This window comes from Nomascus leucogenys, chromosome 13 (genome assembly GCF_006542625.1).
Source record: "Nomascus leucogenys isolate Asia chromosome 13, Asia_NLE_v1, whole genome shotgun sequence".
NCBI lineage: Eukaryota > Metazoa > Chordata > Mammalia > Primates > Hylobatidae > Nomascus > Nomascus leucogenys.
In genome coordinates, this window is record NC_044393.1 from 46,386,282 (window position 1) to 46,962,997 (window position 576,716).

The 576,716-nt window shown below is 42.4% G+C and overlaps 9 protein-coding genes, 2 long non-coding RNA genes, 3 other non-coding genes and 4 pseudogenes across 34 annotated transcripts; 9 read left to right on the forward strand and 9 right to left on the reverse strand.

The window, feature by feature from the left end:
* Positions 1–10,892: 10,892 nt before the first annotated feature.
* Positions 10,893–185,969, reverse strand: DTD1 (D-aminoacyl-tRNA deacylase 1). Of its 2 annotated transcripts, XM_030825651.1 has the most exons (6): positions 185,753–185,969; positions 180,064–180,154; positions 177,598–177,833; positions 151,191–151,297; positions 32,742–32,913; positions 10,893–11,446 (listed from the first exon to the last, which is right to left on the reverse strand). In XM_030825651.1, exons 1-5 carry the CDS (start codon positions 185,793–185,795, stop codon positions 32,761–32,763), a joined length of 630 nt encoding a protein of 209 aa, XP_030681511.1. In that variant the 5' UTR covers positions 185,796–185,969; the 3' UTR covers positions 10,893–11,446; positions 32,742–32,760. The 2 variants fall into 2 exon arrangements, with proteins under 2 accessions (XP_030681511.1, XP_030681510.1); XM_030825650.1 differs by lacking the exons at positions 10,893–11,446; positions 32,742–32,913 and adding an exon at positions 147,234–149,040.
* Positions 79,199–104,689, forward strand: LOC105740791. Its single transcript, XR_001116890.2, has 4 exons — positions 79,199–79,495; positions 86,077–86,125; positions 100,214–100,377; positions 103,469–104,689. It is a non-coding gene; the product is annotated as an uncharacterized LOC105740791 (long non-coding RNA).
* Positions 135,813–136,888, forward strand: LOC100587290 (annotated as a pseudogene).
* LOC115838145 lies at positions 168,129–168,249 on the forward strand. Its single transcript, XR_004033188.1, has one exon. It is a non-coding gene; the product is annotated as a U6atac minor spliceosomal RNA (small nuclear RNA).
* LOC115838099 lies at positions 170,859–170,915 on the forward strand (annotated as a pseudogene).
* A 17,565-nt stretch (positions 185,970–203,534) lies between the features above and the next one.
* Positions 203,535–205,796, reverse strand: SMIM26 (small integral membrane protein 26). Of its 2 annotated transcripts, none has more exons than XM_030825731.1 (2): positions 205,626–205,796; positions 203,535–203,861 (listed from the first exon to the last, which is right to left on the reverse strand). In XM_030825731.1, exons 1-2 carry the CDS (start codon positions 205,741–205,743, stop codon positions 203,692–203,694), a joined length of 288 nt encoding a protein of 95 aa, XP_030681591.1. In that variant the 5' UTR covers positions 205,744–205,796; the 3' UTR covers positions 203,535–203,691. The 2 variants fall into 2 exon arrangements, with proteins under 2 accessions (XP_030681591.1, XP_030681592.1); XM_030825732.1 differs by having other exon boundaries at positions 203,537–203,858.
* A 6,271-nt stretch (positions 205,797–212,067) lies between these two features.
* SEC23B (SEC23 homolog B, coat complex II component) lies at positions 212,068–264,220 on the reverse strand. Of its 2 annotated transcripts, none has more exons than XM_030825518.1 (20): positions 263,730–264,220; positions 260,323–260,557; positions 258,958–259,015; positions 255,486–255,572; positions 246,561–246,797; positions 246,194–246,279; positions 245,272–245,416; positions 244,675–244,833; positions 243,595–243,710; positions 240,397–240,520; positions 238,446–238,526; positions 235,419–235,508; positions 231,260–231,366; positions 230,494–230,647; positions 227,692–227,769; positions 224,970–225,131; positions 222,617–222,703; positions 219,096–219,251; positions 218,340–218,405; positions 212,068–212,542 (listed from the first exon to the last, which is right to left on the reverse strand). In XM_030825518.1, the coding sequence occupies exons 2-20, from the start codon at positions 260,541–260,543 to the stop codon at positions 212,453–212,455; spliced, it is 2,304 nt and encodes a 767-aa protein (XP_030681378.1). In that variant the 5' UTR covers positions 260,544–260,557; positions 263,730–264,220; the 3' UTR covers positions 212,068–212,452. The 2 variants fall into 2 exon arrangements, with proteins under 2 accessions (XP_030681378.1, XP_030681377.1); XM_030825517.1 differs by having other exon boundaries at positions 212,069–212,542; positions 263,712–264,202.
* A 5,970-nt stretch (positions 264,221–270,190) lies between these two features.
* Positions 270,191–277,690, forward strand: RBBP9 (RB binding protein 9, serine hydrolase). The gene is made up of 5 exons (XM_030825957.1): positions 270,191–271,066; positions 272,258–272,300; positions 273,697–273,802; positions 276,230–276,315; positions 276,721–277,690. The coding sequence occupies exons 1-5, from the start codon at positions 270,776–270,778 to the stop codon at positions 276,945–276,947; spliced, it is 753 nt and encodes a 250-aa protein (XP_030681817.1). The 5' UTR covers positions 270,191–270,775; the 3' UTR covers positions 276,948–277,690.
* Positions 277,691–282,200: 4,510 nt separating this feature from the next.
* POLR3F (RNA polymerase III subunit F) lies at positions 282,201–300,103 on the reverse strand. Of its 2 annotated transcripts, XM_012512248.2 has the most exons (10): positions 299,826–300,042; positions 298,326–298,443; positions 294,113–294,180; positions 293,759–293,779; positions 293,563–293,630; positions 291,723–291,835; positions 286,688–286,831; positions 286,364–286,471; positions 285,051–285,242; positions 282,201–283,359 (listed from the first exon to the last, which is right to left on the reverse strand). In XM_012512248.2, the coding sequence occupies exons 1-10, from the start codon at positions 299,885–299,887 to the stop codon at positions 283,282–283,284; spliced, it is 972 nt and encodes a 323-aa protein (XP_012367702.1). In that variant the 5' UTR covers positions 299,888–300,042; the 3' UTR covers positions 282,201–283,281. The 2 variants fall into 2 exon arrangements, with proteins under 2 accessions (XP_012367702.1, XP_003268274.1); XM_003268226.4 differs by lacking the exon at positions 293,759–293,779 and having other exon boundaries at positions 299,826–300,103.
* On the reverse strand, positions 297,388–297,899 carry LOC100586282 (40S ribosomal protein S27-like). The gene has a single exon (XM_012512250.2). It carries the CDS (start codon positions 297,640–297,642, stop codon positions 297,388–297,390), a length of 255 nt encoding a protein of 84 aa, XP_012367704.1. The 5' UTR covers positions 297,643–297,899.
* A 270-nt stretch (positions 300,104–300,373) lies between the features above and the next one.
* On the forward strand, positions 300,374–383,307 carry DZANK1 (double zinc ribbon and ankyrin repeat domains 1). Of its 5 annotated transcripts, none has more exons than XM_030826043.1 (21): positions 300,374–300,398; positions 302,287–302,464; positions 307,394–307,547; positions 312,350–312,464; positions 313,889–313,985; positions 314,961–315,085; positions 318,608–318,693; positions 324,173–324,290; positions 333,786–333,899; positions 340,064–340,156; positions 351,853–351,975; positions 352,788–352,952; positions 354,522–354,729; positions 368,794–368,897; positions 370,878–370,952; positions 373,387–373,483; positions 373,914–374,014; positions 377,263–377,343; positions 377,891–378,018; positions 382,358–382,432; positions 382,884–383,307. In XM_030826043.1, exons 2-21 carry the CDS (start codon positions 302,356–302,358, stop codon positions 383,047–383,049), a joined length of 2,334 nt encoding a protein of 777 aa, XP_030681903.1. In that variant the 5' UTR covers positions 300,374–300,398; positions 302,287–302,355; the 3' UTR covers positions 383,050–383,307. The 5 variants fall into 5 exon arrangements, with proteins under 5 accessions (XP_030681903.1, XP_030681905.1, XP_030681904.1 ...); XM_030826045.1 differs by having other exon boundaries at positions 300,385–300,398; positions 302,300–302,464; XM_030826044.1 differs by lacking the exon at positions 300,374–300,398 and adding an exon at positions 301,066–301,584 and having other exon boundaries at positions 302,300–302,464.
* Positions 345,308–348,021, forward strand: LOC100584949 (annotated as a pseudogene).
* Positions 383,308–386,062: 2,755 nt separating the features above from the next.
* LOC105740759 lies at positions 386,063–388,480 on the reverse strand. Its single transcript, XM_012512169.2, has 2 exons — positions 388,460–388,480; positions 386,063–386,769 (listed from the first exon to the last, which is right to left on the reverse strand). The coding sequence occupies exon 2, from the start codon at positions 386,675–386,677 to the stop codon at positions 386,096–386,098; it is 582 nt and encodes a 193-aa protein (XP_012367623.2). The 5' UTR covers positions 386,678–386,769; positions 388,460–388,480; the 3' UTR covers positions 386,063–386,095.
* Positions 388,481–412,584: 24,104 nt separating this feature from the next.
* Positions 412,585–444,344, forward strand: LOC105740765. Its single transcript, XR_001116845.2, has 5 exons — positions 412,585–412,720; positions 426,781–426,837; positions 437,895–438,174; positions 441,625–443,232; positions 443,922–444,344. It is a non-coding gene; the product is annotated as an uncharacterized LOC105740765 (long non-coding RNA).
* On the reverse strand, positions 425,323–425,422 carry LOC115838153. Its single transcript, XR_004033194.1, has one exon. It is a non-coding gene; the product is annotated as a small nucleolar RNA U13 (small nucleolar RNA).
* An 8,949-nt stretch (positions 444,345–453,293) lies between the features above and the next one.
* ZNF133 (zinc finger protein 133) lies at positions 453,294–482,182 on the reverse strand. Of its 13 annotated transcripts, none has more exons than XM_003268217.3 (7): positions 481,803–481,930; positions 472,210–472,287; positions 471,805–471,980; positions 465,136–465,306; positions 464,497–464,623; positions 463,911–464,006; positions 453,294–455,218 (listed from the first exon to the last, which is right to left on the reverse strand). In XM_003268217.3, the coding sequence occupies exons 5-7, from the start codon at positions 464,615–464,617 to the stop codon at positions 453,474–453,476; spliced, it is 1,962 nt and encodes a 653-aa protein (XP_003268265.1). In that variant the 5' UTR covers positions 464,618–464,623; positions 465,136–465,306; positions 471,805–471,980; positions 472,210–472,287; positions 481,803–481,930; the 3' UTR covers positions 453,294–453,473. The 13 variants fall into 13 exon arrangements, with proteins under 13 accessions (XP_003268265.1, XP_030681849.1, XP_030681852.1 ...); XM_030825989.1 differs by having other exon boundaries at positions 453,294–455,221; positions 481,803–481,880; XM_030825992.1 differs by lacking the exon at positions 465,136–465,306 and having other exon boundaries at positions 481,803–481,880.
* A 22,522-nt stretch (positions 482,183–504,704) lies between these two features.
* On the forward strand, positions 504,705–504,895 carry LOC115838176. The gene has a single exon (XR_004033212.1). It is a non-coding gene; the product is annotated as a U2 spliceosomal RNA (small nuclear RNA).
* A 49,143-nt stretch (positions 504,896–554,038) lies between these two features.
* Positions 554,039–554,446, reverse strand: LOC100603783 (annotated as a pseudogene).
* Positions 554,447–576,716: the final 22,270 nt, after the last annotated feature.

Genomic DNA, 576,716 nt, shown 5'->3' on the forward strand with positions numbered 1-576,716 from the left:
CAGTGGTCACTGCAGGCCTTGGGCAAGACCCAGTGCTGTGCTGGCTTTGGGTCTGACCCAGTGTAGTCCCTGTTGTGGTGGTACGGCGGTGCTTGTGTCATCCCACCCCCAGCTCCAGGCAACTCAGCACAGGGAGAGAGACTCCATTTGTTTAGGGGAAAGTAAAAAAAAAGAACAAAAGTCTCTGCCTGACAATCCAAAGAATTCTCCTGGATCTTACCCAAGACCACCAAGGCAGTACTTCTATGAGTCTGCAAGAGCCACAGCACTACTGAGTTTGGGGTGCCCCTAAAGCAGATATGGTTGCAGTGACCGAAGACTTAGATCACAACACCCAAGCCCCTTTGAATACTTGGAAAGCTTTCTCAAGAAGAAAGGGTAAAAGCAAGCCCAGACCACAAAAACTATGATCAATACCTAACTCTTTAATGCCTAGACACCAACAAACATCCACAAGCATCAAGACCATCCAGGAAAACATGACCTCACCAAATGAAATAAATAAGATATGAACAATTAATCTTGGAGATACAGAGATATGTGACCTTTCAGAGAATTCAAACATCTGTTCTGAGGAAGCTCAATGAAATCCAAGATAACACAGAAGAGGAATTCAGAATCCCATCAGATAAATTATACAAAGAGATTGAAATAATTAAAAAGAATTAAGCAGAAATTCTGGGGCTGAAAAATGCAATTGACATACTGAAGAATGCATCAAAGCCACTTTCTCTCTCTCTCTCCCTCCCTTCCTCTCTCTTTCTCTTTTGAGACAGTCTTGCTCTGTCACCCAGGCTCTCTCTCTCTCTTTTGAGACAGGGTCTCACTCTGTCACCCATGATTGTAGTGGTGCAATCATGGCTCACTGCAGCGTTGACCTCCTGGGCTCAAGTGATCCTCCCCACTCAGCCTCCTGAGTAGCTGGGACTATAGGTGTGCACCACAGTGGGCTAATTTTTTTTTTGCTGTTTGTTTGTTTTGTAGAGACAGGGTTTTGCCTTGTTGCCCAGGCTGGTTTCAAACTCCTGGGCTCAAGCAATACACTTGCCCCAGCCTCCCAAAGTGCTAGGATTACAGGCAGGAGCTGCCACGCCCAGCCCAGAGTCTATAAACAGCAGAATTGATCAAGCAGAAGAAAGAATTAGTGAGCTTGATGACAGTCTATTTGAAAATACACAGAGGAGACAAACAGAAAGAATTTTTTTTTAAATGAAGCCTGCCTACAAGATCTAGAAAATAGTCTCAAAAGGGCAAATCTAAGAGTTATTGACCTTAGATAGGAAGTAGAGAGAGAGATTGGGGTAGAATGTTTATTCAAATGAATAATAACAGAGAACTTCCCAAACCTAGAGAAAGATGCTAGTATTCAAGTACAAGAAGGTTATAGAACACTAAGCCGATTTAACCCAAAAAAGACTACCCCAAGACATTTAATAATCAGACTTCCAAAGGTCAAGGGTAAAGAAAGAATCCTAAAAACAGCAAGAGAAAAGAAACGAATAATACACAGCAAAGCTCCAATACGTCTGGCAACAGACTTCTCATTGAAAACCTTAGAGGCCAGGAGAGTGGCATGACATATTTAAAGGGCTGAAAAAAAACTTTCATTCTAGAATAGTATACTCAGTTAAGATATCCTTCAAACAGAGAGAAAAAATAAAGGCTCCCCAGACCAAAAAAAGAAAAGAAAAGAAAAAGCTGAGAGATTTCATCAAGACCAGACATGTCCTACAAGAAATGCTAAAGGGAGTTTTTGAATCTGAAAGAAAAAAACATTAATGGCCAATAAGAACTCATCTAAAGGTAAAAGAAAACAAAACAAACCAACAAAAAAACTCCCTGGTAATTATAATATTGTAATTGTGGTATATAAACTCATATCTTGAGTAGAAAGACTAAAACTGGTCCTATCAAAAATAACAACTTTTCAAGACATAAACAGTATAATAAGATATAAATAGAAACAACAAAAAGTTAAAAAGTGAGGGGATGAAGTTAAAGTGTAGAGATTTTATTAGTTTTCTCTTTGCTTGTTTGCTCTATGCAATCAGTGTTAAGTTGTCATCAGTTTAAAATAATGGGTTATAAGATATTATTCGTAAGCCTCATGGTAACCTCAAATAAAAAAAATACAACAGGTACACAAAAAAATAAAAATCAGGAAATTAAAACATCACCTGAGAAAATCACGTTGACTAAAAGGACAACTGGAAAGAAGGAAAGAAGAAAGAAGACCACAAAACAATCATAAAACAAATAGCAAAATGGAAGAAGTAAGTCATTACTTATCAATAATAACATTGAATGTAAATGAACTAAATTATCCAATAAAAAGGCATAGAGCAGCTGAATGGATTAAAAAACAAGATCCAACAATCTGTTGCCTGCAAGAAACACACTTCAGTTATAGACACACATAGACTAAAAGTAAAGGGATGGAAAAATGTATTCCATGCTGATGGAAACTTAAAAAGAGCAGGAGTAGCTTTTCTCATGTGAGACAAAATAGATTTCAAGACCAAAACTGTAAAAAAAAGACAAAGAACATTATTATATATTTATAAAGAGGTCAATTCAGCAAAAAGACATAACAATTCTAAATATATATGCACCCAACACTGAAGCACCCAGATATATAAAGCAAATATTATTAGAGCTAAAGAGAAAGACAGATCCCAATGCATTAATAGCTGAAGACTTCAACACCCCACTCTCAGCATTGGACAGATCACCCAGACAGAAAATCTGCAAAGATAAATTAGACTTAATCTGCACTATAGACCAAATGGACCTAATAGATATTTACAGAACATTTCATCCAATGGCTGCAGAATACACATTTTTCTCCTCAGCACATGGATCATTCTCAAGGATACACCATATATTAGACCACAAAACAAGTAATAAAACATTCAAAAACATTGAAATTATATCAAATATCTTCTCTGGCCACAACAGAATAAAACTACAAATCAATAACATCAATAATTTTGGAAATCATATAAACACATGGAAATTAAACAATGTGCTCCTCAATGACCAGTGGGTCCACAAAGAAATTAAGCACAAAATTTAAGAATTTCTTGAAACAAATGAGGATGGAAATGCAACAGGCCAAAAACTATGGTATACAGTGAAAGCAGTACTAAGAGGAAAGTTTATCACAATAAGCACCTACATCAAAAAAGTAGAAAAACTTCAAATAAACAACCTAATGATGAATCTTAAATAAATAGAAAAGCAAGAGTAAACAAAATCCAAAATTAGAAGAAAAGAAATAATAAAGATCAGAGCAGAAATAAATGAAATTTAAATTTAAAAATACAAAAGATCAACAAAAGGAAAAGTTGATTTTTTGAAAAGATAAACAAAATCAACAGACCCTTAACCCAACTAAGAAAAAAGATAGAAGACTCAAATAAATAAAATCCGAGATGAGAAAGGAGACATTGCAACTGATACCACAGAAATTCAAAGGATTATTAGAGGCTACTATGAACAACTATATATCAATAAATTGGAAAACCTGTAAGAAATGGATGAATTCCTAGACACGTACAACCTATCAAGATTGAACCATAAAGAAATCCAAAACCTGAGCAGATAAATAACAAGTAATGAAATAAAAGCCATAATAAAAAGTATCTCAGCAAAGAAAAGCCTGGGACCCAATGACTTCACTACTGAATTTTACCAAACATTTAAAAAACTAATATCAACCCTACTCAAACTATTCCAAAAAATAGAGGAGGGAATACTTTCAAAATTATTCTGTGAGGCCAGTATTACCCTGATACCAAAACCAGACAAAGACCTATCAAAAAAATTAAACAACAGGCCAATATTCGTGATGAACACTAACGCAAAAAATCCTCAACCAAATACTAGCAAACCAAATTCAACAACACATTAAACAGATCATTCATCATGAGCAAGTGGGATTTATCCCAGGGATACAAGGATGGTTCAATATACACAAATCAATCAATGTAATACATCAAAGAAACAGAATGAAGGACAAAAAATTCATATGATCATTTCAGCATCATTTCAACTGATGCTAAAAAAAAGCATTTGATAAAATTCAATGTGACTAAAAAAAACTGGGTATAGAAGGAACATATCTCAACATCATTGATTATCCAAGATATGCAAATCAAAGCTAAAATGAAATATCATCTCACCTAAGTTAATATGGTGTTTATCCAAAAGAAAGGCAGTAACAAATGCTGGCAAGGATGTGGAGAAAAGAGGACCCTCACACATTGTTGGTGGGAATGTAAATAGTATAATCAGTATAGAGAACAGTTTGGAGGTTCCTCAAAAAACTAAAAATAGAACTACCACATGACCTAGCAATCCCACTGCTGGGTACATACCCAAAAGAAAGGAAATTAGTCTATCTAAGAGATATTTGCACTCCTGTGTTTATTGCAGCACTAGTCACAATACCCAAGATTTAGAAGCAACCTGTGTCTACCAACAGGTGAATGGACAAAGAATATGTGGTACTTATACACAATAGAGTGCTATTCAGCCATACAAAAGAATGAGATCACGTCATTTGCAAAAACATGGATGGAGCTGGACATCATTATGTTAAGTGAAATAAGCCAGGCAGAGAAAGATAAACATTGCACATTCTCACTTATTTGTGGGAGCTAAAAAAATTAAAACAATTGAACTTATAGAGATAGAGAGTACAATGATGGTTACCAGAGGCTAGGAAAGGTAATGGTGGGGAGAGTAGTGGGGAGGGCAGTGGGGATGGCTAATGTGTAAAAAAGTTAGAGAGAATGAATAAGATTTAGTATTTGATAGCACAACAGCATGACTACAGTCAATAATAATTTAGTATGCATTTTAAAATAACTAAGAGTATAATTGGGTTGTTTGTAACACAAAGAAAGGACAAATGCTGGAGGTGGTGAATACTCCATTTACCCTGATGTGGTTACTATGCATCGCATACCTGTATCAAAATATCTCATGTACCCCATAAACATATATACCTACTATGTACCCACAAAAAATAAAGATAAATGAGTAAATACCTAGATTTCTTGGCTGCACCCTCAGTTTCTGATTCAGCAGGCTGGAGTGGTAAGAAGGGGAGGGATTCAAACGAGAGCAATGTTCAGTGCACAATCGCAAGTAAAATAATCATTGTGTGAAGGTGCTGGTGACCAGTTAGACATGGCGCCACAGCTCAGCACCTCCTTCCTGCACTGAGTTGTCCTGGGGGCAGCATGGTGGGAGAAGGGCTATAAGGACAGACTCTAGGACCCAATGGCCTAGCTTTGAATCCTAACACCACCACCTCCTAATGGAGTGATTTTGGTTAAGTTCCTTTTGGGAGACAATTCTCTGTGGGTCTCTATTGTTTCTTCATAGCTGGTGAGCCATGGTATTGGCCACCTCTGCTCTAGGACTCTTTCCAAGGATGTTTCTATAGTCAGCAGCCCTGGAAGAGAGAGAGTGGCTCTCTCAGGGCAAAGACGATTTGGATTCCAAAGAAGATTTGGATTCTCTACACTTGGGATTCTTCTGTAGCACAACCCACTGTGTGTGAAGGTGTCACCGTTTGAAATTAAGGTTAGGGAGCTGGCATAAACGCTGACACTAGATCCTGCTGTTGCTGTAATAAAGCTCAGCCCTGACCCTGGCCCAGCATCTCCTGTCTCCTGCCAGCACCCAGGATACTGCAGCAGACTAACTGTCTACTGGTTAGTAGAGTAAGATTCACCCTTCACAGTTCCTGACAGCCACTTCATTTCTCTATCTCAACTTCCTCAACTGTAAAATGGGAATAATGAAAGAGAGGTGCGGATTACAAGAGCTGACACAGGTACGGGTCTTAGACTAGCTTCTGGCCATGGCTACGGGTTCAAATTCAGTTAGTTATTTCATCTACTCTTGTAAGCAAATGTTTCAAACTCAAAAAGGGCAAAATAAACATCATAAAAGGGCACTCAAAGCCCAGTAGATGAGGGGATAGCCTTATGAGGGACTCTGAATGAACTGAGGTTTCAAAAGCTCTGAGAGAACTTGAAGATGTGCACATGGGCATGGGGCAGTTACCACTGACAACTTTTAAAAATATTCTGAAGAGGCCGAGCTCAGTGGCTTACACCTGTAATCTCAGCACTTTGGGAGGCCAAGGCGAGAGGATCATCTGAGGGCGGGAGTTCAAGACCAGCCTGACCAACATGGAGAAACCCCACCTCTCCTAAAAATACAAAAAATTAGCCAGGCATGGTGGTACATGCCTGTAATTCCAGCTACTGGGGAGACTGAGGTAGGAGAACCACTTGAAGCTAGGAGGCGGAGGTTGTGATGAGCGCGCCACTGCACTCCAGCCTGGGCAACAAGAGAGAAACTCCTTCTCCAAAAAAAAAAAAAAATTCTGAAGAGAGGGGACAGAAAACTGAACACGTGAAAAAAATCCCAGTTTCAACAAGATGGATCCCAGCGACTGCAGACAGCCCAGTTAGATGTGGGCTCCTAAAATCATTCTAGAATAGATGATTAAACAGATGGCTCATGAGCCTGTGGAAAAGAACACAGTGATCATTGGAAGTGAGAATGAATTCACAAATAACGCATTGTGTGGAACTAATATTTTTTGATGGGATCATTGGATTAATCAAAATACTGTGAAAATAGTATGGCTTGATTTCAGCAAGAATGGGCAACATGGGAAGGAGGAATGAGGGTTGGATGGGAATTGAAGTAATGCACCTATTGATCTGAAAGAGGATTCCAAATGGAGCACCAGCTCTATCCTGTGAACTGTGTTTAGCCAAGACTTAAAGACAGAGGAAACAGGTTAGAGGTTGACTCAGAGCTGAGAGGAATCACCAACGTGACACTGGAAATATTTCAATAGACCAGACCACGGGCCCAGCCCAACAGGCATAAGATCAAGTTCTTCTTTTGGTTCTTCACTGGTGGAGGACAGTGGTTACATGGAGAAAACCTGGGGGTTCAGTGACCTGCAGACACAGGTTCAGTGGGAGCCAGAGATGTGATGCAGCCACAGGAACGGGGACTGTTCACACTGTGCTGAATTTGAGCCTCTTCTTCCTTTAACCCTTACGACCACGCTCCACATGGCAAGCACTTCCTCCTTCGGACAGATGAGGGAACAGAAGCGTAGAAGGCTGAATAATTGAATAAACTGTCCTGAGGCCATGCAGCAGGTCAATAGCAAGGCCAGGATTCGACCCCAAGTCTGTGCAACCCCATGGCCTGTCGAGACCACAACACCACTGCCCACATCGTGGGCCTTCATCACACCACATTGGCAGAGCTGCATCCCGTTCTCCAGGGTGGCTTGACAGTCACATCACATAAGAAACTGCTGAAGAACTAGAACAAATCAGCCTGGAGAAGACAAGAAGTGGGGCATGACAGAGCCTAAACGCATTATCATGACTTACAAGACCTCTGCGGTCCATTCCCTGCTCACCTATGAAGTCTTGTTTATGTCCCTGTTCCTCTACGTGCTCCCTCTCCCCTCAAGTCCAGTTCTACCGACCTGCGAGCAGATGTCGAAACTCCCCTCCTCTCACACCTTGTGGCAGCTCCGCCGGTTGTTTCGCACTCCTCTGTGCCCTCCTGTCACCTGGCCAACTCTTCCTACTGAACTCTGCTCCCTTGGGAGGCCACCTTTTCAGACCCCGGCCTGGGTCCAAGCCCGTTTCTCTGCTGCAGGGGACTGTCAGCTGCGGCGTCTTCAACAGACCACCCCTAATGTGTTTCCTGCTCAGTGATGGAGCCTCTAACTCATCCACCCTCAGGGAACATTCAAAAACAAGTTATTTTTAAGGCCCCTACAAATATTAAGCATATTATCAAAACTAACATAGTAATTTAGATTTAACAAAACTAAAATACCATCATTAATAGATACTTTCCTAATGGGAATTTAAGGTTTTGTTTCCTAGAACCTCCAAAAATTTAATACGTTGGTGTCTGTAACCTAGGAGAGAATGAAAACATCGTCTGCAGAAGTCAGACTCCCCTCAAAACAGGGAAACAGGGCTTTCCCTCTTCTTCTTTTTTTTTTTTTTTTTTTTTTTGACAGAGTCTTGCCCTGTCGCCCAGGCTGGAGTGCAGTGGCATGATCTCGGCTCACTGCAAGCTCCGCCTCCTGGGTTCACCCCATTCTCCTGCCTCAGCCTCCCGAGTAGCTGGGACTACAGGCACCCGCCACCACGCCCGGCTAATTTTTTGTATTTTTAGTAGAGATGGTGTTTCACCGTGTTAGCCAGGATGGTCTTGATCTCCTGACCTCGTGATCCGCCCACCTCGGCCTCCCAAAGTGCTGGGATTACAGGTGTGAGCCACCACGCCCGGCCTCCCTCTTCTTTTCTGATGCAGCCAGTGGTTGGCTCTACATTTGATATTAGTCCATGTCTTCTGAGATGAGGGTCTTTAACTCTATTTTTAAAGGACCTGAATCAATAATGAACAACAAATTAAGAATTCTTAAAGTGCCTGGCTGAAAAACGGCAGAAAATCTGACAAACTAGAGACAGAAAAGACTGCCTCTCTGGCTTTGGAGTTACTCAGATGATACCATATCAAAGGAAACAGGGTGTTTGCAGAACTATTTGTTCCTTACGATCAAATCAATGAAATGCCAAATTGTCCATATATATGCCAGCTGGCACCCATCTGAGCCACGACACTGCTTGGTAGAGAAAATGCCCTCCCTGGGACCACTAACCATGAGGTGCTGCTATGGACATCCAGCCCCTAAAGATGCCTTTATTTGGTCTATGTTTTGTGTAGCCACAAGAGCTTGGTCTCCTATAAAGTAAACCACGAAAGGCAAGATTAAATGGGTCCTGCTATGCAGTGTTATCGCACAGCACTCTGTTTAAAGTCCTGGGTCTGTGATCTGCCAAGGCTTCTCAGAAAAGCCATACATGGTACGATTCTCCTTTCCCATCCTCATTCAAATGATGTTTTAACGGACAATAAACGGTATGCTTTATAAATAAGCAGAAAGAAGGAGGCAGGGATGTTGGGAGAGATGTAAAGACTGAGAGATTTATTCTCTGCAAGAATGCCACCCAAAATCTAATTTTAGCCATTAGTTTCAAAGCAACTAGGAAAGGACCTTCAGGAGAGTAGATGGGGGTGGAAATTAACCACCTTTTTGAGGCAGCTGCAGATATTATGGGGTTTCTTCTTGAGCTTTCATTTTTCTATATAACCTGGCCCTGTGGTTAGATCTGACCCTCTTAGGCCAGACTTTGGTGTATTCACTGCTATTTCTCTGATCCCAGGAATTGAAAGTGATTTTTCAGGATGATGGAAAAGTTCTCTTCAATCCAAAATGTTTACAAAAGTAGTAAACGCTTTCTTTTACCATGTTCCTGCATACTGTGAGGAAGATGTTTTAATTAATCAAAGATTCCCCCTCACACACATAGGCTCAGAATTTCTGCTCAAACGCCAAAAGCTCCCAACATCACCTTCCACTTTTGAATCATGTTGTTAGAATGCCAGAATCTACATTGATGTAACTTACACCCATTGCTCCTATTTTTGTTCCTGACCCAGCTTCTCTTCCACATCTTTCAAACATTTAGAGTTCCCCTCCCAGATGAAACAGCCCCACCTCCTTCAGCTCTTCCTTTATGGTTTCAGATCCTTCAGCAACTTGACGACATGGTACTCAGTCTCTGGTATGTCTCTGTCCCTTTAGAATGGGAGCCAGGAACTGGGCTGTGACCAACGAAGGCCTTTAGCATTTTACTACCGTCCAAATGTCATGATCCTTAGATCGTATCTCTATGCAATCCTCGTTACCCCTTACTACAAGGACAGGCTGCAACTGTTCAATAAGCATTAATTGGTGGCAATAAAATGCTGTGGTGGAGAAACATGACAGTTATCCAGCAAGCCAAACCCTACAACTGAGTTTATCGACACGTAGGTTCAAGTAACTTTAAAGTGAATTTGAATTCACTCTGTAAAACCCTGCTTAGACAACTCAAACAGCAGAGCTTCTGGGACCTCACTGCCCATACAGCTTAGGGAGCTGGCCAGGGTCTGCATCTGGGATGTAATGACTTCAAATCTAGAGGTTTAAACCATTGTGAATTATACTGGACCATCTGAATTGGTTTAGAACAAAGCAGTCTGGCAGACCCTTTTCCAACTTTATATTCCAAGAGATGTGTTTTGAGCTTTTTTGTTTTCCACATTTTCTGATTTATTATCATTTGAAGTAGATGACTGGGTCAGACTAGATGGATTCAGAAGTTATTATAAAGGTCACGGAAAACAGAGTTTCAGGATTATAAAAATCACAAATAAGAATGTCTCTTCTATATACAAAAATATTTTCCAGAGAGCATACATGTGAGCATTATTAGATATATAAATAAAGCTATTAAATCATATGTCGGAAAATGACTACTCTGAGTGTGCCACCAGTAGACTGAAATTGAACTGAGAAATTACTTTGGCAGAATGTGAGTGCTGGGTGTGGTGACTTGGATACATGGACAACTATGTAGCTACTGGATAAAGAGTATCTGTACCACCCACCATGCTGAGGCCTTCCTCCACCTCCCAAAGGTGGATACACCAGATGTGGCTCCACACTTGGTCTCAGAACAGTGTGGCCATTCTGAAACTGGACTCTTTTCCGACCGACACTCCCTTTCCCTGACATCTTACTTCCAAGTACCATGTCATCAATTGTAAACTGGATAGACAGGCTCCCACCTGGACTCAGGAGCCTGTGTGGGCCAGTTAGAGAAGGCCCTCTTGCGAGAGGCTTATTTGAAAAGAAGTGTAGATATGCATAGAGAGAGGTCAGACACATTGCATTTCTATGGACATCATCGTTATGCAGAAACAGAGCAGAATTTGATAATAAAGTGGTTTGTTGAGATTTAGGATTTTATTATTATTTATTTTTAGAAAAAAGAGAAAATTTACAAGATGCAAAGGTCTCACACAATACATTCTCATTGATGATTGCTCTCTTGACACTTCAACATGGGCCCTGGCAATAAAAAGAACACGGACAGTGTGAGTGTAGTGGAGAACCCCCGCCATGGACACGCAGAATACACCACAGTGGACTTGATGACAAATGATGCTGGGCGAGCGTGTTCCAAAAGCAAGCCAAGATGTGGTAGAAACCAACAAAGCCTTTCTGTGGGGGAGGCACGAGCGCACACCTTCTACCACGTGCGCACCCACCCCCTGGCCCACCGGCAGTGCCCACTGCATCACTCCACCACAGCAACAACAGAAAACGATAAAACGGTCCTTTGGTGTTTTTTGCAGAGCTATTCAGGTTCCCAACTTCTTATTTCTGTCTTCCTCTTCATGTTTCAGTTCCAAATTCTTAAAGTAGTGTAGGTGCTTAGCATCTTGAATTTTTCAGGATCCAGTTCTGCCCAATGATAACACACTAAAAAGACCAAAGAAGACATGTTATTAAGAAGGATTCCAATATTTGCCTTCAGATTCTATTAGCATAGGCATAGAAGAGTAACTAAGCAGCTGAAGATATGTTTTCAAGCTCATACAGTGACACCAGCATCAGTGTATCACTTCACTGAAAAACCTGCCATGTTGCCATGTATAAACCCAAATACCTTCTCCTCAAAGAGTCTCTAGTTCATTACAACTCCATTCTTAGAGCAAAAGACACCAAGCCAAATATCCGAACACACTTCTAAATGGCGTTTGCATCAAAGAGAAGTCACCAGGCAAAATAGAAAATACTTTGAAGTAAATGAAAACACAACATATCATAATTTGTTATATTCACCTAAGGCAGGGCTTAGAGGGAAATTCACAGCATTAAATGCTTATATTAGAAAAGAAAAAGGTTATCAAATCAGTAATCTGGGTTTCTACCTTAAGAAATTGAAGAATAAAAGCAAAGTAAATCCAAAACAAGCAGAGAGGGAAGAGAATAATAAGGAGCAGAAACTGATGAAATTTCAAACAGAAAAAGGCAAGGGAAAAAAAATAAAAATAAAAAGATCAATAAAATAGATAAGTCTCTGGTCAGACTTACCCAGAAAAGAGAGAAGACACAAATTATCAATATCAGGAATCAAAGAGGCAACATCAGTACAGACATTACAGACATTAAAAAGATAAAAGGAATATATCACAAGCAACTTTCGACTCACAAATTAGACAACATAGATGAAATGAACAAATTCCTAGAAAAGAGATATAAAAGCATGATTTCCAAATCCTTTTAACAATGAGGGAGGTAGAGGGATGTGGGAGCTTAAGGAAATGCAGGGACAAGGAATAAACTAAATGCTTAGTCTTGCAACATTTTAAATACTACTCAAAGGATGCCTGGCTGTTTGGTACAGAAGTCCAAGTGTCTCAGGGTTCACTTTTGTAATTCCGAGGCTATAACAAAAACCAGCTAGTCCACGCCTATGTCCTGAATGGTATTGCCTATGTTTTCTTGTAGGATTTTAATGGTTTTAGGTCTAACATTTAAGTCTTTAATCCATCTTGAATTAATTTTTGTATAAGGTGTAAGGAAGGGATCCAGTTTCAGCTTTCTACATATGGCTAGCCAGTTTTCCCAGCACCATTTATTAAATAGGGAATCCTTTCCCCATTGCTTGTTTTTGTCAGGTTTGTCAAAGATCAGATAGTTGTAGATATGCAGCATCATTTCTGAGGGCTCTGTTCTGTTCCATTGATCTATGTCTCTGTTGTGGTACCAGTACCATGCTGTTTTGGTTACTGTAGCCTTGTAGTATAGTTTGAAGTCAGGTAGCGTGATGCCTCCAGCTTTGTTCTTTTGGCTTAGGATTGACTTGGCGATGCGGGCTCTTTTTCGGTTCCATATGAACTTTAAAGTAGTCTTTTCCAATTCTGTGAAGAAAGTCATTGGTAGCTTGATGGGGATGGCATTGAATCTATAAATTACCTTGGGCAGTATGGCCATTTTCACGATATTGATTCTTCTAACCCATAAGCATGGAATGTTCTTCCATTTGTTTGTATCCTCTTTTATTTCATTGAGCAGTGGTTTGTAGTTCTCCTTGAAGAGGTCCTTCACATCCTCTAAAACACCAAAAGCAATGGCAACAAAAGCCAAAATTGACAAATGGGATCTAATTAAACTAAAGAGCTTCTGCACAGCAAAAGAAACTACCATCAGAGTGAACAGGCAACCTACAGAATGGGAGAAAATTTCTGCAACCTACTCATCTGACAAAGGGCTAATATCCAGAATCTACAATGAACTCAAACAAATTTACAAGAAAAAAACAAACAACCCCATCAAAAAGTGGGCAAAGGACATGAACAGACACTTCTCAAAAGAAGACATTTATGCAGCCAAAAGACACCAAAAGACACATGAAAAAATGCTCATCATCACTGGCCATTAGAGAAATGCAAATCAAAACCACAGTGAGATACCATCTCACACCAGTTAGAATGGCCATCATTAAAAAGTCAGGAAACAACAGGTGCTGGAGAGCATGTGGAGAAATAGGAACACTTTTACATTGTTGGTGGGACTGTAAACTAGTTCAACCATTGTGGAAGTCAGTGTGGCGATTCCTCAGGGATCTAGAACTAGAAATACCATTTGACCTGGCCATCCCATTCCTGGGTATATACCCAAAGGACTATAAATCATGCTGCTATAAAGACACATGCACACGTATGTTTATTACGGCACTATTCACAATAGCAAAGACTTGGAACCAACCCAAATGTCCAACAACAATAGCCTGGATTAAGAAAATGTGGCACATATACACCATGGAATACTATGCAGCCATAAAAAATGATGAGTTCATGTCCTTTGTAGGGACATGGATGAAACTGGAAAACATCATTCTCAGTAAACTATCGCAAGGACAAAAAACCAAACACCACATGTTCTCACTCATAGGTGGGAATTGAACAATGAGAACACATGGACACAGGAAGGGGAACATCACACTCCAGGGATTGTTGTGGGGTGGGGGGAGGGGGAAGGGACAGCATTAGGAGATATACCTAATGCTAAATGACGAGTTAATGGGTGCAACGAAACAACATGGCACATGGATACATATGTAACAAACCTGCACATTGTGCACATGTACCCTAAAACCTACAGTATAATAATAAAAAAAAATAAAAAAATAAAATAAATGCTGGTATATCCAGTGCATTGTTGGCATCGCGGGACCAGAAGGCGGTGACCCCCCTGGACCCAGCTCTTTCACAAAAAAAAAAAAAAAAAAACATTAAAATTTGAGACAGTTAAATTACATTTTCTAATTGAATCTTCACATCATGATTTATGCTATATTAAAAATCCAGTTTACTGAAAAAAAAAAAAAGAACCAGCTAGTATTGCCGAGATCTATGACGCACGCATTTGTCATCCAAAAGTTAAACTAAATCTAAAGCCTAACAGAGGAGTTTCTATTCCCTCAGATCTAGACTCTAATTGGATAGACTTTAGTAAAAGCAAAAGATTTCAGTAAGAGTCAATATGCCATGGCAGTGCCACCTCCATGGATGTGCTTCCTGATACACTCAGCGCAGGCCACCTTCTTAAGAAAGGGTTGTATCACAAGCAGATGCTTCTATAGACTAACTGCCCTCATTCCCCTGCCCAGCTGGATAGTGAAGTCCCTGTGCACACACGAGAAAGGCAAGCTGGAACCACAGCTAGCCCATGCTCTGCGGCTCTGCCACCATATCCCCAAAGCCTACCCTCATACACCCAAACCCACCTGTAAGAGTCCTGCACACCTTCTTCCTAAGAGCTTTCTAAAAGACAACCAGTGGGTGGAGAATAGACAACATCATTCCTGGGGACCATATTACTTTCAGTTTTTAGCTATTAGAAACAACCCATTTGTTCTTATATTGTGTGGATGATGTTAACCCAAATTATGGACCTGGGGACTATTCATACTTGTTTCCCTACCTTCAATACCAATAACTGAAATTCTGGAATTGTTCCCCACACTGACCTTTGAGAAACTCCATCTTCTTGGCACAGATTAAAATCTTTGTTTTGAACTTAAGATGAGCTTTGGAATCCTGGTTGAATGTATTTTTCTTTTACATTTACTTCAATTAAATATTCTACAATATTCTACATTTTTAATGCATTGGGATCATAAATTTAGTCTTCAAATATTTGATGTGCAGATGGAAATTATAAAGCTCACAGTAAAAGAATGACCTAGAGAAATGTTAAAGATATTCTGTTAAATGATAAAAAAACAGGTGACACTATATATATACAGTATGTCTCCAACTTTGTAAAGTTAGAGAAACAGATGTAGAATTACCTGTTTAGAAAAACTATTCCAAAGCATTATGTTAATAATAATTATCGGAGGTGGAGCCAAGATGGCTGAATAGGAACAGCTCCAGTCTACAGCTCCCAGCATGAGCGATGCAGAAGACGAATGATTTCTGCATTTCCAACTCAGGTACAGGGTTCATCTCACTGGGGATTGTTGGACAGTGGATGCAGGACAGTAGATGCAGCACACCGAGTGTGAGCCAAAGCAGGGCGAGGCATCGCCTCACCCGGGAAGCGCAAGGGGTCAGGGAATTCCCTTTCCTAGCCAAGGAAAGGGGTGACAGACAGCACCTGGAAAATCGGGTCACTCCCAACCTAATAATGTGCTTTTCCAACGGTCTTAGCAAATGGCACACCAGGAGATTACATCCCACGCCTGGCTCGGAGGGTCCTACGCCCACAGAGCCTTGCTCATTGCTAGCACAGCAGTCCGAGATCAAATTGCAAGGTGGCAGCGAGGCTGGGGGAGGGGTGCCCACCATTGCCGAGGCTTGAGTAGGTAAACAAAGTGGCTGGGAAGATCGAACTGGGTGGAGCCTACCGCAGCTCAAGGAGGCCTGCCTGCCTCTGTAGACTCCACTTCTGGGGGCAGGGCATAACCAAACAAAAGGCAGCAGAAACCTCTGCAGACTTAAATGTCCCTGTCTGACAGCTTTGAAGAGAGTAGTGGTTCTCCCAACATGCAGCTTGAGATCTGAGAACGGACAGACTGCCTCCTCAAGTGGGTCCCTGACCCCCAAGTAGCCTAACTGGGAGGCACCCCCCAGTAGGGGCAGACTGACACCTCACACAGCCAGGTACTCCACTGAGACAAAACTTCCAGAGGAATGATCAGGCAGCAACATTTACTGTTCACCAATATCCACTGTTCTGCACCCTCCGCTGCTGATACTCAGGCAGACAGGGTCTGGAGTGGACCTCCAGCAAACTCCAACAGACCTGCAGCTGAGGGTCCTGACTTTTATAAGGAAAACTAACAAACAGGACATCCACACCAAAACCCAATCTGTACATCACCATCATAAAAGACCAAAGGTAGATAAAACCATAAAGATGGGGAAAACACAGAGCAGAAAAACTTAAAATTCTAAAAATCAGAGCGCCTCTTCTCCTCCAAAGGAATGCAGCTCCTCACCAGCAATGGAACAAAGCTGGACAGAGGATGACTTTGACGAGTTGAGAGAAGAAGGCTTAAGATGATCAAACTACTCCGAGCTAAAGGAGAAAGTTCGAACCCATGGCAAAGAAGATAAAAATCTTGAAAAAAGATTAGACGAATGGCTAACTAGAATAACCAATGCGGAGAAGTCCTTAAAGGACCTGATGGAGCTGAAAACCACGGCACGAGAACTATGTGACAAATGCATAAGCCTGAGTAGCCAATTCGATCAACTGGAAGAAAGGGTATCAGTGATGGAAGATCAAATGAATGAAATCAAGCAAGAAGAAAAGTTTAGAGAAAAAAGAATAAAAAGAAATGAACAAAGCCTCCAAGAAATATGGGACTATGTGAAAAGACCAAATCCACGTCTGATTGGCGTACCTGAAAGTGACAGGGAGAATGGAACTAAGTTGGAAAACACTCTGCAGGATATTATCCAGGAGAACTTCCCCAATCTAGCAAGGCAGGCCAACATTACGATACTCCTCGAGAAGAGCAACTCCAAGACACATAATTCTCAGATTCACCAAAGTTGAAATGAAGGAAAAAATGTTAAGGGCAGCCAGAGAGAAAGGTCGGGTTACCCACAAAGGGAAGCCCATCAGACTAACAGTGGATCTCTCGGCAGAAACTCTACAAGTCAGAAGAGAGTGGGGGCCAATATTCAACATTCTTAAAGAAAAGAATTTTCAACTCAGAATTTCATATCCAGCCAAACTAAGCTTCATAAGTGAAGGAGAAATAAGATACTTTACAGACAAGCAAATGCTGAGAGATTTGGTCACCACCAGGCCTGCCCTAAAAGAGCTCCTGAAGGAAGCACTAAACACGGAAAGGAAAAGCTGGTACCAGCCACTGCAAAATCATGCCAAATTGTAAAGACCATCGAGGCTAGGAAGAAACTGCATCAACTAACGAGCAAAATAACCAGCTAACATCTTAATGACAGGATCAAATTCACACATAACAATATTAACCTTAAATGTAAATGGGCTAAATGCTCCAATTAAAAGACACAGACTGGCAAATTGGAAAAAGAGTCAAGACCCATCAGTGTGCTGTATTCAGGAGGCCCATCTCACGTGCAGAGACACACACAGGGTCAAAATAAAAGGATAGAGGAGGATCTATCAAGCAAATGGAAAACAAAAAAAGGCAGGGGTTGCAATCCTAGTCTCTGATAAAACAGACTTTGAACCAACAAAGATCAAAAGAGACAAAGAAGGCCATTACATAATGGTAAAGAGATCATTTCAACAAGAAGAGCTAATTATCCTAAATATATATGCACCCAATACAGGAACACCCAGATTCATAGAGCAAGTCCTTAGAGACCTACAAAGAGACTTAGACTCCCACACAATAATAATGGGAGACTTTAACACCCCACCGTCAACATTAGACAGATAAACGAGACAGAAAGTCAACAAGGATATCCAGGAATTGAACTCAGCTCTGCACCAAGCAGACCTAATAGACATCTACAGAACTCTCCACCCCAAATCAACAGAATATACATTCTTTTCAGCACCACACCACACCTATTCCAAAACTGACCACATAGTTGGAAGTAAAGCACTCCTCAGGAAATGTAAAAGAACAGAAATTATAACAAACTGTCTCTCAGACCACAGTGTAATCAAACTAGAATTGAGGATTAAGAAACTCACTCAAAACCGCTCTACTACATGGAAACTGAACAACCTGCTCCTGAATGACTACTGGGTACATAACGAAATGAAGACAGAAATAAAGATGTTCTTTGAAACCAACCAGAACAAAGACACAACATACCAGAATCTCTGGGACACATTCAAAGCAGTGTGTAGAGGGAAATTTATAGCACTAAATGCCCACAAGAGAAAGCAGGAAAGATCTAAAATTGACACCCTAACATCACAATTAAAAGAACTAGAGAAGCAAGAGCAAACACATTCAAAAGCTAGCAGAAGGCAAGAAATAACTAAGATCAGAGCAGAACTGAAGGAAATAGAGACACAAAAAACCCTTCAAAAAATCAATGAATCCAGGAGCTGGTTTTTTTAAAAGATCAACAAAATTGACAGACTGCTAGCAAGACTAATAAAGAAGAAAAGAGAGAAGAATCAAATAGACACAATAAAAAATGATAAAGGGGATATCACCACCGATCACTCAGAAATAAAAACTACCATCAGAGAATACTATACACACCTCTATGCAAATGAACTAGAAAATCTAGAAAAAATTGGATAAATTCCTCGACACATACACCCTCCCAAGGCTAAACCAGGAGGAAGTTCAATCTCTGAATAGACCAATAACGGGTTCTGAAATTGAGGCAATAATTAATAGCTTACCAACCAAAAAAAGTCCAGGACCAGATGGATTCACAGCCGAATTCTACCAGAGGTACAAGGAGGAGCTGGTACCATTCCTTCTGAAACTATTCCAATCAATAGAAAAAGAGGGAATCCTCCCTAACTCATTTTATGAGGCCAGCATCATCCTGATACCAAAGCCTGGCAGAGACACAACCAAAAAAGAGAATTTTAGACCAATATCCCTGATGAAAATCGATGCAAAAATCCTCAATAAAATATTGGCAAATCAAATCCAGCAGCACATCAAAAAACTTATCCACCATGATCAAGTGGGCTTCATCCCTGGGACGCAAGGCTGGTTCAACAAACGCAAATCAATAAACGTAATCCAGCATATAAACAGAAAAAAAGACAAAAACCACATGATTATCTCAGTAGATGCGGAAAAGGCCTTTGACAAATTCAACAGCGCTTCATGCTAAAAACTCTCAGTAAATTAGGTATTGATGGGATGTATCTCAAAATAATAAGAGCTATCTATGACAAACCCACAGCCAATACCATATTGAATGGGCGAAAACTGGAAGCATTCCCTTTGAAAACTGGCACAAGACAGGGATGCCCTCTCTCACCACTCCTATTCAACATAGTGTTGGAAGTTCTGGCCAGGGCAATCAGGCAGGAGAAGGAAATAAAGGGTATTCAATTAGGAAAACAGGAAGTCAAATTGTCTCTGTTTGCAGATGACATGAATTGTATACCTAGAAAACCCCATCGTCTCAGCCAAAATCTCCTTAAGCTGATAAGCAACTTCAGCAAAGTCTCAGGATATAAAATCAATGTACAAAAATCACAAGCATTCTTATACACCAATAACAGACAAACACAGAGCCAAATCACGAGTGAACTCCCATTCACAATTGCTTCAAAGAGAATAAAATATCTAGGAATTCAACTTACAAGGGATGTGAAGGACCTCTTCAAGGAGAACTACAAACCACTGCTCAATGAAATAAAAGAGGATACAAACAAATGGAAGAACATTCCATGCTCACGGGTAGGAAGAATCAATATCATGAAAATGGCCATACTGCCCAAGGTAATTTATAGATGCAATGCCACCCCCATCAAGCTACCAATGACTTTCTTCATAGAATTGGAAAAAACTACTTTAAAGTTCATATGGAACCAAAAAAAGAGCCCGCATTGCCAAGTCAATCCTAAGCCAAAAGAACAAAGCTGGAGGCATCATGCTACCTGACTTCAACCTATACTATAAGGCTACAGTAACCAAAACAGCATGGTACTGATACCAAAACAGAGATATAGACCAATGGAACAGGACAGAGCCCTCAGAAATAATACCACACATCTACAACTATCTGATCTTTGACAAACCCAACAAAGACAAGAAATGGGGAAAGGATTCCCTATTTAATAAATGGTGCTGGGAAAACTGGCTAGCCATATGTAGAAAGCTGAAACTGGATCCCTTCCTTACACCTTATACAAAAATTAATTCAAGATGAATTAAAGACTTAAATGTCAGACCTAAAACCATAAAAACCCTAGAAGAAAACCTAGGCAATACCATTCAGGACATAGGCATGGGCAAGGACTTCATGTCTAAAATACCAAAAGCAATGACAACAAAAGCCAAAATTGACAAATGGGATCTAATTAAACTAAAGAGCTTCTGCACAGCAAAAGAAACTACCATCAGAATGAACAGGCAACCTACAGAGTGGGAGAAAATTTTTGCAATCTACTCATCTGACAAAGGGCTAATATCCAGAATCTACAATGAACTTAAACAAATTTACAAGAAAAAAACAAACAACCCCATCAAAAAGTGGGCTAAGGATATAAACAGACACTTCTCAAAAGAAGACATTTATGCAGCCAAAAGACACCAAAAGACACATGAAAAAATGCTCATCATCACTGGCCATCAGAAAAATGCAAATCAAAACCACAATGAGAATGAGATACCATCTCACACCAGTTAGAATGGAGATCATTAAAAAGTCAGGAAACAACAGGTGCTGGAGAGGATGTGGAGAAATAAGAACACTTTTACACTGTTGGTGGGACTGTAAACTAGTTCAACCATTGTGGAAGTCAGTGTGGCGATTCCTCAGGGATCTAGAACTAGAAATACCATTTGACCTGGCCATCCCATTACTGGGTATATACCCAAAGGATTATAAAACATGCTGCTATAAAGACACATGCACACGTATGTTTGTTGTGGCACTATTCACAATAGCAAAGACTTGGAACCAACCCAAATGTCCAACAATGATAGACTGGATTAAGAAAATGTGGCACATATACACCATGGAATACTATGCAGCCATGAAAAATGATGAGTTCATGTCCTCAACTCAGGGACATGGATGAAGCTGGAAACCATCATTCTCAGCAAACTATCGCAAGGACAAAAAACCAAACACCACATGTTCTCACTCATAGGTGGGAATTGAACAATGAGAACACACGGACACAGGAAGAGGAACATCACACACCAGGGCCTGTTGTGGGGTGGGGGGAGGGGGAAGGGATAGCATTAGGAGATATACCTAATGTTAAATGACGAGTTAATGGGTGCAGCACACCAACATGGCACATGTATACATATGTAACAAACCTGCATGTTGTGCACATGTACCCTAAAACTTAAAGTATAATAAAAAAAATCATCATCATCATCATAGAATGGTAAGGTGGCAGATGACTTTTATTTTCTTCTTCGGGTATTTTGGCATTTTTGATATTTTCTATGAGTGAGCATTAACTTTGTAACAAAAAAATGGCTTTCAAAAGAAATTTTATATGAGAAAGATGATTTAGGAATTTCTATTCCCTACTAAGAGAAACACAGAACTGGAAGGGATCCTGAGAAGTTTTGGCCAATGGGTTCTTAAAGTTTTTAGGTAAACTTCCTAGGCATAAGAACTTTATAAAGCATCTAACCTGAAGGACAAACCATTAGGTATGCCTTTAGAATTAACTGTGCTACTACTGGGAACACTAATGGGCTGGCCTAATCATAAGATCAATGTCAGTATCATGAGTGATTTGTAAACTACATGCAAGAGATTTTTGGCCAACAGTGGACACTGTTCCAGCTGAAAGCCACCACCCACTACAATACATGGATTGGTCAATAGACATTGCTCTCTATTTCTAGTCTCACTTGCTAAAAAATGTCTCTTCCTATTTTCTTGAACTATAGAATAACCCAGGAGCCAGGTTACTGGCCACCAACCAGGAGTAGCTGGAGACCATGCAGCTCACATAGCTGGAGGCTTGAATGAGGAAGGTGGGAGTGAGCTATCTGTGAGGTCCATCTGCCAAATTAGAAGTGCTGAGCAGAAGTCCTGTTCAAGCTAAACACATGGTTCTCCAGAAAAGGGTGGACCATTGAGGCTTGAAATTCAGAAACCCTGGATAAGGGGTAATGTGCCTCCCTCTAAGAGCTACTGAAGGGATGATGTCTATTTCCAAATGCATGTGCATCACATGAGCTACTGAGGACAGACACGGCCCAGAGGCTGGGGACACCTGACAGGCAGTAGTAAGAGGTGCCTGTAACTTAGCACCACAATTTCATAGTCTTATGAAAGAAGCTAGGGGAACCGCCAGTTTCCTCCACCTGCTGTAGTAGTTCTCTCTTACTGCTGTCAACCACCAGGGACAGTGAGGAACATCTCCAGTGAGGCCAGCCCAGGTCCAGAAGAAAGGAAACCCTTCACAGCCCACGTAAGCACTGAATCCCTCAAAGACACTGACTTCCAACTGACTTGCTTCTGGCTTCAGGCCATTTAAGCAACCACAGGATGCAAGTGCTAGACTTAGAACACACACATGCCACAGATCTGTTCTCCAAATCACTGTTAAAAGGGCCAAGATTTTTTTTTTTTTACCTACTTATTTCAGGTCTTAGCTGGTAATCGCATCAGAATTCATTTACCTAGAAAGGGAAGGCTGTTCTATGCAAAAACGTGAGAGATGCTGGGAAGTTATCAATGCAGGCTTCACTCTGACCTTCTAGCACTGTTAGATTCCAGCAAGCTCCCTCCACTGAAGTGTCAAAAGATCCCCAGAATCAGAATCTCTTCCTTTGCTTGAGAGCTGATGGTCCTGACTTCACAGATAGAACATGAAAAGAATGATTTCCTAATTACGAATGGAAAGCTTAATGCAATGCAATAAAACAAGCATCGGGAAAAAACTGATGTTACCTGAAAGTGGTAGGAACAAACTTTGACAGCAATTGGCTTTTATTTTTTGGCTTTAACTTATTCTCCCATCTATTATTTCTCATGTATATTGTACTTTATATATATATATATATAAATGTCTTTTTTTTTTTTTTTTTGAGACAGAGTCTTGCTTCATTGCCCAGGCTGGAGTGCAGTGGCGCGATCTCAGTTAACTGCAACCTCTGCCTCCTTGGTTCGAGCAATTCTCTTGTCTCAGCCTCCTGAGTAGCTAAGATTACAGGCGTACACTACCACACTTGGCTAATTTTTGTATTTTTTGTAGAGATGGAGTTTCACCATGTTGGGCAGGCTGATCTTGAACTCCTGACCTCAGGTGATCCACCCCCTCGGCCTTCCAAAGTGCTGGGATTACAGGCATGAGCCACCACACCCGGCCAATGTCAGTCTTATAGTACTTAAAGTGATTCAGATGACAGTATCAAAATCATAACTTGATCCCTATAGGTTGGTGCTGTTTAGTTGAATTTTCTGCAATGACAGAATAGCAGCCACTAGCTGTATGTAGCCAGTGAGCACTTGAAATATGGCTACTGTGACTCAGAAAGTGAATTTTAAATTTTATTTAATTTTAATTTACATCTAAATAGCCACATGCAGTTAGTAGCTACTGTATTAGATGGCATACTCTAAATTATTTGTAAGCCTGGCTCTGCACCTTAGCAATAGACAGAATCACTAATCATGGCCAGTTATTTTCTAATAAATAAGGTAATGGCCAATTTATTTTCTAATAAATAAGGTAATGGAGGTAGAAGCCTGGGCACAGAGAAAATCCAGCCCCACTACTGGTAAAGTAACATAACATGCTACTCTGCATCAGTGAGGAAGCAAACCAACCTCGTGGATAACAAAAAACCAGAATGACACTTAAGGTTTGGGAACAGTAACCTCCAGGTAAGAAGAAGAAGAATGGGGCAGACAAAAATATTTGAATAGGTATTACTTAAAATGTCCCAAATGTATTGAAAGGCATACAGTTACAGATTCAAGGTCAGTGGACCCAAAAAGATCCCCAGAATCAGACTGGGGCTATGACACAGATGTTGGAATTATCAGACAGGGAACTTTTTAAAACTATGATTAATATGTTAAGGGCTCTAATGAAAAAGTAAACAATATGCAAGAACAGATGGGTAATGTAAGCAGAGAGACGGAAACTCCAAGAAAGAAACAAAAGGAAATAATAGAAATCAGAAACACTGTAACAGAAATGAAGAATGCCTTTGATGGGCTCATGAATAAACTGGACACAGCCAAGGAAGAATCAGTGAGCTCAAAGATAGGTCATTACAAACTTTCCCAACCAAAAACAAAGAGAAAAAGAATGGGAAAAAAAGAACAGACTATCCAAGACTGTAGAGCAATTGCAAAAGATGTACCATATATATAATTGGAATACCAAAAGGAGAAGAGAGAACAGAGAGGAAATTGTGAAAGAAGCTAGGGGTATTGAAGTATTAATGGCCAAGAACTTTCCAAACTTAATGACAGACATCAAATCACAGATCCAAGAAGCTCAGAAAATACCAAGCAAGAACCATACCTAGGCACGTCATATCCAAACTGCAGAAAACCAAAGACAAAATTTTGAAGAAGCTGGGAGCTGGGGGTGGGGTGAGAAGAACCCACCTTACCTATAGAGCAATAAGAACGAGAATTACAGGGGACTGCTCATAAGAAACTGCAAACAAGGAGAGAGAGGAATAAAAATTTAAGTATTGAAAATATTTAAATATTTCTTTCTCTCTCGTGCCTTGGAAACTCAAAGCTGCTCCTCTAGGGCTGTGAGGCTCCTAGGGCTCTTTCTGTTTTTAAAGAAAGGCAAATTAAAAAAACAAAAACAAACAAAAAAACTACAAGTCTAGAAGTCTATACCAGCAAAATCATCCTTCAAAAACAAAGTAAAGGCCGGCCATGGTGGCTCACTCCTGTAATCCCAGCACTTTGGGAGGCTGAGGTGTGTGGATCACTTGCAGCCAGCAGTTCGAAAGCAACCTGGCCAACATAGCAAAACCCTATCTCTACAAAAAATACAAAAAATTAGCCAGGCATGTTGGTGCATGCCTTTAATCTCAGCTACTCGGGAGGCTGAGGCACAAGAATCGCTTGAACCTGGGAGGTGGAGGATGCAGTGAGCAGGGATTGCACCACTGCACTCCAGCCTGGGTGACAGAGTGAATGAGACTCCACCTCAAAAAAAAAAAAAAAGACTATTTAAGGTAATGATAGTGACAGTGTATTAGGCGAGGATCGCATATGTAAAGTGAAATGAATGATAGCAATGTCACTGGGAATACGCTGTTGTTATAAGGTGCCTGTTACAGGTGAAGTGGTAGAGTGTCATTCAAGGTGGACTTAGACTAGTTAAAAATGTATATTGTAAACTCCAGGGCAACCATTAAAAAAATTGTTTTAAGTTAGAAAAAGATAAAAACACTATCCAGAGACACAGCTAGTTTTATACCATGAAATACCAGCACATGGACGTGAGAATGTGGTACAAATGTTGATACAGGGAAGCAAAGTGAAGCTCGGAGAATGAAAGGAGTCCTACCTTATATGGCGAAAAGAACAGTGAAAAGGGATTGAATACCTTTTCAACAGAAAACACACACCCACACCCACACCCACACCCACACTCGGCTGCTCTAGCTCATTAGGAAGAAGTGTGCTTAGCCAGGACACATCTTACTACTCAGACAAAGGTCATATTGAAAAAGCAAACAGATGGCAGCTTCCAAAACACTTTCTTGTTTGGTTTCAGGTGTGTTGCCATTTGAGGACAGAAATGTGGGGTGCTGGTCAGGAGCATGCTCCTCTCACACCCTAATTACAGCAGCTAAGTCAATACTCAAATGAGGCAATACTTGACCCTGCAATCAAATCAGAAACCACATTCTTTTAGTGAGAGGTGGCCCTAGTGCCTTTAGCAGTGGCCAGAAAGGAGAAATAATAGAACTGCATCCTCATAGAAAACCTCAAATCCTCCCAGCAAGGTGAGAGAGCCTGAAGGATTGAGACAGAGGACAAAAACACAGTTAATTTTAGCAGTTTCATGTCCACTTGGTAAAATAAGAGCCACATTTGCAATGTGATAGAGAAATGTCAAGGCCCTGGAAATGTCCTCTGAACCATGAAGGGTTTTGAATCATTTTCAAAGAAAAATATGCCCAAGATCATGCAGTTTCTCATTCAATTTTCTTTTGCCTTTTCTTTCTCTCTCGTGCCTTGGAAACTCAAAGCTGCTCCCCTTAGGGCCTGCCAGATTCCCTAGGGCTCTTTCTGTTTTTAAAGAAAAGCAAATGAAAAGTGCTACTCCCTTCATAGTGAGGGGGCTGCTGTTGTTCTGGGGAACAAAACAAATGTCAGGGTCACCTTCTGTCTGTCACCATTTAATCCAGCTCTCATAGATATCTGAATATTTGGTGGTGATTTTGTGGCCTACTGGGATGACAAATTTCATCAGAAGGGGCAACAAAATCCACAGGCAACAAAAAACCCCAAATATATCATTGGAATACCAGCTGTCACTTGGTTCTGGTCCCGTTTAGGATCTTCAAATCCAGGAACATGGCTAAATTCTCGGAAGAAAGAGCATCCAGCCCTGCTCTGGTCCTCAGCTAGTTGTGGGCGGCTCTGAGGGACTCCTCCCTGCCTGGACATCTGTCCATGCCTGACACCGTCACTGCTGACCCTTAGGTAAAGAAGAACAACTGGATGCCTGTGGTAAACCATCAATAAACGGTTTTCCTTGTGCGCTTTGTCCAAAACCCAGATAGTACCATATACATTGGTATAAACAAAATGTGGCCTCTGTCTTTTCATGGGCTGATCTAAACTTGTTCATGAGCCTCCATGCGCTGAGTAGCAATAGGGGGGTTCCTGAGCATACAGAGGCTCCATTTCACCTTAATGTCAAGAGTACTCTGGGTCCTCAGCATCCTCTGTAGCAGGGTGGCTGATGCAGCTCAGCACCTGGGCCCTGGCACTGCATCACTGAGGGACGGTGGGCTACTTGAAGTTTGGTGTCTCTTGCTCAGGGACCCAGGGCCCTCTCTGGCTGACCTGGCCTTGTCTCAGTTCTCACCAGCATATCTCACTCAGTCTCAGGTCTCATTAATGACAGACCCCTGCAAGTCTCATCCAGGAGGCCAGTGGAGGTCACAGCTGAGACCTGGAGGGACTGTCAGTGCTATGAAGAGCTGAGGCCATGACCCCCAAGCTCCTAATGAAGCTGCCCCCTCATGGCCTCTGCAGCAGGCTCACCTCACCACTTCTATCCAGGACCCAGAGTCAGCCCACAGAGCCAACACAGCTTTCCTCCACACCCTCCACCAGGCAGAGAACACCCTCTGGAGCCTTCCCCACCCCACGGCGACGCTGGGCAGCACTCTAACAGGCCCTGAGGCCTGACCATGTCTTGCCACCTCACTGGGCTGCAGCTGCCTCTTGGAGCCCTAGAGCCACCTGCACTGCTCTCCCTCCAGAATCCCTGTGACGGCTTCCAGGTTTCCTGCAACCCAACCCCCATTCCCCCACTCCAAGGATCCCAGCCTGGAGCACAGCCAGAACATGCCAGGGGCCTTCAGCTTCCCCTCCATCTGTCCCTCTGCTCCTTCCGGCTGAGTCTCCTAACCTGAAGGCTGAGGCCAGCCAGGAACTTCCCTCCATTGCCCTCTTCCTCCCCTTTTGCCCACCTCTTCCCAAGGGCCCCATGATGGCATAGCTGCAGTGAACTTGACTTATAGGGAAGGGGAAGGAAAAACACAACTGCCTCCTCCTTTCCAAACACTGCCCGTGGGGTCTGCTCCCCCTGCTGCCTCCCCTCTGTGGCTGGCCCTATTTGGGTGATTCACAACAGCACCACTGACCCCAAGTTCTATGCTACCTAATCTGCACTACTGTGAGAAGGAGATAAATATGTTTTTAAAATGTCGTTAACGTGAGAGAAGTAAGAAGTAGATACCTACGAGTCCATGAGAATTCCCCTCGTAAACGTGAAATGTTCACACCCTTCTCCTGCTCTTCTTTTTATGTACTCAGTTTTCCTTCTATGAGCATGTTCTCCTGTACATTCTGTGACACACACAGTAACTGTCCCCTCATCTGCTCATGAGACCCTCGGGTGTTTTTCTTGCCCACAGAATTAGCAGAATTACTCCCAGGCTACCCAGGGGCCACAGAACACTAACATCCATGGTGTATTCTCTACAGGAATTACTGAGGCCAAATCTAAAGCAAATGGAAGTCTTTAAGTTGTTATGTTTTGCATGAATTTTTAAAGTAACAAAACTCAATACCCCATCATAGATTAAACCAAAGATTTTCAAAGCACTGATCAGATATAAAGCAAAAATCAAGACATTAAATTTATAAAATGTATTAGGTTAATAAAACAACCCAGGAAGGAATCAGCTAGGTGGTATTTGAATTTTTTAAGCTGTTTTGAACATACAAACCTCCAAGGCACATGTGAATTTGATTTGTGTGTGTGTGTGTGTGTGTGTGTGTGTATGCGTGCCAGTGTGTTTAGCTTGATAATCTGGGTCTGGTTGCTGGGAGACAGGGGCTTGTATGTTTCTCCCTCTCCCATTCATTAAGTTCATGATGGGAGTCTCAACATTCAAGTTGTTTTTTTGTTTTGTTTTGCTCGTTTGTTTGTTTGTTTTTGAGATGGAGTCTCGCTCTGTCGCCAGGCTGGAGTGCAGTAGCGCGATCTCCGCTCACTGCAACCTCCACCTCCCGGGTTCAAGAGATTCTCCTGCCTCAGCCTTCTGAGTAGCTAGGACTACAGGTGCGCATCACCATGCCCAGCTAATTTTTTTTTTTTTTGGATTTTTTGTAGAGACGGAGTTTCACCATATTGCCCAGATGGTCTCGATCTCTTGACCTCGTGATCCGCCTGCCTCGGCCTCCCAAAGTGCTGGGATTACAGGCGTGAGCCACCATGCTCAGCCCCAGTTGTTTTGAACCTGTTGTTAAGGTCCCAATTCACTGCAGGAAAGGCTATTAAGTACAGTCTTCAACAGAACTGGAAGGAGAGACATGGGCCATGCCTGAGCATTAAGGCTGGGAACCCCAAGAGTGGAAACTGTTGTCCTCTTAACTGTTCCCTCATCATTGTGTTTTCCTGCTAGTGTTGTGCAGGGAGACAACAGCACTGTGGTGACCAGCCCTGGCTTATGTATCTCACGTATGCATGGGACACTGAAGGGTGCCTTGGAGGGAAGGGACGTCACATAAAACTTCCACTCTTGAACCCCAAGAGTGGAAACTGGAGTGTCCAATCTGAGTTGCTTTTGGACCAAGTAACTACTAAAACTTGGCCTAACCAATGACAGTCCCTGCACCTTTCATTCAAGGGACAGGAGCAGCGCTGGGATGCTCTGTCATGCTTCCCTGTGATCCAGGGAAGCCTGAGAAAACACAGAAACATGGCAGGGAGGGAACGTGCCTGCCCCCGCCCTGCCCAGGCTGCTGGGGCCAGTTCTAGGCACCATGACTTCTACCTGCCTGCTTCCACAAAGCACTGCTGAGGGAGATGAGTTTTCCTCCAATAGAAGAAAAACCATAGAACTTATTCAGTGTCACCCAAAAGTTAGCAGGATGGAGATAAGACCTCGATGAGTTTCTGAATTACTGCTTGACCCATTTAACTAGCACAACTGAAAAAGAATCTTAAAGGGCCACTCTGTGCCCTGTCTTCACTTAGCACATTTCACCTCTTTGGATTAAGGATTTCTGGACAGATTATAAATCAGAAGCACCAGCAATACTTGTGATGCCAAAACTGACAACTAACAAAAGTGAATTATCATGAAGTTTTGGAGGGGGGGAGTGGAAGTTTTATGTGACGTCCCTTCCCTCCAAGGCACCCTTCAGTGTCCCATGCATACGTGAGATGCATAAGCCAGGGCTGGTCACCACAGTGCTGTTGTCTCCCTGCACAACACTAGCAGGAAAACACAATGATGAGGGAACAGTTAAGAGGACAACAGGACTCACTGTCCAGTCCCCTCCCCTAAAACCGTCTAAGAACCAACAATCCACCCTTCCTGAGCTCTGCATTCTGTTCCTCTCATCTGTGTATCCATTTGGGAGCTGGTGCCACTGTGCCCAATAATTACTAATGTATCTTTTTTAAATTTTATTTTTAAGAGTCAGGGTCTCACTCTGTCGCCCAGGCTGGAGTGCAGTGCTGCAATCATGGCTCACTGCAGCCTCCAACTCCCAAACTCAAGCAATCCTCCCACCTCAGCTTTCTGAGTAGCTAGGATGATAGGCAAGCGCCACCACGCTCAGCTAATTTTTTTTTTTAAGAGATGGGGGTCTCACCATGTTGCCCACGCTGGTCTCAAACTCTTGGGTTCAAGTGATCCTCTTGCTTCAACCTCCCAAAGTGCTAGGATTACAGGTGTGAGCCACCACACCTGGCTTAATATATCTCACTTCCTGGTATTGTGGATCCTAAAAGCCATTTCATAGGTACACTTCTGACCCTTGCTCTCTTTCAGAAGAGAAAGAGAAGGCTGAAAACCACCTTCTGGATGTTCTTCTATCCTAATTTGGTGTCTCCTGGGTGAACGGTGTCTCCTGGGTGAATTCTGTCTCCTAACTTGGTTTTAACCACAGTCTGTGAGCTGAAGGCTCCAAACTGTATGTCCGAGACCTGGCTCCCCAGCTCTAAAGCCACACTCAACAGACCACTGGCATCACCACTGGCTGCCAACGGGCACCTCACACACAACACACCCAAAACAAGTACTGTCAGCAACCCCCATCTTCCTCCCTCATCCTTCTGGATGTCTCCTCTTCCAATCTAATCAGTCACCAAGTTGAAATGATTCTATTTCCTTTACATCTTTCAATCCCACTCTTTCCCCTCTGTTCCTATTATAATTTCTTCTCTGGATTTCTGCAATCACCTCCTAATGGGCCTATCTGCTTCCAGCCTCACTCCCAAAGCTGCTCGAGTGCTCTTTTTAAACTTTGTATCTGATTATGTCACTTGTACACTTAAAACCTTTCAGAGGACCCTCCCGCCCCAGGATAAAATCCAAATTCCTCAGGGTTGCATACCAGACCCTTTACAATCCAGACCTCCTATTTCTCTAACTTCAGAGATGCTCCCTGCCCTCCCACTCCACTTGGAACTCAACACTCCCACCCTTCTGCAATTCCTCCATTCCCAAACTCTCCTGTCCTTGCCCCCCAACCTCCAGACAGCATTTGCACTGCTCTTCTCTTGGTTCAGGCAGCTCTCCCCTGCCCTTGCCCCTCATCTCCTTCCCCACTGCCACCTGTCCTTCCAGATCTGGTCCCAGGCCTCTGAGGGGCCTCCCCTGACCTCCCATCTCCACCCCACACCTGTTCACACTCCTGCCACACGCACCGTGCTGTAGTGTAACTGTTCCTATGCTTCTCCCTGAGCCTGTGACCTCCCTGTGACAGGTCCTGGGTCCCTCAAATCTGCACCCAGTATTTGGCCCAGTGCTTGGCAAAATAAACGGGTTCCCTGGGGGGAGGAACTAGGCACAGTGCCATCAGATGGCCACATCACATTTTCAAGGCCTCTGATGTTCAGGCAAGGAGGTGGACTCTGTGCTACAGTGAGCCACAATAAGAATAAAATGCCATTTTAGGAAAAGTAAACTGGCAGTGCCACACGGGGCACTGTGAAGGATTTCGGAACACGGGGCAGGTGGCAATGAGAGGAGGCCGCTGAGATGGCAGTGCCCTTTGCTAGAGTGGCTAAGAGCAGGAAGGGAGATGTGGGAGCACAGGTGGACTCTGCATCTGCATCTGGATTCTGCATCCGTGAGTGAGTGCTCTGCACAGGCAATCACAACAGCAGCTGTGGACTGGCACAGGCAGCCAGAGAAGGTGGCACAGGCAATCACAGCAGCAGCTGTGGACGGGCACAGGCAGCCAGAGAAGGTGGCACAAGCAGGTTCCACCCCCAAGTGGGCACCCCAGGCCTGTGGTATGTTGCTCTCCTGCATCTCAATTAATAAAATACAATCTTATTTGCTAACTGATATAGTTTGGCTATGTCCCCACCCAAATCTCATCTTGAATTGTAGTTCCCATAATTCTCACGTGGGAACATACACATGGAAATTATGAGAATTACAATTCAAGATGAGGGACCTGGTGGGAGGTAACTGAATCACGGGGGCTGCTTCCCCCATACTGTTCTCTTGGTAGTGAACAAGTCTCACAAAAGCTGATGGTTTTATAAGGGGAAACCCCTTTCACTTGAATTTTTTTTTTTTTTTTTTTTTTGAGATGGAGTCTTGCTCTGTCACCAGGCTGGAGAACTTGACCCTTATACTCTCTTGCCTGCCACCACGTAAGAAGTGCCTTTCGCCTTCAACCATGATTGTGGGGCCTCCCCAGCCACGTGGAACTGCAAGTCCATTAAACCTCTTTATAAATTACTCAGTCTCAGGTATGTCTTTATCAGCAGCGTGAAAACGGACTAACACACTAACTTTTGTCTCCATCCTAGAAGACAGCAGATTTAAGGAAGCTATGGATGAACACTGTGAAACGAATGAATTCGGCCTCAGCAGCTATTCTCTCCTATTCATTGCTGCTTCCCCAAAATGTGGGAAGATGAAGCCAAGCAGGGAAACTCCTACCTGAATTCTGCCTCCTCAGCTACGGCTCCCGTTCAGAGGACACGTCGCCCTCAGCCCCACTGCTGGCACTGCGGTCTTCTTTTCGGGGAGTGTTTCTTTCCTTGCTTGATTCAGAAGGTCCCTTAGCTCTGGTCTTTTCTTTCCTCTGCTGCTGTTTTTCGAGCTTTGACAACTGATTAAATAAAAATAAAAAAGAATATTTTACAAACACAAACACATGCCTGTGTATCCCACACACCAGTGACTTCCCAGGTGGGAACAATTGAAGTTTTTTTCTGATAACCTGGCAGAGCACAGTGGTTCAGATATACCAAATTATACACAGAATGTTTCTCCAACAGGCACCTGAATCACTGAAACAAATCATTAGTCATAGGAGTAATCACTCTCAGACTTTTCCCCAACCATAATTCAACTTGGCACACAGTATGAGGGAGCGGTCATGCCACAGCCTTCTTCAACAGCCTTAGAAGAGCTCCATATATGAAGGCCTTTCATCTCTTACTTTTTTCTTTGATAGTTTTTTTTCTCATCAAGTTATCTTCTACTTGTTGTTTTCTTTTCTTTTCTTTTCTTTTTTTTTTTTTTTTTGAGACAGGCTCTCACTCTGTTGCCCAGGCTGAAGTATAGTGGTGCAATCATGGGTCACTGCAGCCTCAACCTCCTGGGTTCAAGTGATCCTCCCACCTCAACCTCCCAAGTATCTGCGACCACAGGTGCATGCCAATTTTTCTGTAGAAACAGAGTTTCACCATGTTGCCCAAGCTGTTCTTGAACTCCTGGACTCAAGCAACCCACCCACCTCGGCCTCCCAAAGTGTTATGATTACAGGTGTGAGCCACCATGCCACACCTTGTGTTTTCTAAAGAATGTTCAAAACAGGTTACTCTTTGCTGAAGATTACAGAGAAGGCTGTGAAACAAAGTGCATTAAGCACACTGAACACCGTCTCAGTTACCAGTTGATTTGAGACTGAAGGCTGACTTGCCTGCAGGCTGCGTGGTGGCAACACTCAGGACGCTGGCCACTAGAGCCTTCTCAGGCTCCCACCAGGCCAGCAGGGGACATGCCCCTGATGTCTCACTCAAATGGAACCTGGGCCCACTTCTTCCCTGAATAGTTCTTCAAAGAAAGCATCAGCTAGATGGCTGAAAGAAGCTTCCATCATCTAACACTGAGCAGCAGCCCAGCCACTACAGGAAGGCCTGCTGAGAAACCCAGCAGAGAAGACTGGCCAAGTTTTGAATCACGGAATGTTCTTAGACCAAAAAACACAAGAGACAGCAATACCCAGTTTTATCTCCCTCCCAGACTAAGTCTGTGAACTTTTTCTAGTTTACATAAAAAGAAGGAAACTTATTGAAGGGCTGGCTTCTCCCTGCTGGTCCCTGCCCCACATCCAAGACACAAAGACAAGTCACTTCCCCCAATCTGCCAGATCATTTCTTCCACTATGAACAGACTTTGAGTTAACCCTTCGAGAGATGAACAACCAACCAGTAGCTCTCAATTGGGTCCAGGAAATCAAATTTATTAATAATTGACTTATAGTAGTGGTCCCCAACATTTTTGGCACCAGGGACCGGTTTTATAGAAGATAATTTTTCTGTGAGATGGGGGGACAGAAGAGGGGATGGTTTCAGGATGAAACTGTTCCATCTCAGAGCATCAGACATTAGTGAGATTCTCATAAGAAGCGTGCAACCTAGATCCCTCGCATGCACAGTTCACAATGGGGTTCCCGCTCCTGTGAGAATCTAAGGCCACTGCTGATCCGACAGAAGGTGGAGCTCAGGTGGTAATGCTCGCTCACAGGCTGCTCACCTCCTGCTGTGCAGACTGGTTCCTAACAGGCCACAGGGATTAGTACCAGTCCCTGGCCTGGGGGTTCAGGACCCCTGGTTTATTCTTTCCTGCTCCCCATTTACCTGAAAAGCTGTAGAATACAGCTAAGTTTGGTTAATATACTAATTAGATTTTGTGAATGAAGACATCACTTCACCTTTGACTCAGCAACTCTCTTCCGAAAACTCCCCTGGACAAATTTCCACTTGTGTGCACAGTGGGGGCTTCTAAGAACATCCACTGTAGTGTCATTTGTATTTGCAAAAACCTAGAAACAACCCAAATGTCCATCAACATTAGGAGGACAGATATATGTAATGTGATCTGGTCCCCTAGAGAAATACTGTACAGCAGATCTACATATATCAAAATAGCCAAGTCTTGGTCAGAGGTGGTGGCTCATGCCTGTAATAGCAGCACTTTAGGAGGCCAAGGTGGGTGACTGCTTGAGCTCAGAAGTTTGAGACCAGCCTGGGCAACATAGAGAGACCCTGTCTGTACAAAAAAAAAAAAAAGTTAGCCAGGTGTGGTGGCACATGCCTGTAGTCCAAGCTACTGGGGAGGCTGAGACGGGAGGATCGCTTGAGCCCAAGAAGCAGAGGTTACAGTAAGACGAGATCATGTCACTGCACTCCAGCCTGGGTGACAGAGGAAGACTCTGTCTCAAAAAAAAATAGAAAAATCTTGAAAATCATGTTATACAAAACAAATTTAACTTCAGAAGGATATATACAGTAGGATTCCACTAACACAAAATAATACTCTATATCGCTAGTGAGCTCATGCAAATACAGTATGGCCTGGAAGAATACACGCCAACTTCAATACACTAGTTAACATGGAGGGGAAAGAGGGTAATGGGATCTTAGTGGAATGAATATATACAGGCTTCAACTGTAACTGTCAGTTTTATAAGAACAAAACCAGATCTAGAGCAGAGTTACTAATCAGTGCAGTCTACAAAATGCACGTGACACCTGGGCCAGCAACAGTAAGATGCTCGTGTCAGAATGTAAATCAACACACAGCTTCCTTCATCAGCCAAGTATTGTGAGAGATTTCTTCTCAACTGTGAGCTCCGTGGTGTGGCTGACTTCATTCTGGCCCAAAATGAAGGTTGCAGTGAGCGGAGATCACGCCACTGCACTCCAGCCTGGGTGACAGTGAGTGTGCATACACACATACACACATATATAAATACTCATGCACAGGTCCAAGTTAGATGCTGAGAAAGTACAATTTTAGTTTTAAAAAGTAAGATGCCCTCTCAGTTTTGTTCTTTGTTTCGCCACGGCCTGGTAACAGTTCATGTAGCAGCACTTTAAGTAGGAATGAATGATCTGGAGCAAAGATGACAAAAAGCTAGCATTTTTAAAATCTGGGAAATGGCCACACAGAGCTGCTTGTTATGTAGTTCTTTGTAGTATTATTTTTCTATGGAAAAATATTTTTCTCTTGACTATTCTGCCACAGGTTAGGAGGAATTTCCTTCATCTAAAATAACAGGCTTCTTTCCTTTCGTCTCTCTTCTGGTGTTAAAATGCTCTTTCTTTGATGAAATGATAAGGACAGTATACAGGACTCCTTCTGTCTCATTCCCTTTCTTGCAAACTGATTTTGGGTTTTTGCAATGTGGATATACCCATTACTACTAAGCTATACACTTAAAATGGTTAAGACAGTAAGTTTTATGTGTATTTTACAATAATTCAAAAAATTAAGCAATTTTGGAAATCATAAGTTAGCAATCCATGCTAGACTCCCCAATTTTTGTTTTCTATATTCCTGATTCATAAAATCCAAATATCTTGGAATTGGTGTTCTGCAGTAAATTGTGGTAAGCTGCCTTCTGCTGCCAGCAATTTACATTTTATATTTGCATCCATGTGTTCATACTTGTATGTCTTACTTGTGTGTAGTGCATACACATATATACACACATATAAACACTCATGAACATGTCCAAATTAGATGCTGAGAAAGTACAATTTTTAAAAAGCAAGATGCCCTCTCAGTTTTGTTTCTCATCTTCAGAGATTAAAAAAAAAAAAAAAACATAAAATGTGAATATCAACAGTCACAAAACTAAATAAACCTCCCCCCCGCTAAGACGTAATCTCATGCAAAGGCCTCTTTGTGACCCGGCCTGTTCTTCACTTTGTACTCTTTTATGCTATTGAGAACCAGATCCAGAGAGGATGATGGGGAGTAACCCCAATTAGCATAGCCTTCTGGAGGCTTCTCAGCTCCTCGTAGTGTCATTCGACTCTGTGCTGAGGCAGAGGCACAGACACCACAGATGCAGAAACGTCCATCTGACCTTCCCCTCCAACCCCATCCCCTCCCACTGACAGCCAGCTTTTAAATCACATGTGATAACTATTTAAATGACAGGCACAGCCCACATTTCTGCCAGTGATGTAATGCTGACTCTCTTACAGTATTTATCTTAAAACAACCCAACCACATATGGCTCCATGCCGCAAACTCAAGTTCTCTGTGAGAACATTGTGAACTAACCTAATAAATTTAAGCCTTTTCTGGGAAAACTTGGAATCCAATGCAGCCAAAATGTGGAATTTACATCTCAAGGCAGGAAAGCGGCTGGATTTTTTTTTTTTTTTAAGGAAACAAATGAGAAAAAAGAAGAAGAAAAGAAATCAGTACTGCATATGAGCTCAAGCAAAATGTCAACAGCTTTCAAATTAAGAGGAGATGCATGTCAAGGAGAATATAAACCACTACAGGTCTGTGAACATACAATCTACAAACACTGAAATAGAGTACTTCTGGGTTTTTGTCTATTCGCTTGTTTTTAATCAACCAGCAAGAGAACCCACATTGTAAGGGAGACACTGTCCAAACCATGCTGGCTTTAGCGCCTTAGAGAGAAACCCCAGCCTTCCAAAAGCTGCCCTGGACACACAGACGCCACCAGGGACCAGGTGATGGTCCTGTGGTCAGCCTGCACCTCTCACAGTGAAGCTTGGGAATACGTGTGCCAAAAGAGGGAGGACTGGAATACGCAGATCCAGACTCACCCAATTCATGATTAAATCCACTGAAAACATAAGGGATTTTCTTTTTAATTAAGATGCCCAAGCTCTAATTGCACAATCTAAGAATGAACTAGTTGAACATTGATCTTATAATGCCTGATTTCAGGGCCTGCATACTTAAATGCCTTGAGAGACCAGCCAGGAGGCAAAATGAGTTAAGTGGCCAAGAGTAAGACAATATGGAGCCTGAGGCCACACTGCAGACGACAAGCGCCACCTAAGAACATTTGCACTTTCTTTTCAGACATGTATCTGGACCATAATGTTGATGGGGTGCATATGTGTCACCTGTTAGGGATCCCCACTTAGCATTTCCACCTATGTGACCTTGTTTGCTCTTAATAACCTGATAGCAGTTGAATGATCATCAATGTCCCACAGAGAAGCCACTGCCAGCTGCCTACACCGCAGCTACTCATCTTCCCAGCCCCTTCCTCCCTCCCTGCTGGCAGGAGCCTCCTACTTCAGAGGTGGCAATGTCTGGTTCTCCTGTCACATGGCATGTGACACAAACCACAGCCAACAGGGCCTGAGGGGACTGCAGAGGGTCTTCGGAAAAAGGCTTCCCTCCCTAATAAACACAGGTGCGAGGAAACACTGCCTTCCTTCCTATCCTTGGCCATAGTCAGGCGAGGAAACGGAGCTTCGGAATGGTGCAGCTCTCAAAATGAGGAGGGGACATCCAGAAGTGCACAGAAGTCTCTGGAGAGCCCCGGCAGGGTTGAGCCAGCTGAACCAGCTTTCCCCTTAGGGAAGGCAACCAGGCTCCTTACTGTTTAAGCCACCCTCACGTTATAAGCCATCCTCATGTAGGTTTGTGGCACTTGCAGTTGAAAGCAAAATCTTTCACCACGTGCCCATGGACATAAACAAGACATCGACGCTAAGCAAGGTCATGTGACTTGCTTAAGGTTTTGCAGCCTGCTAGTGGCTGAGGGGGACCACACCCAGGCCTCCAGACGCCAAATCCCACATTCTTCCCAGGGAGCCACATGACCTCTCTTGCTTAATCTATTAACTTCACTTAGCAGGTAACTGTTGGGCACTGACTATACCTATTCTAGGTGCCAAGGACACAGCAGAAAACCAAGCAGAGCCCTGCCTTCCTGAGGCTGACTGTCCACTGGAAAAATAATTGGCAATCCCCACTCACACGAAGCCAGGCCTGCTCTAAGCCCTTGATGTGTATTAGGGGTAAAGCAGAGGAACCTGGGGGTGCTTCCAGCCCCCACCATTCTGCTGTTGCCCTCTGTAGCCGCACACTTGTCTTTATGGGTAGAAAGCATACAGGGACCTCAAGGCCATCTCCATTTGCCAAATTAAAGAGAAACTGGTCCTAACCTTGGTCCAGCTCCTTGGTGGTTTAGCAACAAGCTACTGCAGGACTCAATTCGTCCATCCTTTTCTGTCCCAAAGGCTGAAGAAGTCAGAGGATCAAATACAATTACTGGCAACAGTTTAACTCAATCAGTAATAAGGCTGGCTAAGAGCAGAGTGGGGAAGCCTCAGAAGTGACACGAGCCTAGTGTTGGCTCTCTGATGTCCCTGGCACTTGGCCTCAGGAAAGGGCCCTGTGTGCCTGTCAGTGGCAGTGGGAGAAGCAGATCAGAGTGAGGGAGCAGTCTGACCCGGGCCCACCTGCTGACCCAAGGCAACCCGAGGCAGGGGAAGCCCTGCAAATGGGACATGGACACTCAGGACCAAGCCCTCACGTGACGGCCTAAGAATGCAGTCAGCATCTGCACATCCTAGTGGGGCCACTGGGTGGCCAAAGTATGGGGGGGGTCTCCAGGGCAGGCAAGCCCCAAGTTTGGGGAAGGCCAACGAAAGCCGTGCTGGGAGTGGGAGTCAGGTCCTGGTTGGGGGTGAGAAGGCAGGGGCACTCCAGGGACTGGCATCACCCGAGTGTCTACTCCTCACTCCCAGGCACACTGTGGCAGATGGCACATGGCAGGGCAGTGTGTCTGGGCAGAAAACAACACAGAGAGATGACTGAAGACAAGGATGTTAGGGCCACACAGGCAAAGGCAGAAGAACAGAGGCCCAGATGAGAGTGGGGTGACAGGAGGGAAGGGCCGAGTGAGGGGCACCCTAGGCAGAACTGAAGCATTCTTGTCAGAGTGGCAGGGGAGTCAAGGCAACACCAGTGAAAATCATCATCAAAGACTTCAGACAGGACCGGCACGGCAAGGCAGCATGGCAGGCTGGGACACAGGCATTAGGCAGGAGCCCGAGCCCCCCATTAGCTGAGACGGACACAGTGATGTGGCTCGTGTGCTGTGGCACATGCAGGCCACAGATGAATGACTGAAGAAATGAGTGGACAGGACAGGTTTTGTTTGCAAGATCAGGCCAGGCAATAGCCTCAGAAGGCACAGAGGCTCAAGCTTTTATGCCAGCTGAGTAGGAAAACTGAACAGCTCTTCACCAGCACTCAGCAGGCATGGGTGTTGGCAATGGCAGGTGAGGGGCCTGCCTTCGGGGTTGGGGTATCTGTCTCTTAAGCAGGCAGCAGGCCACTGGGAAGAGAAAAACCGAGGCTGTTGGGCAGCCAGTCAAGGTCTGTTTTTCTGTACATGATATGCCTAAGGCAAGGAGAGGGGGTGGCTGCAAGGTGCACACGCCCTGAGACGTGCAAAGCACCAGATCAACAGGGAATTGTGATCTGCCTCTGTTCCTTCACACACATAGCATCACTCTTGAAGCACCTTTAAAGACAGATCCCTTCACACTGTGGGATGATCCAGGGTGACGATGACACAGAACATGAAATGAATAAGGAAGTTCAGGCTCCCATGGGCACTAATGAGGCAGAGGGTGCATCTTTGTGAATAAATTGGAGAGCTGAGCACTTCGTGTCCAGTTGGACTCTAGGCCACCTGAAGATTCCACTCACTCCAGGGGAAAATCAGACAAGGTGTGCTGCCTACAACCAGCAGCACCTAGGCTTGAAGGATTAAAACCTAGCCCACAGGAACATGATGTCTGCTGTTGCCATCACCCCCATATCTCTCTCAGGAACACCCAAGTTTACCAGGCCATTAAGCACTAGATTTAGCTATGAAGGGGTTCTAGAAAACCAATTTATGGGCAAGTCCTTTCAGAACACAGGTGCCCGGAAATCCCTGATAGGAAGGATTACTCTAGAGTATGGATGTCCAACCTTTTGACTTCCCTGGGCCACACTGGAAGAAGAATTGTCTTGGGCCACACATAAGATACATTTACACTAATGATAGTTGATGAACTACTAAAAAAAAAAAGAGTCTGTACATAATTTTCATGATATCTGCCACCACAGAGAAGCAAAAAAGTCCTTACATCCAAAGGGTTGGACAATGGTGCTCTAGAGTGAGATGGTGATGGTGTCTTAAACTTACTTCCAACATGATTTTGGGGAATGATGGTGAAAAATTACAGCTTCTCATAGACGTCCTAGTTACTTTTGTGGTAAGTCCCATAAAACTCAACTCAAGACTTATTCTTTGTCTCGAGTCTACAATTTACAAAAAGAGCACTTCCATCCTCAAAGGGCCCATGCACATAACTTGAAATCTTAAGCTCTTTAAAAAGTCCATCTTCGCACTCAGGAAATAAATGACCCCTTAGATTGTGACAATCAATTTGTCCCCTTTGGCATTCCGAAAAATCAGGAACAGATATTATAACTTGCAGATTGCTTCTGAACACAATAGAGGTGAGGTTAGTTAAATGAGAGCCCGCCTCATGCCACCTCCAGGCAGCTGTCAGGCTGGGAGGAGTGCCAGGTCTTGGGACTCCTGGCCAAGCCTTTAGTCGACCTGGTTCCTTGTGGCGCAAACACCTGCACAGGGGCTTCTGGTAATTGCCACAGGTCCAGGACAGCACACCCTGTTTCCATTCTTGCTGGACAATGCCAGGTATGGCCCTATCTTTGAGTTACTTCAATGCTGGTTATTATCTGCCAGACTACTCTGTCCTGCATATGAGCAAAATCTAATTAGAAAGCGAAGAAAATAACAAAAGAAGAACTCAAATCCCACAAAGTCAGTTACTATGATCTTTATAGATCATAATGTAGATGGAAAAGTTCTGTTCAAACCAAACCCTTGCAAAGATTCCAAAAAAGTCTTATGGTGCAAGTCATAAAGATCAAATATCTCCTCTGCAATTACTTTTAAAAATACCTCAAGGTAGATTACTCAGCATTCTCGGGCCCGGCTGATGTCAGGGGGAATGGCTGGAACCAGAGGATGCTGCGCAGAGGACGTGCCCAGCTAGACCCCACGGAAGTCAAGACATGAATTAAAGGCAAAAGGGTAAATGCCCCCATCCATTAGCCCATTAACTCATTTTAATAGCTTTAGAAATTTATCTCCACAATGCTCACTGTCCTTTCTGAGTGTCCATCGACTACCACCGGTAACAAATGCTCTGATTTTTGTCAAGTCACTTAAACCATGCTGTGTGATCATTCTGTCACCCTGGAGATAAACACAACCAGCTGTCATTTGGTATTTGCTTAGTTGAATAATGAAGAATTTCAAGACAATGTAAGAGTAAAGGATGCTGTGGAACACAGAAAAATGGTTTAGGCTGTTTCTCTGAATTTCGCCATGCCTCAGTGTGCTCTGCTAGGCCACAGAAACTTCTGGAAGGCAACTTTCCACCACTACTGTCCAGATGCCATGAAGCCCAAAAAGGGCACAGCAGCCTGAGACGCCCACTGCCCTTTGTAGCAAAATGAGACATCTTCGGGAATGGATTATCATGAGAATGACGGAGACTTGCACTCAGACTCAGGGAGAGGACATCGCCACTGGCCGGCCCGATGACCATGTGTCAACTTCATATAGAGATTCATCTTTCCCTTCAGAAGTGGGACATCTCTTGAACCGAAATCCCACGAGTCTGTGACCTTTGGCTTCTCCCTGCTTCTTCCTGCTACTTACAGGCCTGGTGGCAGAGGGTGCGACGGGGAAAGAAGGAGGAGGCAACCCGCAGTGAGCAAATGACATTTATTGGTAAAAATTTGAGGATAGGAGTCTGAATCTAATGTGGCATTTTATAAGATCTATAGAGACCTACATCCGTACATTATCTCTAGCTGATAAAGACGTGTTTAAAACGCAATTGGAATTTATATGTGAATAATTTGTTTTCTCAAACTGCAGCTTGATATAATTTCATATTATGTGATAATTCTGAAAGCTTTTTAAAAAAAATGTCCTTGTGTAATGGAAAACCCAACAGACTATTAAGAGAGGATGTTTCCGTAACACACCGTGTAGAGGGCCATTATGTCAGTGGTGGCATTGCGTTATTTTTAAATCAACTGGTTGCTTAATAAAAACATTATGAAGCAAAGTGCACACATGGTACCTAATTTTCATACATTATTAACTCTGCTTGAGGTTTTTGTAGAATTTTTTTTAATCAAGCAAAGAGGCATCTGTCCCCATCTGAAATCATGCAAGCTAATTTTATTTTCTAACTCCTCATTGTTTAAAAGAACCCTTTTAAGTATGCAAAAATAAGAAGAGGGACAGTTCAGTTGCCTTTCTATTATTCTTATTACTCTGACTTAGCTAAGTCTCTTTGGTCTACTCCTTCCCTGCAAGGGGACATGGTGGAACAGCTCCAGCCTTCAAGCCCTAGTGGTTGCTTGTTTCAGACCACAGTGGGATGGGAGAGGTTAGAGGTCAGCCCAAGAGTGTTTCCGTATCAGTGTAGCTGCCCTCAAATCCTCTTTGTTAGCTCCCCACCACAGACACTGCCAGAGCCCACTGTGTCCCCCAGCCCAGAGGTCACCTGCAGCCTCCATGGACAACTGACCTGCAAGCCCACGGCCTCCTACCTGAGCACCTGCCCCTTTCTGCTTAAGGACACCCTGTGGCCACAGGCGGGCACAAGGCCTGAGTATAGGGCAGGCCAGAAGTGTCCAGAAGTTAAGGATTCTAGAAGTGGTCCTCAGTCACTGAGAAATGAGACATGGGGTGCTAAGAACCCCACCCTCCTTCTGCCCACTGAGCCAACTGAGCTTTGTCCCACACAGTCCCCCTGAGGACACCTGGGATGGTTAACGTGCCCTTTTAGGCTTTCCTCCCCTGGCCTCCCTTCCTAGTCCTGACTTCCTTCATGGGAGGACCTCCTAAACAAACCACCTGCACACCTAAATCCTTTCACTTGGGGACCTAAACCACAAGCATTTTAAATGCTTTGAAAAAAACCACATGTTAACATGAGAATTCGTTATGTGTAACTTGTTATCTGGCCCTCTCTTAACCAGACGCCTACATTAGTTTACGTGTCTGCACATTGGAAGGCCATGGCGGATGTTCGGGATTATTCCCCACCCTGCAAGGCACTGAAAGAGGCTGGAATGAGAAGGAATGATCAAGTAAGTTTGAGTATAATCTTGTCACATTTTTATTACATATGCTAATTCTTTGAAAACCAGTACTCCATACGTGTGACAAACGATACACTCCAGTAGCCAGGGTTTTGTATTATGTTGCTGTCCATTCCCTATCCCTACTGGGCAACAAGGTGTCGACTGCACTTCTAACACTCCCAGTGCTGAAGTCGTCTTTGCTTCACCACACCTATGTCCTGGGTTTTTCCTTCAATGGGGCTAATGGTAAAATGTCAAAGAGAGGACAGAAGTAACCATTTCCCTTTCCACTGAAGGAGATGCACTGGCCATGCCCCCCATGTACTCCTGGCCTGTGTACCTTTACCATTTTGTAGGTCGTAAGCTATTAGAAGGCAAAAGTAATCAGCACCTATTGATTCTACATCCACTTTAGACTTTAGTCAACATCTATTACCCTGTTGGCACATGTCTGGTTAATAATCATGAACTGTAACAGAGTTTAAGGAGGTACTTAAGCAATTTCAGTGTTGGTATTCCAATGCATAATCGGTAACAGAAAACTGTTCATGTGCATTTTAAACTAACAGTGTTCTTTAAATGATTCAAAATGTTTCTTCAATTTACTAGCGTCTTCAGAAAAAGAGAACCATTTTTCCTCTCCCACTTGGTCTATACCTTGTATAAATGCCAAGCAAGCAGATTTGGAACAGTGAAGAATTATTGTACAAAATAACAACAAAACAAGAGAGGAAGACACAGAACCTAGAAGAGCAGTAGACATGACCTGGGAGAAAGGTGGAGACCAAATTTGGGCAAGACATGTGCTCAGCAGCCAGGACAGCAAGTGGCCCACACAGGAGCTAGTAAGGCTTCCAGAGAGTGGGCTCCACAGAGGGGCACTGGAGCGAAGGCCTGGGAAACAGAGGCCTGGGAGCAGGAGGAGTAAATAGAAGTACTTTCTCCAAGGCTTCAAGGAGAAAAGAAAGAGAAGAACACGCTCCCAGAAAAGCAAAAGGCTGAACAACAGCAACAAAGACCATAGGATACAACACAGCTTTGTGGTGCCTAACAGTTACAGAGTCCAGACAATAAATATTGCTTATTGAGTCAATTAAAAATAATGACATAACAATGATGGAGAGAGGGAAAGTAGTAGGGAATGAAGAGTGTTGAGTCTTCATCTATATAGTAGCATGAAAAAATAATGTCAAATTTTAATAAATCAAAAAATAGCAAAAGTTCATTATTTAGGAATAGAGAAAAAATACATAAAGAAATTGCTTAAAATATGTTCAAGCTGGTTGCTTGTGGATAAGAGGACAAGGATTGAGGGCGGAGAACAGGCAGAGAGTGTTATTTTTCATTATACGCCTTCAGGTATTATGTGATGTTGAATTATGTTCATAATACTTTAATAAACAACTTAAATTGATTGGAGAAAGAAAGCACACACAGTGGATGTGGTTAACAACAGATCAAGTTCTACAGAAAACCAAACTAATGATTCAGAAAAATCAGTTCATGTCATTTTTCTGATACCCAGAGGAAAAGATGATAAGTAGAAAGCAGAAACTTGGAAATTCAACACAGGAAATCCAGTCATCTGTAGGATAGGACCTGTAAAAGGAGGGAGTGGAGCAGATGCAGAAAAGACAATATGAAAAGACATTACAGAAGGGCTACAATCCTTCGTCCCATCGGCTAACGAAAGGCTCAGTATATAAGGGAAGGACCGACCCTCAGGGAAATTTAAGAAAGGGGATCCATACCAAGGGCACTCACCTTCCCTTCCACACCACCAAATGCAAGTGGACAGCCAGGACGCTAAGATACTGACGAACTATGTGTTGGGTGAATAAAAGACTGCATGACAACAGAGGAATGGACGAAGAGAAGTAAGGAACTCAGTCAACCAAACACCAGGACAGGACAATGTCCACAGAGTCTGAGAGTAAAAGATGGTGTCCCAAATATTCTATGTCAACCAAGACATTCCAAAACACGCAGATATTCAGAAAATATAACATCATTCCCATCCTTAAAAAATAAATGAATAAATGACTCATAAAAGAGTTCCAGCCGGGCGCAGTGGCTCACGCCTGTAATCCCAGCACTTTGGGAGGCCGAGGCGGGCGGATCACGAGGTCGGGAGATCGAGACCACGGTGAAACCCCGTCTCTACTAAAAATACAAAAAATTAGCCGGGCGTGTTGGCAGGTGCCTGTAGTCCCAGCTACTCGGGAGGCTGAGGCAGGAGAATGGGGTGAACCCGGGAGGCGGAGCTTGCAGTGAGCGGAGATGGCGCCACTGCACTCCAGCCTGGGAGACAGAGCGAGACTCCATCTCAAAAAAAATAAATAAATAAAATAAAATAAAGGAAATTAAGTTAAGTAATGTAGCCAGTAAAATGAGTTATACAAATGCCAAAACTAATTCTTGAATGAGAAAATATAAAATGCAAACAAGAAGATAATCAAGCTTATCTGGATCTAAAATCCAGATTCACAATCAATTTAAAAATTGTAAATAAATGCAAATGCCTAATGAGCTTGTGGAAAAGAAGAGCTCAACTTCATTAGCAATTAAGTTGATACAAATACAAACAATTAGATATAATTTATGATTCATGAAATTGATAAGGACTAAACAATTACAATACTCAGCCTTTACAAGGGTTTGAGGAAAGGAATATTTTATGTTGGTGATAAGGAGTATAAATTTGGGCCTTGGGAATGCAATTTGGCAATGCATATTTTAAAGCACTAAGTATATGCTTGTTATGACCCAGCACTCACACCTATTGGGATTTATCTTGTGGAAAATAACTGGCTATTAAGCACAAAGATACATGCAAAAGGATGTTCACTGCACTGGTTTTTACAATAGTAAAAACTGTGGAACAACTTAAACGCCCATAAGAAGAGAGTTCTTTAAAGTATGACATATTCTGTACAGATTGATTTACCATTTGAGGTGTTGATAGGGAAAATAAATGGCTGCAGTAAACAAAAACCACAATTCCCATCTCTTCATCATTAAAAAGCGTATATTTTGGGGAAGAGTGCAAGAGTCAGCTCTGAGGGACTGTTTGGCAGTGGAGCAGGTAGAAACGGGAGAGCACACACAGGCCCCACCTAGAAGAAAAGACACAAGCAAAAGGACAGCACTGGAGGAGGGGCTCAAATACAAAGGTCAGGCCACCTGCCCAGGGACACACATGTGCGCTAGAAGCCACTCAGAGAAAGAAGGAAGAAGGGAGGTGATGAACATAAGGGGCAGGACAGCGGTCATCCCCGGGCAGGGGCGGGCTATGCAGGGAGGAGGCAGGAAGGCCCTGGGTATGGAAGTCGCTCTGCTTCTTAGGCTGGGAGGCAGCGCCTAGGCTGTTTGTGTTGTCGTTATGCTTTTGACACGTGTGTATTACAGATACTCCTTTTCAGCTATCAAATATTACATAATAAATTTTTTAAAGCACAGAAGTGATGACACTTCATTTTTAGTCATGGCTTTGCCCCAAGGGCTCTAATATATGACTTGCTTCCCCACAGAATAGCTGAAGAGGAAAAAAACCACTATTGATCACAAATGTACAATTCTCCAGTATGCAGCTTGTCAGAGAAAATGAAGTGCTCTTCAAAAGTATTATTATGACACTTCTGCAAATTTAATTGAAATCTCAGCTCTGAATACCCCGGGGCCATGGTTGAGCCTGTTCGGTTTCAGGATCTACCAGTAGCTCACAAAGAATCAGAAACCGAACGTGTGTTATCATTGCCATTTACTTCTGAAAAGAAATGTTAGCAAACCACAACAAAACTCTCGTGAACTCTATTTCTGTAGAAGAAAATGTATCTATAAAAGCCTTAGCCATGAGGCGGAAGGATCACTTGAGCCCAGGAGTTCAAGACCAGCCTGGGCAACATGGCAAAACCCCATCTCTACAAAAAATACAAAAACTCACCAGATGTGGTGGCACATGCCTGTAGTCCCAGCCCCTAGAGGGGCTGAGGCAGAAGGATGGTTTGAGTCCAGGAGGTCAAGGCTGCAGTGAGCCGTGACTGCACCACTGCACTCTAGCCTGGGCAACAGAGTGAGACCCTGTCTTAATCAATCAAGCAAGCAAGCAAGCATCGGCCATAGGTTTGGTACAAACGAAAGCTGCTGTGCCCAGCTCCCAGGTATCTTTGTCATTAGCCTCAATTCAGTTTCAGGATGCTGTCAGGAATTGTCACTCCTGGGAGGAAGTTTGCTAACAATGAAATTGGAGAATGGATGCAATGCTCAGAGCCATCTTACTATTTTTATTCTCCTGCCTCAAAATACACCTATCACCAGACAGACCCGGGGGACCCAGGCAGGGGCTTTTCCTGCCACATAAGCACTGCTTTGTGCTCTGAGAAAGCCCTGCTGCCAGCCTCAACAGCTGCTCTTGTGAGTTTCCTATGCAAATGAGGCCTCAAAAAGATCTGACAACCTTAGGGCCACATCCCTTTGGTTATTCCACTTCCCCTACTTGCAGATTCCCACATCCAGACACCGAAATAGGACTGAGGAGCAACGACCTGTTTGGAAGTGAGGCTGGTCCGGGGAGCAGCAACGGCAGATCTCCAAGGAGCTGTCAGAATGCAGACTCCCAGGCCCCACCCAGACTTGCAGAACCACAATCTGCATTCTGACAGATCCCCATGGGACTCCTGTGCACCTTGAACTTTAGGAAGCGCTGGGCTAGAGGGCTTATCTTAAACTGAGGTTTCATAGGGAGCACGGTTTTCAATCAGCGTTCAAGTGGCTTTGAAGATGGGCTGACTCCCATCCCCCAGCCAGGTCTTGCTGCGCCACTGACCAGAAGCCAAACTCAGGGTGACGGCCCCGCCCTCTTCCCTACACTCCAGGGTACCTTTTAGCTGCCCATTCCCCAGGCAGGGCCCTCTTGCCGGCTGAGGGATCCCCAGTATTCAGCAAGTAGACAAGGCCAGCCAAGGAGGCAGGAAGGCCAGGAGGGGCTGACAGGCTCCAAGTCCATGAAGGGGCTGAAAACCCCTCCAGGGTCCTACCCATGCCCCTCCCATCCCCTATCCCACACACTCACAATATTCCTGTCACTGCTACCTTTCCTTCAGCCCCCTCTCACCTAAGCTCCCTGGAACCCCCTTTCCACAGTGAACAAACCATCTTCTCCATCAGCCTCCCCTTTGCTTCACCCTAGGCCACCTCTCCCACAAATGCCCATCAACCGCTAGGTAGGTGAGTGAAGTGTGCTATAACCACATGATGGAAGATTACATGGCAATAAGAAGGACTGAAGTGCTGACACATGCCACGGCATGGACAAACACCGAAGATGCTCCGCTCTGTGAAAGAAGCCATGCACAAAGGTCACATACTGTGTGCCCTCCTTTACATGGAATGCCCAAAATAGGGAAATCTACAGCTCAGGGCTGGGGAGGATGGTGGGAAGGGGAGGGTGACAGCTAAAAACAGGGGTCTTCTCGTGGTGATGGTTGCTCTGCGAATGAACTACAGGTCATGAACTGTGCACTTCACATGTGCGGACTGTGTGGCATGTGAATATCTCACCAAAACTCATTACAGAATAACGTCTCTCCCCACCCAGATCCCTTCCAGGGCCGCCCTCCCCTTCAGGGCCGAAGAGCATCATCAAGGTGTTATAGGAAGTCCTCCCAGACCCAGCCTCAAACAGCCTCACCAGTCTCCTCACCACCCACTTCCTCTCGCCTTGCATTTTACCCTCCAGGAATTCCAAACCCTCCCCAGCCCAGCAAGTCATCCTGTTTCCTGCCCAGGCCTACATTAATGCCTGGGGCTTCTGAGTCACCTCACACTGGTCTTCTCTCAGGGCTGGGCTGAGGCTGCCCTCCAGGTTCCCACTTCACGACACCTCACCCCCGGGAGCCGTGGGGGAATCCACATTCTGTCATGCAGCTCCAAAGCTCAGGCAGGCCCCTCTGCTGCCACCCATGGGCCCTGCCCAGGCCTCCAGGCACGTGGCCAAGTCCCAGGTACTACAGCTGCTACCTCACCACAGCACCTGCTAAGGACTCCTCTGTCACTCTGCTCATTCCCCATGGCCACGGGTCCCAGTACCCAAGAGTCCACCCATCCTCACAGACTCTTGGCCAGCCAAGGCCAACAGGTGCCTGGAATGCAAAGATGGTAACTCTTCAACTGTCTCCAGCATTCCACTTCCCTTCTCTGGGAAAGATAAAGTCAGCTCCAAGCAGAGTCCTTTCTGGCCCCTACGAGTAATCAGCATCTTAAGAAGACACTGTGTCCCCATCTCCTGTGTCTGGACTGTGAGCAAAAGTACAATGCATGGTATTAATTACCATAACAGGGAAGAGCAGTGTGGTAGGTATCTGTCCCCAAAGAAAGGGGGCAAGGGGAGGAAGAGGTACTGGGAATGGTATCAAAACCCCCAGGACTAAGTCTGGATCTTCTTTGCTGGCCAAAGTATCAACGCTCCTCACTAAGTGACAACAAGGAGTAGAATTCCTAGTCATCCCAATGGGGCTTCTCTCAGAAACACCTCTAGGATTTTGAGTCTCTTCACATCCATGCACAAGGCACCTAAATTTTGGTGAAGGCAGCTGACATTTACCCTGATGAGTAACAGGCTGAATTATGTTAGTAACCTGGTAAGAAAAAAAACCCTTGATTGACAAAAACACCCCCTTCATCTTTGCTGAATTTGTGTTAGATTACTTGTACAATGCAATTTTCATGATGAGAATTAAGGTAAACATGGGGCTCAGAGGCTGACAGATAAATTGCGTGATCTTCAATTATTAAATCAAGATCAGGAACATTCCTGGACAAACAAGTGAAGAATGCACTTGATGAAGCCTGAAAAGAAAATGCCCCCATTGTCACTAGGAAGGTCAGACCATCAAGATAAATGTTTGCATTTTAGGTTCAATCAATGATTCACAGAATATCTATGCCAGAGGCCACCCCACTCCACCCACACCTGTAAATTCAGACACATCCCTAAACATGTAAGGATCTAGACAAGTGAACTTGAGGATAATCCAATGCTTTGGCACCAACTGGCTTCCCTCCCCTATAACAAAACAATCCAGGTGGCAGAGCAACACACGAAGATGCCAGTTGTCTAGAACCGACCACAGTCCCCAGCTGCCTGGAAGGAGCAGAGTAAGGAGGCTCCCAATTCTGCTGGGTTTCTGCCTCCATCTGGGAAGATCTGTCTGAATCCTAGGGATAAAATGCCACACCAGAAACAAACCAAGACCTGGGAATGAAAGAAAACACTGATGACATCGGGAGGTTTTTTGTTGGACATCTGCTGAGCAGTTAAAACCAGGAGACTGAGGATACACTGGTGTGGGGTGATGGTGATACTGACCAGCATTACCCAGAGAAATGAGAGATGTGAGCCATCTGTAAGCAGAGGGTGACTTGGGATTAGGCTCAAATGCTGAGCCCAGCCCAGGAACACCTCGGAGAGTTCAAAGTGAGATTATTACAGCATCTTATGCGAAAAACAAGTGGAGCACATTACAGAAAGAGTGTCATTAAAAAGTGGCTCCTGCCAGGTCAGCTTAGAGACCTGGACACAACAGAACTCAACCTGACAGAAACAAATTATTTAAACCAGTGACATCAGGAAAGAGGCTAAAGCATATTGCTTCAAACTATTTGCTTATGAACTACAAATAAAAATATAAATCCATTTATCACCCATTCTGAGGTAGGAGGTGGGACTTGACTCCAGAGGTGGGGCTCAGACACTAGACCAAATTGGGGACTAGCTAAAACAGTGTTCAGGTGGAAGCAGCTTTCCATCAGACATACCCATCAGTGTGCCACTCCAGTTACTATTGCCATGGCAACATCACGGAGTTACTGCCCCTTTCCATGCTAATGAGCTGGTGACTCAAAAGTTACTATCCCTTCCCTAGAAATTTCTGCATAAACCACCCCGTAATCTTTACATGCAATAAAAAGTGAATATAAATCTGACTGCAAAACTGCCCTGAGCTGCTACTCTGCCTGCAGGGTAGCCCTGCTCTGCAGGAACAGCCACAGGCCTGTACCACCACCTCTTCAATAACAGCTGTGTTCTTCTACTTCCAGCTCACCAGGGTTCCTTCCTGGGTAAAGCCAAGAACCCTCACTCATGGGCTGAGCCCCATGTAGGGGCTTCCCTGCCCTGCATCAATTCCGCCACTTAAAGAACAAAAGAGGGTGCATATATATTTAGGATAGTTAGCTCTTCTTGTTGAATCGATCCCTTTACCATTATGTAATGGCCTTCTTTGTCTCTTTTGATCTTTGTTGGTTTAAAGTCTGTTTTGTCAGAGACTACGATTGCAACCTCTGCCTTTTTTTGTTTTCCGTTTGCTTGGTAGATCTTCCTCCATCCTTTTATTTTGACCCTATGTGTGTCTCTGCACGTGAGATGGGTTTCCTGAATACAGCACACTGATGGGTCTTGACTCTTTATCCAATTTGCCAGTCTGTGTCTTTTAATTGGAGCATTTAGTCCATTTACATTTAAAGTTAATATTGTAATATGTGAATTTGATCCTGTCATTATGATGTTAGTGGGTTATTTTGCTCATTAGTTGATGCAGTTTCTTCCTAGCCTCGATGGTCTTTACAATTTGGCATGATTTTGCAGTGGCTGGTACCGGTTGTTCCTTTCCATGTTTAGTGCTTTCTTCAGGAGCTCTTTTAGGGCAGGCCTGGTGGTGACCAAATCTCTCAGCATTTGCTTGTCTGTAAAGTATTTTATTTCTCCTTCACTTATGAAGCTTAGTTTGGCTGGATATGAAATTCTGGGTTGAAAATTCTTTTCTTTAAGAATGTTGAATATTGGCCACCACTCTCTTCTGACTTGTAGAGTTTCTGCCAAGAGATCCACTGTTAGTCTCATGGGCTTCCCTTTGTGGGTAACCCGACCTTTCTCTCTGGCTGCTCTTAACGTTTTTTCCTTCATTTCAACTTTGGTGAATGTGAGAATTATGTGTCTTGGAGTTGCTCTTCTCAAGGAGTATCTTTGTGGCGTTCTCTGTATTTCCTGAATCTGAATGCTGGCCTGCCTTGCTAGATTGGGGAAGTTCTCCTGGATAATATCCTGCAGAGTGTTTTCCAACTTGGTACCATTCTACAGGAGCACCCAGATTCATAAAGCAAGTCCTGAGTGACCTACAAAGAGACTTAGACTCCCACACAATAATAATGGGAGACTTTAACACCGCACTGTCAATATTACACAGATCAACGAGACAGAAAGTTAACAAGGATACCCAGGAATTGAACTCAGCTCTGCACCAAGCAGACCTAATAGACATCTACAGAACTCTCCACCCCAAATCAACAGAATATACATTCTTTTCAGCACCACACCACACCTATTCCAAAACTGACCACATAGCTGGAAGTAAAGTTCTCCTCAGCAAATGTAAAAGAACAGAAATTATAACAAACTGTCTCTCAGACCACAGTGCAATCAAACTAGAACTTAGGATTAAGAAACTCACTCAAAATCACTCAACTACATGGAAATTGAACAACCTGCTCCTGATTGACTACTGGGTACATAACGAAATGAAGACAGAAATAAAGATGTTCTTTGAAACCAACCAAAACAAAGACACAACATACCAGAATCTCTGGGACACATTCAAAGCAGTGTGTAGAGGGAAATTTATAGCACTAAATGCCCACAAGAGAAAGCAGGAAAGATCCAAAATTGACACCCTAATATCACAATTAAAAGAAATAGAAAAGCAAGAGCAAACACATTCAAAAGCTAGCAGAAGGCAAGAAATAACTAAGATCAGAGCAGAACTGAAAGAAATAGAGACACAAAAAACCCTTCAAAAAATTAAGGAATCCAGGAGCTGGTTTTTTGAAAAGATCAACAAAATTGATAGACTGCTAGCAAGACTAATAAAGAAGAAAAGAGAGAAGAATCAAATAGACACAATAAAAAATGAAAAAGGGGATATCACCACCGATCCCACAGAAATACAAACTACCACCAGAGAATACTACAAACACCTCTACACAAATAAACTAGAAAATCTAGAAGAAATGGATAAATTCCTCGACACATACACCCTCCCAAGACTAAACCAGGAAGAAGTTGAATCTCTGAATAGACCAGCAACAGGCTCTGAAATCGTGGCAATAATCAATAGCTTACCAACCAAAAAGAGTCCAGGACCAGATGGATTCGCAGCCGAATTCTACCAGAGGTACAAGGAGGAACTGGTACCATTCCTTCTGATACTATTCCAATCAATAGAAAAAGAGGGAATCCTCCCTAACTCATTTTATGAGGCCAGCATCATCCTGATACCAAAGCCGGGCAGAGACACAACCAAAAAAGAGAATTTTAGACCAATATCCTTGATGAACATTGATGCAAAAATCCTCAATAAAATACTGGCAAACCGAATTCAGCAGCATATCAAAAAGCTTATCCACCATGATCAAGTGGGCTTTATCCCTGGGATGCAAGGCTGGTTCAACATACAAAAATCAATAAATGTAATCCAGCATATAAACAGAACCAAAGACAAAAACCACATGATTATCTCAATAGATGCAGAAAAGGCCTTTGACAAAATTCAACAACCCTTCATGCTAAAAACTCTCAATAAATAGATGGGATGGGACGTATCTCAAAATAATAAGAGCTATCTATGACAAACCCACAGCCAATATCATACTGAATGGGCAAAAACTGGAAGCATTCCCTTTGAAAACTGGCACAAGACAGGGATGCCCTCTCTCACCACTCCTATTCAACATAGTGTTGGAAGTTCTGGCCAGGGCAATTAGGCAGGAGAAGGAAATAAAGGGTATTCAATTAGGAAAAGAGGAAGTCAAATTGTCCCTGTTTGCAGATGACATGATTGTATATCTAGAAAACCCCATTGTCTCAGCCCAAAATCTCCTTAAGCTGAAAAGCAACTTCAGCAAAGTCTCAGGATACAAAATCAATGTACAAAAATCACAAGCATTCTTATACACCAGTAACACAGAGAGCCAAATCACGAGTGAACTCCCATTCACAATTGCTTCAAAGAGAATAAAATACCTAGGAATCCAACTTACAGGGGATGTGAAGGACCTCTTCAAGGAGAACTACAAATCACTGCTCAGTGAAATAAAAGAGGATATAAACAAATGGAAGAACATTCCATGCTCATGGGTTGGAAGAGTCAATATCGTGAAAATGGCCATACTGCCCAAGGTAATTGATAGATTCAATGCCATCCCCATCAAGCTACCAATGACTTTCTTCACAGAATTGGAAAAAACTACTTTAAAGTTCATATGGAACCAAAAAAGAGCCCGCATCGCCAAGTCAATCCTAAGCCAAAAGAACAAAGCTGGAGGCATCACGCTACCTGACTTCAAACTATACTACAAGGCTACAGTAACCAAAACAGCATGGTACTGATACCAAAACAGAGATATAGATCAATGGAACAGAACAGAGCCCTCAGAAATAACACCGCATATCTACAACTATCTGATCTTCGACAAACCTGACAAAAACAAGCAATGGGGAAAGGATTCCCTATTTAATAAATGGTGCTGGGAAAACTGGCTAGCCATATGTAGAAAGCTGAAACTGGATCCCTTCCTTACATCTTATACAAAAATTAATTCAAGATGGATTAAAGACTTACATGTTAGACCTAAAACCATAAAAACCCTAGAAGAAAACCTAGGCAATACCATTCAGGACATAGGCATGGGCAAGGACTTCATGTCTAAAACACCAAAAGCAATGGCAACAAAAGCCAAAATTGACAAATGGGATCTAATTAAACTAAAGAGCTTCTGCACAGCAAAAGAAACTACCATCAGAATGAACAGGCAACCTACAGAGTGGGAGAAAATTTTCGCAACCTACTCATCTGACAAAGGGCTAATATCCAGAATCTACAATGAACTTAAACAAATTTACAAGAAAAAAACAAACAATCCCATCAAAAAGTGGGCAAAGGATATGAACAGACACTTCTCAAAAGAAGACATTTATGCAGCCAAAAAACACATGAAAAAATGCTCATCATCACTGGCCATCAGAGAAATGCAAATCAAAACCACAATGAGATACCATTGCACACCAGTTAGAATGGTGATCATTCAAAAGTCAGGAAACAACAGGTGCTGGAGAGCATGTGGAGAAATAGGAACACTTTTACATTGTTGGTGGGACTGTAAACTAGTTCAACCATTGTGGAAGTCAGTGTGGCGATTCCTCAGGGATCTAGAACTAGAAATACCATTTGACCCGGCCATCCCATTCTGCATATATACCCAAAGGACTATAAATCATGCTGCTATAAAGACACATGCACACGTATGTTTATTACGGCACTATTCACAATAGCAAAGACTTGGAACCAACCCAAATGTCCAACAATGATAGACTGGATTAAGAAAATGTGGCACATATACACTGTGGAATACTATGCAGCCATAAAAAATGATGAGCTCATGTCCTTTGTAGGGACATGGATGAAACTGGAAATCATCATTCTCAGTAAACTATCGCAAGGACAAAAAACCAAACACCACATGTTCTCACTCATAGGTGGGAACTGAACAATGAGAACACATGGACACAGGAAGGGGAACATCACACTCCGGGGACTGTTGTGGGGTAGGGGGAGGGGGGAGGGATAGCATGAGGAGATATATCTAATGCTAAATGATGAGTTAATGGGTGCAGCACACCAACATGGCACATGGATACATATGTAACAAACCTGCATATTGTGCACATGTACCCTAAAACTTAAAGAATAATAATAAAAAAAAAAAAAGAACTAAAGAGGGGGTGTGCCAGTCACATTTCTATTAGTTAAGGACTGCCTTGTTCCGGGAAGGTTGCTGACAGCTTGTGGATTTCCTCCCTTGGAAATCTTACACAGAAATGAAATAGATCCCCATTTATTTGGAAGTGAAACAACATTTTCAAATATTTTAAATCTTTCCAGGGGAGGGAAGGCTCCTGTTTTTAGGTCAATTTGAAGAAAAATGAAAGTGTATACAATATTTAGTGCCCACTACAGATTCTAAATCACATTCTAGGTTACAAACATGATACATAAACTATGGCTGAGTTGTAAGGTGATATTCACACATTACAGTTCATCTTTATAATAATTACTACTTACAAATGAAATTTTGAACTTTTTGTTATTAAAAAGTTAAACTCTGGAAATCTAATCTCACTTAGTATGAGCCAATTTTTGAAAAAACGGTGAGTATTATGATAGAAGAACTGAGGTCTTGGGCAATAGAATTCTCCATGGCCATTCTGCTCAGAAGGCTGAGGGCAATAAATATCATCACCCCTCTCCCCAAGTCACACACAAAATACAAAAATTTAATGAATACAAATTTCACAAAGGTGTCACTGCCCACACACCATGGTGGGAGGTACCCATGTGCCTACCTGCCCACTCTGCCCCACCTTCTTCTTTGCTCATGGAACTCCTCTTTAGTGGATCGTTCTCCACCAAGCCAGGTCCCTCCTAGGGGCTCCAGTCTAAACCATCACAGAGCTCATGGGGCTTTCCTCTTGCTGCTGTTGGCTGAGACAAAGTATGTGATGGAATTCTGGCCAATGAACGTGAGAGGAAGTTTGCCAAGGGCTTCCAGGAAAGTCTTAAAAGGGGGCAGGAGATAGGGACATTCCCTTTTCTGCCTTTGAACATTGCTGTGTGTCTCCACGCAATGCCTGGAAATGTGGTGGTGACTCTAGGACCATGAGGGAAGCCAATACACTTAGAAAACTAAATGGAAAACAGGAGGAGTCTGAACCCTTGAGGATACTACTGAGCCACTCAACTGACAGAGCCTGACCTCTAGCACTTGGTTATGTGATCTAATACATGTCCTTATCATTTAGGCCAGTTTATCTTTTGATACCTGTAGCAAAAATAAGAATCTGAACTCATAGAATCATTGTGTAGGAAGCAATAGGTTAAAATCCTTTTCCTCTACAATGGAGCTGCAGCACGCATGAATTTGAGGTATGTAAATTCACCTGTAACAATCTCTTGTGTTATTAAATAATTCTCAAACAGACTATTATACCCTGCACTGACAGAATTATACATATAAACCAAGTGTACCGTAGTGTGGATATCACAGCTGGCTGCAGAAAATAACCTGCTTGGAATATGATCATTTGTTCCTGTGATCAGGCTAGCCATGGGCTCTATTCCACAAAATAAAATTTTAGAAACACAGAATTCCTTGGAACATTCCTGCTTTTGTAAATGCCTTGGACAGGCACTGTAGGTAAGACTGGCTAAGGTTCCTGAAATATACTTATTACTATCATTAGCCTCTATCTCACTGGTATGGAGCCAAGTAGCAGGGACAATAGCAGCCAAGATGAGCACAATGGCACCAAAGCATCTAATGCAGGGGCTCTAGACTAGAGGCTTAGCACTCCTCCCGTCTCCTGCCTTCCCCGGCCCCTCTAGACATTGGCAGTCTCTGGAGATATTTTTGGTTGCCACAGCTGTGGGGGGACACTACTGGTACCCAGTGGGCAGAGGCCAGAGATGCTGCTGAACATCCAACAATGCACAGGACAGCCACTTACAATAAAGAATGATCTGCCCCAGAATGGCAAGAGTGGTGAGGCTGAGAAACTCTGGTCTAAAGTGATATGACTCTTTCCACAAGCCAGACACACATAAAACTTCATATCATTAACTGAATAATGAAATCTTCTGTATTTATTTAGATGTTGTTTCTATGTGTTTTGACTTTTTTTTGTCTTTTTTCCCTCTCTTATGGTGCTGACTTTTCTGTGTATTTTAGGTCCAGAAAAATAAGACAGTGTTTTCAGATTTTGAGAGAAACTGATAGATAAATTTGGGGCATGCTCCAAATCTGCTGTATCTGAATGATGATTTGCAAAGCACCAGTCTGCCATTTACCTGACACTTCTACACTGAAGACAGCCCATTCCTTAAAACCATGTTTTGCAGTCCCAGCAGGTCCACCTACCTGCTATGATGTCTCTGATTTTACTCAGCAGGGAAACTGAGTGTGCCCATGATGAAAAAGCACAGTCCCCAATAATACAGCTGGATAGTTCACACTCCAGTCATAAAATTGATGCAAATGGTGAATAAGTCAATAAAAAACACAATCCACCTAAGCCAAATGAACCCAACATAAGACTGTAAATCTCCATCAACCAGGCATCAACTCAAGAAAAGCTATCAAACATGATGCAGTATCTTAATAAATGTGAACATAAAATCTTTTCCCTCCCGCCTCCACAACCATCTTAGTCTCCTTTACTTAAAGTGCAGACATCCAATTCCATATGCATTGCTCCACTTGGCCCTTTCTGTGCCATCCCTGCCTTTTCAACACTGGCTCCTAGCCAAGTGGCCCAGGCATGTTAGGATTGTGCACAATGCAGAGTGCCTGGTACCGCCAGATGGGCAGGGCCCAACTCCCAGGAACCTCATGCCCACAGACTATGGTGCCATTTACATCCACTGGAGCTGTGAGAACATGCAGCCATGCCAAAGGAAAGGGCATAGGGAGAGGAGAGTGGGGGTGAGGTCTGAACTTGGACAGCATGTGCACTCAAGGAGCCACGAAATCAGATGGGCCTGAGGAGTCCAGCCCACCCTCGATGGTGGCTAGCACAGACCGATTGGCATCCAGAGCCTGGCTAACCTATGTGGGTCAGAGGAAAACACTGCCAAGGTCCTCATGGAGCCCCAGGGTTACCCTGACTTAATTCTGGGGAGCGGCCTGAAGAGACTGATGTCTCTCATCTCCCACACTGCACAGACCCAGGTGTGACCCAGCCACCTGTCCTCTTCCAGGACAGAGCGCAGGGCTGGAGCTGAAGGAGGAATGCCACTGACTACCCAGCCCCCACAGCTTCCCATCTGTGTCTCCACAACCACTCCAAAACACCTTCACAGTCTGTAGAACATATCTAAAATAAAACTTAAAATAGGAAACAAGTCGGCTTTGAAAGTGGGAGGAAAAAAAACTTCCCACAAGAAAACGACCAGGCCCAGACGGTTTTACAGACACAGTCTACCAACATCAAAGAACAGATCGTTCTAATCAGATATGTTCTTCTAAAGCAACAGAAAAAACAAAGAGATCCTCCCAACTCATTAATTTTATGAGGATAATATTAATTCAATTACAAAACTAGATCGTAATAGAACAAAAAAGGAAAATGATAAACTAAGCTCACTTCTACATAGATACAAAACTCCTAAACAAAGTATTAACAAACTAAAATCTGGCAAAATGATGATATACTATGACCAAATCTGACTTTTGCCAAGAAATGCAAAGATAGTTTAACATTGGAAAATTAATCACTACATTAACAAGTGAAGAGGGAGGAGGACCATGTGGCCATGTGAGCAAATGAGCATCACTCAGTAGCCACACATGCTAAATGCCCTCAAGAAACTAGGACAGAAAAAAACATGCTCAAACCTGGTAAAAAAGGATTTATTGAAGCAAAATAAACTTATAGCAGTCACCATCTGGATGGTGAAACAACAGAAGCATTGTCTCTAAAATTAGGACAGTCTGTTCGCACCACTTCTGTTGGCATTATACTAAAGTACTCGACAGTGCAGTAAGACAAGAAAAGGAAATAAAAGGCATAGCAGTTGTCATGCCGGAAGCAAAACTGTCATTAATCTCAGATGGCATGACTATCTACATGGAAAGTCCAAAGGAATCTGCAGGTCACAGATTATAAAACATTAGTGTGTTTAACAAGGTTGCTGGATATAATATCTAAATTAATGTGTCTTAAGGAAATCATAATTGAATCATACTTTACATGTTAACAAAAAAAATTTTTTTTTGAGACAGGGTTTCACTCTGTCGCCCAGGCTGGAGTGCAGTGGCTTGATCTTGGCTCACTGCAGCTTCGACCACCCAGGCTCAGGCGATCCTCCCACCTCAGCCTCTTGAGTAGCTGGGACTACAGGCACACACTGCCATGCCCAGTTAATTTTTGTATTTTTTTTTTGTAGAGAGGGATTTTGCCATGTGGCCCAGGCTTGTCTCAAACTCCTGGACTCTAGCAATCCACATGCCTTAGCCTCCCAAAGTGCTAGTATTACAGGTTTGAGCCAAGGTGCTTGGCCAAAAAACTTTTAAAGTTACCTGTTGGGAGTAGAAATAAGAATCTGCTGATAAAAACACTACAAATGCAACAGAGATGCATTTGAAGGAAAAAGATTAAAACAGAATAAATTAGACAAATATTTCCTGAAAATCTTATGAAGGTAATTCAGGGACAAAAGCTAAGTTTATCTTCTCTAAGGAGGGAGGCCTACTTTCGGAAAGATTTTCTGCAGGTAGGTGCAAATGAGGTTACCTAGTTAGTATTAAGTATATTTTATATCTGATCTGCATTTATGTTGCTATGAAATGTTCTAACAGTCAATAGTAGAAAACCAATCAGTCATTTTCCTCCCTACTAAGCGATACACTTTTTCAAAGTTACACTAGAGTCTCGAAAATAAAAATTACAGGTATGGCCTGAGTGTGGCATATACTCCACTAGATCTAGTGCTTTACAAACCAGCCATGGTCTTCATGCAAATCCCAGAAGAAACTCTGATGTTATTTACATGTAAGAAACACATCCAAACAGTTCTCCTTTTATACCAGTGAGGCTGATATCCAAGCTCTGAAGAAAATCATTATCTATTTGTTCTGTAAGGAATCTTAAAAACTGCACCCCCTACTGCCTCAGGCTTTTAACTGAGTAAATGGGGCTGTATTTTGATAAATGGTGATAACAATATCAGACTCAAGAACCAGATTTCTAGAATGTCAACAGATTTCAATTGCCTTTTTAAAATGCCCCAACTCTGACAAAATAAAATATTAAGACAAAATGATTAAAAATGCCTTGCCACAGAATTACATAAAAGTAAGTGTCTTAAGTCACAGCCACCACCAGAGGCTGGACTGCTATCACCAAGGAAGGCAGGAGGGGCATGCCCAGTGGGGAAGCAGCAGCTGTCCCTCTTCTGCCATGTGTAGCAGCAGTACCACTCGGAGGCTTGACTCACTCCTCGCAGTCTCCAGGAACTCTTCATCTGGAGAAAGAGCTGAATCCACAAACTATGCACTGGTAACCACAAACAACACCTATTTCCACAACTTGGGTCCTCAAAATTACTAGGTTTGTCATAATGTGACATTCTACTATTCCCACTTCATGTAAAGGCTCCAGCCATTCCAGCCACTCTAAATGATGGGAGATTTTAGTGGTGAATTCCTCAGATGCCATATTTTAAGGACTCACCTACAAAAACTGGCCTAGGCCAGGCCTTTAGATCTGCACTAATAAGAAGAACTCTGCCTAATATATTTTTAGAAAATAGGTTAGGGTAGGGGGAGATGTGGAGAAATACATGAATAATCAAGATACACACACACACACACACACACATATATATATACACACAGAGAAATATACACAAAAAATAGACAATCCCCAACTTTAAGATGGTGTGAAAGTAATAAGCATTCAGTGCACTCCTTGACTTAGGATGAGGTTATATCCTGATAAACCCATTGTAACTTGAAAACATACGAAGTCAAAAATGCACTTTCGACTTCCAATATTTCAATTAATTATGGCTTTATCGAAACAAAACCTCATTCTAAATCTAGGAGCATCTGTACAAAATGGGGAGACCATACTCCCCCAAGGAAGGACAAAGGTTTGTAGCTCTCTGCTCAGGGCAGAAGGTGTGGCAAGTCAGGCTTTTGGTCCAGCCTCCAGCCAAGGCAGAGGACAGAGCTACCACTCCCCTGACATGCCTAACTCTGGATTCTTATGTGGGCCAAAGGGAACATAAAATAAGTTCTCCTTAACTTAGAGAGGGCTAATTAATAGCTGGTATCTTTCTCTTGAACTACAAGCCAATCTCTTTTTGAGAATGTTATGAACCTAGAGGGGTGTGTGTGTGCATGTATATGTATAACATTATATTAGATAGAACCATAGAAAACTGAAGTATTTGTAATAAAAATGGTCAAAAAGCAGCAAATTCATATGGTTCAACCTTATATAATCTATATAGCATTGCATAGTACACATTATCAAAATTATATATTGGCAATAATATAGATGTGTTACATAGATGATGGTTGCCCTAAAGGCAGCTCTTTGCTCCACAGTTCTAATTTTTCCAAATGTAAATATGTCTCCCCCTCATTATCCCATATATCCTCCCTCTGGAATCCCAGGCTCTACCATCCCACACAGCCCCACCAAGTGCACGACTTGTGGGGATGGCTGCCTCTAGTTGCCACACTGGCCCTTGAAGGTCGCTGCCACCTGGAGGTAACAGCACCCTATGGTCACACAGTCCTAGTGCTTTTCTTTCAGAAATATGAAAGAATTCTCCAATTAACTAATTAATAAACATAGATCTCCAGCTTTTTATCCAAAATAAATATCTTTAATAAAGTAATATTACTGGAACCTTCAAAGCTCATTGTTCTTCTTGAATATTTTTAAAGAAATAAACCCAAGATTGAGCAGGATAAACTGGTAAAGATTGGTTAAGGAAAACCTAACTCTAATCTTAAACTGAAGCTAAAAACATTTGGTTTTCTTTGGCTGTTTCCCAAGAGGCTCCCAAACCAGTTTCCTTTTGAACCCAGACAGAGCCCATCTTTTGGGTACATTTTCCTAAGTCTTTTTACCTTCTAAATCTTTAATTCTGGACTGTTAAATACCATATTTTTTTTTTCAGTTTAGAGGAGAATTCTAACTAATTTCTCCACATCCACCGGCACCCTCTGTAGACTGAGTTTTTAATCAACATGCAATGGCTGGTTAATTAGAAGTTCTAGCTGATCACATTTAGCTTAAGCTCTAAGTTTTCTGAGGGGATAGTCCAAAAGATTAAAATAACAAGAACTCTTGCAATCAAAGACCCGGAAGAAAATAAACTGGTTCCATTACAGTTGAACTACAGTTGACCTTTGAATAACACAGGTTTGAATTGTGAGAATCCACTGTGCACAATTTTTTCAATAAATATGCTGGAAAATGTTTTGAAGATATGAGACAATTTGAAAAATTGTAAACTGTGTAGCCTAGAAACATGCAAAAATTGAGAAAAAGTTAGGTATGTCATGAATTTATTATGTATAAACTATACATAGATACTAGTCTATTTTTGTCACTTACTGCCATAACATATACATAAATCTATTATAAAAAGTTAAAATTTACCAAAAACTTATGCACAGACTGTACATGGCACCATTTGCAGTCAAGAAAAATGTAAACACATGTAAAGATGCAGTATTAAATCATAGTAGCTGCATCAAACCAACTGTGGTACATACTGTACCACTGTAATCATTTCGTAGCCACTTCCTGTTACTACTATGGTGAACTCAACTGTTGCAAGAATCCACTTAAAACACCATGTGATGCTAATTATCTCCCGTGAGCAGTCATCTCTCCAGTAAATTGCAGATTGCAATAAAAAGTGATCTCTCCTGGTTCTTGTGTATTTTTCACTGTGTTTAATGCAATAACTTGAACCTTGAATAACACGTGAGACCCAAACAAAGTGCCACTAATGACACTGGAGGTGCTCCCAAGAAGCAGAGTAAAGTTACAACATTCCAAGGAAAAGCTGAATTGCTTGAGTGCTTGATGTGTACCTCAGATTGAGGTCTGCGGCTGCGGTCCCCCACCATTTCATGATAAATGAATCCAGCATAAGAACCATTGTAAAAAAAAGAAAACAAAATTCATGAAGCCATTGTTGCAGCTATGCAAGTAAACGTAAAAACCTTACCCTTTTTGCAAAATACAAAATATGTGTTAATCGACTATATATGTTACCAGTAAGGCTTCTCTGATCAACAGTAGGCTAGCAGTAGGTAAGTTTTTGAGAAATCAAAAGTTTTACTTGGATTTTCCACTTAGTGGGGACTTGGCACCCCTGATCTCCACATTGTTCGAGTCAAGTGTACTCTTTTACCTAAATTGAAATTTACAACACCACAGGCTGGCCTATCTTACTATTTTTAAAAGACTGTGACATCTCCCTTCTAAAAACCTTTCAGGATAAACAATAAAGAAAACATAAAGCCCTAAACGCCTCCGTCAGTTTAGATTTACTCCTTCTATGAGTTAGAAAGCAGACCCTGGACAAGTCCATGGGCCTCCCGTGAGACCTGGCAGCCACCTGCGCGGTGCTATGTGTCTCCTGGTGAGAGTCGGATCCCAGTGAGGAGGGGCCAGTGTGACATGATGCTGCTTCCCCAACCAGTCAGACCCCACGTGCCACAAACCTGAATCCAGACACACTGTGGAGCTTGAGTTCCTTCCTCAGTCTTAAAACATTATTTCCCCTTTCTGGGAAGTGGGGAAATGTTACAGCCTTTTCAAGGAGAGAATCCAAATGCTTCTGGGATATCAAAGGGCTCAGATCATGAACCCATATTTGGAGGAAGTGTGTGAAACAAACCACATGGGTTACATTTGCTGCAAAACACACGTGACTCTAAAATAGATGAAGAAGGTACCATTGAAATATGCTGGGTGCTGGTGAATCCAAATGCCTGAAAAGTAGTTTGAAGCTTCTAGCAAACCAAGAGCACAGCAGGATTGGTCTTTCCTTAGCACAAACTCAACAGTACAGTAAGGGGGGTCCTACCTCAAATCACTCAATTTGTGTTTCAAACATGACATAAACTAAGCCCAGACAAGAGTCAGTGCCAACAACAGACTCCAGATACAACCAGAATATCTGCATGCTGGAGACTCAGCACCCGACTCCTCCTGAGATAAATCAGCGCAGGACGTGAACCTGTTGTTTGCCAAGAACGTGAAGCCTATGAATGACAACCTGACACATGAGCCTTTAGAGTTCATGGGAAATGTTTCCATGTGAGTCCAAATAATTTGTCACTAGGGATGCAAGTAAAACCAGCATCGCCAACTTTTGGCTAGTCATCATTTATAGATTACATCTACAGAAAATCCCAGAGTTTCATTTTAAACAATGGTTTCCATCTCTTACCCCACCAGAATAGAAATACTAATTATCTGCTTTACTTTGTGACTTTAGCCTCCTCTTCTGATGTTTCTCAGTCGATGGCCATCCCACCTCAAATGCACCCGATCTCGTCTGATGCTTCTCTGACCATGAATGCTGTAGCCCAGTACACGGCCAGACACCACTTAGCAACCACTGCAGGACAGGGAGCTTACACAGGGAGCCTTCAAAGGGCCACATCCAAAGATGAAGCAGATATGCAGAAGAGCTCCCCAACTGCTAGGATGGGTGGGGAGGCTGACTCAGCCTGGAGCACACCATCAACAACAGGTGTCCCAGTCAAGGGAGTGATCTGGGGGAGCAGGCACCCTTCCATAATGTCCCTGGAATACAAGTTTAGGGACAGGGCTTGCTGTGTTCTGACCCTGGGGGAATGGGGTGGGGGAAGGGACAGTGTATGACAGGAGTTGGTCACTACCCAGGACTCAGGGATGACACCCACTCAGGGGTGGACGAATGGCAGATGCAGCAAAGGCGGAGTCCCAGCTGGCCCAGCCTGGTGTCCAAAGTCAGGGCTGGTCCTCAGGCTGTCACTGAGATGCAAGCGGGAACAAGGCCTGCACAGCCTAGGATCTAGGAAAGGCCTGGGCCCTGGAACCAGAGACTTCTTAAAAGCCTCTGGTTTTAAGAAGATATGAATAGACAATGGTGATATGGACAATAGACATTCGTTCATATCACCAATGTCATATCACCAAACACAGGGGTTTGGCTAAAGGGGCAGGAGTGTCGGCACCCAGTCTCTCCTTGGGGTACTGAAGGTATCACCTATTGAAAGAAATCTTCTAGTTGAAATAGGAAATTAGTTTTGCCTTGAGGAGAAATTTTTTAAAGCTTCTCCAGGACTTGGACGATTCATCAAAACTAATCTTCTTACTTGCTCCTCATCTGAGAAAGACACCAAGAGAAGGGGCCTCAGTGCTCCTAAAGGACAGCCTCACTGTGTCCCACCTAGAGGATGGCCTTGACCCTTGTTCCAAGCAGCACTGCAGGAGACGGTGTCTGTCAATTCCACCACCCCAGATCTGTGCTTCATCAGAAGCCTACATGCACAGGGGCCACAGAAATGAAAAAAGGAAAAAACTACTTATCCTAACTAGTCTCCTCTACCTGTGAAGAGTAGAGTCAATGAAAAGTCCTAAAATTAGCTCCAAGGAGAAGGAAACTTGAGGTAAAAGAGAATTATGCCCATAGCAAGAAATCATCAGCACAGAATGTGGGGATTTATGTTAATAAAAACAGCTTGAACCCAAGCATGAGAATAAGAAGCCTGATGAAACAGTACCCCAGATCAGAGGAAATAAACAAACACACAAGTGGTTGGGAATGGGAAAACCAAAAAGGTTATTTGGTCCAAAAATATATATCTAGTACAGCCTTCTTGTTTCACAGGTTAGAAAACCAGGTCCTAAGAGGTTAAATGACTTGGCAAAATAATTTACTCTGTGTTTACCTAATAGACCCCCCCTTTCTCATCCTGCCTTTCCTTTGACCCTAACAACGATGAGGAAGGGTGGGTAGGCCTCACAGTCACCCCCATCTGACAGATGGTGAGCTAAAGCGTGCAGACCTTTGGGGCTTCCAGGTCACGTCTCCAGGAGACGGTGGAGTGCAGGCTGGAGGTCAGGGCTCCTCAGGTCAGACCAGGCTCTGGATGAGAACCCAGACCGTGCTAGGCTCTGGGCAGCTCACCTGCGTGAAGGCAACAGAACATCCAAGAAGGAACGCTCTATCCACAACCACACTATGTCGCAACAGGAGAGCAAAGTGAGGGTATAACCTGCCCTTGAGGAGAGAACATCACAAGCTGCCGAAGACACTGAATGGTCTTCAGTGCAGCCTTCAAGAATGGGGATAACTGTATGAGCAGAGAGAAACCTTAGTCTAGAGAAAGTGCATGAATGAAGAACCAAGGTAAGTAAAAGAATGTCCAGGGAAGACCAATGCAGAAAAAAACAGCCTAAGGCTTGACAAAGGAGGAACGGAGGATATGGTCAGAAGATGAAGATGGGGATGGGAACCCAGGCTAAAGATCCTCCAAATCCTTTTCTGTGCACCAGGGACCTGCTCCAGTCTCTGGACCAAAAACACTGAGCAGTTCAACCAACACAGACACCCACAGCTACTACCATCCTGTCAGGTCCCTTCCAGGGGGAAGTATTTCTAAAGGAAGCAGGAAGCAGGGCTTGCTCATCCAATCAAACTGGAGAATCAAGCACTCAAGCATGCATAGAAACCCTGGGAAGATTTTAACAAGAGGACATTTCTGAAGGAGCAAAAAGGTTTGGGGAAGAAAACAGCAACCTAAAAATAAGACTTTTAAAGTCATTAGGTGCACACCTATAAAGTCAGAGACTACATGAAACAGCTCCTGAAATGCCAAGAGGACACGCACTAGAAAGAAAGAACAGTTGGCAGAGGAGCACAAAAAAGGCATCTTTCAAAGAGTGACCTCTGCAAAAGATGTCCAGAGGGCCAGCCTCGGCAGGAGGCCATGGGAGAGGCAGCAGAGGCTGTGGCGAGCGCCGGGAACGGCTCTCCAGCAGCCCCTTCTGGCCAAGGCCAAAGGAAGAAGGAAGGCTGGGAAAGTGGAAACCCAGGACAGGGGAGGGAAAGAGAATAGGTTAAAATGGTAATCCCATTACAGAGAGATCTGGTGACAGTCAAACCATGAGAGCCTTGCCAGATGCCTCTGACGAAACTGGTACCTTATGTGGCAAGGTGAGGAGGGGAGTCTGTACACGAAAGGATTTGGGGGTGCTGAAGGAAGAAAACAATCCAGTGTCCACACAGCTACTGGTAAAATGGGTTCTGTGTGAGCCATGTAAGGTCATGATTGCTCTATGCTTAGAGCAAGCCACAGTAGAGAAGTATCCGGTAAGCTTGTGGATCCCGAATATGTGCATTTGGGGGTTTTATTTCCACTGGAGACACAGTGGGCCCACTGCCACTTTATTGAAAAGCCTGTGGGAGGGAATTACCTTAATTTATGGCATGTGTCTCCATTGTTAAGGTTTCGTTTTCATATAGGATCTCGGGTCAAGCTCCATGCTGACTTATGATCCAATGATTCCATGGTAAATGAATAGCCACCTAAAACACAAGTGAGAGAGACCACTGCGGGAGCAAGGACAGTCTTGCTGACATCTGATCACGGGATCAGAATCACTACTTCATCCTTGCTTCCCCCTCACCCCCCCCCACCCCCACAACACGCACAGACAAAGTACTTATGAAAATGATATCATATGTGTCCTGTGGTCACAAAGGCAAGAATTTCAAAACACAGTTGCTAATGTTTATGAGCTTATTCCTGTGCTAATCCCTGTGGAGAGCACAAAAAATTACAAACAAGAACCCCTGGCTCAAGAAGTTTGGAAAGTGAAGACTTAATCACTATAAAACAAAGATGAAACACTGGTAACAGTATGCCACTGAACACTAGAGTCTCTAAGTACTCTAAAGAAAAACCCATGCAGAATGGAGTTGATGAAGAAATATTTGTGGAAGAAGTTAGATTTTTTTTTTTTTTTTTGAGACGGAGTCTCCCTCCGTCACCCAGGCTGGAGTGCAGTGGTGCCATCTTGGCTCACTGCAACCACTTCTACCTCCCAGGTTCAAGCAATTCTCCTGCTTCAGCCTCCCGAGTAGCTGGGATTACAGGCAGGTGCCCTCCAACTCCCGGCAACCCCCGCCCCGGCCTCCTGGCTGATTTTTATATTTTTAGTGGAGACAGGGTTTCACTATGCTGGCCAGCCTGGTCTCAAACTCCTGGCCCCAAGTGATCCTCCCGCTCCAACCTCCCAGAGTGTTGGGATTATAGCCACTGTGCCTGGCCTGAGCTGATTCTTAAAGAAGGTTTCTACCTAAATAAGCACAATGAAGCAGGAAGGACTTCAAGGCAACCCAGATACCGCCCCTGACCTAGAAAGAGGATTCAGAGCAAGAAGAGCTCATTAGAAAAAAAGTTACACCAGATCATGAATTTTTAAAAACACTGTCCTGACACTTCTGCGTCTGTCCAAGATGGGCCAACTGGAACCAAATTTATCCTCACATCATCACACTGAAGTTTAAAAAAAAAAAAAAAAAAGACAAGCCTAAGAAACAACAGCTGTTAAGACACAGGACCTCAGGCAACAAAGGCCAGGAAACAAGCCAGGTAAGCCCCATGGGAGCTCCATCTGACCGCCTAGGGAGAGTTCACAGGTCACAGTATAGAGGGAAACCAAGGCAGAGGCTGGAGGACTTCCTGAGTAAAGGAGATGGGGTTGAGAGTCCCGGAGGCCACTCAGCTAAAGCACTCAGGACACAGTACTGAAGAGGAGACAGCTGCACAGAGGGAGAACAGTGGAGTTGTGCAGAAGGCCCCTGGAGCATCCAGCTGAGTACTAAGCAGGTAAATAAACTACACAAGGTCAGGAAAAGATTAGTGCTTACAACACCTGCACTCACACAGGGCTGAGAATAGCGCCTGCTCCCACCACTCCACGGAGCTCAGGAAGGACTCGCTGCAGCCATGGGAAGAATTAGTCCTACTGAGCACTGCTCCAGACTCACCTAAGAAATCATAAGATCCAGACCCAAAGTAACCAAAGTGATTTCAAGTAACTTCACGAAAAACTCAAGTAGTGTCACAGGAATACAAGAGTATCCAGTACCCATCAAGGCAAAAACTGTCTGCCCAACCTCCTTAACCTTCAAATGGCCAAAGGAGAGAACACAGGGAAAACGGGCCCATGATTCAACTCACTCACAGAGCCCCTTCCTGGCTCTACACAGGAGGCATGTGGCTCTGGTGGCACTATCATCTAGAACCAGAGGCATGTCACCGTCCAATCACATTGGTAACACTGGCCACTGTCAGCCACCTGCATTTAAGGGCTGTTGACTGAGAAGTAGTACAGTGAATCTTTCCTAAGAGTATTCTAAGCTACAGGCAAGTCTTAATTATACAGTCATTTCTAAAGTTGATGTAATTTAAAATAATTAAGGTGTTCACTTTTACATTTTGTAAAGCGTATTATCTTATTAAACACCATTCTGTTTCATGTGGTAGAATTTTATTAGAAACGCCAGACTTACGAATAATAAACTGACTGATTAAAGATTTGAATGAGAGTAATCTCTGAGATAATTTTAAACAAGGGACATATTTTACATATGAATTCTTAACAAAAACCACGGTCACCATTTACCTTCAAACACTGTCAATTAAAAAAAATGATCAGAATATGTTTGAAAGATTCTGAAAATATAATGTCATTTTTTATTTTCTCAAAAACTCCATTTTTTATGAAATGACCTTGGTATAGATTTATTTCATAAAACTGAATTTACATAGTTTTAATAGAAAATTTTATCAGGATAAGACATGATACCTAACCTGTCAGTTCTATCAAAATTTCTGGTTTTAGGATGAATAACCTAAATTGATCTTCATAACTAGGGTGACCAAACGTTCTGGTTTGCCCAGGACAATCAAAGTTTACACCTCTTGTCCCCTTCATTCTCAACACTCCCAAATGTAGACAATATATCATAAAACTGCCCTATTCATAATGGAAGTGAGTACATGATGCTCTCAGAAGTCAGCAGATCCTCAAATACAAGCAGAATAAGTTATTTACCCTAATACATTCTAGAATCAAAAATGAAATTAGGAGTGAGGCCCAAAGTTTCCAGATTGCCTGTTTTCTAATGGTTTTCCAGGCATTAAAAAAAAAAAAGAACGCCACTCACAAATGAAAGTGGCCCACCCCTCCCTGACCTCTAACTTCTGGGCATGAAGGTAAGTTGGAACGTCCTTGTCAGCTGCTTCCATTCCCTGTTTTCATCTGTCAGGTTCCCCAGGAGAAGTTTTATACCAAGTACACCTGGGTATTATAAATTGCATCATGAGAACATTTAATTTACACAAATTCAACTACCTGGCACTCTGATAAAAAAGGATGACTCCAATCAGCCTAGGTATTCTGCCCCCCCCAATTGCCCTTAGTGACTGCCCACAGGTGATGACCATGGAGGACTGCCCAACCATCTGGTGAGACCTGTGGACAGAACTTGCCAGTCTCAGACATAGCCATGACCTGCACCTTTAGGAGCCAGGTAGATGGTTGGTAAAGATTCTTTCAACACCTTCCAGAAAGAAATGGAAGGAGGTATGGAGTGTAATACAGAAATAATGACCATGAGGGAGGGAAATGGCAACCGTGTTTACCCAAACATGATGATGGTGATGAAGAGGAAGAGAAGCTGCAGCTCATTATATGATTATATCACCCTAGGTACATACCACATTGATTTACATAAACATGCACCTTTCCGTGCAGGGCTGCCAATACAAAACCCTGGGCTTTGCAAGGAATTTGCAAAGCGGGGGGGATCATATTTATTGTGATCATATTTATTGATCATATTTATTGTGTACAAGTCTTTTCAAAGGGTCTTATTCTATAACAGAGGCTGGGAAATAACATGCCCTGTACATCAATATGCTTGCAAAACATGTGAAGACTGAGAGTCTGAACTAGTCTAACAGCAAGCACTGTTGTCCTAGAGGCAGGCAGAGATAGCCCCAGAAGTTATACAAAGAAGGGACGCAGCAGTGGCAATCGATTAAGTGGGGAGGAAGTCCAGTCTTGAAGCTGTATTTGCATTGCAAACCCATCACTTTTACTTAATACAAAATACCTGTATTTTGAGCAGCCTTCAGAACTGATGGAGATGACAGGAGGTATGGGGCACTCCTGCTGCCACCACGGGGGCAGGTGGGAGGGCAGTATCTCCTTAACAGCACTAGAAAAGATTGCCCTCTAAGCCAGTGCTGCTCAAAGAAAGGGCAACAGACCACTGCCTGCCCTGAACTGTTTGTGCAGATCTGTGAGGAGGTAAGTATAAAAATGGGAGTGTTTAGAAATGTTTACAGCAGTTCATAGCCGGGCACGGTGGGGAGGCCAAGGTGGGCAGATCACTTGAGGTCAGGAGTTTGAGACCAGCCTGGCCAACACGGTGAAACCCCATTCCTACTAAATATACAAAAATTAGCCAGGTGTGGTGGTGCAGCTGTAATCCCAGCTACTTGGGAGGCTGAGGCACAAGAATCGCTTGAACCAGGGAGGTGGAGGTTGCAGTGAGCTGAGATCATACCACTGCACTCCAGCCTGGGTGACAAGAGTGAGACTTTGTGGCAAAAAAAAAAAAATATATATATATATATATATATACACACTCACACACACATGTTAATCATTAGCTATTTTACCTTCTTTATATACTACATCTTTGATCCAGTGTGTACTGTATACCCACAGCACATCTCAACTGGGACCAAGCACATTTCAAGAGGCAGAGAAATGGCCCTGTCTCCCCAAGCTCCTGACCATCCCTAGTGCATGGGCCCAAAGCCCCACCCACTCATGGAGAGTTGGTAACACTGGCTGGTTCTGGAAAGGTGCCCCTCACACCACACCCTCACCAGACACACTCACAAGGAAACCTCGGTCCTGGGAGGCCTGTAGGCCAGTCGGAGAGGTGCCAAGGGACAAGTCCCCTCTACTCTTCTCTTCAGCTGATCTAAGAAGGAAAGGAAGCAGCATAAAGACATGTGTGTGAGAGAGTGTGTGAGTGTGTGTGTGTGCATGTGTGTGTGTTATCATGTACTATAAGAGTTTCTGCAGCAAAGCGCACTAGTCCAGAGAGAAAAGAACCAGCCCTAAGACTCACCCTCAATAGTAGACAATGAGCCTGTAACACACGATGCCCGAGGAGGCTTTCTTGTGAACAGACAGCCACCAGTTCACCTTGAAAAGAGCCACTCACCCTTCCAGTTGATCAGTGCTCGCTCCCCTTAGAGTCTGGTGCTGCTGTACTGCACAGCACTCTATGGCCAGAGAAGCTGGCACGTTTCCAAGACACCCACCACCACAGTTTGGTATATTGGGTAAGACCAGGTGCATATATGAGTGAGCACGCAGGGTGAGTCCCAGACACAGAGCACTCAAGGTACAATCTTGTCTACTGCAGTCCGTCCAGGGTTGCTTTACTTAAACAACTGTGTGTGGCTTTAAACAGCTAAGGAGGTTGTTTAAATGGAAAAAACCTTGAAATGAGACCAAACAGGTCTCTGCTTTTCCCCGAATTGATGATCATGTGCTTTATTTATCCAATGAAACTCTCTTTCTGAATATAACTGGAATCCTGACCATGTCTAAGGTAGCTAAGTAAACGAGAGTCGTCTGAACTCTGCATCTCACGCGTAAAGATGTTAACTGCTTAAGGTGATGAACATCCAGGTGAAAAGTGGCAAGTTACAGGGGAACAGTGAGAGACATTTGGGGCCACCCAAGAGCAGTGGCATCCTCCCCACACCACTGCTCAGGCCGAGGCTCACACTGCTATTCAGCCCCCTCAGCACACGGGGTCTCCAGGGGGCACACCTGATGAATAATGCCAACACTCAGAAAGGCTTCACCTGCTGAATTCTGAAACATTCAGTTAAAATATGGAAATGCACCACTAATGGGATTAAAAAGAACTCAATTACAACGGCAGCACTTCCTTTCAGAGTCTTAAATACCAGGACAGGGCTAATTACTGAGCACCGAGTTACACTGCTTCCTTAGATATAATTCACACAAAATGTTTTTCTGCCTAGAAATAAACTCCACTTGATCTGCCTCAGAGAACACAAGTAAAAGGTCATTTTCTGTGCTATTTTTTCAAGAGATTAGCTATTAATCCAGCTCCTCAGAGGCAACTTTCTACATCACTGTCAAAGCAACGACTCTTGTTTTTTAGGGGTAGTGGGTTCTCCACCCTTAAAGAAGGCCCAATTTGCCTTTTTCTCTTCCAAATTCAACTTGAAACCCTGAACTGCCCACACTCAGGAGCAACCCCACCCACCTGACAGGTTACCTGTTTACTGGAGATCAAAAGATGATTCTATTCCAAAAGACATTACCACAAGAAGAAAGTCTAAAGCAACAGCAGAGATGATATTTTATTTATTTATGCCTTCTAATTTCAATGATGCTCTTCATAAAAAGGTCTTTCCAGGTGCCAATGAAGAGCAATCCCGCCAAACAAACCTCAGTGAGGGGAGGCAACTCTGGTACCATGAACAGAGGGTGTGGTGCAATTCCTACCTCTACAAACCACACAACTGCCTTGGTGTAGCCCCTGACATAGAGAAAGGGTTCCAAGCTATCTGGTCAGTAATGACCCCAGGATTCCCCACTCTGAACCAACAACTGCTGAATCTTTAGCAACAAACCACACAACCGCTGATAACTGTTTACTTATCATTTATCCTCTTTATCCAAATCTGAGGGAAAAGAAAACTGAGGAAAGCCACACGCACTAAGCCAATCCCCTTTTCCAGTGGAGTTCTAGCTAAAGGCTTGATCAGTCATGGCTCCAATAACACAGAAAGCCAAAGAGAAAATGGACCACATAAGAAGGGTTCAAATGGCTTTGCATTCAGCAGGATACAGGCTCAAAAAACAGCAAATGAGCTTAGAATACATTGGGCTACAAGAGCAAAGTCTTCCATTTTTAGAACATATTCAAGATTCCAACAATGTTTCTGACCTCTGGCATTTTCTCTCTCCCATCTCCACATTCCGTTCAGTCATTCTCACACAAAGCAGATCTCCTAATGCAGCCTGACCACCAAGACAGTGGAATCACTTCCGTCCAGCTCATCCTTCCCACTGAGGCCTCTGCCTATGAGCTCACCATCATGTGATGAAAGGGCTCAGATTCTTCACCATCCTTTTGGGAAGGCACACTAGTGAAGGCACTCGCCCACCACTACCAGCTACCATGGTACCATGGTACCCTGGCTTCCTGGGGACCTTTTTGAACAACATCTAAAGCTGCTCTCGCTGTCCACTGGCTTGAGTTCCAACCCTCTTCTCATATTAACTATTAATTAACTGTGAGAAAGGGTACAGGCAGGGGCAGGAGTTGCTGTGGGGGTGCAAGTGCTTTTTGTGTTGGAGGGCACATTATGAATGCACGTCCACGGGTGAGGATAGTGATGAACTCAGATCAATCAATCTGTTAAATTTCAAAATTACCAATTGTTAATTTGTTTCAAACTCTCCTTATCCCCTGATATCCTGAAAAGCAAAATTTTATGTTTTTAAACATAACAGCACTCCTAGTCTTCAAGTTCCTTAAAACAGCACCAATACTGTCTAGACCAGCTCTGTCCAGCCGAATTATCTGTGATGGAAATGTCCTATCTTTGCAGTATCCAGTACAGAAGTCACAAATGGCTGTCAAGCATGAGAAATGTGGCTAGTGCAAATCAATTAAATTAGTAATTTTATTTCAGTTTAGCGCTTGTGGCTAGTGGCCATGCTACTGGACAGCAAAGGTCAGATAATCTGCCTTAACAACTGCTCTGAGATGGAAGCTTATTTAGTGTGACCCAAGTCTCCTCTTGGCAGAGCGTGCAGGCAAAATAGGAACCGGCATGCTTCTGGACATACTTCCGGACCTCCTTCCCCTGCCCCACCCTCTCCTTGATCATCTTCCTCTGCAGTGGTGTTTCTCAACCTCAGCACTACTGACATTCGGAGCTGGATAATTCTTTGGGGTGAGGTCTGTCCTGTGCATTTTAGGATGTTAAGTAGCAACCCTGGCCTCTACCCACTAGAAGCTGGTAGGTAGCATGTCCTCCTCTCCTATATGTGACAACCAAAAATGTCTCCAGAGTTGTCAAATGCCCCCAAAGGTGCAAAACAGGTGAGAACTACCGCTCTAGAGATAACTTTTAAAAACAACAGTAACAACAGTGATAACAGCAAAATTCCTGCTCTTAGAATTTCTGCCTCTGCTTATTTTACAGGATGAGGTTACCCTCTCATATTTGCCCTTGGTTAGGCATCTTTTCCCCACCCCTTGCACACACCCTTTTGAACCTGAGTCCATTGGAGTTCCTGTGCCATTTTTCTAAGGTTCCTGCCCATGTAAGCACATACACTGACTGCCCAGTTACCCTCCTGCTCAGGAGACTCACTGGAGACCAAATGACCTGCCTGTAAAGCTACAAACTACTGGCCGGGAGCGGTGGCTCACACCTGTAATCCCAGCACTTTGGGAGGCTGAGGCGGGAGGATCACAAGGTCAGGAGATCGAGACCATCCTGGCTAACATGGTGAAACCCCGTCTCTACTAAAACTACAAAAAATTAGCCGGGCATGGTGGCAGGCACCTGTAGTCCCAGCTACTCGGGAGGCTGAGACGGGAGAATGGCATGAACCCGGGAGGCGGAGCTTGCAGTGAGCAGAGATGGCGCCACTGCACTCCAGCCTGGGCGACAGAGCGAGACTCTGTCTCAAAAAAAAAAAAAGAAAAGAAAAAACATCAGCAGAGGCTACTGAAGATGGTCAAATGATGAGCCACTAAAAAGAACCTGTGTTTTAAGAAGTCCATTTAAGAAATGTTCTCTCGAGAAACAAACAAATAGTAACTTTCCAGCAGAGAAACCTGACTGACACCATCTTGACCAAGTGAGTGATCAAGGTCAGCATCAGTAGTCATGAGACACATCAATACCATGTGCCCTGACATGGCGCACCAAGGACATCAAATTCCCAAACTGAGGGGCATTCTAAAAAATAACTGTCCTGTGTCTTCAGAAGTATCAAGATCGTAAGATTGGAGGAGGCTGAGACACACCTAAATGAACGTGGGATTCTAGATTGGATTCTGGACCCAGTGGGACAATGGCAATATTCAAATAAGGCCTGCAGATTTGTTATTAGTTAATGCTATGTTACCAGTAACTTGCTGGTTTTGATCACTACTACAGATATGTGAGATCATTAACATTTCGGGAAGCTGGGTAAAAGGAATATGAGAACTCTTCTGGTCTATTTTCGCAACTTCATTAAGTCTGGAATTATTTCAAAGTAAGTTTAAGATACATATGTGTACACACATGTACACACACACAAACACACACAGGATCACTCTTGACTGTGTGGCCAGCAAGCCCAATGACACTTTCCAAATGCTCACCTCCTCAGCCTGTTATAGTGAGACAGCATGGAGCTGCCCTTCTAGAAAGTCTCTCCCACGAGGCTTCCACACTTAGGTAATTCCCTGGCTCCTCTTCCACTTTATAGCCATCCCCACACAAGCTGGGCTCCATCCTCCCTGAGGACCACCTCTAACAGATGACTTGCCTCAACATGGGAGATCTGACAGAAACTTGAAGGCCAGACCTCCCCATGACTGTCCTGCTGGCATCACGCGAAAACCCCAAAGCTGCCCCTCCCCATGTCCCTGTTAGCCTGTTCAAGGCTTGCTGTCACTTCAGGGTCCTTCTCCACATCTCCCACTTCTCTGGCCTTCTCTGTTCCTACTGCTGACTCATTTCCAGGCCTCTATTTGCTCCACCCAAGCCTCCTGCACAGAGACTCAAAGTGACAGATGGGGAAAAGAACACCGCTGCCTCAGGTGGGAAGACCTGGGTTGGAGGCCTCATTCTGCCATGGCCTACCTGTGGTTTTGCAGAAAGCTCTTAGAGACTAAGGCTTTTTCACATGTAAAACAGGCTATTAAATAAGAGCCCCTAAGGCAGGCTCTCTTGACCTAATAGCCTTCCTCTCCTGCTGCAACTCCACTCCAGAGTGTGAAAATGCCACAGATCCACTTTCCCAAACTCCCCGGTGACCTGGTGGACAGTAAGCCAGCTCTGCCCAGAGGACATAAGAAAGTATGCTGGGCACTGCTGGGAAAGACTCCTCTACCTGGCAAAGGAAAGAAAATGAAGGGAAACACCAACCCTTCGGCCTGCCTTGGACGCAGACATGGAGGGTGTAAGGGCACTGCTGTGGCAGTCATTTTGTAACCAAGAGGAGGTGAGGTAAAGGACAGAGAGGACAACGGAACCCCAGCACCTGGGAGCTGCCAAAGTAACCAGCCCTGGAGTCCCTGGGCTCAGGCCTCGGAACTTATGAAAGAAAATCAAATGTACCTATTGTTTAAGGAACTTTTAACTGAGAATTCTATTTGACTGTGACTTTCAGCCATGGCAGGGTTCAGTCACCAACTATTCATAAGAGGGTAAGGAGACAGATGCAGGCAGGGAGCGGGAGGAGGGAATGGGAATGAGCTGAGCAGCAGCATCACAGCTGGAGGGCTGGACATGGATGACCAGCTCCTCACTTCCAGGTGTTTCCACATCAAGCATCCTGCAGAGAGCTAACAAGTTCATTCTACAAAGTACAGTTCTCACCACTTTATCCTTCCCCTGCTCGGAAACCGTCAATGGTTCCCCACTGTCCACAGGGGATGCTTAACGTATGTGGGTTATGCAGCTAGAAAGACAAGGTAAGGACTTTGGATGTAAATGTAGAGGTTAAAAAAATAAATCACTGAATATGTATAGATGAAATAACACTGAGATTTCCTTCAGAGTAATAGAGGATGTTAAAGGGTTGACAAAATCAGAGCTGCCCTCCTGGGTGTCCACTGATGCTGGACACATGGGGGTTCGACAGACTCTTCTGCCCAGTATACATGTGTTTAATATTTTCTGTGATAAAAATTTAAGATCATTTCAAGTTAATAATATGGAACTGAACTATGTAATTATTGTTAAAAACATATACATCAGCAGATCCTAGAAAAGCTTATCAGAATAGTAAAAATGTGTGATTTGCTGAAGTTTTACTGATTTGCTCATACAAAGGAGTTCATACCCATTTCGTGGAATTTCTCTTCAGTCAAAGAAAAATATTATCAGAATAAAGATGATCACTTGCATACTACTTATAATTGTGAAAAATTAATCTAGATGTCCAAGAGTAAAGTTATGGTAGACTGATTTAATAAATAGCATGCAAACATAAAAATTATATGAGTTGAGAGATCGAGACCATCCTGGCTAACGCCGTAAAACCCCGTCTCTACTAAAAATACAAAAAATTAGCCGGGCACGGTGGCAGGCGCCTGTAGTCCCAGCTACTCGGGAGGCTGAGGCAGGAGAATGATGTGAACCCGGGAGGCAGAGCTTGCAGTGAGCCGAGATAGTGCCACTACACTCCGGCCTGGGTGAAAGAGCGAGACTCCGTCCCAAAAAAAAAAAAAATTATATGAGTTGAATATCCACACTCCAAAAATCTGAAATCCAAAATCTTCCAAAATCCAAAATTTTTTGAGAACAGACATGATCCTTAAAGGTTGTACTCCAAAAGTGAATTTCAAAGGAGAATTTTGGACTTTGAATGTTTCTATTAGGGATGCTCAACCAATAAGTACAAAAATATTCCAAAATCTGAAAAAATCCAAAACACTTCTGATCCAAAGCATTTTTTAAGGGATACTCTACCTCTGTATAAAATTTAGTCACCCTCACTGAAAATGGTAAAGCTTTAAGTGAAAAAGTTCATGATGATTACATCAATAGGAAGGATATGTGAATATCTGCAAAACACTAGGAAGAAATAAGGAATCAAAATAGCTGTATTAAGCACATTGGTTTTCTTATTGTATTCAATGTTTTTGTAATGTTGCTTTAAATAATTTTTTTTTTTTTTAGACAGAGTCTCATTCTGTCACCCAGACTGGAGTGCAGTGGCGCAATCTCTACTCACTGCAAGCTGCGCCTCCCAGGTTCACGCCATTCTCCTGCCTCAGCCTCCTGAGTAGCTGGGACTACAGGTGCCCACCACCACGCCTGGATGATTTTTTTGTATTTTTAGTAGAGGCGGGGTTTCACCGTGTTAGCAGGATGGTCGTGATCTCCTGACCTTGTGATCCGCCCGCCTCTGCCTCCCAAAGTGCTGGGATTACAGGCATAAGCCACCGCGCCTGGCTGCTTTAAATAATTTTTAAGAGATTTACCCAATCTTAAGTATAAGATTTTTCTCCAGTTTCTCAGATTTTAAATGGAAGCAGTAAAAACTACAGTTCAGGCCAGGCACAGTGGCTCACGCCTGTAATCCCAGCACTTTGGGAGGCTGAGGCGGGCGTATCACCTGAGGTCGGGAGTTCGAGACCAGCCTGACCAACATGGAGAAACCCCATCTCTACTAAAAATACAAGATTAGCTGGGTGTGGCAGTGCATGCCTGTAATCCCAGCTACTCGGGAGGCTGAGGAAGGAGAATTGCTTGAACCCGGGAGGCGGAGGTTGCAATGAGCCGAGATGGCGCCATTGCATTCCAGCCTGGGCAACAAGAGAAAAACTTTGTCTCAAAAACAAAAACAAACAAACAAAAAAAAAACTACAGTTCACCTGTGAGCATAGTGACCTTTTCTAGACTCCGCTGACTCAGTGTGTCAGTCACGCCCATGAATTTCCTCCCTAACCTGAGCATCCATCATGACCGCAAGACCCCCAGTCTAGGAGGGCACCTGACCTGAAGGGCTGGGGTAACCAAACCACCTGAGACTGGGAAAGACGCAGAAACCACAGATGTATCTTTCCTGGTCTTGGCAAGGCCCTGCACGTCCCCATTTTCACCTACAATGAGACTCCAAGACAGGCGGCCTGACTTGCTCAAAGACATGAGTGTCTGAGAGGTGGGGGAATACACACAGGCAGGAAGGTGACATATGAGGCCCACACTCCCCTCGCTCCTGGAAAATTCTAGGGAAGATTCTGGAGCAGAGATGTGCTCTTTACAGAAGACAACGCAGCCTGGGTACAGATATGACAACAGCATCCATTAAAATATGGTCAAATAGGAGTCTGCAAAACATCTTGACTTTAAGGGAAAACAATTTATCAAGACTATTACAATTGTCACCAAAGCCTTAAATCCTCCCATCTTCCTGACTGAATAAAACTTGGGCCAGGCACAGTGGCTCACGCCTATAATCCCAGCGCTTTGAGAGGCTGAGGCAGGTGAATTTCTTGAGCCCAGGAATCTATGGCCAGCTTGGGCAAGATAGTGAGAACCCCATCTCTACAAAAATAAAATTAAAAATAAATTAGCCATGTGTAGTGAAACGCGCCTGTAGTCCCAACAACTTAGGAGGCTGAGGCAGGAAGATCACTTGAGCCTCGGGGGTTGAGGCTGAAGTGAGCTATGATTGCACCATTGCACTCCAGCCTGGACAACAGAACAAGACCCTGTCAGAGGAAAAGGAAAGGGAGGAAGAAAGAGAAAAAGGGAGGGAGGGCAGACGGAGAGAGAGAGACAGAGAAGGAAAGAAGGAGAGGAAAGGAAAGGAATGAGAGGGAAGGGAAGGGAAGGGAAGGGAAGGGAAGGGAAGGGAAGGGAGTGGGGGGTGGGAGGGGAAGGGGAAGGGGAAGGGGAAGGAAGGGGAAGGGAAGGGAAGGGAAGGAAGGAAGGGAAGGGAAGGGAAAGAAGGGAAAGGGAAAGAAGGGGAAGGGGAAGAAGGGGAAGGGGAAGAAGGGGAAGGGAAGGGGAAGGAAAGGAAGGGAAGGGAAGAAGAAGTAAAGGAAGGAGGGAGGGAAAGAGAAGGAAGGAAGGGAGGGAGGGAGGGAAGGAGGGAGGGGGAGGGGAGGGGAGGGGAGGGGGAGGGGAAAGGGGAGGGGACTGGCATAGGCAGAGCATTTCCCTTATGGAAGGGATGAGATTCCCAGAGACCTGCATTGCTTTCTCCTGGTTTTATTTACCAACCAATAAATGAAATTCTTACAACCAGAGGCAGATGTGCGCCTGAATGAGAGACCTTCAGTATCAGTCTCGTTTTCTCCCAGGCAAGGACTGGTTGGGTTCTGTGGCCAGCTACCCAGCCCACTCCAGCTCTATGTGTGAATCGTTGCTGACGTTTGTACAAGGGAAAAGGGATTTTTTAATTTCTCCTAAGGGCTTGATGCTAACATGGAAGCAGGATCTGATTTTAACTCTTAACTGCAAGATACTGCAGGACACATTTGCAGAACACGTGCTGAGTATCTGTGTCCTGATATTTTTCATGCTGGTCATGACCTTAAGGGAATCTATTGGCACACATACTATACACCGGGCGTTTTTAACTTGATCATGGTGGCTCTGAGGTGCAACTTTTTCTTCACATACTGTACATACCTGAGACCACTCTTGGGGGTACTACAGTCTTTAACCATGCTGTGTAAGACTGCTGTGGCATAAGTTCTCTTGTCCAAATAAAATTATTAATAAGATCTATATAGAGTGATAAACACACTTTTGATTGTTTTCTAGATGTCTACAAACAAATGCAATTTGTGACCTGTATATAAAAAAAGTAGGAGTCTGCAAAGTGTTCCATTTATGAGAATCTCACCGGGGCGTGTCCCCCTCAGGGAAATGCAATCATTTTGGAAGGCCCGGCCACTGCTCCCGAACCCAGTTGTTCCCTTTCCCAGTAAAGGCCTCCCCTTCCCGCGGCCTCCAGCTGAGGTTGCTTGTTAGCTTCTAAACCAGTTTTATAGTATGAAAGGTTACCGTAATAATAGCCTCAATGTATTTAATGGTGAGTGCTAAGCAGAAGGTTTCACACATTTTCTTTGGAGCCCTCATCAATGCTCTGGAGAGCACGTTCTAAACGCCCCACTAACCAGTGTAAGAAGATGCAGCTCAGAGAGGCAAAGGGACCAACTGCAAGGCACGGGTGGGCTCAATTTACCTGCACTAATCTGTCTCCCCATTTGTAAAATATGATGCTTAATTATCTCTCTTCCCTGCTGAGAAGAGGGAATAGGATCTTACTCCTGTATCCCCAGGGAGCCATGAGCACTGCAGTACTGACATTTATGATGTAAGAATTTCGTTCGCTTCTCACACCTTGTTCCTCACCCAGACGGTGTCTCTGTGAGTGCCAGGCCTGGCCTTTGTTGCTCCTCACAGCATCCCAGTGGTCAGAACAGGGTCTGAGAAGACACTCAGCAACATCTGCAGACTAAACAAACTCATTCCAGAAAGGTCGACCATGGTGCTGTCAGGTAGTACCTTCAATGCGATGGAGACTTCCTGCATCCGTGCTGTGCAATAGAGTAGTCACTAGACACACAAGGCTACTGAGCACTTGAAACGTGGCTAGTGCAGCTAAGGAAAATTTTTTATTAATTTAATTTTCATGGCTACACGTGGCTGGTGCTAGCATGTTGGTCAGCACAGATCTAACTCCTAATTTCTAATGTCCTGCTCGTTTACTGATGGGCTTGTGGTCCCTGCATGTGCCCACTCTCTGTGAACACCTCACTGAGACTGGATACACAACGGGGATAAGGGTGCTGCTTTCAAGGTGCTTGGTTAAGGAGCAAAGGGAGAAAACAAATAAATGTCTAATAAATAAGTGTGATCCATGCGGAAGACAATGTTTTTTTTTTTTTTTTTGAGCTGGAGTCTTGCTCTGTCACCCAGGCTGCAGTGCAATGGTGCGATCTTGGCTCGCTGCAACCTCCGCCTCCTGGGTTCAAGCGATTCTCATGTCTCAACCTCCCAAGTAGCTGGGATTACAGGCATGTGCCACCAAAGCCAGCTAATTTTTGTAGTTTTAATAGAGATGGGGTTTTGCCATGTTAGTCAGGTTGGCCTCGAATTCCTGACCTCAGGTGATCTACCCGCCTCAGCCTCCCAAAGTGCTGGGATTACAGGCATGAGCCACCGCACCTGGCCCTCAATTTTTCTATTACAAGAAAAGCTAGCAGAAAACAACAATGTTATTCACTGACTAACTTCTCTTCATTTACATAAAAGAGTCATATAAACAAATGTCCCCTCCCTTCCCATCCACCACCAACCACCACAATAAAGAGAAATACAAGGTCAAAAAGAAAAGCAAAGGATAATTTTGTTGGCCGGGTGCAGTGGCTTACGCCTGTAATCCCAGCACTTTGGGAAGCCATGGCGGGTGGATCACTGGAGGTCAGGAGTTGGAGACCAGCCTTGCCCACATGGTGAAACCCTATCTCTACTAAAAAGACAAAAAAATTAGCCAAGCATGGTGACACGCGCCTGTAATCCCAGCTACTCAGGAGGCTGAGGCAGGAGAATCGCTTGAACCCAGGAGGTGGAGTGAGTGAGCTGAGATTGTGCCACTGCACTGCAGCCTGGGAGACAGAGCAAGACTCTGTCTCAAAAAAAAAAAAAAAAAAAACCATGTCCTGTTTCTAGAAAATGTCCAAATGATGTACAAGTAGCATGTAGCAGAATAAAAGATAACTGATGTATTTTAATAAGAGTGCTGATTAATTCACATGCAGCTCTATCCTGTTTAGCAGAAAGATTTTTCACGGATGATTTCATAAAAAGTAAACATAATTTATAGGCGTATGGTGCCAAGTGCTAGGAACCAAGGTTCAGAGCCTCAGCTCTCCTTCCAGGCAGTCAGTGGGGCTCCTCCTGACTCCAGCCCAGATGGCTCTGCCTTTAGTGCATCCCTTTGAGCTACTGACCTCAGCAACAACTGAATCAGTGCCATAGCTAGCAGGCATTTGTCTTCTTCCCTCAATTAGTGGATCCATTCATAGTGGCTTGTACTAGCCTGATGAAACCAGTTAACCTTGTCATAAAGGCAGAGTAAAATGACCTCTTCTCCCCCTAGCCTGCCCCAAACCTGCAGATAAAAGGCATTCCCCCTGGCAAATAGCCAAAGGAAGCAGAGATACAGACAGCATGTGGCAAATATGAATGGAGATGCTATGTGCCAGAGACTTTTCTCTAAGAAGTTAGAAACCATTTCAGTACCTCCATCACTTACAAACAAGCCATCAAATCAGCAAACATCAAACTCCTTGTCTTGTAGGTATCATGTTAATATTTAATTACACATGGAAGAGGGAGACCACTAAGTCCCTGCATTGGCCAATGTGTACACTAAAGTGAAGAATAAACTATGGAGGAGAACACAGTTTGGGGTGTGGCTGTCACATAATTGGTAATCAGTAGACAATAAAAGTATGTTCTTAGATACATGCTTTACTGCGCCCTAAGTTGTAAGTAAGGTGCTAATTTTTTTTTTCTTTTTACATAGGCACAACCTCTTTGGTCTCCGCCTCTTTTCATGGCACAGACACCAAAAGGTAAGTAAGTGGCAGCCTGAAAACTGGCTTTATGTTGAGCAGGTGTGAGATTCTCCAAGCAGTAGGGGCCAAGGCTGGGGAGTGGGAGTAATGCATGCACCCCAGATGCAGGCAACAAGGTGGGACATTGTCTAGCCCTGCACTGTCCAATATGGTAGCCACTAACCATGTGTGGCTATTTAAATTTTTCTTTTTTTAATTTTATTTTTGATTCAGAGGGTACATGTATAGGTTTGTTACCTGGGTATACTGTGTGATGCTGAGGTTTATGGTACAGATGATCTCATCACCCAGGTCGTGAGCATAGTACCCAATAGGTAGTTTTTCAGCCCACATCCCCTTCCCTCCTTTCCCACTCTAGTAGTCTCCAGTGTCTGCTGTTCCGATCTTTACTTCCATGTGTACTCAGTGTTTAGCTCCCACGTCTAAGTGAGAAGCAGTATTTGGTTTTCCACTCCTGCATTAATTCACTTAGGATAATGGCCTCCAGCTGCATCCATGTTGCTGCAAAGGACATGATTTTGTTCTTTTTATGGCTACAGAGTATTCCATGGGGTATATGTACCATATTTTCTTTATCTGACCACTGCTGATGGGCACTTAGATTATTTCACGTCTTTGCTAGGATGAATAGCACTGTGATGAACATATAAGTACATGTGTCTTTTTGGTAGAACAATCTATTTTCACTTGGGTATGTACATACTCAGTAATGGGATTGCTGGGTTGAATGATATTAATAGTTCTAAGTTCTTTGAGAAATCTCCAACCTGCTTTCCACAGTGGCTGTACTAATTTACATTCCCACAAACAAGGTATAAGCATTTCCTTTTCTCTACACTTTGCCAGCTTCTGTTCATTTTTAATTTTAAAAATTGCCATTTAGACTGGTGTGAGATGGTATCTCACTGTGGTTCTGATTTGCATTTATCTGATGATTAGTGATAACAAGCATTTTTCCACGTTTGTTGGCCATGTATATGACTTCTTTTGAGCAGTGTCTGTTCATGTCCTTTGCCCATGTTAAAATTCTGCCCAAAGCAATTTATAGATTCAATACCATTTCTATCAAAATACCAATGTCATTTTTCATAGAAACAGAAAAAACTATCCTAAAATTCACAGGAAACCAAAAAAGAGCCCAAGTAGCCAAAGCAATCCTAAGCAAAAAGAACAAAGCCACAGGCATCACATTACCTGACATTAAACTATAGTATAAGGCTACAGTAACCAAAACAGCATGATACTGGTACAAAAGCAGACACACAGACTAATGTAACAGAATATAGAACCACAAATAAGGCTGCACACCTACAACCATATGATCTTCGACAAAGGTGACAAAAATAAGCAATGAGGAAAGCACTCCGTATTCAATAAAGGATGCTGGGATAATTGACTCGCTATATGTAGAAGAATGAAACTGGACCCCTACCTTTCACCATATGCAAAAATTAACTCAAGATGGATTAAGATTTAAACGTTTAGACCTCGAACTATAAAAATACTGAAAGAAAACCTAGGAAATACCCTCTTGGCATAAGCTTTGCTAGAGAATTTGGCTAGGTCCTCAAATGCAATTGCAGAAAAAACAAAAATTAACAAGTGGAACCTAATTAAACTAAAGAGCTTCTGCACAGTGAAAGAAATTATCCATAGAGTAAACAGATAACCTACAGAATGGGAGAAAATATTTGCAAACTATGCATCTGACGAAGGTCTAAAATCCAAAATCTACAAGAAATTTTTAAAATATCAACAAGACAAAAACAAATAATTCATTTTTTACATGGGTAAAATTATTTTTTAATTTTTTTTTTTTTTTTAGAGGCAGGGTCTTGCTCTGTCACCCAGGCTAAAGGGCAATGGTGTGATCACAGCTCATTGCAGTCTTGAACTCTTGGGCTCAAGTGATCTCCCACCTCAGCCTCCTAAGTAGCTGGGAATACAGACACACACCACCACGCCTGGCTTATTTTTGTTTTTCATAGAGACAAGGTCTCACTAAGTTGCCCAGGCTGGTCTTGAACTCTTGGCCTCAAGTAATCCTCCTGCCTCAGCCTCCCAAACTGTGCTGGGATTAAGGCATGAGCCACCATACCCAGCCGCTATTTTTTTTATTTTTTATTTTTTGAGAGACAATGTCTTGCTCCGTCAGCCAGGTTGGAGTACAGTGGCACAATCTGAGCTCACTGTAGCCTTGAACTCCCAGGCTTAAGTGATCCTCCTGTCCCAGCCTCCCAAGTAGCTAGGACTGACTACAGGCATGGGCCACCATACCCAGCTTAAATTCAAACTTATGAAAAAATTTTTAATTAAGATTTAAGTTCCACAGTCTAACTGCATTTAGAGTGCTCATTAGTCACAAGTGGCTAGTGTCCAATGTATTGGACAGTGAGATGTAAAATATTTGCAACACTGCAAAAAATTCTATTGGACAGTGCTGGTCTAGATAGTTTTTTTTTTTTTTGAGACAGAGTCTTGCTCTGCCAGGCTGGAGTGCAGTGGCGCATCTCGGCTCCCTGCAAGCTCCGCCTCCCGGGTTCACGCCATTCTCCTGCCTCAGCCTCCCGAGTAGCTGGGACTACAGGCGCCCACCAACACGCCCGGCTAATTTTTTTGTATTTTTAGTAGAGATGGGGTTTCACCGTGTTAGCCAGGATGGTCTCGATCTCCTGACCTCGTGATCCGCCCGCCTCGGCCTCCCAAAGTGCTGGGATTACAGGCTTGAGCCACCGCGCCCGGCCGGTCTAGATAGTTTTAAAACAAATCATAAAAAAAGTCATTATGGTTTTTATTGTTCACATGCACTGCAATTTTAAACAATGTTAGTGATAAAATACCAACATCCTTCCTGCCCCCATTGACCCTCTCCATATGCCACTGTCCAAATAAACCTGCCTAGTGAGACAGAGGACAACTTTAATCCAAGAGCAAACTAAAGCCTCAGTTGCATCCCTGCTCAAATGAATGCTAAAAATGAAAACAACAAGAAACTGGTGTATATTTCATTCCCTTTTTCTGTCCCTAACAGAGGTACCCTAAAGAAAGTCTATAGGTGATTCTATGAAAATCTAGAGAGAAAACTAGTAAAGAATTTTAAATCACCAAACTCCATATATCCCCTTAAAATTTCACATAACACACATATAAAGGGGGCGGGCAGTGGAGGGCAGAGCACACCATTCTTCACCTCTCAACTGTACCTGTTCACATGGGAGGGAAAAGGCAACTCTGGCCTCAGACTCCCATTCTGGTAAAGTCCACTTCCCAAATACAAGCCTAAAATAGAACCAGCTTCTTTATTCCGGAAACGAATGGAAAAACGGGGCTGTGGAGAGCTGTTCAGCTCTCTATTACAGTCCACGCATTAAACATTAACACAGCTATAGTCTTTCCTAGCACAAGTATTAGAAATGCACACAATGTTTCTAATTTCAATTCCCATCATATTCTGCAATGCTTTCAGAGGGTTCTGAATTTTTTATTTCTCATTGGGTCATGCCTTCCTGGCTGCTGCTAGCTCCACCTGCTAACACATACCTCCCCACCCTCCACAGCCCACCCCAGGGAATGAGGATCAGGGCAAGGACTTCCTGCTTCCTACTCAATATTCTGCGGGCATTTTCTCCCAGGTACACGTGTTACCCAATTAAACACCACATTCCTGGAAGGAAATCTTGACTCTGATCATTTCTGTGAATGCTTCATAGCTAAAAAACCAAACACTAGAAGATAAAATGAGAGCAGACAACAAAAATAACACTTGGCAATCTAGTATAGCAAGATGGGTCGTTCCTGGCAAGGGACCTTCCAGATATCCAAAAGGTAATAGTTTATGCCCCCAAAGTGTTACGCGGTAGTCCCCTGACATTATGTAGGAAAACCGCAGGGTCACCCTGTCTCGGGACTGTTCCATGTGCTGCTCCTTCTCCCTGGAGTGCTCTTCCCATCCCACTTGACCTCATTACACCCTCTTCCTTAGCTCAGCTTCTCTTCTTCAGAGAAGAGTTCCTGTACCCTGCATGAGTCTAGGTTCACACTCCTCTGACACTTTGTACTTACATTTCATGGCACTTATCACAGGTTATAATTAATATTTATTTGTAGAATTATTTCAAAAATGTCTGCCTGATCCCAAGTCTGAAGACTCAGTGAGGAGAGGGTCTGTGTCAGTTTTGTTCATCATGGTATCCCAAATGCCTAGTGCATGGCGTAGTAGGTAAATGATAATATTTCATAGGTGAAAAAATTGATTAGTGAATGAATAAACATCTTTTGAGAACCAAGGAACTATGTTCTTATACTGATATAACTTTAGCTTCAAATATAGATGGACCATGCATGGGTTTTATTAATTAAAAGAAATAAAGAGATATTCCATTTTACTCTTTGAAACTAGCCCCTGGCATCAGACTGTTCTTTTGATGAATGGTGAAGGGAGAATCAACTAACAACCACCTCTGAAGTGGGATGTGATGATACCTTGCTTAAAGATTAAGAAGGCACAAGTCCAAACAGCCTTCTGCAAACACATTTTCTCCAATTCTACAAAACTGTCTTCTTTGTTACTGATACTGTCCAAAGACTGTGCACCCCATCCTTCCAAATCCTATTTTGGCTAGGCACAGTGGCTCGTGCCTGTAATCCCAACACTTTTGGGAGGCTAAGGTGAGAGGATCATTTGAGCTCAGGAGTTCAAGACCAGCCTTGGCAACATAGTGAGACCCCATCTCTCCAAAAAATAAAAATTAGTTGGGCATGCCTATAGTCCCAGATACTCCAGAGGCCGAGGTAGGAGGATTACTTGAGCGCAGGAGATTAAGGCTGCAGTGAGCCATGCTTATGCCATTGTACTCCAGCCTGGGTGACAGAAACCTTATCTCAATAAAAAAAAAAAAAAAAAAAGAAAACCCCATATTTATGTTTTACAAACATAATACACTATAAATACTTCCTTTTACTTCCTACAGTTCACTAAATCTAACCTGGGCTATCACTGTGGAAGAGATTTCTCCTTTATCAGAAGGCACTTCAGCAAACTACACTCCTGTGCAAGTTCTAATCCCTCTTAACTTGCTATTTGTAAAGCTGCTCAGATTTGAGGCCCTGTGTCCCTGGTCCTGATACCCCCTCACCTCCCTCCACCAACACTGCCACCCTCATGCCCTGTGTGCCATCACAGCTCCTCAAACTCACCTAGCACTGGCCCTCTCTGGGACCCAACCTGGAAGTTCCCTCTACCTAGAATGTCCTTCCTTAGACCTCTGCATGATCGCCCCCTCCCATAGGTCTTGACTCAAATGGTTCCCTAAAAATGCAGCCCACTAGGAAGCCCCATCCTTCTCCTCTGCCTGACTTTTCTCCATCACCTTCATCACCACCTGGCACACCTGTCTGCTTTTGCACCGTTTCCCATAGCTCCGCACAACCCCCAATAGACCAGAATCTAAGCTCTGTATGTATCTTTTTATGTTCACCACTATATCCCAAGTGTCTAGACACTGCCTGGCACAAAGTCGGTGCTAAATAAATATTTGTGGAAGGCCTGAGTGAGTCTGCATTGTGGTGGTGCAACTTCTCATAAAATCTCTTCCCCAAGACTTTCTGCTCTAATCTGGCCTTTGAATAGGGCCATAGCCATGGTCTGCTACAAGGAAGAACATGGTGGACAACAGAGAACACACACATCAATAAGAAAAAGAACACCTCCATTAAAAAGATAAAAACCAGGAAAGGACAGAAACAGGCAATTCACAAATGCACACACACACACACATACACACACACACACACAGCTAATAAATGTATATTTAAAAGGTTCAACCTCACATATAAGAAATGACATGGAGCGCCTCTGCCCGGCCGCCCTGTCTGGGATGTGGGGAGCGCCTCTGCCCAGCCGCCCTGTCTGGGATGTGGGGAGCGCCTCTGCCTGACCGCCCTGTCTGGGAGGTCTACCACGGAGGCCAGAAGCAATGTGCGGGCTGGACGTGCTGGCTCACGCCTGTAGTCCCAGCACTCTGGGAGGCCAAGGCGGGTTGATCACTTGAGGCTAGGAGTTCGAGACCAGCCTGGCCAACATGGCGAAACATATGAAAAATACAACAGACAAACCAACCAACCAACCCAGCCACAACAAAACAGGTCTACCCTGGAGTCATACTCTAATTTTTTCTATTTTCCTCCCTCTCTGATCCTTTATCCCACTTTCTTTTTCTTCCTCTTCCTTCTCCTTCTTCTTTGTCAAATAGAGGACTGAGTTATTATCATTGATCCATACAAAGTCCCTCTCTCATTTATTTTCTTTAATTCCCACTCCCCATTTCTATTCCCCGTCTTCCCATGTGCAACCTTCCTAATATGTTTGATATGCATCTTTTTGTTTGTATGTATTTTTAGAAAATGTTTATTGTTTTGTGTGCAAAAAAAATTAATTAAAAAATGCAAAAAAAGAAATGACATGTAAATTCCAGCTGGATCACTTGTCACCTACTAAATTGACATGGATTTTTAAAGCATATACAATATTGGGAAGAATCCAAGAAAACAAATACTCTTATACATTGCTGCTGGGAAGGTAAATTATAAACTTTTTGGAAGGCTAACTGGCCATATATAACTATGTATAAAACAGAATATAACTGGAATTCCACTTCTAGGAATTTATCCTGCAGAAATTACCAAAGGTATATATGCAAAAATAGATGTGCAAGGGCACACACTGCCTAAATACCCAACAATAGGAGATTGGTTTTTAAAAGCTGATACATTCACATTATGGAAAACTCTGCAGCCATTTATAATCATGCTAGAGAAGAATATTTCAAATGGGGAAAATGTTTATAAAATCTCTTTAAATAAAAAGAGGACACAAACTATGGTGGATATTCTGTATCTCAACATAGGAGAAATACATATGTCATTGATTTCTGTAAATGTGTGTCTCAGTCTGGATCCTCCAGGAAACAGAACCTGAGGATGACACTTTCTTTAGCAGGTGCAGACCCAGGGCAACAAAAGTGAGGCCACTGGGAAGGGAAGTAAGAAGGACTGGGACATGATGCAAAGGCCCTACAGGCTCCCACTTTACGATGGGCCTACAAATGACACTGAAGTTGGCGTAGCACACAGGACTTTCTCTGGGCAAGCAAAAAGAAAAACCATGACTTGGTGTACACTGAAGGGGAGAAGGAAGAGGGGAACTTACCTGCCTGGCTTTCTCCCTTCTCCTATTCCCATTGTTCAGTGTGACTACAACACACTCTGGGCTGCATCAAAGAAGGTGCATTTGGGATGTCACATCAAAGCACAAGTTCCTACTTAGGTATTTAGCTTTGAGAAAAGAGAGCCAAAACAAACCACAGAGTATGAAATGTGCTGATTTGGTTTTTAGCCCTAGGAATCTGTAACTAAGCCAGAGTTGAGTATGCAGCAACAACAAAACCCGAATGCACATATAAGAGAGAGACTCGGTCACCCGCATGTCTGCCATGGAGCCAATGAAGCTGGAGCGAGGCGCAGGACTCAGTCACTCCTGCCTCCCCAAGGATGTCTGCCATACCCTCTCCCTTCCCAGCGCCTCTGCCCCCCTGCACATTCGCACAGCCACCCATGGCCACAGGTCCACAGCAGAAAGCACTCTCACATACACCCATCATGTGCACCCAACTGGCAGCTATGTATAAGGAGGAAAACAGGTCTGGCTTTATACATGCCTGGGGTGGATTCTCTCTCCTTCCAGCACCTATATCCCTTGCCACATATTTCCTTCAACATACTCTAAAGGGTTGGCTGTGTCTTGTGAGCTGATCTCTGGAGCCTTCTAGCCTTCCTCTTTCCTTCCAGAAGCCTCTTATCAAAACTGTTTGTGGCTGGGTGCAATGGCTCACATTTGTAAACTCAATAATTGGGAGGATGGCTTGAGGCTAGCAGTTTGAGACTGGCCTGGGCAATACAGTGAGACCCCATCTCTTCAAAAGAAATTTTTTAAATATGCCAGGGCATGGTGGTATGCACCTATAGGCCCAGCTGCTCAAGAGGCTGAGGTGGGAGGACTGCTTCAGCCCAGTTTGAGTTTACAGTGAACTATGATCATTGCACTCCAGCTTGGGTAACAGTGAAACCTTATCTCTAATAAAAAAAAAAAAAAAAAAAGCAAAAAAACAAAACTGTGCCTTAGTGGGTCTGAGCCCTCAGGCACAGTCACTTACAACAGGATTTGAGAAACTTCCGACTTTAGCTCCAACATGTAGAGATTTTGGGAGTTGTCACTGTCATTCTTGTAACAAGAAAAGGCTGGACAAACTGAAAATTAAAGACTTTTCTTGAACCCATCGATAAACTAAGATCATAGGACAAATCACCACCTTGAAATCTGGAGAGACAAGCAAATCCAGAGTGACAGTTGAGATCTGCTTAGCTTTGGCAGAAGCTTCTGGAGCCATAAACTGAAAGGAACATCTAATGGTAATTTGGCGCTGGGTGTGGGGGCTCACACCTGTAATCCCAGCACTTTGGGAGGCCTACGCTGGTGGATAACTTGAGGTCAGGAGTTCGAGACCAGCCTAGCCAACATGATGAAACCCCATCTCTTCTAAAAATATAAAAATTAGCTGGGCATGATGGCATACACCTATAATCCCAGCTACTCAAGAGGCTGAGGCACAAGAATCGCTTGAACCCGGGAGGCAGAGGTTGCAGTGAACTGAGATCACCCCACTGCAATCCAGTGTGGGTGACAGGGTGAGACTCCATCTCAAGAAAAAAAAAAAAAAAAAGTCATTTGGCGAACTGCTGGAGGTGAGCATGGACTAGTGTGAAAGTGAGAAACTCCCGGGAGCCCATCACACAGGGGTTGCGGGGGGAGGCAGGAGTGGGGAGATCCGCATACTTTGGTGGATCTTTCCAGACAGGAACTGGACCAGATTCTCACAGTGAATTGCTGAGAAGACCCTCATGTGGCTCCAGTAGGAGGGAAGAGCAACCCTTGAGAAATACACATAGCCACATCTCCATAACAAAGGCCCACTTTCCAGGGAAAAGGCCTACTCTCCAGGCTTTGCAGAGCCTCATCTGAGCTTTGAAAAGGGAATTCCTCCTACTCTTATCCCCTCCAGGATACCTATCTAAGTAGATGGGGAAAAAAAACCATAGTTACAAGAGGTCAGGGCTTTGAGGAAATAGGCTGGGAAGGCTGCAGGCAGAAAGGGAGCAGGAACCTGCTGCCATTGCCTGTCCTTGGAATCAAGCAAGAAGCACGGCGCTCAGTCAGCTTGCTCGAATTCTGGAGCATGCGTATCCCACCTCTGGGAATACTGCTAGTTCCTAACCATAAAACTACCCCCAAAGAAGGTCACAGTTGAATGGGAGCATAACTGCATCAGGCTGTCTTTGAATTGCAAAAAGCAGTGGCTCAGTCAAAGCCTGTTGCGCCCTATGATCCACACTCAGATATGACTTTGGAAGTGTCTTCAACCTGCACTTACACAGACTGAAGCTTAGGGCACAGCTCATGACTACCAGCCAGCAGCAAGCACTGGAATCTTAGACCTGAATATTTCCAAACATAGTGGTATGGTTTATGCCACTTGAGAAATGATTATTGGCTTGCTGTTGGGTACCAATGCAAATTGCCCCAATGACTGAAAAACATAAAATAATCTCGAAATCTGAAATACCCATAATGTCTTAGACAATATTGACAAAGAAACACTCTAATAAGAAAGGCAGTTCCCAGAAGAGTGACATAATAAAATGGAAATGGTCACACAGAAATATGCTAACAGAGGAACTCAAGGAGTTACTCACTGTATCCATGAACAGGTAGTCTATTTTCACCTAGGGCCAACTTTGGAACCACTGAAAAGCTGCCAGACCCTACTGTCACATGGGCAGTGCCCTATGAACAACTCACAACTGACCAACAAAAAGCTGCCTGGTTTACAAATGGCACTCCAAGATAGATGGGCAGCATTCTGTTTGGAAGTCCATTACACCACAACCGACTAATGGGAAACCTCTGATTAAAGAAGGTTAAGAATAAATCAGCTCAGTGTCCTAATCTGTAAACTGTTTTCCTCATAATGAAAAAAAAAAATAGGCAACAATATGAGTCCTGAAGTTTGAGCATATACAGATTCATGGGCAGTAGCCATGGCTTGCCACATGGTCAGACAGAATACAGGGCTATTGAGGGTATACCCACATGGGGCATGAACCTATGAAAACCACTATGGTAATTTAAGGAGCTAAACAGACATGTTGATCCCATAAGAACCTTCTTCCAGGACAGAAGGTAACTGAAACCAACAAGTGGATACCGAGTGTGCTCACTTGGGCCAGCCATCTGTGTCCAAAAAATAAATAGACAGGGGAGCTATGGCAAGGTAGAGAGGAGTTGACTGTCAACATTTTCCTCTTGCATGCTCTAAGGCACAAAATGTCAAGGATTGTCCTGTCTACCAGCAAGAAAGAGACTACAGACAGCTAAGGGAGGAAGGTTCCACACACAGCTGCCAAGGACAACAGACAACGTGGGACCACTGCTTCTACGCTCAGGAGGCCAAACATGGGTCCTAACAGGAACATACATTTACTCTGGACTGGGTTTTGCACACTGGGTGGGATATAGTAATGCTCAAGACACTATTAGCGGATTAAAACAATAGATACTGTGCCCATCTGGGACAGCATGTTACATTTCTTCAAAGCAAGGAACGCACTTTACAGCACAATGTCCAACAATGGGTGAAGAAATCTCTCATCACATGGTCACGCATCACGTATATATCACCCTCAGGGTAGTGGCCTGATGGAGAATTGAAAGAGGCAATTGAAATGTCTGTTGCCTAAAGTGGGAGGAGATGAGCATATGAGGGGCTGGTTATACACCTTCACAAATACGGGTTCCCCCTCTCAGTAGATCAATTATACTTCTTTTTAAAATCCACAGTGATTGCCCAGAGCTTACAATACACACTTGTAACTCATTTAAGCCCGCCTTCAAATAACACTGTACTGTTAACGCCTGTGGACAGGTACCATAGAACAGCACTCCCAGTTCCTCCCTCCCATGGCTGGTGGCACCGCTGCCACTCATCTCCCTTATCCATATGCCACAATCGCCAGGACATCATCACTATGATTGGTTTAAATAGTTAACTTTTGAGTCAAGTAAGAATAAGAAAAATAAAAGAATTTATTTTACTTTCATTTATCTTTCCCTGACGCTCTTCTGTTCTTTGTGTAGATCCAAATTTCTAAACTATTAATATATTATTTTCCTTCTACCAGAAAAACTTCTTTTAACATTTCTTGCAGGACAGGTCTACCAGCTATGAATCCCCTCAGTTTTGGTTTGTCTGAGGAAGTATGTTTTTGTTTCATTTTTAAAGGATAACTTCCCTGGATTTAGAGTTCTAAATTGGCAGCCTTTTTCCCTCAACACTGGAAACATTTTCTTCTACTCTCTTCCTGCTTACATGCTTTCTGACAAAAAGCCCATTCTAATTCCTGTCCTTGTTCTTCTCTAGACAATGATGTTTCATTTTCATATTGAAAAACTTCCCAGTAAAACACTTTCCTCCAAAAAAACACTTGGTGGATCCCACAGAATTTCCGATGAGATAAACCTGAATGATAGGTGCAATCCAGACAAATTAATAATGGCTCAAGCGGATGACATCTTGTCATAAAAAGTATCTGTGGGGCTTCATCTGATTTTCACATTATAATGCTTAAAATAATTGCACACCTTGTCTGCAAACCAGATTGTAAATGAATCCGGTTGCTTATAAAGTGTCCCAAATGGACAGACAGCTCAGCGTGCCCAGCTGGCATCTGAACCCTGAGATGACAGCTTCCCATCCCCAGTCAGGAGTCTCCTGCATGAGGATGTGTGGCTCAGTACTCAGGACCACCTAACCCTGGCTAACTCAGATAAAAAGCTCCAAACCACTCACCCGGCGTAGAAACACACAACAACAACAAATCACTGGGATAAAGAGCAGAGAACACTTATTTCTTGCAAGTGGTTATTTGTTGACTTATAGAAAAGGACTGGCGAAAAACTATTCTGAACCAAATTACCTACTGATACACAGTCAAAACAAAAGTCTCTCTATGGTGGTTCCTGGGGATGCAGTAACAGCTGGAAGACTTTTATGGTTCATAAAATTGTCCTTGTGATACAGATAAACTCACTCATTCAGGGAACCATTCTAAGATGACACCACCAAAGTTTAACCTGTCACCCACTCCGAGCTGGCTTTATTTTGTACTTTTAACCTCCTGAAGTGAGGCCTGTTCAAGGTCACCTTGTCTCAGACCGTCACAGTAAGAAAATAGCTGTGTGGTTGCTTTGCTGTCTCCCTGCAGTAGAGACACGGAGGCCTTGGCCTGCACACCACAGGAATGAGCACACCACATTGGAATCAGAAGCCACACTCCAGAGGCAGCGATACCAGAGGCTTCAGTTACCCAGACAGTGGCATGGAGCTACGCTATGACAAAATGAAACTCAGAGTAGGTGTTCAGTCCAGGCATGGTGGCTCACACCTGTAATCCCAACACATTGGGAGGCCCAGATGCAAGGATCACTTGAGATCAAGGAGTTCAAGACCAGTCCAGGCAACATAGTGAGACAAAAAAAAAAAACATAGACAACAACAACAAAAAGTTGTAAAGAGTGTCTCTACAAAATTAAAAAAAAAAAAAAGTTAGCCAGGCATGGTGGCACACACCTTTAGTCCCAGCTACTCAGGAGGCTGAGTGGGGAGGATTACTTGAGCCTCAGAGGTCGAGGATGCAGTGACCCATGATTGTGCCTCTGCACTACTGGGTGACAGAGTGAGACTTTGAATAAAATTAGTGATTTGATAATCTGCATAATGGGTGTTAGAAATGAGTTCTCACCAGTGAAATTAATGGTATATGTGAAAAGTAGATTGGCTACGATATTTGAAGCACACTCCCCTCCCCAGCATAAACAAGGTATATAAATCTACCTAGGTCTATAGTCTCTACAACACCTAGGGAAGGTGTCCAAAGTTTAATTCCTGAGCAATGATACATATACTGATCCTGGATCAGAGACTTCTGAGGGCCTAATGGAGACGCAATTTTATGAACCATAGAAGTCTTCCAGCTGTTACTGCATCCCCAGGAACCACCATAGAGAGACTTTTGTTCTGACTGTGTATCAATAAGTAACAGGTAACAGCTCCTGCTCCTATATCTAGAAGATGTGGCATCTGCCTTGAGCAAGGAGGCTTCAGCAAGCTAACAGAACAGGTTGCAGGAAATATTTAGGGCTTGCTTATTAATGCATGTCTCTTTAATAAATCTTGTAGAACAGAATTTGGTTACTTATTTCCATCACATCTGGCAGTGAGGGGAATAACCAGCCCTCACCCACCTCAAACATCTAGCGTGATAATTACCTACCAAAAAGAATCTAGGAGTTGAATATGGCCAGTTTGATCAGGTCAGTTCTCAACAGCAGTTTATTCTTCCCCCTGACAATCGGCAGATCAGTGTTACATATAAATCATACCAGAAAGGGTAATTATTTGAAATCTCACTTTTAATATCTGTTCTCCAAAAAATGTATCTCAAGTTCCCAGACTCCTTAGAAAATTAAAGCCACTAGTGGCAAATTAAAATCACTACTACAGTTTGGATGCACGTCATGTAAACCTCAGACTATAATAAGGTGGGAGAGAACAAGGTTCATGCGCTTTATGAGGGAACCTCGTTCCACACCATGAATAAATAAATAGGCACCTGATCCTTTTGATAATGGTGACTGCCAACAGCACTAACCACCAGTATCATTCCCATAGCAACGGTTGTCAGGCCAACAGGCCTTTTCAGATGCAATCAAAGAAAATGTAAATCAAGAAACGCTTTCACAACTCAAAAGGATGGTCTTGAGAAAACCAGAAATAAGTTGCTGGCTCACTCATGGACCTGGTTAAGGATGTGGCTCACTCTGGGTTTAACTCTGAATACTATAGAAATGTGTCAAAAAACAGCTGCTGACATAAGCCCAGGGTCTCACTAGCTTTTCCTTCCACTCCTAATAAGCCATCTCATGGACGACCAGACAACATGGAGAAAAGAGCTCTCCTAGAAAGCCAAGGCCCAGAAGAGTGAGGAGAAGGCCTGGTCCGGCAGGGTCTACTGATTCTAAGCCTATAACATACTGAGAAGAAAATCAACTCCCTATCAAGGAATGTGATAGATGTGGGGTGAGCAGGGGAGGGGAGAAAAAAAAGTAGTGCTGGCAATGCAGGAGGAAGGGAAGGGAAGGGAAAGGGCAGTGAGGAGGGGCGGAAGACGAATGGGGAGGTAGAGAGAGAAAACAAATGCGGGACCAAAAAGGTAAAATGTTGCCTTCCCAGAGGGTAAACAGCTCACCTGAACTTCATTTCAACATCAAACGTTTCGTTAATGTCCATTTTATATCCTAAAAGTGTATTTCTGATATGTTTTCAGATCTTTTATTTTAGAATAGATCACAGCTACAATATGGTCTCACCTGCAATCGAGTTTCAAAATATTATATTACAAGTTTCCAGAAAATGGCAAGTGTCAGAACTCAAGAGATACTACATGTCCAGTGAGATGTGGGGTTAAAGTAGACAGTGGGTTAACCTAGAAAGATGCAAGCTCATATGAAGAACAATTTCTGGACAGTAAAGTTGAATTACCAGTAGAGGTGTTAACAGTCCGCCCCTCACCCAGAGGCCTCATAAAATCAGCTCTATTTCCTCTCACCTAAGGGGCTGAGCTGGTGCACCTGCAGACAGAGGGCTGCGAGGTGGTCCCATGGCCCCAAGTGCTCTCAAGGTGCTGATCAACCTGAGGTTATCTACATCAGGTCGCTTCAGTACACAAGCAGTTTCACTAATTTCTCTTATTTGCTGACCTACCTGACCCTGGTGGCATTTAGTGAACCTCTTGGTTTCAAATTCTCTTCTAAGTCTTTCTTTTATGTTCCAACTAAATTGGGCAATATTCTATTGTCTCAAAAATCTCAGGGAAACCTGCATTTCTAATTTATCCCACAAGAGACCAAAGAATCAAGGTGTGCAGTGTTGTAGAAGTGAGCTCTTCTCTTTCCTCTCACCAAGCATGTTTAAGATCACACTTGTGTATCCACTAAGGAGATTTGAGATTTAATTTTTAAAAAGAAGCAACTCCACTTCTCAAATTACTGTTTAAGATTGTGTAGATAGTCCCGAACTTTGTCTTTGCAGATGTATTTGGATAGAAGTTTGTAAAGAGAGAAAAATAAGAGGGAATTCAGGACCTAGTTCTTATCTGACCCGGCCTCTCTGTCCTGTGTCCTCTGCATCAGTAAACTGAAGCAGTTCTTTGAGGTGTGGGGGGAATTTAATAAAACTGTATCGGTGGAAGGTTCCAGACACTCTGGAAAGTAAACATCTTCATTAATCAGTGTTTGCTGAACACCCATGGCTTATGAAAAGCATTCCCTGGAAACAGATTTCCACCATGTCCAACATCAGAGCAAAGCGTTCTGCTCAGCACAGGATGGGCATTAGAGGCATGTTAGCCAGTTTTGATCACCCCTCCCCAGTTCTCCGTGTCCAGTATTCTAAAGTAAGAGAAAACAGCTCTGGGAGGAAGAAAAAAATTCAGCAACATAAACTAGGAGCATCTCATCAATGGAATGTTCCCTACATAACTCAGAGCTGCACAAGAGAACACGGATTCTTCAGCAAGAAGTTGAACAGTCACAGCTCCAGTCCATTAAAAAAAACAGTGACATGTTATCTACTCAATGGAAAAACTTGTGCATGTTTTCTTTCAGTCTGTAGGAACGACACAGTGAGAACTCAAACCATTTCAAATGCACTTGGGCTGTTAAGGGTTGTAAAGCTCTTGAATTCAAACAGAGAAAACAAAAGCGTCAAATAAGAAAATATTTACTTGCTCATAAAGTTCACGAGAAGGTATTCAGCTGTATGTTATTTATAAATGATTAATTACTTTGTCACCTGAATAAAATAATATATAGGAAATACCTGTTTCTTTTCTTTTTAGGGGGTGGGAGGCAGTAAGAATAAAAACAAGAGAAACGCATGGCAAGTAGGAGCTAGGAGCTGGGTAAATGTGAGTTCCTTTCTCCTTCCCTTTTCTGCCCTTTTGAGAGGCTTGATATGGCATTACTCAAGGGCGAACGAGAATTACTCCAGTGCACGCACAAGTGTGAAACACCAGACTGGGATCCAAAAGTCTGCCTGTCACTGAGCCGTAAGTTAACCAGCGGCAGAGCTGAGAACAGATAGGACCAAAATGTGATCCTACAAGCAGCAGCCGTCGGTGAAGACAGGCAGGACATCTCTGGTCTTCAAGGCTCTGAAGATAAATCAATTGTGTGTGCACTCTACTCTTGTCTGTTTTGCTGCTCAGCAGAGAACGTTGAGATTTCGGGTGGGTAGAGAGAAATGAAGGTTCAAACATACAACAGTCAATTTTCCAATTTATTGGCTACACCACGGGGTGGAGAAAACAGCTTCTCACGGGGGAGGCTGCTTGGGTTTCTGCTTGAGTTGCCTGGCAGTTGCAATTCAATCTGCACATGCTACTCCCCACCCACCCCCGACCTAATTTCTTTAGACAATTACGAATAGCTGACTTTAAAAAAAAAAAAAAGGCATACTCCACATAAACAAAGTTGCTCTATCACCTCATTTGTTTTATTCTACCAAACTGGCAAACATTCACAATGATGTGCTGACTCCAAGGTGGGGAAGGGGCACCTGCAAACTCTGCCAGTTAAGGGTACAACATACAAACATCACAGAGGAGCTCTTGATGAGCAGTTTCGAAACCCTGGACATGTCTGCATTCTCTGCCCCAGCATTACAGGTCTGGGAACTTACACCAAGCATCAACCTGGGCTAGATGGCAAGATCAGAACACAGTACAGTTCACCAAATCACTGATCCTAAGAGGAAAAACTAGAGCATAACTCCAAAATCCAAAAACAGGGATTTCGCTAAATAAACTATGGTATGTCTTATGGCAGAATAGTAGGCTGCCATCAAAATTGAGGTCAGAAAAGATTATTTCAAGGTATGCAAAAACATACCAATATTCACAATATTAGGAGTAAAAAACTTAGGTTATAAATCAGTATGTTGTGATCCCATTTTGTAAATATACACATAGGTATATTTACATATATATGTGTAAATATACACATATGTAGCCATAGGAAAAAAGGACTACATAGAAAAAAGACTAAAACCATTTTGGTAATGTGAAGGGTAGAATTAAAGGTGATCTTATTTTCTCCTTTTTAAAAACAAGATTAAGTATCATCATTGATTTAAAGAGCACAAAGTTTGAAGAAAATGCTTCCCCCAGACATTCGGCAAGGATACAGCTTTCCTCTATTATGCCCAGGCAGCCACCTCTGAAAGCTCTCTAGAATATAACTCAAGAGCGGCACCCACAATCCCTGAGCATCTTGTTCCTCTCCGGCCATACAAAGGGATGACAACAACATGGATCCAGCAACCGGAAGGTATGTTTGCCACTGTGTGTCAGCCAGACTTTAAGATGGTCCCCAGTGATTCTTGCCTCCTGGTATTCATGACCCATGTAGTCAGGTAGGTCTGACCTACATAACCAACAGGATGCTGCAGAAATGACAGTATGGGACTTCCAAGGCTAGGGCTCTGGGGGAAACCAGTCCCCATGTTGTGGGGACATTCAAGCAGCCCTGTGGAAAAGCCCGTGTGGCAAAACACTGAGGCCTCCTGCCCACAGCCAGCATTAGCTTCCCAGCCTCTGTAGTGGGCCACTTTGGAAGTAGGTGCTCCTGCCTGTCCAAATTACAGTGGACTGTAGCCCCAACCAACAGCTTGGCTGGAATCTCATGAGACACCCCTGGCCAGAAACACCTGGGCTCAATGGTCCAAATTCCTGAACCACGGAAACTGTGTAAAAAGTGTTTATTGTTTTATTGTTGCGTTGAACTGCTGAGTTTGGGAGTAACCTGCTATGCTGCACTAAACAACTAACAGAGATGACCTGACTTAAAGACCAATGTGACACATACAGAATTCACTTCCCAGGACCTGGGACTGGGATCTCCACCAGCACAACTGCAGGCAAAGGCTGAAAGGTCTCTGCACAGGCACCCACACTATTCTGCCCAGGGGGGTCCCAGGGGCAGAGGCAGGGGCAGATTTCCATCACCATGGTCTAGAGCTCCTCTGTAACAGACGGGAGGCCAGCTGACTTCCAAAACTGCTTGGTGAGCACTAACTGGGGCAGCAGAGGAGGGGCATCAGCTCCCCCAGAGGAGATAGCATCTGGCCTTGTCCACAGAGGCACTAGGAATCAATCTGGAGTCACGAGGTCACATGTGGCCCCAAATTGGGGGTAAACCCACAGAAGAGACAACCCTCTGCAAAGTAAGTCTTGAAACTATGCATGCTGCCCTGCAATCCCTTTGATGTACCTTTAAGTTCATTTGGACCTTTTGATATTTGTTCTTGAAGTCGTCTCCAAGTAAAATTATTTTTTTTTTTTTTTTTTTTTGAGACAGAGTCTCGCTCTGTCGCCCAGGCTGGAGTGCAGTGGCGCAATCTCGGCTCACGCATGCTCCGCCTCCCGGGTTCACGCCATTCTCCTGCCTCAGCCTTTCCGAGTAGCTGGGACTACAGGCGCCCGCCACCACGCCCGGCTAATTTTTTGTATTTTTAGTAGAGACGGGGTTTCACCATGGTCTCGATCTCCTGACCTCGTGATCCGCCCGCCTCGGCCTCCCAAAGTGCTGGGATTACAAGCGTGAGCCACCGCGCCCAGCGTAAAAATATTTAACTCTCAATATTGTGACCATATTTTAAGTGACTTAGGTTAACTGCCTCCCTATGGAACTGCTACAAGCAGTTTCTAATTTAAACAGCATTTTTTCCATTCCCCTCTCTACCTCTTCTCCTTTTTAAAAAATCATAAACGTTTGGTAATAATCTCAGGGTTGTCAGTTACTTTAAACACTGCAAGCAAACACTGGAAATCAAGACAGCCAGAATTCCAAGTCAATAAAATTATTATTGCTCAGAATGTTTCACTTGCAACAGTTTCTCTGTATATTAATATCAAATCAAGTTAATAAATTGGAAAAAAAATCACCAAAGTAGGATATATAAACCCACATGGAAATACAGAAATTTAGCAAGTAATTACAGGAAAAAAGGTAATCCTGAGAAATTTGGTTTGGTCATTTAAGAAAAGGTGATTCTGAAATGGTTTGTAACAAAATAGAAAAATACAATAAAGTTTTTAAATCGTTAGTTCTAAATTTAAAAAAAACCTAACATGGGTTTTATTTCATTTTTTTAGAGAAACATTTTTCTCTAAAATGGATACAATCATTTTTATGTAGTGGGCCACCATACAGTTTATAGAGAAAACTAATCAGATCAACGTTGTCAGGGTGGTTTTGTGGGACTCTCGGCTGAAACACACTCTAGGCCCACACAGCCACACAACTACCCCTCTGAGGACTGGTAGAAAGACCTCTGTGTTTGTTCCCGGGAGCCCAAACTAGAAATACCATTTTCCCTCTCCTGTAAGGGTATTTTTTTTAATGTCATTTTAGACATAAACAGGCTTTAAAGAGTCGAAGCACTTTTGAAGATAATGAGTTACAGTATTTCAAAGAAACTGTACTTTTATTTTTCTAATCAACTGGAACAGACACCATTCTAAAAAGGTCAAGAATCATAAACTTGACAAGAAAAGTTTTCATCACTCTAGGCCTTTCCCTTTACATTATATAGGAGGAGGAATCTGGGAAGAATTAAGTCCCTCCGATTCCCTCTCCCAATAACTTGTAAAAAGGAGTAACAGTCACAAAAGAAAATATGATTCATAGATACATTCTACCATGTGTTTTGACTTGTAGAATTTTTCATACCAGAAAAGGTTAAACATTTTATTAACTGTAAGGTGTTTAGGTCGGTACAAAATACGAGGAAAAAACATTAATTAATCTCAAATGGTTTAAAACATCAAATGAAAACAAAAAGTTACACTAACATCCAAGAAAACCTCAAGATTTCAACTTGGGACTTGAACATACTGGACAGATTAAACGGCTAGGCTATCAGTTAACAGTTACAGATAATAATAAGACTGTGGAAACCAGATGGCACTCCATCAGTAAGCTACTCCATAAGTACAAATGATATCTGGTCACTTAACTCTTTCTGCAATTCATTAATTCGATAAACAGTTACTGAGCACTTGTTATGTACCCAAACACCACCGTGCTCAGTACTGCCATGCATAGAATGAAGCAGAACCCAGCTGGACGACAGGACCCGCTCACTTTTTGGCTCAGAAGCCAGAGACTTCTATACCTAGGAAGCCGAATTATGAACTGAACAGCACCTGTCTGGCTTATCATAACAAACAACCATAATGGTACAGCCCCAAATCAGCTAATGTATTAATTAACTAAAGGAAGTTTGCTAGACCCTACTGAATTCAGCAGGACCACTTACAATGAGGATGTTGACTTGTTAGGTATCTGCTTTAGGTTTAACCAATGGAGTTCCCCTATTTATCCAAACTCTGAAAAGGGGAGAGAAGATAACTTGAATAGTATAAAAGAAAGTAAGACCCATAAAATAATCCTTTCATTCTTAGAGACTTTTTCTGAAGCTAAAATTCTTCAAAATACTGAGTTAGGATATCATTTTGCAAACTGCTATAAAATACCAATTTGGGAAATATATTTTGACCCAAACAGGGAAACAAATCTTTTCTTCTTGAAAATTAGTATTGATAAGCTTTTTGGTGAATACCTAAGTTCAAAAAAAGAAACTGAAAACAGCTATTCAAACTCACTAGATTTATTTAGCTATGGCGTGTGAAACAAGCATCATGACCAAGTCTGAAGTCAGCTAACTGCTTTACAAAGGTACTGAGGTTGCAAAGGACTTAACTGGTTCATAAGCTATCTCTAAACAGGTTGATTCTTTCTTTATTTTCTTTATCTTGTAACAATGATGACTTAGCTTTTACATTCTTTTTTTTGTGACAGGGTCTCACTTTGTCACTTGGGCTAGAGTGCAGTAGTGCAATCACTGCTCACTGTAGCCTTGACCTCCTGGACTCAAGTGATCTGCCCACCTCAGCCTCCTGAGTAGCTGAGACCACAGGCATGTACCACCATACCTGGCTAATTTTTTAACTTTCTGTAGAGATGGGGTCTCACTATGTTGCCCAGGCTGGTCTTGAACTCCTGAGCTCAAGTGATCCTCCTACCTCGGCCTCCCAAAGTTCTGGGATTACAGGTATGAGCTACTGTGACCAGCCAGCTTTTGCATTCTTAAAAGCTGTATTTCAAGGTGGTTTGACATCTGAGTTGCTCTTGAATGTTCTGGTGACTGTAAATGGAGAAGTTTCTGCACACTGGCCCCAGCTTTCCAAGTTTATGTTTCCTGCCCTCAAACTTCTTGCCCCAGCAACCTCACTTCTCTCTCCAGGCCCAGGTCTGGTGAGGACTAAGGGGGCTGCTCTGCTCCCACAGCCCACAGTTTTGTTTTTGTAAATGTAGATATACATGTCCTGCAAGTCATCAGAAATTAAGCAAATACAGTCATGCCAAAATATTCCTTTTAAAACATCTGCTCTAACAACAACCAATTAAAGTGATGACAGAGCCTCTGAAAAGTAAAACAGATGACCATGCTAGTGCTGTTTTTAATGCTTTATGCAATAAATAGCACAGGAGTAACTTATCCAGCTTACTCTGGCTTCAGCCTCTCGGTTATGAAGTCAATGCTTTAAAAGTGGAATAACTCAGAGTGCAATTGGCCAAAAAACATCAAGCTGTTCTGTGCTGATGGAGATGGGATAAAGGCCTTGAGAAATAATGAAAAGGAGGCCCTGCACTGGGGAGTTATATTCGTTCATCATAGGGATCAATTAAAACCTCCGCATGACCCCAGACTCTTTACAACTACAATGTTTTAAACATTTTTTCATTGAAATGTTCTCAATTAAATAAGCCATTAAAGTAAGAGAACAAAATTTAAACTGTAATGAGACCAAGGTCTCAAGATAAAATAAATACTAGAGAATGAGAAAGCGGCCCCTTAGATGAGAATGTCATGTTAAGTGGTGGCCTTTCTCCATCCACCTGCCTTTATTCTACTAAGCAACAGAGCCACAGACTGCAAATTCCAGGGCATGTGCACAGTGGGGACTGTTTGGAAGAGCACTGACTAAGGATTGACAAGGCATCTCTCAGTTCCATTTCCACGAGGTTGTCATCCACAGCCACACCCAAGAATGGCCAGCACACCCAAGAATCTGCCGAGTGGGTCCATGGGACAAACATTAAAGGATATGACACAAAATAATTCGCTATGAATGCCACCAGCACTCCAGATTCAGGTTTTTCTGTTAATAGATGATACTGATGATGATGACAATGTTTTCACTGTCTGGATGTACAGAAACCTCAGAAGGTTTCACTCCACAGCTTCTCTGTTCATTGGCTTGATTTGCTCTTAGCCTCTCATGAACCAATGAAGAACGACAGGATTAGATGTGAGCAGGAGAAACAGCAACACCATATTCTCATTCCAGTGACACAAAGTTTCTTTATTCTGAGTAAATGACTTTATTTAGAACTCTAACCAAAAGCAAATATTTGTTGACTGCCTACTCTGTGCACTGCAATGGGAGCTATGACAGAGTTTTAAGTTCTGGTTCTTGCCTTAAGAAGCTGATAATTTAATTGCAGAACAAGAGATGAGCTCTTGAGAAGTCAAATGGAAATGACTTACATTTGTTTGTTTTTGAGACACAGCCTTGCTCTGTCACCCAGGTTGGAGTGCAGTGGCGTGATCTTGGCTCACTGCAACCTCCGCCTCCTGGGTTCAGGCAATTCTCCTGCCTCAACCTCCTGAGTAGCTGGGATTACAGGCGTGCACTACCATACCCAGTTAATTTTTGTATTTTTGGTAGAGATGGAGTTTTGCCACGTGGGCCAGGCTGGTCTCGAACTCTTGACCTCAAGTGATCAGCCCATCTCAGCCGCCCAAAGTGTGGGATTATATGCATTAGCCACCACGCCCAGCCAAAATGACTTACATTTGAAGACAATGAGAGCGCTAACAAGCAGCTGTACACATCAGCAGTACACACACACAGGCATCCCATGCCTGCCATTCAAATTCAAAATCCATGCTAGAGAGAAGAGGGCAGGAAGAAGGAAACTAATTTGCAGCCATGCAGGTGACAGAGTTAGAGCATAGACTTGTGGACAAGAAAATGCAGGTGTGCACTTGCAGACAATCCCTACAGGGAAGCAGTCGGAGACAGGAATGGAGATACAGACCTGGCTCGCCTGAAGTTTGATCTTTACCCCCAATGGAACTGGAGCCAGCAAAGACTTGTGGAGAGAACTGCTGTGATCAAAGCGTTCAAGAAATGTTAAGCAGGCCACGGTATGCAAGACACAGTACAGAAACCCTTGGCACGCAGACCCCCCAGGAGCAATTAGAATAACCCCAGTTTGGAGTGATAAGGCCTCAAGTTCAGCAGTCACACACACACACAATGGAAAATCTGGGTCATCTGCACCTAACATTTAGAGGCTGGGGAGAGGGGTGAGTGAGGCACTAAGGGCAGGCCCAGCAGAGCAAGTGCTCAGTCGACAGTGGTCACTCACGTTGTTTTCATTCTCACCAAGATGTGGATGAACAAGCCCTGGTTACAGATGAGGAACAGAAAGCCAAGGAAAAGGGGGTAGATCCCAAAAGCCTGATCCAATGACAGAATCCTGCATATGACAGGAGAAAGAGGAGCTCAGCCAAGGACTGTGAAGACGGGCCAACTTTCAGGTGGAAATACCTGGCCTCCAGTTTCATGCAGGTCCACAGCCTGGAGGGAGTCGCTGACCTGAGGGAAGGGACAGGACTCTCAAGGAGAGGGCATCAGGCAGCATCAAGGGCAGACCCTTGACCAGTGGGAGGGGACCCTGCTGGCAAACCCTGACTCCGGAGCTATGGCTTCCACACTGTGTGGCCAAAGGCCCCTCAGGAGTGGCCTCAGAGACGCCCCTTCCCACACACTCCTACTCACCTCACTACCCCCTGGTCCCCATGCCAAACAGCAGCTTATGATGTTTCCTATTACAGTCCAGATATAATTACAAGTCCACAAGGGGTCCCTGCTAAGGAAGCTTGAACACAAGCGCTCTATAAAGTGCCCTCCCTGCCTTTTGAGGATGGAGCCAAGCCACCAAGGTGAGCTGCACCTCTCAGATATGCCTGTTCTGGACGAGACTTGCACCTCAAAGATGCTCGTTAGCCAGAATAAGAAGAAACACATTTCTGAAAACAAGGTGGTCACGGCTGCAAAAATGTCCAATTCTATAGCATTAAAGCTGAAAAGAAAACCTTTAAATGACCTCACATTCAGCTCTAAAAAGTTGAGAGGCAGAAAAGTCTGGAAAAGAGCAAGTGAAGCTGTTTAGTTTCCTCAAGAAAGAACAGTGAGCAGTTCAGAGGGGACTGTGAGCTGCGTGAAAATGAGAACCTGGTAGCTCATTTCACTCAACAATGCCACTGTGGCTCCAGACACAGAAGAAAAGACCTCACAGTAATGACTGGGGAGCTCAGTCTCTATCCCCTGACACTGGCAGTGGTGGCCCCAGGAGCTCTCACACTCAGGATGGGGCCTTGCCACAGTGTAGGTCGAGCTAACCTCACCGACAACAGAGGTCTTCAAATGGTGCCACCGTCCCACTGCTTGGCTCCCGGCTCCCTCACCCCTAAACAATGGCAGGATTCAGCTGCCATTCTTCAGCATTACACTTGCATGCCAAAATCCTCACAGAAACATAACTGCCTGCTCCTTTTTAGAGCTGTTAGGAACTGACCTGTTTATCATGTGTGTAACACACTGACATCCCATAAACAGAAACTCAAGAAAATTCAAAATTCAAAACAGCTTGTCCAACTATATCCTACAATCAGGTAGCACTCAGCACTCATGCTATAGTACTAGCCCAAAATGTGTTTCTAAGTTTCAAAACATAAAAATAGATAATAAAAACTGGTACTACAGACATCTGGTATCTTAAAAATATATAAACACATGGACAAACATATGTTGTTCTGTTCAACAGTACTGCAAGAACCAAATACTGACACTGGTAACACCTTCAGGAAGCTATGTTAAAAGCAATGCATCTTGTTTTCCTATGGAAAAAGAACTGGCAGCTTCCGTCTAAATTTACCAGCCATACACATGTGCAGACAGTTTAACGACTGCCCTGGGCACCTTAGCACCTATAAGCATTTCTCATTTGGGATACACAAGTCATTCCCACCTGAGGTAGGTAGATACTCCCTATGCATCTGACGAGGGCCTTCTGCAGGTCAAGTAATGTGCCAGGTGCCAGAGACAGAAGAGAAAGTGACCTGGCCCCAGAGGCAGAGGCATGGGGAGAAGTGAGAGGGCGCTCAGGTTGGGGGCTTTCTGTGGAAACCTGGCAAATAGATTTAGGTAAGAAGCGGCAAGTGACTGGACTCATTAACAGAGAAGCTGGTGGTCAGTTCATAAGGCAGACGGATCCATGTCACAATCGCTGAGAGTCACCTGAACATGTGGCAGAGCGAGGAAGAAATGCCTTCATTGGATCAACAAATGTTCAAAAAAACACCTGCTGTATGCCAGGGGGGACCTTGCCTTCAAGGGACACACGCCCTCTCACATGCCATCCTTCTTGCAAGTGAACTGATAAGAGGGGAACTGTCAGCAGAGCAGCCCCATTTGGTTCCCGAGTCCCAAAACCTACTCTCTGCCTGGCCCATCAGCGATCTTTCAGCTCTGGAAAGGCTCGTCAGGGCCGCTTAGAAAACAGTGGTCTCCTCTCCAGGATGAGCTGAGCCATCTTTGAACTCTGCAGTCCCTGGCTGCTTCCTGGAACACCTGCTGCTGATGAAAAGCAGGCCCCGATTTGACGGGTACCAGCTGCTGAGAACAAAACACTCAAGGTAATCGTGGTGCAGAATGGCTGCTTTAATGAAAAGCAATGCCATCTGATGGGCTAGGTGCACTTCATGAAGTGAGAGGTCGGGTTTCCTTTTAAAAGCAAACTACACAGATCCCTTTGGCATCCCCACCACCTAGCCCTCCTTGGTTTCCACATCCACTTAGAATTCTCTCACACCTGCTGGAAGTCAGGGGTCGTAAGCAAATCACAAGTGCCTGGTACTGCCAGGCTGGATGGAACCGTTTGGCTGGCTGCTGCTTTAGTCACCTGGGGCTGCTTCCAGCGCCTTCTTCCCTGCCCCTCCCACAATCTGCACTTAGAAATTCGGCACAAATCCCTTGTTTTCTTCAACTCTGGGTTTCATTTATAGGGGTTGGAAACTAATGTGCTTTTTGGCTCATATAATGAGAAAAATGTTTTGATTAAAACACACACATAAACTGATTCCTTTTTTGAAGCAAACAAAACTATTTTCCATGTTGCTTTAAAAAAAAATTAAGTAGACAAAGTGCAATCACTAAAGTATATCAAACTCTGCTGAAGGATGACAGAAAGTAGGAGGAAAGCTATACCAAGAAGATGGTGAAATCAAACTCAAAGTCAAACGTCAAGGGAAAGAGACAAATCTTTCTTACAGAAGAATTCCAAATAGGGTTGCCACATTTAACAAAATACAGGACGTCTAATTAACTGTGAAGTTCGGATACTGCAAGGGACACACACTAAAAAAAAAAATTTATTATTTATCTGCAATTAAATCTATCTGGGTGTCCTGCCACTATAAATAATGCATGTAGATAACTTCAGGAGGTGGGGCTTAATCCACTCAACCCCTTTAAGAAAGGACTGCTTAGTGACTCACTCTCAAAGAACAGAGGAGGAAAAGAGAAAAACAGTAACTTTACAATGGAGAGGCCTGGCCAACATTCACATTAACCAGGTGATCAAGGTTAACATCATCAGGAATGTCACATGGATGTCACATACCCCTTGACATGATATGAGAAGGGTACTTCAGCTTTTTGGTACTCCTCCCAAAAACCCAGAACCATAGTCTATCACTAGAAAAACCTTGGACCCAGATATTCTATAGGATACATGGCCAGTCCTCCTTAAGACTGTCAAGGTGGTGAAAAACAAGGAAAGGCTGAGAAACTGTCACAGACAACAAAATGCAATGTGGCAGATCCTGAAACAGGATCCTAGACTAGATTCTGGAACAGAAAGAGGATATAAATGGAAAAATTGGTGCAATCCAAAAATATGTGTTTAATAGTAATGTACCCAATGTCAGTTTCTTAATTTTGACAATATGTTGTGGGGGTAACAATGGGGGCAGCTGGATGAGGTATATGCGTACTCTCTATACTCTCAGCAACATTTCTATTTTTGCAACTTTTCTGTAAATCTAAAATATTTCAAAATAAAAACTTAAAAAAGATATATTTGTGTGTAACATGCAAGAGAAAAAATAAACCCTACAGACCACATACATTCTTTTGTACAGCATTATTGACAAGGCTATAAAAACTGACTTCTATTTTGTTTACATTTCAGATGACTAAGTAACCCTTGCAAACAAGGCTGCAAAGGATAGGTACTTCATCAAATACTAAAGACTGCTACTTTTCAGGAATGGTGGTCCTAAATGCCAAAGACGTTTCAGAGCCGCTTGTCAATTGTAACTCAGGACACCATTCAAACTAAGAATACGTAACTAAGTTGAGTAACCCACACCCTTCCTGGAACTCACAAACTAGAGAAACAGCCAGGGCAGAACCACCAGGCTCCTGAGCCTGATGGAAAGGCAGGGTCTGACTCCACAGCTGGCACTCCTCAAGGGGATACCCGAAGAGAGCTTCCCCAGAGCTGGGGCTGATCCCAGGAGTCAGGCCAGCCACCATTGGAGCACTAGGCAGGTGCCCTGCTGGCATCTGTCTGAGGGCTGCTGTTGGAGATGCCTGGGCCTCTAATGAAGTGCCAGCCCGTCACAGAAGCAGACACTGGGCACAACTGCGAAGACCCCGTGGACCCCAGCCCCAACTGAACCCACCTTCCTCTCAGCAGCAGTCTCCAAACTCAGTGATGGCCCACACTACTGATAAAAAGATTGGGGGCATGTTCCTCCCATAATGCCCGTTCACTACTTATAAGTTAGCTATGTCTTCTGTGGTATTCACACACTAAAAACATTATAAAATGGCCCAAGATACATATAAATAGGAGTGGTAATATTTAGTTTCCATCCTCCAAATGGCTTTTTTTTTTATTGTTTTGCTGACAGCCCACACTAGAGACCACTGGCTTATTAAGTCCCTGAACCCCACCCACCCTGTGTACTCAGGTCTCCCTTAAGGAAGAGGTGGGGGGAGATGGGATTTGAGGCAACTAGTGACCCTAACCTAGCTCTAGATGCTTGAGAAGGGTGAGGCCTGCAGGGCCCCTAAACAGACCAGCAGGAGCCCCTGGGCCACACACCCTTGCCTCACACACAACACACCCCACACTTCTACCAGAGCTGTAGATTGAAAAAGCAAACTGTCCATGTCATCTCTCTGCTTAAAATTTTTCCAAGGCTTCCAAAACTCTGAAGTCAAAATACAAAGTGCTTAAAATGGTGTCCACAGCTTCAACTGAGTTCCTGAGCCAAATCGGTTCCCCAAATCAGCCCCCCTCACCCCTGGCCACCGCCACACAGATCTGCTCATGGATTCAGGACAGCATCACTGCAGAATCTTGAATCCTGCTGTAGAATTTCCCATCACCGAGGACATTACAAGAAACAGCATGGAGCTGAGCCCCAGATGCCAATACCATCAGAAAGCAGGAACACAAGGGGCATGAAGGCAGTCGGTCCCCTCCTCATTAGAACATCCTAGAAGACTCTATGAGTTGGAAGAACACTTTCTCATGCTCAGAGGTGAATACACCAGGCATTCGTTGTATTATTCCTTCTTATAGGTCTTAAATAAGAATGCGCAGTAAAAATTTTGGAAAAAAAGAGTGAAAAGGACACACACAACATGAACTCTGTTCACAGAAACAATTCTGTTCTGAAAGACTGTTGAAAAAATAAATACAGTCATCCATCACTTAACTGTGGGACACATTCTAAGAAACACATGGTTAGGTGATTTCATCGTCTTGTGAACATCACCAAGTGACTTACACAAACCTAGATGACAGAGCCCACTACACACCTAAGCTATGTGGTGTAGCCTATTGCTCCTAGGCTACAAACCTGTACAGTACGTGATATGGTTTGGCTTTGTGTCCCCACCCAAATCTCATCTTGAATTGTAATCTCCATAATCCCTACATGTCATAGGAGGGACCCAGTGGGAGGTAACTGAATCATGGGGGCACTTTCCCCCATGCTGCTCTCATGATAGTGAGTTCTCATGATATCTGATGGCTTTACAAATGTCTAGCAGTTCCCCCGCTGGCACTTATTCTCTCTCCTGCTGCCCTGTGAAGAGGTGCCTTTTCTACAGTTATAAGTTTCATGAGGCCTCCGTAGCCATGCATAACTGTGAGTCAATTAAATCTCTTTCGTTTATAAATTAACCAGTCTCGGGTATTTCTTCATAGTGGCATGAGAACGAACTAATATAGCATGTTACTCTACTGAATACTGTAGGCAACTGTAACACGATGGTAAGTATTTGTGTATCTAAACATAGAAAAGAAACAATACTATAATCTTATGGGACCAGCATCATGTGGATATGTAGATGGACCACTGCATAGATATATGGAGTCCCTTGTTAACCAAACATCATTATGTGGCATGTGACTGTAATTTGATTTATTAAATTAAGTGAGCCATTCATTTTGGTAAGAACATAGATCAAAGTACTTAATAACCTATTGTATGGAAACTTTGTATTTTTTGTTTTTTTATAGATACAGAGTTTCGCCATGTTGCCCAGGCTGGCCTAGAACTCCTGGACTCATTGATCCTTCCATCTCTGCCCAGGCTGGCCTAGAACTCCTGGACTCATTGATCCTTCCATCTCAGCCTCCCAAAGTGCTGGGATTACAGATGTGAGCCACCACACCCAGCTATATGGACACTTTCTATGAAATTTTTCTACCAAACTAGATCATGAAAACAAGGTCGCCAGCCCTATTAGGGCATCCCATGAAACTAGGATGCCAGCCCTATTAAGACCTTTTCCAAGGAAAAGCCATTGTTAACAGAGAGGTTAACACTGTCCTTCTGACCTGGGTAGGATACCAAAGGGGCAGGGAACTGAGAGGACAAGACCACTGGGCATAACCAGAGACACATGGTTCCCGCCCCAGTCACAACCCCAGCCTCCCCAGGCCCTGGACCCTCATTCCCCATTCCCACTACACAACAAAAGCAATAAAAACGACTTTGCCATAAGAGCCATAAAGTTAATTTATCAGTAATTTCACCTCCTGAGCCACAACTGAGTTATCTGAAGCAGCTGTGTGTCCATTCAACAATGTGACAAGAAGGCCAGAACTGACCAGATGGCTGTTTTATATCTATTTAAAAGGAAAGTGGAACCAAAACAAAAAGGAGGGGTGAATATTTGACTTCTCTCCTATTATCCATTTGGAAATGTCAGTACACATAGGATATAGGTCAACCGCATTCTTTGTAACTGGCGCACAGTATTCTACACTATGGACAAGATACCCTTTGTGTAACCTTTCCTCTACTGATTAGCATTTTGGTTGTTTGGATAACACTGTATTGAGCATCCTTCTACCAATACCCTTCTGCACATATGTATGTGCTTCTGGAGCGGCTTGCAGAAGTGGAATTGCTCAGTCAGGTTAGGTCTGGTTCTGATTTGACTCAGCATTTGCTGACTGCTTTCCAAAAACACTCTCCCCCACCCCCCAGCTGGGCATGGTGGCTCACACCTGTAATTCCAGAACTTTGGGAGGCTGTGGCAGGCAGATCACTTGAGGTCAGGAGTTCAAGACCAGCCTGGCTGTGGCAGGCAGATCGCTTGAGGTCAGGAGTTCGAGACCAGCCTGGCCAACAAAAATTGCTAGTATTATTGATTTTTAATTTTTACCAATCTAACAAGGCAAAACATGGGAGCTTATAACTTGCATTTCCTGGATCATCAGGAAAACTGAACATCTTTTCACAACATTTTTTTAAAGAAATGGGGTCTCGCTCTGTCACCCAGGCTGGACCGCAGTGGTGCAATCATAGCTCACTGCAGCCTTGAACTCCTGGCCTCAAGCGATCCTCCCACCTCAGCCTTCTAAGTAGCTAGGACTACAGACTTGCACCACCATGCCTGGCTAATTTTTAAATGTTTTGTAGAGACGGGGTCTCACTATGTTGCCCAGGCTGGTCTCAAACTCTTGACCTCAAGCAATCCTCCTGCCTCAGTCTCCCAAAGTGCTGGGATTACAGGCATAAGCCACTGTGCCTGGTCTCTTTTCAAATCTTAATGTCCATTTATATTTCTTCTGGACATTACCTGTTGTCAGCCTTTTCTCAGTTTCCTACGGCTCTTCAGCCTTTTTTTTTTTCTTATTGATTTGTAGGTGCTCTTATAGATTCCAAATATTATTACTTTGTTTAAAAAAAGTTTCATAAATGGAGAGACATACCATGTTTAAAGACTAGAAGACTCCGCCAGGTGCAGTGGCTTACGCCTGTAATCCCAGTACTTTGGGAGGCCAAGGCGGGCGGATCACGAAGTCAGGAGATCAAGACCATCCTGGCTAACACGGTGAAACCCCGTCTCTACTAAAAATACAAAAAATTAGCCAGGCGTGGTGGTGGGCACCTGTAGTCCCAGCTACTCAGGAGCCTGAGGCAGGAGAATGGCATGAACCTGGGAAGCAGAGCTTGCAGTGAGCCAAGATCGCGTCACTGCACTCCAGCCTGGGTGACAGAGCAAGACTCTGTCTCAAAAAAAAAAAAAAAAAAAGACTAGAAGACTCAACACAGTAAAAAAGTTAAATCTCTGCAAATTGAGTACAGGTTTAATGTAATTCCTATCAAATTCCCAGCATCATTTTTTGTAGACACAGACAGCTTTTTCTAAAATTTATACAGAAAGGCACAGGTCCTAGAACTGCTTAAAAACACGTCTAACAAAGGAGAATACAGTGAGAGGAAATACTGTACCCAACATTAAGGCTTACTATAAAGCTACAGTGATCAAGATAGAGTGATAATGGCAGAGGGATAGGCACAAAGATGAACGGAACAAAACAGAGCGCAGAAACAAACCACACAAGTCTAACCAGTTTTTGACAAAGGTATAAAAATGGAGGCAAGACAGTGCTGGATCAACAAGGCATCTATAGAAGCAAAGAAAATGAACCTCAACCTATAGGTGGGTAGACAGAATCATTGTCAATATCCTGGTTGGGATATTATCTGTGGTTCTGCATGATGCTTCCACGTTAGGAGAAACTGGGTGAGGGTACACAGCATCTCACTGTATTATTTCTTACAATTGCATGTGACCCTATAGTAACCTCAATACAAAATTCAATTTAAAATATTACAAATATTTTTTCCTAGCCTAACTTTTTTCTTCTGCATTTGTTTATGGTATATGGGGTTAATTTTTATCTAGTCAAAATATATCCCCTGGATTTATTTAATATTTTATATTTCACAATTTTCTCGAAGTTGCTAAAATGAGCAGATAGGATGTCTATTTTAAACTCTCTTTATACTAAATAATTTTTTTGTAATAAAAAGCCTTTTTTTTTCTTTCTTCCTTTTTCTTTCAGTTTCTGCTTTGCTAAATAAAAGCTTCTTTTTTGGGCCACCCACGGTGGCTCATGCCTGTAATCCCAGCACTTTGGGAGGCCAAGGCAGGCAGATTACTTGAGCTCAGGAGTTTGAGACCAGCCTTGGCAACATGGCAAAACCCTATCTCTACAAAAAAATACAAAAATTTGCCAAGCGTACTTGTACGCACCTATAGTCCCAGCTACTCAGGAGGTTAGGATGGGAGGATTGCTTGAGTCTGGGAGGTTGAGGCTGCAGTGAGCCATGATCACACCACTACACTCCAGCCTGGGCAACAGAGCAAAACCCTATCTCAAAAAATAAAAATAAAAAATACTTTTTTTTGAGACGGAGTCTCGCTCTGGCTCCCAGGCTGGAGTGCAATGGCACAATCTCAGCTCACTGCAACCTCCACCCTCCTGAGTAGCTGTGACTACAGGCTCCCACCACCACGCATAGCTAATTTTCGTATTTTTAGTAGAGATGGGGTCTCACCGTGTTGGCCAGGCTGGTCTCAAACTCCTCTTCTGACCTCAAGTGATCCACCACTTCGGCCTCCCAAAGTGCTGGGATTACAGATGTGAGCCACCATGCCCGGCTGGTAAAAAAAATATTTTCTTTCTTTCTTTCTTTCTTTTTTAAAGTTATGGGATACATGTGCTGAACGTGCAAGTTTGTTACATAGGTATACATGTGCCATGGTGGTTTGCTGTACCTATCAACCTGTCATCTAGGTTTTAAGCCCCGTATGCATTAGGTATTTGTCCTAATGCTCTCCCTCCCTTTTCCCCCCACTCCCTGACAGGCCCCGGTGTGTGAAGTTCCCCTCTCTGTGTCCACGTGTTCTCACTGTTCAACTCCCACTTATGAGTGAGAACATGCGGTGTCTGGTTTTCTGTTCCTATGTTAGTTTGCTGAGGATGATGGTTTCCAGCTTCATCCATGTCCCTCCAAAGAATATAAACTCATTCTTAAAAAAATATATTTTTTGATTAACCATAATAAACTCTATAAAAGACAACATTTAAAAAATTAAACAAACCTCAGCATGACATTAAAAGATATGGTTAAGTAATCTCAATTTCAAGTTTAAGTTGATATGACAAAAGAGAAATTAAACATCATGAATATAATGGAAAGAGCACATGTACTTGTAGCTGTTCATAAGGGGAGGGAGGAAAGAGTCTGCAAATCGAGGAGAATGGGAGAGACCCCTTCCACAGGTCAGCCTGGGCACTCGTAGTGGGGAGCAACAGGGCCAAAGGTGCAAACCATTGCTGGGCGCTGCTTTTGACCAAGTTTGTTAGCACCTGACTCGGGCTTGCATCCATCAGACTACGTCCCAGAAAGAAAAGATGTCTGTTTCACTTTTCTAAAACTTTCTTGAGGAGTATACAAAAAGTATTAGTTTTGAAATTATAAATTCTTCTTAAGAAAGCAGCCAAGCACATTTGAGATCTCTGTGTTTACGCTTTTTCTTTTTTTAAGAATTCATTTAGATATCATAGAACTACAAATAATAAAGTTCATTTTCAATTCCTAAAATGTGCCAGATGCCATTCTTTCTACGGAGTGCACAAATGTGCCACCTTTCTACAGAGAGGTAAATGACCTGTCCAAAGCTGTCAGATGCCACACCCAAGCCTGGGGCATCAGGGGGCTGCTCCTCTAAGTGCAAGGCTCACTCTGCACCACAATCACATCAACTGCTAATCAATGTCCCACCCCTACATAAGTGGGTAAGGCTGCTTGTGCCAAAACTTTCTTCTTTGATGCTAACATGGAGAGTGTTAATAAAGACTGACTCTGTGAAACAGATAAACATTTATATGTCAGTCATGTTTAACCAGTAGAATAGGAAAAAGTAAAGTCAGAGATCTTCCTCTTCCTACAACTTACTAACCAAGTTACCTGTGTGTTTACATGGGGTTGCACGCGAATGACAAACCATTAACAGACATTGAGAAATGAAACTGGCTAGCACAATGACTTCATCTCAGAAAAGAACGTCAAAGTTCATCCACATTTTCATCTATTAGTATCTATGGCAAAGACATAAAGCATAACAAACATTTAATTATTAGAAATTAAGTATAAATATCATGAGGCTGAGGCAGGAGAATGGCATGAACCCGGGAGGCGGAGCTTGCAGTGAGCCGAGATCGCGCCACTGCACTCCAGCATAGGCGACAGAGCAAGACTCTGTCTCAAAACAAAAAAAAAAAGAAATTAAGTATAAATAGAAGAGAGACTAGCTATAGCTTGATATTTAGACCTATAGCTAAATCTTTTAAAAACAACAACAACAACACACAGGGGTGGGGGAAACACACACACATCTCAGACTATTATGCCCTCTGCCTAGAATGTTCTTCCCCCAGATATCTACATGGAAAGGGGCTTAATAAATACTTTTTATAGGCAGAAATAATGCTTAACAAGCAAACCCATTTAGTGTCACAGAGCCTTGCCACTTCTCTCTTCCGCTGTGGCAGCCAGCCTCCAAGACGTGCCCCAAGTATCCTCGCCTCCTGGTATTCAGGCCCTGTGTACTCCCCTCTAATACTGAATAAGGCTGACCTCTGTAACCAATAGAATATTGTGGAAATGTGTATGTGATTTGCAAGGCGAGGCCCTGAAGGACGTTGTAGCCTCCACCTTGAACTGCTCACTCTGGGGGAAGCCAGCACCGTGTCATAAGCCACGTCAAGCAGGTCTATGGGGAGGCCCACGTGGGGAAGAACTGAACCTCCTGCCAACTGCCCAGCAAAGCCTCTCCTGAATTCTGGGCTCACAGAAACTACATGAGATACTATATGTTATTGTTTTAAGCCACTAAGCTTGAGGTAATCTGTTACACAGTGATAGATGACTAATAGACATATCTGTATTTCTTTCTAAGATTCCAAGCACTCAATAGACAATAAGTGCTTGCTGACTTGAATTAAGGCAGTGGTGAGAATGATTTTCTGTTGAGCGATCTGGACTCCCTCATTCTGCTCCTTTTGTTGGCCAAGCCCACATTTGGGCAACCCAATTAGCTAGGTTAGAGGTGCTATCTCTGGCCAAGAGAAATGGAAAGATTGCAGAAAAGTGATGGTCTGAGTTTTAGACCATTTTTATCTCCAAAGTCTCCAGAATTGCTAGAGGTTCTTTGTCTATTTTCTAATAAATAAGAAGGGCTATTATCCTTTCCCCTTGTTTTTTTTCAGCATGTTGCCAACAGAGTAGTAATGCATAAATAGTAATGCATAAACCACAAAAGGCCCAGTGCTAGGTTACCTGTTAATCGGCAAAGTAGGCACTCTCAGCACATCCTGCTCATTTGCTGAGTAAGGGGTCCTCGTGACCAAAGAAAGACCACACATAGGTGATGGGATGTGCAAACTGGAACCTGAGAACGGCTTTTCCTTTACTTATAATAGTATTGCCTTTGACAAAATTCAAAGAAGATTCATGGATTAGTGCTGTATCAATGTTAATTTCCTGGTTTAGAACATTATATTATAGTTATGAAAAAACAACCATTAAGGAAAGTTGAATAAAGGTATAAAGGTGATCTGCATCCTATTTTTGCAACTTTTTTTGTATGACAAATTATTTCAAAATTAAAAAGTTTAAAAACTAGAATTTATTTAAAGTAACAACAAAAAAGAATATTGCCATTAAAATTTAAATGACACTAAGCCCATTTACCGAAAGGCTCTGATGCCAGTTTTCCGGGGTGCGCTTGGAGAGGCTGTTCTGCCACGGCCACGACTAAGGAAGGTACTGAGACACGTGTGGAATCTAAGCTTGATTTCAAACCTCCTATTCCCTGGTAAACAAAAGACTTCAACTGTATGGGGTGTGATGTTAGCTATGTGAGGGCTGCAGGGACAAGAGCTGTCAAATCTACAACGGCAACTTCTCTGACGACCAGAGGAGCGAGGCAGACATAGTGCTCCGCCAGCATCCATGTGCTCCTTCGTGTTACCCGCGAGCCTCCCAAGAACTGAATGGGAACATGAGCAGAGGTGATGTGTAAGAGTCGGTGAGGTGCCTCCAGATCCCTGTTCCCCTGTCACCAGGTGGTGACACAAGCTAATGGAGAATGGATTCCTCAGTCAACGGAGTAGACCCCTGCCAAACTGTGTATAGTACTTTAGCAAAATTAACTTTTATTGTGTTAAGCCATAGAGATTTTGAGTCTGTGTGCTGTGACAACTAACATTTCTTAAGATAATCCCTATAAAGACAGTTCCATTTAGAGAATAATTAACCTAGAACTAAGAAAAAAGCCAAAGTGCTAAAAATTATCAAGTCACAATAAAATATTTGTACAGAAGAAAGAAAATATCCAAGCCTCCTTTATTTCCAGATGTTTCCTCCATTTTCCTACAAAGAAAACAGAAGTAAACAAATATTTACATAGAAAAATACTGCCACACTGCCTGTGTTAGGGAAAAAGAAGAAAACAAATGAGGCTGGGTGCAGTGGCTCACACCTGTAATCCCAGCACTTTGGAAGGCTGAGACACGTGATCATCTGAGGTCGGGAGTTCAAGACCAGCCTGGCCAACATGGTGAAACCCCGTCTCTACTAAAAACATAAAAAATTAGCTGGGTGTGGTGGCGCATGCCTGTAAACCCAGCTACTTGGGAGGCTGAGGCAGGAGAATCGCTTGAACCTGGGAGGTGGAGATTGTAGTGAGCCGAGATCATGCCATTGCACTCCAGCCTGGGCAACAAGAGTGAAACTCCCTCTCAAAAAAAAAGAAAAAGAAAGCAAGCGAAATGCCCATCAATTAAGAAAAGAATATGGCCATTCAATGAAATACCCTCTGGGGACCCCCAGGTATTGCCCCTGATGTGATGTGTGCTGCACCCACAACGCTCCCCTCCAGCATGGCTCTCAATTGTCCATGCTTACAGCCCTGCCATGCCACAGGGACACCCATGCACTTTCTGTGATGGCTGATAATTGCTGATACAAGATGATAGGTACATGGTGGTCCATTATACTATCCCCTCTACTTATGTGAGTTTGGAGTTTTCTATAATACAAAGTTTTAAAAATAAGTATTTCAGAAAAAAATTGCCATAATTAAAACAGACTTACCCTTGCAACAAACAGAAATTATCACTCTCACTAAAAGCAGCAAGAAAACTAACTCATACAGATAAAGCAACTGGCCTAGTACATCACTGGTTAGAATGGGTTGCTAACAGATTAACTCATTAGTCTACTATAATCATTCACATAAATTCAGTGGTAATCGAAGCTATCTGTATCTGGATTAATTGAAGAGAGTTCATAACCTTCTCTGAAAAACAAAGATACTAAATTGGAAGCATTCCCACCAGACCTCATTTCCTAGGCTGTATTACACATCCTAAAATTATGGGTTCTTGTTTTGTTGTTACTGAAATTAAATTTAAGTGTTATAACATAGCTAAACATTATAATAACCAAAAACACTCTTTGAAATAACTTTATTCCAAACTACAGATTAAAATGAAATACATAAGCATGATCCATAAGCATTTATTAATTTTCTGAATCATGATTACTTTCTAAAATAATGTAATCTCACTTTAAAAGCACTGTTAATATTGATTAATGCTTTTAAAGAAAAAGGGTTTTTTTAGCAATGTAAGAGACTTTTATTTGCATATGTATAAAACCAAAGCCTCCCTTACCAACTTAACCTTTTATTCAACAGATTTTTTTTTTAATGAGCTTTCTCAGGTTGAATAGATTATTTTTCCCAGCCCATCAAATACAGAGAATGTTTCTGACAGAGAAAAATACAGGTTCTGGAGACGAGCCAGTGTGACTCCCAGAGCTCTGGCCTGGAGAAACACAACAGAATGGGTAAGCACTGAACAATGGCTTTACACACAGGTACTGAGAGACTCTCCTTAAAACCAGCCAAGCTTTGGGGGCAGAGTCCACAGACAGACCTGTAAACCCCTGCAACTACACTGAATTGAGCTGGCCTTTGAAGAACAAATGGCGAGGACTTGAATACTTTCCAGAGCAGCTCACTCATGGAGGACCCAGTGCCACTGCATTAGTCCATTTTCATACTGCTATGAAGAAATACTCAAGACCAGGTAATTTATTTTTAAAAAAGAGGTTTAATGGACTCACAGTTTCACATGGCTGGGGAGGCCTCACAATCATGGCAGAAGTGGACGGAGGAGCAAAGGCACATCTTACATGGTGGCAGGCAAGACAACATGTGCAGGGGAGCTGCCCTTTATAAAACCATCAGATCTCCTGAGACTTGTTCACTATCATGAGAACAGCACAGGAAAACCCTCCCACTGGGTCTCTCCCACAACATGGGAAGATTATGGGAGCTATTATAAAATTCAAGATGAGATTTGGGTGGGGACACAGCCAAATCATGTCAGCCACCCACTGGTCTGAGAAATTCTGGAGCTTTATTTGTTTAAACAGACCATATTATGAATTGGAAAGAAATCATATTTAAGGAAGTTCAGTCAGAAAAAATCTAAAGCAGTGCAGCCTGAAAGACTGTTTTCTATTGGGGCCCAGGTCTCTCACTTAGCCATGTCACATGACCTTGAACAAGTCATTTGAGGCCATCCCCATGCCCCTCCCCTCATGATGGCTGTGAGGGTCATATGCATGGATTTGAAACTTTAAAACTGTTTGTTCTCAAATGTGTTTTTATTAACAATGATGCTCTGTTATTATAATCCTCTACATATAACAATTTCATTTTTCAAAAGCAAGGTTTACTTTTGGAATTATACATTTCCAAAACAACAGCTTTCTAACATTTCACTTTTAAAAAGTAAATAAACTTTTGGAAAGAATGCCAGAGCTACTATCCAAAGAGAGATGTCTGATTAGAAGCTTATGAATTAACCACTGTCTAATTGTTAAACAAGTATGCTATTTGTCAGTTTAGCTCATACACCTTTCACAGTAATTATAAGCCACTAATAAGTAAAAATTATTTGAATTTCATAAGCTTACTTTAATTTTTAGAGTATTCTTATTTCACACTCAAAAATCAACATATTACTTTCATATATTAGCATACTTTAGACTAATATTTGAGTTCAAAGACAGCTAATTTATGAATCTGTTTGTTATTTTGTTTTGAGACAGAGTCTCACTCTGTCACCCAGGCTGGAGTTTGGTGGTACGATCTTGGCTCACTGCAGCCTCGACCTCCCAGGCTCAGACGATCCTCCCACTGCAGCCTCCCAAGCAGCTGAGATTTTAGGCATACGCCATAATACCCAGCTAATTTTTTGTAGAGATGGGGTTTCACCATGTTGCCCAGGCTCTTTTCAAACTGCTGGGCTCAAGCAATATGCCCACCTCAGCTTCCCAAAGTGCTGGAATTACAGGCGTGAGCCACTGTGCCTGGCCTGTTCTTTAATTAATTAATTAATTAAGTCAATGCCATGTGGCCACAACCCACTTGCTAAAAGCCCCAAGCTGCAGCTGGGTTTACCCTTTTTGCTTCAGGAAGTCTCAGACACACTGGCAAAAATTCTGTTTCTTGAGCAAGTCAGCCAACAACTGCTCCTGAACAACTCTCTCCTCTATTCCCCAGTGCCATTTAGTCCCTAAACAGACATGAAAGCATCCATCATTCTGTTCTAAATTCAGCAAAAATCCACAATTTATCATACTATTTTTAGTCCCACCCCATATCTGCATAGAGTTTTGCAGTCTACAAAGCATTTTTCCTATTGTGTCTCCCTTTCTACTGCTTCATACTGATGGAAATTCGGATGCTACTTCTGATACCAAAACACGTCTACAAGCTGGAGTTGAGAGTGCTTCATCAAAAATCAGACCAAAGTGCTCCAGCGGGATGGAAATGTCAAAGCTAGTAGAGTCCGCTTATGTGTGCCAGCCCCTAAGACTACACAGGACGAGGCAGCCCAGGTAGAGACACACTGCTCAAAAGTGGAGCTAGGAGTGTTACCCGTGTATCCCTGAAAGGGTCCTTTGGTCCCCTGAGGCCCTCCAGGCTGCACCTGCCTTGGTCTAAAAGCTAGATGGACCCCTCCAGACTCAGCCTGCCAGCTCCTGAATAGGAGCCAAGTACGTACCAGAAAGTAAAAATGTTGTCCAAGATTGTGACTGACTTTTAATCCTAGGAGTTACTCTACCTTACTATAGATTGTAAACCGAATAAAACCAAAATGGCATTTTTCTTTTATTGCTTTAGAAAATATTTTTATAGCTATTATTTTCCAGCTAATATTTCTTGGGAATCCCCCGAATGCCTAGAAGTGCACTTAATTTCAAGGACGGGGTATATAAGTTTATGCAAAGACTTAAATGCAGACACTTCTCAGTGCCTGCATGCTGCCCCCTGGGCCCGCCCTATGTCAGCCCCAACCACTGCAGACAGTTCCACGTCAGCTTCAGTACAGCTGACAGTCAGTACTCCTCACCATGCACTGCAGGTCTTTTTGCCATGAGGCCTTCTCAGAAGCCATGGAAGCCTGCTGGCCTGCTTGAACTTCCAATGGGGACAGGAACTAGTGGCTAAAGGCCCTACCTCTCATCCTCTGGACACATACCCTGGAAAGCATTCTGTCCACTTTAAATAAGTGGGCTGGTTTGAAAGACCCCAGATCTACCTCCATCCCTGCCCAGCTACAAGAATCTGGCAAGCCCTATGCCCTAATCTTTTGGGGCAGTGTTCTTAGCCTAGATCTTGGACTGTGCCCCAGAAGGATGCCAGAACCTACTAAAACCACAGTTCTCAATCTTAGCTACAGTTTAGAATCACCTGCAGAGCTTTGAAAAGTCTTGATGCTCAGACCACTCTCCAGAAAAATTTCACTGAACCGTTTTGGGGAGGGGCCCAAGCTGCACAGGGCTCAGCCTATGCTGGGACCTGAAAGTTCTAATGCTGGCCAGGAGCAAGATGCAGTGAGACATCTCAAAGGGGGCAGTCATGAGAGGGTTAACACAAACCCTCTCTTTATCAGAATATACTGGAGACAAAGGAGCCACAGAAAGACAGCTAGGCAGATTATGTACCAACAATTTTTAAAACTACCAGCTGTTGGCTGGGAGCGGTGGCTCACGCCTATAATCCCAGCACTTTGGGAGGCGGAGGCGGGCAGATTGCCTGAGGTCGGGAGTTCGAGACCAGCCTGGCCAATATAGTGAAACCCCTCTCTGCTAAAAATACAAAAATTAGCTCAGTGTGGTGGCACATGCCTATAATCCCAGCTACTCTGGAGGCTGAGGCAGGAGAATCACTTGAACCCGGGAGGCGGAGGTTGCAGTGAGCCAAGATCACACCACTGCACTCCAGCCAGCGTAACAGAGTGAGACTCCATCTAAAAACAAACAAACCAAACAAACAAACAAAAACTAACCAGCTGTTGTAACAGCTGTTTTGAAAATCCACCTCTTGCCACTGCTCTGAAATGGTATCCTTTATTATATTCTCGACTTCCCATAAATAATCAGGTTCTCTTTCCGGTCTCTCATCTAGTCTGCTAATAGGTTTCTCTCCTGCTCTGCCAGCACCACCTGTTGCATTACTAGAGTGTTGTAACATATTTTTATATTTAGGAAGGCCAGTACCCTCTGTGAGATTTTTTTAAATTACATTTATCTCTTTAATTCCACTGGAATTTATTCTAAGGTATGGTATAAAGGATCTAAAATCATTAATTTTCCATAATTGCAACCAGTTGCCCAATTACTACCTACTGAGAAATCCTCCGTCTGCCTTTAGTTTGTAATGCCTGCTTTATCACGTTACAACCATACACAGCAAATAGCACATAGTCAATTCTGAGCTGCTTCTTGCTTTCCCATAATTGGTCTAAGATCCTTGCCCTTGGGGAACTTATATTTTGGCAGAGGAAAGAGACAAGAAATGTAAAAAGTAAATAACCAATAGATACAGTGACAATATTTTAAAAGATACGTCTGACAAAGGAAGTCAGAAGTGGAGCAGTGTGGGGCACTGGGGGTTCAGTGCAGGGCAGCTGCAGCATGAAGTAGGGTGATCAGCGTGCAGGCCAGGAGTACAGAGCGGGAGGGCAGATTTCATCATGGAGAATGATGGCCAGGATGTGGGCAGGGAGGACGGGGCCGTGATAGGCTGCAACATGACAGGGAGACAGGGCTGATTTCACAGGCGTGTGACCTGAGCAGGCACACAGGGCCTTGTACTCAACTGGTTCTGCACTTAGTTAAATGCTCTGCTATAGCCATGTGGAAACTGTCAACAATTTTACTTGTTTTGTTTTCGTGTTTGTTTTTGTTTTGACACAGGGTCTTGCTCTGTCACCCAGACTGGAGTTCAGTGGTGCAATCTCGGCTCACTGCAGCCTTGACCTCCTGGGCCCAAGCAATCCTCCCAACTCAGCCTCCTGAGTAGCAGGGACTACAGACATGCACCACCACAGTGGGCTAGGTTTTTTGTGTGTTGTTTTGTTTAAATTTTGTAAAGATAACATCTCCCTATGTTGCCCAGCCTAGTCTCAAACTCCTGGGCTCAAGCAATCCACCTGCCTCCGCCTCCCAAAGTGCTGGAATTACAGGCGTGAGCCACTGCATCCAGCCCAATTTTACCTTCGAATGTGTGTTTTGTAGGTGAAGTCCAACAGGACTGTGGCGCATGAGCATGAGTGGAGGTGATACACACGATATGGGGGTCTGACGCCTTTCCCTGCTGCCCACTGAGCACAGCACTTGGGATTCCACGAGCACAGCACTGGGTGGGCCCACAATGTATGGGAGTTCAGCGACACTCAACTCACATGTACAGTAAGCGTGTTACTTCTACAACTGAATAAGGGGGTGCTGACAGCCCCAAGAGCTCACACTTTCCATCTGAACCAGAACTTGCCTTGAACACAGAAAAAGCAATGGTGTTCTAAGAAACATGAATGGCTTTGGAAGACCAAGGCGGGCGGATCATGAGGTCAGGAGATTGAGACCATCCTGGCTAACACGGTGAAACCCCGTCTCTACTAAAAATACAAAAATTAGCCAGGCTTGGTGGCGGGCACCTGTAGTCCCAGCTACTCGGGAGGCTGAGGCAGGAGAATGGCATGAACCCGGGAGGCGGAGGTTGCAGTGTGCGGAGATCACGCCACTGCACTCCAACCTGGGTGACAGAGCAAGACTCTGTCTCAAAAAAAAAAGAAAGATGAATGGCTGAGAAAGCCCATCAGAGTCTTTCTCGCCCGAGTCTTGTCTTGTGTTAGCCACCACTTCCCCTGGACATGCTGACTCAGAAAGCAAACAAGGTGACCCACAGCTCCCTGACCTGACAGTACCTCCTGACTCATCAGTGAACTGAACAAGACAGTAGTGGCAGGACATGTGTGAGACAAAAAGAAGGAATATGTTAGTTCCCACTGTTCTGGTAAGAATGAAATTCATATAATGTAGGAGCTATAAAATACAAATTGTGTAATTCTGGTCATTCCACATACAAGTTAAATTTGCTTTTTTTTTTTTTTTTTTTTTTTTTTTTTGAGATGGAGTCTTTCTCTGTTGCCTAGGCTGGAGTGCAGTGGCACGATCTCAGCTCACTTCAAGCTCTGCCTCCTGGGTTCATGCCATTCTCCTGCCTCAGCCTACCCAGTAGCTGGGACTACAAGCACCTGCTACCACACCTGGCTAATTTTTTGTATTTTTAGTAGAGACGAGGTTTCACCGTGTTAGCTAGGATGGTCTCGATCTCCTGACCTCGTGATCCGCCCGCCTCAGCCTTAAATTTGCATTTAAAACTGGCACTGCACAATATAAATGGTAAAATTCAAGCTAATAATTTAAATTTTTTATTTGTCCTTGGTTATAATGACTTAAAACAGAAAATAGAAGCACCATGACAAGTGGAGGAGGAAAAGAGAGAGATGAAAGAAGAGAAAATGCTTTGCCTTTTAGTGCCTTTAAAAGTACTTTTCTACTGCTATTTGAACAAGGAATCTGGCATTTTTCATCTTACACTGAGCCCTGAAAATGCTCTAATTCAGCCTATGGATGACCAAGGAAAAATGTCCCCAAGCAAGGCACTGGGCACTCTCTTGTCCTCCTGGTCCCTCACTGCACACCCCAGATCATTGCTCCTAAACTCAGCTGCAGATGCAACCATCTCTGGTCCCATCCCCAGAGAATCTGGTGTCATTGGCTTGGGGTACAGCCTATGCATTGGGAATTTTCACAGCAACTCAGGTGATTCTAATGCACATTCAAGGTTGAAAACCAGTGGCTTAGGTCTAAGCTACCAAGTACTAAGCACACCTGCCCATCAACAGCCACAGACCCTGCAGTTGGCCTCCCAGCAAGGCCTGCCATGGTATCAGAGAAGACTGCACCAGCTTCCTATACCCATGACCCCGTCCTTTATCTATAATATGAGCCAACAACAAAGGGCCACTGGCTATTTGAGGGAGATTATCAGCACCAAAGAGAAGGGATCAGGTGAACAAAGAGAACAACTGGTCCTGCAGGGCCAACAGTGATTCAGGGAACAGAAGAGATCTTTCAAAGCCCTGCTCCTGACGTGGGCCCCATCTAGGTTGATGACACCACTCTCCCCTGGCCCCTGCCCATCTGTTCCTGCTCTGTTCCTCTCTACCCTGGCCCAGTGCAGCAGTTCTCACCTTTCAGGTCTTTCTGCCTCCTTTACCTCGCCCAGTCTAATCTATCTGCCATCCTGCTACAAGAGGGTCACAGCTGAGGACTACTTCTGACCTTCCCCTCACTGCAAAACCCTCCTCAGTGGCTGCCCACTGCCCACCGCCAAAGGACAAAGGTACAAGCTCCTCACCAGGACACAGCATTGCCACCATCTGGCTGCCTCTCCATCCTCATCATCCTCCCCACCCTCTGCCTTCTTGCCCCATCAGACTCACCTGCTTTCATTCCCTAAGAGGTTCAAGTCTCCATGTTCATGTCCTGATCTTCTGGGCATGCACCACCCTTGCCCCAGGCTTTCAGATCCAGCTGCCTCTTCCTCAACCTTCGAGATGCAACTAAGACATCTGTTCTGTGCTCAGGGACACCTATTCTGACGACCAAGCCCCTATCAAGCCTCCCTGTATTCCACTCACTCCTTCAGCACCGGGCAAATAACATCCTCTCAGAACTGCCCCAATGTGACTTCCATCTCACTAAGGGACGAGCTCTTGAAGAAAACAACCATGGCTTATCGCTCTTTCTAGCACCCACCACACAGAAATCTGGCACATGAAAAGTAGTTAATAAATATTTATAAAAAGGAACCAAATGGAGGCAACCACCCCAATTTCTACATGTAAAGTTAAGGGTCAAGTATAGAAATGAGCCTCTCACTCAAAGCCAATGAAAACACCAATACATTTTGGAAAATAGATATTCGCGATGAAAATTAAGTTATTTGCATTTGTTATTTCTGAAATACTTGGCCTTTGAGACTTTCAGCTTGATTGATTAGAAGAGCAGGGAAAGTTGGAATTCCTTTCCCCCATTGTCAGAGCTTTACTTTGTTCTGCTGAGCTCAAGTTAAAGCCAAATGTAAGTGGTTCGTCTCAGAGGGTCAGGGCTGATGAGCCTGAAATGCAATGGGGTCCATATGGCTCATTAACATGCATGCCCGCCTCTCTCGACATCTGATTTCCATCAGCACACAAAGACTGATGCCTGCAAAGTTCCTAAGGGTCCCCAGTGGAGATTTCAGAACCATGTTGGGTTGTAGGTTTTTTCTGGAGAATAAAGTCTAAGGAAAAACACTGTCAACAGAGACAGCCAATGAGGGCACATGAGGAAAGCAGACCTATGAATGGCCAACTGTCAACACCACAGAGTCACCGGTTTCTAGCACCAGAAAGGCCCCATAGGATCACCTGGCCCAACCCTCTAACCTGACACATGAAGACACCAAATCCAAGAGGCTCTGTGATGTGACCAAAGTCACTTAGTAGGAGTCCTGCCAGAATTCCCAGGCACCCAACTCCCAGACCTGCTTTAGGCTACTCCTCTTTTCCTTCCTTTAATTCCTCAAGGGTTTTCATGAGGAAAAATTAAGGACAAAACTACACTCCGCATCATTTGTATTGCCCCAGCCTTTAACAGAGAGACAGATGAGGTGAATGGTAGATTCAGGACTAGAGGAAGCCCAGGGACCCCCTTGAGATGCGGCCCACAAGCTCCATGGGAAGGTGTGTGCACAGCAGCAGGCATCTGCACAAGGAGAGCCCCTTTCCTTACAAACCCATGATGACATTCTTCCATGATGGGCATTTCAGCCACCTACAGAACAAATGCCAGACCAAAGCCAGCTACCAACTCATCACGGGCGTTGACAGCCACAAAGACAGGGTACATAATGAAGGTGTGCCATGCCTGCCAGCGCCTTGTACCTGTCCAGTGAGTCCTCGCTTCTGCTTTGGTCTCTCCCAGGGCCTTGGACACAAATGTGAGGTAGACGCCTAACAACAGGCCTCCACTATCTGCAGCAGCAATCCAAGGCCTTGGATGACCTCATTTCAAATGCCAAGCATTCTACGTCTCTAGGAAGGATGAAGGAAAAAATACCCTCGGAATTACTATTTATACACTATGCCCAGAATCTTAAACTGATGACTGAAACATGTCCACTCTGCCATATGCTAAAATACTGACATTTCATTTTTAGCGCCTTTAAATATATAGTCCTTAAAACACTATGAAAAAGGAACCCATCAAAGCCCCAAACTGACTCCCAGTTGTGATTCCTGTTGTTGCTGTTATTTTTCAGGCTGGAGGCCACAGACCTTTTATCCTTACCCATAATCCGGGTACCAAAACACAAAAATGAATGCCACATTTCTGCAAAACACCATTTCAGCCAGGAATAGGATTCCAATGTAGTGTAAATGTTAAGAAACCTCTGTGGTTTCTTTGTATAGTATTCCACTATTAATAGGGAAACCTGGGAATTCTCCTAGAGATGCAATTAAGCATTAAAAACAGAAACACATAACAACAGGCACACAGAGACTTCATTTTAGGTATTGAGGCCACATCTCCAAAGCTTGCAGGAGCTGGTATCTAAGTCTATCTCATTTTTCCAGAACTGGTAGGAAGACACAACTGGCCACAGGCCTCTGTTTCTGGTCCGGGCACTGCAATCTAGAGTTACACACAGATTTCTCCCTGCAGGTATGTAAATTAGGAGACCAGTTCCTCCTTGTTTCCATTTCTGCAGGTGAAAATTTAGATGCTTCAATAAAACTCCTGATGCTGCACTCCTCTCCAAGTCCCGAATTTATCTCTATCTCTCATCTATCTACCTATCTTTATAGAACTCCATGTACCACAGTTGATTGATTGAATGATTCATTGATCAGTTGATTTACAGACAAGTTCTCACTTTGTTGCCCAAGCTGGAGTCCAGACGCACGATCATGGCTCAATGTGGCCTCAACCCCCTGGGTTCACGCGATTCTTCGCCTCAGCCTTCCGACTGGCTGGGGCTACACGCATGCACCCCCACATTCTGCTAATTTTTTTTATTATTATTTGTAGAGATGGAGTCTTGCTATGTTGCACAGGCAGGTCTCAAACTCCTGGGCTCATGCGATACTCCTGCCTTGGGCTCCCAAACTCTTGGGATTATAGACGTGAGCCACTGCACCCGGCCCCATATGCCACGGTTGAATGAAATAAGCTGAGCTCTGACCTGATTCCTTTCCTCCTCCTTCCCTTGATTTGCCTAATGTCACACCTCAATATGGAACTGATTTATCTCAAATCTATCCTGGGTACTGAAATAGACTTGGAATGAATTCCTGAATGGACGTCTCATCTCACCTGATGCCAAGTAAAGGAACCAAGATGAGAAATGAATCTGCACAGGTTCCAAGCAACTCTTTCAGGTCTATTATTCTTAACCTTTGATGATTCCTCCTCCTGTTTCATTTTATTAAATTCTATTAAGAAAGACATGAAAGAAGCATAAAAGAAAAGTTGGCTGAGCCTACCTGGTATTTTATTCACAGGTCACATCTGGGAGGTATACATGTTCTGTTTTTTAAACCTGACGGTTTTCCCAAAATATCTTCTTGGAGAAAGCTACATAGTTCTGAGGCAATTTTATCGTTAACAATAATTCTCACTCAGTGAGACACTAACTTAGAACAAGTCCCTGTAAAACTCCCAGTTTAGCCATTTATTGAATAAAATAATTCTACCAACTTAAAGATTCTAGAGCCCACATTAACATGTGCTGAAGTGAGGTGTTGTTATACCATTCTCTGTACTTCTAGTATGTTTGAAATACTTCAAATTTTAAAAACAATAACAAACATTATAAAGGAGCAATTTTCTATTGCCTAGAAAATCTAGATCCACAAAAGGAGATGTAAAAAAAAAGCGATTTTGCATCATCATTAGTAAGAGCAAAAAATTGCGACCAACTCCATAAATCCATCAAAAGGAAAATAGCTACACAAAATGCAGTATATTCATAGGACAGAATCCCATCTTGCAGTTAAAATGAATGGTCTAGCTGCATATGTAACCACACAAATGCCCTTGTGCAGTGGGAAAGAAAGCATGTTTCAGAAAAACATAGGCAATACAGGACCATTTCGGTCAAGCACCTGTGCACATACAAGTGCATGTACACACACACACACACACACATACACACACACATACACCCTGAATCTAACCTTAAGGAAACATCAGACAAACCCAAATTAAGGGACATGCTTCAAAATAACGGGCCTGTATTCTTCCAGAGAGTCAAGGTCATGAAAGTCAAGGAAAGACTGAGGAAATGATCCAGAATGAAAGATGCTAAAGACACATGACAACCAAATATGAGGCATGATTCTGAACTGGATCCTTCCACTATGAAGACCTTCTTGGGACTCTCTTCCAGCATGGCTGAAGACAACTCTTCACACAAGATGGTAGCAACAAGTCATAGGTGCAGTTGCACCAAATTCACAGAAGATTAATTGAAAATTCTCATCAATAGCTTCAATCAAAAACTTTACTCAGATTATGCTATCAAACAAAAACTTGCTTTAGAAATCAATACAGAAGATCCGCCCAGAATCCAGATTTGGTTTCAGAATCAAAGAGCTAGGCACAGATTCCAGAAAAGACCAGACCTGAGACTTTAGAGTCAAGCCAGAGTCATAAGCAAGATCAACCTGGTAGAGGAGCCAGACGGTGTCATACTACCTACAGCACCTCTCAACTACGCACTCTCAACAAGGCATTTATGAAAAACCCATACCCTGGGATTGATTCCAGAGAACAAATTGCTAAATAAATTGGTGCTCCAGGCTGGGCATGGTGGCTCACACCTGTAATCCCAACACTTTGGGAGGCTGAGGCAGGTGGATCACCTGAGGTCAGGAGTTTTAAACCAGCCTGACCAACATGGAGAAACCCCATCTCTACTAAAAATACAAAATTAGCCGGGCATGGTGGCACATGCCTGCAATCCCAGATACTGGGGAGGCTGAGGCGGGAGAATCACTTGAACCCAGGAGGCAGAGGTTGCAGTGAGCAGAGATCATGCCATTGCACTCCAGTCTGGGCAACAAGAGCGAAACTCTGTCTCAAAAAAAAAAAAAAAGAAAGAAAGAAAAGAAAAGAAAAAAAAGAAAGAAATTGGTGCTCCAGAGTCAAGAGTCCAAATCTGGTTGCAAAATCAAAGATCTAGATTTCATCTTCAGAGAAAAAGGGAACCTGTTGCATCCTTAGAACAAGAAGACCAGGGGCAAGATCTCTGAGGGACTTCAAGGTACAGAAGACACATACAATAGCACCAAACTCACTAGCAACTCTCACTTCCCTAGAGCCAGAACATGGTGAAAACACTCAAGTTCAGTGTATTTAGTATTATCAACTCGGGTCCCAAATCTCTCTCATGGTCTTCCTGGGAGTCTATCCTTCTGCTGAAACTGCAAGCTAAGCCTTCTGAAGAGGGTAAAGAACTTGGCCAGGTGCGGTGGCTCATACTTGTAATCTCAGCACTCTGGGAGGCAGAGGTAGGAATATTGCTTGAGCCCAGGAGATTGAAACCAGCCTGAGCAACATAGCAAGACCCTGTCTCTATGATAAAAAATAAAATAAAATAAATATAAAGAACTGTAGGAGGCAGAGATAGGTACAAGAGGCACCACACTACCCTACTGACACAGCCTGGATCCAGAGTTCAGCAGACCTTGAGACAATGAAAATAAACTTAATAATAATAGTAATAAAAGACCTCCTTGGGATAACTGGTAAATTATGAATGGAGTCTGAAGATGGCTGCTAGTAAAATGTCAATGCTAATTTTCTAATTTCGACAGCTGTTTTGGGGCTTCTATAAGAGAATGTCCCTGTTTGCAGGAAATATATTAATGAATTCAGGTGTGAGAAGGCATCAGGCCAACAACTTACTCTCAAGTGATTTCAGAAAATAAAGTCCCTGATACTGTTCTCCCAACCTGTCTGCAAGTTAAAACATCATACACCTTATACCATGTACTAAAACTAACTCAAAATGGATCAAATATCTAAATGTAAAAGCTAAAACTATAAAACTCTCAGAAGAAGACATAAAAAGCTTCATGATTTAGATTTGGCAATGATTTCTTGGATATAATATCAAAAGCACAGGCAACAAAAGCAAAAATAGACAAATTGGATTTCATCAGAATTAAAAACTTCTGTACATCAGAAAACACCACGAACAGAGTGAAAAGGTAATCCACAGGATGAGAGAAAATATTTGCAGATCATCCGTTAAGAAATTAATACACAGAATACATAAAGAACTTCTATAATTCAACAATAGAAAAACACAAACCAATTCAAAACTGGGCAAAGAACTGAAATAGATCTCCAAAGAAGATATACAAATGGCCAAGAAGCACATGAAAAGATGCTCAACATCACTAATCATTAGAGAAATGTAAATCAAAACCACAATGAGATACACTTCACACTTACTAAGATGACTAGTATCAGAAAACACACACACACACAAACACACACACAAAACAGCAAATGTTGGTGAGGATGTGGGGAAATCAGAACCCTTGTGCATTGCCAGTGGGAATGTAAAATGGTACAGACACTGTGGAAAACAGTATAGGGGTTCCTCAAAAAATTAAACAAAGAACTACCATACGATCCACAACCTGTACCTAGGTATTTACCCAAAGGAATTAAAAGCAGGGTCTTGAAGAGATATTGGTACACCAATGTTAACAGCAGCACTATTCACAACAATGAAAAAGTGGAAACAACCCAAGTGTGCATGGATAAACAAATGGATAGACAAAATGTGGTACACAAGAGAATATTCTGTGGCCATAAAAAGAAAACTCTGACACATGCTATGAACATAAGGCTCAACATGGATGAATCTTGAAGAAATTATGCTAAGCGACATAAGCCAGTCACAAAGGGACAAATACCATATGATTATTCATATGATACTCAGAGTGGTCAAATTCAAAAGGCAGAAAGTATTATAGAAGGGCTGTTGCCAGCGGCTTAAGGGAGAAGAGAATCGGGAATTACTACTTAAGGGTATAAAGTTTCAGTTTTGTAAGATAAAAAGAATTCTGTAGATAGGCTGGGAGCAGTGGCTCACACCTGTAATCCCAGCACTTTGGGAGGCCGAAGCGGGTAGATCACTTGAGGTCAGGAGTTTGAGACCAGCCTGGCCAACATGGTGAAACCTCATCTCTACTAAAAATACAAAAATTAGTCAGGCATGGTGACGCATGCCTGTAATCTCAGCTACTCGGGAGGCTGAGGCAGGAGAATTGCTTGAATCCGGGAGGTGGAGGTTGCAGTGAGCTGAGATCACTCCACTGTACTCCGGCCTGGGCGACAGAGCGAGACTCCATCTTAAAAAAAAAAAAAAAATTCTGCAGATAGATGGTGATAATAATAGTTGCATGACAATGTGAATATACTAATGCCACGAAACTGTATACCTAAAAAATTTAGGTTATGTATAATTTAACACAATTTAAAAAAATCTTCTGACATATACACACCCAGAGATACCATGTGTAAATGTGGGTAAACATATTTTTGTTAAGTCTGGAAGTAAATACATAGAACTTATTAACGGTGCTACCTCTGAGAATGAGAGTTATTGTCAAAAATATTTTTAGTGTATCTTAAACTTCTAAATTCTTAAAAGAATACTGATTTTATGTATTAGGTATAACAAAAATTGATATAAAAATGCTATTTTATGGACTCATGAGAAAAAAGATAGGAAAATAACTGTTTCTATAAAAATACTTTTCTACCCAGGAATACTATAAAAGCTTACTATTAAAAAATAACATTTCTAAATTGTTACTTTCCAGTTAATACACTGTTTTCTTGCTTGGAATTTTTTTTCAGGTAGTAATTATGATAATAAGAGACTCTTCCCAAGAGAAAATGAAGGGGTCAAAGGGACAACATGAAACTTAAAAAAAAAAAAAAAAAATCCTCAGAGCATAAGGCCAGATCTGGTCTGGATTTCAAAATGAAATTTTATAGAACTTATACTTATCCCCTGAAGGTTTCATGACCCAGCAATGACACGAATGGTTAATAATAGTCTTTGCCCTCCCTCTGCAGTCAAACAGCCATGCAATTCCTGAACAGAGCCACTGCCCGGGGGATCTTATGTGAGTATCATGTTCCTGACTTAGCAAAGGAGAAGTGGAAAATAGAAACAAGGCCACAAACTTAGATCTTTCCATTACACAGAAATTGAGGCTTCCGGGCTTCACTTTCATGATTAAAAATAGAAAAAGAAATTGACTTCACATTTTATGGAAAATAGTCAAAGGAATATATTTTATGTTAAGAATATTCATAGACGTGCCATTCTTTTGTGTTTCGTATTGACAGAAATAATTGCGATGGTGGAGCTAGTGAGGCATAAAGTGGCTGCTGCGAGACTCTTGACCAGATAGCAGCAAGAGGCATGCTGGAGCCCACAGTAGGGCAACCTTCTCCAGTCCTGACTTCCACTCCGCCTCTGGAGCAGCTGCCTCTCTTCTGACAATGATTTTCCATAATTTCCAAGCTCAATGAACACCAGGAAACACACTTTTCCAAAAATAAATCTTCCTTTTTCTGACAAGCTCCTATGACAGACATTTAGAAATTTCCCTGAAAATATTAGCTACGATAGTATACACAAATCAAATTCAATATATATGTTTCTTGGGCTTTTTACAGTATCTTTTTAGAATTAATGTTTTTGTATTTGGGGGAAAACTGGGCAATAGTGAAACATTTGGCTTCATGTTGACCAAGAAAAAGGAGCCTGCTTCCCTGAACTTGCTTGCTTTTTTTTTTTTTTTTTTCTTAAAAAAAAAAACCATCAAACAAGTTCTGGCTTTTGTGTCCAGACTGTGCCAAAGGATCACTAAAAACCAGGGTGAGCGTCGCACTCCTTGATGTCCAATGTCTGATGTCATCACAGAAACTCATGCCATGGATTCCCTCCACCATGCTGGCCTTAGAGGCAAGAATGGGGTCATTCCTGCAGTGAACTGTGGGAGGTTGAACTTTACAATATTACTCTCTAATGCTCAAGCCACAGTATGAAAGAACCAAACATGAGTCACTGACAGAAAAGCTCTACTGTGGAAGGCAGAACATGAGAGTGGTTGAGGGCCTCCAAAGTGTATTCAGAATCTTTCCACAGCTCCTAAATGTCCTCTCTGCCACCCTGTCACAAGCCACACATCCCCCGATCCTGAGCCTACACTAAACCCAGTCTCATCCATCTCTGCAAACACAAATCAGAGCTCTCAACATTCTAATAGGTCTTTGGCTTACTAACAATAAAAGCCAAATTCCTTACCTTGACCCATGAGGCCTTGTTCCATCAAGCCCAGGTCACAGCTCTGGCCTCAGGTTCTGCCCCTCTCCGTCACCCTCCAAGCTCCAGTCACACTGGCCTTTCTTCCACCAGTCACCCTAGAGCTCTGCATCTGCTGACCCCTCTGTCTGGCACTCTTCCTTCAGTCTTCACTGGCTCCCTCTTATCTCAGCATCCTTCCCTAGTGCTTGTACCTAAGGGGACCTCTAGCCAACAGCATTCTCTACACCTAACCCTGTTTGATTTCTTTATATCATCAGAATTTTAAATTATACGTGTTTTTGTTTGTTTCTCCATTAGAATGGAAGCTTCATGAGGGTACAATGTTGGTTCAGTGCTGGACCTACATGCAGGGCCAGCACAGAGCAAGCACCCAATAACAATCTGCTGGATGAATGTATGGGATGAGTAGGTAGTGAGCAGGTGAGTGGATGGATAGATGGATGGCTGGATGGATGGATGGATGGATGGGCAGATGGATGGACATATGGGTGGATGGATAAGTGGATAAATGAACAAGCAAGCAAACTAACAGACAAATGAGCATGAGCTTTTTATTCAAGGGCATTACCATTGTGAAATCCTTGCCATACCACGTGATGGGGAGCCAAAGGCAGGAAGAAAGGCCTCGCCTAGATGGGCACTGAGGTAATAAGCATCATGTGTGAAGAGCTACCTATCTGAAATGAACCTTGAAAGATGGGGAAGATGTCAGCAGGTAGAGACAGGGAAGGAGTTCCTTTCAGGTGGATGAGCAGAGACACAAAGGAGAAAAAATTGTGATACTTATTCATGAAACAATAAATAATCTGCAGGAAACTAGTCTACAATTCATTGTGAAAAGCTTTTACCATGAACTGAATAGGTAATAATACATCATAAAATATGAGCCCTTAACAATTTCCCACGTGTGTTTAAATGTAAATGATCAGCCAACTGCCCATGGAAGCCTCCACATTCATGCATTTCATTAAATTACAATTTCCATGCAGAGGCTAAGATGTCGATCACTCTGGGTTTTTATTCTAGTCCCATTAACACTTTGGCAGATGAGTAAGGCATTCCATGTCTGGTACTCAGAAAGCCAAGAAAACTATAAATTACTTTCAACTACAAGTCTTAAAGTGACTACACTGCTACAATCTTGCCCACTCATTGAGCAATCCACATGGTGGGCTCATCTCTCCTAGGAAAAAAGTTATTACCCCAGCACATGCCTCAATGTCACCCAGTAGAGCGGCTGATCATCAGTCACTAACATATTGAGCTGTTGTTGCTGCATCGGCTTTTCCCTGACACATCTGTAATTGTGTTGAGAAGGCACCATATTCTGGAAACGTTTTCATCACTGCCTGTGTGGCAGGGGGAAGGGGTGTTGGGAGACTGAGGGCTCGTTGATGAATAAGAACAGCCTCACATGTGACCTCAATAATCAAGCAAAGCCATCTTGTTTCCTGGCAGCTGCAGTAACATAGGTTGTAAAGTATTTTTAGACATTTGGGGGTGGGGAAGGGAGGGCAGGGTGGTCCAGAAGAAACCAACGCTTGGAGCAGATGATCACTGCAAGGCCTGATTCTCTCTCTATTCCAGTAGTTCTCAAATGTCAGTGTGCTTAGGAGCACACAAAGACCTGGTTAGAAACATAAATGGGCTACTCTTCCGCCTTCCTTATCCAGACACTCAGGAACTCTGGCTCAGAAAACCTGGGTGGGCCCAGGATTCTGCATTTTAGTAAGCACCATGGGTGGCTTGATGCCAGTGGTCCTCAGGCTGCCGTTTGAGGAACACTACCACCAACTCCTGGATAACTTTGGTAGAGAAAGAATGTGTAATCTCTGCACACAACAGCCCCCAGTCCACCAGCCTCTTCACTTCTTGGGACTTCCAGAGAATGTGACAAAAGTCCTGGTCCCCTTTTTCCCAGCAAAAGGCACTTGCACACATCCACACATACAAAACTTGTGGGATAAACTCAGGCCAGTCTGTGAGCCCCTAAGAGTCTACTTGATCCAATTCACACCCCACTGGCCCATCCTAATCTTCTCTTAAAGACTAAGATTTAAAAAGATAACTACCTCATCAGTCACTACAGACTACACCTATACTGCAGCAAGTTGGCAAACACCTCTGTGTAGATAAGGGTTTTACCTACACCTTTAAAAAAAGTATAGCAAGACCTGTATTTTTTAGATTTCTATCACTTCCAGATCTTTCATTCTCTCTCCATTACTAATGCAAATGTTTCGGCAAGGTTTTCTACAAAACACCACTGACTGGCAGAACATTTTTCTACAATTACCCAGGACTATGAAGCTCCTGGTAAATCACTTAACAAGCTAAGAATTCCCAATTAAAATACTGAGTCTGTTTAACTAAATTATTGCTATGCACAATGTATAAATCCATGGAAGGAAAAATTCTACCTCTCTCCCTTGAGAATAAAAAGGATGCTGTTAATCTTTGGCAGGTCAAGTCAGTAAGGTAAGGAGTTTGTTTTTTTAACACACACACAAATGGGATTATAAGATTAAAATAACTAGGAATCTGCCCAAAACACATATACAGGAACAAACAAATAAAGCCCTTAAACCTTAAATGCACTACCCAATTAGTGTCCTGAGAGATTGGTTTAAAGCAAAACAGATGTTTTGCACTGGCTGGAGATTAGAAATGTCTTATGTGTCAATGGTAGAAGAGAAACAGATCCTAGTTTTTAATTTACCAGACATATTCCAATAGAAGAGAAAAAAACTCTTTTCAATTTTTGCAATTTCCTTAACCTGTGCTATGGATTTAACACAGTAAGGTGAAAGTCAATTGATTAATTAATTCATCAATGGGTCCCCAACAAAGAGACAGTCATGCCAGCCTTGTAAAGGCTTCTTTTTAAGCCCACTGTGAGCTGACTTAGGACAACCATCTATTTGGAAACAAATTAAAGTGATAAAAGTGATCCCTTGCAGCTCTCCACCAGGAAGAAAAACATCTACTAAGCTCACACCCTTTCATACCAAATATTCATGCAATAGGCAGGCATTACCCCAGGCACTGACAAGGACTCAGGATAAATTCTGACTGTGCAGAGCAGTGGGCTGGGCTGAGTGAGGTCAGGAGCCCCACCATCTCTACACCCAACTCACTCCCCAGAGGGTTGAGCTGATCTCATAATTCATGGAAAGCAGGTGTTCAGACAGAAAGGATAAGAAATCCAGGTGTGATTCCATGTGCGGTGAAGGTCTGGCCAGGTGGCACCCTAGCCCTGGTAGGAGGCCTTCCATGTGGGAGCCTAGGTCCCAGAAGTCAGCGTCACTGACAAAGGCTGCACAACAGCAACAACTCTGTAATGAGGATGCTTTGCTGAGTTCCCACTTCTGTTTTGGTGATACTTCAGCATAAACAAAGCTGGAGTCTCAGTCAGCATTTGTTCAATAAATTAATATGACAAAGTGAACCAATATTACTGGAGTAATTGACAGGATCTGGCTACCATCTTGGCAATCAGACTTTAAAATATACTCCTGCAGCAAGTCAACAACTCGAGCTTGGTTCAGGCCATGTGAACACTGAAGCTGAAACCAACCGCAATTAGAGAGCTAGAATCTAGAATTCAAGCCTAAAAACAGAGTGAAAAGGAGTACATTTAAATAACTGTTCTTCCATGAAGAGATGCAAAGTTATTAGCAACAACATAATTCTTCCTTATATTCAGAGTACTTCTCATTTGATTTGTCCCCCAAACTGAAATATGCAGCAAATGAGAGCTCCCCTCTGTGCACCTGTGATGGGGCCACCTGGTAGAAGCAAGCCACCTGTGTGCTCATGTGTCCTTCATTTCACCTCCGGATTCCACAGCAGGTAATGAAAAGGCTGCCCCTGTCACTGGAAGTATAAATAAATAAAACCAAATGGAATTCTTTCCCTCACATCCCCTTACCCTACATATTTCTTTCAGATCCTACAGAATCCATGAATGTCTCAATCTTGACATTCCAAGGTCCAGGCACAGGGATTAATGCTTGCTGATAAGACAAGTATACAGAGAAAATTATGGACAAAGCAACAGTGATACTCAGAGGAGCATAAAATTAATAGCTCCATAAAATTAAAGGCACCGTGTTTCGCTAGCCAACTCATCCCAGTGATTTGTCAATAAACACGTCCGTTAACTCAAACATGTATATTTGAAAGTTCATTTTTTTAGCTCCTTCCAGCATTTCAATTTAATGAGGTCTTCAATGGCACTAAATAAATGAGAATGTGAATAATTAATGGCAACACTATGAACTAAGTGGGTCCTAGGCCCCAGGGAAGAGTCCTTCAATTACCAAATGGCCCTTCTCACCAGGAAAAACCTCCATCTGCCCCCCCATCCATCTGAGGCTCAGGAAAACAAGCCCTACTCAGGGGAAGAGCACTTAAGATGAAAACAAGACAAGAATAAGCTTCCATCATAGAAATGGCAGGCTAGGGTGTTAAAATCTCCCAATATCTAGCCACCAATGGAAGAGCTCATGCACCAGCAATCATGCACTAGGCAATAATAAGCAGGATGTTCCTACCAGAATCGTGTTCTCCTGCAAAAAACGCACCAAGAAAAACAGCAGTCAGTTGGTTCTGCTGCTGCTTCCATGTCCTGTTCCCTTTGGAAATATGTCATTTGGAGCAAGAATGTAATGCTCTCCTTCCAACTTCTCACTGCCAGGACATAGCATGAAACCCACGCAGCAGCCTATAACGGAAAGCATGCAGATGCTGCAGCAGCCAGTTCTGCAAACAAGCAGAGGTCCAGTTAGAAAGGCAAACTGCTGGTTACCTTTACCAGCTCAGTCTTCACCAGCAGTAGCTGCATCACATAAGTAGAGCTCTGAGATTCTTGAAAATAACAATCTACCCCTATTTGAAGTAGAACTTTGAAAACAACAATTGGGAATCCCTTCTACTTTCCATATCGTTAAAGGTCAGCTAAAACCTCCAGTCCCCTGGGAGGCCCACTCGGCTGAGAGGCAACAGCAGTGACAATGGCCTTCTCTGAACTCGGGACATTCATAGATACCACAGCCCGCCAGCTGTGAGCATCAGTGTTAAACAAACACCACCCCTCCCACCCACACACACCTCCCTTGACAGGGCAGTGAACAACACTCAGGGAGCTTGAGTTTTCTGAGTGGTGTGGACCATGACAGCAGATGGTGTGAAGTCTGTGAAATACACCATCAGAGCAACAGGGCAGAGTAGAGTAGCCAATGGGGCGTCCTGGGAACTGCGGGGGTCAGAGAATTTTGGAGAAGGAGGGGGAGACCCTGGAATTGAGACAAGAGCTCCGAGGTAGGAAAGAGCTTGACCTTCTTCTCAGCAAGGGAGAAGAGGCAACAGCAGATGCAGTAGGTGAAGCATAGGGTTGGAAGGAAAGACAGCCGCAGAGCAGGCAAGAGAGAGCCACGGACGCCTGGTCACTCAGGCTCTGGGAAATGACAGCAAGGAATGCAAGGCTTCAGCAAAATGCACTTGGAAGGCACTGAAGAGTTCTGAAGAGGAACACAAACTGAATGGTCTTGTAACCTTTCCTAAGTTGTCTTATGCTGTCCACCTCTTTCACTGTTATTAACCTTTCAGGTTTATGTTGCCCAAAATCTATCCCCGGCTGCACAGGCTGGGCAGCAGCAGTTCCTTCTCTTCCTCACAGTGCCTACCACACCATCAAATACCAAAACGACACTTGGTGCTTACATACATACACAAATGCATGCACACACACCCACATGCACATGCACATGGGCACACACATCCATATATACACACACACATACACATATGCACACATACCCATGCACACATATACATCCATATACACACACACACATTGTCCATTTGTTCAGATAGTTTAAAGATCTTATGTATATTTTAAAAGAACCTGCTAAAAGAATCATTTTTCTATAATGTTGAAATTTGCCAAAAGAACAATTTTTCTTTAATGTAATTGTAGCAGTTTTCATTACTGACTGGAATATAATGGAAAAATAAAACACTGAGAATTAAAAGCTTAATTGATAGAAACACATGTTTATCTATCAGTAAAAAGAATTTGGCTGTGCTCTTCCTATCAACACAAAAGCAAGCAAATTAGCTGTTTGCTCCATGAGGAAGCTCCTTCTAATTGAGAAGAAAAGGCAGAGAGAGGCCCCAGGCACAGGCCAGCCCCAACCTAAGGCAGGCCGCTTCCACGCCTACCCGCCGCCACCTACTGGAGAGCTGGGGGCAGAGCGCAGTGCAATGTCCAGGGTCTGAGGCTTCTGGGGGTCAGGGAACTGGTCCATGTAAATGAAGTTGATGCAAGACAATTTGTGTATTTGAAGAGAAAACTCCTAAAGGATTCAGAAATAACTAAAAGTCTTTTTTAATCCTTATAAATTAACATGGCTCGTTAGGAGTTTAAAAAATGCCTACTTGAAGATTTTTTGATTTGAGGAGAGGAATTTATTGTATAAGGTGTACAACATGATGCTCTGATCTACACACATAGTGAAGTGATTATTACTACAGTCAAGTAAATTACATGTCCAGCATCTCACACAGTTACCGTCCTTTATTCTGTGTGTGCTGAGAGTTCCTAAATCTACTCCCAGTGCACAATATGACACTGCATGCCTTGTGGTGTACATTAGATCTTCAGACTTACTCACCCGAAATAACTGCATCTTTGTACCCTTTGACCTAAACAAGAAGAGGGTACTGGTTGAAAGAAAGCTGAAGATTCTAAAGGCAAAATGTATTATTCTACCATTTCCAGAAAAATATTTAGAATGAAAAAAAAGACTAAAATTTTTCTCCAAATAGAGTTAAAGCAGAATAATAAATAAAAACTATGGAATAATGATCAAATAAAACCGGAGGGAGTAGCCAGAGGCAAGATGAAAACTCAAAGAGAATGGCGCCCTGGGAAACAAGGCTCCATCCATTTCCAGGGGCAAAAGTGGGCAGCAGTGGCAAGAAAGGGGTTCTGAAAAATGGGCATGAAATAAAGCAATGTGAGGTCACTGGGGCCCTTGGTAAGAACCTTTACAGACCCAAGGACACTGAGGCAGAGCAGAAGGGAGGAAATGGAAGCATTTCTCCATTGGAGACATTTGGGCATATTTAAAACCCAATGGGATAAGATGGATGACTGTGAGAGGCAGACAGACCCAACAAGAGGACAGACGGCTTCCAGGAAGCTGCTGAGGAGGGGAAGGGGAGGGCTCCAAAGCCCAACCAAGTCGGTCTAGCCCCACAGCCGAGCAGTCACACAGGGCCCCATCTTCAGAGGAGCCCCACCTTTCGTTTCATGCTCTGTTGTCACCATCTTGAAATTTGTAATATGTTTTTTAACAAGGGGCCCCATATTTTCATTTTACACTGGGCCTCTCAAATTATGTAGGTGGTCCTGGCCCCAGGGAGAGGTTGGCCTCAGCCCAGGAAAGGGTAGCTCTGCTACCACGGTGGCAGAAGGGGGACAGAGAAGCAGAATCAATGCCATCTGCTGGCTTCTTTCCCTGCAAAGCTGAAAGAGAGCTGTCTGCTGTGAATGAGCCAGAGGACAGACAAGGGGAGAGAGGTTAGAACTTCATCTAACATGGAGGTATCTGGTAGACTTCACCTGAACCAAGTGATAAGGCTGGTATCACCAGTAACAAGACAAATCAATACCACATACCTCCTGGTGGGATGCACTATGAAGGGCACAAGATCACTTCTGTGCTATTTCCTATTCCTGTCAACATGCATTACCTTAATATAATCATAGAAAACCCAAAGTGAGAAACATTCTACAAAATAGTAGACTAGTACTCTTGAAAAGTATCAATGTCACAGAAGACAAGGAAAGGCTGAGGAACTGTCACAGATTGGAGAAGACTAAGTAGAAATGACAATTAAATGCCGTGTGGAATCCTGCATTATCCCGGAGCAGAAAAAAGACATTTAAAAAACCTAGTGAACTTTGGCTGGGCGCAGTGGTTCACACCTGTAATCCCAGCACTTTGGGAGGCCGAGGCGGGTGGATCATGAGGGCAGGAGATAGAGACCATCCTGGCTAACATGGTGAAACCCTGTCTCTACTAAAAAAATACAAAAAAATTAGCCAGGCATGGTGACACGTGCCTATAGTCCCAGCTACTTGGGAAGCTGAGGCAGAAGAATGGCGTGAACCTGGGAGGTGGAGCTTGCAGTGAACGGAGTTCGCGCCACTGCACTCCAGCCTGGGAGACAGAGCGAGACTCCGTCTGAAAAACAAACAAACAAACAAAAAACCCTAGTGAACTTCAAATAAGGTTTGTAATATGGTTAATATAATAGTACTATATCAACACTAATTTCAAAGTCTTGGTCATTGTACTATGGTTATGTAGACACTGAAATTAGAGGCAGTTGGGTAAAAAAGTATACGGAAACTCTGTTTTTTCAACTTTTCTGTAAGTCTCAAATTATTTCACAATAAAAAGCTTACATTTTCGTGTGGACTTTTCATTTGTGATTTTTTTAAATGTCATTAGTAATTCCAAGACCCTCAGTTACAACCACTGAAGTCTAGCCTACTACATCAGACATGTTCCTCAATACAAAGAGAGTCAGAAACTGCTATGGTTTGGACTTGTGTCCCCACCCAAATCTCATGTTGAATTGGAATCCCCAGCATTGGAGGAGGGGCCTGGTGGGAGGTGACTGGATCATGGGGGTAGACTTCCCCCTTGCTGTTCTCGTGACAGTGAGTTCTCACGAGATCTGGTTGTTTAAAAGTGTGTAGCACCTCCCCCTGCTTTCTCTTACTTCTGCTCTGGCCATGTGAAGATGTGCCTGCTTCCCCTTCACCTTCCACCGTGATTGTAAGTTTCCTGAGGCCTCTGCAGCCATCCGTCCTGCACAGCCTGCAGAACTGTGAGCCAATTAAACCTCTTTTTTTTATAAATTACCCAGTCTTAGGTATTTCTTTATAGCAGTATGAGAATAAACTAATACAGAAACAAAAAAGAAAGATTATGTTCCACTTTAAAAATCTGGCTTTGGCCAGGCATGGTGCCTCTTGCCTGTAATCTCAGCACTTTGGGAGGCTGAGGCCCTAGGTGGATCAGTTGAGCCCAGGAGTTCAAGACCACCCTGGGCAACACGGTAAAACTCCCTCTCTACAAAACTTCAAAAATTAGCCCAGCATGGTAGCGTATGCCTGTAGTCCCAACTACTCAGGAGGCTGAAGTAGGAGGATCACTTGAGCCTGGGAGGTAGAGGCTGGAGTAAGCCATGATCGCACCACTGCACTCCAGCCTGGGTGACAGAGCAAGACCCTGCCTCAAAAAAAAAAAAAAAAAAAGGCCAGGCACGGTGGCTCATGCCTGTAATCCCAGCACTTTGGGAGGCCGTGGCGAGCAGATCACCTGAGGTCAGGAATTTGAGACCAGCTTGACCAACATGGAGAAACCCCGTCTCTACTAAAAATACAAAATTAGCAGGGCATGGTGGTGGACACCTGTAATCCCAGATATTCAGGAGGCTAAGGCAGGAGAATCGCTTGAACCCAGGAGGTGGAGGTTGCGGTGAGCCAAGATGGCGTCATTGTGCTCCAGCCTGGGCAACAAGAGCAAGACTCCATCTCAAAAAAAAAAAAAAAAAAAAAAAAAAAAAAAAAAAGTCTGGCTTTGAACAGGTTGCCCAGCTTCACGTTTCTATCGTGCTGTCCCCTTACCACCGCATCACTGGCCATCACAGCATCCTAGCAAGGGAGGGAGACCAGGAAGGAAGAATAGAAATGTTTGCTCAGTCCTTCCTCCTCTGCCTGCCAGGCCCTACGTGTCTCTATCCAGTGAGTGCGTTAATTAAGCCTTTACAAGTACGCTAAGCATCTATGAGACCATGCTGGTTCCAAGGACTATTACACATTTCCTTTCTCTATTTTAATTAACTTTTATTTCATGAAAGCTTACAAATTGGCAGCAAATCCAGGTCAGACATTGCTTTAGAGGAGATTTACAGCAAACCTTGGGGGGCACATCTACCCACACCTGGGACGAAACCCAATTCAGGTAACCATTCAGAATGGGTGAACCAGCCAATCCAGGGCCATTGCTCTGCTGCCACCCAGGGGCAGGTGGGCGCCATGGCACCTGGCCAGGGGAAGGGAAGCCCAGGGGAAGAACCTGGCTCTGCACAGGACATGTCCTCTGGAATTCAAAGGCAGGGGGAGGCAAGGGAGAAGTGCTGTACCCACCGGCCACAGTACTCAGGAGTGCACTGTAAGCATGCACTCTTGGGAAGGCAAGCATTAAAATAAATACAAGGTTGCAACAATGATGTATTTCCTCAGACCGAGGACTGTTCCAGGGACTAAAGAGATGTTACAGGCACCCAAGGGACGGAGCCAGGCACCAGACTCCAGGCTTACCTGCTTTGGGTCAGAGGTAGCAGTGCCGGGAGCTGGCGATTCCAGCTCTATGGTCACAGGCCCATCATTCTGAATGTGCACCTGCATGTAGGCCCCAAACTTGCCATCTGAAAAAGCAATCCAAACAGTTACCAAAGATGGAGACCCCAGATTACTCCATCCAAAAGCACACTGTATTAGTTCATTTTCACACTGCTAATAAAGACATATTCGATACTGGGAAACTTACAAAAGAAAGAGGTTTAATGGACTCACCGTTCCTCATGGCTGGGAAAGCCTCACAATCATGGTGGAAGGCAAGGAGTAGCAAATCAGATCTTACACAGATGGCAGCAGGCAAAAAGAGAGAGAGCTTGTGCAGGGAAACTCCCGTTTTTAAAACCATCAGATCTCGTGAGACTTATTCACTATCACGAGAACAGCACAGGAAACACCCGCCCCCATGATTCAATTACCTCCTACCAGGTTCCTCCCACAAAACATGCGAATTGTGAGAGTTACGATTCAAGATGAGATTTGGGTGGGGGCACAGCCAAACCATATCACACACCTAGATCAGCGTGATCCAAAACCTGGGTCACACTGGGAGAAGGAGGTTGACCGGGAGGAGGATCAGCCAGTCAACACAGGAAAAGCTGGCCAGCCCTGTAAGAGGGATGGAAATGCAGGATTAAGCAGCACAGATACTGCTGCATGCCCAACAGATTTGGCAAGAAATAAAAGGTCTGGTAACACCAAGGGTGGGAAAGAATGTGGGTTACCGGGACTGTACATGGTGGGAAGGCAAACACAGAGCATCTGGAAGGCCATGTTTGCACTGTATGCAGTGAAGCCCTCCATCTCCCTCCATGGAAGGCACTGCTTTTGGGCTACTGGGGCACAGGCAGGCCTCACACCCTGAGGTCCTTCCACAACCTGGGTGACCTCCATGAGTCTCTGTTCCTGCCACCACAACCTCACAAATTCCATCTCTGAGTCTTTCATACCAGTGGTCCTTAACTTCAGAAGGACTCAGCAAAATGGGCAAGCCAACAGACAGCTTTCTTTGGCCCACAGACAGTAGCATTGGAAATTGTATTAGAAGCCATCAAGCTGTTGGCCAAGGTTTATAAGCAAGATTAATCTAGATCCTACTGGATAGTCAAAGGTGCTCAAATAATGATGACTTTCCATGACCTCCTATCAGATTAAAGCAGCCATTCAAATCAACAGAGCTTTTGTCCCATCCATGTCAGACTAAATAAAAAGATATCAGCTGGGAAGGAAATCATGTGTTTAATTGCATGCTAAAATTATGGCTACAATTAGTAGAAAATTTCAGTCACTGCACTCCTCAGGGAGGCTGAAGGCAGGCTCAAGAGGACAGGAATTATTTCCGACCTTGAATTTCTGTTGCCAGGATATACAGCATATGCTTCACCTTGTTTATCATTCCAAGTAGCGAGAAATTTATTTTCTTTTCCTGTTTTTCTTCAGTTAAGAACAGAACTATTATGTGAATTTCCATCTGTACAGATGATAAATCCAAAGACATGTTTTAAGAGATCTTAAAATGGTAACATTTTTTTCCAGTCCAGATCAAAGGGTAAAGCCCCCAAGAAGAATTATACTAGCCAGGGAAAATAAACACATTTAAAAAAAACACACACACACACACAAAAGCATATCTATAAAATGACATCTGGGCTCCTGTGGTGATATAATCAAGTTGTTCTTAAATATTAAGTCCCAGAATTCTTTCTACCCAGTGCTGCAGGTTAAGCACGTGTTAAACACGCTTATGCTGCATGTTTAAAGCAGGAAAGCTCTCAGCTGGAGCCTAACCACCCATGAACTCATCTCCAGCAGAACTTTCCAAGGCCCTAACAGCTGTAAACCAGAGTGCCTCCCTGCAGATTCCCTGTGTAGCTACAAAAACTGGTGTCCATGCCCCTTTGGACAATGCTTCACTGACTTTAGCCACCAGACAAGAAGGCTCACAGCACCTCTGCGGGCCCCAGTTTGTTCTGGTGCGACAGGACAGTTGTCCTGGGATGGTTACAAAGGTGCACATAGGTTAGTATACAGCCCAGCACAGTGAGTGTACAGGAAATCATAGTCACTATTATTACTATTGTCATGCCTACCACTGTCCATGGTAGTATACGGGCAAATTGCAGGGATGAGACAGAAAAATATTATGCCAAAGAAGTATACTCTGAAAGAAAAATGGGGAGAACAAAAGGCGTGTACCATTGCTTCTTGGCCTGGCTGGGAGCAAGCCCACATTCTCTGCTCTCCAGAGCTGGCCCTGTGTGGCCATGACTGGGCTGGACCTCAGCCAACCTTTGGGGACCAGTATGGGACATGGGCACTAGACACTGAGCCTCAGGTCAGCCCATCTAAGCACATCCCCTAAAGGCAGTTATCTGCCACCAAGGAGGCATTCTCACCCTGCAGGCTTCCTCTTCATTCTACTTTCAATCTGTTCAGAACCTGAGCAGGCAGGAGGCTGTTACTGATAGAAACCCCAACAGTGGGTTACAGGCTGGGACCTCAAGAAATTAAGCAAATCAGTGGCATTGAGGGGTTCAAAATAAGCCTGGGGCCAGGCTGGAGCCACTGCCTGCTAGAGGAGTTTGATCTGGATGTGCAGGATTGTGCCCAGAGCCTTTGGGAGTATGACTCTGGAAGCCACTAGCATCCATGGTGGTTCTGACCTCAAGTACAGAGCTGCTTCTACAGAGACAAGAGTGTTCCTTGGCATCCCCAGTGCCCCAGAGGCTGGGCCAGTGCCAGTGAACCACCATTGGGACAACACAGCAGCAGGCACCTGGCTCAAAGGTGCCTGGAAAGCTGAGGCAAGGGCTCTGGTGCCTTAGGCAGAGACCAGTAGCTCTAGGAATGACATGTCCTAAGTGACTTGGTGGTGAAAATACCTGTTTTATCAGCAAATGGGTACATTACAAGCCCTTCAGGCCCTGGCAGCTGATTTTCTCACAGTTTGAGGGCTAGGCCTAGGTCTGACTGCATGCCACACTCAGGGCCATGGAGGGAACTGGAAAGGCAGACCTGGGGCTCTTGTGGCTTCTTCTCAGGCTTTGGGCTCCCCTTATCAGGGTTCTCCGCTTGGCTCTGCAACTGCGCAGAGGTGGTGTCTACATCTGAGGGTGGTGTCTACAACAGATTCATTTCTTGGAAACAAGTGTCTCAAGCCTGGAACTTTGTAGCAAGAAGCATTGGAGGACCCAAAATACCTAATTATGGAAAAGTGAGGGCACCTTTCACTAACAGGGCCACCCTCAATTCCAAACTAAAGAGTGTCAAAGCCATGAGAAGAAACAAATATTACGATGGTAAATGTCTAGGACCGAAGTTAACCTTTAGCTGGGAAGTTAAATTCCCAACTATGCCTACATCCTGAGGTCATAAATTCAAGGCAATTAAGGTAGCCTGCTTGCGTAACAGGAGATCCAAGGCAAGTTGCTCCCGGATTATCAAACTTTGCTCAGACATCTCTGGGCCCTGCTGGGGTCCTTGACATCACTCTGCCTGGGATAACTCTGTAGGGTTGAAGGCTGTATGGTTGTCTAACTGAGGCTCAAGGAAGCCTGTGTGGGGATGATGCAGTGTTTGAGGCCCCCAAAGGACCTACAAGGACACCTGTATGACACATCTCAGACACGGCTTGGACAAGGCTGCTGCATGAACCCAGACTCAATCGAGCATGGACACCCTTCCACAAAGAATAGCAGGGGAGGTGGCTTCTGAGCTCATGAGGTCATGGGATATGATTTCATATCTTACTTCCTTCGGTCTTCAAAGCTTTTGGATTTGATTATGTTATAGAATTAATCTTGGCCTGTAATTTCTCCCTGGGACTGTGATAATGGGATAGGGTCTGCATTCAAATCCAGTGCATTTCCATGTTGCTGGCATTTTATTATGAGTTTCTTATGTATTTTACTATTGCAGTATATTGTCACTTAACCTCACTGCAGGAGCTCTGGTGCGCTGGGCTGGGCATTGTGGCTGGACACGGCTTGGGAAACAGCCTAGGGAATAAGTCTCCACCTTGGGAGCAGAGTGGCCTTGGAAGGGCTTCACGGCAGGGTTCTGACCCAGTTCAGAGCCTCCAAGGACAAAAGACAGCAGGAGCAGCCTAACAGAGGCTCCAAGGTAAACTGGTCTGAGTTGGTGAGGCTTCCTTCCCTGACAGGGCACCCCCATGGCCAGAGTAAGCCTCTGCTCAGAACCACCCTCCATCAGTTCCTGTCACTCCCATGACAAGAGCCATAGTCCCTGGAGTAGCATGCCCTCTATTGTGCATGTTCTTTTTCTGTCTCTACACACACACACACACACACACACACACGTGCACACATGCACATATAGTTCTTCTTGTAAGTATTGTTGAGAAGTAAGAAAGTGATCCCTGTAAGTTTTCCTAACTTAAAAGTACGTTATTATAGTACCATAGAATACATGGCGGAAGTGGCTCACTCAGGTTGCTGTGTTGGGTATGTCCTGAAAGGAGACCCAGCTGGAGGCAGGAGGCCCATAAAGAGGCTGTCACAAAAATTCAGATGAAAGACGCAGACGGCCTGCACCAGGGTGGTTGCAGAAGCGGCGTTCTGCTCTCAGCTTCCGTGTGCATGTCCCAGGTGAAGCAAACAGGATTTGCTGATAGACCAGATGTGGGGAGGAGGAGCCATGCCAAACTCTGAGGTTTCACCCCATAAGTGCATTTATTAGAAAATAAGACTAAAACCAAATTATTAGAAAATAAGACTAAAACCAAATGAAATAAGAAACCAGGAAAAGAAACCAAATAAATCACACACTCATTAAAGTGAAGACGATGAAGTGAAAAGAGTGAAGATTAAAGCAAAACAATGAAATACAAAAAAAAAAAAACTAAAAACGCTGATTAAGAAAAAAAGGGGGAAAATACAACCAAACCACATGAGAAAATGAATGTGACATTAGATACAGAGATCTTTCAAAATAATTTTAAAAATCTATAAAATTGCCAGGCGCAGTGGCTCACGCCTGTAATCCCTGCACTTTGAGAGGCTGAGGCAGGGAGATCACGAGGTCGGGAGATCGAGACCATCCTGGCTAACACAGTGAAACCCCATCTCTACTAAAAATACAAAAACTTAGCTGGGCGTAGTGGCATACGCCTGTACTCCCAGCTACTCAGGAGACTGAGACAGAAGAATCGCTTGAACCCGGGAGGCGGAGGTTGCAATGAGCCGAGATTGCGCCACTGCACTCCAGCCTGGCGACAGAGCAAGACTCCATCTCAAAAAAAAAAAAAAAAAAACTATAAAATTGTCTTCTAATAAGTTGGAAAATCCAACTGTGAAGGAGAGGACAGGTAAAATTCACTGCCCAGAGGAACTTGAGGGATATTGGGAAACTTCCTTGGCAACAGCCAAGGAAGCCGGCCCAAAGAGATCACTAACAACTTCTATTAAACAGTAACACCTATCTGATTTAAATTGGTCCAGACCACGGGAAAAGATGTAAAGCTTTCCAGTCTATTGTGCAAGGCCAGTATCACCCTTACACTAAAATTAGACAGTAATTTTTTTTAAAGCATAGACAAATTTCTCCCTTGAATACAGATGCAAAAATTCTACACTAACAACACTTGGGAAATGTCCTGCAGGCATATATTAGAAGAACACTATGCAGTGGCCAGGGAAGGTTTAATCAGCATGGCTCACGATTAGCAAATGCATTTACCAGGTTCACACTTAGTGAAAAAGACTGGAAAAAATCAAATTCCCTTCCTGTTTAAAAATGAAACTCTTAATTTGGCTAGAAATCCACTTCTTTAAGAAGACTATGTAGGGACCTCTTTTTCCTGCAGTCACGTAACTTAGGCACCCTGAATAATCTTCCTCACCTCCTAAGAAGTAAATCAATATATTTACGAAGATGTCATAAGTAGGAGTTGAACAATGAGAACACATGGACACAGGGAGGGGAACATCAAACACCAGGGCCTTTCAGAGGGTCGGGGGCAAGGGGAGGGAGAGCATTAGGACAAATACCTAATGCACGCAGGGCTTAAAGTCTAGATGACAGGTTGATAGGTGCAGCAAACACCATGGCACATGTATACCTATGTAACAAATCTGCACGTTCTGCACATGTATCCCAGAACTTAAACTAAAATAATTTTTTTTTTTTTGAGACGGGGTCTCACTCTGTCACCCAGGCTGGAGTGCAGTAGCACAATCTCCGTTCACTGCAACCCCCACCTCCCAGGTTCATGCCATTCTCCTGCCTCAGCCTCCCGAGTAGCTGGGACTACAGGCGCCTGCCACCATGCCCGGCTAATTTTTTGTATTTTTAGTAGAGACAGGGTTTCACTGTGTTAGCCAGGATAGTCTCGATCTCCTGACCTTGTGATCCGCCTGCCTTGGCCTCCCAAAGTGCTGGGATTACAGGCGTGAGCCACCACGCCTGGCCCAAAAAATTTTTTTAAAAAAGTAAATATATTAGCCAAGATGTTCTGGATCTAGTAATTGAATGCTAACCAAGATAATGAGATTCACCCAGCCATTTTAGCACACACAGATCATTTAAGAATATAACCATTATTAAAAATACGTAAGATTTTTGTTAAAGTCCTAATTTATTTTTACATTTCTAATGCACATATATATATGGAATAAACTTATTTCAAAAAAAAAGGATGGATTGATTAAGCAAGTACTTCAGTAATAACTGTTACAGGCAAAGACCATGGATGGAAGCTAAAATTAGTGAGTGTGAGTAGGTTAACAGGATATTTGCATAGTCTCAAATTATCTCCACACGAAACACTGACCAATTACAAAGTGGAAAACAGTAACTTGACAGAAAAATCTGGCAAATAATGAGACATGTCGACATCATATGCCCCAACACGATGCACTGAGAAGGGTACAAGATCACTTTTGTAGTATTCCTGCGAAAAATGCCTAACTTTAATCATGAGAAGACATCAGGCAGACACATAATGAGGGACATTCTACAAACTGACAAAATAAGTGACTCTCCAAAAATGGCAACGTCATGAAAAACAAGGAAAGACAAGGCAAACACCACATACTGGGAGAGACTAAGGAGCTGCAACAACTAAACGCGGTTTGGGTTTGGAATTCTGGATTGAATCCCGGACCAGAAAAAAGGATATTAGTGGGACAACTGGCAAAATTCAAATAAGGTCTGTAGTTTAGTCAATAGTATGTTATCAGTGTTAATTTCCTCATTTTGATAACTGTACTATGTAAAATGTTATCAGTAGAAGTTGGATGAAGCTTATTATTTGTCAAACTTTTCTGTAAGCCTAAATTATTTCAAAATAAAAAGTTAACGGCCAGGCATGGTGGCATGCACCTGTAGTTCCAGGTATTTGGGAGGCTGAGAGGCAGGAGGATCACTTGAACTCAGGAGTTCCAGACCAGCCTGGGCAACACAGCAATACTCTACCTCTTAAAAAAAATTTCTTTAACTATGATGGCACATGCCCATAGTCCCAGGTACTTGGAGACTAAGGCAGGAGGATTGCTTGAGCCCAGGAGCTCAAGGCTGCAGTGAGCTATGATCATGCCATTGTATTCCAGCCTGGGTGACAGAATGATACCCTATCTCAAAAAAAAAAAAGAAAAAAAAAAAAAGAAAGTCAGCCTATGAAAGCTGTAGGAAAATTTTTAAAAATAAAAATGAATAAAATGAAATACAAAAGAGTTGAAAAAATATATTCCATCCAGCATTAATTTAGTTGGTACAGTTGAGAGGTTTTTTGCCTAAGCCACTAGAAGGCTGGCGTTGCCACCAACTGAGCTAGGTAAGCCCACAGTGGCATGGGTTGGGGTTAGGAAGTGAAATTAAGAGGTCAGGGTTAGACCCACTGAGTTTGGGGGTCTCTTAGATACCCAAGTGGGGATATATAAACAGGCAGCCAAACTTAATGTGTCCAATATGGGGACCCAGAGGATTGATGAATTCATAACTTTAACACACTCCAGGTAAAAATAACATGATTACTTTCTGGAAGTACATAAGCTGATTTAAAAATTCATATGAAAAAATAAACATTTAAGAAGAGCTAGGAAAAACTCTAAAGAACAATGTGGGAGAAATTCACCTTACCTGGTAGAAAAGCATAGTAAAAATCCTCAATAACTAAAACAGTATGTCTTCAGTATATATACAGATAAGACAGACAAAAAGAATAGGCAGAAACAAAATTTTTTCAGTGAATGGAAGTTTTTAAAAATTAAAATTAAAAACTAAAAATAATAAATAAAATTTAAAAGTTCATAAATACATACAAGAATTTACTAGAAGATAAAGCCAGAAACTCAATTCGTAAAGCTAAAGGTGGCTTTTTAAATAAATAGTTTTGGGAAGCCATTTAGTAAATACCTGAAGAAAAAGATAAGTGTTCAATCCAAGCTTTACATTTATATGGGATAAACTACAAACAGATAAAAGATTTCAAAGTAAAAAATGAAAGCATAAAAGCAGGAGAGGAGGCCAGGTGCGGTGGCTCACCCCTGTAATCCCAGCACTTTGGGAAGCCGAGGTGGGCAGATAGCCTGAGCTCAGGAGTTGGAGACCAGCCTGGGCAACACAGTGAAACCCTGTCTCCAGTAAAATACAAAGAATTAGCCAGGCGTGGCAGTGTGCACCTGTAGTCCTAGCTACTCGGGAGGCTGAGGCAGGAGAATCGTGTGAACCCAGGAGGCGGAGGTTGCAGTGAGCCGAGACTGTGCCACCGCATTCCAGCCTGGGCAACAGAGTGAGACTCTGTCTCCAAAAAAAATTAAAAAAAAAAAAAAGTAGGAGAGGGAAAAATAGCCAAATTTCTTTGTAATTTTGGAGTAGAAGGTGTCATATGAATCGTAGAAAACTTGTTTCAAAAGCCAGCAGACATTTCAAAAAATTGACAATCTACTCCTTAAGGATCAAAATTGTCTACCCAGCAAACAGTCCCTTAAGCAAGATCAAGGGGCAAATGACAAAACAGAAAGATAGCAGCAACTCATAGCATGTATAAAGCACTCACAGAAATAAAGAACCTGACAAATAACTTGACAGAAAAAATGAACAGGCCAGGGGAGGCAGCTCATGCCTGTAATCCCAGCACTTCAGGAGGCTAAGGTGGGAAGACGGCTTGAGCCTAGGAACTTGAGACCAGCCTGGGCAACATAGTGAGACCCTGTCTCTACAAAATATAAAAATAGCCAGGCGCGGTGACTCACGCCTGTGATCCCAGCACTTTGGAAGGCCGAAGCAGGAGGAGTACCTGAGATCAAGAGTTCGAGACAAGCCTGGCCAACATAGTGAAACCCCATCTCTAATAAAAATACAAAAATTAGCCGGGTGTGGTGGCAGGTGCCTGTAATCCCAGCTACTTGGGAGGCTGAGGCAGGAGAATTGCTTGAACCAGGGAAGTGGAGGTTGCAGTGAGCCAAGATGACGCCATTACATTCCAGCCTGGGCAACAAGAGCAAAACTCCATTTCAAAAAAAAAAATTATATATATGTGTGTGTGTGTATATATATAATTACGTATTATGTATATATATAATTATGTATTATGTATATATACATATACATATATACATATATACACATATACACATATACACATATATACACATATATACACATATACACATATACACATATACATATATACACACATATGTATGTATATATAATTTCTGTATATAAATTTTGTATATAATTTTTGTATATAAATTTTGTATATAAATTTTGTATATACACATATACACATATACACATATATACACATATACACATATACATATATACACACATATGTATGTATATATAATTTTTGTATTATTATATATGTATTATATGTATTATATATGTATTTATATATATAAAATTTTTATACCTATATTAGCTGGGCATGGTGGTACATGCCTGTGGCCCCAGCTACTTAGGAGGCTGAGGTGGGAGGACTGCTTTAGCCTGGGAGGTCAAGGCTGCAGTGACCCATGATCATGATGCCACTACACTCCAGCCTGGGCGACAAAGAGCCAGACCCTGTCTCAAAAAAACCAAAAAAACAAAAAGAAAAAAAGGACAAAGCACATAAACAGTTAAGAGAAAAGGAAATAAGTCAGTCAAACATCTGAAAAAATGTCCAAGCACAGTCTGTACATTAAAACTACAATGGGATATCTATCAGATGGGTGAAATTCTAGAAGTTCAAAATACACTCTGCCAACAGAGCTAGGAGAAATATGGTAGTCTCACACTGCAGAAAGGTGTGGTGCCTACAAACGGCCATGTGGTACCATCTATCCCATTTCTGGGAATTTCTCCAACAGGTATCTCCCGACTGCATATGAACTGGCATATGTACAAATGTATTCATTATGTCACTGCTGTTTTTCAGAGACAAAAATTAGAAATAACCCAGGAGTCCAACAATACAAGATCCATTAAATAAGCCAGGCTATGGTCCTGCCACAGAACAGTACACAGCAGTTTAAAAAGAGAGATTTAATTTGTTCAGAATAGAAGAGAAAAAAAAAGAAAGAAGTCTCTATGAACTGGTATGAAAAGAATCCCTAGGACACACCGTGAATTTTTTTTTAAAGCCAAGATATAAAACAGTACATCACATCATACCTTTTGTATATAAAGGGAAATATTTTTAAAAATTCATATTTGCTCACATTTGCAAATGGATAGATGGATAGAAAAAATTAATAAAAGTAATTACCTCTAGAGAGCAAGAAAAACAGGCTGGACAGAGACACAAATGAGAGCAAACCTTTCCAATTTAGACCTTTTCATATCATTTTGATGTTTGAACTACCTCATCACACTACCTATTCAAGCATTAATTAGAAGAATAAAGTTAGAGGACTCACACCTCCCAATTTCAAAACTTACTACAAAGTTACAATAATCAAAACAGTATGGTACTGTGTAAGTACAGAAACATAGAACAATGAAATAGAACTGTGAGCCCAGAAGTAAACCCTCATATATATGGTCACAAATATATATGTGTGTGTGTATGTATATACATTATATTATATATACACATTATTAAAAATTATATATCTAATATTATATATTAGATATAATTTTTTTCTGAATTCATAGTCCCTGAATCAATAAGGTTTTGAACTCCCTATTCCTCCTGCTGAATGATTCAGACTTTTCCTTTCATCCCAAGTCACCTTACTTACTTGGATTGTAACAACACTGAACAGAAGTTTCTTTCCACCTATGCCTGTATCTTCTTTTAAAAAGTATCTTTATTTCTTCCAATTGAATTGTCATAATAGACTCTTGGGCAAGGAGAAAGAGCTGATCCTGCAATTCATGGCCAGAAGTATGGAGGAAATTCAGGAAATGAGATAAAAGTGAGGAAGGAGAATAAGGGCAGGAAGGGGAAAGAGCCCCCTCCTGAGAGAGAATGGAAAGAATAGAAAGGATGGCAAAGTCACCAAAATGGACCAGTCCTCATCTCCTGAGACCCAGAGGCATTCATTGCACAAAATAACAAAGCACCCACTGTGCATAAGGCACACTGCCATTACTGCAGGAGTGCAAAACCCCACCATACCACTGACACTGCTTTTTTAAAAAAATTTTTTTAGAGACAGGATCTTACTCCATCACCCGGGCTAGAGTGCAGTGGCGTGATCATAGCTTGCTGCTGCCTTGAACTCCTAGGCCCAAGCAATTCTCCTGCCTCAGCCTCTCAAGTAGCTGGGACTACAGGCGTGCACCATCACACTCAGCTAATTTTTTCTTTTTTTTTTTTTTAGAGATGGGCTCTTGCTATGTTGCCCAGGCTGGTCTAGAACTCCTGGGCTGAAGTGATTCTCCTGCTTCGACCTCCCAAAGTGCTGGGATTATAGGTGTAAGCTACTGTGGTGACTGACATTGCTTTTAGGGTGGCCATGGTTATTTTAGGTAGGGGAAGAGAGAACTGGCAAGATCAGGCTGCTGTTCACAATAGACAATCAACTAAGCAAATCAATGAAATCACTAAAAGATAGGGTTTAATAACGAAAGTGGATATAGTTTGCCATTTGGGAAGAGGGATGCTACATTGTAGCTATGGAGATGATTTACATGTAAGACCAAAAAAGAGACATGCAGGAATAAATAATGAAGTCAGTAAGCAAATTAATGAAGAGAATGAAAGAAAAGGAAAGAATGAGAGAAAATGTAAACGTATTTGGCCAAAATCAGTTGAACATCTGTGTCAAACTTTTACACAACAGCAACAGCCTGTACCACAGTTTGCCAACCCTACCATTCATTAACAATGAAGACACGATCCCATGTTGTAATTTCCTAAATTTACAAGAAAAATAATGCCTTTGGCATCACAGTCTTTGCCAAAGTATATAAAACAGGCTTCCATTGAAAGTTCACTCATGCTGTTAAAATGCTTTAAATAGTAAACAGAGTAGAAAATTAAACAAATCCACAGAAATCAAGTACTAAGCACGAAACAAAAACTAGACGTGGTCTTCCAGCTCCTGGCACTTTCTCTTTGCATTATGAAGTGGGAGAGGCACGGGCATCATGGACGTCCCATGGAGCACACAGAGCAGAAGTGGTCATAAACTGCTGCTCTCCTGATGTTTCTGTCCACATTTCACTAGCTCTTAGACGCCCACAACAAATCAGACCCAGCAGAGAATATACAAGTAATCCTTTTGAATACTGTAGCAGCTTCTGATTTGCTGAACAAAGCTGACTGGTGAATGTTTTCCTGAGCCCATTACAAACGCCTCAGAGCTGGAACTAGAGGCTTGAGAGCAAAGGTTACCCTTCTCCACTATTCCATTTTGGTATAATTTTTTTTTTCTAACTATAAAAGCAATGCATGTTTAACACTCAACTTGGACAGCGTTCAATGCCTCCTGCCAAATGGGGCCTTCAGCATTCATGTGAAGGCTGGAGATCCCTGAAGGGCTGCCGAGGATACAAGTGACCCAGTTTCCTGTGCCTACTCAGTCTGGGGACCCAATAATGCATCCTCAACCTTTAGCTCATTCTCAGTAGAGGGGAAAATATGACAGGACTATTCACTAGAGTTTTTCCTCTAAAGCAATGATTTGAGAAACAGCCATGAAATGAGGAAAGTTCCACCCTTTGAAAGCAGCAGGGTTACGAACTGTGGAAGACTAGAGATGGCTGCAAACTCTTTGACACTCCTGCCATTGCGGGGTGGGACTGTATCCTCTCCCCTTGAATCTAGGTAGGCTGTGAGACTGCTTTGACCAACATTATATCACAGAAGTGAGGCTGTGCCACTTTCCAGGCCTAGTCTGAAGGGATCAGCACATCTATTCCCATCTTGGAATGCCTGCTCTTGCAATGCTCACTATGGAGGAAGCCAGCACCATGTTATGAAGCCAACTGCCCTGAGACCACCAGGTTAGGAGGAGCCCAGCAACGTGGGGAAGCCAAGGATGAGAAGTGGGGAGGAGTAGGGGGAGGAGAGCAGAAAGGGGAAGAGGGTACACTGTGGCCATTTTAGAAGGAAGAAAGGAAGGAAGGAAGGGATTGAAGGAGAGTGGAAGAAAGAGTGAGCAGGAGGAAGGAAGGGAGGAAGGGAAAGAGGGAGGGAGAGAGAGAGGGAGAAGGGAAAATGTGTGCAAGCCTAGGGAGCTTGCTGGAACACAGGAAGTGCCTCTAAATGGGCCCACACAAAAAACACTTCCTGATACTACAGCCTGCAGCTTCTCTCATCCTTCTCATCTCAGTTTAAATACCTCTCCCGGCTGTCTTTGCCGCTAACAAACATAGAAGTCAGCCAGTGCACCAGATGACCAAGTTGCCAGATTGCCAACAGTGTTTTTCAGCAATGTGGTCTCTCTTCCATTCTCCATCCAAGTCTGTCCCTGAACCTCTTCAACCTGCTCAGGTCAGTCACACAGCTGCCTAGAGCTGGGTGGGTACTCCAGCGGCTTTACTGCGGACCTGGCCGTGAACTCTGTCATTTCTCCAGCCGAAGCAGACAGCTAATCCTCCTGCCCTGATGTTCATCCTATCCCTACCTTGTATCCTATGCAAAGAGAGTGCATTTTTACACAATGCATTCAGGATACCACCTGGCCCAGGTTTTCCCGAGAACTGCACTGCCACAGGGCTGCTTCTTAGGGTGGCCAGCCATCCTAGTTTGCCCAGGACTTATAGGGGTTTCTAGGGATGTGGGATGCTCAGTGCTTAAGCAGGAGCATGCTGGGAAAACCTGATCTCTGCTCTGAGGCTGGTCTGTCCAGTGCCCCAGGTCATTATAACAGAAGAAGAGGCTCAGAGAGTTTTTAAAAGAAAAATAGGCTGGGTGCAGTGGCTCACACCTGTAATCCCAGCACTTTGGGAGGCCAAGGCGGGCAGATCACTTGAGCCCAGGAGTTTGAGACCAGCCTAGGCAACACGGCGAAACTGTCTCCAATCTTTTACACTTTATGTAAAATATAAAAGAAAAACAGTGGGGGTGTTTCCAATTTAAATAGCATGCACCCTAGTGGCCAGTCAATATTTAACGAGGGGCAGCAGTACATACCCACATACGAATATAAAGATCAACAACATTCTGCACGGGTATTGGTTTGATGAGTCAAGAAGATTCAACAAATGACCTAAACACAGCTCAGACGAAACCATGCCCAAGCACGTGTGCAGCCACCACCTTAGCGACTAACCCTGTTATTCATCCCTAACACTTCCCCAAAGCATGCATCACACCAGTCACCTCAGAAGGTTCTGATGACACTTGTTTCTGAAAGGAGAATCGCTCATATACAACTGGTAAATGAAAGTGCATATACCACAGAGGCTGTATCTGGGCAGAGGTGGGTTTTCTCAGACAAGGAGAGCCAGAATAGTGGGAATAAAATGACAGCCTTCAGCAGAAAAGCCCTCAGCGCTGGCAGCAGAAGCCCCTAAAAGTATCTTATGAAAATAAAAAACAAGTGCCTACTGCCTTCCAACCCAGCCACAGGACTTTGGTGTTCTGCTATTAACTCTATTTTTCCCATAAGCCCTGAGAGTTTTAGCGGCAGTTTCGCAGAGCAGGAGGTTTCTGAGGAACGTTTACCACGCTGCAGCAGAAACAGCCACACTAGTTTAGTATCTCTCTTCTCTAGACCATGAGCTCCTTTAGGGCAGGAACTGCATCACTCTTACACAGCACTGTACACCCAGAGACTAGCACAAGGGCTGACAGATAAAGTGTCTTATTGATGGATAAGTCACAAAACTGACTTGAATGGAACCAATAACATCTCCCCCAGCAGAGACAGGACTAAAATCCTGGATGAACATCCTGCTCAGAGAGGAAGGACACTCTGGCCTCAGAGCACACTGCTCCCCTTCCTAGGCCCAAATGAGGCCCAAAAACCCCTCCGCTGATTTCCTTGATCATGACAGAGAAGACAGGCAAGTCCCAGTAGACTCAATAAATACAGAAAGATAACAGAAAAGGGCCAGGCGCAGTGGCTCACGCCTGTAATCCCAGCACTTTGGGAGGCGGAGGTGTGCTGATCACTTGAGGTCAGGAGTTCCAGACCAACCTGGCCAACGCGGTGAAACCCTGTCTCTACTAAAAATGCAAAAATTAGCCAGGTGTGGTGGCGGGCGCCTATAGTTCCAGCTACTTAGGAGGCTGAGGAAGGAGAATCGCTTGAACCTGGGAGGAGGAGGTTGCAGTGAGCCCAGATTGTGCCAATGCACTCCAGCCTGGGCGACAGAGTAAGACTCTGTCTCAAAATAAAAATAAAAAAAGAAAGATAACAGAAAAGGCCAATAAGCCAAGAAGATGTGAATTTTACAGTGAAGCAAAGATGGCAGTGAAGCTCAGGTTCTAGAGACAGCTGCTGGTTCAATTCCAGCCTCTGCCACTTATGTGCTGAGTGACCTTCCATACCCTGAGTGAGGTGCAGCAGGGTAACCGGGTGCAGTGGCTCACCCCTGTAATCCCAGCACTTTGGGAGGCTGAGGCAGATGGATCACAAGGTCAGGAGGTCGAGACCAGCCTAGCCAAGATGGTGAAACCTCGTCTCTACTAAAAACACAAAAATTAATTAGCCAGGCACAGTGACGGGCGCCTGTAATCCCAGCTACTAGGGAGGCTGAGGCAGGAGAATCGCTTGAACCCGGGAGGCGGAGGTTGCAGTGAGCGGACATCGCACCACTGCACTCTAGCCTGGGTGACAGAGCAAGACTTCGTCTCAAAAATAATAATAATAATAATAATAATAAACATGTGTGAGGACCAAACCATAACCAGCTTCCCCTCCAGGGTTCCACTATATACAGAACAAGTGAAAGAGCTTGGGGTTATATTACCAAGCGGGCCATAAAACAACAGGAACCAAGAGAGCCGGCCTGCTGTCGGCACATGCACCCCAGCAGGGATCATGTGGGAAGAGCTGCGGCAGATGAGGAAATGTCCCTAACCGCATGGGTGCCAGCAGGGATGTGAGGAACACAGAGAAGGAACAAAGGGGACAATGATCTTCTTTCTGTCACTAATAACAAATAAGAGAAACAAATCAAATATAAATGTAAAATAAAATTTCACTTAGGAAAGGAGAAGGGAGTGAAAAAATGTTAAATCTAATGAAAGTTTACGTTTTAAAGTTGCTGAAGTGGTCTTAAAAATCCTAAAATAAAGAAAATGTATTTAGCATTTCATCTGCATTCCAACATCCCTTGGGCTCACAGAGCCTTTTCATACTGGAGCTGGAAGCCAAATTCTCAAAATTAACCAAAAGACAGCAAATGTGTAACGCATGCTCTATGAATTTTGTTTCATTGGAGGCTGTAAAAGAGATAAGGCCAAAAGAAAACGTGACATACTGTTGATATAATTGTAGGACTTCTGGAAGTTCAAAACATTTGGAAATAAATTTTGATTAAAACTGTCTGTATATGCTGTATGAAAGAAGAAAAGGTTAGCTCTTGACAAGGATGGAAGGGGCCCTTGGGCCTGACAACACACATAAGGTTAAGGCATTGCCACCTACTTCGTAGCATCTAACCATGATTTTTGACTCTTATTAGGGGAGTAAGAAAGTAAATCTATAACCAACACTAAAATTACTTTGCACTTGTAATCAAAATAGTTCTATGATTTGTCTCTGACTATTCACAGAATTGTACATTCTGGTGTTGTTTGTTTTGTTTTGAGACAGGGTCTCGCTCTGTCACCCAGGCTGGAGTGCAGCAGCACCATCTCAGCTCACTGCAGCCTCAATCTCCTGTGTGCAAGCGATCCTCCCACCTCAGCCTCCTGAATAGCTGGGACTAGAGGCACACAACCCCGTGTGTGGCTAATTTTTTTGCATTTTTTGTAGAGACAAGATTTTGTCATATTGCCCAGGCTGGTCTTGAACTCCTGGGCTCAAGCAATCCACCCATCTTGGCCTCCCAAAGTGCTGGGATTACAGGCATGAGCCACCATACCCAGCCATAAATTCTGGTTTTTTAAGCCCAAGTCATTTTACATTTGCTTTTCCAAAATGCATTAAATTGTAATTTTAAAATCCTTTAAAAAAAAACTGTGTATAATTTATGTCAATTTTTCATCAAAATGATCAGATGTATTATACACCATGAGCTTAAATTCTGATCCATTATAAAATTATTTATGATTGCCCCAGGCACTTCATATAATTACCTAGATAAAATATACATTATTTCAAGAAGTATGCCAGGTGTGGTGGCACACCGTCTGTAGTCCCAGCTTGGGAGGCTGAGGAGAAAGGATCACTTGAGCCCAGGAGTTCAAGCCCAGCGTAGGTAACATAGCAAGACCCTCTCTGTCAAAAAGAAACAAATAAATAAAAGGTGTTTTTAGGAATACAAACACCCAATAATAACAAACACTCCTCTTTAAAAAAGTAGATGAAAGCAGTTTTCCTTTCATTCAAGCATTCCTTAACAACTATAAATATTCACCTATTTAAAATGCCTTCACTTATGCTTTTCTGATATTCTTTGCTTTCATCTATGTTTCAAGGGACTTTAGAGCATTCTAAAACTCATCTGAGATTACTCAGAAATGGAATGATTCCACAAACACCTGCAAGGAGAGAAGAACAATGCTGGCAGCATCAAATCATTGTCTCAGAAAAGAAAAATAATTACTCAGAGGACTTGACTTAATTACTCATCCTGTGAAGAAACATGTTTGCAGCAAACCACTTTGGAGGATCCCAGTGGACACAGGGTAGGAAAAACCACTGGAGACATCCATGACCAGACTTGTAAATGGAGTTCTAAATTTGGATATTTCTTGAGAGGCAAATCTATTCTGCTCTATCAGAACCCAAGTAAGAGTGGGATTTGAATTAAGGTGGGAATGTTCTGTTCATCTAGAATCCATGTATTCTTATAGCAAATGGACATTTTTTACAAGTAGGAAGAGAATTAAGAGTAAATGCCAAGGAGGAGTAGGAATATCACCCTTCTAAACATGAGCACATCAAATGAGCTGACAATCCTCAATGTGGGCTCTGCTACAGAGCTTCAAAAAAATTTCAAAAATTTTATTAATTAAGGTTGAAAATAGGCCTAATAAAAAAAAATCTGGGTTTGTTTAATCCAGAGAGAGAAAGTTAAAGCATAGGAAACACTAAAGAGTTAACAATTAGGATGGGCTTGGTGGCTCACGCCTGTAATCCCAGCACTTTGGGCGGCCATGTCAGGTGGACTGCTTGAGCCCAGGAGTTCAAGACCAGACTTGGCAACATAGTGAAACACCATTTCTACTAAAAAAAAAAAAATACAAAAAAAATTAGCTGAGTGTGTTGGCACGTGCCTGTGGTCCCAGCAACTTGAGAGGCTGAGGTAGGAGGATCACCTGAGCCCAGGAGGTGGAGGTTGCAGTGAGCAGAGATCTCGTACCACTGCACTCCAGCCTGGGTGACAGAGTGAGACCCTGTCTAAAAAAAAAAAAAGATGAATAACTTTCTGCAAAAGGGTGTAACTAGAGCAACAGATACTGCAGTTCGACATTGAAAAAGACATTCTACTTAGGAAGGGCTCAAAATGAAATGCATTAACAAAGGAGGCTATGTTTTCTAATTTAAAAAAAAATTTTCTTTTCTTATGTATTTCTCCATGAAGACCTATGAATATGTTTTCCAGTAACCTTGAAGCAAAGGGTAAAATATGATGATATTTAGTGCAATTTATCCCCAGAAACATGAAAAGAAACTAGAAATGAATGACTCCCTTAAAAAGCCTTTACAGAATCATAGTTCTCCTGAAAACCAGGACCATTATTCTGAGACATTTTCTAGCTAAGTCTTGATTAGTCGAACTAGGTTGGCACACGCAAGAATAAACAGGTAGGCAGAGACCTAAATCTACATTATCCAATATTAGAGCCATGACCTATACATGGCTATTGGGCACCTGAAATGTGGCTGGTCCGAATTGTTAAGTATAAACTACACACAAGGTTTTGAAGACTTACTACAAAATTCTTAGCACAAAAGTGGGGAAAAGAGAAACTTACAGCACTAAATGTGTATATTAGAAAAGAAGAAAGAACTAAAATCAATAATCTAAGTTTCCTCCTTAGGAAACTAGAAAAACAAGGGCAATTAAATGCAGAGTAAGCATAAGAAAAGCAATAATAAAAATTAGAGCAGAGTGCTTGCTTCAGCAGCACATATACTAAAATTGGAACAATACAGAGAAGATTAGCATATAAATTTTTTTTAAAAAAACCGAGCACAAATCAATTGACAATAGGAAACCAGTAGAGAAAACCAAACCAAAAGCTGGCTCTTTGAAAAAATAAAACCAATAAGCTTCTAGAAAGAATAACTAAGAAAAAAAAAAGAGGGCACAAATCACCAATATTGAAAATGAAACAGAGGACATCACTATAGAGCCCACGGACATTAAAAAGAGGGTAAGGAGATACCACAAACAACTCCATATCCACAAATCTGATAACCTAGACAAAAAAAAAAGACCAATTCCCTTAGTTTCTCAGGGTTCCCAAAGAAAAAAAAAGTAATTAAGAAAAGACCAATTTCTTGAAAGGTACAATCTGCCAAAACTCTCACAAGAAGAAATAGACAGGCTGGGTGCAGTGGCTAACGCCTGTAATCCCAACACTTTGAGAGGCCGAAGCGGGTGCATCACCTGAGGTCAGGAGTTTGAGACCAGCCCAGCCAACATGGTGAAAACCCTTCTCTACTAAAAATACAAAAATTAGCTGTAATCCCAGTTACTCAAAAAGTTGAGGCAGGAGAATCGCTTGAACCTGGGAGGCAGAGGATGCAGTGAGCTGAGATCGTGCCACTGCGCTCCAGCCTGACCAAGCAAGACTCCATCTCAAAAAAAAAAGAAAGAAGGAGAAAAAGACAACTTGGATAGACCTACATCCATTGAGGAAATTGAATCAATATTTAATAACCTTTCAAAAAGAAAGCACCAGGCCCAGATGGGTTCACTGGTGAATTCTATCAAACATTTAAGGAATAAATTATACCTATTCTCTACAATCTATCTCTTTCAGAAGATAGAAGCAATGGGGGTACTTCCCAAGTCATTCTATGGGGCCAGAATCTACCCTAATACCGAAACCAGATAAAGAAATTAGAAGAGCCGGGCGCAGTGGCTCATGCCTGTAATCCCAACACTTTGGGGCCTAGGCATGTAGATCACTTGAAGTCAGGAATTCAAAACCAGCCTGGCCAACATGGTGAAACCCCATCTCTACTAAAAATACAAATATTAGCCAGGTGTGGTGGCACACTCCTGGATCCCAGCTACTCAAGAGGCTGAGGCATGAGAATCGTTTGAACCCAGAAGGCAGAGGTTGCAGAGCCAAGATTGCACCACTGCACTCCAGACTGGGCAACAGTCCAATACCTCTCATTAATACATACACAAAAATCCTCAACAAAATAGCAAATAGAATCCAACAATGTATAAAAAGAATTATACACCACGATCAAGTGGGATTTATCCCAGGTATGCAAAGCTGGTTCAACTCAAAAATCAATCAATCAAGCTAAAGAAGAAAAATCACATTATCACATCCGTAAACACAGAAAAAGCATTTGATGAAATTTAATATCCAGTCATGATAGAAACTCTCAGTAAACTAGAAACGGCTTTTTTTTTTTTTTTTTGAGACAGAGTCTTGCTCTGTCATCCAGGCTGGAGTACAGTGGTGTAATCTCGGCTCACTGCAAACTCCGCCTCCCAGGTTCAAGCGATACTCCTGCCTCAGCCTCCCAAGTAACTGGGATTACAGGGGCATGATCACGCCTGGCTAATTTTTGAATTTTTAGTAGAAATGGGGTTTCCCATGTTGCCCAGGCTGGTCTCAAACTCCTGACTTCAGATGATCTGACCTCCTCGGCTTCCCAAAGTGCTGGGATTACAGGCATGAGCCACCACACCTGGCCGGGGGGATCTTCTTCAACTTGATAAACAGTATCTTCAAAAAACCTACAGCTAACATCATACTTAACAGTGGGAAAGTAGAAGCTTTCCCACTAAAAGCAGAAATAAGCCAAGGATATCCCCACTCACCACTCTTTCCAACACTGGACTGGAAGTCCTAGCTAATGAAATAAGGCAAGAAAAGGAATTAAAAAGAAAAACAAAACTGTCTTTGTTCACAGATGACATGATCATCCAAGAAGAAAATCCTAAAGACAACAAAAAAAACTGAAACCAGGCAGTGATTACAGCAAGGCTGCAGGATACACAAGTCAATCACTTTCCTATATACCAGCAATGAACAAGTGGAATTTGAAATTAAAAACACAATACCATTTACATTACACCCCCCAGAATGAAACACTTAGGTATAGATCTAAAAAAAATGTAGAAGATCTATATGAGAAAAATTAAAGAAGTGATTAAAGAAGTCAGAGCACTAAATAAATGGAAAGATATTCCATGTTCAGAGACAGGGAGATTCAATACAGTCAAGGTGTCAGTTCTTCCCAACTTCATCTATAGACTCAATACAATCCCAATCTAAATCCAGCAAGTTATTTTGCAGATATCAACAAACTGATTCTAAAGTTTATATGGGGAAGCAAAAGACCCAGAATGGTCAAAAAAATATTAAAAGAGAAGAACAAAGTTAGAGGGCTGACACTATACGACTTCAATACTTATAATAAAGCTACAATAAATAAGACAGTGTGGTATTGATGAAAGAAGAGAGAAACAGACCAACGGAACAGAACAGAGAGCCCAGAATTTGACCCTGATAAATACAGTGAATTGATCTTTGACAAAGGAGCAAGGGCAATACAATGGAGCAAGGGGTCTTTTCAACAAATGATGTTAGAATAACTGGATATCCACATACAAAAAAGTGCCTCTAGACAAAGACCACAGACCCTTCACAAAAATTATCTGAAACGAATCATAGGCCTAAATGTAAAATGCAAAACTATAAAGCTCCTAGAAGATAACAGGAAAAAATCCAGATTATGTTGGGTAGGATGATGACTTTTTAGATATAATACCAAAGGCACAATCTATGAAAATAAGAATTGATAAGCTGAGCTTTGTTAAAATTAAAATTTTCCTCTCCATGAAAGGCACTGTCAAGAGAATGAAAAGACAAGCCAGATTGAGAAAAAATATTTACAAAAGAAATATCCTATAAAGGATAAATACTTGCAAATTGAATATTCACAGAAGACATATCTGATAAAAGATAAATATTTGCGAGTTGAATATTTGCCAAAGACATATCTGATAAAGGACTACTATCCAAAATATAAAAAGAACTCTTAAAACACAGTAAGAAAACAATCTAATTTTTTAAAATGGGCCAAAGACCTTAACAGATACCTCACCAAAGATGATACACAGATAGTAAATAAGCATATGAAAAAATGTTCCATATCATATATCATCAGGGAAATGCAAATTAAAATGAGGTACCACTACATACCTATTAGAATGGCCAAAATCCAAAACAATTACAACACCAAATATTAGCAAGAATGGGGAGCAACAGGAACTCTCATTCATTGCTGGTGGGAACGCAGAATGATCCAGCCACTTTACAAGACAGTTTGGCAGCTTCTTAACAAACTAAACATACTCTTATTAAGTCCAGCAATTGCATTTCTTGGTATTTGCACAAAAGAGCTGAAAACTTATATACATACAAAACCTGCTATAAACACAGATGTTTGGCCAGGCATGGTGGCTCACACCTGTAATCCCAGCACTTTGGAAGGCCGAGGTGGGCAGATTACCTAGGTCAAGAGTTTGAGACCAGCCTAGCCAACATGCCAAAACCCCATCTCTACTACAAACACAAAAATTAGCCAGGTGTGGTGGCACGCGCCTGTAATCCCAGCTACTCAAGAGGCTGAGGCAGGAGAATCGCTTGAACCCATGAGGCAGAGGTTGCAGTGAGCCGAGATCGCACCACTGCACTACAGCCTGGGCAACAGAGCAAAACTCCATCTCAAAAAATAAAATAAATAAAATAAAAAATAAGAAAACATAGATGTTTATAGCAGCTTTATTCATAACTGCCTAAACTTGAAAACAATCAAGATATCCTTCAGTAAGTGAATAAATAAACTGTGGTATCTCCAGACTATAGAACATTATTCAGTGCTAATACAAAATGAGCTATTAAGCCCTGAAAAGAGAAACTTTAAATGCATACTACTAAGTCAAAGAAGCCAATCAGAAAGGCTACACACTGTATTATTCCAACTATATGACATTCTAAATAAGGCAAAACTATGGAGGCAGTAAAAAGATCAGTGGTTGACAGGAGTTAGGGAAGAGGGAGAGACAAATAGCCGGAGCACAGAGGATTTTTAGGGCACTAAACATTACCATTACTGGCCGGGCGCGGTGGCTCACGCCTGTAATCCCAACGCTTTGGGAGGCCGAGGTCGGTGGATCATGAGGTCAGGAGATCGAGACCATCCTGGCTAACATGGTAAAACCCCGTCTCTACTAAAAAAAAATACAAAAAACAATTAGCCGGGTGTGGTGGCTGGCGCCTGTAGTCCCAGCTACTAGGGAGGCTGAGGCAGAATGGCGTGAACCCGGGAGGCAGAGCTTGCAGTGAGCCAAGATTGTGCCACTGTGCTCCGGCCTGGGTGACAGAGCAAGACTCTGTCTCAAAAAAAAAAAAAAAAAAAATTACCATTACTGACTATATACCCAAAGGACTATAAATCATTCTATTATAAAGACACATGCACATGTATGTTTATTGCAGCACTTTTTACAATAGCAAAGACTTGGAACCAACCCAAATGTCCATCAGTGATAGACTGGATAAAGAAAAGGTGGCACATACACACCATGGAATACTATGCAGCCATAAAAAAGGATGAGTTCAAGTCCTTTGTAGGGACATGGATGAAGCTGGAAACCATCATTCTCAGCAAACTATCACAAGAACAGAAAACCAAACACCGCATGTTCTCACTCATAAGTGGGTGTTGAATAAGGAGAACACATGGACACACCGGGGCCTGTTGAGGGGTTGGGGGGCTAGGGGAGGGAGAGCATTTGGAGAAATACCTAATGTAGGTGACGGGTAGATGGGTGCAGCAAACCACCATGGCACATGTATACCTATGCAACAAAACTGCACGTTCTGCACACGTACCCCAGAACTTAAAGTATAATAATAATTTTTTTAAAAAAAGACAAAATGTTAGGAGAAAAGAAGTGTCAAGCTAGGATTCCATGCCCAGCTAAGCAATCATAAAGAATTAAGGCAAAATAAAAACATTTTAAAACCTACAATGACTATGTTCCACTAACAGACTCTTGGTAAACAACTGATATATCATAGAATGTACTTCAGAAAGAAGAGCCCAAAGAAGGAAGCAAGACAGGTTGGTGGCCACAGAAATTGATAAAATATATTATCAAATACAGCCAGTTACAGATTATAAATAAATTATGATTAAAAGTGATTATGATTATGATGAAAAGTGGCAACATGGATGAACCTTGAAAACATTATGCTAAGTGAAAGAAGCCAGGAACAAAACCACACATTATATAATTCCATTTATATAAAATGTTCAGAATAGACAAATTTAAAGAGACGGAAAGTAGATTAATGGCTGCCTAGGACTGGGGCAACAAAGAAGACAGTGGGAGTAGGCTAGTACTGTTGATGAGTACAGGATTTCTTTTAAGGGGGACAAAAGTGTTGTAAAATTAGATTGTGGCAATGGCTGCACAACTCTTAATAAACTAAAAAAATTGACTTGTACACTTTAAATGGGTGAATTGTATAGTATGTGTATTATATCTCGATAAAGCCATTTTAAAAAGTGGAACTAGAAAGGAAAAGGGGATGTTCAAATATACTAATATCCTTTTAAATTTTGATAGAAATTTTTGTAACTATTCATGAATGTTAAAAACTTAGAAATAACCATCACGAGAACAAAAACACCATCTATAGCTCCCTCTCTCTCTATACACACACACACACACACACACACACACACACACACAACTTTCTCTCATCTACTAAAAGACAGAGTCTATGAGACTAGGTTAAAAAAATCTTATTGAGAAGCCAGAACAGAAAAAGAAACAAAATCATAAAAATCAAATAAAAAATACTCTTTATGATACTGTAATGGTAGACACGTCATTATAAATTTGCCCAAACCCACAGAATATTAGAGTGAACCCTAGTGTAAACAGGAGACTGTGGGTGATAACGATGTGCCATGAACAACTGTTATAATCCAACAATGAACTTAGGTTCATCAGTTGTAACAAATGCACCACTCTAGTGGGGGATGTTGATAATGAGGGAGGCTATGCATGCGGGGGTAGGGATATAGGGAATATCTCTGTACCTTCCTCTCAATTTTACTGTGAACCTGAACTGCTCTAATCAAATAAAGCCTTTATTTAGAAAAAAAAAAAAGAGAACGTAAACTACCTCATCATTGTTTATAACGATTACATATTTTGAATATATTCAGTTAAATATATTTTTTAATTAATTTCACCTATTTCTTTTCACTTTTTAAAATATGGCTACAAGAACTTAAAATGACATATTTGGCTCACATTTGAGGCTTGCACTATACTTCTATTGGACAGGGCTAAGCTAAACAATCAAATAAATTATTAGCCACACCTCTGGGTTCCCAAACACTTTCAAAATGTGAACAGAAGAAAGGAGGAGGGCAAATGTCAGCAGGAACATTCTGAGGACATGTGTTAAGTACAACAGCAGCAATAGCAGCAGCTATTATGTGATTCTAAGTAAGTAACAAGCATAAACAATGACTTTCCAGAAAAGGAGATGCTGCAGTTGCAGCTTCTTTTTTCCCTCCGTCCAGGAGTGTCCCATAGACCCCTTCCTGGATGTGGCTCTCCTGCTTACCTTTGATAAGCTCCGGCCTGTATGTTTTACGCAGCTGCTCCAGGAAGCTGTTGTAGAAGCCCTCTGCCTGCTCCGTGGGCATTGCTAGGTGGAAATCAGGCTTGTTTCCCTTCAGGACACACTGGAGAGTAAACTGGCTGACACACAGAATCTCGTACTGTTTGTCCATCACACTCTTCGACCAGTGCTTCCCGCTCTCATCCTCAAATACACGCAGGTTTAGAATCTTTCGGACCCTAAGGGGAAAAAGAGCAGTGAGAGCTACCTGAGAGATCACAAGCCCCACAACACACTCCATACCCCAAAAATGTCACCAGCTTCCGGCCAAATAAGGACATAATGACGACTCCATCCCTGACAGGAAGCATGACCTCAGGCAAGTCACTTATCCACCCTGTGCTTCAGTGTCCTCAGCTGCAATACAGAATAATAACAGTTCTACCTCACATGGTTGTTTTGAGATTGCTTCTTTTTTGCCAGTCCCTCCAGATCACAGCAGCTACTGGTGAGAACTGGGGCTAAGACGACAACCACCTATTCTCTGCTCCTTTAGGTCAGGGATATGTCAAAACATGGGTCCAACTGTAATTTTTCATGAACGAATACATCACATTAGGATAAATGACATCCATTTTTACGCCCCTTCTTGGAGCTACTCAAAACGAACAATTCGGCTGAGCATGGTGGCTCATGCCTGAAATCCCAGTACTTTGGGAGGCCACAGCGGGTGGATCACCTGAGGTCAGGAGTTCGAGACCAGCCTAGCCAACATAGAGAAACCCCATCTCTACTAAAACTACAAAAGTTAGCCAGGGGTGGTGGCAGGCGCCTTTAATCCCAGCTACTCAGGACGCTTAGGCACAAAAATCACTTGAACCAGGGAGGCAGAGATTGCAGTAAGCCAAGATTGCACCACTGCACTCCAGCCTGGGTGACAGAGGGAGACTCTTGTCTCAAAAAAAAAAAAAAAAAAAAAAAAAAAAAAAAAAAAAAAAAAAAAAAAAAAAGGACAATTCAGCAAATACACTGAGAGAAAAATCATGCTTATTGCAAATATGCAAAAAGATCTGGAGAAAGACACCTTGACAACTATGTCACAAGCTCCTTAAGCCCCAGAGGGGCTTTCCCTATACATGTGGATGAAGGATAGTCACCATGGCAAGAAAGTTGACCAGGTGACATCTACAGGGTCAGATTTGAGAAGCACAGCAGAGAACCACCAGCATGAAAGCTGAAATCCCACCATTTGAGAGCCAACCTTCTGGATGATGTTGAAGTCCATGACAGTTTCAAAGACCCTATAAATACTAATTCACTGACTCTTAATACGGGCATCCTCAGGGACAGGTGCTACTCATTACCCCCTCTCCACAGCCAAGATTTGTCTTATGTTGAATCACATCTCTTAAGCACCAGGCTAAGTATTAGCTCTGTAGTATGTCAGAGCCATAAAGACATTCAAACCCACAGCCTCAGTTTTTAGCCATCACACCATTGTACTGCTTCTTTGAGTATCCAGGGGACAGCTACTAAAATACCACCATCACTGAAGTAGTATTGAATGATAGTTATCCATCATCAACACCTTAGCAGGAATTCAATTTCAAGTCTGATTTTCAATCAAGTCTGATTCAATACAAAAGAATCAGTTGGGCAGGGTTATACCCAAGCTCTGAGCACCAAGGGGCAGAATAAATGGATCCAGCATTTAAAGTAAATGTGCCCCGTGGTAATGGAGGGGAGGAGGTGCACGGAGGCCACATTCTGATTTTATGTCTGGAATGAATGGGAGGTGTAAAGTGAATAATCATTAAGCAGGATTTTAGGGCCATATTTCATCTGTGCTGCCTTGGCTAAGACACCTAAAACTTTCTATAGTCGAGTTTGCCCATCTGTAAACTCAGAGAGCCAGGCAGGCAGCAGCAATGGCAACCCCTGCTCCTCAACCCCCACCACCACCTTAGTAAAAAGATCACTGGCTTCAAGGTCAGGGAGCCCAGACTCTAACTGGGGTTCAGGCTTTTTGCTAAGTGTGTGCATGATCTGGGGCAAGGAATTTAACCTCTCTGAGTTCTAGATCCCTATGTGTACAGCGAGCTAGCAGGCATTCTAAAAATACATAGTGCCCAGATAACATTGCCCAATTTAAAAAAGAGAAACCAAACATAAGAAAAGAGGCTTGGTTTTTGCATTAAGAGAACAAGAGGCATGATCCGAGGCCATAGTAGCAAACAGACGGAGGATAGGCGGTGCTGCTGCTCTGAGGCTGACTTAGTGTTGAGGTCTCCCAAATCATTCTTCCTCGGTCTCCTCCTCTGGAACACGGAGATAACCATACTACATCCAATAGGACAATGGTTAAAAGTGACAGGGGCTCACTTCACAGGCACAAAGTACTATGGAAGTTCCCAGCATAACCACCACCACATAGCCCATTTAAACAGCAATGACAGAAATGCATCTTACATGTGCTCCAGTTCCTTCTGCGTATCCTCCAGGGAAATACCCAGCAACACACATATGCCCCTTCCAATGGCACTAATCTGCTCTCCTCCAACTAGAAAGGAACCAAAAGAGAGAGAAGAACTCAGAACCAAACAAGGTCATGAAGCACTTTTAAGTAACCATAGTAGTATTTTAAACATCATACACACTTCTTATAACTTCTTTGGTTAAAGTCAGCACATATTCGAAAATGAAAAGTTACATAAATGCAGTGAGACAATAATAATTCCCATCCATTCTGATTTTATCTCTGGAATGAATGGGAGCTGTAAAGTGAACAACCATTAAGCAGGATCTTAGGGCCGTATTTTATCTATGTTACCTTGGGTAAGACACCCAAAATTTTCTATGGTCAAGTATGCCCATCTATAAAAACAGAACTGTTTTCCTCCCCCAGAGAAGCCAGCTCAGCTACATTAATTCTCAGAAAAGAGATTCTTGCCTTTTGTAGAAAATCAAAAAATATGGTAACACAGTATACAGGAAGCACAAAGAGGAAAATGTTCATATCATAAAAACAAATGATTTTCCTACTTACTATGAGGACAAATACATAACACACAAAAATCACAATTTATGTGTTAAGCTTCAACTCATCAAACTGCTATTATTTCCCAGAGTTTTGTGGTTACATTCTAAGCCAATGATCTCCAAATATTTTTCAATCATGCATCTTGTCCATTTAAAAAAAAAAAGGCTCAAGCACACACTCCTAACATTTGTATATGTATTTATAACCAACTGTATGCCCTACCACCACTAGACAATATCTCAAATGGCAGCAAGATGCATCATTATGAGCCGGGCATGGTGGTTTATGCCTGTAATCCCAGCACTTTGGGAGGCTAAGGCAGGCAGTCACATGACGTTAGGAGTTCGAGACCAGCTTGGCCAACATGGCGAAATCCCATCTCTAATAAAAATACAAAAATTAGATGGGCATGGTGGCGGGCACCTGTAATCCCAGCTACTCAGGAGGCTGAGGCAGGAGAATCGCTTGAACCCAGAAGGTGGAGATTGCAGTGAGCCAAGATCACACCATTGCACTCCAGCCTTCCAGCCTGGGTGACAAGAGTGAATCTCCGTCTCAAAAAAAAAAAAAAAACAGAATCCCTATTTTTTTTTTTTCATTTGTTTTTCTTTTTAAGAGGCAGGATCTCTCTATGTTGTCCAAGCTGGAGTGCAGTGACTATTCACAGGTTCAATTCCACTACTAATCAGCACAGGAGTTCTGACCTGCTCTATGTCCAACCTAGGCTGGTCCATCCCTCCTAGTGGTCCTCTGGTCCTGGGAACTCACAATATTGATGCAGAACTTTGGTATGACAGCAGGTCAGCAAAGTGCACTATAGCCCAGAACCCCTGGGCTCAAGCAGTCCTCCCTGCCTCGGCTTCCAGAGTAGCTGGGACTATGGATGCACGCCATCATACCCAGCTAAATCTGTATTTCAAGTGGTGCTCTTGAAAATTTTCTATTTTTTGCCAATTATTTGCCAATCTTCTTAGATTATGTTGTTTTACTACTTCATCTTGTACTGACCTAATGTTCTAATCAGGAATAGAAGGGTCAACTCAGCCATTTTCTTGTTGTTTGCTTGCTTCTGCAGGATAATAGCTATAAATATAACTAACACAGTAACATAAACTATGCCATGTTGCAATATACTGCTAAAGAAAGGGTGAGAAACTTCCCTCTTTCTTCAGTTGTAATGGCAATAGACCACCTGGTATTCAGACCCAAGCAGAGCACATCAATCCATTCCTGAAATATCTGTAATGCTTAATTTCTTTATTTTTATGCTAAAATTTTTTAAATATTTTCGTCTCTGCTGCTTTTCTTATAATGAACTATGTGTGTGTGACTTATTGTCCTTTGAGCCACTGCCTCAAAAGCTGAAATAGAAATAATCTATCCTGACGTAGGCAGTAAACAATTGGGGGTTGGTTTGCTCATTTGCATTGCTTCAGAAAAAGCCTTTGGCTTTATTTGTTCTTTGAATAAATCAACATTACTTTCTTACAATGTTGATATACTTTCTAAATTTTTCCCAAGTATGTTTTAAAAAATAAAGGTCATGAAGTTATATCTATCATCAAAGTAAGGATTATACATTTTAGAAAATATGAGAAACACGGAAAAAAGAACAAAGGTAAGTACTTTAATATTTTAATGATTTCCTTTTAATATTTTATCTATTCATACATTTTAATTCATATTTGTTTTCAACTACTATAATAATGTTGCATATAAATTTTTATAATAATATTGCATAAGAATTTTTTCATCTCATAACCTTTTCCTAAACACCTTTTAACAGATTCATCTCATCGAGTAGACTGATTAACCATCCCATTTTGCTGGACATATGGCTTCTTTCAAAATTTTCACCTCAATAAATAACAGTGTAGTGAAAATCTTTGTACACTAAAGCCTTTTCTACAGTTAGGATTATCTGCTTAGAGTAGATTCTAGAATCACTGTCAAAGAATTTTGACAGTTTTATAATTATCTTAACATGAAACAAATTACGGTCCAAAGTCTATATATGACACAGAGACTGCTGTCTTATTTTGGAGCAGTTTTGTCCCTCCTCCAGGGACAAGTAGATGGACTAGGAGATTCAAAAGGATTTTTTATTATAAGTAAATGGATCACCAAGGGAAAAAATCTGAGAATCACCACTTTGAACAAAAGATCAAAGAGCTGGAAAAGACCTGAGATGTTTGGTCAATTTCTCTACCTACCAGTGGCATCGGACCTGAGATCTCTTCTTCAAGAATTCATAACCTTTAAAGTTAACCTAGTTAAACCCAAACATTTTAGATCCTCTTCCAACACTGTTTACAGACATCAAATTTTAGCTGCTGACACTGAGTGATGGGACATGGGGGTTATTGCACTATTTCGTCTGTTAATATGTTTGAAATGTGCCACAAGAAACTTTTAAAAATTAGATTATCACAATACCCAACCTAAGGCATCAAAATGTGTTTGATCAAGCTGGGTGCGGTGGCTCATGCCTGTAATGCCAGCACTTTGGGAGGCCAAGGCAGGCAAATCACTTGAGGCCAGGAGTTTGACACCAGCCTAGTCAACATGGCAAAACCCCGTCTCCACTAAAAATACAAAAACATTAGCCAGGCACAGTGGCGCGCACCTGTAAGCCCAGCTACTCAGGACACAGAGACATGAGAATCGCTTGAATCCAGGAGGCAGAGGCTGCAGTGATCAGAGATGGGGCCACTGCACTCCAGCCTGAGCAACAGAGCAAGACTCTCTCAAAACAAAAACAAAACCAATTAGCCAATTGGAGAAATCTGATGGACTGGGCATCAAATGATATTAAAGCGTTACTATAAAAACAAGTGTTTGACCAATCACATAAATTGAATATACCACATAGTAAAATGTGTGACTCCTAAGCTGGACATAGTGGTGGCTCATGCCTGTAGTCTAGCTACTCAGGATGCTGAGGCTAAAGGATCACTTGAGCCCAAGAGTTTGAGGTTGTAGTAAGCTATAATAGTGCCATTGCTCTCCAGCCTCGGTGACAGAGCAAGACCCCCATCTCTAAAACAAATAAACCATAAATACATAAATTTAAAAATAAGGGTGAAGTCAGCCAACTATTTTAAAATAAAATAAAATGTGTGACTCCAGATATTCTATGCTGTCCTGACCATAAAACAGGAAGTTAACATTTTAGAACCCCTAAAATAAAATGCCATTCAAACACAGCCACATTTCAGTGAAACCAGCCACATTTTAAAGGAATCAGAAAATCCCTTTCCATTACAATGCAACTAGAAGGCCTGCATAAGTGGAGGGCCCTTCTAACAGAATTCCACAGTTCCCCAACCCAGAATTCCCGAATTATTTACACTTTCCCATAATTAACACCCTTATCTTTTTTAATATGCAGCTTTGGTTGTTTTAACTGAAAGCATATAACTTAAATAAAGAACCAAAATAACCCAAACTCTATTCAGCACATCTCACAGAATACACATTTTCAATATTCCAGATTAGCAGGATGGAGAGTTCAGGAGAGAGATCAAAATTTAAATCTGTCAGTGATGACCACACACAGCAGCAGACTGCAAGATTCTCCTCAATAATGCAAAACATCTTTCATCTATGAATTTTTCCAGTTTTCATGAATTTAAATATTTACAGAAATGTTATAAAAGCTTTAAAATTCCTAAATCCCAGTGCCACTCTATTCCCTATTATTCCAGGACCATTTCCAAAACCAAAGTTACCAGAACAGCTTAGAAATCATCAGGGGGGGTTGAAAAATACTCTCAGATTTAAATATATGGTTTTGGTGGGTTTGGTTGTTTCTTTAGGGGTTGTTGTTTTTGTTTTGTTTTTTGGTTTGGAGTTTTGTTTGTTTGTTGTTTTTTGAGACAGAGTCTCGCTCTGTCGCCCAGGCTGGAGGTTAGTGGCACAATCTCGGCTCACTGCAACCTCTGCCTCCCGGGTTCAAGCGATTCTCCTGCCTCAGCCTTTCCAGTAGCTGGGATTATAGGCACCCACCACCGCTCCCGGCTAATTTTTGTATTTGTAGTAGAGATGGGGTTTCTCTATGTTGGCCAGGCCGGTCTCGAACTCCTGGCCTCAGATGATCTGCCCGCCTTGGCCTCCCAAAGAGCTGGGATTACAGGTGTGAGCCACCGTCCCCCGCCTGTTTTGTTTTTAATTCATATTTTTGTGGACACAAGAACACATATTTGGTGCAGACTGGCTCCAAGGACAGGATATCTGAAATCATTTGAACTGAAACAATATAGTTGTGCCAATAAAGACAGAAAAGACTAGACAATATAAAGCTTGTCATTTAGATGTTTTTTTAAAAATATCTTTCGTACCGTGGTTTTCTTAAAACGACTACATTATCTACACTAATCATCTGGACCTGTGATGCCCAACCGAGACTAAAGAGCTCGAGTGATGACCAGGGGTCGGGTGGCTTGGTCCACAAGAAATGAGTGAAAAAGAGAAATGTTTTCATCTTGAATTCTTTAGATCCCGACCCCTCCGCGCAGAGTTCAGCGAGCGAGGGCGAGGGGCGTCCTGGGAAGGGGGCGCCCCTCATCCAGCCTGGGCTCCAGTCACGTGCGTGCACGCAACTGTCAAAGCTCAGCCCAAGGAGCAACTCTTCGCATCTGTGCATTTCATCCTGATTCAAGCTCCATAAAAATTGGAACACGTAAAAATAGGCAAAAATTGAACACTTAAAATACAGCAGTGAAAACGGAGGAGTGCCTGCTCCGGAAATGCTCTAAGCGTGGTTCATCAACACTCCCTGAAGAGCGGGCCACGGGGATGCTCCGAGGCTCCGCCATCCCGCACGCAGGACAAAGGTGCTGAGAATGAGGCGCGCTCGTCCTGCACCCGCTGCCGAGAGCCGGAAGCCAGGGGCGCGCCGGGGCCGGCCGGGCACGTGCAGGGGGCTCTCTGGCCGCCGCGCTGCCGCGAAGCCGGCCCCGGGGACTCGCGGCTGCGGGGACCGAGCTCGCGAAGGGGACCAGGCTCGCGTAGGGGCCGCAGCGGCCCCGAGGATGGCGCAGGAAGACCCCCCACGCAGGACAGCCGGTCGCGGGGGTCAGAGGAGGCTCCTCCCGGGCCCGGCCCCGCCCGACTGACCTGTGACGCTGGCCCGGGTGACGCGCTGCACCACGGCCTTCATGGCGGCGGCTGGGGCGAGTGGGGCGGCGCCGCGCTGCGTCCGGCCTCGCGACTCTGAGGGCGGCTCCGCGGCCGGCGCCCTCTGGAGGTGACACCCGGAAGCGCGCCAAACGGCCCGGTCCGACTCAGTCGGCTGCTGCCCACCCCACGTCGGCCACGCCCACTCTCGGCCTGGCGATAGGCCCACCCACTCATAGATTGACTCCGCCTATGCCTGCCACGCCCACCTGCTGCCCAACCGTAACCCCGCCCGTCATTGAACAGCCCAGTCCTCACGCTCGGCCCTGTCCCACCCACATCTGGGTCCCGCCAGAGCCCTTTGATCCCTCCATCCCGGGCCCAGCCCCTACCCAGTGCCCAGAACCCACTCTGCCCCGAAGGTAGTCTCTACGCTGGTTTTTTTCTCCCACATACCCGAACCTAAGAACCCGTCATCACTAAGCCTTTAAATTCAGCCTGAATCCTATTTCTAATTGTATTCCTCTTTCCTCTTTTCCACTCGTCTGCACGCAGATCCTCCCAAATTCTTCTTCCTTGTCTTCCTGCTTCAGTGGCCTCTCAGATACCACATACAAGAGGATCTGCTGCCTAAAATAGCCATTTAACTATCTCACTATTAATTCGACTTAGCCATATCATGATAATAAATAGGTATGTGATTCTAGAATTCTAATTTCTCATGTAATACAAATACTAATAATTGGCCCCGTCACTGGGTTGTTAGATTTAAATGAACCAAACCACGTAAAAGTGCTTAGATGGCGGCAAAGGGCTGTACAACTATTACCCCAACAAATTATTACCATTGCTAAAAATAATTCCATCTCAGCAGTCTTCACCTTAAAGGTGACTAATAGCATTGGTGGGTGTAGAAAAGGCATTGAAATTGAGAAGAAACCGTCACTTGCCCAGCAAAGACTACAGACTAGTGTGCTTGTTTGTTAAATACTGAGTACTAAATTGCCTTAATAACGTTGTCAAAGTTAACATAACCAGTAACAAGACATCATGTGCCTCCTGATATTGCACTGGGAAGGACACAACATCAATCTTGTGGTATTTCTGCCAAATAATATATAACCTGAATCCAATCATGATGAAACATAAGACAAAAGTAAATTGAGGAACATTCTACAAAATAACCAGGTAGAATTCTGAGAATTAAGGAGGATTTTTTTTTTTTTTTTTTTTTTTTTTTTTTTGAGATGCAGTTTTGCTCTTGTGGCCCAAGCTGAAGTGCAATGGCGTGATCTCGGCTCACCGCAACTTCTGCCTCCTGGGTTCGAGCAATTCTCCTGCCTCAGCCTCCCGAGTAGCTGGGATTACAGGCATGAGCCACCGTGCCCAGCTGTGGACTTTTTAAAAGACCGGAAAACTACCTGTAATCCCAGCACTTTGGGAGGTCAAGGTGGGCAGATCACTGGAGGTCAGGAGTTTGAGACCAGCCTGGCCAACATGGTGAAACCCCGTCTCTACTAAAAATACAAAAATTAGCCAGGCATGGCGGCGCATGCCTGTAATCCCAGCTACTCGGGAGGCTGAGGCAAGAGAATTGCTTGAACCCGGGAGGCGGAGGTTACGGTGAGCTGATAATTGCGCCACTGCACTCCAGCTTGGGTGACAAAGCAAGACTCTGTCTCAAAAAAAAAAAAAAAAAAAAAAAAAAAAGACAGGAGAACTAAATTAACCTGGGTGGTATCCTGGCCAGAAAAATAAGGAAAAGGAAAAGCTTATTATTGGAACAATTGGTAAAATTTGAGTTTTTGAAAAAATTAAATCAGCAGTCTCAATATTTTGATCACAGGATCCCTTTACATTGTTAAAAATTATTGGGCACAAAGTATAGCTTTTGTTTAGTTGGATTATATCTAAAAATGTTTACTGTTTTTAATTAAGAGAAATAGTTAACATGGATTTATTAATGCATTTAAAAATAGCAATAATAAATCCCCTACGTATTAATACCAGAGCAATGAAGTCACTGTATGCCACAGAGCCCGTGGAAAACTCCATTGTGCACTCCTGAAAGAATAAGAATAAAAAAGGGAAAATTGGGCTGGTCGTGGTGGTTCACGCCTGTAATTCCAGCACTTTGGGAGGCTGAGGCGGGTGGATCACTTGAGGTCAGGAGTTCAAGACCAGCCTGGCCAACATGGTGAAACCCCATCTCTACTAAAAATACAAAAATTAGCCAGGCATGGTGGTGGGCGCCTATCATCCCAGCTACTTGGGAGGCTGAGGCACAAGAATCGCTTGAACCCCAGAGGCAGAGGTTGCAGTGGGCCGAGATCTCTACCACTGCACTCTAGCCTGGGTGACGAAGTAAATCTGTGTCTCAGAAAAAAAAAAAGTTAACATACTTAAAATGGAATTCAAAATGTTCACCCCTATGGTGCAATAAAGACTTTGGCCTTTGTTAATTCTGGGTTTCTAGCATGGAGCTTTTAAAATTCTTGGAATTTCTCAAGAGACAGGAGTATCTTTGTTATTCATGAGCTCCTTGATTATTCCTGAGTTTACTAACAAGACAATTCAGATTAGGAGCTGGTCACTGGAAAGACCAATCCTGACTGGATGTCTGAGCCAGCCCAACCTGTGGGAGGGGTAGAAGACAGAGATTGAGTTCAACCTGTGGCCAATGATTCAATGATTCAATCAGTCATGCTTACATGATGAAATCCCAGGAAAAACTCTGGACATCGAAGCTCCATTGAGCTTCCTGGTTGCTGAACACACTGATGTGCTGGGAGGGTGATGGCCCTGATTCCACAGGGAGAAAGCACAGAGGTTCTGTGTTTGGTACTCTCACAGACCTTGCCTAACATATCTCCTCATTTGGCTGGTCCTAATTTGTATTATTTATAATAAAACTATAAATTATAATTACAGCACTTTCCTCAGTTCCATGAGTCATTCTAGTGCATTATCAACCCTGAGGGGGTCATGGATACTCCTGACTGTGTAGCAGGTTGGTCTGAAGTGCAAGTGGTTTGGGGACACCCAAGTGTGGTTGGCACCTGAAATAAGGGCAATCTTTTTGGGAAACATACCCTTAAACTTGCAGGATCTGTTCTAACTCCAGGTGATTCATGCCAGAGTTGAACTGCAATTCACCAGTTGGTGTTCAATGAACCCCGAAGCCCTTCATACTCCACCATAAGAGTCATACCTTTTTTTTTTTTTTTTTTGGAGACAGAGTCTCGCTCTGTCGCCCAGGCTGGAGTGCAGTGGCTCGTTCTGGCTCACTGCAACCTCCGCTTCCCAGGCTCAAGCGATTCTCCTGCCTCAGACTTCTGAGTAGCTGGGATTACAGGTGCTGCCACCATGCCCGGCTAATTTTTGTATTTTTAGTAGAGATGGGGTTTCACCATGTTGGCCAGGCTGTTCTTAAACTCCTGACCTCAAGTGATCTGCCTGCCATGGCCTCCCAAAGTGCTGGGATTACAGGCGTGAGCCATTGCACCTGGAAAATCTCCATTTAAATAAGTGGCTCCACTTGTTTACTGGAGCCAGAAGTGACCTGTGATTGCTCTCTTCCCCATTCCCTAAGTATCTTGTCCATCAGCAAATCTTCTCCCTCTCCAAAACCTATCCCAAAGTGGCCTCTTCTCTCCATCCCTCCTGCAGCATCCTGCTCCACCATTCTTTCCCACTTGGATTTCTACCACACCTTCCTCACTGGTCTTCCTATTTCCCCTTGGTCCTTCTCCAATCCATTCTCCAGGCACAGATGAAAGTGATGCTCTTAGAATATAAAGTCTTAACAATCCAGACTCTGACCACCTTTAAATTCCTCAAATAGTCATTGGTTGCTAGCTCAGGACTTCAGGATCTGCTCTTGCTCCAGCTGGAACAGGTGGGTTCCTCTACGTTCATCCACTCTTTGTAAAACATGCTCCTCTCCTGCCTTTAGGTTTTCAGCTTCAATACCACCTCCTCAGACAGATCTCTGTCCATACCAAGAAAAGTAGGTGTTCCCGCTCCCTGTTTTTCTCATGTTTGTCTCGTGGGTTTTCTCTCATAATCTTCTGGCAACTTTCAATGACTCTATTTGCCTGGTAAGCTGTGTTCTTCTACCTGTGTCTCTCATGCTTACCACTGAATCCTCAGCATCTAACACCGTACCTGGGGCTCAGGTAATTTTGCCAAAGGAATAAGTGTGAGAAGCCAATTTTTTGGCTTAACAGTGTATTACGGATTTACAGTATTTCTCCATTAATAGATGTGCAGATACTAAGAGCTAATATATGTATTGTAATTCCCCTAAACAATTTTTTCTATTGATGAACATTTAGGTCTGGATCAGTTGGGATGTTTTTTGGTTGCATGGAACTCAAAATGGCTCAAACTTTTAAGAAATGTGTTATTTCCGAGTAGCTGGGCCTACAGGCGCCCGCCACCACGCCCTGCTGAGGCAGGAGAATGGCGTGAACCCGGGAGGGGGAGTTTGTAGTGAGCCGAGATCATGCCACTGCACTCCAGCCTGAGCAACAGAGTGAGACCCCGTTTCAAAAAACAAAAAAGAAATGTGTTATTTCATTGGAACCTTTGTGCACTATATATATATATATATATATATATATATATATTTTTTTTTTTTTTTTTTTTTTTTTTTTGAGATGGAGTCTCGCTCTGTCACCCAGGCTGGAGTGCAGTGGCACAATCTTGGCTCACTGCAAACTCCGCCTCCCAGGTTCAAGCAATTCTCCTGCCTCAGCCTGCTGAGTAGCTGAAATTACAGGCACGCACCACCACATCCAGCTAATTTTTGTATTTTTAGTAGTGACAGGGTTTCACCATGTTGGTCAGGCTGGTCTTGAACTCCTGACCTTGTGATCCACCCGCCTCGGCCTCCCAAAGTGCTGGGATTACAGATGTGAGCCACCATGCCCAGCTCTCCTTGTGCACTATTGTTAGGACTGTAAAATGGTGCAGCTGCTATAGAAAACAATATGGAGGTTTCTCAAAAAATAAAAAATAGAAGTAATAATCCAGCAACCACATAATCCAGCAATCCCACTGCTGAGTATATGTGCAAAAGAATTGAAAGTAGGGTCTCAAAGAATATTTGAACATCCATGTTCAAAGCTGCATTATTCGTAATGATTAAGAGGTGGAGGCAACTCAAATGCCTGTTGACAAATGAATGGATAAACAAATATAGTATATCCATACAGTGGAATATTATCCAGCCTTAATAAGAAGGAAATCTTGTCAAATGCTACAATATGGATGACCCTTAAGGACACTATGCTACCTGAAATAAATCAGTCACAAAAAAAGGCAAATACTTATGATTCCACTTACATGAGATATCTGAAGTAGTCAAATTCATAGAAACAGAAAGATGAATGGTGGTTACTAGTGGCTGGGGGGTGGAGGGAGGGAATTGTTGTTTAATGGGTACAGAATTTCAGATTTGCAAGATTAAAAAGGTCTGGAGATCTGTTTCACAACAATGTCAATATGCTTCACACTACTGAACTGCACACATAAAATGGCTAACATGGTAAATTGTATGTTATGTGCTTTGTGCCACAAGAAAAAAAAAAGGAAAAAGAGAAAGAAGAAATATATTTGACCTGACAAGGCAGCTCCAAAGTTAACCAAGATCAGGAGCCCAGTTCTTTCCCTCTTTCTGCTCTGTCACCCCAGCATGTTGGTTTTTCTCAGGCACCCCACAAGGCTGAGAGATGGCTGTGGCTGTTCTAGGCACCCCACCCAGACACAATGTCCTGATGAACAGCAGACCATCTCTTCCTGGCCCTTCCACTGAAGCTAGGATATCTTGCTCAGAGGCCCTCCTACTTAACTCGCCAGGATGAGGTCACACCACCATGCTTATGCGAATTACTGGTAAGGGAGACGGGGCATACTCTCACCCAAGACTGGCTCAGACAAGAGGTTCCCACCTACAGGGGAGACAGTTCTCCAAGGTGCACGGGATGTGTGTAGGGAGGAAAATCTGGAGCTGGGAGGCTGTTGGTAGCATTCAGTGTCCAGGGGACTTGAAATTCTCAAGCTCTTGCAACACCTGGGGCAGCCTGCAGAATGGATCATCCTGTCCACAATGCCAGCAGTGCCATCTTTGAGAAATACCGACATGGACCAATCAGGACTTGCCCTCTGGAGCTAGGCTAGTCCCCCTGAAGCACATGGTGGGGTGGATTGAGGGGTCTGTTATAAAGCAGGAATGGGGGAAGTGGATGTTGGGAAGACAGCCGGGAGTGTCTCTCAAAAGGTTGATTTCAGCTTGGTGCCATTTTTAACAAGTTACAATGAAGAACCTTCTGCCTACAGCTCTTCATTTATCTCTTTAAGTTCTTGAAAGTGGAATTGCTGGGTGAAAGGTTGTGCCCATTTTCCTTTTTGATACACACTGCTAAACTGACCTGCTGAAGTATGTTAACACCAAGGTAGGCCAGGTGCAGTGGTTCACATCTGTAATCCCAGCACTTTGGGAGGCTGAGGCAGGAGGATCACTTGAAGCCAGGAGTTCGAGACTGGTCTGGGCAAAATGGCAAGACTGTCTCTACAAAAAAAATGTAAAGTTAGCCAGGCATGGGTGTGGGTGCCTGTAGCTCCAGCTACTCAGGAGGATGAGGCAGGAGGATCGCTTGAGCCCAGGAGTTCAAGGCTACAGTGAGCTATAATGCCTGGGTCACAGAGCAAGACCCTGTCACTATTAAAAAAAAAAAAAGTATATTCCTACTTTCAAAGGACAGCCAAGTATTGATGGGAAGAGTAACTGCCTGAGTTACCACAGTGAAGAAAACAACACAGATGGAGGACTACAGAAGACTGGATTTATAAGAAAGAAGGAGGCCAGCCACAGTGCCTCACACTTGTAATCCCATCACTTTAGGAGGCTGAAACAGGAGGATTATCTGAGCCCAGCGGTTTGAGACCACCCTGGGCAACATAGCAAAATCTGGTGTCCAAAGACAAAAAAAGAAAGAAAGAAGGCATTGCACATCTGGCTTTCAGGAATGTCTAAAACATACTTTACTCCTAAGAACAATGGCACGCGCAAGTGAAGTGTTTGAGCATACACAAAGAACTTTCTCATTTGAGAGACATAACGCCATTAGTGAACAGAACAGATACATACTCTTCTTCAAAAGACATGGATGCTCAGAAAACGCAGGTGATTCTTCAGTTTTTTTGTTGTTGTTGTTGAGACGGAGCCTCACTCTGTCTCCCAGGCTGGAGTGCAGTGGTTTGATCTCAGCTCGCTGCAACCTCCACCTCCCCAGTTCAAGCGATTCTCCTGCCTCAGCCTCCCGAGTAGCTGGGATACAGGCGTGCGCCATCACGCCTGGCTTATTTTTGTATTTTTAGTAGATACGTGGTTTCGCCATGTTGGCCAGGCTGGTCTCAAACTCCTGACCTCAGATGATCCACCCGCCTCAGCCTCCCAAAGTGCTCGGATTACAGGCATGAGCCACCGTGCCTAGCCAGGTTTGCTTTTTAAAAATAAATTAAGGAGGAGGTGGAATGTGCTTACAGCAACACAAACTGTAACAGAGACTCAAGTAACAATGGCTTAAACTACATAGAAGTTGATTCTTTCTCTCATAAATTCCTGGGCTAGGATAGTACTCCACAGGCCACAGAACTGAATTCTTTCCACTTTGTTGTTCTACCATCCATCATTCATCTGAGTGGTCCGAGATGGCTCACGGGGGAAAGGGGCATCAGAAAGGGACGGACATGTCCATGACTGCACTCAGCGCTCTTGCTCAGACTCCCTTAGAAACGGGACCCCACTCCCTGAGAAAGAAGCTGGGCCATGATTCAATGAGGCCTCAGACTTGGGTAAATACTCCTGTGGAAGTATTTGCCATGCTAATGAAGTAACTTTTTCCAATCATTTTATTTTATTTTGAGACCGGGTTTCACTCCGTTGCCCCGGCTGGAGTTCAGTGTCATGATCTCAGCTCACTGCTGCCTCCGGCTCCTGGGTTCAAGAGATTCTACCACCTCAGCCTCTCAAGTAGCTGGGACAACAGATGTGCACCACCATGACCGGCTATTTTTTTTTTTGTATTTTTGTAGAGACAGGGCTTCACCATTTTTCCCAGGCAGGCCTTTAATTCCTGAGCTCCAGCCATCCACCCCCCTTGCCCTTCCAAAGTGCTGGGATTATAGGTGTCAGCCACTGTGCCCAGCCGCAATCATTTTAAATAGAAAATATTATTGACCTAATATAAATCTGACATGAATAACTATTTACACAGTCCCTGTGAATTATGAATCTAATAATTATTTTCCTGTTCCTACAGGGTGATGACTATTGAAGGTACTCTATAGATGTGATATGAATATGTGAATGAATAAGTGAAGGAAGAATGAGTGAAAAAAATGAACTGCCTAGCTTGTGTTCCTGCTTCTGAATTAGTTGTACTATGGGAGACATCATCTGTTTAATACTAATATCTGAGTCAGGCACGGTGGCTCACGCCTGTAATCCCAGCACTTTGGGAGGCCGAGGCAGGAGGATCACTTGAGGTCAGGAATTTGAGACCAGCCTGGCCAACATGGTGAAACCCCATCTCTACTAAAAATACAAATATTAGCCAGGTGTGGTGCGCATGCCTCTAATCCCAGCTACTCAGGAGGCTGAGGCAGGAGAATCGCTTGAACCCCAGAAGGCGGAGGTTGCAGAGGCAAGATCACACCACTGCATTCCAGCCTGGGCAACAGAGAGAGACTCCATCTCAAAAAAAAATATATATATAAATATCTGGATATAGCTTTTGCCTTTACCACTAGAATAAAATAAAATATATTTAATACTAAAGTTTCCTTTGTGTATTCAACCTTTCTTTGATGATACAAGATGCTGCTGTATCCCAAATCATCTACCACCACTCCATTAGATAGCAAATTCATAAAGCCAGTGGGTACAATGTGTGGCCAAACTGCTACTTACCCTAAATCCACTTCACTTTTGTTCTTAATAGGGCCCTGATGGTAGTTTCTGACTTGTTCTCTGGCTCTCACAGAAGCATGAAACATCCTGGTAACTGGAGCTCTCTGGCATTTGGATTTTAGAAAAGTAAAAAGTCTTCAGTGTTTCTTTTCAAAATGTATAGTCAATACCGCCCTTTCTTTGCTTTATGAGAGGAAGTTCATATGGTGCCAAAAGCTTAGGCTTTGGTGCCAGAAAAACCATGGCTTCTGTGCTAGCTCTGCCACTTTCTATATGACCTTAGGAAATGTGACTTAGCCTGATTCAGCTTCAGTCTTCTTATCTGTAAAGTGGGGATAATATCTTGTCTTCAAGATTGCAGTGAGGAGTAAATATAACACGGGAGCACTCAAAAAACGATCTTGCAGCAAACAATCTAAGTATATTTTCACAACCACACAGGTATGATTGGGCCGTATCTGTCATTTTGGAAATGATGATAGGTCATATAATTGATCTTTTGTTTGTTTGTTTGCTTGTTTTCTTTTAACTCCTCTGTATTTGTTACAACTTTAAGCAGAATGTGACTCGAGCACTACATTTCCATCCACAAGACTGGGTCTGAGTTATTTTTGAACAGCTTTATATGCTTAGGTAGGCTTGTAACTTTGCTCCTCCAAACAATACTTTTCTTTGGAAAACAAGCCCTGTGGAGAGATCCTTCTATCAATTTGCTTCAGTTTAACCTATTTCTAGAGAACTAGTACATGCAGAATTGTCAACTACAGGGGATGAAAAGTTCAAAAAGTAGATCCTACAAGATGTAACAAATACTTTTCTAAACATCAAGGTATAGCTCAGGAACAATTAATCTTAAAAGTCCAATTCAGGCAGTTAAAGCAGAGCTCCCCAGAGGGTTGAAAGCCCAGTGCTGTGTGTGCTAGAACCCGTGGGAGCACAGCACCCTAAAAAGCGTGGTTTTCATTCCATCTGGGTGAGTTTCTGTTGCTAGAAGCACCTTAACTCCATCACTTCTTTGACATCAGCCATTTCAACATTTTTCTCTAATCCATCAACACACAAATTGGGGAGCGATTTTCTTCTCTGAAAATGGATTAGTCCAGGAGAGTCTCATGTTTGTTTTGAAGTATGCTGGATCTGAGATGGAAAAATCCAAAAACAGGGCCAGATGGTCCTCTGATTTGAAATCACCAGAAAGTCGCTGTGAACTCCACGTGCCTGGTCCCCAACTACACGACACGCCAGAAAATCCACTCAAAATACCTCCTCACCTTGGATGTTACTTTGATTCACTTACAGTGTTTGGCGAGGCAGCAACTACAGGGCAGGCCTGGCCACTGAGCAACCAACCAAGTCCTGGGACCTCCAATGACCAAATTCCATCAGGATACTCTTAGGGGAAATTATCGGAAACTTGGAATCTAAAGCAAAAAACGTAGTGAGTTCTTTCAATGTCATCTCGGGGCACTGTGTTTAATGGACTCGCTCAAGAATTATTTAATTAATTAAGGTATTTAATTAATTAGGGTACCTTTGTTTGACTCATCATCTACTTTTTTTTTTGAGACAGAGTCTCGATCTGTTTCCCAGTCTGGAGTGCAGTGGCGTGATCTCAGCTCACTGCAACCTCCACTTCCTGGGTGCAAGCGATTCTCCTGCCTCAACCTCCCAAGTAGCTGAGATTACAGGCATGCACCACCATGCCCGGCTAATTTTTGTATTTTTAGTAGACAGGGGGTTTCACCATGTTGGCAGGCTGGTCTCGAACTCCTGAACTCAAGTGATCCACCTGCCTTGGCCTCCCAAAGTGGTGGGATTACAAGCATGAGCCACCACGCCCAGCCTGACAACACTTTTCAAGTGTGGCCTACTGGGGTAGCTCAATAGAGACTCAGAATTTAAGTTTTTTTATTGGGGATTTTTAAATATAGACACCCTCTACATAACACATACCAAAATTCCAGGTGGGTGGAGGCAGGGTGAAGGGTGGGCTGGATGTAGAGAGATGTTTGAGTCTGCAGAAGCGACACTTGGACCCCCAGGTGCCCACCCCAACTTCCTGCACTTCACTCGGGAAACCTGAGGTTTCTGCTCTGGCCAGAGCAGAGGAGGGGGATGTGGCCCCGGATTCAATGGAAACCCTTATTCTAAACAACCATCTCCAAACCCCTCCCCAGTCTAGTTCCCAGGGTTCCTACGGCCAGGCGTCTACCCTCAATCCCTGTGGGAGACTGGAGAGAGGACCCTTCTCCTGGGAACTGATTGACAGATGCTGGCATGTCAGTACCTCCCACTAAAAAAATCTGGCTTGCTATCTCTAGTGGACATTTGTCATGGTATTTGTCTTTCCAGCATTTTGTGAACATCCTATATTTGGGGAACTTCTTACCTTAAAACTCCACATATCCCCACAGTAGAAGCCAGAAATTCTTTCCCAGACTTAATTGCAGCTAATGCCCAGGAGTGTGACCAACACGCCCTGAGTTAGGCATCCCCACGTGAAACTAGATTTGAAGGCGAGTGATGATAAGCAGGCTGCTCCAGGAAGCCATTCTGATGTGGAGTCTTCAGAAACTCCCTGCTCTCAGAGGTACTGGAGGCAGGGGCCTAGCAGGAACAGCCTATTTTGTCAGCATGACCCCACAGTGCCTGTACCTGGTGGTGGTCTGGCAGGATACTTGGGGTGCCATTCCTGGCTGCACTGTCTGTAACTATGTTTCCCCGATGATCCCCCTAATTCTGGGAGTTTCCCAATTTCCTTTCCAAAGTTCCTTTTCAGCATGAACTGGCTCCAGTTCTGTGGTGTGTTGCTAAGAATCCCAACTTCAACACCAACCACCAGTAAAAAGCTAGTCATAACTTATCAAACACCTACCCCCATCCTCAAGCTGCAGAAGGTTCGTGAAAGGTTCTTAAATTAATGCCTGTACAATAAGAAGGGACATTAGACAAATGCCTCCAACTTGAGAGAGACAAAAACAAGTCATGTAAAGGAACTTACAGCAGTGCAAGAAGAAATAGTAAAACAACTTAAAATACCTTCAGCCAACAGAAAATGTTGTATTCATCCATGAATAGGATACCATAAAAAGGAACTCATTCACAAGAGCTTTCTATAATAGCCAATATTAAAACGCAATTAAAAAGTTGGATTACAGCCAGGCACAGTGGTGCACACCGGTAGCTCCAGCCACTCAGGAGGCTGAGGTGGGAGGTTCACTTGAGCCCAGAAGTTTGAGACCAGCCTGGGCAATATAGCAAAACCCCATCTCAAAAAAAAAAAAAAAAGTTGTATTACAGAAGACATAATGTATTTGCTTAGTTTTTGTTGTCTGTTTCTCCGCTGGAAGATAGAACTGCTTGAGGGCATTGTTTATATAGTACTCGGCACACAGAGCAGTGCTGGTCCAGTGTCCCATCATGGCAGGCAGGGCTATACAAACTGGCCCCAAAGTCTGAGGAAGCCGAGAGGCCAAAAAGGAGGCTGACAAATCGGGTTTCTTAGAAAGAAACATTTAATAGGGACTTAGGAACAGAAGCCGTGTCTGTGTCTTGGGAGGCTGCCGGGCAAGACGGTGGATCCCCAAGCCATCACCCCTTAGACCAAGGGCTTTTATACCCTAGGGAAGGGGTGGTTCAGCAGGGATATGTGGGACAATTGAAGTACAATAACATCAAGGTTATTGGATCTAAGGGCAGGACTGACTGTAAGGACATGCTCTTACACAAGGAACAATAGGTAAGCTGCAAATCTTAGAAGCCTTCATGGAACAAGGGTTAATCAGAATCCAACATGGCGGATCAGCGTCCAAGATGGATTTGCTTTGTCCTCCACGCCCAAGGTAGGGGCTCAGTAGGTATCTGTTGAATGTGAAGGATGGTGGAATACACCACCAAAAAATATGCCACCTCGGCATAAGATTTATTTTGAGCTAAAGACACTTGAAAAATAGCAGGTGCAGGAACGGTGATCTGACCTCCTTTTTTCTTTTTGAAAAGAAGAGATAGGCCGGGCACGGTGGCTCACGCCTGTAATCCCAGCACTTTGGGAGGCAGAGGCGGGTGGATCACCTAAGGGCAGGAGTTCGAGACCAGCCTGGCCAACATAGTGAAACCCTGTCTCTACTAAAAATACAAAAATTAGCTGGGTGTGGTGGTGCGTGCCTATAATCCCAGCTACTCCCAGAGCAAGACTCTGTCTCCAAAAAAAAAAGCAAGCAAGGGATAAAACTGCCATGTGGAAGATGCCCTCCCTATACCAGGAGGAAAGAACCATTCTTATCACCAGAGATGGAGAGTCAAACTCGAGATAATTCTGTACAAACAGACCTTGTTTAAATAACTCTTATCCTCCTCTGGTTTCCTGTACATTTTAGTTCCTTTTCCATAATTGCCTCTTTTTGTTCAACTCAGTATATAACCAGTTAGGTTTTGCCACTTTGGTTTTCCATTTTTCTATGGGGGTTCCCACGTGCATGTAAGAATCTGTACACTTTACTTTGGCTAATCTGTTTTATGTCAATTTAATTCTCAGGCCCAGCCACAAACCCTAAAAAGCATAGGTAAAATTTTGCCTCCTTCACAAGTGTGTAAGTAAATGAATGACCCTCTCCTTGAAAAGTAGAAAATAAACAAAGAGATCAACAGTAGTTAAGAAAAAGTATAGGCCAGGCGGGGTGGCTCACACTTGTAATCCCAGCACTTTGGGAGGCCGAGGCGGGCGGATCACGAGGTCAGGAGATCGAGACCACGGTGAAACCCCATCTCTACTAAAAATACAAAAAAAAAAAATTAGCCAGGCGTGGTGGCGGGCGCCTGTAGTCCCAGCCACTCGGAGAGGCTCAGGCAGGAGAATGGCGTGAACCCGGGAGGCGGAGCTTGCAGTGAGCCGAGATTGCGCCACTGCACTCCAGCCTGGGCGACAGAGCAAGACTCCGTCTCAAAAAAAAAAAAAAAAAATAAAAAATTGAATTTAAATTCAGAACAGAAAAAAAAAAAAAAGGCAACGAACCTAAAAAAAGAAAACTAACCAGATTCCATAAACAAAACAGATATCAGCAATAATTTTTAAGCCACACTAGGTGCCTCATTGTAAAAATTTCAGCACACTAGAGATAAAGGAGGTCCTAAGACCTTCTGGAGAGAAGAAACCAGGTAATAATCAAAGATTAGGACTTCTCAGCTGAAATACTGGAATTGCTAGAATACAGGAGACTGATGCTTTCAAAATTCTGAGGGACAGTAATGATCAAACCTGGGGTTCTGTACCCAGGCCAACTAGTAATTGAGTAGGAGAATACGAAAAAGACATGTTCTGATCGGGCACAGTGGCTCATGCCTGTAATCCCAGCACTTTGGGAGGCGGAGGCAGGTGGATCACTTGAGGCCAGGAGTTTGAGACCAGCCTGGCCAATATGGTGAAACCCCATCTTTACTAAAAATGCAAAATTAGCTGGGTGTGATGGCGCAGGCCTGTAGTCCCAGCTACTCGGGAGGCTCAGGCATGAGAATCGCTTGAACTTGGGAAGTGGAGGTTGCAGTGAGCCGAGATTGCACCACTGCACTCCAGCCTCGGTGACAGAGCGAAACTCTGTCTCAAAAAAAAAAAAGACATGTTCGGACATGAAAAATCACCAAAAAATTATATACCCTTTTTCAGAATTATGGGGACACGGTATTGAGAAAACAGAGATCCATTATAGGATGGCAAAGGAAACAGCAAAGAAAAATGGATGCAAAGCAGAACTAGAGTGATCAGTCCAGATTGTACCAAGAAGACAAAGAGCTCCAAGATTTAAAAACAGAAAAGAGAAACTGGAAAGGTTTGTGTGGAAAATTATATTGTGAGGTTAGAGGATGTAGAAAGAATGAGAGAGAAACATCAAGGAAACAAAGCAAATGAAAAAAAGAATGCAGTTAACTCCAGAAAGAAAAGTTGTATGAGAAACAATTATAGTTTACTTGGCTTATCAACAAACTATGTTTGCATAGTTAAAACAGGGTAAATATTAATTATTGATTCATCAAAAATATGCAATAGTTTTATTGGTTAGTCAGTTGGAAAGGAGGATCAAATCCTGATTCATAAATCCCATACATGATTGATAAATTAAAGATATTAGTAAAAGCTTATTATTTAGAAATGTGGACATAAATACAAAAGAAAAAAAAACCTAATAGTTGAAAGCAAGGAGGGATAAAGCAGGAACTGTTTTTTTGGTTACAAACTTTTGATAACTAATTTTTTAATGCATTTGTTGCTTTGTTAAAAATATAAAAATTAATTTCAAAAAAGTCATGCTGGCTAATGCTGTAGAAACCGATTGGAGGGGACTCCAAGTAGAGACAAAGAGAGTAGGAAGTTGAGGCTACATAAGCAAAGAGGATGGAGGATTTAAGTAAGGTAGTGGTAAAGGGAATGGGGAGGTGGGAATGGAGTGGAATATTTGCATTAGAAATGATGGGACCTGGTGACTGGAGGAAGGAGAAGGAACAAGAAGAGGGAGAAGTCTAGAATGATAGGTTCCTAATTTGAGGAACTGAGTACTCTCTGAGAAAGAGAACGGAAGGAAGAGCAGGCTTGTGGGTGATGGCAGCAATTTAAGTTATGGACAAAGCTCAGCTAGCTAGATATCCAAGTAGCAATGCTAGATGGACATGGATCTTGAGTTCAGGAGAATGCTGGGCTGAAATAAGAGAATTAGATCTAGCAAAGAAACCCAGCCAAGTCCCAAGGAAAGCTAACCCAAATGTCCCCTTAAGCCCCACAAGTGTACGAATCCTGGGTATAGACTGCCAGGTGAGAGTAGAAGTTCAGCTGTTTATCCTAGGTGTGCCCTATGAACAACTCTCACCTGCCAAGTGCCACAGCCCCTCAGCCCTTGCCCTTTGTTTCTCTGGAAGTCCCTCATGTTAGGAAATATCTTCCAAAAGGTTCAGGCTACTGTTCCCATTTCTCCCATACTTGATTCGCTTGCTTCTCACCTTCCCTGTCCACTGTTGCACACTGCTTCTCATTCATCAGTTTGATGCCAACCAAGATGGTCACTGGAATACACAGCCAATTGGCACGAATCCATGCTTGACCTGATATCCCTTGGGAAGTTGAGTCTCTGCTACCAGCATGTGGAGCTGTTACTTGTGATTTTGGAATCCTTGTCACTAAGGCTAGAATCCTTGTCACTAAGGCTGACTGCACCACAGCACTGCTCAGGCCACCCATTTGGTGGAACTGACACCAATGAGAAATCAAGATGAGGGTCTGAAGGTCATAGTACTGTAGAGGAACCCTGAAATGCCCAATTCCTGTCCGACCACACATCTCTACTCACAGGGTCCTGGCAGCTATGAACAGGAAAACACTACCTAAATGAGAAACGAATGCCACTTTATTCATAACTGAGGCAGTACTCTATAATCCATAGGCAGGGATCTGATAAAAACTGAACTGAGTCTCTCGCAAGGGTGGAAGCCAAATACCAGGTTAAGGAAGGGCTGGTCAGACTTTGGCACTGCACATGGGAGGTAGTATCTTCTTGGGATATTTGTATTACTCCAGAAAGGAGAAAAGCAGCTGGTACGGAATAAGAAAAGCAAGGCTGAGAGCCCAGGCAGGCTCAGCAAGTGGCTGCCTGCATTCCAGTCGCAGTGTCAGGCCTTCTGAAGACCTCAACGTACTGCTTTTTTTTTTTTTTTTGAGATGGAATCTCGCTGTCACCAGGCTGGAGTGCAGTGGTGTGATCTTGGCTCACTGCAACCACCACCTCCCAGGTTCAAGCGATTCTCCTGCCTCAGACTCCCAAGTAGCTGGGACTACAGGCATGCAGTGCCATACCCAGCTAATTTTTGTATTTTTAGTAGAGCCAGGGTTTCACCATGCTGGCCAAGATGGTCTAGATCTCTTGACCTCATGATCCGCCCCTCGGCCTCCCAAAGTGCGGGGATTACAGGCGTGAGCCACCGCTCATGGCCCATACTCTCTGCTTTAATTCTGAGCTACCAATACACGTTTTATAAACACCCCCTTTTGATTTAAGCTCACTTGTGTTTGTTGCCTGCAACCAAGAGACCACTGAGGAAACTGGTTCAGCATCAATCATGTTGTCCTGACTGAATTCCCAGCATTAGAATAGCACTGGCCACAGTTGGTGGGTAATCCACACCTGCTGAAGGAATGAGGGGTATGTGCACTGGTCCTAAAGAATAGGTCCAGTCTATTTAATTCAGAAGTTACAATCAAATTTATATCATACTTACCCAGTACGCAGTAGTACCCAAAGGGCTACTGTGCATCCCAAAGTGAATATGGAGATTTGCTGAAACTAACCTTAAAGCGACCACTAAAGCTGTACCTAATAGCAACATGAAAGAAATATAAATCTACATGAACTAGTTTCAGGAAATCAAGCTTATGGAAGCTCTATGTGAAATTTCACAGCAATCTTTCACTCATGCAAATACAGAGGAACACCTCTTGAAAATGCAGATAGTAGGCCGGGCACGGTGGCTCACACCTGTAATCCCAGCACTTTGGGAGGCTGAGGCAGGCGGATCACAAGGTCAGGAGATGGAGACCATCCTGGCTAACATGGTGAAACCCTGTCTCTACTAAAAATACAAAAACTTAGCCGGGTGTGGTGGCAGGTGCCTGTAGTCTCAGCTACTCGGGAGGCTGAGGCAGGAGAATGACGTGAACCTGGGAGGCGGAGCTTGCAGTGAGCCGAGATCGAGCCACTGCACTACAGCCTGGGTGACAGAGCAAGACTCCATCTCAAAAAAAAAAAAAAAGAAAAAAGAAAATGCAGATAGTTTCCTTCAAGAAAATATTTATTGCACATTATTAGTGATTATGTTTTACAGCAAATTTAAGTATATAACTTTTCACAAACACAAAATGGGAATCAAGGCAACTATCAAATTTAAATGTTGAACCAAGTCCTGGATTTCAGAATTCAGCAGCCAGTCATGGTTCTGTGCCCGGGCCACCAGTCCATGATTTCCAATAGTTGAGGATCTTTTCTGTAATTGGAACAAAATCTTCTTTATATGTGACAACTGTTTCCACATAAAATCCTTTTGGGCATTCAGAGAGTTCACTGGATACTTCACTTGTTGAGCCATCCGTTTGGTCTACTTTATCACCATTAAGAGAAAAAAAAAAGAACACCTGAATTATTAACTTAGCAGTCATTAAAGTCTTAGAAATTAACTAAGGTAAGAATTACGTCCACTTTCTCCAACCCCAATAATGGAGTAAGGAATGAAAAGGAAGAGAAAAGAAAAGAAAAGAAAAGAAAAGAAAAGAAAAGAAAAGAGAAAAGAAAAGAAAAGGAAAGGAAAAGAAAAGAAAATCCGGGTGAGGTGGCTCACGCCTGTAATCCCAACACTTTGTGGGGCCCGAGGCGGGTGGACCACCTGAGGTCAGGTGTTTGAGACCAGCCTCGCCAACGTGGTGAAACCCCATCTCTACTAAAAATACAAAAATTAGCCGGACGTGGTGGCATGGGCCTATAATCCCAGCTACTGGGGAGGATAAGGCAGGAGGACTGCTTGAGTTGGGAGGTGGAGGTTACAGTGAGCCAAGATAGCGCCAGTGCACTCCAGCCTGGGCGACAGAGCTAGACTCCGTCTCAAAAAAAAAAAAATAAATAAAACAATTCGCCGGGCAGCAGTGGCCTGCGCCTGTAATCCCAGCTACTCGGGAGGCTGAGGCAGGAGAATCGCTTGAGCCAGGAGATGCAGGTTGTGGTGAGCCGAGATCATACACTGCACTCCAGCCTGGGCGACAGGGTGAGACCCTGTCAAAAAGAAAAAAAAAAGAACGAAGGAACAAAACATAAACATGGACATTAAAATGTTTTTACTTTATATATAAATATAAAATATTTTTACCATATATTATATATAAAGTAAATCTAAAATATTATATATAAAAATTTCTTTTTTCTTTTTCTGGTAGAGATGGGGGGGTCTCCCTATGTTGCCCAGACTGGTCCCGAACCCCTGGGCTCGAGCAATCTCCCACCTCAGCCTCCCAAAGTCATGGGATTACAGGCGTGAGCCACTGCGCCCGGCCAAAATGTTTTTAAATGCTTCATGCTGGGCACATGTACTTTCAGGTCACTGATAGCTTCATCACCAAATGTAATCTTCAGCATAGTTTTTACACAACAACTTTACTGAGATATAATTAACATATCATACGATTAACCCACTTAAAATATACAATGTTTTTTATTATAAAAACATTTATATTAAAATTATATAATAAAAATTATATTTAAAAAATTTCATGTTTTTTAGTATATTCAGATTTGTGCAACCAGCAACACAATCAATTTAAAAATATTTTCATCCCCAAAAGGAATCCATACCTTTGGCACTCATTCCCCAACCCCTCAGCCCCTAGCAACCACACTAATCAACTTAATGCCTCTACAGATTTCCAGCATATTTTTCAAAGCTGAGAGACCTTTCTCCCTTTGCGTCTAGTAACTGGAAGATTTTAATACGCCTTGGCTGCTGAAAGTACTGAAATTGCTCGCCATATACGATGAGGGACAGTAGTACTGAAGCATCACTCTTTAAAAATCACCGGCCAGAGTCTCCGAAATTCCACCTTGCACTTTACACAGATTCCTCCAATTCTGAGTATGGGGACGGCCCTATCCAGTAAATGATTAAGATTTAAAGAACAATATTTACAAAGTATTAATAATTCCTGGCGTTTAGTTCTTTGCAGATTCCATTATAACAAACGGCTGTTAGCACCCGTTTCAATTAGTTTTGCAGAATAAACCTGGGGTTTAAAGGACAGGGAGGTTGTTTCCATGACCCCCGGGGAACTCTCCACCGAAGGCCGTGTGTCCCGGGGCAGGCCCCGCCGAAGAGCCCTACCTGACGACTTCGCCATTGTCCGGCCGTAGTAAAGCAATGAGCCCAACAGAGACCAGGTGCCGATCCCGTAGACCACCGACACCCGCCGGTACCAGGCCGCGAACTCACTTTGATACATGAGTACGCCGGCGAGTGCCTCGATTCTCGCAGGCCCACGGCGGAGGCGGGACTTCCGGTAAGGGCGCCGCTGCCGTCCCTGCCGCCGGAACCATTAAGGAGCCACCAGTTTTCGGCGTCCGCTTCCGGCTCTGCCCCGATGCATCTTGGGGCCTCTGGTCCGGAAAGTCACTCCGGTGTCTGGACTTTCGGGTGCAGAACTGTGGGCGTGCGATACTTTTTGCCACGTGACGAGGACTAAATGACAACTTCTTAGAGGAGAAGCTTCTCATTTGCAGAATTGTAATGCCTTCGTGGGCTCCAGACGGTATCTGAAAAGGTTATTTCCAATTCCTCTTCCAGTTGTCAGATTTGCAGGGATACCGCTTGTCTCTCCCCGCAACTCTTCTTTTCCCCCATTTTCCTTTTCGGAACTTGGGTGAACTTTAAATACCTCCAGGCCAAAGCTAATCCCTCCACTAGGCTCTGGGTCCTGTTTTTTCCTGCCTCAGGAGCCTTTCCCCTCATTGACTCTCTAAGCCCTCCCCCATCTTCATTACTGACGTTTATCCTTCGTACAAACGTGCCCATGTCTCAAAAACAAAAAATCTCCTTCGACTCCGTCCACCTCCAGCTTTTGTCTTATTCATACATTTTTTAAAGCAAGATGCCTTCAATAGACTGAACAACTTAAGAGCAAGTGTGATGTGCTTGGCACAGGGTAGGCTCGGTAAATTGACATTAAGTACTTTTCAGCCACACTCAAACTTGGTTTCGGAAGCATTTGCCACCACTGACCCCACCCGCACCTTTCATGGCTTCAAAAACATCATTTTCCCTGGTATCCTTCAGGGTTCTTTTCACCTTGCCCACCCTTTAAAAACTGATGTTCTGCCCTACAGAAATATATATCCACAAAACTTAACTCTGAATGGATCGCTGACTTAAATGTAAAAGCTAAAACTATTTAATATAAGCCTAGAAAAAAAACAGGAGAATATGTTTGCCATCTTGGAATAAGCACAAATTTCTTAGAATAAAAAAGGCATCCCAAGCGGGATGGCTCATGCCTGTAACCCCAGCACTTTGGGAGGTAGAGCAGGGAGGATTGCTTGAACTCAAGAGTTCCAGACCAGCAAGGCCAACATAGTGAGATCCCATCTCATTTTATATATGTATGCATAAAGCAAAAATGAATAAATCGGACTTTTTAAAAAAAATTAAAATTTTTGCTCTTTGAAGGTCACAGTTGAGAAAATGAAAAGCCAAGCCACAGAATAAAATATTCACAATAACATATATCTAACAAACGACTTGGATCCAGAATATATGAGGACCCTTTACAACTCAGTTATAAAAATACAACCCAACTAAAAACCAGGCAATAAATTTGAATAGAACGAAAGAAGATATACAAATGACCAATAAGTACAGTAGCATCATTAGTCATCACAGAAATGGACATTAAAACAATACAATAAGAGACTGTTACACACGTACTAGAATGGCTAAAATCAGATTGAGAATGCCAAGAGCTGTAAGGATTTGGAACAATTGGAACTGTTATTGATGGGAACATAAAATGTTACAATCTCTTTGCAAAACTTAGTTTTTAAAAAGTTGAACATATGCCTACCATATAACCCAGGCATTCCATTTCTAGTTATCCATGAGAAATGAAAACCTGTGTCTACACACAGCCATGTACATGAATGTTCATAGTTTTATTCTTAATAGGAAAAATAGAAACCACCCCAATATCCATCGAGTAAATGGCTAAACAAAAAGTGGGGTACCACTTGGCAATAAAAAGGAACTACTGGCTGGGTGAGGTGGCTCACGCCTGTAATCCCAGCACTTCGGGAGGCCAAGATGGTGGGTCACCTGAAGTCAGCAGTTCGAGACCAGCCTGGCCAACGTGGTGAAACCTCATCTCCACTAAAAATACAAAAATTAGCTGGGCATGGTGGCGGGCGCCTGTAATCCGAGCTATTCCAGAGGCTGAGGCAGGAGAATTACTTGAACCCGGGAGGCGGAGGTTGTGGTGAGCCGAGATTGCACCACTGCACTCCAGCCTGGGCGACAGAGTGAGACTCCGTCTCAAAAAAAAAAAAAAGAACTACTGATAAATACAACCACACAATGAACCTCAAAATGGATTATGCTAAGTGAAAAAGCAAGCCGGACACAAAAGAAACCAATCACAAAATTCTAGAAGGAAACTATAGTGGGAGAAAGCTGATCAATAGTTGTCTGCAGTAAGGGTGTGGAGAAAGGGAAGGGCTAAAAGGGTCTGAGGAGACTGAGAGGTGATGGTAATGTTCTGTATGTTGATTATTGTGGTGGTTTCTGTCAAGATTTATCCAACTGTATGCTTTAAATGGGTGCAGTTTATTATATGTGAACTATAGCTCAATAGTCATAGACAAAACAGAAAAATTGGTATTGTTTCAAGCTTGTGTCTCTTCTCATCCTTCTCATCAGCCTTACTCATGATACCTATGCTATATGTTAATAACTCTCAAATCTACTCCAGATTCTCTGAAAGCAAATTCTTGTTACTGTCAACCTGCTATGCATCCTCAGCTGCATATTCCACAAGCTCCTGAAACTAAAAAAAATGTTCAGAATTGAATTTATCAATGCCACTCCCAACAGGAAACAAACCTTCCCTTTCTCTTCCCTGATTCAGAGAGTGGTTGAGAACTTGCCCGAGCCAGAAACTTGGAATCATCTCGCCTGACATCCTGTCACCTCTGTCTAAATACCCTGTCTCCGTTTAGGCCTCATTTCTCACCTGGATTACAGTCTCCTCTCATCCTTCCCTCTCTGGAGTGTGTTTCAAACCTTAAATTATCATTTCATCCTCTGCCTAAGATAAGTCAGAGGCTGCTTGCCTTACCTTCAAGATGGAGTTCAATACCCACAAAAATTAAGAATTAATAAAAAGATGGAGTTCAGAATCTTCACTGGGCATACTGGGCTTAGTGGCCCCTTCTCACGATAGCTGTTTTCCACACAGTGCTATCACCCTGCCACCCCCTACATTCTATGGAAAAAGTCACTGGTACCCCAAGGTGGGACCTGCATGGCCATGTCATACCATGCAGTTCCCTCAGCTCCTTAACTCACTGACACTTGAGAGAACCCCAGAGTTAGCTGGGTCTATCACACAATCTTTTTTCTGTTAATTTGAAACAGAAAAGCTGAAGAGGGCGTTTTGGCCTTAATCTGTACAGACAACTTTATGTATTCTTCTATATGATGTATTAAAAATTATATCCAAAACTAAAAATATTCTTGGAAAACACACAGAAAAATGTAAATGTTCAAGTTTTTTTTTTTTTTTTTTTTTTGAGATGGAGTCTCCCTCTGTCACCCAGGCTGGAGTATAGTGGTGTGACTTCGGCTCACTGCAACCTCCTCCTCCCAGGTTCAAGTGATTCTCCTGCCTTAGCTTCCCAAGTAGCTGGGATTACAGGGGCCCGCCACCACTCCCGGCTAGTTTTTTAATATTTTTAGTAGAGACGGGATTTCACCATGTTGGCCAGGCTGGTTTTGAACTCCTGACCTCAAGTGATCTGCCCACCTCGGCCTCCCAAAGTGCTAGGATTACAGGTGTTAGCCACCGCGCCTGGCCAATGTTCAACATTTTAAGATAGGAAACTCTGCTAGAATCTGCTAGAATGTAGGGCAGAGACAAAAAGAAGTACAATAACTTGTATTCAAATACAAATTCAAAAGATAGAGTATCGGAATCAATCCAGCTGGTCCAACATCCAATTAATAGGAGCTTCCAGCTTCATTTTCCTACATGGCACTCATTACCTTCTAATGTATCGTTTACTTCGTTTTTTTCGTTTGTTTGTTTTGTTTTGAAACAGAGTCTCGCTCTGTCGCCCAAGCTGGAATGCAGTGGCACAATCTCACTGCAACCTCCGTCTCCTGGGTTCAAACAATTTGTCCCTGCCTTAGCCTCCCAAGTAGCTGGGATTACAGGTGTGCACCACCACGCCTGGCTAGTTTTTGTATTTTTAATAGAGAAAGGGTTTCGCCATGTTGGCCAGGCTGGTCTCAAACTCCTGACCTCAGGTGATCTGCCCACTTCGGCCTCCCAAAGTGCTGGGATTACAGGCATGAGCCACCGCGCCCAGCCATATCATTTACTTCTAACATTGTTATTGTTGGTCTTCTCTAACACATAAGCTCTATGAAAACAGGAATTTTTGTTTTATTGGCAGTATTCCCAATGCCTAGAAGACTACTCCATAGACAACAAGTACTGGATAGGTATTTGTTGAATGAATGAAAGAATGGCTCCAAAGTTCTGAGATTGTCTTGGGCCTATACTTTTAGACCCAGTGGGTTAGTCTGTCTTTGGATCTCTGTAATGGAACACCGGAGACTGGGTAATTTATTTTAAAAAGAGGTTTACGGTTTATGTTTATGGCTCATGGTTCTGTAGGCTGTACAGGACGCATGGTGCCAGCATCTGCTTCTGGCGAAGGCCTCAGGAAGCTTACAATCAGGGCAAAAGGGGAAGAGGTAGCCCAATGTACCACATGGCAAGAACGAGAGGAAGAGGTGGGGGGAGGTAACACTTAAAAAAATTTTTTTTTGAGACAGTCTTGCTCTGTCCCCCAGGGAGTGCAATGGTACGATCTCAGCTCACTGCAACCTCTGCCTCCCGGGTTCAAGCCATTCTTATGCCTCAGCCTCCTGAGTAGCTGAGATTACAGGTGCGAGCCACCACACCCGACTAATTTTTGTATTTTTAGTAGAGACGGGGTTTCACCATGTTGGCCAGGCTGGTCTCGAACCCCTGACCTCAGGTATCTGCCCACTTCGGCCTCCCTAAGTGCTGGGATTACAGGCAAGAGCCACCATGCCCAGCCAACACACTTTTAAACAATCACACCTCATTTGAACTCAGGACAAGAACTCACTCATTTCTGTGAGGATGGCACCAAGCCATTCATGAAGGATCCACCGGTATGACCCAAACTCCTCCCACCAGGCCCCATCTCCAATCCTGGGAATTACATTTCAATGACAGACTTGGAGGGGACAAATATCCAAACCATTATTACCTGGCAAAGCTGTAAAGTATGAAGACAGAATAGATTTGCAGATATGCTGAGATCCAGTGAGTTCTCCCCAAGTACTCCTTTTAGTAAAAGTCATTTGAGATTGCAAAATGCCTTATGGAATAAAGGGAAGAGTGGAACTAACCCAAGATTCCAAACAGAAGAAATTCCTGGATGACAGTTGTGCAGTAGGTCAAAGTTATTGGCCCCCCTTAAAAGGGGACATCAGTGGTCTCCAAAGAAGAAAAATATGGACTTCATTCAGTAGAATAAGCTAGAATTTCTTAGTAAATAGAGAGCAAAATATTTCTTCTCTCAAAAAGCAAACAAAATTTAGAAATTCTGGGGAAAACCACAGCAAATCTAAGAAATCATAATCCAAGTAGGGAGCAAGCCAACATGATGGAATGTAAGAAAGTAACTCTGATTCTGTCCTTTGGAATGTTTTCCTACAAGTGGCATAGGGACTGACTGGGACACTAGCACCCTAGAGAAAAATGTCATCCTACCTGGCTTGGACTTGAACAATATTTGCATCATCACGACTGTGTAAATGCTTCTTAGGAGCTTTCAGCTTTCACAATCAACTTAGTGACAAAAAATATGATAATAGGCCAGAATATAATTTCTTTTTTTTCCTGAAACAGGGTCTTGCTCTCCCACCCAGGCTGGAGTGCAGTGGCATGATCAGAGCCCACTACAGCCTTGAACTCCTGGGCTCAAGTGATCCTCCTGCCTTAGCCTCCCAAGTAGCTAGGACTACAGCCACACACCACCATGGCCCAGTAACTTTTAAAATTTTTTGTAGAGACAGTCTCGCTATGTTGCCCAGGCTGGTCTCAAACTCCTGGCCTCAAGTGAGTCTCCTGCGTTGGCCTCCTAAAGCACTGGGATTACAGGTGTGAGCCTCTGTACCTGACCCAGAATATACATTTTGCCAATCCTGATAATATAAAAATAAAAATACAAAAATGACCAAAGGCATATTAATATATTGATTCTTTGAAAATGAGAATTGAGACATGGGCTAAAATTAAATACATCAACAACAAAAATCTTGTAAGGAGAGGTTAAAAGCAGTTATCTTCAAAAAGTAGGTCTGAGTTTACAGAGTGGAGGTAACTTATTTGTTATAAGCTCTTTAGGATAAGGTATTTGTTTCATTTTGATCCTGCATATATATTACTTTAATTATGAGGATTAGATTCAGCAAACACCTCTTAAGGAAGTCACTTAAAACACATACACACACACAGAGACCTCAGGAAATCACATTTGTATTAGCAATATTTTAGCCAGTACTTTCTGCATCTAGATTTATTTCCTTTATGATCATTAACATTCTCACCTAAACAAGTTGCCAAAATACATTACCTCTGATTTTATTTAGATTCTAAAAGTTAGGATACAAAAAGCACATAAACATCTACAAGTACCAAAACGTTTATGACCTTATAATTTTAATAGTGCAAGAAAAAGGACAAAGACAGGAATACAAATAAATTATAATCTAAAGAGTTACATACAAAATTTCCTTGATTATTTGTTAAAATCTGCTAGAAAAGTAACAGGAATGTTATTAAGCCTTTCTAGACATTTTGAACACAATCTGACACCGTTGCATTTCCTGGTTGCATCCTCAGCTTAACAGGCACTGGAGACAGCCAGCTTCTTCAAATGGTCCATGAACACCTGCAGGCTAACATCATCAGTTAGGATGGGTGCTCCAGTTTCCTGAAATGTAATGATAAAGATTAGTTGGCAGATATCTTAGAAGCTGGTTAGAATTCATGAGCTGTCAAGCACCTTCCCTCAGAACATTCACAGGTGTTGTCCCCTCTGCTACAAGTACTCCCACCACCCTATCATCTGCCTCACTAACGACTTCTTTTGACTGAAGCATGATTTCCTCACAAAACCCTTTCCTGGTACGCCGAGATCAGGCCACTACCGCCTGCTAGTTTTGAGCATCAGGCCTTCTACTTTACCCTCTTCTCCGCAGTCCTGATGAAGTACCCAGGGTCTAGCTCCCCACCAATGTGAGCTCACGGAGGCCCACATGCCTGCCTTTCCTCTTAAGTGCTCTCCTTACCACAGAAGCTGGATAATGGTGTACCCACAAACAAGTGAACTGGTACCTCCACTGAACAGATGGATATTTCAAATATCAGAAAAAGCTTATAATTTTATTAATGTTATGGGAAAAATTGAATAGAAACCTCAATTGGTAGTAAGATTCCAATTTTGTAAAGAAATTTAAAAATATATATATACACACACAAACACACACACACAATAATACACTTTATATTACGTAGAAAAAAGCTGGAAATAGTTAACTCTTTAAATAATGATTCTAGGTAATTTAAATTTTCTAATTTTTAAAAACATATTCAAATTTTCTAAAATGAAACCATACTGTTAGAAAAGTGTAAGCATGATCAAAATGTTTTCAGAGGATTTCGAGGAAGAAGGAGTAGAAGATATACTTTTCTCTATTCCTCCCACTAAGTACAACTGAAAACCTTGGGCATCTTATATAAACCAAACATAAGAAGACTTTTAAAGGTGGAGAGAAGACAGAAGACAAACTAAAGACCTTGGGACCCAAGGAACCACAGCAGTGAGTTCCTTGGGCTTTCTTATGCCTCATATACTCCGAATGTGGAGCTGAGGAAGCTGGCAAATTGTCATTGAGCACAGACTCAAACAAAACAAAACAACAAAAAACACCCACTTTCTCTAGCCAAAGGACTAAAGCAGCCTAGCAAGACAGAACAATCTTAGATAATAACCACTATACTCCAGGCAAAAATGAGATGAAAAACTGTGGCCCTGACCTACCTGAACCAGCAAAGGCTGGGTGAGCAGCTAAAATTTCTACCCTCACAAGGCAGTAACAAGGCACTCCAACACTCCCACCAAGATGGTGGCAAGGAAGGCTAAGTATGGAACCAGGAAGTTCATCCCCAATGGCCAAGTAAGAAATTTTCCTAACCCTGTGGTGTCAGTAGAGGCCATCTGGGGAGCCTGGACTTCCACTGCAACCTGGCAAAAATATATGTCCCTCCCCCTGCCTACTGGGGTGGCATCAGAGGCCTGGAGGAGGGTCAGGACTTTCACCATCACCCGGATGTAACACGGCCATCTCCACAGCGGTGTCATTGGAGGCTATAGGGGAGCTGGAACTCCTATTCCCACTAAGCAGTAACAAGAAATCACTAGGCGCCCCCAGGTGTCAACAGAGTCCAGTGGAAAACCTGGACTCCTCCACCTGGCAGTAATGGAGCCCACCAGTGCCCCCGACACCCCCCCCACCACCTTCCCTGTCAGAGTAGTGTAAGAAAAAATCAGCGAAAAGTAGCAGGTTTAATAAGATCCAGGGTCTCATACACTCACTCAAATGTCCAAGTTTCAATCAAAAAATCACTTATACAAAGTGATTACCAAGACCTCCACCTAAATTTAAAAAGACAATTGACAGGTGTTAACACTAAGTTGACAACAATGTTAGAATCACCTGACAAAGATTTTAAAACAGCCATGATAAAAATGCTTCATGAGCAATTACAGACACACTTGAAACAAATGAAAAAATAGGAAGCCTCAGCAAAGAAACAACAAGGTCCCAGGCAAGAAGTGGAAGTCATGGAGAACCAAAAGGAAATTTTGTAACTGAAAAATACAGTGACAAACAAAAAGCGCAGTGCATAGGTTCAATGCAGAAAGAGAACAGAACAAAGAATCAATACATTGGAAGACAAAATAATAGAAGTTACCCAAATGAACAAAAGAAAGAAAATACATGGAAATGTAGTACCTGGGGTACTGCAAAAGATCTAACATTCATGTCACTGGATGTCAAGAAAGAAAGAAAAGAGAGCAGGTGAAAAGGCATTCAAAGAAATAATGACTGAAAACTTTCCTATTTGGCAAGAGATATAAACCTACAGAAGCAAAAAGCTGAGTAAACCAAAACAGGATAAACTCACAGAAATCCATGCCAAGACATGTCGTAATTAGACTTTCTTCTCTGCCCCTGCCCATCCACCCTGAAAACTAACAACAGAAAAAGACTACTGGAAGCAGCCAGAGGAAAATGACACCTTCTCTACAGGGGAAAACAATGAGACTGACAGTGAACTTTTCATAAGAAACCATAAAGGCCAGAGGAAGCAGCACAATATTTTTCAACTGCTTAAAGAAAAGGGCTGTTAGTCAGAATCCTATATGCAGAGAAAATATTCTTCAGAAATGAAAGGGACATCAAAACATTCTCAAATAAAAGAAAACTAAAAATCTATCACCAGCAGACCTATTCTAAAAGAATGGTTAAAAGTAGGCCAGGCACGGTGGCTCATGCCTGTAATCCCAGCACTTTGGGAGGCTGAGGCAGGCAGATCACCTGAGGTCAGGAGTTCGAGACCAGCCTGACCAACATGGAGAAACCCTCTCTCTACTAAAAATACAAAATTATCCAGGCGTGGTGGTGCATGCGTGTAATCCCAGCTACTCGGGAGGCTGAGGCAGGAGAACTGCTTGAACCCAGAGGCGGAGGTTGCGGTGAGCTGAGATCCCGTCATTGCACTCCAGCCTGGGCAACAAGTGCAAAACTCCGTCTCAAAAATACAAAACAAAAAAAAAAAAAAAAAAAAAGAAAAAAAGAATGGCTAAAAGATCTCTAAAAAGAAAGAAAACAATAAAAGCAACCATGTAGATAAATAGGTTTTTCTTTTAAGACATCAATTATGTTTGATGCTTGAAACAAAAATTATAACACTGATGTGATACTAAATGTATGCAGAGGAAATATTTAACATAATTATATTACCAATGGGGGAGAGTAAAGTGATGAAAAAGGAGGTAAGGTCTCTAGACTTCGCTTAAACACCAGTAGACTGTGATAAGTTATGCATATATGATGTAATACCTAGGGCCTGGCCAGGTGTGGTGGCTCATGCCTATAATCCCAGCACTTTGGGAGGCTGAGGTGGGAGGATCGCTTGACCTCAGGAGTTTAGGACCAGCCTAGGCAACATAGCAAGACCTCATCTCAATTAAAATAAAAAAACCTAGGGCACTTAGGAGCAACCACTTAAAAAGCTAAATAAGGAGATACACTCAAAAACATTATAAACAAGTCAGAAAGGAATCCTAAAACATGTTCAAATAACTCATGGGAAGGCAGGAGAAAAGTACACACAACGAAGGCAGGAAAAAAGTACACAAAATGAAATGAAAAAAGAAAAGCAGAAAACAAAAAATAAAATGGCACACTTAAGCCCTAACATATCATTAATTACATTATATATAAATGGTCTAAATATACCAAGTAAGAGAGCTCAGTAGAGTGCATTAAAAACCATGACCCAACTATACAGTCTATAATAAATTCACTTCTTCTTTTTGTTTTTCAAGATAGCGTCTTGCTCTGTTGCCCAGGCTGGAGTGCAGTGGCGTGATCTCACCTCACTGCAACCTCCGCCTCCTGGGTTCAGGCAATGCCCCTGCCTCAGCCACCCGAGTAGCTGGGACTACAGGCACGTGCCACCACACCAGCTAATTTTTGTATTTTTGGTAGAGATGGGGTTTCACTGTGTTGGCTAGGCTGGTCTCGAACTCCTGACCTTGTGATCTGCCTACCGTGGCCTCCCAAAGTGCTGGGATTACAGGCGTGAGCCACCGCACCCAGCCGAAAAAGTTTTTAAAAACCTACTGCAAACAGGAGAGAGGAAATAATAATGACTAGAGCAGCAATCAATGAAATTGAAAATAAAAAGATAATAAAGTCAATGAAATGAAGAGCTGATTCTTTGAGAAAATAAAGTAAAAGTCATTCAGATTGAAAAGAAATAAAACAGGCCGGGCGCGGTGGCTCACGCTTGTAATCCCAGCATTTTGGGAGGCCGAGGCAGGCGGATCACGAGGTCAGGAGATCGAGACCACGGTGAAACCCCGTCTCTACTAAAAATACAAAAAATTAGCCGGGCGTGGTGGCAGGTGCCTGTAGTCCCAGCTACTTGGAGAGGCTGAGGCAGGAGAATGGCATGAACCCAGGAGGCGGAGCTTGCAGTGAGCCGAGATCATGCCACTGCACTCCAGCCTGGGCGACAGAGCGAGACTCCGTCTCAAAAAAAAAAAAAAAAAAAGAAAGAAAATTGTCCCTGGCTTGCAGATGACATGATTGTCTAAGTAGAAATTTCTAAGAAATTTACAAGAAAACTCCTAAGAGTAGTAAGTGACTCAGGAAGGTCACAGAATACAAGATAAACATACCAAAGTCAATTGTATTTCTATATACAGTCATCCCTCAGTATCTGTGGGGGAATGGTTTTAGGACCTCCTGTGGATCCCCAAATCCACAAATGCTCAAGTCCCTAATACAAAATGGTGTAGCATTTGCAGATAACCTATGCATACCCTCCCATACACTTTAAATCAGGGGTCCCCAACCGCAGGCCATGGACAGTACCAGTCCATGGCCTGTTAGGAACCAGGCCACACACCAGATGAGTGGCAGGTAAGTGAGTGAAGCTTCATTTGTATTTATAGCTGCTCCCCATCGCTCGCATTACCGCCTGAGCTCCACCTCCCATCAGATCAGTAGCAGTATTAGATTCTAATAGGAGTGCAAACTCTATTGTGAACAACGCATGTGAGGGATCTAGGTTGCACGCTCCTCATGAGAATCTAATGCCTGATGATCTGTCACTGTCTCCCGTCACCCCCAGCTGGGACCATCTAGTTGCAGGAAAACAAGCTTGGGGCTCCCACTGATTCTACATTATGGTGAGTTGTACAATTATTTCATTATATATTACAATGTAACAATAATAGAAATAAAGTGCATAATAAGTGTGGTGATGGAAATGCTGCACATCTTGACCTTAAAAATCTCAATATCCCAGTTGTGATACTGTATTATCATTTTTGCAAGATGTTAATACTAAGGGAAAATGGGTAAAAGATACAGGTGCTCTCTCTGTATTATTTCTTACAACTACATGTAAATTAACAATATCTCAAAAAAATTTAATTTAAAAATGTTTTAAGAAAACAGAATGAAAGGAAAGACTCATCTAAGAGAGACATAAATGCTGGGAGCAGTTAGATAAAGTGGTAATCGGGCCGGGGGAGGAAAAGGGAAGGAATTAGGCTGGAAAGTGAGGAGGCGGCAAAACCGATGGTGACAAGTTGCCCTGTATTCTTGGTGGGGAGAGGACTAGGAACCATGAGGCTGTGTGATGGCAGAGACCCCCACGAAGGCCACAGTACAGTGCTCTGTCCTCTGGCCTGAACCTGGTATGTTCTGCTGTATATGGTGGAAGGGGACCCACCCAGGGAGCCCCCTCAACCTCCGGCCCAGCAATGTTATTCAAGTTGTTTCCCTCCCCACTACTCCCCAGCAAAATACCCAAGTTACGCAGTTATTCTGTCTCCAGGCCAAAAGAGATCCAATTTGTAGAATTTTAAAACAAGTCTAAAAAAAAACTAGCTTAGCATCCTCCCCAAATACCTGAAAATTTCTTACCTGTCCCCAAGCATAGAGGTTATTGTGTGTCTGAGATGGGTTCACTTTGGACAAAAGGAATCGAGCCTTTAACAACAACAACAAAAAAAAGATTTAAAGATTAAAAAGTGACATTAATATTAATGTAACAGAAAAAAGATAAGTTTTTACAACATTTCTTTGGTTAAATTAGAATTGTTTTACTGCACAGTAATCTATTTCTTTAGCTTAAGCCCACTGGCTTTCCATTTAAGGATCCTAAAACATAAAATATGTATTTTATCTTGGCAATCCCTTTACATAAGCGTACTTTGACCACTCGTTTTTATTTATTTATTTTTGAGACAGAGTCTCACTCTGTAGCCCCAGCTGGAGTGCAGTGGCTCGATCTCAGCTCACTGCAAGCTCTGCCTCCTGGGTTCACGCCATTCTTCTGCCTCAGCCTCCCGAATAGCTGGGACTACAGATGCCCGCCACCACGCCCAGCTAATTTTTTGTATTTTTAGTAGAGACAGGGTTTCACCGTGTTAGCCAGGATGGTCTCGATCTCCTGACCTCATGAGCCGCCCGCCTCGGCCTCCCAAAGTGCTGGGATTACAGGCGTGAGCCACTGCGCCTGGCCTGACCACTCATTTAAAAAGAAGCCATATTTGGAAGATTACCTGTGTGTCAATTTATGTCATCACGTAAAATATTAACCATCCTGTTTAGATGTATAGCAATAACAATCTATCATAAAACGAACAAACCACTGGAGTTAGAACTCAGCTCACTCACCTGACTGCCTCCATGCTCCGTGTTAATGTAACGTGGCATCGGGAAGCGCGCTTGCAGAATTTCTTGAGCATCATCCAGTGGTGCCTGCAGAAGGTGCTTGAAGTTTTCATACTCGGGCATGTCCTGGTAGCCAGCTTTACGCCACTGGGCTATGGTCTACACAGAAACGAACCAAACAAAACTATTGTGGAAACTGTAATAACAGCCTTCACTGACACTGACATTCTACCATCACCACCCAGAGCTTGTCTAGTGAAGAAGTCTAATGTCAAAAATGACAAGCGTCAGAGGGAGAGCAAAGCAGAGCTACTGGCAGGAGGAGAAGCAGGAGGAAGACGCCCCCGCCTGCGCATTCCCCCAGGAATGTCAGGCGTCACTCATGCCTCCTCTCTTCTATATCAACTAGTTAACAAAGCCCGTGGATTACTCATCCCAAGGAGCGGCGGCCTCCCTTCTTTTCCACTTCCACTGTTATCACTCAGTCTAGTCTCTCATCTCCGCACAGTAAGGAAAGGGATTTGTTGGCTGCCCACACAGACTCCACTCCCCCATCTCCTTTCCTAACGGCACACATATTACACTCCTCCAGTGAGCAGTAGTCATACAGACTTGGGTGCAATTGACTCACCCCCATCCCCTGCTCCCCCTGGGTCCTGAATTGGGGTACCCTTGGCAAAGGAGACAAAAGCTGTAAGAATCAAAGTATGAGTGTTGATCAGGCAGTGAGGAGAAGCCATGTGCTAAACTGTGGAAAGCAGACGATCTGTCTCCCTAACTACGCTACACATTTTATCACCCTTCCTTCTTTTATACTCATCAGCAACTGGTCTAGAAAATATCTTGTATACACAGGAAATCAAGAAACATTCATTAACTGATTCATATACCTTTATAAATAAAGTGAAGTGCTTTCGCTCATTATTTAGGAGAACAAGAAGACAATGGAGAGGAAAAATGGAGAAAGAGGCTACAGCAAGTGTGCAGTGTGTCTTAACAGAGCCATTAACATGGCTCCAGGCAGGGGATTCTCATCGGATGCCTCCTTCTGTAGCCTGCTCGCCCCTTCTCAGAGTGGCAGTTACCGTTTTCCAGGTCTAAATGCTGTGATTGACTGTTGGCCTATGGGAAATGCCCATGAGCTCACCAGGGTCTAGGAGTTCATAAGAACACTCGCGTTCAGCACGCTCAGGACTTTGGGAAGGTGAGAGCAATGTCACTGTCTTTATCCTTAGAACCCCTCACTTGCACAAGAAGGTGCTCAATAAACAAGTGAATGAACAGGATCAGGGGTTACAAAAGAAATGTCGATAAGGAGATGAGCTTAAGGCAAAGAAAGCTTCATCCTTAGTACAGTCGGCCCTCGGTATCCATGAGATTGGTTCTAAGACCACTCCTCCCAATACCAAATTCCATAGATCCTCAAGTCCCTCATACAAAATGGCATAGTATTTGCATATAACTGATGTACATCTTCCCATACACTTTAAATCATCTTTAGATTACTTATAATATCTAATACAATGTAGAGACTATATAAATCGTTCTTGTGCTTTTTTTTTGTTTTGTTTTTTGAGACAGAGTCTCACTCTGTCGTCCAGGCTGGAGTGCAGTGGTGCGATCTTGGCTCACTGAAACCTCCACTTCCCGAGTTCAAGTGATTCTCCTGCCTTAGCCTCCCGAGCAGCTGGGATTACAGGCGTCTGCCACCACGCCCGCTAATTTTTGTATTTTTAGTAGAGACAGGGTTTCACTATGTTGGCCAGACTGGTCTTGAACTCCTGACCTCAGATGATCTGCCCGCCTCGGCCTCCCAACATGTTGGGATTACAGGCATGAACTACCACACTCGGCCTGTGCTGTATATTTTATTTGTATTATTTTTTATTATTATTTCAAAATTATTTTTAGCCTGCAGTTGATTGAATCTGCAGAGGTGGAACCCGTGGATATGGAGGGCCAACTGTACTGATACCAAAGGTCCCAGTGGGAAGAGCAGCTGGGCACCCAGCTCTCAGTCTAGGACTATTACCGACAGCCTAGCACTTGTGTGCAAGTGGCTAGCAGATTGGGTGTTAATATGCTGAAAAAAGTTTAAAGTTATAAAATACTTAGGAGTATTAGAAAACTAATACTTCCTGGCCGGGCGCGGTGGCTCACGCTTGTAATCCCAGCACTTTGCGAGGCCGAGGCAGGCGGATCACGAGGTCAGGAGATCGAGACCACGGTGAAACCCCGTCTCTACTAAAAATACAAAAAAAATTAGCCGGGCGTGGTGGCGGGCGCCTGTAGTCCCAGCTACTCGGAGAGGCTGAGGCAGGAGAATGGCGTGAACCCGGGAGGCGGAGCTTGCAAGTGAGCTGAGATCGCGCCACTGCACTCCAGCCTGGGCGACAGAGCGAGACTCCGTCTCAAAAAAAAAAAAAAAAAAAAAAAAAAAGAAAACTAATACTTCCTAAGTTACTGAAGGAATCCTGAAACACAATTTATATCTTTTCATGACATCAGAAATCATTTCTCATGGTTGGCCAGTAGGAAACCAAATCAATAACCAATTTAATGAAGGTAGAGAACATACAATAGAAGAAAAAGCATCGCTGAATATAAATACCACCATCATCTCCATTAAAGGATTTTTTTGCCATAAAGATGCAAATAATTCAGAGGAGCCATTCCCTTTCTCAGGGCATGAACCCCACTGAGAAAGAAACGGACTGAAAGCTATCCACAGCCATCCTAGTGATCCACAGACACAGCGTAAAGTTCCCTGGGCCATGTTATTTCGTCAAAGTACAACTTTAGCTCTAAACGCTAACTCTGAAAGAACAGCAATATGTATATAACGCTGAAAGAACAGCAGTATGTATAAAATATTTACTGAGGAGAAAAAACGAATTTTGCCTAACTTTGAAGGTAATAATTTACAGTGATTTAAAAGAACCACCTGAGATTTTTTTACAGCATATATTATTATTATTTATTTATTTTTTGAGATAGAGTTTCACTCTGTTGACCAGGCTGGAATGCAGTGGTGTGATCTCAGCTCACTACAACCTCAACCTCCCAGGTTTAAGTGATTCTCCCACCTCAGCCTCCCAAGTAGCTGGGACTACAGGTGTGTGCCACCACGCCTGGCTAACTTTTGTATTTTTAGTAGAGATGGGGTTTTGTCATGTTGGTCAGGCTGGTTTCGAACTCCTGACCTCAGGTGATCTGCCCACCTCAGCTTCCCAAAGTGCTGGGATTACAGGTATGAGCCACTGCACCCGGCCCATACTTAACAGCAAATATTATTAAAATTATTAAATATACAAATACTCCAGGGATTTACTAGAATAAAAGCCACTGCGCTTTCTAAGCCCAAACTGTGGTTACAAATGTCATTAAAAACCTAAATTAATAAGAGAAGAAAACAAAAACCATAGTTAAGGACAATAATTCTCCTTGTGTCCACATTAAATGTGTATGCCTTTTCTCCAATTTAAAAACAAAAAGAAATTAATTAATTAATAATATCATCTTACCTCACCAAGATAAATGACAATTTGAAAGAAAGTATCCATCAGCAAAATTCTGTCAGCTAGAATGCTGCTGCTATCCAAGAGTACTGGCTGAAGAAAAAGAGAGAGAAAGATGGCATTGGTCTTCCCTGCTCTCCACACAGCAACCACTTCCACCCGACCCTGATCCCATGTCTGGTATCCACAGCAAATGCTATTTACAAATGGTGCCCAGCACAGTGAGTCACCCCTTTTCTTCCTGACACACTTCCACTTTCCGCTCCTGACTCATTCTCAACTTTATAGGAAAAATAAGCTCCAAATAATTCCTCATCAACTGAGAAGGGAGATTAATGATACCGTTTTTTTTTTAAGAGTCAGGGTGTTGCTCTGTTGCCCAGGCTGGAGTAAAGTGATGTGACCCTGGCTCACTGCAGCTTCGACCTCCTGGGCTCAAGTGACCCTCCCACCTCAGCCTCCTGAGTAGCTGAGGCTACAGGTGCATGCCACCATGCCCAACTAATTTTTTATTTTTTGTAAAGACAGGGTCTCACACTATGTTGACCAGGCTTAATGATACCTTTTGATCTTGGAACAAAAAATAATTCTGAATATTCTCAGTTTTGTATGTATTTTAGCAATCTCTACAGACATTCTCTGTAGATGAGACAGAATACGGATACCTATATGAAAAACAGCACTTAATACAAGTTTTTAAAGTTTACTACAAAATATAAATTATGGCTGGGCGTGGTGGCTCATGCCTGTAAACCTAGAACTTTGAGAGGCCAAGGCAGGCAGATCACTTGAGCCCAGGAGTTCAAAACCAGCCTGGGCAACATGGCAAAACCTCGTCTCTACCAAAAACACAAAAAATTAGCCGGGCTGTAGTGGCACGTGCCTGTGGTCCCAGCTATTCAGGAGGCTGAAGTGGGAGGATCACCTGAACCTGGGAGGTGGAGGTTGCAGTGAGCCAAGATCGCACCACTGTACTCCAACCTGGGTGACAGACACCCCATCTCAAAAAATATATATATGTTTATTATTTATTTGTAAGTAATATTTTATATTATATAATTATAAGTGTATAATTTATATTTATATATATAATTTATTATATTTACATATACATATATAATTTTTATGTATGTAATTATTTCTTTTTTCTTTTTATTTTTTGAGAGGGAGTCTTGCTCTGTTGCCCAGGCTGGAATGCAGTGGCGCAATCTCAACTCACTGCAGCCTCCACCTCCCGGGTTCAAGCGATTCTCCAGCCTCAGCCTCCCAAGTAGCTGGGATTACTGGCGCCATGCCCAGCTAATTTTTCTATGTTTAGTAGAGATGGGGTTTCGCCACGTTGGCCAGGCTGGTCTCAAACTCCTGATGTCACGTGATCCGCCTGCTATTTTAGCAATTATTTCAATAATAAAAGTAAGTGGTACTTGAAAAAGAAAATTTTTAAATGTGTACCCAAGTACAACAAATATTGATATTTTGTTTTTTTCCATATAGTTCTTTATTTTTGCAGGGAATATTTAGAAACGTTTCTATTTTGACTTTTTTTCATGTAACATTTTTACATAAGGACTTATCTATTTTATTATGTTACATACTTTTTGTGAATACTGTTGGCCCTCCATATCGGTGGGTTCCACATCTATAAATTCAACCAATCTTGGACTGAAAATATTTGAAAAAAATATGCATCTGTACTGTACATGTACAGACTTGTTTTCTTGTCATTATTCCCTAAAAGCATACAGTATGACAATTATTTACACGGCACTTACATTATATTAGGTATTATAACTAATCTAGAGATGATTTAAAGTATACAGGAGGATGTGCCCAGGTTACATGCAAATATTACGTAATTTTATATTAGTAACTTGAGTATCTAAGTATTCTGGTATCTGAGGGAGGTCCTGGAACCAATCCTCCATGAATACTGAGGGTCAACTGCATTTCTCAGGTTACTTATTTATTTTCCTATATTAAACATTCGGATTAATGTTTGATCCTCTATTATAGTAGTTCCTTTACTATTTTTTTTTTGCACAAAGTCTACTCTGTATCTAGGAGTCTTTCCTTCAGATACAAGACATGGAATTGCTGGATGTAAGCATACAAGCACAAGGAAAAAGAAAGCATCCAAGTTATTTCTTAGAGTTTTTTACATTTATTCCTGCCTTCCACAAATAATAGCTTTATATGTCCTTTGACATTTTCCTAAAGGTATTAATAGAAATAATGTTAAATTACTGTAAAAACTCCAAGTTTTACTTCTTTTTTACAGTTCTGCTAAGTAAATTTGCTTAGAAAAGAATATATGTTAGGTGATTCCAATCCTCAGGAAAGCATTTGGGTACAGTCTTACCTCTGGTGGCCCGTGAAAGGAGTAGGAGTAGAGAATGGGCTGGATCATGATGAGGGACTGGGTCAGGTCCTGCCGGGCAAAATGATGTCTGTAATATGACGACTCATCAGGACTGTTGTTAAACACTTGAAGAAATGGAGATCTTCTCAGATGGAACATGAACTGCATTCACAAAGAACAAAAAGAGAAATGCATATAATTGTAACCTTCTTAGACACCCACAGAGTAGATCTACCTCAGGGCTCTGAAATAGGAGAACCCAGAAAAGGGCTCTCTGGGTTCACAGAACAGAAAGCATAAGGTGGCACCAGGGGCTAGGAAAAGAGGAAAACTGGGAGTTGTTGCTTAATGAGCACAGAGTTTCAGCTCTGCAAAGTGAAAAATTCTAGACATCAGTTGCTCAATAATGTGAATACACGTAACACTACTCAACTGTATGCTTAAAAATGGTTAAGATGGTAAATTTTGTTATGTATGTTTTACCACAATTAAAAATTAAATTTTTTTTTTTTAAAGGGCCTTTGGCCAGGCACGGTGGCTCACGCCTGTAATCCCAGCACTTTGGGAGGCTGAGGCGGGCGGATCACCTGAGGTCGGGAGTTCAAGACCAGCCTGACCAACGTGGAGAAACCCCGTCTCTACTAAAAATCCAAAATTACCCAGGCGTGGTGGTGGGCGCCTGTAATCCCAGCTGCTCAGGAGGCTGAGGCAGGAAAATCGCTTGAACCCGGGAGGGGGAGGTTGCAGTGAGCCGAGATCAGGCCATTGCACTCCAGCCTGGGCAACAAGGGCAAAACTCTGTCTCAAAAAAATAAAAAATTAAAAATTAAAAAAAAATACAAAATTTTTTTTAAAAAAAGGGCCTCTGGGTATGTCAAAGCTTCCACAGTTAAGAGGAAAGCCAAAGAAATGTTTATTTCCAGAGTCACTGTGCCAGGCAGTGGAGACAGAATATCTGCTCTCAGAAGTCAGGCCCAGTGAGAAAGGCACACTAGGGGCTACGAGTTATGAGCCAGAGTACAGGATAGCACTGGGGATTGGGGGTGGAGGGCCAGGAGGAGACTTTCTAGAGCTCTGAGGACTGACAGTGCACCCTGAGAGACGTGGCTGAGGAGGCCACAGGGCCAGGGGGAAGGGGATTCTAGGCACAGGAACAGCAGATGACAGCTCAGGACACAAGCTGGGATGGTGAAGTGTCGGTGCAGGGGAGAAAGGGACAAGGGATGACTCTGTAGCCATAGGTTCTCACCCTCGAGGATGAGAAGAAGGGGTGGGGGCAGACTTTCAGCTCACATTAGAGTTGCCAGAACATGAAAATGAGCTGCCTTAAGTATAAAGCTTCCTGAGACTCCAAATATTGAATCATAGGTTCCTAAATAATAATCAAGGCTGACATTCAATACATCCTACATGCAAGTCACAAAGCACTTGACAAGAACTACTTAATCCTTCCAATAAGCCCATGAGGTAAGTTCTCTTACCATCCCTAGTTTACAGGTGAGGAAACTGAGGCACAGAGGGGCGAGCAACTTGTCCAAGCTCACGCCACTACTAAGTGTCACAGCTGGACTCTACACCTGGCCGCCTGGCTCTAGAGACTGGGTTCTTGGCCTCTTTCCTAGAATGCCTTGACAGAAGGAATCAGAAAGCATTTCATCTGGTTTTCAAGCTGTGCTCTTAGAGTCTTCATCAAGTCCTCAGGGGCCCAGGGATGAGGGCTCTGGTGGGACCCAGTGTGGGGGTGGTACACGGGCACAACCAGAGAAGCACCAACTCTATCTGCTTTATGTGCTGGCTTTTAAAGGCAGCTCCTCTCAAAGAAAGGATTCCATGGCTTTAAAAGCAAACAAACAAAAACTGTAAACCACTTCACCAGACCAACTCCCCACTGCTAGAGGTGGGAAACCAAACTCTACAGGGCTTTGGAACCTCCTCTAAGGTCAGCCCCAGCGGAGCCAGCACTGGAACCTCACCCTGACTCTGGCCGGTCCAGGGCTCTTCCCACAACACCACAGAGCTTTAACCTGTCGCACATGGGCACCTCAGAGTCCCAGGCACCAGCTATGGAGCTAGGTCACATTTAGTGCTGAACAGGTGACTGGCATTGTGCTAAATATTTAATACTCAATTGGCCTCAGCTCCTGTAATCCTTATAGACACCCATGAGTTACGCTCTATTTCCTAAGTTACAATGGAGATGGAAATTCATCTACTTCTCCCGCTCCTCTCTCTTGTTCGATGGCTTCCAAAGGCTTGGTTCATGCAGACTGCAGTTACTTTCAGGAGCTGCTTATTGCTCACTCCTGGTTATGATGCACATAATAACCACAGACATATTATTAAATATTTGTTGTATTGTGGTTTTGTTTTGTTATCTTCATCTCCATGTGTGCTCATTTTCTTGGTTTGTTGCTGAGGTATCTGTTTGCCCAGAACTTCTACACATCAGAGATATTTTTTACGGCCTTATATCAATGATCCTGTTTTGCCTGTTCATGAAAATGTATGCATGAGTTTCCTCCCCTCTGCATGCCATCTTTATCTCTGTAGGGCTTATGGTGCTGTCTTGCCTAGACACACATTCGACTTGGGTTGAACAATCTCTATCACCTACAGACTGAGTCTCAAGACATTAAAAATCCTTCACTTTACCCTGAGAATAAAGTTAATTTCTATCAAAATTTATTGCTCTGTAGTTATTTTAGAAACATATAGTACTTACCTGAGGATATAGAGAAAAGGAATCTGATAACCTAAAAGAAGTGGGGTCTTCTTTGTTATACTGTCCAAACTTTTGACACTATGGAAAGAAAATACCAAAAAACAAACACACACAAAAAGAGAGAGAAAAATCTAAGTTAGCATTACCTGGAAATATTCTTGGACGAAGCTACATCCAGTCTGAACTCTGCCACTTACTGTAAGTCCTAGACTAGCATTTCTCAAGCATCAATGAGCAGGCAAATGACCAGGGGGTCTTGTTAAAATGCAGGGTCTAGGGAGGAGCTGAAGATTCTGCATCTCTAATCAGCTCTCAGGCAATGCTGGCCTGAGGACCGCCCTGACCAGAGAAGTTAGGTGAGCTCTTCCAGGCACCTGTTCCATATGAAAACCCTCTAACACCATGAAAACTAACAATTATAGTTACGTTTTGATGTTCTCTCACAATAAAACTCAAATTTATTTCTCCCTATGGCAGATTTCTGAACCACAATGTTTTCTCTTCCTGCCTTTATTTCTGCTCACACATTTCTGGTCACCAAAGAATTGGGCTGTTCACCATTTAAAGAAACCCCATTTCTAACAATTACTTTCTTCCCACAAAATCTGGTGTCCTTCCACAATTCTCGTCTTCTTGAACTTCCTAGCAGCATGAGCCAGGTGACTGCCCAAACGTCTTGAAACTCATCACTTTCCTATTTCTCATAATCTCTCCAACCAACCCTTTTCTGCCTTCTTCAATGATTTTGTCTTCCTCCTCCCCCTAACTGTGGACTCCTTGGGGGTTAGTTCTTGACCCCCTCCTCCCATCCTCACTGCTTTGGGTACAAATGAACACTAGAGCCAGATGGATGTCATCCAAATCCACCCTCCAGTGTCCAGTACTGACCTCTAGCCTGAGCCCCAGTCAGGACATCCACCCAAATACGGGAGTTTTCGTGAGACACACTTTTGCAAGTTCACATTCAATTATCAAAAATAAACTATTACATTAAAAAAAAGAGATTCACCTTCTCCCACCCTAAAGTTGCTCTCCTTTCCCATCTTCTACCTCATCACCACTCATGCAGTTACCTACGTGTGAAATGTCACTCAGTGCTGACTTTTTGGTGTTTGACTTTACACAGAATCATTTCATCAAGTTTTGTCAATTCTTTCAGTTTACATCCTGATTTCAAACCTTCTGCTTCCTCCATCTCAACTGCCACTATGCTGGTCTCAGTGCCATTGAGCCTGAAAAATCCTCCATTCACAACAATAGCCTTTTCTCCCTGCAATGTGCCCCACGTGGTGATATTAAATGTAAACACAAGCATCATGCCAACATCACACCCCTGCTTAACAATCACACCCAAGTCTCCCTTGCTCCTTAAAGTTAAGGAGCTCCCCAATAAAGGTGTACCTTCCCTGACTCTGTTCCCCACTGCACAACCTGGCCTCATGTGACACTGGTTTCTCCAAAGTCCTCAGCACAAGCTAAAAGACCCAGATAGCTCCCGCTGGCTCGTTCCTGCTAGCCCTCCACTCAGCAAGCCTTGCCTTCTCTTCTCCAATTAACCTATTCTTTAATAAAAACCTGACTCAAGGCTCATTTGCACAGGAAGTCTTTGTTAGCCACCTGGGCCCTCTGCTTATCTATCCTCCCTCTGAAATCCTAAAGGAGCAATTTTCAAATTATGTTTGAAATGTTGACACTTCCTGAAAAATGGTTCCATGAGATGGCAAGGGCAAATAGAGGGCTGAACAAAATGAAACAGGCTTCCTTACTGGGCCTTTCCGTGGTGTCTTTGATCACAAAAACATGCTGTGACTCTCTAGGAAGGTAAGATTATCGTGTGCCAATTATTGATTTATTGCCTTATGCTGGCTCCAAACTCACCCCCTTTGCCTGCTGTGAAACGGACATGGGCCCTTTCACTACCTCTCCTTTGCCAGCTGGCACGATATCAAGCTTTGTCAGTAGAGAGTGTTGGAGGTGAGAGTCAGCTTCGGGCGCCGGAGTGCTCATTCAGCAGCTTCCTGGGTGCCAGGTCCTGCTGCACCGGGGCTCCCAGTGCTGAGCTCCTGGAGAACATGGCAGCCAGCAGCTAAACCAGCATCCCTGCATGCCTCCAGTGAGACATTTTCCTGTACACAGCTTTCCCTGGCACCCTGGAGGGTGGATTTTCTTCAAATTCTAGAGAGTGAGTTTCTAGCAAGTTCCCCTGGCACAGCACCATGGTAACTTCTCTGCAAAAGACTCACCAAGCCATGGCCATGCCCTCCCAACTATGTCTGGATCAGCCCTAGGGAGAAGGGCACTTCCTTTGGTGCTCTATCTCGGCTCCAGAAGTAGTGGCTGCCCACTTCTCTATACTTCCTTCTAGCCAGTCCCTCACTGTTCTACTCCCTTGTTGTATTCTTTATAAAAGACTTTCCCTGTTTAAATTACAGTGTGACTTCTTTCATATGATTAAATCCAGACTGACACAAGGCATCTCCCTAAATTCACCAGGCCTGGATCCCTATTTCCAAAACCACAGCATTCACAAAATGACTCATCTAAGTCAACTCAACCCACACAGATTTGTATCACTCTCCAAATGCTACGTGCATGTTGTTTCTTCCCAACTATAATGTAAATCTCTGAGGGGAAAATGCACATTTAACACGTCTTTAACAGAATGTCCAGTGTGCAGCATAAGGTAGGCAACTGATAAATTCTTGCTGATTCACTATATAATAATAATTAAGTGACAGATTTCTTCTCTCGAAAGTAAAGCAGAAACCAAGACTGAACCTAATGCAACTGTCCCCAATTTACCAGTCGGATGAGTTGTCGGTCCAGCCACCGGAGCACATCAGGCCCCTCCTCCGACTCCGCTCGGAACACTCCAAGCCGTGCCATCAACACTGCCGCAGCCTCCTGGTCAAATGCTGCTTCTATGTGCCTGAGCTGACTCTGTACATCTGCCCAACTGACAGTTCCAGAGTTAGTGCCATGCTTATGTTTAGGAGAGATCAGAAAGCCAGACATCCATTCAGAAAAAGAAACACAGGCTAGGTTCAGTGGCTCATTCCTGAAATCCCAACACTTTGGGAGGGCGAGGTGGCAGGATTGCTTGAGCCTAGAAGTTCAAGACAAGCCTGGGCAATATTGTGAGATCCCCATTTCTCTGCATAAAGGTAAAAAAATTAGCTAGTTTTGGTGGCAGGCACCTGTGGTCCCAGCTACCTGGGAGGCTGAAGTGGCAGGATCATTTGAGCGTGGGAGGTTCAGGCTGCAGTGAGCTGTGATTGTGCCACTGTACTCCAGCTTGGCAACAGAGCGAGACTGTCTCCAGATGATAATAATAATAATAATTTTTAATGAACTATATTTCCTACAGAAAGATGATTCCTCTAGGCAAGTGTTCATAGGCCCAATTGGGTTAGCCAAAAATGCCTCCTCCTCTGATCAAATAAGCCCATGAGGGCTGGTGAGAACCATTCAATGGAATCAAAAAGACAAACTAACAAATGTTAAAGTATCTCTTCAAGAGAAAAATGTCAGTCAGTTCCTCAACAGAAAGGAAACTGGGGCTGCTTACTTTCGGGCGATGGTGGTCACACGGATGCGTCTCTGGGTGCTGGAGTGCTGATAATGTGTGACAAACTGGATGGCTCCTCTGCCTCCTTGGGGGATCGGGGCGTTGTGCTGTAGGATGAGAAGCCATAACCTTGTCTGTCATAGGCACGACTCAAACACGGTCACAGAGCCCACTGTACTCTTCTAAAATGACTGACACAGAATGACGGGAAGGTTCTTGACACATTTTGAAGGGCACACTTAGGATTTGCACATTTCACTGCATATAACCTTTATCTCCAAAAAAGATGAAGAACTACATTCAATACCAAACTTAAGTTAACGATATACCTGCTGAAGGGTTTAGGCATGAAATACATGGATGACTGCGGCTTGTTTTGAAATGCAGTGAAACGAAGATGGATTGATGAATCACAAACTGGATGAATTATTGCTGATGTATTATCCAGTTTGTGATGGATTGTTAATCATTAAACAAACACAGACATGCCTCACTTATTTGCAGATTTTTTAACAAATTGAAGATTTGTGGCAATCGTGCATCAAGGAAGACCATCGGCGCAAGTTTTCTAACATCATATGCTCACTTAATGTCTCTGTGTCACAGTTCAGTAATTCTCACAATATTTCAAACTTTTTCATTATTATTATATATCTGCTATGGTGATCTGTGATCAGTGATCTTTGATGTTACCATTTTAATTGCTTTGGGGTGCTACAAACTGCACCGATGTAAGATGGCAAACTTAACTGATAAATGTCGTGTCTATTCTGGTTGCTCCACTGACTGACCTTTCCCTCATCTCTCTCCTCCTCCTTGGGCCTCCCCTATTTCCTGAGATACAGCAATATTGAAATGAGGCCAATTAATAACCCTACAATACCCTCTAAGTGTTCAAGTGAAAGGGAGAGTCACACATCTCTCACTTTAAATCAAAAGCTAAAAATCATTAATCTTAGTAGGGAAGGTATGTTGAAAGCCAAGATAGCTGAAAGCTAGGCTTCTTGCCCCAAAACTGCCAAGCTGTGAATGCAAAGAAAAAGTTCTTGAAGGAAATTAAAAGTGAACACGTGAATGATAAGAAAGTGAAACAGCCTTATTGCTGATGTGGAGAATGTTTTAGTAGTCTGAATAGAAAATCAAACCAGACACAACATTCCCTTAAGCCAGGGCCTAATCCAGAGCAAGGTCCCAACTCTCTTCATTTATGAAGCTGGAGAGAGGTAAGGAAGCTGCAGGAAAAAGTTGGAAGCTGGCAGAGGTTGGTTCCTGAGGTTTAGGGAAAGAAGCCATCTCCATAACATAATGGCACAAGGTGAAGCAGCATGTGCTGCAAGTTATTCAGATTAGCTAAGATCACTGATGAAGGTGGTGGCTACACTAAACCACAGATTTTCAATGTAAAGGAAATAAGTCTTCTGTTGGAAGAAGATGCCATCTAGGATTCTCATAGCTAGAGAGAAGTCAAATGCCTGGCTTTAAAGCTTCAAAGGGCAGGTTGACTCTCTTGTTAGGAGTTAATGCAACTGGTGACTTTATTTTGTTTTTCTAAGACAGGGTCTTGCTCTGTCACCCAGGCTGGAGTGGAATGGCATGATCTCAGCTCACTGCAACCTCGGCTTCCCAGGCTCAACAGATTCTCCCACCTCAGCCTCCCAAGTAGTTGGGACTACAGGCGTACACCACCACATCTGGCTAATTTTTGTATTTTTGGTAGAGATGAGGCCTCCCCACATTGCCCAGGCTGGTCTTGAGCTCCTGAGCTCAAGTGATCCACCCACCTTGGCCTCCCAAAGTGCTGGGATTACAGATGTGAGCCACCACACCTGGGCAGCTGGTGACTTTAAGTTGAAGCCAATGTTCATTTACCATTCCAAGTATCCTAGGACTCTTAAGAATTGTGCTCAATCTACACTTCCTGTGCTCTACAAAAGGAACAACAAAGCCTGGATGACAGCACATCTGTGTACAGCATGGCTTACTAAATATTTAAAGCCCACTGTTGAGACCTGCTGCTCAGGAAAAAAAAGACTCCTTTCAAAATATTACTGCTCACTGATAATGCACCTGGTCACTCAAGAGCTCTGACGGAGATATAAAGGAAATAAACGTTTTCATGCCTGCCAACACAACATCCATTCTGCATCCCATGAATCAAGGAGAAATTTTGACTTTCAAGTCTTATTTAAGAAACACATTTCATAAGACTATAGCTGCCATACATAGTGATTCCTGGGATGGATCTGGGCAAAGAAAATGAAGAATCTTCTGAAAAGGATTCACCATTCCACGTGTCATTGAAACACTCATCATTCATGGGAAGAGGTCAAAATATCAACTTTCACAGGAGTTTGGAAGTTTACTCCAATTCTCATAGATAATTTTGAGGGGTTTGAGACTTCAGTGGAGGAAGTCACTGAAGATGTGGTGGAAGCAGCAAGGTAACTAGAATTAGAAGTGGATCCTCAGCTGGGCATGGTGGCTTACGCCTGTAATCCCAGCACTTTGGAGGCCGAGGCGGGCAGATCACCTGAGGTCAGGAGTTCAAGACCAGCCAGGACAACATGGTGAAACCCCATCTCTACTAAAAATACAAATATTAGGTGGGTGTGGTGGCAGGCACCCGTAATCCCAGCTACTCCGGAGGCTGAGGCAGCAGAATTGCTTGACCCCGGGAGGCAGAGGTTGCAGTGAGCTGAGATGGTGCCACTGCACTCCAGCCTGAGCAACAGAGCAAGACTCCATCTCAAAAAAAAAAAAAAAGTGGATCCTGGTCAGGTGTGGTGGCTCACGCCTGTAATCCCAGTACTTTGGGAGGCCAAGGTGGGAGGATTGCTTGAGCCCAGGAGTTTGAGTCTGAGCAACAAAGAGAGACCCCATCTCGTTTTGTTTTTTTTTTTTGAGACGGAGTCGCGCTCTGTTGCCCAGGCTGGAGTGCAGTGGCGCGATCTCGGCTCACTGCAAGCTCCGCCTCCTGGGTTCACGCCATTCTCCTGCCTCAGCCTCCCGAGTAGCTGGGACTACAGGCACCTGCCACCACACCCAGCTAATTTTGTTTTCGTATTTTTAGTAGAGATGGGGTTTCACCATGTTAGCCAGGATGGTCTCAATCTCTTGATCTCATGATCTGCCCACCCTAGCCTCCCAAAGTGCTGGGATTACAGGCGTGAGCCACCGCACCTGGCCTTTTTTTAGATGGAGTCTCACTCTGTCTCCCAGGCTGGAGTACAGTGGCACAATCTCGGCTCACTGCAACCTCCATCACTCAGTTTAAGCAATTCTCCTGCCTCAGCCTCCTGGGTAGCTGGGATTACAGGTGTGTGCCACCATGCCTGGCTAATTTTTTTTTTGTATTTTTAGTAGAGACGGGGTTTCACCATGTTGTTTAGGCTGGTCTCGAACTCCTGACCTTGTGATCCACCTGCCTCAACCTTCCAAAATGCTGGTATTACAGGTGTGAGCCATCACACCCGGCCTATTTTTTTTATTAAAAAGATAAAGAAGTGGATCCTGAAGACAGGACTGAATTGCTACAATTTCATGATAAAACTTTAATGGATATGGAGTTGCTTCTTATGCATAAGCAAAGAAAGTCGTTTGTTGAGATGGAATCTACTCCTCATGAAGATGCTATAACATTGTTGAAATGACAAGAAAAGATTTACAATATTACATAAACTTAGTTGATAAAGCAGCAGTAAGGTTTAAGAGAATTGATTCCATTTTTTAAAGAAGTTCTACTGTGGGTAAAAAGCTATGAAACAACACTGCGTGCTACAGAGAAATCTCTCCTGGAAGGAAGAGTCAACTGATGCACGAAATTTCAATTTTTCTGTATGTTTGGAATTTTTCATAATAAAATATTAGGGAAAGAACCGATGCACTCAAAAATTCACCAACATTATGATGACTGGTAAAACCCATCACTTCTAATGACCTTATCAGTTCAACAATAAAGGGACAAAAGTAATTTGCTGCCTGACTCTGACTAAACCCTTGAAGGAATAAATAAGAAAAGGTCATGCCAGACTATCATCAGGCCTAATACAATACCCAAGGAATATCGCTTTGTGAAGAAAGTAACCAGAGACCACTGGTTTGAGATAAATCACAAAACAGGACACTAAGACATGAAGACCTGTGAAGAAATCCAACTCACCTGATTGACAACTTCAAAATAGATGCCAAGTGTAGATGTAGGATCTAGGCCACAGATTTTCCACTGACTCGTGCCACCAACACCAAGCTCCTAGGGGCGGGAAGAGGAATTTAAAAAACAAAACCAGAAAACCATCCCTATGGTTAATCGCTAACGAAAAGTACTGACTGAGTAGGGCAGTCTACTTAGAGTATCTTCTTTTAGGAGAACATTTAAGTTGAAATGAAACCTTCTCCTGAAAAGAGAACAACTGCAGACCAGATGAAGGCTTAACATTTACATTTACACTTTAAAATTAAGCTTTTTATATTGACATTCTGACCAATTTTTATTACATCATATATACTATACATATATGTTATTTATGTTTATTTATTTTGAGATGGTCTCTCACTCTGTTGCCCAGGCTGGAGTGCTGTGACACAATCACAGCTCACTGCAGCCTCAACCTCCTGGGTTCAAGCAATCCTCCCGCCTTAGCCTCCCAAAGTGTTGGGATTACAGGTGTGACCCATCGTTCTGGGTTTACACATGCATTGCTTGTGTGCGTGGGGGGGATGGGTATGTCGGGGGGGGGGTGTCTCTACATGGTATATAACACTGAAATCCACAAAGAATCAATCAAGTAAGACTCTTAAAGACTCTTAAAGTGAAATCACACAGCAGCTCTAAGGTGGAGAGCGGAGAGGGTGCACTCTGTTCTGTCAGTACTCTCTAAGCTAGATAATGAGATAGATGGATTCACGTGAGTTCACCTTCCTTGTAGTGGCCTTTTCTAAAGGAAGCAGGTGTTTATTATCTGCTGGAAGGTGAAAAGCTGTGCTCAGGAAAAAGGCAAAGAAGTCAAAGGAGCATTCATGCCTCCCCTTCTTGCCTCGCTAACCCCATTCTAAGCACCAGACCCATGACGGCTCCTCTAGAGCTCCAAAATATCATTTTCTCACTGATACACAAATTCCTTACTTAAATGTTTGCTCTTTAGATGCCTTTGTTGGAGAAATGATAAAGACAACTAGGAAATGACCATTTTATAATCCCCAAAGAAATAAACTGATTTGCGTGAAGATCAATGGATGCTAAAAACCATTAGGCTGTTGGCAAACAAGATTTTCATATTGTACTACACACTCTCATTCAAAATATTGCCTGCTAATGGCAAAGGGGGAAAGTGTTCCCTTACAGTAGAAAGGCAGTGGGGCAGTTACCATCATCACCAAGCGATCTAACTCAGCACGTCTAACATGGGACAGCAGATATAGTGCCTCTGGATGTGACACAAGCATAAAGTATACACTGCCCAGGAAGAATGCTTGGCAAAAAGACTTCGCCTGAATGTACACACACCTTTAACCCTAACTCTCACTTTACAAAGGCTATAATAGCAAATGCAATGCCAGTTGGGGTAAAAACAGCTACAAAGGGCATCTGAGGGGAAATTAGGCAAAAATTATGAACTAGATATTAGGAAATTATTATTTTCTTAAGTTTGATAATGATACCATGGTAGGAGAACATCCTTATTTTTAGAAGATGCATACTGACGTGCTTAAGGACTGTCATATCTACAAATTATTTTCAAACGTCGGCAAAAAAAAAGTTGATAAATCAAATGTGGCAAATAAATGAAAATCAGATAAAGCGAATGCGGCAAACAAGACAACAGAGCAATTATGGCAAAATGTTAACAATCAATGACTAAATGGTAGGTATATAGAAATTCATCATACTCTTCTTTAAACTTCTCAGTATGTCTGAAAATTGTATTTTCCTATTCTTTGCATCCTCATTCCCCAAACAAAACTTTCATGGCTGAATTCTACTAGAAATATTAATTAGTTTGTACTAATTCATAAAAATACCTTCTTAAACTACTTCAAGAAGCCTTCAGCAGGCAGATTTTAAGTCCATGAAAAATATTTTATAACATGGCAGTCTTCCAAAGCCTTGCCAGGAAATAGGGGTACAAGCCCCTTAGTACTCTGGGGGTAATGAATGACTCATCAGATGGGCTTTAGGGCAGCAATTTGCCTCACTCAGAAGGCTACAGGAATATGCTCTCAAATCGCCTCGCCTCTGCCAAGCTCAACAAAAGTTTAATTTATGTGGTCACCCAAGAACATTTGTCGCTGACAACATGAAAGAAGACCCACACTTCCAGTGTGCCAGGAACTAACTGCTTCACCTGAACCAACTCATTTAAACCTCCTAACAATGCTGTAGAGTAGGCACTGCTATTATCTGCATTTGCCAGATAAGGATACTGAATCACAGAGCAAATAAGCCCTTTGCTGGGGCCAGGTGCGGGGTGTAAACCTGCACCTTGGATCCACATCTGGGTCTATGGTCTACCCTCCCATTGACGGTGACAATGAGGGAAGAACATGACTGTGTAACCCCAGCCCAGGACCACCTTAGACAGGCCTTGCCAAACCAAATGGTTTGCCTCCTAGCAAGTAAAGTATAATCAGAGAAAGTGGACAATAAGCAAAGCCGCTCATCCCAAATGATAACTGAACTGTTCTCAAAATCTATTACTAGAGAAAACAGTGTCTGCAAACACAGCAGTGTCACCCACTTCCACACCAACTCATGGTGGTCTCTGTTGTAAAAGACTTGTTATTAGCTGAGTGAGACAAAGGTATCACCTCTAAGGGCAATGAGCAATAGGCTTACTCTGGAAGGACTGTGCTGAATGTTTGCCTTGTGCTGAACAGCATGCCGTGGCTTTGGCACAACGACCATGGGCGGTGGAGTCAGGGGTACTTGGGCTCTAGCTCCTTCATGTCAGTTCTGACCCTGAGCAAGATACTGAACCTTTCTGAGCCTCAGTTTCCTTCTCTCTAACCCTTTGGATGAACAGATGGAATAACACCACCTCTCCGAGTATAGTCATCAATGAAGGTTAGCCCTTCTCCTGTCACTGCAGACACATCCAACAGGTGATACATGTGAGATCATCATGCTCTGACACTTCTGATGGGTTAAATCCAGGGCAGGAGGTGAGGGTGATGGAGTTGTTTTCCTTACATTTTCTGACACACACGGTCCTTTCACATTCAGAGATACGCATGGACCAATGGCTCCTGCAATCTTCAGTTCCCGAGAGGTCTATAACAAATATGTGACAGTGTAAAGTTAAAGATCACTTCAATCCATCCTGCTCTCATCATGGCCACAATTAAAGCTTAGAGGGAAAATATAACACTACTATTCTGCCAAGAGAAAACTCCACAGGGATCATAACTGCTTAGTCCTACAAACTTTTCCTCAGCCACTGTGATTAGAACTTTAATAAAATCCGCCCTTAGAAACACTTGAAACATGAGCATTTTCAACTCTCACAACTTACTTTTTAAACTTTGAAATTACTGTACATGTAGATAACAATTCTAACAATAGTACATTCTTTTCCAATCCCTTATATGAATATATTCACATTCATGTATATCCATAATTATTTGCATATTCCTAATCAGAGAACATACTGTTTTGTGTTGCTTTAAAAATACTTAATTCATGAACTCCAATATAATGACAAGGCCAACATACTTAGATTTTTAAAATGTGAATTCATTTCAAAAGTCCATCTTTAAAAGACAACCCTCAAACATTTAAGATTATGGTTTAAAGTTTAACCTAGATGATTTAATAATTATCTCTAATTCTCCAAGTAATAATGCCAGTCCTATCTTCTAATGACAGCCCCCTACCTGCCCCATCAACCAGCAACTCTGTTGCCCAGGCTGAGTGCAGTGGCATGATCATAGCTCACTGCAGCCTCAAACTCCTGGGCACATGTGATTTTCCCGCCTCAGCCTCCTGAGTAGCTGGAACCACAGGTGTGCACCACCACATGAGGTTAATTTTTTTTTAAATCATTTGTAGACACAGGGTCTTGCTATGTTGCCCAGGCTGGTCTGTAATTCCAAAGCTCATGCAATCACCCCACCTTGGCTTCCCAAAGTGCTGGGATTACAGACGTGAGCCACAGTGCCTGGCCTAACACCCTCTTTTAATGCTTTCTCAATGACTTAGAATCAGCTGTATCAGGGCCATGAGTCCCTACATGGAAAAAAAAAAAAAAAAAATCTCACAATGCTGTCTTTTTTTTTTTTTTTTTTTTGAGACAGTTTCACTCTTGTTGCCACGGCTGGAGTGCAATGGCAGGATTTTGGCTCACCGCAACCTCCGCCTCCTACGTACAAGCCATTCTCCTGCCTCAGCCTCCCAAGTAGTTGGGGCTACAGGCATGTGCCACCATGCCCAGCTAGTTTTGTATTTTTAGGAGAGATGGGGTTTCTCCCTGTTGGTCAGGCTGGTCTTGAACTCCCAACCTCAGGTGATCCGCCCACCTAGGCCTCCCAAAGTGCTGGGATTACAAGCATGAGCCACCGTGCCTGGCCCAATGCTGTCTATTTTAGAGCACTCTGGCTATTCTTCAGGAAGGCATTAAACATAACCATGGCTCTGTGCAATGCAGTGAGCCATGCTGATGGCTGGGTGGACGCAGACCACCGTGTGGCTGCCCCAGTCCTCAGGCCACAGTGCTGCTCATAACACCCACCCTACTTCCTCTTCTATCTCCTACTGCCTTGAAGCAGGGTGGAGCAGAGCCTCTGGGGGAACCAGGCAGCTTGTTACTTAGAACATAAATAAATATATAGGTCATCCTCAAGAAGCAAAGGGATAAAGTGAATAACACGCTTTTAATAGCCATTTGGTTGAGATCCTTTTAATTGGCTTTTACATGCCCGTGTCCAGCAGGTGGAAGTTGCCAGAAGTCTGGATATTGATTGAAAAAGTAAGAACACTATAATTCCACTGAAGTTTTAAAAGTATGGCCAGGTACAGTGGCTCATGCCTCGTAATCCCAGCACTTTAGGACGCTGAGGTGGGAAAACTGCCTGAGGCCAGGAGTTTCAGACCAGCCTGGGAAGTACAGTGAGTCCACATCAAAAAAAAAAAAAGTCTACTGTACCTTTACGTCCAAAGTAGCACCAAATGCCATTCGGAAATCTCCATTAAAATCTTTAGTAAAGATTCTTTGGAATGTCTGCTTGAAGAGAGAAGTGTTGAAAGAATCTCCCATTACCATGTAGCCTCTAGGTAAGAAGAAAAAAATCAAGTGAGTATTAGGAAGATTGAAAGCCATTCAGATGCTCCCTCAGTATTTACAAAAATAATTTAAAGAAAAAAAGAAACCAGGTCCCCAAAGGTGCTGATTAATTTAAATATGAAAAACAGGCCGGGCACAGTGGCTCACGCCTGTAATCCCAGCACTTTGGGAGGCAGAGGAGGGCGGATCACTTGCGGTCAGGAGTTCAAGACCAGCCTAGCCAAATTCGTGAAACCCCATCTCTGCTAAAAACACAAAGATTAGAAGCCATAATCCCAGCTACTCAGGAGGCTGAGGCAGGAGAATCACTTGAACCCAGGAGGCAGAGGTTGCAGTGAGCCGAGATCGGATCACTGCACTCCAGCCTGGGCAACAGAGCAAGACTGCTTCTCAAAAAAAAAAAAAAAATTAATAAGTAAGTAAATAAATAATAAAATGAATTAAAAAAATAAAAAACAGCATGTTAAATTCATACTTAGCAAAGAAACTACTTCTAAAGCATTAAACAGAAGCCTTAAGAACAGCTCTAATTCCTCTCACAGTTCTTTGGTATGGGAAAATACCCAGGCCTGTGGGAAATCCTTTTCAGGTTAATTTACTGCCCCAAAACACTGAATTCTTGACTTTACAATAGTTATTTTTTCCAACTCATGAGTATTAATATTAATCCCTTACTGAAGTTAGAGGAAAACATTGTGCAAAATGTCAGCATTTCATGCATTTGGACAGAAAAGCACAGCTTGACACAAGTTATGCCTCCAAACGTCATTCATAAAACAAGATCTCAGAATCTTGAAGAACACAAGAAAGATCATCTGGTCCGGCCATCTCAGAGTGTCTGAACCGTCTAGTGAGGAGTCAGCTCTTTGGCACCAAATATCTACCTCTTCCTTAGTTTCCTGGAACAATGACATTTTCCAGCCTGCCTTGCCTATGGCCATGTGCCTCTGTTGGCATGTGAGTTCTGACTATTGCTGTGTCCTTTATATGTGGAGTGTGTTCCTCCAGGAAGAGCAATCCTTCTCTGACCTTTCCTCTTTCCTGCTGCTGTAAATGGCTAGAGCTCCAGCAACTGTCTTGAGCCACAGATGACATATGAATGGTGGTAGAGCAGCTTAGTAGGAGCCTCAGCCCCTAATGATGATGAAAGCAACATACTAGCCCCGGGCTGCCTACCGCCAGAGAAATAAACTTATTTTGGGTTTTCTGTGACATTCACACAACTCTAATACTAACACTCAACCAACCCCTCTGCAAAATACCTGCCAAGTTACATCCAGACTAGGCTTGAACTCCTCCAGCATTGGGAGCTTCCTCCCTGAGCTGTCCATTCTGTGTTTGAACAGCTCTGTTAAGAAAGGCCCTTCTTGATATTGAATGAAATTTCATTTGCCAGCAGCTTCCACCCACTAGTTTGGTTCTAGTTCCACTCTTTGGTCACATACAGAACAAATCGGATTCCTTCACAGGAAAGTCCCTCAAATGCTGAATACAGTTCTCACACCCCCATGTGTCTTCAGCTTAATCTTTTCCAGCTACTTCAATCATTCCTCACATGACAGTTTCCAGGACTCTCCACCACTGCTCTTCTTCAAACATCTCCAATTCATCTCCTATTGCCCCTTGAAATTGCAATGTTCAGAACAGAAAACAATGTATTTGGATAAGGTGTGACTAGCACCAAAGAAACCAAGAATATGGTCTTCCCTGAAGATAATCTCCTCCTATAGTGCAGCCTAGGATCACCTAGCTTTTGCTGGAAGTCATCCCACACTGTTGGCTCACCTTGAGCTATACTAACACATGTGTGCAACAGATGGTAACTCTTCACAGAAAAAATTCACAAACTCTAGCATACAATCTAAGGGATGTTCACAAATACACTAAAGCTTTTCTATGGACATTCTGAGTCAGAACTCCTGGAAGGCCCTGGTAGGAATTCATACTATTAAATGTGGATTACTGAGATAGCTATATCAGTATCATTTGGGACCCTAATTCTATCACCCAACTCATCTGCTGCTCTCTAGGACAACTCCAACTGATTATGGTTCTACCTTCTATTCCTTTTACTCACTGGGGACCAGCAGCATCACCTGTGGGGTTGTTAGAAATGCAGACTCTCAGGCCCATTCCACAGCTCTATGATGCTTCTCAAACCTCTGTACATGCAAATCACCTGGGATACTGTTCAAATGCAGGTTCTGATTCAGGTCTAGAGTGAGGCTCAAGATGCTGTATGGTTCTCAAACTCGGCTCTATGTTAGAATCATGGGAGAAACTTTTAAAATGCTGATGCCCAGGCTGCACCTCATGCTAATTAAATCAGAATCTCTGAGGACAAGACCTAAAGAAAGTGTAGTTTTTAAAGTTCCCCTGGTGATAACAATACGTAGCCAGCTGCAGACCAGTGCTCATCAGTGGTTCCTACACTTTCATGTGCCCCAGAATCTCCTAGAGAGCTGCATTCCCGGGGTTTCCAATTCAGGAGGTCTGGGTAAGGCCTAGAAATATACAATTCCAATCAGTTCCCAGGAGCCCCTAAGGCTGCAAGTCTGGATACCACCACATGTTGAGAACCACTGCTCCACACTCTGGCCTGTGAATACAATACTGACTTAGGTTTTGAGTCAGTACAATCTCTAGGCTGAGTGCACTTGGAGTTAGCCACAAAGTATGGCCACGTAGCCAGGTTTCTCCTAGTTGTTTCAGCATTCAGACCCTGTTTTCCCCAATTCTCAAAAGGAAGTGTCCTGATGAAGGCCGGATAGTTCATGCTGCTTGTTTCCTGGCCTGGTCTCTGTAAAAGTGTTAACAACTCTAAGGAAGACATGAAGTTACTCTGAAACAACTTGTCTGTAGTGAACTCTTGAGCCCTCCTACTAATCACTACTTTCCTCTCCAAGGAGCCCACAGGCCCTCCCCAGTCACTGAAACCATAGCCCAGAGCTACCTGAAAGCTTCTCTAAGTTGGCCTTGCCATTCCTATGGCTCCATCACTAATTTCTCTTTCCTTAAAATAACACTGTCACTCTGCCCAGGTTTTCACTGTCAACATACCCAGTAAGATTTGCACAACACTTCATCTCCAAAAGTCCAGTTTGATCAAGGGCACAAGCATAAATATCAATGCAGTGACCATTTGCAGCTGTTCGATTAGCAAGCATCTCATAGTGCTGTGAAGAGAGGAAAGCTATCTTTAGGAAACAGTGACATTATTCCCAAGGTATGCCTGAATATACCGAAGGAGGCAATCAAATATAAAAATATGTAGATCGTTTTCTTTTCTCTTTTTGTGACAGAGTCTCTCTCTGTTGCCCAGGCTAGAGTGCAGTGGTGCGATCTCCACCTCTCAGGTTCAAGTGATCATCCTCCCTCAGCCTCCCAAGTAGCTGGGATTAAAAGCATGCGCCACCATCCCCAGCAAATTTTTGTATTTGTATTTTTATTTATTTTTTGAGACAGTCTCACTCCGTCACCCAGGCTGGAGTGCAGTGGCATGATCTCAGCTCACTGCAACCTCTGCCTCCCAGGTTCAACGGATTCCTGTGCCTCAGCTCCCGAATAGCTGAAATTACAGGCACATGCCACCTTGCCCAGCTAATTTTTGTATTTTTAGTACAGACAGGGGTTTCGCCATGTTGGCAAGACTCGTCTCCAACTCCTGACCTCAAGTGATCCGCCCTCCTTGGCATCCCAAAGTGCTGGGACTACAGGCGTGAGTCACCACGCCTGGCCTAAATTTTGTATTTTTAGTAGAGACAGGGTTTCACCATGTTGGCTAGGCTGGTCTTGAACTCCTGACCTGAAGTGATCTGCCCGCCTTGGCCTCCCAAAGTGCTGGGATTATAGCCGTGAGCCACTGGGCCTGGCCTGGAAATCATTTTCAAAAATATCCGAATAAAATAAAAATATAGTTTTCAATCTCATAACCTTTTGAGTAGTTTTAAGGCCACCCACTCTAATTATGGTCTGAAAGTAGGAGCAATAATTTAACAGCAGCTAAGATTGGAAAATTGTCTCTGAAACAGCGTCTTGCTGACCATGACACATGACCTTGGCAAAGTAGCTGTCACTCCAGAGCAGCCCAAACCTGACAATGCGCTTTCAGAATTACAGCCCATACCCAGGAGCACCTACCTTGGTTGCCTTTTTCATGAATCGTGCATTATCTTTCTCAATATCATGCCAAGAACGAATAGGAATCTTTAATTCATCTCCAACCACCATGCCAGGCCCTTGGGTAGGGGGACCTCCAGTAAACAGCATGATCCTGGCTCCCGTGTTTGGAAAAGTGCCCTAAAATAGCCAATGGCAGCATGTTAGAAGTATACAGCCCCACCTTTGAGTATGGCTTCAATTTCCCAATAGAAATACTCCAAAGATGCATTCTCTCTTGCTGTTCTAAAAAGTGGTGATACTGCAGAATAATATAGATGATAATGCAGAAAAGCAGCACTTGCCTTCTTCCAACCTTATGGGTTTGCACACTTTTATTAATTCGCTGTGAGTGCTCCCTATTGCTCTAATTCTTAGTTTTTCAGTGAAAACTTTTGGCATTTTCAAAATGTTGAGGGGCTCCCTCAACGTGAATGATAATGATGCCTCAAATGCTTTCTGATACATTAACACAGACGGTTGACTTAGATCACAAGTGATTTTCAAACAAAGCCAACAAATATATTTTCTGAGAGCAAGTTTGTATGATTTTAGAGGTCCTGGTAAATTTTAAATTACCTCCAGCAAGCCAACAGCGATGGACAAAGCCACACCAGTGGATCGCAAAGGTCTCTTCCCCTGAGTTACTGGCCATGGGTCCCTCTGTAGCTCCCCAAGAAGATCAGTGAGGTTCATATCAATCTTGTGAACAGGCTGCAGAAATCTGCAAGATTTTAACAGACACATCAACCCAGATTGAATAAAGTACTCTGGTCTTCAACACTAGGTGCCACAAAATTACTGCTCTTCAAGACAATTATTCAGAGTAGTAAATGACTGGTAATTTTTTTCTTCAAAGCTATCTCTCTACTAACACAAAACAATTTAAAGCAGTTTTATTGAGGAATATAAAGCCCAGTACTTAGCAATTTACATATGTTGCATGGAAAAAAAATTGTCTTGAAAAGGAGCAATTCAGTTTAATTAATTTTTAGGCAGGAAAAAAATCCTAAGGACATGCCTAACAAGAGTTCAGTCTATGTGAGGTCCATTTACGTGGACAATCTTCATCATTCCTCATCATTCTAATCTGTGCTTCTCTTAAGCCCTGGGAGTAAGAGGTTGTCTTCGGCATGTCGGGCAATGCATTTTATCAAGCTTGTTAGCTCAGTCTAGGGCAGCCCCAGGAACTCAATGGGCTGAGTGAAGTGAATACCCGGTCATAAGTATGTTTGAGCACACATGAAAGAAGTCTTTTCAGTTTTTCCAGTTTTACTTAAGCATCAAAAAAGACATCAGATGTGGAATGTCTAAAAACAGCAATTGAGCACAGTGGTCTCAAAACCTTTTTGACAAAACACTGAATATTGATTAGGCTTAATCATTTATCTTTTTCTCTAATAATAAGAAAATACATGTTCTAATATTTTTCTTCTCTTACTCCCATGGATCATCTGCATGTCCATCACAGTACGTGTAACACTCCACGTTGGGATCTCACCTGCTTGAAGCAAAAGGGTGCTCCTGTGGTTGCGCAGGTCGTGCTTGCTGCATGGGCATGGCTGGCTTGGTCAGGCCCAACATATCCTTAAAAAAAAAAGCCAAAAAGATTCATTTCCAATGACACTAAAAGTGAATGACTAATTTTTAAGAAATGTCCTCAGCTGGGTATGGTGGCATGCGCCTCTACTCCCACCTACTCATGAAGCTGAGGTGAGCCAATGGCTTGAGCCCAGGAATTCAAGGCTACAGGGAGCCATGATCACACCACTGAACTCCAGCCTGGGCTACAGGCTCTTTTAAAGAGACCCCAGTCTCTTTTAAGAGAAAAGTCCTTGTTTCTGCTCCTGTACAAGTAAGGGACAAACCTGTATTTGCTTTGCAGTTAAATCCTTGGTCCCTCGGAAGACATAACTTTTGGAGATTCCTTCACAGCTTAGCTCATGAACCTGCACCATCCTTCCAAATGTGATCAGACCCACCAGAGCATCTGGAGGAAGAAGACTTAGGGACATCTGCAGGGACTCTTTGAGTGCTTGAAGGTCATCTTCCTCCAGGCATGTGTCAATCACATAGAGAAAGATCAGAGGGGACTGAGCACCTCGCTTTGGGCAAAGAAAAACAACATAATGATCAATATACAAACAGACTTAACCAGCACTTTTTAAGGCAAATTAGGTATGAGAATCGTAAGTCTTCATCTATATTTAGTTTTAGGAGATAAGGACATCTATACAAAGCTCTAACTTATTAAATTACTTAGATTCTATTAAATCAAACTAAACATAAAAACTATTTGTATCCAACAACTTAGCCAACATTTTTTAATACTTCCTACATACTAGACATTGTTCCAGGTCCTGGGACACACAGTGAACAGAAAAAACAAAGACTTCTACCTGCCTCAAGGAGCAAACTTTCTGGAATGGAGAGGTTAAGGGGGACTGCAAACACCAGGAGGAGAGGCAGAGGGCAGAGTCAACTGTTAAACAGAGAAGTCAGGGCAGCCTCATTTAGAAAGTAGCATATGAGCCGGGTTCATGCCTGTAATCCCAGCACTTTGGGAGGCTAAGATGGGAGGATTGCTTAAGCACAGGAGTTCAAGACCAGGCTGCCAACATGGCGAGAGCCCCATCTCTAACAAAAAAAATATAAAAATTTAAAAATTAGTTGGGCATGATGGCACATGCCTACGGTCCCAGCTACTCAGGAGGCGGAGGCAGGAGGATCCCTTAAGCCCAGGAATTTGAGGCTGCAGTAAGCTATGGTTGCACCACTACATACCAGCCTGGACAACAGAGCAAGGCCTCATCTTAAAAAAAAAAAGAGGGCCAGGCACAGTGGTTCATGCCTGAATCCCAGCACTTTGAGAGGCCAAGGTGGGTGGATCACCAGGTCAGGAGTTCAAGACCAGCCTGGCCAACATGGTGAAACCCCATCTCTACTAAAAATACAAAAATTAGCCAGGCGTAGTGGGGTTCGCCTGTAATCCCAGCTACTTGTGAGGCTGAGGCAGGAGAATTGCTTGAACCCAGGAGGCAGAGGTTGCAGTGAGCTGAGATCATGCCATTGCACTCCAGCCTGGGTGACAGAGCGAGGCTCTGTCTAAAAAAAGAAAAAAAAAAAAAGGAAAGAAAGAAAAAGAAAAAGAAAGTAATGTTTGAGCAAAGCCTGAGGAAAGAGAGGGAAGGAGCACCACAGATACAGGGGAGAGCTTCAGCCTCAGGGAAAAGCTAGAGCAGAGGTCCTCAAGCAGGAGTGTTAATACATTTGAGGAGAGTCAAGGAGGCCCACTGGGCTGAACGAGGACACTAGCAGATACTGGGGTTGGAATGGTAACATGTGGGGCTTTGGAAACCGTCTTTTACCCTGGGTAAAGGAAAGCCGCTTTCACCACTGGGGTTTTCTGAACAGAGAAGTAACATGATTTTTTTTTTTTTTTTTTTTTGAGACGGAGTCTCGCTCTGTCACCCAGGCTGGAGTGCAGTGGCGCGATCTCGGCTCACTGCAAGTTCCACCTCCCGGGTTCACGCTATTCTCCTGCCTCAGCCTCTCGAGTAGCTGGGACTACAGGCACCCACCACCATGCCCGGCTAATTTTTAAACTTTTTTTCGTATTTTTAGTAGAGACGGGGTTTCACTGTGTCAGCCAGGATGGTCTCGATCTCCTGACCTCGGGATCCACCCGCCTCGGCCCCTCAAAGTGCTAGGATTATAGGCGTGAGCCACCGTGCCGGGCTGATTTGTTTTTAAAGAATTACTCTGGGCTGACTCCTTTTTTGGACTCAGCCCGCCTGCACCCAGGTAAAACAAACAGCCTTGTTGCTCACACAAAGCCTGTTTGGTGGTTTCTTCACACAGACACGTGAGATATTTGGTGCCGAAGACCCGGGTCAGAGGAACTCCTTCAGGAGACCAGTCCCCTGTCCTCACCCTCACTCCGTGAAGAGATCCACCTACGACCTCAGGTCCTCAGACCAACCAGCCCAGGGAACATTTCACCAATTTCAAATCGGGTAAGCGGTCTTTTCACTCTCTTCTCTAGCCTCTCTTGCTACCCTTCAATCTCCCTGTCCTTCCAATTCCAGTTCTTTTTCCTCTCTAGTAGAGACAAAGGAGACACATTTTATCCGTGGACCCAAAACTCCAGCGCCGGTCACGGACTCAGGAAGACAGCCTTCCCTTGGCGTTTAATCATTGTGGGGATGCCTGCCTAATTATTCACCCACATTCCACTGGTGTCTGATCTCTGCAGGGATGCCTGCCTTGGTCATTCACCCACATTCCCTTGGTGACAAGTCAATTGCAGGGACTCCTGCTTTGGCTGCTCACCCACATTGCAGCCCAGGGCTGCTCCCCACCCCCTACTCCGTGTCTGTACCCTTCTCTTTAAACTTACCTCCTTCACTGTGGGCAACCTTCCACCCTCCATTCCCCCTTCTTCTCCCTTAGCCTGTGTTCTCAAGAACTTAAAACCTCTTCAACTCTCACCTGACCTAAAATCTAAGCATCTTATTTTCTTCTGCAACACCGCTTGGCCCCAGTACAAACTCGACAATGATTCTAAATGGCCAGAAAATGGCACTTTTGATTTCTCCATCCTACAAGATCTAAATAACTCTGGTCTGAGGTGCCTGACGTCCAGGCATTCTTTTACACATTGGTCCCTCCCTAGTCTCTGCTCCCAGTGCGACTCGTCCCAAATCTTTCTTCTTTCTCTCCTGTCCCTTCAGTCTCCACCCCAAGCTCTGAGTCCTTTGAATCCTTTTCTACGGACTCATTTGACCTCTCCCCTTCTCCCCAGGCTGCTCCTCACCAGGCCGAGCCAGGTCCCAATTCTTCCTCAGCCTCTGCTCCCCCACCCTATAATCTTTCTATCACCTCCCCTCCTCACACCTGGTCTGGCTTACAGTTTCGTTCCACGACTAGCCCTCCCCACCTGCCCAACAATTTCCTCTTAAAGAGGTGGCTGGAGCTAAAGGCACAGTCAAGTTTAATGCTCCTTTTTTCTTTATCTGACCTCTCCCAGATCAGTTAGCATTTAGGCTCTTTTTCATCAAATATAAAAACCCAGCCCAGATCATGGCCCGTTTGGCAACAACCCTTAGACGCTTTACTGTCCTAGACCCCAGAGGAAGGCCCCCAGAGGAAAGCCGTCTTATTCTCAATATGCATTTTATTACCCAATCCACTCCTGACATTAGAAAAAGCTCCAAAAATTAGATTCTGGCCCTTAAACCCCACAACAGGACTTAATTAACCTCGCCTTCAAGGTGTACAGTAATAGAGTAGAGGCAGCCAAGTAGCAATGTATTTCTGAGTTGCAATTCCTTGCCTCCACTGTGAGACAAACCCCAGCCACATCTTCAGCACACAAGAACTCCAAACGTCTAAACCGCAGCTGCCAGGGGTTCCTCCAGAACCTCCTCCCCCAGGAGCTTGCTTCAAGTGCTGGAAATCTGGCCACTGGACCAAGGAATGCCCGCAGCCCGGGATTCCTCCTAAGCCGTGTCCCATCTGTGCGGGACCCCACTGAAAATCGGACTGTTCAACTCACCTGGCAGCCACTCCCAGAGCCCCTGGAACTCTGGCCCAAGGCTCTCTGAGTGCTTCCCAGATCTTCTCAGCTTAGCGGCTGAAGACGGACGCTGCTGATCGCCTCAGAAGCCACCTAGACCATCACGGATGCCTAGCTTTGGATAACTCTTAAAGTGGAGAGTAAGTCCGTCCCCTTCTTAATCAGTACGGAGGCTACCCACTCCACATTACCTTCTTTACAAGGGCCTGTTTCCCTTGCCTCCATAACCGTTGTGGGTATTGACGGCCAGGCTACTAAACCTCTTAAAACTCCTGGCCAGGCTGCTAAACCTCTTAAAACTCCCCAACTCTGGTGCCAACTTGGACAACATTCTTTAATGCACTCCTTTTTAGTTATCCTCACCTACCCAGCTCCCTTATTAGGTCGAGACATTTTAACTAAATTATCTGCTTCCCTGACTATTCCTAGGCTACTGCCACACCTCATTCCTGCCCTTTTCCCCAGTTCAACGCCTCCTTCGCATCTTCCTCTCGTATCCCCCAACCTTAACCCACAAGTATGGGATACCTCTACTCTCTCTCTGGCAACCGATCACACGCCCATTACTATCCCATTAAAACCCGATCACTCTTACCCCACTCAATGCCAATATCCCATCCCACGGCATGCTTTAAACAGATTAAAGCCTGTTATCACTCGCTTGTTATAGCATGGCCTTTTAAAGCCTACAAACTCTCCTTACAATCCTCCCATTTTACCTGTCCAAAAACCGGACAAGCCTTATAGGTTAGTTCAGGATCTGCACCTTATCAACCAAATTGTTTTGCCTATCCACCCCATGGTGCCAAACCCATATATTCTCCTATACTCAATACCTCCCTCCACAACCCATTATTCTGTTCTGGATCTCAAACATGCTTTCTTTACTATTCCTTTGCACCCTTCATCCCAGCCTCTCTTCGCTTTCACTTGGACTGACCCTGACACCCATCAGGCTCAGCAAATTACCTGCGCTCTACTGCTGCAAGACTTCGCGGACAGCCCCCATTACTTCAGTCAAGCTCAAATTTCTTCCTCATCTATTACCTACCTCGGCATAATTCTTCATGAAAACACACGTGCTCTCCCTGCTGACCATGTCTGACTAATCTCCCAAACCCCAATCTCTTCTACAAAACAACAACTCCTTTCCTTCCTAGGCCTGGTTAGGTACTTCTGCCTCTGGATACCTAGTTTTACCATCCTGACTAAACCATTATATAAATTCACAAAAGCAAACCTAGCTGACCCCATAGATCCTAAATCCTTTCCCCACTCCTCTTTCCATTCCTTGAAGACAGCTTTAGAGACTGCCCCCATACTAGCTCTCCCTAACTCATCCCAACCCTTTTCATTACACACAGCCTAAGTGCAGGGCTGTACAGTCGGAATTCTTACACAAGGACCGGGACCGCGCCCTGTAGCCTTTTTGTCCAAACAACTTGACCTTACTGCTTTAGGCTGGCCATCGTGTCTCTGTGCGGTGGCCGCTGCCGCCCTAATACTTTTAGAGGCCCTCAAAATCACAAACTATGCTCAACTCACTCTCTACAGTTCTCATAACTTCCAAAATCTATTTTCTTCCTCACACCTGACACATATACTTTCTGCTCCCCAGCTCCTTCAGCTGTACTCACTCTTTGTTGAGTCTCCCACAGTTACCATTGTTCCTGGCCCGGACTTCAATCCGGCCTCCCACATTATTCCTGATACCACACCTGACCCGCATGACTGTATCTCTCTGATCCACCTGACATTCACTCCATTTCCCCATATTTCCTTCTTTCCTGTTCCTCACCCTGATCACACCTGGTTTATTGATGGCAGTTCCACCAGGCCTAATTGCCACACAACAGCAAAGGCAGGCCATGCTATAGTATCTTCCACATCTATCATTGAGGCTACTGCTCTGCCCCTCTCCACTACCTCTCAGCAAGCTGAACTCATTGCTTTAACTCGAGCCCTCACTCTTGCAAAGGAATTACGCGTCAATAATTATACTGACTCTAAATATGCCTTCCATATCCTGCATCACCATGCTGTTATATAGGCAGAAAGACAATCACTACACAAGGGTCCTCCATCATTAATGCCTCTTTAATAAAAACTCTTCTAAAGGCCGCTTTACTTCCAAAGGAAGCTGGAGGGCCACTGCAAGGGCCACCAAAAGGCATCAGATCCCATCACCCAGGGCAACGCTTCTGCTGATAAGGTAGCTAAAGAAGCAGCTAGCATTCCAACTTCTGTCCCTCATGGCCAGTTTTTCTCCTTCTCATTGGTCACTCCTGTTTACTCTCCCACTGAAGTTTCCACCTATCAATCCCTCTCCACCCAAGGCAGATGGTTCTTAGACCCAAAAAAAAAAAAAAAAAAAAAACTCCTTCCAGCCTCACAGGCCCATTCTATTCTGTTGTCATTTCATAATCTCTTCCATTACAAGCCATTAGCCTGCCTCTTAAAACCTCTCGTTTCCGGCGGGGCGCGGTGGCTCACGCTTGTAATCCCAGCACCTTGGGAGGCCGAGGCGGGCGGATCACGAGGTCAGGAGATCGAGACCACGGTGAAACCCCGTCTCTACTAAAAATACAAAAAAAATTAGCAGGGCGTGGTGGCGGGCTCCTGTAGTCCCAGCTACTCGAAGAGGCTGAGGCAGGAGAATACCGTGAACCCAGGCGGCGGAGCTTGCAGTGAGCCGAGATCGCGCCACTGCACTCCAGCCTGGGGGCGACAGAGCGAGACTCCGTCTCAAAAAAAAAAGCAAAAAAAAACAAACAAACAAACAAACAAAAAACCTCTCGTTTCCTTTCCATCATGGAAATCTATCCTCAAGGAAATCACTTCTCAGTGTTCCATCTGCTATTCTACTACTCCTCAGGGATTGTTGAGGCCCCCTCCCTTCCCTACACATCAAGCTCAGGGATTTGCCCCTGCCCAGGACTGGGAAATTGACTTTACTCACATGCCCCGAGTCAGGAAACTAAAATACCTCTTGGTCTAGGTAAACACTTTCACTGGATGCGTAGAGGCCTTTCCCACAGGGTCTGAGAAGGCCACTGCGGTCATTTTTTCCCTTTTGTCAGACATAATTCTTCGGTTTGGCCTTCCCACCTCTAAACAGTCCAATAACGGACCAGCCTTTATTAGTCAAATCACACAAACAGTTTTTCAGGCTCTTGGTATTCAGTGAAACCTTCATACCCCTTACCATCCTCAATCTTCAGGAAAGGTAGGACAAACTAATGGTCTTTTAAAAACACACCTCACCAAGCTCAGCCTCCAACTTAACAAAAAGTACTCTGTCAAGAATAGAGCCCAAAAACTCACCAACCAAACAAGTAATTACACTGAACTCCCTTGGACACTCTCTAATTGGATGTTCTGGGTCCTCCCAATTCTTAGTCCTTTAATACCTGTTTTTCTCCTTCTCTTATTTGGACCTTGTGTCTTTCATTTAGTTTCTCAATTCATAGAAAACCGCATCCAGGCCATCACCAGTAATTCTATACGACAAATGCTCCTTCTAACAACCCCATAGTATCACCCCTTACCCCAAAATCTTTCTTCGGTTGAATCTCTCCCACTGTAGGTTCCCACGCTGCCCCTAATCCCGCTCAAAGCAGTCCTGAGAAACATCGCCCATTAATCTCTCCATACCACCCCCAAAATTTTTTCACTGCTCCAACACTTCACTATTTTGTTTTGCTTTTCTTATTAATATAAGAACACAGGAATGTCAGGCCTCTGAGCCCAAGCCAAGCCATCATATCCCCTATGACCTGCACATATACATCCAGATGGCCTGAAGCAACCGAAAATCCACAAAAGAAGTGAAAATAGCCTTAACTGATGACATTCCACCTGTGATTTGTTTCTGCCCCAGCCTAAATGATCAATGTACTTTGTAATCTCCCCCACCCTTAAGAAGGGTCTTTGTAATTCTCCCCAGCCTTGAGAACATACTTTGTGAGATCTACCTCCTGCCCGCAAAACATTGCTCGTAACTCCACCGCCTATCCCAAAACCTATAAGAACTAATGATAATCCACTACCTTTGCTGACACCTTTTTCGGACTCAGCCCGCCTGTACCCAGGTGAAATAAAGAGGCTTGTTGCTCACACAAAGCCTGTTTGGTGGTCTCTTCACATGGACCATGTGAGATAATTATTTCTGATAAAAATGGAATAAAACCAGAAATCAATAACAGAAGAAAGCAAAAATATCAACATATATATGGAAATCAAACTCACTTTTGAGCATGCTCATGTTCAAGGGTTGTAAGACTTAATATTGTGAAGATGTTCATGCTGCCTAGTGAACTACAGATTCAATGCAATCCCTTTTCAATTAACAATTTTTTTTTTTAGAAATAGAAAAAGTAACCAACAAATTATATGGAATCTCAAAGGACAATAAAGAGCCCAAAAATGTTTAAAAAAAGAAACAATGTCACCTTTTCTAATTTCAAAGCAAATTACAAAGCTACAGTAATAAAAACAGTTTGGTTCTGGCATAAAGACAGACAAGTTTTCCAATAAAACACAATGTAGCAGAAATGCAAACCTCCAACATATGGGTAAACAGTTATTTGAACAGCTATATTCATTGAAGCATTATTCATAAAGGCCAATATTTGAAAGCAAAACAAACTTTCCTCACTGAATAAATGAATAAATACAATTTGTTAAAAAAAAAAAAAAAAAAAGAATTACTCTGGCTGCTGGGTGAAGAATAATGTATAAATAGGTAATGGTAACATTAGGGAGAACAATTAGGAGATTCCAGTAAGAAGCAGTGGCTGGCCCAGGGCAGTTGGTAGTAGGGAGAGGGAAGTGGGTGGATTCTGGATAAATTTCGAATATAGAGCCAATGGGATTTTCCAGTGAATTTGATATGGAACATGAAAGAGAGAGGTCAAGGATAAGTCTAAGGTTCTGAAGCTAAACAACTAAATGATGGAGTACCATCATCTGAGATGAAGAAGGCTACAGAGAACAGGTTTGGAATTTAATCAGTTCTACCTTTTTAGTAGCCTTCTATAATGTCAGGACTTGAAAACAATGCCAGTAGATGCACACACATCAAACCTAACGGTTAGGATCCTGCCGCCCTCACCGCTTTAAGTCCCCTGCCCAGGTAAGAGACATGGAAGACAAAGGATTTCAAGAGAAATTCAGTATTTAACATTGCTCATTAAATGCACAACAAAGAAATTACCTGTATCACGTACTCAATTGTAGAAAATTGGGGCATCAATTCGGCAGGCTGATTCACCTCAGATATGCCTCCATAAGCTGGAGGAAACTGAAAAGAAGGAAACAGTTTTATTAGGGTTGGCATATCTATATTACACTTTTTATTTTCCATGTGTAAAAATGATAATGATGCCAAGACGAGAGGAACACTTGAGCTCAGGAGCTCCAGACTAGCTTGGGCAACACTGTGAGCCCCTGTCTGCATACAAGAAGTAAAAAAATTAGTTATTGGGCGAGGTGGCTCGCACCTGTAGTCCCAGCTACTCAGAAGGCTGAGGTGGGAGGATCACTTGAGCCCAGGAGGTTAAGGCTGCAGTAAGCCATGATTGCGCCACTGCACTCCAGCCTGGGAAAGAGAGCGAGACTCTGTCTCAAAAAAGAAGAAAAAAAATGGTAATGACCACGTATTTATTCTGAAAGCACAAAATACAGGACACGTTACAAAAACATAAAAATCAGCATTTAAAACTTCTAACTCTGCCTTATATTTATATCATTTCTATCTTCTTAAAAAATACTTTTTAGAGCAGTTTTAAGCTATTGTAACTTCTAAATGTTTAAAAGCACACTTTATGTTGCCCAGGCTGGTCTTGAACTCTTGGCTTCAAGTGATTTTCTCCCCTCAGTCTCCCAAAGTGCTGGGATTACAGGCATAAGCCACCATGCCTAGCCAAAAACACACAAATGAAAACCATTTCTTAAGTTTTGCCCTGCAAATTAAAGGCTGAGATTTCACCTATCTCATCAATAGTCAATAGTCTAAATAAAGCCAAAGACTTTATTTAGGTTTATTATTTTGGCTATTATCAATAAAGTAATACATATGGAATGTAGAAAAATTGGCAAGTCCAGAAAAATAGAAGCAAACAAGGCAGGAAAAACCCCCAAAATCCTATCACCTAGAGGCAGCTACTGTCAACCTCCTGGCAGATTTCCTTCCAGACTTAAGCACAGTTGAGAACATCCCATATATACAATGTGGAACTTGTTTTTTTCCAGTCAACATAATGCCACAGGCATTTTCCTTTGTTTTTAAAACTCTCTGCAAATGTTTTAAATTCACAGCTTGTGGGTTGGCTTACAATCCAAATAGTCTTTAGCTTTACATTAAAAATACAAGTTGAGGTGCATCTCCCCAAAGTGAGCAGATGATCACTCCAGGCCAGTGACCTCAGAGTGACCAAATGCAAGTGTGGCTGAGGAGCTGACAGGTAGCTTTAGGGGCCTCTGGTTGGGAGAGAAGGGTACAACTGAGCATGCCAGCCCCAGCAGGAATCTCGGTCAGAGCCAGCAGAAGACTCTAGCCCCATCCTGGCCATGACTGCCTACTGACTGCAGCTCCCAGCAGGGAAAAGCTCGATCAATGACTACAGACACACCAGCCACCTCCCAGCAACCTGGAGAGGCCCTGTTCACCCACGCAGTCAGCCAGCTGCACAGAAGGGAGCAAAGGAGATGGAGATCACCCTGATCCCTCCGTCTTCCAGCTCTACGTTCATTTAGAGCTAGAAAACCCCTACACTGCCCAGCTAGGAAGGTTACAAAAGATTATTTCCACTTAGGACACAGAGACTTGCAGATCATACTTGTAAATTGGCAGGTGACAATCTTAGGTAAGCATAATAATACCAAATACTTATATGGCACTTATCATGTGTCGAGCACTGTTCTAAGTCCTTTATACTCATTAACTCAGTTTAATTCTCACAATAATCTCATGAAGTGACTATAGGTATACTATACTATCATCCTAATTTTAAAGACAAGGAAGTTGAGGCACAGGCAGTTAAGTGACCTACCCAAAGTTACACAGGAAATAAGTGGTAGATCTGAGAGCCAAACCCAGGCAGTCTGGCTACAGATCTCTGGCTCTTTAGCCGCTATGCTACCCTGCCTTAGAATTTCTATAATAAATTATATTAAACAAAGACATTAATCCTAAATGTAATAGGGAGCAGAAATGCTTTTAAGATTTCTATATATTTCTGAATCTGTCACGAAGATACATTTTAAATGACATCTGCTTATAGTTTCTGAACCTATGGTCAGTCATCAATTGTACACTGTTCTCTTCATCACTAGACTTATGTGCTGTATCTGAGAATGAGTAATTGTAATTATGATCAAACATATGAACAAATGCATGTGAAGAGCTTAAGATCTGTTAGAACAGTGTACACTATGCTGGACACAAATTTTTCCTAACAACTTTATTGAGGTATAGTTTATGTAACATAAAATTCACTCCTTTTAAGTATACAAGTCAATGATTTTTAGAAAATGTACAGTTGTGCAATAATTACCACAATCCAGTTTTAGAACATTTCCACTACAGGCACAGTTACTTTTTTTTTTTTTTTTTTTTTTTGACACTCTTGCTCTGTTGCCAGGCTAGAGTGCAGTGGCGCAATCTCAGCTCACTGCAACCTCCACCTCCCGGGTTCAAGCGATTCTCCTGCTTCAGCCTCCTGAGTAGCTGGGACTACAAGTACGCACCACCATGTCCAGCTATTTTTTTTTTTTTTTCTGAGACGGAGTCTTGTTCTGTTGCCAGGCTGGAGTGCAATGGCACAATCTCGGCTCACTGCAACCTCCGCCTCCCGGGTTCAAGCGATTCACCTGCCTCAGCCTCCTGAGTAGCTGAGACTACAGGTGCCTGCCACCACTCCTGGCTAATTTTTGTATTTTTAGTAGAAAGGGGATTTCACCATGTTGGCCAGGATGGTCTTGATCTCTTGACCTCGTGATCTGCCCGCCTCAGCCTCCCAAAGTGCTGGGATTACAGGCGTTAAGTCACCGCGCCTGGCCTAATTTTTGTATTTTTAGTACAGATGGGGTTTCACCATGTTGGCCAGAATGGTCTTGATTTCTTGACCTCGTGATCCACCCACCTCAGCCTCCCAGAATGCTGGGATTACAGGCATGAGCCACTACGCCTGGCCGCACAGTTACTTTTATAGAGAAGTCTCTCTTGTGATTTGTGAGCTCCTTCTAGTTTGGTACTTTTAAAATTTTTAAATCAAAAGAAGCTCAACACTGATACCTGGACCCTAAAAGTTAGAAAGATCAGAAAATGAAAATTCAGTAATGTACACTATCCAATTAGAATATACTGAAGTCAAGAGAAATATGAACAACAGGTGCTTTCTTTGGGTCACAGATTCACTGCCTACAGAAGATGTGTAAGAAAAGGGAATTCAATGAACGCCCCCCTGCCCCTGCCAGCCCCAAGCAAATGACAAGGACTCAAGAAAACCGCTCAACAGAATAAACCACAAATGTTCAAATTCAATATTTTGCTTAACAAAAGCTATCACCCTGAGTTCAGCAGAAACTGCTCACTGCCAATGTAAACACAAATTCAACCTAACTTAATTTTTTTCATAATACAACTAAAATAAAACATATAACTTTTTAAAAAATAATTCACATACCTGATTTCTTTGAAAACAGAAATTACAGGCCCAAAGTTTTGCTCGATAATCAACCTGACTGTGAGAAAGATAAATATTATAAGTAGGTACCACTTTTATTTTTAAGGTAGAAAGCGTTTATTTGTAAATTTCTTTTTTTTTTTTTTTTTTTTTAGTAGAGACGGGGTTTCACCATGGTCTCGATCTCCTGACCTCGTGATCCACCCGCCTCGGCCTCCCAAAGTGCTGGGATTACAGGCGTGAGCCACCGCACCCGGCCTATTTGTAAATTTCAAGTTCAGTAAATCACACAAATAAGTGTTTCTATGTGTATGCATAAGTATGAGTATGCAAAACGTTCACTGCAGTTAGAATTCTGGCTAAGTACACCAAAATTTCCATCAAACAGCCACAGTGAAGAAATACTAAATCTCTTTTTCTCTTTTCCAATTTCCTAATTTTTTAAATGTCATGATTTATATAAATTATATGTTATTTCTCTCTTGCCTTTTATCTTAACATACTCTTCATGATTTTTTTTCTAACATCTTTATTGTCCAGCTATGTGAAACTACTAAATTCCAACATTAAAAGCATATTTCACACACAGGAAAATGCTTCTAGATTTTTAACCTGACTTAGCCCATTTTAAGAAAAGTTGGGCAAGCACATTTCACTTCCTCAAATTGGCTCAAGATAATGCTTCAGTTACTTTTCCCTTATTTTCTACATTTAGAAAATTAATAACCAGTGGCTATGCACTCACATATGGGCACATTAAATAAAAGCAACGAGAATGAAGTAAAAAATGTTCCCTCATATAAGAACTTTATGACACTCTCTACCTGTTTAAAAATCATTTCAAATAACGCCCACATTTAAAAGAAATAGGTCACTATCTCAGGCACAAAAAAAAAAAATTACACTTAACAAATTGTTAAGAGTTAAAATTTCTTCTGCCTGCTACTTCTCCTTGCCATATAGCATCACTGTACCAGGGAAGCATGAGAAGACAGTCTAAGCTTTCAAATTCTTTTGGGAAATTACTTTAAGAGGAATCAATAAAGTCTACAGTTAAGCCAAAAGCAAACTGATTATCAGCAAAAAAAAAAGTGAATTACAAATCCTCTCCCTCTACCTCTACCTCATTCCTGTAAGATTCCAATTTTATCTGGAATTATCAGGCCAGGGAGATTTCTACAAATATTCACCACTTACTACTCACCACAAGAATCGTTAAGAGTCTCATCATCTACTACTCATCACAAATTGGATGACATGCCCAAATTTGATGACATGCCCAAATTTAATGACTTTTATGAGCATCACATAAAATTTATAATATACTGTATTTATCATTTTTACCAGTTTCAAAAGAATCCATACCAAAGTGGGTTGAGAACAGCTTTACAAGTTGGCCTGCTGCAAAGCACAGGTTCATATTGTACAGGAGGTAGGTCTGGACGTTCTTTCAAAGGAGTAAGGAGACAAGCCAGGGGTACAACCATTCTTGTAGCCTCCAGCCGGCTGGAAGGCCACACGTTCCAACTAAAACGCACACCATCCCGTTCTTCATTCTGCTGGATGAACTCCAGGTATGTTGCCATAGTCTAAAAGGGAACTGAAGATAAAACTTTAATGACCTTAATGGTACGTGAAATTCTGAACTAAATGTCAAAAAAAGAAGATGGGTCATGTAACACAGTGTTTCTTTTTCTTTCCCATCTCAGCTCACTGCAGCCTCCGCCTCCCAGGTTCAAGCGATTCTCCTGCCTCAGCCTCCCAAGTAGCTGGGATTACAGGCATGTGCCATCACGCTTGGCTAATTTTTTGTATTTTTAGTAGAGGCAGGGTTTCACCATGTTGGCCAGGCTGGTCTCAAACTCCTGACCTCAGGTGATCCACTCGCCTCGGCCTTCCAAAGTGCTGGGATTACAGGCGTGAGCCACTGCACCTGGCCCATCTAACACAGTGTTTCTTAAATACTTGGCAAGAACCTGTTGCTGTAGAATGACAGTATTTCTTTTCCATCTGATACCCAAAAGTCAGTTAACCGCACAGTTATCATTGACCACTGCTCCTTTCTCACCTCTCCTCTCAAGCACTTAAAAATAAATCAAGGGAGTGGGAAGTTTACAATCACCTGATCATCTCCAAACTACATGTAGTTAAATACTACTACTTCAAACTTCCTCACAGATCACACGTCCTATCAGTCAAGCCAATTTCAGCCCCTTGTTCAAGGGTAAGTCTTGAACCCTGTTTCAGCATCCAACTATCTTCCTCTCTAATCTCCTTCCTTTCTTCCTCTATTAAATTTTACATCTCAAGTGATTTTTTTTTTTCAGTAGCAGGGGGATGCTCATTCCCTTCCGCACTTTGTTAACTTTGGAGAAAAGAGCTGGATACTGATCTTCTTCAAGTTTGGTTCATAATGGGAACCAGTTTTGAGCTAAATTATTTCTACTTGGTATTACCAAAATTACTATTTTGCTGAGTCTCACCAGAACCTCTTTCTTTGCCACGGTTGCTTATGTTCATGCCTTGATAGGCTGTGGTCAAGGCCAGGCGCGGTGGCTCACACCTATAATCACAGCACTTTGGGAGGCTGAGACGGGCGGATCACGAGGTCAGGAGTTCAAGACCAGCCTGGCCAACATAGTGAAACTCCGTCTCTACTAAAAATACAAAAATGAGCCAGGTATGGTGGCACGTGCCCATAGTCCCAGCTACTCAGGAGGTTGAGGCAGGAGAATCGTCTGAACTCGGGAGGTGGAGATTGCAGTGAGGCAAGACGGTGCCATTGCACAGCCTGGGCGACAGAGCCAGACTCTGTTTCAAAAAAAAATGAAGACTGTGGTCAATAAAACTGTCCTACAGGCTAAACTCTCAAACCCAGATGATCACAACTTCATTGAGTGTTTATTTTATTTTATTTATTTATTTATTTTTTGAGACGGAGTACCGCTCTGTCGCCCAGGCTGGAGTACAGAGGCGCGATCTGGGCTCACTGCAAGCTCCGCCTCCCGGGTTCACGCCATTCTCCTGCCTCAGCCTCTCCGAGTAGCTGGGACTACAGGCGCCCGCCACTACGCCCGGCTAATTTTTTTGTATTTTTTAGTAGAGACGGGGTTTCACCGTGGTCTCGATCTCCTGACCTCGTGATCCGCCCGCCTTGGCCTCCCAAAGTGCTGGGATTACAAGCGTGAGCCACCGCGCCCGGCCTCATTGAGTGTTTATACATCCTGTTCATATCCTAAAATCTAGGATAACACACAACTCAGCTATTGGGGTTCAAGGGAACAAGCCCCTCAAGAAAAGTAGTCAAAAGGCAAATTAAAGAGTCTATCAAATTAAAGTGGCCTCTCACGCCCACTTCCTGAATACAGATAACAACTGTCTCTGTTATTTTGGGAAGTAACATACTGTAAATAATTTTAAGGCAATAATATTGCATGGCTAGAAAGGCAAATGAATTACTCTACTACATAAAGCCCAGAACACAAGAATTCCAATGTTTGCTCCAACTGAAACTCTAAGAAATCTATTTGTTATTTCTGGCAACGGCAAGAACCTGAAGCACTGTGTGCACAGGAAGCACTCTGGAGCTTCATGGGAAGCAAAGGGATAACTAAAGTCGGAATGAAAGCAAGTTCTAATATCACAACTCTCAGCAAGTATGTCAGCAGATTTCATTAAATAACCGTCTCTCTCTCAAAACGTTCTTTATTAAAAGGTACTGGCGGCCGGGCGCAGTGGCTCACGCCTGTAATGCCAGCACTTTGGGCGACCGAGGCCGGTGGATGACCTGAGGTCAGGAATTCAAGACCAGCCTGGCCAACATGGCAAAACCCCGTCTCTACTAAAAATACAAAAATTAGCTGGGCGTGGTGGCAGGCGCCTATGATCCTAGCTACTCGGGAGGCTGCCGCAGGGAGGACTGCTTGACCTTTGGTTGGCACTGGTTGCAGTGAGCCGAGATCCCGCTACTGCACTCCAGCCTGGGCGACAGAGCTAGACTCCATCTCAAAAAAAAAAAAAAAAAAAAAGCTACTGGCTCCATCTAATGGTTTCCAAGTATGTACAGCCTAAGACCTGCTCCCTCCTTTTCCCACTGCCTGTTTCCCTCACCCTTCTAGGGTCTGGATTCTTAGCAGCGGACACATAATCCAAGGGGACTATAGAAGGTCCACTAATTATCTGAAGTTATGCGCATGAGGGAATGTGCCTTTTTTCTAGGGAGATGGGTCCATAGCTTTTACCAAAGTATCAACGGGGAAGGTATCTGAAGAGGTAAATAACTGAAAGTATGAATTAGTGAATGAATGAAAGGCCTGGAAAGACAACAGGAGAATACGCCAAAAAATCTGAACCAGCCTTATCTCGCCAACTCGTAACTTCGCAGGACACAGTGACCATGTGTATATAAGAATAAGTGAGGTTTAATCCTTGAAGGGAGTCCAAGGACCTGGGTTCCAGTTCCAGCTGTCATGAAGCAAAAGTCGTTTCACTTGTCTGAGTCTTGAGTTTCTCAACTATAAAGCGGGGGTTGGGTCCTTCCAGCTGGGTGCACCCCACAATTCTGGGGAACCTGGAGCCAGAAATCGGTCCCGGCCTGGTGCGGGACGACACCCTCAGCGGACTCCCGGATCATCGATTCCCCCGCTACCCCAAACTGTCAAGAAAAGGCCTCATCCCAGAAGCCGCCCACCTCGCCCCCGGCAGAAACTCATAACCGTGCCCTCGGCCCTCCGTCACCTACGCGCCCCGCTCACCTGGCCGGAGCCGCTCACCTGGCTAGAGCCTTCCTCACCCACAGCTGCAACAGGCAGACTCCGGCTCCCACCGCCAAGTCCAGCTCAGCTCTCAACCGATTGGCCAGCGCCCCAGCGCGTCATGCCACGGCGCTGTCCACTGGCCAATCAAAGAGCGCTTCTCCGACGGACTGGAGGAAGCGAGAGACTCAGAGAAGCTCTGCCACCATCTTGGAACAGGGCAAGACAGGTGTGTCTCGCACTTCAAAACGAGAGTTCCTCGGAACACGTTTCCCCGCCCCTAAACGTTTCTGTTTCAGAAAACCCCGGTGCCTGCCGCACCGTTGCCTAAGCGCAGCCAGCGCTCCTCAGAGGTTCGCCCTGATACAATATGACATCCACTCGTCTCAGTGGGAAGTCCCGCTGATCGCCTTAGCTACCGGAAAGCGAAAACGATGACGTATGCTCGTGGAACAGGGAGCTGCACTGGTTGGAAGAAACTAAGGCTGCCGGAAGAAGGTATTAGCATGCGGAAGGGGCGGGGCGGAGGGGCGGGGCGGGTGGTGAGCGCGGCGGCGTTTACGCACTTGCTGGTCTGGGAATCGGTCTTTGTGGCCAGTTAAGTTTGAAGTACAGAGGTGTGGTGGTGCTTCACGTTACAAGCTCTCCGCCCCTCGCTTGCTGTAATGTCTTGGCGCTCTCAGCGGAGGCTGGCACTAGCGCACAGTCCCTAGCATCCTTCTACATGGAAATAAATAATTGAGAACTGTAATATTCAAGCATTTTAGGAGAGTAAGCTTATAAATACATGGAACACAACTTTCTTTTAAAAAATGATTCCAACTTTTAGATTTAGGGGGTACACTGCATATTTGTTACCTGGCTGTGAGGTTTCGAATTCGAATGCTCTGGTCACTCAGATACTGAGCATAGTACCCAAGTTTCTCTCGATTATTATTTTATTTTATTATTATTATTTTGAGATGGAGTCTCGCTCTGTCACCCAGGCTGGAGTGCAGTGGCGCGATCTTGGCTCACTGCAACATCTGCCCCTGGGTTCAAGGGATTCTCCTGCCTCAGTCTCGTGAATGTCTGGGATTAAAGGTGCATACTACCACACCTGGCTAATGTTTGTGTTTTTCGTAGGGGTTTCGCCATGTTGGCCAGGCTGGTGTCGAACTCCTGACCTCAGGTGATCTGCCCACCTCGGCCTCCCAAAGTGCTGGGATTACAGGTGTGAGGCACCACGCTCAGCCTAAATTCTGTATTTCTGGGTCAGACTTTTCCACCTAACATCAGATTCAAATATTCAGCAACCTGCTGGGTTCTTCAAAGCGTGTTTACTGTGCACTGGTTACCAATTTAGTTCACTGCATCTTGGGCTGTACTTCTACTACCTGCCCGAGTCTGGTGAGCCAGAACACTCACATACACAAGTTACATGAAGTGGATTTATTACTCACAGAGAAGCAGCAAGGGACAGCAGAAGCCTAGGATTCATGATGAACTGGTCTCTCAAGACTCAGGAAAGCCACACGGTGCAGATCGACTCTCGTCTGTGCATGCCCACTTGTACTCCAGCTGGGAAAAGCCGTAAAAGCATTGAAGGACATCTTGTTTTTAGCGGGGCTAGAACACAGCCTGGGCTGTTCTGGCTATTTCCTCCTTATCTCAGAATATTATATTCCCAGCACATCGGAATTATTCTTCAGAACTACAAGCAAGAAAGTGGGGAGAACTGGGCCAGTCCAAGGCCGTCTGGAGAAATGTCCTGCAGATATCACTGGGTATTCTTGCACATCTCGATCTTAATATGTCCTAAACTGAATCCATCATCCCCCTGGCTCCCAGTGAACCTTCTGCCTCTTGTACCTTGTTTCACTGGAAGATGCCATTCTTCTCCCAGTTACTGAGTCTATAAAGTCGGAAGTTATCCTTGGCTCCTCCTTATTTCTAACCCCTCCACCTTGAAGGTGACAATCACTTGGTCTTGTTAATTTGTTACTCTAAATATTTCTCAATTTCATCTACTTGCTTAGTTCAGGCACTCATCCTCTGATTGGATTCCTGCAACAGTCTCTCGAATGATTGCTTTGCCCAAATTTTGCCTGGTCCAAAAATCACATTGGTTGCTGGATAGATTTCTCTAAATCACATATCTGACCCTACTATTCTCTTGCTTAAAACCCTACATAATTTTCCCATCATTCACAGGATACAGTAGGGACCCCTGTGCTACTCACGGGCCGCAATGATCTACAGACCTCAATCCTCCAGTAATGAACCACCGTCCTTCCCAGCCCACATGTGCTGTTTGTTGTTTCGGTGCCCTTTTGCATGCCCTCCTCTCTCCCAAGAACAGCCTCTTCACCTCCCTTCCTTTGCCAGGAGCTGCCATGTGTGCTTCAAGACTTTGAAGAAGCCTTCCATTGACCTCCTTTCTCCTCAAGGTGGCAAAACCAAAAATCAAACCAACAAGTAAACAAAAGCGGTGGCAGAAAGGAAAAGTAACCACAGAAGAGAGGAGAATAGGTTTAGACCGTGAGTTTGAAGACTTAGAGACAAACTTCCCACAGAAAAGATCCTGACCTGAAAAGAAAAATCCAGGCAGAAGAAGATTATTCAGCAGGAGGGCCTCAGTGGAGGGTGGAAGATCCCTTTAGAAGGAGGGCCTCAGTGGAGGTGGAAGATCCCTTTAGAAGGAGGGCCTCAGTGGAGGGTGGGTGATCCCTTTAGAAGGAGGGCCTCAGTGGAGGGTGGGTGATCCCTTTAGAAAGAGTCAAACTGTCTCAGCGAGTTCTTGAGAACAACTTCAATATTAGCAAATGAGGTACCAAATATAAAGGTGCATTTTCAGATTTCTAAAAATTCACACAAATAGCCAGGTGCAGTGGCTCACGCCTGTAATCCCAGCACTTTGGGAGGCTGAGACTGGCGGATCACAAGGTCAGGAGATCGAGACCATCCTGGCTAACACGGTGAAACTCCGTCTCTACTAAAAAAAATTACAAAGAAAATTAGCTGGGAGTGGTGGTGGACGCCTGGAGTCCCAGCTACTGGGGAGGCTGAGGCAGGAGAATGGCGTGAACCCGGGAGGCAGAGCTTGCGGTGAGCCGAGATCGCGCCACTGCACTCCAGCCTGGGCATCTGAGCGAGACTCCGTCTCAAAAACAAAAAAAATTGACAAAAATGTTGGCTTTTAGCTTTGAAACCAAAACTATTTCTTCTGTGATAACAATAAGCTCAGAAATTGTTTGTTCAAGAGATAAAAAGTAGAAAACAAAACGCATGTATGTAATTATAATCTTCTCAATTATTATCGGCATAAACAACCTAAGATAAGAGTTAATGTCACTGCCTTTTTTCTCCTTCTAGAAGAATAAGCTAACTAAATCTTAAGGAAAGCTAGATTGCTAGATCCTTTTTCAGCCCCCAGTTCCTGTTTAGGGAGTATCATTGCTTCTTAAACTAAAAACTACTAAGCAAACAACCAGTTGGTTATAGGAATGTCTCTGCTTGTTTTATGTTGAAATTTTATTCCTTTTTTTTTTTTTTTTTTTGAGACAGAGTCTCACTGTGTCACCCATGCTAGAGTGCAGTGGCATGATCATAGCTCACTGCAGTCTCCCATGGTCAAGCGATCATTCTACCTTAGCCTGCTGAGTACTGGGACTACAGGTGTACACCACCATGCCTGGCTAATTTAAAACATTTTTGAAGACATGGAGTCTTGCCATGTTGCACAGGCTAGTCTCAAACTCCTGGGCTCAAGCAATCCTCCCGCTTTAGCCTCCCAAAATGCTGGGATTACTATTTTTAAATTTGAAAGAGCTATATTGAGGTATAATTGATGTACCTTAAGCTGCACATATTTAAAATGTACAATTTATTAAGTTTTGACACCCATCACCACAATCGAGATAATAAACATATATATCACCCCCAAAAGTTTCATGTCCCTTTGTTAATGGTGGAGGGTGTCCAGTTTCTTGGTGTCTTGAACAAACAATTAGACAAAACGCACAAAGAAAGGAAGGAATGAAGGGTTTCATTGAAAATGAAAGTACACTCCACATTATGGGAGCGGGCCTGAGCATAAGGGCTCAAAGTCCCCATTATAGAATTTTTGAGCATTTAAATACCCTCTACTTGGGGTATACCCTATGTAAATGAAGAGGATGAAGTAAAGTTACAAAGTCATTTAGCTGGCCTACGCCCTGTGGAGAGGATATTTCCTGTCATAACTGAAGTGTGAATCGGCCTTCTGTTCCCTGCCTCCAGACCCTATTTTCCTGGCTCATCTCCCTGCTGAGAGATGTGATCCCCATAAATCTTTATGGGAGGCAGAGGGACTGATTGTCTTTTTTCTGTAACTGCTTCATGCTGGCTTGGGGTGTAGTCCCTACCTATTGGTGATCATGGAACTCGCCCTGCTCTATCTAGTGGAGGCAGGGTAGTTTCTTGATGGCTAGGGGTGGTGTCTTCACCTGGAACTGGCTGGAACCTTTGTTGCGTGATCATCTGAAGTTTGATGGTCTCTAGACGAGAGGAAATTAATTTGGTTAAAAGATTTAATGGGAACTTTAGGGGGTGGATACCTACGCTGTCAGAGATGTTTGTTATAGAGATTTGCAGAAAAAAAAACAAAACCTAGTCTGTTCTAGAATCTATGTTTCCTTAAAGTCTTAGCACAAGCAACTCCATTTTGGTTTGGTTTGGTTTGTTGGGGCCTAATGCATGAGCTTGGTCCAAAACAATGGCCTCATAAAATTTTGTGGAAAAAATTCACCCTTTTTGGTCAGGTTCTCACTTAGGTGAGAGTGTGACCAAAACTTAGGGCCTTAGCGCCACTCTCAGTTACCATCATTTTGGGTTTTGGTCTCAGCACATCATTTATAGGTTTTGGTGTTCTCATGGTTGCACGTTTCTTTCAGCTTTTGTCATTCCAGTTGAAGAGAGAACATCTGATGTTCTAGAGATGACCGCGTGCAAACATTTAAAACCTTTGAGAGAATACAGCACACCAGGGAGACTATTATTATAACTATTGGGAGGATAACACCAAGAGTTCGGGGTATGCTCCTAAACCCAAGGCCCCAATCAACGAAACCTCCTAAAATCAAATAGATCAAAGAATGAGCTAGATAAAGAGTTTACTCACTTGACTAAGCAATTTCTTCGTTAATCCTCTACCACTGAATTTCATTTTTTTCTTTTTTCCTTTTTTTTTTTTTTGAGACGGAGTCTCACTGTGTCACCCAGGTTGGAGTGCAATGGCACGGTCTCGGTTCACTGCAACCTCTGCCTCCTGGGTTCAAGCAATTCTCCTGCCTCAGCTTTCTGAGTAGCTGCCATTACAGGCACCTGCCAGCACACCTAGCTAATTTTTGTATTTTTAGTAGAGACGGAGTTTCGCCATGTTGGCCAGGCTGATCTTGAACTCCTGACCTCAGGTCATCTGCCTGTCTCGGACTCCTAAAGTGCTGGGATTACAGACATGAGCCACCGCGCCCAGCCAACAAGGGATACATTTCTAATCATTGCTTCTTTTACTTCAAACCATGGTAAAAGGACCTAACAAATGGGATGCCTTTCTAGAAGAGTGAAGGCCTCCTGGCAATGTTTTCTGTTTGTTTGTTTTTTTGTTTTTTTTTTTTTTTTTGAGACGGAGTCTCGCTCTGTCGCCCAGGCTGGAGTGCAGTGGCGCAATCTCGGCTCACTGCAAGCTCCGCCTCCCGGGTTCACGCCATTCTCCTGCCTCAGCCTCTCCAAGTAGCTGGGACTACAAGCGCCCGCCACCACGCCCGGCTAATTTTTTTTGTATTTTTAGTAGAGATGGGGTTTCACCGTGGTCTTGATCTCCTGACCTCGTGATCCGCCCGCCTCGGCCTCCCAAAGTGCTGGGATTACAAGCGTGAGCCACTGCGCCCGGCCGGCAATGTTTTCTTTAACCCGTGATGTGGGTTAGAGGAGTGAACCAATGTTTTGTTTTTGACTGATTATAAAGCAACGCATGTACCATTAAAGTTTCTTACCTACTTCGGGCCTTCATCTTTTATCTATCAAAGTATAAGGTTATCCATGTCTAAGGCTGGCTGCAAACTCCTTCACAAATAAAAGTATACCCCATAAGTGCACATAACAGACCCCTTTTTCACTTCTATTGTTTGTAGAGGCATAAGCAAGAAAAAAAATATTGAAAGATAAGAGTTTTATGATAGAAGTCTTAATCTGTGAACTTGGGAAAAGCCGTTCACATCAAGGATGCCATTTTCTTCTTGGGAGAAATTTCCCAGGGTAGCTTTACGTCAAAAGTTCCAACGGGTGCACAGTTCCAAAAGTGTGGACGGACCCTTCTCAGTTGCGAGACCATGAACCCAAAGCCCAAGGTCCTGAAGTTTTGTTGTAGTGAGGATGGCAAGGACAGTCTTCTCCAATGTTTCCAGAAAATTCAAACCATAAAAAGCCTTCTTTACCGGGTGAAAATACACCGCAGCATAATAATCTACTGTTATAACATCAGCCCTTTTGCATGGGAAAGCTTTTATACAATCAGAATGACAAACTGGAATTCAAATAACGACTGAATGAAATCCCCTTACAAAATGTTTAAATGGTCCACCGGGTGACCAAATGTACATGAAGCTTTAATTGTCTTCCCAGGAATATGGGACTAAGCATTGGTTATAAACTCTTTTAAACAATTTCAGTATCAGCTGGTTTAATATGAAAATCTGACAAAGTATTTTCTTGGTATTTAATTAAATTTTTTTTGTTTGTTTTACTTGGGTTAGTAGCTTTGTGCAAGGAAATTTCATTCAAAGCAATGAAAAACAACAACCAGGGCTGATACTACCAAAAATTGTTTTAAAATCAGAAGGAAAAATAATATGGATTTCAGGCGTTCCCAGGTTATAAATGGGTTTTCTGCATGTTTGAAACCAAAAACAAACTTTCCTATAGAAATATCAGTAAATCTAGCAAAGAAATAACACACCCCAAGCATGTCATAGCCTGTCTTAAATAAGGGGAAAACATGACAGCACTAGTAAGAGGCAAGTAAAGGGTGCTTTACTTTACAATTGATGGAAGCTCGCAGGCTTTGTTCTTGGCTGCCCCACGCAGCCAGCGGAAGGCAGGCCAAGGAGGAAAGAGCCCGGCCTCCCCCGTCCCCGCAACTACAACTCCCAGGATGCCGCGGCGCAGGCTCCCTGCGGGTGCAGGCTGGGCTCAGCTCTGCTGGACCCGCGCTGGGGGACTCTGGCCTCGCTGCACTCATGGCTTCTCCTAGCAAGGCAGTGATTGTTCCCGGGAACGGAGGCGGGGATGTGACCACGCACGGCTGGTATGGCTGGGTGAAAAAGGAGCTGGAGAAGGTAAGCGCCCAACGCCTCGCTGCTCCGTGAAGTCAACCTGGAGGGAGGGACAGCGGGAGAGGACTGAGGGCTGAAGTTTGAACATGCGTCTAATCCCCTCCAGCAAAGCCCTGTGTGTTTTCCTTCCTCTTCCCCGCTACCTTCTCTTAAAGTCTGAGCTAGTGGTCGAATTTTGACTGGTAAAACCGCCTGGAAGACTTCTCTGAGGGCTCAGCCTTTAGAGTTAAAGGAACCCCTTTGAACTACCGAGGCTGAGCCCCCGAGCCCCGCCCCCCATATCTGCTGCTGGTTCAGATTTGGGACTTCCCAGATAATTTTACATCTTCACTGCTCCCCGCTTCAGCTTTTAAAAAATTAAATGTGCTATACTTAATATATACAAAGGATATACGTAACATGTGTCTACATTATGAGGCATAATGTAATGAATTACCAAACTAAAATCTGGGACATTGCCTATACATCATTTTCCAAACGACCCGTATGTCTACCCATCTCAGTCCTGTGCCATCCTGAAATTTTTTCATCTGCTTCTCTTTTTAAAATTAAAGTACTTTTCAACCTATGAATATACCTTTTAAACAATAGACTGTTCTATTTGGCTTCTTGGTGAGCTTTATAAAAATGGCATCTTACTGGAGGCTGCCCTGTGCCGTTTGGTTTTTATTTTTTAACCCTCTTCTGTAACCAGGCGGTAAGTCGGCTCCCTGGGTTGCCGTCCTCTAGAGCGGGTCTCCAGAACAGATTGCAGGGCTGTGGCTGAAAACCCTGGTCAGAGCTACAACCCCAAAGGTCGGGGCTGGAGCTTCTGAGAGGATGCTATCTCCAAATTTCTGTATCACGTTCCTGTGCCACATTTTACCTACTCCCTGGCATACAGTCTATTTGGCTCCAGGTCAGTCTGTCTAGAACACATTTGTTCATGCCTCTCTATAGATGCAGGCCTGTAGAGGCAAATATGGGTGTACAAATGCAGATATAGGTCTCTCTATAGAGATCAGCAGAGCTGCCTAGATACAGAACTACAGATGGAGTTCATGCGAAAGGATGGTCACTTAACCAACTTCATTTCATAACACAAGTTAATACTGAATTGGTAACAATCATATCAGGTGCCTCATTTCTTATTAGCAAAGTATTAATTGTAATTAAGCTCTTTATTATAGCTTTTTCTCCCCCCTCATATCATAGATACCTGGTTTCCAGTGTTTGGCTAAAAACATGCCCGACCCAAGTAAGTTTTAAACTTGTTTTTAAACAGCCTCATCTTGTTGGGTTTTGATATTACCATTTTTGTGGTAGAGAACAAGAACATCGTAGTGGAGAAACCAAAGATGCCTATATACCTAAGAAAGAATAAGGCAAGCAGCTTGGGGAGGAGGGTGTGAACCAAAAGCCATAGAAAATTCTAGTAAGGATCAGGAAAGCACCTGGACATGGTAAAAATTTTCAACTTTGCACCAACTTGATTTTTCCCTTCTGTATGTCTACAAATATTTTCAGGCAGAATTTGTGGGTATTATATTTGAGGCATAGGTATAAAACTTTACAGCATCTATTTGAGATCCTAATGTTTAAAAATGTCATATTGTGGGCCGGGCGCGGTGGCTCACGCTTGTAATCCCAGCACTTTGGGAGGCCGAGGCGGGCGAATCACGAGGTCAGGAGATCGAGACCACGGTGAAACCCCGTCTCTACTAAAAAAAAAAAAATACAAAAAATTAGCCGGGCGTGGTGGCGGGCGCCTGTAGTCCCAGCTACTCGGAGAGGCTGAGGCGGGAGAATGGCGTGAACCCGGGAGGCGGAGCTTGCAGTGAGCCGAGATCGCGCCACTGCACTCCAGCCCGGGCGACAGAGCGAGACTCTGTCTCAAAAAAAAAAAAAAAAGTCATATTGTTACTTTTGTTCTGGGTATGCCTATGACTTGTCTCAGGAATCCCCTTTTTGGAAAGAATGAATAAATGTGTGTGAATTTTAGAATGTTGCAAGAGTTTTTTTGCTTTTTTCTTTGAGAGGGAGTCTGGCTCTATTGCCCAGGCTGGAGTGCTGTGGCGTGATCGTAGCTCACTGCAACCTCTGCCTCCTGGGTTCAAGTGATTCTCCTGCGTCAGCTTCCCAAGTAGCTGGGATTATGGGCACGCGCTACCACGCCTGGCTAATGTTTTTTGTATTTTTAGCAGAGACGGGGTTTCACCATTTGGTCAGGCTGGTCTCGAACTCCTGACCTCAAATGATCTATCCACCTCAGCCTCCCAAAGTGTTGGGATTACAGGTGTGAGCCACTGCACCTGACCAATAGCTTTTTTTTTTTAAGTTTGAAAGTTTACGTTAAAATTTCAGAGTTATATTTTATCATTTCCTTAGTATTTTCTTACAAGAACATGGTAAATAAAAAAAAAAAAAAAAAAAAAGGGAAAAGAAAAACTATTTACCAGAACTGTGGACTTGGGTCTTTCAAGTAGTAATACATAAATCTTTGGCTCTGTTAACACAGTCTTGTCTCCTGCTGTGGTCCTGCAGTTTTAAAAGTTGTGAATTGCTGAATAGTTGTCTGTTTGAAAGGTGGGGCAGCATTGGATTCAGACTGCCACTATCAAATGACAGACCTTTTCTTTACCCTGAACCTTAAGTTACAGCACGAGAGAGCATCTGGCTGCCCTTCATGGAGACAGAGCTGCACTGTGATGAGAAGACTATCATCATCGGCCACAGTTCTGGGGCCATCGCGGCCATGAGGTGTGATCTTTGTTAAACTGCTCTCCCCTTTGTGGGCTCCAGCCATGCTTGCTTGAGAAATACCTTGTGTATATCTTAAATTTCTGTTGCAGAGGAAACAGTGCTGACCTCTAAAGTGGTAACATAATCTGTCCTAATTCCTTCCTGGTTTTGCTAGTGGATTGAAAAAAAACGAAAAATCTGCTCTTACTGAGATGCAGTGATCCTTTTAAAGCGTAAGTGGCTGCAAACCCCAGTGGCTTCCCATCAGTCAGCTCTGATTCTGTCTCTACAGACTCTCCTTCTCTCCTCCCAGCTAGGTTTACTGACCTCATTGCAGTTCCTGGAACATGCCAAGTACACACACATCTTAGCCTGCTCTCATCTTTCTACCTGGGATACTCTGGCCCTAGACATCTGCATGGCTTTCTATTCCCCTTGAAGTGTCTGCTCAAATGTCCCCTTTTGGTGAAGCCTTCTCTAATCACTCCATGTGAAACGCCTTCCTCACTCTACTGGCTCCTATCTCTTTTATATCTTCTTATCTGCAGCACTTTTTACCATCTGACATCCTGTTTATTTCTGTCTCCTGTCAATAGAATGTAGACTCCATGAAGGCAGGGCTTTGTTCACTATGGCACTGAAACCCCATTGCCTAGAAGAGAGCCTGGCATATGGTAGATTGTGTCTGCAGTGTTACCCACCTGCGAATCCCCAGTCCTTAGGATTCATGGGCACATCCCTACTGCTCTCATTAGAATATTACATCTCCCCTTTTAGCCTTATAAGGCCTAGCAGGTAGGGAATTAGCTGGCTGAATAAGCTAAGTTTAGCCTATAAGCGTTGAGTTTCTTTCATATTTGCTAGGCAAAATGACAAAGGATAATAGTTTCTATTTGTCCCAAGCAGTCACTTAGGATGTTACATGAATTGCATGTCAGGGAATCTTGCCAAATTTCCTAACCTTTCAGCCACACTGATTAAAGTTAAAAGAGTATTTCAGGATGGAGCCACAAAATTATGGAACACTCCTAGTATAAGGATGTTTATATGCTGCCAGGGGTTGTCTGGAAAAGGAAGAGCTCCTTGTATTATTGAATTCTGTTCCAACTCAAGGCCAACTGCATTTTTCTCAAGCTATTGATTAGTAAAGATGTGCCTGCTTTTAAAGATCCTTGAACTCACTGCAGGATTATTAGCAACCTTCTAAGAATTGACTTCTAAAGTTAAGGGAGGCAAGGAGAAAAATGGATGTCAAAACGATTGGGTTAAGATTGTAGAATTTCCTATTGACAAAATCATAGAGGACTACCCTACAGATGACTCTAATCATGAAAGGAAAATCGTGCCTTTCCAATGGAGAGATCAGGTGGATATCACCTTAAGCAAATGATCAAACTTAATCTTACCAATAATAGACTGGCATCACGTGTCCCCTGATGTGATGGCATGGGAAGGACACAGCATCACCTATGTAGTATCCTTGCCAGAAATGTTTACCTCAGTCTAGTTAGGAGGAAACAGACAATCCTATTTAGAGGATAATGTACAAGACAACTGGCCTAAACTCTTAAACAACGTTAATGTCATTTAAAACAAAAATTTTTTTTTTTTTTTTTTGAGACAGAGTCTCGCTCTGTCGCCCAGGCTGGAGTGCAGTGGCACAATCTCGGCTCACTGCAAGCTCTGCCTCCCGGGTTCACGCCATTCTCCTGCCTCAGCCTCTCCGAGTAGCTGGACTACAGGCGCCCGCCACCACGCCCAGCTAATTTTTTTTTGTATTTTTAGTAGAGATGGGGTTTCACCGTGGTCTCAATCTCCTGACCTCATGATCCGCCCGCCTCGGCCTCCCAAAGTGCTGGGATTACAAGTGTGAGCCACCGCGCCCGGCCACATTTTTTGTTTATTGGGAAAGGTTTGCACAAGTTTCAACTACCTTGAAAATTGAGTAGTGGCTGGGCGCGGTGGCTCACGCCTGTAATCCCAGCACTTTAGGAGGCCGGGGTGGGTGGATTATTTGAGGTCAGGAGTTCAAGACCAGCTTGGCCAACATGGTGAAACCCCGTCTCTACTAAAAATACAAAATTAGCTGGGCGTGGTGGTGCATGCCTGTTATCCCAGCTACTCAGGAGGCTAAAACAGGAGAATCGTTTGAACCCAGGAGGTGGAGGTTGCAGTGAGCCAAGATTGTGCCACTGCACTCCAGCCTGGGTGACAGAGTGAGACTCTGTCTCAAAAATAAAAAGAAAAAATGAGTAGAAGCTCATCCAGTAGTCAGGGTTGGGCTTGTAGTTCTGCACTTTCCTTGGTATTTTTCACATCAACCTCAACAGCAGACAGCACGTGCTTTCTGTAGGCTACCTCAAATGAGTTTTTAAGTAGTTTATTGACTTTTTGGTGATCAGAGGTAACATTACATATTAGCTGACATCATTTTTCTTTCTCCAGGTATGCAGAAACACATCGAGTATATGCTATTGTATTAGTGTCTGCGTACACATCAGACTTGGGGGATGAAAATGAGCGTGCAAGTGGTAAGTCCAAAGGTAGAAATCTGAGCAAAGCCCTTCTCTAGACATGGGGCTGTCTGTTCAGGTTGTAAAAACAGTGCTGTCTTTCAGATAGGCTAAAACATTCTAATAGCATATGAGAAAGATTTACCACCTATCTTTGGATATAAGTTTGCACTTTGATTTCTTCCCAAGCTGTAAGTCTAGAATTGAAACCTAGAGGCCTGGTTTTAGTTGAACCATATACCACCTCTTCATGAGTAACTGTGGTATCAAGCCCTACAGATTTGAAAACAGAAGAAGTGCTTCTAACTCACACGTAGGCTCTGCTCCTTTGTGTCTCTATGTGGGTCGCCAGCAGGTATTTTAGAATATCTAGATGGGAGATTATCCATGGGCACTGAAAGATCATTTTTTTTTTCCCCATAGGATACTTCGTCCGCCCCTGGCAGTGGGAGAAGATCAAGGCCAACTGCCCTTACATTGTGCAGTTTGGCTCCACTGACGACCCGTTCCTTCCCTGGAAAGAACAACAAGAAGTGGCCGATAGGTTGGAAACCAGATTGCACAAATTCACTGACCGTGGCCACTTTCAGAACACAGAGTTTCATGAACTGATTACTGTGGTAAAGTCTTTGCTCAAAGTACCAGCATAGACTGTATGATTTCTGCTATTTTGCATCCCAATATAGGGGTAGAATAATATCTACTATCAGCTGATTACTAGACACATAGAACATCCAGTTAAGTTCCAAAAGTGCCTGAAAAACAAACACAAGTTTCAACATTCAGTCTAAGTTACAAGTAGCATTTCCATTTTCCATAGGCTCTAAAACTCCCCAAATTGCTATGAGCTACTGCAGTATTTTCCTCATTTGATAAGAAACATAAGGACAGCTTAACTACCCTTCTCTATCCAAAGTAAGTCAGAAACAGAACCCAGGTTTCCTGATTCCCACTCCTGAGTAAAATTAAATGGGTTTTATGTATGTTGCATGTGTTGCACACTTTTCCTCTTTGAAATCAAACTTTTCGATTTCATTAGGGAAAGAAAACCTGACTGGAAGTCCAGAGTGTTAGCTTAGAACTCAGAATACTAGCTGCTGTTTCAAGCTGGCCCCGGACATTTAAACCCAGACCAGGGCCTTCACCTCTGACACTTGCCCCTAAGTCCTTCAGACATGTTGAGAGAGACTGAGACAGGAGTCTTCCAGAGTCAGGCAGGAAGGAGAAGCACAGCAATATACATACATAATATACCTACAACTGACTAGATTTGTTTGAGACAAGAGTGGTGGGATCAGAGCCATGTGGAGAGCTCATGGCCTGTCTAAATTGTTGCCATGTGGAAATGGGGCAGAGTGTTGCCAATTTTCTGATTTTTTGTGTGGAAAAAAAATCTCCAAGTTATAGTTTTTAAATTTGGGGATGCCGGGTGCGGTGGCTCATGCTTGTAATCCCAGCACTTTGGGAGGCTGAGGTGGGTGGATCACGAGGTCAGGAGATCGAGACCACGGTGAAACCCCGTCTCTACTAAAAATACAAAAAATTAGCCGGGCGTGGTGGCGGGCGCCTGTAGTCCCAGCTACTCGGAGAGGCTGAGGCAGGAGAATGGCGTGAACCTGGTTGGTGGAGCTTGCAGTGAGCCGAGATTGCGCCACTGCACTCCAGCCTGGGCGACAGAGCGAGACTCTGTCTCAAAAAAAATAAATACATTTGGGGAATGCATACACACACACACACACACACACACACACACACACACACACGCACGCAATCCATATACATATGGAGTATGTAAGTTGGCAATAACAGTATACATCAAAAAATTTATAAACACCGCAAGACAAATAAAATCCAAGCCATCCATTTGTGACCACAATCATAAGCATTCACTTAGCCAGGGGCTTTTAGATAATTATCTGTGAAGTCTGAGAAAAGACTAAGATAACCAAGATGAACTTAATGTCAAAGGACGAAATCGTGGGGACAATTTGGATTTTGTTCTAAAGATGTGTTTTTAAAAAGAACCTTTCCGTACTTCATGTTCTGTTCTGTAGAGTTCAACCTTTTAACTTCCATGGCCCTTTAGATCTCTTTCAAGCACATTCCATTTTCTTCTGATCATACTTCCTCAGAAAACCTTTTTTTGGCTGGGTGTGGTGGCTCATGCCTGTAATCCCAGCACTGTGGGAGGCTGAGGTGGGTGTATTGCTTGAGGCCAGGTGTTTGAGGCCAGCCAGGGCAACATAGCAAGACCCCATCTCTACAAAATATTAAAAAATTAGCTAGGCATGGTGGTGCACACCTGTAGTCCTAGCTACTTGGGAGGCTGAGGCAGGATTGCTTGAGCCCAGGAGTTTGAGCCTTCAGTGAGCTATGATCGCACTAGTGTACTCCATCCTGGGTGATGGAGCAAAGAACCTGTCTCTTAAAAAAAAAAAAATTTTTTTTTAATTAAAAAAACCCACCCTTTTTCATTTCACAACATTTTTTGGCTATTATGATCTCTACGTGTTACTTCAAATAATTTCCAGTGAATCCACACTTGATGTTGCAAAGCCTAAGTTTGCTGCAGAAATATAATTTCCTACACTTCATGCCTAAAGGAGATTCAGAGCTATCGCTTAAAACCAGGAGTCTTGGTTTTTAAATGTGCTTAGACAAAAAAAATTAGGAAAGGTACCCTAATCGTTTAACAGCAATCATCTTTGGGGAATGGGCATTTTGGTAGGTACAGTGTGGTGGATGTCCTTATTATTATTTTTGAGACAGTGTCTTGCTCTCTCTCCCAGGCTGGAATTCAGTGGCACAAATCTCAGCTCACTGTACCTCCGGCTCCTGGGTTCAAGTGATTCTCATCTCAGCCTCCCAAGTAGTGTGAACTAAAGGCATGTGCCACCACGCCTGGCTAATTTTTGTATTTTTAGTAGAGACAGGGTTTCACCATGTTGGCCAGGCTGGTCTCGAACTCCTGGGCTCAAGTGATCCACCCACCTCAGCCGTCCAAAGTGTTGGGATTACAGGCGTGAGCCACCATGCCCTGCCCCTTATTTTACTTTATCCTCCTGATTATTTGGATTTGCTACACTAAACATGTATTTTATAATAAAAAAATAATTAAGATTTCAAACAATGTATTTGACTACTAAAAAGCAAATTATATAAATCAGTTGAATAATAATGTTGTTAAAGAGGCTGTTTAGCACGAATTTGACCAAATCTATACTCAAAGTTTGATTCTACTTGAATTTTTTGGAAATTTGCTGTTGTATTACTTATTCTTTGCCTTGTTCTCTGTGAAGTCCTTTCCTAAAAAAACAAACTTATACAATTTAGTTCACAAAACTTTGCTGACCTCTTTCTCTGTAGAAATGAAAACTAAATATATATATATATATAATTGAGAAATAATTCTGATACTCTTCGTTCCTATAAAAGTAATTAAGATAGACCTATAGGATTGTTGAACTTTGCTGCCAAATATAGTAACCAGTAATCACAGCTAGCTGTAAAATTGAAAATTCAGTTCAGTCAAACCAGCCATATTTCAAGTGCTCAACAGCCACTGGTGGCTATTGGTTACCTTACTGACCAGCCAATATAGGCTATTTCCGTCATTATAGAAAGCTCTATTGGACAACATTGGTCTAGGACATATATTTTGTATTTTCCCCTCACCTACCATCCAATAATGAGTAATAGTTCAAAGTAAAAGTGACTTAATTTGAAATTACTTCTGTTTGGCTAGTTTGCTTAGCTGATCACCACCAACATCATAGGTCTAGAAATCGCCCAACTAAGATCAGGGGTGTTTCATGGGAAAATCCACACAAACTATTCATTAAAAACCATAGAGCCATGGACTGTCATTTCTGATTTCTGTTTGATTCTTTGTGGTCATCATTGAATATACAGGGGCCTCTATACACTCTGGGGAGTATCTATTCCCAGGTGAGCAAAATACCGAATACTGAATGGAAATCAACTGTAAATATGAGGACTTCATATGCAACTTGAATTTTTCGTGCTGTCCGGAGTCTAGAGCCCCACAATCTGTTTTGGTTACAGTTTATCCCTGTAGGATAAATGATCCATCTAACTATTCATCAGAGGTGCTGTATTTTTAAATTGTCTCTTGTCTCCTTCAGTTAATTTTCAGGATTAAAAACATGCTGTGGGAAAAAAGCTTGAAGGTTCTCTTTATTGGTGAGGTAAGGAATACTTTTGTTTTAGCTATTGAATGTTAAGCTCTAAAAACCAATCTTTAGCTATAAAGACGTAAGACAAAGTCTATATTTAAAACATGTAAGCTGGTTTCTTCTCATTTCTAGCTCTCTTCCAAGTTCATTTTTCTTACTACATAAAACTAGTGCCTTTTTGATAGGCCAAGTCCCGGGAAGGACAGACATTGCTCTTACCATTCCAACTCTCACTGAGGGTGGAAGAGAAACCCTCTGTCTGTAGTTTCAGGTATATATTTTACAGTCCAGAGATCTTTTATTAACAACTATTATGCCATGAATTCATAGGGAATAAGTTGCAGCAGCTCAGGCTCCTTCCCATTAGTTCTCACAAAGTGTGCTTCTCTGGGTGGAGCAGGCTGGCACTTCAGTTGAACCCAGGTAACTTTCTCTTTTTTTTTTGGAGACGGAATCTCGCTGTCACTAGGCTGGAGTGCAGTGGCGCAATCTCAGCTCACTGCAACTTCTGCCTCCCAGGTTCAAGCGATTCTCCTGCCTCAGCCTCCTGAATAGTTGGGACTACAGGTGTACGCTACCATGTCTAGATAATTGTTGTATTTTTAGTAGAGACAGGGTTTCACCATGTTGGCCAGGATGGTCTCGATCTCTTCACCTTGTAATCTGCCCACCTGAGCCTCCCAAAGTGCTGGAATTACAGGCGTGAGCCACCATCCCTGGCAAACCCAGGTACCTTTCTCTTTGGCTTCTTTTTTTTTCTGATCATTTTCCTCATGCATTTCAGGAAGCTATCTCGGCTCTTAGAGTGCTTAGTGTGCTCAATATGCACATTAATGCTCTTGGCAAGAATCTTGCCCTTGTTTGTTCACAACAGTGCCAACAGCATGCTGAGTAACATTGTAGACTTTTCCAGTTTTGCCATGGTAACACTTGTGGGGCCTTCCTTTTTGAACAGTACCCATTCCCTTGTTGTCTACGATATCACCTTGTAGATTCGCATATACGTGACCAAAGGAACAACTCCATGTTTTCTAAAAGGCCTAGAGAACATATATCGGGTGCCTCTCCTCTTTCCCTTTATGTTCATCATTTTGGCGAATTACTGGAAGATGGGGGTTCCGGCCAAAAGGCTGTATATCTTATATATGTATGTACATCCAATACTTGAAATAATTTTTGTTACAAAGAGCTAGTGTCATCAAATGCTAATTCACAGAATGTGGCCTGAATTTTATTTTACTGATACCATTTATCTTTAACTCTTCTTGATATCCACTTAGAGCATCTCCAAACTGGTATTAGAACCCAACCCTCAGTACTAGTGGAGCTTGAATTCCTTTCCATGGGTCCCATGTTTTTGGCTTGGATACAGAAACTTCTAAGTGGAGCTACAAAGTGAAAATATGAAGCTGAAATTCTAAAAAGCCCTACAGTCAACTCTGTGCAACAATACATCAAATAACCTAGTGTTTTCTATGTGGCTGACCATAGGAACTGAAAGTGCTATTAGAACTGAGGACAATTATAATGGCTTTCTGCTTAGACACATCACATCATGATTTAGAACAGAATAAGGAAGGGAAATAAATCTAAAACAGAATAAGAAAAAAAGAATGTTATCCCTTCTCTCAAAATAAAGTGTGAATGGAGGGCATGGAGTATATTTAGTTTTAGTTAATGCTATAACAGAATACCATAGACTGGTGGTTTATCAACAACAGAAATTTATTTCTCACAATTCTGGAGGCTGGGAAGTCTAAGATCAAGGTGCTTACAGATTTGTTTTCTGCTGAGGACCCACTTCCTGGTTCGTGGATGTTTGTCTTCTCCCTTTCACATGGCAGAAGGGGTGATGGAGCTCTCTGGGTCTCTTTTTATAAGGGCACTAATCCCATTCATGAGGGCTCTTACTCTCCTGACCTATCACTTTCCAAAGGCCCCACCTCCAAATACCATCACATTGGAAATGAGATTTCAACATTAGAATTTTGGGGGCACACAAACATTCAGTCCACTGCAGACCTTAAATAAGAATCTAGGGTAAATTCTAACAAAGAATACATTTGAGTTACAGAGTGAAACATAAGACTTTAAGAAAGAAGGAACAGTGAAAATATTCTTTAGAATGAAAATGATATTTATATACTGAAAATATATCCTTGACAGTAGTCATTGGGTTTGAAGTAAGTATGGTAGCATAATCTCCTAAAAGAACATTTCTGATATAAAAAGGAATTAATATTGTGCAGAAAAGGCATGTTCCACTCTCCCCCAGTCATACCCCAAGTTTGCACTCCTTTGCTATTCCTGCCTTTAACCACTTCTAATTTCTTTTCAATGAAACCACTGAGAAAGTAGGAAACAGAAATGATGGTAGTGAACCAGATATAAAAAAAAACTTCCGATGAAGAACTTAATAAATAACTTTAAAAAGAACGTTTTTATACTCTAGCCATTATCATAGTACTTGGTAAATACAGGTATGTTGGCATCTTTTTCCTTGACCCATCAGAAGTCTTGAAAAATGTGGTCCTCCGGAGTTTCAAAGTGTTTTCTTTATTGAAGAATGAATTTCACTACTAACTTTATTTCTTTCATATTCTACTGGCTATTTTACCAATATAAATTTAGTCTTCATAAATAAAAAAATATGTTTTCATAGCAGCAAGTCTACATCCATTATTGTGAAGTTTGCTTTCAAGGAGATTTGATGTTCCATCATGAATTAAATTATCTGCTCCCAAAGTAACTTCATTTGCAAAATGTCAATAAAGTTCATAGCTCTCTATTAAAATTCGAGCCACTCTGTCATGTAAATACAGTTAGATGGTGAAATCTCACCACCTTCATGGCAGTCATCAAAAACCTTTAAAAAAGAAAAAAAAATTATATTCAAATTAAAGTTTTAAAATATCTAAGACCCAACCACTTATTTAAAGCAAGATTAAAAACAAAACTTTCTAACTGAAAGGGACTAGGACTATATTTAAGAACATATTATGGCCGGACGCGGTGGCTCACGCCTGTAATCCCAGCACTTTGGGAGGCCAAGGTGGGCGGATCACAAGGTCAAGAGATCAAGACCATCCTGGCTAACATGGTGAAACCCCATCTCTACTAAGAATACAAAAATTAGCTGAGCGTGGTGGCAGGCACCTGTAATCCCAGCTACCTGGGAGGCTGAGGCAGGAGAATTGCTTGAACCCAGGATGCGGAGGTTGTAGTGAGCCGAGATCATGCCACTGCACTCCAGCCTGGGCGACAGCAAGACTCCATCTTGGCGGGGAGGTGTGGGGGAAGAACATACTATAATAGGGCCTGCTTTGTGATCATCAAGTTAGGAGTAGTAGAGAGGCTTTTTTTTTTACTGTGGCATTATGATGACCATGCTCACCTGTCCACTGGGCAAAAGGCTATCACCAGGTAACACAGGAATACGGGCAGGGAGACCTATACATATGAATGACTTAATTTTGATTAGCCGATTGTTTCATGTTTAGCTACCTTTTTGTGAAGGGTGCAAAATAGAATTCCTAATATGTTAGCCTTTTGTCTAGGGATTGAAACCAAGGCATAGAGAGCTTAGGCATATAGACAAAGGCTGGTATAATGAAATAAAACACACACAGGCTCATGACTATAAGTGCCATGAGGCCTGGGACAGTGTCTCTGGCTTTCTCTTGTATCCTTAGTGCCTAGAGCATAGAGTTGGCACTTAAAATATTTGGGAACGAATGAAGGAGGAGTGCTGGGGCATGCTGCAGGGGAAAGACATGATCTCTGGGTTTGAATCCCGGGTACTTCTAAACTGTATGCCCCTATGTCTTCCTAAGCCTAAGCTCCCTCAGTTTTAAGGGGAAATAACACCACTAGCTTCAAGAACGTAAGGAGGATTAAATGAGACCACCTATGGAAATCATCAAGGACACATCTGGCCCAAGGTAGGTTCTCAACAAATCTCATTTTCTGCCCTGTTTAGGTGAAATGATTAGCCCTCATCAAAAAGTGTCCATTTCAAGGCCAAGAGCAGAAAACGCAAATATCCTTAATGTGGTTGTTCCAAGAAAGAATGTAAAGCAGGGGGCCGGGTACAGGGGCACATGCCTGTAATCTCAGCACTTTGGGGGGCTGAGGGGATCACCTGAGGTCAGGAGATCGAGACCAGCCTGGCCAACATGGTGAAACCCTGTCTCCACTAAAAATACAAAAAATTAGCTGGGCGTGGTGGCGGGCGCCTATAATCTCAGGTACTCAGGAGGCTGAGGCAGGAGAGTTGCTTGAACCTGGGAGTTGGAGGTTGCAATGAGTCAAGATCGCACCACTGCACTCCAGCCTCGGTGATAGAGTGAGACTCCGTCTCACAAAAAAAAAAAAAAAAAAAAATGTAAAGCAATGATGTGTTCATTAAAGGTCTGTTCATCAAGGTTTCATGGAGGTTTGAATAGCTCTTGGTCAACCCTAAGAGTCTGAGAAAACTGGGGTATGCTTGCTCTGTTTCTTAATGTGGCATTTGCACCCGGGGGCAGTCAAGTATAAAGTGAAGCCACTTTAACTCACCGGGCAGAGTCCACAGGGTGCCCGGACCAAACCCGTGGGAGGGATGATTGGATTGACTGCCCTGTACAGTTTCATGTGTCCGTCTACACTGCCAACTGTGCCTTCTTTTGCAGCAATAATCGTCATCTCCACTTTTCCATCATAAATGAGTGTATTCAGGATGGTTTCAATGTCTTCCATGGATAACTCTACCTAAAAAAGGGATACATCAGAAAGGACACAAATAGGACAGGGAGACATCCACTTGGAGGGTGTTAAAAACAGTAAAGGGTTGCTGGGCGCAGTGGCTCACGCCTGTAATCCCAGCACTTTGGGAGGCCGAGGCAGGTGGATCACTTGAGGTCGGGAGTTCGACACCAGCCTGGCCAACATGGCAAAACCCTGTCTCTACTAAAAATACAAAAATTAGCTGGGTATGGTGGCGGACACTTGTAATCCCACCTACTCGGGAGGCTGAGGCAGGAGAATGGCTTGAACCCGGGAGGCGGAGGTTGCAGTGAGCTGAGATCACACTACTGTACTCCAGCCTGGGCAACAAGAGCCAAACTCCATCTCAAATAAATAAATAAAACAGTAAAGGGTCATAATTCTGCTGTGAAATGGGAGAAACATTATGCTGGGGTGGAGTAATTTAGAGCACAAACAGGAGGAACAATAGTCCAAGTTAGCACAAACCACTGAGATGCCAGGGACAGAACTCTAAGCTCATGTTGAGTTTGACACTTTCTGGTATCTTTACTTCCTAAGTAAAATCTAGAAATCTTATAAAAAATAACATTTCTTTAGCAGGAATTTATTGGAGATTTATAAAATGCTTGAGCAGAAAGGCACTTTAGACATCAAATAGTCCAAGTTCCTAGTTTTTATGAGAAATCTGAGGCCCAAGAAATTAAAGTGACATGTCCAAAATGGCCACTTTGATTTCTTCACTGTGAAAAGCATCAGTGTCCTTAAAAAAAGAATTTCAAAAGGCTAGGGTACAGTGGCACTTTGGGAGGCCAACGCAGAAGGATCACTTGAGTCCAGAAGTTCAAAACCAGCCTGGGCAACAAAATGAGACCCTATCTCCAAAAAAATAAAAAAAGCATCAGTGTCCCAAGCTGAGTATCAGTTCAGATAATGCCCAATGGCAGTGACTGCCTTTGCCTAAGATACAGGACAGTATCTTCCCAAAGTGGATTCTGCAGAATGTTCGTAGCTATCATCTCAAAAAAAAAAACAACAAAAAACAATCTGGGTCAAATACATGTTTGGAATACATTGTATGTGACAAAGAGTAAGTTTTAAAAAATAAGATGAAATTCAGTTCTGACCTTACTGATTCCCAATTCACAGATATATTTCCACACTTCATGTGATGAGGCAAATGAACTATTTCTTTGTATCATTGGGTTCTGTTTGCTTTCTCGTGCTGTTTCTGCCTATAAGGATTGAAACATAAGAAATGTAAGTAAGAATATTGGTGTGTTTTCTGAATACACTTTATACTGAGTCAAACCAACAGCAGAACATATTTAGTTTAGTAAAAATGCCCAATTTCAGGTTTTTAATTCCTATAAAATATGATAGATTAAAATCCTTTGTGAAAAACTTTTTACAAGAGGGTTTGCAGTGATGTTCCCTCAATCAGACCTTACCTTGGACTGTAGGAATTTAAAACACTGTTGGTTAAGCACCTCTACAAATTCAGATTCAAAATCCTGGTCACTGTACCAGGCTCCACCAGTCACAGACCGGTCTGGCTGCAGGTTATAGAGCATATACACCTTCTTTTTTGAGGCCTAGGAAAGAACATGCACAGTTCATGTGTTTATAAGATAATTTCCAAAAACAAAAAGAAAAACACCTATATTTTGGAACAGTTTAAGATGTATAAAATTATTGCAAAGATAGTACACAGAGCTCCTGTATACTCCATGCTGTTTCCCCTATTTTTAACATCTTGGATTAGTGTGGTACACTTGTCACAATTAATGAACTAATATTGATAAATCATTACTAACTAAATGCCATACTTTATTCAGATTTCATTAGTCCTAATGTTCCTTTTCTGCTCCAGGATTCCATCCAGGACATCATACTACATTTAGTCATCTCTCTCAGGCTTCTTTTAGTTGTGACAATTTCTCAAACACCATATTTCTATCACTATGGACTCATGAGTATTTATTTTATACTTTGATTTACATTCAAATACTTCATTGTTATTCCCACATTGGAAGCTTTGGAATGCTTTGGGCATTGGAAGCTTTTTACTTGGTTCCTGTATCCCTTTGATATGCTCCCATCGTGTGTGTGTGTGTGTGTGTGTATTTTAGCACTTTCTTTTTTTCTTCTTTTGGAGACAGGGCCTTGCTCTGTCGCCCAGGCTGGCGTGCAGTGGTGCAATCTCAGTTCACTGCAACCTCTGCCTCCTGGGTTCACGTGATTCTCCTGCCTCAGCCTCCCGAGTAGCTGGGACTACAGGCACACGCCGCCACCATGCCCAGCTAATTTTTGTATTTTTAGTAGAGATGGGGGTGTCAGCATGTTGGCCAGGATGGTCTAGATCTCTTGACCTTGTGATCCTCCCGCCTCGGCCTCCCAAAGTGCTGGGATTACAGGCATGAGCCCCCCCATGTCCAGCTATTTTAGCACTTTCTTACTTTCTAGCACTACAAGATGTCAAGAGCATTTTCTTTTCTTTTTTTTTTTTTTTTTTTGAGACGGAGTTTCACTGTTGCCCAGGCTGGAGTGCAATGGCGCACAACCTCAGCTTACTGCAACCTCCACCTCCCAGGTTCAAGCAATTTTCCTGTCTCAGCCTCCCGAGGAGGTAGGATTACAGGTGCCCGTCACCATGCCCAGCTAATTTTTTTGTATTTTTAGTAGAGATGGGGTTTCACCACGTTGGCCAAGCTGGTCTCTAATTCCTGACCTCAGGTGATCCACCCTCCTTGGCCTCCCAAAGTGCTGGGATTACAGGCCTGAACCACCATGCCCAGCCATCAGGAGCATTTTCTATATGTTTATTTTATTGCATTATAGTATTAGAAACCACGACTTGGGCATTAGATGTGTTCATTGCCATCGGGATGTCATCACTTCTAGGCCTTCTCAGTTGGCAGCACGAGATTTATGTGTGCGTATTAACTCTTGTATATATATAGCTATACTCAATATTTCTAAATATAACCATCTATATTATTTATATTCAATTACATAAGAGTCCATACTGATGTTTTCAAGTCTAATCCATTACTACATGGATCATTCTAACTTCCCTTGTTTGTCTGTAACTGCTCACTTCAACACTGAGGAACCCAAATTTCACTGGGTTGTAAACATGAAGAATTTGGGCCAGGCATGATGGCTTATGCCTGTAATCCCGGCACTTTGGGAGGCTGAGGTGGGCAGATCTTTAAGTCTAGGAGTTCAAGACAGGCCTGGGCAACACAGTAAAACCCTGTCTCTACAAAAATACAAAAATTAGCTGAGCATGGTGGCATGTGCCTATAGTCCCAGCTACTTGGAAGGCTGTGGTGGGAGGATGGCTTAAGCCCAGGAGGTTGATGCTGCAGTGAGCTGTGATTGTGCCACTGCACTCCAGTCTGGGTGACAGAGCCAGACCATGTCTTAAAAAAAAAATTTTTTTTTGGCTAGACTTTGTCCCTTTTTCCTAGGAAGTAACTTCTACATCTTTGGAATTTCCCAATAGGCCTTGTTATTCATGGTGAATCCCTTAGATCACACCTGGGTTTATGCTAACAAGGTGACTCCTGATAGGACTCTAAATAGTTTCAGGATAGGAGTTGTCCATGCTGAAAAGACCAACCACATGATTATGATTAGTGGGTTGCGGCTTTGGGCCATGTGACACCAGTCCAATCTCGGGAGGAGAGAGGAGCTGGAGATTGAATTCACTCACATGACCGAGGATTCAATCAATCATGCCTGTATAATGAAACCCTAATAAAAACTTTGGACAGCAAAGCTTGGGTGGGCTTCCAAATTTGGTTAATGCTTCTGTCATACAAAATAATTTCACCACCCTAGAAATATTTCTCATGCTTCACCTATTCAACTTTCCCTACCATCCCTGCCCTCACCCCTGATCTTTTTAGTCTGTCTAGTTTTGCCTTTTCCAGGATGTCATATAGTTGTAATCATATAGTATGTAGCCTTTTTGGACTGGCTTCTTTTACTTAGCAATATGCATTTAAGATTTACTCATATCTTTTCATGATAGCTTATTTCTTTTTATAACTGAATACTATTCTGGTTTGTTTATCCATTCACTTATTGAAGGATACCTTGGTTGCTTCCAGTTTTTGATTATGAATAAAGCTGCTGATTATGAATAAAGCTGCTATAAATATTCATGTAGTTATGTGGACATAAGTTTTCAAATCAGTTGGGTAAATACTTAAGAGCTTGACCTTTGGACGATGTGGTAAGACTCTGTTTAGTTTTGTAAAAAACTGCCCAGTTTTTTTTACAAAGGGACTGTACCATTTTGCATTCTTAGCAATGTATGAGTGTTCGTCTTGGTCTGTATCTTGTCAGCATATGGTATTACCAATTTTTAGATTTTAGCTATTCTAATAGGTGTGTAGTGGTATCTCGCTACACTAAATTTTATTTTAATTTGCAGTTCTCTAATGAAAAATAATGTAGAGCATCTTTTCATATGCTTATCTGCCATCTGTATGTCTTCTTTGGTGAGGTTCAGATCTTTTGCTCATTTTTAGTTGGATTATTTGTTTTCTTTGTGTGTGTGTGTGTGTGTGTGTGTGTGTGTGTGTGTGTTTTTGAGATGGAGTTTCGCTTTTGTTGCCCAGGCTGGAGTGCAATGGTGCAATCTTGCTCACTGCAACCTCTGCCTCCCGGGTTCAAGCAATTCTCCTGCCTCAGCCTCCCAAGTAGCTGGGATTACAGACATGTGCCACCACGCCTGGATAATTTTGTATTTTTAGTAGAGACAGGGTTTCACCATGTTGGTGAGGCTGGTCTTGAACTCCTGACCTCAGGTGATCCACCCGCCTTGGCCTCCCAAAGTGTTGTTTTCTTATTGCTGAATTTTAGGAGTTCTTTGTATATTTTGGAGACAAGTCCTTTATCAAATATGTGATTTGCAAATATCTTTTAGTGTGTAACTTGTCTTTTCATTCTCTTAACATGTCTTGCAAAGCAGAGGTTTTCAAAAAATTTTGATAAACTCCAACTTATTAACATTTTCTTTCATAGACTACTATTGGAGTTGTAGTCCAAGAATTCATTAACAAAGCCAAGGTCATGTAGATTTTCTATGTTTTCTTCAAAAAGTTTTATAGTTTTGCACTTTACACTGAGATCTAAGATTATTTTAACCCTTAAAAGGACACAGAAGTTCACCAATGGATGAATGAACAAAAGGTGATATAAATCTATACAATGGAATTTTCATTGGCAGTAAGAAGGAATGAAGTATAATATGGATCAATCTTGAAAACATCATGTTAAGTCAAAGTAGTCATACATAAAAGACTACATATTCTATTATTCCATTTATAGGAACTGTCCAGAATAGACAAATCTATAATAAACGCAGAAAATAAATTATTCTTTGTTAGGGCCTGTGGAAAGAGAGGCTGGGAAACAAATACTAGTGGCCACATTTGGGGGTAATGAAAATGTTCTAAAATTAGGACAGCAGTGATGGTTGCACAACTCTTGGATTATAGTAAAAATCAGTGACTGTAAATCCAAAGATTTTACACTTTAAAAGGCTGAATGAATTCTGTGGTATGAATGATGAATTATATTTCAGCAAAGCTGTTATTAAACAAAGATGTAGAAGGAAGACTGACAAAATGAGGCTACATGATAGGGATTTATTATATGATTTTTTCTACCTTTGTATATATTTGAAATTATCCATTAAACAATGTGGAAGGGAAATGCTATTCTGATAAATAAAATCACTAATAAGCATCAAATTCTTATAAGTGATGTTATAATTCTTATAATTCTTGTTTTATTCAAAAATAAAAACTTGAAGCAACATATGTAAGTGGATATTTGAGGAAAGGTCTACTCACTGCCACAGACCTAACAGCTCTGAAATTATAAAATTTGAATTATAGCTTTAATTCTTATGAAATGTGTATTGAAGCAAACTTTATTCTAGGAGAATCTCAGTTCCTCTGATGTCTAAATTAGTGAGGTCAGGGGCAGATGTCCCCGAGGGAGCCAGCTCTGGAGCAGGGGTGGGGCAGGATGAGGAGCAGGAAAAACACATGTGTACTAGAAGAGAAGCTCTACCAAGGCAGGGATCTTTCTACTACTTGTTCATTAATGTATCCCAAGCACTCAGAACAGTGTCTGGCACACAGCAAACACTCTTTGTTGAATGAGAAAGCTAGTATGTCGGGATAAAGTAAATTATCTTACACACCACAAAATCTAGGAAAAATGTTCACAGTTCCAAAGATTCTTCACTGAAGACAGTAAAGTAGTTTTAGATTTTTGAGTGGGTGAGACACCAAGAACTAACTGTGTAGGGACAAGTCTAAGCAGTATCTCCAAACCAATCCAACATGAGCTAAATTGTTAAGTCTTTTATGACCAGCTGTTCTAAATCATGACATAACTTCAAGAATAAAAACTTGAAGCAACATATGTAAGTGGATATTTGAGGAAAGGACTACTCACTGCTACAGACTTAACAGCTTTGATAAGCTTTTTACTTTCCAGATTCTTCAGAATTTTGTTGATTTCTGTTAATGGCAAATTACTTTTATAGCGGATATCTCTGCTCCATATTCCTATGAGAAAGTAAAGAAAAATAAGTTGAACTATGGTTTTCATGGATTTTTAATGTTATTCCTCTAACTTGTATATTATTCCAAAGCTAGCAGTATAAAGCTAACAGTAAAAATGAAATGACTTAGAGGTAAGAACCTTGGCTAAAGTAGCAAAAGTATGCTAAACAATAAGTCTAATGCTTTGTAAGACTTATTATAATGATTTATAATTTCTAACTAGAAATTTCTTGGAATCCCAGTGTGGCAAACTTTTAAAAAATTTATGGAAAGGGCTGGGCATGGTGGCTCATGCCTGTAATCCCAGCACTTAGGGAGGCCGAGGCAGGTGGGTCACCTGAACTCAGGAGTTTGAGACCAGCCTGGCCAACATGGTAAAACTCTGTCCCTACTGAAAATACAAAAATAATTAGCCAGGCCTGGAAGCGTGCACCTGTAGTCCTAGCTACTTGGGAGGCTGAGGCATGAGACTCGTTTGAACCCGGGAGGCGGAGGTTGCACTGAGCCAAGATCGCACCATTGCACTCCAGCCTGGGCAATAGAGCAAGACTCCACCTCAAAAAAAAGAAAAGAAAATTATTAAAAGGACGTTTTTACAATGGAAGGAAAAATCACGGATGCAATGGCATTATATCATCTGTACCCTTATCTCTATTTTCTGATATTTTCATTTTAGATTGTAAATGTGAAATACAAACTTAAATTTGGGTCAAGGTCAACTGCCATCCTCAAGTGGGACAAAAACACTCTTTAGATGAGTGTCTGCATGCATGTAATCCATTATTTATACAACATTGTATTTGTGAGATGGAAAAAGGAAGCCTAGAGTTCTTATGGCTGCTAAAAGCCCTGTGTGAGAAGCAATGATTTCTTTTTCAAAGAAGGAAATAAGTGTTATATATGGAAAGGGAATTATGTAAATATTTTGCTTTATTTTCTTCTCAATGTAATGGCATATAAGATAGGAAGATTAAAAAATTATGCAGAATGGCTTTCTCATAGGACTATTTTTGAAAATGTTAATTTTAATAAATATAAGAATTAGTTATGTAATTTCAGATTACATCTCAATTTTTCCAGCTAATATCAATGACTCAAGTAGATCCCAAATTATTATAACTTAGGATTGCAATTTAGATACAGTTCTTCAAGGGGGTAAAAGAGGAACTATAGCTGCTGAGGGACATCCGTTAAGACACTGCTACACGACACTGGTTTTCCTTTTGGTCCTTGCAAAAACGAGAGGTGTTAGCATCCACGATTTATAGATAAGATAAAGAAACTGAAGCTCACAAAGTTTAAGTAACTTGTCCATGGTCATATAGCTAGAAGGTACAGATTTTGTTTAAAAAAAACTTAAATTTTATTTATTTTGAATAGATAATACATTCATGTGGCTCAGAATTCAGAAGTCTTTTTCCATCCCTGGCCACAGCCCTCTAGTTCTTGTCTCTTTCAAGGCAACAATGGCCTTACTCTTGGGTGTCCTTCAAGCACATGCATGTTATATTTGTATGTTCTATTCCCTTCCTCAATATACTCTGTCCACTGAGTTCTACCCTGGGAAGCTGAGATCTGGATTCCTATATCTAGTTCCAAAGGCAATGTTTTTTTCTGCTTCATCTTTCACATGCTTACCTTTATGTCCTGCATCCTCTATGATTTGATATACTAGTTTTTCTTGGTTATCGTGGCAATGTTTTTTTCTGCTTCATCTTTCACATGCTTACCTTTATTTCCTGCATCCTCTATGATTTGATATACTAGTTTTTCTTGGTTATCGGATCCCTTCATTTTACTGTAGTGGAATAAAGTAAAATTAGTAAGGTAAAGACTATAGAATAATCTAATAATCTACATCACTACTTAAACAAAATTAGCAGACAAGGTCACCGCAGTGACATATTTACCAAAAGAAAGGCTTACCTTAAAAAGAATGAGACAGAGCTGTGTGTACCAACATGAAAAGATGTCCAAGATACAGTAAGTGAAAAAAACAAGTTGCAAAACAGAATGGATAGCATGATTCCATTTTTGTTAAAAAAAAAAAAGAGAAAGATTATATATAAATATATAATCATCTATGTGTATTTATATATAGCTAGAAGAAAGGCTATATACTAAATTATTAAGAGCCATTACCTCTGGGAAATGGAATATATCATAGGAGGCAGGGATGATACACAGGACAGGTTTATGTAATTCTGTATTAGCTTTATTCCCAACACATACTTTTGCAATAATAAACATTTTCTTAAAATTAAAAAAACAAGTACTTACCCAGCATTCTGAGAGTCCTTTATTCTATATAAAAGGCCCGTATTGCTCCTTAAGAGATCCAACTGACCCTAGTTTTTAAGACAGTAGAAAACAGGAGTCAGTTATTTTGGAGATATGTTAAATCAAATGACAAATGTTGATGCATTCTTTAACATTCTTAATTTTTCAAAACCTGCTCTTTAATCTCAAAATTTTTCAAAATATCACTAACAATTTCCTGTAGGCTAGATCTTGGCTTGGTTATATGATCAATGCATAAAGAAGTTTTAAAAAGCAGCTTAACAATGTATGTTCAAAATCAATATAAATCCAAATTACATATATAAAATAAATAAAAATATAATTTATATAAATAAAAAGTTGAAATAAAGACTAAATAGGCATATTCTGTTGCACAGTGAAAAATAAAATTTATAAAGTTAATGGCTGGGTGTGGTGGCTCACACCTGTAATCTCAGCACTTTGGGAGGCCAAGGCAGGTGGTCCATTTGAGGTCAAGAGTTTGAGACCAGCCTGGCTAACATAGCAAAACCCTGTCTCTACTAAAAATACAAAAATTAGTCAGGTGCAGTGGCATGCGCCTGTAGTCCCGGCTACATGGGAGGCTGAGCTGAGATCGCACCACTGCACTCCAGCCTGGGCGACAGAGCAAGACTCCATCTTGAAAAGCAAAAAACAAAACAAAAAACAAAAAAAGTTAATAGTGACATTTACTGAAGTCAGCCAATGAATAAAAGGACTAGAGTAGTATTGTTTTTATATAGCAAATCAAAAGTAAAATAAAGTATGTCTGTCATGCTCCTGAATTTCCTTGGGTCCGAACTTAAGAGAACCCAGATAATTATACCACTAGGCTCTGGAAGTACTGGAAAGCCACAGTTGAGAGGGACGCTATTCCCTTGTTTATTTATTTATCTATTTAGAGACAGAGTCTCACTCTGTCACCCAGGCTGGTGTGCCGTGGCACAATCTCGGCTCACTGCAACCTCTGCCTCCCGGGTTCATGTGATTCTCGTGCCTCAGCCTCCCGAGTAGCTGGGATTACAGGTGCGTGCCACCACACCTGGCTAATTTTTTATTTTGGTAGAGATAGGGTTATGCCATGTTGGCCAGGCTGATCTTGAACTCCTGGCCTCAAGTGATCCGCCTACCTCGGCCTCCCAAAGTGCTGGGATTACTGGCATGAGCCACTGTGCCCGGCCCATTCCCTTGTTTTAAAACAGATACTCATGACTTGGAAATGGATTTACATACTGAATGAACAGTGACACACTCCTTCTGTTCCCTGACCCCACGAAGTGGCAAAGTAGGACTACAAGGCCCAATCCAGAGGCTCTGGTCATTTATCCAGCTTATGAATATTTACTGAATACTTGTCCTGTGCCAGGTGTTAATGATAGGTGTTTGGGGGAACAACATTAATTCTAAAAGGGAAACACAGAGCTGACTTCAATACCCATCTGGTTGGCATTAAGATAGAGGTAAGTAAAGCCACCCTGAACTCCCAGATTGGGTACTCGGAGAACAGGCTGTGGCCCAACCTTGGGGGGGTTCAGTGACTTCCTGGAGGCAATGGCAGAGTTGAGTACTAATGAGTTAGTCATCCGTAAAGAATAAGAAGAACCTTCTAAGCAGGGGAACAACATGAGTCCTGAGGCATGAAACAGCATGATACAGCAGGAAACCAAAAACAATCTGCTCCTCCTGAAACCTAACTTTTGAAGTAGAGTGGTGGAGATGAGGCTGGTGAGCAGTACAGGGACTCAGTGTGGTAAACCCAGGAGTTTGAACTTGAATCTCCAGTATAAACAAATTGCAGGTGGTAGAGTGCCTTGGTCAGACCTGCATTTAAGACAGATCAGGGGCCAGGCGCAGTGGCTCATGACTGTAATCCCAAATCAGGCTGGCTTCTCTGAGACAGATGGAGTCATGGAAACCAGTTAAGATGCTACTGCAGCTGTCCAGGTAAAAGCCATGAGCCTGAACATGATGCAGTACCAGGGATAGAAATGGAGGGGGTGTGGACAGCAAATTTAAGAACTGTTTTTAAGAGCTAAAATCAGAAACATTACATGATTTATTAATAATCACTCCCTTTCTTAATATCCTTTGATAGCTCTACTACTGCCTACATACAACCTATAGCCAATAGGACTCGCAGTGGGTGGGTGGTGGCAGAGGTGGTAAAAGAGAGGTGCTGAAGATGATTTTCAGTCAGAAGGAAAGAGCTGAGAGGGCGATGAGAGGAAAAAAAGAACTTTTTCCACTGCTACAACCAACCAGAATCCCTTCCTCTGTCTTTCCCAGAGCTGAAGACCTTCATCACAGTGAAATAACTAGAAATCAGCAACATTCCTTTGTCCTTGGGCTAGAACAGGGGTGAGCAATCTGCTCCGCAGCTTGTTTTTATAACTAAAGTTTTGTTGGAACGTGGCTGTAGCCATTTGTTTATGTATCATCGTCCATGGCTGCTGCTTCCTAAAATGACAGAGTAGTTGTGATAGAAATCATATGGCTCACAAAGCCTAAAACATATACTGTCTGGCACTTTATAGAAAAAGTTTGCCAACTCCTGAGCTAGGAAATTGATGGGAAAGGTTTAAGAAAAGATTCATCAGACCCCAAATCTCCACATCCAGAGCCCTTGGAAATCCAACGAGATTAGTAGACTTAAAAAACAAATCAGTCATTCAGATGAGGCCTTGGCGTAGGACTCTTTAACCTAACTGCTACTAAAGCCAAACTGAAATGCTCTAAGGAAAAGGATGTTTTGATGATGAGGCAAAGTAAGGAAAGATTAAGTGCATCAGGCACCACTAGGTGGGTTTTTAGACAGTCTTGCTTGTTTGTTTCTGGACAGCTGGAGAATGGCTTCACTGATAAATTCCATGCAATGTCACTGGAGGCTAAGGCTGCATTTCCTCCCCAAGGCCCAACATTCTTCATTCAACTGGACTCATTCTTGCTTCCTGAAATGCTCAGAGTGACAATGTGGAGAATGAAACCCTGATAACTGGGCTCTGTGACAACTCATAGGAAAATCAGGGGGTTGAGGGGGGTGGTATATTTTATAGGACATGGCCCAACACCAGCAGTAGGAAGCAAACAGAAGGTGAGAACAGACTAGGCCTATGTATGGCAGTGGCAATTAATAAATACAACAGTTATAACATAATGCATTTATTTCATTTGTCTTATAATGCATAATTATTTCTTTTTTTTTTAATCCAAAATGCGTTGAGATGGTTTCCCACTCATCTTGATTCAGAGTGCTTTCAGTGCTGCTTCCTCCTGAAGGAACATCCTTCTGTAAGCCTTGCTTTTGCTCCTGTAGGCTGGCAGAGGACAGTGGAGCAGCCAACACACAAAACTACCATTTGTGCATAGCTAAAGACCGTGGTGATTTTATAGCATCCTGGGCATTTCACATCCATGAAGTAGGAATTGGGGCTCTGCACCAGGCGTTTCTTCTTGTGTTTCCTCTTCTCCTCTTCTGGAGAGGGATGAAGGAGATCCTTTGCGAGAGGCATGTTCTCGTGTGGGTAGGTCGTCACCGCCGGAAAGCTATTTCTTGTTTTTTCAATTCAGGTAGTTCGAGCTGTTTCCTGGTTTAGAGTCTTATCAGTCAAACCCAACACACTTTCTCGTTTTATGACTGCTGTATTAGGGTTCTCCAGAGAAACAGAACCAATAGGATACATCTCCCTCTTGAAGGATTCATCAGAAGGTATTTGCTCCATGATTATGGAGGCTGAGGAGTCCCATCATCTGCCCTCTGCAAGCTGGAGACCCAGGAAAGTTGGTGTTGGAGATCAAAGGGCTGAGAGCAGAGAGCTGATGGTGTAGATGCCAGTCCAAGTCTGAAGGTCTGAGAACCAGGAGTGCGGAGGGCACAAGATTCATAGCCCAGGTCAAGATTGAATTCAAAGAGTGAATTCAATCTTCCTCTGCCACTTTGTTCTATTTAGGCCCTGAATGGATTGGATGATGCTCACCCACACTGGACCCATATCTACTTTACTCGGTTCACCAATTCAAAATGCTAACCTCTTAGAAACACCCACACAGACACTCCAATAAAATGTTTAACTAGATATCTAGGAATCCTGTATCTTAGTCAAGCTGACATGAAATTTACCATCACAACTACATAATAAAAACAGGTGCTAATCAGCATATCAGTAATTATGCAAAATAGTTAGATTCGCCTTACCATAGACAACAACCTATTGATGGCTACTGCCCGCTGCTGGGCTTCTATATGAGGCATTTCATTCTGAATTACTTGGTCTGTGATTCCATGAGGGAACTGGTGACATAATTCTATAATCCTAGAAACAAAGATATTAACGTTATCCTTCATGGTTACCTGTTTCAAGAGACAGTCGGGGTAAAAATACAAGTAGAATAGTTTGAAATTGTGCCCTTTTCACATTTGGCAGACAATCTGGGTTTCCGTGATGGTTTTGGATCAAAGCATGTTAGAAATTGAAGAAGATTATTTCTAAATACATGTTTACAGTATTATTGTTATTTAAGAAGAATATTTCTTTTTCTCACTAATAAGAACTTTAAATTACAGCAAAAGTCTAATTAAATCACAGAAAAAATACTAAAGCTGAGACTTCAGTTTTCTCAGGTGTAATAAGCATGACAAAGTTAAGCCATAAATGTGCAAGCAGGAGGCAAATGCAGATGTTTCTGGTGGGAAGCCAAAATTTGTTATGACAATTCACCATAATGGGGCCTGTTTTTGGAATTATATCTACCAAACAAAAAAAGTCAAAATCTTCACCTAGTCAACATCAACAAATGTATTATTCCTAACAGTTTGAGAAAGTTGGGTCTTTTAAAACTACGTGATAATTAAGAGTGGCAGTGCCTCGGTAAAGAATATAAAAGTGGGCCGGGCGCGGTGGCTCACGCCTGTAATCCCAGCACTTTGGGAGGCCGAGGCGGGCGGATCACGAGGTCAGAAGGGACCATCCCAGACAACATGGTGAAACCCCGTCTCTACTAAAACACAAAAAATTAGCCGGCCGTGGTGGCGCGAGCATGTAGTCCCAGCTACTCGGGAGGCTAAGGCAGGGGAATCGCTTGAACCCGGGAGGCGGAGGTTGCAGTGAACCGAGATTGCGCCACTGCACTCCAGCCTGGCGTCAGAGCGAGACTCCGTCTCAAAAATAAACAAACAAACAAATAAAAATAAAAGTGGCAGAGGCTTTGGGTGTCCTAAAAGTCTTGAGTTCAATACTGCACTGAAACCACCTGGCTTAATGTTACTTCGTAATCACCAACTGCGTCCTAACTCCGCCTAAACGTTTTGTCATAGACGTTCCCTTAGTGACAAGAGCGATCCTGGATCACAACACGCATTCACAAGTGTTCTACGGGGAAGGAAAGCCTAGGGTCTCCTCTCAAAGCACTGATCACGTCAAAGTAGGAAGGCAGTGCATCATCACAACTTCCCCAAAAGTATCAGGGCAAAGCCAGCCAGCTACACAAAGTTGCAAGTTGTCAAACCCATTTTGAACTTCTTGAGTTCTGCTCTCCCAGGATGGGAAGGAAAAGTGGGTCCAGAACCCCGCAATCGTTTTCCCGCGTGCTCACCCAACCCGCTCCGGCCACTCCCAAGGGATCCGGGAGAAGGGGTCCGGCTGCCCAAATGACTGGGTGCCTGATGCAGTCCCAAGCCGGAGCCTCACTGGTTTACCTGTTTTCTATTTCGACCGGATCTGCGTCTGGCGGCTGCACCTTCACCTTCACCTCCGCCATGACGGCGCAGTTCCTGACGCCTATGGGGAAAGATGCACAAAGCAGCCCCGTAGCAAGTCGGGGAACCCGGGGAACCAGTAGGGGATAGCGCTCTGCCGAGGGCGAGGGGCCTTCTTCCTTGTGTCGCAGCCGGTCCTTCCTTGCCTTTCGGCGGGAGGTGGCCAAGCCGCGCCTGCTCCGGCCCACTTACAGGCGCCGCTACAGCTTCTTATTCTTGTTTTCCAGAATGTCAATGCCCATCGGACGCACAAGCCTGGTTCCTTCATTCTGAGTTAGGAAACCAACTTTTAGCACTTGGCAACTCTGTGAAGGAATATTCTTGGATGCCTATGGGATAACACTGGGAAAGGAACTCCAGGCGGGTACCAGGCTCCCTGCGGAGCGGCAGGGGCCGGCCTAGTTGCTAAGAAGCTGCGTTTCCACCAATCATCTGCCCAGCTCTCAGTGGGCGGGGCGCGGCTCGCAGCGCCTGTGGTAACCCGGGCGGCTGCGAAGGAGGAGGCAAGAGGCGGTGAGAGGCCGGCGACTGGGTTGGTAGCGGCAGAGATGCATTAGGGGTCCCGATCCCGCGCTCCGCGGTTAGAGGAAGAGGAGGGCGGCTAGAAGAGGGGAAGAGCTTCTCTTACTCCAGCTGAAGGGATGCAGGTGTCCTTGGCAGCCCCTGATGGGCGGGGACAACCAAACGGAGTTCCGGATCTGGGCCGCGAGGGGACGGTCCACGTTGGGAGAGTTGAGGGGTCTGCGGATCCTGTTGACTGCACGTTGCCATTTGGGCCTGGCGGATCCGCCTTTTTCTTGATTCCCTTTGCGTGGGGCCCACTGGCCACCCCAGCTTCCTAAGGGCATATGTTAGTTGACCCTCGCGAATTACTTCCTCTCCTACATATTTTTTATTTAGAGTTTTTCAGCTATTTTTATTTATTTATTTATTTATTTATTTATTTTATTATTATTATTTTTTGAGACGGAGTCTCGCTCTGTCGCCCAGGCTGGAGTGCAGTGGCGCGATCTCGGCTCACTGCAAGCTCCGCCTCCCGGGTTCACGCCATTCTCCCGCCTCAGCCTCTCCCAGTAGCTGGGACTACAGGCGCCCGCCACCACGCCCGGCTAATTTTTTGTATTTTTTAGCAGAGACGGGGTTTCACCGTGGTCTCGATCTCCTGACCTCGTGATCCGCCCGCCTCGGCCTCCCAAAGTGCTGGGATTACAAGCGTGAGCCACTGCGCCCGGCCAACTATTTTTATTTTATCTGCCTTTCACTTGAATGGAAATGCGACCATGGGCAAGTCTCAAGTCCAGCCACACTCCCGTAGGAGCTATTGTTGTGCTGTCAGTGTCTGTAGTTTATATTCTTGGCCCTCGATCCGGAACTATCCAACAAGGCATTAAGTTCACCCCTTAAATTTAGGTACCCCACTTTTGAGAATACAGTCTGTGACAAAGCTCAAACTGCAGACATGTTCAGATCAGCATTATTAGAACTGCAACAGGCAAAACTAAAAAGAAACTAGAAATAGCCTAAATGCCCAGCCACAAATGGATAAATAAGTACATGGAAAACTAAATAATACAGTGAGAATGCAAGAAGTAGACTATAAAAATGGAATGAATATGTAGATTATAATTGGGCAAAATCTATGGATTCTTAATGAAATTTGAAAAGGCAATACAGAGATGTAAATGGTTGTCGTGTTAAGGTGAGCATTTTTTCCCCCTGAAACCTTCTGTGCATTAAAAATTATGACAACCTTCCTCCCCACCCTCACCTCCAAAAAGACCAGTAAGGCTTTCATACTGGTAGTTAATTATTAATACCAGGATTTATAAATACAGTAGATGGAATGGGAGGCTTGTGTTTATTGGTCACTGTTTATATTCTTGCAAACTTCCTTTCCACTGAGAAGTAGTACTCTGCAGTCCTTCTAAAGTGTTTTTGCAGCTTTCAAATACTAGAACTGCTCTGGTAATAATGGCAAGGCTGTGAACCCGGAGCTTTCCCAAAAAAGTTAGCTCTAACTAACATTTTGTGGTACACACAGAATTATTTCTGTTCCCCTTGTATGATGACTTGCCCTGAAGCCAAGAGAGCTGACACACACCAGAGGCAGGAAAAGGCGATAATGATTTAGAGGGAACTCAAGTCAGAGCATTAGTGATAGTCTCTGTTTTGCCTTACTCATTTAATTTGCCCTTTTAAAGTAACTCCTTTCCCCCATCTCATTCATTCATGCTCTTTTCTCAGAAGTGAGGTATTTAGATAATCGAAACCCCACACAAGACCTCAACAGCAAATACAGCTGAAATGTAATTATTATTTCAATTAAAAAGGGAATAATATTTGTAGTGCCATGTTAACAGTATTCTCTCGTTTTAACTAGTTTTGCTGCATTTAAATTAAGTGCTGCTCTTCAGCTTTTGTGTACAGCTATAAGTGCACACTGGAATTTATATATATATATGGAGAGAAAATGACTGCTGGTTCAGTGTGTGTCCCTCAGATCATACCACTACGAGTGCCTCAGCCTGGAAAAGCTAACCATGAAATTGATAACAATACGCTTTTGGAAATGAAATCAGGTAAGAATCACATATGTTTGAAATTGTTTAAAATAACATTGTCATATTTCTTGTGTTATCTGGTTGCTGGTTTATCTCTTTGCCTGCTTTCTCACTCTTTGCTTAGCTTTTTGGGAAATTTGTAAAACTTCTAAAATTTGAGACAGTGCTGTACATTGATGGTTTATAGAGTGGTATACATTTAGATTAAAATGGTTAGCTTTGACCAACCTTTCATTTGTATAGTTTCGGCAATGTCTTGACTTACCTTAGCCAAGGTAAGATGTCCCGGTGCTGGCCGGGCGCGGTGGTTCACACCAGTAATCCCAGAACTTTGGCAGGCTGAGGCAGGCGGATCACTTGAGGTCAGGAGTTCAAGACCGGCCTGGCCAACATGGCAAAACTCTGTCTTACTAAAAATACAAAAATTAGCTAGACATGGTGGTGGGCACCTGTAATCCTAGCAACTCAGGAGGTTGAGGCAGGAGAATTGCTTGAACCCGGGCAGTGGAGGTTGCAGTGAGCCGAGATTGTGCCACTGCACTCCAGCCTAGGCAACAGAGCAAGACTCCGTCTCAAAAAAAAAAAAAAAAAAAGTCCCAGTGCTTCCCCAAACTTTTCCAATATGCTTATTATTTAGCTGGTATAATAAATTTGACCTACTAATACAGGCTTTCCAGTCAGACAGGTTGGAGACTTAATCCCTGCCTTGACAACTTGTAGTGGCCTTGGGTACATTACTTGGCCTTTTTGAGTCTCAGTTTCCTCACTGTAAGACAGGAATAATAATATCTACTTCTTAGAGCCATTGCGAGGATAAATAGGTTCGTGTATGTATGAGGTGCACAGGGTTTGGCATATAGTAATGCAAAAATAAATCTCAACTGTAACTACAGAAATAAAGCAGTGAGGGCCAGACCTGGTGGCTCATGTGTGTAATCCCAGCACTTTGGGAAGCCGAGGCAGGTGGATCACCTGAGGTCAGGAGCTCGAGACCAGGCTGATCAAAATGCTGAAACCCTGTCTCTACTAAAAATACAAGATTAGCCAGGCATGGTGGCCAATGCCTGTAATCCCAGCTACTCGGGAGGCTGAGGCAGGAGAATTGCTTGAACCCAGGAGGCAGAGGTTGCAGTGAGCCAAGATCGCGCCACTGTACTCCAGCCTGGGTGACAGAGCAAGACTCCACCTGAAAAAAAAAAAAAAGAAGAAATAAAGCAGTGAATGTATATCCTGCTAATATTTATTCTTCAAATTCTTAAATATTTGTGTATATGTACACACACACATATATATACATACACATATATAATTAACATAAGGAAAGTTTTACAGGTAAAACGTGAACAAATATATGTGTAAAAAAGACTTTGAAATCCCAATTTTTGCCTTTTTTTATCAATTATATATTTTAATAACTGAAATGTATACAAGCTATCTGCATTTATGATATGACCCCTGTGCTGCTTAGACCAAGAGTTCTAACTAAGCATATGTATTATTATCTGTGTTCTCCTTTAGCTTAAAAGCTGATACAATTTTTTAAACTGTCAAACCACATTAAACATTTTAATATATGTACCCATAATTCTTAGAAGAAGTTGGGTGACTATTGACAAAAGATGATATGAATGGTAGGGTATCAAAATTCCCTAATAAGTAAATATCAAATAAATAAATAGTTTTCACAATTCAGTAACAAAAAGAACAGTAACCAAAAGAAAAATGGGCAAAGGATATGAAAAGACCTTTTTTTGTTTTTTCTTTTACAACTTTTATTTTAGGATCGGGGGTACATGTGCAGGTTTCCTACCTGGGTATATTGTGTGGTGCTGAGATTTGGGGTATGATGGAGCCAATAACCCAGGTAGCGAGCATCACTGTAGGTTTTCAGCCCTCCCCACCCTCTAGTAGTCCCCAGTGTCTATTGTTCCCATCTTTATGTCCATTTGTACCTAATGTTTAGCTCCCATTTATAAGTGAGAACACGTGGTATTTGGTTTTCTGTTCCTGTGTTAATTCACTTAGGATTATGACCTCCAACTGCATCCATTTGCTGCAAAGGACATGATTTCATTCTTTTTTATCACTGCATAGTTTTCCATGGTGTGTATGTACCACATTTTCTTTCTCCATTTCACCATTGGTGGGCACCTAGGTTGGTTTCATGTCTTTGCTGTTGTGAGGAACATATGGGTGCATGTGTCCTTTTGGCAGAACAATTTATTTTCCTTTGGGTGCATACCCAGTAATGGGATTGCTAGCTTGAATGGTATTTCAACTCTTCTTTCTTTTTTTTTTTTTTTTTGAGACCGAGTCTTACTTTGTCACCCAGGTTGGAGTGCAGTAATGCAATCTTGGGTCACTGCAACCTCCGCCTCCTGGGTTCAAGTGATTTTCATGCCTCAGTCTTCGGAGTAGCTGGGATTACAGTCGTGTGCCACCACGCCCAGCTAATTTTTGTATTTTTAATCTGCTTGCCTGGGCCTCCCAAAGTGCTGGGATTATAGATGTGAGCCACCGTGCCCGGCCTCAACTCTTATTTCTTTGAGAAATTTCCAAGCTGCTTTCCACAGTGACTGAATTAACTTACATTCCTGCCAATAGTGTATAAGTGTCCCTTTTCTCTGCAGCCTCACCAACATCTGTTAGTCTTTGACTTTTTAACAAAGGCCATTCTGACTGGTGTGACATGGTGTCTCACTGTGGTTTTGATTTGCATCTCTTTGAATGATTGATGATGATGGACATTTTTTCATGTGTGTGTTGGCCACTTGTATATCTTCTTTTGAGAAATGATGAAAAGACATTTTGTAGGAAAGGAAATATAAAGGTCTCTTAAACATATGAAAATGTTTCTTCTTCTTACTCTTCTCCCTGCCCCTTCATCTGCTTGCTGAGCAGACCTTATCCCTGCTTCACCTCCAAACACTTAATCACCACCTGACAAACTATATTTCCTTGTTTGTTTACTGTTTCAGTGTCCTTCCTAAAACATAATCTCCACGGGAGCAGGGACCATTCTAGGTACAGGGGATATGCAAGGAGCCCCTCAGATATACTTTTGCATATCCCCTATACCTAGAATGATGTCTGGTACATAATAGGTATTCAGCAAACATTCGTTGTAATGAATTAGTGAGTTTTACTCAAAATGCAAGAACGACGAATTGAAACTACAAGATAGTATTTTTTTAACCTAGGAAATTAGGAAAACTAAAAGAAAAATGGATAACACACTAGATGAGGAAGATTGTGGTCAAATAGATGCTTTCATGCATTGCTGGTGGCAGTGTAAATTGCTTAACCATCCACGGAGGGCAGTTTGGAAATATTGATCAAGATTACAAATGCTGGCAGGGCACAGTGGCTCACACCTGTAATCCCAGCACTTTGGGAGGCCGAGGTGGACAGATCACCTGAGGTCAGGAGTTCCAGACCATCTTGGCCAACATGGCGAAACCCCATCTCTACTAAAAATACAAAAATTAGCTGGGCGTGGTGGTGGGCGCTTGTAATCCTAGCTACTCAGGAGGTTCAGGCAGGAGAATCACTTGAACTCGGGAGGCAGAGGTTGCAGTGAGCTGAGATCGCACCACTGCACTCCAGTCAGGATGACAAGAGTGAAACTCCGTCTCAAGAAAAAAAAGATTACAAATGCATATATCTTTTGACTCAGCAGTACTAGTTCTACATATTTGTCTTGCCCATATATTTACAGAAATAATTCTTTACAAAATTATTTATTATAGTGCTTATAATTGCAAAAGAAACAAAGAAAAGGAAAAAGAAGACAGCCTAAAGATCCATGTGTAGGGAATTGGTTAAATTATTGTTCATCTATATAAGAGAATGTGGTGCAGCTATAACAAATAATGAGGAAGCTCTTTTTTAAAAAAAATTTAAATTTATTTCCTAGGAAGCTCTTTATATACCAATATAAGACATACTGATAAATGAAAAAAGAAATGTGTGGAACAGGGTATAGTATGCCATCATTTGTGTCAAAAGAGAGGGGGAAATAAGAATATGTACATAAATGCTTGTATGGATATAAAATATTTTTGAAGGTTACTCAAGATACCATTGATAACCTCTGGGAAGCGAGTGTCATGGGTTGGGGGAGACTTTTCACTGTATACCCTTTTTGACCTTTTGAATCTTGAATCATGTTTGTATCAGTGCCGTGTTGGAGAGGCAAAAGAGCATAGTGGTTCAAGAGCAGGGGCAATGTATCCAACCTAGCAGAAGTCAAATCACAACTCCTCTATTATTTAGCAACTTTATTAATCTTTCTGGGACTCAGTTACCTCATCTATAAGATGGGTGTAAAATAGGACCTACCTCATAGGGTTGTACAGATGAAATGAGCTCATTCATGTAAAGCACAGTGCTGGTACAGAGAAAGAACTGCATTATTGCTATTACTATTCATTTCCATTATGTATATATAATAACCTATAGATCAGTTATTTAAGGAGATTAACACAATCATAAATCACAACTTTTTTTTTTTTTTTTTTTTTTGAGACGAAGTTTCACTGTGTTACCCAGGCTGGAGTGCAGTGGCGTGATCTCGGCTCACTGCAAGCTCTGCATCCTGGGTTCTGGTGATTTTCCTGCCTCAGCCTCCCGAGTAGCTGGGACTACAGGCGCCTGCCACCACGCCCGGCTAATTTTTTGTATTTTTAGTAGAGATGGGGTTTCACCGTGTTAGCCAGGATGGTCTCGAACACCTGACCTCGTGATCCGCCCGCCTCGGCCTCCCAAAGTTCTGGGATTGCAGGTGTGAGCCACCGTGCCCGGCCTAAGTCACAACTTTAAATCTTAACTTAAATCACAACTTTAAATCTTAAATCACACACTTAGATCTTAAACTGACCTATAGGCATTATTCAGGGACTTGCTACTTTGGTGTTAATTATAGTTATCCTGTTTTGGATTTTTCAGACACTCCAGATGTCAACATATATTATACTCTGGATGGCAGCAAACCTGAATTTCTAAAGAGAATTGGTTATGGGGATAATAACACATTTAAGTATATAAAACCTATTACTCTGCCTGATGGAAAAATACAAGTTAAAGCTATTGCTGTCTCTAAGTAAGTTAAGAGCATGGTGATTAATTTAATTTATGATGTAATAACATTATGTTCTAATTTTTTTCATTTTTTCCTATCAGAATCAGTGCTACATTAGAAGGACACTACTAAAATGTTATTTTAATTTCAGCATACATATGTAACATTTGTGTTTTACTTGCCTTTCATTGAGGCATACTGTAAGGTGCAGAAATCGTAAGTATACAGCTTAGTGAAGTGTTATGTATATTAATACTGTTTTTATTTTAAATTCCACATTGGGGTTTCAGGAAGGAAGATCCTTTCCAGGGCTGGGGGCCTCTAAAGAGCTCCATCTGGCTCTGAAGAAAATACTGTGTTCACGGAGTGGCTCTTTTATTCCCGAGGATGCAGCCTACAACCACCGCCATCATTCTCGATTTCGTTTTGTATCGACTTAATTGGCCTTCAAAGCTACTATCATTTCAACTTGTTGGACATTAGCTACCATGCTTTTTTCTTTATCCTTTTTTTTCTTAATGACTTTTTCCCGTTTTCAAATATAGAAAAAGTATTTAATTTGGAAACCTTCACCATGTGTTGTAGGCAAAAAAAAAAAAAAAAAAACTCAAATGCTTGGCAATTCTGTGTGGCTGTGATATAGGAATTATTTTTCCAGCAATGCAGGTTTGGCCACATTTTGGGAACATTTAAAAGCCCCAAACCAAATACAGTACCTGGCTGGCCAAGGTACTTTAAAAGGACTCTAGCCCCACCCCCCATTGACTGCATTACTGAATGGCTTTTTGAGGAGAGCCACACATTCCACAGCAAACATGATTGCTTTGGCATCTGAAAATTATAACAAATAAAATGAAACAAAACAACCCCTTTATGCACATTATTATTGTTTTTAAGTGGGTTCTGCAAATGGAGTATATGCACATTATTATTCTTTATAAAATGTTGTCTCACTTGCCAGGCCACTTCTATCAAGGTAAGTCATCTCAATTATTAAAAATTAAGAAGCTAAATACTCTGGTGGCCAAATGCTGTAAAGCAGGCCTCCTTAGAAGCTGCAAGTAGTAGTAAAATGAAGAAGCAATTTAATGACTGACTATGCAGTTTGAAGGAGTTAATAAGGCTTTCAAGAGAGAGTAAAAAATAAGGTAATTCTTTATGCCTCTCACCATTCTGCTCTGTGCCCACTAAGTGTCTATTCTGAAAGGTACTGTTAGTATTTCAGATGTGCTCAGCTTAGGGAAAATATTTATTTAAAAACGTTTGAGTTTTCAACTCAAAAGGGGAATGCCTTAGCTGGTTCCCCAAGGAAGGGCCAGCTGGGGTGGGGGAAACAACCTGGATCTTAGGGGGTGGAATAGGTGGATATGAGCCAGGCCTCTACTCATGTGACCTCATGTGGGGTTGTAAGTGTGCATTCCGGTAGCCTCACAACCATCCAAGATTCAGGTGATCCCTGGATGGAGAGGCTTGTGATGTCTGGGAAGTGTGTGTTAACAGGAAGGACAATTGGATCTTGGATGACAGGCCTGGGGCCAAAGGTGAACATGCAGACGAGATGGCTGCTGAGGCGAATGAGTTAAGCAAGTGGTTCATCTAAAAGATCATCTATATCTGTAACCAGATTTATGAATCTATTTAACATTAAACAACATAGAAGTTTTAAGCCAGCTTTCTTGAAGATGGAGAAAAAAATTCTAAGAAATACACAATTCATCAAAATAGCCACTACCTATCTGTGAGTGACAGTATTTAGAAATAACATCTCAGCTTTCTGTGATCAGAAGACACTCACATGTTCACTGGCTGGAGTGACTCATAGGTGGCTAAATTTCCCTGTTTAAATCTCTTCTTTAAAAAAAAAACAACAAAACCAGATTTAAAGATTCATAAATCTTCCCCTCTAAGATCCAGGGATACTTATTTACTTAAAGGTTCAAAAATTTTAAGAAATATAAAAGTTGAGCATGTAAGAAATCTGAAGTTGCTGAAGAATTTCTTCATGTTGCTGAAGAAATGCTAATGAACCAGACAATATGTATTAAAGATCATATGAAAATCAGTAAGGGCAAAGCAGACAAAGAACACTGAAGAAAGAAGATAATTGGAAATATAAAAAGTATTAAGAGTCTGGCCAGGTCAAATAGAAACACCGGCTGTGGTAACCAGAGAGCCATAATCACATGGAAAGGATAGCATAGGAAAGGTGAGCTTTCAATGCATATGAGGAGGGGTGAGAGTTAAACACATCAAATAAATTCGCCAAGCGTGGTCATGATGACGTGGCAGAGGCTGCTTGATGTCCCCCAATATCTGTTTTTCCCTTTAATAATAGGGCCCATGATTTTTAGCCAGGCACATGGTTGCCTGGAAGATATTTCCCAATCCCCGTTGCAGCTAGTTAGAGATGTGTACCAGGCTGTGGCCAGTGGATACATGTAGAAGCAATGTGTTAAACTTTAAGATTGTACCTTTAAAGAGAAAGGGTGGGCTTTGCTTCCAATTGGCTGGAATGTAGATGTGGTTGGCCAGTCAGGTTGGGCCATGAGGATAAATGTAATGTCATAGAAATGATGGAGTAACCAAGTAGAAACTTGCTATCGTGCCCCTGTCACCATGACACCCCTATACCTAGCTCTAGACTGCTTATACCCTGTTACTTCTGTCTTGTTTAAGCCTCTATTTGTTTGTTTGTTTGTTCGTTTTTTTTTGAGACAGGGTCTCTCTGTGTCACCCAGACTGGAGTGTAGTGGTGTGACCTTAGGTCACTGCAACCTCCACCTCTTGGGTTCAAGCAATTCTTATGCCTCAGCCTCCTGAGTAGCTAGGATTACAGGTGTGCACCACCACAACCCAGCTAATTTTTTGTACTTTTGGTAGAGATGGGGTTTTGCTATGTTGGCCAGGCTGGTCCTGAACTCCTGGTCTCAAGTGATTTGCCTGCCTTGGCCTCCCAAAGTGCTGGGATTACAGGAGTGAGCCACTGTTCCCTGCCATAAAGCCACTATTGTTTTGATTCTGTGTTACAACAGCCAAGCCTATATCTTAATAGACAAGGGACAAGTATCAAGCAAATACCTACAGAGAACATGATCAAGAGAACAGGTCATCAGCGAGGCTGACAATATGAAGTGTCAGCAAGTATGTGGAGAAGCTGGACCCCTCGGCTAATGCTGGTGGGAATGTAAAATGGAACAGCCACAGTTTGTCAGTTTCTGAAAATTAAACACATACCTGCCATATGACCCAGCAATTCCACTCCTCAGTATCTATTGAAGAGAAATGAAAACGTGTCCACACAAAGACTTACACATGAATGTTCATAGCAGCATTATACATAATAGCCCAAACCCAGAAATAATCCAAATGACCATCAGCTGGGGAATGGACATAAAAATTATGGTATATCCATAAAATGGAATACTACTCAACAATAACAATGAACGAGTTACAACAACATAGATGAGTCTCCAAAAAAAAGAGCTAAATAAAAAATCCAGACACGTAAGATGACCACGTATGTATAATTACATTTATGTCAAATTTCTAGAAAAGACAAAACTATAGAGATAGGAAACAGATCAGTGGTTGCCTAGGAGGTTGGATAGGAGTGACTGCACACAGGCACAAGGGAATTCTTTTGGGTGATGGAAATGTCCTAAACACTTCCACTGTGGTGATACTCACAAAATTGTATACATTACATTGACTGAATTCCATTGAACCAGATACTTAAAATAGATGAATTTTATGTCATGTAAATTATACCTCAATAAAGCTGTTAAAAAATAGAGTATAGGGGAGCTACTGGTACTGAAATAAAATCACCACTAGTTTTCAGTCATGGGCACTGCTACATTGTCTTCTTATGAAACTCTTATTGCATCAGAGAACAAGATGAATTGTGAAATATTATGAATGAATGGAAAACATGATAGTATTTGAGTTACAGAATCTACCACAGCAGCATATATTACACTGTCTACAACTGAGCCAGGGAAAATGCTCTTGATTCATGTGGAATGACTTAGGTAACACATTTTTTGTTTTAGAATAGTTTGAGGCTTATGGTCTGATACCTTTATGATGAATGTGGTAGACAGTCTTCAAAAATGGCCCCCAATGAACTATGCCTCCCAGAATTTATGCCCTTTTGTAGCCTTTCTGCTGGTGTTGTGACTTGCTTTTGACCAATAGAATGTTTCAGAAATGACGCCAAGGACTTCTGAGATCAAAGGAAGTATTGTAGTTTCTGCTTTGGTTTCTTGGGACAAAATCACTGGCAGGGGGTTGGGGTAGTCAGGTACTGTGGAGGAAGTCTGACTACCTGAGGCTTCCATACTGTGAGGAAGCCCAAGCTAACCACATGAGAGAGAGGGAGGGACAGAGGGATGGAGATTCAGTGAGAGCGATGAGTGGCGAGCCCCTAGCTGTTCCAGTTACCCCAGCCCAGGCTTTGCATATTTGAGAGAAGTTATTTTGAACAACCAGCCCAGCTGAGCCTTCAGTTGACTCCAGCCCTTGCTGATGTTTGATGGCAGCCACATGGAAGAGCTCAAGTGAGAACTACCCAGTGGGGACCGTGAATCCACAGATTCATGTTTTAAGGCACTACCTTTGGGGTGGTTAGTTACACAGAAGTAAATAACCCAAAAGGAAGGAGGCAAGGAAAGACTATAGAAATTACATTTGATTTCTTCAATTTGAAATACAATAAATTTAGTAGCTTAACTAAGGCACTTTAATAAAATCATGTTGTTAGCCACTTTTTAAAAAATCTTTATGTAACACAGACTTTTTCCTTTTTTAATAATAATTTTCAGAGACTGCAGACAGAGTGGCATTGTGACAAAGGTGTTTCAGGTAGACTATGGACCACCAAATATAGTCTCTCCTGAAGACAATGTTGAAAATGTTCTCAAAGATTCTTCAAGGCAGGCAAGTAATGAAACTATATAATCCATTCAGGTTGTCACTGTATTTTGGTTCCTTCTTTCTCAGTGAGCAGATCTTGCCTTTTATTACCTTACCTCTGCTCACAGTCAGGTCCTTATAATTGAAGTCATTATCAACCATTGCAAAGCATCTTTACTGATTTCTCAGCCTTTCGTCAGTCTCCTATCCACCCTGAAGATGAGAATTCCTGCCGAGCATTGGGGTCCATGCTCCAGTGTCTTTAGTGGCTCTCTCTTACCTACTGAAAAAACCAGCAACCTTTAGCCTTCCATCTAAGTCATCAGTTTCTGCCGTTGGTCAGCTTTTCCTGGTCTGTGAACCCCCTACATATACTCCAACCAAACTGAACTGTGTTTGCTATGCCCTATCACTGCTATCCTGGCATCCAGGCCTTCTTTTATAAACTGCTTTGAGCATGTGATTACTTTGTTCCTTGTTTATCTTGCCTATGCATTATAAGCTCCAAGGTGGCATGGTTGCCATACTCATTGCCTTGCACAGGGGCAGGCAGGAGAGGGTGGTGAGTGTGTATCTGTTGAATAGATGCATTAAGTAGAAGTCCTCAGTGGGCATAGAATTCTTTTATGTTGAAATCTTTATTCCCAAATATCTGCAAAGCCTCCCCACTGTGAAGAGTCAATTAGATCCATCTGAGAAGGATGTGTAAAGCTTCAGGCACTGGGTGTGAGCATCGATAAGAAAGATTCAAGGAGCTAGGCCAGAGGATGGGCTAGCCTACAGTAAGGCGGCCAACCCAGAGGTCTTGGTCACAGGGATGTTGTTGGGATTGACAGAGGAAGTTTATAGGGGTTTCACTTAAGCTTGACCGTGAGCCTGATGCTAGAGAGGAGGTTGGTAGATGCAGGCATAGGTGGGACTCAAGTGTGATCAAGGCAAGGATCTACACTGGGCAGGGGCCGCCTGTGGGGGCTGAGCCCACATATATCAGCAGGTGCTTAGGCTTGAATCAGGTGTGAGGGACCAAGTGCATGGAGAAAGTCCAGAGAGAAGAGTATTTAAGGACTGTGTGTGGGCAGGTGGTGTGCAGAAGTCTGATTTTGGTCTGACCCTACCCTGCCTTTGCCCTCTGGACTTGGTGGTGGTCCCTCTGTTGTTATCCAGACTCCCACAGTTGTAACATCCTGCCTGCATGTGCTGCTCCCTGCCTCCTGCCTTGGCCTCTTCACCTGGTGAGGCCTACATCCAGATGTGCTGCCAACTGAGCAGCCCAGTCCAGATACAAAGCTGCATGTTTCCAGAATAAAGTGAAACAGGGGTCAATTTGTAAAAATGACCGTAAACTCTTTCAAATAAGAAATGCACACCATGACACTTTCTCTATCATGCAGCTTTAATTCTCACATGGGAATAACCAAGTGATTGATATGCAATCTCTTCATTCCTAGGAATTCAAAAATGGATTTGTTGGATCAAAACTAAAGAAGAAATATAAGAACTCTGAAAATCAACACAGCTGGAATGTTAACCTTAGAAAGTTTCCAGGTATGATGTGACAGAACAAAGACAAGGTTTTGTATTCTGAACCTACCGAAGAGGTTCATGGCATGTTCGTTGCATGTTTTCTTGTCTGGAGAAGTGTTGGAATAAGAAACACTGGGGCAGGAAAGTATGCTGTACTTTGAATTTTAATGACATCCTTGCTAACAGCTTAAGATCGTGAAGGAGGATCAAGCAGTCCAACCAAGTCAGATTTCTTGACCCACCGCCGGGAGCCATGGGGGCATCTCACCAAACAGAAAATGCTGGAGTTGTAGGGTTTGGGAGAAGGGTGGAGTTTGGGTGAAATATAAATGAAAGCAGAGTTTTGATAGTCTCAAAGCAAAGCTGGTCTGGGTGTGAAGGGATCAGCATCAGGTATGGACTGGGAAGGGGACCCAGGGTTCTGTTGCCTTGGAAACTACAAAGATACATGAGGAATACTGTGTTCCTAAACGATGATCTCTGCACCAGGATTGGACATTGAAGCTGCTTCTCTATGTCAGAGTGGCCTAGATTCCCCAGGCAAGAGTTGAATGTTTCGTTCTTACTGAGAATTTCAAACAGCAAAGTTTCTGATAATCTGTGATTTTAGAGAACAGGGTTTCTCAATGAGTAAGAAAGACTAGGCATGCAAAGAGGGGGCTGTTAATGACATTTTATAGCTGCAGTGTGTTCTTGGGAGATATAATATTTCCTGCTAACTTGGCAACTGGATTGATCTGTCTGTTTTCCCAGCCTGATGTGAAATATTGTAGAATGCAGTGGGGAAGATGATCTTCTCAGTCTGGGCTTGTTTTTTCTTTCTCACTTCTAACACATTGAGTGTATGGCAGGAGCTCTTTATGTAATTGTTACTTCTAGGGAAGCAATGTGGTGACAGTGGTTCTTTATTAAAAGGTCTCCCACTGTGAAGATATCTTTGCATGATTATGTATAATTACAGATGCTCAAAGAATAATGTTTTTAATATCACTGTAGACCTCCAGGTAGGTGAAAGAACTGACCCTAAAACTTTGAAAGATCTTCGCTTTTCAGACAGTCCACTGGAAATCTCAGCTCACGGTGGAGGATCAGGTTCTAGACCACCCACCCGCCAGTCCCAGGTAACTTCTAAGGACAATCTTTAGGGTACTCAAATACCTCCTGTATTTTTAATGCTTCCCATGAAATACTTTAAGACTGCACCTCCCCCACTTTTGACCATGTGCCAGGTACTGTTCTAGTGCTGGGAATAATGTGTTGGACAAGAAAAGTCCCTGTATTCATGGAGCTTACCTTTTATTGGGCTTGGGGGCAGACAGATAATTTTAAGTAAATAAACAGAAAATTTTAAGTGGTGGTAAGTGTCATGAAGAAGATAAAACAATAATGAGATAGAGCAGTGGTTCTCAGAGGCGATCCCCAGACCTGCAGCATCAGCATCACGTGGGAACTTATTTAAAATGCACATTCTCAGTCCTGATGAGCAAGGTGGGAGATGAGGCAGAAGGTGGTTGGGGCCAGAGTGTCTAGAGTTGTGGTTCTCAAACATGGCTGCATGTTAGAGTCACCTGAGGAGCTTCAAACCAATCCCCAAGGTTTAGCGTCAGAAATTCTGATTTAATTGGTCTGATGTGGGGTTTGAGCATCATTAAAAAAAACCACCCCTAAATGATTCTAATGGTCAGGTGTGGTTGAGAGTCATAGATACTAGTCTGACCGTAAGAAGTTTGAATTCTATTCTAATTGTAAAGGGAATCTGTTTGGCAGACAAGACACAGTCCTATTTACATTTAAAAGTTTTCTGTTTGGCCACAGTATGGAGATTAGACCATGGAAGAGGAAAGGGAGAACATTATTTAGAAGGCTTTTGTTCCAGGTGAGAAATGATGGTGACTTGGACCAAGGTTGTAGTGGTGGTCAGGATAGGAGGTGGGCTTTGCTGAGGGATCCGACAGATGGGAGGGAAGGGGAGGAGCCAAGGCTGCCTCTTAGGGTTTGTCCTGAGTATCTGGAGATGATCGTGCCATTGACAAAGCTGGAAAGGATGAGAGAGGAGCAGGTGTCCAATGGCACATTAGACATCCAAGTGGAGGTGTTGAGTAGACTTTTGGATGTGCAAGTTCACACTTGGGAGAGGTCAGAGCTGGAGATATGTACTTAGAAATATGGAAATATTAAATATGTTGATGGTATTTGAAGCTTAGATCTGAATATGATCACTAGTCAAGGCTGTACAGAAAATGAAGAGAAGGAAAATGAAGAAAGTCTTCAACTTAGAGGTTGAGCAGGGGAGGAGGAGCCTGAAAGTAGAAAGAAAGCCAAAAGAATATGTCGCCATGGAAACCAAGAGATGGAAGACTTTAAGGAGAAGATCATCTATGTCATATGTTACTGAAGGTTCTAATTAGATAAAGACAGACAACTGGAAATTCACATCGGCTTTGACAAGATAGAGGTGACTTATACCTTAATAAAAGGCATATTGGCTGGGCGCGGTGGCTTACGCCTGTAATCCCAACACTTTGGGAAGCTGAGGCAGGCAGATCACGAGGTCAGGAGTTTGAGACCAGCCTGGCCAATATGGTGAAACCCCGTCTCTACTAAAAATACAACAATTAGCCAGGCATAGTGGCGCGCACCTGTAGTCCCAGCTACTCAGGAGGCTGAGGCAGAAGAATCGCTTGAACTGGGGAGGTGGAGGTTGCAGTGAGCCAAGATTGCACCATTGCACTCCAGCCTTGGCAACAAAGTGAGACTCCATCTCAAAAAAAAAAAAAAAAGGCATATCAGTGTATTCTTACTACTATAACACAAGAAAGAGGCTCTTACACTAGTTGCCTACTATACTATTATAGCGCTTTGATTTTTCAATGTTTATAAAATCCAGTTTGGACTTTTGGCATCTAAGGGCAACCCAGGAGCCCTTGTTCTGTTCATTCTGTTTGAGTCCCAAGTTTAATGTACCTGGAGTCACATTTTCTGTGTAACCACAACTCCTTCTTGTGTGCCCATGATTCCATGGCTGCTCACACTTACCATCAAGTATAAAGGAGGAGAAAAACATGGTTTCCAAACCCAGTTGCATATCAGAATCACCCAGGGACTGAAGGCTCAGTGTTGCTACATCAATGAATTTGCATGAGAAGGCAGAAACCTACATCTTTATGTGTAATAACATAATTTAAAGTTTTGACTATTAGTTCAAATTTTGAAACACTGTGGGAGCCAATGCCAAATAAAACTCCATGGCAGGCCAGATTTGGCTAATAGACCACCACTTTGAGACTTCTGGTCTAGGTCATGTTATGTTTTTATTTATTTGTTTTTCTTTTTGTAGAGATGGGGATTCACTATGTTGCCTAGACTATTTTTGAACTCCTGGCCTCAAGCAGTCCTCCTGCCTCAGCCTCCCAAAGTATTGGGATTACAAATGTGAGCCACTATACCCAGCCTAGGCCATGTTAGATGTGGCACAAAAGCAATGAGAAATCTCTGACTGCTCCCTATTGCCTGCAGGATAGAGCCTGAAGTCCTAAGTTCAGACCATTGAGTTTCCTAGAGATACAGTTTTTGAGAAAAATAGATACTAAAGTTTGTTTGTTTGTTTATTTAATTAATTAATTTATTTATTTATTTGAGACGGAGTTTCACTCTATTGCCCAGGCTGGAGTGCAATGGCACGATCTTGGCTCACCACAACCTCTGCCTCCAGGATTCAAGCGATTCTCCTGACTCAGCCTCCTGAGTAGCTGGGATTATAGGCATTGTGCCACCACACCTGCTAATTTTGTATTTTTAGTAGAGACGGGGTTTCTCTATGTTGGTCAGGCTGGTCTCGAACTCCCGACCTCAGGTGATCTGCTCACCTCTGCCTCCCAAAGTGCTGGGATTGCAGGCATGAGCCAATGTGCCCAGCCGAGTTTATTTATTTATTTTTACCTTTTTTTTTTTTTTTTTGAGACAGAGTCTCACTCTCACCCAGGCTGGAGTGCAGTGGTGCAGTTTCGGCTCACCACGACCTGCCTCCTGGGTTCAAGCGATTCTCCTGCTTCAGCCTCCCGAGTAGCTGGGATTACAGGCACCCACCACCACACCCAGCTAATTTTTTTTTTTTGTATTTTTAGTAGAGATGGGGCTTCGCCATGTTGGCCAGGCTGGGATACTAAAGTTTTTAAATCCTAAAATCTGGTCTGTCTCATGGCAAATTCAGGTATCTTTTATTGTAAACTCTCATTTTTAATGAAATATAGATATATGATTGTGAATAGCACTTTAAATAATTTAGAAATGTTAGATACTGGAGTAATAATTACATTACTCCTCATAATGATTTTTTATTTTTATAATTTTTTATTTTTATGGGTTCAGGGGGTGCAGGTTTGTTACATGTATTGTGTAATGGTTAGGTTTGGGCTTCTAGGGTACCCTTCACCCAAATAATGAACACTGCACCCAATAGGTAATTTTTCAGCCCTCGCCTTTTCCCACCCTTCCCACTTTTAGAGTCTATAGCGTCTATTATTCCTCTTTGTATATCTATGTGTATTCACCCATAATGATTTTTAATGGCATTTTACTATACCATAGCCTTTACCGTGTTATTTTGACTATATGACTCTATGTACCTATATTCTTAATTTTAGTCCCCCGGTTTTGCCCACGTAAGTGGCCAGAAGTGTTTGACAAGCACGGAGACAATGAGAATTCAAAGGGAGACAGACTTTCTCAAGTAAGTATCACATTCTCTTTACTCTGTCTTAAATCCTTCAAAGATACATCATGGTCAAAGAGAATATAAGGATACAACATTTTTGCCCACCTCCAACTTTTTTTTTTTTTTTTTTTTTGAGACAGAGTCTCCCTCTGTCACCCAGGCTGGAGTGCGGTGGTGCAGTCTTGGCGCACTGCAACCTCCGCCTCCTGGGTTCAAGTGATTCTCCTGCCTCAGCCTCCCGAGTAGCTGAGATTACAGGCACATGCCACCATGCCCAGCTAATTTTTGTATTTTTAGTAGAGACAGGGTTTCACCATGTTGGCCAGGATGGTCTTGATCTCTTGACCTCGTGATCTACCCACCTCGGCCTCCCAAAGTGCTAAGATTACAGGTGTGAGCCACCACGCCCGGCTCCAACTTTTTAAATTAAATATTTACAGCCTGTTAGAAAGTATAATTGACATAGAATAACTGCATATGTATTTAGAGTTCATTTGACTCTGTATGTATGTATGTATGTATGTAAATGAGTAAGTTCATCCCCGCCAAAAATTTCCTACATTGTACCCTATTTGGTAACCCCTTCCTTTTACCCCTGCTCATCACAGGCAATTATTTATCTGTTTCTTGTCACTATAGTTTAACTTGCATGTGATTCAATATGTCACCGAAGTGATTTAGTGTGTACCCTTTTCTGCTGGACTACTTTCACTCAGCATAACTATTTTGAGATTCATCTATGTTGTTCCTTGTAACAAACATCTATTTCTTTTTATTGCTGAATAACAGTCCATTGTATGGATATACCACAGTTTGTTTATCCATTCACTTATTGATGGGAATTTGTGTTATATCCAATTTTGGGCTATTACAGATAAAGTTGCTATGAACATTTGTACAAAAGTTACTGTATATAAAAAAGTGATCCAGTCTCATACCTGGTCTCTAAATAAATAAATAAATTGATAAAAATTAACAGATACAATAAAATAATTTTTAAAACCCCAAAGTCATTATGTATATACATGTTTTCATTTCCCTTGGGGCAAATACCTTGAAGAAGAATATGATAGATATATTTTTAAGAAACTGCCAAACTTCTTTCCAAAGTGATTGTTCCATTTTACATTCTCACCAGCAGTGGAGGAGAATTCTCTGTATCCTTACTAACTTTTATTTTTATTTTGATCATTCTAATGAGATTGTAACAGTATCTTATTGTAGTTTCTATTTCCATTTCCCTAGTGACTAATGATGTTGAGCCTCTTTTCATGTGCTTATTTCCATCCATGCATCTTCTTTGGTAAAGTGTCTTTTCAAACTTTTCGCCTTTAAAAAAATGCATTATAGGCCGGGCGCAGTGGCTCACACCTGTAATCACAGCGCTTTGGGAGGCTGAGGTGGGCGGATCACCTGAGGTCAGGAGTTCAAGACCAGCCTGGCCAACATGGTGAAACCCCGTCTCTACTGAAAATACAAAAAATTAGTTGTGTGTGGTGGTGGGCACCTGTAATCCCAGCTACTTGGGAGGCTGAGGCAGGAGAATCGCTTGAACCCAGAAGGCAGAGGTTGCAGTGAGCCAAGATCATGCCACTGCACTCCAGCCTGGATGACAGAGGCATGTGCCACTACGCCCGGCTAATTTTTGTATATTTTTAAGTAGAGATGGGGTTTCACCATGTTGGCCAGGCTAGTCTCGAACTTCTGACCTCAGGTGATCTGCCCACCTCAGCCTCCCAAAGTGGTGGGATTATAGGCGTGAGCCACCACGCCCAGCCAAGTTGAGGAAATTTTTACCTGTTTCTAATTTGCTGAGAGTTTCTTCTTTAAAATCAGGAATAGATGTTGGATTTTGTCCAAAGCATTTTTTCTATTTGAGAGAGTAATTTAGTTTTTCTTTTTCTGTTCATGTGGTGAATTACAATGATTGGTTTTCAAATGTTAAGTCAACCTTAACACTCCTGAAATATATCTACCTGAAGTGTTATCTATTTTATATAATGTTGAATTTGATTTGCTAAAAGGTTTTAAAGAATTTGTTTTGCCAGCATTTGCATAAGGGATGTTGGGGGATTTTCTTTTCTTGTTTATGTGTTTGTCTGGTTTTAGTATCGGTATAATTCTGGATTCATAGAATAAGTTAGGAAGTGTTTTCACTCCTTCAACTTCTGAAAAAGTTTATGTAAAATTGGTGTTATTTCTTCCTTACATATTTGGTAGAAATTCACAAGTGAAATGATTAGATCTGGAGTTTTCCTTCAGGAAGATTTTTTTTCAGGAAGATATTTAACTACACATTAGATTTCTTTAATAGATATAAGTACATTTATATTTATTAATATTTCTTTTGGAGTAAATTTTAGGTTTCATCTGTTCTTTTTTTAGTTTCTTTAATGGGAATATGAAGTTACTGATTTGAAGCCTTTCTTCTTTTCTAGCATAGACATTTAGAACTATACATTTCCCCTGAATACTGTTTTACTTGCAGTCTCTGAATTTTGATATGTTGTGTTTTCATCTTCATTCGGTTCAAACAGTTTCTAATTATCCTTGTTATTTTGTGGGGAGGGCAATGGGTTAAAAATGTTTTATTAAATTTCCAAATACTGGAGGATTTTCCTTGTATCTTTTGGGCCTGTCTGCCTTCTTTCTTTCCTTCCTTCCTGCCTTCCCACCCTCTCTCCCTTCCTTCTTTCCTTCCTTCCTTTCCTCCTTTCTTCTTTCTTTCTTAGAGTCTCACTCTGTCACCCAGGCCGAAGCGCAGAGGCCCAATCATAGCTCACTGCAGCCTCAAACTCCTGGATTCAAGGCATCCTCCTGCCTCAGCCTCCCAAGTAGCTGGGACTATAGGCATGTGCCACTTACACCTAGCTAATTAAAAAACTTTTTTTTTTTTTTTTGACTAGGCGTGGTGGCCCATGCCTATAATCCCAGCACTTTGGGAAGCTGAGGTGGGAGGATCACTTGAGGCCAGGAGTTTGAGACCAGCCTGGCCAACATGGCAAAACCCCGTCTCTACTAAAAATATACACAAACACACACAATTAGGCATGGTGGCACACGCCTGTAATCCCAGCTACTCGGGAGGCTGAGGCACAATAATCACTTGAAGCCAGGAGGTGGAGGCTGCAGTGAGCCGAGATCATGCCACTGCACTCCAGCCTGGGCGACAGAGCAAGACACTGTCTTAAAACAAAACAAAAAACCTTATATCTATATATTTTTTGTGGCGGGGGTGGGGTTCTCACAAAGTTGCCCAGGCTGGTCTTGAACTCCTGGCCTCAAGTGATCCTCCCACCTCAGTCTCCCAAATTGTTGGGATTATAGATATGAGCCAGTACACCTGGCCTGGTGCTTTTGTCAAATTTATTTACTTTTGGTCAGAAATGATATATGATTTGATTGGTAAATGTTCTATGTATACTTTGAAAGAATGTGTATTCTGCCAGAATGAGTGTACTATAAATACCAATTAGGTTGAGTTAGTTGATGGTATTGTTTAAGTCTTCTCTGTCTTTACTGATTTTCTGTTTATTTTCAATAACTGTAATCAGTTATTGAAAAAGCAGTATTGAAATATATGACTGTAATTATGAATTTGCCTATTTATTCTTGCATTTCATTTCTATCGGTTTTTCTTCATGTACTTTGATACTCTGCTATTAAGTACATAAACATTTTGGATTCTTTTGTCCTCTTTCTGAGTTGACCCTTTTATCATTATGAAATAAACTTCTTTAACTCTGTTAATATTCTTTGCTCAGAAACCTACTTGTTCTGATGTTAATATTGTCACTCCTGCTTTCTTTTGATTGTGTGTGTACCTCCCTTTATTGAATCTATTTATGTCTCTATTTAAAGTTGGTTTCTGGCCGGGTGCAGAGGCTCACGCCTGTAATCCCAGCACTTTGGGAGGCCAAGGTGGGTGGATCACGAGGTCAGGAGACCGAGATCATCCTGGCTAACACAGTGAAACCCCATCTCTACTAAAACTACAAAAAAAAAATTAGCCGGGCATGGTGGCAGGCACCTGTAGTCCCAGCTACTCTGGAGGCTGAGGCAGGAGAATGGCATGACCCAGGAGGCAGAGCTTGCAGTGAGCCGAGATCATGTCACTGCACTCCAGCCTGGGCGACAGAGCGAGACTCCGTCTCAAAATAAATAAATAAAAATAAAGTTGGTTTCTTTTGAGCAGCATATAGTTAGGCCTAGCCTTTTAAAAAACCATACCTGACAATTCCTATGTTCTAATTGAAGTATTTAGAGTATATATAGAGTATTCTAACTGATAGCTCAGTAAATATGAATTTTTTCCACTTTGGCTGGTGTAAGCATGAGCTTCCCAGCCCTGTGTGAATCCTGAAGATTGTTTTCTCTGTTACCCTTTGGTGTTTACTTTCTAACCTTGAGTGGTTTCTTCCATCACATGCACTCATCAGTAGTACCCAGGTGAAGACTTGAGGGTGACCCTCTGCAAAATTCTGAAGCTCTCCCTGCAGCTCTTCTCTGGTATTCTTTCCTAAAAGCTCCAGTTATCTTAACCTTCTGAGACTCCCAGCTCTATGCCCTCAATTCAAATCAGAGGAATGAGATAGTCAGATTACACTTCATGAGCTTTGGGCATAGAAAAGAGGGAACTGTTGTTGCTCTGGTGGGTGGGCCCATGCCAGAGACATGGTGAAACCTTGGTGCCATGGTACAGTAATGAAGGACTAAATAGGAAAAGAGTGTGGGAATGAGCTCAGCTCCAAAGTGGAGACTAGTGCGGGCAACCAGGCAATCCGGTGCACAGTATCCAAGCCTTCTAGTTGCTGAGGAGCTGTTCAGATTGATAGGTCACAGGATCAGGAGCCAACTTGTCTGGAAAGGCATGGCAGTAGCAGGAAAGGAATTAGGGCAGCCTAATTCCAAGAATGCTCTCACTTTGGCGGATAGCCAGAACCCAGTTAGATGAGTGGGAGCTAAATGATGGGTCCAGCTGCCTAAGAAATGGGGCCAGATGCTGCTGGGGCAGGGCCTGAGGACTCTAAGCTAAAGTGGGCAAAGAGAAAGGGTGGGTTTGAGGCACAGGCAAGAAGGCCTGTCCCTCAGACTGGGCTCAATGGTAGAAAGTCAGAAAAGCATAATATAAAAATTGCTGGAATTCCCAGGGCTCACCCTCATGCACATCAAATCCAATGTGACAGGACAAGCCAGAGCCTGAGCAAGAAGTGGGGCCAAGGCTGCTGATAAACTTCTTGCCACGATCAAGAAGTTATATGGACTTGGCCTACGTGGAAAGGGCACCAGAGGGTCCAGCTGCAAGGCCACTATTCCAATAAAATGACCAAATGACCTAGAGAAATATTTCCTGTCTTGAACTTGTTCCATAGCCATTGAGAGCAGTCTGCTTTTGTTTTGTGTTTAAAACTGTTTGAACGCTTTTAGATTTTTATCAGTCTTATTAATGTGGACCCACCAGAACATGGCCAATCGGGAACCTGTTTTGTTGTAGGTGTGCCCACTGCCTTGCCCCCCGGCCATCAGATCCCTTTGCTCGCTTCTGTCAAGAATGTGGCTCTCCTGTCCCACCCATATTTGGCTGTCGTCTCCCACCCCCAGAAGGAGCTCAGGTGAGCAGCAGAATTCTTAAAAACATCTTTCATTGGTTGATCTGATCTTTATTTGCAGCAGTAACACAGTGCTTGGTACACATGAACCACACATATAAATACTTGTTGAAGAATTACTGGCTGATTGAACTCTTACACACTCCTACTTAAGCATGGAAAAACTTACGTGCAGTGCTTTGTCTTTCGTGTGGCCTGCCAGAAGCACGGGCTTAAAAAAGATTGGAATCTTATTGTTTTAATGGGGCATGCATGGATAAATAAATGTTTACTATTCATTTGATAGCTCTGCTCATATCCTGGGTATAATAAGGAAATATATTCTAGAAATAAATAAAGAGAAGTACCAATTACTTTATGTCTCTGTATATCTATATATCCATAAGATGCATCATTCTGCCCAAAGAATCTATAGATTGATCTGTGTATTTAAATTTAAAAGGTTTGGCTGATTTAGGATAGATAATAATTGATATCTCACTACTAATTTTGTAGATAGTTAAAAAACATACTTGGCTTGCTAAAAATTAAAACTTTCACCAAAATGTGTTCATCTTTTAAGCACTTGATATTTTGGGGATTTTTTTTTGGACTGGGAATAAAGGGATGAAAATGAAATAAAGGGATCTGTAATATTGAGTGAAAAATTACAATTTTTAAGAAGATAGTTACTAAGAAAAAGTCACTAATTGAGTGAGTTCCAAGTCCAGAGTTTTAGATTCAAGTTATGCCTCAAGCAAGGGGTCACGTATTAAATGGCTGTTTTAATATTTTTCTATTATATTGCTCAAGATTTTTGTAGAAGTTAATTTAATTTACTTCAATGATACACTTTAAACTCCTTAGAGATTTTGCTAATGTATAATGGCAGAATCTTAGGGAATAAGGGTGGGAGTCGATTTTAAATAAAAACAGACTGTAACACCAAAGTGGGCCAGATTCATTGATATGTGTGCAGCTTGTAGATATCTGGACTAAATGTTTTAGCGAAAGAAGACGATACAGAAAACAAAATATGAACAAGTCCCATTGGTTGATTTTTCTCTGTTTTTACTAGTTGGTGCAATACCAAAATTATTTTCTACTTGCCTGGAAAGGGATTTTCACAACTAACTTCATTTTTACAGGGAGGAAAGGTTATCAGCGATTATAAATATTTAACATTATGAACTTTAAAACACCTAGATTGCCCCCCAATTATATTTCTATTAGTGCAACAATAGACTATAATGTATAACAGCTTTGTAATTTAAGCTAACAACCATTTATCGAGTACTACTGTGTCCTGCTCTGAGCTGGGCTTCTAGGATTCAAAGGGGCGGGATCCTACTTAGACCCACGACTCTTGGAGAGTCTCAGTAAAGAGATGCAGAGGTGTGTGCTCTCCTGTCTCTTTGCTCTTGCCATGTGAGCTAACCTATAGGACACCTGGTTGTGCTGAACCCCGTGAATTTCAGTGTTGTCCCGTGGATGCTTCTCAGTGAGTTCCACTGGCACCCCAGCCAGCTTCCCAGATAGTCTTTGGGGCATCCCAGTAGTAACTTTCCAGGAAGTTCCAGCCGCATCTCCGTATCTGACTTCCCAACACGTTCTGCCAGTTCCCTAGATGAGGAATTCCTAATGAGTTTCATTGGATCCCAGTGGGCGGCTTTTTCCTTGCCGGCTCTGATCTGTGTCACCTCAGTGAACTTCTCTGCCATCCAGTGGGTGACAACCACACTCAATTCAATGAAGTCTGATTTCAGCCTTGGGTGTGGGGCAAAGTAAGTGCCTCTTCCAAATTTGATCCTCCTTCGGCTGTCTCAGCCAAAGAGGTAGGGGATCCTCCCTATGTTTGGAATTTCTGTATATGTAGAATCTGCTTTACCCATTAGTAGTTAATCCCTGGATACCAGTTAATAACTATTTATATGAACTTTTCCTGTTCAAATTACTTGTGGTTTCTATGTCCTGATTGGACTCTGACTGATACACAATTGATACTGGGATTGGTCCCAGGAAATAAACCTGCAAATGGGATTTTGGAAGTGGTTTGGTCTTGTCCTTTGCTTGGGAACGGTGCCGAGCTCCTTGCCAATGGGAAATGGGACACTGGTGATCCATAGCATAAGGGGGCATCACAGTTAATCAGGCTGTCACCTGTGGCTGATTGTGATGAAGTGCCAATTGAAGCAAGTGTCTTGAGTGGCCAAGTAGCTGCTGCACTTGACTCTATGGCAGTGACAATGACTACAAAAACTGCGGTGGAGGATGTATTCTCCTGAGTCCATGGGAGCATTCACAGAAAGAAAATTACAAGCTCAGGACCTTTAAGTCATGGTGCAGGAACCAGAGAGCTCCTATGACCCAAAATAATATCTTTCTTGCAGCTCCAGGGTTATATTGATGAAAATCAAACAAAAATTATATTGTATATGTTGGGGACTTATAATGTCTGTTAAATTCACCTGATCACCAGATTTCTTACGTGAAAGTTAGGCCATTAATTGAGAAAGGATGGGATCCTGAAACTCAGAGATGGCAGGTGGGACCCAGATGAAACTGACAGTCTTGTACCCTTGTCACTCTGTGCCTCCTGCCCAATAGATGTAGTTTGCCCTTATGTCTGAGGATGCCCTTCTGTCTGAGGATACCAGCCTTCATTTTCTTGAAATGTTTGTGATAACCTCGCCTGCGCAGATGGCTTGAAAGGGGATGTTTATTCTCCTCACAGGTGGTTGTGGGTGGTTTAAACCCATCACAACCACCTGTTGCATTCTAGGGCCCCAACCCAGCATGCTACAGGAGGACAGGTGCATGCTGTGATCCAGGAGGAAATAACTTACACACACAAAGAGGAAGATTTTACTAATATATAGTGGCAGAGTCTTGGGGAATAAGTGTGGGACTAGATTTTAAATGAAGACAATATGACTTGAAATTGGTATAAATTCATTGATATGTGCACACCTTGTAGAGATTTTGGGTTTAATGTGTTAGATAATGCAGCTGTGGTGGCTATAACAGCTTGCTTGGTTGGCTGCTTAAAGCTTGGCCTCAGTAGTGGCCTGTGTTTAATGAGATTGGGATACCAGAACTTTCCCAGGTATATTAGTTTGCTAAGGTTGCCACAGCAAAACCCTACAGACTGTGTGGCTTAAAGAACAGAAATTTATTTTCTCATAGTACTGCAGGCTGGAAATTTAAGATCAAGGTGCCAGCAGGTTTGGTTTCTGGTGAGGCCTCTCTCCTCAGCTTTCAGACGGGTGCCTTCCTGATGTGTCCTTACTTGGCCTTTCCTCTGGGCACCCATCCCTGGTGTCTCTTCCTTTTCTTATAAAGACATCAGTCATATTGGATCAAAGTCCCACTGTAATGACCTCATTTAACCTTAATTACCTCCTTAAAGGACCTATCTCCAAATACAATCACATCGGGAGCTGGGGCTTCAATATAATGAATTCTGGGGGCACAGTTTAGTCCCTAACACCCAGCATCATGTGGAGCAAGGAATACAGAGACTTAGGCAAATAGGAAAGTTGGAGTGGGGTTGATACATGTGTCCTGCATCCCTAACTCTTACCTACGTTTCACAAGAAGGCCAAGAAGACACTTCCATCACTAAGATATCAAGGAATACATTAGTGAGAGGAGCAGCTGCATCCTTAAAAAGTTCTGTGGCTGCTTTCTTTTGTAGGCCAGATATGATCATGGGGGATGCTGCTATTTAGATGGGCTCCCTGATCTCATTGGAGCTAGTGAGATCCCAGAGTGGCAGAAGTTAAGTGGCAGCACTTAACTGACAAAGACAAGGACAGTAATGATGTTTCAGTAAGAGGAATCTGACATGGCATTCCTAGGAATGATAGATGGGCAGCCTCCTAGTGTGTCGCCTGGTCTATATAATTGAAAAATGCTAGGTCATGTAGCTAAAAACTGACTTGAGTCACTGCATTGGAGCAACCAAGTTTCTCACCCAGTTTCCAGACATAAATCAGTTCACAAATTCAGTCTCTTGATTTAAGGGGAGACTGGAGCTTTGCAAGTACATATCATAAGTCTTTCTTGAATGCTTCCCCAAGGGGACTTGTTGCTTTCAATTGAGTGACTGTGCAGTGGGGAGAAGGAAATGCCCAAATCTTTGGGGGATTTCTAGATACCGGCTCTAAATTCATGCTAATTCTTGGAGATTCAGAACACCACTGGTCCCCCCAGTAAAGCTGGGACTTTAGGTGCTCAGGTGATAGATGGAGTCTTAACCTCAACTCTGACTTGTAGTTTTTGCTTCATGTATTTTGGGGGTTTGTTGTTATGTCCATGCTATGGATTGAATCATTGTGTCTTGGCCAAAATTCATATGTTGAAATCCCAACCCCCAAGGTGATGGTGTTAGAAGGTTGGGTCTTTGGGAGGTAATTAGGTTGTGATGATGGTGCCCTTATAAGAGAGGTCAAAGGAGCTTGTTTGCCTTCCACCATGTGAAGACACAGAAGGTACCATCTGTAAAGCAGAGGGCAAGCCCTCACCTGATACTGAATTTGCTGGCATCCTGACCTTGGACTTCTCAGGCTCCAAAACTCTGAGAAATAAATTTCTGTTGTTTACAAGCCACCCACTTTATGGTGTTTTGTTATCGTAGCCTGAACAGACTAATACATTCATATACACTTATAATTGCTCTATCTTCCTGACTATTGACCTTCTTATCATCCCAAAATGTCTCTCTTTGTCTATGCTATTATTTCTTGTCTTAAAGTCCTTTATTCTCTGATATTTATGTAGCTACTCTAGCTCTTTTATGGTTACTGTTTGCATTGTAAGGCCTTTTCTATGCTTTTACTTTCAATCTATTTGTGTCTTTGAATTTAAGGTGTGTTTCTAGTAGACAGCATGTAGTTGGATCTTGCTTTTTTATCCGTTCTGAATAACCTTGTCTTTTGAATGTGATATTTAGTCAATTCCTATTTAATGTCATTATTGATGTGGTTAAATTTACATATGCCATTTTGCTATTTGCTATTTGTATCATGGCTTTTTTGTTCCTTTTTCCCTCCTTTACTGCTTTCTTTTGTGTTCTTTTTTTTTTTTTTTTTTTTTTGAGACAGAGTCTCACTCTGTCGCCCAGGCTAGAGTGCAGTGACACGATCTCAGCTCACTGCAAGCTCTGCCTCCCAGGTTCACGCCATTCTCCTGCCTCAGCCTCCCGAGTAGCTGGGACTAGAAGCACTCGCCACCATGCCTGGCCAATTTTTTTGTATTTTTGGTAGAGACGGGGTTTTGCCATGTTAGCCAGGATGGTCTCGATCTCCTGACCTCATGATCTGCCCGCCTCAGCCTCCCAAAATGCTGGGATTATAGGCGTGAGCCACCACAACTGGCCTTTTGTGTTATTTCTTTTGTGTTACTTTTAGTGTGCCATTTTAATGCTTCTGTTGACTTTTTTATTATTTTTAAAGTTATCTTAAGCTCTAGAAATTACAATATGGACCTCAATTTATCACATTCTATTTTATTTAATTTTGATTTTTAATTTTTGTGGATACATAGTCGGTGTATATATTTATGGGTACATGAGATGTTTTGATATAGGCATGTAATACGTAATAACCACATCATGGAAGATGGGGTGTATCACAGTCCATTTTAGAATAATTTAACTCAATTCTACTGAAATATAGAAATTTCACTCCCTTCTTCTTTCTTTCTTTTTCTTTTCTTTTCTTTTCTTTGAGACAGAGTCTCCCTCTGTCATCCAGGCTGGAGTGAGTGCAGTGTCACAATCTTGGCTCACTGCAATCTCTGCCTCCTGGGTTCAAGTGATTCTCCTGTCTCAGCCTCCTGAGTTGCTGGGATTACAGGTGTGCACCACCATGCCCAGCTAATTTTTGTATTTTTCATAGAGATGGGGCTTCACCATATTGGCCAGGCTGGTCTTGAACTCCTGACCTCAAGTGATCTGCCTGCCTTGGCATCCCAAAGTGCTGGAATTACAAGTGTGAGCCATCGCACCTGGCCCCTTTCTTTCTTTTTCTTAACATTGCTTAAGTATTGTCTTCCTTTCTTTATCTTTTATGTAATAACCATAAATATTGCATCTATGTATGTTATAAACTGAAAAATGCAGTGTTATACAATCTTATGTCATTTAAAGAAGATGAGATAAAAGTGCTATGGAGTCATTTGTATCTGCCCTCATATTTATTATATCTGGTCTTCTCACTTCTTCCTGTGAACTCAAGTGATCATCTAGTGTCATTTCCTTTCAGCCTGAAGAACTTCCTTCAGTTTTTCTTGTAAGGCATGTCTGATAGCCATTTCTCTCTGTCTTTGTGTATGTCAGAATGTTTATTTTGCCTTCATTTTTGAAGGATGGTTTGCTGCAGATGTAATTCTGGTTTAGCAATTATTTTCTCTTTCAGCCCTTTGAATTTGTCATTCTACTGCCTTCTGCCCTCCGTTGTTTTTGATGCGTAGTTTTTTCTCTTGCTACTTTCAGTATTTTCTCTTTGTCTTTGACCTTCAACAGTCTGATTATAATGTGTTTAAGTGTGGGTCTCTTTGTGTTTGTCTTTCTTGGGATTGATTGAGCTGATTGAATCTGCTGAGTGTTGGTTTTCCTCCAATGTGGGAAATATTGGCCATTGTTTCTTCTTTTTCTGTTCCTTTCTCTCTCCCTTACTTGTTGCTGTGCTTGATTTTGCCCCATAGGTTTTTGATGTTCTGCTTATTTTCTTCAGTCTTTTTTCTCTGTTCTTCAGATTAGATAATTTCTGTTGAGCTATTTGTTCAAGTTCACTGATTCTTTCTTCTGTTATCCGATCTGCTGTTGAGTCCCTCTGGCGATTTTTTTTTTTTTTTTAAATGGAGTCTCGCTGTGTCCCCCAGGCTGCAGTGGTACGATCTCGGCTCACTGCAACCTCCACCTCCCGGGTTCACACCATTCTCCTGCCTCAGCCTCCCAAGTAGCTGGGACTACAGGTGCCTGCCTCTGGTGATTTTTAAAATTTCAGTTACTTTACTTTTCAACTCCAGGCTTTGACTGAATTCTTTTTTTAAAAAAATAATTTCTGTCTCTCTATTGTGCTTCCCTACCAGTCAGATCATTGTCATCATACTTCAATTTTTATCAAATGTAATTTCCTTTAGTTCTTCGAACATTTTTTAAAAATAGCTGCTTTGAAATCTTTGTCTACTAAATCCAGCATGTAAAGGCACTCAGAGATAATTTCTGTGGACTATTGACTGTTTTTCCTCAGAGTGTAGGTCACTTTATTTTTTGCATGTCTCATAATTTTTTTCTTGACTGCTTCAGGTAGTATATTCGAGCAACTCTGGATTCTGACTTTTTTCCCCGAGGGTGGTTGTTTTGTGTTTTGTTTACTTGGATTAAATCTTTAATGTCTGCCTCCCCTGCAAGGCATGGCCACTAGTGTCAGGCTTTTTATTTATTTATTTATTTTCTTAATTAGAGAAGTAAAGAAACAAAAGAATGGCTACTCCACAGACAGTGTAGCAGCTTTTTTTTTTTTTTTAATTATACTTTCAAGTTCTGGGATACATGTGCAGAACATGCAGGTTTGTTACATAGGTATACATGTGCCATGGCAGTTTGCTGCACCCATCAACCCATCATCTAGGTTTTAAGCCCCACATGCATTAGGTATTTGTCCTAATGCTTCTCCTCCTTTTGCCTCCGACCCCCGACAGACCCCGGTGTGTGATGTTCCTCTCCCTGTGTCCATGTGTTCTCATTGTTCAGCTCCCACTTATGAGTGAAAACATGCAGTGTTTGGTTTTCTGTTCCTGTGTTAGTTTGCTGAGAAAGATGGCTTCCAGCTTCATCCATGTCCCTGCAAAGGACATGAACTCATTCTTTTTTGTGGCTGCATAGTATTCCATGGTGCATACGTGCCACATTTTCTTTATCCAGTCTATCACTGATGGGCATTTGGGTTGGTTCCAAGACTTTGCTATTGTAAATAGTAGAGCAGCAACTTTTTCTTTCTCTTATATTTAAGCCTGATGTTACCTTTGGGTCAGCATATCTTGGTGTTCAATGGGCCAGAGATTATACACAGGCAGCCCCATCCAGGAAGGCCTCCACTCCCTGCTGATGCATCTGTGTGTTGTCTGGGTAACATTCAAACTTAAGGCTGTTTTCCAGCCCCAGCTTTTACTCTGTGCCAAGCTCTCTTGCAGTTCTCTATGTGCAGTTCCCATCAGCCAGGGCTGTGTGGGTAGCTTGGGCCTACTCTGGTTTATATTGCTTATGTGCGTAGCCTCCAGTCATCTAAGGCTATGTGGAGAGCTGTCAAGCCCCTATCATTGAATTACCTCCTGGAACTCCATGTTAAATCCTTGGCCAGTTTGCCAGTCAGTGCATCGATTACCCCAAACAGGCTCATTATCTCAGACTAGGGGACCACTGGTCTTCCTTGTTTGCTTGCCACCAAAATCGTCACCTTAACAGTGCTCCAAATCAAGTGATCCCTGCCCATCAGCAGCCAGAAAACTTCTGGTTTTCACAGCCTGCCCTGCCCTGGTGGAGCTACCACACTGACAGAGTTAGGGGAGGAGGGGGCAGCCTAGGCAACAACCACCCAGAGCTTAGTGTTCTTTCCTGCAGTTCAGTCATTTTTAGGAACTTCTCAGTTTGTTATCTGCCTTTCAATGACTTTCAGGGTGCTGAAGTGGTTGCTTTTTGACAGCAGTATCTGACTGTGTGATTGCTTTTTTTTTTTTGAGCAGGAGTCTCGCTCTTGTCACCCAGGCTGGAGTGCAGTGACGCGATCTCGGCTCACTGCAACCTCTGCCTCTTGGCTTCAAGCGATTCTCTTGCCTCAGCCTCCCAAGTAGCTGGGGTTATAGGCGCCCACCACTATGCCCAGCTAATTTTTGTATTTTTAGTAGAGCTGGGGTTTCACTATGTTGACCAGGCTGGTCTCAAACTCCTGACCTTAGATGATCCATCCACCTCGGCCTCCCAAAGTGTTGGGATTATAGGCATGAGCCACTGCACCTGGCCTGTGATTCCTTTTTGGGAAGAGGATTTATAGACCTCCTCACTCCATCATGCTACAATTTCCTATGGATATTTTTCTTTTTTTTTAACATCTCTCTTTTCTACAATGAACATGTTTTTACTCTTAATAGGAATAAAATAATAAATGTAATTTTTATTTTATTTTCTATTATTTACTTTTTAATTGACACATAGTAATTGTACATATTTATGGGGTACATAGTGTTATTTGATATAAATAATGTGTAGTGGTCAAATCAGAGTAATTAGCATATCCATCATAAAGGTGATTATTTAAAAAATGGTTTTACAAAAACAAATCAAACTTTACATTCTTCCACCAAGTGCTAACCAAGCCCGACCTGCCTAGGTTTTGAGGTCAGATGAGATCGGGAATGTTCAGGGTGGCATGGCTGTAGACCAAACTTTACATTCTAAGATCTATTCATACCTTCAGTTTTTACGTGCAAGATAAACTAGACCTTTTCCTTGTGCAGATGGGCTTGTGTGCAGAATGCAGAAGCTTGGTACCCATGAACACTCCCATCTGCGTGGTATGTGAGGCCCCTCTTGCTCTACAGCTGCAGCCACAGGCAAGCCTCCACTTGAAGGTAATGAAACGTGATTCTGTAAAAACATGAATGAAATACATAGTAATGTTTGAACAGGTATATGTCCTTTTTCAGCTGGTGGGATGGTGTAACAAATTTTTTTTTTTTTTTTTGAGACAGAATCTTGTTCTGTCACGCAGGCTGGAGTGCAGTAGTGCGATCTCAGCTCACTGCAACCTCCGCCTCCTTGGTTCAAGTGATTCTCCTGCCTCAGCCTCCCGAGTAGCTGGGACTACAGGCATGCACCACCACGCATGGCTAATTTTTATATTTTTAGTAGACATGGGGTTTCATCATCTTGGCCAGGCTGGTCTCAAACTCCTGACCTCAGGTGATCCGCCCACCTCAGCCTCCCAAAGTGCTGGATTACAGGCATAAGCCACCATGCCCTCCAGGATGGGGTAACAATTGATAAGCTAATATACACGAACAAAATCCATTCTCATTTTTAGTAAGGTATGCTGTCCAGGAGTTTAATTTGCCAATAGGATCTATAATATTAAGAGAGATATGTAGGATTGTATTCCCTGAACATGGATTTGGAGGGCAAATTGTACTACAGCTGACGAAGACAATTTTTTACTTCATATATTTAAACTCCAACATTGCAATTAGTATTGATTTATAATTTTGTCCTTAAAGTGGCTTCATACTTTTGTTTGCTTTATTTGATTATAGGTTCTTATTATGGAGAAAAAGAATGACTAGAACTAGTCACATGGAAGAAAAAGTTATGTATCATCACTTACATCCAAAAAACTTTGCTCAAAAAATGATATCATACTGTGAACTTTTTTTGATAGAATCTTTAAACATACAACTAAATATTTTCTCCATTCTTCAATTTACAGTCCCATTTACTTCCTCTTTAATCCCAAGTAAAGGTCACTAGAGGATAAAATAGATTTAATAGAGGGAATTTGGGGGATTAAAAAACCAATAATTTTTAGCAATAAGGGAAATGCATGGTGTTATGTACAGGCCATAACATTCCTAAAATGGCCTTGTGGGTTGTATATGGGCAAAATGTATTCAGATAAAAGATAAGTCCACTTTTTCTTTCACCTTCAAGCTCCCTTTAGCATGAAGAGTTCACAAGTGTCCAAGGCTGTGTGAGCCTTCAGAAATGAGATTTTGAAAAACTGGCCAGGCCAAAGTCAGGTAGAGGAAAATTTACTAATCGTTTTGTTCAATGACTGTTTTCAATCTTAAGATGCTTAAAAAGCCACTGCAGAAAGCCACTCTACAGTCCTGGAAGTCTGTCTCCAGACTTCTTATATATGGGAGAGAGAAATCTATTTTTCTCTTATTTAAGCCTGTGTTATTTTGGGTGTTCTGTTAATCACAGCGAATCTATTCTTTTTAATACATTTATTCAGGATGTTTGAAGATAATATCACTGCAAACTCTTTGGACTATTCAGAACAGGAAGAATAGGGATAAGTGTTAGGTGTAACCCAAACTCAATATATATAATATCATCTTCAGTATTTGAAATCTAGAGTTCTTCCCATTTTATGGGAAGGCAGAGAAACACAAAGGTACATGTAAGTAATTTTTCCCTTCAATTTATTGTAAATCCTATATTGAGAATAAACACAGGACTTCTACAGTGATAAGTAGCATTAAATCCAGGAATGGCCTCTTTCTTGCAGGGCAATTTTTATAAGAGACATTTTTATAACTTATAATAAGTTATAATAGGAATAATTTTATAACTTATTTCTACTCCATAGGTAAGACAAAGTTAGAACATATAATGAGGAAATCAATAATGAATTCAAAGATGAGATTTAGAAAATATGCCTCAAAACTTTGCAAGGAGTTTGGTTTTGCTGGGCTGCAACAATGCTGGGGTGCTGTGGGTTATGGGAGATGGCACTTTCTCTACCAGACTTAGTAGCTCAGATTTTTCCCTGTGGGCCCTGAAGTTTGAAAGTGGGGACAGATTTTAACCAGACTTGATTTGTAGAGAGACTTTTATCATCATAACCTCTGATCCTGGAGAGAAGTGTGTGACTTTTTATGCTAGACAATCACTATTACTGCTTCTACTCACAGAAGGACATCTGTTTGGAAACCCTGGCCTGACAATCTTCATTCCAGTGCCTCTCCCAGATTCATAAGGGTGACAGGTTTTGAGATAACATTCTCACCCAGACAGCCACCTCTGAAGTTGGCGGGGATATTCATGTGAACTGCTCAGGGAAGTCAGCAAGCCTTACCTCCCGGCAGGTGGCAGCATGCCATTGACAGCTCCCGTCCCCTTTCTGTGTTGGTCTCTAGCTCACTCCACTGAGTGCAAAAGCACCATCTGCGCTCTTCCTTCTATGATGAAGACAGATTCCATGGTAGTTGCAGTCTTGTGTGGATTTAAGGCACTGTCAATGCTAAGGAATTTTGCTCTATCAGATTTTTGTTTTTCTGCCAGGATTAGAAGATATAGTAGCAGAAGTTTCTGTATTTGACCTCTGGCAAAGATACCTATTTTAGAATAAGAGAGGATTTTACAACTTACTTCTTTAAAATAATTAATACCTAATTTTTGGTAACAAATGAAATAATCCAAAGATATACCAAAAAGTGTATAATTTCTTCACTCTACCTTCATTTCTATTTCTGTGAAATAACCAGTGTTAGCAGCTTAGAGTGTCCTTTTATGTATTTTTCTAGATTCACAGAAACATATTTTTGTATATTTATACATTTAGATTTGGTTTGGTTTGGTTTTTTAAACAAAATGAAATCATGTTATATACTTTTCCTCGTAACTTATTTATTTCCCTTAACAAATGCATCTATTGGCTATTTCTTTTTTTATTTTTATTATTAATTTTTCTGAGACAGGATCTCACTCTGTTGCCTAGGCTGGAGTGCAGTGGCACGATCACAGCTCATTGCAGCCTGAACTCCCGGGATCAAGTGATCCTCCTACCTCAGGCCCCCAGCTAGCTGGGACCACAGGCATATGACACCACGCCAGGCGAATTTTTCTATTTTTTGTAGAGATGGGGTTTCGCCTTGTTGCCCAGGCTGGTCTGGAACTCCTGGGCTCACATGATCCTCCCACTTTGGCCTCCCAAAGTTTTGGGATTACAGGCGTGAGCCACCACACCTGGCCTCCATTGGCCGTTTTCTAAAGTCAAAAACTAATTTTAGCATCCCTGTTCACCAGAAGGTATTAAGACATTTATCAAGAAGAGCTACTACAGTTTCCTTTGGGATTTTACGAGCAACATGCAGTATACTTCCAGGACTTCAGTCAAGTTTGTGGTTCTTAGAATTTGTGAGGCTTAGGTCTGGGATCTTCCTGAAAAGATCTGATGATTCATGTTCCTGAGGCACAGGTGCCTTCGGTGAGTCCCAGCCTCGCACACCGTGATTTGGGGTTAAGGTCGTGTAACCACAACTTCACATCAAGCAGAACTTTAGCTTAGTCAGTTTTGAGATTAAGTTTGCAATGACCTACTAGTTTGTTTTTAATCTTCTTCCTTTTTAATTGTGTCAGTTAAAGCTTATCACTTGGGAGTTTGAAAATTGTTCTCCTCTTCCAACTATTTTAAAAGGAAAAGTTTTATCTCAGTGACTAAGTGGCTCTGTTAAATAGCTTAGAATCGTTCAACTAGACAGTATGTTGCAAAGGCTGTGGATGAAATGGCAAATGAGGATATTGACTTTAAAAAGTTCTCATCATAGGTGTTTGCCATCCCCATTAAGGCCATCTGATGGTGGCCTCAATTCCAAATCACCTCCACAGACATCGGTGAATTTATGAGTGTAGTGGATTGTGATATAAAATGATTTCCAACTGTGGGTCGTGGTCACTGCTCTAGAAAGAAGTGAGCCATGGCATGGTGTCAAAAGTCTCCACAAACAAACAAACAAACAAAAAACATAGAAAAACCCATCAACCAAGAAAACTATGTTTAATAGACCTGAAGCAGTAAGGTAGACCATCGCTTAGACAAGTTCGTAGTAGTATCTCAGAAGAAGGAGGGCAGGGAAAGGTATTTAAAGGGAGTTAGTGCTGGACTATAATGTAAACCATGGGCTTTGGGTGATAATGATGTGTCAGTGATATTCATTGATTGTGACAAATGTACCACTTGGGTGTGGGATGTCCATAGTGTCGGGGAGGCCATGTCTGTGAGGTGGGACAGGGTATACGAGAATCTTCTGTAATTTCCACTCAATTTTGCTTTGAACCTTAAACTGCTCTAAAAATAAAGTTTAAAGTTTATTAATTAAAATAGAAAAAAACAGGGTTTTGCAAGGCAGGGCAGGGATTGGGCAGAGTATGCACTGGGCAAAGTTATGAGATGCAGTTTTGGATTATGAGCCCTGCAAGGTGAGGTCTTGAAGGAAGCTGTTGGACTTGAGAAGTAAGCAGTTTTAGTTGTTCTCCAGTTTTCTCTTCCTAGAGGAAGTATTTTCTGCAGCACACAGCAAGATTACTTTTATTTGATCTCAGTATTTTTTAACATGGAGACAGGAAATTTGTCTCATTTCTCAGTGGGTTTCACCAGATCTTTTCTGAGGCAACATCTTCAGGAAAGTCACAGCCCTAAATCTCATAGATAAATGCTGGCCAATTGCTGATTATGTTGTGGCCACTTTAAGTAACTTTGAAGAATGTTGGCCCCCAGGGAGTGTCAGGAACCATTGAGAGCAAGACTGTGATTCTCTGCCATTTTGAATAGCAGTCAGTTGGCCTCTGCCCTTTAGGAGTTGTTTAGATTGGCAACTGTGGTGCGTTGGCTCAGTGCCTAGGAAACCTTTGGAATCTTCCACTAAAATGGAGTTAACCAGACTTTGAAAGGCTGGGACTCCATAGAGCTACCTGGTTGTATTGGAAATAAAACCCTGGGAGTTGGGCTTTCTTTTTCTTGATCATCCACTTTACCTGTACCAGCGTCTAAACACACTGTTTGGTATATTAGTTTCAGGACACCTAGGGACCACAGTGCTGGACTAGAAAGGAACACTTGAGCACCACTGGTCATTGACAATGGAAAAAGATTGTATCCTGAGAGAATAGTGGTCAGTAACTAAACGTGTTAGAAAACCTCTGATAGCTGAACTCCAGACTATTTTTACCATCATTTCTTTGTCTTTTGTTTTTCTCTGCGTTGCAACTTAACCCCAGGGTCCTGACTTAGAAAGTTGTACTTATGGCCGGGCACAGTGGCTCACGCCTGTAATCCCAGCACTTTGGGAGGCTGAGGTGGGCAGATCACGAGGTCAGGAGTTCGCGACCAGCCTGACCAATATGGTGAAACCTCGTCACTACTAAAAATACAAAAATTAGCCAGGCATGGTGGCGGGCGCCTGTAGTCCCAGCTACTTGGGAGGCTGAGGCAGAAGAATCGCTTGAGCGAACCCGTGAGGCAGAGGTTGCAGTGAGCTGAGATCTCGCCACTTGCACGCCAGCCTAGGCGACAGAGTGAGACTCTGTCTCAAAATAAAAGGAAGTTGTACTTACCACTCTCTTTCTTTGGCAGTCTTTTCACTGCTTCTATTTCTAAGTAAAAACTACACAGCAAACCTAAATTCATATTTAACATGAAGCCCCAGAGGGTAAACCCCAGTCCAAGAACCAGATTACTCGTAAACACACAGATAATCCCTTGCTGGTCTAGGGTCTTTCTGTATACTGTTTAAGCCATGAAATGGAACGTCTACTTAGTGTCACGGCTTTCACACTGGAGACACACACACACACACACACACACAACCTTACACATAACCAGCGCAGAATTTCCAACTTATTTGAAGACCAAACGAATACCCTTTTTGGTGTGTTTGTTTGTTTGTGGTTTTGTTTCTTTTAAAACTACATTCAGGCTGGGCATGGTGGCTCACACCTGTAATTCCAGCACTTTAGGGGGCTGACGTGGAAGGATCACTTGAGGCCAGGAGCTGGGCACCAGACTGGGAAACACAGTCAGATCCCATCTCTACAAAAACAAATGAAAACAAACAAACAAACCCTACAGATATTTGTCTGACACTATTTACAGTACTCCTAAACTAATCCAATATTCAGGGCCTGGGTGAAATAATAGAGCCTGTAGCTGAATGACTGACAGAAAAGACTGCTTGATGATTTCTTTGCACAGTTGTTTGCTCAGAGGAACATGTATTTCTTATTTTTTGTTGTTAAGGAGAAGGTAATTTGCCGGGCCTGTGGTACAGGAAATCCTGCTCACCTGAGATACTGTGTCACCTGTGAGGGAGCCCTGCCTTCATCACAAGAGGTAGGTTGATTGCATGTGCCAATCCTGTATTTAATGGCTACTATGTCAATGTTAATGATAGTAGAGAAACAGAATCTACTGAGGGGGTTAGGGAGAGAGACCAAAAAAAGCTTCTCATGGTAAACTGAAAGCAAGATTTCCATACGTGGGGAGAACTTTATATCAATACAAAATTGCTTTCAAAGTCTTAACTTCAAGAGGATTCAGTAAAATCAATAATTTCTTACGATTTTGTTTAATAACTTTGCATGGGAGGCTGGCATTGGCCTGTGGGGAAGTGAACTCATTCACATTTCATTTACAGACAGGTATGTCTTTGTTGTCCCCTCCACCTTCCCACACCCCATAGTCCGTTGTCTTTGTTGACTCTGTATGCACACTGCCACATTGTAGCCACCTATTTCTTGGGTTTCCTGCCAGCCTATTTTGAATTTTGAAGTGAAGGAATAGGAGTATATGCACTTTAAATACAGTGATGATCTATTTTATGTTTATAAAACGTTTCCAATGAAAATTAAAATTACTTCCAGGTGACTCTTGCTTTGTACCAGGAAGAAGCTGGCACTTACTAGCCAACTTGCTTCTTTTGGGTTGCTGTGTATGTTTCTGATTGTTTGTGGGGTTTGTTCTCATCTCAGAGAGATTCCTCATGAAACTGGACAATGTGGTTAGTATGGTCTACAGCAGCGGTCCCCAACCTTTTTGGCACCAGGGACCGGTTTTGTAGGAGAAAATTTTTCCACAGACCTGGTGGGGGGATGGATTCAGGATGAAACTGCCCCTCCTCAGATCATCAGTCATGAGTTCGATTCTCATAAGGAATGCGCAGCCTAGATCCCTTGTGTGCACAGTTCACAATAGGGTTCGCGCTCCTATGAGAATCGAATGCTGCCACTGATCTGATAGGAGGTGGAGCACTCACCTCCTGCTGTGCTGCCCGGTTCCTAGCAAACCATGGATGAGTACAGGTCCATGGCCTGGAGATTGGGGACCCCTGGTCTACCTGATTTGTATCAAATGGGTGTGTTCTAGTTTCCACCATCAACTAGGTGGCTAACAACGACAGAAATCTATTGTCTTACAGCTCTGGAGACTAGAAGTCTAAAATCAAGGTGTTGGCAGGGCCACACTCCCTCTGAAGGTACTAGGGAATGAACTGTTTCATCTTCTCTCCCAGCTTCTGGTAGCCGTAAGCTTCCCTTGGCTTCTAGATGCAGCACTCCAGTCTCTGTCTTTGCCATCCCGTGGAGCTCTCCCTCTGTGTCTGCCTGTGTGTGTATGCCACTGTGTCCAGATTTCCTTTTTTCATAAGGACAATAGTCACACTGGATTAGGGCCCACCCTAATGACCAAATTTTAACTTGATTACTTCTGTACAGACCTTTTTCTAAATAAGGTGCCATTCTGAGGCACTGGGAGTTAGGACTTCAACATATCTTTTTCTGGGCAGAAAGAATCCAACCTATAACAGTGGAGTTGGACAAGATACCTTTTCTTTTTTTTTTCGAGATGGCGTCTCGCTCTGTCACCCAGGCTGGAGTACAGTGGTGCAGTCTCGGCTCACTGCAACCTCCACCTCCCTGGTTCAAGCGATTCTCCTGCCTCAGCCTTCTGAGTAGCTGGGATTACAGGTGCATGCCACCACACCTGGCTGATTTTTGTATTTTTAGTAGAGACGGGGTTTACCATGTTGGCCAGGCTGGTCTCAAACGCCTGACCTCATGATCCGCCCACCTCGGCCCCCCAAAGTGCTGGGATTACAGGCTTGAGCCACCACGCCCTCTGACAAGATACCTTTTAATGTCGTCTAATCACGGACAGTCTAAGAGTAGTTGATTTGAAGGAACTCCTTTTGTTTCCAGCTTTATTGAGATATAATTTATATGCAATAAAATTCACCTATTTTAATTGTACAGTTTGATGCATGTTGGTAATTGTATACAGCCATTTTAACCTCCACCACAATGAAGATATTTAACAGTTCCATTTACCCTGAAAAGTTTTCTCATTCTTCTTTCTAGTTGAGCCACTTCCCTGGTCACTAGACCCAAAAAATACAGATCTGTTTTGACACTATGATTTTGTCTTTTATAGAAGTATGTAGTTTTTTGTGAGTGCTTCATTTCCTTCACTTAGCAGAATGTTTTTGAGGTTCGTTCATGTTGTTGCATGTATTAATTTCTTTTTAATTTCGATTGTTGAGTAGTATTCCTCAGTATGGATCTACCGGTTGATTCATCCACAGGTACTCATGCTGTTTCCAGTGCTGGCACACTATGAATAATGCTGCATTACATGCAGATCTCTGTGTGGGCATAGTTTTCATTTTCCTTAGGTAAATACCTAGAAGTAGGATTGCTGGGTCCTATTTAAGTGCATGTTTAATTTTAAAAGATACTGCCCTATATGAAACTGGAACCTTCATATATTACTGGTAGGAACACAAGTGGTATACCTTCATATATTGCTGGCATATCACTTGTGTTTCTACTAGCAATATAGAAAGGTTCCAGTTTCTCTACATCATCTCCAACACTTGGTATCACCTGTCATTTTTTTTCTTTCCTCTTTCTTTCTTTCGTTCGTTCGTTCTTTCTTTCTTTCTCTCTTTGTTTCTTTTTTGTTGTTGTTGTTGTTGTTATTGGGACACAGTCTCCCTCTGTCACCCGGGCTGGAGTGCAGTGGCACAATCTCAGGTCACTGCAACCTCCACCTTCTGGGTTCAGGCCATTCTCCTGCCTCAGCCTCCCAAGTAGCTGGGACTACAGGCGCCTGCCACCATGCCTGGCTAATTTTTTTGTTGTATTTTTAGTAGAGACGGAGTTTCACCATACTGGCCAGGCTGGTTTCGAACTCCTGACCTCAGGCGATCCGCCCGCCTCGGCCTCCCAAAGTGCGGGGATTACAGGCATGAGCCACTGTGCCTGGCTGGTATCACCAATCATTGTAATCATGATATTCTCTTTTTACCATTTTAATGTATGTAGGATCTATAGTCATAATATTCCCCTCTTTCATGCCTGATACTTGTATATGTGTGTTCTTTCTTTATTATTCTCTCTGTCTCTGTCTGGCTTGTAAATTTTATTGATCTTTTCAAAGAACTGGCTTCTGGTTCATTCATTTGCTCTATTTTTTTGAATCCTATTTTTTTGATTTTGCTCTTTATTATTTTATTCTCTTTTCTTTGGGTTTAATCTGATTTTCTAATTTTTAAGGTGAGAACTCAAATTATTAATTTCAAATTTTTCTTATTTTCTAACACAAACTATAAATTTCTAAGAACTTCTTTAGCAGCATCCCTATGTATTTTCATTATAATTCAGTTTAAAACATTTTTTCATTTATCAATGATTTCTTCTTTGACCTATGACTTATTTAATTCCAAAACATATGAGCTTTCTCTATTTATCTCATTCTTATCGAGGTCAAATTTAATTCCATTAATGGTCAGAGAGCACACTCTGTATAATTTCAGTTATTTTAAATTAATGAGGTTTATTTTATGGCCCAGCATCTAACTTGGAAAACATTTGAAAAGAATGTGTGTTCTGTCATTGTTGATTTGAGTTTTCTATAAATATCAATTCAATCAATGTGGAATGTTGCACAGATATTATATATCTTTGCTTGTTTTTGTCTAGTTTTTCTAGCAAATAATGAAAACAGGGTATTGGAAAGCTCCAACTATAGGAGGTGAAAGACTTGTACATTAAAAACTATAAAACATTGATGAAGGAAATTGAAGAACACAGAAATACAGTCATGCATCACTTAATGACAGAGAAACATTCTGAGAAATGCATTGTTAGGTTGTTTCATTGTTGTGTGAGCATCATGGCATGTACAGTACTTTCACAAACCTAGATGGTATAGCCTACTGCATACCTAGGCTATCTGGTATAGCCTATTGCTCCTAGGCTGCAAACTTTACTCAGTGTTCTAGGCACTTGTGATACAAATCACAAGGTGATAGAGGTTTTTGGCTTTTATAAAATATGATGGGGCCCACTGTCACATGTGCAGTTCATCCCTGACCAAAAATGTCATTATGTGTGTGGTGCATGACTGTAAATGGAAAGATATCCCATGTTCATGGACTGGAGGAATTAATATTGTTAAAATGTCCATAATACCTAAAGAGAGATCTACAGATTGAATGCAATCTCTATCAAAATTTTGCTGACATTTTTCACAGAAATAGAAAAAAATCTTAAAATTTGTATGGAACCACAAAAGGCCCTGAATAGCCAAAGCAATTTTGAGAAAAAAAAAAAAAAAAGAACAAAGCCAGAGACACCACACTTCCTGAGCTACTATAAAGCTATACAGGCTGAGTATCACTTATCTGAAATGGTTGGGACCAGATGTATTTGGATTTTAGGCTTTCTGGACTTTGGAATATTTATGTATTTACAATGAGATATCTTGATGATGGGACCCAAGTCTAAATATGAAATTATTTATGTTTCTTATACACATACAAATGGCCTGAAGGTAATTTTATATAATATTTTAAATAACATTGTGCATGAAACAAAGTTTTGACTGCATTTCAACTGTGACCCATCACATAGGTCAGTTTGGATTTAGGAGCATTTTAGATTTTAGATTTTCAGATTAGAGATGTTCAGCATATAGTAATCAGAACAGCATGGTACTAGCATAAAAACAGGCATGTAGACCAATGGACAAGAATAGAGAGCCCAGAAATAAATTTGTGCATCTACCATCAATTGATTTTCAACAAAGGTGCCAAGAACGCACAATGGAGAAAGGACAGTCTCTTCAATAAGTGGTGTTGGGAAAACTGGATATTTACATGCAGAAGAATGAAATTAGATCCTTGTCTCACACCATATACTAAAATCAACACGAAATGGATTAAACTGAAAAACTTCTACTGGAAAGCATAGGGAAAAAGCTCATGACATTAGTCTGGGCAATGATTTTTTTTGGATATGACCCCCAAAGCACTGTCAACAAAAGCAAAAAATAGACAAATAGAATTACATCAAACTAAAAAGCTTCTGCATAGCAAAGGAAACAATGAACAGAGTTAAGAGACAACCTACAGAATGGAAGAAAATATGTTCAAACCATACATCTGATAAGGGATTAATATCCAGTACATATAAGGAACTCAAACAACTCAATAGTAAGTAAACAAATAACCTTGTTTAAAAATGGGCAAAGGGAATAGTCCTGCATGGCTTCTGCTAGCAGAAGCTGCATGGTAGGGCAACATCCTGTGCTCTGGGGCCAGATGATGCTCCAGGGTGGATGAGGCACCTGCAAATCCAGCTGAGCATTGCAGGCCACCCAGGGAGAGATTTTTTCAAAAGCCTATGGGACTTACCATTATTCCTGGATGCCTGGTATATTTAAGATGTCTGACAGCATGAAAAGTACTTGGAATAAGTGCAGGATGTCACCTGGAATCAGAGTCCTAAGTGATCTGGACTTTCCTTAATTCTAAATGCAGCATTCTTCATTTCAAGATGCCTTTGTACTTCTGATAAATGCAAACTGACAACCCACAAGGCCACAATGGAGGGGAAATAGTTGGTGCTTAAAGCCTAGAAGACTGCCCTTAACAAAGCAAAGTCCCTGATTGGCATTTGAAATGCTGAAGCAGTTGCTGTGGAGGAGACATTTTTCTTATCCCACTAAATACCACTTTGTGGTTCTTATTTTTTTCCTAGTCACCTCCGTTTTAAGGATTCATCAAAAGCCCAAATCTGTAAGCGTCACATACGTGGAGCTTGTTGGAGAGAATCCTAGTAGTCATATTAATTGCACCAAAGTTTTACAGGGAGATGTAGATGAAATCCAAAAGGTAAAACTTGAGATGCTAACAGTGAAATTTACAAAGTGCCCTTGGTGTAAGCCTGACGACTTTATAGACATGACCAGTTATGTACTTCTTCATGTACTTCTTTCATCAAGAGATGTAGATATATTGTAGAACCCCTTAAGAAGGAAGAGGTGAGGTTTCCAATAGCATATTCTGTACTGGTTCATTACAAAATTGAAATGCTTGACAGGCTCCGGAGAGCCATCTATATGCCTCAGAATTTCTATTGCATTCATGTGGACAAAACAGTCAGCAGATTCCTTTTTAGCTGCAGTGATGGGCATTGTGTCATTTCAGTAACATCTTTGTGGCCTGTCAGTTGGAGAGTCTGGTTTGTGCCTTGTGGAGTCGGGTTCTGGCTGACCTCAACTGCATGAGGGACCTCTGCACAGTAAGTGCAGACGAGAAGTACTTAATACATGTTTGTAGTATGGATTTTCCTATTAAAACCAACCTAAAATCGTCAAGAAGCTCAAGTTGTTAATGGGTGAAGACAATCTCAAAGCCAATAGGATGCCATCCAATAAAGAAGAAAGGCGGAAAAAGTGGTATGCAGATGTTAATGGAAAGCTGACACACGTGGGGACTGTCAAAAGGGCATTCTCCGCTGGAAGCACCCTTTTTTTCAGGCAGTGCCTATTTTGTGGTCAGTAGGGAGTATGTGGATCATGTGCTAGAGGATGAAAAAACCCAAAAGTTTATGGAGTGGGTGTGAGGCACAGACAGCCCAGATAAGTATCTGTAGGCCATCATCCAAAGGATCGCTGAAGTCCCTGGCTCATTCATCTTAAACCATAAGTACAAGTTGTCTGGCAAGCATGCCGTTGCTAGGTTTGTCAAATGGCAGTACTCTGAGGATGATGTTTTCAAGGGTGCTCCCTACCCACCCTGCAGTGGGGTCTCCATGCACTCAGCATGCATTTTCAGAGCCAGCAACATGAACTGGATGCTGTGTAAACACCTATGGGTGCAAGTCCGTACGTTTGACATGGATGTTGACCTCCTTGCCACCTAGTGTTTGGATAAGCATCTGAGGCATAAAGCTTTGGAGACTTTAAAACACTGACCATTATTAGCAATTTTGGGTATAAGAAGAAGGATGCACAAAATGCCCTCTATCTCATTCCTCTTCCTTGTCAATAAGCATCAGAAAAGTTGTTTGGGGTCCTGTTCGGGACAGGGACTCTTTAAGTCTTCATGTCAGAGAAGCTGCATGTTTTCTGCAGAGCACAATGTGCTAGAAAGGTGTTATAATTTCTACTTTAAACAATTATAAGGGGTTGTAAGGGAATTAAGAGGAAAAAAACAAAAAGATAAAGCTTTTTTTTTGTATTTACACCAATATTTATTTTTACCATTGCTGATGTTCTTTACTCTTCTCTGTGGACCTGAGTTTCTCTCTGGTATCATATCCCTTCACACAGAGGAACTCCCTTTATCACTTCTTAGAGTGCAGGTCTGCTGGCAGTGATTTCTCTTCGTTCTCTTTTACCTGAAAATGTCTTTATTTCTTTTTTTTTGAAAATATTAACAGTTTCAAATTTATTGACCTAAAATAGTTAAGGCAATTAAAATGTCTTTATTTCAACTTCATTCTCAAAGAATATTTTTGATGGATATATAATTCTGGGCTGACAGTTATTTTCTTTCTGAACTTTAAAGCTGTTCCACACTCTTCTGGCCTCCATGCTTTCTGCTCAAAAGTCAAATGTAAATTAAATTGACATTTTCATGTATGGGATGTGTCGTTTTTCTCTTGCTGCTTTTAAGATTTGCTCTTTATTGTTGGTTTTCAGCAGTTTGGCTATAATGTGCTTTAGTTTGAAGTTATTCTGGTTGGTGTTCATTTAGAATCTTGTAGCTGTAAATTTCTGTCTTTCATCAGATTTGGGAATTGTTCAGCCATGATTTCTTTATTTTTCTACTCCACTCATTTTCTACTCTCCATCTGGAAGTCCATGTACACACCTGTTGAATTGTTTGATATTATCTACTAGGTCCCCGAGGTTCTGTTCATTTTTTTTTTTTTTTTTTGAGTCTCACTCTGTCATCCAGGCTGGAGTGCAGTGGCGTAATCTCAGCTCACTGCAACCTCTGCCTCCCGGGTTCCAGTGATTCTCCTGCCTCAGCCTCCCGAGTAGCTGGAATTAAAAGTGTGCGCCACCAAGCCTGGGTAATTTTTGTATTTTCAGTAGAAATGAGGTTTCACCATGTTGGCCAGGCTGGTTTCATACTCCTGACCTCAAGCGATCCACCTGTCTTGGCCTCCCAAAGTGCTGAGATTACAGGCATGAGCCACCACACCAGGACTGTTCATTTTTTAAAAATCTTTTTTTCTCTTCACATTGTATGATTTCTGTTGATCTATCTTCCAGTTCACTTACACTTTCCTTTACCATCTCCTTTAGCTATTCAGTCCATCTAGTAAATATTTTACTTTAAATATTATCTTTTTCTATTCCAGAATTCTCACTTGTTTCTCTTTTTATTGTTTCTATTTCTTTGCTGAGATTTCCTCTTTTTATTCATTGTGGACAGAATATGCTTTAAATTTCTGGTTTGCTTCTTTCAACATCTGATTCATCTTAGGATCAATTTTGTGTGTGAAGCACTAGTTCTAGTTCGTTCCAGGCAGCACATTCCCCAAAAGCAAGCATATATATCATTGCCTGCTAAAACAAAGCAAACAAACAACAACAAAAATCCCCAGAGTAACAGAATCCAGAAAGTACCACAGCTGAACATTCATAATGCTAGGGTACAATTTAAAATTCCTCAACATACTGAATACCAAGAAAAAAATTTGAGGGGAGGAGGGACAGAAAGTTTGGTCTCCATTCAGATATTTTGTCTTTAGCTGAGCTGCTTCAAGCCTATTCTGTACATATGTTATTCAAGGATTGGTAAGAGATCTGAATACACAGAGAAGATCTCCTCTCTCTCTTGTTTCTTTCTGGGAGCTCCCTGCCTCTTCAGCAGCCAAATATTCCCCAGCTTCAGTTTTCTGGTTCTCTTGGCCAGAAATACTGCCTTGTGCTTACCACTTCACATGTGCTATGTAGACGACCCTTAGCTCCAGGCTGAAAACCGTGACGATGGGAACTGACTTTGTATAACTCCCCTCCTGCTTGTATGTACTTGCTGCAACTCTACCTGCTTCTGTTCATTTTCCACTGCCTTCGTGTATTATCAGCAGATTTTTTTTTTTTTTTTTTTTTTTTTTTGAGACAGAGTCATGCTCTGTAGCCCAGGCTGGAGTACAGTGGCATGATCTCGGCTCACGGCAACCTCTGCCTCCTGGGTTCAAGTGATTCTCCTGCCTCAGCCTCCCAAGTAGCTGGGATTACAAGCATGTGCCACCACGTCTGGCTAATGTTTGTATTTTTAGTAGAGATGGTGTTTCACCATGTTGGCCAGGCTGGTCTCGAACTCCTGACCTCCAGTGATCCACTCACCTCGGCCTCCCAAAGTGCTGGGATTACAGATGTGAGCCACCACACCTGGCCTATTATCAGCAGATTTTATAGTTGTTTTCTGTGTGGGAGTCATTTATTATGGTCTTAGGCTATCATTACCAGAAGGAAAAATCTGTAGTTTTTTTTTTTAAAAAAGATGATTTCTGTTACATACGATGTGTTTCTTTTTCAGAACTGAGACTAAAAACAAACTAATGAGGTGTTGAATTTCATCAGAAAACCCATCTATTTCCACATCAAAGCTGATGTAATTTTAGGGTTGTCTTTTGTTGAGAGTTGTCTATTAATGTGGTTTTAGACTTGATATCACTATCTCATCATAAAATGACACTCTATAATTTTTTCCAAGGCACCACAGAGAGTAATAATGAGATTGGGAAAGCATAAAAATAGAAAACAGTGGAACTTCTGGAATTCTTGAAATATTCTTACAGATAGATTTCAATAAATTGCCAGCAAAAGATTTTCTCAGACGTCCTTTCCTCAGGCATTCAGGACTTCTTATGTAAATAATAAAACCATTTAAATTGATTTTATTAACTGTCAGTGATGTAACTGTTTCTGGGTCTCATCTATCTACAAAACTATTTTCAGAACAATCCCAAAATTGAATTTGTTCTAAAAATTGTATTTCTATCTGAATGGTATATCAGAGCTTAGATGCCACAGGATAATACTTGTCTCTGTAGTCCATAGAAGTAACAATGCATGTTCATTCTGATAGCTTTATGTCTTTTCTTTGTTTAGCAGCATTAATATGATGGGGTAAGATAACTTTTCTTTCTCTTCTTTTTTTTTTTTTTTTTTTGTTTTTTGATCAGTAAGACTACCAGAAAGATAACTTTTCTTTCTTTAAAGCAATGTTATATTTAAAAGCCATTTGAACAGCCAGTACATTTCAATGAAAAGTCTGAAGGCTTTGTATTTAGAAACCAAGGTCAGCAACCTTTATGCCAAAATCCTGTTTTAAGAATAGGATAATTGAAATGTAAGTTCTGAAGCAAAAGTTTGCAGAGAATTTCTCTTTGATTTACCTGAAGGAGTTTCCCTCTAATTACACAGAAATGAAGGCAAGTGCACGCAAAGAGGCCTTCTGTTCTCCAGTGTCTGTGAATGCTGGGGGCTGATGTGGCCTCTCTTGGGTAGGTTTCTATTCTAGATAACAGAGCAGTCCCTGAAGCAAAACGGGATAGAGCTGGGCAGATAGAGTGAACTAAAACTTGTGTCTTTAGGGAAAAGTGCCCTCAGCAAATGTTTTCCCTGGTGTGCGCATTCTTAGTATTGTGCCTGGCATATGTGGTAATACACATTCAGTTACCAATTGAATCAGTCATTCATTGACTCAGTAAAACCTTTTGAATGACTCCCATGTGCCAAGGTACCAGGACTGTCCTAGTGGGGGGAGTAAAAGTGAAATTATAGTCCTTTCTCCTGAAGAAATCAGGGTCTAGTGGAAAACAAGGTGGGACCGGAAGGAAGCTGGCCGGTGGAGCTTGGCCCTGTGCTAAGCATTCCTATCCACTTAACTGTGGGTAATCATCTGAAACCCCCTACAGACCTGGGAGGAAGCTATTGTACTGAAGGGGCTGTATGGAGTCAGGGAGAGAAGCCAGGCTTTAGAGTCAGATGGCTCTAATCATGCATCTCACCCTTTCTGTATCCCCATGCTCTCCCTCTGTAAGATGGGGACAGTGATGACACTCACCTCCCAGGTTTGCAGTGGGACTGACGCGAGGGTGCAGGGCAGTGTGGGAATGGAGCCTGCACATGGTGGGTGATCAGGTAGCAGCTGTCACTCCCATTTGGGAAGTGAGCAAGTCTCTTACCAGGCAATAGTGAGGAAGCAGCAGGAACAGATTCGAATCTAGGTTTACCTAACATAGTCCCAGGAATTCTCACAAAACAATTCTGCCTCTGTCCCCCATATAAAATAATTGTTCTCATGTGTCAAGAATGGGAAACGAAGTCACATTTTTCTATGGAAACCAAAACTCCAAAGGATAGAAGATAAGCCTCAATCGTGACCCCTCAGGTAGCTTAGCTCTCTTCTTCCTTCATTAATATTGTTCTGTTCAATCAACAGTAGGGCTTGCTATCCCTGAAATTAAAGATATCGAAAAATATTAAGATGTGCAAGGCACCAGTTTCATTGACTTTCTGTTATCTCCATGAAGGAATGTGTGCTCTGTGTACTAATTTATTAATTGGTGAAACCCATCATAGCTGTACTCCTTTGGGAAAAAAAAAAAAACCTGTATTTCCAGGGTTCATCTTGTCTGGGAATTTTTTATCTTTTTTGAATTGGGAGGGGGATTAGAGAATATAGTACTGATCCTGCCTTTAAATGCCATTTCATTCACCAGTCGATGTGCAGTGGGGATAAAGCCCCTCCTCCACCCACTCAGAAAGGGGGGACCATTTCCTGCTCCAGATGTGGTTGCTGGAATCTCTGGGAGGCATCCTTCTGCGGCTGGTGTGGAGCCATGGTGGGTATTTTAAAACTGAGGTTCTGTATACTGAGCACCTCACCACTGGCCTGGAGAGAGCCAGGCGTTTCTTCTATGGCCTTGCAGAAATCACTTCTTGTGATTTCGCTACTGGTACCTATAACCTAAGAATCTGGAGATAGAGATAATTAATTATCTTACGTTGAGAGCCATCTCTGATGACTGTTTTGATTTGCATTTCTTTGAGGTTAAACCTTTTCACTCATTTATTGACTACTGGCATTTTTTAAAATGAATTCCATCTGCCTGCCTTTATAATAAAACACTCAAGACTATGTATTTATTTATTTAAGTATCGCATGCAAATAATAAAAAAGTTTTAGAGTGAAGGGTTTGTCTCCTTTCTCTCTAAGTCCCACAGTTCTCCTCTCAGAAGCAATTGCTCATATCCAGTTCTTGAGATGTTCTTTCAGCTATTCAGTGCATGTATAAGTAAACTGGTACATGAACACTGACCCAATTATTTTCACCTAGCAATGTGTCTTGTTAGTAACTTCCTCATTCTTTTCAGTGGCTTCATAATCCATTGTTTGTATGTATGTACTGTGTTATATTTAGACCATCCCTATTGCTGGACATGTGTGTTGTTTTCAGTGATTTAAAACCACAGTGCTTTAGGGGTTGACCTGGAGTACACTTCTTTCTGTACTTGTCCATCTGTAGGATAAATTCTGGAAGGCAGAATGGCTGGGTCAGAGAGTCTGGGCATATGTTAATTTGTATGGTATGGGAATAATTTACATGAGGAAATTATAACTCTAATATTCATCAAGATATTTTCTATCCTCTAGCTTGGCCTTCCTGCTGGCTGCTCTGTTTGCCCTAAATGTGGGGCCAGCAATCACCTGTCTGCCCGATTCTGTGGCTCCTGTGGTATTTGTGTGAAGTCCCTGGCGAAACTTAGCTTGGACAGAAGGCTGGCTTTAGCTGCTGAGGAACCTCGCCCTTTTTCTGAGGTGAGGCCTCCCCTGTAGTAAGAACTGGTACCCAGGAAGAGGCTGTAACTCTGAATGTGTGTGCTCTACCCTGTGAATCAACCTGGGGAAGAGACCCAAAACTTTTAGAACTTTCATGTGGAATTTCAACTAGGTGTGTAAATAAATGCAGTCAATTTAGATTTTAAACACTCGAATGATTTCTTCAGAAATCAAAGACCTAAATGGGCATATTTGTGTGTAGTAAATTGAGGTCTATGCCATTGCATTTGCAAGGCGGTAGACATAATACCACTTCAGTGGCCTTAAAATACATGAGATAGAATGCACTTCTCTTGAATTTCTTATGTAGCATTCTGAGAACTTTTCCTTCCCCTTTTTTATATTTTAGAAAGCTTAGGATATATAAGATTGCTTTTGTAATTTATAACAGCTGGGCATAGTTTGAGGCCCATCTCACCGGGTTATTTTCAGAAGTCCTTAAGCTCTAACAACTGGCTTTGTGTTAGATTTTTATAGTTTTATAAATTTCTCTAAGCTGGATAAAGACTTTCCATGTTTCTTCTTATCGCTTTATTATAAGAAGTTAAAGATTGATCATTATTAGAGGATGTGCTCAGCACTTTGTATGCAGTTTTAGGGAGTTCATGACCTTCTTTTTTGTTTTGAGATGGAGTCTCGCTCTGTTGCTCAGGCTGGAGTGCAATGGTGCAATTTTGGCTCACTGCAACCTCCGCCTCCCAGGTTCAAGCGATTCTCCTGCCTCAGTCTCCTGAGTAGCTAGGATTACAGGTGCGTGCCACCATGCCCGGCTAATTTTTGTATTTTTAGTAGAGATGGGGTTTCACCATGTTGGTCGGGCTGATCTGGAACTCCTTACCTTGTGATCCACTCACCTTGGCCTCCCAAAGTGCTGAGATTACAGGCATGAGCCACCACGCCCAGCCGTTCATGGCTTTCTTAACCCAGTTTGAAAGATTTAAATCCTAGACTGCCACTAGCCCTTACTCTTTTGTGCAAATGAAACAAAGGTGTTCTTTTCTCAAGATACTTGACTGCCATCTATTGGAAATTGCTTGTAATATACTGGTTTCTCTACTAGAAAAATTACCCTAATACATATGCAAATATATGATGTTCACCATGTGAATTGTACTACTTTGAATGCAGTGACGTTGTGCAATGCACAACATTTCATGGTATTCCCCTCAGGTCCCCAGGTTTAGATGCAGGAAAGTATGTTAGAGAAGATGTTGGTGACCAGTGGCTGAGTGTGGATGAGTAGTGAAGTCTATGCTCTACTGGATTATAGAGCTGAGAAGGATAGATATCTTCCAGGCATCAAGGCCGACAAACACCCCTTGATTTGCTGAATTTTAGATAATAAATGGCTAATCATGGATCAGGCTGGAAGTTGCTGGGAAAGACAGGAGCAAGGAAGGTGAGGCAAAGGCTGGAAAACCCTATTAGTTCAAAGTACACTTTTCTTGAGATACTTTTTATTCTGATTAGAGTTGTTTTCTATAAGTAAAATGCAAGATTGATTAAATTATATTCTAATTTAAAAAATGTCTTCTGCCTCACTCATAGCCCCGATGTGCCTGGCAGTCCCTGAATATTCCTTTGCCCAGATCTGATGCTGGGACTAAGAGGGACATAGGAACACAGACTGTTGGCCTGTTCTACCCATCCAGCAAGCTGCTAGCAAAAAAGGAAGTGGAAATAGCCTCTCAAAAGCAGAGGCAGGAGAAAATGAGTGACCATAAACCCCTCCTCACAGCCATCAGCCCAGGAAGAGGTAAGGGGAAGGATGCCCTTTCTTCTGGTCAGGAGGGAATTTGCTCTTTCTCTGAAAGAACATTTCATTTTCTCTTCCTTTTAGATTTATTTGTATGTGTAAGAAGTAAGTTTCTTTCTTTTCCTCTTTTTCAAGTAATTTTCTTTGTACTGGAAAAAGAAGCTCTTCCTGTAAGCTCCTCCTTAAACTTTCAGTATTCCGATGTTTTAGTTCATAGCGCTGTTGCCTAGTCCCTCAGTCACATGGCATATGTGGGTTTCTTTTGTCGTGATAGGCATGTTAATGCGCAGTGCTATTGCTATCTGCCATTATCCCTTTTTTTAATTGTAAAATTTAAATAACATAAAATTCACCATTTTGACTATTTTTAAGTCTATAATTTGGGCCAGTTGTGGTGACTCATGCCTGCAATCCCAGCACTTTGGGAGGCCAAGGCTGGAGGATCTCTTGAGTCTAGGAGTTTGAGACCAGTCTGGACAACAAAGTGAGACCCTGTCTCTACAATTTTTTTTTTTAAAGCAGTCATTTGTGGTGGTACATGCCTGTGGTCCCAGCTAGGTGCTTCAAATTTCATTTTGAAACTTAATATCTATTGTGGTGGTATTAAGTGGCGGGACCTTTTGGAAATTGATCATGAGGATGGAGCCCTCATGAATAGATCAGTGCCTTATGAAAGGGCTGGAGGGAATGAGCTAAAGCCCCTTTTTGTCCTTTGGCCCTTCCTCCATGTGAGGACACAGCGTTCCCCTCCTTTGGAGGATGCAGCAACGAGGCACCATCTTGGAAGCAGAGAGACCAGGCCCTCCCCAGACACCTAACCTGCAGGGACCTTTATTTTGGACTTCTAGTTTCCAGAACTGTGAGAAATAAATTCCTGTTCTTTATAAATTACCCAGTCTCAAGTATTTTGTTTATAGCAGCACAAATGGACTAAGACAGTTTGCTAGTATTTTCTTGAAGACTTTTGTGTCTATATTTATAAGAGATATTAGTCTGCAGTTTTCTTCTTTCCTTCTACTGTCTGTCTGATTTTGGTATCAGGATAATGGTAGCCTTATAGAAACACTTCTTTTTTTTTGAAGTGGTTATGAAGAATTGGTATTAACTATTATTTAAATTTTGGTAAATTACCTGTGAAGCTATCTGGATCTGATGTTTGTCTAGTGGGCAATTCTGATTACTCTTTACTTTTTATAGGTCTGTTCAGATTTTCTATTTCTTGTTGAATCAGTTTTGGTAGTTTGCTTTTCTAGATATTTATCTATTTCATCTGATTAATTTATTAGCATACAGTTGTTTGTGATACTCTTTTATAATCTTTTTTATTTCAGTAAAGTTGGTGATAACATCTCCTATTTCATTTCTAATTCTAGTAACTTGAGATGTCACTTTTTTTGGTCAATCTTACTAAAGGTTTGTCAATTTCATTGATCTTTTCCAAGAACCAACTTTTGGTTTTATTGATTTTCTATTATTTTTATATTCTGTATTTCACTAAATTCCACTCTAATCATGATTTCCTTCTTTCTTCTTACTTTAAGTTGACTTTGCCCTTCTTTTCCTGGTTTAAGGCCAAAGATTAGGGCGATGATTTTGAGATCTTTCTTCAGAACGTGAACATTTGCTGCTATAAATTTCTTTTTGAGCTTTGCTTTCACTGCGTCCCATAAGTTTGGTGTACCTTCATTTTCTTTCTTTCTTTTTTTTGAGATAGGGTCTCACTTTGTCGCCCAGGCTGGAGTGCAGTGGCACAATCATGGCACACTGCAGCCTTGACCTCCTGGGCTCAAGTGATCCTCTTCCCTCAATCTACTGAGTAGCTGGGAGCACAGGCACAAGCCACCACACCTGGATAATTTTTAAAATTTTTGTAGAGATGGGGTGTGACTGTGTTGCCGGTGTTGCCGGTCTCAAACTCTTGGGGTCAAGGAAGCCTCCCACCTTAGCCTCCCAGAGTGCTAGGATTACAGGCATAAGCCACTGTGTCCAGCACCATGAATCAGGGTTTTTTGTCCATTCTGACAATCCCTGTTTTTTTTTTTAATTGGATTTTTTCATCCATCTACATTTAATGTTATTATTGATAAAATTGGACTTACCATTTTGCTTTTTGTTTTCCAAATGTTTCTAAATGCCTCTTTTGTTTCTCTATTGCTCCTTTACTGCTTTCTTTTGCATTGCATATTTTCCAGTGTAACATTTTGATTTATTTAATGACTTTTTCACTACATACTTTGAGTTATTTCCTTAGTGGTTACTATAGGGTTTTCCTCATACATCTTAACAGACTATACTTCAGGTTTATACTAACTTAATTCCAATGAAATACAGAAATTCTACCCCTATAATTCAATTCCCTCTTCCCAACTTTTGTGGCATTATTTTCTAATATAACATTATGTTTATGTTTACATATATGTTATAAACTCTTAAAACACTGTTATAATTATTAGTTATAACATGATGTCTTTTAAAAAAAGAACTATTATTTATGGCTTTTGTTATATTAGCCTTCTTTTCCCCCATTTATAGTTCTCTTAATTTATTCCTTTGGATTCATTTCCTAAGCCCAATGAAGCTTTGCTCTTACTCACCTCCTTTTTTTTTTTTTTTTTAAGACGTAGTCTCACTCTGCCGCCCAGGCTGGAGTACAGTGGCGTGATCTCAGCTCACTGCAACCTCTGCCTCCTGGGTTCAAGCGATTCTCCTGCCTCAGCCTCCCGGATAATTTTTTGTGTTTGTAGTAGAGACGGGGTTTCACTGTGTTAGCCAGAACAGTCTCGATCTCCTGACCTCGTGATCCACCCACCTTGGCCTCCCGAAGTGCTAGGATTACAGGCGTGAGCCACCGCGCCTGGCCTCACCCACCTTCTTTGTGTTGTTATTGGTCAATATATCTTATTTCTATATGTTATAGGCCAAACTTTATAATTATATTCATATTGTTTTACATAATCTCTTTTTGAATCTGTTGAGAAGAAGGGAAAAGAAATATGCATTTATAATGTCTTTTATAATTACATAATTACCTTTACTGGTGGTGGTGGTGGTGTGTGTGTGTGTGTATTCATATTACTCTCTAGGGTCATTTGCTTTCAGCCTAAAGACCTTCGTAAGTATTCGTATAAGGTGGATTTGCTAGCAATGAATTCTCTGTTTTTGTTAAACTTTACTAGCTATAAGATTCTTGCTTTACAGTTGTTTTCTTTGAACACTTTGAATACGTTGATCTACTGTCTTCTGGCCTCCGTTATTTCTGATGAGAGTTCTGCTGTTAATACATTGGGGATCCCTTGAATCTTACGAATCACCTCTCTCTTGCTTCTTTCAAGATTCTCTTCATGTCATATTCTTTCAACAGTTTGATAATGTGTCTCGCTGTGGATCTCTTTGGGTTTATCCTACGTGAAACTTGTTGAGCTTCTTTTTAAAAATCTTTTAAATTTTTTATTTAAAAAATTTTTGTGGGTACATAGTAGGTGTATATATTTATGGGGTGCGTGAGATATTTTGGTAGAGCCATGCAATGCATAATAGTAACACTGATTGCATAAACAAACAAACTTGCAAAATGGAAACTAATAAAAACTCTAGATTTAATCCCCTCCGCTTTTTAACTTTTTGTTTTTTCTCTTTAGTGTTATTGTACTGTCTTAAAAAGTTGTAGTTATTATTTTTGATTGGTTCATAATTTAGTCTTTCTATTTAAGTCAAGAGAAGTTCACACACGACAATGACAGTGTTATGCTATTCGGTGTTTCTCTGTGTGCTTACTATTACCCGTGAACTTTGGACCTTCGGATAATTTCTTCTTGCTCATTAACATCCTTTTCTTGCAGATTGAATAACTCCCTTTAGCATTTCTTGTAGGACAGTCTGGTATTGATGAAATTCCTTAGCTTTTGTTTGGGAAGATCTTTGTTTCTCCTTCATGTTTGAAAGATATTTTTGCCAGACATATACTATTCTAGGGGAAAACTTTTTTATTTTTTTCAGCATTTTAAATATGTCATGCCACTCTCTCCTGGCCTATAGGATTTCTGCTGAAAAGCCTGCTGCTGAATGTATTGGAGCTCCATTGGACGTTATTTGTTTCTCTTCTCTTGCTGCTTTTAGGATACTTTCTTTATCCTTGACCTTTTAGAGTTTAATTATGAAATGTCTTGGGGTAGTCTTCTTTGGATTAAATCTGCTTGGTGTTCTATAACTTTACTGTACTTGAATGTTGATAGTTTTCTCTAGGTTTGGGAAGTTCTGTGATACTATCTGTTTGGTTTTTTTGTTTGTTTGTTTTTTTGAGACGGAGTCTCACTCTGTCCCCCAGGTTGGAATGCAGTGGTGTGATCTCAGCTCACTGCAACCTCCACTTGCTGGGTTGAAGCGATTCTCCTGCCTCAGCCTCCCAAGTAGCTGGGATAGCAGGCGTGAGCCACTATGCCTGGATAATTTTTATATTTATAGTAGAGATGGGGTTTCACCCTGTTGGCCAGGCTGGTCTCGAGCTGCTGACCTCAAATGATCCACCCACCTTGGCCTCCCAAAGTGCTGGGATTACAGATGTGAGCCACTGCATCTGGCCTGATACTATCCCTTTGAAGAAACTTTCTACTCCTATTTCTTTCTCTACCTCCTCTTTAAGGCCAAATACTCTTAGATTTGCCCTTTTGAGGCTATTTTCTAGATCTTATAGGTGTGCTTTGTTGTTTTTTATTATGTTTTCTTTTGTTTCCTCTGACTGTGTATTTTTGAATAGCCTGTCTTCAAGCTCACTTTAATTCTTCCTTTTGCTTAATCAATTCTGCTATTTAGAGACTCTGATGCATATTTTAGCATGTCAGTTCTATTTTCCAACTCTAGAATTTCTACTTGATTCTTTTTAATTATTGCAAACTCTCTTAAATTTATCTGACAGAATTCTGAATTCCTTTTCTGTGTTATCTTGAATTTCTTTGAGTTTCCTTAAAACAGCTATTTTGAACTTTCTGTCTGAAAGGTCATATATCTCTGTTTCTCCAGGATTGGTCCATGGCGTCTTATTTATTTCATTTGGTGAAGTCATGTTCTCCTGGATGCTGATGATGCTGGTAGATGCTCTTCAGTGTCTGGGCCTTGAAAAGTTAGGTATTTATTGAGGTCTTCACAGTCTGGACTTGTTTGTGCCTATTGTTCTTGGGAAGGGTTTCCAGGTATTCGAAGGGACTTGGACCCCAAGCCCCATAACACTGTGATTTTTTGCAGACTTGTAGAGGTACTGCTTTGGTGGTCTTAGATAAGATCCGGAAGAATTATCTGGACTACCAAGAAGAGATTCTTGTTCTTTTCCCTTCTTTTTCCCAGACATACAAAGTCTCTCTTTCTGTGCTGAGCCACCTGGAACTAGGGGTATGGTGATGCAAGCAGTCCTGTGGCCACCACTATTGGGACTGAGTTGGGTCATACCTGAAGCCAGTATAGCACTGGGCCTTGCCCAAGGTCCTTCCCTTCCAGATGGTGAGTTCTACCAGGCCTTGAGCATGTCCAGAGATGCTGTCGGGAGCCAAGGGTTAGAGTAAAAAAACATAATTATTTACTTGATGTTCTATTATATTGCAGCTAAGCAATGAAATCATAATAGAAAGTCTTTCCTGCTCTTCCCTCACCTTTCCACAGGCAGAGGAACCTCTCCCTGTGGCCACCACCACTACTGGTCCACAGGTCTACAGGGGATTCTGCCAGGCCACTGCCAATGTTCGCTTGAAGCCCACGGGCTCTTCTGTTAGCTTGTGGTGAATGTTTCCAGGCCTGGGACTCACCCTTCAGGGCAGTGGGCTCCCCTCTGGCCCAGGGCAGATCCAGAAATCCTGTCCAAGGCCCTAAGCCTAGACTCGGGGACCCCAAGAGCCTGCTTGCTACTCTACCCCACTGTGTTCAAGCTGGTACCTAGGGTACAAGATGAAGTCCCCTTTACTTTTCCCTCTGCTTTTCTCAAACAGAATGAGTCTTGCACCATAGCCACTACAAGTTGGAATGTGCTGGGTCTTCCCTGAAGTTAGCACACATCAGAGCACAAGGCCCACAGCATACTCCCTGGGTATTGCTGGTGATTATTTGAGCCCAGGGGCCCTTTAGTCAGCAGATGATGAATCCTGCCAGGACTGGGGCCTTCCCTTCAAGGCAGTGAGTTCCCTTCTGGCCCAGGATGTGTCTAGAAATGTCAGCTGGGAGCTAGGGCCTAGAAGGGGGGCCTTACGGCTCTGCCTTGTGCCCTGTCCTACTGTGGCTGAGCTAGTATCCAAGATACAAGACAAAGTCCTCTTTACTCTTTGCTCTCCTCTCCTTAAGTAGAAAGGAGTCGCTTTTGTTGCCATGAGCTGCACTGCCTGGAGTTGGAGAAGGGATATTACAAGCCCTCCTTAAACCATGCCAGCTGGTGTCTCCCTAGGTCACGTGCCACCCTAGTTTACTGCCTCTGAGCCTAGCCTAGCACGAGGAGTTGCCTGGGAATTTCAGTCTTTGTGTCCTAGACTGCCTTTCAAGTTTACCTATGATCCCAGAGCACCTCGACCACCAGTGGCGAGGCTTGCTGAGAAATTCAAGTTCAGACCACTAGGATGAGCAATTTCCCTCTGGCTAGGGTTGGTCCAAATGCTCCCTCCATGTGCGGGCACTGGCAGAGCCCAGCACGGCTTTATTCTCAGCTGTGACAGGGCAGTACTGAGTTCAGTGTACAGTCTCCAGTCACTGTGCTCTCCCTCCCCAAAGTGCACACATTCTCTTTCCATGCTGTATAGCTGCTGCTGGGGGGTGGGGAAGGACGGTATCAGTGATTCAAGACTGTCTTTCCTGCCCTTCTTGATGCCTCTTTCCACAATATGAAGTTAAAACCAGGTATTGTGATTGCTCACCTGATTTTTGGTTCACGTAATGGTGCTTTTCTGAGTGCAGATAGCTGTTAAAATTTGGTGTTCCAGCAGGGGGGATGAATGATGTAGGCTTTTTCTGCCATCTTTCTCCACCTCCAGCTTGTTGAGCTTCTTGGATGTATAAATTCGTGTCTTTTATCAAATTTGGGAAGGGTTTGGCAATCATCTCTTCAAATATTTTTTCTGTCCCATTTCTCTGTCTCCTCTCCTTCCGGGTTTCTCATGTAGATGTTGGCATGCTCGATAGCTTCCCATGGGTCTCTTAGGCTCTGTTCATTTTTCTTCTTTCCTTTTTCTCTCTTTTTTTTACATTGTGTAATATCTATTGACCTATTTTTCAGTTTGCTAATCCTTTTTTATCCTACTTCACATTTACTGTTGAGCGCCTCTTGTGAATTATCTATTTTAGTTATTATACTTTTCTGCTACATATTCTTATTTGGTTTTCCTTTCATGTGTTTATTTATATTCTCTTATATTTCAGGAAGAATTCTTCCTTCTTTTTGTATTTTTATTTTTCATAGGCAGAGTCTTGCTCTGTTACCCAGGCTGGAGTGCAATGATACAAATCACAGCTCACTGCAATCTGAAACTCCTGGGCTTGAGCAATACTCCCGCCTCAGCCTCCCAAGCAACTGGGACTAGAGGTGCACACCATCATGCTTGGCTAATTAAAAAAAAATTTTTGTAGGGATGGGGTCTCACTATGTTGCCCAGGCTGGTCTCAAACTCCTAGCCTCAAGCAATCCTCCCACCTCAGCCTCCTGAAATGCATCACAATTTCTTCTATTTTTTTTTTTTTTTTCTAAAGTCAGGGTCTTGCTCTGTCACCCAGGCTGGAGTGCAGTGGTGCAATTATAGCTGACTGCAGCCTCCAAATCTTGGGCTCAAGAGATCTTTTCACCTCAGCCTCTCGAGTTGCAGGGACTACATGTACATTCCACTACTCTTGGCTCTTCTTTTACTCCTTTTAAGCATGATTTCCTTTAGTTCCTTGAGCATGTTTATAATGGCTGCTTTGAAGTCTTAAATCTTCAACATCTAGTTGCTATCACAGGCAGTTTCTGTTGCATGTTTTTCCCCCTGTGTTTGGGTCAGAGTTTCCTGTTTCTTTGCATGTCTCGTGATTTTTTTGTTGGAAACTGGGTGTGTTAGATAATATATTGTATCAACTCTGGGTACTGACCTATCTTCCAGGCTTGTTATTGTTATTTGTTTGTCTGTTTGTCTGTTCATTTTAGTGAACTCTATTTCACCCCCACAGTATGAAGCTTCTGATGTGACTCCATGGAGAGTGTAGTGTTGGCACGCACCCTGTCACCATAGGATGATGGTGGTTTGGCAGGGCTCTCTTTGTCTCTTTCCTGACCACAACTAGCCATTAAGCTCTGCTTATTGTTGGATGATTCCTCTATTGTTTTCAACCATGACCTGGGGCATAAATTGCTTCATGGACTGGTTTAATTAAATTTGGCATCCTTTACAACAGGGGTGTCCAATCTTTTGGTTTCCCTGGGCCACACTAGAAGAATTGTCTTGGGCCACACATAAAATACACTAATGCTAATGGTAGCTGATGAGCTTAAAAAAAAAAAATTCTCATAATGTTCTAAGAAAGTTTATGAATCTGTGGCTCAGGGGGTTGGCTCACACCTGTAATCCCAGCACTTTGGGAGGCTGAGGTGGGCGGATCACCTGAGGTCAGGAGTTTGAGACCAGCCTCGCCAACATGGCAAAACCCCTTCTCTACTAAAAATACAAAAATTAGCTGGGCATGGTGGCAGGCATCTGTAATCCCAGCTACTTGGGAGTCTGAGGCAAAAGAATCATTCGAACCCGGGAGGCAGAGGTTGCAGTGAGCCAAGATCATGCCACTGCACTCCTGCCTGGGCAACAGAGTGAGAATCCATCTCAAAAAAAAAAAAAAAAAAAGAAGAAAAAAAGAAAGTTAGTTTATGCATCTGTGTTGGGCTCCATTCAGAGTCATCCTGGGCCACATGTGGCCCATGGGCTGTGGGTTGGACAGCCTGGCTTTACAGGGATTGTTTTTTAGGTCAATGTTTGAATATTTTTCTTACCTCAGGAGGGCTCTTCTTAGCTGTTTATTTCTCTGATCCTCTGAGGTAAACTGGCCAGCCTATTTAGCTCATATCTCTAATGAATCTTCTAGTCTTCTTTTAACTGCTTTTTAACATACCCTCCATTGTTTTGAAAGCAGCCTTAGGCTTGAACTTTCCCACACTTCGTTGCAAATGAAGTCTGTTTCTTTGGGAAGAGATTCTGAACTCTGTTTTTTGACCTGCCTCTTCCCCTGGGCAAAATCTCTGAGCCAATGCTCTGGATGGAGACAATGGCATGTTTTTTCAATGTGGCACCATTGCTTTAGGGGCTGGGTAAGCAGCACAGCAGGTGCAGCTGTAGCCTTTGTTCTTCATGACTTGCTTCTCCCAACATTGGACTTGTGCTGAATGAGCCAGGAATAGGTGGTCTGGACCCCGGTATTCTCAGTGTTCCAGATCAAAGGTAGAACATCCATCCCATGAGTGGTAATTGGGCAGAGAAAGGGAGCCCCCATCTCTTGACCACACTTGGCCAGAATTTAGCCTGTGCAAAGGGCACTTGGGACAGGATGAGAAATACTGAAGTCCCTGACCTTCCTCGGAAGATACTACACCCCTTTGGAAACTCTGAGGAGAGGGAGCCCTGTGTACTCAGCTGCACCTATATGGAGTGGAGCTGAGAAGGAGTGGAAGGGAGTGGCCCATGGTTCAAACACCACAGGCTCTCATGATTCTGAGTTTTGGTATATTTTCATTAAATGTTTATTTTCTGTATGGCTTTAGAACCATTTCTAGATGGCTCTAAAATACTTGTGATGGATTTTGCTGTTTTTTTAAATAGTTTTGTTAGCAGTGGCGAATTCGTACAGGTCTGCAGCAACCTCAGTTCTTGCTTCCAAGGAGGAAAGAATTTGGCCGAGAGGCATAAGGCAGAGTAAGAGACTGAGGCAAGTTTTAGAGCAGGAGTGAAAGTTTATTGAAAAGTTTTAGAGCAGGAACGAAAGGAGGTACATTTTGAAGAAGGCCAAGCGGGTGACTTGAGAGATTCAAGTGTGCTGTTCAGCCCTTGATGTGGGGCTTATACATTGGCATGGTTCCAGAGTTAGCATTACTTCTCCCCTGATTCCTCTTGGTGGGCTGTCCCCATGTTCAGTGGCCTGCCAGTACTTGGGAGGAACCACATGCACCGTATGTTGACGGAAGTTGTGTGCATGCTCACTTGAGGCATTCCCTTATCCATTGAGTGTTCCTGGAGAAAGGTCATGTACCAGTTAAACTCTGCCATTTTTCTTCTTAGTGCACATGCCTGAGCCCACTCGTCTAACTCCTGAGATCTCATCGGGAAGCTGCTGATCACCAGCTTCAGGTGTCTTCTATCTATTGGGAGACCGCTGTCCCCTGGCACCAGCTGTAGCCAATTGTTATTTTAGAGAAAGTTTAACAACTGCCTGACCATCACCTGATGGTGACCTGACATTTCTGGGGGTGGGGGGAGCCTTTCATGCCCTGCTCATGTCTCCCTAGCTACCTATTCTAACAATTTTACTGGGGAGTAGGTCCACTCAAATCCCTAGGCTGCCATGCCAGAACTTGTTCATTCCCAGCTCTTCTTTGCCCTCTGGATGTCCTTAGTGGGAGTCAAAACCCAGCCCACAATCTGACTGAAGTCTTCCAGATATAAATGTGGTATCAGACCTGTGGTAGATTGTCTGCAGAGATGACCAGAATCATTCCTCATATCCCTCCTGTCCTTAGGAGGAAGAGGCTGTTTCTCTTCCTTTGGAATCTGGACTGACCTTGTGACTTGCTTTGACATAGAGAGCGATAGAAGAGACACCGTGATAGTTCTGGGCCTAGGCCTTACGAGAGCTGAAAGCTTCCACTTAACTCTCTAGGAAGTCAGCACTGTGTAAAGAAGTTCAGTATAGATTACTGCATTAGAAGAGATGCCACATGAAGAAGAACAGAGCACCTGAGCCAGCACCCAACCCAAAGACTCCAGACATTTGAATGAGTGCAGGTGAAGGCTGAGCCATCCCAGACAGCTCCCAGTAGTTTGTGCCATCTTCACTGAGGCCTTAGCCTTGTGGATGAAATAATCTTGGATCCCATAGCCCTATTTGAGATGGCTCAACTGACACCATGTGGAGCAGAGATGAGCCGTCCCTGCAGAGCACTGACCATATTCTTGACCCACAGAAGTATGGGCAGTAAAGTGGTTGATGTTTTAAACCACTGAGTTTTGGGGTGTTTTGTTTGGTAGCAGTGGATAATAGAAATAGGTTTTCAGTTTCCTGTAGTAGAAACTAGTCCCTTCGAATCCCCTTGTTCAGCCTGAGCTGGAAGGGAATAGAACTCACCACTCCATGGGGACTCACAGTCTTACAATGACCCTTTCCAAAGGACTTCCTCGCAAGGTCCTTACTCAGTGCTTTTTTGAGAGTTGAGATTTCATTTTAGAAATATACATCTAGGCCAGGTGTGGTGGCTAATATCTGTAATCAGAACACTTTGGGAGGCCGAGGCAGGCAGATCACGTGAGGTCAGGAGTTCGAGACCAGCCTGGCCAACATAGCAAAACCCCGTCTCTACTAAAAGTACAAAAATTAGCCAGGCGTGGTGGTAGGTGCCTGTAATCCTGGCCACTCAGGAGGCTGAGGCAGGAGAATGGCTTGAACCCGGGAGGCAGAGGTTGCAGTGAGCCAAGATCGTGCCACTGCACTCCAGCCTGGGCGACAAGAGCAAGACTCCATCTATTAAAAAAAAAAAAAAAAAAAGAAGTATAGATCTATTGTATTGTAGCTTCTCAGTCAGAACCTCATTTTTAACATACTCCTACATACGTATTTATTTATTTTCATATTATCTGTGTCCACTAAGAATGTAAGATCCTTGAGGGCAAGAACTCTGTCCACTTCTGTATCCTAGCCCTAGAATAGTACATGACCAATAGTAGGTGCCCAGTAAATATTTGTGGGATAAATGGCTACTTTGTGTCAAACAGTGTGCTAGGCTCAGTATGATCTCTAGCATTGTCTCGATTACTCATAGTGGACTGTCCAGATGCCCCAAGCCAGATCTCAGCCTGCTTGTTTTCAATGCAGCCGTGGTGGATGGTTTCACCCATCATTGCTAGCATGCCTCATCAAATGTGCCCCATTCTCTCTCTTGCTGTTTTGTTTAAATAATTTTATCTCTCTTGACTTTGCTGCCTCCAACTTCAGAGCAGGAGAAGGCTGCCTATCCGTGCACAGGTGCAACCCTGAAGCACTGGGAGTTAACACTACTTGGGCTGCCCTCACTCATGGGCAAGGGAGCTGGGGAGCAAATCCCTTAGCTTCTCTGTCCTTCAGCGGACAACTGTGAGACATGTTCTCCATGGTCCCTCATATCCCCAGCAAGATCGGGCCCCAGTTGCCCAGGGTATTAACCAGTTTTTAACACATTTGGTCTTCCTTCCCTTCCCTGTCCTGCTCTTTATACTCCATCACTTGCATGTCCCACGGTCACCTTCCAAAGAAACCACCTGTCCTAAGTCTTTATCTCAGATTCTGCTCTCAGGGGAACCCAACTAAGAACACTTAGGTTCTCTTGTTTAATGTCACAGTAACACATGAGGTAGGGGGTATTGGTTCCATTTTATTAGGTAAGAAAAGTAAGGCTTAGGGAGATTTAAGTGTCTGGCTCAACATCACTAAGCTAATAAATGGTAGATTTAGGATTTAAATGCAGGCCTGTCTGAACTCCAAATTATGTGCTCTTTCCACTGAACCATGCTGCATGACCTTGGAAAATCCCTCTGATTGCTTTCAGCTTAGTGTCTTCATTTGGTAGGTGGGATCCAATGTGGGTTTGCAGAGTTAAGTGGCCCCAGGGCACAGCAGGGGCTGTGGCCGGCTGGAGAGCCTGTGCCCTGTCCAAAGCAGCCAGCTGCTCCCTGGCCTCAGGTGGTCAGCCTGTGTGGGAAGGTGAGCCCAGTGCCCCTGCATCTTCCGCCTGCATATGAGAAACCAGGCATCAGACTCACGTGAAATCTCTCAAGTTTTAAATGGTGGCAACTAATTCAAATGTGTCTTAAACCCTATGCAGACTGGAAAGGGACCCAAGAGAACTTTTTAGAGTGATGGAAATGTTTTATATATTGATTGGGGTGTACACGTTTGGCAAGCCCCAAATGGTACATTTAAAATATTGTGTAAGGGCTGGGTGTGGTGGTTCACACCTATAATCCTAGCACTTTGGGAGGCTGAAGCAAGCAGATCGCTTGAGCCCAGGAGTTTGTGACCAGCCTGGGCAGCATGGTGAAATTCCATCTCTATAAAAAAATACAAACACTAGCCAGACGTTGTGGTGCATACTTGAATTCCCAGCTATGTGGGCGGCTGAGGTGGGAGGATCATCTGAGCCCAGGGAGGTCAAGGCTGTGGTAAGCCATGATCACACCACTGTACTCTAGCCTGGGCAACAGAGTGAGATCCCATCTCAAAATAAATAAAATAAAACATTAGATAAGTTATTGTAGGTGGGATAGAATCATAGAAAAAGAAAAGACCCCATGTGTGGCAATCAAAATATGTTCTTTTGAGATTTTTTTTTTTTTGAAAGATAGTCTTGCTCTGTTGCCCAGGCTGGAGTGCAGTGGTGCAATCTCTGCCCATTACAACCTCTGCCTCCCATGTTCAAGCGATTCTCCTGCCCCAGCCTCCTGAGTAGCTGGGACTACAGGTGCACGCCACCATGCTCGGCTAATTTTTGTATTATTAGAAGAGGCAGGGTTGTTCACCATGTTGGCCAGGCTGGTCTCGAACTTTTGACCTCAAGTGAGCCACCTGCCTCAGCCTCCCAAAGTGTTGGACTACAGGCGTGAGCCACCATGCTTGGCCTCTTTTGAGATTCTATAATAGTCTATGATTAATCACATGTAACAAGCAGTTATGGAAGAAAATGGGTTCCAGGACGTAGTTGAGGTTCACTAAGGAAAGTCCATCACAAAGTTTGACAAAGGAAATTACCCTCTCTGAGAACACATGTTCCATGCTAGCATTTTTCTTTCTTAGCCTCAGGAGAATCATTCAGATGGCAGGGTTTCTCTTCTTTCTTAGGGTACTGGAGAAGACAGCTGGATCACATCTCTGCTCACCTCAGGTGTTATGCTCAGAACAACCCTGAATTCCGGGCCTTGATTGCAGAACCCAGGATGGGAAAGGTGGGTGAGATGAAATTTCTACTCCACAAGTGTCCACGGGATCAGGCTGAAGGAACCCTCCATGGACTTTGCCTGAAACTGCATCTTGCCTGGCTCCTTTCCCTTTCCCGCTCTGCTTTCTACACTTTCTTACTCTTCTGCCTTGTGAGCTCTGCTCTAATAAATCACTTGCACATGAAGATTGTCTCAGAGTCTGCTTCTGGGGCACCTGACCTAAGACAATAAGATTCTGAACATCTCATGCTCAGATGTCACATTGGAAATTCTAACAGTCAGAATGAAAGGTCCCAGAACAATTTAATCCATCCAGATTGTACACTTAAATCATACACTGTTAATATATAGCAACAGTAACATAACGGCTGCCATTTTACAGTGCACCCAGCATCAGCATTGTATTCATCATTCTTGCCTTCACAGCAAACCTGCAAGGAAGGTGTATTACCTTTGTGATCACTTTAAAAAAGAATAACCACAAATTCCTTGACTGTCTTCCCCTCAAATGGTAGAATCTGTGTTCCCTCACCTTGAATCTGGGCGGGTCTGTGACTGTTTGACTAACGGACTATGGTGGGAGTGATGCCATGAGACTTCCAGGGCTTGGCCACATAAGGTCATGTGGCTTTCTCTTGCTTGGCACACTCACCTCCAACACTTCTTCTTGGAGCTCAGCCACCCTGCTATGAGAAGCCCAAGCCACATGGAGTGGCTGCATGTAGGTGCGCCAGCTGAACCCAGTCCTCGAGTCATCTCTGCTCATGAGCCATGTGAGTGACCAGACTCTAGATGATTCCAGCCCCCAGACATCCAACCACCTCTAGCCATTTGAGTCTTCCAGCTGAGGCCTCAGACATGTGGAGCAAAGACAAGCTATCTCTGCTATGCCCTCTCTGAATCCATAGCATAATAAAGTGGTGGTGGTTTAATGCCACTAAGTTTGGGGTGGTTTTTCACACTGCAGTTGATAGTTAGAAGAAGCCTGATTTGACACCCAGGAATTTTGAAGCTCAGAGAGGTTTGGTGACCTGCCCAAGACTACACTGCTGGGTCTCATGGGGTTCAAGATTTGAAGCAGATCTGTCAGACCCCGTCAGAGTCCCATGTCCTTTCTTTGATACTACATTGCCATTATAAAAAGACAGCTCTGTGAGAGGACCTTTCCTCTGTTTGTCGCAAGACTAGAAGGAACTTTATGAAATAGACTGTCTACTCTTCTGCTGCCAAATAGGCCAACATCGAGATGATCTCATTTTCAAGTATTGCCCAATTTCCTTTGATAATCTGTTTTGGTAGTTTATGAATTCTTCAGCCTAATCCAGAGATCTGCAAACTGTGGTGGTTGAGACAAATCTGGCCCACTGCCCAGTTTTATAAATAAAATTTTATTGGATCACAGCTGCACCCATTCCTTTACTTATGTGGCTGCTTTGTGCTATGACAGTAAAGTATTCACAATACAGAACATATGGTCCACAAGACCTAAAATACTTACTATCTGACCCTTCATGAAAACATTTCTTGTCCCTTGGCTTAATCTGAATTCCTATTGCTACTTACAGAGAAACCTGCTCAACTGTGATACTTGTCCCTTAATTACCAAGCCCTGTCCCCACCCGCTACCAGGATACCTTTTCCAAGGTGATAACATCTAGTCATGTAGTTCGATTAAAGTGCATCTCTTGAAGAATGTATAGATTTGGATCTTGCCTTTTTATTCAATTTGGCAGTCTCTTCTCTTTAGAGTAGTTTATTTATAATTAGTAGAATTTAGATATGGTTGGATTTGGATCTGCCATTTTGTTCTTTGTTTTCTGTTTATCTCACCTAGTTTTTGTTGCTCTGTTTTTCTTTTCCTACTTTCTTCTGTGTTAATTAAATATTTGGTTAAATTTAGAGTTTAACATCTCAGAATTTGTACACTCTTAAGGCAATGAGCCCCACACCCACAGTTATGAATTCTCTCTACAACTCTTTTAAAAGCTTATCTCTGCTACTGTCCACGAAGATGGTTGTGAAGTTAGCATCAGACTGAATTATAGTCAAGTCTCAAACAAGGTGAGTAAGCCTCCAGAAGTTATTCATTTGAGAACTGACTGATTAGTAAATTGAGACAATTTATAGAAATGCTTCTGTGTAATCCACAGAAAGGAAAAGTTTCAAATATTATTAAATGCTACTAGAGGCAAGCAATTTCATAGAATTAGATAAATAAGTTAAAACTCAGACAGGCACATGAAGATATAGTGAGAACAGGAGTTGTTCTGTAGTTCTTTTTTTTTTTTTTTTTTTTTTTTTGAGACGGAGTCTTGCTCTGTCCCCCAGGCTGGAGTGCAGTGGCGCGATCTCGGCTCACTGCAAGCTCCGCCTCCCGGGTTCACGCCATTCTCCTGCCTCAGCCTCCCGAGTAGCTGGGACCACAGGCGCCCGCCAACACGCCCGGCTAATTTTTTGTATTTTTAGTAGAGACAGGGTTTCACCATGTTAGCCAGGATGGTCTCGATCTCCTGACCTCGTGATCTGCCCGCCTTGGCCTCCCAAAGTGCTGGGATTACAGGCTTGAGCCACCGCGCCCAGCCTGTTGTTCTGTAGTTCTTAGGCTTATTCAGACTCACTGAAGTCCAATGGCATGTCTGTCATATAATTGATTTGGGGAAAGACTAACAAAAATATTTGCTGATATGCCCTTTGATATATTTTCTTCTATAAAATAAACCAAACTTTGTGGCCATGTGTCCTTGATCTTCCCTTTTATATGGTGACTGGGGCATTGCCACAGAGCCTGTAAGTGTGTTTCAAACATTAATTGATTGACATTAACAGCTTTAGTTTCATTGGACAAGAAGTCAGAATAATTAATCAATTGAGAAGCCAAGGAAAAGGAGGGAAATTAACATTTATTAGGCCCTGGCAAGGTGCTAATGGTGTTGTTGAAATTGGGATAGAAACATGGGCCCTGTCTAACTCATGGGGAGGCTGGGAGTATCTAATGAGCTAATGCACATGAATGTGCTTTGAAACCAAATAAAGCACTAACTGCTCTTTTTAATTGTTGTGACTAGAGCAGAGCTTGGGTCAGAGAGGAACTTCAGGGTAAGGGAAGTGAGAGAAGCAGGTCAAGGAAGGGGAAGCGACTGAATGAGCAGGTAGACAAAAGCAAAGTTGAGCTTTAGCCTGATCCAAGGGGAACTCTGGAGAATGAATTACACCACAAAGTTGTCCCCAGTTGAGGCAAGGAGGAGAGGGAGCATAACCTCTAGGGCAAAGCAGCATCCACCTACTGAGGGCACTTTGCTGGGGAAGGAGGTCCAACAGTAAGCTCTTAGCAGCTACACAACAGCTGGGGTGAGTAACTTGGCCAGCTAGTGGGAATAGGGTGGGCCACCAGCAGCATCTCCAGTGTGCTAGCTATCTCACAAGTAGAATTGGAGTAACTGTTCCCAGGTCATTGTTTTGTTTTGGTTTGGTTTTGTTTTGTTTTGAGACAGATTCTTGCTCTGTCAGCCAGGCTGGAGTGCAGTAGCACAATCTTGGCTCACTGCAACCTCCACCTCCTGGGTTCCAGCAATTCTCATTCCTCAGCTGCCTGTGTAGCTGGGATTACAGGGTCATGCCACCACACTCAGCTAAGTTTTGTATTTTTAGTAGAGATGGGGTTTTACCATGTTGGCCAGGCTGGTCTCGAACTCCTAGCCTCAAGTGATCCACCTGCCTCAGCCTCCCAAAGTGCTGGGATTACAGAAGTGAGCCACTGCACCTGGGCCCTAGGTTTAATACATCTTTTTTTAGCCTGCATGTTCTAGTGTTCAGGAAGTAGCAGGCTCTTCCCTGGGACAGGAGCAGGCAGCCACGTGAGGGTGCAGGGGGATCAGTCCGGGTGCACACAGACTTCTGTGTCTGGCCTCATTATATAGATGTCCATTTTACTGCATTTTGCTTTCATGACATGCCATTGAGGTAGGCTATATTATTTCCACTTTCCAGGTGAGGAAACTGAGGCTCAGAGAAGTTAAGCAACCTGCTTCTTCCAAGAGCACTAAGTTAGTAAGTAGCAGACCCAGGATTCACACTTGGCAGCCTGAGACCTTCCCATCATGATACCCTAATTCCAAGACATTGAAGGACTTTAAGCAGAGAAATGACACAATCACTTATAAAGGATATAAAGGTGACTGGGACAGCCACATGCAGGGAGGCTGGCAGACCCCTGTTGAAAGCCTATTGTGATGGTCCCAGTGTGAGACGAGGGGGCTGGGGCTTCAGGGAGGGAGAGGAGGAGGGGCCAGACTGAGCCGTGTGTAAGCAGCAGAATGGACAGAGCATCCTGGGGAGGTGAGGAGGAGTCAGGAAGGACATCCAGGTCTCAGGCTCCACTCTCTGGGTAGGTACAGCTGTACTTAATAAGGAGGAACAGATTAGCAGGGAGATCCTTCTTTCTAGTGGGACAAAGCAGCCTCATCATTCATGGTGTTTGAATGTTTTCATTGCCCAGAACCTTTACCTGAACAAGGCAGTGAATTTCAGCGATCACCTTCTGAGCAGTGCTGCCGAGGGTGATGGGGGGCTGTGCGGCAGCAGGTCCAGCTGGGGTGAGTTATTCCCTTCTGGCAATTTTAAAACAACTGACCAGGAACACATGATAGCAGAGAATTGCTAAGAGTTTGATAGCCCAGTCACAGATCTTGCAGTTATGTTCCAGTCGTTTTATTTCTCTGGCTTCTCTGAAGTCAGAGGTGAGACTTTTGAAGTCCTTTACAGGGCTTGAGGACATTCATTTGTGGGGGCACTTTTGGACCTAAAAACTGAAGTCCCTTCTTTTCCTCTCCTTCCCACCCTTCCTCTGGTTCCTGGACAGGGGAATGGCTCTAGGAGTCTCTCCTGCCAGGTTTAATCAAATAGAAATTTCTATGAAAGCCATTTTATCCTCTGACTTTTGAGGGACATGGAAGTAAGAAATAATTCTTTGTGTGGGGAGCTGGGGGAAGGGCATCATTTTTTTCCCCAACTCTGTCATTTCAGTGAGTGACTACAGCCAGAGTACCTCAGATACTATTGAAAAAATCAAAAGGATAAGGAATTTCAAGACCAAAACTTTTCAGGAAAAGAAGGAGCAGCTTATAGTAAGTGTCTTTTTTGGTCCTTGTGGATGTTGTCTTCAGCCTGTGATTTTCAGGTTTTATTTTGACCTTTTTTAAAATGGAAGAATAATTTCTCATTTTCTGCTCCTTTTTTATGAGCTTTTATTTTATAGAGGTAGACTTCTTCAAAATATCTCAAGATTATGAATTAGAGTTGTTTCAAAGTTCCCATCAGTTTCCTGAATCATCTGTGTGTTTCCTCTGGGGTCAGTTCTGTATGCCTATCTTTTTCTTGTCTTTGGTTTGTCTCAAATATGGAACCTTGGTTGTCTGGTCATTTGGCAAATGAAGACTAGTTGGGTAGTGCAGATGCTGGCATGGTGCCCAGCATGAGGATGGGCCCTGAAGTCCCTGTGTGAATGGACAGGCATGTTGTGGACAGACGTCCCTGGAGGGTGTGTGGACAGGGAGCAGGAGAAAGCCTTCAGGTCCCCTGAGTTGCTGGTGGAAAAAGTCTCCTCTGGTGGTGATGGTGGTGGTGGTGTGAAGCGCTCTCACGGGTTTCAGCTTGGGATGCAGCTTTTTTCCTTTCCCTCCACACCCTCCCATATGTCTGTCATGGAGGTCTAGGCTCTGCCCTTCTCCTTTCTTGGGCCCCAGTGCACCAAGTAGAAGCCTTTGTTGGGCAAATCTTACACTTTCTGCGAAATAGTTATCAGGGCAAAGAGCACAAGCCTCTTGCCCTTCTTACATGGGGAAGAAGGGGTAAGGCACTAGCGATCTTAGCTATTCACCACAGAGCCCTTAATCATCTACTCATGCATTCAGGCTGCACTCAACACCTAACCTCCATATTGATTAATTTAAGCTTCTGCAGGGCTCCCCTGGAAAGAAAACACTCCTACCTCTGGTGTCTTCAGCTGGATTTTTATTTGTTTCAGTTTGGTTTCCCTGTCAGATTTCATCTACTTTCAGTCTTCTTGGAATTTCTCAAAATTACTAATTCACCAATGGTCAGTACCGTTTTAGAGTTTCCCACATCTTTTAGAGTTTTGTGTTTTAAAAATATATGCAAAGAATAATTCTAAAAGGAGCTTTGGAGAAAAGAGCAGTGGATGCCACCTGCTCCATCCCCAACCTTGCCTTTTAATTGGTCCTCTTTGGCTGAAATGCAAAGAACAGATGTGATTAGCAGCAAGCCCTAAGGCCCGGGCCCAGGTCTGAGCTGGACACTTGCACGATGCCGGGTGCTTCCCTCCACATGTGGTTCCAAGCCCAGGCCCTCAACGCCACCTCGTCAGTACACCAGCTGCCCAGCTTGCACCCTGATTCCTCTGGAGGCAGGGACTCTGTCCTTTATCTTATTTTTTTTTCCCACCACATGCTTTGTATGTAACAAACACCAGTAAATTTGGAAAGAATATGTTAGAATTGTTTTAACTTTTATTTTTTAGGATTTTTTGTACTCACCACCTTCTCCCAGTTTGAAATATTGTTATTGAGTATAAAAGAAGCATAGAGTTCCATAAACTGAACAGCTTACAATTTGGGAGACTCTACCTATTTACTCTGTGTATAACCTGAGTCTTCCATTGTATATGCCTTTTTTTCTCATTTGCATTTAGAGGATAAGTATCAGAAGCCGTAACATTTGTTCACTCATTCAGTGATTATTTTTGAGCACATATGTACCAGGCACTGTTCTACGTGTTGAACATAAAACCTGAACAAAAGGCGTAAAGGTCTCATACCTCCTGAAGCTGACATGCCACTGCATTCTAGTACACTTTTCCATGAGGAATGGAAATCAGTGTAAACAAGTGCTCCCCAAGACCCCTGCTGGGGGTTTACTGATTAGAGTACTTGGTTCCAAGCTATTCATCAGTAAGATGGGGACAGCGAGAAAGGAGGCGGCACCGCCTGAACCAGGCATCATCTTCTGAAAGGCTCAGAGGCCTTGACCAGTGTCCTCGTGGCCATGGCTTCACAGGAGCAAGGACAGGGAAGGTATTATTTCCGCTTTACGAATGGAAATGGTGGTCCTGTGACCACCCCGCAGCCATGCCCGGGATCCAGAGGCAGAAACATACTAAAAGCAATGTCTCTTGCTTTCTAAACAGCTTCCTTCAGTCTTCCAGCATTTGAAATTCTTTATATATAAAGATGAATGTATGGCATTTAAAAATATAAAAAGATAAGTTATTCAGCCGGGCCCAGTGACTCACGCCTGTAATCCCAGCACTTAGGGAGGCTGAGGCAGGCGGATCATGAGGTCAGGAGATCGAGACCGTCCTGGCTAACACAGTGAAACCCCATCTCTATTAAAAATACAAAAAATTAGCCAGGCGTGGTGGCATGTGCCTGTAGTCCCAGCTACTCGGGAGGCTGAGGCAGGAGAATTGCTTAAACCTGTGTGACGGAGGTTGCAGTGAGCCAGGATCATGCCACTGCACTCCAGCCTGGGCGACAGAGCAAGACTCCATCTCAGAGAAAAAAAAAAAAAATATCTTGAAATTACTGAGAGCTTTTCTTTGTTTTGTTTTGTTTTGTTTTGTTTTTTGAGACAGAGTCCTACTGTGTTGCCCAGGCTGGAGTGCAGTTGTGTGATCTCTGCTCACTGCAGCCTCTGCCTCCTGGATTCAAGTGATTCTCCTGCCTTAGCCTCCCAAGTAGCTGGGATTATAGGCAGCTAACATGCCTGGCTAATTTTTATATTTTTAGTAGAGACATGGTTTCACCATGTTGGCCAGGCTGGTCTCGAACTCCTGACCTCAAATGATCTGCCTGCCTTGGCCTCCCAAAGTGCTGGGATTACAGGTGTGAGTTACTATGCCCCGCCTTTTTTTCTAAAGAATAAGTCAATTTATTGGCTCATTCATTCCTCAGGGGAGTACATTTTCTGAACTGTCATACTTCGGCTGATCTTGAACACTTTATAAAGTATGCAAAATAAATTTTAGGATTCATCTGATTACTTCTCCTAGAGCTAGTCATAATAAAACTAGTGTGGAGTTTCTGGGTTTTGTGAGGTTTCTCATGGCATCCTTGTCCTTAATATAAAACAGTGTCCATGCGGTAACCTTGCCTGAAGCAAGGTTTTGGAGCAGCAAGATTGATATTAGATGTGGATATTTGTGCTGTGGGCTATTAAAGACCACTCACACACTCACACATGCACACACTCATAGTCACCTGTCCTTGTGACTTAGAATTCAACTTTGGAAAGAAAGTGTTTGCCTTGAGTGAATATTTTGAGGCGGGGTAAATGACCACATTCTGTAATCCTGCAGCCTGAAAACAGACTCCTGCTGAAGGAAGTCGGACCCACGGGGGAAGGAAGAGTCTCTGTGATTGAACAGCTGCTAGATGAGGTAAGTGTCGCCAAAGGAGCCAGTCTCTCTGAAGAGTTCAGCCTGGCATTCCACCTCTGTCTCCTTCAGATGAAAGTTTTGTTCAATACTGTGAAAATTACACTGCCCTTTGATTAAAAACCCGGGATGCAGTGAATGGCTAGTCAAAAGCTTTATATTAATTGTTCCCTGTTGCTAGTTTTTATATCAGAGAAAATAGGCAGAGAGGCACAGATGAGACCAAGGAACATGCATGAAGCTGGATAGAATCTCTGGCCTGTGACCCCGTATTACCTTTATCCTGGGTTTCCTAAAGAAGCAAGGTTGTCAGGGTGCCTGCCCTCCCCTCCCCGCCCATGTGGGGAACAGTTTTGTCACCTGGGTAACTTTGTAGCTCTGTTCATTGTAGGTCAGGTCTTGAGGTTCCTGATTCTCCTCTCCTTTGATCTGAAAGCACTTTGGTTCCATCAGCTCTGTAAAGGACATCTGTTATACTTCATAGGATGGCGACTGGATGCTGTTGAGTGCAGGGTTTTTTGGCGAGTTTGTCCTTTTCCATTTGCTGCAGGGAGCAGACCCCAACTGCTGTGATGAAGACAATCGACCCGTCATAACCGTGGCTGTTAGGAATAAGCACCACGAAGCGATTCCGGTTCTCGTGCAGAGAGGAGCAGACATTGACCAGCAGTGGGGGCCGTAAGTGAAACACATTGAAAGGAGAGCTAAGGTAGCAGCAGGCTAACTGCGTGGAGCTCCACTGCAGCAGAAGCGGTCTACACACACACCCCGTTCAGTTTCAGCCACTTTAACCCTTTTAACCTATTTCAGCTTTAATAAGAGGCTTAACGCCTTCTGTTTTCCATAGCTGGGTAAAGCGAAATTTTAAAAATGGACTGTTGGGTTGCCTAATTTAGTGGCTTTTATAAATGATGATACATTTTGTTAATTCATAAACTCATACCGTGTGGGGCCAGTAAATCCTTAGCCCTTGGGGTGTTGTTAATCAATGTTTTCATCATGAATCATGAAAACACCAAGGGAAGACAGACCTCAGTGTATTCCCCATGAAAATATCCCCATGAAGTTAATGCAGAAAGAAAATATCATACAGCTGTCTCCAGATCTAACACCACTGCAGAGGAGACTGGTACATCTGAGGTCACCACATGGTCTCCTGCTGCCTTGCTTTCCCACCCGTGATACAAAACAGAAAGGTACCAAGTCCTGTTACTTACTGTCCCAGTCTTGGTCCACTCCTGTGTCATAATCTTCTCTTCTAGCCATATGCTTCTATTGTTCTCTCGAAAATTACTTTGAAAATGTGGGGTGAAAATTCCTTGAGCACGAGTCATTCATGTTAACTGCTCGTATCTTGCCGACCACATTGTTGAAATGAGTCTTCTAGGGACATCATAGGCATCTAACACTTCTGCCTCCGGAAGTCTTACTAAGGCAAGGTCAAGGTCCATGTCAGTGGAACATTCTGCTGTGTACTTCATGCTACCACGGAGGCCAAAATTTCAGTAGCTTTGCTTCTGTTATTCTCTCTTTCAAAATTATCTCTAATGTTAGTGTTCAAAATATAATCCTGTTAATTTTTCTATATGCATTTTACTAATGTCTGCATTTTAATAGTTTCTACCCCTTTTTTTAGTTTTATTTTACAGCAGAATGTTTGATGTGTTGGTGTAAAGCTTTGATGCTTGGAATTTATTTTCTCAAGTTTTCTTAGAGTTTACTGTGTCAACTTCTTTATTTATCCCACACTGTTGTATTATTGTCATTATCAATAAAATGGTGCTACCTTGTTTTGTGTTAAGGCATATTTTATATTTTTATAATTCAGAAAAGCTTTTTTAATAGCATTTAACTATGTTTGTGGTTGATAGAGAAATTACTTGAGCACATTTTGAATTGAAGTGTAAGCAGCGTGAGTCCTGGCTTTATGAAGAGTCCAGCTAAGGGGAGGAAAGTGCCCTGGGTGTTGAACAGACTGCCTTTTTATTTTGCTGTGCCTCAGCTTCCGTGTTTGCTTCATCACCATTCTACAAATTGGCATTTATCCACATGTGATCTCATTGCATGTCTGTAAAGTCTGACACTGCGGTTATACCTGTCTATCTGAATGGTGTGTAATAGCCTTTTTCACTCCCCCTGCAGGATCATGGTGACTGTGGGCAGTATGTAGCTCACATGGTTGTGGGGAGGAAAGCTAGAGGGTTGGCCCTCTCTCACATGGAGCACAGGGATCTCTTCTTCCTTTCCAGTGCATGCCAGTAGAGGAAAGTAGCATTTCCCACTGAGAGCCACATTCTGCCAAGTCTGGTTTATATCTGTTAGTTTCAAGAGTTTGGGCCTAGATCAGCCCAGCCTCTGCCCCGTAGCTGGACCTCTGTAGACCCAGGAACATGACCTCAAAGTTCCGTCCATCCTATTGCTTTTAGGCATAAGTCATCCAGAGAATCTGGTTTTACTGTAAAAGAGGCTCAGCGAGTTGTTCCTTAGCAAACAAGAATTAAAATGCTGTGTCCCATCTGAGCATGTTTGGCTAGTGGAGCCTAGGTGGTCTCTACACCAGATAACTTCCACTAAGTAGCTTGGCAGGTGGCAGAAAGCTCTTTCCTAATTTCCTAGTTCCATGTTTGTATCATTCCTACCAGAATGAACTCATATTCAACAAAACGGAATGGCTAGGAGAAATTCACATCCTCCACCAAAGCTCATTCCTCTTACTAGCAGATTTCAGAAACACAGATTCAGGATCTCACTAGGCGAGAGGCCCAGAGAAATGCTGTTTGCTTTTGGACGAGACCTGTCCTTCCTCACTGCATTGGTGATCCCAAACATGCCATCCCCTGGCTCTGCCCCAGTAGCCAGGTGAGGAAGATGCAAGCATCAGTCTACTTCTTAGAGGTTCAGCTGTGGACATTTATTCCATTAGGTAATTTAAGGAGAGAATGTACATTAATCTACCATGATACTTAGATTTGAGTAAATAGTTTGTATTGTTTGTATATTAATAGTAAAGTTTCTTTAAAATACAAATTCCATGGCAGAGTCACCATTCAGCATTTTCCAAAACTGAACTGTGGATACATAGGAAATAACCAGCACAGAAAATCTAACCACCAGCAAACCCCCCATGCAATACATAGAATGAACCCTCTGCTCTCAATATGGGGAGAATTATGAAGAAAGAAGATCATAAGTCTACCTAGGAGATGTGGCAACCCTATGAATATATCCCAGTTCAAATGGTAAATGCCTTATAAAGGCCCAAGGAACCGTAGGGGTGGAGTGACAGACAGTTAAGCTCTATGCCACCAGTGAGGAAGAAAGGATGAAAGATAAGGAGGAAATGGAGTCTTTTCCAGACTAATTCCAATTAAACCTCTTTCTTTTGTAAACTGCCCAATCTTGGGTATGTCTTTATCAGCAGTGTGAAAATATACTAGCACACAGCATAGCCCATGAACGTTCTATGGCAAATTCTTCATTTGTGACCTGTTTGTTTGTTCTTTCTGAAAGCATTTATCCTTGATGTTCTGAAATTTCACAAGGATATTTTTAGATGTGCTGTTTTTGATTCACCCAATTGGCCTTTTCAATTTAAAAAGTCTTCTCTTTCTTTAGGTTGGGAAAAATTTGTTCTATTATCTCCTTGGCATTTTCTCCCCTCCATTTTTCTATTCTCTTTCTAGAACTGTTAGTTGGACGGTGGACCGCTTGAATTGATTCCCTGTGTCTGTCTTTCTTTTCTGTTTTTCCATAATTTCATCTGTCTTTTTCTCTTATCTTTCGAGAGATTTCCCTAACTTTGTTGTCCATTCTTCCTCTTGAATAATCATTATTCTTTCTAGAAGCTGCTTTTGTTCTGGTTGTTTCTTTTTCATAGTCTCCTATTTTTGTGCAATATTGTCTTGAATCATTCTGCAGATACCAGTTAGATTTTTGTCTTGTTTTAATTCCTTGTGTTTGTGTATCTTGGTTTTCTCTTTGATTCTGCAGGTTTTTCTCAGATGTCTGTGAGCCTTTGTTGTCCATTCACTTTTGAGAATGGAGTTTGGGCTAGATGACTGGTAACTCTGTGTATAAGAGAAGGGCTTTGTCAACCAAGAGGCTTTCTGGGTAGATGGAGCTACTCCCAGGCTGGGACCCCTGGGTGCCAGAAAGTGAAAGACTTCCCTCTGATTCTCACCAAAGGCTGTCTTTATCTTCCTCTGAGAAGAAGCCACTCTCCTTTTTCTCCATAGCAATAAATGCATGGCTGCAGGCACATCTGCAGGTGTGGGGGATGAGGGTGATGGCGTCAAAGGAAGGAGCAGGGGCAGAGAGAGTTCAGACCTTCAATGCCTATCTCATTTCTACTTCCAGTCATGACTCCTGCCCTCCTTCACTCCTGCCACCTCTGCATAGGAGCCTTTCAGGAGTCCTGGTGCCGCCCCGGCCTCCATTTCAGTTGCCCACTCCTCCCTCACTAGGTCAAACCTGACCAGGAAATATGGAGAGAAACCCTGGCATTGCAGCAAAGTATGCTGTGTCTGACCTCTCAGGCCTGCCCCCTGGTTTCTAAGATTGGTGTTTATTTTCATATCATGTAAGCCCAACTCACTGGAGCCAAGATCATTTCCCCTACACAAAAATAGGAGCCTCAGCCCCGAGAAGCTACTATTGTGCCCAAGAGGTCCAAGCCAAAGTTAAGACTATGTCCAATATGTTGCATAAACTCTTGCAGGCAATTTAGAACAATGGTATTTATTAGCATTTATTAAATCAACTACCAACCATATCCTTGTAGGTTTCTCGCATTAAAAAATGAAAGTGTTTATAACCTTTTCACTATCTGCTATCAAAGCTTACCCTCCATCACATTATTCCTCCAAGAGAAAGGCAGAGAGAGGAGACTCAAGAGATTTTCCCAGGTTAGTTAAGTAGGTTAGTGAGCAAAACCAGGACCTTGGGTCACATGCATTCTCTCCAGTTTCCTGATGATGCTAACTAAGGATTTATCCAGGATTTTTTTCCCCCTCATTAGGCTCAGAAATACAGCTCTTCATGAAGCAACTCTGCTTGGCCTTGCAGGAAGAGAGAGCATCGCCACTTTACTGGGGTATGTCCCCTGGCCTCTGATGGATACTTTTGAGGGCCACAGGGATCTCCCTAATGGCCTGTGATGATTTTAAGAGGGGCCTTGGTTCCTGAACTGCTGTCCCTGTCCGTGGGGACCGCCATCCCACCATGGCTCCCGGGGCACTAAGGGCTTTTCAAAGCACAGTGAAAATGTTGCTCCCATTAAACACACTTGGTTGTAGGACTTTAATGCAATGGGAACCAATGGCCAGGATTAGCAATTGGACATTTTGAAATCACAGAGCCTCTTTAAAGGTTTCAAGGTAGAGCCACCTCTGAGAACTGGAGTCACTGTGACCTCTTGGGGACAGGTTTGGGGAGGTGGGACCAGGAGGGGCCCAGACTGGCCTCCATGGCAGGGAAGAGTCAAGCTCTTAGGGTCACATGCTCAAGTCCTTCAGTGCACCTCCATTTCTCCATTTCCTTTGCAGATGCAATGCAAGCATCCGAAAGAAGAATGCAGGAGGCCAGACAGCGTACGACCTGGCTCTGAACACTGGAGATGACCTCGTCACCTCACTCTTTGCTGCCAAGTTTGGCCAAGGGCTCGAGGACCAACTTGCTCAAACTAGGAGCCTCCGCCTGGATGACTGTTAGACCTGAGGCCTCCACGGAACTTCATTTAAGAATATGTGCAGTGGCTGGCACAGTGGCTTATGCCTGTAATCCCAGTGCTTTGGGAGGCTGAGGCTGGCGGATCACCTGAGGTCGGGAGTTCAAGACCAGCTTGACCAACATGGAGAAACCCCGTCTCTACTAAAAATACGAAATTAGTCAGGCATGGTGGCACATGCCTGTAATCCCAGCTACTCGGGAGGCTGAGGCAGGAGAATTGCTTGAACCCGGGAGGCGGAGGTTGCGGTGAGCCGAGACTGCACCACTGCACTCCAGCCTGGGTGAGAGTGAGACTGTGTTGCCCAGGCTGGAGAATCGCTTGAACCCCAGGAAATGGAGGTTGCAGTGAGCCAAGATTGTGCCATTGCACTCCAGCCTGGGCAACAAGAGCAAAACTCCGTCTCAAAAAAAAAAAAAAAAAAAAAGAATATGTGCAGCTCTGGCTATTCTTTAATCATGTCTTTCTGAAATGTGTATTTGAGATGAGAAATTGAGGTTGAGAGGAACTCAGGAGAATTTTTTTTTTTTAAATCATATGACAGTATAAGCCATCAGTACTAAATGGACAGCTCTCAGTATACTGTGGACTGTGATAAACTGAATGTATGTTTTTTAATGGTTTATTGCTGCAGGTTTTTTGTGTATTTGATTTTTAGTTTTTAACTTATTTTTCAATAGGTAATAATTGCAGATGGTTCAAAGCTAAAAGGTATGAAGTATTATGTAGGGATGTGTCCCTCCCATCCTGTCCCACAGCCACCACCTCTCTCCTCAGCCACCAATGACATCAGCGTCGACTTGCCTTTCCCGGGGTTGTGCAGAGTTAGATATGCACATACATGTGGTATAAGCACATGCACATAAGAGTACACATAGAATATAAACGTGTCTGTAGCACATATATATTCTTTCCCCTCTTTTAAAACAAATGGTAGCAAACCAACCACACGCTGTTGTGTATCTCGCTCTGTTTGCTTGATACATCTTGTAGGTGGCTCCTAATTAGTATGTAAAGATTGACCTTATTTAAATTTCTTTATGTTGAAATCATCAATATTCCCATCATTATGGTTTGTTCTTTGATTGACAAATCAGCTCTCAATAAACCACTTACAAGAATGTGTAATTTTGACTCATTCCTTTCTTCACGTCATTATTTTAATCTTTGGGTGGTAATGCTGCAGTTGTGAAGTCCCTAACTAGTTTGTGTTAACATAGGTAAATAGAATATTTATTAATTTGCTATAATTAATTCAGCACAATAAGTAATGGGCCTTGTTGAGGTGGTTACTGTTATCACCACCTGCTGGGCGGTGATACTCCCCCAGACTGGGCAGCTGTCTGTGGGAGGACAGAGGTTGCAAAGTCACGGGAACACAGGCCCCTGGGCAGGCGCTGGCACTGCTCCTACCCCTATCAGCCCCTCTCAGCCACTTGTGTAAGGGAGGCTGCTGCATGGTGGCCAGTGTCCAGGGAGACTGGAGAGTGTGATCATCTGGTTTGGGGCCTGTGGTGGTTTGCCCTGTGTCAGCTTGGCTGGGACTACTTTGCCCAGAATTCTCTTCCCTTATGGTTCTCTTCAGGGTTGGCCCCAAGAAAAATTGCATGAGATTCAGAAGATAGAAGAAAAGCAACAGCAGTCATGCTTGGATGGTGGCTATAGGGCACCAGGTGCCTCTGCCACTCATCCTGTATGAAGAAAGGGAAGGAAGTGCTTGCCACCACCTAGCAGCAAGCCCTGCCTTTGGGATGGAAGAGGATGGATGTTTATTGGGATCAACACTTGTGAAACGATGTGCAGAGGGAGAAGTCGAGTGGGGAGTAATGGGGTTCAAGGCCATTTTCCCCAGACCTCAGGGAGTGGGGAGGGCCTCATGGACCCGTGGGTTCTAGAAACAATCACCTTGGGGTTCTTGGGGGGAGCCTTTGTGCCTCGAGTGCAGGAACTATGCTTTTAACGCCTCTTAGGTTTTCCACACTCCCTCTTGGAGGATTCTACCTTCTGAAACCAAGAGGCCCTTCCAGTGCCGGCTGGCCAGACTCAGGGATCTGTAAATCACACATCTGACGTCTCATGCTAGGGTCCTTTCCTTTCTCTAAAGCTCACAGCCTACATTCATCACCCTTGAATTTCACTCTTTCAGAATCAAACCTCAGTTAAAATAGGACTAAAAAGTGAAAAGGCAGCCTAATATTTAACACTTTCTGATGAAATCCTACAGGGTCACATAAAATGTTCTATTAATATTAAAGTATATATTTTCAGGAAAATTAAACACATTTTAAGGCAGAACATTTCCGATGTCAAAAATCATGTTTTTTTTTGTCCTTTCTAAAGCTTTCTTTTTCTTTTCCTAATGACAGGGCTTGTTGAGGGAACAGAGCCACTTTAAGTGAAAGGGAATGAGATTTTTTAAAATTTTTTATCTTTTAGAGACAGGGTATCTCTCTGTCACCCAGGCTGGAATGTAATGGTGTGATCGTGGCTCACTGCAGCATCAAACTCCTGGGTTCACACGATACTCACCTCAGCCTCTGGAGTATCTGGGAATTACAGGCACACACCACTGCCATCAGCTAATTTATTTTATTAAAAACTTTTTTTATTTTTGGTAGAGACAGGGTCTCCCTATGTTGCCCAGGCTGGTCTTGAACTTCTGGGCTCAAGTGATCCTTCACCTCAGCCTCCCAAAGTGCTGGGATTACAGGTGTGAGCCACCACGCCCAGCCTGGAACAAGGAATTTATTAAAGGAGTTAGACTCTGCAGTGCTTGAGCTGGTTAGTTTGATGGTGGGCCTGAAGTTGCTGTACCTCGGCAGGGCTACATTCAGGAAGTACAGGTGAGCGTGAAGGGGACGAGCAAGGACAAACTGGAACCCATGGGGACACATCTCCCTCCTCCATCCTCATGGTCACAGGCAACTTGCAGGAGACACGCCCTTTCCCATGAAACTTGCCCCAGGCTGGGCTCTCTAGAAGCAGATGCCAAGACAGTTTGGGATGGAAGAGGATGGGTGTTTATTGGGATTAACACTTGTGAAAAGATGGTGGAGAGGGCAAAGTCAACTGCAATGTGGCCCAACAATGCCTCAGCCACCAGGTGGTGCTCCACGAGCCAGAATTGCCCATCATGTTGTCCACTGTGCTTTTGTAGCCCTCTGGCAGATGGGAGCTTCCCCAGAAGGGACGGGACCTCAGGCGAGGCAGTTCTCTGAAGTTGCTGATAGCTGGGGGCCATCTGCTGCCACACTCACTACAGCCAGGGCAGCAAGCCCTGCCTGGAAAGGGGATGTGGGTGGTGCACCTCTGCCTGCCATAAAGCTGCATAGGTGCCTGACCTAGGCTGCAGGACAGCTGAAGGCAGAGATCGGGGGGAGCTGGTGAAGCCATGGGCCTGGCTGCTTCCCACACCTGCCAGATGAGCCAGGGGTTAGTGACTGTGTCTTCCCTGGATCTGGTCCTAAGGCCATGTCCTCTCAAGGCCTGGTTGCTCTTCCTGGAGGGGCTGTCTCTGCTTTGCGGCCTTGTCCTGTGTCCCCGGTGGGCTTCAGTGGGCTGGCTTGCCATTCCCTCCTTTCCAGTGAGGTGAGTGAGTTCCCATGCACTCATTGCCCATTTGGGTTTCTTCTATTTTTCTTACTGGCTTAGGGAATTTCTTTCCATCCTCTTGAATCAGAGCATCTTCTAGAGTCCAGACAGTGCTGTCCAATAGAAATACAATCTGAGCCACATATACAATCATAAATTTTCTAGTAGCCATACTTCTAAAAGTACAGAGAAACAAGCAAAATTAATTTTACTGGGATACATGGACAGATACTTTTCAAAAGAAGACATACATGTGGCCAGAAAGCATATGAAAAAAAGAAAAACTCAGTGTCACTAATCATTAGAGAAATGCAAATCAAAACCACAATGAGATACCATCTAACACCAATCAGAATGGCTATTTTTAAAAAGTCAAAAAATAACAAGCTGGTAAGGTCGTGGAAAAAAGGGGATGCTTATACACTGTTGGTGGGAGTGTCAATTAGTTTAACCGTTGTGGAAAACAGTATGGTGATTCCTGAAAGAGCTAAAAATAGAAATACCATTCAACCCAGGAATCTCATTATTGGGTATACACCCAAAGGAATATAAAACATTCTACCATAAAGACCCATGCATGTGTATGTTCCTTGCAGCACTATTCACAATAGAAAAGACATGGAAACAACCTAAATGCCCATCAATGACAGATTGGATAAAGAAAATGTGGTACATATGCACCATGAAATAGACTATGCAGCCATAAGAAAGAATGAGAGCATGTCTGTTGTGGGAACATGGGTGGAGCTAGAGGCCATTATCCTTAGCAAACTAACACAGGAACAGAAAACCAAATATCGCATGTTCTCAGTTATACGTGGGAGCTGGCCAGGCGTGGTGGTTCACGCCTAATCCCAGCACTTTGGGAGGCCAAGGTAGGCAGATCACCTGAGGTCAGGAGTTGGAGACTAGCCTGGTCAACATAGTGAAACTTTGTCTCTACTAAAAATACAAAAATTAGCTGGGCCTGGTGGTGGGTGCCTGTAGTCCCAGCTACTTGGGAGGCTGAGGCAGAATTGCTTGAACCCAGGAGGCAGAGGTTGCAGTGAGCCGAGATCTTGCCATTGCACTCCAGCCTGGGTGACGAGAGTGAAACTCCATGTCCAAAAAAAAAAGTGGGAGCTAAATGATGATAACAAATGGACACAAAAAGAGGGACAACACTGGCCAGGCGTGGTGGCTTACGCCGGTAATCCCAGCACTTTGGGAGGCCGAGGCGGGCAGATCACGAAGTCAGGAGATCGAGACCATCCTGGTTAACATGGTGAAACCTCGTCTCTACTAAAAAATACAAAAAAATAAGCTGGGCATGGTGGTGGGCGCCTGCAGTCCCAGATACTTGGGAGGCTGAGGCAGGAGAATGGCACGAACCTGGGAGGCGGAGCTTGCAGTGAGCTGAGATCGCCACTGCACTCCAGCCTGGGCGGCAGAATGAGACTCTGTCTCAAAAAAAAGGGAGGAGGACAACACCCACTGGGGCCTCTCAGAAGGTGGAGGCTGGGAGGAGGGAGAGGACCAGAAGAAATAACGACTGGGTACTAGGCTTAGTACCTGGGTAACAAAATAATCTGTATAATAAACCCCCGTGATACGAGTTTACCTATATAACAAACCCTGAACCGAGAATAAAAGTTTTAAAATATTTTACTAGAATAAATATTATTTCAACTTATAATTCATCTAAATTGTTAATGCAATATTTTATATATTTTATTTTTTCACACCAAGTCATTGAAATCTGGTGTGCATTTTACCCTTACAGCACATCTTAATTCAATTCACCACATTTTAAATGCCCCCTACCTGCACATGGGAGTTGGCTACAGCATAGTTCTAGAACCTTCTACCTATGTAATAACACACATCGAGTTCATTGCATTCTGATTCCCACCCCGCTAGGATACTAGCAGCACAGATACACTCATTTGAAGCATCTCTGTGGTTGGTGGGTTTTCCATGTCTAATCCAGAAAGAGTTCCTCCCCATCACCTGTGCAAGGCCGCAGCTCCAGGTGCTCTGGTCAACGTGCCCAGTAGGATAAAGAAAATTTACAGGGTCATTTATTTCTGTTGTCTCCAAGACATCTTCTCGGGACCTCAAGAACGCACATCACTTACTTCTTTTCCAACTTCTATTTCTGACTGCTTTGGAGCCAGGTTTTTGCTTTTTCCTGGCCAAACAGAAAATAAAGAGCATCTCTTGGATTCTCATCCACCTTCCCGTTCTTCAAGTCATTGCAAACCTAGCCTCCCTTTGTGGTTTTCTAACGGTAGGGCCTTGTGGGAACATAGAGCAGACAAGGTAAAGTGACTCATTCTCTAGTCTCCCCTCCTTTTCATTGTAGATCCCAAAAAGAGAGCCAAAAGGCCACATATACCTTTGTCCCTCAATGAACAGGAAATGAAGCGTGTTACCTTCTCAAATGCATGCGCAGATGCAGTTAACTGCTGTGTGTTTTTCTGAATGGAAGGAAGAGGGGCCTGGGCCCGCAGAGCCATCTGGGAACTGCTTCTGTGATGGAGAGGAGTGCCCAGGTGGCTGCTGCTTCTGCCTCTCCTCGCTGCTGCTTCTGGTCCTGCTGCTGGAGGCCAGATCTGGGTGAACTGAGTGCTGGGAATTCAACCCGGAATCTAGATTTAGACCGCTAAGTATGTCCACAGAGTTCCCGAAATACATCAGCACCTGCTTCTGGAAGGCAGAGCATTTGGACATTCCGCGGGAACGCTCCTGAGATGTCTTGGTTCTTAACTTGAATTGCCAACAAAAGCACAGTTCCATCTCTCACCTCTTCCCTCTCCTTCACCCATCTCCTTCTTCATCCCCTCTCCCTCAACTGCTTTTTCTACCCGTTTCCCCCAAATCCTTACCCGACCCCCAAAACTCCCTCCATGTACAATCCCTTTCCTTCCCCCAGGCCCCCGCTTTCCTGTCCACATGGTCTCTTGGCCTTTCTTTCTCTCTTGGGAAGTGATGGAAATGCATGGTATTATTTACCTAAATTAATTGACTCAAAATTTCCCTTTCACTTTCAATGAACCCTACTCTTTTAATGAAATAGTGACATTTTCTGTTTACCTAGACTACATAAATTTTACTTGTATTTCTGTTAGTAAGGATGTAAATCCCCTAGCTTTAATAGAACGTTGTAATTATAAATATGATACTAGTTATTCTTAAATCTTTATTTTATGCATAAAACTGGAATAAAATTTTTATAGTGAAAATTAAGAATAACATTTTGAACATTGTACAAAAAAGGGAAGTCCCATTTCTGTGGCTCTCATAACCCCCAGCAGTAACCGCTGTTAGCGGGTGTGCAGGCTGGGCGCGGACGGTGGCTCACGCCTGTAATCCTAGCACTTTGGGAGGCTGAGGCAGGCAGATTGCATGAGTCCAGGAGTTTCGGACCAGCCTGGGTAACATGTCAAAACCCCGTCTCTAAAATAAAAAAAATAAATAAAAAACAGCATATGTGCAGCCTTTGGAGACCTTTATCTTTCTCTGCAATTTAACCCCATAATAAAATATATAGTTTTCTTAAAGTTTGGATACAATGTGATTATTCTGTAATTGGTTTTATTCATTTATACATCTTGGGGACTTTTCCATTATTTGTGAATTGACTTAATTCTTTTTAAGTGTTTTTTTTCCGAAATATAAAATATAGACATACACCATTATTGTTTTAACAGATTAACGGAGCTAATCAACATGTGTCAATATTTTGTGAAGACAGAAGAAAGTAAAATCACTGGATTTAAGACTATGCATATTTTGAGTTTTGAAAGATATTGCCAAAATTTCCCTCATAAGAGTTGACAGTCCAACCAAAGTATACCTTTCTCCACACCTCCCCAATTTCACAGATCAAACACACATCATTGCCGTTAGTTTATTTATTTATTTATTGCCTGTTCCTGATTTCTTATTAAGACTATCTCTTCCTGGATTAAGCATTAGTAGGTACTTCCATGACTCACTCATCCATGTGCTTTGCCATTTTTTGTCGGATAATTTCTCACGGGATAATTTCTTATTGCTGTAATGTCAGATTTCTTTACATATTCCTTACATATTCTGGATAACACAGGTATCTTATCCTTCTTGCCTTTTCTTTATGTATATTGTGTACTGTCTAATAAACGCTTTATAGATTTGTTTTGTCAAATATATTAGTATTTTTTAGGACTTCTGAGATCTTTGACTTGCTGAAGTTCTTCACTATTCCAAAATCAAAACATTTTCTTCTAATATGTAAATACTTGTCTGCTTTATTTGGCTTTTTAGTTTATTTGGTATTTACATTTCTAAAGGGTACACAGACTGAAGTTTACTTTTCCCAAGTGAGCAACCATCCCTTGTGCCAGTACAGTTTTGGGGTCACTCATCTTTTCCACACTGGTTGAAACGCCACCTTTATTTAGCATACCCTGCATTTAGCATACCCTGAATTCTCTTGTGTACACAGGTCTGGCTTGATTGTTGTAAAATGTTCTATAAATATCTTTAAAGTAGTCACTCCTATTGTCCTGCTTCAAAAAATTCTTTACTATTCATAGATTTTCTCCTCTCCACAAACTCGAATTAGTCTATTAAATCTTTTAAAATTCTTCTTTAGATTTAATTGGGAATATCATGGAATTTAGAAATATATTTGAGGGAGAATTGAGACTTTATTAATCAAAACCCATGGTAATCTTTCTATTTATTCTTGACTTCTTTTATATTCTCAGTAAAAATCTTAATTTTCTCCCTGTAAACACTATGTGTTTTTTTGTTCAGTTAACTTTTAGGCTCTTAATATTTTTGTCGTTTTAAATAGTATTTCCCTTAGTGATGTTTTCTTTTTTTTAATTTTTAATTTAGTTTTTTAAAATTTAACTTTTATTTTAAGGTCAGGGTACATGTGCAGGTTTGTTGTATAGGTACATTTGTGTCATGGAGGTTAGTGTACAGATTATTTCATCACCCAGGTATTAAGCCTAGTAGTCAACAGTTATTTTTCCTGATTCTCTCCCTCCTCCCATCCTTCACCCTCCAATAGGCCCCAGTGGGTGTTGTTCCCATCTATGTGTCCATGTGTTCTCATCATTTAGCTCCCACTTATAAGTGAGAACATGTGGTATTTGGTTTTCTGTTCCTGCATTAGTCTGCTAAGGATAATGGCCTCCAGCTCCATCCATGTCCCTGCAAAGGACATGATCTCATTCTTTTTTATGGCTATGGGTGTTATTCCATTGTGTGTATGTAGCACATTTTCTTTATCCAGTCTACCATTGATTGGCATTTAGGTTGATTCCATGTCTTTGCTATTGTGAATAGTGCTGCAATGAACATATGCATACATGTGTCTTTATAATAGAATGATTTATATTCCTTTGGGTATATGCCCAGTAATGGGATTGCTGGGTTGAATGGTTTTTTTTGTTTTGGAATCTTGCCTGGACTGGGGTGCAGTGGCACGATCTCAGTTCACTGCAACCTCCGCCACCTGGGTTCAAGTGATTCTCCTGCCTTAGCCCCCAAGTAGCTGGAATTACAGGTGTGCGCCACCATGCCTGACTAATTTTTGTATTTTTAGTAGAGACGGAGTTTCACCACATTGGCCAGGCTGGCCTCGAACTCCTGGCCTCAGGTGATCCACCCACCTTGGCCTGGGTTACATGCGTGAGCCACCGCGCCTGGCCTGGTAGTTCTGTTTTTAGGTCTTTGAGGAATTGTAACACTGTCTTCCACAATGGTTGAACTAATTTACACTAATTTACACTCCCACCAACAGGGTATAAGCATCACCTTTTTTCTGCAAACTTGCCAGCAGGTTTTTTGGGTTTTTTTTTGACTTTTTAAAAGTAGCCATTCTGATTGGTGTTAGATGGTATCTCATTGTGGTTTTGATTTGCATTTCTCTAATGATCATTGATGTTGAGCTTTTTTTCACATGATTGTTGGCCACATGTATGAAACGTGTCTGTTCGTGTCCTTTGCCCACATGGGATTGTTTTTTCTTCTTGTAAAGTTATTTAAGATCTTTATAGATGCTGGATTTTAGACTTTTGTCAGATGAATAGTTTGCAAAAATTTACTCCCATTCTGTAGGTTGTCTGTTCACTTTGTTGGTAGTTTCCTTTGCTGTGCAGAAGCACTTTAGTTTAACTAGATCCCATTTGTCAACTTTTGCTTTTGTTGCAATTGCTTTTGGTGTCTTCATCATAAAATCTTTGCCTATTCTATGTCCAGAATGGTATTGCCTAGGTTGTCTTCCAGGGTTTTTATAGTTTTGGGTTTTACATTTAAGTTTGTACTTGAGTTCATTTTTGTATATGGTGTAAGGAAGGGATCTAGTTTCAATCTTCTGCATGTGGCTAGCCCATTAAGCACCATTTATTGACTAAGGAGTCCTTTCCCCATTGTTTGTTTTTGTTAGGTTTATCAAACTCAAATACTATCAAGTTTTGACTCTCTTTTCTCACCTGGCTCCTTGCTGAAAACTCTTTTTTGGCGCTAACAATTTTCTGAAGTTTCATAATTACTGAGAAAGTAAAAATTAATTCAGGCTGAGAAAGTAAAAATCAGTCTGGACTTTTGTCAAGCTGGGATAACAGACACAGATAAAGCCAGCTGCAAATTTAGAGGAGACAACTTGTCTTCTGTGAACAAGCCACAGCTGTGAAATGCCATTAACAACCCTCTCTTTGAGTGACTACTGGTTTCTTATCATGGAGGAACTTTGTTCTCAAAAATTACAGACTGCCAGGAGCTTTGCTATTTGCAATTAAATCAGTATGAATGAAACATCCCACTCTTGCCTGGGGGATCGAAGTCACTTTGACACAGAGAAGCAGCCTCAATTTCCAACCCTGGTGCAGAGCTTCAGCACAGAGGTTTACAGACACAACTTTTTACATCTCTTTTAACTTTGTAGTTTCCAAGAACATAAAACCCTGGGCCCACTTTCCAGTCCAAACATGGTGATGACCTTTTACACATAGCTCTGCTTTATTCTGAGCCTGTCAAAAACCTGTGTGTTTAAATTTTGACTAAATTTCATCCTTCTTCAGAGTCCTAGAATTACTAAATCTTTTCCTTTGTTTTTCCTGTGAATGGACTCCTTGTTGCAATGAATCAAATAAACCTGACTTGGTGAGACTACTGGTTAGGCTGGGACACTGCTTTAACTTTGTTCATAAATCATCTGAAAAAATGAAAAAAAATACATACATGTTGACTCTTGTTCATTTTAATATCATGCCTCTCATTTATCTGTAATCCTGGAAGCACTACAGCTTCTAGTACATCACTAAATAGAAATAACGGGCATCTTTTAACTAACTCTTAAATTGTATTATAAATATTTCTAAAGTTACTGTATTTAGTAGAATGTTATTCAAAAATTCTGGTAAATACTTTTTTTTTTTATTATTGAGACAGAATCTTGCTCTGTTGCCCAGGCTGGAGTGCAGTGGCATGATCCCGGCTCACTGCAACATCCACCGCCTGTATTCAAGAGATTCTCATGCCTCAGCCTCCCAAGTAGCTGGGACTACAGGCACATGCCACCAAGCCCGGCTAATGTTTTTGTATTTTTAGTAAAAATTGGGTTTCGCCATGTTGGCCAGGCTGGTCTTGAACTCCTGACCTCAGGTGATCTGTCTGCCTCGGCCTCCCAAAGTGCTGGGATTATACTTTCTATTAAATTTAATTTCCACTTATTCCAAACTACCTGTTGGGAATGAAAACCGTATGTTAAAAGTGATTTTCAGGATCTATTAAAATAATTTTTTTACCATTCATGTGTTACACTGATAGTATATATGCTTTTGAATCAAGCTTCCGTTGCCAGGATAAAAACAACTTGGTACAAAATATTCTTATTGAATTCTACTGCTACAATTTATTTGGTAACAATCCATTGAAGGTTATTATGTCTTTTTAATAAAATTGATCTATACTTATATATTTGATATTTTATGGAACTAGAGTAATGCCAGACCCGCGATGTTAGAACCTTTTAGTTTTTCCAATATTCTGGAGTGCTTTAAAAACATAGGAAGTTAAACATTTTGTGCAGATTTGGTAGAAGGTTTTCATTATAACTCAAAGCTTAATGATTTTTAGGCATGTTTGGTCTCTGTGTCAGTCAGAGTTCAACCAGAAATATAGGACTGCTGGGAGATGTCAAGAGATAAAATTGCAACAAATTTAGTTACACCTCCAATGGCCTTTTATTCATGATTCATAAATCTCTCCCGCTGGTACAATGGCAGAATCCACAGGGGAATGGCCAGTGGGTTTTCTGAGGTGGGAACAAGGAAACAGAGCAATAGAAAAAGTGCTGCTTGGTTAACATTAGTTTACTTGTAAGTTAAAGCACAGGGAACCTCCTGATTACACTGACTGAAGTAGGCTGAGCTCTTTCTGATGGGTTGATGTGAATCTTTTTTCAGGAAAATCTGGTTGGTTTGGGGATCTATCTGCTTCCTTAAAGTATCCGTTTGATTATGTGACGCTTAGCATGAATCACTCCACTTTGGTTTGGTCTGGGCTGTTGAGCAGGATCTCAATCCTCCCATATTTTTAGTTTAACAGATATATAGCAACAGATCTATTCCTAGGTGCAGGCTGGAACACCATAGGCACAGGCTGAAGCTGCTACTCATGTGTGAAATTTCTTCAGGGAAGTTTCAGTTATACATTTAAGGCCTTTCAACTGATTGAATCAGGCCCACCCAAATTACTTAAGATAATATGACTTACTTAAAGTCAGCTGTTCATGAACTGTAGTTATACTTACGAAATCCATTCAAAGCAACACCAGATAAGTGTTTGATGGAATAACTGGGGACTGTCACCTACTTAAGTAGGCACATCAAAATACCACCACAGTTTCTATTACAATATTACTGCTTGTTAATTTATTCCTTTTTCTATTAACACTTGAGTAAAATTAGTACTGTGCACATATATACGTTTTCCCCTGATTTCTATGAGGCTATAACATTTTTTTCTGCATATAACTTTTGCCCAATGCATAGGTTTTTGGTTCTCATTAACTTCCTTTCATTGGATGATTAGGTTAGAATTTGATTTTTTTTTTTTTTTTTTTTGAGATGGAGTTTACTCTTGCTGCCCAGGCTGGAGTGCAATGGCACGATCTTGGTTCACTGCAACCTCTGCCTCCCAGGTTCAAGTGATTCTCCTGCCTCAGCCTCCTGAGTAGCTGGGATTACAGGCATGCACCACCATGCCCAGCTAATTTTTGTATTTTTAGTAGAGATGGGGTTTTGCCATGTTGGCCAGGCTGGTCTTGAACTCCTGACCTCAGGCGATCCACCTGCCTCAGCCTCCCAAAGTGCTGGGATTACAGGTGTGAGACACGGTGCAAAACCAGAATTTGATTTTTAACCTCTCATGTGGCCACTACTTTTGATATGCTTGGAAGTGGAGCTGGAGAGTTGTAAGTCCCTCGCCCCTGCAAATGCCAAAAGAATCTGGGTGGTAAAAAATTGTATTGTTCTCTCAGGCAAAGCTGAATTTCTTCCAAAACATGACATTTCCACCCAAAACATGTCCTGTGAGGAGGACCAGAGTGACCTAAAATTCATCTCTGTATCACTATCAGACTACTAACTCCCCAATAAGACCCCTCTCAGGGTAGAAAGTTACTTTAAGTTTTGTTTTATTTTTAATTAGCAAATAATAGTTGTATATATTTATGGGACACAATGTAATGTATACATTGTGAAATGATCAGATCAGGTCGATTAACATTTATCACAAGTACCTATCGCTTTATTTGTTTGTGTTTGAGACAGAGTCTTGCTTTGTTGCCCAGGCTGGAGTGCAGTTGTGCCATCTCAGCAAACTGCAAGTTGATTTTTGTATTTTTAGTAGGGACGGGGTTTCATCATGTTGGCCAGGCTGGTCTTGAATTCCTAACGTCAGGTGATTCACCCACCTAGGCCTCCCAAAGTGCTGGGATTACAGGTGTGAGCCATCGCACCCGGCCTCAAGTACCTGTAATTTTGTTGTGGTAGGAACATCTAAAGTCCACTCCTCTAGCAATTTTGAAATATACAATATATGACTATTAACTATAGCTGCCATCTGTGCAATTAATCACCAGAACCTATTCCTCTTATCTACCTGAAACTCTGTAATCTTGGACCAAAGTCTCCCTTTTCCCCATCCACCTCTGCAACCTCACACCCTGGTAACCACCATTTTACTTTATTCTTCTGTGAGTTCAACTTTTTTTTTTTTTTTTGAGATGGAGTTTTGCTCTTGTTGCCGAGGCTGGAATGCAATGGTGCAATCTCAGCTCACTGCAACCTCTGCGACCTGGGTTCAAGCAATTCTCCTGTCTCAGCCTCCCGAGTAGCTGGGATTACAGGTGTGTGGCACCATGCCCTGCAAGTTCAACTTTTTAAGATTCTACATATAAGTGAAATCATGCAGTATTTGTCTTTCTGGGCCTTGCTTAAGGAAATTATTATTTTTTGTGTGTAAATTTAAGGGATACAAGTGCAGTCTTGTTACATGGTTATATCACGTAGCAATGAAGTCTGGATTTTTAGTGTAACCATCACCCAGATATGTACATTATACCCACTAAGTAAGTTCTCATCCCTCATTCCTCTCCCATCCTCCCACCCTTCTAAGTCTCCAGTGTCTATTATTCCACTCTCTATGTCCACATGTACACATTATTTCGTGTCCACTTAGAAGTGAGAACATGAGGTATTTGACTTTCTGTGTCTGAATTGTTTCACTTAAGATAATGGCCTCCCGTTCCATCCATGTTGTTGAAAAAAACATGATTTCATTCCTTTTTTATGGCTGAAGACTATTCCACTGTGTGTGTGTGTGTGTGTGTGTGTGTGTGTTTATCTCACATTTTCCTTATCCAGTTATCCATTGAAGAACACTTAGATTGATTCCATATCTTTGCAATTGTGAATAGTGCTATGATAAGCATATGAGTTCTGGTGTCTTTTTGATACAATGATTTATTTTCTTTTGGGTAGATACCCGGTAGTGTGACCGCAGGATCAAGTGATAGCTCTATTTTAGTTATTTGAGAACTCTCCATACTATTTTCCATAGAGGTTGTACTAATTCATGTTCCCACCAACAATGTGTAAGCGTCCCTTTTTCTCTGCTTCCTTCCCAACATTGGTTATGGTTTGACTTTAACCAGTAGCCATTCTAACTGCTGTAAGGTGATATCTTATTGTAGTTTTAATTTGATGATCAGTGATCTTGAGCATTTGTCCATATACTTTTTGGCTATTTGGATGTCTTCTTATGAAAAAATGTCTATTCATATTCTTTGCCCACTTTTTTTTTAAATATTCGACACGTGTATTTTATTTTATGCCAATTCTACCTCAATAACACTGCTTTTTTTTTTAAGATATGGGGGAACCTTAAATATATATTGCTAAATCAAAGAAGCCTATCTGAAATGGTTACATACTGTATAATTACAACTATAGGACATTTTGGAAAAGTCAAAACTATAGGGACAATTAAAAGATCAGTGATTAACAGGGGTTCGGGGGGAAGAAGAAGTGGAAGAATATGTGGATTACAGGGGATTTTTAGGGCAGTCAAATTAGTGTATGATATTGTCATAGTTGACACTTTTTTAAATTATACTTTAAGTTTTAGGGTACATGTGCACAATGTGCAGGTTAGTTACGTATGTATACATGTGCCATGTTGGTGTGCTGCACCCATTAACTCATCATTTAACATTAGGTATATCTCCTAATGCTATCCCTCCCCCCTCCCCCGACCCCACAACAGGCCCCAGTGTGTGATATTCCCCTTCCTGTGTCCATGTGTTTTCATTGTTCAGTTCCCACCTATGAGTGAGAACATGTGGTGTTTGTTTTTTTGTCCTTGTGATAGTTGGCTGAGAATGATGGTTTCCAGCTTCATCCATGTCCCTACAAAGGACATGAACTCATCATTTTTTATGGCTGCATAGTATTCCAAAGCAATAGCAAAGACTTGGAACCAACCCAAATGTCCAACAATGATAGACTGGATTAAGAAAATGTGGCAAAATCTTTGCCCACTTTTTAATAGAGTTGTGAGGTTTTTGTTGAGTTGTTTGAACCTCTTGTAAATTCTGGATATTACTCTCCTATTGGATGTATAGTGTGCAAATATTTTCTCTTGTTCTGCAGGTTGTTTGTTCACTCTTGATTATTTCTTTTGCTGTGCAAAAACTTCTTAGTTTAATTAAGTTTCATTTGTCAATTTTTGTTTTTGTTTCCTGTGCTTTTGATGTCTTAGTCAGGAATTCTTTGCCTTGACCAGAAAAGTTTTCCCTAGGAATTCTTATAATTTTTTTAGTTTCTGCTCTTATATTTAAGTCTTTCGTCCACCTTGAGTTTTATTTTTTTATTTTTGAGGCAGGGTCTTGCTCTGTCACTCAAGCTGGAGTACAGTGGCAGGATCATGGCTCACTGCCGTCTCAACTTCCTGCCTCAGACTCCTGATTAGCTGGGACTATAGGCTTGAATTTATTTTTGTATATGGTGGGTATTAGGGAGTCCAGTTTCATTCTTCTGCATGTGACAATCCAGTTTTCCCAGCCCCATTTATTGAAAAGGGTGTCTTTCCCCCCAGTGTATGTTTTTGTCAACTTTGTCAAAGATCAGCTGGCTTTAGATATGTGGCTTTATTTCTGGGCTCCTATTCTATTCCATTGATCTGTATATCTATTTTTATACCAGACCATGCTGTTTTGGTTAGTGTAGCCTTGTATTATAACCCAGATAATGTGATGCCTCTAGCTTTGGTCTTTTTGCTTAGGTTTGCTTTGAATTCAGGCTCATTTTTGGTTCTATATGAATTTTTAAATTGTTTTTCTATGTTTGTGAAAAATGACATTGGCATTTTGATAGGGATTGCATTTAATCTATAGATTTCTTTGGGTAGTATGGTCATTTTAACAATATTAATTCTTCTGATCCATGAGTATAGGATGTTTTTCCATTTGTTTGTGTCATCTACAATTTCTTTCATCAGTATTTATAATTTTCCTTGTAGAGATCTTTCATCTCCTTGGTTAAATATGTTCCTAGATATCTTTTATTTGTAGCTTTTGTAAATGGGATTGGCTTCTTGATTTGATTCTCAACTTGTTAGTGGTGTGTAGAAATACTACTGATTTTTGTATTTGATTTTGTATCCTGAAAATTCGCTGACTACATTCATAAAATCTAAGAGGATTTTGGGGGGAATTTTTAGGGTTTTATAGGTATAAAATTATATCATCAGTGAACAGAGATAATTTGACCTCTTTTCCAGTTTGGATGCCTTTTATTTTTTTCTCTTGTCTGATTGCTCTGGCTAGGACTTTCAGTACTGTGTTGAATAGGAGTGATGAAAGTGGGCATCCTTGTCTTGTTCCCATGCTTGGGGGATTGCTTTAGACCTTTCCCATTCAGTATGATGTTGGCTGTGGGATTGTCATATATGGCCTTTATTATTTTGAGGCATGTTCCTTCTATGCCTAGAACATACCTAATTTGTTGAGGGTTTTTTTCTTGATGGGATGCTGAATTTTGTTAAATGCTTTTTCTGCATCTATTGAGATGATTGTATGGTTTTTGCTTTTACTTCTATTTATGTGATAAATCACATTTGTTGATTTGTGTATCTTGAATCACCATTGCTTCCTGGAATAAAATTCACTTCATCATGGTATATTATCTTTTTGATGTGCTGTTGGATTTAGTTTGCTAGTATTTTGTTGAGGAGTTTTGAATCTACGTTTATGGGGGATATTGGTCTGTAGTTTTCTTTTATTATTGTATCCATATCTGGCTTTGGTATCAAGGTGATAGCAGCTTTGCAGAATGAGTTAAGGAGGATTTCCTCCTCCTAGATTTTTTCGGAACAGTTTCTGGATGATTGGTACCAGTTCTTTTTTGTAGGTTTGGTAGAATTCTGCTGTGAATCCCTCTGGTCCTGGGCTTTTGTTTTGTTTTGGGGAGATTTTTAATTACCAAGTCAATTTTACTACTCATTATTGGTCTTCTCAGAATTTCTATTTCTTCTTGGTTCAAGATTTTATGCTTTCAGAAGTTTTCCATTTCCTCTAGGTTTTCTAGCTTGTGAGTGTAGAGTTGTTCATAGTAGTCTCTGATGATTCTTTGTTTTTCTGTGATATCAATTGTAACATCTTCCTTTTCATTTCTGATTATGTTTATTTGGATCTTCTCTCTCCTTTTCTTTTTTTTGTCCATTTCTTTTTTTTATTTTATTTTATTATTATTATACTTTAAGTTTTAGGGTACATGTGCACAATGTGCAGGTTTGTTACATATGTATCCATGTGCCATGTTGGTGTGCTGCACCCATTAACTCATCATTTAGCATTAGATATATCTCCTAATGCTCTCCCTCCCCCCTCCCTCCACCCCACAACAGTCCCCGGAATGTGATGTTCCCCTTCCTGTGTCCATGTGTTCTCATTGTTTAATTCCCACCTATGAGTGAGAACATGCGGTGTTTGGTTTTTTTCCTTGCAATAGTTTACTGAGAATGATGATTTCCGGTTTCATCCATGTCCCTACAAAGGACATGAACTCATCATGTTTTATGGCTGCATAGTATTCCATGGTGTATATGTGCCACATTTTCTTAATCCAGTCTATCACTGATGGACATTTGGGTTAGTTCCAAGTCTTTGCTATTGTGAATAGTGCTGTAATAAACATACGTGTGCGTGTGTCTTTATAGCAGCATGATTTATAGTCCTTTGGGTATATACCCAGTAATGGGATGGCTGGGTCAAATGGTATTTCTAGTTCTAGATCCTTGAGGAATCGCCACACTGACTTCCACAATGGTTGAACTAGTTTACAGTCCCACCAACAGTGTAAAAGTGTTCCTATTTCTCCACATCCTCTCCAGCACCTGTTGTTTCCTGACTTTTGAATGATTGCCATTCCAACTGGTGTGAGATGGTATCTCATTGTGGTTTTGATTTGCATTTCTCTGATGGCCAGTGATGATGAGCATTTTTTCATGTGTTTTTTGGCTGCATAAATGTCTTCTTTTGAGAAGTGTCTGTTCATGTCCTTTGCCCATTTTTTGATGGGGTTGTTTGTTTTTTTCTTGTAAATTTGTTTGAGTTCATTGTAGATTCTGGATATTAGCCCTTTGTCAGATGAGTAGGTTGCGAAAATTTTCTCCTGTTTTGTAGGTGGCCTGTTCACTCTGATGATAGTTTCTTTTGCTGTGCAGAAGCTCTTTAGTTTAATTAGATCCCATTTGTCAATTTTGGCTTTTGTTGCCATTGCTTTTGGTGTTTTAGACATGAAGCTCTTGCCCACGCATATGTCCTGAATGGTAATGCCTAGGTTTTCTTCTAGGGTTTTTATGGTTTTAGGTCTAACATTTAGTCTTTAATCCATCTTGAATTAATTTTTGTATAAGATGTAAGGAAGGGATCCAGTTTCAGCTTTCTACATACGGCTAGCCAGTTTTCCCAGCACCATTTATTAAATAGGGAATCCTTTCCCCATTGCTTGTTTTTGTCAGGTTTGTCAAAGATCAGATAGTTGTAGATATGCGGCGTTATTTCTGAGGGCTCTGTTCTGTTCCATTGATCTATATCTCTGGTTTGGTACCAGTACCATGCTGTTTTGGTTACTGTAGCCTTGTAGTATAGTTTGAAGTCAGGTCGCGTGATGCCTCCAGCTTTGTTCCTTGGCTTAGGATTGACTTGGCGATGTGGGCTCTTTTTTGGTTCCATATGAACTTTAAAGTAGTTTTTTCCAATTCTGTGAAGAAAGTCATTGGTAGCTTGATGGGGATGGCATTGAATCTATAAATTACCTTGGGCAGTATGGCCATTTTCACAATATTGATTCTTCCAACCCATGAGCATGGAATGTTCTTCCTCCTTTTCTTTGTTGGTCTAGCTAGTGGTTTATCTATTTGATTAATATTTTTAAGGAAACACAAAAATAAAAGTCAATATTTGCCATTATAAAAACACATGAAAGTATAAAACTCACAGGTCTTATAAAACAATTATACAAAGGAGGAAGAGAAAGAAATCAAATGGCAACATGACAGAACTCCGCCAGACCACAAAGACAAGCAGATTAAGAAAAAAAAACCCACAAAAAATACTAGATAACAATTAACATTACATCAGGAATGAAACCTCACATATCAATATTAATGTTGAATGTAAATGGGCCAAGTGCTCCACTTAAAAGATATAGATGTGTAAAATGGATAAGAAGAGCCTGCACCAACTATATGCTGCTTACAAGAAATTATCCTTACTGATAAAGATACTTATAAACTAAAGGTAAAGAGATGGAAAAAATATTCCAAGCAAACGGAAATCAGAGGTGAGCAGGAGTAGCTATACTTGTGTCAGATGAAATGGACTTTAAATAAAAAACAGAATAAAAAAAGACAAAGAAGGTCTTATATAATGATAAAAGGATCACTTCAACAAGTGGATGACAATTCTAAATATATATGCATCTAACACTGGCACACCCAGAATCATAAAACAAATATTACTAGACCTAAAGAAAGAGATAGACAGCAATAAATCATAAGCTGTGGGGAGGGGACTTCATTACCCCACTCACAACACTAGACAGATTATCAAAACAGAAAATTAACAAAGAAACACTGGACTTAAGTTGGACTTTAGATGGACCTAATAAACATTTACAGAACCTTCTACCTAACAATTGCGGAACATAAATTCTTCTCATCAGCACATGGTACATGCTGCAAGATAGACCATATGTTAGTTCATCAAACACGTCTCAATAAATTTTTTAAAAAGAAATACCTAATGTAGATGACGTGTTGATGGGTGCAGCAAACCACCATGGCACATGTATGCCTATGTAGCAAACCTGCATGTTCTGCACATGTATCCCAGAATTTAAAGTATAGTTTGAAAAATTGAAATCATATCAAGTATCTTCTCAGAACATAGCAGAATAAAACTGGAAATCAATACCAAGAGGAACTTGTGAAACTACGCAAATGCCTGAAAAGTAAACAACACATTTCTAAATGATCTTTGAATTAATAATTAAATTAAGATGGAAATTTTAAAATGTTTTGAAACAAATGAAAATGGAGACACAACATAGTAAAACCTCTGGAATACAGCAAAAGCAGTGCTAAGAGGAAAATTTATAGCATTAAATGCCTACTTCAAAAAAATAGTTCACTCTGTAATCCCAGCACTTTGGGAGGCCAAGGCAGGAGGATTGCTTGAGCCCAGGAGTTTCAGATCAGCCTGGGCAACAGAGCAAGACCCTGTCTCTAAAAAAAAAAAAAATCACGAATTAACAACCTAGTATCACATCTCAAGGAACTAAAAAAGCAAGAACAAAGCAATCCCAAAGTTAGCAGAAGAAACAAAATAACAAGGATCAGAGCAGAACTAAATGAAATTGAAACCAAGGAAATTATTCAGAAGTAGTGACGTATTAGTTCATTCATTACCTTGATTAAAAAAAGTTTAGCAGACATTAATTCAATATTTATTTATTTTAATTTTTATGAGTGTCAGTTCCCAGGCCCCTGATTTGATGGGTGGTGATAAATGGCTCAGTTTTTAAATTAATCCTTCCCAATGTAGTGAGAGCCTCAGAAATTTTACTACTGATCCAAACAATACCAGCAATTTTTTTCCTCTCCACCCTCAACCTCCCCTTTCTCCTCTTTATCTTGCCTCTCCTCAGCAGAAACTTCCTCCCTGCATCCCCATCAAACAGAGAAGAGAAAAAGTGGAAATTTGGGATTTGGGGAAACCTTTCCCAAATATGATTAAATCTCCAGCAGGGAGAGGCATTCTCAAAATTGATTTTATATAAACCAAGCTTGATCCACACTCAAGCTTGATCCACAATCCCACTGCCAGCTGTTGTGGTGCTTTAATTATTTCTTCTTGTTAGTTCCATCCTCAAATTTTCTTTCCCTTTTTCTCAAAATATGAAAAAAGAAACTGATGAAATCTGGGCACTTATTCTTTCCTTTTCTGAGTAATGCCAAAGACTCTCCTTGACTACACTTTAGTGAGGCTCATCTAAGCCCTTAGGCCTCAACCTTGGCTTTCGTCCTTCTTGGGCCTGCATTGCTGAGTTTTAGTGAGAATCTTGGCTAAGTCAGTTTAGAGAGATATTCCCCACCCCTCATACCTGATCACTCTCAATATCCAATCAAATTCCTCATCCTCCAGCATCCCCCAAGGAATATGTGATTATCCTGGCCTGCCTTCAGCAAGAATCCTGTTGAATCTGTTTAAAAAAGAGGCCCCTTTCCTCTGATGTCTTCTTAGTAATTTCCCATCCACTGACCTCTACCCTGCTCCTGGCTTATTCCCACTTATCCTCACTGTGTTCAGAATTGAGCCCAGTTCTATAGTGCCATCTCTCTTCCCCTATTGCAGTCCTGAAGAAAATCTGTTTTTACTGCTTTAACTACCGTCCAGCTTTGGTTTGCTTTGCTGGTAAGTAGTTGTTAGGGAGGAGTCACCATTAGAGGGACATTCATGTATTTTGTTTTAGTAAGTGTATTCCCTCCCTCAGTTGTTTTCCCTTCAGATTTGGGGAAGGATTAGAGATTTTTAGAATTTGACCTTTCACATGCTTTCCCTAGGCCGCTTTGATGAGAGAGGTGACGTGTTAGCCTCATGGAGTATGAGACACATAATTTCTAGAAATGTCTGTTTGCCTCTGAACACCTCCTGCTCTAACGTTTGAACAGAGTGGACTTTTTTAAAAAAATAAAATTGTATTAGATTTAGTGGGTGGGGGGAGGGGTTGGTCTGAGCTGGGTTGATGCCACCGTCTTACCCCAGCAGCCCTATATACTCAGAACATCTAGACTCTTCTGTCACTGCTCCAGCTGACATTTCCACCAAAGCCTTCGTAGCTCACCCAAAGACACTCCACTTCAGAGATGCTATACCAGCAGGGAAGTTGCCATCTCTGTTCTTTCTCTCTCTAGACCCAGGCCTGGCAAACAATAGAAGGTCAGTATATGTTTATTTATTGCTGCCTAACAAATTACTCTAAAATTTAGTTGCCTACATTAAATTATTATCTCAGTTTCTGTGGATGAGAAATTCAGAAGCTGCTGAATTGAGTTGTTCTGGTTTGGAGTCTTTCATAAGCTTCAGTCAGGATGTTGGCCAGGGCTTTGGTCATCTGAATGCTTGGCCAAGGCCAAAGGATATGCTTCCAAGAGGACTTGCTCACATGGTGCTGGTTACTGTCAGGAGGGCTCAGTCCCTCCCAGTGTTGACCTCTGCATGGGCTGCTTGAGTGGCGTCACAACATGGCCGCCTGCTTCCCCTCAAGTGAGCCATCCTAGAGACAGCAAGACAGAAGCCTCTTGTGTTTTATCACTTTACCTTGGAATTCATCAACCATCATTTCCACCATATCCTATTGTGGTCATCTCTATTCAGCTGAGAGGCAACCATATGAGGGCACACATGCCAGGAAGTAAGGATCACTGGGAGCCATTTTGGAAGCTGGCTACCACAGTGAGTAAATAAATAGAATGAATAAATTGGAGTCAATTAGTAGGTTTTCTAGAGAATAAAGGGTTTGCCTTCCATGGTAATTATATCAAAAAGCTTCAGAAAATGTGGTTTTTACTTTTTCATAGTTGACTACCTGAAACAGAAAGTTATTATGTAGATAAATATAAAAATATAAAAAGCACATAACTGTAAAATGTATAAGTCTGTGTCTCTCCCAGCACTTTCATACTTCACACATGGCAGACAGAGTGGGGCAGGAATTAGATGGGATCTGAGAATATCGGCCAAGGCTCTATGGACATGCACAGAGAAATGAAGCTTCACATGTGGTTTCCTATTTTCTTCATCCTAGCCCTTCCAGCACCTCACCCCAGGCACCACACCCCTCTTTTAAGAAGCTGCTTTTATTTCTTGTTTTTTCTTTGCTATTCCAGCCATATGTGCCCTCTCTTATTTTTCCTTCAAACTGGGTATACAAAGTGGTAAAGCCCAAATGTGGTTGGCAGAATTCAAAGATGCCTCTCAATGAGTCACACTCATACATATCCCTCCTCCCATTCCTTCTTTTCCATGAGGGGCCTGTGAATATGAGATGTCATACCTGTGAGTAGGTTATGTTATATGGCAAAGGAGAAGGGATTTGGGGCATAAAGTGAGTCCATAATCAATGTACTTCAAGTTAATCAAAAGGGAGATTATCTTGGGTGGGCCTGACCTAATCAGGTGAGCCCTTTAAAATGGCATCTAAGGACTGGAGACTCAAAATGCTGAGATTATCTTCTGCTCATCTTGAAGAAGCAAACTACCATGAGTGTAGAGGACTACGTTGCAGCAACCGCCATGCAGCCTCTAGGAGTTGGAGGCCTCCATTCTATAACTGCCAGGAACTGAATTCCGCCAACAACCAGTGAGCCTGGAAAAGAATCTCGAGCTCAAATGGGATCACAGCCCCAGCCAGCACCTTGATTGCAGCCTGGTCAAACCTTAAGCAGAGGACTCTGCTAAGCCATGCCCAGATTCCTGACCCGCAGAACCTATGAGATAAGTGTGGGTTGTTTTAAGCAGCTAAGTTTGTGGTAGTATGTTATACAACAATAGGAAACCACGAAGAACCATGACTCTTCAAAAGGAGGTCTGTGTAATTTGTTTTGTCAATAAACTTGATTCCATGTCAAAAAGTTGAGAATCTTGTTTTAGAATGTGGAACAACCAAGTCACAAGCACATGCTTTAGTCTTGTTGACTTTGCAACAAAACTTTCATGATCAAGGAAGTAGAGAGAAGGTTCTGCCAAGAGCAAGAGGTCCATGTGGCCTCTCCTCTTGCAGGCCATGGTGGAAAGTGGGCTGTGGTTGATGTATGTTCCCTCGGACCCCCTCCTGCCTGAGGGGTCTGAAGACACTGGATTCCTTTGCCTTCCACCAGGTAAAAAGTCCTGCTCAAACTGCCTCAACCAGTCACTAGCGTTCACTCCCTGCATGATGAGACAAGCGTCTCCCTCTCTGCAGCATCATCCTGCACCTCCAGGTTCAGGCCTGCCAGAAATCCCTGCATGTTTTCAACCTAGCTGAGGAGCCTCTTCCTCTGCTGAAGTTATTCCTCTAGCCCTAAGTCCTGTCACCTTCCCTGTGGCCAGGGCTGCAGCATGTGAGTGTTATTGGGTTAGATCATGGATCCCCAATCCTTGGGCCATGGAGTGGTCTGTGGCCTGTTAAGAGACAGGCTGCACAGCAGGAGGTGAGCAGTGGGCAAGTGAGTGAAGCTTCATCTGTATTTACAGCTGCTCCCTATCGTTTGCCTTACCGCCAGAACTCCGCCTCCTGTCAGATCAGTGGTGGCATCAGGTTCTCATAGAAGTGTGAATCCTATTGTGAACAGCGCATATGAGGGATCTAGGTTGTGCACTCTTTATTAAAATCTAATCCCTGATGATCTGTCACTGTCTCCTCTCACCCCTAGATGGGACCGTCTACTTGCAGGAAAACAAGCTCAGGGCTCCCATTGATTCCACATTAAGGGAAGTTGTATAATTATTTCATTATATATTGCAATGTAGTAATAATAGAAATAAAGTACACAATAAAGGTACTGCACTTGAATCGTCCCGAAGCCATCCCCCCACAAGCCCCTGCACCTGGTCAGTGGAAAAATGTCTTTCATGAAACCAGTTCCTGGTGCCCAAAAAGTTGGGGACTGCTGGCTTAGATAACTTCCACCTCTAGGCGTGGATCAACACTGCACAGTTCCTATCCTTAGGGTGAGTTAGTGTACAAATCAGTTAACTTATCACTTTTACTTCTTATGTTGTATTCTCTTGCCTAATACCTTTCGCTCCTACCTTGATAGGCTTTCATTTAACTTTGCTCTGCTCTCCACGAGCTCTGCTCTCGTTCAGATGCTGGCCTCAGGGACATCCAGCCTTTCTCTCTTGTGCCTCCAGCTGCCCCAGTGGACTTCCCCACCATGCCCCAGCTGAATGCCTGAGCTCTAGGAACCTGACCACTATCTTTGTAACTCCTGACCCTGTACCTGCTGAGGCTCCCATCTGCCCTCACCGGTCTCAGCCAGGCCCTGCGCTGGGTGGCCATGAGCCTCCTTCTTCATGTCCTCGTGCCCTGTGTCCTGCCCTTCTCTGGGTGGCCCGCGATGTCTTCCTGAGAAATCCAAACACCCTTCCCGACTTGGCTGGCGACTCCGTGGTTACCCACGTCCCAGCCGTCACTCCCCATGGTGACTGTACCTGTGTATAAAAAAGTTCCCCAGGGATGTGCTCTTTACCCTGACCCATGTGAACATGCCTGCCTCTGCCTGTTTCTCCCCACCACCTTGCTCCAAAGACCAGATGAGGGCTTCCCCTCTGTGTGCCCCAAACCACCTCTAGTTCTCCCTCCAGCAGAAACCGTCAGTCCGGGTAGTTCTTGCCTGGTCAGATGCCATCTTCCCAGAAGACTGAAAATATGTTGGTGTGGAGTCTATGTCCAATTCCAGTTCCCGGCACAAAGTAGATGATCAGGAAATAATTATTGAGAAAATATACTGTGTTTCTAGTATGGGAAAAAGATTTTCTAGCCAAAAATCAGGCTTTGCAGCAGGGATGTCTTGGCTGTTAAGCATGAAAAACACATAAAAACAAATCTGATAGTTCTGATGTAAGATTGTAGATAAAAATAAAAATACTTATGCCAGTTAAATTAGGAAATATTTGGGTATCAACTGTTTATAACTTAAAATTTCAAAATAAATATTTAAAAATTCAAATCATATCCTGGTTATGTGGGCTTTTGTGTTATAAGGTGGGTAACACTGCAGGATGTGTTCTTCTCGGACACATTCGTAGTCATGAAAACATTTAGGCTTCATCAAGTTTTGACTGACTAAATGATTTACTATTTCTCCTACTGAAATAATTTGTGTAAAACATAACATGTTTATTGTAAGAAATTAATGCAGAAAATTCAAATCAAGAAAAATTGCTGAAATATTGTCCATACATTATCAATTTATTAAAGGTCTCTGCATAGACTATTTTACATAAAGACTTTACAGGAAATCTATTTTATTATTTTAAAAAATCCTGATTTTAATCCATGTACCAAGAAACATGTTACCTGCTGTAAAAGTAGGAAGCTTATTTCACCTCCTTCTCCTACTCTCTTCTTACATTCCTTAATATCAGGACCAGCATTAAATGGAAATGATGCAATCTAAAGGTATTTAGTGTGTGTCTATTCCTTTGGAGGTAAAGGAATAAAATGTGACCTCTGTGCATGAGGATTTGCAATGACATTGAGAGCGAGAAGGAATTAAGTGATTGACACCTGTCAATCAGTGTTTGCCTTCTGCCTAGTGGATCATGAATTGGATCATCCCTAGGGGAAGGATGCCCAGATTAACATTATAGCTAAGATCAGGTACCTTTGTCCTTTCAGGCTTTTGGTATTGCATGTGGCTTTGACCATCCTTCCCTTTGTTTGAATCCTCACGATATTCTTTCTTAGTCTGTTTTGGCTGCAAAATACTTTAGACTGCATAATTTACAAATAACATTATTGCTCACAGTTCTGGAGGCTAAGAAGTCCAAGATCAAGGAAATAGCAGATGTGGTGTCTGGTGAAGAAGGCCTATTCCTCATAGTTGACACCTTCTACCTGTGTCCTCACCTGATGGAAGAGGCAAATAAGCTCCCCTAGGCCTCTTTTAGGAAGGCATTAATCCCATCCATGAGGGTGGAGTGTTATGACTTAATCACCTCCCGAGGGCCCCACCTCTTAATACCACCACATTAGGGATTAGGTTTCAACATATGAATTTGGGGGACTGTGATCACAAACATTCAGACCATAGTAAATATCTTTTTTAATATAAGACCTGGGCAAATAGGCACCCAAATGCAAGATTATTTGCACAATGGACAGGCCTCTCTGTGAGGTCTAACAAAAGCTGGAAATTCTTTCTCGAGTTACTCCTTATGTGTCTTATATTTTACATTTAAAAGTTCTGAAAGGAGAGCACACGATAACTTTGCATTTAATTGAAGTGTGCATTATGCACAGTGGTGCTCGCCTTTGAGCCATGTTGCTGATCTGCTTAGGTGATAGCACATCCAACATTATTTTTCCATGCTTTTCCTTTCTCTAGGGAAGAGAGCAAGTAGCACCATGGAATTTTACTGTTTGGTATTTATTATGCTCTCAAATCGTTGCAGCCTTGTATAAGCAAGTGACTTTTTCCTCCAGGGAGGTCACTCAGAGGCAATGGCAAAGGGAGGCTCCGGGGCCCAGCACACTTCCTGCCTGGCTGCCTGAGTTCATCCCGTCAGCGTCCTCTGCTATGCTGTGTCAGCAGGAGAGCTCTAGTCCTGAGGCCCTGCCCTGTCACCTCTTCTCTGACTCAGCTGGTCTCACCCCACATGCCCAAGGATCCTCCCTGACAGTCAGCCCAGCTCTCCCTCCTCCTCCCATTCACATCCAGTGCCCAGCCCTGTGGGTTGCATCTCCTCAATTGTTCCTGGATCCTTTTCCACCTCTTTATTCCTACAACAGCCACCTTAGACCAGGGTCATCTCTTGCAAGTTTGATAAAATCACCAGCCTACAGATCTCCCCAACCCTGTCTTTGCATTCCTCAACACCATCCTTTCAGAGCTGCCAGAGTGGCTTGCACAGAGGAGACCATGACAGTGATGGCTTAGAAAGTTTCTGTGGCCTCCCTCCACTTGTCAAGAAAGACAAGCCCCTCAAAAGGCCTGCCTGGGCTTCACTCAGGCTTCTTGTCTTCCCTTTGCCCCAGGATCCTGTAGGAGCTCACACTCAGCAAAGCTGGAGACGTGTCTCCCCATAAATACCAAGCAGAAGCTGGAAGCCTGTGTGCAAGACGCGAGTTTACCCAACTCCGATCCAACAGCTGGTCACAAGCTAGCGAGAAGAGGAAAAGAAAGCAGATCTATGACAAATTCAAGCCTTAATTTCTCAGCTGTCTTAGGAATCATATTTATTTCCTGGTTTCCAGAAGCTGGGAGTCACTACGTCAGTGGAATCATTTACTTACCTATCCAAGCCCTGAAGGAGAAGCCTGAGGCTGGGCAAGCTGGTGGCAGTGTGGCTGCAGCTCATCAGACAAGCCACCAGGTGCCATTCAAACAGAGTTTGGGTGGCTGAGGATGGAGGTCTTTATGTGTCAGATTTACTATAAATGTAAAAAAAACCACTAATGTAAAGTATTAACTTATTAGATGTTCCAAAAATATGTATGCTAAGCATCAGATTTTTTTCGTGTGTGGAATGACTATTGGAGTTCCAGGTTTTCACAGTGGTTGGCACAATATTCATTCTGGGAAGACAAGCTGCTAGCCCTGTTCTGCCTTTCTGTGCTTGTTCTTGGGATTTAGACATCCGTTCACTTTTCAAAATAATAACACATTTATAGAGCACACGCTGAAAGTGATGTACCATATTATTTCCAAATAGTTTTCTTGAGGATTTAGGGTGTTACGTGATGAATAATAAATAGAGAAAAGGAATTTTGACATTATGCTACAGTGACAGAAAACCAAGCTGCTTGGGTTAAGTTAGATCATCACTGGAGAGGCTTTTCCTCTGAAAACTGTTCCAGTGAGTTGCCAAAAACGGCATGAGGATATTAGGTAGAAAACATTGTTTAAGGACTTCTGCAAAGTAAGATCCGTCAAGTCATCTGTAACTTAGAACATTTTTCCTTAAAATGGTGCTCACTGTGGTTGGTTTCCAGAACAGCCCCAGATGTCTACTTCTCCCATGGGTCACCTGTGCTTATGCGTTCTAGAACCTTCTGTTTTAAGTCATAATATACCTAAAAGTCCCTGCATTCTGAGTTCCGTGCAACTAGGGTACTAGGAGCACAAATGCTCCAGTGTGAAATGGACTTCTCCTGGGGATGGTAGGGCTTCCTCTGTGGTCCAGTAATGGTGACGTCCGTAACTGGCAGCCTGGGCCCCAGCATCAGGAGTTGGGCTCATGGTGACACAAAGGTAAGTCTCTCCCTTGCTGGAGTGCATCCTTGTCTCATCTTTCTCCAATTTACCACTGCAGGGAGTCCCAGGAGCTCACCCCAGTTGCGTTTTTCCATTGTCTGTTTTTAAATGCCTCAGAACCAGGTTTCTGCTCTTCCTTGGCCAACTACAAAATTGAAGGGTCTTTTGGTTCTCCGCAACACACCAGCACCTCAAACACATTCATAACAACTTCCTGAAGGTTTCCTTTACATAAAAGACATGGACGAGCCATCCTTTCTCTGCTCATCTGTCTTCATTTAGTCCTGAAGTGATAGACAGAAGCATACAGATATTTTCAGGCTTTCCTTAGACAAAGAATAGACAGTCTTCTGCCTTTCCAGGAAAGAATTCAACCCCAGAAACTGATGGTTGTTTTGTCCCAGGAAAGGAGAGGTCTTTCGGGAGCGGTGCTGGGGCCACGGAGCAGCATCCCAAGGAGAGGAAGGAGGGAACATGTGCTCTCTCCCTCCACCTGTGCCCCACGCTTCTTTCCTCTTCCTCCTTTCCTCCTAGGTTGAAGACTGTTTCTTGGTGAATTGGGAACAGGGAATTTGCTGGTAGTGAGAGATGGTAGCTTGGGGGTGGCACAGGACTGTCGTTACCCATGGTTGGGCAGACTGTGTGTTTCTTCAGGGACAGCTCTGAAATATCTTGAGCATCTAAAGACAAAGGAAGCCTAGAATTGAACACATTTCTTAAAACATACACAAATTTATCAAGCTTTTTATTAGGATACACACCCAGTCTGACATGTTTTGGCTAGGGCCTAATAAACATCTCCATGGAATTCACTAAATATTTCAGACTCTGTTTTGCCTCCATGTGCCCTAAATTTCCTTTCACAATCTCCTACCCAACCCTCTTTCTTCTAGACTACCTTCATCCTCCTGTTCATCCTCTGGTCTCCGGTCTCCATGTCCTAACCTTCCCTCCCTCTTCCTCCCCCAGCCATCACCTCCTTTTCGTCTCCTATACCCCTCCCTCACCCTCTTTTCCTCTCTATCTTTCTTTTTTAAGAAAAGAACATTGCTACTTACCTTAATAAAGGGACTAATTGCCTTAATTTGTCCATATCTCTTTTTCAATAAAGACTTCATATCAATGTTTCATGGAAAGACCTTGTTTATTTAGGGAGTATGAATTTGAACTGGCACTGCTCAGTTCATATGGATATAAACTTGCTAGATTTAACAGAAAATATATGTAAATTATCCTATTTGTTATCTTCATTTCTATTTTCACACAATATAAAGATCCACAGTAATGAAATATATAAAAGTGTATGGTGCATAGTTTTATGCCTGGAACTCTCACTAATCTTCCCCGTCCACTCCCCAAAGGTAACAACTGGAAAGTTTTTAATTTTCTTAAACCACATGGACATAATTAAATATATGCGTATGTGGCTGCCAGATGTGATGTGCTCACCAGTATGTCTGTTATATGTAATATGACTGATTTTGCTCAGCAGCTGGTGGGCCTTTGTGCGTAATCAGTATTATTAGTAAGTCGATGGCTAGCAAACAGGAGATTGTTAAGTACAGGCACTTTCTCCTTGGGTTAGGCTGTTCTTGTGTTGCTAAAAAGGAACACCTGAGGCTGGGTGATTTCTAAGGAAGGAGGTTTAATTGGCTCACAGTTCCGCAAGCTGTGCAGGAAGCATGGCAAAGGCTCTGCTTCTGGTGAGGCCTCAGGAAGCTTTTACTCATGGCAGAAGGCAAATGGGGACCTGGTATATCCTATGGCAAGAGCAGGAGTAAGAGAGAGTCGGGAGGTGCTACACAGTTTAAACAACCAGATCTCTGAGAACTCACTCACCCTCATGAGGACAGCACCAAGCCATTCATGAGAGATCCACCCCCATGATCCAAACACTTCCCACCAGGCCCCACCTTTAACATTGGGAATCACATTTCAGTGTAAGATTTGGACAGGACAAACATTCAAACTATATCACCCCATTCTCAGTGACACTGCTTTGGCTAAGGGGACTTGGGGGTTATTTCTCAGGCTTTGTTCTAAGAAGGATGATATGGAGCACGTGGGCAGGTTATTATTTCCCCATGCCTTGCTATGGAATGGGTAAAAGAATTTACCTTATTTCCGCTAGGGTGAAGCCAACTTCCTTACTGTTGTCCTGTCCACATGCTTTGAGGTGGCCCAGCGTCTCTTGGTGTTCCCCTCTATGCCTCTGAAGCCCTTATATCCATACTAAACTTTTAAAAAAATCACTAATCAATCTCTTGTTATAGGTCTGTTCATATTTTCCATTTCTTCTTTTTTCCAATTTGTAAAATTGTAGTAAAATACATACAACATAAAAGTTACCACCTTAACAATTTTAATTGTACAATTTAGTGGTATTAAATACATTTATAAAGTTGTGCAACCATTACTACCATCAATCTCTAGAACTCTTTCATCTTGTAAAACTGAAACTATGTACCAATCAAACATCAACTCCCATTCTCCCAGCCCCCAGCAACCACCATTCTACTTTCTATAATTTTGACTACTCTAAATACTTCATATAAGTGAAATCATACAGTATTTGTCTTTTGTGATTGATTGACTTTTTTAATATAACCCTCATCTCACATACATATGTAATACATGTATATGTATACATATGTGTATATGTATATGTATACATATGTGTATATGTATACATATGTGTATATGTATATACATACATATGTGTATATGTATATATTATTGTTAATTCTTATTTGAAAAATAGAATTATGATACATATATACCACCCAAATATAATATTTTACATAAAGAACAGAGACTTTGATAGAAAAGGGTAATTTCAATTTCTTTTTGTTTTTACATTTATTTTAGGTTCAGGGGTACATGTGCAGGTTTGTTATATAGGTAAACTCATGTCATGAGGGTTTGTCATACAGATTATTTTGTCACCCAGGTACTAAGCCTGGTATTCAGTAGTTATTTTTTTCTGACCCTCTCCCTCTTTTCATCTGGCTTTTTTCACTTAGCATAATGTCCTCAAGTTTAATCCACATTGTATCATGTATCAGAATTTACTTCTTTTAAGCTGAATAATATCCCATTATATGTATATACTGCATTTTGCTTGTCAATTTTTTCTGGCAATGGACACTTGGGTTGCTTTCATGTTTTAGCTATTGTGAATGATGCTGCTATGAACATGGGTGTACAAATATCTATGTGAGACCCTGCTTGAAATTCTTTAGGGTTTTATAGTGTTATTCAGTTTCCTATTTCCTTGATGATCTACTAATTGTTTTATCCACTATTAAAAGTGGAATATTGAAGTCTCTGATGATTATTGTTGAATTAGTTCTCCCTTTAATTCTATCAGTTTTTGCTTCATGTATTTTGAGACTCTATTGTTAGATGCATACATGTCTACAATTGATATATCTTCCTGAATAATTCACCATTTTATTGTTACAAAATGTCCTTCTTTGTCTCTAATGACCTTTTTTTTTTTACTTAGTCCATTTTTTTTCTGATATTGGAATAGCCACTCTATCTTTCTTTTGGATACTGTTATAATTATATCATAGTTTCTATACATTCTGCCAATCTCTAAAATTTAATTGGAGAATAATCTATTTACATTTAATGTAGTTATTGATAAGGTAGGATCTATGTCTGCCATTTTAATATTTGTTTTCTGAATTTTTCATGTTCCTCTATTTCTCAATTACTGCCATTTATGTTAGACTTTTCCTAATGTATCACTTAATTCTGTTTTTGTTTCTTGTAGAGTCTGTCTATTAGCAATAAACTTATTTTTTGTTCATGTGGAAATATCTTACTTTCTCCTTCATTTTAAAAGAATAATTTTGTTGGATACATAATTCTTGATTGACATGTTTTTTTTTTCTTTCAGCACTTCTTTGAATATGTCAACTCATTGCCTTCTGACTTCCATTGTTTCTGATGAGAAATCCATTGTTTTTCTTATTACAGATCATTTGTATGTGATGATTTGCTTCTCTCTCTGATTTCAAGATTCTCTCATAGTCTTTATCTTTTTGAAAGTTTATTATGTGTCTACATGTTGATCTCTTTGTTTATCCTACTTGGAGTATTTTGAGCTTCTTGAATATATAGATTCACGCATTTCATCAAATTTGGGAAATTTTTGGCCATTACTTTTTCAACTATTCCTTCTATTCCTCTATTACTCCTTTTCTGGGACTCCTATTATGCATGTTGGTCCACGTGGTGGTATTTCTTAGGCTCTGTTCACTTTTCTTCATTCTTTTTTGTTGTTATTCCTCATACTATGTAGTCTGAATCTGTATTCATGCCTATCAGTTCTTCCACCTGCTCAAATCTACTATTTAACACCTCTAGTAAATTTTTAATTTCAGTTATTGTAATTCTTAACCAAATAATTTATTTGGGGTTCCATTTAATAGTTTTTATATCATTAATATTTTCTATTTGGTGGGACATCATTCTCATCCTGTCTTTTAGATTCTTTTTATAAGCAGAAAAAAATTGTTTCTATCAAAGCAAAAAGTATGAATACATCTTCAAGCAAGATAATCAAAATGATCAATAATACAATTAATAGGATAACATATACAGATCACACTGCAGGTTTAGATACTTTGCATTAAAGCACATATACCAAAATGAAGAGAGCCAGCAACTGTTGCACTAAGGAAAACTACTCTGCCTCACGATACGTGCATGACCTCTGGGAAACTTTAGCTGACATTTTACAGGACAGTAAACAAAAAGACAGGTCATCATTGGGTTAGAGAGCTGATATGAGCTTGATAGGGATCACAGTGAAATGCCATTGTAACTCAACAATTTCCCCAGAGATCCATTTATCTCAAAAACAGGAATATACAAAAATCAATAGTACAAATTCTCATAAAACTAGAAAAGCCCTCTGAGCCCTACTATCCTTGGAGTTTACATAAAGATTGAGTATTCATTTTTCTTCCCTCTACTCTTCACTAAATATGAAATAGTGTATTTTTATTTAGTACACTTTTAACTTTATAGCAAAGCCTTAAAATGAAGAATGGCTTAATAAAATGATTTATACACATACTAAACCTAAGGAGAATCTCCAAGGTGGTCCGCTCCTTTGAAAAGTTTTGAACAGGAAATCTTTTATTTAAAGAATGACATTGTGCTTCCTGGAATAACCTAATTATTACCAGAGAAAGGAATTCATATCTATGCCATACAAGAACTTTCACCTTTTTTTTTTTTTTTTTAGATGCAGTTTTGCTCTTGTTGCCCAGGCTGGAGTGCAATGGTGCAATCTTGGCTCACCGCAACCTCTGCCTCCCAGGTTCAAGTGATTCTCCTGTCTCAGCCTCCCGAGTAGCTGGGATTACAGGCATGCACGACCACACCCAGCTGATTTTGTATTTTTAGTAGAGATGGGGTTTCTCCATGTTGGTCAGGCTGGTCTTGAACTCCTGACCTCAGGCGATCTGCCCACCTAGGCCTCCCAAAGTGCAGGATTACAGACATGAGCCACCGCGCCCAGCCAAGAACTTTCACTTGTTGGGAAATGTTTTACTAAATCTTTTTCAAACCACACACACACACACACACACACACAAAATGATCAAATTGGGGAATTCCTTGAGGTATACAGATAATGGCAAGGGTAATGGCATTGTGTGCTTCAGAGGCACAACACAATGGACAACGAAGGGGAAGGCGAGGAACATGAGCTTGCCTCCTCCACAGATGAGCCTGGAACCAAGCCCAGCTGACTTTACAGCCTTTTATTTCTATTATAAATGGGGACTTAGGGAGGAGGATTGAAGGCTCAGACTCTCCACTAGTGCTTGCTTTGCTTAAGCCAAGGAATAAACAACAATAGTGTCACACAGAGATGAACATCACTTTGCTGAGCTCTGCTATTCTTGATGTGAGGTCACAAGCAGAACCAAGCCGACTGAGAACTCCGGGTTGTTTGGGACAGGACACAAGTAGTTAACATCCTCCTGGATGTTCAGTCTTCTGAGTCGGGAAAGCCTGGTCTGGAGTCCCAGCTCCACTGTTCACTGGCAGCAGAAGCCTGGCCAAGATGCTTCACATCCCCAACCTTTCCTTCTTTGTTTGTAAGTGTGGAATCATGCCTCTCTCATAGAATGCTAGGAAGATTAAATGAGATGTTTGTAAAAGTCCTAAACCTACACATTTTACTCAATTGGCCTTCAGTAATTGGTACCTATCATAAGTTTGCGTTAGTGTTGTAGGGTGTTAAATAGCAGCGTTTCCAGGTTCTAAATAAGTAGAAGCCTGTTAGGATAATGGAAGCAAACTGAATTAAGAGCTGGGTAGAGTGGCAGAATGTGAAATCAGGTTGAAATCTTAGAGGCTATCAAAACCACTGTCTGCTTAAAGGTGAAAGTACTGCACGTGGGGCCGTAGAAGGAAAACCAAGAATAGATGTCCCTTTGATTTTACTTTTTGTCAAAATATTTTCAAGATTACTAATTTTTACAAAATCATTTAAGGGAAAACTAGAGAGTTTGTTGAAGAAAACCAGGACGGGGATTTTTTAAAGTCACTGGCCATGAAATAAGCATCGTCTTTCAAAGACCATGGAAGAGGGCCAGGCGCGGTGGCTCACCCCTGTAATCCCAGAACTTTGGGAGGCCTAGGCAGGTGGATCACCTGAGGTCAGGAGTTCAAGACCAGCTTGGCCAACATGGCAAAACCCCATCTCTACTAAAAATACAAACGTTAGCAGGGTGTGGTGGTGCACGCCTGTAATCCCAACTACTTGGGAGGCTGAGGCAGGAGAATTGCTTGAACCCGGGAGGTGGAGCTTGCAGTGAGCCAAGATCATGCAACTGCACTCCAGTCTGGGTGACAGAGTGAGACTCTGTCTAAAAAAAAAAAATAAAGACCATGGAAAAGGTGTTTGTCTCCTATTGGTCTCACCTAGCAAAGGACCCTCAACTGCTGAGCAATCTCAGTAAAAGCAAATGCTGTTGAGACTTATCGAGTGACTCACTGATGGTAGAATTGTCTATCTGGAAGGGAAGGATGGAGGGGGAGTAAAGTATGGAATCAGGGATCAGGCCATTTCTTATACCTCACCGAAACTCCAAAGGCAAAGATCACATTGGAGGGTCTGCTAAACACAAAAGGAAGAAAGAAGTTTGAAGATTTTTCTGCTTCTGAAAAAGTACACACTTTCCTCTTTTGAATTATCCACATAATAACTTCAACTCTACTTTTCCTAGTTTGCAGAAATCACTTACATGGCAGTACTACTCTAAATTGTGCAATTTTCCTCATATCAGACTTGTTTTTCACTATACCTGGTTCTCCAGGAAACCTGAACTTCATCTACATGTCTGATATGCACCCTGTCTCCATCAGCTGGCATTCAATTGCAGCGCTAAATTCTGAAGTGTTCAGAGTCAATACAATGCACTGATGTTTCATTGACCTGAACGGGCATTTTCATCCCATAAACGTAAAAAGTAAATAATCTTATTTTGTTGTAATTGAGAGGTTGAGGAGGAGACAGATCTATATTTCCACTAAGGTAGCAAAAGAACACTCACATGAAAGGACAAAGGGAGAGGAACCAGCAAGAGTCTGGGCAGTATTTATAAGGAAGACGCACTCGTTATGGAACAGGATATATAACTGTGGATTGACAGGGGACTTGCTGGGACATCTTCAGAAAGTAAATCATGGGTTTCAGCACCACTAATGGGATGAAATAGGCTTCTTTTTTCTCACCAGTGTGAAGGATTAGAAGTTACTCCTAGGAACAGAAAAGGACATTCTCTGGGGATAGTCACGATGTATGATTTTTAAGGCAGGAATAAATTCCATTGTCCTTTCCAGAAGACAGCAAGATTATTCAAGGTGACCACCAAGTCTGGAAACCAGGCAAATCTTTTAAATGGTTTACTAATATTGCATTACAATGAATGACAAAACATTAGTATCTAATTCTAGACTTTATGGCCACCTCATAGAATGAATCTTTGGAATAGAAAAAATAATAATTTTGTTTTCCCTTAATCATGAAGCTGTTACACTCAGTCGAGAAACAGCTAGTGCAACATTTGTTCAACCTCAAAGGCTCCATTCCCTTTACCAACTATTTATAATATTCTTGGGTCATTCATGGGAGAAAAACCACTATCAGCATTGAGAGATAGCAGCATTTTCAAAATATGCTTTGTTGTCTTAAAGAAAATGCTTAACTATGCTACTAGTCCAGTAATTCCATATGGTCTTATCACTTCTATTCATAAGATATAATCTGGCTGGACGCAGTGGCTCACACCTGTAATCTCAGCACTTTGGGAGGCCGAGGCGGGTGGATCGCCTGAGGTCAGGAGTTCAAGACCAGCCTGGCCACACAGTGAAACCCCGTCTCTACTAAAAACACAAAAAATTAGCTGGGTGTGGTGGTGGGCACCTATAATCCCAGCTACTAGGGAGGCTGAGGCGGGAGAATCGCTTGAACCCATGAGGCGGAGGTTGCAGTGAGCCGAGATCGCGCCATTGCTCTCCAGCCTGGGCAATAAGAGCAAAACTTTGTCTCAAAAAGAAAAAAAAAAAAAGGATATAATCTTTCAACATTTATGTTGGTGAATACTTCTTATGTTTTTTGAGAAGTCCGAAAATACTTTGAGAGTTCCCAAAAGACTTTTAGGAGTTTAACTTTTTCACAATAAAAGAAAGGAGCAGTGTCAATCTATGAGAGTCAGACCAGTCATTTAAATAAGACCCTCTTCATAGCTCAGTTACTCGTGCATGAAGAGATTCAATACAGTCAATACAGTCCCCTTGCTCTCAGTTATTAGAAAGAACGATTTGAGAGGGATAAGAGCATTAACTATCCACATTATTTAATAGCTTATATTTAATAGCCTAAGAAGAGAGAAAACAGATGTCGAAAAATACAGTCTCAAAAAAAAGGGCCGGGAGCAGTGGCTCACGCCTGTAATCCAAGCACTTTGGGAGGCCGAGGGGGTGGATCACCTGAGGTCAGGAGTTCAAGACCAGCCTGGCTAACACGGTGAAACCCCGTCTCTACTAAAAATACAAAAATTAACCAGGTATGGTGGCAGGCACCTGTAATCCTGGCTATTTGGGAAGCTGAGGCAGGAGAATCACTTGAACCTAGGAAGCAGAGGTGGCAGTGAGCCGAGATCATGCCATTGCACTTCACCCTGGGTAACAAGAGTAAGACTCCGTCTCTAAATAAATAAATAAATAAATAAATAAAATTTAAAAAATAGAAGCCAAATCCTTTCATCCCAGGATGTCCGAAAAGGAGAGATTCTGTGAAGCACAGATGCAGAAAAGGAGTTATTCCTACCAGAAAAAAATGAACTGTGGACACAGTCACTCAAGACCAGGGAAGCAATTACCTGATTCCTCAAGGGTTACCTGTTCACTTTATTTGTCATTGTTATTTTTGTCAGTGTTTTCATATGTATTCAGTGACCTGGAAAACTTTTTGGTGAACTTTTATTTATTTTTAAAGAATAAGATTGTTCATTGATTAGTATAAATAAATGCTATTTGTTTTCACTGCAATCATTTAGCCAAGGCTTATCCCAACCTCAGCTCTATTGACATTTTGGGCCCACAAATTCTTCACTTGAGGGGCCTTGTATTGTGCATTGTAGGATGTTTAGCAGCATCCTAGATCTCTACCATGACAGTAGAAACCCCTTACCCTCCCGAAGTTTTGACAAAAATGTCTCCATACTTTGCCAAAAGTCCGCTAAAGGCTGAAATTGTCCCTGGTTGAGAATCGCTGGTATAGACCTATTTCCCAAAAACCCTCTTCCCCAAGTAGGAGGGCTGACTGTGAGGCCTGTGTAAGTGGGTGGGCTGTGACAACCATCACACATCACTACTGAAAGTGATTCCACATCATTCCTCTGGGATGCCTGATTGTCCCTTCAGTTATTTCCTTCCAAGTTTGACGGAGTACTTGAGATATTTTGTCCATTCACATATTTTCCTCATAGTGCTCACATAGGGTGGAAATGTCCTTGGAAGTAGGAGCCAAAAAATTCCTGGAATCTTCTGTCCCTCTGTGACCATTATTTACATATTTTAACTAAGATGTTTAAATGATACTGATAAATATATATGTATTTTTCAATTTTGCTTAATTTTATTAGATGTAGAGAAAGAGGATTCGTAAATTCTGCCATCTTATCCTAGAAATACCCTTTATACACAGATAAAGAATAGAGTTGAAATTTCTTATTCTGATATGTAATATTCTTCATAGGTTGGTACTTGTTTTCTTTTTTCAACCTCAGTGTTCAGAACTTACCCACACATATCCAAAAAATGTCCATACTCTTTGAAGTATGCAATTTGTATTCATCAAAGATGGCTCATTCTATCCCCTAGAAGCATCCACTGCTATTGATATCTCACTGCTTGGGTCTTCTAGCGGTCCGGCCGCAGGGGTTATTCAGGGATGCACCGAGAAGTAGTGAGAAGAATGGTGAAAGAAAGACACAGAGAAGCGGGATTAGGAGGGACGGTTCCCTGATAGGGAAGCGACGACCCAAGCTCTGGTTTATTCAGTGCTTTTATACATGCCAGGGGTCAAAAGTCCAGACAATAATTGCTTTTGTCTTCAATTGATGCGGCCTCCGCAGTCTGTCCTGTGCTAACCATTAACTATGAAAAGCCATTCACAGCGCTTCACTGATCTGGTAAGAACAGGAAGCTACCCATAACAGGATCTTCAGTGGTCAGGTCTTTGCCATGCCACCTACTTCCCTGTCTGCAGGCTTTGCCAATGCATGGGAATGTGAATTTGGCTCCCCACAGGGTCTCTTGCCAGGAAATTTACTAGGAGACACCAACATATACTGTTAGATAATAGCAATTATTATTATCTAATAGCAGTCTTATAGAAAGCTCTGTAATAGTAATCTCATAGAAAGCAGATGATATTCCAGTGAGCAACCAGGTGAAGGTAGCATAAGCAAGTGTTCCTTTGGAGCTGTAGGTGTCTTAGTCTCTTAACATTTTAAGGAACAGAACAAATAGCTGTCATAATCATGACACTTCCAGGACTTCCTTCGTTATCAGATTTTAATTAATAATTAGTTCCAGAATATTTTGGTTCTCATATTTTCCTACAATTATTAGAGTAGCCATTCAAATAACTTCCCATCCTCTGGCTTTATTCCAGTAAATCCATTTTTCCATAGCTCCAGAGTGACCTCTCTAAAATGTGTCTACTATTTGAAGCTTTAAGCAGTTTCCCAATGCCTATTAGTTAAAAAGAAAACTAACATGGCTGGTAAGATCTCTCACCATCTGTCTTGTCACTTGGTGCTCTAGCTGAATGTAATGGCACTATTATCTTGTACAAGTCAACAGCATAGCACTGCATGGTTTCCGTTACCCTTCAAGACAAACCTGCAGCAGGGAAGTGGCAAGAGGCGGCCTCAATTCTGATTGAGGACTGAATACAATTTTTATTCTAATAAGACTGATATTAATCATGCTCTCCCATTTTTACTTTTTTGCAGCTATTTTCTCTTCATGATTTATTGTATCTTTATTTCAACAAGTCCTACAGAACATATGGGGTTCACAAACTTGTATGGAAACTGGAGTCTTAAATGTTTGGGGGAATTCATAAAAAGAGCAAAGAAACCTGATGCTATGCTGCATTTACAGAAAGAGCTGTCTGGGGCAAGTTGATTTAATTTTCTTGGAAAAGTTTTATTGAAAATGCCTATAATTATTGTATATCATTTATATACAATGATATAAATTAAGAACTCAGGAATATTGGGTAGAAATAAATCTTCAAGGGTGCCAGTCCAGAATATTAACTATTAGTTATTAACTTGAATATTAGTTATAAACTTGAGTTAATATAGATCATTTGTAAGTGAGATCGTCTCTTAGGAATCATATTCATGGTGGTTAGTCTCCAGAGCAGCTCACAGGTGCCTCCTTACTGCCTTACTCATAGTGTTCCAGAATGTTCTTCCATGAGGTACATGTGTTCTGTGTTCCAGGCTCCTTGGATGCAGGAGCACAAACACCTCAGTGTGAAGGTTTCCTCTGGAGAAGGAGGTAGGAGTTTTTTCAGCTGTGATCCGGTAGCAGTGACAGGGGTTCACTTGGGGTTCCTGACAGTAACTTGGGGCAAGGGCTCTGGTATCATGTGTCCTGGCCTCCTTCCTGTAAAGTTCAGGGCTTGTCTTTCCAGGGTAAACTTCTAGAGGCATAGTTCATTGACCTCTCAGACTTCCCTTTAGCAGAAATCTACTTATTACCTTTAGTAGCTGCTAAGAACCCACCCTTCCAGAATTTAAGTTAGGGAGTACAATAAAGTGGGCAACCTAACTTAGCTTTTGCAAAGGATAAATACAGCTTGTAACAACACTTTAAAAGTCTTTCATTTTCACTCCCTCTTTGAAATGCAGTATTTGTCATTAACCCAAGGCCCATGTGTATAGGAGTCTATCTTAATTATTATGGCTTACAGTACAACTCTGAAATCTTTTAAAGGAAGTCTCCTATTCTTTTTTCTTTTGATGTCCCTTTTTTTTTCAAGTTCATGTCGGATGGGTAATGTGACAACATCATAACAAGGTTCAAGGGTGGCACATCTCACACATACGTGTGAACACCCCATAGTCACATGAACTACAAAAGGATCTCCCATTGTTCTTTAACAAAATTTTATTTGCTCTTCTTAGAAATTTTATTTTGTAAATGAACTTTAATAACCAAATCACTAAAAATCTCAAGTTAAAAAAAGTTATTGCATTTGTAGATCAATACACATGTAAGAAAAAGGAGGAATTAACATCTTTAAAGTATTGAATTTTTTATAGAAATCATGTTTGCATTTTTTAAATTATATGTGCTTTTAGAACTATTCTCAGTAAAGTTTTATAATTTTCTTCTTGTAAATCTTAGATATTTTTTCATAGGTTAGTTGCTAGGTACTTAAAGTGTTTCTTGATGTCTAAATGATGTATTTTTAATGATGTTTTGTCACTAGAATTTGCAGATATATAAGAATGCTTTCTTTCTTTCTTACATGGTTTTCTTACCAAAACTCTCTTTTTAAAAATGACGATTTTTAGAGCAATTTTTCAATTTATAGAAAATTTGGGCAAAAAAGGAATTCCCATAACCCCTTCTTCCTTCAGTACAGTTTCTTCTTTTATTAACATTTTCTATTAATGTGGAACATTCGTTACAATTGATGAACCACTATTGAAACCTTATTAACTAAAGTTCATAGTTTACATTAGTGTTCTTTGTTTGTGTTGTAAAGTTCTGTTTTTTTGTTTGTTTTGTTTTTGAGACAGAGTCTCACTTTGCCACCCAGGCTGGATGGAAGTGATGCAATTACAGCTCACTGCAGCCTCAGCCTTCCGGGCTCAAGGGGTCCTCCCGCCTCAGCCTCCTGAGTAGTTGGGACTCCAGGCATGCACCACCACACCTGGCTAATTTTCGTATTTTTTTGTAGAGTTGGGTTGCCCATGCTGGTCTCAAACTCCCAGGCTCAAGCAATACCACCCCTTGGACTCCCAAAATGCTGGGATTACAGGAGTGAGCCATCACGCCAGGGAAAGATCTGCGGGTTTTGACAAACGCATAATGTCATGTACCTGCCATTGCAGTACCATCCAGAAGAGTTTTGCTGCCTTGAAAATCCCATATGCTCCTCCTATTCATCCTTCCCTTCCTCCTCCTGAGTCTCTGGCAACCACTGATCATTTTATTGTCTCTACAGTTTTGCCTTTCCCAGAATGCTGTATAGTTGGAATCATAATGTATGCACCCTTTTCAGATTGGCATCTTTCACTTAGGTTTTCAGTTTCTTTCATTGCATATTTTGGAAGATAATATTTGCAATTGCTGAGGGTTTTGTTTTATTTATGACTTTATATAACTTCATTATAACATAATTGTAAACCTTATTTCTTTGTTCTAATGGTCTGAGTTGGGACCATAATAGTGGACATCTTCTGAAGAATATTTAATTTTCTCATTTATTCTAGCATTTCACTATCCAATAAAATGTTTATTCCAGGATTTTGGTTGATTTCATTAATCAGGTAAATATCTTCTCTCTTCCAGTATTTCTAAAGTTTCTCTGGTCAGTTATGGCATTATTTTGTAAAGGATAATTTTACACTATCTAAGGATAATTTTACACTATCTATTAAAATGTTATTTTCTTTTTAAAAGTCAATTCCTTTAGGAAACTACAGTGATAGGTTTTTCTAATGTTGAACTGTCCTTACACTTCTTGGTAAACCATTGGCTGTGTCAGTCTTTTTACATTGCAGGATTTGTTTCTCTGCTATTTTAGTATATTTATCGTTATGCTAATAAGTAGGATTTACTTGTTTAGTTGTTTTAGTTGTTCTTGTTGTTTTTAACTAAACAAATGCTTTGCTAACTTCCCACCTTTTCATCTATTTCTGGACCCATTGATTAAACATTGGGATTATACAGCAAATTAATTTTGGTAAAAATTTTAATAATACCTCAAAGGTATGGTGTCTTTGAGATAATTTTTTGTCTAACTTTTCAATTGTCGTGATTTTGGTTTCTTTTTATTTTTTAACTTGCTTTGCTTAAATTTTGATCAGCTATATTTTCCTAAACATCTATTTTATCTAGATTTTCAAATCTAGAAATATTTGTGTATTTGTGTTTGTGTATGTATATACAATTTTGTAAACATGGAACATATGTTTTTTAAATACTTTGCAGTGTAATATTTATTTTTCCTGAAATTAATGACTTTTAATCTGAACTACAAATGATTGTCTGCCTCAGCAATATTGTGGATATTACTGATTAGGCCTACATTTTTATTATACCAATTTATGTAATACTTTGTCTTTTTTATTAGGTTTATTTGGCTGATTTTTTCCTAGGTTCTTGATTTGCACACATACTTTTAAAATTTTAGCCTTTCTTGTTCCCATTTAAGGCTAAGAATTATTTTTTGAGGACACTTTGGCTAAGAAGTATTTTCAATTTTTAGTGTTACCAATATCCTTAATTTTGAAATCTAATTTCAGATGTGACTTATTATTAACCCAAGAGATCATAAGAAATTATTAAATTTGTGTGCAGGCAACAAAAACAAAAATAGACAAATGAAACTTAATTAAACTAAAAAGCTTCTGTACACCAAAAAAAAAAAAAAATCAACAGAGTAAAATGACAACCTGCAGAATGGGAGAAAATATGTGCAAACTATATATCCAACAGGGGATGAATATCCAAACTATATATCCAATAGGGGATGAATATCCAGAATTTATAAGGAACTCAGACTACTAACAACAGCAAAAATAATCTCATCAAAAACTGGACTAAGGATATCGATAGACATTTTTCAAAAGATGGCAAACAGATCGGGCACAGTGGCTCAGGCCCATAATCCCAGCACTTTGGGAGACTGAGGCAGGCGGATCACCTGAGGTCAGGAATTGGAGACCAGCCTGGCCAACATATAGTGAAACCTCGTCTCTACTAAAAAAATACAAAAATTAGCTGGGCCTCGTGGCCCAGGCCTGTAGTTCCAGCTACTTGGGAAACTGAGGCAGGAGAATAGCTTGAACCCGGGAGGTGGAGTTTGCAGTGAGCCGAGATCGCACCACTCTTCTCCAGCCTGGGCAACAGATCAAGACTCCATCTTTCAAAAAAGAAAAAAAAATAGAGCTACCATATGATCCAGCTGGGTATCTACTCAAAGGAAAAAAAATTAAATCATAAAGATACCTGCACATAGATGTTTATTACAGCACTATTCACAATAGCAAAGACATGGAATCAACCCAAGTTTCCATCAACCCATGATTGGATAAGAATATGTGGTATATATATATGAATACTCTTCAGCCATAAAAAAGAATGAAATCATGTCTTTTGCAGCAACGTAGATGAAACTGGAGGCTATTTTCTTAAGTGAAAGAATTCAGACACAGAAAGACAAATACCCCATGTTCTCACTTCTAAGTGGGTGTTAGATAATGTGTACACATGGAAGTAGAGTGTGGAATGACAGACAATGGAGACTTAGAAGGGTTGGTGGGGTGGTGAGAAGAGGGTTGGCTGAGGATGATAAGAAAGCACTTAATGGTACAATGTACATTACTCCAGTGATGGATACACTAAAAACTCTGACTGTGCTATATAATTTATCTATAACCAAATTATACTTGTACCCCATACATTTAAACAAATAAAATATAAATTTAAAAATTTGTGTCTGGATAGATTTTTTTCTTACTGATTTCCAATTTATTACAGTTTTCTCAGTGAATATGACTGAAACCGTTTGTTTTAGAAAATCTGAAGCAGAAATGTGGATTTATAAATTTTCTTGAGTACAGAAGGCAGGAGAGCCTTGATATTTACACTAACTTAAATACAGGCAGCTTCACCACATACTGTTAAAATATCTAGACACAGCCAAGTGTGGTGGCTTAAGCCTGCAATGCAGGTACTTTGGGAGGCCAAGGCAGGTGGATCACCTGAGGTCAGGAGTTTGAGACTAGCCTGGCCAACATGGTGAAACCCTGTCTCTACTAAAAATACAAACATTAGCCTGGTGTGGTGGCAGGCGCCTGTAGTCCCAGCTACTCGGGAGGCTGAGAAAGGAGAGTTGCTCGAACCCGGGAGGTGGAGGTTGCAGTAAGTTGAGATCACGCCACTGTACTCCAGCTTCGTGACAGAGCAAGACTCCATCTAAAAAAAAGAAAAAAAAAAAAAGATGAAATGATGGGGTCTCTCTTTGTTGCCCAGGCTAGTCTTCAACTCTAGGTCTCAAGGGATCCTCCTGCCTCAGCTTCCCAAAGTGCTGGGATTACAGGAGTGAGCCACCGCACCTGGCTTGTGTATTATCTTTTTCTCTGTTGAAAACAACTGAAAGGCCATTGCTAACATTTTAGGATTTACCAAATGTGTGTAAGTTTTATTTTATATTGATAATTTTAGACCTCAAATACTTTCATGGCACCAAAAAAAAGTAAATGCACAGCTCTAGATTGTTTTGTTTTGGTTCTGTTATTTGATCACCCTATTTACAAGATTTGATGGCTACATTTTTTTTATTGTGGTAAAATTAATATAGAATTTACCATTTTAAAGTATACAAGTCAGTGGCTTATATACTTTAAAGTGTACATGGCAGTGACAATCACAATGTTCTGCAGCCATCATTGCTATCCAGATCTAGAACATTTTTGCACCCCAAAAAGTGACGCTATACCCATTAAGCAGTCACTCCCTATTTCCCCTTTCCTCCTGGCCCCTGGCAACCACTAATCTGATGTCTGTCTCTGTGGATTATTCTATTCTGAATATTTCATATAAATGGAATGCAGTTTGTTCTCTTCATTCTAATAATGTGGTGTGCTACATTAATTTTCTTACGTTGAATCAGGAACTCACTTGGCTGTGCTGTATAATCCTTTTAATTTAGTCCTGGGTTTGGTTTCCTAGTATTTTATTGAGGATTTTTTCATCTATATCCATAAGGGATATTGGCCTCTATTTTTCTTTCCTTGTGATATGTTTGCCAAAGTTTGCTCTCAGGGTAATTACTGGCCTCATAGAATGAGTTAGGTATTGTTCCCTCCTTTTCTACCTTTTGGAAGTTTAAGGAGGATTGCTGTTAATTTTTCTTTAAATATTTGGTAGAATTCACCATTGAAGCCATGTGGTTTTGAGGTTTTCTTTATTAGGAGATTCTTCATTACCGACTCAATCTCCTTGCTAGTTATAGCTCTGTTCAGATTTTCTATTTACTCCTGATTAAGTTTTTTTAGTTTGTATGTGTCTAGCAATTTGTCCATGTCATCTATGTTATCTAATTTCCTGACATACAATTATTCATAATATGCTCTTATAATCTTTTTTATTTCTGTAAGGTCTGCAGTAGTGGCCCCATTTTAATTTCTGATTTTCTGGCCCAGCACAGTGGCTCACGCCTGTAATCCCAGCACTATGGGAGGCTGAGGCGGAAGGATCACCTCAGGTCAGGAGTTCAAGACCACCCTGGCCAAAATGGTGAAACCCCGTCTTTACTAAAAAAAAAAATACAAAAATTAGCTGGGCATGGTCGTAGGTGCCTATAATCTCAGTTACTTGGGAGGCTGAGGCAGGAGAATCACTTGAACCCAGGAGAAGGAGGTTGCAGCAAGCCAAGATTGCACCACTACACTCCAGCCTGGGTGACAGAGTGACACTCTGTCTCAAAAAAAAAAAAAAGAAAGAAAGAAAAAATTCTGATTTTCATCTCCTCTATAATCTTGGTCAATTGAGCTGAAGATTTGTCAGCTTTGTTGATTTTTGCAAAGAAGGAACTTTTGGTTTTATTGACTTCTCTATGGTTTTCTATTGTCTATTTCTATAATTTCCACTCTGATCTTTCTTCTTTCTTTCCTTCTTGCTCTAGGTGGAGTTTGCTTTTTCTTTTTCTAGTTCCCCAAGATCAAAGGTTAAATTATTAATTTGAACTCCTTCTTTTTCTTGTAGGCATTTATAGCTACAAATTTTTTGAGCATTGTTTTTCCTGCATCCCATAAGTTTTGGTATATTGTGTTTTTGTTTCATTCATCTCAAAGCATTTATTGTTCATTTTTATTTTTATTAAAGAATCATTCATTTGTAGCCAGGTGTGGTGGCTCACGCCTGTAATCCCAGCCTTTTGGGAGGCCAAGGCAGGCAGATCACTGGAGACCAGGAGTTTAAGACAAGCCCGGCTAACATGGTGAAACCCCGTCTCTACTAAAACTACAAAAATTAGCCAGGCGTGGTAGCCCATGCCTGTAATTCCAGCTACTCGTGAGGCTGACGTATGAATGAGAATGGCTTGAACCTGGGAGGTGGAGGTTGCACTGAGCCGAGATTGTGTCACTACACTCCAGCCCGGGCAACAGAGTGAGACCCTGTTTCCAAAAGAAAAAAATATAATCATTAATTTGCTTTTAATCTAAAATAGTTTTGATATTTATGCTTCTAAAGTAGAATCAACCAGAAGGCAAGGGCATGAGGGAAACAATTTTCCACTTCTAACATAAACTCATGTTTCAGATTCCTTTTTCTTTTTTGAGTAAAACCAGTTTATAAGGTTATTTCTGAGTTGCAAAAATTATCTGCCCCCTCCATGTTTGTGTAATTTCTATATTGCTGCATTCAATCTTGGCTGTCATAATCAGACACAAAGCATAAAGCTTTTTTCTTGCATCTGTAGTAGGGACCTTAGCAGCAGACAGTAACTCCAGTCAAAGCACTTTTAAATTTCCCTTCTGTTTTCTTCTTTTATCCACTGGTTGTTTATGAGTGTGTTAATTTTCACATATTTGTGAAATTTCCAGTTTTCCTTCTGTTATTGATTTCTGCTTTCATTTCATTGTGGCCACAGAAGATGCTTTGTGTTATTTCAGCCTTTTTATACTTATTGAAGATTATTTTGCAGCCTAAGAATATTTCACGTGCACTTGAGAAGCATGTGTAATCTGCTGTTGTTGGGTGAAGTGTTCTACATATGCCTGTTAGGTCTAGTTGGTTTACAGTGATACTTAAGTCCTCTATTTCCTTATTAATCTTCTATCTAGTTGCTCTATAGCTCAATAATCCATTAGTGAAAATGGGGTATTGAAGTCTTCAACTATTATTATAAAATGGCCTGTTTCTCTTTTTAATTTTGTTAATTTTTGTTTCATATATATTATGGGGCTCACACTGTTACACATCTATGTTTATAATTATTCTAACTTCTTGATGGATTGACTTTTTCATAACATGTAACATAACATAAACGTATAATATCATTCTTTGTCCCTTGTAACAATTTTTGACTTGAATCTATTTTGTCAGATATTAGGACAGTCACCCCAGCACTGTCTTGGTTACTATATATGTTTCCTGTCTATTCATTGTCTACCTCTTATGCCTTTGGATCTAAAGTGAGTCTCTTGTAGATAGTACACAGTTGGTTCATATTTAAAAAATTCATTCTACTGATTTCTCCCTTTTAATTAAATAATTTAATACATTTACACTTAAAATAATTACTGATTAGGAAGCATTTACTTCTGCCATTTTGGGATTTGTTTTCTATATGGATTATATATCTTTCATTTTTCAATTCCTGCAATACTGCCTTCTTTTGTGTTTAATTGATGTTTTCAAGTGTATCATTTTTGTATTAAAATTAGCCAAACATGGTGGCACATACCTATAATCCCAGCTTCTTGGGAAGCTGAAGCAGGAGAATCGCTTGAACCTGGGAGGTGGAGTTTGCAGTGAGCTGAGATTGTGGCTACTGCACTCCAGCCTGGGCAACAGAGTGAGACTCTGTCTCAAAAAAAAAAAAATTGTATCAATTTGATTTCTTCTCTTTTCTTTTTCTATTATCTTTTTAGTTATTTTCTTCATTGTTACTCTGGGAATTACAACTGTCATCTTAAATTTGTAGCACTCTAGTTTAAATTTATACCAACTTACTTTCAATAGTATATAAAAATTCTGCTCCTATACAGCTTTGTCCCCTCCTTATATTGTTACTGCCACAAATTACATCTTCATATATTGTGTGCCAATTAACATTGCTTTATAACGATTATTTACACATTTGTCTTTTAAATCATATAGAAAAAAACAGGAGTTACAAGCCAAAAATACAATAATACTTTATATTTACATATATAGCCACCATGTCTGGCTAATTTTTCTATTTTTTGTAGAGATTAGGTCTTGCCATGTTGCCTGGGCTCAAGTGATCTGCCCACATCAGCCTCCCAAAGTGTTGGGATTACAGGCATGAGCCACCACACCCAGCTAGGTTTTTCTTTTTTCTCTTTCAGCACCTTAAATATTTATTCTACTGTCTTTTTGGCATCCACAGTATCTGAAGAAAAACCAACTGCTAATCTCATTAAGAATCTCTTGTAAGTGATGAGCCTCTTCTCTCTTCTTGCTTTCAAGATTCTCTTTGTGACTTTTGACAATTTGAATACAATGCATCTCCGTGTGAATCTCTTTGCATTTATCCTATTTGTGTAAGGTTGGTGCAAAAGTAATTGTGGTTTTTGTTATTGAAAGTAATGGCAAAACTGCAATTACTTTTGCACCAGCCTATATAGTTCACTTAGCTTCTTGAATGTGTAGATTCATGTCTTTCATCAAATTGGGAGAGTTTTTAACCATTATTTCTTCAAATATATATTCTGGCCCTTTCTTTCTTCTCCTTCTGGGACTCCCATTATATGTTTGTTGGTATGCTTGATGCTGTCCCATAGTTCTCTGAGGATTGGTCCATTTTTTTAAAACAGCTTTATTGAGACATCATTGACATGTAAAAATTATATATATTTAAAGTGTACAATTTGATGTCTTGATATGTGTACATTGTGAAATGATCACAACCAAACTAATAAACATATCCAGTACCTCTACATAGTTACCATTGTACGTATGTAATTAGATTTAAAATTTATCCTCTTAACAAATTATCACTATACAATGTTGTTAACTGTCATTACCATGTTGTACATTGAATCTCCAGGAATTATTTATATTTGTTAATTCTTCCTTATTCTTCTTTTTGCTTCATACAATAGATAATCTCAATTAACCTTCCTTCAAGTTTGCTTATTCTTGTTCTGCTGTTGAACCACTCTAATTAATTTTTCATTGCAGTACTTGTACTTTTCAGCTTCAGAATTTCTATTAGGTTGTTTCTTATATTTTCTATAGCTTTATTGATATTCTGTATATGGTGACACATCATTCTTCTGGTTTCCTTTAGTTCTTTGTCCATGGTTCCCTTTTAACTCTTTGAACATATGTTAAGACAGTTGATTTAAAGTCTTTGTCTGGTAAGTCCAGTGTTCGGGCTTCTTCAGGGACTGTTTCTATACATTTCTTATTTTCCTGTGAATGGGCCATAATTTCTTGCTTTTTGCATGTGTCATAACATTTTGTGGAGAAGTGGAGATTTTGAATAATATGACAACTTTGGAAATCAGATTCTTCTCCTTCTCCAGAGTTTGTTGTTGCTGCTTGTTGTAGTTTGTTGTTGTTTAACACTTTAATGGTTTAGACACTTCTCTAAACCATTTTTGTTAAAGCTATATTCCTTGTGGTTGGCCACTGAAGTTTTGTTATTTTAGCTTAGTGGTTAGCTAGTGATTTGAAGAGATTTCCTGAAATACTGAGAGCCAAAAGTATAAAATACTCTCCCAGACTTTGCAGGTTGGCTTTGCATGGGGAACTCATTCAATGCTTGGCCAGGTTGTTTAAAACTCTGCCTTAACCTTCGCTCCCTCCTTCTGTGGAGCCTAAAAGTTAGATAGATGTTAAAGCTTAGAGTCTTTTCAGGTGTCTCTGGGCATATATCCAGCCTGGGCATGTATGTGACCTTCTGGATTTCTTCATATATACAGAAGCTTTTCAAAGTCATCATTTCTCCAAGTATCTCCATGTGTGCTCTTTCTTCCCAGACTTTTCTTGCTGCTTGTTGCTTGCTCCAACTGTCATCCTTTGTCTCAGGTGGCTAAGGCTAATACATGTGCTTTTACATGCTTTCAGCAAACACCACCTGGAAATTGCTTATGCCTTGGAGAAAGTTTGACTCAGGTAAAAGAAAACCAAGCCCTTGTGCCAACCCTTCAGGGAGCCCAGACAGATCAAAACACACCACCATGATTCCTTGAAAATAAGTCCATATTTCTCCCTCTGATGCCAGCAACCTGCATCTGGAATGTGAGCTGCTGTCTTAGCTGCTACCAAGCTGATGATGGGGCATGGTAAGCAGGTAAGTTACAAAGCCACAGCACTTTTACCAAAATTCAGCAGTGCCTTTCTTCAGTAAGCATTCCCCTGCTTGTTATTGTTGTTTTTTAATAGATTCCCAGAGTTCCAAAAAGTTTGATTCTGACAGTTTTTGCCAGATTGTTCACTGCTTTTGTGGAGAGACAGGATTTTAGAGTTCCCTATTCTGCTATTTTCAGTAACATTACTCCTGGATGACTAAGTTTAACTTGTTTACAGCTATTAGAAGTGAATCATTTCCTTTAAAAAAAAATGTTGACCGGGTGCAGTGGCTCACACCTGTAATCCCAGCACTTTGGGAGGCCGAGGCGGGTGGATCACCTGAGGTCAGGAGTTCGAGACCAGCCTGGACAACATGGTGAAACCCCGTCTCTACTAAAAATACAAAAATTAGCTGGGCGTGGTGGCACCTGTAATCTCAGCGACTTGGGAGGCTGAGGCAGAAGAAATGCTTGAACCTGGGAGGGGGAGGTTGCAGTTAGCTGAGATCACGCCACTGCACTCCAGCCTGGGCAACAAGAGCAAAACTCCATTAAAAAAAAAAAAATCATAAAAAAATAAAAAGCTCAGAACCAGAGACACTCTTAGGTAATTTTTAGTATATAAGTCCTTGCATAAACTAGGTGTTCAATACTGTCAAAGAAATTTAAGAATATAAGAAACAATAGCAGGTCCTAGAAAGAGCAAGTATGAACAAAAAAGTATCTGATAAAGCTCTCAATCAATTTAGAAGTTTGTTTTGCCAAGGTGAATGATGTGCCTGGGAAACAAGTCTGTGCCTTTCTCCAAAGATGACTTTCAGGGCTTCAATATTTAAAGGAGAAAAGTGGGATAGAGAGGAAAGAGGGAGAGTATGGTAATCCACATATTGCAAGAGAAAAGGAGCAAGCAAGGGAATAGTCAATTATGTATTGGTCTCACACTCAGTAAATTGACACGTTACATAAGATAAGATGAACATAAAGTAGCTACCTGTGGAAATATTTAACCTTTTATCTGTAGCTATCTACTTAGGAACAAAAGGAAAGGTAGTTGCTTGCATGACTCAGCTTTCAGCTTAATATTTTTCCTTTGGCATAGTAAATTTATTTTCTTTTCACAATTCTCACCGCCACTTTTTAACCAAAAGCAATGGCAACAAAAGCCAAAATTGACAAATGGGATCTAATTAAACTAAAGAGCTTCTGCACAGCAAAAGAAAATACCATCAGAGTGAACAGGCCACCTACAAAATGGGAGAAAATTTTCGCAACCTACTCATCTGACAAAGGGCTAATATCCAGAATCTACAATGAACTAAAACAAATTTACAAGAAAAAAACAAACAACCCCATCAAAAAGTGGGCGAAGGATATGAACAGACACTTCTCAAAAGAAGACATTTATGCAGCCAAAAAACACATGAAAAAATGCTCATCATCACTGGCCATCAGAGAAATGCAAATCAAAACCACAATGAGATACCACCTCACACCAGTTAGAATGGCGATCATTCAAAAGTCAGGAAACAACAGGTGCTGGAGAGGATGTGGAGAAATAGAAACACTTTTACACTGTTGGTGGGACTGCAAACTAGTTCAACCATTGTGGAAGTCAGTGTAGTGATTCCTCAAGGATCTAGAACTAGAAATACCATTTGACCCAGCCATCCCATTACTGGGTATATACCCAAAAGATTATAAATCATGCTGCTATAAAGACACATGCACATGTATGTTTATTGCAGCACTATTCACAATAGCAAAGACTCGGAACCAACCCAAATGTCCAACAACGATAGACTGGATTAAGAAAATGTGGCACATATACACCATGGATACACAATGCAGCCATAAAAAATGATGAGTTCATGTCCTTTGTAGGGACATGGATGAAACTGGAAACCATCATTCTCAGCAAACTATCACAAGGACAAAAAACCAAATACCACATGTTCTCACTCATAGGTGGGAACTGAATAATGAGAACACATGGACACAGGAAGGGGAACATCACACTCCAGGGACTGTTGTGGGGTGGGGGGAGGGGGGAGGGATAGCATTAGGAGATATACCTAATGCTAAACGACGAGTTAATGGGTGCAGCACACCAACATGGCACATGTATACATATGTAACAAACCTGCACATTGTGCACATGTACCCTAAAACTTAAAGTATAATAATTAAAAAAAAATTTTAAAAAAAAAGCCAGTCAAATTTAGCAGTGTGGGGGGGTCACATACCAACTTTAGTGACCACTAATGTTAATAAGTTCTGATAACCCACTACCATTGGACCAACCTCCCTTTTTTTCTTTTAAACTCTTTCAGAAAAAGCATTTTAGAAGAAAATGAGTCTCTGATCTCACGTTTTGTGTGATCTCTCACAATTGGGAGATCAATTTAATTCCTAGAGGGGTAGGTCCCACATTGTTAGGAAAACTCATTTTTAGCCAGTTATGAAGTCTTATATTCTACAAAGAAAAAATAGGTGAAGGACAGAGAAAGGAAGCAGAGGAGAGATGAGGAAATAACAAAAAATTTTTAAAAGGGAGAACAATCCTGGAAAACTGATATAGGCCATATTACTCCGAAGTCCATACATCAGCAGGTAGGTATAAAATTTGTTTATATATAGAGATATATAAGTTTATGTTGTCTAGCTTCAGTATTTAAAATCAGGAAAAATGGCAGAAAAAGGAAAGGAGAGAAGAAAAAAATGAAAATATTCTTTTGGAAACTTGTGGTCAGGAAATATTTTAGAATTCAGTCCAAATTGTAGAATAAAAGTTGAAAAATACTTGACAAGGTTAGAATCCAATAACAGGTGTACTAGAGTTTATTTTGAAACATGATTTTTCTGTCTCCAATTCTCCCATTTTATTAAAGACAAAATCATAGTAGGACCACTTTATTTGTAAAGTAATTTTCAGTCTTATTATTGGCTTGATTATTTACATAATCAAAATAATCATTTGCCATATAGGCTCTCTTTTTTAAAAATTTGGCTTTGCTGGAAGCTTTTCCATAAGGAATCTGAGATTAGGCCTTTTCTAAAGCCATGAGGCCAGTCAAGGATTTATCTGTGCCTGCAGATACCTGTGTAAATGGAATAAATTCGTCTCTTTTGGAGGGCTCCAAAAAACCTTGGGGTTCCTAGGTATGTCTGAAAGTGACATTCTTTACTTACCACAGGCCAGGACCCTGTAAATAACAAGGTATAAGGCCAATCTTTCCAAGGGGTTTTTAGTGGCTCTAAAAGTTAGCCTTATTTTCTCAGGGCAGTCTGAATATATGTCATTCCAGTCAAAGCATTGGTAAACTAACCAGTGTCTCCAATTACATCCTGTTATAAAAGAAAACAGATTCTTATTGAGCTTATATAAATAACTATATTGCCATAAATTAAGAATACTTACAAATAATTTCCAAATTTTGGGGAATGAGGTAGAGAGAAAGAAATTATATTTTAAATTTTGCTCACTAGAGTATAATTTACTCAATTGTTAAAAGCTGTACATAGCTTAAAAGAAGAGAAACTTTTCTTAAATCTGAAAAAAACAAAAAGAATTGGCAAATTTTTAAACAAAAAGCCATAAAGGATTATTGTAATTATTTCAATCTTCTATTAGTTCAGTCCATGCAATTAACTCCTGTTCTTCTCAATAGTCGATCAACAACCCTCATGAATACATCGACTGTCCATGAGAGTTCTGGAAGTTTTTCTCTTTATTCCAATCGCACAATCTCTAATATTATCAGAAACTCATATTTAAGAGTACTCCTCAGAGTTCTATAGCTGATTATAAACCACTCTATAAACAGACCAAAGTAAAACCACAATTGTGGATAATGAAAGTCTTAGAACAGTCATGGTTAAAGACACAATTTACAAGGAAATTTGGTTACTCCTGTGGCATACAACAATTTGACATAATAATCATAATTACTACTGATAACATATACAAAGATATATCAGAATCACAGGAATCTCATACAATTTTGGAACACATACTAATAACACATTTATATAAATATAATCCAAAGAAGGTTAAACACCATTTCATATTTGATGATGCTTCTTGTATGGTTTTATTATACCAAATAAGCAAAATATGTCTCTTTCAGACTTCAGGGGACCTAATATCAAAAAATTAAAAGGTCAAAAGGACTGAATTTAGAACTTGATTTTAGAAAGTTTGTCAAATATAAAAAAAGTTTAAAACACTTGATATCATAAATGGGATCACAGGAAATTGTAAAGTCATTCATTCAGCCAAAGTGATAACTCAAATATTTTTTTTAAAGGCAAAAGCCTTATTCTTTGAGAGAGGAGACTTAATTTCCCAAACAATAAGTACTAATAAAGACAGCATGAGGCCAATTAAATCTGCCTCAAGTCTTATAAACAAATCTATTAAATTTTAATCATCTTGACCATAAGATTTAATTTCCCTAAACCTTTTTATAACTTTTTCTAATTTTTTAAAGAGTAGGTTAGTGCTCCAAGAAAAACCTTGTCAATCTGACACAGGGGCCCAGATGCTGGTCTTGCATCGGTGTTTCTTTGATTATTAATGTTTAATCTATAGAGAAACTCTGATATAATTTTCTCTCTCAAAATTGGCCCTTACAATCTCACACACTCACCTTTTCTTCAATAGTCCCTGGGCCTAGAGGGGTTGAATAGTTTTAATTTCTGGCTCTGTGTTTCATGAATGCAGTTTATTTTTATTGTTATCATCTCCTGAGTCTGAAGATGAGCCTTTAACTGCTGTCAGTGTTTAAGATTCAGCAGAACTTGGTCCTTTTTGCATCCAGGAGTCAAAACCCTGTAACTCAATAGCACAAGGATTTTAAAAGTAATACAGAAAGTTACATGGAGGTAATAGCCTTAATTAAAAACAAAATTAATCTCAGTTTTCCTAAGCAAATCAAAACTTAATAATGATGTAGGAATTATTTCAATAAAACATAAAATCTGTTTGTTAGTTCAGTTACCAAATGGCAAAAACCCCCAAAATAAACCCTTTTGCAGTGTGACTGCTATTCCCTGTGGGGAGTCCATTTAGATAACCTGCAAGTCAAAACTAATGAAAAATGGGTATTTGAATTAATTAGACATAGGAAGAGTGTGTCCTAAGTGAAGGTTTTCTTTCTCTTCTTCTTTTTTTGAGATGGAGTCTCATTCTGTTGCTCAGGCTGGAGTGCAGAGGTGCAATCTCGGCTCACTGCAGCCTCCGCCTCGTGGGTTCAAGTTATTCTCCTGCCTCAGCCTCCCAAGTAGCTGGGATTATAGGTGCACACCACTATGCCTGGCTAATTTTTTGTATTTTAACTAGAGATGGGGTTTTGCTATGTTGGCCAGGCTGGTCTAGAATCCCTGGCCTCAGGTGATCCGTCCACCTCGGCCTCCCAAAGTGCTGGGATTACAGGCATGAGCCACGGCACCCAGCCAGGTTTTCAATTTTGTAAACCAATTTAGACATATTAAGAAAAGCTAAGAGCACAGAATGTTATATTGGAAGAAAACATTTCCTTTAAACCTTTAAGATAAAACATTTTTAGCATTAGGTCACAACAGCATTTAGAAACTAAGGATAAAAACTTAGAGGAGCTGATGAAAAAGTTGGAGTGAATTATTATCTCAGGCCTTCTCAAAGGGGAGAGAAAACTGAAAACAGCAAGACACAATAAAAGTTAAATTTTGGGGTTAACAAAAATCTCTTGTAATTTTATTAAGAGTAAATCAATACCTTAAGAAAATTTTGTTGTTCTAACCAATTCTTTAGAGTATTAGGGTATTTTAATATCAAAGCCTAATCTCTACAGATATTTTTATAAATAATTTTCTTTTAACTATAGCCAACTTGATCACATAAAGTTTTTTTATATAAATTCTCCTTTTACAAAGTTTATTATGACTTACACAAACAATTTATGATATATGCCTATGTTCCCAGACCAAACTGAGGGTCGGGCTGCTATTTCTCATGGCGCAATAACAAGATGCAGAGGAACTGGGGAGGAGGAGAGTTTTTATCTCTGTAACCGGTTACAGGGAGAAGACCTGGAAAACACTGCTAGACCAACTCAAAATTACAAAGTTTTCCAGAGCTTGTATGTCTTCTAAGCCATATATCTATGTGTAAGTATGCATTCATCTAAAGACATAAGTGATTAACTTCTTTTAATCTATAACTAAGATCTGAGTTCTGAAGACCTTCCTCTGGAGCCTGAGTAAATTTACTTAATCTAAATGTGTCCAGGTTCTGGGGTGATTACCCTTATCTTGTCTCCTGCTAAAGCATGGAGGATTGGGAAGCTCCTTCAGACCCTAGTAAACTTGTTTGTGGAGGCCTGGGGAGTTTCTTCAGACTCCCAATAAAACTTACTTAATCCTAAATGTACCCTGTTAAGAATTCCTTCATTATCTTGTCATGTTTCAAGGCCAGGAAAGGCCTAGACAAAACTCTTGGTGGACTTTTGTTACAGCCCAGTCTTTGCATAAGGTCACTGGCCCTTTCAGCTTTTAATATTTAACTTAATCACTCAGTCAGTGCTGAAACAGTTGTTATGAAGGCCTGCATTAGTGAGACCTGGCCTGCCACACTTGGACTTCCTGTTTTATCTTAAATATCCCTCTTTCTTAAATAACCAGTCATTTTATTTTGGGACAAAAAGTTTACCATACAAATTCTTTCTCATATAAAATTATTTTCCTTTTAACCTTTATTATCCTTTGCCTTGTTTCATAAATAACCTTTGAATTAGAAATTATTTCCCTTTAATAAGAACATTTTTTAAAGAAAAATGTTTGCTTGCTATAATTTTAAAAAATCAGGTAACAATACAAAAGCAAGCAGTTTAAGATCAGAGAGGAACCTGTCTGTTTATATTCTTGGGGTTCCATACGGAAGAACAGAGATTTCTCCCCAGAAAGGAGTCTGGTGCTGTCTCTCTTTTCTTTAAGGAATCCCAGGCTGTTAGAAATTATTTAGATCCTTCATGCAGCAGAGAGTGGCAAGAGGAAGGAGAGACAGGCCAAAGTAATTTGAGGAAACAGAACTCAGTCAACTGAGAAGGAAAAAACTTTTTCTCAAAAAACAAGATCCTAGGACAGAGAAAAAGCATAAAGGCCTTATATTCATACACACACATCTTGGATATTAGCTTTTAATTAAGCTGACTTTTAACCACTGAGCTCTTAAAAATCCTTTTAAATCTCTTTTAACCATATTTTAGCTGGGACAACCTGCTGATATTTCAAAAGTATTAATAACACAAAATTTAAGCCAGAAAGGACCTGATTTAGGAACCGAACCCAGGCTGCTGTGGTGAAAACAGGCAGAACCTTAGCTGCTGAACTACACTGTGGGGCAGCCACCATAGTTCTTTCAGTTTGGGCTTGGCTAGCAAAAGATGGGCTTGTTACGTAAATAAAGCCCCTCAGGTGTCAAAATCTTTCTTTTCTTCCTTTTGCTGGCTTTTTAATTTCCAGGAAAAAAAATTTATTTTTTTTTTTTTTGCAGGAATGTAGACAATTCAGAGGCTTTGTTCGCCATAATTTGGAACTTTCCTTCAGATTTGACCAAGTCGGGTAGAGATGATCAAACCTAACGGGAAAAAGACTGAAACAACAAAAACAGAAACAAGCAAACAAAACCAGGTAAGCAAAACAAAAAAATGGTCACACAATTCATACAATTACTGAGTGCTCTAATGGTAAGAAGAAATTAAGAAATTAAGATTGTTAATCTTAACTTTCAGTCATTAAGGAGAATTTCCAAGATAAAACCCCAATGCAACTACAGTTCAAGACAGTTGTTTGCATGACCCAGCTTTCAGCTTCATTTTTTTCCTTTTGGCATAGTGAATTTATTTTCCTTTCACAAAAGAAACTCTAGCCCCAAACCAAAGAACAGATTTTATATGTGAATACCGTATCAAGCACTCATTGGAATAGAAGGTGTTCAGTCTGACACATATTTAGAAATATTAACTCCCTTAATAAAGCCATTTTCAGATACTGAGAACTACTTATATTTGGGATATATGTGAGAGCTAAACTCTAATTTTTTTTATCTTGCCCAAATTCCTATCTAAGGGGTTGGGGGAGTCATGCCCTACAAATCATAAATTCTCATCAGATGGGTTTTATTTAACCCTGTATATCGTGACTTATTTTCCAACCTGACTCTGGCATAACATTATAAGACAAGGAAGAAAATCAAAATATTTTACCCCAAACATGTTTCTTTGTCATATTTGAAATGGCCCTGCAAAGCTATTCTTTGTGGGGAAAAATGTGCATCTGTAAAGAATCTCTATTAACATAGCTAGATATTTTTTTTCCAGACCCCCCCAGTCCTAAAGAGATTAACTAAGATCTGAATAGGAAACATTTGTCATCTATTGTCCCTAAGGGCAGCCACCATAAGACTTCAAGAGAACTTTGGTCTCCAAAATCTTTCATCTTAACCCAAACATTCCTTTTCTATCAATCCCGGGTCTTTAGGCAAACTCAACCAATTGTCAACCAGAAAATGTTTAAATTCACCTATAGCCTGGAAGCACACCCCACCCTATCCCGTTTTTGAGTTGTCCCGCCTTTCTGGACCAAACCAATGTATTTCTTAAATGTATTTGATTGATGTCTCATGCTTCTCTAAAACGTATAAAACCAAGCTGTGCCCCGACCACCTGGTACACATGTTCTCAGGACCTCCTGAGGGATGTGTCACAGGCCACGGTCACTCGGCTCAGAATAAATCTCTTCAAATATGTAAGAGTTCAACTCTTTTTGTTGACATATGGTATGGATTTGGATTTGTGTGTATACTTTTTCCCCAGTAATTCACTAGTGACACAGTATCCTGATCTAAACAGTAATTCACTATGCCCGGACTTGAAAACAAGTGAACAACAACAGAAACGGCAGAAATCTATGATTTGGGTGAAAAAAAACCCGTATTTCCAGGCCATTTTAGAATAATCTGGCATGGATTTACTTCCAAACTAACCTATGTTCTGAGCCAATGTGAATGAAAGATCATGTTTCTGGGCCATTCTGGGGGAGAAAAACTGCTTTAAGGCTCATGTTAAAAAAAAAAAAACCTAAAAAACTCCACAATTTGAATGAATATGGATAAATAAGCTGCATGTCTGTGTCACACTGGAAAAAATTATGGTGAGGACTTCATGTCTACTGCCTGCCCCCACCCCAAGACTTAGCAGATTTAGATTAAATATTTTTTAACACCATTTTAGAAGAAAAATATGGCACACAATTATGTCCAAAATTACATTTCTGGCAAGTCTGAATGAAAAAAATCATCTTTCTGAATCATTTTGGAAATTTTTTTTTTTTGTATCAGACTTATATCCAAAAACCTTCCACTTTTTGGAAGAAAAATCTGGCCTAGGACTGATGTGCCAAAAAACTGGAGTAAATTTGGATTTTTTAAAAAAAATCATGTTTGGGGCCATTTTGAAAGAAAGCCTGGGACAGGACTTATGTCTAATAAACCTCACAATGTTAGTAAATTTTAAGAAAAAATAATATTTCCCAGCCATTTACAAAGAACAATCTGGAATAGAGCTTACTCCAAAAATCACAATTTAAGGAAATTTTGATAAAATATCACATTTTTAGGTTACTCTGGAAGAAAATTCTAGCATAGAAATTATTTCCAAAAAACTTCATTATTTGAGCCAATTTGATTGAAAAATCACATTTCCAGGCCATTTAGAAGAAAAGTCTTACACATGAGTTAGATCCAAAGAACCTAAGATTTCAGTGAATTTGGATAAGAAATGACATTTTCTGCATATTTTAGAAGGAAAATCTGGTGTAGGACTTAAGTTCCAATAAGCCTCCAAATTTGAGCAGATTTGGATGAAAATATCACATTTCCAGGGGGATATGAGGAGAAATATCCAGCATATGACTTAATTCCCAAAAACCCACTATTTATAAAAATTTGGATTTTTAAAACTCATGTTTCTTATTCATTTGGGGAGAAATTTGACAAAGAATTTGTGTACCCTGAAACCCATGATTTGAATGAATTTGAATAAAAAGTGTATTTATTTCTGGGCAACTTTGTAAAATAATGTAGCATAGAATTTGTGACCACATGTCCTAAAAGCTTGAACAAATTTAGATGAAAAGTACATTTCTAGGTCATTTTAGAAAAACCTGGCATAAGAATTATTTCTTTTTTTTTTTTTTTTTTAATTTTTTTTTGCACACAAAAACAATAAACATTTTCTAAAAATACATACAAACAAAAAGATGCGTATCAAACATATTAGGAAGGTTACACATGGGAAGTCGGGGAATAGAAATGGGGGGTGGGAGTTAAAATAAGGTAGAGAGGGACTTTATGTGGATCAGTGATAATAACTCAATCCTCTATTTGACAAAGAAGAGGGAGAAGGAAGAGGAAGAAAAAGAAAGTGGGATAAAGGATCAGAAAGGGAGGAAAATAGAAAAAATTAGAGTATGACTCCAGGGTAGACCTGTTTTGTTGTCACTGAGTTGGTTGGTTGGTTTGTCTGTTGTATTTTTCATGTTTCGCCAAGTTGGCCAGACTGGTCTCGAACTCCTAGCCCGAAGTGATCAACCCGCCTCGCCCCCCAGAATGCCGGGACCACAGGCATGAGCCACCACGTCCAGCCCCCACATTGCTTCTGGCCTCCATTGTAGACCTCCCAGACGGAGCGGCCGGGCAGAGGCGCTCCTCACTTCTTCCCAGACACGGGGCGGCCGGGCAGAGGCGCTCCTCACTTCTTCCCGGACGGGGCGGCCGGGCAGAGGCGCTCCTCACTTCTTCCCGGATGGGGCAGCCGGGCAGAGGCGCTCCTCACTTCTTCCCGGACGGGGCGGCCGGGCAGAGGTGCTCCTCACTTCCCAGACGGGGTGGCCGGGCAGAGGCGCTCCTCACTTCTTCCCGGACGGGGCGGCCGGGCAGAGGCGCTCCTCACTTCTTCCCGGACGGGGCGGCCGGGCAGAGGCGCTCCTCACTTCTTCCCGGACGGGGCGGCCGGGCAGAGGCGCTCCTCACCTCCCAGACGATAGGTGGCCGGGCAGAGGCGCTCCTCATTTCACAGATGGGGCGGCCGGGCAGAGGCGCTCCTCACTTCCCAGACGGGGTGGCCGGGCAGAGGCGCTCCTCACTTCCCAGACGGTGGGTGGCCGGGCAGAGGCGCTCCTCACTTCCCAGACGGTGGGTGGCCGGGCAGAGGCGCTCCTCACTTCCCTGACGGGGCGGCCGGGGAGAGGCGCTCCTCACTTCCCAGACGGTGGGTGGCCGGGCAGAGGCGCTCCTCACTTCCCAGACGGTGGGTGGCCGGGCAGAGGCGCTCCTCACTTCCCAGACGGGGTGGCCGGGCAGAGGCGCTCCTCACTTCCCAGACGGGGCGGCCGGGCAGAGGCGCTCCTCACTTCCCAGATGGTGGGTGGCCGGGCAGAGGCGCTCCTCACTTCCCTGACGGGGCGGCCGGGCAGAGGCGCTCCTCACTTCCCAGACGGTGGGTGGCCGGGCAGAGGCGCTCCTCACTTCCCAGACGGTGGGTGGCCGGGCAGAGGCGCTCCTCACTTCCCAGACGGTGGGTGGCCGGGCAGAGGCGCTCCTCACTTCCCAGACGGTGGGTGGCCGGGCAGAGGCGCTCCTCACTTCCCAGACGGTGGGTGGCTGGGCAGAGGCGCTCCTCACTTCCCAGACCGGGCGGCCGGGCAGAGGCGCTCCTCACTTCCCAGACGGGGCGGCCGGGCAGAGGCGCTCCTCACTTCTTCCCGGATGGGGCGGCCGGGCAGAGGCGCTCCTCACTTCTTCCCGGACGGGGCGGGCGGGCAGAGGCGCTCCTCACTTCCCAGACGGGGCGGCCGGGCAGAGGCGCTCCTCACTTCTTCCCGGATGGGGCGGCCGGGCAGAGGCTCTCCTCACTTCTTCCCGGACGGGGCGGCCGGGCAGAGGCGCTCCTCACTTCTTCCCGGACGGGGCGGCCGGGCAGAGGCGCTCCTCACTTCTTCCCGGATGGGGCGGCCGGGCAGAGGCGCTCCTCACTTCTTCCCGGACGGGGCGGCCGGGCAGAGGCGTTCCTCACTTCCCAGACGGGGCGGCCGGGCAGAGGCGCTCCTCACTTCTTCCCGGACGGGGCGGCCGGGCAGAGGCGCTCCTCACTTCTTCCCGGACGGGGCGGCCGGGCAGAGGCGTTCCTCACTTCCCAGACGGGGCGGCCGGGCAGAGGCGCTCCTCACTTCTTCCCGGACGGGGCGGCCGGGCAGAGGCGCTCCTTACTTCTTCCCGGACGGGGCGGCCGGGCAGAGGCGCTCCTCACCTCCCAGACAATAGGTGGCCGGGCAGAGGCACTCCTCATTTCACAGATGAGGTGGCCGGGCAGAGGCGCTCCTCACTTCCCAGACGGTGGGTGGCCGGGCAGAGGCGCTCCTCACTTCCCAGACGGTGGGTGGCCGGGCAGAGGCGCTCCTCACTTCCCAGATGATGGGTGGCCGGGCAGAGGCGCTCCTCACTTCCCAGACGGGGCGGCCGGGCAGAGGCGCTCCTCACTTCCCAGACGGGGCGGCCGGGCAGAGGCGCTCCTCACTTCCCAGACGGGGCGGCCGGGCAGAGGCGCTCCTCACTTCCCAGACGGGGCGGCCGGGCAGAGGCGCTCCTCACTTCCCAGACGGGGTGGCCGGGCAGAGGCGCTCCTCACTTCCCAGACGATGGGTGGCAGGGCAGAGGCGCTCCTCACTTCCCAGACGATGGGTGGCCGGGCAGAGGCTCTCCTCACTTCCCAGACGGGGCGGCCGGACAGAGGCGCTCCTCACTTCCCAGACGGGGTGGCCGGGCAGAGGCGCTCCTCACTTCCCAGATGGTGGGTGGCCGGGCAGAGGCGCTCCTCACTTCCCAGACGGTGGGTGGCCGGGCAGAGGCGCTCCTCACTTCCCAGACGGTGGGTGGCCGGGCAGAGGCGCTCCTCACTTCCCAGACGGTGGGTGGCCGGGCAGAGGCGCTCCTCACTTCCCAGACTGTGGGTGGCCGGGCAGAGGCGCTCCTCACTTCCCAGACGGGACGGCCGGGCAGAGGCGCTCCTCACCTCCCAGACGATGGGTGGCCGGGCAGAGGTTCTCCTCACCTCCCAGACGGGGCGGCCGGGCAGAGGCGCTCCTCACTTCTTCCCGGATGGGGCGGCCGGGCAGAGGCGCTCCTCACTTCTTCCCGGACGGGGCGGCCGGGCAGAGGCGCTCCCCACGTCCCAGACGGGGCGGTGGCCGGGCAGGGGCTCGGGAGGCTGAGGCGGGCAGAGCACTCGGCGTCAGGAGCTGGCGAGCAGCGTGGCCAACATGGCGACCGCGCGCCTGCAGCCAAACGAGAAAAAGCAGGCAGCGGTGGCGTGCGGCGGCAGTCCCAGGCAGTCCGCGCCGCGGGCAGCAGCGAGCTGAGTAGATTGCAGCGTGGGCCACAGAGGGAAAGAAAGAAAGAAAGAAAAGGAAGGGAGGGAGGGAGGGAGGGAGGAAGGAAGGAAGGAAGGAAGGAAGGAAGGAAGGAAGGAAGGAAGGAAGGAAGGAAGGAAGAAGAATTATTTCTAAAATCCCATAAGACTTAGTGAATTTGGACGAAAAATATTCCTGCTTTCGAGACCATTTTGGAAGAAAAATATAGTATGGTATTACATCTAGAAAACCCTACTTATGCAAATTTGAATGCAAATTATCTTTGTGGGCCATTTTAGAGGAAAATTCTGCTGTTGGGCTTATATTTCTTTAAAAAAAAACTCCACTGGTTATTTGACTACTGGAGCTATACAGTAAGTTTTGAAATTTGGAAGTATAAGTTCTCCAATTTTGTTCTTGTAAAAATATGTTCTTTGATTGCCTCTTTTTAACCTAAAACTTAGCACCCTGGACACTGTTCTCAGACTGTTTGTCCCATCCCTCCTCCCACTGGTTAATCTTGGTGATTCTTTCATATAGGTACATAGTGATGTTTCTCATTCTTTGTTATGACAGCATATTGTCTATTTGTGCACGATTTTTATTTAATCAGTTCTACTGAACATGTTTTTCTTTGCTAAAATTTGAAATTACTCATGACTGCATTGAATAACTTATCTAAGTCATTTTGCACATAAACATACACAGCTATTGGATAAATTCATTAAATGAGATTTTGGGCTCAAAGGGAATATGAATTTTAAACTTTGAGAGATAATACCAAGTTGTCCACCAGAAGACTTGGGGCAATTTGTATTCCCAAGACTAACGTAGAAGTGTGCCTGTTTCCACCGTCTACAATACTATGTTCAAATTTTGTAGTCTTTGCTTATCTGGCAGGTGCAAATATCTCTGTGTGGCTTTCATTTGTATCTTTACTGAGGTCAAGGATATTTTCAAATGAAAGAAGACTTCTCTTCCTATGCTGCCATCTGTCCTTGTATTTTTTGGTATCTTCTATTGTGTTTTTGATTTTTAAAACTTCATTTCTAATGGTATTATGCAGTTAGGAAAGACAGCATCTCCATCAAGTTTGTGTTTTTTTTGGCCATAGGTGTGAATTGCCTTGCAGAATTTACTTTTGTATAGACAAGTCTGACCTTTTCCATTATGACTTCGAGATTTTGAATCAGTTAGAAAGTCAGTCCAAGGTTATGTGTTCCAATGATCTATTCCTGTATAACAGACAATCCTAAAATTTGAGGCTTAAAACAACCACTATCATCATGCCTCAGTTCTATGGGTTGACTGAGCTCAGCTGAATGGTTCTCACTTGAGGTCCCTCACTTGGTTGCAGATGTCACCTAGGGTTTCAGTCATCTGAAAGGCCTGACAGGGCAGGCCTCCAAAATAGATCTCCTATGTGACTGGAGTTTAGGCTCACTGTTGGCTAGCTCAGCTATGGCTGATTACCAGAGCACCTCTCTGAGGCCTCTCCATGTGACTAGAAGTTTTCACAGCATAGCAGCAGGGTTCAAAGTGTAGAAGCTGTAAGGCTTCTTATGAACTAGTCTCAGAAGTCCCATAATATCATTTCTGCTACACCCTCTTGATGAAGCAAGTCACTAAGACCAGCCCAGATACATGGGAAAGGTAACAGGACACCCCCCTTCACCCCATCTCATAATATAGATATAGGGAGGGAAGGAATTGATTACGTCCATCTTGGAGACAATTTTCACACATCCATTCCATGTGAAATATATACTCATCCCTCCTAAGATGTCCCCAAAGTCTTATCGCACTGTGGCATTGGCTCAAAGATCAGGATCTCATTCTCTAAATCAGGTCAAGGTACAGATGATGCTTTATCCGAAGACCTGGGAACCAACGCAGCATATCTAACACCCAGTGTAGATTCAGGGATAACTATCCCTGAAAAAGTGCTTCTATCAAAAAATGGGGAAATAGCAGGTACTGGTTCATAGAAATTCAGCAGTTCAGCTGGGCACATGCCACCAGTTACCTTAGTAGCACAGTACTGCCCCTGAGAGTGATTCTCCGTGATGTCTGCAGTCCAAGTTATTCCTCCTTTTCCATGACAAATGGCCTGTGCTTGCAGCTTAGTAGGTTTCTCACCCTGCCTCCCTGCCCATAGAAAGAGGTAGGGGCTCTTCTGTCCTTTTCAGAGCAAGCTGGTGCTCCTGTTACAAATGTTAACGGTATGCCTCTTATTGAAGCTCATTCCATTAGACAAAACCCATGTCCACAAAGCTCTTCAGGACGAGCCCCGCATTTGGGTTGAGTGTCAAGGTGCTATGGGATGCTTCCCTTAAAATTTAGAACCATTTTGTGTATAGTTAAGGAGCCACATACTTAAATATTTCTGAAGTCTTAAAAAGGGGTCTTACAGTTGCACCCTTGAGATGATCTTTACCTTGAAGGACACTTATTTTGAGCAAAACCACACACTGGAGGAGGTATGGTTAATAATATTTACATAGGGTTAAATACCTTAAGCCCTGAGATAGGATAACTATTGAGACTGGGTGGCTGAAAGACCTTAGATCAGTTACCTGATGACTGACACGGGGACTGGGTCCTGGGATAGAGGAACATGATTCAAAGTCCTAAACACTGGTATTACAGGACTGATTGGGGAATGTGGCTTCAAGGGTTTAATCTCTGTTATTGGAGGGCTGAGGAAGACACATGGTTAAAGATTGTCATATACAGTCAAGTGTTGCTTAACAAGGATATGTTCTGAGAAATCATTAGGTAATTTAGTCATTTTGCAAACACTATAGAGGGTATTACACAAACCTAGATGGCATAGCCTACTATACACCTGGGCTATATGGTATAGCCTGTTCCTCCTACGCTACAAACCTGTGCAGCAGGTTACACTGAGTACTGTAGGCACTGAGTACTGTGGGCAACTGTAACACAATGGTAAGTTATTTGTGCATCTAAACATGGAAAAAGTAAGGTAAAATACAGCATAAAAGACAAAAAAAAAAATGGTACATCTGTACAGGGCACTTACCATAAATGGTAAGCTGCAGAACTGGAAGTTGCTCTAGGTGAGTCTGTGCATCTAAACATAGAAAAAATAAGGTAAAATACAACATAAAAGGCAAAAAAAAAAAAGGGTACACCTGTATAGGACACTTACCATAAATGGCAAGTTGCAGAACTGGAAGTTGCTCTGGGCAAGTCGGTGAGTGGTGAGTGAGTGTGAAGGCCTGGGACATTACTACACACTACTACAGACATACATACTGTACCCTTAGGCTACACTCAATTTATTTTTAAATTTTTCTTTCTTCAATAATAAACTAGCCTTAGCTTACTGTAGCTTTTAACTTTATAAGCTTTAAAATTTTTTACTTTTTGACTCTTGTAACTTCGCTTAAAACAAAAACACACTGTACAGCTGTACAAAAATATTTTTTGTTTTATCCTTATCCTATATGCTTTTTTCTATTTTAAAAATTTAAAATTTTTTTTTGTTGTTGTTGTTGTTAAAGACACAAGCACACACATTAGCCTAGGTCTATACAGGGTCAGGATCCATATCACTGTCTTATCCACCTCTGTATCTTGTCCCACTGGGAGGTCTACAATGTCGCTAGGTAACAGGAATTTTTCAGCTCCACTCTAATCTTACCAGCCCACCACTGTATATGCAGTCCGTCGCAGACAAACATTATGCAGTGCCTGACTGTAGTTACGAAGGTGTTGATGAGGTGGTATAGCTGGGGGTGGCTGGGGATTATCCATTTTCTTGGTGGTCTGATATGGGTGTAACTGAGATCCAAGGCTCTGTTTGGTCACAGCTGCAAGACCAGGACCTGGGACTGGAGTGCTGGGGACAATGTATTGGTGAGAGGGCCCCCGATGGAAGGACCAGGGACTAAAAAAGTCTGAGAAACACAACAAAGGTAGTCGGGGCAAAGGCAACAACAGAGATGTTTGAAAGCTGGGAGGAGAGAAGCAGGAAAGGGGGCTGTCAGAGCCAAGGGATGGGGGTAGCTGCAGATGGAACCGGACTAGAGGAAGCTACATTTTCTGGAAGAGCCCCTCCCCTCCCATGAAATCTCTTTATATATTTGCTAGATTCTCTCTCCATACAAAGGACCAGTCTTTCCAATAAATCTACAAATGATTTGGCTCTTGTTTTCCGAGGAAGTGAATTCCTGTGGAATAGTGGACTTACGGGTTTCAGATGTCTGTATCATTCCTTATCCCTGTTATAGATGAGAGAATGAGGGACACAGGCACAGTTACAGATGTATAAAGAAGCCAAGTTTATTACAACGGAAGGCCACAAAACATGGAGAAGACTTAGTGTGGAGAAAGTAAACAGTCAAATGTCCTATGACCACTTACAGAATGCATTTCTCTACTCCATTTCATCAAAGTGTCAACATTCTGACTCTTAGTCCTTGTCCCTATCTCTGCCTTCAGAGAGAGTATAAGGAATTGGAAGGTTGCCCTGCAGACGGCCCAGGGTCGGGCTGCAGTGGCAGTCTGTGGTGGACAGACTTGGTCTTCCTGTGTCTGCTGAGGTGAGACTTGAGGCTGAAGCCCTGCCCACACGTCTTGCACACATACGGCTTCTCCCCCTTATGTGTCATTTGATGTAAGGTGAGGTGTGACTTTTGGAGAAAGCCTTGGCCACACTCTCTGCACACACAAGGCTTCTCTTCTGAGTGAGCCCGCTTGTGTGTGATTAGAGCTGACTTATTGCCAAAGCCCAGTCCACACTGCCTGCACGCGTAGGGCTTCTCCCTCAAGTGCTTCCGCTTGTGCCTGATGAGACCGGCCTGGTGGCTAAAGCCTCGCCCGCACTCCCGGCACACATACGGCCTCTCCCCTGAGTGCGTCCTCTGGTGTGCAACAAGGTTTGACTTCTGGCTGAAGCCTCGCCCGCACTCCCCACACACCATGGGCTTCTCCCCCGAGTGCGTCCTCTGGTGTCTGATGAGGTTGGATTGCTGGCTGAAGCCCCGGCCACAGTCCTTGCACACAATGGGCTTCTCCCCTGAGTGTATGTTCTGGTGTCTGTTGAGGTGTGACTTGAGACTAAAGCCTCGCCCACACACCCCACACACATACGGCTTCTCCCCGGTGTGCGTCCGCCTGTGAGAAATGAGGGTTGAATTCTGGCTGAAGCTGTGTCCACACACCCCGCACACATAGGGCTTCTCCTTTGAGTGTGTCCTCTGGTGGTTGACAAGGGTGGTCCTCTGCCTGAAGCATCGCCCACACTCCTTGCAGGCGTAGGGCTTCTCCCCAGAGTGCGTCCTCTGGTGGGAGATGAGGTTTGACCTGTCGCTGAAGCCCAGGCCGCAGTCACTGCACACGATGGTCTTCTCCTCCAAGTGTGTCCTCTGGTGTCTCACGACAGCTGACTTCTGGCTGAAGCCTTTGCCGCATTCCCGGCACACGTAAGGCTTTTCCCCCGAGTGTGTCCTCTGGTGTATGATGAGGTTTGACTTCTGGCTGAAGCCTCGCCCACACTCACTGCACATGTAAGGTTTCTCACCGGAGTGTGTCCGCTCGTGTATGATTAGCGTTGACTTCCGGTTAAAGCCTCGTCCACACTCCCTGCACACAATCGGCTTCTCCCCCGAGTGTGCCTTCTGGTGTCTGGCGAGGCTCTTCTTTAGGCTGAAGCCCTTCTCACATACCCCACACACATAGGGTTTCTCCCCTGAGTGTATCCGCTGGTGACTGAGCAGGTTTGTCATCTTGCTGAAGCTAAGTCCACACTCTCCACAGTTGACTGTTCCAAATCCTAAGACTTCTATCCTCTTCAACAATTTGTCTGTTTCCTCAGGGGTCCCTGTCTGAGCTGGGCTGGCTTCTAACTCCACCCCTCTGAGGCTGTTCTGAGAGCTGACTGGCTGCCTCTGGGGTGGCCTGGAGAACGCTCCCAGAGTCCTTTTCTTTGTTCTTCCAAACAAAGGCATGGCACCTTCTCCCTCGGGACCTTCTGCTTGATCACTCCAGGGTCTCCCCTCAGAGGCTTGTTGCTGCTTCTCCTGGTCCCCTGGGCCCGGATCCCTAGGCTGGATGTTACCTTCTGCACACAAGCATGTGAAGATCCAGGGGGGATGATTACACAGCACATGCTGCATGGGGAATTTCTTACTGGAGAAACCCGGAGGGCAGAAAGGATCGAGGTAGAGCTCTGGCTCTGGATCTGCTGCAGAGAGAAAAGTGTGAGTCACAACCGAGTCCTCAGTGGGCAGCCTGAGCAATCAGCTTAGTCAGATACCCTAGGCTTCAAAACACTTAGGCCTTAAGTGCCATCCAACCGGGACTTCCGTTACATGGCCTACTCTCCAGCCTACCGCTACTTCTTACATCTAGCATTACAATCTAGAAAACCCACTCGTTAAGACCTGCTCTACATATAAGACTATAGAAGCATCCCTGGCATTTTTGGGTGTGTAAATAGGGCCAGTATGGAACAGTTCCCCCTCACCTTCAATACAATTAATTACTCTCTAACTCACAACCATGCACACTGAGATAAATCATGTCCACAAGTACTTTCTTCTTTGATGGAAAGATGTCTAACCCTAGGACTCATGTGGAAATGTCCTTCCTTATTTCCCTATGAGGACAAGGGGATGGATTGAGAAAGCGGTTATTTGGAGTGAACAGAGAAGCCCTGGTGTAGGGAGGAGCATGAGAGGGTAGTGAAACAGTATGTGACACACCCAAACTGCTGTCTCCCCACTCAATGAAGATTTGTTAGATTACTCTATGCCAGAATTTCTAGGAGGCAGTAGGCTTTCAGCAATGGACAACACAGAGCCCAGGCCCCCAATGACTTAAAGGATGCTCCCCCCGGTACCCCCAACCTATTTCCATAATTAGTGTAAATAAAATTTTCCCCAAAAATCAGTGTAAAAGAAGATATTTCTACTTATAGTGCCTCTTGTGTAGGAGATGTCAACATTGAGTATACTGTTTTATCACAACTGGGTCTAGTCAGCTGAAGGCAATCAATGACCAGGCAATATGAGTAACCAGGTAGAGATCTTGATGGATCTACCCGAATGCTCTTTTCTTGACCAATGAACAATCAAGCTTATTGAAAGTGTACACATCCACATTCCAGAATTATTCCATGCTACACGAAATGCTACTTTTCAATCCTAATTACAATGAGCAGAACCACCTTTTCCTAACACTTAAAAATTCCTGACTCTTCCTACTCAGCAAACTGCCTAAGTGAATGTCTTCCCTTCTGTGTTTCATTGCCTGGCCAGTAAATAAGCTCAACTTTTCTCCTTTCAGTAGCTCTGGTGGCCTTTACCTCTGGCTTTGATGACAGACGGAGGAACCAACAATCTAACCTGATGCCTGCCTCTCCCCACGCCAGTGCTGAGGAGCTCCTGCAGAGAAAGCCTGCTCTTCCAGCCCTTGTAATCAGGACAGGTGCCCGGTGGTCCCTCAAGACCCTTTCTCAGCAGTAAATCCTAGCTGCTTTCACTGAGTTCTCACTAAGTTTATTTGGTTTAATCTAGGTTGTCTGAGGTTCCACAACTCATAACTGATTTTGTGTTCTATTTCTGGCCAGCAACTTCCTTGAGATTATGGAAACTTGAGTTGGGTGGAGTTGTCAGATTTGATTTATTGGCTATTTTGTTTCTCTTGAATACGACAGGAGAAGGGAAGCAACTGCTCATATCTCCTTGGCTTACCTTCATACATATTAGGGCATAGTCATGGGTAAGTAGGTCGTTCAGCAGTAAAAGGAACTCCTGTGTCTGTCCTGAGTTAAGCACAGTGACTATGATTTTGACACAGGTAATACCTCCCACCCACCCTTATAAGAACCAAGGCTTCTGATATGTAGGCTTATTACAGCCCTAACTGCTGTGCCTATATGTAAAGTGGCAGGCTTTTATTTACACTAAATGTATTTCAGAATTATAGAAGCGCCTTCAGAGAAATCTTAATTCAACATGGTTTTAACATTTATATGGAGTGACAGAAGAAAAACAAAACTTTAATTCTCCATTAGTCAATTTTTTCAGTTGGTCACCAAATCTGGCATTCTGTGTATACACTAGGAATATTTAGTCTGAGAAGAAATTTTAACACAAAATATTACCAGGTTAATGAATTTATTTATAAAGTATTTTAAATCTAAGTTGCTCCTGCACTGATAGGTTTATAGAGACTAATGGGCACTGACACAAATTTAAAATTTAAAAACTCGAGAATAACAAAATTAAAAAAAAAAAATCAGGCCAGGCGTGGTGGTTCACGCCTGTAATCCCAGCACTTTGGGAGGCTGAGTCGAGTGGATCACTTGAGGTCAGGAGTTTGAGACCAGCCTGGCCAACATGGTGAAACCCTGTCTCTACTAAAAGTATAAAAACTAGCTGGGTGTGGTGGTGTGCACCTGTAATTTCAGCTACCCAGGAGGCTGAGGCAGGTGTTTGAACCTGCGTGGTGAAGGTTGCAGTGAGCTGAGATTGCGCCACTGCATTCCTGCCTGGGCAACAGAGCAAGATTCTGTCTCAAAAAAAAAAAAAAAAAAATTGAAAATTGAACTCCTAATGATTCAAATATGCCAGTTTCTGAAGGAAATCTTTCTTGCTGCAGCTGAAGCTCTGGCTCTGAAGAAAAAAGTTTAGCTGTGAATTAAGCCAGGCGCCTTGCTAATTAGGTTGCACGATAAGAAAGAAATGTGAGGCACTCAGAGCTTATTTACTACAATATGTAAACAACCTTACTAGCTGGTATGTAACTAAAGGGTGGAATCAATATTTCAAAATAAGATAAAGCCTGCAAATAAGACAGATGCAATGTCTTTTCCCTTATTTTATCAGTGTAAACATAACATTAGCATAATATTCTAGTGATATAAAACTTGGTTCTGATATGTAGGCTTTCTCAAAGAAAGTTTAACTAATCTAAACTTCCAAGACTAATACATAGGTTCAGCATTCCTAATCTGCAAAGTTCCAAAATCTGAAAATCTTTAAGCACCAACATGCAGCCACAAGTAGAAAATTCCACAGCTGATCTCATGTGACAGGTCACAGTCAAAACACAGGCATATAAAACTCAGTTTATTCAGCATCCTCAAAGGAAAAATATAATTACCTTCAGGCCAAGTGTACAAGGTGTACACAAAACATAAATGAAATTCCTGTTTAGACTAGGGTCCTATACCCAAGATATCACATTATGTTTATGGTAGTATTCTAAAATGCAAACCAACCAACCAACCAACCAAACAAACAAACCCAAAATCTGAAACACTTATGGTCCTAAGCATTTTGGATAAGGGATATTCAACCTATACTGATTTTAAAAATCAGATAGGCTAATATTGCATTCATAAACACGTAAGATTAGGCACATGTAGATATATGTGTCCAACTAGTATCTTATAATTTACAGACAGCGCCAGAAATTATGTGAATCTACAATTACTTTACTCAAAGTAAATACCAGAAATGGCATATTTTTCAGGCAGTTTTTAACTTAAGACTGATTATGTTGTTTTTCAATTTCTAAGATCTCTGTTAGGAAATCATTATAAGAATAAATATTTTTGTTAAAAAATTCAAAAACAAAACTATACAAAGTGTTCCCCTGCAATAATTTTATTTGTATTCTTGCCTAAACTAATGAGATCAGCCTTATGTTAATTATTTGAGACTGAAACTTAAAACTTTAAATACCATCCATCAACACTATATATGCTTAAAAACATGTACAATTATTTAGCTTGCCAAGAAACAGAAAAAAAGCTTAAACTTGACAATAATACTGGTAACTGAAAAAGAATTATAACTTGGTGTATTTCTGTCCTCCATATGAAAAATAACTAATTTTTGTCTTTTGTATACTCAACTTAGAAATAAAAGCTCTATTTTTACCTCACCAGATTTCCAATTTCTCATTCTTTATTTTTTAAATTTTTTACAGATAGGATCTCACTCTGTGGCCCAGGCTGAAGTGCAGTGGTACAATCATAGATCACGTAGTCCAAATTCCTGGGCTCAAGCAATCCTCTCTCCTCAGCTTCCTAAGTAGCTGGGACTACAGGCACACAACACCTCACCCTGGATAATTATAAAAAATTTTTGAGAGACAGAGTCTTGCTATGTTGCCCAGGCTGGTCTTGAACTCCTGGCCTCAAGTGATCCTCCTGCCTTGGTCTCCCTCAGCCTCCTGAGTAGCTAGGAATACAGGTGCAAGCCACAGCACCTGGCTTTAGTTCTCATTCTTATGCTTCTGTGTTACCTCTTACCAGGCTTGTTAGTCAATATAAATAACAAGGATTATTCACTTCAGGAGGGCATATAATTCTTCATAATTATGGTAACTCCTGTTACTTTTAAAAAACTAATTAATTTTTAAATTGACAAAAAATGTATATATTCATTGTGTACATTTTAAAATATATATACATTGTGACATGGCTAAATTGAGCTAATTAATATATTGCATCACCTCACATACCTATCATTTTTTGTGATGAGAACACCTAAAATCTACTCTGAGTGATTTTCAAGAATACAATATATTGTTATTAACTATAGTCATCATGTTATACAATAGACCTCTTGGACTTATTCCTTCTATGTGAAAATCCTTTGACCAACATCTTCCCCAACCACCCCCACCCTAGTAACCACCATTCTATTCTCTGCCTCTGTGAGTCCAACCTTTTTAGACTGCACATATAAGTAAGACTGTGTGGTATTTGTCTTTCTGTGACTGGCTTATTTCACTTAACATAACATCCTCCAGGTTCATCCATGTTGTTGCAGATGATTCTGTTACATTTATTGAATTAGCATTCTGATCAGTGAAACAGCCAAGAAAATTAAATACTTTTCTTGTAACTAGCCTATTTTGAGGATTCTGATATTGCCTGTCTTAAATCCAAGTCCCAAATATAATGAAACTGTTAAGGTGTATTTTATACCTAGAACAGTCTTCCTCCCGTTACACATATATTTTGGGTTTCCAAGACAGCTCCCTGGGCAACCACAATGACTTGCTCCTTGGATTGTACAGCATTCTTTTTAATGTGCTCAACATCATTGTGAGAGCTGCTGTTTTTCTTTAAATTAAAACAAGGATTAAAAACAAGAGACAAAAAAGATAGGTTTTGCTTTAAGACAATGATAGGTAAGCTGCTTGTTATTAATATAAATGTTTTGATAATTCTATACTTTTCAGGTTGAGAAAACACATATTTGTGTAAATGTACAAAGGTCAGGATGTATAGCATTTTCCCAGCCTCCACCTGCCAATTCTAGAATGAACACACAGGTCAGATAATGCCCCTACATCCTCTCCTTCTCTGTCCAACATTCCTTCCATGTCCTTGGCTAGACCTACCTCTGTTGTTCCTTGAGAGGAAGATTTTTGTAAGATTCCCTCAAGTAGATAGCTTCTTCCTTTCATATATCAAGCATTACAGAGTGGGATGAATGTCCTTGTTTTGTAATGTGGCTTCCACACCATTGCCTACCATACTTCTTTTAGGACTATCCACAGGCCTCCTGGTTTCACACACTGCCCTGAATATTTGACCACCTACCAGCCTCACATCCTCTCCACACCAATACCTGTCAGCACTCTCAGGGTGCTCCACACGGCTGAGCCTCTGGCTAAGACTCCAACTTCTCAGCAACACTGACCTCAGCTGCACTGTGAACGCTGTTCACAGACACTGCACAATCTTCACATTCTCTCCTGTGCACATTCCCTTCTCTGACACAGCCTTTTCTTCTACCTTCTGACTCACTTTGCTCAAGCACCATGGGCACATTTGTTCCTGACCTTATTTGGGGCTTCAATCCATGACCTTTTAGCTTATACACCAGTCCCTCATCTTTACTCCTTCATACAACTGAGATCCAATGGACTTATATATCCAACTGACCTTTTATGGAACTACATATTTGGCGGAGAGTCTATGAAACCACTATGGTGCTCTCACAACGATGCTGTTATGGACTGAGTTGTATTCCCCCCAAATTCTTATGTTGAAGCTGTAACCCCTAATGTGACTGTATTTGGAGACAGGGCCTTTAAAGAGGTAATTAAGGTTAAATGAGGTCGTAAGGGTGGGCTGGTGTCCTTTTAAGAAGAGGAAGAGACGACAAAGATGTGTGAGCATTGAGAAAGGGCCATGTGAAGACACAGGTGGAAGGTGGCCATCTGTAAGTTCAGGAGTGAGGCCTCAGAGCAACCAAACCTGCTGACAACTTGATCTTGAACTTCCGGCTTCCAGAACTATAACTAAATGAATTTCTGTTGTTTAAGCTAGTTAATCCACAGTATTTTGTCATGGAGGCCCAAGGTGACTAATACAGATGCTTTACTTCCTTTGCCCTGACCTTCCTTCTTTCCTATCGCTGTAGTAAAACGCCTACTCATCTGCCTCAGTCAACCCCTAAGCAAGTCTCAAGAAATTTATCAGTTATTAAGTAAATATGAAAGGTAAAAGTCACTATTAAAAGTTAACACCACTTGGTTTGACAGCAAATGCAACACCAGCTACATGCTGCTGCTTAAAAGCAAAACACTCAAATGACATTGTTTTTATTTTAAAATAAAAGGATGAACAACAAAATACCAAAAAGATGCACAAGAAAGTACGGTGCTAAGACTAAAAAGAAAATAAAGAGGAAGTTAAAGGAAAGAATAGCTCATGGAACTAAGAGAATTTCAGTATTAAAAACTTCATTAATGAGTAAGATAAAAATATCCTGAACCTTTATATACCTAATAGAACGATACAGTGAAATATAACGCAAAAACTTAGAAATAAATGGAGAAGTTGATATAAATTACAATGACTGTGGAGAGCTTTAGGATTCCTTCTAACAGATGAACAGTAAGGTTACAAGCAAGTTGAAAAACAGCAACAATTTATATTATGTATGCTATGGTCCCTCAATTTGAAGACAGAATTAATCAATTTAATAAAAACGAGAGGAGAAAATTTCTTACCCAGAAAAAGAAAATATATACTTCTGTGCAAACATTTATAAAATTGTCAAAAGAATTTGAAAAATTAAAGCACATATATAATTTCTTAAAGTTATCTATGCGTCTGTCATTTAAAAATAATGCAAAGTAGGATGAAAAATTCTCAGCAGCCCCTTGTCCAACCCTCCCCAATTCTATCCCCACAGAGGTAACCACTAGTAATGGTAAATAACAACAGACTTCTGTGTTCACATAAACATATGGATATACATTCTTTCATACACTTCTCTGTTTAACAACAAACTCAACTGCATAATATACAAAATCCTATAATTTTTTCACTTAATAAGTTATTCATTTAGTGTCTGATTTAAAGAAGATAAAGTAAAATTTAATTATAATTAGCGAACAGATAGGAAATCTCACCACAAAGAAAAGTGTAGTAAAAGTGAATGGAAATTGCAGAACTGAAAAATAAGTGAAATGAAGGATTCACTGGCCAGAGCTTAGCACATTGGAAATGACAAATGAGACAGTAAACTTGAAGACAGACCAACAGAAATCATCCAGTCTAAAGAACAGAGAGAAAAAAAAAAGATTTAAAAATATGGAAAGGATCTATAACCTGTGGGATTATATAAAAAGGACTAATATACATGTGCCTATAGTCCCAAAAGGGGACAGAGAGAATCAGGCAGATAAAAACATGTAAGGGAAGAATGTACTTAAGGCAGTCACATCACAGTGAAACTGCTGAATACCAAAAGTACAGAGAAAAGTAGCCAAAGGAAATAAAGCTAAATTATGTTCATGGTGACTTCTCCATCAGAAACAATGGCAGGCAGAACAATGGAATGTTATATTTAGCGTGCTGAAAAAATAACCAATGTAGAATTCTACATCAAGCAAAGATACACTTCAAGAATGAAGGTAAAATAAAGACACTTTCAGAAGCAAGAGAACACACTGCCACTTGTACCATAAGAAATGCCAAATGAAGTCCTTAAAGTTCGAGAAAAATAATACCAAAGGTAAACTCAGATTTTCAAACAAAAAGAATAGAAAATGATAAATTATCTGGATGAGTTAAAGACTATTTTTTCTCTTAATTAAAAAATACATGGTAGAAAACAAATCCAGATGAGTATTTAAAACAAACATTTTAACACTGTAATAAGGAGTGTATAATACAAATGACAACTATAGCACAAAGGATGTTGGGAGGAGGGGGTGATTGGAACAGTGTAATTGCAATGCTCTTACATTTTATATTTTACCCAGATTAAGTATTAATAGAATATAAAAAGTTAAGGCTATGTATTGTACTCCCTTAGAGCACGGGCCAGCTTTTTCTTAACTTTTTCTTAAACATAGTAAATAGTTCAGGCTTTGATGGTTAAGAGGCAAAATTAAGGATATTATATAGATATTTATATAACATTATATAATGTAATATAATATAACATTATAAAATGTAAAAGCCATTCTTAAATAGCTCACAGTTTTTTTAGAATTCCATTTCAATTTCTCTATTGGCTTTTTAGATTTCTTCCTCCCACTGGGCTTGCCTTCTTTCTTTAGGTCACAGTTGTTTCCGTATTCTTGATGATCTTTTTAAAAAACAGTAACAAGAGAAAGAAGCCCATAAATATGAAAGAGAACTGAGTGAGCTAGAGAGGAGAAACCCACTGGGAGGAAAAAAGGCTTCCTAGTGGAGGAAGGAGACAAGAGACACCAGGAAAGCCCGTCCATACTCGAATGAAGATGGAGGCCATGTCAGGCAATCTAAACAGCAGCCCAGGAGGTCAGGGGAACAGCTTCCCTCCCCAGCACCTGAGCAACGCCTCCTCTCCCCCAGCCCTCTGAGCTGCTGAGCTCATGTCTCATTTGCCCAGTGTTTTCCCACTCACCTGGACACGTTGCCGGTGAACATTTTTTCTCCTCTCTCCAGGTCTCTTTCCCTTGCTCCAGCTGGGTGATGAGTTCTGGTTTAGAAAATGAAATTCCTGCTCACAGGAAAAGAAAATAAGTAACTAGGTTATGGGCTCAAGAGCCCATTCAAGAATTCAAAGCTAAACAGCCTAGGAAACTTCAAAGGTAGTACAAAGCCCTGAGTTGGAAGGGGTGAGTGGGGCTCTCAGAAATGGAAGGGATGAGTGGGCAGCGAACTCAGATGAGAGTACACTGATTCTATTCCATGCCGAGCAGATGAACACCCCTCTCATTTAAAACAAGTTAACATAGGATGAAAACCCCAGCCTGAGAAAAAAGGCCTAGAAATGCAGAGTAGCACGCACAATACACAAATGCACACACACAACAAATCTACCCATTTTCGACTCTGCAAAATCAGACCCTCCCTGGGGAAACACGAATAAAATGTCGTTGCTTTTTGGTCCAACCCAAAGGTCAAGTAACAAAGCAAGTTGGCTGCTTCAAGCATAGCCTAAAATTCCCAGCAATAAGAATGGGAATCCTAACAGATATCAGGCTTACCCAGTGAGACCAGGTTGCTGTAGTTCTCCAGCATCACCTCTCTGTACAGAGTCCTTTGAGCAGGGCTCAGCAGCCTCCACTCATCCTGGGTGAAATCCACAGCCACATCCCTGAATGCCATGTGTGCCTGTAACACAAAACTAAGCCCTGCTCACTCAGAAGCCAGCCTTGCCCATGGCAGGGTGAGGGGCAGGGAGAAGGCTGCCCTGGGCGAGGCAGGTGAGATATCAAGATCTCTGCCTTTGACAGTGACCCTGGTGCTATGTGTTCTAAGACTTTCAAATCCCTGTCTCTACCCAGCCAGTGGCATTTGTGAACCCATACAGTCAAGGTCCTGGGGGGCCATACAGGGTATATGTGCACAAAATGGAGTCCCTACATTTTGGGAACTTTAAATCTAGGCAGACAGAAGAGCAAGCAACATATAAAATGTAAGCAACAATAAAGGATAACAGATTTTCTGAGTTTTAAGAATTTAGAAGATCAAATAGTCCACTATAACTCAGTAATTCCTCAAAATCCTATGGCTTGGCTTTCTTGGGCCTGATGGTCACAAGCAGAGAGTAGTGAAGCCCTGGAATCATGGTGCCTGGGTTTCAGACCCACCTCTGCCACCAACTAGTATCCCAGTTTTCTTACCTGTGAAATGTAGAAAACAGTTCATTAAACTTCCAGCCTTAGACTGTGAGTGCTCACCATGCAGCTTCTTGGCCACTCAGTCCAAAAATTCATCTTTGCATCCTATTCTCATGCCCCTGCCCAGTTTTATTCTTTTAATTTTCTTAGCACTATTTCCAAATGGAGGACACACTGGAATAGAGATTAGAAAGGGTTTTCTAAGACAGGGCGTGGCAACTTGGTCTTGGAGAATGGGTTGGAATCAAGGGAAGAAGAAAGTGCTAGGAACTACAGATGAGGCATGTGGGGAGCAGGGACAAGGACATTATGAGCAAAGGAAGACAAAGCCAAAATGTAGGCAGGGAGGGCCCCCTAGGAGGAATAAAAGCCACCTACTGGTAGAATCCAGAACTTTTTCATCATCCCACACTGCAACACTGTAACTATTAAACAATAACTTCCCATTCTTTCCTCCAGCTAGATCCTGGTAGTGACCATTTTGCTTTCTGTCTCCATTATATATGTGGTTATTCTATGTAGCTACAATAAGTGGAATCATATATGTCCTTTTGTGTCTGACTTATTTCACTTAGCATGTCTTCAAGATTTAGCCATGTAGAAGCATGCACTCAGAATTTACTTCCTTGTTAAGACTAAATAATACTCCATTGTGTGTATATACTACATTTTGTTTATGCATCTGTTAATAGACGTTTGGTTTGTTTCTAGCTTCTGGCTATTCTTCCATGCACACGGTTGTATAAATATTTGTTGGAGTCCCTTCAGCTCTTTTGGGTATACACTCAAAAGTGGAATTACTGGATCAAACAGCAATTCTATAGGAACCACCACACTGTTTTCCACAGCAGCTGTACCATTTTGCATTCCCACCAGCAGTGCACAAGGGTTCTGTTTTCTCCACATCCTTGTCAACACTTACTGCTTTCTAGTTTTGGGGTTTTTTAAAGTAATAGCCATACTAATTGGTATAAGGTGGTATCTCATTGTGGTCTTCATTTGTATTTTCCTAATGTGAGTGATAGTGAACATCTTTTCAGGTGCTTATTGGCCTCATGTATATCTTTGCAAAAATGACTTCAAATCCTTTGTCCATTTTTAAGCTGGGGTGTTCTTCTATTGTTGTTAAACTGTAGGAGTTCTTTATATATTCTAAATATTAATCCCTTATCAGATATGTGACTTGCAAATACATTGCCTTCCTTTGATGAATGAAAGTTTTAAATTTTGATGAAATCCAAGTTCACTATTCTTTTCTTTTATTGCCTATGTTTTGGTGTCATTTCCAAGAAATCATCACCAAATCCAATGTTATAAAGATGTTCGCCTAGGTTTTCATCTACAAATTTTATAGTTTTCACATTTATGTTTAGGTCTTCGATCCATTTTCAGTTAATTTGTGTATATTGTGTTAGGTAAGGGTTCAACTTCATTCTTCAGCACATAAATATACAGTTTGCCCAATAGCGTTTGTTGAGTATAGTCTTTTTCATATTGAATGGTCTTGGCACTCTTGTCAAAAATCATTTGACCATATATGCAAGGGTTTATTTCTGGGCTCTCTATTCTGTTCTATTAGTCTGTAAGTCTGTTTTTATGCCAGTACCACAGTTTGGGTTACTGTTGCTTTGTAGTAAATTCTGAAATAAGGAACTGTAAGTCCTCCAACTTGGTTCTCTTTCATGATTTTTTTAGGTATTCAGTGTCCCTTGAGATTCCATATCAAGTTTAATATGAATTTTTCTGTTTCTTAAAAAAATTGTTATTTTTATAGGGATTATATTGACTCTGTAGATTGGTTTGAGTAGTATTATTATTTTAACATTATTAAGTTTTCTGGCCAGGTGCGGTGGCTCACACCTGTAACCCTAGCACTTTGGGAGGCTGAGGCAGGTGGATCACCTGAGGTCAGGAGTTCAAGACCAGCCTGGCCAACATGGTGAAACCCCGTTTCTATTAAAAATACAAAAATTAGCCAGGTGTGGTGGCAGCGCCTATAATCCCAGCTACTTGGGAGGCTGAGGCAGGAGAATCGCTTGAACCTGGGGGGTGGAGGTTGCAGTGAGCCAAGATCATGCCACTGCACTCCAGCCTGAGCAAAAGAGCAAAACTCCGTCTCAAAAAAAAAAAAAATAGTTTTCCAGTCTACAAACATGTGATGTCTTTCCATTTATTTACATCTTTCTTTCAGCAGTATTTTGTAGTTTTCAGTGTATGTCTTTCACCTCCTTGGTTAATTCCTAAGCATTTTATTCTTTTTGATGCTATTTTAAACGAAATTGTTTTCCTCATTTTCTGTTAGGATTGTTCACTGTTAGTGTATAGATATGCAACTGATTTCTGTGTGTTGACTTCACATATTAGTTCTAATAGGTTTGTGTGTGTTTAGTCTTTAGGGTGTTCCACATTTAAGATCACGCCACCTGCAAACTCAGATAACTTCACTTTTTCCCATTCAGATGGCATTTGTTCCTTTTTCTTGCTTATTTTCTCTGGCTAACACTTCCAATACTCTGTTGGCTATAGTGGCAAAAGTGGGCATTGCTGCCTTATTGCTGATGTTGGAGCTTTCAGTCCTTCACCATGGAGTATGTCAGCTGTGAGATTTTCGCATATGACCTTATTATATAGTGGTTTCCTTCTATTTCTAGTTATTTTCTATAAAAGGGCACTAAATTCTGTCAAATACTTTTCTGCATTGAGATGATCATGTGTTTTTTTTCTTTCATCTGTTAATGTGATATTTTATATGCATTGATTTTTTTTTTTTTTTGAGACAGAGTTTTTGCTCTTGTCGCCCAGGCTGGAGTGCAGAGGCGCAATGTTGGCTCACTGCAAGCTCTGCTTCCTGGGTCCAAGCAATTCTCCTGCCTCAGCCTCCAGAGTAGCTGGGATTACAGGCACGTGCCACCATGCCTGGCTAATTTTTTTGTATTTTTAGTACGGATGTGGTTTCACCATGCTGGCCAGGCTGGTCTCGAACTCCTGACCTCAGGTGATCCACTCACCTCAGCCCCCCAAAGTGCTGGGAGCCCGGCCATATACCCATTTATTTTTGTATGTTGAACAATTCTGCATTTCCGGAATAAATTCCACTTGGTCATGGTGTATAATTCTTTTCAAATGCTTGTGGAATTCAGTTTGCTAGTATTTTGTTGAAATTTTTTGCATCAATGTCATAAACGATATAATTTTCTTATAGTGTCTTTGTCTGGTTTTGGTATCAGAGTAATGCTGGCCTCACAGAACGAGTCAGGCAGTATTCCCTCCTCTTCAATATTTTTGGAGAAGTTTGAGAAGAACTAGTGTTAGTTCTCTAAATGTTTGGCAGAATTCACCAGCAAAGTCATTACGTCCAGGAGGACCTGATTCTTTATCAGGACGGTTTTGATTACTAATTCAATCTCCTCACTAGTTATACACTTATTCAAAATTTCGATTTCCTCATGATTCAGTCTTGATAGGTTTTGCATTCTAAGAATTTGCCCACTTCATCTAGGGCATCCGATTTGTTGGCACACAATTCATAGTTCTCTTGTACAATCCTTTTTACTTCTGTAGAAACAATAGTAATGTCCTCACTTTCATTTCTGATTTTAGTAATTTGAGTTTTCTTATTTTCTTAGTCAATAAAGCTAAAGGTTTGTCAATTTATTTAATCCTTTCAAAGAACCAACTTTAAGTTTTGTTGCTTTCTGCTATTATCCTTCTATTCTCTATTTTATTTGACTCTGCTCCAGTGTTTATTATTTCCTTCATTCTGCTAGCTTTAGGTTTAGTTTGTTCTTCTTTTTCTAGTTCCCTAAGTTGTAAAATTAGGTTGTTCCTTGGAGATTTTGCTTTCTAATGTATTTCAGCTAAAAATTTCCCTCTTAGCACTTTACTTCATCTCATAAGTTTTCCTATGTTGTGTTTCTTTCTCACTTGACTCTAAGTATGGTCTAATTTCCCTTGTAGTTTATTCCTCTACCTACTGGTTTAAGAGTATGTTCTTTAACTTTCAAGTATTTGTGAATTTTTAAATTTTCTTTCAGTTATTGGTTTCAAGCTTCATCTTGTTGTGGTAGAAGATACTTCTTATGATATCAGTCTTAATTTGTGGCCTAACATGTAGCCTATCCTGCAAAATGTCCCATGTGTACTTGAGAAGAACGTATATTCTATTTTTGTTGGGTACAATGTTTGGAATATGTCTATTATATCTATTTGACTTACACCTTGTTCAAGTCTTCTATTTCTTTACTTATTGTCTTTCTTATTGTTCTATCCATTATTTAGAGTGGGGTACTGAAATCTCCAATTATTATTATAAAACTCTACTCCCTATAATGCTGCCCACTTTTCTTTATATATTTTATGGGTCTGTTATGAGGTATATGTGTATAACTTTTATATCTTCTTGCTGTAGTAAACCTTTTATATTAATGTCTTCTTTATCTCTTGTAACCTTTTTCAATTTAAAGTCTATTTTTTCCGGTATTAATGTAGCCACTCCTACTCTCTTTGGTTTCTATTTGCATGAAACATCTTTTTCCATTCTTTTACTTTGAAACTATTTGTGCCTTTGGATATAAAGTGAGTTTCTTGTAGACAGCATATAGTTAGATCATCTTTTTTTAAATCCACTATGCCAAATTGTTTTAGAGTTTAAAGCATTTACATATAAAATAATTACTGATAAGGAGGGACTGATTTCTGCTATTTTGCTTTTTGTTTTCTACATGTCTTGCAGATTTTTATTCTTAATTTCCTGTATTACTGTCCTTTTTTTGTCTTTGATTTTTTTAATGCAACTTTTAAATTCCTGTCTCATTTGCTTTTCTCTACATCCTACAGCTATTTTCTTTGTGGTAACCAAGGGGATTACACTTAATGTCCTAAACTTTAAAAACCGAATTTGAACTCATCAGCTTAACTTCAATAGCATATAAAAACTGTGTTCCTATACAGCTCCATCTCCAACTCATTACTGACGTCACAAAATTACATCTTTATGCACTGTGTGGTCAAAAACATAGACTATTTTTTTTTAAATGCAGTAGTCTCCTAAGTCTCATACAGAGAACAAAAAGTGAAGTTACCAAGGACAGTTACAGTAATACTAATTACTACCTGTGTATTAACCTTTAATGGATAACTTAATTTTTTTATATGGCTTCACGTAACTGTCTAAAGTCCTTTTATTTCAACCTGAAAGACTCTTGTTAATATTTCTTTAGGGTACGTCTAGTGGTTGTAATCTCCACGAACTTATCGGAGAATGTCTTAATTTCTGCCTCAGTAATGAAGGGCAGTTTTGCCAGATACAGAATTCTTGGTTGGCAGGCTTTTTTGTTTGTTTGTGTTCTTTTAGCACTTCGAATATATCAACCCACTGACTTCTGGCCCGAGAGGTTTTTCATAAGAAATTTGCTAATAATTTTATTGAGGATCCCTTGTATGTAGCGTTGCTTTTCTCTTGCTGCTTTCAAAAATCCCTCTGTCACCTTTGGCTTTTGATGGTTTGATCACATTGTTTCTCAGTGTGAGTCCTTTTGAGGTTTTCCTACTTGTAGTTCATTGAGCTGCTTGGATGTTTATATTCAAGTCTTTCATCAAACTTAGGAAGTTGTCAGCCATTATTTCTTCAAACAATCTCTCTGTCCCTTTTTCCTCTTCTCCTGGGAATCCCATAAGGCATAGTTGATCCACTTAATAGTATCCCATAGTTCCCTTAGGCTCTGTTCACTTTTCTTTAATCTGTTTGTCTGTGTCCCTCAGATTTGATAATTGTCCTATCTCCTGGTTTGCTGATTCTTCTGTCTGCTCAAATCCACTTCTGAATCCCTCTAATGAACTTTTCTTTTCAGTTGTACTTTTTAAATCCCAAATTTATTTTTGGTTTATTTTTATGTTTTCTGTCTGTTTATTGATATTTCCATTTTGTTCTTACATTGTTTTCTTGACTTTCTCCACATCTTCCTTTAGCTCTTTAAGATGGCTGTTTTAAAGTCTTTGTTTAGTAAGTACACTATCGGGCCTTTGTCAGGGATGTTTTCAGTTTATTCATTTTTTTCCCCTTTGAATGGGTCATATTTTCCTCATTCTTTGTATGCCTTATGATTTTTGTCAAAAACTGGACATTTAAATCTTATAAAGCAGCAACTCTGTTAGAGTCTCCCTTTCGTTTGTATTTTTTTTTTTTATTGATATGGGGTGTCTCCATGCTAGGAATCAGCCTGAGATGTAAGCTTAAGGTCTTCTCAGGTGTTTTCTGAGCCTGTGCCTTTCCATGGGTATACCTTCTACATTCCCCCATACGCAGTTGCTTTTCAATATACTAGTCCTCAAATATTTGGCTCTCAAAGGGGAAAAAGAGAACTTCAGTGGGAAAAAACAGACTCTGGCTCCTTAAATCCCCTAAAAGCTACTTTAGCCAGTGGGGGGTTGCAATTGGCTGAAGTAGCTTTCAGAGGATTTAAGTGGACCACCTCTGTGATCAGAAACAGCAATTAACAATCAGAACACAGATCCTCAATATTTGGAGTAAAGCGTCCTTGTTGTCCACCATGTCTCCCACAAGCCATGTAGAAGCTGATCTAGGAATATAGGACAGCTACCTGCCATAGGGCTGGCAGGGTGGATGATAGGTAGCTGCTACTACACTAAGAGCTAAAATTAGCTGTGACTTACCCTCTATGCTTCCTTCCCCCTGGGAACTGGAGGCCTTCAACTAGACTCCAGAGTTCCAAAATAGGTACACCTGACAGATTCTGCCAGTATAATCGTTGTCTAGGTGGGGACGCAGATTCCAGAATCTTCCCATTCCATTACTGTGACGTTACTCTCAGGCAGTAAAACTTTCGAAGCTGAACAAAGAAATGCAGACTCTATCTCAAACTGTAGAATTGTGTGTTGTTCAGTTAACTACTAGGTGAATAACTGTGTCATGGGTTGTGCAGAAAGTGATGCTGAGGCAGGGGAGCAAGTAAGAGGAACTGGAGCTGAACTCTACTAGGCACCAATAAGGCAGTCAGGGTAAGACAAGGGAATGTGTCCATCCTGTTACAGCCAGTAATGGAGACAGGAAACACTCACCATTCCCCTGGCTCTCCGGGACCCTGTGGCTTTTTTTCCTTGTCTCCCTAAAGAAGGATGATATCTCAGAAGGTAGATCTGGGTAAGGAAAACAGAAATGAGAGGGTGCCAGGTGGAAATGCTCTCCCCATGAGTGAAGCAGGGCCTGCTCTTTAACCCCACAACTGGTGAAGCAGTGGCATAATGGGGAATGTATAAAGCAAGGAAAAGATACTGCTTGGAAGCAGCAAAGGAAAAGGAAAAACAAGCAAGAGAGAGTAATCCAGGGTCTTGCAAAACAAAAGAGAAAAACAAAACAACAACAACAAAAAAAACCCAAAGAATGCACCACCTCTCCTTCCCCTGCAATCCAGTAAAGAAACTGTACTTTGCTACACTGACAGAAGCATTTTCCTGAACTAGGGAAATCTCAAAAACACTAGAATCTTACAGTTCTGTTTACAGAAATGCAGACATGCGAACAGTTGTAGTCTATTAAAAATAATGAAAATGAGAATCCAAACAATTCAACTAAAGAAAATTCCACCAAAAAAAATGGTGAGACGGAAAAAAAATTAAAACCATAACATTAAGCTAAATTAAATATCTTCAAACAAACATTTTGGGATATGAGATATATCCCAAATATATGAGATCATAAATTAAAAATTCAAAAACTAAGAATAGAAATGGACAAAAAAGTAAAGACACAAAAAGATTTCAACAAACTTTTGAAAGAAATCAAAGAAAAAGACAATATTATATGATAAATGAAGACGAACTTATAAGACACTCAATGAGGAAGATTGAAATAAAAACATGATGAGCACTTAGTAATAGCCAGAAAACAAGAGAATGAAGTGAAATAAGAAGTAAAAAGGATCAGAGAGAAAGAAGCTGGAAAGGAAAACAGACAAAGAAGTAATATTCATATAATTAGTTCCTAGATACCAACAGTGGAAATATTTAAAAGTATAATGTAAGAAAACATTTTAAAAACAATTACCTGAATCTAAATATGAAAGGGCCTATGGGATGTGAGGGAAAAGTTGACTCATAACCACCAACTCTAAGACATGCACTAGAAAAACTATTAGACTTTAAAGAACAACAGGAATCCAAAGTGACTCTAAGCAAAAAACATGAGTTCTACCAGAGTTTTTGAAATTATTATTCAACCACTGCATACTGCTGGTGGGAATGTAAAATGTGGTATACCCACAAACCACTATGGTGGTTTCTCAAAAAATTTAAAATACAGTTGTTATGTGATTCACCAATTCGACTTCTGGCTATATACGCAAAAGAACTGAAGGGAAGAACTCGAACAGATACTTGTACGCTCATGTTTATACCAGCACTGTTCACAATAGCCAAAAGGTGTAAGCAACCCAAGTGTCCACCAATGGATGAATGAATAACAAAGTGATACGTACATACAATGGAATAGTATTCAGACTTAAAATGGAAGGAAATTGACACATGCTACAACATGAACCTAGAAGACGTTGTGCTAAGTGAAATAAGCCAGAAGTAAAAGGACAGTAAGATTCCATTTCTATGAGGTACCTAGAATAGTCAAATGGTGGTTGAGGAGAGGTGGTTGGGGTAAGGGAGAATGGGGAGGTATTGTTTAACGGGTATGGAGTTTCAGTTTGGGAAGATGAAAATATTTCTGGAGATAAATAGTGGTGATGGTTGTACAACAATATGAATGTACTTCATGCCATTGACTCAAACACGTTAAAATGGTAAATTTTATGTTATGCATATTTACCACCAAAAAAAAAAAGGTCTGGCCAAAAATCATCATTCAAAGCAAGACATGACAGGGGAAATTTAGCAAAAAGACTGATGATGAGCATTTAATATACATAATTGTAAACTTAGCACTAAAAGGGGGAGAAGAGAGAGGAAGAAAGCATATGTTAATGTTATAGGGCATTGTGTCCTGATAAGGTAGAAATGCCACTGAAATAGAAGACACAGAGGAAGAAGAAAGTAGAAAAAGGTTGCTGATCATATCATAGGCAATAGGCAGGAATTAAAGGGAATACACAAAATGAAATTATAGAACTGCTTAAAAATAATGGTAATAAAAAACACTCCGTATATACAGGATTTATTTAAAACAGTGAGGTAAGGGAAACTATAGCCTTAAGTACTTTTACAAATAAAAGGGAAAGAAAAGAGTCCAGCCTGGGCAACATGGTGAGACCTCATCTCTACAAAAAAATTAAAAAAAATAGCCAAACTTGGTGCATGCACACACCCGTATGTTCCCAGCTACTCAGGAGGCTGAGGAGGGAGCATCACTTGAACCTGGGAGGTTGAGGCTGCAGCGGGCCCAATTGCATCACTGCACTCCAGTCTAGGTGACAGAGTGAGACCCTGCCTCAAAAAATAAACAAATAAATAAATTAAATTCCAAGCTCAAAAAGCTAATAAAATAAAGTAACCCAAAAGAAAGCACAAAGACAGGAAATAATAAAGATGAAAGCATAAATTAATGAACAGAAAGCAGTAGATTTAATGAGCCAAATCCTACTTTGTCAAAAAAAGTAGACAAACACTAGCTAACTGAAAGAGAGAAAGCATAAATATTCAACTAAGAAGCGACATGGATGTGAGGGCGATCTGGCTGCGACATCTGTCACCACATTGATCACCAGTGTTGATCCAGCTGATCTGGCTGGCTAGGTGGGTGTCCCCTTCCTCCCTCACTGCTCCATGTGCATCCCTCCGGAAGCTGCACACTCGGTCAGGGAGGATGACCATCCCTCATAGAGGAGGACCAGTCTTCGGTCAAGGGTATACGAGTAGCTGTGCTCCCCTGCTAGAACCTCCCAACAAGCTCTCAAAATAAGAAATAAGAAAGGGAAAGTCACCAAAAAACATCTTCTTAAAAGTCATGTAAGACTACTTTGCGGACCTTTATATAAATAAATGTGTAGACCTAGATGAAGTGAATAACTCCCAAAACTAACTCCAGATGGTCACAAGGAAATTCTATCAAACCTTCAAACCAGGTAGTCCTTATGCTCCAAATACTGTCCCAAAGCATTGAAAACTAAAGGGAAAAGTTCTCATTCATTTTATAAGGCAAGGATACCATGAGGACCTTAACTTGATGACAGTTCAAAAAGAGAAAATTATAGACTAATTGTCACTTAGAAATATTGAAGCAAAATTCTAATTAAAATGTTAGCAAAAAGACTCCAACATCGCAATAACAAAATATTTCACCATGGCAAAGAAAAATTTACCCATGATTGCAAGACTGGTTCAATTTTAGGGGATCTTTTATTATAATACACCATAATAATAGATGTAAGGAGAAGTCATGATTGCCTCTCTACATGTAAGGTACTCTTTACCAAAACTCAACACCCCTTCTTCAAAAAACAAAACAAAAACTCAAGAATATAGAATTGATGGATTTTTAAAACTTTTTATTTTGTACTAATTTTAGACTTACAAGGAAGTTGCAAAAATATCAATTCCCATACCTTCCACCCAGCTTTCTCTAATGTTAACATCTTAGAAAACCATAGTACAATCATCAAAAGCAGGAAATTAACATTGATGCAATACTATAAACTACAGACTTTAATTAAATTTTGCCAGTTTTTCCACGAATGTACTTTTTCTGGTCTGGGATCCAACTGAGGTTTCCACATTGCCTTTAGTTGTCATGGATCTTTAACCTCCTCCAATCTGTGACAGATCCTCTGTCTTTTCTCATCTTTCACGAACTTGGCGCTTTTGAAGGGTATCCCTCAGTTTTGGTTTGTCCGATGCTTTTTCATGATTAGAACGAGTTTTTCATTTCTGGTTAGAATACCTCAGATGTGATGCTGTGTCCTTCAACATATCAATGAGTTCATGATATTGTTATGTCTTTTTACTGGCAATGTTAACCTTGATCTTGATCACTTGGTTAAGCGGGTGTCTTCTGAGCTTCTCCATTGTAAAGTCACTACATTTCCCTTTATAATTAATAAATATCTTGAGGGAGATACTTTGAGATTATACAAATACCCTATTTCTCTTCAAACTTTCAGCCACTAATTTTAGCATATATCTGTGGAACCTATCTGCGATAGTTATTACTGTGCTGCTTACCAAATGATAATGTTCTTTTTCCCCTTTTCATTCTAAATCCATTAATTAGAATTCTTCTCTCAGAGCTGTTCTGTCTCCCCATTTATTTATATTCAGTTATTTATTTATATCAGTATGGATTTATATCTTATCCTATGGGTTATAATACAATATTATCACTGTTTTTATTGCTGTTATAATTATTCCAGCTTTAAACATTGGGAGCTCTTTCATGTTGGCCTTGTTTCTGCTTTAACCAATAAATTTGACACAAGTGACACTGTGCCAGTTACAGGCTTAAGTCCTAAGAAGGCCAGACAGCTTTCACTCTTGGGAGCTCTAACATACCACATAACAAGTTCAACCCTGCTGGAAGCCCTTACACTACCTGGAGAGAGTGAAGCCTGCTGTCCCAGCTGACCCCAGCCTTCCAACCAACCCATGAAAATACGTGATGGAACCCACGAAAATACGTCAAATGTGTGATGGAACCATCTTGCTTGTTCCAACCCAAATGAGTCCCCAAATGACTGCAGCCATAGCAAGAAGCATCACTCACATCTCAGCTGATCACATCCGCTTTGGGTAAACCCAAAGAACTGTGGGAGATTAAAACATAGTTGCTCTCGGCGGGCGCGGTGGCTCAAGCCTGTAATCCCAGCACTTTGGGAGGCCGAGGCGGGTGGATCACGAGGTCAGGAGATCGAGACCATCCTGGCTAACACGGTGAAACCCTGTCTCTACTAAAAATACAAAAAATTAGCCGGGCGTGTTGGCGGGCGCCTGTAGTCCCAGCTGCTCGGGAGGCTGAGGCAGGAGAATGGCGTGAACCCGGGAGGCAGAGCTTGCAGTGAGCCGAGATCGCGCCACTGCACTCCAGCCTGGGGGACAGAGAAAGACTCCGTCTCAAAAAAAAAAAAAAAAAAAACAAAAAAAAAACATAGTTGCTCTCCTAAGCCATTCAGTTTTAGAGTGGTTTGTTGTGTAGCAGTCAATAACCAGAACCCTTGCTGGTTATTGACACACTGCGCCCTCTCTTTCAGCTTACCTAATAACAGAAGCATCTTCCTGTCATCTATGGCACTTACTCAGTCCCATGACTACTTCTCTCTACTTTCCATATCAAACCAATTATTAAGGCAAATGGATTCCACCTCTGCCAACTCTCTCAATTCCTCCCCACCCCTATACCAGTTGGAGCACCAAGACAATGGCAAAGGCCTCCTGCCAGTCTCTGTAGACCATTTCCCAACATCCTAGTCTGCCTCATCCATTACTCCCATGGATTATTCCTTCATTTGGCAAGTATTTATTAAGCTCCTACTGTGTGATAGGCACTATTTTAAACCCTGGGGATACAGAAGTGAACAAAGACAAAAACCTACCCTCACTGACATGAACGTCTAGAGGAGGAAGATGGGCCAATTACATGAATAAATAAAATACACAATGTATCAGAAAGTGATGAGTGGCATGAAGAGAAATAAAGCAGGGAAGGAGAAAGGAAAGTCACAGAAGTGGGGTGAGGTTTTAGAATTTTAGATAGGGTGACTTGGGAAGGCATCTCTCAGGTGACTGAGTAAAAATCTCAAGGATGTGAAGAGCCAAGGGAATAACTTTGAAAAGAACATCTAGGCCAAGAGAACAGCCAGTGCAAAGGCCCTGATGCAAGGAAGAATCAGGCTGGCATGGCCAAGGGATGGACAGTTCACTGTGGCTGGTGTGGAGTGACTGAGATAGTGTGGTGCAGATGAAGTCCAAGAGTAAATGTGGGGACATCAGACCTAGCTTTGTAGGATACTGGTTTTGACTTTGGTTAGGATGAGAAGCCATTGAAAGGTTTTGAGCAAATGCATGACATGATTCGATTTACATTTAAAATATCCTTCCAGTTGCTCCACTGATTCATGTACCTTAGCGGGACACAGGCAGAAACAAAGAGATCACTCAAAGGCTATGATCATCCAGATGAGACGGTGGCCTGGACCATGGTGGAAGCAGCAGGGCATGGAAACTGTCAGAGTCCAGATTTCCATAGTGTGGATGAGGGTATAAGAGCAAGAAAGGATCAAGGATGACTCCTTGATGACTCCAAGCAATCTGAAGGAAAGAGCTGAAATGCCTCTGCTCCAAGATAAACTCTTGAAAGAATGGTCTATATACCACTGGGGTGGAACATGTTCGGGGAAGGTGATCAGAGTTTCTTGTTGCACACATTAGTTTTGGGATGCCCATAAAATATCCAAGTGGGGTGGCACACACCTGTAGTCCCAGATACTCAGGAGGCTGAGGCCTAAGAATCACTTGAAGACGGGCAGCGGAGGTTGCAGTAAGCCGAGATTGCGCCACTGCACTCCAGCCTGGGTGATAGAGCGAGACTCCTGTCTCACTAAAAAAAAAAAAAAAATCCAACTGGAATTGTGAAGGAGACAGTAGCGGACCAGGATATGAGTTGCAGGCAGAGCTCTAGGCTAAGCCTCAGACAGATGGCATTTAAAGCCTTGAGAATGAATGGGAGAACCAAGGAGAGAGTATAGCTGAAGAAGACAGGAGGTCTAAGAACGGAAGCAGGGCCTTTTCGTGGATATTTGGGAGGGAAGGAAGAGCCAGTAAAGGAGACAGAGGAGGAGCAGCCTGAGTTAGGAGGAAAACCAGGAGGACCTAGTACCAAGAGCAACTGTGTGAAAGGATATATTAAGAAGGAGGATGTAAACAACTACATCAAATGTTGCTGAGAACTGACTGTGGCCTTTAAACAGGGAGAACATTGGTAACCCTGACAAGAATATTTTTTGGTATCACTTGAAAAAGCCTTACTAAAATATTCAAAAGATAACAGAAGGATAGCAATGGAGACAACAAACATAGATAATTCTTTCAAGGAGTTCAGCTCTAAATGGGAGGAAAGACAAGGCAAGAAGGTGAAGAAGAGACAGGAAGCTGGGGCAGTGCAGAAATGGAGACAAAGGGAAAGAAAAGGAATCAAGAAAAATGCATGGGTGGAATGGGAGGATACAACTTTTTTTTGTTTTGTTTTGAGGTGGAGTCTCGCTCTGTTGCCCAGGCAACAGATTCTCCTGCGTCAGCCTCCTGAATAGCTGGGATTACTGGTGTGTGCCACCACGCCTGGCTAATTTTTGTATTTTTAGTAGAGATGGGGTTTCACCATGTTGGCCAGGCTGGTCTCGAACTCCTGACCTCAGGTGATCTGCCCGCTCTGGCCTCCCAAAGTGCTGGGATTACAGGTATGAGCCACCGTGCCCGGCCGGGAAGACACAACTTCTAATGAGAAGCAAGTTTGGAAACAAGGATGCAAGGAAAACTCAGAGGTCCAGCTTATATTAAGTTATAAAGCTGTCAACACAGATCAGCAAGATCAGAAGAAATAGGAGGAGAAATGAGGCAGAGATAGGGAAAACTGGGATGCTGTTTCCAGATACTTTTCCCTCTCCTGCCTCTGCCCAGGGCTGTTCTGACTGGTGGAAAAAAAAGATTTTTTTTTAACAAGGGGGGGAAACAATATGAGCTAGATATTAAATGATATTAATATGCTATTAATTTTGTTGGGTATAACAAAATATAATTGTAACAATGTAACTGTATAACAATGAAATTGTGGTTATGTTAAAAAAAGAAGTCCTTAGGTGTTAGAGATGCCTCCTGAAGTATTCCCAGGTGAAATGATGTAACTGGGATTTGCTGCCAACATTCTAGCAGGGAAAAGAGTAAGTGAGAGTATTGGAAGACAGAAGAACAGAGCGTTGACAACTTCACAGCACCTGACAAGCCCTGGGAATGAGCAGTCTGAACAAATGCTGAAAGAAGGAATGTGGGGGAAGAATATAGGTGTAATGAATGAGAGCATCAGCTCTGAAAAATATTCCCTGTGAAAATGATCACTCTTAAAACAAGCCTAGTTTCCTGAAGGAACCAGCTGGGGCCCCGATCCCTGGATGGGACACTGTAGAACACAGATGTCAAAGCTGAGCAAAGGAAACCCACTCATGGTTCGAAATGCAAAAGTTAAGTGGCACCCACCTGAAGCTGGGCTGTCAGGAGCTCAGGAGTACCCCCTTCCCCAGCAGGCAGTCCTCTCTGGGCAGACAGGAGCCACAGGGAGGCAGAACAAGAACAAAAAGCGTTCAAGAAAATCAAGGGAAATCCTCAAACTCCAGCAGGGCAGTACCTCCTCTTCCTTAACGGCATCAGGAATGAACTTGCCACAGAAGAAAAGGAGAAAAGAATCGTGGGCAGCTTCCTGGGAACACGGCTGGGATACAGGTTGAAAGCACGACCTGCCCTGATATGCTGTTAACGCTGAGCATGAAGTGACCTTCTCTGTGCCTGTTATTAATGAAAGGTAATATTTACTGAGCACTTAGTATACACCAGAGACTGTTACAGCCACTGTAGGAGTTTCACCTCATTCTACCCTTTCAACAACCCAATGCGATAGATGCTATTATCCTCTTTAGGATAAAATCGAGGAAACTGAGGTACAGTGAAGCCAGCGTCTTGCCCAAGGTGACACAGCTATAAAGTCACAGAGCCTAGATGAAATGTGGCTGTGGAGGCCGTGCTCTTACACAGTAAGGGCAGTGACGGTGAACTCTGGATTGCAAGGATTCTCTGTGTCCATTCTGAGATGAATCGAGACTGGTCATAAAGTGTTAAGTGTTGAATCTGGGTGATGGAGATCTGGTCTATAGAGTTCTATCTTCTTCTGGCTGTTTGAAATTTCTCCGCAATAAAAACTTAAATGGAATGTAAAATCCCAAAGCCTGGCCACACCAGGGGCCTGGGAATCCGTAATTCTTGTGATCAGTGACGGTCCCCGGGACCTTTGGAAAAAACCTGTCCTGTGGGTCCCAGCCAGACTTCCTCCTCCAAGGCCCGAACCCGGGGGTGACCAACCACAGGGAAACCCTAAGATCGTGGCAAAATGGCCACCCCAGATCCAGTCTAACCCTGGCTTGTTTGGTCAAGCCAGACCGCTCCTCATTCCACTCCAGCAAAGCCGAAGAATAGTGGCGCCCCAAGAGAGTAGCCCTCAACCGACCAAAGCCTCGGGGACACATGGCCCCAGGGATGGTCCCCACTCCACCACCTGGGAAATACCAATCCCCCAAAAAGCTTATTTATTCAACTCCCCCAAAACCGGGGACTGATGGCATCAGCGACCCCCTTTCCCATTACCCGATTTCAGCCAAAGCCGAACCTGTCCCCACCCACAAGAACCTCAGGAGAGAGAGCCCGATCCCCCACCCATCACCATCCAGTTTCACGGATGGGCTTCACCCAACTCCCCTGGAGATGAACGCCCACACCCCCAAAATAAGCATCTGGGAGAGGACGGCCTGCGCCACGCCAGCGCGTTCCCACCACAATCACCACCCCCGCGCCACCCGCACGGTCCCCAAATTCAGCCCATAGTCCAGCCTTTCGGGACCTTCCTTTCCGCGCGGAAAAGGGTACGGCTGCGGCAAGGGTCCCGCGGGAGCCTCACTCACCAGCGCCACCAAAGAACAAGGGGTCGCTCCAGCCACCAGCTGGGGAGCTCCTCCAGCGGGGCGCCAGGACTACACTACCCCGAATCCTCGGCACCTCGCCCGGACCACACCTCCCAGGATGCTCGGCGCCACCAGGCGCGCCCTGACGGCCGGCAGCTCCCATTGGCCTCTGACGGATCCGTTTGTGAGTAACACGCTCCGGTCACTGGAGAATGGCCACTGTGGCACCTGAATTCTCCCTCTTTTTTCTTAACCACGTGCATAAAATACGTAGGAGCTCCCAAGAAAAGTGCCTGGCCATACCGTGACCCTCCTCCCTCTGAGCGCCTCTGTCTCGAAAACTACACTTCCCAATGACCCCTGGAGCGACTTCCGCACCCGGTACCGGCCCCGCCCCTTGGCGCGCGGAAATGACGTTTCGGGGCTCATCTGTTCGGCTTCTGGGGTTGGCCGCGGTGTACGGTTGGTTGACTGAGCTTCTTCAGCTGCTGGTTCGTGTTGCAGCGGCCCCTGGTCTCCCTGGCTCCAGCCACCCGCTTGGAAAGTCACGCCCCATATTCCTAAGCACCGGGCGAACGTCATCTTGTATACCCTTTAGCTCCATTTAAAGCCTTGAAAAGGCCGAGCAGTCTTTCCGAAGTCTTACATCCCGTACGAGGTAGACCCGATTCTGAGCCCACGCTCTCAACCCGAATAAACCTTTTCCGGTGCCCTGAGACCTTTTTCTTCTTTTTGAAATCCACGAAGTTATGGGCACACTCTCATCTCCTGAGAAACAGAAGCCTCATTCTTAGGCCAGAGCTTGGCCTGCCGTCGGCTTGAATCTCTAGGTCTTTGTACGGGATCCTGGTTGAGAACAAGGTTGCGCTGGTGCCATCTGGGACACCCCAACTGGGGAGCTCGAGGGGAAGGCTCACTTCACTCTTGAGAGGGCTTTTCCACCCGTGCACCCTCTCGCTGCTCTTCACCTTCCTCAGATAGGCTTTCTGAAACTTTGTCATTCTCTGGGAAGACCAAGAAAATGACCGCGGTCTGAAGGGCCAGGGAGATGAGAATTTCCTAAAGTTCTTTTTTTAGCTCTCAGAGGGTGAATCCATTCCCTTCTCATACCCCGAGGCTGTATTATTTATTATGAATTCAGTTCAGTCCTGGCTCCGGAGACATGTCCAGTGTCAATTGGATTCATCCCTCAACATCATTGTCTGCTTCATGAGTCAGTCATCACCAAGAAATTCGTTGTTAATACACATAAAGGTTCAGAACAACAATGCAGGGATGCCCGTGTTCAAGTGTTCACTGTGCTGGCTGTAGGATAAAGGCACAGACGGCTGACATCTCTTAAGCCTGGAAATGAAGACTTACAGGATGAGGTGCTGCCTGAGGAATTAGGCAAGATGAGGAGTTGGAAGAACACGGACAAGTAAGGAAGAGTGTAGGAAGTGTGAACAGAATCTCAGGGTCTGAGCCACTGGGTGGACTGTCGTGACCACAGTGAGATTTTCAGCAGTGTGTGGTCTTGCATCCAGCTGATTTGCATATAGACAGGGATGTTAGATGTCTACCGTCTAGATGTCCACCTCTGTCATACAGATATTTGGTGTGTCCAGCCTCCTGTTTCATCTTTGAAAGACCTCAGCATTTAATAATTAGGAGTTTCCATTTAGAAATCTGGATTGCCTGTTTTCTAAAACACTCCTTGCTGCCATGTCCTCTTTTTCCCCTGGCACTTCCCACCCACTCCATGCCATACCTCATCTGGAATACTCTTAGCTCCTCTGAATCCATCCAGTCCTTCAAGACCAAATACCTAGTTCTCTTTCATGAAACCTTCCCTGATCGCTATCCTGTAGTGACTTCTTGAGACTCTTCTAACCCTGGCTGTACTTGGGAGCTTTTGAAAACACAATGCCCGAACACCACCCCAAGAAATGAGTTTGCAATGGAGCCTGGGCATCCATTATTCATAACAGAGCTGCTTTCCTCTTGAGAAAGGAAGATACTGTGTAATAATGTAGAAGACAGATCTTGTTTTGGAAAATCAGAAGTTCAGTTATTGATTAGTTGTTGCTATTTCTGAACCGTATACCTTGGTAGATCATTTAACCCAGCGCTGTCAAAAACATGCATACATGTCACCTGGGATCTTGTAAGCAGCAAATTCTGAATCAGCATGCCTGATGGAGCCCAAGCATCAGCATTTCTAATAAGCTTCCAGATGATGCTGGTACTGCTTGTCTTCAGACCAGATCAGGTAACAAGGCTTTAAACCAATCGGGGCTCAGATTCTTAAGTTGAGTATAAGCAGCTAGATTAAAGAATCTCTAAATTCCTAAATCTCAGAAAGACCATGATTCTATACTTATGTTTTAATATGTTGTCTCTTAAATGTAAAGCACCTCAAGGTTAGGAATTCTGTTTTCATTTGTAAAGCCCATAATAGCCAGACTAGGATCTCAACAAGTGATGCTGGTTGGATAGTGAACAGGGTTAATGGTCTTGGAATCCAAGCTCCTGAGTTACAGTCAAAAGCAGGACCTAGATATTTTACCTATCTTCACCAAGGCAGCCCTATTGCTCCCTTGTTTTCAACGTGAGCACACATGTCAACAGAGTGAGTGGAGCTGTGTTTGGCATAATGGTTTTTCATGGTATTCAAGGTTGCGGCTGTGGATTTCATCTAAGAGGTATGAAGACTGTGGAGTCCTGCTCAGAAGGACCTGTGCTGGGAGATGGTGCTGGAAAACGATAGCAGTCTGGTCTCACTGGGTGATAATGGCTTCTCTTCCAGCTTAAAATCTGACCTGCTGAGCAGCTTAAATCCCTTATGCAGGAAAGGCAGTGCATGGAGCAGCTGCCAGATATAGCTGACTTTTGCCTTTTGAACTTGAAAACAAAGACAGGTTACTCATGTTTCCCCAGGGAAGGTCAGGTTTTTTTGTTTGTTTGTTTGTTTTTGTATAGTTGAGAATGGGTAGATAGGGGTGTGTGTGTATGTGTGTGCAGGCGCACACACACTACTCTTGAGAATTTGCTTTGTCTTTGGTTCTCAGCAGTTTGACATTCATGTGTTTAAATCATTTGTTGTTGTTTGGTATTAATCCAGTTTGAGGTTTATTGAGATTCTCTAACTTGTCAGCAAATGTTTTTCATTAAATTTCAGAACTTTAGCTGTCATTCTCTTTAAATAATTCTCAGTTTCTTCTCATTTTGGATAATTCTTTCTCAATTTTAACATTTAATTCTTTCTCAATTTCTTCTCCTTTTGAATCTCCACTTACATGTATGTTAGACCATTTGATGTTGTTCCTGAAGCTCTATCCAATTTTCTTCAGTATGTTTTTCTGTTTGCCAGATTGGTTTCTATTGACCTGTCTTCAGGTTCACTGAGCCTTCCTTTTGCCATCTTCAATCTTTTACGCCCGTCTAGCAAATTTTAAATTTTTATTTATTACATTTTTAGTTTTAGAATTCCCACTTGTTTCTTTTTAAAATAATTTCCACTGAGATTTCCATCCCCATTTGTTTCTTTGTGATGTATGTATTGTTCTTTAATATGTTTATACTAGTTTCTGTAAAGTCTGTGTGCTGAAACCTCTGGACCATCTCAGGATCTATTTCTGTGACTGCCTTTTTTTTCTTAACAGTGGGTCACATTTCCTGTTTTTTCTGCATGTCAAGTAATTTTTAAGTTTTTTATGCAGGACATTTTTTGTGGCATGATTCTAAATTCTCTTCTGTTCGTCTGAAAGTGCTTTTTATACCTGTAGGCAGTTTAATTACTGGATGAATGTTTTGAACTTGTGCAGGCTTCATTTTATTCTTTGTTAGGATAGATCTTTGAAAGGTCAAAGTGTTTACCAAGCTCCTCTAACTTGCAGGACTCAAACTCCAAGTTCTTTGACCCATGCAGATATTTTTAAGTCTTTAATTTAGTTCCAGTTAGAGCATATATTAAGAAGACCTTACCATAAGATGTGGTCCTTATTTTATGGTGTGGCCTCTCTGGTTTCTCAGCTGAATGATTGAGGTGTTAATGAGGTTTGTTTATTCTGATTGGGCCGGAATGCCTACACTCGCCAGCCCTGCTAAACTTCTGGTATTTCCATTCTTCTCTCAAGCAGCTATTTTCTGGTCATCATTGCATATTTGCCCTGCACAAGCAAAGCTCAACTTCAGCTGAAGTGGGCTTTCCCCGCTTTGCACAGCTGCCTCCTTTCTGAGACCTACCCTACCAGTGTCATCTGCTTCACCATCCCCAAAGTCTTTTTTGCCTCCTCATCTCAGTGAGACTAGTGTGCTTTGCCCCCACCATCCTGTATCATGGTCAGGAAATTGTCCCCAAGCAATTAGCCAGGGCAAATGTAGAAATCATTTTCTGAATTTCCCATCTCTCAGGGATCACAGTTTTGTGCAACCTATAGTCCAGGGCCTGAAAATAGTTGCTTTGTACTTTCCCCAGTGTTATGGTTATTTATAATGGGAATGATCATCTGATACCAGTTATTCCATCATGGCCAGCAGAACAAGTTAATTTGATAACTACTGTAAGTCACAAAATTTATATTTATTTCTCTGGCTATCCTAGATCTAGGACAAATTCTCACATAGGCAGCTAATTTGTTATAATCAATAAGACCATAGTTACATAAGGAACTTTAACTGGTTGTCGGGTTTGTAGCCCTTTCTCTGAAATACTGCTGAGGTACCTTTTATTAGAATATCGACAAAAAAATCAGCTGCAAGTTTAATAAGGTTCATCCATTTAAAAAGTCAATTTATGTTTCTGCTTGACTCACAGAAATATACCTCAAAGGTTAATGATATTCAGTAACCAGTTTTGAAGTAAAATAAAATTAGTTTAAAGGGTTAAAAAATTTTGAGATATGTGATTGGTATTACTATTTTTGGAAATACAACATGAGTATTTCAACTACAAGGTCTTTTACCTTTTCTGTAAAGACATTGTTCTGATGATTAAGGGACATAACTAATTATACTCTTTATATTCAATTAGTCAGTTGGTGTCCTTGTGCTGGTTGAATTAATTACACTTTTAAATTGTAACTGCAGGCATATTTTGTTACATCAGCCCCCTGCCATCTGAGAAATATGCTTAAAGAATGTACCAAATTTACTCTGGTTGTACCCTTCCTGGCTTGAGGTATTCATGCCAAGGTATGATTACCACATAATGTCAGTCTTGGAAAGAAGAAGGAGTCTGCCCCTGAGAAATGATTTTATGTCAATATTTGATTTAGTGTATCTACACTCCCTAGTGAGATCTCAAATGACTTAATTCTTTCTCATCAATGTGCCTGTTGAAGTGCAGACTTCTCAGGAGTAGTTGGAGATAGTGAGTTTTATTGTTTTGTGTGTGAGTTTCTCTCTTGGTTCTGAGTGCCTGAATTTAGTAAGGTACACTTGAAGCCTGTCCCTTACAATGGCAATTACTGCATGTGTAATCTGCGTCTACTATACAAACTCAGCAGAAGAGCTTTACGTCATTTGCTGCAAAGATGTTATACAAAGGCATTGCCTTGGGATATTTATGGACCAAACAAGGTGGCATTTGTGTGCTGGCTGTCACTTCTGATTGTATTTGAATACATGCTTCTGAATACTAAAGTTCAGAAAACAGGCCAATTTGTTGTCCCAGAAAGGATACATTCAGCTGTTGGATTTTCTTTGTAGCTTGGTTTGGCCAAATAGGAAATTGGTTTAAGGAGTCTCTGCAAATGTTAGTTATACTATTTTTGTCTTTGTTCCTAATTGTTGCTGCTGTCAAGTATGTTGTTAACAGGGTATCAATACTTCGGCAGAGCTACCAACTCATCAGTTCTAACCACAGATGATTCTGTATCAAAAAGAAATGGAAGTGACTCTGATAGAAACAAATCATGTGAGAATGATACAAAAAAACAACATGGAGGTGTAGAACTGGAAACCTGATAACTTGGCTAATATTTGTGTGGTCATCCAGTCATTTTAGGGAAAGAAAAGAGCAAAAGAAGAGACAGTAAAGGAAAATATTCCATTTACAGCAGCACCTGCTTAGAAAATAAGAAAACAATGCCATCTCCCCTCAGCTATATCTGTTAAGAACTCTAAACTTTGAATGACCCTAGTAGGGCAAAACTACTTGGCTGTAACTCAGTAATTTTTCCTGACCTCTGAAAAATAGAACCTCTTAAACCAATTACGCAATGGTACTATGGATTCATTCTGACCTATCCAGAGTGCTAGTTTTTAATCCATAATGAACACAGCCACAATGAAACTCTACCTCCTAGCATTTAAAAACACTGAAATTTCCCCCTCAGTGAACAACTTGTGAAACTTTTTCAGTGGTGTGTGTAGTAACTCAACCTTTTCACTTCTTTTCTTAAGCCTTGGTAGTTTTTGTTTTACATTAGAAACAAAACAAGCATACTATATATGAAAACCAAAATTCTGATCATAGCAAATCCATTATATTTAATGACTTTATCATTGAAATAAAAAATTTAAAAGTTAAGGAGACAAAGTCTTCAACCCAAGCTTGAAAAAATATAGCAAAAAGAAACACAAAGGCATAAATGAATACACTGGAAAACAGTGAAACTGTGATAATACTTGGGAAGCGATTTGGGGCTCAGTACCTGTTAGATAGGATTCATTATTGCTGCTTCCTTATTCTCCTCCAATGTATGTTCCATCTCGCCTTGTTCCTGGCAGCTTCTCACAAGCTCTATTGCAGTTGTTTTTTTGTTGTTTGTTTGTTTGTTTTTTTGAGACAGAGTTTTGATCTTATTGCCCAGGCTGGAGTGCAATGGCATGATCTCAGCTCACTGCAACCTCTGCCACCCAGGTTCAAGCAATTCTCCTGCCTCAGCCTCCCGAGTAGCTGGGATTACAGGCACCTATCACCACGCCTGGCTAATTTTTTTTGTGTTTTTAGTAGAGACAGAGTTTCACCATGTTGGCCAGGCTGGTCTCAAACTCCTGACCTCAGGTGATCGACCCAGCTCAGCCTCCCAAAGTGCTGGGATTACAGGTGTGAGCCACCGCACCCGGCTGCTCTATTGCACTTTTTTTTGTTACTGATAGCGTGATTTACCTGTTTAAAGAAACATGCCTTTGGGTAGGTTATTTTTATATTTAAATATATTTTTATTTTTATATATTGAAATGGTTATTTTTTAATTTAGAAAGAAGTACTTTTTTGTAAATTTTAAACCTTTTATTTGAAAATGATTTCAAATGTAACAAAGTTGCAGGTGCAGTAAATGTAACACTGATGCAGTACTTTTAATAACCTACCATCAGTATTCTAATTTGACAATTGACTTGATAATGTGTTTTATAACTTTTTTTTTTTTTGCATTCTAGTATGGGATCCAGCCTAGGATTAGGTTTAGTTGTCATGATTCTAGTATTCTTTAACCTGGAATATTTTTCTTAGGGTTTGTTTTCCTGTCTTTTAAGAACAGGGTCCTCCTTTTTGGTAGCTGAATGTTTTATTTGGGGGTTGTGTGAGGGGTATCACGTTTGGTAGTGCCTGATTTCTGCCTTGTACAGTTACCATTTTTTCATTGTCTCGAGTAAGACCATCTCTGAGGAGACAATTTAAGACCATGCATCCATTAATGATTCTTGCCTAGAGTAGTTTTTACCCTAATAGTTACAAAGCTGTAATTTCCAGTGCCAGCACTCCCTCCATATTTTCCAGTCAGCACTAGACATTCAGGTAGGATGCTATTTTATGAAAGAAAATACAGTATTCAGGTAGCAGTGAGAGAAGGACAGGCAAATCACTGATCCTACTGTCACCAGAGCTATTCAGAGGTGCAGAGAGCTGTGAGAGCTTGGAGAAGGGAATATGGGGTGCAGAGTGGCAGAAGGCAAGGTTGGGGCTACATAAGCTTCCTCACCTGCCTGGCCAAGGTGTCTTGACTCGATCCTGCATGTGGCTGAGCTTATAAAATCATAACAACACAAAACCTACCAGCTGAGAAAAGAAACCTTATCAAGTTTTTAAAATTTAAATATGGTAGTTCCCCCCTGCCGCCATCCATGGGGGGTACATTCAAGACTGGTTGCCTGAAACCTTGGATAGTACCAAATCCTATATACTGTACATATGTTTTTTTGCTATACAAAAAAAACTGAAGATATGGTTTAATTTATAAATCAGGCACAGTAAGAGATTCATAACTAATAATAAAGTAGAACAACTATAACAATATACTGTAACAAAACTTATGTGGATGTGGTCTCTCAAAATATCTTATTGTACTATACTCACCTATTTTCAGACTGTGGTTGTCCCTGGGTAACTGAAACCTCAGAAAGTGGAACTGTGAATAAGGAGGACTACAGTGCTGCATCCACGTGTCTATATATTTAGTATTTTTAGAATAGATTGTCCCTTCATAAATTAATTTTTTTACCATATTCATAATTGAGCAAGTCTGAGCATTGCATTAATATTTTTTAATGACAGTAAAACCAGTAGCAGTGAGGGCAGATCCTAAAGAATGAAGAAATTAAGGGCAATAAGGAAGATGAAGAGAGTCAGGGATGACTTGTAGCTCTGGTAAAGACGAAAGAGATTTATTATCAGTGGCAACAGGGAGCCGTTAGAAAACCATCTAATGTAGACCAGAGCTTCTCAAACTTCAGTATTCTGGGGATCTTGTTATGATGCAGATTCTGATTCAGGGGCCCTGAGCTTTCCAGTAAGGAGGATGCTCCTGGCCCAGGACAATGTTTGGAGATGTTGGTCCCCAGGATGTACATTGCAAGTGACAGGTCAGGTGTGGATAAAGCAAACCAAGACAGCAGCTGAAGGAGATTTGTCCTAGAAATGGGTTGACATGATACCTCAGTCTTGATGAAATGAAATAGACATCATCTAGTGATTCCTTTGGGAGTTTGTCCTCCAGTAGTTCTGTTAGGGCCCAAAGATCCAGGTCTGCCTCAGTCTCAGGCACCGGCTACTATTTTTGAAGTTCTTTTCAGGAGCCAGATACTGTGCTTTAGTCACATCACCTCACTGAGCCCTCCAGGCAGCCAAAGGGAGATGAATTCCTTTTTACAGACAGGACATGGAAGCTCTGTGTTAGTGAGTACTTTGCCTAAGGTCATGCAGCCAGTAAGTTGCGGAACTCAAATCTGAACCCTTCTGACTCAGAAATTCTGCTTTTACCACATCTTAATTAAGTGTCCACCACAAACACATGGCTCATGAAATGAATGCCTCGTGCTCCCTGCCCTCCAGCAGCACAGAGTCTAAAGGGAAGGATGTGTCTCAGGTAATTACCATCCAGCCATGTTGGTGGAGAAGAGTACCACCAAAGTATTAGCTTTCTGCTCTGCAGGCTTCTTTGGTTAGAACTGTTAAAAATGCCCTTTTACAAAGCAGAACCTTGAACGTTGAGTAAGTTGGCGTAACATGTTTAAAGGTAATAAATGATTACATTTACCTTAATTCTTTTCATTCCAACATATCGTGACAATTTACTAATATAAAAGTTGAGAGAATCATACAGTGAATATCCAGATGCCCGCCATAGTTATTTTTTGCTATATATCTTTTGTTATACTTTCTGTCATCCCTCTATCCATCCATCAGTTCATCCACTTTTTTGATGCATTTCAAAGTTGCAGACATCAGTTCACCCCTAAATCGTTCAGCATACATATCATTAGAGTTCAGTATTTGTTTATGTTTTTTTTAAATTTAAAACATACAACAAAATGCACAGATCTTAAGTGTACTACTCGATGAATCCTGACAAATGCAGACACCCATGAAACCCAAACCCTTCTCGAGATGAGAATATCCCCGCCATTCTGGAAGGTTTCCTCATGCCCCTTCCCAGTCAAACTCAATTCTGTTGCCTCAAAGTCAGTCACCAAATTAGTGATTCCTGTTCTAGAACATCACATAAACGGAATTAGCTTTTTTTTTTCCTTTTAGAAGCCTGTGGTCTTAGCAAAGAGTTGCAAACGTTCAACACATCCTTACTAGGCTCCAGCTATCTATCTGTAAGAATTTGTTTATCAGGATATGTTTGTTTCAGTGGAGTAGCAAGAAGGCTTGAAGGACTGCCAAGGGCACACCCTTCATACCAAGGCACCCACATCAACGCACTAGACGAAAGAGCATCAGAATCCCATGTAAGGGCAGAGTGAGCCCCCCACCCCAGCCTGGGAGGTTAATGGGTTACAGCAGTTGGCCCCAACCTAGGGATCTTTGGCGTCCAGGTATCCCCAGAATTACCTTTGAACTCCACTATTATTTTTAGTATTTCAAAATATCAAATTGAAATGATACGTTAATATTCCATAGGGCTGCACAGACTAACAAAAGTACTTTTTTTCTTTCTACTGTTGATTGTTATTGTAGAATTATAGTGGCGAACATTTCTGGCATGTTTATAATGTATCAATCACTGTTTCAAGCATTTCACATTTTTAAATTTCATTAGATAATATCAATATCGTAACATCTCATACATGGTCATTGTTTCTGTACTTTTTAAAACGAGAAAATGCATTTTTACTCAAAGTGTGATTTGCTCGGTAGACTAAAAACCTTCAAATGTGAGGCCTGTGGAGAAAAATAATGAAAGGAATGGCTGGACTAAATAGAGGCAAGTCGGCCGGGCGCGGTGGCTCACACCTGTAATCTCGGCACTTTGGGAGGCCGAGGCGGGCGGATCACAAGGTCAAGAGATCGAGACCATCCTGGCCAACATGGTGAAACCCCGTCTCTATTAAAAGTATAAAAATTAGCTGGGCGTGGTGGCAGGCGCCTGTAGTCCCAGCTACTCGGGAGGCTGAGGCAGGAGAATGGCTTGAACCTGGGAGGCGGAGGTTTCAGTGAGCTGAGATCATGCCATTGCACTCCAGCCTGGGCGACAGAGTGAGACGCCGTCTCAAAAAAAAAAAAAAAAAAAAAAATAGAGGCAAGTCTCTCTTTGCTTCTTAAGGAAATCTATGCTTGGGGAACCTTTTTTAACATGTATTGAAAATATGAATAGTGACATTACAGGAAGTTGAAGGTATAAATCATAAGAAATTGGCACTATAGATTTGTGATTAATTGTTCTTGATTTTTACAAAGGCATAAGAGACTGGAGTTACGAGTTCATTTTCCTCTTGTTACTGAGGGATCTGGGCCAGGGAATCTGTTTTCTTCCTCTTTCGAGATTTAACCAATTGTGTGACCGTGGATGAGGCGTTTGACGTCTTTCGGCCTCAGTTTCCCATGTGTTATATGTGGTTTGATCTAGTCGTCTCTAAAGTCCTTTCCAGGAATGAAAAGTCTGTGGTTCTCTGACGTTTGCTCCAAGATGCTCATCTGCTGAAAGCCTTGCCCTGGCTCCACGGGCTTCAGCCCTTTGAACAGAAGAGGGCGCCCTAAACATGGTGATTCCTTCCTTTCCCTGCGGGCCCTTTTGGCAATTCAGGTAGAGGACCAGTGCAAGTGTTCTGGACAGTCAGGATTCAGTTGTCCAGAGGCCAGCATTTTCCCTGGACAGTGGGTAGCTAAGGCCTCAGAGGAAGCCACTGACTTTGCATCTTTCCAAATCTTGTGAGGTTGAAACTTTTAATTATATTTTAACTATGGATATAATTGAAGAAGATGGGAAAAAGACACTATTGTAATTCCAGTCAGTTACTGCTCTAAAATAAAATGCAGATAAGTAATATAGCCATTCTCATTCTTGTTGACTGGAGGGGGTGGGGTATGGACGTGTCACATATTGTCTCAGGGCCCTCAGGGCATGGCTTCATTCATTCATTCCATATTTTCCGAGGGTCTACTTGGTGCCAACTACTGTTTGTTTATAGCATCAACCAAACAAAGCCCTTGTCCCCATTGAAGCTACTATTGTATGAGCGTTTTCAAAATGGTGGGCTGAAATGGATCTTCAGGCCTCGAAATGCATGCATGCAGCCATATTTGAGCTAACCAAGGGTGTGAAGCTTCCAAATACCAAGTAGTTTCCAAAGGAAACTGCGCAGGGACAGAACATCTGCTTATCAGGGGGTTTTACCACTAGCAAAATGGAGTAATTGGGAAAATAACTGTTGAACAAGTTAAATGTACAGGTACAACTTTTCTTTTCTCTTTTTTTTTTCTTTTCTTTTCTTTTCTTTTCCTCAGACAGACAGTCTTGCTCTGTCGGCCAGGATGGAGTGCAGTGGTGCAATCTCCGCTCACTGCAACCTCTGCCTCCGGGGTTCAAGTGATTCTTCTGCCTCCACCTTCCAAGTAGCTGGGACTACATGCACATGCCACCATGCCCGGCTAATTTTTGTATTTTTAGTAGAGACGGGGTTTCGCCATGTTGCCCAGGCTGTTCTTAAACTCCTGACCTCAGGTGATCCACCCACCTCGACCTCCCAAAGTGTTGGGATTACAGGCATGAGCCACTGCACCTGGCCCAACATTCTTGAAAGAAGGACAAGAAAGCTACCTGCATTTGTCCACACTGCTCAGTCTCAAGGTAATAAAGGGAGTGGAAGGCTATTCGCATTCAGGCAAACGCAGCAGCTAAAGCGCCTGTTATGGGCAATAGCACAGGCTGTAGAGTGAGGCTGCCCAAGTTTCAATGCAAGCTCTGCCACTCACCCTCTGGCTGAACTAGGGGAAATTTCTTAACCTGCATGAGGTTCTTAAATATGGTCCACATATTTAAGCCATCAGAACAGTTGCCTCGCACACAGTAATTGCTCAGTAAATTTTCACCATACTTATCAATGTGATTATCAGTATAACCTTAAATTGGTCCTGTTCCTGATTTCTTTTCATTCTGACTAAATTCTTTTAAATCTTAGGTTAAAAGGCTAAATAAATTTGCTTAGCCAGAACAAGAGAAAGGTTTGTTGAGCATCTGCTATTCTACTGTTCTAGGAACAAGGATTTAGCAATAAATGAGATAGAGCCTCTGTCTTCTCCGGAGCTTACAGCAGACAATAAATACATTAAAAAGCAAACAAACAAGGTCAGATGTAATGGATTTGAGTAGTATTTCTCTCTTTGGAATGAATTATAACCACATTAAAATCTTACTTGTGATGTTCTTGATGTTATACATTCATGTAAGAGAACATCTTCCACTTAAGGAATTGATGTATGAATCCTAGCAAAAAACTGAGTAAGTCAGGATATCTTCTGGCTTTCTTTTCCAGTTCCACAAGATGTAAGCAGAAACTGGAGATGCTACACATTCTCTATTGGTAGAAGAGCGTTGCACTTGACTACAACAAGATTTTAAGCCTGATTATTATATCTTGAATTGTGTTTGTTCAGAATGCAAACTGGCTAAAGACTGAATTCCAGGCTGATATTCTTAGTGTGGTTCCAGCAACTGGAAAATGGATTGTGTTTCCTTTCAGCCTTCTAATTTCTGGGTGAAATGAATATATAGTCATGTACCACATAATGACATTTCCTGACTGCATATATGACGGTGGTCCCATAAGATTACAAATACTGTACTTTCACTCTACCTTTTCTATGTTTAGGTATGTTTAGAAACATGAATGCTGTGTTTAGATATGTTTAGACAAACAACTACTTAGCATTATGTTACAGTTGCCTGCAGTTTTCAGTATGCTAACAGGCTGTACGGGTTTGTAGCCTAGGAGCAATAGGCTCTACCATACAGCCTGGGTGTGTAGTAGGCTATGCCATCTAGGTTTGTGTAAGTCACTCTGTGATGTTTGCACAATAAAGTTGCCTAACAATACTTTTCTCAGAATGTTTCCCTGTCATTAAGCAACACATGACTGTATGTTACTGCTGTTATGTTTCACAGCAGCCAACCATCTTCAGCAGGAAGGGAGAGTTTCTAGTAGCCCAGACAGTATCTTTGTGCAAATTAGAAGAAGATGCCCCCTTCCTTAAGGCATTTTTCTGCCATCTACCTGAAATTTTTTATAATAAATATTCATTTCAACAAATAGTCAGTGCACACCTGCTCAACCATATCAAACAGCTCTCCTAATAGGTCTAATGAAGTCCTTCGAAGACAGAAGCAGAAGAACAATTTATAATATAATTTTATTTTTAATTGCCTTCTTTTTACCCTTTTGCCTTGTAACCAGTGTGACAAAACACATTCTTATCACCTCCAGGCAGACAAAAAGATGCATACCAGTGATTAGTAAGTCTATACCAGATCCTAGGAATTGAGTACATCCTTGGGAGTGGGAGGAGACAGTCAGTTAATATCTGGATGACCACAACAAACAAGCAAGGAAATAAAATTGCAACACCCTCCAAAACCCAAAGAACCCCTAAAACAAAACCAAAAAATGTCTCAGTCTGAGCTGGCACTGGGCCATTTTTTTCAGCTGCCAGATTAGCTTTCCTGCTTTTATCCATCAATAGAAGGAGTATTGCTCCATTGTTTTACAATTACAATGGCTCTGTGATCTCTTGAATCAAAATTGAACTTTGTCTTCTTGTGTGAGAGAATACAAGATCCATCCCATGTCAGTTTTCTGGAGTTCCAGATCCATTCTCTAATGCTAGGCAGACGTCTCTGCTAGACTGACCATTAGGCACTTTAAGCTCAGCATGCCTCAAACTCACCCCGTCCTTTTCCCTCCCAAACCTCTTTCTCCTCCTGTGGTCCCCACATGTCCATTGACTTCCTGACTCTTCTCTCAGTGTCACAAATGATTAAGTACCTTTGTAGAGTTCCTTTCCCTTCACCTGACATCACATCAGTTTCCACCACCTGCTGTGTGCTCTGCATGTGGACATCTCTCGGGATCTCTCTGTTCCCATTGCCTCAGCATTGGATGAAGTCTTGGGCCCTTGTCATTTCTCCCTGGGACAAATGCAGTGGCTTCTCAGCTAGTGTTTTAGCCATTCCTAAGTCTTCTCACCTCTTTTCAATTTTCTGCTCCCCTGTTATCTGAACAGAACTGGGACCATTTACCCCCACTGCTTATAAACCTCTAGTGGCTGCCTACTGCCTTCAGGATCAAATCTCCACTCTGTTCCAGTCCACCCCAACCTGCCACTAGTTTTAACCACTATTCACTGCTCTCCTGTCTGCTTCTCTTCCCTATCCCATGGTATTCCCTGCCACTTTTCACTACTTAAAATTTGAGTATTCCCTCAAAATGATGGGCATCAAGCCTCCTGTACTTCATGGATTGAATACCACCACCTTCTTCCTCTGGCAAACTTTTTAAAAAAATTTATTTTATTTATTTATTTATTTATTTATTTATTTATTTATTTATTTTTGACACAGGGCTCTCTCTGTTGGCCAGGATGGAGTACAGTAGCTCAATCTTGGCTCACTGCAGTCTCAAACTGCTGGGCTCAAGCATTCCTCCCACCTCAGCCTCCCAGAATGCTGAGATTACAGATGTGAGCCACTGCGCCCGTCCCCTCTGGCAGCTCTTATTCATCCTTCAGGTCCAGCACAAGTTGTCGCTGCTTCTTTGAAGTTTTCCCACCCCCATCCTCTTCCTTTGATTTTCCTAGCACATTTTATAAACTTCTGTCTTGATATTTTTGTCATGATGTGCTGCAACATGTTTCCCCTCCCAGGAGAGATGCCCGGTCTCACTTCTTTCCCTAAGGCACTCAGGGCTGACTCCATAAGGACTGTACTCAAGGGTTGGTTGAAACCTTGAAATGGAAAGATAAGGACAATGAGACAGGCAGGTGGTTCTGTGGGCTGTTGAGCAACTCTTGATGAGCTTCAGGGACACAAGTGAGGAGACTGCGGGTGCCCTGGTGGCCACTAGTTGTTTGGACAGCTGGAAAACAGATTGTTAAAAATAAAAATTTTCATCAGAATGTTTTCTTCTTTTGTACACATGATATTCTGCGCTTCTAATGAAACTGGGCCTTTACAAAATGAAATAAAAGGGTCTGTGCTATTATTGACTATAAAGTGATCATCTTTAAAAAGACACTAAGAAAAAAATTACTAATTCAGTAAATTGAAAGTCCAGAGTTCTAGAATTGATTTATGGGTTCCAGCAAGGATCAGATATTAAATGATTAGGTTTTTTATCATCTTCCAACTTATTGTTCAAAGTTGTTACAAAAATGAATTCAGGCTGGGCATGGTGGCTCACACCTGTAATCCCAGCACTTTGGGAGGCCGAGGAGGGTAGATCACCTGAAGTCAGGAGTTTGAGACCAGCCTGGCCAACATGTTGAAACCCTATCTCTACTAAAAGTAATAACTAAAATATTAGCTGGTCATGGTGGCACATGCCTGTAATCCTAGCTACTCAGGAGGCTGAGGCAGGAGAATTGCTTGAACCTGGGAGGTGGAGTTTGCGGTGAGCCGAGATTGCGCCACTGCACTGCAGCCTGGGTGACAGAGCAAGACTCTGTCTCAAAAAAAAAAAAAGTGAATTCAGTCTTGCTTATATACTTTGAGTTCCCTGGAGTTCAACATTCTACTGAAAATATAAGATGAATGGGTTTCATTATCTTGCCTGCTTAAATTTATTGATGCAGGGGTAGAAGCAGGAAAAGAAAAAGAAGAAGAAAAACAATTAATTGATGTGCAAGTTTGTGGGGTTTTTGCCAGGGAAAAGATTTTTTTCAGAACTGTGTCTTTTTTTTTTTTTTAAGAAACAGGAAGGTTATCTTGGATAATGACTATATATATAATATATAAATATATTTATGTATTTATAAATACATTCTGTTATATTAGTGTGACAATGTGCTATAATGTATATAGACAGCTAACAGCCATTTATCAGGGGCTTACAGTGTCCTGCTCAGCTGAGCCTCTGGGATTCAAAGGGGAGGGACCCTGCTCCTGGACCCAAGATGCTCATAGTCCCATTGGGGAAATGACGAGGTAGAAAAAAATAATCAGAAGGCAATGTAGTAAGTGTCAAAAGGCCTTTAACATTCTGTTGGCACACAAAGTTCAATCAGATATTCTCTGCTGATGCAGAGGCACATGTCACAAAGGGGGACACAAGCTGTCTCCAGGTGTGGCCAAAAAAGTGTGCAGTGATGTTCTCTAGTCTATTGTTTTTTCCTTTTTCTCTGTTCTGGCTTCTCAATATGATGTCTAATCAAGCAAATTCACGTATAAGCAGGTGAAAGTTCAAGAAAGGGGCCTCAGAAGTCTTCTGGTTTGGTCCATTCCTTTGTGATGAAGTTTCTAGACATAGGGACTAGGGTTTGTGTGAGGTCACCCAGGTGATTGCACAGTGCCAGCCCTCAAAGCCAGGTCTAGGGCTCCATTCCACTTCCCAAGATGCCCTAAAGTCTTGAGGCGTCTACTAGGAAAGCATTGCATTACTGGGCGAGGTGGAAAGCAAACTCTAAAATCAATGCTGTAGAGAGATGCTTTCAATTTTATTTTAAAACTGTGTTTTGATTATATTTGTCATTAACTTTTCTGACTTAGGAAAGAAGCTTCATATTACAACAGGCTGACATGTTTTTAGCTCAAGAGTAGAGACTTCTGTCAATCATGTGGGATCATGAGTGCCTCAAGGGTTGCAGGTTCATGCGTTGACCAAGAAGAACTCCAGCTGCTTCAGATTGCTTGATTGTCACTGAAAAGTACACCCAATATGAAGAAGATTGCAGTTAACTGGAGATTAAAATTAGATGTCTTAATAAGGCAAATCATTTCAACGTATTTCTTCCCTTTCTTTGATTTCCTCTCATGTGTATTATAACACCTCTTACAAGGGGGCTCCAGAAGGAACTGCTGTCACCCTTACCTGCACTGTTTTGTTGAAAAGGAATGTTTCTGATTTTATCTCCTCATTTTTACTACTTCTTCTTATCTTTTTTTTAAATTTTATTTTCATGGTATGACACGTGAAAGACCTCAGGGCTTTTGGCATGTGTGTTAGCCAGAGATGTTCTACAGTTTCTTTAGTGATATAAGACAATCTTCTTTTCTTCATCTACTTTTGGAGAGTGTTTCAAGCACCGAAGGCTTAATATTGCCATTTTCACATTTGGATGGCATTTTTCCAAATGTCTTGTGAGCCTTGCCAGGGGTGGCAAGCTGTAATCGGTCAAAAATGAAAGTGAAAACTTAATGAAAACTAAGTTTCCAGTCTCATCTTTATGGCCAATTTCCCAGGTAACCTTGAGACAGTCCTAATTGCATGAGGCATAGTGGGAATGATAATAGCCCACCTATGAATAGGCTTGTTGTACGGCTAAATGAAGTCACAACTGCAAATGATCTCAACTTCTTAGGAAAGGATGGTATTATGCAGCCGTGATGATTACAGCAGCCAAGGCTCTAATTGTTTGTAGTGATATCTGCTCTGGTGTACTTTGTCTTGTGTGTTTCATTATAACCAGCAGCTTTTTAAGGGAAGTCACAATGGGGTGCAATGATGCACTTTCCTTACAACTATTCTTTAACATCCTGGTCCTGGCATGTCCTGGTAGGTTCATTCCTGTATTCTACAGTGAAACCCTCTGCTTCGGAGGGTGCCTCATGACATAGCCTGGGACACTGGTCTAGGTTGATGCATATTTTTAATGTCTTAGAAAATGGAAGACAGGATAAGTAAACATGGGCCACGGAAACCACATTGTTTGTCCATTTCCACTCTAGGAGATTTTGACTTCAACAACCTGAGCAATCCTGAGGCTTCTGAACAGTTAGTTGGTTTCAGAATCCCCACTATGCTTCTGGACCATTCTAGGGCAAAGGGGTTCAGGCTGCTGCTTCTTCTCCTTCTCCTTCTTCTTCCTTCAGATAGAGTCTCTCTCTTGTTGCCCAGGCTGGAGTGCAATGGCACGATTTCAGCTCACTCCTGGGGTTTCAAGCGATTCTCCTCACTCAGCCTCCCAAGTAGCTGGGATTACAGGCGCCTGCCACCATGCCTGGGTAATTATTATTTTTTGTATTTTTAGTAGAGATGGGGTTTCACCATGTTGGCCAGGCTGGTCTCGAACTCCTGACGTCAGGTGATCCACCTGCCTTGGCCTCCCAAAGTGCTGGGATTACAGGCGTGAGCCACAGTGCCTGGCTAGGCTCAGGCTTCTTTAAAGGGACCACGTGACAACTGCATGAGGAAGGGACTTTTGTTGACTGTGCCCTCGACTCCTAGGATTTCCCAGTATTTTTCTGCCAAGACTTCTCCCTGGAGCTTCACCGCCTGGCCTGTGCCTCCAGCGCTCGGCCTTAGGTCCACAGTGGCAGCACTGCATGAAGGTCATTCTCCATAGAGGCCCTTCTCTGGTGGCAGAGCCACACACTGCAATGTATGGTCTGGACTTTTGGGAACACCACTGCAGGGAGAACGCTGTGATGCCATCAAAGATGTGTTGTGGGCATGTGTGCAAGCATCTTTAACCTCCCCTAGTGTGCCGTGTGTCCCTAAGAGAATGACATGAGCATGAACTTGAATTCATCACTAAGCAGACTAGTGATCACGAACCAATCCCCACCGTGTGCCAGGCTCTGTCTTCACTCCTCACAACCATCCTTGAAGTGAGGTGTGTTATCCCTTTTTACTGATGAGAACACTGAGACCTAGGTGAAGGAAATAAATAAAACAAGGACTCTTACGAGAGAGAAGAAAAACCAAAGTGTTTTTTCCTCCACACTGATGCACACATCACTCAACACAACACTTCTGACACCTGGGGTTGGGGGTGGGTTTCCACACACACGAACCAATTCTCTGTGGACTCCAGCTGGGCGTCCTATAATTCAATTCTGACACTATTCACCTGGAGAATCAGATCCCACAGGTGGAGGGCTCGGTCCCACAAGGTTGCCCCCACTTCAGGTGCCAGTTGCACGTAGTAAGTTGTCACCTCTACCTCCACTGGCCAGCTCGGATTTGGATTTGGGGCTCCCATGACGTCCTCCTTGGGTTTGATTAATTTGCTAGAGCAGCTCGCAGAACTCAGGGAAACACTCTACTTGCATTCACCCATTTATTATAAGGCTCTGGCAAGGATACAGTTGAGTGGCCAGATGAAGAGATGTGTGGGGTGAGGTGTGTGGAAAGGCGCATGAAGCTTCCCTGCCCTCCCTGGGCGCACCACCCTCCAGAACCCCCAAGTGTTCAGCTATCTGGAAGCTCCCCAAACCCAGTCCTTTGGGTTTAGGGAAGCATCATTACCTAGCCATGACTGATTAAATCCTTGGCCACGGGTGATCAACTCAGCCTTCAGCCTGTCCCGGCTCCCTGGAGATCAGGGGTGGGGCTGAAAGTTTCAACCTTCTAATCACAAGGTTGGTTCCCCCGACAACCAGCCCCCATTATGAGGCCATCCAGGAGCAAACCACGCGTCAGGTCATGAGAACAAAAGATGCTCCTGTCACCCAGGAAATTCCAAGGGATTTGGAAGTCTGTGTCAGACGCTATCACTGAGGAAATTACAAAGCCCTTAAGGAGCTCTATGTTAGGAACCAGGGGTCAAAGACCAAATATTACAACAATAGATTCTCATCGTGTAGAACAATGGATTCTACATACGTTTGTGTATATTATACATATATATATATATATATATATATATATATATATATCTATCTCAATAGATCACTACATCGTATTCTTCTCTAACAAAAATTGGCATATTTTCCAGAGAAAGTCAAGGTTCCTCCCATATTGGGTCCCCTTCTTCCACTTATCCCCAGGAAACAGATCTTAATAAACAATAGCATAAGAAATCCACACCAGCCTCAACATCCTTTACATACATTGGTTAAGGAAGGGGCTGAGGGTGATGAGCTAGCAGTTGGAACTGAGCTTCATTCAAATGCCATTCTCTGTGTAAACGTCACCCTTGTAGCTGCATCTTTTTGCTTCCCCAACTAAAATTCTAAGATGAGAGTGAAATCCTTTAATTGGAAGCTTGAAACCTAATTATTTGGATATTTAATTTGATTTCATTTTAATTTATCCCTAGCTTTATTAAGGTATAATAGACAAATAAAAATTGTATATATTTATGGTGTACAATGTGATGTTTAGATATATGTATATATACACTGTGAAATGATTAAATCAACCTAATTAACATATTTGTCACCTCACATACTTACCATTTTTTGCTGTGAGAACATTTAGATCTACTCTCTTAGCAATTTCCAAGTATACACTATTATTAGTTATAGTCACCATGCTGTACAATAAATCCTTTATACACTTCGACCAATATCTCCCCATCCCTGTCCCCAGCCCCTGGCAACCATCATTCTATTCTCTGCTTGTTTAAGTTCAACTTTTAAAAATTCCACATGTAAGTGAGATCATGCAGTACTTGGCTTTCTGTGCCTGGCTTATTTTACTTAGCGTAATTTCCTTTATTTGGATATTTTATATCTTGCATTGTTATCTATCTTTTATCTTTTATCATGCCCTGAGGAAGATATTCTGCCCTAATAGTCAATACATAGAAAAAGAAACTAAAGGATAAGGAATATAATTACTTTAATGTTTTTAATTAGGCCTTTTAATAGGCACTCAAAAATACTAACATAGCACAATGAGATCACTTACTCTAATTACACAGAAGGATAAGGGCCAAACTTGTGTGAGGATTTAGGCTTTTTGGTACCTACATACTAATCATTTCTCTTCTCTATTCTACTTTTATATAGTAGAAACAAGAAGTATATAAATATCTGTTACATGAGTAATCTTATCTGAAATTAAATCCCTGTGTTTGCAATTTATTACGTGAAGAAACAGAAGGAAGATACAGATACACAGGGAAAAACACTGGGAAATAACTCTGTAACCTGAAAGACTATGGGAAGAGATTACAAGGAATGTTACAAGATACCTGCACTACCAATGAACCAGTATAGTATCCTCTGAAAGTAAACTGACATTAGTTGTAAATGCAAACTCAAGGGCGGTCACTGTAATTTTTTTTTTAAACAAAATCAGTATAATTGGTATGGGAAGAGAAAAAATAAAATGGAATCACATAAGGGTGGGCGCAGTGGCTCACGCCAGTAATCTCAGCACTTTGAGAGGCTGAAGGTGGGCGATTACTTGAGGTCAGGAGTTCCAGGCCAGCCTGGCCAACATGGTGAAACCCCGTCTCTACTAAAAATTCAAAAATTAGCCAGGCTGGGCACGGTGGCTCACGCCTGTAATCCCAACACTTTGAGAGGCCAAGGCGGGTGGATCACCTGAGGTCAGGAGTTCGAGACCAGCCTGGCCAACATGGTGAAACCCCGTCTCTACTAAAAATACAAAAATTAGCCGGGCGTGGTGATGGGCACCTGTAATCCTAAATACTCGGGAGGCTGAGGCAGGAGAATGATTTTGCTGCCTCAGCAATCATTACATGTGATGAGTCACATGATGGATCACATTACATGTGATAGGTCACAATGTAAGTGTAAGAAAATGATTGCTTATTGAGAGCATAGACATTAACAGTCAGGAAGGATGGTGATGCCAGGGAACCACAGATTGTCCACATGGGTGCCTGAGAGAGTGGCATCTTTGCTTTTGATGGTTCAATGCACACAAACTTAATTTTATGCAAAAGTTATTAAAATATTGTATAAAATTACCTTCAGGCTATGTGTATGAGATGTGTCTGAAACATAAGTGAATTTTATGTTTAGGCTTGGGTTTGATCTCCAAGATATCTCATGATGTATATGCAATATTCCAAAACTCAAAAAAATCTGAATCCAAAGCACTTCTGGTCCCAAGCATTTCTGATAAGGGATATTCAACCTGCATCAGTTTTCCTGTTTGTTCCCTTTGATTTCTCTTCCACGCTGCTGGTTTCATCATATGTCTGGTGAGTCCTCCCTGTCTGTTATGGAAAGGATTCTGTGATTAGTGTGGATTTCCTATGCTTCTGTGTAGGAAGGCCTGTTTCCTGGGGATAGGTGGAAGAAGGGGGTTTGTCCAGGGCTTACATATAAGATTTCACTCTAGATCGCTTCTTGGCCTTTTGGTTAAGATCAAGTGTAGAATCTGTTCTTACCAGTTTAATATGCTGATATGTCCTTTATCTGAGGACAATATAGTAAATGGATTTTTTGAGCAGGGAGATGGAATAGGAGCTTGCTCCATCCACTCCACACATGGACCTGGTATTGTAGTACTTCCAGTAATGTTCAACCCTCGGGGGATATTTAAAAAAAAAAAGATTTCAATCTAGAGGCTACAGGCTGCAGATGCTGCGGGTGCTCAAATGAGAGAGGTGCTGTGAGAAGCGTTGGCTTTCTCCAGCCGCTCACTCAACTTTTTGTTAGAGAAGAATTCTCTGGTTTGTCTGCACTTCTTTCCTCTACCTGGGAATAAATGAGGGTGTGCACTGTTTCTTCACAAGGGTGTAGAAAGAGGACTGAGCTGTCAGGGGGGTTCCATACGTAGAATTTTAATTCGATTTCCCCAGTTTTCAACATAATTTTTCACTCTTGCTTTCCACTTTACGTGCCAGTGTCAGACACAGACTTTTTTTTTTTTTTTTTTTTTTGAGATGGGGTCTCACTCTGTCGAGCAGGCTGGAGTGCAGTGGCATGATCTTGGGTCACTGCAACCTCTGTCTCCCAGGTTCAAGCGATTCTCCTGCCTCAGCCTCCTGGGTGGCTGGGATTACAGGTGTGCGACACCATGTCCAACTAATTTTTGTATTTTTAGTAGAGACAGGGTTTCGCCATGTTGGCCAGGCTGGTGTCTAACTCTGGGCCTCAAGTGATCCGCCTCCCTCGGCCTCCCAAAGTGCTGGGATTATAGGCGTGAGCCACCATGCCTGACCTAAATTACATATTTGATAAGGAATTAATATCCAAAATACACGGAGAACTCCTAAAACTCAACATCATAATAAACAACCCAATTCAAAACTAAGCAAAGGACATTTCTTGGAAGAAGTTATACAAATGGCAAATAAGCATTTGCAAAGATACTCAACATCATTAATCATTAGGGAAATGCAAATCAAAACCACAATGAGACTCTAGTCTGGCCATATTTTAAAAAATTAAAAGGAAAACCAATATTGGTGAGGAAGTGGAGAAATTGGAACTCTTGGAGAGTGCTGGTGGGAATGTAAAATGATGAAACTGGTGTGGGAAACAGTCTGGCAATTTGGCAGGAAGTAAAACTTGGGATTACCACATTATCTGACAATTTCATGCATAGTTATATACCCAATAGAATTAAACGCAGCTACATAAATATCTGTACACAAATGTTCATAGCAGCACTATTCACAATAGCCAAAAGATAGAACCAACCCAAATGTACATCAACTGATGAATGGATAAACAAAATGTGGCGTATGCACACAAAGGAATATTATTCAGCTATGAAAAGGAATGAAGTACTGATACCTGCTACAATGTGGATAAGCCTCAAAAACAGTATGCTAAGTGACAAAGGTCAGACATAGAAGGTCACATGTTATATAATTCTATTTATATAAAATATCCAGAATGGGTAAATTCATGAAGACAGATTGATGGTTGCCAGGGGCTAGAGGGAGGGGAGAATGGGGAGTGACTGTTTAATGGGCATGGTTTTGCTTTTGAGAGGAGAGTCATGAAAATGTTTTGGAACTTGAAAGGAGTGGTGGTTGCATAACATTGTAATGTGCTAAATGTCACTAAATTATGTACTTTTAAAAAATGGTTGATTTATGTGATATGCATTTCACCTCAACAAAATAATAAAGGAGCTTAAAAGAAAAAAACATGTCAACCAGGGTTGCAGTATGATGCATTGCTTGGGCCTGGAGGATGCAATTTCAGGGTGGTTCACTCACATGGCTCTTGGCAGAAGGCTTCAGTTCCTTGCTGGGTGTTGGCAGGAGGCTCAGTTCATTGCCATGTCTGCCTCTCCATAGGGTGCAGGGCTGTGTGAGTGGACTGATTACACATTAGCTGGCTTTCCCCAGAGATAATAAGGAAAAAAGAGAAGGAGCAAAGAGAAAGCCACAATGCCTTTTGTGACCTACCCTTGGGATCCTAACACTGCCAGTTCCACTGCATTCTTTTCATTAGAGGTAAGCCATTAAGTTCAGCCCACAATCAAGAGGACAGTTAGGATTCATAGTTTAAAGGGAGCAGTATCAAAGTATTTGTGGCTATTTGTGAAAACCACCACAATTTCTTTTTATATGTTCTTGGGTTTCATTTGTTAATATTTTGTTAAGGATTTTGCATCTATGTTCATGAGAGCTATTTGTTCAGTCTTCTTTTCTGTTTTCGAGACAGAGTCTCGCTCTGTCATCCAGGCTGGAGTGCAGAGGCATGCTCTCAGCTCGCTGCAACTTCCACTTCCCGGGTTCAACGTGATTCTCATGCCTCAGCCTCCCAAGTAGCTGGGATTACAGGCATGTACCACCACGCCCAGCTAATTTATTTTTATTTTTATTTTTGATTTTTAGTAGAGATGAGACATGGTTTTGCCATGTTGGCCAGATTGGTTTCAAACTTCTGGCCTCAAGTGATCCACCCACCTTGGCCTCCCAAAGTCCTGTGATTACAGGCATGAGACACTGCACCTGGCCCATAGTCTTCTTTTTCTTTAGCTTTGGTGTCAGGGTAATACTGGCTTAATAAAATGAGTTGGAAATTGTTCTTTACCTTTCTATAATACTTATTTATAGAATTTGTGTTGGATTGTACTAGCCCATTCATTTTCGTTAAATGTTTGATAGAATTTACAAGGGACTTCATCGAAGGAATTCTGGGGAAACGATGTGGGCCTGGGATTGCCTTGTGAGAAGATTTTAAATTACTAATCCTAATGGATAAAATTACTAACTATAACTGATGTTAACATATTCAGATTTTATATTATTTTGAGTCAGTTTCAGTAGTTTCCTGGCTAGGAATTTGGTGCATCTAACTTGTCTAATTTATTGACAAATTTGTAATAGTTCCTTTTAATTCTTATGATTTCTGTTGGGCATGCAGTGATGTATCCTCCTTCATCTTGATTATTTTGGAAGTTTATATCTTCACTCTCTTTTTCTTGTCAGTCTAGCTAAACATTTATCAATTTTGTTGACTTTTCAAATAACCAACTTTTTATGTTTCATTGATTTTTCTATTGTTTTTATTTTCTGTTTTATTGATTTTGGCTCTGGCGCAATCTTGGCTCACTGCAACCTCCGCCTCCAGGTCTCAAGTGATTCTTCTGCCTCAGCCACCCAAGGAGCTGGGACTACAGGCATGCACCACCACGCCCAGCTAATTTTTGTATTTTTAGTAGAGACGGGGTTTCCCCATGTTGGCCAGGATGGTCTCGATCTCTTGACCTCATGATCCACCTGCCATGGCCTCCCAAAGTGCTGGAATTACAGGCGTGAGCCACTGTGCCCAGCTGCTCTGATCTTTACTAGTTTCTCTTTCCGTTTAGTGCGGGTTCGATTTGTTCTTCTTTTTCTGGGTTCCTGAAGTGGAAGCATAGGTAATTGATTTGAGACTTTTTTTCTTTTAAAATATAGGTGTTTAGTGCTATAAGAATTCCTCTAAGTATTATTTTAGAGGCATTCCATTTGTTTTGACATGTTGTGTTTTAATTTTCATTCAGTTTCAATATTTTTCTAATTTCCGTGATTTCTTCTTTGATCTATGGGTTATTTAGAAGTGTGTTATTTAATTTCCAAACCTTTGGATATTTCCAAGATTTCCCTATGTTATTGATTTCTACTACATTGTGATTGGAAGAAGTAAGTTTACTAAAACTATCCAATTTAAAATAATGTAAATAAATTGAACTGGTGTTTCCTAAAGTTTTTTTTTTAACTTTTATTTTAGGTTTGGGGGTACATGTGAAGGTTACTAGGTAAACACGTGTCATGGGGGTTTGTTGTACATATTATTTCATCACCCAGGTATTAAGCCCAGTACCCAATAGTTATCTTTTCTGCTCCTCTCCCTCTTCCCACCCTCCCCCATCAAGTAGACCCTGTCTGTTGTTTCCTCCTTTGTGTTCATAAGTTCTTATCATTTGGCTCCCATCCTAAAGTTTAATGTGCACACAAACACCTGGGCATCTTGTTAAAATGCAGATGTTGATTCAGCAAGTCTCAGATGAGGCCCGAGAATCTGCATTTCTTTTTTTTTTTTTTTTTTTTTTTTTGAGACGGAGTTTCACTCTTGTTGCCGGGGCTGGAGTGCAATGGCGCAATCTCGGCTCATCTCACAAGCTCTCACTGCTACTGGTCCTGGGGCCATACTGAGTAGCAAGATTTAAAGATGATGATAGTTTTCAAAATACATAGTATTGAATTTCTTAACTCCATTTGTCTTGTTATCATTTCCAATTTATTATTTTTAGTAATTATTACTACACATAAGGGTGTCTATTATTGGCTGGGCCGTGGTGGCTCATGCCAGTAATCCCAGCACTTTGCTGAGGCGGGCGGATCACCTGAGGTTGGGAGTTCGAGATCAGCCTGACCAACATGGAGAAACCCTGTCTCTACTAAAAATGCAAAAAAATTAGCCAGGCATGGTGGTACATGCCTGTAATTCCAGCTACTCAGGAGGCTGAGGCAGGAGAATCGCTTGAACCCGGAAGATGGAGGTTGCGGTGAGCCGAGATTGTGCCATTGCACTCCAGCCTGGGCAACAAGAGCGAAACTCTGTCTTAAAAAAAAAAAAAGTGTCTATTATTATAGTGCATTATAGTTCTGAGAGATATTTTTTACACTTTATCCCACTCATTTTTCACAACTGTTAAGTAGGGAAGGCATGCATTGGCCAGGTGCGGTGGCTCACACCTGTAATCCCAGCACTTTGGAAGGCCGAGGCGGGTGGATCAAGAGATCAGGAGCTTGAGACCAGCCTGGCCAACATGGTGAAACCCCATCTCTACTAAAAATACAAAAATCTGCTGGGCGTGGTGGTGGGCACATGTAATCCTAGCTACTCCAGAGACTGAGGCAGGAGAATTGCTTGAACCCAGGAGGCGGAGGTTGCAGTGAGCCGAGATCGCCCACTGTACTCCAGCCTGGGCAACAGAGCAAGACTCCATCTCTGAAGGAAAAAAAAAGGCATGCATTTATTTTATTACTTTTCCAGGGTGAGGAAACTGAGCCTCGGAGAGGTTGAGACTGGCTTGATTTATTTCACATTTCATCATTAGACCATGCGCCTTCCTTATAATGATATTATATATTTGTGAAGCTGACTTTCCAGTGTTTGCTGTGACAAAAAAAAAAAAAAAAAAAGTACCGCTGAAGGTCCATGGTGGTGCAGGCAGTGAAGATGTCAGTTCCAACCAGACTCCGGATTTGAGAAGTTGTGGAGTGCCCAGTAGGCACTTTCATATTTAACTTATTTAAGGATGTTTATTTTAGGAGGAAGTAAATTTTTTAGGAGTTATGTGTACTTTTTCAATGGCTACTAAATACTTGTGTTGTAGGAACCTAATAATGGAAGTTTGGGGTATTCTTGTTGGCCTAGGGGGTGCTGTGAAAAATTACTGAGATGCTCAGGGTGCAATGAGCTGAGAAAGTTTGGGGAATTCTACTATAAATAAATAATCCCACCATATGTATGGATCCATATATATGTCACATGTAGATATCTTTATTTTTGTATTTAAATATCATATATTTATTATATTACATATCTTTAGCCAGGTTTCACTTTGGAGTTCATAATTTTCTCTGTTTGCTCACATACATTACTCTATGAATTAATGAGTTGTTTTGGAATTGAAGCATGTTAGGGGAGGGGTGTGTGTCTTTTCTAGGTTTTGCAAGTACTTGCTGTAGAGTCTCATATTGTTGTGGGTGTTGTCCTCAGGGATATGGTGCCTTTTGCTAATTACACTGATGCAAAAACAGAAGAAGAAATTGCTAAAAGCCACAGGGGAGCGGGCAGCTGAACCAAGGAGCACATGAAAAGCAGGTTTCTCCAGACTCTGCCACACCCTTTGGGAAACTTATTAGGGGGAAAAAAATCCTCTAAGTCCTTTTTTTTTTTTCTTTTGAGTCAGAGTCTTGCTCTGTTGCCCAGGCTGCTGGAGTGCAGTGGCACAATTTTGGCTCACTGCAATCTCTGCATCCTGGGTTCAAGCAATTCCCCTGCCTCAGCCTCCCGAGTAGCTGGGATTACAGGTGTGCACCACCATGCCTGGCTAATTTTTTTGGTATTTTTAGAAGAGAGAGGGTTTCACCGTGTTGTCCAGGCTGGTCTCGAACTCCTGACCTCGTGATACACCTGCCTTGGCCTTCCAAAGTGCTGGGATTACAGGTGTGAGCCACCACACCCAGCCAAAAATCCTCTAAGTCCTTGTAAAGCTTGATTTATGGCTTACTTTGGGGCAGGGAGAAGATGAAACAAAATTTGTCCTGAGAATTTAAGATGTCAACCTAACTGATTTATCAGGGCTTTCAGCTGCAACAGAAAGGATAACAACTAGCCCTTCAAAATGCTTGATAATGTGCCTAAGTTGGAATCAAGATGGAATCTTCTTGGATATCATTTTTTTCAACTTGAAGCTTCCCTATACTTATAAATCTTGATTGTTTTGTCTGAACAAGAACAAGACTTTTAAGCATTGATTTAGTATGATGTGTGAATAAAATGAGGTAATGAAAGCTAGTGACTTTTTTTAGTTTTATTTTATCTATAATTGACACATAATGGTACATATTTATGGGGTACAGTATGATGTTTTAATACATGGTACATTGTATAATAATCATATTAGCATAATTAGCACATTTATCACTTTAAGCATTTATTATTTCTTTGTGGTGATAACATTCAAAATCCTCTCTTCTAGCTATCTTGAAATATATAATACATTACTATTATTAATAGTTATAGTCACTCTATTGTATAATAGAACACCAGAACTTATTCTTCTTGTCTAACTGTAACTTTGTACTGGTTGACCAACCTATCCTCCCCAGGATCTGGTAACCACTATTCTCTCTGCTTCTATGATCAACTTTCTTAGATTCCATATGTTGCTGGGTGCAGTGGCACATGCCTGTGGTCCCAGCTTCTTGGGAGCCTGAGGCAGGAGGATCGCTTGAGGCTGGGAGTTCTGGGCTGTAGTGTGCAATGCTGATTGGGTGTCCACTCTTAAGTTCGGCATCAATATGGTGACCTCCTGGGAACAGGGGACTACACCAGGTTGCCTAAGGAGGGGTGAACCAGTCCAGGTTGGAAATGGAGCAGGTCAAAACTCCCTTCCTGTTTGAAGTGGGATTGGGCCTGTAACTAGCCACTGTACTCAAGCCTGGGCAACATAGCAAGACCTCATCTCTAAAAAAGGAAATTTTAAATTTTTTTGTGTAAACTAATATTTTTAATAAAATAAATTTTTTAAAGAGGAAAATTTAATTAAAAAACTAAAAAATAGATTCTACATGTGAATGAGATTACTCACTATTTGCCTGAAAGCTAATGATTTTGGAAGTCCAGAAAAATGGTGCCTACTGTTCTCACGATGGCATTTTCTGCCAGGGCGTGAGCTAACATCTGGCAGACAGTGCCCTCTAGAGCTGTTCTGAGAATGATAACATAAATACAGATCCCTGAGCTCTGCCCCTCTCAAACTGAATCAAAAGTGCTGGGCATGCAGCCCAGGTTTAAGTATTTTAAAAAGGCCCCCAGATGTTTTAATGCACATCCAAGATTGAGAACCACTGACATAAAGCCCTTTGGTGTTTAATACATTGAGTTTCTCATATTTCTAAATTTTCTCTTGAAATCACACTTCAGAGGACCTTGATAACAGGCCTTGACTTTTTAAAGTTTTTAATTTGGATTATTGGTTAATACGCACTTGAGTCAACAGGTTGAAGGTTAATTCTACCCCAAGGAAAAAAGTAAAACTTTTTTGGTTCAAGAAGCCCAGCTCTTATCTTACAGGAGAACATGGAGAGAAATGGCATCGGCCTATTCAGAACTCTTCTGCCCACCTAGCCGGAATCAGCAATTTAGCATGCAATCATAGCCATAGTTCACGTCTATAAATCGGTCAGCACCTGGGGGGCTATATCTTTGTCTTAGGTCTCCATGTTGCCCTCTGCAAACCTCTGTATTGCACTTGGTGAGCAGAGCGCAGTGTGGACCCCACAACCCTCACCCCCATGACTGGCGCCTTTGGGAAGTGCCCACCCTGCCCAACCTTACCCTGCAGTTCTCCTAGGTCCAATAAAATCTCAATTAATATTCATGCATGCACTAATGTATTCAACACACATTTGCTGTCTTTTGAAGAAGTGGGGCCAACCTGATTATATTTTCTGCATTATAAACACCTTCCAAGGCTCACCTTCTCTCTCTACCTCTCCATTTCTGGTCCTAGTTGAGGTCCTGTCATCTCTTACCTGGGCACCAGCAGTGACTCCCTAATCAGATTTGCTCCTTTTAGTCTCATTCCCTTCAAACCCAGCCCACACACTGGCCAGAACCATCTATCTAAAACTCAGATCTGGGGAGTGGGGAGGGATAGCATTAGGAGATACACCTAATGTAAATGACAAGTTAATGGGTGCAGCACACCAACATGGCACATGTATACATATGTAACAAACCTGCACGTTGTGCACATGTACCCTAGAACTTAAAGTAAAATAAACAAATAAATAAATAAAATAAAAAATACAACAACTCAGATCTGGCCAGGGCTAACCCCTGCTCGACACCCCCCAGGGGCTCCCGCTACTATGATCTGCAATGGCTGGTTAAAAGGGACTAAAACTTTCAGGAGCTGGTCTCTGACCACTTCCTTAGCAGCCATCCTGTTGCTCCCAACCTCAGTGGATCCTCGAGCAATGCTGATTGACGGCTTTGCACACAGATCCCTTACAGGGATTGTTTTAATTACCTCGTATTCATCCTGCTGGTGAGAAAGGGATTCCTGTCCCAGGGTTATGGGGATGGCCAAACACAGGACACCTCACACTGGACAGATGAGATGACGGCAGTTTATAACTCACATTCTGGATCAGAACACAGCATAGCTTGCAGGGCCACAGGGGCTGCACTTGGGAACAGAGTGAACAGCCACGGTCTGGAGTCAGGCTTTGTGCTATCAAAAGGGTAGGGTGATTCCTGGTTCCTGCAGGCGAATATGATGGGCTTGTTTGAATAATTTCTCAGGCTGACAGGGAACTGACTGACACCCACTGCTCAGAGATAAGCAGGAACTGCACCGTGTTTGGCTAGGGGATCTTATCCAAGAGAGCAGAAGGGAGGGGGATTTGTGGTTAGAGCATTCTAGGCTCTCTCAGTTTGACCAGATGTCACAGCAGCACTTAATATTGAACCCAATTCTAGGCCTTACATCACAGGCAGACAGGTGAGCTCCACCTCTGTGGGCTCCTCCATCTCCCCACTCCCACTTACTCTGGCTAACTCCTGGTCAGCCTTATTTTTCAACTCTGATCTCCTCTCCAGCAGGCCACTTCCCTGGCCTCTCCTATCTAGCTGAGTTGCTTACCTATCCTAGGTACTCTTAGTGCCTTTTTTTTTTTCTTTTTTTTGAGACGGAGTCTCACGCTGTCTCCCAGGCTAGAGTGTAGTGGAACTATCTTGGCTGCAAACTCCCTCTCTTGGGTTCAAGTGATTCTCCTGCCTCAGCCTCCTGAGTAGCTGAGATTACAGGCATGCGCCACCACACCCAGCTAATTTTTGTATTTTTAGTAGAGACAGGGTTTCACCATGTTGGCCAGGCAGATCTTGAACTCCTGACCTCAGGTGATCCAACTGCCTCAGCCTCCCGAAGTGCTGGGATTACAGGCATGAGCCACCGTGCCCGGCAGGATACTCTTGTTGCACCCTCTTACCCATGTCATAGTCTAATAAAAATGTAGAGATGAGTCTCTAAATTTAACGTTTTATTTGGGATACAAGAATTGCAATTTGGGGCATACACATAGACTAGGTACTCTCTGGTGTGTCTGAAGAACAAAGAGAAAGTTGGGGGTTTTATTTTTAAAAAGTAATGTTGTCTGTGGTCTTGAAAGAAAGTTCATGGGCATTAGTAAAGTTGTGGGGAGCTGGAAAGCTCCAGTTGGTGAGCCACAGGCCTGGGTAAAATTAGTCTTTGACCTGTAGCAGCTATTGGGTAAAGCTTGTCCAAGGCTGGTCTTGTTTTAGCAGCTATTGAGTAAAGCTGGTCTTAGGTTACCACAGGCAGCTTTAGCTGCTGGACTTGGAGAGAATTAAATTTTTGGAGCAATGCTATATGCCCCAAGTGCTTTTCCCTTCTGGCTTCCCAACTCTGTTTTTGTTGGGTATGACAAGAATGACCCAATTTGTATAATCAATTTTCACACTCGGAAGTTAGCAAACTACACTTAACCATACTCTGTCTTCTCCTCTACAATGTCGGCTCCTTGTGGACAGGGGCCTGGCACAGTTTATTTGTTTTCAACTCTCTAGTACCTGTCCAAGGAAAGGGGGTAAATTTTAAGAATGTAACTCAAAAATTCTAATTTACTTTTGCTACATTTTATACCGTAAGAAAAAGCAAGTCCATTGGCATCCCTCAGACAAAACAGACAACAACAAAAATTTCACTCTACAGGGAAATTGTGGGGGAAATTACATTATTTAAAAAATGGCCGAGTGTATTTGCTCACACCTTAAATCCCAACACTTTGGGAGGCCAAGGCAGGAGGATTACTTCAGGCCAGGAGTTCAAGACCAGCCTGAGCAACATAGTGAGACCCTACCTCTATAATCTGTATATATTTTAAAATTAGCCAGGCATGGTAGCACACGCCTATAATCTTAGCTACTCAGGAGGCTGAGGTGGGAGGATTGCTGGAGCCCAGGAATTCGAGGCTGCAGTGAGCCATGATTGCACCATCACAATCCACGCTGGTGACAGAGTAAGACTCTATCTCTTAAAAAAAAAATTGTTTTGTGAATATGTCCTCTCCCTACTCCTTTTCTTCACAATGTTTGGCTGGGTGCACATGAACACTTGCTCTCAGCATACCTTGGCGATTTTGCAGCCCTCCTCTTAAAATGTTAAGCATGAGGTCAAAGAGAGTTTATAGTTCTGAAGTACCACTTCACATCAGTGCGCTGGGAACTCGTCCTCACAGCCAGGAGCTGAGCTCCGCTTTAGTTTCACACAGAGTTTATTCACATTAGCAATGGATGCTCTGTCCAGGTTCGTGAATCCAGTGGATTTGTTTCCTTCAGAGCCTTCTAGTAGGAAACAAATATCTCAGAGATAAAGTTTTATAATCCCAGACCCACTGGTAGGGAAGAATTCAGCATCTCATGACAACTAAGGAGCAGAGCCAGAATTCAAACCTAGGTGTGTCCAGCTCCCAAGACTACGCAGAGTGGAGTTAGGCCAGAATGTGGAACGGCCACTGGCTCTTGCAGAAGACCAGTACGGCAGAGGGGACAAGCTAGCAGCCTCGGGCCCCACAGGACCCAAAGACAAATTTTGTTTGAATTGTGCTGTACTTACAATTTTGTTCCCATTTTTTTTATTGTGGTAAAATATACATAACATAGAATTTACCATTTTATCCATTTTAAGTGTATAGTTGAGTGGCATTAAATACATTCATAATGTTGTACAACCATCTCCAGAGCTCTTTTTATCTTGCAAAACAGAAACTGTATCCATTAAATGCTAATTCTCCATTCTCTTCTCTCCCAGCTCCCGGCAACCACCATTCTATTTTCTGTCTCTGTGACTTTGACAATTCTAGGTGCCTCATAGAAGTGGAATCATGCAGCATTTGTCTTCTTGTAACCGGCTTATATCACTTAGCATGATGTCTTCAAGACCCATCCACATTGTAATACTGTCAGAATTTCCTTCCTTTTTAAGGCTAAATAATGTCTCATTGCATACACTCATATATGTCACATTTTGCTAATCCATTCACCTATTGATGGACACTTGGGTTCCTGGTGCATTTTGGCTACTATGAATAGTGCTGCTACAAACAGAGGTGTATAAATATCTGTTAGTATCCCTGCTTTCAGTTCTTTTGGAAGTATACCCAGAAGTGGAAATGCTGGATCATATGGTAGTTCTATTTTTAATTTTTTGCAGAACTGCCATACTGTTTTACACACTGGCTATACCGTTTTACATTCCTACTGACAGGAAACAAGGGTTTCAGCTTCTCTACGTTCTCACCAACATTTGTTATTTTCTTTTTTAAAAATAGTAGCCATCCTAATGGATGTGAGGCGGTATTTCACTGTAGTTTTGGTGTGTTTTTCCCTAATGATTACCGATGTTGAGCATCTTTCCATGTGTGTATATAATTTTTTAAAAATTAGTCGTCAACATGAAATACCTGCAAATTTCACAATAACTCCAAATTCCTGACTCCTCTTGACAAAACAAGAGATCTGGCTCAGCTGGGCACTTATTCCCACAAGGCAGCAGTCAGCTACTCAGGAGGGCGGCTGCTCTCTAGAAAGGCCATGCATTCTCTGGTTTACTGCAGTCCCCACCACTCCCTGTTGCCTGACCCCAGGTGGCACAAAAGTTTGGGACTCCCTAGGGGATGTTAGCAGTACCTCAACTTGTCTATGTCTTCAGATCTTCAGGCCAACAACTCACCCCGGCCTCATGCACCCCTACCCTGCCCCTGGGCCTTGTGAAAACTGCCAGAACAGCTCCGGAGACCACATCTGACTTCTCCACATGCTTCTTGCAATCACCTCTGAACAGGAGCCAAAAAGTATTTGCCAAGTGAGTAAGAGAATGGAGCCTTTCTCCATAAATCTTAACAAATCAGTTAAGAATCTAGGTGTGATCAGGGAATGACATCTTGAGCCCAAATGATTTCAGGAGAGGCTGCCAGAGGCCTTTTTGAATGAAGAGCAGCCCAAGCGTGGCTAAGCCAGGCACGCAGCCGCGTTTCTGGCATTGCGCTTTCATGGCAAAGGTTTGATGAGGCTTTCTTGAGGTGACAGAGTGAGGAGACCAGAGTTGCTGGGGCACAACCCTTCTATTGTTGCAGTAACTGGACAAATACGTGGAGGGCTTTTCTAGGTGACTAAGGCCCTAGCAATGTCCTATGGGGTGGAGCTGGTGGGTGTTCCCCTCTCACATGGGTGGCAGCCAGTACCCAGGAACTTTGGCCGGGGACGCCAAGACTCAGAAAACAAAACCTGGGACTTTGCGTGTCTGAGAAGATAGGCAGGATCCTCCACGCCTCCTCCCAGACTGAACTTGGTGAATCACCCAGCGTATCCCACTTCAGGAAGGCAGGCGCTGAAGTGTCTGTGGCAAACCCAGGGAGAAGAGAAATTGTCCAGGCTGCCTTCTTGGGACCTCCCAGTCTTACCCTTTAAGCGAGGACTTAACAACATCAGCAGAATGGAAAGCAGCCTCTCTTTTCTACCACCTTGAGGATGAGTACCCATTTCACAGGACAGGAGGATGGAGGTTTGTGTCCCAGTGACACGTGACCCTGGACATGAACTATAAAAGCATTGAACAATTAAAGGTCTAGTTGGTCATCTTGAAATTCCAACTTTCTGGCTGGGTTAGTTAGGTGCAGTCTGAATCAATTATGGTTTTAGCAGAAAGATGCTGTAGCTTTCTGGGGCAGCAGCTCATCATTTTGCAGACATAGGCTTGGCTCCAGAAATACTTAAGGGGCCCATGGGACATCAGAGTAGACAACCAGCTGCTTTATTATATTAGTAGTCATCACAAAGTTGATTGTGCACCTGCCTTAAGTGCTTCCTACAAGCCAATCACTCTTCTACACCTTTGCCACATATTGATACTTTTGATTATCACCACAGGGCTTTGAGGTCTGATTGAATTCCAGGATGAAGACGTCGTTGGGGCACCGACAGACAATGCCTATGGCAAAGAGTGCCCAAGGCAGACAGCTCCCAAGGCGCAGTGCTGGGAGCCATCCTAAAAGCTTGTTCTTTCAACTTCTGCAGTATTAGGGTTGTGTGTGGTTCCCATAAAAATAGCTACCTGCTTTCCCTGCCCTCAAAGCACTATTCCACAAGCAAATCCCTGCCCCATGCCCCTCTTTTTTCCCAAATGAATCAAGAGCACCTATGTCCATTATGATCTTTACTCCTCACAACACAGTAAAATGGGTGTTGCTCTAATGCCATCATGAGCTCCGCTGTTCAGAGCAGAAAACAGAGCCAGAGAGATTTGGTGGTATGGTCACTGGCATAGGCGGGGAGGCTGAGGAGGGCACTGCCTAGGTCTCCCTGCCCGGGCCGGGGTTTCTGATGCTCTGCCCCCAGTGGGTTACCAGCAAATTCATGGTGGATAAATAAGCTTATTGATAACTTCTAGATGGGCAACTTCAGATAATTGACAATATCACTCCCTACTCGTATCATGTAGCAAAATCTTCTTAAATAATATTTTGGATTGACATTATTGTAAAATATGTTACTATATTTCCTGCATTTTTTCTTTCTTTTTTCCTTCCTCAATTGCCATATTTTATTTTAGGAATTTTGATGGAAATTTTTCTAAAATAGATTACACAATTTTTTATATCTTTTTTTAAGAGTAGCTTTTAAAAATAACTTTAGCATGGAAAGTTTCGAAGATACACAGAAATGGTTCAGAGTTGAGTGAATCCACAGTACCCATCACCCAGCCTCAATTGCCATCAGTGGTGGCTGGTCCTGCCCCCAACATCCCACTCAGTGACATCCCCCTCCACCCATAGAACTGAAGCAAATCCCAGACATTGTATCATTTCACTTCTAGATATTTAGACATGTATCTGCAAAAGATACAATTATTTTTATCACAATTACCCTACTCTTTTTCTTTTTTTTCTTGAGACGGAGTCTCACTCTGTTGCCAGCTCAGAGTGCAGTGGTGCGATCTCAGCTCACTGCAACCTCTGCCTCCCAGGTTCAAGCAATTTTCCTATCTCAGCCTCCCAAGTAGCTGGGACTACAGGTGCATGCCACCACGCCCGGCTAAGTTTTGTATTTTTAGTAGAGATGAGGTTTCACCATGTTGGCCAGGATGATCTCGACTTCTTGACCTTGTGATCTGCTGCCCCAGCCTCCCAAAATGCTGGGATTACAGGCGTGAGCCACCGTGCCTGACCACCCTACTCTTTTTACATATGAAAATTAATAAAAATTTCTTTTTTTTTTTTTTAAAGAGACAGAGTCTCACCATGTTGCACGGGTTAGTCTCGAACTTCCAATCTCAAGTGATCTGCCCACCTTGGCCTCCCAAAGTGCTGGGATTACAGGTGTGAGCCACCGTGCCTGGCCAAAATTTCTTAATATTTAATATATTCAGTTGTATTAAAATATTCAATGATATCATACATTTGTACATTTTTAGCAAAATTTTTTTCTTTAAAAAAAAAACTCTTTATTTTAGGTTCAAAGGTCCATGTGAAGGTTTGTTACATAGGTAAACCCATGTCATGGGGGTTTCTTGGACAGAAGATTTCATCACTCAGGTATTAAACCCAGTACCCAATAGTTATCTTTTCTGCTCTTCTCCCTTCTCCCACCCTCCACCCTCAAATAGACCCCAGTGCACCCTGGAGGTTGGCTTCAGAATCCAATGTACGACCCCAGCATGCTGTTAATTAGGTAATAGTTTAATACAGGGAAGACAGATTCAAGAATGCTGGCTTCCATTATTCTCTGTGTCTCTGTGTATCATTTCTCTTTTACCATTAGCAAGGGGAACAAATTATACTCCTTTAATAGCATTTTACAATTCTCTGTTGAAAATGAGGATGGTTCAGATTGTTACAAGCCATACCAGGCCTCCTTTGAATTATGCAAATCCCAGAGTTATTTCAATATGAAAGAAATGTTTCTAGTTTTTAAATATGACTAACTCCAGGCAGAAGTGGAAACTGGTACAACTACCTTGGAAACCCAATTGGCACAGTTTCCTAAAGCTGAACACATCCATATCTTTGGATACAGCAGTTTCACACTTCTACATGTATACTGAAGCAAAATGAGTGCATAGGACCACCAAAAATACCTGCAGGAATGTTTTCACCATTTCTTTTTGTACCATCCTCAAACTGGAAACAACCCAAATGTCCATCAACAGAGGACATCATACATCATTTGAGAAATGTGATTAAAACAGTGGTGGGATACCACTACACACCTATTAAATGACCCAAATCCACAAAATCCAGAACTCAGACAATATCAAATGCTGAAGTTGTGGAGTGACAGGAACTCTCATTCATTACAACACAGATGAATTTTTGTGGGAATGCAAAATGATACAGCCACTTTGGAAGACAGTTTGGCAGTTTCTTACAAAATTAAAAATATTCTTACCATCTTATCCAGCAGTCGTGCTCCTTGGTATTTACTCAAAGGAGTTGAAAACTTATGTCCACACAAAAACCTGCACACAGATTTTATAGTGGCTTTGTTCATAACTGCCAAAACTGGGAACCAACCAAGATGTCCTTCAGTAGGTGAATGGATAAATCAACTGTAGTTCATCCAGACAATGAAATATTATTCAGTGCTAAAAAGAAATGAGCTAGCAAGCCATGAGCAGACATGGAGGAAACTTAAATGCCTATTACTAAGTGAAAGAAGTCAATCTGAAAAAGCTATACACTATATGATTCCAACTATGTGAAATTCTGGAAAAGGCAGCAGTAAAAAGATCAGTAGTTGCCAGGGGTTGGGAGGAGAAGAATAAATACATGGAGCACAGATGATTTTTTTTTTTATTATACTTTAAGTTCTAGGGTACATGTGCATAACGTGCAGGTTTGTCACATATGTATACATGTGCCATGTTGGTGTGCTGCATCCATTAACTTGTCATTTACATTAGGTATATCTCCTAATGCTATTCTCCCCCTTACCCCCATGACAGGACCCCAGGTGTGATGTTCCCCTTCCTGTGTCCAAGGATTTTCATTGTTCAATTCCCACCTATGAGTGAGAACACGTGGTGCTTGGTTTTCTGTCCTTGTGATAGTTTGCTGAGAATGATGGTTTCCAGCTTCATCCATGTCCCTACGAAGGACGTGAACTCATCCTTTTTCATGGCTGCATAGTATTCCACAGTGTATATGTGCCACATTTTCTTAATCCAGTCTATCATTGTTAGACATCTGGGTTGGTTCCAAGTCTTTGCTATTGTGAATAGTGCTGCTATAAACATACGTGTGCATGTGTCTTTATAGCAGCATGATTTATAATCCTTTGGGTATATACCCAGTAATGAGATGGCTGGGTCAAATGGTATTTCTAGTTCTAGATCCTGGAGGAATCGCTACACTGTCTTCCACAATGGTTGAACCACTTTACAGTCCCACCAACAGTGTAAAAGTGTTCCTATTTCTCCACATCCTCTCCAGCACCTGTTGTTTCCTGACTTTTTAATGATCACCATTCTAACTGGTGTGAGATGGTATCTCGTTGTGGTTTTGATTTGCATTTCTCTGATGGCCAGTGATGATGAGCATTTCTTCATGTGTCTGTTGGCTGCATAAATACCTTCTTTTGAGAAGTGTCTGTTCATATCCTTCGCCCACTTTTTAATGGGGTTGTTTGTTTTTGTTTCTTGTAAATTTGTTTGAGTTCTTTGTAGATTCTGGATATTAGCCCTTTGTCAGATGAGTAGATTGCACAAATTTTCTCCCATTCTGTAGGTTGCCTGTTCACTCTGATGGTAGTTTCTTTTGCTGTGCAGAAGCTCTTTAGTTTAGTTAAATCCCATTTGTCAATTTTGGCTTTTGTTGTCATTGCTTTTGGTGTTTTAGACATGAAGCCCTTGCACATGCCTATGTCCTGAATGGCATTGCCTAGGTTTTCTTCTAGGGTTTTTATGGTTTTAGGTCTAAAATTTCAGTCTTTAATCCATCTTCAATTAATTTTTGTATAAGGTGTAAGGCAGGGATCCAGTTTCAGCTTTCTACATATGGCTAGCCAGTTTTCCCAGCACCATTTATTAGAGAATCCTTTCCCCATTGCTTGTTTTTGTCAGGTTTGTCAAAGATCAGATAGTTGTAGATGTGTGGTATTATTTCTGAGGGCTCTGTTCTGTTCCATTGGTTTATATCTCTGTTTTGGTACCAGTACCATGCTGTTTTGGTTACTGTAGCCTTGTAGTATAGTTTGAAGTCAGGTAGCGTGATGCCTCCAGCTTTGTTCTTTTGGCTTAGGATTGACTTGGCAATGTGGGCTTTTTTTTGGTTCCATATGAACTTTAAAGTAGTTTTTTCCCATTCTGTGAAGAAAGCCACTGGTAGCTTGATGGGGATGGCATTGAATCTATAAATTACCTTGGGCAGTATGGCCATTTTCATGATATTGATTCTTCCTATCCATGAGCATGGAATGTTCTTCCATTTGTTTGTGTCCTCTTTTATTTCGTTGAGCAGTGGTTTGTAGTTTTCCTTGAAGAGGTCCTTCACATCTCTTGTAAGTTGGATTCCTAGGTATTTTGTTCTCTTTGAAGCAATTGCGAATGGGAGTTCACTCATGATTTGGCTCTCTGTTTGTCTGTTATTGGTGTATAAGAATGCTTGTGATATTTGCACATTGATTTTGTATCCTGAGACTTTGCTGAAGTTGCTTATCAGCTTAAGGAGATTTTGGGCTGAGACAATGGGGTTTTCTAAATATACAATCATGTCATCTACAATTTGACTTCCTCTTTTCCTTTGAATACCCTTTATTTCTTTCTCCTGCCTGATTGTCCCGGCCAGAACTTCCAACACTATGTTGAATAGGAGTGGTGAGAGGGGGCATCCCTGTCTTGTGCCAGTTTTCAAAGGGAATGCTTCCAGTTTTTGTGCATTCAGTACGATATTGGCTGTGAGTCTGTCATAAATAGCTCTTATTATTTTGAGATACGTCCCATCAATACCTAATTTATTGAGAGTTTTTAGCAAGAAGGGCTGTTGAATTTTGTCAAGGGCCTTTTCTGCATCTATTGAGATAATCATGTGGTTTTTGTCTTTGGTTCTGTTTATATGCTGAATTTCATTTATTGATTTGCGTATGTTGAACCAGCCTTGCATCCCAGGGATGAAGCCCACTTGATCATGGTGGATAAGATTTTGATGGAGCACAGATGATTTTTAGGGTAGTGAAACTACTTTGTGTGGTCTTGTAATGGTGGGTACGTGTCATACATTTGTCCAAACCTGCAGAATGTACACCAAGGGAGAACCTTAATGTAAACTATGGCCTGTGGGTGATAATGATGGTCAGTGTAGGTTTATTGGTTATAATGAACAAACGTGCCGCTCTGGTGGGGGATGTTAATAAGGGGAGAGGCTTTGCATGTGCGAGGGTGGTGTGTATATGGGAAATCTTTGTATCTTTTTCTCAATTTTGCTGTGAGCATAAAGCCGCTCTAAAAACATTAAAGGCCAGGTATGGTAGCTCATGTCTGTAATCCCAACACTTTAGGAGGCAGAAACAGGAGGATCACTCAAGCCCAGGAGTTCAAGGCCAGCCTGGCCAACATAACAAGACCCCATCTCTACAAATAATAAGAAAATTAGCTGAGTGTGGTGGCACACACCTGTGATCCCAGCTACTCAGGAGGCTGAGGCTAGAGGATTGCTTGAACCCGGGCACCTGAGGTTGCAGTAAGCCATGATCATATCACTGCACTCCAGCCTGGGCAACAGAGCGAGACCCTGTCTCAAAAACAAATTAATAAATAAAAATTTTAAAAATTAATGACAAAAAAAGACCTGACATATCTGGTTTTGGGGGAAGAACGTAAAGAAATTAGAATTAGCATACAACCACTTCACCACAGCACACTAGACTATCAAACAGAAGGAAGCCCTGGGACTAACTGGCCACAGCAAGGAGGAGAGGGCAGATAGAGCCCAAGAACCATTTCTTTCTTGATCCCTTTCCAACTTCCAAATAAAATTGACCTTCTTTCTTAATGCTCATAGTATGCCCCATACAAAAATCTCTAGTTGCATTTTCTTACTTAGCAACATTTAAATAGCAATTACATGTGTATTAATATTTAATTAAAATAATAATAATTTAAAACAATAGAAATGTAATCCTCATAACAACCCTCGGGCAGGTATCATTCACATTCCCATTTTACAGATGCAGAGACTGAGGCACAGACAAATTAAATTGGTCAGTTGACCAAGGTCTCCCAGCCAGTAAGTGGCAGAGTGGTCAGGCTGGGTGCAATCAATGAGGGGGACCAATCTGGCAGAAGGACCAGCATGTTCAAGAGGAAATGGCCTGGGGCGGTGAAGTTCAACTCACAGTAGCTGGGGGGAATGATGACACCCAATCCTTGAATTAGCCATTCTTGGGGCTCCAGAAAGGACAGAGCTGGGATTGGGAGGTCTCGGTCCTAGCAGAGACCCCACTGCTGGGTGAAGGCTTTAAGGCAGGAAATTAAGGACGTGTCCCAAATCTTCAACTACAGCCCAGGCTCACTCCTGGCCCAGACCTGTGGAGTCATCTGCCGGCCAGATTTTCTGCGCAGCATATGCTGAGCGGAAGTCTTCATCTCTGGCCCTATATCTCCTCCCCTGCTCCTGCTGGCTGTCCTGCTTCATGACAGCCCCCCAAAGCTGAAGCCTTTCTTCACGCCTTCTCTCCCAAGTCCCAAAACTGTCTCCATCACCTGCAGGCCAGGGAACCTGGGCACATATTGTCCTTTATCTGAGCCCAGTTTCCTTCATTTGTAAAAGATGGAAATGATCCTAGGCTGGCTGGGCTTAAAGCACTGACTCCCAGACATGTAGTAAATGTTCATTCAATTTTAGCCAATTCCACCTCCTTAATTACTCTCACTCAGACCCAGCCGCTGCTGGATATGGCTATATATACACACATATATATATATACATACACACATATATATACATACATACATATATGTATGTATATACATGTATATATATATGTGTGTGTATATATATACATGTATATATATATACACATATATATATATGTATATATATATATACACACACACACACACCACAATTTCTTTATCGACTCTTTAGTTGATGGGTATTTGGGCTGGTTCCATAGTTCTACAACTGCGAATTGTGCTGCTGTAAACGTATGTGTGTGAGTATCTTTTTCATATAATGACTTCTTTTTCTTTGGGTAGAAACCCAGTAGTGGGATTGCTGGATCAAATGGTAGTTCTACTTTTAGTTCTTTAAGGAATTGCCATACTTTTTCCATGGTGGTTGTACTAGTTTACATTCCCACCAGCAGTGTAAAGGTGTTCCCTTTTCACTACATCTACGCCAACATCAATTTTTTTTTTTATTTTTTGATTATGGCCATTCTTGTAGAAGTAAGGTGGTATCTCATTGTGGTTTTGATTTGCAATTCCCTGATCATTAGTGATGTTGAGCATTTTTTATATGCTTGTTAGCCATTTGTGTATCTTCTTTTGAGAATTATCTATTCATGTCGTTAGCCCACTTTTTGATATGGATTGTTTTCTTTTTCTTGCTGATTTGTTTGAGTTTCTTGTAGATTCTGGATATTCGTCCTTTGTTGGATGTATGGATTGTGAAGATTTTCTCCCATTCTGTGTGTTGTCTATTTACTCTGCTAATTGTTTCTTTTGCTGTGCAGAAGCTTTTTGTTTAATTAAGTCCCATCTATTTATCTTTGTTTTAGTTGCAATTGCTTTTGGGTTCTTGGTCATGAAGTCTTTACCTAAGCCAATATCTAGAAGGATTTTTCTGATATTATCTTCTAGAATATAATGGTTTCATTATATGGTTTCAGGTCTTAGATTTAAATCTTTGATCTATCTTGAGTTGATTTTTGTATAGGGTGAGAGATGAGGATCCAGTTTCATTCTTCTACATGTGGCTAGTCAGTTATCCCAGCACCATTTGTTGACTAGGGTGTCCTTTCTCGACTATGTTTGCGTTTGCTTTGTCAAAGATCAGTTGGCTATAGGTACTTGGTTTTACTTCTGAGTTCTCTCTTCTGTTCATTGGTCTACATGCCTATTTTTATACCAGTACCATGCTGTTTTGGTGACTATGGCCTTATAGTATATTTTGAGGTCAGGTAATGTGATGCCTCCAGATTTGTTCTTTTTGCTTAGTCTTGCTTTGGCTATGTGGCTCTTTTGTTTGTTCCATATAAATTTTAGAATTATTTTTTTCTAGTTCTGTGAAGAATGCTGGTGTAATTTTGATGGGAATTGCATTGAATTTGTTGATTGTTTTTGGCAATATGGTCATTTTCACAGCATTGATTGTACCCATTCATGAGCATGGGATGTGTTTCCATTTGTGTTGTTTATGATTTCTTTCAGTAGTGTTTTGTAGTTTTCCTTGTAGAGGTCTTTCACCTCCTTGGTTAGGTATATCCCAAGTATTTTATTTTATTTTATTTTATTTTATTTTATTTTATTTGCAGCTATTGTAAAAGGAGTTGAGTTCTTGATTTGATTCTCAGCTTGGTTGCTGTGTGTAACAGAGCTACTGATTTGTGTACACTAATTTTGTATCCTGAAACTTTGCTGAATTCATTTATCAGTTCTAGGAGCTTTTTGGAGAAGTTGTTAGGGTTTTCTAGGTATATGATCATATCATCAGCAAATAGTGACAGTTTGACTTTTTTTTTTTTTTTTTACCAATGTTGGTGCCCTTTATTTCTTTCTCTTTTTTTTTTTTTTTTTTTTTTTGAGACAGAGTCTCACTCTGTCTCCCAGGCTGGAGTGTAGTGGCACGATCTCGGCTCACCGCAAGCTCCGCCTCCCGGGTTGGCGCCATTCTCCTGGCTCAGCTTCCCAAGTAGCTGGGACTACAGGCGCTCGCTACCACACCCGGCTAATTTTTCATATTTTCAGTAGAGACGGGGTTTCACCATGTTAGCCAGAATGGTTTCGATCTCCTGACATCATGATCCGCCTGCCTCAGCCTCCCAAAGTGCTGGGATTACAGGCGTGAGCCACCACACCCGGCTTATTTCTTTCTCTTGTCTGATTGTTCTGACTAGGACTTCCAGTACTATATTGAGTACAAGTGGTGAGAGGAGGCATTCCCTGTCTTGTTTCAGTTCTCAGGGAGAATGCTTTCAATTTTCCCCTGTTCAGTATTATGTTGGCTGTGGATTTGTTGTAGAAGGCTTTTATGGCCTTATGGTATGTCCCTTCTATGCCGATTTTGCTGAGGGTTTTAATGATAAAGGGATGCTGGATTTTGTCAAATAATTTTTCTGTGTCTATTGAGATGACCATGTGATTTTCGTTTTTAATTCTGTTTTCGTATGTCTCATTTATTGACTTGTGTACGTTGAACCAACCCTGCATCTCTGGTGTGAAAACCACTTGATCACGGTGGATTATCTTTTTGATATGATGTTGGATTTGGTTAACTAGTATTTTGTTGAGGATTTTTGCATCTATGTTCATCAGGGATATTGGTCTGTGGTTTTCTTTTTCTTTGTTACGTCCTTTCCTGGTTTTGATATTAGGGTGGTTCTGGCTTCATAGAATGATTTAGGGAGGGTTCCCTCTTTCTCTGTCTTGTGGAATAGTGTCAGTAGGATTGGTCCCAATTCTTTTTTGAATGTCTGATAGAATTCAGCTGTGAATCTGTCTGGTACTGGACTTTTTTTGTTGACAATTATTTAATTACCATTTCAATATTGCTCCTGGTTATTGGTCTGTTCAGAGTTTCTATTTCTTCCTGGTTTAATCTAGGAGCATTGTATATTTCCAGGAATTTATCTCTCTCCTCTAGGTTTTCTAGTTTATGTGTGTAAAGGTGTTCATAGTAGCCTTGAAGGATCTTTCGTATTTCTATGGTATTGGTTGTAACATCTCCTGTTTCATTTCTAATTGAGATATTTGGATCCTTTCCTTTTCTTGGTTAATCTTGCTAATGGTCTATCAATTTGATTTATATTTTCAAAGAACCAGCCTTTGTTTCCTTTATCTTTTTATATTTTTGTTTCAATTTCATTTAGGTCTGCTCTGATCTTTGTTATTTCTTTTCTTATGCTGGGTTTGGGGTTGGTTTGTTCTTGTTTCTCCAGTTATTTGTGGTGTGACCTCAGATTGTCTACGTGTTGTCTTTCAGACTTTTTGATGTAGGTATTCAAGGCTATGAACTTTCCTCTTAGCACCACCTTTGCTGTATCCCAGAGGTTTTGATAGGTTATGTCACTATTATCGTTCAGTTCAAATAATTTTTTAACGTCCATCTTGATTTCATTGTTGACCCAGTGATCATTCAGGAGCGGGTTATTTAATTTCCATGTGTTGGCATAGTTTTGAAAGTTCCTTTTGGAGTTGATTGCCAATTTTTTTCCACTGTGGTCTGAAAGAGTGCTTGATATAATTTTGATTTTCTTGGCTGGGCATGGTGGCTCATGCCTGTAATCCCAGCACTTTGGGAGGCTGAGGCAGGCAGATCACTTGAGGTCAGGAGTTCAAGACCAGCCTGGCCAACATGGAGAAACCGCATCTCTACTAAAATTACAAAAATTAGCCAGGTGTGGTGGCAGGTGTCTGTAATCCCAGCTACTTGAGAGGCTGAGGCATAAGAATCACTTGAACCTGGGAGGCAGAGGATACAGTGAGCCAAGATTGTGCCACTGTACTCCAGCCTGGGCAACAGAGTCAGACTCTGTTTAAAAAAAAAAAAAAAAGATTTTCTTAAATTTATTGAGACTTGTTTTGTGGCCTATCATATGGTCTATCTTAGAGAATGTTCCATGTGCTGATGAATAAAATATATATTCTGCAGTTGCTGGTAGAATGTTCTGTAAATACCTGTTAAGTCCATTTGTTCTAGGGTATAGTTTTAATCCATTGTTTATTTGTTGACTTTCTGTCTTGATGACCTCTCTAGTGCTGTCAGTGGAGTATTGAAATCCCCCACTATTATTATGTTGCTGTCTATCTCATTTCTTTAGTCTAGTGGCAATTGTTTTATAAATTTAAGAGCTCCAGTGTTATTTGCATATATATTTAGGATTGTGATATTTTCCTGTTGGACAAGTCCTTTTATTATTATATAATGGCCCTCTTTGTCTTTGTTAACTGATGTTGCTTTAAAGTTTGTTTTTTCTGATGTAAGAATAGCTTATATCTTAAGTGAACTCATGTTTGCTTTTGGTGTCCATTTGCATGAAATATCTTTTTCCACTGCTTTGCCTTAAGTTTATGTGAGTTCTTATGTGTTAAGTAAGTCTCTTCAAGACAGCAGATACTTGGTTGGTGAATTCTTATCCATTCTGCCGTTCTGTATCTTTTGTTTGTTTTTTGTTTGTTTGTTTTGTTTTTCGTTTGTTTGTTTCTGTGTATTTTAAGTGGAGCATTTAGGCCATTTACAATCAATGTTAGTATCGAGATGTGAGGTACTATTCTATTCATCAAGCAATTTTGTTGCCTGAATACCTTGGGGTTTTTTTTTACTGTATTTTTGTTCTATAGGTCCTGTGAGATTTACGCTTTAAGGAGGCTCTATTTTGGTGTATTTTGAGGATTTGTTTCAAGATTTAGAGCTACTTTTAGCAGATCTTGTAGTGCTGGCTTGGTAGTGGTGAATTCTCTCAGCATTTGTTTGTCTGAAAAAAGGTGTATTTTTTTTTTTTCATTTATGAAGCTTAGTTTCACTGCATACAAAATTCTTGGGTGATAATTGTTTTGTTTAAGGAGGCTAAAGATAGGGCCCCAATTCCTTCCAGCTTGTAGGGTTTCTGCTGAGAAATTTGCTGTTAATCTGATAGGTTTTCCTTTATAGGTTACCTGATGCTTTTGCCTTATAGCTCTTAAGATTGTTTCCTTCATCTTGACTTTAGATAACCCAGTGACTATGCGCCTAAGTGATGATCTTTTTGTCATAAATCTCCCAGGTGTTCTTTGAGCTTCTTGTATTTAGATGTACAGATCTCTAGCAAGGTCAGGGAAGTTTTCCTCAATTATTCCCTCACACATGGTTCCAGACTTTTAGATTTCTCTTCTTCCTCTAGACCAACAAACTTCTTGGAGGCTTTGTTCATTTTTTAAATTCTTTTTTCTTTGTCTTTGTCAGATCGGGTTAATAGGAAAGCCTTGTCTTCAAGCTCTGAAGTTCTTTCTTCTACTTGTTTGATTCTATTGCTGAGACCTTCCAGTGCATTTTGCATTTCTCTAAGTATCTCCTTCATTTCTAGAAGTTGTGACTATTTGTTATTTATTCTGTCTATTTCACTGAAGATTTTTCCTTTCGTATCTTGTATCTTTTTTTAATTTCATTAAGTTGGACTTCACCTTTTTCTGGTGCCTCCTTGATTAGCTTAATAATCGACCTTCTAAATTCTTTTTCTGGCAATTCAGAGATTTTTTCTTGGTTTGAATCCATTGCTTGTGAGCTAGTGTGATCTTTTGGGGGTGTTAAAGAACCTTGTTTTGTCATATTACCAGGATTGCTTTTCTGTTTCATTTTCATTTGGGTAGACTATGTCAGAGGGAAGATCTGGAGTTCAAGTGTTGCTTCAGATTCTTCTGTCCCATGGGGTGCTCCCTTGATGTGCTGCTCTCCCCCTTCCCCTAGGGATGTGGCTTCCTGACAGCCAAACTGCAGTGATTGTTATTTCTCTTCTGGATCTAGACAGCCAGTGGAGCTGCTGGGCTCCAGACTGGTATTGGAGTGTCTGCACAGAGTCCTGTGATGTGATGTCTTCAGGTCTTTCAGCTGTAGATACTAGCACCTGCTCTGGTGGAGGTAGCAGGGGAGTGAAGTGGACTCTGTGAGGGTCTTGGTTGTATTTTTGTTTATTGTGCTAGTTTTGTGTTGATTGGCCTCCAGCCAGGAGGTGGTACTTTCAAGACAGCATCAGCTGCAGTAATATAGGGAGGATCAGGAGGTGAGCAGGGCCCTAGAGCTCCCAAGAGATTATGTCCTTTGTCTTTGGAGTTTTTCCGTTGTCTCCAGGGACCCGCAGCAGCAATCAGCTTCTTTCAAAGGGTCTGTGGATTCTCTGGGCTTTCCTGGTATGTTCCTGCAGCAGTTCTTGGAGCAAAAGTCCACAACATGAGTCTCCACATGTTGCTCTGTCCGTCTGAATGGGAGCTGCAAGTTAGTCCTGTCTCCTATCCATCATTTTCCTCCAAAGATCAAAATGCAATCATTTTTGATGGACAAAAAACCTGTTAGAAAACATAAAAAAGAAAAATCTTACTCATAATACCCAGAAAAGAAAAAATACCTAGGAATAAACTCAGTTAAAATTAATTTATATAAACCAAAACTTTAAAGCTCTAGCTAGCAAAGAAAAAACCCTGAATAAATAGCAATATACACACTGGTTTTTAATAGGAAGAACTAATAATACATTTCCTCTTTAAATTTATCTAAGAATTTAATACAATTTCAATTAAATACCAACTTTTTAATTAGACAAGCTGATTCTAAAGTTCATAGAAAAAATAGCCAAGAAAACTCTACAGATGAAGGCTAATAAAGACTACTTTTTCCAAATGATAAAAGGGATTATAAAACTATACTTAATTAAGGAAGCGTGAACTAGTACATGAATGAATGTATAGCTAGATCAGTGGAATAAATTAGAGTGCTGAAAAGTAAACCCAAATACATATGGAAAGATGGCATTTTAAAGCAGTGAAAAAAAAAGATGGATTATTCACGAAATGGCTTTGGGACAGCTGACAACAAGCCAGAGCCATCCCTTACTCCATACACCAAAGTCAATGCCAGATGGATTAAAGTACTTTAAAAACATACAAGAACCAAAAGAAAACATGAAGTTTTTTTTTAATCATCTTCAAATAGGGAAGAAATTTTCATGTAAGACATAAAACCCAGAAGCCATAAAGGAAAAGATGACTATATTCATGTGCGTATAACACATTTAGGGTAAATACTGACTTAAAACAATTTTTTAAATGACAAACTTGGGAAAAAAACATTTGATACTCATATGACAAAGGCTCAGTTTGCCTTAATATATAAAGAATTGTTATTAGAAACAAAAATAGCTAGTGACTATCAATAATCCAACTGTTGTCAGTGGGCCGGTTCAGGTTCTTGACTTCATCACACAAAAGAAATTGACAGCAAATCCAAAGTAAGAGTGAGCAAAAAAGTTTATTGCAAAGCGCAAAGTACATTGTGAGAGGCAGAGCAGGCTGCTTAAAAGGAGAGACGGCAGCTAGTGCCTTAAGGGAAATTCCCTTTAGGGGAGCAGTTCATACCTATTCATAAAATACTGGTAAGGTCAAGTATGCAAAGGAGGACCAGCGGTTGACGCATGCACTTGCTGTCTACGTGCTCTAACACTTGTCACATATATCAAAAGCATAAAAAGTCTTCACCTAGGGGTGTCTTTTTTTACTATTAAATTGAGGAAAAGGTCACTGTAAGCTAAACCTTGAGTCTAGCTGTGCATGTGGGACCCCAGAGAAGTCCCTGTCTCCTCAAAGCAGGAATTTGTAGCTAATAGCTTCTTGGGCTTTTGGTGATGATTGGCTGGAGACTGGGGAAGCTACATCATGAGAAAGGGGTTTTTCCCAGCCATATTGGGTATCAGAGGCTGATAGCTCTTTTGCTGCCTTGCAAAGAGTTAGGTGCTAACATGCAAGGGTACAAACGAAAGGAGCCCACTGCAAAAGAAGCCCACAGGGCTTCACGCAAGGAAGCAAGTCAGCATGGCCTCCTAATCCTACTTATCCTGCCCCACAACCATGTGAAAGAAGAAAGGAGCAAAAAACAGGAACATGTAGATATACCTTTTTATTAAAAGGTGCTCAGCATAACTTACAATTAAATAAATGGAAATCCCAACAATGAGACAATAAAAGTGTAAAAATCAGTAATTCACACCGTAAGCACATAGGAAACATGCTGCTGATGAGAGGAGAGTGGCTGTGATTTCTTTCCGGGGACTTGTGGCATTAACTCTCCAAAATAAAAATGCATGCACCTGTGGATCCAGCAGTTATTCCTCTACTAAGGATTTACCCTACAGATATCCTCGAGGGCAAAATTTGATGAACATTACTAAAGTATTGTTTAGAATAGCATGAGACTAGGGCCAGGTGCAGTGGCTCACACCTGTAATCCCAGCACTTTGGGAGGCCAAGATGGGAGGATTGCTTGAGGCAAGGAGTTCGAGACCAGCCTGAGCAACAGAGCAACACCCATCTCTTAAAAAAAAAAAAAAGCCTGAAATTAGAAACAATTCAAATAAACTTTCAATAAGAGACTGGCCAAGTATGTTCCAGAATGGGGATTAATATACTTTTTCTTGATGGGCCAATAATAAGTATTTTAGGTTTTGTGGCCAAGAAACAAGATAAAGGTTATATAGGTACTGCTTAAAATGTAACACTTTAAAAATTATAAAACCACTTTCAGCTGAGGTACAAAAACAGGCAATGGGCCAGCTTTGTTCTGTGGGCTGTAGAATGAAGACCAATCTAGAACATCCACATAATAGAATGCTATCCAGGGCACAATGAAGTATCTCAAAATATTGATTGTAAGGGAAAATCCCAATACATACATTTTTAAAAGCAAAGGATAGAGCAGGATACAAAATCAACATGCAAAAATCAGTTGTGTTTCTATACATTAACAATGAGCAAGTGTCAGAACACAGTGGCTCACACCTGTAATTCCAGCACTTTGGGAGGCCGAGGTGGGTGGATTGAGGTCAGGACTTCAAGACCAGCCTGGCCAACATGGTGAAACCTCATCTTTATTAAAGATACAAAAAAAAATTAGCCAGGCGTGGTGGTGCATGCCTGTAGTCTCAGCTTGGGACTACTCGAGAGCTAAGTAGTAGTTTCAGGGGGCTGAGGCATGAGAATCGCTTAAACGTAAGAGGCAGAGGTTGCAGTAAGCCCAGATCGTGCCACTGCGCTCCAGCCTGTGCAACAGAATGAGAATTTGTCTCAAAGGAAAAACAAAACAAAACAAAAACCAAAAAAACCAACAATCTGAAAAGGAAATTTAGAAAACAATTTCATTTATAGCAGTATCAAAAAATAATAATAAAATGCTTAAGAATTAACCTAATACAGGAGGTGAAAGACTGGTACAATGAAGACTACAAAATATTGTTGGAAGAAATTAAAGAAGACATAAATCAACAGTAAGACAACCCAGGTTCATAGATTGGAAAATTTAATATTGTGAAGACATCAGTACTTCCAAAAGCAGTCTACAGATTCAATGCAATCCCTGTTGAAATCCCAATGATAGTTTTTGCAGAAATAGAAAAACTCCATCTCTAATTCATATGGAATTTCAAGGGATGTCTAATAGCCAAAATAATCTTCAAAAAAAAGGATGAAAGCTGGTTTTAAAACTTACTACAAAGCTATAGTAGTGTGAACAGTATGGTACCAGCATGAAGACAGATATACAAACCTATAAACCAATGGACTGGAAAGCCCAGATTTAAACCCTCACATATATGGTCAAACAATTTTTCACATGGATGCCAAGGGCATTCAATGGAGAGATGCCAGGAAAACCGGATATCTACATGCAAAAGAATGAAATTAGATCTTTTTCTTACACCATATACAGGCATACCTCATTTTACTGCATTTCGCTTTACTGCACTTCGCATATATGGCATTCTTTGCAGACTGGAGATTTGTGGCAACTCTACATTGAGCAAATCTATCAGGGATGTGTTCCAACAGCATGGGTTCACTTCGTGTCTCTGTGTCGCATTTTGGCAATTCTTGCAATATTTCAAACTTTTTCATTATTGTTATATCTGTTAATGATGATTTATGATCAATGATGTTTGATGTTACCATTGTTAATTGTTTTGAGGCACCTGATTACTCACCCAATAGGCCATTTCCCATCTCTCTGTACTCACCTCAGGCTTCCTTATTCCCTAAGACACAACAATACTGAAATCAGGCCATTCTGGATGCCATTTAGAACATCCGTGATTCTGGCTGGGCACGGCAGCTCATGCCTGTAATCCCAGCATTTTGGGCGGCAAGGCGGGTGGATCACTCAATGTCAGGAGTTCGAGACCAGCTTGGCCAACATGGTGAAACCCTGTCTCTACTAAAAATACAAAAATTAGCCGGGTGTGGTGGTGGGCGCCTGTAATCCCAGCTATGAGGGAGGCTAAGGCATGAGAATCCCTTGAACCCAGAAAGCGGAGGCTGCAGTGAGCTGAGATCGCACCACTGCACTCCAGCCTAGGTGAGAGCGAGACTCAAAAAAAAAAAAAAAAAAATCTGTGATTCATGGGAGGAGGTCAAAATATCAACATTTACAGGAGTTTGGAAGAAGTTGATTCCAAGCATCGTGAATGATTTTGAGGGGTTCAAGACTTCAGTGGAGGAAGCCACTGTGCATGTGGTGGAAACAGCAAGAGGACTAGAATTAGAAGAGGAGCCTGAAGATGTGACTGGGTTGCTGTAATTTCATGATAAAATTTGAATAAACGAAGAGTTGCTTCTTATGGATGAGCAAAGAAAGTGGTTTTTCTTGAGATAGGATCTACTCCTGGTGAAGATGCCATGAAAATTGTTGAAATAACAAAGGATTTGGAATCTTACATAAGCTTACTTGGCAAAACAGCAACAGGGTTTGAGAGGACTGATTCCAATGTTGAAAGAAGTTTTACTGTGGGTAAAATGTCGCCAAATGCATCGCATGCTACAGAGAAATCTTTTGTGAAAGGAAGAGCCAATCAATGTGGCAAACTTCACTGTTGTCTTATTTTAAGAGATTGCACAGACACCCCAGCCTTCAGCAACCACCACCCTAATCAGTCAGCAGCCATGAACATTGAAGCAAGACCACCAGCAAAAATAGTACAACTCACTGAAGGCCAAGACAATCATTAGCATTTTTTAGCAATAAGGTATTTTTTCATTAAGGTATTACATTTTCATTGTAATGCTATTGCACACTTAATAGACTGCAGGGTAGTGTAAACATAACTTTTATATACACTGGGAAACCAAAAACTTTTTGTCCCTGGCTTTATTGTAATATTTGCTTTATTAGAGTGGTCTGGAACCAAATCTGCTATATCTCTGAGGTGTACCTGTACAAAAATTAAATCAAATTGATCAAAGGCCTGAATTTAAGAGCTAAAACTCTTAGAATAAAACATAGGGAGAAAGCTTGATGACATTAGATTTGGTAATTATTTAGTTGTTTGTGCTTCTGGACATGACATCAGGCTTGAGCCTGGGAGGCAGAAGTTGCAGTGAGCTGAGATCACACCACTGCACTCCAGCCTGGACAACAGAGTGAGACCCTTTCTGTCTCAAGAAAGAAAAAAAGGAAGGAAGGAAGGAGAAAGAAAGAAAGAAAAGAAATGGAAGCAAGAAAGAGAAAGAAAGGAAGGAAAGAAGGAAGGAAGGAAGAAAGGTAGGAAGGAAGGAAAGAACGAAAAGAAAAAGTAGACAAATTGGGCTTCATCAAAATTAAAAACTTCTTTTTTTATTTTTTTAAATTCTTTTTTATTTCTTTTTATAGAGATGGGCATCTTGCTATGTTGACCAAGCTGGTCTTGAACTCCTGACCTCCCATCTCGGCCACCTAAAGTGCTGGGATTACAGGCATAAGCCACTACACCTGGCCCAAAATTTAAAACTTCTGTGCATGAAAGTATACTATCAACAGAGTAAAAAGACAACTGACAGAATGGGAGAAAATATTTGTAAACCATATATCTGATAAGGGATTCATATCCAGAATATATAATAGACTCCTAAAACTCAAAAGCCAACCCAGGTAAAAAATGGATAAAAGATTTTAGTAAACATGTCTCTGAAGAAGAAACACAAATAGCCACAATTAATACCTGAAATGATGCTTGACATTGCTAATCATTAGAGAAATTCAAATAAAAACCACAAAGAAATATTACTTCACACCGATCAGGATGACTACTAACAAAAAACAAGTGTTGGTGAAGATGTGAGCAAACTAGATTTGTTCATTGTTGGTTGGTAGAAATGTAAAATGGTGCAGATGCTGTGGAAAACAGTATGGTGGCTCCTGAAAAAATTAAAGCTGGAATTACCATATGATTTCTGGATATGTACCCCAAAATTTGAAACCAGGAACTTGAATAGATATTCATACACCCCTGTTCACAGCACCATTATTCACAATAGCCACAAGGTATAAGCAGCTCAAGTGTTGATTGACAGGTGAATGGATAAATGAAATGTGTTATATACATGCAATAGAATATTATTCAGCCTGAAAAAAAAATGAAATTCGGATACATCCCACAACATGCATGAACCTCGAAGACATTATGCTAAGTGAAATAAGACAGATACAAAAGGACAAATGTTGTGTGATTCTACTTATATGAGGTATGTAGCGGCAGAAAGTAAATTCTGCCACTAATTCATAGAGACAGAAAGAAAAACAGTGGTGGATGGAGTGGAGGGATTAGGAGTTATTGTTTAATGGGTACAGAGTTTCAGTTTGGAATGAAACAGTTCTGGAGATAGACAGTGATGAGAGTTTCACAAATGATGTAAATGTCCTTAATGCTATTGCACTGTACACTTTAAAAATTGTTAAAATGTTACATTTTATGTTATGTATATTTTACCACAATAATAAAAACTTGAAGTTTTTAAAAAAACAAGGGATAAAATAGCAAACTTCCATTTGCATAAATGAATATGTGTGTGGCTGTGGCTGTGTGTGTGTACACAAATATATATTTGTATGTATTCAGGAAATTTCTGAAGAATATGTGAGTAGTGACAGTAGGCTTCTGGGATGGCAGAGAGTATGAATTTTTCCATGAAAACACTAGATTTAGAAAGGAATATTTTTCATAATATGGTAAAGAATTTCAAATAGATCACCACAATGTCTTTTGCTGCACTGAACTTGTATCTCTCTCTCAATTTGCTGATCCAGTCCATTACACATACACTACACCTACGAGTAGAGCTAACACCCAGTCAGCACCTTTGTGTAATTAGAAAAAGACATGCATTCCTCTGGGTAGTTACAGCCCCACAGGCATGCAGTGTGGGGAGCAGAGAGGAAGACAGATGTCAGCCTCTACTTGTCCCTCAGCTGGGTGCATTTTGCAGTATGCACAAGTGTTGATGGTGACCCTGGCTGGAGCCACATTTTCCCTATACAATAAGGGTTATTATTCACAGACCAAGAAAGAACACATAGCACATGTTGTTAAAAATACAGCATTCTTTTTTTTCTTTTTGAGACAGAGTGTCACTCCATCACCCAGGCTGGAGTGCAGTAGCACGATCTTGGCTCACTGCAACCTCCGCCTCCCGGGTTCAAGTGATTCTCATGCCTCAGCCTTCCAAGTAGCTGGGATTCCAAGCATGCACCACCACGCCCAGCTAATTTTTGTATTTTTAAGTAGAGACAGGGTTTCACCATGTTGGCCAGGTTGGTCTTGAACTCCTGGTCTCAAGTGATCTGCCTGCCTCGGCCTCCCAAAGTGCTAGGATTACAAACATGAGCCACTGTGCCTGGTTAAGAAATATAGCAATTTTTTTTTTTTTTTTTGAGACAGAGTCTCACTCTGTCACCCAGGCTAGAGTGCAGTGGTGCAATCTCAGATCACTGCAACCTCCGCCTCCTGGGTTCAAGTGATTCTCCTGCCTCAGCTTCCCTAATAGCTAGGACTACAGGCACATGCCACCACACCTGGCTAATTTTTGTATTTTTAGTAGAGATGGGGTTTCACCATGTTAGCTAGGATGGTCTTGAACTCTTGACCTTGTGATCCATCCCCCTTGGCTTCCCAAAGTGCTGGGATTACAGGCATGAGCCACTGCGCCTGGCCAGAAATACAGCATTCTTAAAAATAAAGGTTTATTTGAACTGTGGTATATATATGTGATGGAATTACTACTCAGCCATAAAAAGGAATGAATTAATGGCATTCCCAGCAACTTTGATGGGATTGGAGACTATTATTCTAAGTGAAGTAACTCAGGAATGGAAAATCAAACATCGTATGTTCTCACTCATAAGTGTGAGCTAAGCTGTGAGGATGCAAATGCATAATAAGATACAATAGACAGTGGGGACTCCGGGGGGAAAGGGTGGGAAAGGGATGAGGGATAAAAGACTACAAATTGGGTTCCGTGTACACTGCTCGGGTGGTGGGTTCACCAAAATCTCAGAAATCACCATGAAAGAACTTACTCATGGAACCAAACACCACCTGTTCCCCCCAAAAAAACCTATGGAAATACAAAATTTTTTTTAAAAAAAGACTAAAAGGCCGGGCATGGTGGCACGCACCTGTAGTCCCAGCTACTCGGGAGGCTGAAGCAGGGAGAATCACTTGAACTCGAGAGGCAGAGCTTGTAGTGAGCCAAGATTGTGTCACTGCACTCCAGCCTGGGCGACAGAGCAAGACTCAGTCTCCAAAGAAAAAAAAACAACTGAAAAAAAGGTTTCTTTGAGAAGTACGCAGACAGTAGAAGTAGGAAATATTTAACTCTTTTCAGTAGTTACATGGATACAATAGAAATGGCATCATCTACATTTCTGCTTAACCATTGGTTGCTGTGATTTTCATAATCACAGTGACCTTTCTGGTTACCTGAGATTAGATCCTTTCTCTCAGAAGGTCCTAAGAGTTTATCCAGTAGAAAGAAATCTCTTGTTTCTTTTTTATTCCCACCAATTTGGTGCCAGTAATGAAAGCCTAGTATTATGGGAAGTGGCCTCTCTGGACCTGGTCTGAGGACATCAATGCGTCAATGTTAGGCCAGAAGAAGTTATGTGATCAACATGACATCTGATTTGAGGTAAACAAAATTCACACCAACTGACTGGTTTTTGTATTACTTTGTTTTTCAGAACAAAATACTGTATAAGCCACATTACCCCCATACAAAGAACTGTAATCATTTGTAATACTTATGAACTAGGTATTCATTTGTACAAATCTGGAAAGCCAAGACGACCTGGTAATGCTGAGTCAGAAAGGGGCAAAGCAAGGACAAAGGCTCAGTTACCTTGACAGCCAGTTTAGCCTTCCACAGACACATGGGTTTACTCTCTTAAATACACCAAGTTCATGATAAACACATGCTTTATAAAACCAGATCATTCTGAATCTTTATTTTTTATTTTTTTTCCTGAGACAGAGTCTCTCTCTGTCGCCCAGGCTGGAGTGCAATGGCGTGATCTCTGCTCACTGCAACCTCCGCCTCCCAGGTTCAAGTGATTATTCTGCCTCAGCCTTCCAAGTAGCTGAGATTACAGGTGTGTGTCACCATGCCTGGCTAATTTTTGTATTTTTAGTAGAGACGAGGTTTCACCATGTTAGCCAGGCTGGTCTCGAACTCCTGACCTCAGGTGATCTGCCACCTCGGCCTCCTGAAATGCTGGGATTACAGGTGTGAGCCACCATGCCCAGCCCATTCTGAATCTTTTTTTTTGAAGCGGAGTCTCGCTCTGTCGCCCAGGCTGGAGTGCAGTGGTGCGATCTCCGCTCACTGCAAGCTCCGCCTCCCGGGTTCAAGCCATTCTCCTGCCTCAGCCTCCCGAGTAGCTGGGACTACAGGCGCCCACCACCGCGCCTGGCTAATTTTTTGTATTTTTAGTAGAGATGGGGTTTCACCGTGCTAGCCAGGATGGTCTCAATCTCCTGACCTCGTGATCCACCCGCCTTGGCCTCCCAAAGTGCTGGGATTATAGGAGTGAGCCACCGCGCCCGGCCTTTTTTTTTTTTTTTTTTGAGACGGAGTCTCACTCAGTCGCCCAGGCTGGAGTGCAGTGGCACAATCTCTGCTCACTGCAACCTCCGCCTCCTGGGTTCACGCCATTCTCCTGCCTCAGTCTCCCGAGTAGCTGGGACTACAGGCACCCGCCACCACACCCGGCTAATTTTTTGTACTATTAGTAGAGATGAGGTTTCACCATGTTAGCCAGGATGGTCTCAATCTCCTGACCTCGTGATCTACCCACCTCAGCCTCCCAAAGTGCTGAGATTACAGGTGTGAGCCACCACGCCTGGCCATTCTGAATCTTTAAAGGTAAATCTTTTTCTATGGAATCTAAAATAGACCTGATTTCAAATGTATTCTCTTTTTTGGCAGGGGACGGAGTCTCACTGTGTCGCCCAGACTGGAGTGCAGTATGCCACTGCACTGGCTTTCCAGATTTGTACAAATGAATACCTAGTTCATGAGTATTACAAATAATTACAGTTCTTTGTATGGGGTAATGTGGCTTATACGGTATTTTGTTCTGAAAAAACAAAGTTAAGTGCACAGTGCACAGTGATCTCGGCTCACTGCAACCTCCATCTCCTGGGTTCAAGGGATTCTCCTGCCTCAGTCTCCAGAGTAGCTAGGACTACAGGTGCCTGCCACCATGTCCAGCTGGTTTTTATATTTTTAGTAGAGACAGGGTTTCATTATGTTGGCTAGGCTCCTGACCTTAGGTGATCTGCCTCCCTTGGCCTCCCAAACTGCTGGGATTACAGGTGTGAGACACTGCACTGAGCGTCAAATGTATTCTTGCTTTTAAAAAGAACAGTTTTAGGCTCACAGAAAAGTTGCAAAGATAGTAGAGTTCTCCTGTACCCCCAATATCAACATTTGGCATAACCACATGAAAATTAAGAAATGTACATTCTTGTTTGATTATTTACTGTTGAGCTATAAAAAATTTTTTTCTAGGCCGGGCGCGGTGGCTCACGCCTGTAATCCCAGCACTTTTGGAGGCCAAGGCGGGCAGATCACGAGGTCAGGAGATCGAGACCATCCTGGCTAACACAGTGAAACCCTGTCTCTACTAAAAATACAAAAAAATTAGCCAGGCGTGGTGGCGGGTGCCTGTAGTCCCAGCTGATGGGGTGCGGGGCAGGGGCTAAGGAAGGAGAATGGCGTGAACCTGGGAGGCGGAGCTTGCAGTGAGCCTAGATGGCCCCACTGCACTCCAGCCTGGGCAACAGAGAGAGGCTCAAGTCTCAAAAAAAAAAAAATTTCTAAATGGACATAGGTACTATACTATTAACATAGCTGCAGACTTTATTTGGGCTTCAACAGTTTTCCCACTATTACATATAGATGTCATGTCTTCTTAATCTCCTACAACCTGTGACAGTCCCTCCATCTTTCCTTGTCATTCATGACTTTGCCACTATTGAAAAGTACTGGTCACTGATTTCGTAGAATATCCCTCAATGTGGTTTGTCTCGGGGTTAGATGGAGGCTATTCATTCTGGGCAGGAAACCACAGGTGGCATTGTTCCTTCTTCCTGCATCCTACTGAGGGTACATCGTGTTGATGTGTCTTCTTACTGGTGATGGTATTGTGTCCGGAATTGGTGGGTTCTTGGTCTCACTGACTTCAAGAATGAAGCCGCGGACCCTGGCGGTGAGTGTTACAGTTCTTAAAGGCAGCGTGTCCAGAGTTTGTTCCTTCTGATGTTCGGATGTGTTCGTAGTTTCTTCCTTCTGGTAGGTTCGTGGTCTCACTGGCTCAGGAGTGAACCTGCAGACCTTCGTGGTGAGTGTTACAGCTCTTAAGGTCTTGCATCTGGAGTTGTTCGTCCCCCCAGTGGGTTTGCGGTCTCACTGGCTTCAGGAGTGAAGCTGCAGACCTTCCCGGCGACTGTTACAGCTCATAAAGGCAGTGTGGACCCAAAGAGTGAGCAGCAGCTGGATTTGCAAAGAGCGAAAGAACAAAGCTTCCACAGTGTGGAAGGGGACCCGAGCAGATTGCCACTGCTAGCTCTGGCAGCCTGCTTTTATTCTCTTATCTGGCCCCACCCACATCCTGCTGATTGGTCCATTTTACAGAGAGCCGAGTGGTCTCTTTTGACAGGGTGCTGATTGGTGTGTTTACAATCCCTGAGCTAGACATAAAGGTTCTCCACGTCCCCACTAGATTAGGTAGATACAGAGTGGCCATACAAAGGTTCTCCAAATCCCCACCAGAGTAGCTAGATACAGAGTGTCGATTGGTGCATTCACAAACCCTGAGCTAGACACAGGGTGCTGATTGGTGCATTCACAAACCCTGAGCTAGACACAGGGTGCTGATTGGTGCATTCACAAACCTTGAGCTATATACAGAGTGCCCATTGAGCTAAATACAGAGTATTTACAATCCCTTAGCTAGACATTAAGGTTCTCCAAGTCCCCACCAGACTCAGGAGCCCAGCTGGCTTCACCCAGTGGATCCTGCACTGGGGCTGCAGGTGGAGCTGCCTGCCAGTCCTGCGCCATGTGCCCGCACTCCTCAGCCCTTGGGTGGTCGATGGGACTGGGCGCCATAGAGCAGGGGGCGGCGCTCGTCGGGGAGGCTCGGGCTGCACAGGAGCCCACGGAGGAGGGGGAGGCTCAGGCATGGCAGGCTGCAGGTCCCGAGCCCTCCCCATGGGGAGGCAGCTAAGGCTCCGGGAGAAATTGAGCGCAGCGCCTGTGGGCCAGCACTGCTGGGGGACCCAGCACACCCTCTGCAGCTGCTGGCCCGGGTGCTAAGCCCCTCATTGCCCCGGCCAGCCGCTCCGAGTGCAGCCCACCAAGCCCACACCCACCCGGAACTCCAGCTGGCCCGCGAGCGCGGAGCGCAGCCGGGGTTCCAGCTGGCGTCTCTCCCTCCACACCTCCCTACAAGCTGAGGGAGCCGGCTCCAGCCTTGGCCAGCCCAGAAAGGGGCTCCCACAGTGCAGCGGCAGGCTGAAGGGCTCCTCAAGCACGGCCAGAGTGGGCACCAAGGCCGAGGAGGCGCCCAGAGCGAGCGAGGGCTGTGAGGGCTGCCAGCACGCTGTCACCTCTCAGTATCTTTGATCACCTAGTTAAGGTGGTATCTCTTGGATTTGCCTGCTCTGAAATTACTATATTTCTCTTTGTAATTAATAAACATTTTGGGGGACATACTTGAGTCTGCAAATATCCTGTTTGTCCTCAAACTTTTGCTGAATACTTTTAGAATTCATTGGTGAGTCCAACAATTATTATTGTGCTTTTCTCAGTGATTTTCTATTTTCCTCATTCCTTCTATACATATTAATTATAATTCTTCCATAAGCAAAAGCTGCTTTCTTCCTTATTTATTTATTTACTGATTTTTAAAAACTTACTGGTATCAGTATAGACTCATGAATGTTTATTTTATTCTATGGGTTATAATCTAACATTACTTTTTTTAAGTCTTAAATTGCTTCAGCTTTGGCCATTAGGAGCTCTTTCAGGTTGATTCCTGTGCCCTTTGACTGTCCTCACCCTTTTTTTCCTGGCACTTCCCTCCTTACTGGCACCATAAGATGCTTCAGCTCTGGAACAGAAGCATCAATGATATTGCGTTTAATTAATCATGAACAAAACAAATTATCACTATTGATCTCTACATGACAGAGCTAAAATAATGTCCCAGGCCTCTATGTCACCAACATTTAGAAACTCTGTAATTAGTTTAGATACTATGGTTTTATTTTACTCTTTTGTCCATTTAAGTAACACCTAGAACAGTACATCACACGTGCTCAATACGTATTTGTGAAATGAATGACTACTTTGTGCCAAACACTGTCTGAGCCCAGTACAGGAAAAGCCCAGCACAGAGCTTGGCAAAGGAAAAACACCCTCCTGAGAATGCATGTTTCCTTCTGAAAATGCATAATCCATGCGAGCATTTTTCTTTCTTGGCCAGAGAAGAATTATCCATGTTTCTCTTCTTTTAGGATGCTGGAGAAAACAGTTGGAGCACACACCTGCTAACATCAGGTCCTACGTTTATAGCAGCTCTCAATTCCAGACCTTAGTGCAGACCCCAGAATGGGAAAGGTAAGTAAAAGAATGGCAGGACATGGGGGATTAGGCTGAGAGTCAAATGTCACCACCTCTGAAGAGCTGCTGTGCCTGCTGGCCTAGCCAGAGCACCTTGCCTGCTGATTTTCCAGATGGCGGTTGCTGCTGTTTGTCCCTAGATCTGCTCAGTCTTAGCCTTGGCACCGTTTAAATCTTGATGAAAAAGACAGCAAAGAAAGCAAACTTAGGGCTTTCTTCTTTCCCCCCACCCCCAACCAGTGTTCCCTGGATAGTTTGGCCCTGGCATTCAGCCAAGAAAAACATCTATGATTCAAGAATCATGACACAGCCAGGACCTGCCACCCTGCAGCTCAGAGGCTTTCTTTTCTTGCAGACAAGGGTGAAGAAGTTAGAGGTCAGTATACTCTCAGTCCTCAGGGTCTCCAGCCTGCAGCTCTGTATTGTCAGCTCGTCAGAGACGTGGGACAGGGCACTGCCAGGCACACTCCCTGTGGGAGCTGGCAGGAAAACCAGGCTGTGCTCAACAACAAGAGAAACAAAGAAAGCATGAGAGCTGAACTGAGAGAACCCTGCCATGAGTCAGCCTGGGGCTCTGAGGGGGCATAAGGCCAGGCTGATACACAGACACCGCCTACCCTCTGAGTCCCTGAAATGGATTGTTTTTGGTCCTATTAGCCAATAGGAAGTTGCATACCAAGAACAAAAATTCCTGGGATCACCCACCAAATCAAGTCAAGCCTGGGCTTTTGGTATACTGTCTTCCCAGCCACTGAGAGAGATTTCTGTAAAGAAAGCATTGTTTTGTTGTTTTGCTTATTTATTTAGAGACATGGTCTCTGGTGGGCAGCTGCTATGGGTTGAACTGTATTCCTCAAAAAACATATGTTGAAATCCTATCTCTAGTATCTCAGATTGTGAGCTTACTTGGAAATAGAATCTTTGCAGATTTTTTTTTTTAATTTTTTTTTTGCACACAAAAAAAAACATTTCAAAAAATACAAACAAAAAGATGCGTATCAAACAATTAGAAGGTTACACATGGCAGTCGGGAATAGAAATGGGGGTGGGAGTAAAATAAGGTAGAGAGGACTTATGTGGATCAGTGATAATAACTCAATCCTCTATTTGACAAAGAAGAGGAGAAGGAAGAGGAAAAAAGAAAGTGGACAAAGGATCAGAAAGGGAGGAAAATAGAAAAAATTAGAGTATGACTCCAGGGTAGACCTGTTTTGTTGTCACTGAGTTGGTTGGTTGGTTTGTCTGTTGTATTTTTCATGTTTCGCCAAGTTGGCCAGACTGGTCTCGAACTCCTAGCCCGAAGTGATCAACCCACCTTGCCTCCCAGAGTGCCGGGACCACAGGCGTGAGCCACCACGTCCAGCCCCCACATTGCTTCTGGCCTCCATGGTAGACCTCCCAGACGGAGCGGCCGGGCAGAGGCGCTCCTCATTTCTTCCCAGACACGGGGTGGCCGGGCAGAGGCGCTCCTCACTTCCCAGACGGGGCGGCCAGGCAGAGACGCTCCTCACTTCTTCCCAGACGATGGGTGGCCGGGCAGAGGTGCTCCTCACTTCCCAGACGGGGCGGCCGGGCCGAAGCGCTCCTCACTTCCCAGACGGGGCGGCCGGGCAGAGGCGCTCCTCACTTCCCAGATGATGGGTGGCTGGGCAGAGGCTCTCCTCATTTCCCAGATGGGGCGGCCGGGCAGAGGTGCTCCTCACTTCTTCCCGGACGGGGCAGCCGGGCAGAGGTGCTCCTCACCTCCCAGACAATAGGTGGCCGGGCAGAGGCGCTCTTCATTTCACAGATGGGGCGGCCGGGCAGAGGCGCTCCTCACTTCCCAGACGGGGTGGCCGGGCAGAGGCGCTCCTCACTTCCCAGACAGTGGGTGGCCGGGGAGAGGCGCTCCTCACTTCCCAGACGGTGGGTGGCCGGGCAGAGGCGCTCCTCACTTCCCAGACGGTGGGTGGCCGGGCAGAGGCGCTCCTCACTTCCCAGATGGTGGGTGGCCGGGCAGAGGCGCTCCTCACTTCCCAGACGGGGCGGCCGGGCAGAGGCGCTCCTCACTTCCCAGACGGTGGGTGGCCGGGCAGAGGCGCTCCTCACTTCCCAGACGGTGGGTGGCCGGGCAGAGGCGCTCCTCACTTCCCAGACGGTGGGTGGCCGGGCAGAGGCGCTCCTCACTTCCCAGACGGGGCGGCCGGGCAGAGGTGCTCCTCACTTCCCAGACGGTGGGTGGCCGGGCAGAGGCGCTCCTCACTTCCCAGACGATGGGTGGCCGGGCAGAGGTGCTCCTCACTTCCCAGACGGGGCAGCCGGGCAGAGGCGCTCCTCACTTCCCAGACGGTGGGTGGCCGGGCAGAGGCGCTCCTCACTTCCCCGACGGTGGGTGGCCGGGCAGAGGCGCTCCTCACTTCCCAGACGGTGGGTGGCCGGGCAGAGGCGCTCCTCACTTCCCAGACGGTGGGTGGCCGGGCAGAGGCGCTCCTCACTTCCCCGACGGTGGGTGGCCGGGCAGAGGCGCTCCTCACTTCCCAGACGGTGGGTGGCCGGGCAGAGGCGCTCCTCACTTCCCAGACGGTGGGTGGCCGGGCAGAGGCGCTCCTCACTTCCCAGACGGGGGGGCCGGGCAGAGGCGCTCCTCACTTCCCAGACGGGGCGGCCGGGCAGAGGCGCTCCTCACTTCCCAGACGGGGCGGCCGGGCAGAGGCGCTCCTCACTTCCTCCCGGGCGGGGCGGCCGGGCAGAGGCGCTCCTCACCTCCCAGACGATAGGTGGCCAGGCAGAGGCGCTCCTCACTTCCCAGACGATGGGTGGCCGGGCAGAGGCGCTCCTCACTTCCCAGACAATGGGTGGCCGGGCAGAGGCGCTCCTCACTTCCCAGACGGGGCGGCCGGGCAGAGGCGCTCCTCACTTCCCAGACGATGGGTGGCCGGGCAGAGGCGCTCCTCACTTCCCAGACGATGGGTGGCCGGGCAGAGGCTCTCCTCACTTCCCAGACGGGGCGGCCGGGCAGAGGCGCTCCTCACTTCCCAGACGATGGGTGGCCGGGCAGAGGCGCTCCTCACTTCCCAGGCGGGGCGGCCGGGCAGAGGCGCTCCTCACTTCCCAGACGATGGGTGGCCGGGCAGAGGTGCTCCTCACTTCCCAGACGGGGCGGCCGGGCAGAGGTACCCCTCACCTCTTCCCAGACGGGGCGGCCGGGCAGAGGCGCTCCTCACTTCTTCCCGGACGGGGCGCCCGGGCAGAGGCGCTCCTCACTTCCCAGATGGGGCAGCCGGGCAGAGGCGCTCCTCACTTCTTCCCAGACGGGGTGGCCGGGCAGAGGCACTCCTCACTTCCCAGATGGGGTGGCCGGGCAGAGGCGCTCCTCACTTCCCAGACGATGGGTGCCTGGGCAGAGGCGCTCCTCACTTCCCAGACGGGGCGGCCGGGCAGAGGGGCCCCTCACTTCTTCCCGGACGGGGCGGCCGGGCAGAGGGGCTCCTCTCTTCTTCCCGGACGGGGCGGCAGGGCAGAGGTGCTCCTCACTTCTTCCCGGACGGGGCGGCCGGGCAGAGGCGCTCCTCACTTCCCAGACGGGGCGGCTGGGCAGAGGCGCTCCTCACTTCTTCCCAGACGGGGCGGCCAGGCAGAGGCGCTCCTCACTTCCCAGACGGGGCGGCCGGGCAGAGGCGCTCCTCACTTCCCAGACGATGGGTGGCCGGGCAGAGGCGCTCCTCACCTCCCAGACGATGGGTGGCCGGGCAGAGGCGCTCCTCACCTCCCAGACGATGGGTGGCCGGGCAGAGACGCTCCCCACCTCCCAGACGGGGCGGCGGCCGGGCAGGGGCTGCAATCCCAGCACCCTGGTAGGCCAAGGCAGGCGGCTGGGAGGCGGAGGCTGCCACGAGCCCAGACCACGCCACTGCACTCCAGCCTGGGCAACACCGAGCACCGGGTGAGCGAGACTCCGTCTGCAGTCCCAGCAGCTCGGGAGGCTGAGGCGGGCAGAGCACTCGGCGTCAGGAGCTGGTGAGCAGCGTGGCCAACATGGCGACCGCGCGCCTGCAGCCAAATGAGAAAAAGCAGGCAGCGGTGGCGCGCGGCGGCAGTCCCAGGTAGTACGCGGCGCGGGTAGCAGCGAGCCGAGTAGATTGCAGCCTGGGCGACAGAGGGAAAGAAAGGAAAGGGAAGGGAGGGGAGGGGAGGGGAGGGGAGGGGAGGGGAGGGGAAGGGAAGGGAAGGAAGGGAAATCTTTGCAGATTTAGCTAAGTTAAGATGGGGTCACTGGTGCCCTTATAAAAGAGGCAAATTTGAACATACATGCAGAGGGCAATGGTGTGTAGACATAGGGAAAACACGGTGTGATTACAGAGGATCGCGTGAAGCAGCTACTGCCCCAGAAAGACTAAGGCTTCCAGAAGCCGGGAGAGAGGCCTGGAACAGTTCCTTCCCTAGCACCCTCAGAGGGAGCACAGCTGTGCCAACACCTTGGGTTTTGGACTCCTGGCCTCCAGACCTGTGAGACAACAAATTTCCATTGTTTTAGGCCACCCAGTTTGTTGTTTGATATTTTGTTATGGCAGCTCTAGAAAATGAATACAGCAGCAATGGACATAGGTTCACTGTAGTTTATTGTAAAATTATATTGAGAAGACAATTTTCAGGGTCTCTGAGGGTTTCATAAAGGTTTTCTATTTCCCAAGCGAGTCCTCAGGAAACAGCCAGGGAGCCAGACACATGTGTGTACAAATCTCAGCTTCACCATTTATTATCTACTTGACTTTGGGCAAGAACCTAAGTCTCTCTAGAGTGTTCTTCATCCTTCAGCAAAGGCTATGAAACTCTTCCTAAGGCCATCTAAAGAGTGAATGAGGTCGTGTTTTTTTTTTTTTTCATGATATACTCATCTCTATTTGAAAAGAAGAAAGAAGAAAGAAAAAGAAAGTGGGAAAAATAGAAAAAATAGATATGACTCCAGGTAGACTGTTTTTTTCTGGTTTTGGTTTTTGTTGTTTTTTTTTTTTCATGTTGGCCAACTGTCTCGACTCCTAGCCTCAGTGATCACCCGCCTCCTCCCAGAGTGCTGGCTACAGGTGGACCGTGTCCGCCCGACTTGCTTCTGGCTCCGTGGTAGACTCCAGACGGGCGTCGGCAGAGCGCTCCCCACATCCAGACGGGCGGCCGGCAGAGGTGCTCCTCATTCCAGACGGGGGCCGGGCAGAGACGCTCCTCACTTCTTCCAGATGGGGCGGCCGGCAGAGGCGCTCCTCACTCTTCCCGACGGGCGCCGGCAGGCCCTCCTCACTCTTCCCAGACGGGCGCCGGCAGAGGCGCTCCTCACTTCCCAGGAGGTCGTGTTTTTTAAATTGTTTATTGTGTGGCCTCACACATGGTGGCCTGTCAAGATGTTAGATTTCTTTCTTAACAAACATGAAGGAAGACCCTGCCCTGTAGCAGGCAAGCTGGGTGTTAGCTGACAGTCTCCAACCTAACGTCTATTCAGCATAATAAATATTAATAAGTGCAGTAGACACTGCCAGGGCTCTGGCCAGACCGTTGCAGATCCCTTTAACTGTTTTGTCTGTACTCGCTTGAGTGTGCACCCCACGACTCACACCAGGGACTCTTCTTGGAGGTCTTTTCTCAGGCTACTGGAGCCACTTTTTCCACACTCAGGTTGCTAGAAGTGCCTGTGAGTTTATATCTTCCATCTGGGGCAGTCCACGGCCAAGGTCTGAAGGATGCAGGAGTGTGACAGCCCAGTTCCTTTGCCTGGAGTCCGGGAAACTCTGAGGCATAACTCACACTCCTGAGTTCCCCTGTAGGATCACGCTGGAGCCACAGGACTTTGCCTGAAAGCATACATTTGCTTTGCCCATCCCTACTTCCACATCAGCCTTCCTGTGAGCATGTCCTTAATGAGTTGCTTACATTCAACTCCTCAATTAAGAGTCTGCTTCTGGGGCACCTGACCCAAGGCAATAAGCTACTGAACATCTGCTGAGATGTCACATGACATTGAAGTTCTGATAATTAAAGCTAAAAAAAAACCTGACCAGATTGTGCATTCCAATCATTCACTATTTTAACAGCCATAATAATCATACTAGTAACCTCTCATTCCTGTGTCCAATACGTGCATTATGTTCAATTCTAATCCTCATAACCAATGTATACATAGGTAGTTTTATCCTTGTAACAGTTTTTTTCAGTGGCCACAAATTTTTTGGTTCTCCTCCCATGAAGAGGTAAAGTGTAGGTCCCCTTCCCTTGAATCCCTTTACTTTTACAGAAATCTGCTCAATTTTGATAATGTGTCCCTTAGTTCCCAAGATGTGGCCATTCTAGGATATTCTTTCCCAAGTAAGGACATTCAGCCGTGTGGGTTGGTTAACCTTAAATTGCATCTCTAATAGACAGTATATGGTTGGCTTTTACTTTCATAACTAGTTTGATAATCTCTGCCTTTTGACTATTTAGTCCATTTATATTTGATGTGATTATTAATACAGCTTGAGTTGCTGCTATTTTGCTATTTGCTTTTTTTTGTTTCATTTGATTTTTGCTCCTCAGTATCCCCTTTTTTTGCATTCTTATGGTTTCATAAAATATTTGATTAAATTTAGAATTTAGAATCTCAGATTTTCTAGGCAATTGCTCAGGTCAGTGAGCTCCAAACCCGGGATTGTGAAAACGCTTTAATTTCTGTAATAGCATGTTTTCTCTACTATCCAGGATGATGTTTATGAAGTCAACATCAGGCTGAATTATATTCAATTGTCAGGTAAATAAGATCTTTAGAAGTTATTAATTTGGAGTTTACTGAAACAGGAATTTATGATTCTTCACTGTATAGAGATGTCTCCATATAATCTATGTAAAGGAGAAGTTACACAGCATAAAATAAAACATTGGCTAAACCTTAGAGAAGCCAGCCTGCAGGCAAGAAGAAATTCAGTAAGAATGGGAATTATCACTCACCTCATTGGTAAACTATATTTTTTGGGCTTATAAGTGTCCCCTACAATCAGATGGAAAAACGGATAAAAATGTTTGCTGATATTTCTTTAACCTATTTGTTTTATATAAAATAAACTAAACTTTGTAGCCATGTCTCCCTGATCTGCTGTATTATATGGTGGCTGGGGCATTGCAAACCTGTAAGTGTCTAACAAATATTAATTGATTTATATTTACAGCCTTTGTTTCATCGCACAAAGTATCACAGGCAAAAGTTTAATTAATGTAGCTTGGCAATTGAAGACATGGGAAAGAAGACAAGAAAAATAAGAGTAATTAACATTTGTTTTTTCCTGGCTATGTTCCCAGCAAGGTCCAGTGAATGTCTATGAGATGGGGATAGATACATGGGCACTCACAGGGAGGTTGAGAATATCAAATGGGAAAATGCATATGAAAACTTTTTGAAAACTCTGAGTGGGGTAAATGCTCTGTCTTCAGTGGGGCCACCCAGAGCAGAGCCTGTCAAATAAATCAGATGCACAGGATAGACTGAGGAGATGCATTCAGGAGAAACGGAAGGAGGGATGTTCTGTGTCTTCATTTCCTAACTTGCATTTTGAGGGAAAGTATCAAAAGTTATTATGCATTCAACAAACTTTTTTTTTGTTTTGTTTTGGCTTTTGAGGTTTTTTTTTGACACAGAGTCTCCCTCTGTCATTCAGGCTGGAATGCAGTGGTGCATTCACAGCTCACTGCAGCTTTGAATTCCTGGGCTCAAGCCATCCTCCCACCTTAGCCTCCTGAGTACGTGGGAGTACAGATGCACACCACTACTACACCTGGCTAATTTTATTTATTTTTTTAACCACAAATACATTTATTCCCCTAAAAACAGCATGCCATCTTTCCAATTTCAAAATGTTATTATCAATTGCCTGCAGATTACTTACTCTCATTAAGCTGATTTTTTTAAAACCCAGAGCAGAGCAATTTACCAGCACCATCAGAGCAATTTACCAGTAGCATCATCAAGCAAGCTGCAAATCTATCCTTTGCCAGAGCAAGGAAACACTGAAGATCAGCTCAAGAGAATAATAGCTTCAAGTGTTTACCAAAGGGGTACTCACATGCATTTGTCACACATTCCAGGGCCTCATCACCCTCTTTTTTTTGTTTTTGTTTTTGTTCTTTTGTCTTTTGTTTTTTGTTTTTGAGACAGAGTCTTACTCTGCCGCACAGGCTGGAGTGCAGTAGTACCATCTCGGCTCACTGCAACCTCTGCCTCAAGCGATTTTCCTGCTTCAGCCTCCTGAGTAGCTGGGATTACAGGCATGTGCCACCGCACCCGACTAATTTTTGTATTTTTTGTAGAGATGGAGTTTCACCATGTTGGCCAGGCTGGTCTCGAACTGCTAACCTCAAGTGATCTGCCCACCTCAGCCTCCCAAAGTGCTGGGTAATCACCCTCTTTTATAACATTGCCTAACTCCTAAACCAGTTTCTTTTTATAGTCTGAAAACAAGAATCACCCACGTGCGATATTTCTTCAGAGCACTGTTGAAGATGGATCAAACGTGGAGATCCTCCAGATCCCTGTTTTCAAGTGGTATTTTATATTAGTACATAGAATATCCTTAGATATATTCTGTTATGTTCTAATGAGTTTGTGATTCCTTTTTGATGATGTCTTCAATTTCTTCTGAGACCTTTCCTGTACAGTCATTTGGTCCCACGGCTTTTAACTTCTTTTTGTACTCCAGTGGCAAACCATTTTCTTTTGCACCTGTGCAAATAACCTTTTTATACTGTGGGGATGTGAACCACTCTTGTAATTTGTCATCAGATAACGTCGACAGGTTATTTCTCTTCCTTCTTGAGTTGAAACATTAACTTCCATGACAACATAAATTCCACCACTTCTTGCCTGCAGGCGGGCCATGCAGAAGAACGCCACCAAGGGCTTTTGGAGGTGGATCTCTCAGTCAGCAGGTTGCTGTCATAGCGGAAGCACAGAAAACTCTCCTCACCTGGGCCCAGATGTCCTTGCAGCCTGAGTTTGCCATGTCCCACTAGACACTTGCACGGGAGTCTGGAGCAGGGCTGTAAGGAGCCACCACAGAGCGCAGTGCTGTGCCCGTGATCCTGGCCAGTGACTGCCATGCCACCGCCTTAGCGTTCGGGCAATTTTAAAATTTTTGTAGAGATGGGGTTCCACTCTGTTGCCTACACTGGTCTCAAACTCCTGGCCTCAAGTGATCCTCCCACCTTGACCTCTCAAAGTGGGGGGATTACAGGCGTGAGCCACTGTGCTCAGCCTCAACAACAATCTTTTTTTTGAGACAGGTCTCATTCTGTGGCCCAGGCTGGAGTGCGATGGGTCAATCTGGGTTCACTGGAACCTCTGCATCCCAGGTTCAAGCAATTATCATGCCTCAGCCTCCGGAGTAGCTGGGACTATAGGTTTACACCATCACGCTTGGCTAATTTTCGTATTTTTAGTAGAGATGGGGTTTCACCATGTTGGACAGGCTGGTGTCGAACTCCTGACCTGAGGTGATCTACCCTCCTTGGCCTCCCAAAGTGCTGGGATTACAGATGTGAGCCACCTGCCCAGCCTCAGCAATCATTTCTTAACACAATACATGTCAAGCATGGTGCTAGGTGCTGGGGATAAAACCAACATAGGCCTCCCTGCCCGCGTGGAGCTGACATTCTTGTGGATTCTATTACTTCAGCGTCCTTTTCCATACCTTCTGGGGGTTTGCTGGTTAAAGTACCTTGTTCTAAGGCACTCACCCTAGAGTGGGGAGAAGACGGGGACATGGCGTGGACCAAACATCTGAGAGACCCGGAGTCTCTGCCTGACCTATGTCATTCTCATGGCTTCCCAGGGAGCCAGGGAGAGGGCAGGCACTATTCCACTTTACAAACAGAAATGGTGGTCCTATGTCCACCCCACAGTCATCCTAGCATCAAGGAGCAGAAACATACTAAAAGTATTGTTTCCTGTTTTCTAGACAGCTTCCTTCAGTCTTCCAGCAACCAGCATTTGAAATAAAGAAGAATTTAGATTTAATGTAAAGATTGGCTCATCAAAATTCTTCTATGGCACTTCAGATCCCAGTGTAATCCTTGTAGAAATATAACCATGAAATATACTGTCCCAGTCTTGGTGAAGCCACCAATTCTATCTTGTCTTATCACTCCTTGTGGGCCCTGTCCGGGGCTGGGGTCAAGCTAGCCCCTTAGAGAGTCAGAGGAGCACACAGAGAGGGTGATGGAGAGTGACAGGCTGACACACGTGGCTACAGCACTCTGTGTGCCCCCTAAACTTTTTGTTTGGTCTAGAAATCAGCTACCTGATGTAATGATTTTTTTTTTTTTTTTTGAGATAGAGTCTTGCTCTGTTGCCCAGGCTGGAGTGCAGTGGTGCAATCACAGCTCACTGCAGGCTTGATCTCCTGGGCTCAAGAGATCCTCCTGCCTCGGCCTCCTGAGTAGCTGGGACTACAGGTGCATGCCATCACATCTGGCTAATTATTTTTTACTTTTAGTAGAGATGATGTCTCGCTATGTTGTGCAGGCTGATCTCCAATGCCTGAGTTCAAGCAATCCCCCACTTCAGCCCCCCAAAGTGTTGGGATTATGGTGTGAGCCATCTCACCAGGCCATGATGTATCAGTTTTTTATTTTTATTTTATTTTTTTTTTTGAGACGGAGTCTTGCTCTGTCACCCAGGCTGGAGTGTGGTGGCGCGATCTCGGATTCACTGCAAGCTCCGCCTCCCGGGTTCACGCTATTCTCCGGCCTCAGCCTCTCCGAGTAGCTGGGACTACAGGCGCCCGCCACCACGCCCGGCTAATTTTTTTTGTATTTTTAGTAGAGACGGGGTTTCACCGTGTTCTCGATCTCCTGACCTCGTGATCCGCCCGCCTCGGCCTCCCAAAGTGCTGGGATTACAAGCGTGAGCCACCGCGCCCGGCCAGTTTTTCAAAGCTCCATTAGGAATTGCAATTGAGCTACTGAAACAAAACATGTAGTATATACATTACATGATAATTAGCTGAAACCCAGTCTTTCTTATGATCAGAAAGAACAGTTTATGGCATCATTTGGCCGATACTGTTTCTGTAATTCTGATGGCTTGATAGCTAAATCCCTGGACAAATTACCACTTGTCAAATTTCAAAAAGATAATGGTAATTGGCTCCTCAAGTATAGGAAGAACTTGGACGAGTTTTTCCTTCTGAACAAAAAGTTGGGTTTAGAGGTTCACTTGCTCTTCAGCATAACCAAGCTGACATGTGGACGCATAGGTTGATATTGAATGCCTTATATGAATTATAAGAAGTGTGCAAAATAAGTTGTAGAACTGAGTGCTTTGCCTACAAATATTCATAACACTACTGTGGGGTTTGAGCTTTCAGATATTTCTGGATTTTTCTAAGGTTGCACTGCATCCCTGTCATTAATAATGTAAAACAACGTCAGTATGGTGACTTTCCCCAGGCCAGGGCTTTGGAGACCAGCAAGATTTACATTCGATGTGAATGTTTGTGCTGCAAACTGTTGGAGACCACACACATGTGCACATACACACTCCCATGCACACATGTGCACACATACACACACTCACATTCGCCTGCCCATGGCTCAGAATTTACCCAGAGAGGACGCATTTGCTTTATGTGAATAATTTAAGGCGGGGGGAATGACCACATTCCGGCAGCCTGAAAACAGACTCCTGCTGAGGGAAGTTGGACTGCCAGGGGCAGGGAGAGTCTCTGTGATTGAGCAGCTGCTGGATGAAGTAAGTGTAACCAAAAGAGCAAGTCTCTCTGAGGAGCTCAGCCGGGTGCTTTGCCTCGGTCTCTTTCCGGTGAAAGTTTTGTTCAATGCTGTGAAAATTACACTACCCTTGAATGAAAAACTGTTTGGGAATGGAGTGAATGGCTAGTCAAAGGCTCCCTATTACCCGAGTGGGTCGGGGTGGTCATGAGGAGTGACTGTGAATCTGCTAGTGGTTCATGGAGGGAAGAAAATGTTCTGAAATTGAATGACGGTGATGGTTGCATGACTCCATAAATACACTTGAAACCATTGACTTCTACACTTAAAATGGGTAAACTTTATGGCTCGTAAATTGTATCTCAGTAAAGCTATTGGAAAAAAAGCTTTATGTTGATTGCCACAAATTGCTACTTTTCATAGCAAGAACAATAGGCAGAGAAGTGCACATGAGCCAAGTAACATGACTTAACCACTTGGGCCGATTTCAATTTTAAAAAGAGGCTTCTAATTTCTGAATCTGGATTAAAAAAACAAACAAAACCAAAAAAATATGGTTGCTGTGCCTAGTTTAGAGCTTTTATAAATGATGATATTTTGTTAACTCAGGGCTTTACACTGTTGTGGGTCTCCCAAATCCATAGGCCTTGGGATGATAAGAAATGTTTTAATCATGATCTGAATGGTTAAGATCAGTACTAAGGAAGAGGAGCCCCAGTGTAATCCTTGTAGAAATATAACCATGAAATATACTGTACCAGTCTTGGTCCCCTCCTGCCCCATGAACTTCTCTCCCAGCCTTATGATTCCACTGTTCTCTTGAATTTTACTCTGAAAATCTAGGGTGGAATGTTCTGGAGTATGAGTTGTTCATGTTAACTGCTGTATTAGTCCTTTCTCACACTGCTGATAAAGACATACTCGAGCCCAGATAATTTATAAAGGAAAGAAGTTTAACTGACTCACAGTTCCACATGGGTGGGGAGACTTTACAATCATGGCAGAAGATGAAGGAGGAGCAAAGTCACGTCTTACATGGAGGCAGGCAAAGAGAGAGCTTGTGTAAGGGAACTCCTCTTTATAAAACCATCAGATCTCTTGAGACTTATTCACTATCACAAGAACAGCATGGGAAAGACCCGCCCTTGTGATTCAATTACCTCCCACCAGGTCCCTTCCATGACACATGGGAATTGTCAGAGCTACAATTCAAAATGAGATTTGGGTGGAGATATGGCCAAAGCACCTCAACAGCTTATATCCTACTGACCACGTTGTTGAAATTGAAGTTTCTAGTGATATCTACCACAGGTACCTAACTCTACTGCTTCCTGAATTCTTACCAAGACAGACACATTCGAGGTCTCCACTACAAGATGGACACAGAGAGGTAATGTTTGCTTGTGGAAAAGAGCTGCCCTTCCTTACTTCACTGGCAGTTTCAAATGTCAGATGAGGAAAATGCAACCCTCAGTCTACCTCTTGGAGGCTCAGCTGTGGATCTTCTTTTTTTTTTTTTTTTTTTTGGACAGAGTCTCACTCTGTCACCAGGCTGGGGTACAGTGGCATGATCTTGGCTCACTGCAACTTGTGCCTCCCGGATTCAAGCAATTCTCCTGCCTCAGCCTCCCCAGTAGCTGGGACTACAGGCATGCGCCACTACACCCTCTAATATTTGTATTTTTAGTAAAGACGTGGTTTCACCATGTTGGCCAGGGTGGTCTTGATCTCCTGACCTCGTGATCCACCCACCCTGGCCTCCCAAAGTGCTGGAATTATAGGTGTGAGTCACCACCCCTGGCTTCTCTGGATTATTTTATTAGGTAACTCAAGGTGTACTAGGAGAGAATGTACCTTAATCTACCATGATGCTTAGCTCTGAACAGGCAGTCTGGGCCGTTTCTACATCTACCAGGAATCTTCCAAATTCAAGAATCATGCAAGACCAGGGTGTGGCCACTGTACAAAGCCTGCTTTGGAAAGCTCAATTACAAGCCTGCTCAAATAAACAACTTCAGGTGTGACAATTCTGGTCTGGAGGCACAAGTGTTCTTTTGGGAAACTGTTTCACCTCGTGCCACATCATAGTTGGGTGAGGTCATCTAAGGAGCCCAGTATGCCCTTGGATGTTTAGGGAAACCTGATGTCACAAATAAAAGTCCTTACAGAAATCAAGTCATTGAGGAAATCAGTTGAGACCATTAAGTTTGAAGAGTGGAGGCTCTGCTTGAGGAGTAGGGAGGGATGGGGAAGGGACAGTCTTTGGCCTCAGGCTATCTTCTCATCAGGAGAAGGGGCAGTTTCTGGTCTGAGGCTGTCTCTTCACAAGGAGAAGGGACAGTGTGTTAATTCCTTAGGACAATTTTCTCTGGGAGAGATGAACAGAAGTGATCGGAAGTTATCAGGAGAAAGGTGACTTCTGAAGATGATCATTTGAATTTTTGCCAAAAGAAGGGGGAAGAGACTCTTATGTGGCAACAGGGAACAATTTGGAGGCAGGAGAAAGAAAAATTTGGCGGAAATAATCATGCCTTTATTTTCATACTGATTAAAGAGTGTGGGGTATTCTTTTAATGCACCTAGGCAAGGAAGATGGGCTGGATCAGTGTTTCTCAGAGTTTAGTGTGCACATGAATCACTACATCTTATTAAAGTACAGATTCTGATTCAGAAGGACTGGAGTAGGGCTGATACCCTGCATATCTAAAAAGCCCTCAGGCTATGACCACACTTTGAATAGTGAAGATCTGGAGATTGGCCTTACTGCATATTGAGCTTTAAAAGAAAACTCAACATGGCCCTTGGTAAGGAGCAGCCTCCTAATGCTATTGGACAAGGAGGATTTTTCCCGGTACTTGGCAAGTCAGTTATTAAAATAACAGTAAGGGCTTATTAAAATAACAGTAAGGGCTTATTAAAATAACAGTGAGGGCTTATGCCTGTAATCCCAGCACTTTGGGAGGCCAAGGCAGGCGGATCACGAGATCAGAAGTTTGAGAGCAGTCTGGCCAATATGGTGAAACCCCGTCTCTACTAAAAGTACAAAAATTACCCGGGTGTGGTGGCATGGGCCTGCAGCCCCAGATACTCAGGAGACTGAGGCAGGAGAATCGCTTGAATCCCGGAGGCAGAGGTCGCAGTGAACTGAGACCATGCCACTGCACTCCAGACTGGGCAACAGAGAGAAACTCCGTCTCAACAAAAACAAACAAAATAACAGTAAGGCTGATTGCCTAGAGATTAGTTGCTTGAGGAGAACCTCCTGCTACATATATATATATATGTCAGGCCTCTGAGCCCAAGCTAAGCCATCATATCCCCAGTGACCTGCACGTATACATCCAGATGGCCTGAAGCAACTGAAGATCCACAGAAGTGAAAATAGCCTTAACTGATGACATTCCACCATTGTGATTTGTTTCTGCCCCACCCTAACTGATTAATTTTCTTTATAATCACCCCCACCCTTAAGAAGTTTCTTTGTAATTCTCCCCACCCTTGAGAATGTACTTTGTGAGAGCCACCCCCTCCCCCAAAACATTGCTCTTAACTCCACCGCCTATCCCAAAACCTATAAGAACCAATGATAATCCCACCACCCTTTGCTGACTCTTTTCGGACTCAGCCCGCCTGCACCCAGGTGAAATAAACAGCCGTGTTGCTCGCACAAAGCCTGTTTGGTGGTCTCTTCACATGGGCACGCGTGAGACTATATATATACATATGCTTCCTACTGCTACTGTGATAAATTGCCACAAACCTAAAGGCTTGACATAACACAAATTCATTATCTCACAGTTCTGGAGGCCTGAAGTCTGAAATGGGGCTGAGTGAGCTCAAATCAAGGTGTGGTCAGGAAGGCTGCACTCCTTCTGGAGACTGCAGGAAGGACCTTCCCTTTCCAGCCTCTGGAGGCTGCCTGCATTCCTCAGCTCCTGGCTGTCATCCTCCATCTTCAAAGCCAGCAATGGCGGGTGGAATCTTTCTGGGGCTGCCTCCCTCTTTCACTCTATAATGGGCCTTCTGATAACCCCAGCCAACCTCTGCATCTCAAGTCAGCTAACAAACTTAATACCTACTTGCCATCCATATAATGTAACAGCCACAGGTGCTGGGGATCATGGGGGGCATTATTCGCATATATAATAAAATATATAATATAATATAATATAATACCCCTGCCCTCTTTTAACATAAATGGTAGCAAACCACATACTGTTCTGAATCTTGTTCTTTTGGCTTAATACATGGTATAGGTGGTTCCAATTAAGTACATAAATACTGAGCTTTTTCCCCTTTACATTGAACTCATCAATACTTCTTTTTTTTTTTGAGACGGAGTCTCGCTCTGTCGCCCAGGCTGGAGTTCAGTGGCGCAATCTCTGCTCACTGCAAGCTCCGCCTCCCGGGTTCATGCCATTCTCTTGCCTCAGCCTCCCAAGTAGCTGGGACTACAGGCACCCGCCACCACGCCCGGCTAATTTTTATATTTTTAGTAGAGACGGGGTTTCACCGTGTTAGCCAGGATGGTCTTCATCTCCTGACCTCGTGATCCGCCCACCTCAGCCTCCCAAAGTGCTGGGATTACAGGCGTGAGCCATCGCTCCTGGCCAAACTCATCAATATTTCTATTTGTTATGGTCTATTTCCCAGTAAACCTCAGCCTGCTAAGACCAGCTCTAGATTTAAATAATAATTGGATCTCATCATCGTGTCTCTGGCCCCTTCCTGAGAAATCTTCAACAGCAAGCTTGGTGAAAAGTGCTAGATGAAATGGCAGGCTTACCAGGGCCTGGCCCTGAGGCCAATACTTAATAAACCACTTCAAACAGGACTGTTTTGTGACCGTGCCCAGCTGCGTGGCAGGGAGGGATCAGGCATCAGGCAGCTTCTCTCTGTGTGGGCCTTGAATTCCCAGAGGGCCTGTCTGCTCTCGTCTTACCTGTCCCTGCTGTTAAAGATCAGAAGCTCAAACCCATGCCGCCTCCTCCAAGCAAAGGACTACCAAAGACTGGGCCCACAGGGATCACCGTGAAGGCCAAGGAAATCTATGGAAGTCAAGGGTGTTTTCACACAGAGAGGAGACTAGTCCAGGCATTTAAACACACAACATCCACAGAAACCATTTTTCCCCAGGTCAGGGCAGTTTGCATTAAAGGTACAGCATAGCCATGTGGATAGAGGCTTTAGAGAACTCAGGGCAGGGCAGGGCAGGGGGCAGCACATGTATTCTAGAAAGGGCCAGGCAAGGCCGGGCGCGGTGGCTCACGCTTGTAATCCCAGCACTTTGGGAGGCCGAGGCGGGCGGATCACGAGGTCAGGAGATCGAGACCACGGTGAAACCCCGTCTCTACTAAAAATACAAAAAAATTAGCCGGGCGTGGCGGAGGGCGCCTGTAGTCCCAGCTACTCAGAGAGGCTGAGGCCGGAGAATGGCGTGAACCCGGGAGGCGGAGCTTGCAGTGAGCCGAGATCGCGCCACTGCACTCCAGCCTGGGCGACAGAGCGAGACTCCGTCTCAAAAAAAAAAAAAAAGAAAGGGCCAGACAGGGAATATTTTAGGCTTTGCGGGCCATGTGGTCACTATTGCTACTACTCAATTCTGCCCCTGTAGCATGAAAGGAATCATAGATGATACATACACCAATGGATGTGGCTGTGTCCCAATAAAACTTTATTTACAAAAATAGGAGGCAGCAAAGTAAATTACAAAAATGGCCACAGAGTTTTTCTCTTCTTTTTTTTGAGACAGAGTCTTGCCCTGTCACCCAGGCTGGAGTGCACTGGCACCCTCTTGGCTCACTGCAACCTCCACCTCCCAGGTTCAAGAGGTTCTTGTACTTCAGCCTCCCAAGTAGTTGGGATTACAGGCACCCGCCACCATGCCTGGCTAAATTTTGTATTTTTAGTAGAGACGGGGTTTCACCGTCTTGGCCAGGCTGGTCCCGAACTTGAGACCTCAGGCGATCTGCCCTCCTCAGCCTCCCAAAGTGCTGGGATTACAGGCGTGAGCCAGAGCACCCGACCACTTTTCTTTGTATTCATGCCCTTTGCAGTGTGACTTTTCAGCTCCTCTCAAGATGTGGGCTCTTTTTTCCTACTCCTTAAATCTGGGCTGACCTTCTGACTTGTTCTGGCCAAAAGAATGTGGCAAAGTAGTGTTGTGCCAGTTTTGAGGCAGACCTCCACACGCCTTGGCCTTTCTATTGCCTTTCTCTCTGTTCCACCTGTCTCCCACTCTCAACACCACCTCCATCCTCCTACATGTAAATAAGCCCAGGCTAGCCTGTTGGAGGCTGAGAGACCACATAGATCAAAAATGCCCATCTCCCCAGCCAACAGCCAGCCAACTCCCAGAAGCCAAGGTGCCTCGCTGACCTGTAGCTGGCCACAGACACAAGAGGAAGAAGCCCAGCAGAAACCAGAAGGACTGCCCAGTTGAGTCCAGCCTCAGTTACTCACAGAACCACAAGCAAATAATAGGTGGTGATTTTGAACCACTAGGTTTTGGGGTGTTTTTATGCAGAACTATTGTGGTAATAGAAAAGTGATACGATGGGGTAATACAACTCTTATACTTCACAGAGTTGTGGAGGAAATTAAATGAGATGGTCTTTGTAAAATTGGGTTCCTGAATGAGGCAGCTTTCCAAAAATGTTCATTATTATTCTTGGCCTGAGGCAGTGTGCCCCATGTGAAAATCAAAACCATGATCTCAGCCAAATTAATTGTGCTGGAAATGGACTCCACTTGAGCATCCAGTCAGCTACTTGTGGACCACATGTGGCCCCCCTCTACAGAAGCCTGGGCCCTGCTTTTTTTTTTTTTTTTTTGAGACAGAGCCTCACTCTGTTGCCCAGGCTGGAGTGCAGTGGCACTAGCTGGGCTCACTGTAACCTCCGCCTCCCGAGTTCAAGTGATTCTCCTGCCTCAGCCTCCCGAGTAGCTGGGACTACAGGCACCCGCCACCATGCCCAGCTAATTTTTGTATTTTTAGTAGAGATGGGGTTTCACCGTGTTGGCCAGGCTGGTTTTTGAACTCCTGACCTCAGATAATTCCCCCACCTCAGTCTCCCAAAGTGCTGAGATTACACACATAAGCCACCACGCCCAGCCCTAACAAAACCTTTTTAAAGTTATATAATTACCAGACACTCATGAGTGAGATGAGAAGGGCTCTGTGAAGTTTGGTGAACATATACTAATACTGGACTCACCTGCCAAATATGAGGGACCTACCAAAAGATAGCAGACAGGTTTCAATAGTCTCTTCACGTTCAAGGAGAAACTTGGTGTGCCCAGCTTCCTAGAAGATCTGCTGGCCCTCCAGAAAAATGCCAGGTTTGCATGCACTGGACATAAGGTGTGAACAGCTGGAGACCAGCCTTAACAGCCACTGTGGAAGAGTGTTCAGCAGAATGGATCTTGGAGGATCTGTGGTGCTACTTGACTCTGATTAAAATTATAATTTCAGAAGTGATTCATGGATTTGGCACCAATACAACAGGTTATATGTGCAAGCATACTGTTTGCTGCTTTGTTTGTAGGCAAAAAACTGGAAACTGCCAGAATACCAACCAATAAGAGATGGTTGAAGAAACTGTGATACTTACACACATATAGAATACTATGCAGCTCTCTTTAAAAGTAAATTAAATATATGTCTTTTGGCCTGAAGGGATGTCTATGATGTATTGTGAAGAGAAAAATCGGCCAGATGCGGTGGCTCATGCCTATAATCCCAGCACTTTGGGAGGCCAAGGCGGGCAGATTGCTTGAGGCCAGGAGTTCAAGACCAGCCTGGCCAACACGGTGAAATCCCGTGTCTACTAAAAATACAAAAATTAGACAGGCATTGTGGTACAACCCTGTGATCCTAGCTACTCAGGAGGCTGAGGCAGGAGAATCACTTGAACCTAGGAGGTGGAGGTTGCAGTGAGCTGAGATCATGCCACTGCACTCCAGCCTGGATGACGGAGCAAGATTAAAAAAAAAAAGGAGAAAAATCAAGCTGCACAATAATTAATGCATAGAGAATGACTCCACTTTAATAAAACAACAAAATCCCATTTTAAGTGTATAAGAATTCGTCTAGGTTTGTGTGGATGTGGAGAAGGTGTGGGAGGAATTCACATAGGTTTGTGTGGGTGTGGAGAAGGTGTGGAAGGAATTCGTCTCCGTTTGTGTGGGTGTGGAGAAGGTGTGGAAGGAATTCGTCTCCGTTTGTGTGGGTGTGGAGAAGGTGTGGAAGGAATTCGTCTCCGTTTGTGTGGGTGTGGAGAAGGTGTGGAAGGAATCGTCTAGGTTTGTGCGGGTGTGAGAAGGTGTGGAAGGAATTCATCTAGGTTTGTGTGGGTATGAGATGGTGTGGAAGCAATTCGTCTAGGTTTGTGTGGGTGTGGAGAAGGTGTGGAAGGAATCGTCTAGGTTTGTGCGGGTGTGAGAAGGTGTGGAAGGAATTCATCTAGGTTTGTGTGGGTATGAGATGGTGTGGAAGGAATTCGTCTAGGTTTGTGTGGGTGTGGAGAAGGTGTGGAAGGAATCGTCTAGGTTTGTGCAGGCGTGAGAAGGTGTGGAAGGAATTCACATAGGTTTATGTGGGTGTGGAGAAGGTGTGGAAGGAATTCGTCTAGGTTTGTGTGGGTGTGAGAAGGTGTGGAAGGAATTCATCTAGGTTTGTGTGGGTATGAGATGGCGTGGAAGCAATTCGTCTAGGTTTGTGCGGGTGTGGAGAAGGTGTGGAAGGAATTCACATAGGTTTGTGCGGGTGTGAGAAGGTGTGGAAGGAATTCGTCTAGGTTTGTGTGGGTGTGGAGAAGGTGTGGAAGGAATTCGTCTCCGTTTGTGTGGGTGTGGAGAAGGTGTGGAAGGAATTCACATAGGTTTGTGTGGGTGTGGAGAAGGTGTGGAAGGAATCATCTAGGTTTGTGCGGGTGTGAGAAGGTGTGGAAGGAATTCATCTAGGTTTGTGTGGGTATGAGATGGAGTGGAAGCAATTCGTCTAGGTTTGTGCGGGTGTGGAGAAGGTGTGGAAGGATACATGCCTGGAGGACTGGAGTAGGGGGAGATGATTAGCTTTTCCTTTCTGCTTATTTTTTATTTGGAAATAACTGCAAACACAGAAAAGCTGCAAAAATAAAAACAGTACAAAGAATACCTATATACCCTTTACTCAGATTGCTGTGCATTCCTTCCCTACCTACTACTCTCCTCCTTCCCCCATTCCTTCCTCCATCCCTGTCTCTTTCACTCATAATTTCTGCCCCGTGTGTGTGCACACACACACACACACACACACACTCGCGTGTGGGACAATGTCCCAGTTCCTGACCAAGGCCTTGTGTTTTTTCCACTCTCTTGTGCCTCTACTATTGCTGCGGGAAAGCATTCTCCTGGGGCCTGTTGTAGTGCTGCCATGAGACCAGAAGGAACATGTGTGAGGCAAACCTGAGCCCATCAGCACAAGAGCTAAACCCAGCAGCACACAGATTGTGAGCCTTTTTTTTTTTTTTTTTCTGTTTTCTTTTTTTAAGGCAGGTTCTGTCTCTGCCACTCAGGCTGGAGTGCAGTGGCGTGATCACAGCTCACTGCAGCCTTGACCTCCTGGGCTCATGTGATCCTCCCACCTTAGCCTCTCAAGTAGCTGGGACTACAGGCACACACCACCATGCCAGGCTTTTTTTTTTTTTTTTTTTGTAGAGATGGGGTTTCACCATGTTACCCAGGCTGGTATTGAACTCCTGGGCTCAAGCAATCCACCCACCTCAGCCTCCCCAAATGCCGGGATTACAGGCATAAGCCACCATGCCCAGCCACACACAGATTGAATTAGAGTGGCCCAGCCAAATCCTGCCAACCTGTAGACACATGAGAAGGAAATACCAATTGTTGTAGACTGAGATGTTTGCATTTGTTTGTTATGGAGCAATGACTGAACAATACAGTTGCTAACACTTACAAAACACTTACTGTATGCTATAGAGTGCTGTAAGAATTTTGCTTATATTATCTAATTTAATACGCAACAATCCTTCTTACAGATGAGGAAATTGAGGCTAAGTCACTTGTGCGAGGCCACACAGCTAATAAGCTAACCAGCTATGTGACTATGGGACACACTGCCTCTGGACATATGCTAGGTGAGACAATAATTGATGGTGGTTTAAGCCAGTTTGAGTTGGCATTTCTATTACTTGCAGCCTAAAGCATCCTACCTAATTCAGCTGTATAGCCTTCTTCCTGCCTCACCCCTCCTTTCCTTATCTCTAGCCCTGGGGATTTTGATTACCCTGGGGAGAAGCCTTGCTTTGCCCAAACATTAATTTACACCTGGGATCCTCCATGTAAACTCCAGTGGTTTAGATTTTTAGTGCACAAAAGCCAATGAGTCTGGTCTTCTGGGAGGAAGAGGATAAGCACCAATATGATACCAAAGAAAAAGCAATTGTGAGAAAAAATGTAATCCAACACGGAGTCAGCTTCCACCTAAAACAGACAAAGTGAGTCCTGCTTCATTCTGAGTAGGTCAATTACCAAACGTTCAGACAGGCCTCTGGGCTTGGAGAGAGAAATGCACTTCAGAAAGTGAAATGAGGGCCTGTCCAGCATTGGAGGCACAGTGTGCCTGGGGGCTGAAGACCAGGGCTAAGCAAAGGCATAGGATCTAGGGGGTGAGGCGGGTTAAAGTGCACAAAGAGATTTCCATCCTTGATTAGTCCCGCACACCTATGGTTCTCAGTCTTGGCCATCTGTCAGGATCATCTGGACTGTGAAGCTTTTAAAAACCTCTATGCCAGCGCTACACCCCAGACCAACTACATGAGATTCTCTGAGGAAGGAACCCAGGAACCTGGTGCTTTGTGCAGTCAATGTTAAGAATTACACAGTTCCAGCTCCACACTGTTTGGGGTACTCTCTACTCCTGAGGATAACCACCATTGTTGTGTGCCCGCCAGCTACAAGGCGCCATGTGTGTACTTCACATACCCCTCACAACAAAAGAAATATTTTTAACAAGTGGGGAAACTGAACCACAGGTAGCAAATAGTAGGTACAGGATTCAAGCCCAAATAATCCAAAGGCCAAGTTTTTTACAGCCACACCTGTGGCTGTAATGCAAATAACCTGAGAATTAGAAGAGAAAATAGAAATGTAGATGAGATTCAAAAGGGAGCAGGGCTAAGTGGGAAGAAAGAGCAATCTGGTGTTGCTGACTGGAGGGAGCCCAGAGAAGGAAGCCACGTTCCTGGGATGGTGACACCAGGCCTTCGTTGACTGACGGGAGCAGATGGAAGAGCGAATCAGGCTGTGCAACTGGAACAAAGGGCCTCTGGAGAAGGAGAACAGGTGACCAGTTTTTTCCTTACAGTCCCTCCTCCTAGCGCTCAGAGATGAGGACTGGGGGTTGGTTGAGGTCCAGCCGAGGGACCAGAAGATGCAACAAGACCTGCCTTTGGGTTGTTTTTTCTTGGTCTTGATCTATTCCTTCTCTTTCCCTCCCTCCCTCAACCTCCCCCCTCACTCTAATAATTCATGAAATAAGCTTCCGAGGCTTCCCCACAAATTCTCCAGATGCAATCAGTCCCCTCAGACTCATGTGAGGATTACCACCGAAACTGTAGCAAGAACTTACTTAAGTAAATGAGAAACACCGAGATTCCCCTAAAATGTTCTAAAAGGTTTGTAGTTGTATCTTACTGTTTCATTGTGCAATTCCTTAATGATGTGCTGTTGAGCATCTTTTCATATGCTTATTTGCCACATATATCTTCTTTGTTAAGTTTTAAGGTTATTTGTATATTTTAAATAAGTCTATTACAATTATATCTTTTAGTCTGTGGCTTGCCTTCTCATTTGTAATGAGAAGGCAAAATTTTTAATCTTAATGAAGTCCAATTATTTCTTTCATTAATCATACTTTTGGTGTTATATCTAAAAAGTCATCATCATACCCAATGTCATCTAGATTTTGTCCTATGTAATCTTCTAGGACTTTCATAACTGTGCATTTTACATTGAGATCTCTGATCCATTTTGAGTTAAATGTTATGAAAAGTCTAGGACCTCAAGTTCTTCTAGCATCTTTTGTTGAAAAGACTATCTTTGCTCCGTTGTATTGCCTTTGCTCCTTTGTCAAAGATCAGCTGACTATATTTATGTGGGTCTATTTCTGGGCTCACTATTCTGTTTCGTTAATCTATTTCTTTACTCTTTCATCAATACCACTGCTTTGATTATTGTAACTTTATAGTAACTTTTAAAGTTGGGTAGTGTCAGTCTTCTGACTTTGTTCTTCTTCAAAACTAGCTATTCTGGGTTTTTTGCATCTCCATGTAAGTTTTAGAACCAATTTGGCAATATAATACAAAATAGCTTGCTGGAATCTTTACTGAAACCGCATTGATTCTGTACATCAAGTTGAGGAGAGGTGACATCTTTACAGTATTCATGAACATGGTATAGCTCCCCATTTATTTAGTAACTTGATTTCTTTCATTAGACTTTTATAGTTTTCCTCACATAGATCTTGTACATGTTTTGTTAGATTTGTACCTAACTATTTCTTTTTTAGTACTAGTGTTAATGGTATTGTGTTTTTTGGTTTTTGGTTTTTTTTTTTTATTATTATTATACTTTAAGTTTTAGGGTACATGTGCACAACGTGCAGGTTTGTTACATATGTATACATGCGCCATGTTGGTGTGCTGCACCCATTAACTTGTTGTTTAGCATTAGGTATATCTCCTAATGCTGTCCCTCCCCCCTCTCCCCACCCCACAACAGTCCCCGGTGTGTGATGTTTCCCTTCCTGTGTCCATGTGTTCTCATTGTTCAATTCCCACCTATAAGTGAGAACATGTGGTGTTTGGTTTTTTGTCCTTGCGATAGTTTACTGAGAATGATGGTTTCCAGTTTCATCCATGTCCCTACAAAGGACATGAACTCATCATTTTTTATGGCTGCATAGTATTCCATGGTGTATATTTGCCACATTTTCTTAATCCAGTCTATTGTTGTTGGACATTAAGGTTGGTTCCAACTCTTTGCTATTGTGAATAGTGCCGCAATAAACATACGTGTGCATGTGTCTTTGTAGCAGCATGATTTGTAATCCTTTGGGTATATACCCAGTAATGGGATGGCTGGGTCAAATGGTATTTCTAGTTCTAGATCCCTGAGGAATCGCCACACTGACTTCCACAATGGTTGAACTAGTTTACAGTCCCACCAACAGTGTAAAAGTTTTCCTATTTCTCCACATCCTCTCCTGTTGTTTCCTGACTTTTGAATGATTGCCATTCTAACTGGTGTGAGATGGTATCTCATTGTGGTTTTGATTTGCATTTCTCTGATGGGCAGTGATGATGGGCATTTTTTCACGTGTTTTTTGGCTGCATAAATGTCTTCTTTTGAGAAGTGTCTGTTCATATCCTTCATATTCTTTTGAGAAGTGTCTGTTCATATCCTTTGCCCACTTTTTGATGGGGTTGTTTGTTTTTTTCTTGTAAATTTGTTTGAGTTCATTGTAGATTCTGGATATTAGCCCTTTATCAGATGAGTAGGTTGCAAAAATTTTCTCCCACTCTGTAGGTTGCCTGTTCACTCTGATGGTAGTTTCTTTTGCTGTGCAGAAGCTCTTTAGTTTAATTAGATCCCATTTATCAATTTTGGCTTTTGTTGCCATTGCTTTTGGTGTTTTAGACATGAAGTCCTTGCCCATGCCTATGTCCTGAATGGTATTGCCTAGGTTTTCTTCTAGGGTTTTTATGGTTTTAGGTCTGACATTTAAGTCTTTAATCCATCTTGAATTAATTTTTGTATGAGGTGTAAGGAAGGGATCCAGTTTCAGCTTTCTACATATGGCTAGCCAGTTTTCCCAGCACCATTTATTAAATAGGGAATCCTTTCCCCATTGCTTGTTTTTGTCAGGTTTGTCAAAGATCAAATAGTTGTAGATATGCAGCATTATTTCTGAGGGCTCTGTTCTGTTCCATTGGTCTTTATCTCTGTTTTGATACCAGTACCATGCTGTTTTGGTTACTCTAGCCTTGTAGTATAGTTTGAAGTCAGTTAGCGTGATGCCTCCAGCTTTGTTCTTTTGGCTTAGGATTGACTTGGTGATGTGGGCTCTTTTTTGATTCCATATGAACTTTAAAGTAGTTTTTTCCAATTCTGTGAAGAAAGTCATTGGTAGCTTGATAGGGATGGCATTGAATCTATCAATTACCTTGGGCAATATGGCCATTTTCACGATATTGATTATTCCTACCCATGAGCGTGGAATGTTCTTCCATTTGTTTGTGTCCTCTTTTATTTCATTGAGCAGTGGTTTGTAGTTCTCCTTGAAGAGGTCCTTCACATCCCTTGTAAGTTGGATTCCTAGGTATTTTATTCTCTTTGAAGCAATTGTGAATGGGAGTTCACTCATGATTTGGCTCTCTGTTTGCCTGTTATTGGTGTATAAGAATGCTGTGATTTTTGTACACTGATTTTGTATCCTGAGACTTTGCTGAAGTTGCTTATCAGCTTGAGGAGATTTTGGGCTGAGACGATGGAGTTTTCTAGATATACAATCATGTCATCTGCAAACAGGGACAATTTGACTTCCTCTTTTCCTAATTGAATACCCTTTATTTCCTTCTCCTGCCTGATTGCCCTGGCCAGAACTTCCAACACTATGTTGAATAGGAGTGGTGAGAGAGGACATCTCTGTCTTGTGCCCGTTTTCAAAGGGAATGCTTCCAGTTTTTGCCCATTCAGTATGATATTGGCTGTGGGTTTGTCATAGATAGCTCTTATTATTTTGAGATATGTCCCATCAGCACCTAATTTATTGAGAGTTTTTAGCATGAAGGGCTGTTGAATTTTGTCAAAGGCCTTTTCTGCATCTATTGAGATAATCATGTGGTTTTTGTCTTTGGTTCTGTTTATATGCTGGATTACATTTATTGATTTGCATATGTTGAACCAGCCTTGCATGCCAGGGATGAAGCCAACTTGATCATGGTGGATAAGCTTTTTGATGTGCTGCTGGATTCGGTTTGCCAGTATTTTATTGAGGATTTTTGCATCAATGTTCATCAAGGATATTGGTCTAAACTTCTCTTTTTTGGTTGTGTCTCTGCCAGGCTTTGGTATCAGGATGATGCTGGCCTCCTAAAATGAATTAGGGAGGATTCCCTCTTTTTTTTATTGATTGGAATAGTTTCAGAAGGAATGGTACCAGCTCGTCTTTGTACCTCTGGTAGAATTCGGCTGTGAATCCATCTGGTCCTGGACTTTTTTTGGTTGGTAAGCTATTGATTACTGCCTCAATTTCAGAGCCTGTTACTGGTCTATTCAGAGATTCAACTTCTTCCTGGTTTAGTCTTGGGAGGATGTATGTGTCAAGGAATTTATCCATTTCTTCTAGATTTTCTAGTTTATTTGTGTAGAGGTGTTTATAGTATTCTCTGATGGTGGATTGTATTTCTGTGGGATCAGTGGTGATATTCCCTTTATCATTTTTTATTGCATCTATTTGATTCTTCTCTCTTTTCTTCTTTATTAGTCTTGCTAGTGGTCTATCAATTTTGTTGATCTTTTCAAAAAACCAGCTCCTGGATTCATTAATTTTTTGAAGGGTTTTCTGTGTCTCTATTTCCTTCAGTTCTGTTCTGATCTTAGTTATTTCTTGCCTTCTGCTAGCTTTTGAATGTGTTTGCTCTTGCTTTTCTAGTTCTTTTAATTGTGATGTTAGGGTGTCAATTTTAGATCTTTCCTGCTTTCTCTTGTGGGCATTTAGTGCTATAAATTTCCCTCTACACACTGCTTTGAATGTGTCCCAGAGATTCTGGTATGTTGTGTCTTTGTTCTCATTGGTTTCAAAGAACATCTTTATTTCTACTTTCATTTCATTATTTACCCAGTATTCATTCAGGAGCAGGTTGTTCAGTTTCCATGTAGTTGAGCGGTTTTGAGTGAGTTTCTGAATCCTGAGTTCTAGTTTGATTGCACTGTGGTCTCAGAGACAGTTTGTTATAATTTGTGTTCTTTTGCACCTGCTGAGCAGTGCTTTACTTCCAACTATGTGGTCAATTTTGGAGTAGGTGTGGTGTGGTGCTGAAAAGAATGTATATTCTGTTGATTTGGGGTGGAGAGTTCTGTAGATGTCTATTAGGTCTGCTTGGTGCAGAGCTGAGTTCAATCCCTGGGTATCCTTGTTAACTTTCTGTCTCGTTGATGTGTCTAATGTTGACAGTGGGGTGTTAAAATCTCCCATTATTATTGTGTGGGAGTCTAAGTCTCTTTTTAGGTCACTAAGGACTTGCTTTATGAATCTGGGTGCTCCCATATTGGGTGCATATATATTTAGGATAGTTAGCTCTTCTTGTTGAATCGATCCCTTTACCATTATGTAATGGCCGTCTTTGTCTCTTTTGATCTTTGTTGGTTGAAAGTCTGTTTTATCAGAGACTAGGATTGCAACCTCTGCCTTTTTTTGTTTTCCATTTGCTTGGTAGATCTTCCTCCATCCCTTTATTTTGAGCCTATGTGTGTCCCTGCACGTGAGATGGGTTTCCTGAATACAGCACACTGATGGGTCTTGACTCTTTATCCAATTTGCCAGTCTGTGTCTTTTAATTGGAGCATTTAGCCCATTTACATTTAAAGTTAATATTGTTATGTGTGAATTTGATCCTGTCATTATGATGTTAGCTGGTTATTTTGCTCATTAGTTGATGCAGTTTCTTCCTAGCCTCGATGATCTTTACAATTTGGCATGTTTTTGCAGTGGTTGGTACTGGTTGTTCCTTTCCATGTTTAGTGCTTCCTTCAAGAGCCCTTTTAGGGCAGGCCTGGTGGTGACCAAATCTCTCAGCATTTGCTTGTCTGTAAAGTATTTTATTTCTCCTTCACTTATGAAGCTTAGTTTGGCTGGATATGAAATTCTGGGTTGAGGCCGGGTGCGGTGGCTCACACTTGTAATCCCAGCACTTTGGGAGGCCGAGGTGGGTGGATCACGAGGTCAGGAGATCGAGACCACAGTGAAAACCCGTCTCTACTAAAAATACAAAAAAATAGCCAGGAGTGGTGGCAGGCGCCTGTAGTCCCAGCTACTCGGAGAGGCTGAGGCAGGAGAATAGCGTGAACCCGGGAGGTGGAGCTTGCAGTGAGCCGAGATTGCACCACTGCACTCCAGCCTGGGCGACAGAGCGAGACTCTGTCTCAAAAAAAAAAAAAAAAAAAAAAAAGAAATTCTGGGTTGAAAATTCTTTTCTTTAAGAATGTTGAATATTGGCCCCCACTCTCTTCTGGCTTGTAGAGTTTCTGCCGAGAGATCAGCTGTTAGTCTGATGGGCTTCCCTTTGTGGATAACCCAACCTTTCTCTCTGGCTGCCCTTAACATTTTTTCCTTCGTTTCGACTTTGGTGGATCTGACAATTATGTGTCTTGGAGTTGCTCTTCTCGAGGAGTATCTTCGTGGCGTTCTCTGTATTTCCTGAATTTGAATGTTGGCCTGCCTTGCTAGATTGGGGAAGTTCTCCCGTAATATCCTGAAGAGTGTTTTCCAACTTGGTTCCATTCTCCCCATCATTTTCAGGTACACCAATCAGACGTAGATTTGGTCTTTTCACATAGTCCCATATTTCTTGGAGGCTTTGTTCGTTTCTTTTTATTTTTTCTCTAAACTTCTTGCTTCATTTGATTCATTTCGTCTTCCATCACTGACACCCTTTCTTCCAGTTGATCGCATCAGCTACTGAGGCTTCTGCATTCGTGCCTTGGTTTTTAGCTCCATCAGGTCCTTTAAGGACTTCTCTGCATTAGTTATTCTAGTTATCCATTCGTCTAATTTTTTTTTCAAAACTTTTAACTTCTTTGCCATTGGTTTGAATTTCCTCCTGTAGCTCAGAGTAGTTTGATCGTCTGAAGCCTTCTTCTCTCAACTCATCAAGGTCATTCTCCGTCCAGCTTTGTTCCGTTGCTGGTGAGGAGCTGCGTTCCTTTGGAGGAGGAGAGGCGCTCTGATTTTTAGAGTTTCCAGTTTTTCTGCTCTGTTTTTTTCCCGTCTTTGTGGTTTTATCTACCTTTAGTCTTTGATGATGGTGACGTACAGATGAGTTTTTGGTGTGGATGTCCTTTCTGTTTGTTAGTTTTCCTTCTAACAGACAGGACCCTCAGCTGCAGGTCTGTTGGAGTTTGCTAGAGGTCCACTCCAGACCCCGTTTGCCTAGGTATCAGCAGTGGTGGCTGCAGAATAGCAGATTTTCATGAACCGCAAATGCTGCTGCCTGATCGTTCCTCTGGAAGTTTTGTCTCAGAGGAGTGCCCGGCTCTGTGAGGTGTCAGTCCGCCTCTATTGGGGGGTGCCTCCCAGTTAGGCTACTTGGGGGTCAGGGACCCACTTCAGGAGGCAGTCTGCCCGTTCTCAGATGTCAAGCTGTGTGCTGGGAGAACCACTATTCTCTTCAAAGCTGTCAGAGGGGGTCATTTAAGTCTGCAGAGGTTACTGCTGTCTTTTTGTTTGTCTGTGCCCTGCCCCCAGAGGTGGAGCCTACAGAGGCTGGCAGGCCTCCTTGAGCTGTGGTGGGCTCCACCCAGTTCAAGCTTCCCAGCTGCTTTGTTTACCTAATCAAACAACTAACTCAGCAGTGGTGGGCACCCCTCCCCCCAGCCCTGCTGCCACCTTGCAGTTTGATCTCGGACTGCTGTGCTAGCGATGAGCAAGACTCCGTGGGCATACGACCCTCCGAGCCAGGTGCGGGATATAATCTCCTGGTGTGCCATTTTTTAAGCCAGTTGGAAAAGCGCAGTATTAGGGTGGGAGTGACCCGATTTTCCAGGTGCCGTCTGTCACCCCTTTCTTTGACTAGGAAAGGGAATTCCCTGACCCCTTGCGCTTCCTGGGTGAGGTGATGCCTCACCCTGTTTCAGCTCGCGCACGGTGCGCTGCACCCACTGTCCTGCACTTACTTTCTGGCACTCACCAATGAGATGAACCCGGTACCTCAGTTGGAAATGCAGAAATCACCCGTCTTCTGCGTCACTCATGCTGGGAGCTGTAGACTGGAGCTGTTCCTATTTGGCCATCTTGGCTCCTCCCCCCCCGGTATTGTGTTTTTAATTTCAAATTCCACTTGTTCATTGCTGGTATATAAGAAAGTGACTGGCTTTTTTTGTATTAACCTTGTATCCCACAACCTTGTTATAATCACTTATTAGTTTCAGGAGTTTTGTTTTTTTTTTCTTTATTACTCATATTTTCAACATAATCATATCATCTGCAAACAAAGACAGCATTATATCTTCCTTCACAGTCTGTATACCTTTCATTTTGTTAGATTTGTACCTAAGTATTTCATTTTAGGGGTTGCTAATATAAATAACATTGTGTTTTTTAAATTTCAAATTCCACTTGTTCATTACTAATATATAGGAAAGTGAATGACTTTTGTATTACTAACTTTATATCCTGCAACCTTGCTATAATCACTTATTAATTCCAGGAGTTTTTTGTTTATTCTTTTGGATTTTCTACATGGGTAATCATGTCATCTGTCA

What these genes read in the sequence shown, in the direction of transcription:
- DTD1 (XM_030825650.1), bottom strand. Translation starts at nt 185,795, where the DNA reads ATGAAGGCCGTGGTGCAGCGCGTCACCCGGGCCAGCGTCACAG. An exon ending in CAGAAGGAACTGGAGCACAT is followed by an intron (nt 177,834 to 180,063) that starts GTAAGATGCATT and finishes TTTTCCCCTTAG; the next exon opens with GGTCCGAAAGATTCTAAACC. An exon ending in CAGGCCGGAGCTTATCAAAG is followed by an intron (nt 151,298 to 177,597) that starts GTAAGCAGGAGA and finishes TTGCTTTTTCAG; the next exon opens with ATGGCAAGTTTGGGGCCTAC.
- SMIM26 (XM_030825731.1), bottom strand. Translation starts at nt 205,743, where the DNA reads ATGTATCAAAGTGAGTTCGCGGCCTGGTACCGGCGGGTGTCGGTGGTC. An exon ending in GACAATGGCGAAGTCGTCAG is followed by an intron (nt 203,862 to 205,625) that starts GTAGGGCTCTTC and finishes ATGGTGATAAAG; the next exon opens with TAGACCAAACGGATGGCTCA.
- SEC23B (XM_030825518.1), bottom strand. Translation starts at nt 260,543, where the DNA reads ATGGCAACATACCTGGAGTTCATCCAGCAGAATGAAGAACGGGATGGT. An exon ending in CAATTGAGTACGTGATACAG is followed by an intron (nt 246,798 to 255,485) that starts GTAATTTCTTTG and finishes CTTTGCCCAAAG; the next exon opens with CGAGGTGCTCAGTCCCCTCT. An exon ending in TCGCTGTTGGCTTGCTGGAG is followed by an intron (nt 244,834 to 245,271) that starts GTAATTTAAAAT and finishes TGGCTATTTTAG; the next exon opens with GGCACTTTTCCAAACACGGG.
- RBBP9 (XM_030825957.1), top strand. Translation starts at nt 270,776, where the DNA reads ATGGAAGCTCGCAGGCTTTGTTCTTGGCTGCCCCACGCAGCCAGCGGA. An exon ending in TAAAAACATGCCCGACCCAA is followed by an intron (nt 272,301 to 273,696) that starts GTAAGTTTTAAA and finishes CTGAACCTTAAG; the next exon opens with TTACAGCACGAGAGAGCATC. An exon ending in TGAAAATGAGCGTGCAAGTG is followed by an intron (nt 276,316 to 276,720) that starts GTAAGTCCAAAG and finishes TTTTCCCCATAG; the next exon opens with GATACTTCGTCCGCCCCTGG.
- LOC100586282 (XM_012512250.2), bottom strand. Translation starts at nt 297,642, where the DNA reads ATGCCTCTCGCAAAGGATCTCCTTCATCCCTCTCCAGAAGAGGAGAAG.
- POLR3F (XM_012512248.2), bottom strand. Translation starts at nt 299,887, where the DNA reads ATGGCGGAGGTGAAGGTGAAGGTGCAGCCGCCAGACGCAGATCCGGTC. An exon ending in AGAGGATGCAGGAAATAAAG is followed by an intron (nt 291,836 to 293,562) that starts GTAAGCATGTGA and finishes ACTTTCTCATAG; the next exon opens with GAATATGGAGCAGAGATATC. An exon ending in GTGAATTGGGAATCAGTAAG is followed by an intron (nt 285,243 to 286,363) that starts GTCAGAACTGAA and finishes TCCCTTTTTTAG; the next exon opens with GTAGAGTTATCCATGGAAGA.
- DZANK1 (XM_030826043.1), top strand. Translation starts at nt 302,356, where the DNA reads ATGACTGCTGGTTCAGTGTGTGTCCCTCAGATCATACCACTACGAGTG. An exon ending in AGGGAGACAGACTTTCTCAA is followed by an intron (nt 318,694 to 324,172) that starts GTAAGTATCACA and finishes GTTTTGTTGTAG; the next exon opens with GTGTGCCCACTGCCTTGCCC. An exon ending in CACCCCCAGAAGGAGCTCAG is followed by an intron (nt 324,291 to 333,785) that starts GTGAGCAGCAGA and finishes TTCCTTGTGCAG; the next exon opens with ATGGGCTTGTGTGCAGAATG.
- LOC105740759 (XM_012512169.2), bottom strand. Translation starts at nt 386,677, where the DNA reads ATGAGTGCATGGGAACTCACTCACCTCACTGGAAAGGAGGGAATGGCA.
- ZNF133 (XM_012512100.2), bottom strand. Translation starts at nt 464,617, where the DNA reads ATGGCATTCAGGGATGTGGCTGTGGATTTCACCCAGGATGAGTGGAGG. An exon ending in CAGCAACCTGGTCTCACTGG is followed by an intron (nt 464,007 to 464,496) that starts GTAAGCCTGATA and finishes TCCTGTGAGCAG; the next exon opens with GAATTTCATTTTCTAAACCA. An exon ending in CTGTGACCTAAAGAAAGAAG is followed by an intron (nt 455,222 to 463,568) that starts GCAAGCCCAGTG and finishes TTCTCTCTGCAG; the next exon opens with CAGATCCAGAGCCAGAGCTC.